This window comes from Vulpes vulpes, chromosome 2 (genome assembly GCF_048418805.1).
Source record: "Vulpes vulpes isolate BD-2025 chromosome 2, VulVul3, whole genome shotgun sequence".
In the NCBI taxonomy this organism is placed as follows: Eukaryota; Metazoa; Chordata; class Mammalia; order Carnivora; family Canidae; genus Vulpes; species Vulpes vulpes.
Window position 1 is genome coordinate 43,468,624 of NC_132781.1, and position 539,994 is coordinate 44,008,617.

At 39.5% G+C, this 539,994-nt stretch overlaps 8 protein-coding genes, 2 long non-coding RNA genes, 2 other non-coding genes and 2 pseudogenes across 40 annotated transcripts; 7 read left to right on the top strand and 7 right to left on the bottom strand.

The window, feature by feature from the left end:
- Positions 1–345: 345 nt before the first annotated feature.
- Positions 346–6,093, bottom strand: ABHD15 (abhydrolase domain containing 15). Its single transcript, XM_026016265.2, has 2 exons — positions 5,127–6,093; positions 346–3,420 (listed from the first exon to the last, which is right to left on the bottom strand). Exons 1-2 carry the CDS (start codon positions 5,993–5,995, stop codon positions 2,895–2,897), a joined length of 1,395 nt encoding a protein of 464 aa, XP_025872050.1. The 5' UTR covers positions 5,996–6,093; the 3' UTR covers positions 346–2,894.
- Positions 6,094–6,625: 532 nt separating this feature from the next.
- On the top strand, positions 6,626–11,935 carry TP53I13 (tumor protein p53 inducible protein 13). 12 transcript variants are annotated; one of them, XM_072747896.1, is made up of 10 exons: positions 7,221–7,459; positions 7,571–7,849; positions 8,328–8,396; positions 8,722–8,763; positions 8,844–9,125; positions 9,853–10,104; positions 10,396–10,524; positions 10,650–10,853; positions 10,938–11,493; positions 11,583–11,935. In XM_072747896.1, the coding sequence occupies exons 8-10, from the start codon at positions 10,686–10,688 to the stop codon at positions 11,693–11,695; spliced, it is 837 nt and encodes a 278-aa protein (XP_072603997.1). In that variant the 5' UTR covers positions 7,221–7,459; positions 7,571–7,849; positions 8,328–8,396; positions 8,722–8,763; positions 8,844–9,125; positions 9,853–10,104; positions 10,396–10,524; positions 10,650–10,685; the 3' UTR covers positions 11,696–11,935. The 12 variants fall into 12 exon arrangements, with proteins under 12 accessions (XP_072603993.1, XP_072603991.1, XP_072603992.1 ...); XM_072747892.1 differs by lacking the exons at positions 8,844–9,125; positions 9,853–10,104 and adding an exon at positions 6,626–7,085 and having other exon boundaries at positions 7,194–7,459; positions 7,577–7,849; XM_072747890.1 differs by lacking the exon at positions 9,853–10,104 and having other exon boundaries at positions 7,194–7,459; positions 8,844–8,882.
- A 379-nt stretch (positions 11,936–12,314) lies between these two features.
- Positions 12,315–27,994, bottom strand: GIT1 (GIT ArfGAP 1). 2 transcript variants are annotated; one of them, XM_072747887.1, is made up of 21 exons: positions 27,744–27,994; positions 21,977–22,110; positions 21,381–21,493; positions 21,154–21,259; positions 20,394–20,611; positions 20,214–20,308; positions 19,836–19,878; positions 17,834–17,860; positions 17,610–17,658; positions 17,136–17,208; positions 16,420–16,517; positions 15,922–16,033; positions 15,656–15,789; positions 15,338–15,490; positions 14,983–15,213; positions 14,840–14,893; positions 14,560–14,646; positions 14,347–14,420; positions 14,060–14,242; positions 13,878–13,941; positions 12,315–13,721 (listed from the first exon to the last, which is right to left on the bottom strand). In XM_072747887.1, the coding sequence occupies exons 1-21, from the start codon at positions 27,793–27,795 to the stop codon at positions 13,509–13,511; spliced, it is 2,313 nt and encodes a 770-aa protein (XP_072603988.1). In that variant the 5' UTR covers positions 27,796–27,994; the 3' UTR covers positions 12,315–13,508. The 2 variants fall into 2 exon arrangements, with proteins under 2 accessions (XP_072603988.1, XP_072603989.1); XM_072747888.1 differs by lacking the exon at positions 17,834–17,860 and having other exon boundaries at positions 27,744–27,960.
- Positions 27,995–31,804: 3,810 nt separating this feature from the next.
- On the top strand, positions 31,805–50,506 carry ANKRD13B (ankyrin repeat domain 13B). 2 transcript variants are annotated; one of them, XM_072747899.1, is made up of 15 exons: positions 31,805–32,150; positions 43,650–43,785; positions 43,910–44,034; positions 44,122–44,167; positions 44,781–44,924; positions 45,015–45,204; positions 45,282–45,348; positions 46,328–46,409; positions 47,176–47,240; positions 47,470–47,600; positions 47,723–47,880; positions 48,020–48,172; positions 48,292–48,455; positions 48,539–48,615; positions 49,106–50,506. In XM_072747899.1, the coding sequence occupies exons 1-15, from the start codon at positions 32,037–32,039 to the stop codon at positions 49,341–49,343; spliced, it is 1,890 nt and encodes a 629-aa protein (XP_072604000.1). In that variant the 5' UTR covers positions 31,805–32,036; the 3' UTR covers positions 49,344–50,506. The 2 variants fall into 2 exon arrangements, with proteins under 2 accessions (XP_072604000.1, XP_072603999.1); XM_072747898.1 differs by having other exon boundaries at positions 31,888–32,150; positions 47,778–47,880.
- A 1-nt stretch (position 50,507) lies between these two features.
- CORO6 (coronin 6) lies at positions 50,508–58,504 on the bottom strand. Of its 9 annotated transcripts, none has more exons than XM_026016172.2 (12): positions 58,290–58,501; positions 56,893–57,153; positions 55,391–55,513; positions 54,816–54,945; positions 54,542–54,723; positions 53,827–53,946; positions 53,287–53,406; positions 52,733–52,837; positions 52,499–52,644; positions 52,071–52,128; positions 51,725–51,955; positions 50,508–51,627 (listed from the first exon to the last, which is right to left on the bottom strand). In XM_026016172.2, the coding sequence occupies exons 2-12, from the start codon at positions 57,088–57,090 to the stop codon at positions 51,505–51,507; spliced, it is 1,536 nt and encodes a 511-aa protein (XP_025871957.1). In that variant the 5' UTR covers positions 57,091–57,153; positions 58,290–58,501; the 3' UTR covers positions 50,508–51,504. The 9 variants fall into 9 exon arrangements, with proteins under 9 accessions (XP_025871957.1, XP_072604002.1, XP_025871960.1 ...); XM_026016171.2 differs by having other exon boundaries at positions 51,042–51,630; XM_072747900.1 differs by having other exon boundaries at positions 51,042–51,630; positions 56,893–57,092; positions 58,290–58,427.
- Positions 58,505–62,266: 3,762 nt separating this feature from the next.
- Positions 62,267–297,549, bottom strand: SSH2 (slingshot protein phosphatase 2). Of its 6 annotated transcripts, XM_072747905.1 has the most exons (17): positions 297,201–297,549; positions 241,271–241,351; positions 202,471–202,514; positions 195,634–195,668; positions 125,655–125,758; positions 123,060–123,124; positions 112,989–113,110; positions 109,700–109,768; positions 108,593–108,658; positions 104,146–104,340; positions 100,116–100,209; positions 99,849–99,977; positions 90,154–90,200; positions 85,930–86,076; positions 81,312–81,512; positions 71,451–72,285; positions 62,267–69,272 (listed from the first exon to the last, which is right to left on the bottom strand). In XM_072747905.1, the coding sequence occupies exons 3-17, from the start codon at positions 202,489–202,491 to the stop codon at positions 67,209–67,211; spliced, it is 4,194 nt and encodes a 1,397-aa protein (XP_072604006.1). In that variant the 5' UTR covers positions 202,492–202,514; positions 241,271–241,351; positions 297,201–297,549; the 3' UTR covers positions 62,267–67,208. The 6 variants fall into 6 exon arrangements, with proteins under 6 accessions (XP_072604006.1, XP_072604003.1, XP_072604005.1 ...); XM_072747902.1 differs by lacking the exon at positions 195,634–195,668; XM_072747904.1 differs by lacking the exon at positions 241,271–241,351 and having other exon boundaries at positions 297,201–297,516.
- Positions 74,457–78,870, top strand: LOC140597813 (uncharacterized). The gene is made up of 3 exons (XR_011999755.1): positions 74,457–74,483; positions 77,907–77,991; positions 78,736–78,870. It is a non-coding gene; the product is annotated as an uncharacterized lncRNA (long non-coding RNA).
- On the top strand, positions 116,128–123,705 carry LOC140597814 (uncharacterized). The gene is made up of 2 exons (XR_011999756.1): positions 116,128–116,243; positions 120,341–123,705. It is a non-coding gene; the product is annotated as an uncharacterized lncRNA (long non-coding RNA).
- Positions 118,246–118,316, bottom strand: LOC112933204 (small nucleolar RNA U2-30). The gene has a single exon (XR_003237616.1). It is a non-coding gene; the product is annotated as a small nucleolar RNA U2-30 (small nucleolar RNA).
- Positions 118,928–119,004, bottom strand: LOC112933205 (small nucleolar RNA U2-19). Its single transcript, XR_003237617.1, has one exon. It is a non-coding gene; the product is annotated as a small nucleolar RNA U2-19 (small nucleolar RNA).
- Positions 296,726–467,704, top strand: EFCAB5 (EF-hand calcium binding domain 5). 2 transcript variants are annotated; one of them, XM_026016130.2, is made up of 24 exons: positions 296,726–296,788; positions 319,491–319,540; positions 320,267–320,329; positions 321,298–321,382; positions 341,707–342,283; positions 361,720–361,876; positions 363,981–364,029; positions 365,793–365,863; positions 389,477–389,632; positions 409,637–409,736; positions 412,367–413,284; positions 416,176–416,250; positions 416,350–416,442; positions 420,422–420,636; positions 422,016–422,172; positions 433,150–433,439; positions 434,984–435,153; positions 435,634–435,862; positions 437,871–438,023; positions 446,673–446,776; positions 451,416–451,669; positions 452,811–453,097; positions 453,484–453,580; positions 467,390–467,704. In XM_026016130.2, the coding sequence occupies exons 1-24, from the start codon at positions 296,779–296,781 to the stop codon at positions 467,581–467,583; spliced, it is 4,554 nt and encodes a 1,517-aa protein (XP_025871915.2). In that variant the 5' UTR covers positions 296,726–296,778; the 3' UTR covers positions 467,584–467,704. The 2 variants fall into 2 exon arrangements, with proteins under 2 accessions (XP_025871915.2, XP_072604008.1); XM_072747907.1 differs by lacking the exons at positions 296,726–296,788; positions 451,416–451,669; positions 452,811–453,097; positions 453,484–453,580; positions 467,390–467,704 and adding an exon at positions 297,715–297,845 and having other exon boundaries at positions 446,673–446,879.
- Positions 305,198–305,706, bottom strand: LOC112933140 (peptidyl-prolyl cis-trans isomerase A pseudogene; annotated as a pseudogene).
- Positions 447,870–449,890, top strand: LOC112933064 (mitogen-activated protein kinase 3 pseudogene; annotated as a pseudogene).
- Positions 467,705–475,441: 7,737 nt separating the features above from the next.
- On the top strand, positions 475,442–527,881 carry NSRP1 (nuclear speckle splicing regulatory protein 1). Of its 2 annotated transcripts, none has more exons than XM_026016209.2 (7): positions 475,442–475,585; positions 476,617–476,710; positions 517,279–517,335; positions 521,824–521,952; positions 523,316–523,523; positions 524,700–524,808; positions 526,423–527,881. In XM_026016209.2, the coding sequence occupies exons 1-7, from the start codon at positions 475,566–475,568 to the stop codon at positions 527,465–527,467; spliced, it is 1,662 nt and encodes a 553-aa protein (XP_025871994.2). In that variant the 5' UTR covers positions 475,442–475,565; the 3' UTR covers positions 527,468–527,881. The 2 variants fall into 2 exon arrangements, with proteins under 2 accessions (XP_025871994.2, XP_025871995.2); XM_026016210.2 differs by having other exon boundaries at positions 475,554–476,050.
- The last annotated feature ends 12,113 nt before the right edge of the window (positions 527,882–539,994 follow it).

A 539,994-nucleotide genomic window follows, 5' to 3' on the forward strand; every position in this document is an offset into this window, starting at 1 on the left:
GCATACTGTCATCTCTGGCCAAGCCATCCTAGAAACCTAGGTATAAATAACGTAAAATACTAACTCTCTAAGAGAATTAAGTTATAGTTAGCACAGTCTTAGGTCTCAGATCAGAAGCCTTCAGAGGCAGTCCTTTGCTTCCTGCATTCTGACCCAATGGGAGAGAGAGAGGACCCAGTCTCCTTCTGAGATCATGCCTCCTCTAAGCCATTGCATTTTGGGGTTTTTTTTTTTCCTCTGACCACTTGAAGATGGTTATAAATAATTAAGAGGCCAAAAGGAAGGCAAGCAAGTGAATGAGGACTGTGAGGATCGCTTAAAAGATTCAAGACCTGGAAAACCAACTCAGTCATCCTTCCTTGGGTTGTCTTACTTTTATTTTGTTGTTTGTTTCTTGTTTCCTCAAACTCAAATTTAGGATTTTGTTCAAGGATCACATATTCTCTCAGAATAGTATGCCTGGGGTTCTTCCAGTGGGTTTTGTATGCTTAGCTGTTCACCAAAGCAGAGCCAATACAGGTGATTCCTTCAGTGTTAGACTGAAGGTCAGGGTCACCCAAACCTGCTTGAACGGGAACTGCACATTCTTGGCAAAACTTGCTTGAAAAAGCAGCATCACTTTCATCACCTTCGGAAGATGAGAAAGAAGCAGCTTCCTGAGATTAGTTATAAACTCACATGGCATGAAGGATACAGAGGAGAAATCCTTCAGGGTCTAGGGATTAGGGCCTTGGGTCCAAGGGAATGAATGGAGCCTGGGCTGTAACTGAAAGAAATATGTTACAGGTATATAGGCACACCCCACCCCTACAAGCTTGCTTTTTTGTAGAAAAGGAGAAGACCAACCACAATTTCTCCAAAAGCTATTACCTTAAAAACCAGAGTCCCATGGTATCTGGCCTAGAGAAACAATCCAAAGTTCAGCCCTTGAGGGCCCCCCATAAGCCGCAGGTTAAAAGCCACTGGGCTGCTTCCCACCTTGCAGTCAGTTCTGAATGATCCTGGGGTCCTGCATGGGGGACTGCAGCACCCTAACTAATTGAAATCCCCACTGTACCAGATGCTGGGGGGAGGGCGGTTGCCAGATGTCAGTAATTCTTCCTCCCCAAGCCCTGTAACAAGACTGTAAACCAGCAGTAGAATGGCTTCTTTAGATTTCAGTTCTTGTTATTTCTCCTGCTCAGAAAGGGTAAAGAATGTCAGCTGAGTAACGTGAAGGAGGGGGAGCAGGACATGAGGAAGGAGGGAAGTGATTTTTTTTCATGACAGGATAATGTGCCTTTAATACAATTGAGTGTTGCCTGCATTTCAAGTGAGATTCTAGGATAGTTCAGAGTTTCTTCCTATTTGATCTAGAAGAACAAGGCTGGACTAAGATTATCCAAACCTGAAGTTTCGGCCCCAGACATTCCTCATACTGAGCCATAGGACATGGATTTTGAGAAATATCTCTCCTCTTTAAAATTGCTTTGCTGTTTCTGAAGCCAGGAGGGAGCTTCCTGTCAAAACAGGTATCTTCCTAGATGACAGATTAAAATAAAACTTCAGAGCAAAGCTCTTAGCAACACATAGAACCAGATGTCCTAGTGTATTGTTTAATGGCCTAAATCAAACCAGGACATGCGAATCAATCTGTACAATGCTTTGTTTTACTCTGATCTTCAGCATTATTCCTCATAAAACCAAATACCATAAAACAAGTCACTGAGTGGCCAGGTCCAGGAGGCAGCTTTGTCTACATCTACATGGATGGCCTTTTGAATAAATTGAGCAGAAAAAGTGTGGTAATGTGAAATATTCATAAATCACTGAGTAAGCACTAACTAACCTCTTGGAACTTTTGTTTTCTCTGGTCCCAGCTGTCTCCAGGCTCTGGAAAAAAAAGCAGCTAGTCGTAGTGTCAGAAAAGAGGGAAACCAACTAGAAAATACCAAAGATACCAGGTTTATACTCTTTACCACTTAGAAAAAGCCCACATGGCAGGAGAAAAACAGCTTTAGCTAGGACTCTCTGGCGTAATCTCCAGGTACTGGAGGGAGCAGCCAGAGTGCCTGAGAGTCTGGCTCTTTGAGCTAGGGTCTGGCAGGTCCTGTGTGCAAGGACTTCCTCTTCCTAAAATCGTCCTTAAGATCTCTCTAGGCTTGAAGTCCTACCTGAAGCCCCAGATCAGCCCAACCGAGACCTGGGGAATGAGTCTGAAAGATAGGACCTCAGTCCTCCAGACACAGACGTATGCTCTGTATCTCGTCACCCTCACCAACCCAGGCTCAGGACCACACTTAACTGCCTCCAGTGCCTTTCTCACACTCACGCAAGACTGACGCACCACACCATGATCTAGGAGCTCATTTCCACAGCTGTGACAGCATGAAGTCAGCAGAGTGCCACAACCACAGAGCCCAGTGAGGGAAGTAGGACCAAGACACAAACATCCTGTCCTCACGACACTGAGTGGCTCCAATTCAAGAATCAGGGTCACAGAGCTGATTATTTATGTGGGACAGAGCTTCCCAAAGACATGCAGAAACCCATTTTCCCTACAATCCTTGCAAGTGACAGAGCATTTTCTCCTGAGTCCATAGACTCAAATGGTGCTATTCTTGGCTTATAAGGTCAGTGACAGGAGAGAGTGACAGTGACAGACCAGTTGCTGACCAGGAAGAGTTGGAATGTGTGGAGCTAAGCCTAAGGTAGGAGTGTCCTCAGGATAACGTGAGCACCAGCTCACTGGAAGTTCCATCTCTTTCCACAGACCAGTTTAAGAGAGAGGGGGCTGAATCGGTGGCAAAGACCTGGCCCTGCAGTCCCCTTCCCGTGCTCACGGCCGTGTCAGGACTCTGGCATGTCCAGCCCTGTTCTTCCGTGCAGGACCGGGGGTGTTTTTGGGCCAGGTCTCACCTCGTATACGATCGTTTCCAGCTAAAGATCTCCTCCAGATGGGAAGAGGGAGAGACCTCCCGCTTCTGCAGGGTTCCCCAGCGACGCCGGCCCCCTAGGAATGAAGCCCGATGCCTGCTCAGCCCCTTCATCCTCTCTTCTGTTCGGAAGAACTCTGTCAAGGCCCGGAAGTACTCCAAAATGACCTCATGGCTCCAGGCTGGCAAGGGCTCCTGGCGCAGGAAGCCACAGTGGCCTCCATGGTGACTGAGCAGCAGGAAGAAGTAGGGGTTGCTGTGGAAGAGTTCCGTCGGCAGAAAGTGGTCTGGGGGCCCGCACACGGGGTCGTCAGCACTACAGATACACAACACAGGCACGGCCGCCTCATCCACATCCCGGAGGGGGTCGTTGTGGTCCCAGTAGGTGTCCCAGCTGATGGGGAAACTCTTGGTGTGGCAGAAGAGGGTTTCCTCAAACTCTCGCAGGGAGCGGCTCCTGAACAGTTTGTGGGTGTCCACCGTGTCCTGGAGGGCCGAGGCGTATCTGGCAGCAAGAAGTGGAACAGGGAAGGTAGGAAAGGACAGAAGAATGAAAAAATGAATCGACAACAGAAATTATAGCAGCCTGCAGACCAGGTTTCTGGTCACAGAGGCATTCTTTGGCCATATGGTATTTTTGAATTCCATTTCGTTGTCATCACTTGAAGATTTTTTTTTTTTTTTTTTTTTTTTTTTTTAGGTAATTCTATGCCCAAAGTCGGGCTCGAACTCACAACCCTGAGATAAAGAGTCATACCCTCTACTGACTGAGCCAGCCAGGCGTCCCTTTGTCATCATTTAAAGCCAGGAGATTTCACATAAAATGCAGGTATTTGGGTTCTCTAGGGAAATGGAAAGGTCTGGCAACATGGGCTGGCATTTCTCAGGGCAACAAGGGGGCATTTCTTCCCTCATTTCTGTGTCATGGTTCCCACCAGGCCTTGTGTTACCTGCTTAGCCCTGGGGCACAAAAAGACTTTACAGCTGCTGATCTATAGTGACAGCTCTACTCCTGCCCTCAACTCCTGACCCTCTATAGGCAACTTGCTTTGAACTGAGCCCCTCCTGGAACACCCTGGCTCAGAAATTCCAAACCTGCAGGTGACATCCCCCCTATCGTCAACATTTTACTTCAGGTTTATTGGTCTGTTTTTTATTTATTTTATTTATTTATTTTTATAATATTAGTCTGTTTTTTAAAAGCTAACATGCTGTCTAGATAATAGCAAACAAGTGTGACATTGAGCAGTAGTACAGGTATTCCTAGAGAGGGCTGAGCAGCAGCAGAAGAGGCTCCTAGGAGTATAATTATTTTACAGGGTATGCTGTAAAATGGGAGCCTAAGAGCCACTGCTCTGGGGAAGAGGGACATTTTTGCTCTTTCCACTTCCATGGAGAGAGCCTGGCACAGGAGGTCAGGATGGGCAGCTAGTGCTTTGAGTGAATTGATGCAGACTTAGCCAGTTGCATTTGGATGTGTGTCTCCAGCAAACATTCAAAGAGGCTTGCCCTGAGTTTTCCATCCCAAACTTCCAGGGCAGGACAGACCCTAAAGGCCCAGATTTCCTCTCCACTTCCCTCACCTTATCTTCTAGCTGGTGTTTAGGGTCAACACTGGTGGTGGTCATTTGGGGATGGAAACTAGCAATGAAGCCACATCAGAACATTTTGTCTTGGACTGCTCAAGTTCTGGGCTGCTATGACAGCCCTTTGGGCTATTATTGGTGAGTTCAGGGCTTGACCTTCTCAGAGCACAATGGGGGCAAAATCACACACCAACAGATTTCTGATTCCTGTCACCTCCAGGCTCAGTCACTATATAAGGAAATATTCTAGACAGATAATCAGTTGTAATTGCTTCCAGAGCCCCATTGCTGATTTGACAAACTGTGGATTAAGCGGTGAATGCCAGGGGCTGCCTCTGCTGCTGGTGGGGCAGGTGCTCAGGACACCCCGGGGGGGGGGGGGGGCTGAGATGAGGCCCGCGGGCCCCAGGGCAAGAGTTCCTGTTCTAGCATAATGATGCTGAGTCCGACCACGGCCCTTAAATCTGCTCCCCTGGTTCTGTCTAGACTCGAGGGTTTCTGGACAGCTTCGCAAAGCGTTTGCCTCAACTGTCTGTCCTGAACCGTGTGATTCCGTATGGTATCCTCGTCAGCCCAAGACCCCTCTTTCCCACTTGGCCGCCCGCCTGCGGCCTCCGTTACCCACCTGCTGAGGGCGATCTTCTGGTGGAGCAGGAAGCCCCGCTCGTAGGGCCAGGGCAGGCCGGCCTCGAACCACTCGCGGCAGCGCAGCACCGGCGAGATGCACGCGGCGCCGGTCACATAGCTGGAGGAGCCGCACTCTCCCAGGTAGGACAGCAGGAGCGCTGAGCCCGAGCCCTCGCTCACCGCGAACAGAGGGGCAGCCGGGTGTCGGAAGCGGATGTAAGTGACCGCCTCCTTGAGGTCGGACGGGTCGCCGAAAGGCTGCAGCCGGGGGCTGACCAAAGGGCAGCCGTGGTGGCCGCGCCGGTGGAAGATGACCGGGTAGTAGCCGCGCTCCAGGGCGAGCAGACAGAGGCCGAGCACGTTGCGGGTGAGGCGCCCCCAGGCATTGGGGATCACCAGCAGCACGGCGGGAAGGCCCCCCGCGTTAGTGACCCGTCGGCCCCGGGGGCAAGGTCCCACGACCCAGTCCAGGGCCACCAGTCCGTCGTCCGCCAACTGCAGGTACTCCCTGGCCAGCTCAGGCCCGGGCCCCACCGGCAGCACGAAGTGGCAGAGGGTCTGCAGGTGGGGCCCGGAGAGCCAGGAGCGCGGGAGCGGCTCCAGCGCTGTCGAGCGTCGCAAGGCGCTCAGCAGGCACCGGGCCAGCGCCGACGGTTTACAGATGAGCCTGCACCCGCCCGGCAGCGGCTCGCGCCCGTCGCTGAATCTGTCCGCGGCGCCTCCGCCGTCTGCCTCCTCCCGGTGGTCCTGGCCGGGGGCCCCCGGCACAGCCCTCGCTCCGACGGCGCGCCGCAGCCGCGGGGCCAGCAGGCCCAGCAGGGCGAGCGCGGCCAGGAGCAGGGCGAGGGCGGCGCCCCACGGCGGCATGGCGAGGCAGGAGAGCCCCCCGCGGGCGGCGGGCGGCGGGCGGCGGGCGGCGGGCGGCGGGCGGCGGGCGGCGGGCGGCGGGCGGCGGGGCTGTGCCCTGGGCGAGCTCCCCGCTCTACCCGCGGCTCCGCCCGGCCGCCGGCTGCAGCCCTGGGCTCTCCTGCGCTGCGGGTGGGGGTGGGGTGGGGCGGGGGCGGTGGGCGCTCCGGATTGGTCGTGGCCCTGCGGGAGGCAGCCAGTTCGGGCCCGGCTCCCCTCGCCCGCCCCCCGATCCCTCCCCAGGTCCTTTGTACAGCGATTGCGACAAGCTGGAGCAGAAGGTGAAAGGAGCCTAGGCCACACAAAAGGGCCGAGGACGCGCCGGCGAGCCGGAAGGGAGTGGGGAGGGCCGCGACCCGAGCAGTGGGGGTGTTAGCGGCCGAGAGCGGGGAGACTCGGAGGCCGAGGATCGCGGCTTGGGGGTGCGCATCGGAGTCCCCGCCGAGCCCTGCCCTCGGCCCGGCTCGGTGTGTAGCTGAGGCGGGGCGGGGGGACCCTGCGTCGCTGCGCCCTCAGGAGCCGCGGCTGAGAAGTAGCCAAAGAGAGACGTGAATAAAGCCCAGCTCCGGAGCAGGCTCTCGGGCTCCCGCGGGGCGGCTGCAGCTGCGGCCGGAGCCACTGGCCGCCCCTCCCTCCGGGGCTTGGCCGCGCTCTCTGACCTCGGTGTTTGTCTCGGCCCCGCGGGCACCCTCGACTGCGCAAGAGCCCGGCGGGGAGGGGGTCGGGCTGCGGGCCAGCGAGCGCGGGGCGGGCGTCCCGCCAGACAGCGGGTCTGCTGCAGGGGGCCAGGGCGCCGGGGGCTGCCAGTTCCCTGGCCCGCCTCTGCGCGCCGGCCGGATCCCCCGGGAGCATGGGGCTCCCCAGGAGCCTGGATTCAGATAATGGAAATCCTCAACACCGCTCCCTGAGAAGGCCTTCCCCAGAAACAACAGCCTCAAGCTGGGGGAAAAGATGCACCCAGGCGCCCGCGAGGGGGCCGTGGCAACGGATAGATTGCAGTTCCTGCATCAGTTCAGTAGCTGGCGTTTACAGGGCAACGAGGGAGGGATGGGTAAGAAACCCCCTTGTAAGTCACGTTCTTGCTCTCTATCGAAATAACCCGTTTTCGCTCTATTTCGAAGTCTGAGGCTGGGCATCTCAACCTTCATCCTCCATTCAGGTTCCCGTCTTTCCTCAAAATCCTGACCGGGGCCAAGGAGAAGGGCACTAGAAAGAGGCCGGCGCCCCCCTGCAAGGGGCAAAGCCTGTGACTCCTACACCTCACGGTGACAAACGTCTCCCTGGGCACACGCTGGCCATCGCTGGACAAACGACAAGAGCGGAGGCGGGCATGCGGGAGCAAAGCGGCCGCAGGCCGGATTCGGCTTCCTCGGACTTCTGGGCCTGGGGAGGGTAGAGGCCAGAGACCCCCCGAAGCTCCTCCAGGTTCAGGCCCTACTTGCGAGGGTGCGAGTGGGATGGACTGAAGGTGAAGCCCTAAAGCGGGGACCCTCTTCCTTCCGCAGCTCAGACTTCATGATTCTGCCGCTCTTCTAGTTGCAGGTCACACCAACGTGTCTGAAGCGGGTTTGCCGGAGGAGCGTGCGGGTCTCCCCTTCGGGGCCACTCGGTCCACTGGGATCCCATTTCCCGCCCTTTGCCCCGCTCCATGATCCCACCCGTGCACTGCAGCTGAGCTCTGCAGGCGGCAGAGAAGCGCCGGGACGAAAGTGCGGGCGAAGGACCGGCCCCCGTCCGCCTTGCGGGGCCGTGCGCTCGGGCCCGGCTCCAGCACAAAACTTTTCCGGCTCTGAGTTTAAGACGCGTGCGCGCAAGGTCCGCGATTGTGGGCGGGCATTGGGGCGGGGCGGAGGCGGGGCGAGAGGAGCGCGCGGCTGTGGGGGCGGGGCGGGGCGGAGAGCGCGCGATCCTGGGGCGCTGGGGCGCGCGCGCGCGAGCCCGGGGTCTACGTGGGCTTACGGGCGGCGCGGGGGACGGCGCGGGGGTGCGCGCTCCCGGGCCTGCGGTGCGGGCCGGTCCCCGGCGGACCGGGATGGCACCTCCTCCGCCTTCGCCCCAGCTACTTCTCCTGGCAGCCCTTGCGGGGCTTCTGGGTCCCAGTGAGGTAAGGCGACCGGTCCCTGAGCAGGCTTCGGCCTGGGATCTCAAAGCGCCGTGCCCAAAGTTCCTCCTGGAAGGAGTGGCGCGTGCAGAGGGGATAGGAGTCGTCCCCTGGCGGACTGGGCCTGGGAGGAGGAGGGCAGGGCCCACGCCGAGGCCAGTGCCCCAACTCTTGTGTGCCTTCGACTCACAGGTGGTGGCCGAGCCGGAGGAGGAAGCGGGAGCCCGCTGTCCCGAGGGCCTGTGGCCTCTACCCCCACAGGTAGGAGCCTGGCGAGGGGCGGGTGTGTGTGTGTATGTGTGTGTGTGTGAGAGAGAGAGAGAGAGGAGAGAGAGAAGAGAGAAGGAGCGGCTCTGGCCTGTGTGTGTGTGTGTGTGTGTGTGTGTGTGTGTGTGTGTGTGTGTGTGAAGGAGCGGCTCTGGCCTCGCCGCGCCCTCACAGTCACCCTCTGAGGACCTCTGCCGGCTCCTCAGGCCCTCAGTCACCGGCGTCTGCGTCCCAGCCGAGGCGTGGGGCCTGCTGCCCCCTCCCCACCCCCACACGGAGTTCCCCAGCTGCTCTAAGTCCTCTTTTTCCCCATGCATAGGTGTCACCAAGAGTGGTTTTCGCGCGGATGAGCCGATGGCAGGTGGGTACAAGCCCGGTGCCATCCTTGGTGTCCGCACCAGAAGCGGCGGGCTCTTTGCAGGTTTTTCTCTGCCTTTTCAGCTCCCCAGCTCCATTCTTGACGCTTCCCTCAGGAAGAGAGTGAGCCACGGGTCTCTGTCCTGTGCAGTGCTGTGTCAGGAATTCTGTGGAGTAGCTGTCTGCCCGTGGGCAGGAGGCTGCAAGGGCAACCCACAAAACCACCCATGCCCCAACTCTGCTGTGTGGCTGTGGGAAGCCTCAGGACCCCAGTTCCCTTAAGAGGGGCATCAGTAATGTCCCTGCTCTCCAGGACTAAACGAATTGTGTGTGATAGCACTTGGAGGAAGTAGGAATCTATGTGAGGTAAAGAGTGTGCCTGAGATTGCTGGGCACCAAACCATGTATGTGTTCACCTTGCACGCCCGCCTCTGTTTTCATGCCAATGGTCAGATGGCTTCCCTGTCCCTTTGGTTTTCCTTTAAAATATCCATCTCTTTTTGAAATTTATCATAGCTCCAGGCCCAAAAACCTCATGCCACCTACCTGATTCCTTCCCTCAAACACTCTTTCATTAAATCATTCCCCAGTTTAAAAGCCTTCAATGGTTCTTTATTTCTCACCCTATCATGGTCATACCCATCTGACGCCTCTCCCAGACCTCCACCCCCACCCCCAGGTTTTCAGGCCCTGCTTAGTTAAATAAGCTTCACCTGACATTCCCAAATCTTGGGTTGCTCTTGGGTTGTGTTGGTCTCCTCATCACACATGTGAGTGCCGGGCTCATTCCCACTGCTGTACCTCTGCTGCTGCTTATTCTCCATACCTGGCCTAATCTGACCTGAAGCTGAAGTGGGCAGCTCCCTGCCCTTCTGCAATCCTTCCCATCTACTTCCAAAGCCCAGAGCAAGAGTCAGCTCTTTCTTGAGAACTTGCCTCATCACCCCAGCCCTTATTCACCACCTTCTCTGAATTCATGTAATGCTTACAGCTTTTCTCTTATAACGATAAATCACTTTGAGTTTTATTAGTTTTTTCTTTCATTTGCATTAGTTCTGTTGCCCTGAGTTTCCTTCACATTCCCTGCAAGCAGAGCCCAGGAGTTGTCTTTTGGCATCTCCTATAGCGTCTGGCACAGTGCTAAGCATCAGGTCAGCTTCAGCAAAGAATAATTAATAATTGATGAAGTGTTCCCATCGTGGGACCATGCACCTGCTGCCTGACTGCCCTGTATTTGGATGTTTTGGGGAGATATGTGGATAGAATCAAAACATAGAAGACCTGGTCTCCATTTGGAAGATGCTTACAGTCTAGACTGGGGTCCTGTGGAACCACTGTTGCACAGGTGCAGAGAAATAGAGCTGAAGAGTGGGGTCTAACAGCCTTACCTAGGCTTGTGAGCTTTGAGGGGTAGCACCTGATGGAGAGGCGGGGGGGGGGTGGGGTGGGATGGAGAGGAACAGAGGCAGGAGGGAATGCCTGCCTCTACCCAGGGCTCTCTGTCCTTCCCTGAGCCCTGAAGGTGGGCATCTGGCCACCCTGGGAATCCCTTTAAGCTGGCCCCCAGGATGGGAAACCTTAGGATTGTCAGCGAGTGCCCTGGGCCTGGCACGATGCCTCCGTATTTTTTCTCTAGGCTGAGGATGTCAGCTTCCTCTACCACCCCTGTGCACACCCATGGCTGAAGCTCCAGCTTGCCCTTCTGGCCCACCTTTGTGTGGCCCGGCCCTCACTGGCCCCTGACTCTAGCCTCACTCAGGAGAGGGTAAGTGGTTGAGGAAAGGTGGTCGTCTGCACTGGCAGAGGCTGTAGCCCCATCTGCAAGGGAAGGAAGATTCAGGGACTTCCTCTTGCTTGCTCCCCACCTTCATCTTAGTTGTCCTTTCCTAGCCCCTGGTGTTGGCAGCATGGGGGGTGGTGCTGGAAATGGCGTGGATAGAGCCAGCCTGGGCTGCCCACCTGCTGAAGAGGCGGCGGCGGCGGCGGAGGAGGCAGAGGAAGAAGGCCTGGTTCTGCCCTGATGGTCTTTCTGGGTTGTCTCCCTTGGTCCCAAGGCCAGGGCGAAGGAGGCTGTGCTGGAGAGGGTGTGTGCAGGTGAGGGGTGCTGGGCATGGTTGGTGGTGGGGTCACTGGGTTATCTGGGCAGGAAAAGGGTGACTGCTATCTCTCTTCCCAAAGGCCCCAGCTTTAGCCTTTACTCTGTGGAGCTGGAGGCCCTCCGGTGCAGAGGAGGCAACTAGAGAGCCCAGGCACCTCTCTCCTGGCCGTGCCAAGAGGCGTGGGCTGCGTGCTGCCTTCGGTCTCCAGCCCACCCCCTCAGCCCTGAGGTTCCCCTCTGCTTCTCCACCGAGCTTGGAGGCCAAGTGGCCCGTATTGGCAGCTCAGGGTGAGGGAGGTAAGGCGCCCTCTGTGCCCCCTCTCTCCTTGCTGCCCGAGGGTCTGGGCGGCAATGCCAGCTCTGGGCTAGAGACCCAGGGGCCCAAAGGGCAGAGCGGCCCAGGAGGCTGCACCTGTCCAAGTGGGGCTTCCCCAGCCCCTCAGGCAGCAGTGCCTCCACCTGTAGTCCGGGGTCCCACCCCTCGCACGGAGGAGGCCGCTTGGGCTGCCATGGCCCTGACCTTCCTGCTAGTGCTGCTCACTCTGGCCACGCTCTGCACTCGGCTGCACCGGAACTTTCGACGCGGGGAGAGCATCTACTGGGAGCCCACAGCGGACAGCCAGGACACGGTGGCCGGTGAGGAGCTACCCTCCTTACCAACCGCTGGGGGCCCGGCACCTCCCCAGCACTCCTGCCATTCCCTGATCGCCCCACCCCGCCCACAGCTGTGCTGAAGCGGAGGCTGCTCTTGCCCCCGCGCCGGCTCAAGCGCTCCCGCCGGAGACCCCTTCTCCCGCCCTCGCCGGACAGCGGCCCAGACGGGGACAGCTCCGACTGACCTGCCCCAGCCCTGCCACTGCAGTGGTGGTGGTGAAGGGGACCTTTGCCCAGGAGGCCGCGACCTCTGCCACGTGGACCCTGCGCGGGACCGCCCCCTGGCGGCCGGCCCGAGCGCTTCCCGCCTAAGCATCGCAAAGGGGCTTGTCCCTCCGCCTCCGGTGTGGCTTGCTACGGAGGGTTGAGGGAAGGGGCCCACAGCCTCCCTTGCCTGTATTTCTAATTAAATTATTTTGGTAGAGTCTGGGGCTGAGCTGGTGCATCTGCCACGCAGACACTCCCACCTAGGACCCTGTTCCGGGCCACTGAAGTGGGCTTTTACCAAAAAATCATTAGGCCCCCACCAGCCTGCCTCCACCTGCCCACTTGGCCTTGGCCAGTTTTAGTAGTGGGATAGAACCCGACCTGCTACCATGATGGGGAGGGGGAGGCAGCCTTAGCGACTGAAACCTTATTTCCCAGCTCCTTTTCTAGAACACGAGGGCTTTCGAGTGTTAGGTCTGGAACAGTTGTGGTCTTCATTTGCTTCATGCTCTTGCCAGGTTTTTTTCTCCCTTTTGTGTCTGCCACCTCCCCAGTACCCCCTGCTCCCCCCTATTCTGTAAGCATCAGCAAGAGCACATGGTCACTTATTTATTTTTGATACAAATGTACATGACACATGTCTTGACAGCCCACCCACCACCACACAGGTAGAGCCTGGCCCCAGGGGGACAGGGAGAGCTGGTAGGCACTGCCATCTGCCTCTCCAGCTCCCAGGCTGCAGTTCAGATTCCAGATACCCAGATACCACAGGGCAGGTGCTGGCCTCTCAGAGGTTATGGGAAGGGGGCTCTCAGCTGAGTCAGGGACCCCGGGGAGCCAGCCCCAGGCTCAGACGCTTAGTTCTCTGCCCCAGCCAGCACATCCTCCTCCACAAGGGAGGGGGTGGAGAAATGTAGGGAAGTGGTTTTTGTTATAAGTTCATAGAGAAAGGGGTAGGAGTGGGGGGACAGATGAGGGGAGGTGGTGGGTTGGACCCCAGCTGGTTACCAGCAGTCCCTGGCCCCAGGATGGGGAAGGGAGGATGATCCCCAACACTGGTCCTGCTGTTCTGGTCCCCTCACCCTTCATAGAACTCCAGATGGGCCAGGCCTCCGGAACGGCACTGCCGCCCCGCACACTCACACACAAGCACGCAGGGACACTCAGTTACCACAATGTTAAAATTAAGGAGTGGAAGAGAGAGAGAGAAAAAAAACATTTTCCAGTGTTTGTTTGCTGCTAGGGACCCTGGGAACACAGACTGGGGCCAGTGCTCTCGGCAGGGGCCATTTGGCATTCAAGGACAGCAGCAGGGGGGCTGGTGGCTACAGGATGGGGGGACATCCACAGAGATTATGTACAAAGGAAGAGATGCCCCCGTTCAGCCCCCAGTAGGGCTGAACTGGCTCATGGGGGTGGGGTGCCTGTAGGGGGAACTGTCCTACTTGGAGTGTCCCTACCACACCCTCTGCTGAGGGTGCCCCAGAGGGCCAGGGGCTGGGAGTGATACCTTACAGGCCCCTGCACGCTAGAAGGGGGGGGGAGGGGAATGCTATGTACAGGAGGAGGTGTGTGGAATGTGGGGGACAGAAGCTCCTGCTACCCCACCTCCCTATCCTTGGGGGGCTTGAGGAGGGCGGGCACTGGGGCACCTGGCTGCCAGGGGAGGGTGGCAGCACTGAGGGCACTTGTGCCAGCAGCTCTGTGAGGGTGGGGATTAGTGTCTGGAGTGGCCCAGCTCCCATGGCCAGTGAGGTCCCAGGGTGCAGGTGAGGGTGCAGGGAGAGTTGTCACTGCTTCTTTTCTCGGGTGGTGATGGTAACCAGCTGCTTGGCGGCCTTGGCGATGTCATAGGCGCACTGGATCACCTGCTGAGTCAGCAGCTGGAAGTCCACAGGGGCACCGGGCTCTGGGGGCACGGTCTTCCGGCATTCACTCTGCAGCCGGTAGGCGCTGGCATTGAGCAGCCGCAGTGAGCTGCGCACAGGCTCCAGGGCTGGCCTCTGAAGGGGAGGCGGGAGTTGGGCCTTAAACTTCAAACCATGAGACTCGAACATGGCCCAGTGTGTCCTCATCTCCACCTAGGTAGCAGTCACATTCCCTGTACCTGCCCACCCCAAGACCCTTCCCAATCCTGCTCGTCTATCTGGTCCCAGTACCTTTGGGAAGAGAGAGGCCATCTCAGTCACAGCCAAATGGATCTTCTCTGAGCAGGGCACAAAGCTTTGGGAGGAGGGGAGGGTAAAAATTAGGAGAGTTTGCAGGGACAGTGGAACACTGGCCCCTCTTACCCTCTCCAACGCCCAGGGACTGCTAGGAGCCTTGCATCCCACCCGCATACCTGTCATGCTTGAATTCTTGGGCAGCCCGCAACAATTCCTGAATGTTCTTGGTGACCTGTTCCGTCTTCAGGATGACATCCTCTGTGCTGGGAAGCCCAGGGTCGAGATCTCCGTCCAGGCTCTCCAACTCTGGGTGGAAATCTTCTTCCTTGCCCAGCTCAAGAAACCTCTTCCCTTCCAGTCTGAGGTCAGGGTTAGAAAGAGATATTCCAGTGGTGAGGCTGCTTGCCTGCACCCTCCCAGACACTCCAGCACCCACTCAGCCTTCTTCCCTGGGGTGCCTCACCCAAGCAGCGGGTCCCCACTTTGCGTGTTCTCATAGTCACTGTCAGCACCGCTACCGTGGCGGGAAAGCTTGCTCTGGAGGATCAGGGAAGGGGTAGTAGGTGACATACATGTTCATAGACCCACACGGCCTGGCCTGGCCGTTTCCATGCACGCATCTCATTCAGCCTGTCCCTTGGGCACTAGGGATGGGAACTGGGAATGGGAATGTTACCGTGTGACGGCTTCCTTCCTGGGAACAGGACAGCAGTGGGGAGGAGGGAGTGAAGGGCACAGCTGAGGCTGACACCCCCTTCCGGATCTGAAACCCAGGGGGACTGGAGTCAGTTCTTCCTCCCTGCCACCTGTCTTCCAGTTTCCCAGCAGTAAGGAGGAGGGGGGCGACACGTGTATCTAGTCATCCCTGTGCCCAGCAGCTGGCACAAAACCTGGCACCCACTGGGGCTAAGAACCAATCTGCAGAAATGGATCCACTTCCCCCAAGCCCTTCTTACCCGGTAAAGGCCAGCAGGGACGTGTACTGAATAGATGGCATCATCCTCCAGCTCCTGGGGGATGGCACAATAGGCATCACAGAGGACCCTACGGCAGCTCCAACCCTGTTTCCCCCAATCCTTGACACCCAGAGGCAACTCACAGTGCTGTGGAAAGGCTGTAGCCGGGTGGTAAGCTCGTCCCCAGGTGGGCCCCCAAAGGGCTTCAGGGCAGAGCCTGGTTCATACATGGAGAAGGCCTGGCGGTCCCTGCGGTGGGCACTGCCACCAGGCCCCATCGATGTATGTTCTGCTCTGTCGCTGGGCAGTGGGGGTGTGGGCACTGGCCCCGGCGGCTGCCGAATCTGCAAGTTCTCTGCCTGCAGCTTGTGGATCTGAGAGCGCACGGTGGTGTCAGAACCTCCAGAGGCTCCAGGAGTACCCCCACCTCTGGGGGCAGGGGATCCTCCAGGACCAGGATGCTAGAAGCCCCACTCCCACCAAGCCTGCTGCCCTTACCTCCCTCTGTAGCCTCCGAAGCTCATCACTCAAGCTGCTGTTGACCTTCATGAGCTGCTGCACCTTGGCCTCGGAGGTAGCCAGAGCCTTCTTGAGCTCCAGATATTCCTGCAGTGTTACAGCCCCATCGGATAGGTCTGAGGAGTCCATGCTCTGCAGAGCGAGACAGAGGTGAGTCAGTCATCAGGGGCAGGGGGTGAATGCCCACAGAAGGCTCTTCTCAAGGCCATAACCAGCCCCTTGTCCCTGAAGCCCCCAACCCTATAAGGGGATAGAGCTGGCCCTTGATGGAGGCCCAGGGAGGGGCATTGCTCAGACCCGGGCACGGTTGTTCCTAGTGGCACCAGCGCTGCGCAGGGGCTCCTGGTCCGTGTCCTCGTCCGAGGCTACACTGTCGTAGTCATGTTGGTCGTCGAGGTCACTCTGGCTCCGCGCAGAGAGCTCAAGGTTGTCTGAGGGCACAGTCCTGTCACTCAGGATTCAGCCACACAACCCTTCTATCATGCCACCCCAAAAGGGAGACATGAAAGAGAATATTCTAGAAAGATGCCCATGGCCTGTAGCCCTATCCACACCCTTCCCACCTGTGGGGCTGCTCAGGCTCTTGCCCTGCTGTCTCCGCTTGGCCTCGCTGAGAATGTCTATGATCAAGGTGGCAAACTCTCGGGCATTAAAGCGGGCCAACTTCTGTCGCCCCTACAAGGCAGAAAGAACCCGGCTGGCATGACAGGCCCCCTTATAGCCGATAGACGGGGGTGGGAACAAAGCTGCAAGGGAGTCCCCTGTTATCTGGCTCATGGCCAGAGCACGGGGTTGAAGATGACACAGATTCTGGGTGCCGAGGGGAGCTCTCAAGAAGAGGCTGGTACCACCGCCTCCTCCATGAGGCTGCTCACCAAGTGCTCAAAGAAACAGCTTCTTCCCCATATCCAAATCCTAGTGCCAGCAGAGCCCCGAGAGGCCTAGGGCAGGGGAGAAGAGCAGGCCCAGACAACAGCCGCTGAGGAAGGGCAGGGCCCACAGAGCTGGCGACCCCAGGAGAGGAGGAGACTGCCCCAGGCCCCCCCATCCAGCCCCCTCACCTGATTCCGTGTGGCTGAGTACTCGGGGTTCACAGGCAGGAAGGGCACAGCACTGCGCTCTGTCACCAGGGTGCTGTGGTTTTGGGTAGCCAGCCACACTACAGGGGAGGAGCAGGGAGCAAATCATCCAGAGCATCCACGGTGTCCAAGCCCACAGGGTGGAGGTGGGAACATGCTGAGCACAGCCTTCCTCACTCCTCCCCACGCCCACCAAGTGCTGATGTTCAAAACAGGGATGGTCTTCAGACAACAAAAGCAAGGCTGGGTCAGGGCAAGGCTGGGCGAGGCTGGCCAGGCTGATGACGAACAGAGCAAGGCGACCCCTTCTTGCCAGGCCCAGCCCAAAGTTTGCGCTGGAATTTGGCTGTGGCCAGGAAGGAGTGATGTAGAGGGAGGGCGTGGAGTGGGACTGGGGAGTCAGCCAAAGTGGGAGGCAGCCAGAGCAGAGATGAGCCCCAGTCCAGGGGTGGGGGCGGAGGAACAGGCTGGCTGCCTCCAACTAAGCACACTCCGCCTGGCTGGGGAAGCTGTCCAGACTGCTGCTCACAGCCAGCAGGGACCGATATGCAGACCTGCTGAGCAGACCAACCCCAGGCATCCCCTCTTGGTCCCAGTGAAAAGACCTGAGAGCCACACCAGGTCCTAGCCCTTCCGCAGCAGGTGGGCAGGTACCCTCATCTCATCCACCCACGACCTTAGATGCCCTCTTGGCTCACCAGCATCATTTTCTCTTCTATCCACCTCGTCATACACATCCATGGCAAGTTCCTCAAAAAGCCGGTTGCTGAGCTAGAGGCAAAGAGGGGGACCCAGGCTTTGTCAGATCAATTGCTCCCTAGTGCTGACAAGGCCAGCCCAACCAAGATGTCATAAGACATGGGAAATGGCTTGTGTCCCCTGTGCTGCCTAGCCCCTTCTCAGAACTGGAAACTGAGGCAGGGGTCTCTCTGTCAAGCTCCAAGGTGGGAGACGACAGAGAGAGACCAGGTCAGAACAGTTAGTGCCCTCATAGATCAGAGGGGGAGCTAGGGCCCTGAAGCCTGCAGAGGCAGAGCCAGAGTCAAAGACAAAAGGCTGGGAGGGGATAGGGAGGGAGCCAGGAAGGCAGGAGGGAGGGGGACCAATGGCAGGGGTGTAGGTCAGAAATGGGGACAGCTCTAAGCATCAGGGGCCTGTCCAAGCAGACTCACCGCCTGCAGCTTCTTCTTGGCAGCTTTGGCCAACTCAGACAGGTCTAGGCTGTGGATGAAGGAGGGAGACGGGAATGGGCAGACATTAGAGGTGGCCAGGCCCCTGCCTGTGACTCCAGAACATGCAGGGATCCCAGGAAGACAACATCCCAGATGCTGCACACCAAACACCCCCCCAGCCCTCCCAACCTCCAGAGCCTGCTCCCGCAGCAGGCACCATATACCTCTGAGACATGCACTTTTGCCGAGATCTAAGTCCAGAGGGAGGCAGCAGAGGAAAGAACAGGACAGAGGCACCAATTACCCAGGAGCAGGGCAGTGCAAGCCTTCCCGGGGCAAACTCATGCCCACCTCTGTGCACACGTGAGCCCCAGAGTGCACACACCAGAACTCGTCTCCCCCCACAACCTGCTCCTCCACAGGCTTGCTCTCTCCCTCTGTGTCCCACTCCCTGGGCACCTGTGTCCCCGGCCCCGGTGGAGCTTCCCCCAGCTTCTGCCCTCAGTCTCTCTTCCCTAGGCCTTTGCCAGAGTTTTTTTTTTTTTTTTTTTTTTTAAGATTTTATTTATTTATTCATGAAAGACACAAAGAGGGAGAGAGAGGGAGAGAGGCAGAGACACAGGCAGAGGGAGAAGCAGGCTCCATGCAGGGAGCCAGACTTGAGACTCAATCCCAGGTCTCCAGGATCACGCCCTGGGCTGAAGGTGGTGCTTAAACCGCTGAGCGCCAACCGCCCCCCCCCCCCCCCCCCCCCCCGGGGCTGCCTGTTTGCTAGAGTTTCTTCATCCATCTTCCCACTTCTGATCCTTCCCCTACAATCCCCTTTCCCACCCAGCAGCTGGGGTGATGTTTCTGACACACTGGGCCATGCTTTTCCTGGCCTTAGAAACAACTCAATAACAAAATATGTGTATGGGGCATACTTTAACCGTACTTCAACAAAAAGCTCACTTAAACAATATGCTATGTGCTTGGCATGCATTATCTTACTTAATCCTCTCAACAGCCTAGAAAAGGCAGGAACTCTTGCCCTCATTGCCACGAGGTAACTAAGAGAGGTCAAGCAGCCTGCCTGAAGTCAAACAGCCAATAAATGGCAGAGCTGACTCCACACGTCAGTGCTTGGAACCCTCTCTACTCCTGTGGGGGCTCACAGGACTGGCCATTCTCTCGCCTGTTTCTATCCCAGTCCTGCTCCTGGGATTCCTCACACTATACTCCAGCCCCACAGACTGCCTGCAGTTCCCTGCACAGCACTTCCCACTTATATCATCTATGCCCTTATTTCTCTTTCGGTACTCCCCAAAGGGAACTACAGCTGTCTTGAGTAGGCGGCCTCCCTCTCCATACTGCAAGCTCCTTTGGGGCAGAGATCACGTCTGAGTTACCTCTGTGTTTCAGGGCCGAGAACAGTAGCTGGCACCGGGATGGAGCTCGGTTACCATTTCACTGAGTACATGCCGATATGTGTTTGAAACACACACACCAGGCAGAGTAAGACCAGAGAAGCAGGAGGGACGCTCGGCGTCTCAAAACAGAGTAGGTTTGGGTTCAAGGATCCAAGCTGCCTAGGCCCGACCATCCCTGTCTGCCCACACTGGCCTTCGGAGAGGAAGAGAGAGCCTCCTCTCTCTCTCTCAGACCCCCAGGCCAGCTGGCAAAGCCTGGCGAGGCTTGGCCATCAGAAGTGGCCACTAGGTGGCGCTAGCATCCATCTCGTAAGCTGAGTGAGTGGTCCCCACAGCCTAGGCGCCTGAGATCATCAGATCAGAGGCAGAAACACCTCAATAGTACTGTGCCCTGCACCCCAGCCCCTGCACAATTTCTGAGCACCCCACAGAGGCCTGGTCAGCAGTCCCGAGGTTAGTCAAATCCCTGGAGCCCACCATCTGTTCACCGAAGAACAGAGGTTTGTCTAAAGATTGTACAGTGGGGTGAGTGCCACTAGAAATAAGTCCGCAATCCACCACTCCTAGGAAAGGTGTTCTTGTACTCGAGCCTGTGTGGGATAGCCATGGGGCTCAGGCTGTGCTGGCCATATGTTGAGCTGACATCTCTCACCTGCCTGGGGGCCCAGCATCGGCGAGTGAGGACTGGGCAGAAATGCCAGCCCCCAGAGAGTGGAGGACCCTACAGCCTGGGGAGATGGAAGGGTGGAAGCTCGGGGCTCAGGCACCCACATGGCATCCAACAGCCTCTGGGAAGGGGCATCAGGTGGGCACTCACCTGTCAGCCATCTGTGGGATGATGTAATGCCCATTTTTGTGATCTGAACAAAAATAAAAATGCCAAGTCACTGGTGCAAGCTGGCTTGGGCAACTGGGAGCCCATCGCACTGCCATGAGCAGGGCTTGGCACCCAGAAGTGTCAGGGGACAGGGAGGAGGGCAGGCCACCCCCAAGAGCCATGGGAGCTGACTGAAGTTGTGCCCACCCCCACTCCTATCCCAGTGTGCTGTAGCCAAGAGCCTGCATCAATTTCACAGGAGCCAGTTGCCTAGCAACACCGTTCCCCAGCCAGCTTTGTCACCATGGCACCTGCTGCTGGGGTGTGTCTGGGTCCCACCTGCCTGGCCCTCCCAGGCCTGCCCGGAGCTCTGCTCACCCGGCTTGCGTCCACAGAGATAGAAGGCCAACCGGTCAGTGAGCTCATACTGGCACTCGACTAGCCTTTCCGCCAGCTCATGGTGCCCCGCCTGCCTGTGGGGAGGGGGCATGCCTCAGCCCTGCAGCAGCAGCCTAGCACCCCCACCCGCCAAAGCCTCACCCACCATCTGACCCTCACCTGGCATAATCAATGGGTGTGCGGCCATTCACATCAGGAGAGCCTGGGTCAGCCCCATACACCACGAGCAGCTCAGCCTGTAGTGTCTGCCCCGCCTTGGCAGCCACGTGCAGAGGTGTGGTGCCCTTCTCTGGATGGAAGAAGTTGGCTTGGGCACCCAGGGACAGCAAGCGCAGACACGTCTCCAAGTTGCCTGTCCGAACACTTGAGTGCAGTTGCTGCAAGGAGCAGAGTGTGCCACTGATGTGTGTATGAGGCCCTGCCCCTCCTCAAGCTGTACCACGTCAGGCAGCTGCTGGGACTCCTACCAGCTCCAGGGGCCCAGCTGAAGTTGGGTTGTCAGGGAGGACAGAGGACTTCCCCCAAGGAGTTAATGCCAAACAACAGCTGCCATCAGTCACTGGCTACCTGGGCTGCGAACTCTGGTTGAGACAGATGTTGTCTATGAGGGAGATGCTGTTCGTTCTTTCCCATTTTACAGAGACTGAGGCTCTGAGTGGCTAAGAAATGGCCCCAAGTCTTCACAGCATTTGAGTGGCAGATAGAGGATTTTAGCCCTGTTGTGTCCACTTGGGCGCTGAGGGGCCTTGACCACATGCTACCTGACCACACAATCTTGTCCCCCTGCTGTACCCCCTATTCTTGCCTGATCTGAACACCTTTGAGGCCTAGGGCTCAGTGGTGATGCAGGAGAGGCCCTAAAGGGTGTCACAGGTGACAAGAGAGGAGGCCCACCCATCCCCCATGGGGCCCCTCCAACCTTGCTGAGATCTTTGGCAGTCACCCCATCATCGTCCCGGCAAGGAAGCTTGTGCACAAACGCCAGCATCTGGTACTTGGCCCTGATGAATTCTGACTTGATGGGGCTGGGCAGGGCGCATAGGATGCGACGGTGAGCAGAGCAGGAGAGGCCAGTCACCGGTCCACCTCTTGGACCCGCATCTCAGACCATGCACCCCCTGCCACCACCCCTCTGGCCCAACTCACTGGACTTTGTCTTGGGGGTTGGCTTTGCGCCGGCCACTCTGCACTTGTGCGGGGTCCAGCAGGGAATGCTCCCAGATGGAGTTGGCCCCGTTGCTGGCGAGCGTGTGCACCATCTGCAGGGAAGAGGTGCCAAGTCAGGGTGCCCACTGTGCACCGGCTACTGGGGAAAACCCCTCCAAGTGCTGGCTGCAGCCAGCGGAGCTAGAAACAGTACCAATGGGCCTCCCGGGTACCTGCCACCGGTGCACCTTCAACCAGGTGGGCCACCTGAGCCTGTGGGTCCCACTTGGCACTTCAGGTGGCACAGCAAGTGTGCCAAGGCTCAGAGAAGTTAAGTGACTTGCTCAGTGCTACATGGCCAAGCTAGTACATGGCAGAGCTGGGGTGAGTGCCCAGATATGTAAGACCCCAGTCTTACAAGCCTCCTGTCTGCATGGCTAGCATAATGGGTGGAAAGGGTCAGAGTCAGGTTCTGCCCCAGGTGAGTGCTGCCCTTTGGAAGCTGCCAAAATCCTGAGCAGTGTGAGTGTAGGGGGAAACGTATCCATGCTCAGCACATTCTGCAGAATGAAGACCCGCCCGGCCTAGCCCCGTACCTGCAGCAGTGTGGGAGGCCAGGCGCTGTGGCGAAGGTGCTTGACGATGGAAATGTGGCGGCCCAGGCTCCGGTGCACACTGCAGCACTCGTCACACACCAGCACTCCCCTGCTGATGGAGGCCCAGCCAGGGTCTGCCGGTGGGGGAACCAGGGTCAGCCAAGGCTAGATCACAGGCAATGTCTCCTGGGCACCTGCTCTGGGCTCACACCATGCTCACACGTTCCCTTACTCAGCTTCCCAAAGCCCCAGGAGCTGGGACCATCAGGGCACACAGGTTACTGATGAGGAAGCTGAGCCATGGCGTAGGAGGGATTTCCCCAAAGGCTCACAGCAGGTGACTGGCAGCTGTGCCCCTGCCTACACATCTCTGCCTGTCTAGGGGTGAGTGGGGGGAGTGGTCCCCAGGGTCTACTCGGTGGGCATGTCTTCTTGTCCTGCAGCCTTTCCCAGGGAACAAGACAATTGGCCTAGCCCTTCCCCCGGAGGCAGGAATCCCCTAAGGGATGCAACATTGCTGTTGTGTGCCAGACAACCCTAGGTACCCCTCCTGTGTCTGGGTCAGTGCCACATGCCTCCTGCACCCAGGCTTCTGCTGGACCCACTGGCCCACCAGCCCGACCCACTGTATGCTTCCATGGGCTCCTGCCTCTGTCCTCATCTTGGCAGGCAAGAGGCCTTCTCATGCTGAGCTTCCTGGCCTCATCACTGATGGGCTAAGCCGGAACCCCTCTTAACTGGGATGGAGAGGGCAAAGGAACTAAAACTGGATACCCACTCTGTACTAGCTGGGCCTATATGCACGATGTCTCTCACAACTGTTAGGCAAGGCAGGAAGCGCTACCCTTGCTATACCAATGAGAAACAGTGGCTCAGAGAGATTAGAGTGCTGGCTCAAGGTCACAAAGCTAGTGAGTGGGGTTGCTGGGATGTGGAACCAGCACAAGATGCAAGAAACCATGCCCTGTTCACCCCACTGCTCTCCTTCTGCTCTGCCCCTAAGGAAGAAGCCCCAAGTGGGCAAGGGCCCTGGAGGGCACTCTCCACTCCTTGGAGAGAAGCAAACTTTGGAAACAAGAAGAGGGGGCCAGGATAGGGTCCTTCTCAGGGGCAGGGGAGATGTCACCCATCCCCGGCCCCTTGGGAGAGGGGGAGGAGACAGCTGCATACAGCTCAGGCTGTGGAAAGGTCACAGGGGAGAAAGCAGCCATTGTATGCCTCCAAGAGTGGGGGCAGGGAACCTCTCTCCCAGGACACTGTGCTCTGCCCAGGCCCCCTGCCCCAGTCTCAGGATGTCCAGAAGTAGGCCCCCCAGCGGAGGGACAGGCTTGGGATAATGAGAGTCTCTCCAACCAGAAGGTGATTCCCAGACCCTCCCCCTGAAGGACTTCCATAGAAGTTCCAGGAGAACTGTAAGGAGATTGAGTCAGGGTGAAGCCTGAGTTCTGCCTACAGCAAGTAAGTATTCCCTCTAAGGAGACAGGAAGAAACAAGAAGTGAAAGAGGGGGTTCAGCTCTTTAGGTCTGGGCTTCTTTGGGCAGCCCCTCAAAAAACAGGACAACCAGCTGCCTGTCATACACCTTCCTGGGAGTTGACTTCAGAGGCCCATGAGGAAGGGACTCACCACCTGTGCCAAGAGGGGGAGCCTAGGACACTCCTTAGTATTGGCTTTCCCCAAACAGTGAGGCACCCCAGTGAGCCACATGAAAGCTCCCTCCCCCCACTCCCAAGCACCACTGGGTGAGGGGTCTGCCCACCAGCCACCTCTGGCAACTCAAGCAGGAAGCTGGAAATGACGCAGCCTAAATTCCTCTTGTTGAAATGGTGGGGTTTCCTGTAAGCGGGGAGCCGCCCAGGCCAGGATCATAAATGGGCCACCCTGAGGCCTCCACCCCAGGCCCACAGCCCGACCAGAGAAGCCAGGCCTCAGAGGACTGCACAGATATCCCAAGCCAGGCCAGACATGGTAAGAGATCAGGAGTTGGGGAATAAGGTCCAAGGCTTTGCTCGGTACTCTCCCAGCCTGGGGGAGGGGTCCTACCTCTCTTCCACCGTGGCCTGAAATAGGAAGGTTGAGCAGGGGACACTGTCCTGGCCTGGGGCACACCAGTGCCAGCTCAGTTCTTGATTACACAGATGAAAAGCCCACCCTAACTCTACTGCCTACTTCTTATATGCCCAAGGGGCCTTGGGCCTACCCAAGCCGGAGCCCTTAAGCCCCACTTAGGCCACTTCCTCAGGCCTGAAGGGCTTCTGTAATTCAAATGACTATTGCAGTTTAAGGTTAAGGGACCTTGCTCCCAAAAGGCTCCCTAGATCATACTTGGGGTAGAAAGGACAGGGACATAAGGTGTTTTGTTTTTAATAGGCTCCATGCCGAAAGCCCCAAGGTGGGGCTTGAACTCACAACACCAAGAGTCACATGCTCTACTGATTGAGCTAGCCAGGTGCCTCCAGGGAACATAAGGTTCAGGAGATGTGGTGACCTCAGTACCCTGCTGAGATCCAGATGCGAGTCTGGTGTGTGTGGGCAAGCGGTAGGAGGGATCCTGGGATAATGTTAACTAATCATCAAGGCCTCTACTAAGGTGAATTCATGTTACCGCCCAAAGCCATTCCTGGCCTCTAGGGGCAGTAGGTTTGCTATAAAGGCCAGGGTCTCCTGAGCAGATCCTCACTAGGAGAGAGAGAATTCTCTGCCACTCTCTCTTTCTGTGGGTCTCTCATGAATGAATAAATAAATCTCTCTAAAAAAAAAAAAAAAAAAAAGGAAAAGAAAAGAGGGAGAAGCCCACCATCTTGAAAGCAGGCAAGAGTAATCCATGGAAATAAAGGTCAGAATGGCCAGAATGGCAGTTACCTTTGGGGGGTGTTGACTGGGAGGGGGCAGAGGAAAGGCCCAGAGAGCAACAGAAATGCTTTACCTTCAGATGGGAGTGGCTACTATGCAGGAGGTAAACAGGTAAAAAAAAGCATCCATCCGGCTCAACAATAAGGTGCAGGAACTTTGCTATGTATAAGTTAAACCTCAATAAAAGAGAAAGTGCCCCCCCCCCCCCCCGCATTCACTCCTCCCCGAACCCACCATCTACATTATGAAGAGACAAATGAGCCTGCAGGTTTCCAAATGTCCCCTAGCCAGTAGCCATCCTTGCTCACCCAAGTGCCTGGCACCCTGAGGTTCCACTCCCATGACCTGGGCTGCCCAGGTGGAAAAGCTGAGATGGAGAACCATGGGATGAGGAGCAGGCCCCTGAGCTGGATCAGGACTGTGAGCAGAGCGAGTGGAGGGGAAGGAAGGGGGGGGGGGGGGACACATTCTCCGGGGTTCCTTGACTCCTGCCCTCTCTTGGACACCCACAGCAGGCAGGTACACATATGGTGCCTGATGACTTTGCGCAGATGCCATAGCAGCCATGCTATGTCCAGCCGCCTTACAAAATACACTTGTCACTTGTATGCCCATGCCTGGAAGCAGAGGGAGGACGAGGACCTTTGCAGTCAGCCTGTATCTCACCTTTCACCTCTATGGTCTCCTCAAATTAACCAACCACAAAAAAGGCCACAGCCCCACTCCTAGGGCTGGAACCCCATTCACAGTGAGAGAAGCCTATGACTGGGTAGGAGGCATGTGCCTATGGGGTCCCAACTGTTGATCACCCTCAAGCCTTGTTGTACCTGGGCTGCTATAGTTCCCACACTGAGAATGCCACTCCTTGCGTCCCACAGAGATTGGGTCCTATGGTGGGGAATGGGGGAGCCCCAAGTAGCCAGCTGGGGTCCTGATAAGCATCTAAACACTCAGGGAGGCTCAACATGTGCTAGACACCATGCCAGGTGCTGGGGTAGAGTGATGTGTAAGACTTTGTCAGCACCCTGCCTACCTCACCATCCTTACCCCCTGCCTATTCCTGACATGTATTCTGGGTCAGGGGAAAAGGAGGTACCTGGGGCACGAGCAATCCAAGACATCAGATACACATCATTCCTCCCCGAACCCATTAGGCATCCATAGGTTTCAGACAGTCAAATGCAGTGGAGAAAGGAGAACTACCTTGCTGATTCTGTCCTATGTCCCTTTGGCTGAGAATGAGAACCACAGACTTGAAGATGGGATGGTCTTCAAAAACCATTTCTACTCCCAATTTCTTTGCTTCACAATTGAGAAAACTGAGGAAGAGCCCTGCCATGGGTCACAGAGTAAGCTGACAGAAGCACCCTCCCCCCAGTCCTTCTGGACCTTCCACCCTCACCCCCATGCTATGCCCTCCCTGCAGAGGTTTACACAACAGCCTGGGACACCCACATAAGGCAAGCTCTCCTCTTGGCCCCTCCATCCTCAGACCTGCATGCGGCTAGAAGAAGATCACTGTTTCCAGCTCATTAGGATAAGGATATGTAAGCCCAGATAGCTTCTTGAAGGCCCTCTAGATCATGACATGCCCTGAGAGAAGTCCCAGGGTCGCAACCACCCACGGAGTACCATGCCTCTGCCAGGCATCCACAGTCACCAAACACTTGAGCTTGGAGCCATCGGAACCACTGGAGTATCTGTGGTTCTCAACCTGTTGGGGTCTTAGGCCTGTCCTAAGGGTGGCTCAAAGTTATGGGTGCATGGAACAGTACCTCACACTCTCATGTTTAATTATGCCCTCAGTCCCCCTGGAATTCACAGACACCCTGAGCCTGCCCAGAGGTCTCCTAAGGAGTTAGCTTCTTTATTTTAAGGAGAGGATGGACAAAAGCCACGGCTTCCTTCCCCAGGCCAACTGCTGAGCCCCATCACTGGCATGGTCCTCCCACATCAGAAGGTAGCAGCCACTCAGGTCACCACTCCTCACTTCCTCAGCTGGTCAGGGGGGGGTTTCACATCAGCCTGGACCTGACTGTGCCGGGAAGAAGGGAAACACCAGGGTAAATACAGCCAGGAGGCTGGCCAGGAAGCCAGCGATATCCTGGGTACTGCTCCTTATCCACTTCTGGCCAGACTGGGCTACACAGGGCTAGGAGGGGTCTGTGCCCAAGCTGGGACAATGCTAAGCCCACCTGCCAGGGTTAAGCAGACCTTACTGGGGCATAAGAATAGCTGAGTCTAGTGGCTCCCAGGCACCAGGCAGCCTGGGGATGCCTGAGAGAAAGATGCCCAGGCTGTACTGGCCCTCAACACCAGGCCCTGCAAGTAGCCCCGGCCTTGGGAACCAGGGGCAGGCAGTCCTAGGAGTAGCTATACCGCCTCCCCACCCCCCCGCCCCCATCTGCTCCCAAGGAAACACTACCCCAGCCTCCCCTGGCCCATCTGCCCAGCTTTCTGCCCCTTGACCTCCGCCACCTCAGCGGGCGCCCAGACCATGCGAGCAGCAGGTGCAAGACGCGGGGGTGGCACCGAGATGACACAAAACCCCACTCGCCCCCACCTCCTAAACCTTGCGGGCCTCCGCCACAGCCCTCCTGCCACCCCAGGCTGGCGCTTCCGTCGGGATGTAGAGATGGGGGTGGGGGGCAGCCAGCCGCCTGCCTCCCTCAGACTCAGGGGTGGCGCCGGGAATGTCCTTCCCCGCTCGTCCGCGGACGCGAGGGCACCGGGGCCCCCCAGCCGGCCCTCCCGCCAAGGACGCGGCTCCGCAGTGGCCCGGGCGGGGGCCGAGGCCGCAGCCCCCAGCCCCGCGCCCCGCCCCGCCCTCCGGCCCCGCACGGCGCTCTCGCCAGGCCCGGCGCCCGCCCGGCGGCCTCGCAGCGCGGTCCCGCCCCCGGCCCGGCCTCGCTTACCCGGGGCGCTGCAGTCCGCACACACCTCCGCCCGCGGCCCCTTCCGGGACATCCTCAGCGGCGACGCGGCCGCAGCCCTCTGGGCCAGCGTGGGGGGCGCGGGCGGCGGGCCCGGGCGGCGGCTGCCTCTGCTGCCCGGCCCGGCTCCGGCAAGGCCCCGGCTAGGCTCCGCGCGCCCGGCCAACCGTCCGCCCCCGGGGCTGGCCCGGAACCTGCCGTGCCCGCCTGCCCGCTCGCCCTCCGGCGCCCTCCGCCCCGCGCCGCCCCGCGCCGCCCCGCGCCGCCCTGCCGCCGCTCGCTCTCCCCGCCCCCTGCGCGGCTCCGGGCCGCTCCTGCAGGAAGCGGCGCAGGCCCTGCCCACCGGGGGAGGGGCAGCCCGCAACCCGCCCCGCCGCCGGGCCCTGCGGGCCGCGCCTCCCGGAGAAAGGAAGCCGGGAGCGCGGGCGGGAGGGGGCGGGGGCGCTTAAAGGGGCCGCGGCCGCCGCTCTGCAGGCCCTAGAGGGCAGCGTCGCCTGCGCGCGGGGCCTCGCCTCCCTCGCTCCCGACCCCGCGGCTGTGTGAGTTCCCCTCACAGCCCTCTCCTCTTCGCTTTCCAGGTGGAGGGTAGCCCGAGGGGCTCAGGCCCGGGGACGGTGACCCTTGGGGGACCTGGGAAGAGAGGAAGGAGCTAGAGGCCCAGGCCCCCTTCCTCGTCAGAGCGCTGTGGTTTGGGGTGCCCGCCTCTGTGTGGCTGAGGTGAGGTGTGCGACCTGGTCCCCCATATATCCACATCTGTGTGTCCAGGTGTGTGTGGTCACACCCTTGCTGCTTCCGCACAAAGCCAACAATATGGACGCCCAGGTGTACCCCTGCCTCCCAGCTAAAAATACATCTATACCTCATCCATGCTGCCGTCCCGAGAGGAAAGAATCTGGGCAGTTTTTAAAGACCTCCCGAGGGGTGACCACTGTGCCTGTGGGCAGTAATATCCACTCTGCATTCGTCTTGGATACCTCCACGGTGTTTCTGGGCCACTGCAGGTTTGTGTGTCCAGGGCGTGTGCATATAACATACAGGGACCTTTTCTTATGGTGGCCTTTCTTCCTAGACTTCACACGGAGACGGCAATAGGCGGGGGGACAGGAAGCGGAGGCGCAGGCCGCACGTGGGTGCACCCCTGCACTGAGCATGCTCCCCCATACACGTGTGCCCCGCGTGCACCCAGCCCCCATCCCTGCAGCAGCAAAATGCCAGAGCGCTTTGCTTCTGGGGCCAGGGCCCGGGTGGCCGGGACCAGGCCTGGGGGCCAGGTCAGTGGTGACCAGAATTAAGGGAAGATTCCCAAGGGGCAGGGAGCCCTTCTCAGTAACAAGGGGGAGAAGGGGAGTCCTTGGGCAGGGGTTTGGGAGTTGGTCGATTTTATCCCAGCGGTGCCAGAACAGCAGTGGCTTGTGGGTGGGCAGGCTGCTTCCCTGGGGGAGACAAGTAATGCTCATGAGTCACACCACCCGAAATACAAGCAAAGCTGCCTCTATCGCCTTTTGCTGCAGCCCAGATTGACAAGTTTGTTTGAAATCGCGATCCACGGGGTATATTTATAATCGCACCTTTAAGAAAAATCTTTTTGCAGGCCTCTCCTCCCCCCACAGCCAGCCGCTCAGCTGGCGGGGCTTCTGCAAGCGAAGATACCTCGCGGTGGGGGAGCACCACCTGCCGCACGGTGCCGCACCCACACGGAGAAGCCAGTCTGTGGGCTTGGTAGCCCCAGGCTGGACGACGGAATGGAGCGGCCTGGCCGCTCTTCCCGGCGCCCCCCACCCCCCACCCCCAGGAGCGGTGGCCGCCCATTCACCCCCGATCGACCCCCAGCTATGGAATTTCATTTATTAAATGTCGAGGCGGCTACTGGCAGCTCCATCGCTTGGCTGTCTTTGTTTCTCTGCTGTGTGGGCGCGTCTCGAGCACGTGGCAGCTGGAGGGCGCAGACCCGAGGAAAGGCGACCTGGGTTTGGTCTAGGGCCGCCTGGCAAAGAGACCCGGCTGCTAAGGGCATAGGTCCCCCGATCCTGGCCGAGCTCCCCCTCTCCCAGAACTCCAACACTTTTCAGGGGAAGAATGATTCACCACGTCGCCCCCTCCCGCCCGCCAGCTCTACCTCCGGGCTGGCCCGGGGACTACCTGGGAGTGGCCCAGGCAAGGAGCCACACTCTAAACTTTGTTCCGGAAGACCCCAGCCCCGCCACTGCGGAGCTTCTGGGCCCGGGACTAGGGATAAAAGGGTTCCAGGATCTCCCTCTGGAGACGTCTCCACCTCAGGAAGCAGGACAGTAGAAAAAGAAATATGAGACAAGGTTCTAAAAACAATTTAATGAGGAAACAAACGTACAGGCATTCTTCTGGCCACTCCTAGCCGTCCCTCCCCCGCCCCAGCCCCTTCCCCAACTCCGGCTGCAGCCACAACACTCTGCTGACCCCTCGTGGTGGAGGTGGGCAGCGGTTCCAGGTTGCCCGAGACGCCGCCAGCTGGCTCCTCCCAGGCTGGAGAAAGGGGCGAGGCAGTCCATTCCTCCTTTATCCTTTCCCGCCTGGGCCTGGCACCGCAGGGCGTGGAGGAGGAAGGAGAGAAGACCACACAAAGAAACCTGAGAGAGGCGCGGAGAGTTTGCAAGCTTTTGCTAGCACCTCCCACACAAACATTTCTTGGATTGTTCTAAGTAGGGCTGGTATGGAATCCCTAATTCTTGTCCTGTTCTAAGGTGGACTCAGGAAGGCACAGTGCCCGGTCCTGCCACCTGTCTCGGTCCACCCGGTTGCGGGCCGGATGCGCTGTTTCTCAGGGCAGTTACTATCCTTAGCTCACCCCAGTAGGTAGTATTTGGAGTCTGATTTCGAGGTGAGTGGTCTGAGAAGACAGAAAATTTAAGCAATTTGCCTACGGCTAGGCGGTTAGTAAGGAGGAATTCGAACTCTGGTTTAGGATCCCAATCCCTCCTCCCTCCAGGGACTGGGCCACGCCTCTAGGTGCTTCCAGTCCCAGCAATAGGCAGCCCCCGAGGTCAATTACACTTTTACTACAGCGTCTTCAGGGACGCTTCTGGAAGGATCTGTCTGCCCTGGGGTTATCAGGAAGGAGGTCTTCTCTGCAATCAGTCACTTCCTCTCCCGAGGGGACCACAACCGGGTGGAGGTGGTTAAGCTGCCACCTGCTGCTTTCTCCGCCCAGCCCCACTCTGGTCCTTGCAGAGGACAGCACATAGCGGGAGGGGACTGTCCTTCCAGCATTCGTGGTCATTCCCTTTGTAATGTCAAGTGTGGAAGATGGAATTTAATTTTTTTGGGGGGGGGGAATTTAATTTTCTAATAGGGCAGGGAAGACTCCTACATAATACTTCACCATGCCAGATAGATAGATCCCTAGTTGCTCTGGCGACCTTTGGTACTAATATCCCGCACCTTTCTCAGGAGCTCCCTCCATCAGTCACTCTCCTTGGAATCTGGATCCCTCCTCACGTTCCACCGGGACCCAACTCAATCCTCAAGGCCGCACCTTCCTGAGCCCTCTAATGCCAGAGCAAGGCCTGTGGCCCCTTCCCTCCTCAGCGAAATGCAAACCGCCTGTGGGTGGGGGTGCACCCCAGTCCAGCCCGCGGCGTCAGGACACTGTCTCCGTTCCGGCCGGGCCTGACTCCCTTCCCCACCCTCTCACGGGATCGGGGGCGGGGGCGGGGGCGGGGACAGTGTGGGACCCTCTCCGGCCACCCGCCGCCCGCAGTTTCACGAGGCGGACTACATGCCCCATGATGCCACGGGGCCGGGCTACCACAAGCTCTGCCCCGGGCACCCGGGTCCCCCTCCCCTCTCCCCCACATCCCCGCATCTCTCGCCGGCCGCTCGGGCTGAGGGCCGGGCAATGCAGCTGCAGGGAGCCGGGGGCTGCGGGCGCGCGTCCCTGCGGCGGCGTCCCCGGGGTTCGCGCCCCGTGCGCCCCCACGCCCGCTGCGGGCGCCTGCTCCCTCCGCCGAGCGGCGTCTTTGTGTGCGGGGGTGTGGGAGGTGAGGCGCGAGTCCGCGCCGCGCCGCCGAGCGCCCGCTCCCTCCCCGGGCGGGTGGGGGCCTCTCCGCGCCGCCCGCCACCGCCTCGCGAGGACGCCCGCGGCCCGCGCCGCCCCCGCCCGCCGGCGCCGCTCGCACATGCCCGAGCCGCAGCCCTGCGAGCAGGCAGCGCCGGCCCCCCGCCCCGCGGCCCCGGGCCCCGGTTCCGGCGCCGTCCCCCCTCCCCGGCCGGGCGCCGCGGCCCCGGCATGAGGAGCGGGCGATGATCCCAGCCAACGCCTCCGCCAGGAAGGGGCCCGAGGGCAAGTACCCGCTGCACTACCTCGTGTGGCACAACCGCCACCGCGAGCTGGAGAAAGAGGTCCGCGCCGGCCAGGTAGGGGCGCCGTCGGGGCGCCGCGGGGACCCCACGGCCGGGCACGCCCGCCGGTGTGGGGAGGGGGCGCGGCGCGGGCTGTCCCGCCTCCCGGGCGAGTTTGCAGAGCTTCTTTGTTCCCAGCCGCGGCTTTTGTGCTTGTTGACCGGGTGAGGGTGATGGGAGCGGCCCCCGCCCGCTCCGCTCGGGCTGGGACGGGGGAGGGGGGGCGCACGTGCTTGGGACCCTCCCGGGTTGGGGTCGGGGACGCGGCGCCCCTCCTCGGCCGAGGCGGAGGGCTCCGGGGGGGGGCTGCCGGCTCGGGGCTGTGCTCCATGTGGTGGGAGAGTCCACGGAGCAGCCGAGCGGCGACACCTCCCGCGCGAGTGTGCGGAGGTGGGCAAGGCCTGCCTCGGGAGGGGGTCACAGGTCAGGGATCAGAGACCAGGCGGTGACACTCGCGGGCATCCCGGCCCCACCCAGTGCCCTCTACCCTCGGGCTGAGCGCTGCATCTGTTTGCTCGGATTGGATCCCTCAGACCCCAGCGCCCTCTGCCTTGGGGAGCGAAGAATGAGACCCTCCCCGCCCCCCATTGGGACCGCCCAGAGGGCCTTGTCCAGGTGCTGAAAGGAGCTCTCCTGCCCTCTGGTGCTGGGGCCTGGCTCCTGGGCGCCGAGGAAGCCAGGGGCCACTGGCTGCAGGAAGGATTTGAGGTTCTTTACACAGAGCGGGCTCCCTGGTTCCTGCCAGTCAGTGAGGACGGGCGGGTCTGCCGGCTTTGGCTGGGTGGTGGCCTCCCAGAAGACAGGCTGAGGGATGGGGTCTTTCGGTCATTCTTCAGGACCAAAGCAGGCCCAGTTCACAGGTAGCTCTCAAATCTGCCTTTGGTCCCCAGGCCACAGACGGGCGTTTGGGGTATGGACAACTCACCGTCCAGGGTGGGGAAGCTGGAGCCAGAGCTGGGCCCAGCCTGCCCTTGCCCTGGTTTGCCTCAAGTTGAGGCCTGCAGACTTGGCCCAGATCCCAAGACCCTGGGGGCATGGGAGTGGTTCGTTCAGGAGTTGTCCCCTTGGGGAATATGCCTTTTGAGGGCCACTTCCTGAGTCACAGGAAGTTCAGTTTGAGGAGCTTCCCAAAGGACAAGTGAGCTAGAGAGCAAGGTGAGGGTCAGAGAGTCTCTGAAGTCCATCACTGAACCCTCAGAGCAACAAAGCATCTGCCTCTGCAGAGTAGCCCTAGGAACTGTTGGGGTGACTTGAACCTCCAGCCTCTGAGCTGGCTGGTATATCTACCTACATTCTACCTCTGCTTAGACAAGGGCACTCCAAGTTGCTTCTCGGACCATGCCTCTGTCTGTCCATCATAAAGGAAGTGGTTTGCAGCCATACAGCCCTGATAAAGGAAGCGAGGCCTGAGTGATAGGTACTCCTGGGGGACGAAGATGAACAAACCAGGCACATCCCCTGCTCTCAAAGAGCCCCTGTTTTGGTGATGCGAGTGTGAACAGGGAGTAGTGTGATGTGCTGGGTGCTAAGACAATCCAGTCTCTTCTGACTCTTTACTGTTTCTCTTCCTTGAGGGCCAAAGAAGACAAGCTTTCAACACAGGTTACAGCTGGAGGGATTTAAATCTAATCTGAGAGGAACTTCCTGATGGAGTGATTGATGATTGGTCCAAGGATTGTTAGGCAGAAGGCGAGTGGCTGAATCTCCAGAACGTCTCCGTTGCACTCCCTTGTCTGAGGGGTGGGTGGTTCTCTCCTTGCTGAGATCAGAGAGAGGCAAAATGCCCTAGGAGAAAAGACTCTCACCTAGGCCTCTCTGAGTGACAATACTCAAGTCAGCCATCTTGCTGGAGCGAGACTGGGGGGGTGGGGGGGAAGCACTGGACCCCGCTGCATGTGTGTTTCTCTTTCTCTCTGGTTGCCACGGAAACTCGGGCCTCACCCTTGTCCTCACCCACTCACCTGCACTTCCCTGCTGGGCTAGTGTTTCCTTGAAAGGGATGCTGCCTGCCTGATCCAGGATAGCAGTATAGCGGGGAATGTCAGGGACTGGTTGATGTTAACCCTTGTTCAACCACAAAGGAGTGAGGCCCAGTCCTCTCTTTTGCTACAAGGGTGCCGAGAAAAGGAATGCCAGTCTGTCTGCGTGAGAGAGGCCCCTGGATGTATCTCTACTCTAGGACTGACCCAGAGTGGCCCTTGAATCCAAATGTGTACTACTCAGGGTCCCAGGGAGAGCCGAGGGCCCCCCCAACCCAGCCCTTTCCTGCAGGGGATGGGCCAGGGGGCAGCCACCTAACATCATAATGAAGCCCCTTATGCCCTAGGCATCCCAGCAGGGGTTTCCTGATCTCTGGTCTTCTTAGCACCAACTGTCACAGAAAATATGCAGGCTTTCCTTAAGCACACAGCAGCTGGGTTTCCCTGGTCCTCATTGGCATAGCTGCCTCTCCTACACTCCAAGAAAGCCCCACAGAGGCCCTCCCATGGGCAGAATGGGCAATGCTGGCAGGCTGGGGAAGGGGATGACCTGGCAGGCAGGCTTTGGAGCAGGTTTGTTGGCTTTGCTCAGCGCCCCCCACCCCCACAGTTCTTTTTTGGGGCTGGAAGCAGGGAGTGGTGGGGAGATGGGAGGTGCTCATCAGGTGTTTTGGTGAAGGGGAGGGTCTGTGACTACCCCTAGCTGGTACCCAGCAGTATAATGATTGTTGGGTGCCCTGTTTCCTGTCATACACAGGATGCCAGGTTGGGAGGGGGCCGGGGGCTGCAGGCCAGTGGATGTGCCAGTTTCCCCTGGCTGGTGAAGCCCTGAGGTTGGGTCAGCTGGCTGTGTTCTTGAGTCACAAGTCCCCACTAGTCCCTGGGGGTTGGGAGGTGGAGGTTAGGCTGTAAAGCTCCCTGTGGGAGGGCCAAGGGGAGCAAGGTTCTTCCCCTGGCAACAGACACTCTGGAGGGGGCCAGACTAGGTTCCCAAGGAAACATTTTCTTTCCTAGGGCTGCCTCCATCATGGTCCTCCTCTCTGATTGCCTCCGTTCACCCTCCTGACCTATAGGCAGGAAAGATTGGATTGTGGGGGCCCCAGATGCTCAGACAGAGGCTGCCCCACCCAAGGTACATGGTGTGTCCTGGAGCACCTGTGATCCCCTCTCTCTCTAAAATAGTCCCACATCTGATGAGTTGGGAAGCTCAGGAGAGGGACCCACAAGACCTAGAAACCAAAACCAATGTGTCTGGGAAGCAGGGGAGGGGCCGCATGGGACAATAGTCAGCAAGTGCTGCCCTCACCCACCTTGAGGAAGCATCCGGCCTCTCTGACCCTTGAGTGAGCTCAGGCCTACCTGGTGGGAAGGCTGGGAAGCAGTGAGTACCCCAGACTCTGGTTGTCCTCCTTGGGGGTAGGGGAGGCAAGGGAGCAGGGAAAGGAGAACAAGGCTGAGCATACAAGGCTCTGTGCCCATCACCTTTCTCTTCCAGCTGTACACTTTGGTGTGTCCTTGTAAGATTTCATCTAAACAAAGTGTTCTGCTGTTAAACAAGTTTGCAAAACACCCTGCTAGTGCCTGTGGCTTCGAGGGATATGCATGTGCAGATATGCTGGCTACAAACGTGTGTGTTGCACATCAGTAGACACTTGCAGATCCAGAGGGTGGCTGAGCATGCAGGTGCTGGTACATCTAGGGGAGCACATGTGCCCGGAGCATGGAGGCAAAAGGAGTATGAAGCCGTTTTCCTGTGGCACCTGTTCACATGTGTGTGAGTGTCTAGGTGTGTGCCGGAATGGAAGCAGGGAGTCCCTCTGCCCAGGGAGGTCAACAGACACCCCCCCTCCCCCGCCCTGCTTTTGACTCCAGCTGGGGCCTGCTGTGGGCCTAGAGTTTCATTCTCTTGGGGAGGAGGGCTTAGTGTTAGGTTTCATGGGAAACCTTTTCACTCCCAGCAATGAAATGGCTGCAGGCCTTTGCCGAGGAAATGGATAAATTCTACCTGGGCCCAGGGGCAGGGTGCCACTTCCACTGCAGGGCCTGCTTTGGGCAGCTTGGGAGAGCTTTTTGGGGGTTGGCTGGGTGTCCACTGGCCCTGGGAAACTACAAAACCCTGGGGAGAGCTCCCAAGGAGTGGAGGTAGGGAGGGGCAGGACTGCCCAGCTCTAGCCATGCCAGCCTCTCTCTGAGGCCTAGAGGTGAGGCACCCAAAGGGGAGAGTAGCAGGCCTCATCTGGAACTTGGGCTGGGCGGGATGCCCTGTCATTCCCTGGAGCCTTGTTAGCAGCAGCAGCAACAGCCTCTTGGGCAGGGCTGGTGGGACGTGTAGATGGCTCAGCTGCAGCCCCAGGGGAAACCATTCCTGACTTCCTAGGGGCTGTGGATCCTCTACTCCCCCCCAGGACTCAGGGCCCACCTAGGTTGGACACTGAAGGGCTCGCCCATCCCATAATAGGTGAAGAGTAACTAGTGGTCTCCCTTCTCTGTGGGGAGCTGCTGTAGGGGAGTGTGTGTGTGTGTGTGTGGGGGGGCACTCAGATTTCTAAGCCATGGCTCAGAGGGCCACTCAGGCCAGGCACACTTTTTTTTTTCCCCCAAGCTTCCTAATATATTTAAAAATGAAGAAATGGGGGCACCTAGCCAGCTCAGTTTGTAGAATTTGTGACTTTTAATCCCAGGGTCATGAGTTCAGGCCCCAGATTGGGCGTGGAACCTACTTTAAAAATTCAAAGTAAACAATGAAGAAATGCCAACACAGGACTGTAAAAATTATATAAATTACTTAAATTATTTAAAATATTTTGTTTTTTTTTTTACAAAGGAGTTCATTCTCATGTTTTAAAAAATATATATGTAGCTGTTGTTGGAGGCTTGGAATGAAAAGCAGTAGCCCTCGCTCCAGCCCTCCCCACCTCTCTCACTCCCTGGAGGTGACCACTTTGAACTCTAGGCCGTTCTGTTATTTACCTCCATAATTACAAACAATATATGTCTACAACTATTTATTGGTTTATCAATTTTACATTATATTGCCTTCCCCTCCCCGTGTCCCTTAAACTTAGTCATTCATGCATTTGTTGAACAAATATTTATTAAGCACCAGTTATGTGCCAGGCACCATCTAGAGACTGGGGACGTGGCTTTGAACAAAACACCCAGGGACTTTCCCTTTGTGGGGCTTACAGTCTAGGTGAGGGAGACCATGGAAAAATGAACAAGCAATCTAATGTCAGAAGAGAACTAAAGCAGGAGCAGTGGCGGCAGATAAATAGCACTTGTCATTTAAGATGGGTTGAAAGGGCAGGTCTCTCTAAGGAGATGACATTTGAGTGGCCACCTGAATGAAGTGAGGGAGAAAACACAGTGGCTGCCTAGGGTATCCAGCAGAGTGGACTTGGGAGGAGAAGTGGAAGAGCACATGAGTTCAAAGAGATGCCCAGGGATGTTGGATTCTATTCTAAAAAGGATGGGAAGCTAAGGGAAAGTTTTGAGCTAAAGGGTGTCAGAACCTGAGGAACATTTCACAGGATGATGGAGGCTGTGATGGGTCATGTGGGGACCAGACCTAAGACCCAAGGAAGGAGTGAAAAGACCAATAAGGAGGTCACTGGGCACCAAGGTGAGAGAGGGTGGCTGCTACCAGGATAGTAACATCAAGGTGATGAAAACCGAGAAGAGTCTGGATCTGTTTTGAAGGTGGGGCCCATAAGGTCAGGTCCATGCTGATGGATCAGATATGGAAGGTGAGAGAAAAGGAAGTGATAAAGATAATTACAAACAAAAAAGGGTTTGTTTGTTTTTGTCAAAAAAAAAAAAAAAAAAGAGAGCAAACTGAGGTAATATTTCCTATGGGGAGAGGTTTGGGGCAGGTGTAGCTGTCCAGGGGTGGCTGGAGTGAAGAAGGCAAGGGAAAGATGAGAAGCGGCAGGAAGTTGGGATGTCTCATTTTGTTTCATGAATTCAGGTATCTTTTCATATATTTCTGAGGATAGAAATTACTGTTTTCCTTCCAGAAATTTTTTTTCGGGCTCCTGCTTTGATAGTATTTCCTTTAGGTTTTTAGCATCTATTTGCATGTTTTTGTATCTTTTGTGTTGGTGGCTTTCCTCAAATGTCCAGTCACACTTGGCTGTTGGGGCATATTTAAGAATGGGGGTGTGGAGAGACACCTGGGTGGTGCAGTTGGTGAAGTGTCTGGCTCAGGTCATGATCTCCAGGTCATGAGATCGAGCCCTGCGTCAGGCTCTGTGCTTAGTGGGGGTCTGCTTGCGATTCTCTCTCTCTCTCCCTCTAGCCCCTCCCCCACTTGTTCTCTCTCTCTCTCTCAAATAAATAAATATTAAAAAATAGAATGGGGGTGTGGAACTTATTGATGGTCAATCACTACTATAGCACGGTTGGCTGGCAAGCTGGCTTGCTTTTTGTAGGATCCCCATTTGTCTGTACCCAGAGGTCTTTGGTGCCTCTAGTTTCTCCAGAGAAGAATCCTCCAGTGTCCTGCTAGGGGTGGGATGGGGCAGTGGTGTGTACTGTTGGGCTGTCAGTACTTAAGGACCTGAGGCAGGGAAGAGACTGGCCTTTCACTCTTTAGCCCCATGACCTCATCCTCAGGCCAGTGTCCCCAAATCCAGTGCTTCACAGGCTCAGTTTCTACAGAGGAACTGGCATCCTATGGAGGGGAAGGGGCATCTGCCAGTTTTATAAGATTGGGGAGGGGATCAGGGGTTCTGAGTTTTAACCAACTCCCCTGTATTTAGCTCTGAGCCTCACTCACACCTCTGCCATTCCTGCTGCATGCACCTTCTGGACATTTCGAGGGTGATCCTGCCTGACACGCATTGGGGTTCCCCTATGTGAATGCTTGGGTTCTAGTACCTTCTGTTCCCTTAAGCCCATTGTGATGCCCCAACCACTTTCCACATTCTGAAGATGTGTTATCGTTTCTTACCTGCTAACATCTCTTCTCTTTACTCATGCAGGTTTTAAATATTTTATTGACATTCTCATACTGACTCACAATTTTTCCTTTTGGGGCACTCCTCATTCCTCTGTATGGATTTAAGTTTTCATCTGTTAACATTTTCCTTCCACTTGAGTAACTTCCTTTAACATTTCTTACATGTCTTCTGGTGATAAATTCTCTTAGCTTTTTTTGTTTGTCCACAAAAGTCTTTATTTCCCCTTCATTTCTGAAGGATATTTTTCACAGGACAGAGAATTCTAGGTCAACATTTTCTTACCCCAGCACTTTAAACATTTCATGGTAATGTTTTCTAGCTTGCACAGTTTCCCTTGAGAAGGATTCGGTATTTCCTGTAGTCTTCATAGTGCATCTCATTTCTCAAAATTATTTTAAGATTTTCTTTTTATTGCCAGTTTCAGCACTTGATTATGGTGGGCCTTGGTGTAGTTTTCTTGGTGTTTGTCTTGCTTGGAATTCGTTAAATTTCTTGTTTCTGTGGGTTTATCATTGTGTTAGTTTGTGCAAAAAAATGACCACAGACTGGATGGGTTCAAGCAACAACATTGTATTCTCCCATTGTTTTGGAGGTTGGGAGTCCAAACTCAAGGAGTCAGCAGGACCTCACTCATCCAAAGGCTCCAGGAGAAAACCTTCCCTTGCCTCTTCCAGCTTCTAGTGTCTCCAAGCATCTCTGGACTTGTGGCTGCATAATTTCAGTCTCTGCCTCCTCTTTACATGCGACTCCTCTCTTCATGGATCTCTCCTTTGTGTCTTATAAGGGCATCTGATTGGATTTAGGGCCCACCTGGATGATCCAGGGTGATCTCATCTTGAGAGCCTTAACTCTAATCTCATCCACTAAGACCCATGTTCTGGGGCACCTGGGTGGCTCAGTTGGTTAAGCAGCCGGCTCTTGGTTTCTGCTCAGGCCATCATCTCAGGGTCATGAGATTGAGCCCTGTGTCAGGCTCTGCACTCATCCTGCTTGTTCCCCTCTTCCCGCTTTGCCCTTCCACCCCCATCCTACACATGCGTGTCTGATATCTCTCTCTCTCTCAAATAAATAAATAAATAAAATATTTTTTAAAAACCATTTTATTGGGATCCCTGGGTGGTGCAGCGGTTTGGCGCCTGCCTTTGGCCCAGGGCGCGATCCTGGAGACCCGGGAATCCCACATCAGGCTCCCGGTGCATGGAGCCTGCTTCTCCCTCCGCCTGTGTCTCTGCCTCTCTCTCTCTCTCTGTGACTATCATTAAAAAAAAAAAAAAAAAAAAATTAAAAAAACCATTTTATTTATTTATTCATGAGAGACACAGAGAGAGAGGTGGAGACACAGGCAGAGGGAGACACCTATGCTGAGAGAGCTAATTCAAAGGAAGAAGAGATTGCCTCCTTATTTTCCAAAGAAGGTTTCTTTTTTTAAAGATTTTATTCATTTATTCATGAGAGACATAGAGAGAGACAGAAACACAGGCAGAGGGAGAAGCAGGCTCCCAGTGGGGAGCCCGATACGGGACTCAATCCCAGGACCCCTGGGATCATGACCTGAGCTGAAGGCTGATGTTCAACCACTGAGCCACCCAGATGCCCAATAAACAAAATCTTAAAAAGAGAAAGACCCATGTTCCAAAAAAGGTCACATTCACAGCTTCTGGGGTTAGGGTATAGATGTATATTTTGGGGGAACACCACCATTCAACCTCCTACAGTAATTTTTTTAAAAGATTTTATTTATTTGACACAGAGAGAGTACAAGCAGAGGACCTGCAGCGTGCGAGGGAGAAGCAGGCTCCCCACTGAGCAGGGAGCCTGATGCAGGACTGGATCCCAGGACTCCGGGACCATGACCTGAGCTGAAGGCAGACGCTTGACTGATTGAGCCACCCAGGCGCCCCTACAGTAATTAAAAACAATTTTTTTGGAAAAATATTTAATGTCATTTCTTTAAATTTGTTTTATTTTATTTATTTTACTTTTTAAAGTGTAGCTCTGCCAAGTGTAGTCTACACTTTTTTCTTAAGATTTTTTTTATTTATTCATTTGAGAGAAAGAGAGGCAGAGAGCACAAGCAGGGGAAAAGGGCAGAGGGAGAGGGAAAAGCAGGATCCCCACTGAGCAGGGAGCCCAATGTGGGGCTCGATCCCAGGACCCCAAAGGCAGATGCTTAATCATCTGAGCCACCCAGGTGCCCCCTCTTTAAATTTTAAAGAGATAATGTTATATCTTTAAATTTCTTATTCTCCTACTTCCTTATCCTATCCTCTGGGACTCCAATTACAAATATGTTAGAATATCTCTCTGTGTCTCTCATGAATAAATAAATAAAATCTTTAAAAAAACTCTTAAAAAAACCCAAATATGTTAGAATTCTTTATAGTGTCACATAGATTGTTGAGGCTCTTTGGAGGTTTTTCAGTACTATTTTCCTCCTCTGTGCTCCATTTCTGTTCTATGTGCTACAGTTTTGTTGTTGTATCTTCAAGTTCATTGAGGTTTTTTTTTTATTCTGTAGTGTCTATTCTTTTATCCAGTGAATTTTTTCATTTCAGATACTTATCTCTTATTCTTTCTTTATGAATATTGTGTTCATGTTTTTCTGAAAAATCATTAGTGCACTGAGCCATTCATCATCTTTATCATTTTTTAAAGATTTATTTATTTATTTTAGAGAGAGAGAGCATGGGTGGGAGGGGCAGAGGCAGAGGGAGAGAGAATCTCAAGCTGACTCCGTGCTCAGTGGGGAGCCTGATATGGGGCTCGATCTCATGACCCTGAAATCATGATCTGGGCTGAAACTGGGAGTCCGACACTTAAACTGACTCTGCCACCAAGACACCCCATCTTTATCATTTCTGAATATGTTTCTATTAAATGAGTTTTCTCCTGATTGTGGGTCATATTTTCTACTTCTTTGCATGGCTAGTAGTTTTTCTTCTAGCAGTTTGTAACCGGATATTAGATATTGCAAACATTGTCACGTTAAGCACCTGGAATTTATTGTCTTTCCTTAAAGAGTGGTAGGCTTTGTTCTAAGTTAAGTTACTTGTGAATCAGTTTGATCCTTTTGAGATTATTTTTCATTTTTGTCAAATTGGATTAGGTAAGCCTTTTCTCTTAGGATAGTTTAGCCCTACTACTAAGGCATAACCATTCTTGGGTCTCTGTGGAATACCCTGGGTGAACAAGGACTCTCCACTCTAGCAGGTTAGAGCTTAAAGGTCTTCCTGCCCTGAGACATGAGTGCGGAGAATTTACCAGCTTATTGCTCCTTTTCTGTCTAATGTTGAGTTTCACTCTACACAGGCAAAGTTTAATATTCAGCAAAGACTTGGAGGAACCCCATGCAGATTTCTGGAGCTGTTTGTTTGCATAGCTCACTCCTTCTTAGAACTCTGTCCTGCAACTTTGTCTCCTCAACTCCTTAGTAAGACTCCCATGCTCTGCTAGAGATTCCCTTCCCTGAATTGCTTTCTAGAATGTTCCTCCAGGTAAAGATGTAGGCAATCACAGAGCCTACCTTGTTTGTTTCTCTTAACTTCAGGGATCACACTCTTGGACTACTTGTTGCCTACTGTCTGAAAACAATTATTTCATGTATTTTGAAGCAGTAGTTTTCTGTTTATGGGAGGGTGATTTCAGTTTATCTCATCATGGTTGCAGTAGAAGCCTTTGGCATTTTCATCAATTTTGAGGAAGGAGATGAGGAGTTATATGCATGTGAACAGTATACTGTATTTAGCTAGAGGTTCTTAGACTCCTGGAATATATTTAAATATTTATGTTTAACAAACATGTTTTTATCACCCAACTGAAATCTCATACAGTTAATCATGCTATTCACAAAACAGTAATAGAACTTGTAAAAAAAAAAGTTTATACATAGTGTTTTACAGGCAAAGGACACGGGTTTTTTTTTTTTTAATATTTTATTTATTCATGAGAGACAATGAGAGAGAGACAGAGACACAGGCAGAGGGAGAAGCAGGCTCCATGCAAGGAGCCCAATGTGGGACTCAATCCCGGATCCCGGATCACGCCCTGAGCTGAAGGCAGATGCTCAACCGCTGAGCTACCCAGGTGTCCCAGGACATGGGCTTAAAGTTGTACCATGAATGTATTCTTTCATTCTCATCAATCTATTACAGCAATTGTTTATCACTCAGTGATAATGTCAATGATCTAAATTGATAGCACTTCCTGAAGGTGTGACCTTGGACCTGCAGGCTGGGTCCTGCCTCAAGTGCCCTCCTTGGCCAACAGCTTCTCTAGACCAGCCTTCAACACTAGGCTTACTCTTCACAGACAGCCCACTATGGAGCCTTGGGGGAGCAAACCCAGCCAGGAGGCTTAGGTGGACAAGAAAGGAGGAAGGTCCTTCCTTTCTCAGAGCTGCCTCCTGCTCTGTCCTGCAACCCACCTAACCCCCACTCATGGTGTCTGACTCTTCCATTGCCTTGTAAGGTGGGCAAGGCAGGGCAGTGGGGTGGTTGCTGCCCATCTAGAGGCTGTTTGGCTCAGGTAGGCTGCCCCAGAAGTGACCAGGGATACATCTTCACCTCTTCCTCCAGGTGGACATCGAGCAGCTGGATCCCCGCGGGCGGACTCCCCTGCACCTGGCCACCACTCTGGGACACCTCGAGTGTGCCCGTGTGCTCCTGGCACACGGGGCAGATGTGGGTAGGGAGAACCGCAGCGGCTGGACAGGTTGGCACCCCTGCTCACTCCAGCCCCACAGCCAGGGTCCCCTGGCTTCGCATCTTCACCCTTGGTTAGCTGAGGGGGGCCCCAGGTAGGGTCTTGCCCTGTGACTTTGCCCCCCAATCCCCAGTACTTCAGGAGGCTGTGAGTACCCGGGACCTGGAGCTGGTACAGCTGGTGCTGCGGTACCGGGACTACCAGCGGGTGGTGAAGCGGTTGGCGGGCATCCCTGTGCTCCTGGAGAAGCTGCGCAAGGTGAGGGCCAGCCTCCCGGCCTCTACACTGTAGCCCTTGAACCCTGTCTCCAGCACAGGCTCAGGCACTCTCCTTCTCATTCTCCAGGCCCAGGACTTCTATGTGGAGATGAAATGGGAGTTCACTAGCTGGGGTAAGGAGGCTGATGGGGGGCCTCTTGGCATTCTCCCACTTCAGGGCCTTTGCACCTGCTGCTCACCTGCTTGGAGTTCTGCTGTCATAGCTCTTCCCATCGTGCCTTCTCATTTTTTAGTTCCCAGCTCAGGGCCACCTCCTTAGCTAGGTTTCTCAGACACTGCCTTGATTCCATTCTTATTCTTCCTTCACTTTGTAATGATTCACTCATGTATTGGTTACTTGTCACTCCTTGCTAGAAGGTAAGCTCCAAGATGGCAAAGGTCCTGTCTTGTTCAATGTTGTATCCTCAGGGACTAGAATAGTGCCTGGTACATAGTAGGTGTTTAATAAATACTTGTTGGAAGACTGGATGGAAGATTGACTGAATGAATGAACAAATGAGACTTGCTAGTGGCTGAGACATACGTGTCTCCAACTTCAGGTCGCTTACATCTGAGCGACTGGTCTCTGTTCTCACGGGAACTCATGGTCGGGGAGAGGGGCTGCTCTCAACAGTTCTTGCGTCCTTTCCCAGCCACACCATTGACCCTGCCCCCCACGCCCTGAGGTGGCCCAGGTTGGGTGGGCCAGGCAAACTGAAGCTGCTCCTGCCCTTCCCTCCCACCTAGTGCCTTTGGTGTCCAAGATCTGCCCTAGTGACACCTACAAAGTGTGGAAGAGTGGGCAAAACCTACGGGTAGATACCACGCTCTTGGGCTTTGACCACATGACATGGCAGCGAGGGAACCGCAGCTTCGTCTTCAGGGGCCAAGGTCAGGCAGGCAGGAGGCGGGGGCAGGGTGGGAAGGCTGGAGACACTCCCCCAGGCCCCTGACACCCCCATGCTGTTCCATGGCTGGCAGACACAAGTGCTGTGGTCATGGAGATCGACCATGATCGCCGAGTAGTGTACACAGAGACTCTGGCCCTGGCTGGGCAGGATCGTGAACTGCTGCTGGCTGCTGCCCAGCCCACCGAGGAGCAGGTGCTAAGTCGCCTCACTGCGCCCGTCGTCACCACGCAGCTCGACACCAAGAACATCTCCTTTGAGAGGTGAGTGGGCGTGGCCTTGGTAGCCTAGAGCCAGCCTGCCTGGGTGCCACCTCACCCGGACCACCCTGCTTCCCCAGGAACAAGACTGGCATCCTGGGCTGGCGCAGTGAGAAGACCGAGATGGTGAATGGGTATGAAGCCAAGGTGAGGCCACCACTCCCTGATACCAGAGCCCGCCAAACTCCTGCCTAGGGAGCTGGCAGGGGTTTCCTGACCACCCTTGGGGGTGCAGAGGCAAGGCTGCGTGGAGAGAAGGGCACTAGACTTAACAGGTACCTGATGAGGATGCCAGAGTTTATCGAGCACTTACTGTACTCATGGTCGAGGCACTGGTCCCCGTTTTCTTTGGATGTGTGTATGAATACAGGTACACACCCACACTCACTCAATCCCAATAACCCTTTGGGGAAGGTGCTGTCAGTATTCCCATTTTACAGGTGTTTCTTGAGCCTTTCCCACAGCATCCCATTTAATCTTCACCACTGGCCCATTCTCTGATGAGGAAACAGGCTTGGAGTGGTCTCATGACCTGGACAGGGTCACATAGCTATCAGTGGCAAAGCTGAGGTTCAGACCTTGGTGGCCTGGCTCCAAAGTCTGGCCCTTACCACCTGAGGATACTGTGCGGGTCACTCTGGGATCTCTGTCACCCATGTGGGGCCACATGGTGTCACTGGTGAATGAAGGAACTGACATGGCTCTGCAAGGTTTCCCCCTGGAAGGCTTCTCTGGCCCCATAGGCTGGGTTAAGGCCTCTGCTTTTGGTTCCCACAGCCCTCTCCCCCCGCCACACACACACATAGAATGTGTTTCATGCTGCATTATAACTGTCCATTTTCTTGTGTCTTCAACTAGCTGTGAACCTCAAAAGATGAGGGTTGTCTCTAGTCATGCTTGTTCACTGTGGCCTGATGCCTGCCTCAGTGCCTGGCACTTAAAGGCTCTTCACAAAATGTTTGTTGAATGAATAAGAGAATGGATGAATGACTTCATATAATTGGAGTAAACAGCTCTGCCATCCCCTTAGTGGACCCCTTCCTTGCAAGAAGTGTTCATAATGCCCTTGGAGGTAGGGGGTAGGGTACCAGCATTGTCTTTGAGCCCTTTCCTCCTCTGTCCCCAGGTATATGGGGCATCCAACGTGGAGCTCATCACCCGGACCCGGACAGAGCACCTTTCAGAACAGCACAAGGGCAAGGTCAAAGGTAACTAAGCAGAGGTGGAATCGGGGGAGGTGTGAGGAAGCAGCGCCTGCTGGAGTACCTCCCCCAGTCTTCCCTGTGACGTCCCAGCAAAAGCCAGGAGAGTTTATTCATGCAAACACGTTTCAATTCAAGTGCCGAAAGCTAATAATTGAGAGTGACTGCCTGGAGTGCAGCCAGGAAGATTCTAGGCAACATTTGGGCCCAATGGGAAGGAATGCTGTAACTGGTAATTAATGTCTGCATTGGATTTGAGGTGCAAGTGTCACATGTGCTATTTATTGGCCATCCCAGTCTCATGGAGCATATCCTAAGAAGTAAGCCACGGGGCCTGCCACTGATCCTCTGTGCTTCTTGACCTCACACCTGACTCTCCAGGCATAAGTTAGTCTGTCTAGAAAGATGGTTCCTACCTCACAGGGGAACTAAATGAGGTAATTAAGATGGAAGTGCCTGAAGGAAGACACACGCACACACATGCACACCGCAAAACTGCTCACCAAAGGCAGGTATATTTTGTCCAGTGTCACCAATATGGACACTTTTGAAAGATTCTCTGGAGCCCCAGGTCTCCTTCTGTCCCTCCTGTGCTTGTAGTGGTCCTGGCCCCTGTCCCTTGGAGTCCTCAATCACCTCCAGATGCAGGTGCCCGAGTGTTTGACATGGGCGACCGTCCTCCCGACCTGCCAAGACCTAGTCTGCTCCCTGGGTCTGGGTGCTGTCATTTCTGAGGGCTGCAATGTCCTCTGAGATGCCACATTTCTTGTAGGCTGTAAGACACCTCTGCAGTCCTTCCTGGGAATTGCTGAGCAGCATGGGGGCCCCCAAAATGGGGTGAGTGTGTGCTGGGGTGCCCCGTGTATGGAAGGGTGTGGATGTGGCTCAGGAGGCCTGGAAGGCGTCCTGCCTAGAGTGGCCCATGTGGAACCACTTTACATGCTGCCCAGGGCAATGTCGGCTCCACAGTGGCAGGGGGGCTCGCCCTGGGGCCCCGTGATATCAAATGGTTGACCTGGCATCAGAGACTGAGAAGGGCTCATGGGCATCTCTTCATATGGTACAGACCCTGATCACTCAGACTCTGAGCCAAGCCAACCCCACTGCCATCACTGCAGAAGAGTACTTCAACCCCAACTTTGAGCTTGGCAACCGGGACATGGGCCGCCCCATGGAACTGACCACCAAGACACAGAAGTGAGGCCCCCTGATGGTGCTGGGGAGGGGTGGGCAGGGCGGGGGGGGGGGAACCCTCCAGAAAGGTACAAGAGGCCATGGCTTCTACTATGCCCCTCACCCCTTGGGATCTGGGGGGGCAGGTTCAAGGCCAAGCTGTGGCTGTGTGAGGAGCATCCCCTGTCCCTGTGTGAGCAGGTGGCCCCCATCATTGACCTCATGGCTGTCAGCAATGCGCTTTTCGCCAAGCTCCGGGATTTCATTACCCTGCGCCTGCCGCCTGGTTTCCCAGTCAAGATTGGTGAGACCCCACCCGTCCTTTCCTTGCAGCTGCTGGTGTGTGTGTGTTGGGGGCAGGTGGGGTCTAGATGGGGTAAAGACTGAGGGTGCCTAAGGTGTGAGAAGGTCGGCGGTGGCACCCACTGTTTCTTCCCCCTCAGAAATCCCCATCTTCCACATCCTCAACGCTCGCATCACCTTCGGAAACCTCAATGGCTGCGATGAGCCGGTGCCATCGGTGCGGGGCAGCCCTGGCAGTGAGACCCCTTCCCCGGGCAGCGACTCCTCCAGCGTCAGCAGCTCCAGTTCCTCCAGTGAGACCTCCCCCAGCTGCGTGTCTGCCCTCCTACCCCTCCCCCCAGCACTGGCCGGCTCCCTCTCCCGGCCGTGGGCCCCTTCGGCTGCGCGCTGACCCCCAACCTGGTGCCCTCAGCCTCGTGCCGCGGCTGCGAGATCTCCCCCGCGTTGTTCGAGGCCCCACGTGGCTACAGTGTGCTGGGCGGCCAGCGGGAGGCGGCGACCCGCGAGGATGACGACGACCTGCTGCAGTTCGCCATCCAGCAGAGCCTGCTGGAGGCCGGCAGCGAGTATGACCAGGTGCGGCCTCACCGCTGCGCCGCCCTACTGGACGGTGGACTGCAGTGCCACCCTCGCTAACTGGCCACGGTCCCTCCCTCCAGGTCACCATCTGGGAGGCGCTTACTAACAGCAAGCCGGGCACTCACCCCATGTCCTACGAGGCCCGCCGACAGGACAGGTCAGTGCCCGCCGGTCCTGACCCATCATCCCTGCCCCGAAATAACACATGCACGGAGCACCTCCAGATCCTGTCCCAGTGGCTGCGGACACCGATGGCTGGGCAGCTCCTCTGGGGCCCAAGGAGCCGTGGTAACCATGGTAACCCCAGTAGAGCCCCTACTGGTATGCAGAAGGCTCCCGCCCCACCCTTTCCTCACTCTGAGCAGTACTCCGAGAGCGCCTCCAGGCCTTCGGACCCTTACCAGGCAGGAGGTTGGGGCTGGGGTTCTAGATGATGCCCACATGGGCCCGTCTACCGTCAGCTGGGCGGATGGGCTTTGCAGGGACTGAGATCTGTCACAACTGGGTGGGAGCCAGGTGGAGCAGGACTCGTTGCCTCCACTGGAGGGTGGCGAGGCCTCCTCTGTCCCGGGGCCTCCACGCCGTCTCCCGGCCCCCCTGACATAGGGGCAGGCGCGCTCCAGAACCCTCAACGTCTGTTCCCCCAGGAGCGCCCCGCCCACGCCGCAGCGCCAGCCCGCGCCGCCCCCGGCCCTAGCGTCGGTGCCAAGCCCTCGGCCCAGCCCGCGCCCGGGCCCTGGCGGCCACGTGTTCCGGAGCTACGATGAGCAGCTGCGGCTGGCCATGGAGCTGTCGGCGCAGGAGCAGGAGGAGCGGCGGCGGCGCGCGCGCCTGGAGGAGGAGGAGCTGGAGCGCATCCTGCGGCTCTCGCTGACGGAGCAGTAGCGCCCACTGCCGGGCCCTCGGCCACGCCCCGCGCGACCTGCCCCGGAGCGAGACTCGCTCGGCTGCCCGCGTACCCGCCGGGACCGTGAAGGCGCGGCCTCGGGGGCGCGGAGGCTCACCTGGCACCAGACGGGGAGGGATTTGCGATGCCACGGGGTGCCCGGCCCGGGCCCCGGAGGCTGCTCGCACGGTCCGGTACCCCTGCTTTGCTGTATCCTGACGCCCACCACTCTGTCCTGGGCTCAGACTTGTCGGAGGGGGCCAGGCCGTCCAGACGGGGAGCCGGGTCCTTAGAGGAGCAGTGTCCCCATCCCTCGCTCCTTCTGGCCCGTCCTCCTTTTCTGCTCTCAGAACCTACTGTAGGACACTGTCCGTGAAGCCTTTGCATCTCCGCTCTTCACCCCTGGAGGGCAGCTGAGCTCCCCACGTGCTGCGTTGCTGCTTTGTCCCAGACACAAACCAGCGCGTCAAGGGCCCAGCCCTCCTTCACCCCGGCATTTCAGCGTCAAGTGCACTTAGCGGGGTGCCCGGCTTCCCCAGCCCCCCACACCCCTCCCGGGTCTCAGGGTGGTCCCAGTTTCTCCTTGGGCGGCCAAGAGGTTGGAGTCCCCATCCCCAAGGCACGCTTTTGTGATCAGGGAGGGTGCCCAAGGTGGCCCCCAGTTTGGGCAAGGCCAGGTTCCTTCACGATGTCTCGGCAAACGGGGGACATATTTGGGCCGGGGGCGAGCACTAGACCCTGTCCCCTGGCCCCGCTTCTGGGCAGGTGCACCCTGGAGCCCTCTCACCGGCTCAGGGCCCTGGCACCACCCCCCACCCCTTCCCACCAGCTGCTGCTAGCCCTCTGTGGTCGTGTGTCCCACCTGCCCCCAGCCAGGGGCTGACTCTAAAACCCTTCATCCAATGGTGCTAACCCCCGGCTCTCCCCTGCCCCGCCCCACCCACCCAGAGAAGCACAGACCCCGCTAGGGGCAGGGGCCCACCGCACACCCTTGTCCGCCTTCTCTCAGGCTGGACTTCCTGGCTCAGCCAGTGAGGCTCAGTAGGGACACAAAAGGGACGGAAGAAAAGAACAAAGAGAAACTGTTCCTCTCACCTCCTTCCCTGATGCCAGGGGCACCAGACTGACTCTGAGGCACAAATAAAAGAGGCTTCAAACCCAAGGCTTTTCCTAGCTGGCTTTACTGGGAAAGAACGCCCACCTACGGCTTGGGGGTTCCTTCTGAACCTCAGTGTGGGGAGGGCTCTGAGGTAAGAGAATGCCTGGTGGGTCCTGAGCCTTTGTCAGCACCCCTGCAAGCCTGGGGATACAGCATTTGCAGAGGTTGGGGGTCTGGCCCCCTCACCCCCACACATGCTGGAGGCACAGACTGAGCAATTAGTAAAAGAATTAAATTCAGTTAAGTCTTGTTTTCCTCCTAGAGTCAAGGCCACAGCAGAGGGCTGGGGGCAGTGGGGGGCGGGGGGTGGGAAGAAGGGTATGAACCTGCTTCCATGCCAGTTTTCTGATTAGTTCTCCGGCAGGGGTGCAGTGAGGAAGCCGCCCTCTCCCCTGCGGGTGAAAAGAAGGAAGACAGCCCTCTGCCCTAGACTGCTGGGTGTAGCCGTGGGTTTGGCTCTACAGCCAACGGGTTTTGTGTATGTCTGTAGAACTGGGGTGACATCCGTCCGCTTTCCCACTTGGGGGAGTGGAATCCAGTGAGCTGATTAGAGGGGGAAGTCCTGTAACTCTCCCCGTTCGGTCTGGCGAGATCTGTCGAATCGCCACCCCTTTGAGGTCAAGCCCAAGCGCCCCGATATCCCCAAGAATAGCGCTAATACTAAGCACTTCCCCTGCCCCGGGCGGGGGACAGAAGGGACACCGCGTCGCCGTGCAGCACCATCACTGAGGTCCCCGTCACCCCGGGGCTCCCGAGGCCAGCTCCTGCCGAGTCCCGGACGAGGCATGGAGCCCGGCGGGTGCCAGGCGGACGCGAGCCTTCGCGACGCTCCATTCGTCCAGGACTCCCGCGAGGGGGTGGTGTTCCCTGCCCAGTTCCGCCCCAGCCCCCGCCCCGAGAGGCGGGGTCCGGAAGTCCGGACCCAGAGTCGGGGCGGGGCCGAGTCCTGCTCCCCGCCCCGCCGCGCCCCCAGGCTCGGAGCTTCCCCCGCGCGCGCCGCCCTAGTCGGTGCCGTCCACCAGCTCGCACAGCATGTTCTCCAGGGCCGTGATGCGCTGCTCCTGGGCCTGCACCTGCTCGCGCAGGGCCTTGATCTCCTCCAGCAGCGTCTCCAGGGTGTGCTGCTGCTGGGGCGCGGAGGGCGGGAGAGGCTTTGTCACGAAGGGGCCGCGGTGGGGAGGGGGTTGGGGCCCGGCCGCGTGGAGCAGAGCGGGAGCTCACCGACAGGGAGGCGTCGCTGGCCGACTGGCTGCGGCGGGGGCCAGAGGGAGGGCGCACGTCCAGGATATTGCGCTTGGTGACGCGGAGCTCGCGGTGCTTGGGAGGCACGTAACCGTCCCTCAGCGAGATGAGCACCGGTTCGGCGTCCTGGCCAGATAGCCATTCGTCCGCTTCTAGGGCCGGCTCGGGGCCGGGAGTATCTGGGTATAGGTCGTCCTGGAACAAGTCTGACTGTGGGGGCGGGGGGGCGGGGGCAGGAAGACCAGCGTTAGCAGAGGGCCGGGGCTGCTCCGTTCCCTTCGGCCTGGGAGCCCTCTCTGCCCAGCCCCTCTCCGGGCCCCCTCACCTTGCGGGGCACAGTCATGACGATGGGCTCACATTTTCTTTCGTGCAACTTGTAGAACCTGCAAGGGAGCGGGATTCAGCACCCCCGCCGGCTCCCACCCCTTTTTCTGCCTGGGACCAATAAGTTGGACACCCAACGCTTGCTGAGCCCCTACCATGCACTGCACTTCAAAACACGTTTGATCCAGTTGGTAAAACATCTCTGATGGGGGGCTTATCATCGTTTTACAGATGAGGAAACTGAAGTTTAGATTATGTTACACTAGTGAGCGCTGGGGGCTGGCATCGAAACAAGCCAGTTTGACACCCCCCCCCCCCAGCCCCCTCCTTCTCTTCCCCCTGCAAAATACCCCCACTCCTTCTGAAAGATACTATTGGAGAAGACTCTGTCTTCCCCGATGGCAAGAGAGAAAGGCAAAGGCTGCTGACCGGGCGATCTCACACTTGCTGACTTCCAGCCCCCGCTTGGGCATGAAACCCATGCCCCTCTGAGGCTCCTTGCTGCTGAAGGTGTTCAGGTAATGCACGAAAGGTGGTTCGTCCGTAATCTCAAAGTATCGAATGCTGCTGTCGCCCTGCAAAACCAGTGGGTTCGGAGACGCACCCAGGCGGGGCCCTCAACATGTCCGTCCAGCCCCTGCCACTCCTGCCAGGCCCAAGTACCTTGCCGCATAGGTAGACGATGCTAGAGTCGGGATCATAGAAGGGCAGTAGGACCCCGTTGCTTGTGTCCATCTCCTGCAGTGCCACTGGCTCCTCGAAGTTGTTCTGCCCGGGCACAGGAGGCGTGACCAGCTCTGTCCCGGCCACCGTGCCACTTCTGGAGCCCCTGAAGCCCCTTTACACTTCCTACCCGCTCCACAGCCCATGCGTTCCCAGGGCAGCTCTGGTGAACCGAGCCGCACGTCCCGCCCACGGACACATCACTCCCAGCGCCCCCGCCCGCCGGCACATCTGGCCCCTGCGCCGCCGCATGCAGTCACCGCAAACCACCCCCAGGGACTCGGCATCACCAGGTGGGGGTGCCAGCCTGGGCTCCTTCAGGCGACGCAGCAAAACTGGGCAGAGGGGTGGGTGTGGGGATGGCAGGCGCTGCAAAGGGGGCAGCAGCCTCCAGCCCAGTCCAGGTGGGCATGCCCTGCGGGTGGGGGGCGCCTGGCCCCTCTCCCGTGATGCCAGTCCCCGGGGCACACACCCCAAGCTTCCAGCTGCGTTACCGGGTCCCACAGGCCCAGCTCTCGCTGGCTCATGCGGGTGAAGCCCGTGGTGAAGATATGACCCTGGCGCGTGAAGACGGCCCGCATGGGCCTCATTCCCTCGTGGGCCGCAAACCTCTCCTGGGGGGAGGGGGAGACAGGGAGAGGCGTCACCCAGCTGCCTGCCCTGGGGGAGCTTGGAGGGACGAGCGACCGGCTTGCTGACTTTGGCGGGGGAGCGCCGGGGAGGTGGGATGAGGGGGCTGGAGACAGAAGAGGGCCTAACTACTCAGCTTCCTCCGGGGGGCCCCGGCTGGCCCCCAGGCCGGGAGGGAGCGGGAGGCGCGCGCCTCTCGGCCGATCCCGAGCCCTCAGGCGCGCTCGGAGGCGGGGCCCTAGAGCAAGGGAAGTCCGCCGGCTCCCCGGGGTCGCGGCGAGGCTTCTCCCGGTCGGGAGCTCCTCGCGCCGCTTCCGCCTTCTCGCGCACGGGCCGCGGCCTGGGAGGGCGCTCGTGGAGCCCCCGAAGGAGCGAGCGCGCGCGCCCAGCGCGGCCTGGCCTACCGGGTCCCAGAGCGCGAGTTGCCGCTCACTCATCCTGCTGAAGCCGGTGCTGAGTAGCTTCCCGTCTGCAGTGAAGACGGCCCGCAGCGGGCGGGCGCCCTCGTGAGGCCGGGCTCGCTCCTGCTCGCGGGGTTAGTGGGTTAGAGCGCCCGCCGGCCCGCCCCCGCCGCCACCCCCGCCGCGCCCGCCGCGCGCTCCCGGCGCAGACGAGCACGTGCCCCGCGCCCCGCGCAAGAGTGAGGCTGGCGAGGCGGGTGCCGCCGCCCCCCAGGGCACCGAGCTAGGACTAGCGGGGCGCGAGGGCTGCCCCCTGTCCCCTCGCCCGGCGGGTCCACTAGGGCAGAAAGGGGCCCGCCGGAGAGCCGGTGTCGGGGGGCCCCAGACCCTGGAAGACGGCGCTGGGTGCCGGCCGGCGAAGAGGAGAGGGGTCCGGGAGGTTTCATGCAGGTTCTGGTGGAAGGACAGAGCTTGCGGCTTCTCCCCTGCTCAGTTACAACTCGCAGAGCACTGCTCTGAGCTTCTGAGATGGAGGGAGACGGAGGGAACAGGAGCGGGGCAGAAAATTGTGGGCTTAAGTGGGGCTTGGGGGTGGCGGGGGAGGCGAGAGCTGGGACTAGAGATTCCGAGGATCGAGGATCGAGGATCGAGGGTACGGGGGCCTGATAGTTGGTCCCTGGGGTAAGGGTTGGGGAATGGCCGAGCCAAGCTTACTCACCGCCACCACCTGGCCCTTGCGGGGGTCGATAATGCGCAGCGTCTTGTCCTTGCAGGTGGTGGCCAGCAGGCTACCGTTGCTGTTCCAGCACACGCTGTGGATGACGTCCGGGTGCAGGTCGTCTAGGCTCAGGAGCACCTCCCCGGTGCCCACATTCCAGATGATGATCACATTATCACCACCTGCCCCGAGCAGCCAGTCACTGTTACTTGGGTCCTGCCTTGCCCGCCCCCCCCCGCATCTACAGTAGGGACCCCTCCCTAGGCCCCCAGACCTGCACTGAGCAGGACATTCCGGGCAGTGGGGTGCCAGGAGAGGATGCCCACACGTTTGGAGTGGCCCTCGAGTGTAATGATGGGTTCTGTAATGTTGCGCACGGGAGTATAATCTGGAATTTGCCACACCTGGGAGGGAGGAAAAGGCATAGGGTGAGTGGAATGAGTAGCCTGCTTTGTCCCTCCACTCCTCCCCAATTTTGCCCTCCCTACCGCCCATCCCTACCGGCTCTCTTGAGTGGTAAGGGTCAAATGCAGGGCAGGATGTAATGATGTCTGTGAAGGGCAGAAGCAGCTGGGAGCCAGGAGGGGGCAGTGCCAGCTCTCCAGAGACCTCTCTATGCACCCCAGCAGGGAGACTTCAGAGCACTGCCCCTTGCTCTTCAGGCCTCAAGTTGGCCATGGCTATAATTAGTCCTAAGAAGTGCATCCTGGGAAAGGGTGGGCATGTGGCTAAATATAGCCTGGGAGCTGGGCAGAGCAGGGCTAGGGCACCTCTTATTCTGCCTTCCCTAGCACAGGTGAGACGGGCCTCCCCCCTTCCCCTGCCCCGCAGCATCCATTTGGCTCCTACCATGACCGTGGTGTCATCTGAGGCACTGGCAATGACGTTGTCATTGTGTGGGCACCAGTCAATGTCCAGCACAGGAGCAGTGTGCCCAGTGACCAGTGGGTAGTTCTTATCCACTCGTCCTGTCTGGAGGGGTCAGAGAGGGAGCTGTAGGGTCAATTTCCTGTGTGTTTTTTGGGGGCAATGGACCTGTTTACATCTCAATACTCTATCACCTATTTTCTCTTTGCAAACCCCTTTTCTGCACCTCTAACCGCATCCAACTACTTCCTGTATTTCACTGAAGGCAAAGAGAGTTGAAGTATTTAACATCAGGGGATCAGACACAAGAGAGGTAATGACTTAGCGAAGGACCCAGAGCAAGATACTGGTTGACCCAAGACCTGATTTCTCAGCCCAGTGCTCTTGCAAAAATACCTACTTGGAGAAGGCTATTCTTGGGCCTGTCCCCCCAGTTAGGACGTCTGTAGGAAGCCCCTGGTAGAAGAGGTCAAGATGAGGTAATATGCAATGCAGTGGCCAACAGCCCTTTCCCAGTCATCTTTGGCAGAACTCCCCCTTGACCTTGGAACCACCAGCAGCAGGTTCCCCACCTAAGCTGGGGCTCATCTACTTTTGGTCTTTATGGGCTTTTTATGGGGTCTCTGAGGCCTTTGCAGGGGCTGGCATCAGTCCAGACCAGGCAGTAGGGGAGAGGGGTGGCCGTGTGGCATTGGAATGGCAGTTGTACTGGGTGAGGAGGTGGCTCCAGCTGAAATTTGAGCCCTGGGGATGGTGTCCTTGGATGATGTCTGCATTGTCCCTGAATGAGTCACTGGCTATTGTCAGGCCTTTTCCTGACCCTGCCACCTGCAGGGTCTCCCTTAACAAGGTGTGGGGGCCAGATCAAGGTCATGACTTGGAGTGGCCATCCTGGGGGGTGCAGATTTCCAAGGGGCTTGAGGTTACTCAGCAAAGGTGGCAGTACTTGTCTGGCCCCCATCCCTGGGGTAGGAAGTGGTCTGGCCTTATGTATTATGTCCCTTTGCCCTTTGTTTTCATTCTATCTCACTATAAGAACCATAGTGGGGAGGTGACCAGGGACTATTTGCAAAGACCTTGATCCTGTCCTGGGTGTGCTGCTCTGGGGTATGATTTGATCAAATGGTCACCCTGCACTGGGGAGAAAGATCCCACACCCAAAACATGAGGTGGTGTGACATTAGGAGAGACAGGAACAGAATCTGGGTCAGGCCCTGGCTCTACTGCTTCCCAGCTATCTCCACAATAGCCTTCTGGACTCTGCTGGAAACAGGAGGCTGCACAGAGAAGGGGGTGGGCTATGAGTGGGTCCACGCCGCTGTGATGCTGCTGTTCTGGGTGGGGTGAGGGAGCCTCTGAGTTGGTCCCCAAGGGCCTGGGGAACAGGGAGCAGCCGATGGATACAAGCTGCCCTCCTGACTGTAGGAGTCCCCAGGGGCCACAGCCAGCATCTTCCCACGTGCTTTCTTCCCCTCATCCCTCACCTTGGCCAGAGGCAGGACAATGAAGGCACCTCCACCCCCAGCCTCCACAATAATGGCCAGGAATTTGGGGTTGACCGCACAGAAGGAGCTGTCCCATGTGACCTTGGACACCCGGATGTCCTCGTAGGACTGGTCAGCCTTTGCGGCCTGCCCAAACACATGGCGGAACTTGCTCTGCCGAACCACACGTCGGCTCATGGCTGTGGGTGGAAATGGAGGATCTCAGTGCCCAGAAATGCCTTTGGTCTTGAGTCCTGTGAGCTGTGGGAGGGAGGAAGAGCAGGAAGGGGGGGGGGTGAGGAGTGAGAAGGATTACTGGCTACGAGTCAGATCCTAGAAGCAGGGAGCTCTCTTCCAGGTGATTAAACAAACTATGGGAAGGGTCTTTGCTGCCTGTAAAGTGCTGCTTAATTCAAGGGGTTAGGATTTGGGGCCTGACTTCTCCTTTGAGACCCAGGCAGGGGACAGTGGAGTTTGACTGGGCCTGAAAGCTTCCTGCAAGTGAAGTGGTTTTGGGAGGAGCCTCAATGCCAGGCTGCTCTCCTGCTGCCATCCTTGGATGAGCATCTCTTCAGGAAGTGGTTTATCTCCCAGCAGCACCTTGTCCAGAATCAGAGGCCTTGGTTGTGGGATCTTGGCTCGACGCCAGCTATGGGGCTAAGACTACAACCCCCACAAGGTCCTCAACTCTGTGTCTCTACCATAGTTCAGGCAGATGGGCTTTTGTCTTCTTCTAAGATTTTGCTAAGAAGTTCCTCCTGTCAGCTAACTTGAGTCTTTCCTGCTGTTTTCATCAATTTCCTCGCATCCTGTTGGGGAACACAATGTAAGGTGGATCTCTCCTCTTTCCACTCTTTTCTTCTCCGTGAGGTCCTGACCATGGTCTGGCTTTTGCCTACCATACATCGGTCTCGCTTCTCCTGTGGGTCCTCTCTCCTGTTGAACTCTCCCAGGGTGGGGTCCTCAACCCCGCGGGGCTAGGGCCAGATTTGCAGGAGTGGGGAGGGTGAAGTGCTTTTTCTTCAGCTGGGGTCTGTGCTGTGCTCTTCCCCAGGGGGCTCATCGAGCTCTTCCAAACCCCATCCCCTGACTCCTGCCCCTCCCCAGCCCCGGGCATCCTTGTGCCCTTCACGCCGCTCCTGCGGCCCCAGGCCTGAGGCCCGGGCCTCCCCGCACCCTCCTCGGGCTTCCAGCCGCGGCACTGCGTTCTCAGGGAGCGAGGTGTCGGTGCAGTGCAGGCGCGCGGGCCGCTGTCCGGCCAAATATAGACACCAAGTCCGCCCCGCCCGGGACCGAATTTGGCGGCGCGGGGGAGGGGGCGCGGATCTCAGCCACTTCTAGAGCCCCCGCCCGCTGGGTGGCTGCGGTGGGGGCGGGGGGCAGGGGGCAGGGGGTACCTGGTCCTGAGTGGGCGAGGGGCGCTCGCGCTGCGGCTCCTCTGCAGAGGGGCTAGGTGCGCGCTGGGGCCGAGGGAGTCGGGATGCCGGAACCTCCCCTCCGGGTGTCCGCGGCGTCTGGGGCCCGGGTGTTCCTCTGCGCGCTCGGGCCGCTGCTCGCGGCTCTCCGGGCCCGGCGTCGCTGCAGTCCCAGCTGCCGCTGCCATCAACCTGCGGGGGCGGGGCCGGGGCGGGGCCACAGCGGCCCCGCCCCTCCAGCGGCGGGAAAGTCGAGCGCCGCAGCCCGCGCAGCCCGCGCAGCCCGCGCAGCCCGCGCAGCCCGCGCAGCCCGCGCAGCCCGCGCAGCCCGCGCAGCCCGCGCAGCCCGCGCAGCCCGCGCAGCCCGCGCAGCCCGGCCGCCGGCCGCGGAAAGCTGTCGGAGCGATGGAGTGTGTCCGGCGGGCTGCGCGCGCTCCTTGCCCGCCCTCGGGGCTCCCGGGCAGGCCGGGCGGACCGGGTTCCCGCACCGCGCTGGCTCCGGCAGGGAGAGCCGGCAGCGCGCAAGATCAGGTGCCTTCGCGCCGCATCCCTGCTGCAATCGCACTCCGAATTTAGCCCGCGCCGGCTGGCGGGCCTCGCTGCGGGCCTGCACGTCCGGACCCTCCCGGGGACAGGCTCCGGAGAGATGCCCTGACGGAGTCTTCCCAGCCCTTGAGCGAGCGCCGAGCCAGGGCTGCTCCAGTGTACCCGACAGGGCGCTGTGAATGTCGCTGTTACTGTTGTTATAAGGGGCCGTAGCGACCACTTGAGAACCTAACACCTTGGCACTGTAACTAGGCCTTTCACCCGGTTAGAGAGGATTCCGTGGAGCCTGGCAGAAAGGCAGCCCAAGGATGGGGAAGTGAATCCACCTCGACCCCGTGGGGAGACACCACATCAAGGAGAAGCAGCTGCCACAGGCCTTTGGCAGTCACGTTTTATTTTTTATTTATTAAAAAAGATTTAAAAAAATTTATTCATGAGACACACACACACAGAGAAGAGAGAAAGAGAGAGAGAGAGAGGCAGAGACAAAGGCAAAGGGAGAAGCAGGCTCCACGCAGGGAGCCCAATGTGGGACTCGATTCCCGGACCCCTGGGATCACGACCTGGGCCGAAGGCAGGCGCTAAACCGCTGAGCCACCCAGACGTCCCTACTTAAAGAAGGATTTTATTCATTCATTTGAGGGAGAGAATGAGGGTGAGAACATGAGCAGGGTGAGGGGCAGAGGGAGAAGCAGACCCCCTGCTGAGAGGGGAGTCAGTTGGTGGCTGGGCTCCAACCCAGGACTTCAAATCATGATCTGAGCTAAAGGCTGATACTTAACCTACTGAGCCACCGGGGAGCCCCAGTAATCAAATTTTAGATGCCCAGCCTGACTCCTAAGTCTTCTGGGATTTGTTTGAATTGATGCCCAGCTGTGTTCCAGGGAAGTCCCAGCCCTCATTCACTCCCCCTGAAACCCAAAGATCTGAGTATCCATCAAGGCTAAGGAGGAAATAAAAAGAAACCTGTCAAAACACAGCCAGTGAAGAACCGCTTGTCCCTGAAAGCTGCTGTGCACCCAGCACTCATCCACTGCCTCGATTTCTTGCTTTGGATCATCAGGCCCTAGAGGACAGCATGAGGCTAGTTATTACCTCCAATTCTCCAAGGCACACCTGGGAATCAATGGAATGGCCTTCCAGAGGGCAGAGATTAGCATTGGGAGTAAAGGAGATGGCAGGTGGTAGCCCATACAGGGCTCCTTCTCAGAAAGAGTCCAAGTATCCAGTGGCTTGTAGGGGAACAGAATCAGAAACTGTTACGGGTTCCAGAAATAGTTTATGGCAGGGAGGGCCATAAGGGTAGATGAGTCTCCTTTTCACCTAAAGATTCCAGGCACATGATTAGGAGGGAAAGATCTGAGTGACTCAGTTGCTCCTTAATAACAATAGCTCGTAGTTATTGTGTCAGACACTGTTCTAAGGGCTTTACACATATTAATTCCATTCTGATAATAGCCTTCTTATTAGCTATTATTATCCCTATTTTATAGGTGAGGAAACCAAGGCACACACAGAGAGATTAAGTAGTTTACCCATCACTCAACTGGTAGTTGGTGGAGCTGAGACTTATCCAGGGGTCCAGCACCTGGGTCCATGCTTTTCAGTTCCATGCATTTCTGTCTCTTGAAGGATAGTGCCACCTTATCTCATAAATGCTGATACTGAGATTTACTTTTTGTGGCACAGAGGAAAGGATGCTTAGACTAATTAGAAAACTGGAGTTCCAGCTCTGGCTCAATCACCCCAGTTTTGCAGTTCTCTGAGCTGTAAAGAACAGGAGAGGCCTGGGTCAGTTTCTTTCCGACTCTGCACCACCTGTTGGCAGACAAGGAGTTTGACATGCTGCCTCCTACCTTTTCTTTCTCCCTTGCTTTTTCTCCTCTTTAAAGAGCCTTCTAATCTAGAGGCAAGAGTCTGAAACTAGGAAGTAGGAATCCTTTAATCCACCCTGCCTTTGGTTCTGTCATCTGAGAAGAAGGGTGCTCTCCAGGTACAGGAGCAGGGATTCACAGGTAATACTTGGACCAGGAATGCCTCAGCCCTGCCCTCTAGCTTTCTTCTGGCTGCCAAAGCTTGGCAGAGAGCAGGCAGGCAGATCCTAGGCATAAAGAACTAATCAGGGGAAGAAGCCATTTGGGCTTGGTGCTTTCCTGTGTGGTTAACCAATTGAATTATTAGCTGGGTTTTGAACTACAATCTGTAGAAGACAGGCATGGATTTAATCTTTCATAAAGTCTTTTTCTGGAAGAGGTGGCCTGGCAACTTAGACCCTATTTTCTTTGGCCATACAGACTGAGCTTATCTAGTCAGTGACGCCAGGCACCCGTAGAAAATTTTGTAAAATGACCTTGCCTTCACCATCATGCCCTGGCACTTTAGCCAGAGACCAGTGATGTGCCCCTCCTTGATTTGGATAATTCAGAATGTAGCAGGCAGGCTTAACTTTAGTTTAAGGCAGTATTTTAGTATTTTTTAAAAAAGATTTCATTTATTTGACAGAGAGAGAGAGAGCACAAGCGGGGGGAGCAGCAGGCAGAGAGGGAGAAGCAGCTCCCCATTGAGCCGGGAGTCTAATGTGGGGCTCGATCCCAGAACCCTGGGATCGTGACCTGAGCTGAAGGCAAACACTTCACCGACTGAGCCACCCAGGTGCCCCTGAGGCAGTATTTTCTCTGGAAATGTCAGTACATTGTTTTGTTAGCAATTTGGAAACTAAGCTTTCCCTAGGTAATAGTGATGCCTTGTATGTGATGAATGATGGTACCACTAAATATCCCATGATGGGTCTGTGGAGGAGTGGGAGAATTGGAGAGCCTCTCCCTTCCAGACTCAGCCTGTTTTAGAGAACTGCCTGTTCATCTAATTTCCCTTCTTCCACCATTGACATCCAATGCTTCTCTTCTAATGGCAAGAGAGGGTTAAAAAGTTTTTACTTCTTTAGAAATCAGTGAGCTGAGGTGGCCTGCGCTGGGAGCTTGTGAGCTCTATCTCACAAATGTCCAGAGAGGTCAGCCACCCAATAAATCTAGTCCCTGTTGGGGCAGGTCACAGCAGCTGTCCCAGAGCAGTCACTCTGTACCACACATGGCAGAGGACTTTTGGTCCCTTTGCTTATTCATTCTCCTAACATCCAGGTGGTGGCTTTGGCAAGAGCTTCTTTGGCCAGGCAGGTTCCCAGCTTGGTCACTTGGTTGGAGCCACAAAGTCTGAAATAATCTTTAGTGATTCTATTTCCCATTCAGTCTTTATTTTCTGGGAGGTAGAAAGTTGTACTTCTTCCCAGAGCTCAGCTAACTCTTAAGGGTGTACATGACAGAGATCCATGTGCTGCATTGCTCATCAGTGTTCTCTTCCAATCCCTCCACCTTCTCAGCATCGCCCCCCTTTTGTGGCACTTTATCAAATACACGTTTCATCTTCAAAATAAAAATTTATTTAATCTGTAACAAGAACATTGAATCTGCACATTTGCGCACAAGTTCACATTTAAAAACAGCAGAGCACATCAGTAATAAAAAAAATCTATGATACAAGTGGAACATCCCAACCACCAGGAAGATTAAGGAAGGAGATGAGACCACTCTTTATATTCTGCTTCAAATGCCTCAAAAAGGTCCCAGAGATTCCAGGGAGCACCTGCTTTATTTAATAAAATGTGAGCATAAAAGTTTGGGACTGGCCTGGGGCAAAGTTAACAGTCAGTGGGAGAGTCTTTTGGACTTGCATTCTACATTTAGAACAAGTCCTATGAAATAAAGTAGGAAGAAAAAAAAAAAAGGCACCTTAAGCTATGCCAGGCAAACCAAAACCCCCCAAAAACAGAAAAACCAAACAATTGCCTGCAGGCCTGTTGACTGAGAATCATTTCAGGGCCAGTTACCCAGTTTCCAGATTGAGTCATCAGCTTCAATTAGGCCCTGGGTATTAGTTCTGCATGTGCACGGATGATGCTGCGACCAGTGTCGCTGTGAGGACACAGATGACTAGCACTAGTCATAGACCCTTTGAGGCGTCTTCAAGCCAATGGATGACTCTAGTTTAGAAATCCTGTCCTGATCTCTGGGGCACTGAGAAAATGAGGCTGGTTTTCTTTTCATAGCAAGAGCCAGGCCCGGTCACCCTCCACTTCCAGGCTGGAAAAGTACAGAAGCACCTTGCAATAGCTCTCCATGGCATCAAGGGACCTCAAAGCCCTGGAACAGGAGTGAGGAGCATGCAGCTTCCTGCTTTGGGGGTGGGCTTTTTCCTAATATGAGTGTCAGAGGAGCTGAGGCAGTAAGTACATTTATATATGTACTAAGGCCTAATATATGCCTTGATCTTCTAGTCTGGAAGGGAAAACAAAGTCCAAGATACTTTCAAGTTGCATTGGTGCTGAAAGAGCTAAAATTTCATCTACCATCAAAAAGCAAAACAAAATTAGACAAAAATGACACTAGCCATTCACCATTATAACCATCACTGTAAGACACGCCATCACTGACTGAGGAAAGGGCTATTTCCACACAGAGTGCTGAACAGGAGTGCAGGACAGATGGAGTCAGCTCCAGGTCCTCCTCATTCACCCCTGAGGGCTGGCCACTGTGGCCCTGCTCTGTTTGAGGACTCACAGGACAGCGGGGCTGGGTGCCTGGACGACGGGACTCAGTGGCTGTCAAGATGATGCACGTTTTAATTATCACAATGTAAACAAAGTATCCACAAATAGTTTTCAAAAAGAGCCTAAGAATGGATTTAAAAATTTTAAAATGCCCTTAAAAGTGACCCTCTTCGCAATAATGCTTTCTTTTTTAAAAGAAAAAACTCCCACGAAAACATCTTTACCAAACATGCCTGGATTGCTTAAAACTGAAATTCTCAGATGGAATAGGTGAAGATTTTTGTGAGCTGCTATGTCTCAGAAACTTCAGGTCTATCCAAAAGTATTTGTCTGGGTCCCTTTAGCAGGAGGGGACCTCAGAGCCTGGGCTATCATTCTCAGGCCGTCCTTGGAGCTCTTGGTAGTTCCCCAAATGAGAAAGAGCTGGGATAAAGGTACAGAACCAGGAAACTGCTAGATAGAGAGCCTTAAGAGGTTGGGATGCTAAGAATGATCCCAAGCATTAAGAAACTGAAAGGCAACCAAAATGAGAGATGAATATTACTACACTACAGTACTACAGGTCTACTCTAGTATACACTACACCTAAGTGTTTCTGAAATCAAGAAAGGGTTGGGGTTTCTCTCCTTCCTAATGACCAGGTAACCCTCTAGATTACAGCTCAAAATTTGTGTGCTCCTGGGGTTTCTACCCCATGCACCAAAACGTTACTTTGTTTTTGCATGTGCAGGTGTATGCACCTGCGTGTGCACATACATACACACATTTCTGTCTCTCTCTCTCCTCCAGAGTAACTGAGAGTCAGACTATGGTGGTTTTCAAAAGAGAGGCATTGAGCAAGAGGTCAAGACTTTTCCTACTCATCTCTGTCAACCTACTAGACCTGCTATTCTGTATCTGAGTTTTCCATGAACAGAAAAGGGAAATAAACCACCCAATATTATCAAAAAGTTTGAAGAGAATAAAGTCTGAAAAGTCCTTGATAGCTTATCATGTATTTTCCCTGGACATCACTCAGCTATGCAAATAAGAACACTCAGTTGTGGGAGTTTGAAAGGGCTGGCAAAACCCTATATGGCATGGTTGAATTACAGACCCCATGTAGAGGATGTTTATTTAAGTGGGCAAATTAAATGATAACAAAAAATGTAATTCAAAAAAAGGAAGGCAGACCAAGACTATTTCCTTTCTCCTTTTTCTTTAAAAAAAAAAAAAAGTTTTCTTCACAGCATTAGAGGATCTCCTCCCCATCTCTGTTGTTATTTAATGCAGTGAGTATTAACCGCAGTCGCAGGGACGAGAGAGAACAGGGCAATACTGTCGATCCTGCTTGTACTTAATGTGAGGGAGGTCATCATTGCAAAGGGTTAAGGAGGGGACACTACTCTCTTCACCTCCATGCAAATCCTTCTCCCCAACCCTGCCACAACTTCCTGTCCTTTTCCTATCATAATGAGGGTGGTGGAACTGCCTCAACAAGACAGGGCCATTTAGATGGATGAGCCCTGGAAATTCATAACACTGTCTTGCGAGCCTCTTCACATTGATACAAATACCACCTAAACCCAAACACTTTACAGCACATTAAATATCCAGGAACCACAAAGCCATGTGGAGGATATATTTAAACATTTAAGGGAACTATTTAAGGACAGCACAAATACGTGTAATTACTACATCACAGAGACACTAAGAGCAGGAGGTTTCTGTCCAATCTACCTCCCAGCAGTGATGTGAGACCCAACTGTAGCTTCCACACAGGAACTGGATTCACAGCTCCCCTGGAGCACCTATGAATGGCCTCAGTCCACCTTTCCTCTCTCCTGCAGGTCACCCTACTATCTGCTCCCACCAAACTCTGGCCTTTGATATCCCCTCGACAGTCTGGGCATCTGTCTTTTTCTCTCAGTGCCAGGATGAGCCAAATACCAAAGCCCAAGGCTGTACTTGGTCAATCTCTCAGCAATGTGGACATCCACCGAAGCACCAGGAAGCAAATCTGCAAACCTCTTCCGTTTTGATGAGCTACAGGTGTTTCATTCCAGGCTGAATGTTTTCTGTAAGAAGCTCAAACTGGCTTGTTTATGGCAAGTGCTCCTGTGTTAGGCATCTCCACGAAAGCAGCAAAGCAACAGCATCCTAAAGTTGTAATGGCACCGGAGTCGTAATGGGTGCCTGCCCTTAGCATTAGAAACTTCCACCCTGGGCAGTAGAAACACTCATACACACTCCCTGGCTGTGGCTCAACTACTGGCAAATAACCCGCTGGGATTTCAGCCTCAAAGAGAATTCAGCTCTCAGTCAAAATGTGACCTATGGGAGCCTGAAGGAGTTTCTCCAAGGAGGAAGTTACTAAAACATAACTTGGCAGGAGCTGGCGATCAGAAGTCTCCATTTAAATGATTACAACCACCATCAATAGACTCTGCAGATTCCTACCAACACCCATCAGCTTTATTTCTGTGGTATGTGTTTTCTCCAGTTGCAGCTTTACTCCTTCTTAAAAAGATTAAATCAAAAAGACCCTACGACATCAACAACAAAACACTGTAAGGAAGTGACATTATGTACATAAATACTGTGTATAAAGTAGAGAAATGACAAATCTTCCAGGAAAAGGAGAAAAAAAAAAAACTCCATGTCAAGTGTTAACGGTGATAACATCGATAAGAAAACTGCGTTCAACGGAGGTTATACATAGGTAACGTAACAATTTAAATATCATCTATGAAATAAAAAAAAAAGGCAGCACTGGGAGAAACAGCATGAGGAAGGAAAGTAAATTGGAAAAAAATGGCCATTAAACTCAGAAGGCCCACAGAATTATTCAAGTAATGGAAGTGTTAAAACCCTACGGATGTATTCATTTTACAAGAACACACTGACTTTCAATTGCTGTTTTTCAAACTTGTCCCTATTATGTTTTTGTTGAGAGGATGTTGCAGAGCACATTTCCTGGCAGGGAGGGCCAGGATAACTGCCTATGTGCAGCCCACTGACCTGGAAGATACTGTGCTGCAGCCTCTCCACACTTTGCTTCCACCTCCTCCTATACTTTCTTCTACAAAGGATCTCTCAAGATTTCATTTGGGGTTCTCTTTTAATTTAAAAATTATGTGCTTGGGGGAAAAAAAACTATTTGCTTGGTAAGTTTACAAAGCCAGCCATTATCATGCCTTTTGGTATGATATACCCTGGAATCCAGAAGTGGTTTCTGGAAGACCCCCCTTTGAAAGCAAAGCAGAATCAGCCCACTTGGATAACTCTCAGTGGGCTGGGGCCCAAGGATGAGAGCACATGGACGTGTGGCTGCCCTTCAGTCCAATCCTATGCATCAGGTCTGAAGCCCAAACCATCATCACACAGGCCCAGGGGAGCATTTCTGATTTCCAGCTTCATCTCCATCCTCCCCATCTGCTTCCTTCCTTAAGCAAGCAGGCATGCTTTTTTCTCAGAGGGGAGCTGATTGAAAAACAGCAATTTGCCTTTGATAAAGGTGCTCTTTGAAAATGAGTATTTTTTGAGGTTTGAATTTTCTAAAAATAAAAAATGATAAAAATGGTCTAGTTGTCCAAATCAATCTTTCTCTCACACACATACACAGAGAAAAAAACCCAAACCCTGCATGCGCCAGGAACAGTAAAATGACCAAAATATTATAAAATTAACCAATAAAGTGCATGTTCCTTACATATTACACCTGCCCCTTTTATAAACATTTCTTTTAGAAAGTTCCATGTGTAGGCTCAGAATCACATGGTATTATAGAAGGGGTTGCTTGTCCGTTTTTTGTCGTTTGCTTTTTTCAGTCTCCTAAGGGGGTGAGTTCTGCCGTGCTGCTGACGGGGCGCCACAGCCAGCCCTGGAGCCGGACCCGCATACTGCAGTCCCTGGGATTGGAGCAAAGGCAGGCCTCCTTCAGAACTAGTCAACTCGGGGCCTGCCCTGGGGAGCGAACACTGCTGACTGTAACCAAATTCTTTGGCATACTGTACAATGGGCTTCTCCACTGGCTTGCTCTGCACAATACACTCTGTTGTTCTGAGTTGCTCTATAAAATACTTGGTGGGCTCTAGGTTCTGGGGAGCATCTGGGCTTTCTGAGGGCTCCTGGGCCTCCATGGCATGCATGCCTGCATCCGTTCTGATGAAGGGCTGGAGCAGTTTGAGATGAGGGGGATCAGAGGAGACAGGCTCTCTCTCCGATAAACAGTTTTTACAGAGGTCCAAGTAACCTAACTTGGCAAGGGAAGCCGAATGCCTCATTTGGGATGGTTTGGTGAGCCCTCCCTGGCAAATCGCTCGGGACTCGATTTCTTTAGTGCGCTCCTTCACCACACTGGGGCTATTGCTGAGACCCTTTATATTGTCACTACTAGAGCGATGTGGGAGTTGACAGGCTATGAGAAATGGGTCCAGTTTTTCTTGTAACCCCCCACTATTGTCATCGAGTTTGCCTGGGTCTTTGCTGGTTAGCTGTGAGTCCTCGGATGGCACTTCACTGCCACCAGAAAAGGGGCCCTCCTGACTTTCTTCCCAGCTACCCTGCTCTGATGAGGGCTCATTGTCTGTGGTGCTGGTTTGCTCTGTGAAGCCTTCCAGGTGAACAACGGTCTGGGGAAGTGCATAATCCAAGTTGGCAGATGGTACGTGGGTTGTGTGACTGACAGAAGGCACTCCTGTGTCTGGGGCTGTTGACAGGCTGTTGTCCCAGTCCTCAGGGCTGCCCAGGGTAGAGGTCATGTCGGTGGGGCTGTCGTGCTCAGGAGGGGAAGAATGAGACAGAGGTAGCACGTTGGGGTGCAGAGGAGCCTGGGCGGGGCCCAGAGTCCTGTTCAGATTTTCATCCAGTGCACAGAGGATGGTGATGGAGTCCTCCACTTTCACTTTCCTCAGCCCTTGCTCCCCACTCTTTTTGCTGGTGGCTCTTTCACCCCCCAGCCCAGGGTGATCAGGGGGTGTAACTGTGTGGGTAGACTCAATGATTTCCACCTTCTTGGGAAGGGAAAGAAGGACCGCCTGTGTCCCTGATCCCTGGCATGAAACCACAGTCCTCTGCTCCCTCAGGACTCCTTCCTGGTTTGTTCTAGTATCTGACCCCGGGCGCTCCTGAAACACCAGCAGCTCAGGCGCTAGAACAATGGAATTTTGTTCAGAATGGGGTAGTGAACCAGTTTCAGACCCACCGCATTTCCCTTTGCACTTGTTAATCTCTGGTTCCTTGGGGATAAAAGAATGTTCAAGGGTAGCTTCATCACTTTTCCCTTTTGGTGCTGGGTCTGCTACAGAAGAATCATTCTTGGAATTCTTGCGAACAGACAATGAGGTACAACCAGGGGCAGCACCGTGGTGCTCTTGCTCTTGTCGCAAGCGCTCTTCAAACTCCAAGGTGGCTCGCCTCACAGACCCAGGGCACCACTTGGCACCTGGGTGCATTCCTGGGCCCCAGAGCTCTTGTTCCTCCTCAGCTGGTTCCTCTTCTTCTAATTCTGTGGTGGATGAGTGTGTCGTCAGGCAGCCTTCAAGGTCCCACTTCCCTGAGTCTTTGGCTAGTTCAAGCTGGGCTGTGTAGGAACCCTCACTCTGCTCCAGATTTCCAGGTCTGTTCTCTAGGGCATGGGCCCTTTCAAGGGGTAGCTCATGGATAGTGTGCTTCTTTGGTGTGTGGCATGGGTTAGATAGGAGGTCTCCTTTCAGTTGAATCTGTCCGACTCCTTGACTGATGGATTCGATCTCAGTAACGATTTCTTTGACCGAAATTGCATTTTCTGAGTGAGATTGCATGAAGATGTCTGGGCTGACCAGTTCTGAGATTGCCTAGGGAGAAAACAGTGAGATGGTTATGGCAAACAGTCTCATTAAGAATGCCAGATGTTTTGCTTATTAATCTTCTAATCCAGGAGAACCTTCTGGCTATGAGGACACAAATCATGGAGCGCCTGAGACTGTCCTCTGGCCATCTGTTTTATCAGACAAGAAAAAAAAAACCAACAACCCAGATTCGTCAAAGGCAGAGATATAAAACTTGTTACAGGTTGAATCACGGTCTACTAAACTTTTGTTCTGTTTACTCAAACAGAATTCCAACCCAATATCTTCCTCCCAAATGAACATCGGAGAGCCTTGGAGGTTCCTATAATCCTTACTTTCCTAAGACTATTATTAGTCTTCAGGATTTAGGTCATTCAGGGGTAGATCAGATTTTTCTTCTCTGGCCTATCAACTTCCAGTTTGATTCTCACCTAGTTCAAGGGGAAGAGTTCCATTTAGGGGCTCAGTGGTCACCTTAAATATGCCCAGTGTTCAGGCAGGATGGAAGAGGCTATCATCTGATGTCTGATTGGAATTTCACTGTTCTCTTCTTTCCTGTCCTGCCAGCTTTCATCTTTATCCTCCCACTGCATCTTTTGGCAGTAGCATTCCAGCACATGAGGGCACTCTGTACCTGATCACACAACTTCCAAGTTTCACAAGGCTCCTTCCGGGCAAGGTTTACTTGGTTTATGGAGCCACATGCTTAAGCAAACTTAGAAACTGTGACTCTCTGACATTTTATTGTTCTACCAGTTACAAATTCCTAGATGGTTTAGAATGAGGCAAAAGAAAATTAGCCAATATAAAATCAAGTCCTATTGTTAAAAAAAAAGAAAAAGAGGATAAGAATTTCATAGTCTGAAAAATGGCCGTTGGACATCTCTTAAAATGGCATTATGATAACCATCAATTTACTTTAACATTTTCATAAACCTTCAAAGTTTAGTATTTCCCTTGGAATTGTTCTGGTCTTTCTCCTTCAAAAGAAAGTCAGAGCTAGTACAAACTAACAAGGTCAGTTACACCTTTGGGAGGAATCTGCTGGGACATTTGGCAGGGGTAAACTAGCCAAGACTGGGAGAGAAGCCACAGCGGGCCCAGTGTGTGCATGGGCTGTGGAGAGAGTGCTCATATGACGAGGGACTCTGCAGAAAAGCTATTTCTGTCAGAGCTACTATACTGACTGGTCCAAAGGAGAGTTCAAGCATTTCTGATTTCCCAGTAAAATAAAGCAGGGGCATAACTTTTGGAGAGAGAAGACAGAAGCAGAGGCAATGACTGCCCTGAGGTAGTTAGAGAAAAGATAAGTCAGGGACAAGGTGGTAAATAGAAGTAGGCAGGTATCAGGAGATGTAAAAAATGTAGTCATCCCCAGTAGAATCATTAAGTGAAGTTTGGTTCATGAGAGTAAATCTGTCACCATTTGCTTCCCAACTACTGTATTAAACTGATCTAATATACCACTGCTTTTAAGATATATCCCAATTCTCAAGTGCAAAATGACATGTAAGTATGAGCTGTAGAACTGATGACACACAGTAGGTCTTTCCCTGGCCTGAAATGGCTCCTAAGGGCTCACATGCCATAGAGAAGAATCTTCAGATCCTGTCTGCTCTCAATCATTTCCCAAAACCATCCCTCAAGTCTTGGATACCATAGGGCCTGAGATGAGGAACAATCCAGAAACATTATCAATAGCAAGAACTCATCATCGATTGCTACTCTAACGACTATTAACAAATGTCTAATTTTTGAATTTTCTAAGACGGAATTTCCTAAACAAATCGACGTCCTCAGAGAGACTCCGGTCTTACTAAGGCAGCATGTCAGTCCAAGGCACTTCATTATCTGTGAGATCTGATCCAAACTGCAGAGGTCCAGGGAGGGGACCTCTCCTTGTGCAGGCAGGACATTTGTTTCGGCTAATCCCTTTTTCCCCACATCCCCCTTTCAGAAGTGCTTCCAAAGACACCAAGAGCCTGGAAAGATAAATTCCTCAAAAGGCAATGGATTAAAAAAAATTTTTAAACTTAAGTTTTCAAGAAAAGTCTTAGCTACACTGTCTCTCCCATGCTGCCTTCCTAAATCTTTAGCAAAATCAAATACAAAATAAACACAGAATCCCAAAGATTTTGTCTTCCAAGAGAACTTCATTAGGTAGAGAACTACTATAGTTTTTACCTTTGACTGTTCCTCATCTATTGAAGATTCTTCAGATGCATGGGGAGTATTACTCAAAGAGCTGCTTCTCTGGTCATCGGTTGTCACTTCAGAAGGGGTGACTTCCACCACTGAGAGTCGACAGTTCTCACTCCTTCCTCCACCCAGCTCTTCCATCCTTGAGTGGGAAAAGGATCGGGATCGGGTTTCTTGGGACAGCTCTACAAACTTTTCTAGGGCGCTAAAGAAATCAATGCGATCTGTACTGAAATCTGAGACTTCAGCCTGGCAGCTGGGTTGGGGGCTCGGAGATTCAGGGTCAGGGGACATGGGAAGGTCTTTCAGGCGAGATGTTAACTCTTCCAAAGGCAGCAAGTGGACATTCACATCTGTTTTCAGTGCGTCTGTCTCCAAATCTTCCACTGTTAAGTCTGGGAACTTGCTGGCAATTTCTGAGGCCTGTCCAGGTTGGATTAAGGCTTTGGATGCATGGCAGTTGTCAAGAGGGAATTTTGATTCATTGAGACAACACCCTGATGAGCATCCATTGATGTCATTTAGATTTAATTCATCTTCAATCTGTCCAGCATGAAACTCCCTAGAAGTAAACTCCAAGCAGATCATTCTTTCTTTGGTACACAGACCCTTCTGATGTTCATCCTGTGGGACAACATGTTCCACAAAGACGGGTGGAATGGAGGGGTGACCCTCCATGGTCTTCACCTCAGCAATCTGGTCTGCTGAGCTGGTGATCTCCTTCTTGTTGAGTTCTAGCCCTGGTTTGCAGATGGGTTCATGGTGGTCTGAGAGGTCACTATCTGAATGAGATCTCCAGAGCTTGTTATGCCGCTGTTTGCTGTGGAAGACATACACAGGAAATGCCTTACTCTGGTTTGTGAAATCAATCAACACCCTCCCAGGAAACTGCTCCCAGATAAATTTAAATCTTAACCTGCAAAATGCTTTGTTAATACCCAAGGGAAGAAGTAGGCAATAAACATTTGTAAAGGTGTTCAATTTAACTAATAGCAAAAGATAAACAAAGCAAAATAACAATAAAAACGAACATGAGATCTGATTTTTTACCTATCAGACTGAGCTTAAAATGGATTGCTAGCAGCCAGTGTTGATGATGGCATGGCCAAACAAATCTTCTCATATACAGTTGGTAGGAATGTGAATTGTAGAAATTCTGAGAGTGAAATCTGATAACAGCTCTCAAAATTTAACTCTTTAACCAGCAATTAAAAATTAAATTAAATTTTTAATTAATTAAAAATTAAATTAAAAAACTCTTAACCAGCAACCAAAAATTCTTCTTTTAAGAATTTTTCTTGGAGAAATACTACTATAAGTGCACAAAGATATGGATATAAGGATATTTGCTATGTAATACAGTGGTACCAAAGGATGAGACAGACACATACAAAAGAGGATTTATTTAAATTACAGTCCATATACCTACATGCCATGCATGAAGCTGTTAAAAACAGGTATTTTAGTAGGTTTAGTGGAAGGTTGTCCAAGGTATACTATTAAGTGAAAAAGCACGCTGACCACATTTAGAATGGTCAGCTCCCATGTTACAATAAGTAGAGGAAAATACCTGGAGGAACATAATTAAACTGGTAACAGGGTTTCTTTCTTTCTTTCTTTTTTTTTTTAAATACTTTATTTACTTATTCATAGAGACACAGCTAGAGAGAAAGAGTCAGAGACACAGGCAGAAGGAGAAGCAGGCACCATGCAGGGAGCCTGATGTGGGACTCGATCCTGGGTCCCCAGGATCACGCCCCGGGCTGCAGGCAGTGCTAAACCGCTGTACCACCGGGGCTGCCCCAGGGTTTCTTTCAAGGAAGGCAGAATACTTCCGGGGAGGGCTTTACATTCTATATTCTGTATTTCTATAGGTTTTAAAATTTAAAAATAATGAGCATGTTTAACATTAATCACCAGGAGGGGAAAAGCTAAAACAAAACAGCATCTAAGCAATACAAAGAGAAGTATTCTATTGGAGGCCATTACAAGTCCCCATTACTGGAATAAAAATCTGATACAGGATCAATCACTCAAGTAGAAATGTGAGGAGGGTAGTAATCTTTCTTGAATTAGAAAGCAAAGATGAGGCCGGTAAATCTGCAGAAAAACGTTGGTTAACAGAATGGAAGAGGATACGCCTAAAGTATAGGCTCCTTCCGTAAGAATCTTTGGATAAAAATCATGAAGCTAAGGGGAAGCATAGAAAAGCAGGTGGCCCAAAGGAAGATCACACACACATATCCATCCTTTGGCTTGTTTTATGGAGTTTTTTTTTTTTTAAGATCTTATTTATTTATTTGAGAGAGAGAGTGAGCGAGCGAGCGAGAGCACATGAGCAGGGGCAGAGGGAGAGGGAGAAGCAGACTTCCCTATTGAGCAGGGAGCCCGGCAGGATTGATCACAGGTTCCTGAGATCATGACCTGAGCTGAAGGCAGACACTTAACTGACTGAACCACTGAGGTGCCCTTAGAGAGAAGTTCGGATGGGATCGAATGTCATTTCAAACCATACTCTCTAACAAGGGAGCAGTTCCTAAAGCCCAAGCCAAAAAGAAAAAGGTGGTCCTGTGGCTGTCAGGATCACCTGCCCAGGAAACAGGTCCCTAAATGTGGCATTTAGGGGTGTGGTTTCCATGATTTATGAGTTGATGAAGAGTTACCTAACTGCAGAGTGTAATAGGAAATAGCCCAAAACAATTTACCACAGGCTCAGTGCCACGCCTGCCTGTGAATCTCTGCCGAGTCATGCGCCTGCACTAATGTGAACCCATTTGTTCTCAACTCTGCACCTGCTCTCAGTAACCCCTGTCTGTCTGCTGCTTGGGTGGGGCTTGCTCTGACTCAGGCCCACACAGCAGAAGGGTGCTTTTCCGGGTAGGGATCAGGTCATTCTGTTTATGAAGACAAGCTATAATCAATCAATAGCAAGGAGGAAGGTAGGGTTTTCACCCTTTCCAAGCTGCATGAACTCCAGCCACCCCTAGGAGGAGACAACATATCACACATGCCAAACGAGTGAGTGACCCTGGGGAGGGGCAAACTGAATGGTTGGAGAGGTGGAGCCTGAACTATACACTGTGACCAACCCATGCCAATGTGCTTCCCTTTAAAGTTTCTTTTATATCTAGACACTCTTGTTTCCTGACCTACATATGGCTGCGTTCTCCAATTTCTATCCCTCATCTATCCTGAGGATGTACAAACCTGCACCAACTTCCCTAGGCATCGATGGCAGGACAGTTCCTTGTGATGCAAATGACTGGGAAGACATTTCAGGGAGTAGCTGTTCTCACCTTTCTAGTAATATAAAGGAACAGCTTATTTTACCAGTCAACAGGCAAATGGGATTTTTCATGATCCTAAGAACCTTCCAAAGTATGATTTTCCAAAACTGCCTGCAAATCACTAATCAATCAGGAGGGAATGAGATTGAAGTTATGCTAATAGGTACCAACAGTATGTTTCAGAAGTGGCTGACATTACAGCTGCTTTTTGCCCAGCAGGGATTTCCTTCTCTTCTGGAGGGAAGTAATCATCAGAAAATATTAAGTCAGGGCTCTGGAATTAAACTGACACCGACTTGTAAAGGAGAAAGAAAAATCCCCACCAAAGATAGATTTGATTCTGCTTTTTCATTTTTGTAGTAAGACCTGCAAGGAGAGTGGTAGATGGCTCTCTGATATAATCAAGATACTCATTAATTACCATGGTCTTGGAAGCACTTTCCTCCTCCCACCTTAGAGGTTTTAGTAAATTCTGTCCTGAATTTTGTGTTTATCATCTTTATAGTGTCATTAGGCTTTGTTCTTAATATACTGCTTAGTTTTGCATATTGTGAACTTATATAAATGAAAATATACTCTATGTATGTATTCTTCTACAACCTTCTTTTGTCCACACTGTTTTTGAGATTCATCCATGTGAGCAGCTGTAATTTCAGAGTGTGATGAATATACCACAGTTTATTTATCCATCCTGTTGATGAACAGTTTTGGCTACTATCAACAATTTTGGCTACTACTGCCATGGACATTCTTGCACTTGGTACATACTTTGGCTTATGAAAGATGTTAAAATATAGGAGCAGAAAAGGTTGGTCATAGGGCATATGTGCATCATCAGTTTTACTCAGTAACACCAAACTGTCAGTGCAGTTTTTCCCCAAGTCAGTTTTATTCTGATGCTTGATCACTGGTAGGGATAGATTTAAGGCACTGGACCATATTTATTATTTTTAAATTGTTAGTGTTCATTTATTTTATTTTTTTAAAAAGATTTTATTCATTCATTCATGAGAGACACAGAAAGAGAAGCAGAGGCATACGCAGAGGGAGAAGCAGGCTCTCTGCAGGGAGCCTGATGGGGGACTCAATCCCTAGATCCAGGATCATGCCCTGAGCTGAAGGCAGACACCAAGCAGCTGAGCCACCCAGGCATCCCAACTGTTAATGTTTAAATTCAGCTGACTCTCTCCATCTATTTCAGGTAGGCATCAAGTAAACAAGTCACCAAAAAGAACTTCAGAGTTGGTTTGTGGCCTGGATGATGCAAAGAAGCTTCAGGTTCTTTTCTCCCTTGAGAAATCTCAGACCTGAATTTGGATTCACATAAATACACTGACACACATGCGATGATTGGGCCATTCTGGGCAAGAATTTGGCTTTTTTTTTTCCCCATTTGTTTTTATTGAAGTTTGATTTGCCAACATATAGTATAATATCCAGTGCTCATCCCATCAAGTGCCCTCCTCAGTGTCTGTCACTCAGTTACCCCAACCCCCACCCACCTCCCCTAAAATTTGGCCTTTTACTTCATAAATGAACAAGAAGGAAATCTAAGGGACAGGATACATATGCTATCCCATTCTCTTGCCTCCAATTTGCTTTCTTTCTTCTTGTTACATGTTTGGTAAAGCACCAACTTTGAGAAAGTTATATAGAGGAAAATACTACTAAAAATGAAATATCAGTTATAGTAAAATCAGACTGTTTATGCTACCTCTTAGGGCATTAGGTAGCCCACAGAAAGTAGAAGAAAGAAAAAGCATCAGTTGAGCATTTTCTATGTGTTGTCCATGGTCCTAAATGCTTCAAGATTATTTCACTGAAAAGCTATTAAGGAAAGCCTTTCAATCTCAATTGTAATGTGAGTTCATTCTCAGATTCCCTCCTGCTGACTGACCACTGTGCACCAGCTAACAAGACTTCAAAGTCTCCACCAGCAAAGCAGGGGAATGTAAAAGACACCTCTGCCTCTTTTGGCCCCGGTGATAGGGGCGTTCAAAGAATCAAAACTGACATCTATGAAGACATGTGGCATGAACTCTCCCTGGCTACCACCCAGTTTCTTCTCTGCCCCTTGTATACAGGAACCTAATATCACAGACACATGGTCCAGCTTGCAAATGCCTGAAATCTGAACTTGTCTAATGGAACAAAAATCTGCCAGATACCTGCATGATCAGAGTACAGAATGACAAACACGGCTGTTGGCAGTTTAATGGAAGGTTTCAACACACACACACACACACACACACACACACACACACACCCTTTTCCTGTCTCATTCCCATCCACCAGCTATAAAAACACAAAAAATAAAATTAGAAATGAACAGTATTAGTGGCTTTATAATACCCTCCCTTTTTAGGTCCAAAGGATTATATTAAATACTAGCCTTCCCCAGGCTCTTAATGACATACTGAAGTATGCAAAAAGTTCCCTGCATTTTAGACAGGTGGTTACTGTTTGGCCCATAGCCTCACATTCTGATTAAGAGACTATGACCAATTCATAAATCACAGGAGCCTGGTAACACTTTGGTAAACTTCTTTTCCACCAAGATGTTGAAGTACCGAGCTAACACCCTCAAACAGAGGGCTGCCACCTCAAGTTAAGTACCCAGTGCTACTCTAGACAACCATGTAGTTGAAAGAATGCTAGTAGCAGGGCTCTATCTTTTTGAGAAAACTAGCACATCCTTCCTGGGAGAAGATCTGGAATATAAGATCTAAGTGCCTCCATAGGAAATGTGTTTCTTTGCAAACAGATGAGTAGGATTTTTCTAAGGACCTTCTTCTCCTGCTTACCTAAGCTGTAGAGCTTCAGACAGTTCCAGGAGTCTGGGGCTTCTCAGTCTTTACTCTTCTAAGCAGGCAGACCCTGGAGTAGCACTCAAGGGCTGGGCAAGATTCTGTTGGGCCCAATACACTTGGCAGCTAGTTTGCCAGTAGCCTCAAGTGCTGTCTTTTAAGAAAACACCAGAGACTGAAGATCCTAATGACTGTATACCCAGCAGGACTCGCACTCTTTTTCCTAACTGGCAGACGCCTAATTTGGTTTGGGTATTCACTGTTCCATGGGAGCCCCAGCAGGAGACAGTCTGGAGGGAAGAGAGTAAAAACTGGTCACTTATTCCTCTAACTCTCTCTTCCTGCAGGGTCACTTCAGGTTGGCTGTGTCCCCTGACTGAAGGTTATCTCTCTTCTCTGAAGGTGCCTTTTTCTCCAGGAGTTTCCTTCCAGGTTCTAGTAACTGCTCCCTCCCTCTTTAGGCCTCACAGCTATTACTAAACAGCTCTGCTGACGCAAGTCCCTTGATTCTACTACAATCCCACAACTTTGTAAAAAAATTGCTTTATAAAACCTTCCTCAAATAATCCTAATCTAAGCATGCTGTTTCTTGTTGAGAACTTGATTGATGGATGTATTCTATTACTTGCAGCTGAAAGCAGACTAAGTGATATCCCTAGCACTAGATTCTAATTCTTAAAATCCAGGAAACATCACAGTACAGGAAATTCTAGGACCACTTCCTATTCTAGTTTCTAATGGAGTTAATGTGCCTGTGGGTGGTGGCAGGCAGTGGTTGGAGGAAGAAGGAGGGGATAAATGGCACATGTATGTATGTGTTTCTGGGTAGCCCTGGAGAAAAATGATGATAACTATATTAGAATAACCCTTACCAGTATATATTGTACATTTTTAAAAAAGATTTTAAAGTAATTTCTACACCTAATATGGGGCTTGAACTCACAATCCCAAGATCAAGAGTCGCATGCTCTAATGATTGAGCCAGCCAAGGCACTGTAGTGTACATTTATACACATTTTTATTTACAACAGCCCTGTGGCATAGGGTTCTTTAAAAATATAAAAAAATAATAATAAAAAATAAAAAAAATAATTTAAATTCAATTTAGTTAACACTATATGTTAGTGTGTGACACTATATGTTTCAGTGTGACATAGGGTTCTTGTCATTTTATAGATGGAATCAGGTGAGAATCAGAACTGTGAAGTAGGGCAGCCCCTGGGGCCCAGCGGTTTAGCACCACCTTCAGCCTGGGGTGTGATCCTGGAAACCTGGATCGAGTCCCACATCAGGCTCCCTGCATGGAGCCTGCTTCTCCCTCTGCCTGTGTCTCTGCCTCTCTCTCTGTGTGTGTCTGTCATGCATAAATAAATAAAATCTTAAAAAAAAATTCTAAACATTAAAAAAAAACAGAACTGTGAAGTAACTCCTCAAAGTAGCAACAAGAGGATGAACCAGAGATGGAAACCAGATCTACTGACTCAAATTCTGTGGTTTCCTCATTCCCCAGGGCTTGCTCCTCCCTCCATGAATCAAGTCTAGGAAGGCAGGATAGAACTGAAAGGGAAAGGAAGAGGCAGTGTGATTTTGTGGGTTATGCTGCCCTTGGTATCCTCATCTGAGATTTTTCTGAAGTTCCTTTAATATCTAAGAAAAACCACATACGCTAAAAAAAAAAACCCAACCCAACAGCTTGCAGTAGCCTGAGATTCCAGAATAAATACTGAAATTGGCAGGACACATAGTATCCTTGCTCTCAATGGGTCACGTGAGGACACTGCCTAACATCCGTCATGTGTATGTCTGGGAACATACAATATTTGTGTCTCATCTAAACCCCCAGATGCCTCTTTCTTGTGCCAAAAAGAACTGCTGTGTCCTACCTTTTGATCTAATCTAAAAATGTCATCAAAATCTGGCCCCAAAGACCTCGAAGTTCTTTTTAAGTGGAGAAGACTTGAGTATCCTCCCTGCCTCCTAAAAGAATGGCTCAGATGAAATCATGCCAAGTACTGAGTAAACAGGAGGGTTTTTTTTTAGTGGAAACCATAATGCTATGCTGTGGCCACATTTTCACAAGACTTTGGGGGTAGGAGGGTGGTCCCTCTGCCTGATAGGCTGGAAGGCTATTTAACATTTTGTTCAGGGAAATATAGCCCAGATTCAAGAGTCAAGACCAAGTCATGAGACTCACTGGAGTCACACTCTGGCACTGGCCCCAACTGCTTCTAGGCAGCTGTGCCTTCATCTGAACAAAACCACCTAGGACATGCCCATATGGAAAAAACAAAGCAAAATGTAGCACTCCACAGAACTTTTGCATATGGCATCTCATGAAATTGATCCTTAAATCCAGTTTAATATACAAATCTCTTTCCTGAAAGTGGCTTCCACCACCAATGGGGTAAAATAATAATTCATTACTCATTTTATAACCGATTACAAAATTATTGTTGAAATGAATTCTTATTCATACAGGAAGATGTTCAAGATCTAGTACTGGGTAGACAGAGGAAGATAAATACTGAATGGTATCACTTATATGTGAAGTCTAAAAAAGCCAAACCAAGAGAAATAGAGAATAAGTGGTGGTTATTAGGGGGTGGAGGATGGGGGAAATGGGGAGATATTGGTCAAAGGGTATAAACTTCCAATTATAAGATTAGTAAATTCTGGGAATCTAATGCACAACCTGGAGATTATAGGTTATAAAATTGTATCATATACTTGAAAGTTGCTAAGAGAGATCCTAAATATTTTCACCATGAACAAAAGAAACAGTATGTGAAAGAATGGAGGTGTTAACTAATGCTGTGGTGATAATCAGTCTGCAATATATAAATGCATTAAATCAACACCTTGGATGCTTTAAATGTATATAATGTATATGTCAATTCTATCTCAGTAAAGCTGAGGGTGAGAAAGGATGGTCAAGTGATGGCTAAGTGCAGTGTAACTGTTCAATATACATTGCTGCAGTTTAATAAAAACAAAAAAAGAAGATCAGCTATTGGATGAAGAGGTAGGTAGGCTGAAGAATAGTTTTTTGTGAGAAAATATCCATTAATATATGTGGTAGGAGTCAGAGCTGGAGAAACACGCAAGATAGTGTTGATTGCTGTCTATGCGTATTGAATTTATAAATGATTTTTCTTTGTGTTTTCTGCATTTTTGCAAAGCATATATATAATCAGATTAAAATATTTTTAAAAGAAGAGAGTTATTTCCAGAAGTGCCTTCATACCCCAACTGTGATTTGTCACATAACCAAAATTCTGGAGAAGGCTCACTGAAACCAAGCACTGAAAAAAAATGATGCCTAAAATAGCACCAGGTATTTTTTATTTTTTTATTTATTTTAAAAAAATGGGCTAATTTTTTTTTTTAAAGAATTTCATCTATGCTTAGCATTACTCTGGGAGCAATAAGTATCCATTTTGATAAGGCAGCTGTGTCTGGCCTTAGAAGAGGCTGAAAAATGTTTATGATAATCAGCACCAAGTTAAGAATTAAAGTAAGAGAACAGTATTTTCACCTTTTGGTTTAAAGATCATTTTTTGAATGCCTGATCTTCTGTATTATTCTTAAATGCTTGTACTTATTTTTTAAAAACTAGATTGACAGAGGTTTCAATTTTCAAAATGTATCATACATCCAAATTGGGCTGAGAATTAGCTGCAGGGAAGGATGTTTTATCTTGCCCCAGGGAGCGTATTGGAGGGAAAATCTGAGAAAGTCACTGAAGGACTCACCTTGCCAGTAAGATCCCCTGGTACTCTTCCAGTTGTCTCATGAAGCTGGGATTGGGCTTGGTCACTGTTCGCCTTTCCTTCACATAGTCATAGGCCCGGTCCAGATTCCAGCCATATTCCTTCATTGCATAGGCAATCACAGTGGAGGCTGAGCGACTCACCCCCATTTTGCAGTGCACAAGGCATTTAGATCCATGTTTCCTACATTGGGGAATTGAAATAAGTACACAATAGTGAGTATATGTTATTTTATTTATTATTTTTAAAGATCTTTTATTTTATTTAATTATGGGGGGGGGGGGCACAGGGAGAAGCGGGCTCCATGCAGGGAGCCTGACGTGGGACTCGATCCCAGGTCTCCAGGATCACACGCTGGGCTGAAGGTGGTGCTAAACCACTGAGCCACCGGGGCTGCCCTATTATTATTATTTTTTTATTGTTAAAAATATTTGTTAGTTGTTTATTTAACAAGAGAAACTATTCCATAATCCAGTATTTGTGTTTCATAGTTCAGGAACACAGGTAAGTGACAAACTTCAATGGAACTCAATCCAAAGAAATTCTTTATATTCCAAATTTACTTTGCTCTCTGAAAGATACCAGCCTTCTTCATCTCCTCAAAATCTTTCATGGAATGAGGGCAGCCCCAGTGGCGCAGCGGTTTAGTGCCTCCTGCAGACCGGGGTGTGATCCTGGAGACCCAGGATCGAGTCCCATGTCAGGTTCCCTGCATGGAGCCTGCTTCCCTGCATGGAGCCTGCTTCTCCCTCTGCCTGTATCTCTGCCTCTCTCTCTCTATGTCTCTCATGAATAAATAAAATCTTAAAAAAAAAATCTTTCATGGAATCATAATTTCTTTCTTTTCTTTTAAAGACTTATTTGAGAGAGAGAGAGAGAGATGGAGAGCAATAACAGGGTGGGGGGCAGAGAGGGAGGGAGAGGCAGACTCCCCATGGAGCAGGGAGCCCGATGTGGGGCTTGATCACAAGACCCCAGGATCACAACTTGAGCCGAAGGCAGACGCTCAACCGACTGAGCCACCCAGGCACCCCGAAATCATAATTTCTGTAGAAATCTGCATACGCCTTCTTTCTTGGTTCGGCCACAGCAAACTTATAGAAAGCTGCAACCCCAGGGATACAGTGACTGCTCCAACAATATGAAATCTCAGACGCTTGGCCAGAAGGTCTCACATCTGAGGTTTTGTCAAAGCGCTGGAAGTCATGTAGTTATTTTCCTTAACAGCTACCTACCTCAAACCCAACATCCTTCCTAACAGAAATGGACCTAGTGAGTACATTTTAAAAGCTAGGTTTTAAATGTTTCCAAGTATCCTGTTGTCCTTCCATTTTCTTTCGATCCATCCCACCTTAGTGTACTTATATACATCCATAGTTGAATGTGCAAGGAAGGGAGGCAGTTCTAGTGTACTCAAACAATATTCAATGTTAATATTAATCCTTTTAAATTCATTCAGCAAACATTTACCAGGCGATCACTGTATGTAAGACAATGTGCAAGATACTAGGAGGTAATGATAAAGTAAATTTTCCCTGAATGGTAGTGGGAGAAAGAATTAAAATTCAAAATGGTAATTGCAATAACAGGTGGTCACAGAGTATGAAGGGAGAATTTTTAATTTAGAGACTGGGCCCCATGTTGCAGGTTTGAAGGCCAGTACCCTTGCAGTCCCAGGGACATGTTTCAAGGCTGGCACACTCTTGAGTTACAAATGTGATGGTGATTCATCTACTTTATCCAAATGTTCTGAGTTGCTTCCAGTTCAAATTCCAGTAAGAGTTGTCTCTGGAGGAAAGTACAAACCAAATGAAACTAGCCCTCCTCTTTTACTCAGATGTAGCTCTAGATATCACTTTTCACAACACCATCATCATATTTTGTCTAGGGACTGGCTCTATAATCCACGGAATTGGATGGGACAATGTGACACACCATGTGGTTTTCTCAGTGAGGAGGGTGGAATTACCTACCTGTTGTTGTTTTAATGGGGTGGAAGAAAGAGGAAGCAAAGTTACCATAAAGTGACACTAAGAAACAAACAAAACCCCATGGTCTCAATATGCCAGAACTCATTGCCTTGGATATGAACATTACTCAATTATGCTATGCTAATTCTGCTAATAACACAGTGTCTGGCACAGAGTAAGCCTTCAAATATTTACTAAATGTATGAACAAATTTATGGATCTGCTGTTAGATCTGTCAGCTGTAAGTAGAAACATTTTAAAATCTGGAAAAAAGAACAGTTACTCTTGAGGCGCCAGTGTGGCTCAGTGGTTGAGTGTCTGCCTTTGGCTCAGTTCATGGGGTCCTGGGATGGAGTCCCACATCAGGTTCCCCACAGGGAGCCTGCTTCTCCCTCTGCCTATGTCTCTGCCTCTCTCCATCTCTCATGAATGAATAAATAAATAAATAAAATCTTAAAAAAAAAAAAAAAAAGAATGGTTACTCTTTTCACTAGTGTATGTGGGCTAAAGATCCTTCCTAGGTGGTTATTCCAATAAATTAAAAAAAAAAAAGTACATTAGCCTAATAGGGGAAATCTATTCATTCACTCACTCACTGTATTATAGTAAACACGCTTCCTTCCAGAGTCTTATAATTCTTCTGCTGGAGATAGACACACATGAAAAAGTTAAGTACGATGCAAGGAAGGCATGAAGTTATGTGCCAAAATGAGTGAGCCAGATAAGTGATAGGAATTCAGAGAATGATCTCCAATAATCAAAATAGTCTCAAAAGGAAGGTAAGATTAACTTCCTACCCATCATTTAGATGCAAAATTTTGGGGTCCTTAGGTTGGTGCAGGTGTGTGTCTCTGTGTGCTTAGATGATCCCAAAGGACTAGAAAATTTTTGTGTTGTTTACAGCACCATAGGATTTTCATTTAGACTACAGTACACAGTAACTCAGATAGAAGTTCAGACATGTGCTCTATATTTTCCCATCAAGCTCTGACATCAAATTTTAGGTCTATATCTGCAGGCATGGAAGGTATTCAAAGTTAGATAATTTTAAGAAAAATACAAATATGAAATCCACCCCTATAAAAGCATTTATTCATTTTGAATGAGGCGTTTTCAGTAGATGGCTTCTAACTCACATACTGAAGGATCTGAAGTCAGTTCAGAAAATCCAATTTCATCTTTCAGTTTCAGCCACATATCCTCCCCTCCTCTCCTGCCCCTCCCTATGCTGGGTTGTCTTAGATTAAGCCTGCTATCACTTTAGGAATGCTAAACCCACCCACCCATCTGTAGATCAAGTATGGAATTCAGGGCCCTGATCAGTGTGCCATCTCAGATGCTGACCTAAACTTGCAGGAGTAGGAGAGCCTGCTTACATTTAACCTGCATGCCTCACCTTGAGCCTTTCCTTTCACTGGGACTAGGGCTTGCCTGAACTCTAGCCTCTTTGGCTGTGATCCTCACAATTTGCCTAGTCTTTTCCAGTCTCCCTTACTTAGGATACTAGAGTCTTCCTAAATACTTGATGGACTCTGAGATAAGACATGATCTTTGGTTCAAGTCCTATTTTCAACCCTTGTTACTTAACCTCTCGGAACCTCATCTCTACAGTCTGTTCCCATCTGTACAAAAGGATGACAGTATATGCCTCTTTGGGTTCTGGAAAATATTACATGAGAGAATATGTGTAAAGTACCTGGCACACAGTAAGCATGCCATGAGTGGTATTATTGAGAACAATTTAATAATAGCCTTCAAGAATATAAAACACTATCTCAGGTGCTAGCTAGAGACTCAGAGTATGGGCTCAAAGCCAGTGTAGGAGGATTCAAGGTACCTAAGAGGAAGAGCTTCTTGACTATGGAGGTCCTGAAGAAAGATGTGGAATCACTGCTGAAGGAGGACTTTGAAAACAAAAGTGCTTCTTATCTGCAGGGATGATTTGAATGTGGTCCCATCAAAGGGGCAGCATGGCCAACATGCTCATTTATGGTTCCTTCTACTGAAGGAATATGTAGGACTGGCAAGGAAATCCCCAGGGACTTAAAAAAACAGTGCTGACGTATTAATAGTAATTAACACTAAACACTAAAGTATGGGACGCCTGGGTGGCTCAGCGGTTTAGTGCCTGCCTTCGGCCCAGGGCGTGATCCTCAAGAGATGGGATGGAGTCCCACATCGGGTTCCCTGCATGGGGCCTGCTTCTCCCTCTGCCTCTGCCTCTCTCTCTCTCTGTCTCTCATAAATAAATAAACAAAATCTTTAAACAACAAAACACAAAGGACTCTGTATCCCAACCATCTGGAGTAATTTCTACCCTATAACTTTCAAATGTCCCCTTTGGCAATGTAGGCGCTTCCTTCAGAATATCTTCCTTTGTTTCCCCTCATCTTGTGCTCAATGCAAACAGTTAACAGGAGCTTATCTTCTTCCAGGGGCTTCATCTACTCACAGGGAAAGTATGATGCCACCAACCAGCTTTTCCCCAGGATTAAGGAATCTCAGTCTCCTTTTCTTCTTTACTTCCTTCTCCCACAGTATAGACATTAAACCACCGATACCTCTCAGGCCCCAGCCATGTGCGGTGCATGAGGAACACAGGTCAGAGGATTTGTGGAACCATTACTCACTTTGCTTTAGAGATGAATTTGTAAGTGTCATTCCAGTAAGCCAGGAGATCTGTTGCCTCTTCATCATATACTCGGATGTTATGATACTCAAAGACTCCTGGGAAGAAGTTATCTATCTCTCGAGTGACATTCAAGATATACCGCACCCTGTGAGAAAACCAAGGGAAAATATGTGCTCTACTCTTCAGGCTAAACCCATTCTTAGGACTGTTTTTCTTAATTAAAATTTGCTTACTCCCTAGACTGAAATTAAATACTAAAATATTGAAAAAAAGCTAAAAAACTAAGGGACTATATACTTATTTAGTACAGAAACTACATAGCATAATCCAGGACATATCTGGCACCAACGAATTACTAAGAGAAAAGGTGTCTACCAAGTTCAACATCTAAATTCCATTAAAAAAATTTTTTTTCCATTTTCAGTTTATGTAGTTACACAATCTCATCTTTGACAGTCTTTCGAAAATATGTCTTGTATTTTACTTCAAAGGATCAACCCAAGGCCAATGATCTGAAAATTTCTCTTCAGTTGCTAAAATTACTAGAAACATAATTCATTCTTTGGAAGTCATTTGTATTAAATCAGACTATTAATATCTACTTCAAGAAACTAAAAACAACAAAATAGGAAAGGTCAAAATTTCCTCTTACCTTTATAAATGCTAAATTTTGCTCTATTACTCTCTATAAACAAAAAGAAAAGCAGAATAGGTGAGGGCTGGGAAGGTCAGAGGAAAGTTGGACCTAAAACTCTCATAATTCCCTGGGCTGCCGTCCTGGCCATCACAGCAGCAGATGTACCTGCAAGTTCTCCCATACCGAGAGGATTGCAGAAAAATTTCTTCTGATATGTCTCTCACTGTACAATTTCAATAAATGCTTGAGTTCAATTTGCCAAATGCTTATCTTTTCTCAGTGCTGTGTGGACTTAGACTTCATTGGAGTTTACTCCACCAATACAACACAGACTCACGTATTTCCTCTGCAGAAGCGGTTTCCTTCTTAGAACTAACTACACACGGGGTTCTTACAAACCCAATTTCTGAAGTCAGAGAAACGACTACAAAAAGGGAGAGTCCTAGCTAACCCATTCTGTGGTTAAGGTCAAGAGACCCAAATTTTTCTTTTTTCTTTTTTTTTTATGAGACCAAAATTTTTCTGAAACATGATTTGAACCTGTTTTAAATCTGCATCAAAGTCCATTAACTAGAAACAATTTTTTTCTTTTTTAATTTAAAAAGCAAGCACATGCAATTGTGGAAAACAGTACACAGAGTTACTTTATAACCCAGCATTTTCCTCTCCTAGGTATGAAATGAAATGAAAAATAAATCTACCCCAAAAATTGTACATGAATGGTACAGTAGTATTCATAATAGCTAAAAAGTGGAAACAATTCATATGTCCATCAACTGATAACTAAATAAACAAAATGTGGTATTTCAGACTATGGAGCATTTTTGGCAATTAAAAAAGGAATGAAGTACTAATGCATACTACAACATTGATAAACCTTGAAAATATAATGTGAAATGGAAAAAACCATTTTTAAAAGAGCATATATTATACAATTCCGTTTAAATGAAATGTCCAGAACAGATAAATCCCTAGAAATAGGAAGCAGATTAGTAGTTTCTAGAAACTGAGGGAGAAGGAAAATGGGGGTGACTGTACAGGATTTCTTTGGATTTGAAAAAATGTTCTAAATTAATTATTGTACAACTCTCTAAAAGATAATATCATTAAAGTGTACATTTTAATGGGTGAACTATATGTGACTTACACTCAATAAAACTGTCAAAAGGAAAGCACACTTCTCTTATTTAAAACAAAAATGAAAAAAAAAATGACTAACCTCCCACCTCTAATCCCATATTTTACTAATGGATTATGACAGAAGGCTTCTCAATCCTGTCATTATAGAACTCTAGACAACCACTACCAACTGAAATTAGCACTCCTTGAAACTTCTTTTGACATATCTTATGGAGTAGCACTTTACATGGGGTTCTGCAGTCAGTAAATTGGGTGAAAATGGCCTCACTGCCAAAATTAGACTTGAAAATCCCTTAAATGATCCAAAAGGGGCAGTGTTCATATTTTGTAACTGTAATTCTTAATCCACAAGCGTTTAAGAACCAGTGAATTTATGAAACAAGATCTAAGTAGATGTCTGAGCATCTAACTATACTGTCTCTTAAGACAAATACATCTGTGTTTTATAATTTAGCATTATAAGTAGTAAATGAGATGAACAGGTATCATCTCCAGCTGGGGTTGTAAGTTAAAGTGCATTCTAAAATCAAAGTATATGTATGCATGATGTTATTTCAATGCATTTGGCAAGCACTGGCTGTATAAAATCTCAGATTTCATATTAAACACTGTATCTACATGCTAGTTTCTGGCAAGTCACAGTCAATTTTTCTATCATTCCTTCACATTTACTGAGTACCTTCTTGGTATAAAGCTCTGAGCTACCCGGTGCATGGAGCCTGCTTCTCCCTCTGCCTGTGTCTCTGCCTCTCTCTCTCTCTCTCTCTCTCTCTCTGTGTGACTATCATAAATAAATTTAAAAATTTTTTTTTAAAAAGCTCTGAGCTAGGCAGACATGTTTTATACAAAACTAAGATACAGTCTCTATTTTCAAGAACTCTAGACTCAATTCTAATCAATTTAAAATGTCCAAGTTCTATTTATTTTTATATCTTAAATTAAGTAACCAGATTCACTCCCCGCTTCTCCCCACTCCAATAACTCTTTGTATAAATTCTCTGGCTTAAGTCTTGTTCCCAGTTCATTTTAACAATTATGACATACTTTTCTTTTGAAGTAAAAGTAGGGAGTATGACTCTGATTATCATGCTAAAGATAACCAGAAGGCTGACTTACAGCTTAGAAAACAGGCAGCCAGCAACTATCCATCACTACTTCTGGATTTCAGTAGGTCTTATCACTGTCCACAATTAAGAGTTAGCATGGCTATGTTCAATGAAAAATTTAGGCATTAGCTAAGAAGTAAAAAAGGAAGAAGAATGGCAGCTTTTTTGCTTGCTAAGTGTTCATGGTGATCTCAATAGCTACTATCAAACTCAATAACCATACTGTTTAGGGGCACATTTCTTTTTTTTTTTTTTAATTTTTTTAAAATTTTTATTTATTTATGATAGTCACAGAGAGAGAGAGAGAGAGGCAGAGACATAGGCAGAGGGAGAAGCAGGCTCCATGCACCGGGAGCCTGATGTGGGATTCGATCCCGGGTCTCCAGGATCGCGCCCTGGGCCAAAGGCAAGCGCCAAACCACTGCGCCACCCAGGGATCCCAGGGGCACATTTCTTAATACAAGGTAGGTATTCTTGTTCAATTTCAGAAGCTTGTCCACTTTATATTTATGACCTACTTAGACTTCAAACACCTTACTAAAAAAGGATAGGGATTGATTCTTATTTTTCCTTGGATCCCTAGTATCTAGCACTGTACCTGGCCCACAGAAGACGGTCAATAAATATTGAATGAGCAGCTATGAACCCAACACATGCAGTTCTGTGTACTCTCACATAAAAATAGGAACCAAAGGCAAAACTATGGAGACAGTAAAAAGATCAGCGGTTGCCAGGGGTGGTGGTGGGAATAAATGGGTGGAACGGAAGATGTTTAGGACAGTAAAAAATCCTCTGTATACCATAAATGATGGATGCATGATAGATTTGTCCAAGGCCAAAAACTGGACACCAAGAGTGAACTATGCTGTAAATATGGACTTGGTGTGATTATGATGTACCAATGTAGGTTTATCAATTATAACAAATGCACCACTCTGGTGGGGATGGTAATAATGGGGGAGGCTATGCACATATAAGGGCAGAAATATATGGGAAATCTCTGTACCTTCTTCTCAATTTTACTGTGAACCTTAAATTGCTCTAAAAACAAAAAAAAGGAATCAATAACTACATTTGTTTTAAACAGCAGGAAAGGCATGCATATTTATTTTGGAAAGCCTTTCCACCTAAACAGTATCTTTTTCTTGAGAGTTGTGTGTGTGGGAGGATGAAACAGTGGGAGAATAGCCACTTAAATTTTTATTACATTACACCTGATTAGAATCAACTTGAAGCAACTCCTAAGATTAAAGTTACTGACACCTATTTGACAGGAAAAAGTAAAGAAAGAACAGTGATTTCTGTCATGGGGATGAAAGCAATTGCTCTGTGTGCTTACCCTCGGTTCTGTAAATCCTCTAAATTGGAGGCATTCCATTCTGAGCCCTGTGGAACCAAATAAAAAACAAGGTTAGGGAGTATTAGCAAATGAACAAAATACAATACTTGGAAAGGAATCCTGAGGAAAGCAGCAGAGCCAATAACACATATCATGCTTCCTTTCTATATGTCAGGTACTTTGTACATTATCACATTTTGTTTTCGTAAGTGATAGGGTAAAAAAGTTATCTTTATTTTTACAGATAAGAAAACCAGCCCTCATAGAATTCAAATAATTTTTGCTCAAGATCACATGCTGGAAAGGTATCTTTGATCATCCTACATTCTAAGTTAAATGTCATCTGTTTTCCTTGTTATAGTATTCTGATTTCTTTCAGGACAATGTATTGTAATTTTTACTTGCATATTTATTTATGTGCTTATTTACTACTTTTCTCCTCAACTGTAATATAAGCTTCTTGAGGACAGCAACCAGGTGGGAAACAGGATATGCAAAATTTAAAGAAGGGAGAGTTGTACAGATTATCCAGAAGACATACCAATTTTTAATATTTTACCACACTTGCTTTCTCTCTCTCCTTCCAATATGTATCATACTTTTTTGTTCTGAGCCATTTGAAAGTAATCTGAGCAATCATGACACTTCAATACCTGATCATATATTGATTATGAACATGAACATTCTCCTTGTTTCACTTTTACAACTAAGAGAACACCAACACAATATTCTAATACATTATCAATATTTGATTCAAAAACCGTCCTCTCAAATTATCCTTTATGTTTATCCAATCAAGAATTATACTTAAAAAAAAAAAGAATTATAATTTGCATTTAGTTGCCACGTCTTTCTCATTTAATCTGATCTTGGACAGTCCACCTCAACTTTACATTTAGTCTACATTTTATTTTATTTTATTTTTTTTAAACTCTTGGAATTTTTTTTTTTAATTTTTATTTATTTATGATAGTCACAGAGAGATAGAGAGAGAGGCAGAGACACAGGCAGAGGGAGAAGCAGGCTCCACGCACCAGGAGCCCGACGTGGGATTCGATCCCGGGTCTCCAGGATCACGCCCTGGGTCAAAGGCAGGCGCCAAACCGCTGCGCCACCCAGGGATCCCTTTAGTCTACATTTTAAATGTAGTCTACATTTTTGTAGACTACAGGTCTGTAATCTTGGAGAACTCCTAACAATCTGGATTTGTCTGATTTGTCTCCTGATAATTAGATTCAAGTCAAAATTCCTGGCAAGAATATTACAAGGATGATATTGTGTATTTCCTATCGCATCAAATCTTGAGGCACATTATGTCCATTTATCTTACTTGTCATGCTGAGCTTGAATTCTTGGTAGGTACCTTTGTATCTGCCACATCTCATATTGTAAAGATTTCTTAATGACTAATTAGTAATCTTTAGGTATCAGATCTTTGAGGTCATGTGAATATCCTGTTTCACAATAATCTTTTACCCTATGGTTTTATTTTATTTTATTTTTTATTTTTATAAAGATTTTATTTATTTATTCATAGAGACAGAGAGAGAGAGAGGCAGAGATACAGGCAGAGGGAGAAGCAGGCTCCATGCAGGGAGCCCGACGTGGGATTTGATCCAGGGTCTCCAGGATCAGACCCCGGCTGCAGGCAGCGCTAAACCGCTGCGCCACCGGGGCTGCCCTACCCTATGGTTTTAGCATCAACTGCTGACCTTGTCCAAGGCAATTATTTTACTGGAGGTTGAGAAAATGGTGGTTTTTTAATTCTATCATTCCTTTGGATGGTAGCTGGCATTCTTCTTTGTAAAAGAGAGCTTCACCTAGTCATCCCTTCTGCACTGTGAATGCCACTATGACTTCTTGAATTCATTTTGTACTTGGAACGTTATACAATCCATTACCATTTTTTTCCTGACACTCAAATTGTCCTAAATTTGACCAGTGGGAATCTCTTCAAGCAGGCAGGCTCCTTTTGATATGACCCCACTAGTTTTTGAATAGGTCCTTGCTTTCTGGCACAGGAAATTGTTTCAGATTCACTTTGTGAATGGAATTAGCCCTCTCCCCAAGGAGCCCTGGTTTCTTTTAGAAAAGAATATTTTGCAATCAAAACCTGGACATAATTAGATATGCTCATATATATTTAGTGTTACTGCTTCTAAACTTTTCAGTGGACAGATCTAGGAACTATTTTTTTTTTAAATAAGCATTTTTAAAAAAAATTTATTTATTCAGAGAGAGAGAGAGAGAGAGAGAGAGAGAGAGAGAGAGACTGAGAAGCAGAGACACAGGCAGAGGGAGAAGTGGGCTCCAAGCAGGGAGCCCAACGTGGGACTCGATCCTGGGTCTCCAGGATCCGACCCCGGGCTGCAGGCAGCGCTAAACCACTGCGCCACCGGGGGTGCCCTAGGAACTATTTTTAAAAAAACTATTGAATTTCCAGGGGCACTTGGGTGGCTTGGTTGAGTGTATGACACCTGATCTTAGCTGAGGTCTTAATCTCAGGGTCATGAGTTCAAGCCCCATTTTGGGCTATAGGCTGAGTATGGCGCCTACTGAAAAAAAAAAAAATTTACACCGGTACCTCCAATTCAAAGTTATCACCATAAGGTTCTTCCTTTTCTTTCTTGCCCCTTTGTCAACATTTTTATCTCTCTATTCCAGAGTGATAGCCTTGGTTTCCAACAACTCATGTGCTCTATTTACAAAATAACTTCAACATTACTATTACTACACCAATACCACAGCCAATTACAAAACTATCAAGTTGAAATTTCTTTTTGTAGTTTTTTTTCTCCTCCCATGAAGAGGTTCAATCAGAATATTACGCTCAAAAGTTATCTGAATTAATTTCCCTCTGTGAAGTTATCCATTAGTTATATACTTGGGTTCATTCACCCTTGTCTGTATTCAATTTTAGGTATATCCCTAAAATTGTGCTTTTTCCACTTGATTTTGCATATGCAAACTTTTTTAAGATTGAAAGTCAAAAGCTTATTTTTTTTAAAGATTTTATTTATTTATTCACGACAGACACAGAGTGGAGCCTGCCTCTCCCTCTGCCTATGTCTCTGCCTCTCTCTCTGTTTCTCTCATGAAAAAATAAAATCTTTTTTTTTTTTTAAAGTAAACTTGAAGTCTCACTCCCACTCTAATCTCTTCAATCCCTAAGGGTAACCATTTTCATTAGTTTCTGGCTTATTCTACCTATGTTCTATTTTGAAAAAACATAAGCAAATATATCCTTGTTACTATTTCTTACTTACATAAAAGTAGTATACTACATATACTTTTGTTCCTCGCTTGCTTCACTTTACAATACATTCTCAGAATCACTTTGTAGCAATTCAAAGAAAAATTTTCCTTATTCCTTCTTATACCTACATAGCACTTCACTGGATAGTGATAGATTTATTCAATTAGTCTCCTATAAATGATGTTTCATATTTGTGGAAGTGAGGTTGTTGAGTAAAGGGCCAATGCAGTTTTGTTAGACATTGCTAAATTCTATCCATAGAGGCTGAAACAATTCTGCATTCCCACCAACAATGTATGACAGTGCCACTTTCTCCAAGGCCTTGCCAACAAAATGTGTGGTTAAGCTTTTGAATTATTGCCAATCTGACAGGTGTGAAAGGTTATCTCAGTGTAATTTCAATTTGCATTTCTCTTAAGAGTAAGAGTGAGCAACTTTTCAATGTTTCTGGTCCATTTACTTTTTTTGGACTATCTGTTCATCTCTTTTGAAAAAGCAAACATTTAAAAGTAAGAATTTGCCTATTTTAGAATTATGTATTAAATGGAATTTAGCATTAGAAGACTCAGGTTCAAGTTCTAACTTCCCACTCTACTGTGGGGCACTGGGCAAATTGCTTATCCGTCTTCACTTTTCTTATCTGCAAAATGGAACACTCCTCCCATCTACTCCTACATACCTAAATGGGTACCGTCTCAAATTACAAACAGGAAGTTTTTCCTGATCTCCTCTGCCATGTGAGAAAACAAAGAGAAATCTATAACCCAGAAGATGGCCCTCACCTGACCATGCAGGCACGCTGATCTCAGATTTTAGCCTGCAGAACTATGAGAAATAAGTTTCTATGGTTTTTAAAAAAGTATTTTATTTATTTATTCATGAGAGACACACAGAGAGACGCAGAGACCTAGGCAGAGGAAGAAGCAGGCTCTCTGCAGGGAGCCTGATGTGGGACTAGATCCCCTGATCCGGGATCACACTGTGAGCTGAAGGCAAATGCTCAACTGCTGAGCTACCCAGGTGTCCTAAGTTTCTATTGTTTAAGAGTCTCCATTCCAGTGCCCACCCCTTGACAAAAAAAAATGAGACCTTGACTGGTCTCTCCCATATTAAAGTGGAAAAACCCTCTTTCCATCCTGAATTCTCTTCCAGATACCTTTCTTCCTTTCTCAAGATTCATAGAAATAAAATCTAATACTTTATCTGATTCCATATTTCCCATAGGTCTCAACCTACAGCACTGTGGTTTCTGCTCTCATCACTCTTGCTAATGTTACTAATGACCACTTCTAATTGTCTATCTCATTGGCCTTCCATGAATATCTATCTGATATGGTTCATTACTCTCTCCATATAGAAATAGATCAGATTGCACAAAAATCTAGCCTCATACCTGGCACAAAAGAGAGGGTCAACAAATGTTTATTGAGTGAATGATCAAATAAGGTAAGTAAATGGAGCACTCTGAAAAGTGCTATGCAAGTACTATCATCATAATACAAGTGATATGTTATTCAATTTGGCTGTTGAACTGAGATAGATATATATATCTATCTCAGTAGATCTACTGTATAGTAGGTCTACTGTAAAGTTCTATTTAGGAAAAGGGTGGTAACTGATGGATAACTGATCTTTTTTATAAATCAGGGCTCAGGTGACTTGCTTTAAAAAAATCTGGGAGGTTCTTAAGGCTCTGTGCTCAACCTTTGAAAACAAGCTCTCCCACAAAGAAAGAGGTAAGAATCCTAAAGAACTTCAAGGAGACAGAAGCCAAGCAATAAGGGTTGAGTGCCTTAATGGTAGCCAGGGAAATGTGACCACTGCACTTCTTAATTTAGAAGTCTAAATCCTCTGTGGAACTTTGTCCAGCTAGATGGAAATAACCCTTACGTGATGGGAAAAGTCCATGGTTTTCATCTACCTGTCCAGAGAAAACTCAATCTGACAATCTGAAATGGCACATATCCAGAAACAAAATAAATTAAAAGCTTTGGCTACTGACTCAATGAAGTCCATATAACATGACTTGGGCTCTGCTTAGGGCTGCTTCAGGTTCAACCTGAAATGAAGAACTGGAATCAATATGGTGTAATTACTTTTCTGTCCTCAAAATAAATGCCATTCATATTAGCCCCCTGGGGCCCTCCAAAGACTCAATCTCCCCCCCCCCCACATGCTTCTCAGGCTTACAATGACACAATTCCATGGGGTTTTCCACTATGTTCTATATAATTATGCAAAGCATATTCTAATCTTACTGAAGTGTAAAATGAAATCTTGGGACTATAATACATTTTTAAGTAAGTTCATTTTCATCTTTCACTCTGGTTCCCCTATATTGTGCCATAGTCCAAAAACCCAAGTGACTAATATTTTTTCTTTCTAAAAAAAATTTTTTTTAAGTAGGCTCCATGCCCGATGTGGGGCTTGAACTCATGACACTGAGAACAAGAGTCATATGCTACTGACAGGGCCAGTCAGGCACCCCCAAATGACTTATTTCTTTTCAAATATTATCGTTATGAAATAGCCTTGTAAGAGTCCAAGTGCTCCAAGCAAAAGAGAAGAGAGCACATTTATAGCAAATAAGAAGGACTGTATTCGGGTTCTACTAGGATCACTATAACTTGACATAATCTCCAAGGACTGGTACCTTCTCCATATCTTCATCATACCACACCTACAGCCTCAACACTGTGAGTCACGTTATTGAGGCAACCAGGCACAAGAGCTCTATTAATTTTTCCTTCTGAGAAAAGTTCATGCTACAAATCTCCAGTTGAAGGATAAAATCATGAATAATTAAAACAGCCCATTTGACTTAAGTCTCATCTATTTCTCTGCACCTACAAAAGTAACTACCAATTTGAGGCTTTATTTTTCCTTGAAAAGGAAATATTATTCTGTAATGTCAAATATTAAGAAGGATAACCATCAGCAGTAAAAAATATGAACAAAATTACTGGTTGTGTCCAATATTCCTATGTTTCCCTTGTTCAACTAAGAAAGCTGCCTGCCTTTCAGCAAAGGGTCTCTGTTCACATTTAGCTTTTTCTCAGCCAAACTGGACAACCTCCAGGAGAACTGTAGATATTGAGACTTGGTTGGGCAAAGGCTTCCAGCTCAGAGTACAACTCTTAAGGGTGTGGAAGAACTTTGGGTGGAAATACCCTGGCTTCCAACCAACCAATCAATTCTCTCTTCTCATTGTAGATTTTCTTTAAAGTATGCCTTATACTTTTCTTCTCCATACCAGCTGGATACCTTTCTAAATAAACAGCTCTGTGCAGTGCATTGCAGAGCTAAGCATTCTTCAAAAGGAAGGGGAAAAATCCTGCCGCCTTCCTTCACACAATCTGCTTGCACTTCAGGCATGGCAGCTCCGCACAAGATGAAATGACTTTGCAGAAAATTAACACCACCACTTGCAGCTTGGATAAAACCTCTTTTTCCGTGTCAATTGCTGGGAAAGCCAGCAGAGCACAGACTCACTGGAAAAGAGATAGAGGTTTGGATACAGGATATGGTGGTGCAGACAAAGGGAGAAAGCCATTGATGAAGAAGTGTTCATGTACTCATTTTGCTGGGTATGAGTTAAATTTCAGAATTCTCCAGTTTGGAAGTTTTTCCCAAGTAAGAAAAATACACACAATGGAAAGAACATGTCCATTCTTTAGGAAACAGAATTATAATCTGAAGCTGATTAGGATTTCCCTTTTTCAAAAATATACAGACCACATTAAGAAAGTAAAAAAAAGACTGGAATATTATATAACAAAATGTATCATTGCTTATCTCTTTTGCTGGTGATTAAATGTTATTTATGGTCTTCTGAAATTGTCTAGGCTTTCTACAACAAACATGAATTACTTTTTTATAATAAATAAAAAACCTAAGACAGAAGAATATGCCAATAATCATGCTAAGTAAAGTAAGTCCGAGGAAGACAAATACAATATGATTTCACTTATATGTGAAATATAAAAAACCAACAAATAAAACCTGACTCAAATATAGAGAATAAGGGGATCCCTGGGTGGCTCAGCGGTTTAGCGCCTGCCTTCGGCCCAGGGCATGATCCTAGAGTCCCAGGATCGAGTCCCATATTGGGCTCCCTACATGGAGCCTGCTTCTCCCTCTGCCTGTGTCTCTGCCTCTCTCTCTCTCTCATGAATAAATAAAATATTTAAAAAATATATATAGAGAGAACAAATTGGTGGTTGCCAGAAGAAAGCTGGGTGGGGGAATGGGTGAAATAGATAGGAGATTAAGAGTTACAAACTTCCAGTCATAAAATTAATAAAGTACAGAGATGAAAATGTACAGATTAGGGAATACAGTCAATAATATTGTAATAACATTGTACGATGACAAATGGGACTGTACTTATTTTGTGGTAAGCACTGAGTAATACATAAAATGCTGAATCGATATGTTGCAGACCTGAACTTAATATAACATTGTACGTTAATTATACTTCAGTCAAAAAATAGAAAGGAATGGACTATGTGTAGCTCACTAAAAAAAATTAAATTGTCTAAACTTTCTAAAATGAAGATGACTTATTTTTATAATAAGTAAAAAAAAAAGCCCAAGACAGAAGAATATGCCAATATTCATAAAATAATAGGATAAATATACTGGTAAAAATACTCAAATGCATTTGTAGTTGATTAGGGACTCAAATCTCAGGAGAACTGGATTGTTTTTTCTGAAAGAGTACTACTAAAATTTCTCTATATATCCTAAAACATATCATTTCAAGAGGAAGTACGGAGAAGATAGTCCTTGAGTGGGTGGCATCAGAGACACAGGGAAGTCCACCCAAATTAAACAGGTTGAACAGTCTCATATTAATTGTATTTCATATTCATTATACCTACATCCTTTCTGGCATTAAAATACAAGTAATGGAAAAGTGACTTCTGAGTTTACAGCTCTGGTCATTTTCTAACATGAGCTATTTTTGGGTCTAAGCACTTGCTGTTCATAAAAATTAGTCATGTTACACAGACACAGTTAGGGGTAGGGTCCATTTGAATGAGTGACTCATAAGTTTTCTATAGATAATCCAAAAATTCTTTCCAACGATACACCAGCAGGGAATACTTGAACCCTTGTGGAGGTATACATAGATGACAACAAAGCCAAGTACTTTACAAATGGAAAGGTCAATGACAGTTTTGCAGTATAATCTGCACCCAGAAATGGCAACACACATTGGTCAAGTTAAAGTCATGGAAAAAAGTTCCCTTTCCAGCTCACAGCTTTTCATGAGTAATTTCATAGCTATACAGCACTATGAATCACTCTACAAGCACACATACTCTCAGACTGTCAAAAAGTTAATTCAGGGCACAAGCCTTCAATGGCATAAAATCTGACTGCTTGGTGACATAAACTCTTGAATATTCAGGGGTGAGATGATCCAATTTAGTCAGTTCCTATGCATTTATTCCTCTTGTTTCCTGTTTCTCAGCTTCTAATCATTTCACAAATGTGAAATAGAGAAAGGAAATGAAATTACCAGAGAAAGGAAATGAAATTCAAACCAATCAATTTATTTCCTTATTACAGTATTTTTGGTCAAAGTGTGTGGGAAGTGGAAACAAAATGAAGTTCTGACATTCCCCACTGATTTTGATTACCTTCTTAACCTTATTCCCACTACTGTGTACAGATGGAAACTAAAACTCTTCTAACATTTGGGAGGAAAATGAGTCTTAAGGTTTTTAGAAGCTTCCCTAATCCATTGGTCAGAAAGCTATCCTTGGGCTAAGTGCAGGTCACTGAATGTTCAGGAATCATGAACAATTTTAAGTCACTGAAATTTTAGCAATCACAAAAGTATCGGGGGGACTCAAAATGCAGCTATAAGGTTCTAAATGTTTCTAAAGTCCAATAGTCTCTCAGTTCATAAGTAGTCCCACCTGCTCTGCTCAGATATATTAGGCCTTATGCAAATTTGGAAAATGTGAAAGAGTGATCTCAAAGGATCATTCTACTTGGATACACTGTATAAAGCTATTGTGGACTGGTCTGTTTGACTTTTGACTGTCATGAAGAACAGATGAGATATTTAACAGTCCATGCAGGAGGGAAGGGACTGATTTGTAGCATTTGCCCATTTCATTGGTGTAAAATTTCCCACCAAGTCAATTTTAATCCACCAGCTTGATGTCACTGAATGAGGAATTGGGAAGAGATGAGCAGAAGCACACCATTATCGAACATTTCCACCATATAGTAGATGTAAATAACCTAGAGCACAGATAACAATAAAATCTAGTAAAAAACTAGAAAGGGATAGGGTTTAAGTATTTATTACTTTTGTTTTTAAGTTATATTTTATTTAAATATACTCAAATTTAACAATTGTTCTCCCAAAGCTGGTATGGACTAGATTTAGCACATCACTTAGAGTGGCCCTCAGACTTACCAAGAATACATGCTCAAATATCTGTGTAGGGCTATCCATTTGGCCAAGGATCACTATCATTTCATTATCTATAAATTCCTTGAATTCTCGCAAGTTGCACACCATTTGCATTTCCAACTCAGTTCGTATCTGAAACAAAGAAGACATATTTTACTCATCTCTGAAAAGTACCTCTGTACTTTCGATCAATCACTCACTATTTCTAACCCCATACCCTCTGTTATCCCACTCCTAGTCTTGGAATAATAAGAACTCAAGGTCTCTCACCTCTTTGGATGTGATATTCTCCAAATCCTTCTGCATCATTATCTCCCTTAATTTGGTTTTAATTAATCTTTCTGTTCGCTCACGTTCAGTTGGTCTGAGAAGAGAGAAATGGTGATTTTTTTCTTAGGCAGGAATTTGACTAGGTTAATGAATGTGCCATTTGGTTGTTTCCAAATTGGCAGATTTTCTATATTACCCTCAAACATTTATATTCTGGGGGCATGGCAAAACAAACAAACAAACAAAAAAGTACTTAAAAAAGTTTTTCACAATGTATAGAATGTAAACATGTAGAAATTATTACTTGAAGAGGTCGTACATGTCTAGAAGCCCTTAAATATATCTACATACATCTATGAAGGACTAAAAAATAAGCTATACTGTGAATACTACTTTAATGCAGATGCATAGTCATACAGTTCCATCAAGTATCCCTGACTACCATTTGCTGAGCTAGAATACCAAGCTGGGTAGAACAGTGGTGTGACTCACTAGGGACCAGGTCTTCTGTAGCTTAAAATGCCACCTAATGCTGACCATTCATTGCTATTATTCTAGAAAACAGGAAAGATGAAAGAATGATTTCTGCCTTCTTCACTGAAGCAAATTCACTCCAAAATGGGTTTTTAAGAATTAACTACTCAGAATACTTCCATCCAAAATACATTCCTTCTTATAAAGCTCTCACAACATCTCTGAAATTGTTACCCCCATTTTATAGATAAAGGAATAAATATCTGAAAGGTTAAATGACATGCCAAAGATCGCATACACTGGCAGGAGAACCAGTACTCTCAGCCCAGCCTAACACTCTACCTGCAGGATTATGTTGCTTCCCTTAATCTTCTGACTCTTAAAAATAAAATTACCCTTGGAACTTTAATAGGAAATTAAACTAGTAAGCTAACTCTCCAATTACTAGAAAGGTATTGGTTTAATGTAACTGGATGCTTCTCTCTAAAAGCATTATTTCATATTATGCAGAATTTGAGTGAGGCTGACAAAGAGCACTTTCTGTCTCATCTTTCCCTCTTACCTACTCAAGAAAGGTATCTGCTCTGTACCTCCTTATTTGGAGATGGAAATGGACTAAGCCTTCAGGCATCCTGTCTGCCCTTGCTGCCTACAGCCTTATCGCTGTCTGCAAAAATAGCTTCAGTAATCTCCAAAGATGGATGCTCTGACCTCAGAACCTTGGGGCTCCCCACCACTTGGGCTTGTAGTTTCTCATGAACCCTGCAGAATACAGATAATGCCTGTGCCATCTCCCTATCTGCCAAGGCATCCCTGTCTTGAGCAGGATTAAATTCTTAATCATGCTCCCAACCATTTTTCCTAGACATAGCTAATGGTAGAAAGTTATACATTAAAGTCTTCCATTAAAAAATATTTATAGGGACGCCTGGGTAGCTCAGAGGTTGAGCATTTGCCTTCAGCTCGGGATGTGATCCCAGAGTTCTGGGATTGAGTACTGCATCAGGGTCCTGTATGGAGCCTGCTTCTCCTCTCCTCTCTCTGCCTATGTCTTTGCCTCTCTCTGTGTCTCTCATGAATAAATATATAAAACCTTTAAAAATATTTATAAAACAAATTTTACCACCTATGTGCATGAGTTAGATCCCTAGTTAGCAATCTTTCTCCTAATCCTTCACGATAGTTCTGAGGCAGAGTGGTTTGGGAGCAGACACACCTGGGTATTTTTTTTTTTTTCACACCTGGGTATTAATCCCAGCCCTGCAACTTTACTAGTGGTACAACCTTGAACAAATTCCTTCCCTTCTCTGAGCAGGTTTTCTTTTCTTATAAAGTGAGTATAATAATATCTGCCTCATGAGGTTCTTATAAATGATGTACCACGTATAAAGTGCCTGGCATAACATTTAACATACACTGGAAGCACTATACATGTATGTTCCCTTCTTCCCTTTCCTTGTATTTCAAAATACAAACTTTATTTGCAGTAGAGTACCTAAATCCATTTTGGCACACATTCTCCCTGTACACTCAGCATTCTTTTTCAGGCTTTTCTAGTCAATTTAGGGAGAAAAAACATTATAACATGAACACACTTTCTTGCTCGATTTCACTAGAGAAAAATTTGAAAATTTGAAAAGACATGAAGAAAAATAAAAATCACTGAAAATCTCTACATTAGAGATAATCATTATCAATACTCTGACCTATAGCTTTTCAGTTTTTCTTTCTAGGACAGACATTTGGTTAGTAAATATATCATTAAAGCTGGAGTTATATTGTACATACTAAGAGCCAAGATTTAATGAACCTCCAGCATGTTCCAGGGACTACTTTCCCTTGCTTGGGGGATATAGACAAATTATTGCCAATTTTCTTTCCTTTTCTTTCTGATGTAATATCCAAATTTTCTCTAATAAAATCATAAGAAATGAAGAGTTTTCACTCTCATGTAAGTCTGGGTTAGAATGTCCATTTTTTTTTTTTTTTTTTTTTTTTTTTTTAATGATAGTCACACACACACAGAGAGAGAGAGGCAGAGACACAGGCAGAGGGAGAAGCAGGCTCCATGCACAGGGAGCCCGACGTGGCAGGCGCCAAACTGCTGCGCCACCCAGGGATCCCCAGAATGTCCATTTTTGAGCCAGATGAGACATCCATTCCTTTGATAACCATCAATCAGCTATAAAGCATGAACTCAGTAACGTTTTCCAAGATTCTGAAAGCCAGACTAAGCCTTATCATTTCAGTTACTGTGGGATCTTCAAATGACTAGGGCTAATGAAAAGGAGATCCTAGTATCAATAACACCCTATGCAAAAAAAAGTTCCACTTCTTTTTTGACTGTCCTGTTCATACAATTCTTGGAAATTTCACCTTTTCTAGTAAAAGTAAGTTTACACTATTACCTAAATAAAGCATTTTCTTAAAACAAAATCACGAACTGTTTTGGTATCAATTTAGGAATCTGAAGGTGAAGGTTTGTACAGTCAGATAGTAAGTAGATAGATACTCTTCTTTTCCAGTTGTAGAATACCTTGAAAGTGCAGAAAAATAAATTCAGAGCACAAGAAAAATCCTGATTAATGTCTGAAAGTTTTAACGTGTAGGCCTAAGAAGGAAATAAACATCAACTCCACCTCAGGCCTTTATCCAACTTACCATACACCAGGGAGATTTAATAAAATCTCACTGACAAAGACCCAACAAGGCAACAGTGGGGTTGAGTCAAACACTTGAATTATAAATTGTTTTTAAAAATATATGACCAGAAATCAGTTTAAAATGAGCAATAACAACCTAGGCAGTCTTTTAAATTGACTGGAAACTTCTTGTTTTCTTAAGTATTAGAAACATCTTTTTAAAAGCTTCTCTAGGGCAGCCCTGGTGGCTCAGCGGTTTAGCGCCGCCTGCAGCCCAGGGTGTGATCCTGGAGACCCGGGATCGAGTCCCATGTCAGGCTCCCTGCGTGGAGCCTGCTTCTCCCTCTGCCTGTGTCTCTGCCTCTTTCTCTCTCTCTCTCTTTCTCATGAATAAATAAATAAAATCTTTAAAAATAAAATAAAATAAAAGCTTCTCTATGTTGGGCTCCTGGCTGGCTCAGTCAGTAGAGCATGTGACCCCGGATCTAGGGGTTCTAAGTTTGAACCCCACATTGGGTATAGAGATTACTTATACGGAATCTTAAAACAAAAAAAGCTCCTGTGTACCATTAATTTGCTTATTAAATCCTTCTTTCACAGATGATGCCAAGGCAGACTTCAGCCTAACTCCCTTTAAACTCAAATTTCAAATTAGTGGAATCTGAATGGGATTTTATGGAATTGCAGCTCTTTACTATGGAGATTTCATTGCGCCCAGGAGTTAAACTCCTTCTGTGTTTGCAGACAACAGAAAGAATAGGATTCTTTGTGTGGCCAATGTGTAGTATAGACATTGACTAGTATCACTGGCTAAGATTAATTCTCGAAGAAGAGAGATTAGGGAAGAACATGTTGCTTTTGACCCCCTAGGATACAACAGAGACACTTCAGTGATCCTGAGTAAACTGACTTACATGTCTGTGAAGAGAGCTGGAGAGTCAGGCCGGTGGGACTGCACATCCTGCATAGCATTCCATTCATTGACTGACGATTGATCAGAGTTGATGTGGCTCTCGTAATAACTCACCCAGGTGAGAAACAGGCTGCCTGGATAGTAATTATGCATTCTGGCCACTTCACAAGCCTTGTGTAAACTCTGTAATGCAGACCTGAAAGATACGCTGTGAAATGAGCACTGCAGAACCATGGGGATACCAGAAAGCCAAAAATCCACATGTACCCAAAACTCTTTCAATTTTTAAGCCCTATAGAATTTGGCCTCTGGAGAATCTATTCCCTGGAATTTAAGATTCTCTGATTTTGATTATACCATATTATTTATAATATATGGTATAATATAATATATAATATATTTATATAATATATATATAATATATATAGCTATTTATAGCTATCTGCTAGACACTTTTTGCTGAAATATATAATGCATTAATAAGGTTAGGAGTAGAGAGGAGCAGAACAACCAGGACAACCCACCAGTGAAAAATAGGTCTAGGTACCTACAGAGCTCATGATCTTGTAGTTGGATTCTATATGTTGTATCACTATAGAACTAAAGATCTCAACCATTTACTATAGAAGATTTGTTTCCCTTGGCACAGAATCATCCTACAGCATAAATTCCCTATGATTCTTAGAGGGTCCACAAAGACCATATAGATAGATGTCTCTAAGCCTTGAGACATGTCCTTTGATGCCCAGGAAGTACTTATCTAATAACATTTATCATTCTTGTTGCTTTAGTCTCTCAGTCTCTTCAAACCATTTATTCATACACTTGAGCTACTTTCTAAGAATAGCTCTGGTTATACTAATTAAATCTCTGACTATGAACTCTGGAACCCAAGAGGGTAAACAAACCTGAAAAGTACCTTTTTTAAAAAAAACTTTTATTTTTTTATTTGAAAAGAGCCTTTCTAGTTATATATTTGAGAAAAGCTGAAGCCTGAAATGGTAGGAAATTAATTACATAAGAGCAAAGATCTTTCTACATTTTGTTTACTGACACATCTCACGTGCCTATAAGAATGCCTAGTTCATAGCTGGATTAAACAAAATGTCTTATTAGCTATAAGCTAATGTCTTTCTCTTACGGGAAGAGGACAGTATGAGAGAATTCTATAGGCAATCCATTGACATCTTTCTTTTAAAAATGCCACTTAATTTCCACCCCCCATAGCAAAAGTGATCCATGCTAACTCTAGAAAATTTAGGGACCTTAAGTAAAGGCAAAAATATCCTGTAGTTAACTACTGAGAAATAACCACTGTTAAAGTTCTAGTATAGATTTCTTCAGTCTTTTTTGTCAAGGCATCCATCAATAATAAAGATATGACCACATTCTATATATATTTTATTTTATTTTTTAGAAGATTTATTTATTTTAAAGAAAGACAGAACAGGGAGAGTGGCAGAAGGAGAGGGAGAATCTCAAGTAGATTCCCCGCTGAGTATAGAGCCTGATGCAGGACTTCATCTCATGACGCTGAGATCATGACCTGAGCTGAAATCAAGAGTCAGACGCCCAACTGACTGCGCTACTCAGGTATCCCTCTATATTTCTTCTTTCTTTCTTTTCTTTTTTCTTTCTTTTCTTTCTTTCTTTTTTCTTCCTTCCTTCCTTCCTTCTCTTTCTTTCTTTCTTTCTTTCTTTTCTTTCTTCCCTTTTTCTCTTTCTTTCTTTCTTTCTTTCTTCATTCATTCATTCATTTATTACATTTTAAACTTGATTTTACTTTAAACCTTCTTACCAGCATATATGTCAATATTCTTCAATGAGATTATTTTAATGGCTGTATTATACTTAATAACATCAATGCACCATAATTTAATTCATATTTTTCAGATATTTAAATTATTTTCCACATTTTGCTATTATTACAACACTGATAAACATTCTTATAGTTAAAATTTTTACACATATCCACAATTATTACCTTAGGATACATTTTTATTTTATTTTATTTTTATTTTTAAAAAAGGATAAATTTTTAGAAGCAGAATTACTAGGTCAAAAGGGCAGGCAAATGGTAAGGCATATTGGCAAGAAAGATTCATTCTCAAGAAAGGTTGTTGTAGTTTATTCTCCCACCAATAGTAAATGACAATTTACTTGTTTAAGTCCTTGTCGATCCCAAAAAATGTAAATTAAAAAATAAATTAGTTATCAACTTAATAAGGAAAAAAATTTCAGTCCATTATTTTTTTAATTTTAAAGATTTTATTTATTCATGAGAGACACAGAGAGGAGAGAGAGAGAGGCAGAGACACAGGCAGAGGGAGAAGCAGGCTCCATGGAGGGAGCCTGACATGGGACTCGATCCCGGGACTCCAGGATCAGGCCCTGGGCTGAAGGTGGCCCTAAACTGCTGAGCCACCTGGGCTGCCCCATTTCAGTCCATTTTTATCTGGGAAAGAGTTTTCCTTAAAAAACAAAGTTGCAGAATCTTTTAGAATGCTTTCTATTACTCAAAGTAAGCCAAATTCTCAGAGAAGTTTTTCTAATTCTCAGAGAATTCTCTGAATTTCAGTTTCACTACATAGATTTACAGGTAAGGGTCAGTTGAGCGCAATATTTGATGCATATTATCTTCATTGGGAAAACTTGTGCTTCAAAAGCATATGCCACATGTGTCTGAGGCAAGAATCCTAAAATACACTCAAGGCTTAGGGACACCTGGGTGGCTCAGCAGTTGAGCACCTGCCTTTGGCCCAGGGTGTGATCCTGGAGTCCTGGGATCGAGTCCCAATATCCCTGCATGGACCCTGCTTCTCCCTCTGCCTATGTCTCTGCCTCTCTCTCTCTCTCTCTCTCTCTCTCCCTGTCTCTCATGAATAAATAAATAAAACCTTAAAAAAAAAAAAAACTAAAATATACTCAAGGCTTGGCCATCTCAGATATTTCTGTTGCATACAGGAGCTTCCCAGGAAACTACATTAAACTACCTCCTGTGAAGGAAACACCTGGTCTAAATGCTACTTTGATCCATAGATCACCTTTTTTTTTTCCCCTGTGACTTTCAGTTCACTATTCCCCAGATGGCACACCAAAAAGTTTATTCAGCAATAAGCCAACAGAAGTAGGACTAGTCAGTTTGCTTTAGAACATCAAAGATTGAACTAGGTTATTACTTGAATCTTCCTTCATTGTCTAAAGAATTAAGACTGCTTTGTACTCCTTCTCAAAATATAACTGAAAATACTGTCATTTATGGGACGTCAGCTGTTTGGCTTTACTTGGTACCTAGGAATAGGTATGTCAGTTGCGTGTAAAGGAGCCTTAGTCAAAGAAAGTAAGCTTTCCATGAGAAAATTATGTGAAATATGCCCTAAAATCCAAAAATCTGTTTTAAACACATGACCTGTAACTCTGTTGCACCTCAATTATTGCATGAAATGATAAGATTCTGAAGTTCAGTTGTCTCTGTTTTATGACTGCATCCACCTCAAGCCTATCAGTCCTGTTATTCAGGGGCAAATAAGCTCCTTGGAATCTTTTCAGGCTCCTTTATTTCCTGTTTGGTTTTTGTTCTATCCATTCTGCTCCTCATGAGGACTTCTACTACAGAATAAGGTAACTGAATGAGAAACTGAAAATCAAATCCCTAACTCAGAGATAGACTCTGAATCTTAGAGTCATACTATTCCCTAGTCATCAGATCATTTTCTAGATAATCTAGAATAAGAAAGTAAGAGTCTACTTTGCCTACATGGAAAAGATACTCTCAGGCCAGTTATGTAACCTCTATAAAACTTCAGCTTTCTCACCAATAATAAGAACTACTATTATTATTTTGGGGAATTGGTGTGGTGATTAGATATAACCCATATAAAGCGTAATTCTGATATATATAGTTAAGTAGCCCAGAAGTGTCAGTACACCAGTTGATGGTTCTTAACATTTATAATGTTTCGGCTTTATTTGCATTTTGCAGTCTTACAGTCATCAGAAATTTTAATGGAAACTTATCTATTAATAGTATCCCTGATTACTTTAAGAAATGAAACACTAATGCACTGTAGTAGTATGATGTTCTAGATATGGCTCTAGACTGCCACTAGCTTAATCAATGTGTCCCAATAAAACTGTTCCAACCAGCAATCTGACCCATTAAGTATCTTCCAGAGTCTAAGAACACCTCTGAATTTTACTTGTTCACCAGTGTTTAAGGACTTCCACTATGATAATTTGAAAACTGAGCTCCTAGGTCATCTTTAACTATGAGGGACACACAAACAGATCAAACAAAAAACCACACACAGATTATACAGCATTTTCATAGAGAACTGTACTATTTCAAATATTACTACTTACAAAATATTGCCCCAATAATATATTTAAAAACTTTCACAGAAAAAAACCCCCAAAAACCTTTATAGAGACATTAAAAGTCCTCTTACCACATTGCCTGTACAGATACAGGTTTGAATATATGCACTCTGTTATCCGTTGATACACTGAACCCACTAAGGGAAGAAAAAAAAAAAAAAAGAATGAGATAAAAATCCACAAATGAGAGTAGCTTATTTCAGTTGTGAATTTTCAAGGTCATTTCCCAGGCTAGCAACTGCTGGCTCAATGGAAGAAATCATCAGGCACTTCATGTAGAAGTTAACTAGAGTACAGGATTTGACTGAAAAGCTTCAACAAATTGTCTGATTTTATCTACCAAGCAAAATGAATGGACTCCCACACTGGAATTGGGGAATTACATATAATCTCCCAGCTGTAGCTACAAACTGTTCTGCTATATATTTCTATTTGGAAACCTTGTGCGTTCTTAGCAAACCTGACCCTGGTTTTATAAACTGGAGCAAACATCTTGGTCTCTTGGGGACACATTCTAAAAACACCAGGAGGTGGGGGTGGAGGGTCACTGGAAGGAATTGGCACAGGAATGGGGTTATACTGTAGGCTGACAGCTGGCAGAGGCAGCAAGAGGTTATTTGAAACAGAACATATCATCCTCTGGGAGAGCATTGCAACAGTCCCACATGTTCAGATTGAAGAGTGAGCCAACAAACTAGTTTTTCTTTGTTTGGATTCTTACTGTAGTCAGTCTAGAAGAACAGAAGTAAGAGGCCCTGGCAAGTTGTATTTTTACTCCACTTTACAAAACAGGAGTTTTGTTTTTTTTAAAGATTTATTTATTTATTTATTCATGATAAACACACACACACACACACACACACACAAAGAGAGAGAGAGAGAGAGAGAGAGAGAGAGAGGCAGAGACACAGGAGGAGGGAGAAGCAGGCTCCATGCCTGGAGCCTGATGTGGGACTTGATCCCGGGACTCCAGGATCGCGCCCTGGGCCAAAGGCAGGCGCTAAACCGCTGAGCCACCCAGGGATCCCCAAAACAGGAGTTTAAAAGGACTCACTGAGTTGCTGACATGACAGTTCACTTGGGCACACTGGGCCTCCCAATCAGCTTAATGAATGGGCACGAAGATGGAACCTCACCCCTTGGCTTTCTATAGGTGAATAAAAAGGGAAAGCTCTTACCCATCACCATCCAAATGAATTAGGGTATCACTCCAGAGGGGCAGGACTAAGCCCATGGTACAAGTACTACTGCAAGACAAGACAAGAAATAGTGTATAGGTTAATTCCTGTTACTCTAGGAAGCAGTTCTTTACTCTTTCAACACAAAGGATAAAACCCCTAAACTCTAAATTCTGTCATGTTAGAGTGGAGGAATTTCTGTCATATTACTTTCAATGTAATGCATGTGCTCTGGAGCTGTATCAAACAAGTAGTCAAGTCCTTATGTATTTAACAAAGAAAACTTACTGACTGAGCTCCTTGTATTGCTATTTCAAAAATGGACACTGTCTAAAAAATCCAGGTGATTGCTGCTAACTTGTGATTGGTAGGCTTCACCTCAAGGTCACAGACTCCAATTCAACTCTAAAAATTATTTCTAATGCTAAGAACTATTTCTGGTTGCTGAAGACCTCTGAATACATAATTTGTCCAAATTTAATCCTGAGGTTTATGTAGTTATTGAACATTAGAACACATTCAATACTCTAAAAGGGAAAGGGAATTAAAATACTTTAAAAAGTAATTGTTAATGGTTTGTGATCAAGTTAGACAAAATACACTCAATACAACTTAAGTAAAACAGTACTTGGTGGCAGTGCACTGAACTAGCCTAGCACTGCTGAAATGCAGAGTGAATAGAATTGTCTGCAAGCAACAAAAGGGTATCCCCAATACAGTAAATTAAAATCCTATTTAAATCACGCATTAACCCAGGGAGGAAACTAGCTTTAAGCTAATGGAACAGGTTGGAATAGGATGCCAGGGACTCCCAATTGTGTCTCTAACACACCATTCCTCTGGACAACTGTAATCTATCCCCGATCTCTGCCACTTTCTCTTCTTAAGGCTACTGTAAACCATTTCCCTCTTCTATCCAGTCTCCCAAAGGCTCTGACACCCTCTTCCTGCCAGTGTAGCTAGAAAAGCAGTATGGTATAGTAGAAGGAACCTTACACACGGGAGGCAGAACAGCAAAGTGTGATTAAGAGCACAGGCTCCAAACTCAGATGGGCTCTGGACCCTGAGTTCTAGCACTACTGCATAATTTTAGGCAAATTATTTAATTGCTTTGTGCTCCAGTTTCCTCATCTATAAAACTGAATAAATATATACCTTCTTGATTGGGCTGTTTTTGAAGATTACATTAGGTAACACATTGAAAAGTGTATATAACAGCACCAAACGTAATAATAACTACTACTTACTGGGCAGTTACATCTTGTCAAAATATCTGGATTTGATCTTCAGTATTTCAGTCCCTTTTGACAAGCTATTCACTGTCTCTCCATCTTAATTTCATCTTTTTTTTTTTTTTTAAAGATTGTATGTATTTATTCATGAGAGACACAGAGACACCAGCTGAGGGAGAAGCAGGCTCGCTACAGAGAGCCTGAAGTAGAACTCAATCCCAGGACCCCAGGATCACTACCGGAGCCAAAGCCAAAGGCAGATGCTCAACCACTGAGCCACCCAGGCGTCCTTTAATTACTTCATCTTAAAATGCAGGTAACAAAACCTACTTTATCATAAATATATTTTTAAAGATTTATTTATTTATTTATTACAGAGAGAGAGAGAGAGAGGCAGAGACACAGGCAGAGGGAGAAGCAGGCTCCATGCTGGGAGCCCGATGCAGGACTCGATCCTGGGACTCCTGGATCGCACCCTGGGCCAAAGGCAGGCGCCAAACCGCTGAGCCACCCGGGCTGCCCACACATCTGATTTCTTAAGACACTGGATCAGGAGAATGTGAAGTTGTTGCCTTATATTTCTAGGGCAAGGCTGAAGTGAAGTTTCCATGCAGTTCCAGTTCTTGTTTTATTGGGTTTCCAAAGGAGGAGTCAGAAAAAACCAAAGGAAATAAGATACAGAGTAGCACTGTCCACCTGAACTTTCTGCAATGATGTAAGTGTTCTATGTATATACTGTCCAATACGGTAGCCACTAGTCACATATCACTAGAGTACTTGAAATGTGGCTAGCTGTGACTGAGGAACTGAAATTTAAATTTTGTTTAACTTCTTTAAATAGCCACCATGTGGTTAGCAACTATTGTACTGATAGCACAGATGGAGAGAGAAAAATCCAAATCAGAGGTCTTAAAATACTAATGAATGTAGCAAGGTAGGTGCTCTTAAAGGAGAAGTGCTTACCAAAAGGTCTGTTGCTTAGCTAACATCAGAGGTTAAATCTATGCAGAGAAAACCTAAGTGTGGTTTACAAGCCTGTGCAATTTCAGAGCATAAAATTAAAGGCTGTAAGAGTTATACGAGGTAACAACTCTGGCCTTGTGATCCTTGTGAAACCACAAATAATTTTCAGGTTGACTATACAAGCTTAGGTAAACACTTGTTTAGAAAATCTTCTAATGACAATGTGATTCTTTTCTTCCCAACAGCAGAACAATTAGAATCACTCCCAGCCTCTTCTTTTGTGGCTAAATTCTCCCAGGCCTGGGTCATGCTGCTAGCTACTCCACAGTTCCATTCTAGTTCTAAACCAGGAAGTCAATGCTTTGAGACATCTGGCAGGATTTCCTGAGGCTTATTATCTAGAGAGCAACTGCTTAGCCACATTCCACAGTCTTCCTAAGGTTTCTCCAGAAGTAGGAAAATAAAAAAGGAAAGCAATAAACTTTAGGGGGCACAAAAGAGCCAGGTTCCGAGTGCGGTATGATACCTTTAATTACAGGATGCAAAGTACTGCTAAAGCCAAAGGTGCATGATTATAAAAGGTTCTGTTCTGAGTTTAAAGAATCAACTCTGTCCTTTTAACTCAGAAGGAAAAAGGAAGCAAAAGCATTTAGTAAAAGCAAGGTGTAAGGCCATGAATAAATATAAGAGATTAAGGTAGGGGCCTCTTTGAACCCAAGACCTATTGGTACACTATCACAAAGGGTACATGCTCTAGAATCAGCAAAGTGATTCTAAAATAAAGTTAATGACAAAGAAAATGCAGCTTTTTATTCCTGGAGATAATAAGTTTAAATCATTTGCTTTATATTCATTACCACCTAAGGATGAGAGGAAGGTAAGGAAGAGTGATAAATTAGGAACATAACCAAAGAGATTCGCTAATCATTTTCATCTCTCAAGACTGTATGGCTAAGATACTTTTGTACTCCGTAGTTTTAGGCATTGAACTTTAAGAGTAGAATGGCATAAGATGTTTTTGTAGTAACCCAAAAGGCAACTGGAATTTTTATTTAAAAAGGAGTTTTTTCATCCTTCCTTTTGTGGTACCATACCTGTCATTAGAAGAGAAATCCATTCCTAGGACGATGCTTTCTTCAGTGTCTTGTCTACCATTAGTTGAAACCACTACCATATAGCGTGTTCTATTCTGGTAAGTACTCTCTAGTCTTACAGCCTGGAAGTTAACAGACAACAGATATATTAGGAAATTTAGAAGGTCAGTTTTAGATCATTCAACCTTTTTTACTCAGCATCTTAAAGCATGCTCAGGAAGACTTAAATTCAAATTCCAGCTCATGTATTAACTATGAAACCTTCAGTAAGTTACTAAATTAATTGGAGGGAGATAAAATAATACCTATCCTATTGGAATATAAGAATCATATGAAATAGTGAACATAAAGCACAGTGCTTGGCATATAGTAAAAGCTCAATAAATACTGGCTACTAGCGTAATTTATAATAAGAACTACCAGGGCATGTTCTAAAGACTGAAGAGGGAATGAATGGAGGTATATGAATGTGAGCATTGGACTCATAGATACAAGTCCTACAAACAATTATAATACAAAGCAAGCTATTAATATAAGAGGAGTATACTCTATTGAAATCTTACAGATTATACACTACAAGATTTCCTTCTTTAGTTTCAGTGATAAAGAAATTGCTTTTTCAGAGGCTTATATTACTTTTTGTCAAAAAATTTTTATTTATTGTTGGTTTATAGTATTTTAAAAGGGCCTTCTGAACATTTGAATATGGACAGTGTCTTAATGATATTAAGGATTTACTGTTAGTGTTACAATGACACTGTAGTTACACCTTTTTCTTAAGTACCTGGAGTAAAATAACATGGTGCCATTTTAAGGTTGTACTTTAATATATTCCAACAATGGGTAGCAACCAAGATGTCCTTCAATAGGTGAATGGATAAATTAAATACATCCAGACAATGGAACATTATTCAGCACTAAAAAGAAATGAGCTAAAAAGCCATGAAAAGACATGAAGAATCTTAAATTATTACTTATATTTACTGTTTATATTACTTACTTATATTACTATGTGACAGGAGCCAATCTAAAGAGGCTACAGGGAAGCCCTGGTAGCTCAGTGGTTGAGTGCCTGCTTTCAGCCCAGAGCATGATCCTGGAGTCCAGGGATCGAGTCCCATATTGGGTTCCTTGCATGGAGCCTACTTTTCTCTCTGCCTGTGTCTCTCTCTCTCTCTCTCTCTTTATTCTCATGAATGAATAAATAAAATCTTAAAAAAAAAAGAGGCTACAAATTAAGAATATTTTTTTTTTAAATTTGAGAGAGAATGAGAGAGAGCGGGAGCACAAGTGGGGAGAGAGGGAGGGGGAGGGAGAAACAACTCCCTGCTGAGCAGGGACCCTGAGATCATGACCTGAGCCGAAGGCAGACACTTAACCAACTGAGCCACCCAAGCACCCCAAGAGGCTATATATTGTATGATTCCAACTATATGACATTCTGAAAAGGCAAAACTATGAAGTCAGTAAAAAAATCAGTAGTTGCCATGGTGTGTAGGGGAACAGTTTTCAGAGCAGTGAAACTACTCTGTATAATACCCAAAGTGATAGGTCCATGTCATTATACAGTCGTCAAAACTCACAGAATGTACAACACCAAGACTGAACCCTAATGTAAACTATGGACTTTGAGTAATAATGATGTGTCAATGTAGGTCCATCAATTGTTAATAAATGTACAACTCTGGTGGGGGGAATAATGATAATGAGGGAGACTATGTGTGTGTGGGGCTAGAGGATATATGGGAAATCTCTGTACCTTCTGCTCAATTTTCCTAAAAGTGCTCCCCAAAAACATCTATTAAAAATTTTGTTAAGAGAGATCTTATATTAAGTGTCCTTATAATAGTAACTATTATTAATAGAATTGGAGGCAACTTTGGGAAATGATGGACATGTTTATGGCATAGATTGTGGTGATGGTTTCATGGATGTATACTTATCTCCAAACTCATCCAGCTGTATATATTAAATATGTACAACTTTTTGAATGTCAATTATATCTATAAAAATATTTTATTTTATTTTACTTTATTTTATTTTACTTTACTTTATTTTATTTTATTTTATTTTATTTTATTTTATTTTATTTTATTTTATTTTATATAAAGAATGACAGAGAGTATGAGGGGGGTGAAGGGGCTGAGGGAGAGGGAAAAGCAGACTCCCCGCTGAAGGCAACCAGATGGTCCTTGCCTTCACAGAGCATACATTCTGGGTCACTCTTCTTTTAATGTGTTAACAAATAGCCAGGAAACTTGTGTACTAGAGGCAATTTACTCTGTATAAAATACCCCCCACTCCTTATTTCAGAAGAGACACAGAGTTTCAATCTTATCAACTGGCTTAAGACATCTCTCAGAAATGGGGCAGAAATTTCTATTCAGGATTCTTTCAGTGCTTCTCCTTTCCCTCAATTCTGTCACTAATTCAAAAGAAGCCAGAAAAAAAAAAAAAAAAAAAAAGTAGCCAGGCAAAGAAAAAAAGAGACCCAGTCACATGGCTTAAGTGAGCCATTTAGCAAGGCAGAGGTGAGACTCCAGTGGCTATTTCTTCGTTTCTGTTCTGATACTCCTAGAAAAAAGTAGGGAAGCACCAAAGGCAGAATTTGCCACATTAAAGCTTGTTTCTAATAGGTGCTGATGCAACAAGAACGTAATGCCTACCATTCTGATTCTAAGTACACAAGGTAGAGAGCTGTATTGCTAACTTTATGTCCCATGAAGTAACAAAGAAACCAAATTCATTTGTGAGAGGCTAAGAACTAATATTTAAATAGATGAAGGTCTAACCCTAGTGGGCTGGGTTAAACAAGCATTATACACATACAGCTATGGATACTAGTAAATACACATAAGGAGGCCTGAAAGGCAGCACAGACTCTCTGATTCTAGGAACACATCATAAAATATTAAACTATTCAGAAACCCAGTTGTAGGTAAACTAGAATCTTTTATAAACAGATCTCAGATATTATATATCTAAACTTGGGCTTGCCTCAGCAAGCTCTGAGCTAACTTTAGTTCAGTTTCCTGAATATGTTAGAGGCTCTTTTATCCTCTGTCAAGGCTCTAAGAATTTCTGGCAAGGATCAAACACAAATGGAATGGGAACAACTGAACTGTGCTCCTGATAATTTATCCACAGCTTCTACACCAACCAGTGGCAACTGACTGGCTAAGTGGAAACTGATAAAAAGAAAAAAGAAACCTCCACAAATATCACCCATCGTATGTTATCAGGCTAAATTAGCAGGTAAGCAAGCGTTTGTTTGTTTGTTTGTTTGTTTATTTTGGATATTCAGGGCAAATATTAGTTATTTCTTTTTTAAAAATGAGGTGTGTTTATTTACTCATAATATCAAGAGCATTTCAAATGTTAGGCCTTCCCGTGCTAATTAATATAATCATAACATCAGGTCCCAAACCTAATGGGGAAGACCCTAGTCATTTTACATTGATTTAGAATTGAGTAATAGGTGCAACTCAGATTTTTTCAATTCCAAGCTTCTTACCCGGAAGAAAGGCATTTTGAGGCCTTGGGATTTGATCACAGACCTCTAGAGAGTAACAATGTAATTGTTCTTTTTTTCTAAAGATTTTATTTTTAAGTAATCTTTACATCCAATGTAGGGCTTGAATTTACAACCCTGAGATGAAGAGTTGCATGCTCTACCAACTGAGCCAGCTAGGCACCCAATTAATTCTTACTAAAAGGAAGTAGAGCTTTAATCAGGGGGTCAAAAGCCATGACGTTAATTCAACACCTATATCCTAAAGAAGGTTGAGATGAAATTTCTTTTTTTTTTAATTTTTATTTATTTATGAAAGAGAGAGAGAGAGAGAGAGAGAGAGAGAGAGGCAGAGACATAGGCAGAGGGAGAAGCAGGCTCCATGCACCGGAAGCCCGACGTGGGATTTGATCCCAGGTCTCCAGGATCGCCCCCTGGGCCAAAGGCAGGCGCCAAACCGCTATGCCACCCAGGGATCCCGAGATGAAATTTCTTATAGAAAAAATTGCAATGCTGAGGATGGATCTGAGCTTTCAAATTCCCTTTTAGGCTTCAAGATTCAAGGTTAAGAAATTAAAATTTTAAGAGCCACAGCATAAAGAAAAACCTAATACCCAACTGGTTTGGAGGTTTATTTCATATTCCTGTTAGGAAGAAGATTGACAAAATCTAATAACCTAATTCATCAAGTTAATCAGAGACATGTAATTAAAAATGGCAGTTTGTACATAATACCCTAACATTAGAATTGGCAGCAAGTCCAGTGTTTCCTTAAATTCCTCCAAAATTTACATGGAATTGACAACTGAAATAAGACAACTCAGGTGCATTTGATTAACTCCAGTTCTCACTAAAAAAGATATCACTGAAGTTTATTCTAATTGTCCAAAGTAATATTTTGAATTTTAAATAAATATTGGCAACAACAGCAAATATGAAATTATTCCAAGAAAGTCCAATTATTGCTTAAATTTGGAAACCTATTACAAGTGTCAGGTGAACTTAATTCAGCAATCTGAGGATTGAGGTAGGTCTGAGAAGTCATCTGCCTCTGCTTTATTTCTGATAAGATGTCACGTGTTTGCAAAGCTCATCTATCAAAGAATGATGTTAAAACTTCTCTCAGTGACTAATTTTGTAATTTGATTACAAGCAGTTCACAAACAGTAACCTGATAAAATAACTTCCGTCCTCAGTAACATCAAGAAATACTATTCCTTAAGCTTACACTGCACCTTTGCCTTTAATTTTTTTTACCAAGAGTCTTACATCATGCCACTGCATGCAATGTTTATCCTTAAGGAAGCCACATTATAAAGTCCCAATGTCTAGACAGGCAGCTCACCCAATTCATCAGAGAGAAAGGTTTCAAAAGTATGTAAATATTAAATTCTAGCCAAAAGAACAAAGCAAAGTCATTATCTAAAATTAAAATAGACTTCAGATGTGACACTAATAAGCTAAAGAACACTGTTTTCAAAAGAAACAGAGCTTGAGGGAGTCTTAGGATTCATTTTTTTTTTAGCCTATCACCATGAAATTCTTAAGTTAAAAAAATGTATTATATTCTGTGTAGCCATTAAAAACAGATTTGTTTTTAAAAAAAAAAAACAGATTTGTTGACATGGAAAGATATCCAAAATAAAGTGTGAAGCAAGCAGGTTATAAGTCAGCATTTATATTTTTATCTCATTTTTGTTTAAAAAAAAAAGTGCTCTGACGCATACTGTTTTCTCTGTTCAATTCTGAGCTCAAATCAATTGTCGAAACCTTCATAGTTATAAAGATCAGTAGTAAAACCTTTTTGTCCATTGCTCAAAACTGATTAGCCTTTCATATACACACACATTTCCCCCAATCTCATTCATCCATGATCAAGTCTTGTTATCTACTGTCACTTTTTTTTTTTAAGGTTTTATTTATTTATTTGACAGAGAGAGAGAGAGCACAAGCAAGTGGAGTGGCAGGCAGAGGGAGAGGGAGAAGCAGGCTCCTGCTGAGCAAGGAGCCAGATGCCAGGCTCAATCCCAGGACCCTGGGATCATGACCTGAGCAGAAGGCAGATGCTTAACCAACAAAGCCACCCAGGTGTCCCTACAATGTCACCTTTTAAACACACACAAACACCCCCCTTCACCCTCAGACATAAGTCTTATTGTTTTAAAGATTTTATGTATGTATGTATATGTGTGAGAGAGAGAGAGAGAGAGAGAGAGAGAGAGAGAGCACGCGTGCACATAAGCATAATGAGTGGAAAGGAGCAGAGGAAAAAGGACAAGCAGACTCCATGCTGAGTGTGGAGCCTGATGCAGGGCTCAATCCTACAACCTTGAGATCATGACCTGAGCCAAAATCAAAAGTTGGGGGCTTAACCAAGTCAATCAGGAACCCCAAGTCTTACTGTTTTAAATTACTTTGTACTTTGGCTTCTCAGAACTACAGAGATCAATCAGGGAGACTAGTATGTCTTCTGATACTCAGATTTGGCTATTTTCATTATTGATCCACTTTAGTAAGAGCAAAGGTCAGAGAATCTGATATACTCTGACAATTCTCACTCTCTCTCTCTCTCTCTCTCTCTCTCACACACACACACGAAAGACCAGAAGGATGCTTATCCAAGTTGCTATGAATGGTTTTCTCAGAGTGTAGGATATACAGTGATTTTTACTTTCTTCTTTATACCTTACTATATTGTATGAGTTTTGAAAATTTTATGTTTAGAAAAAATAAACCCATTTTCATTTGGGGAAAATATCAATGTACTATAAAAAACAAAACCCCAAAAGTCCTTATTTTTTAAAACTCTATTGCAAATTACTCAAAAAAACACCTCCTTGTACCTTATCAGCACCTTAGCTCTGGTTAAGAACATTAGTTAAAATTACTTCAAATGGGAAGGAAGAAAAGAAAGAAAGAAAGAAAGAAAGAAAGAAAGAAAGAAAGAAAGAAAGAAAGAAAAAGAAAGAAAGAAAATTGGGATGCCTGGGTGGCTCAGCGGTTGAGCAGCTGCCTTCAGCACAGGGTGTCATCCTGGAGTACCGGGTTCAAGTCCCACATCAGACTCCCTGCATGGAGCCTGCTTTTCCCTCTGCCTGTGTCTCTGCCTCTCTGTATCTCTCATAAATAAATAAATAAATAAATAAATAAATAAATAAATAAATAAATAAATAAAATCTTTAAAAAATAAAAAAAAAATTACTTCAAATGTTAGGTAAGTTTTTCATTTCCCAGTCTATTTTTTTATTAAATGGGTCTTTGATAATGTGCAAGAGTACTAAAAACCAGTCTTCATTTCGCCAGCTATGGTTTTCTAAGTACTGAAGTTACTGCTTGATACTGTATTTGGAATGCAGAGCTTTCCTGGAGGAAAAAATGGTTTAGTGTGATTTTCAACGCTAAATGTGGGATTTGGTGCCACTATCTGTTGTTGGGTTGTTAAAAAAATAAAGGCAGGGCTTTCAGTTGACTATCAAACTTTTAACCTTATGCACAAGCCCCAGAATGAGAATTTTAGCATTCCAAATTTAACTCAAAACAAAAGGCCTTGCTTTGACTATACAAATGCTCCTTTCAGTTAGAAAAGTGCTAATTTGTCCAAAGTCATACAATGTATTCACTCATTTTCTTGAAGATGACTCACTCAATAATCTGAAACATAATGACTATGTGTTTGTAACAATTCAAAACAACTGTAAAATGGCTTGCCATTAATTCAGAAGCATCAGTTACATTTTCTGAATTTATATCTTATAAATGTAAAGCAGCTGAAGCTGCATAGTTTAGCAAGGCAAGAAAAAAGCTAATTGCCAACTCTGTCTTTTTTTTTTTTTTTTTTAAGATTTTATTTATTTATTCATGAAAGACACAAAGAGAGAGGCAGAGACACAGGCAGAGGGAGAAGCAGGCTGCGTGCAAGAAGCCCAATGTGGGACTTGATCCCAGGATTCCAGGATCACGTCCTGGACCAAAGGCAGACACTCGACCACTGACCCACCCAGGTGTCCCACCAACTGTGCCTTCCTAACTGCTTCCTTAATGCTCTCCTGTGGTTAAAATTATTTTAACATTTAGAAGTGCAAGCTAAACTCCAGAAGGTTATCAAGGAGAAAAAGATAAAGTGATGACAGATCTCAAACTCTACCAAACCACAAAAGTTTTGGAAACTATAAACATGTATCTAATAGACATCAAGTATGTGCAAGTGACCATTATGGATTTTAGAGGAGGTGTTCTCAAAATGTGACTCCTGGAGAAGCAGCATCAACATCACTGGAAGACTTGTTAAAAATGCAAATTTTTACTGCCTTCCTCTCCCCAGATCAAATGCTGTGTGTGGAGTCCAGCAAATGGCAGTTCAACAAAGCTCTGCAGGTGATTCTGATATACTCTGAGGTTTGAGTATCACTGCTTTAGAATATTAATCCTATAAGAACTGTACCCCACTTTGTTCACTTATAAAGAAGTGTTTAAGATAGAAGTATATAAAAATATAGACAAGATTTACATAAATGTATGCTGTGATTTTTCAGATTAGGATAAAAAATAATTGTGTAAGGTTTTCTTTTTTTTTTATTCACTTATTCATGAGAGACACACATACAGAGAGAGAGGCAGAAACATAGGCAGAGGGAGAAGCAGGCTCCTTGCAGGGAGCCCAGTGTGGGACTTGATCCCTAGACCCAGGATCCTGCCCTGAGCTGAAGGCAGATGCTCAACCACTGAGCCACCCAGGTGACCCTGTGTAAGGATTTCTTATTTCATATTCTTTAAATTTCTTATTTCATATTCTTTAAATTTCAAGGGAAATTTCTCTCTCAACAAAAATTTGTTGCCATTTTAAGAAGGTGATACAGGCAGCATTTGAGAGAAAAAAAATGACAGAATTTGAACACAGAATGATTAAGTGAGTGAAAAATCAGTTAATTACCACTGAATTCAGAGACCTGATCATCAATTTTTTTACAGTCATTCTTGTATTCTACTCATTTTCTTTCTTCCCATTGAAAAAGCAGAGATCAACCATTTGAATTTAACATGCTGACAGAAACCCAATTTCCAAATTACCACCCCAACCTAGAAGGGCCCATCACCACAGGCTTAGATTAGTGGTGCAATAACTACCTAGTAGACCTCCATGACTTAAGATGGCTTCCTCCTCCCTACTATTCTGTATTACCTCTGAAGAATCTCTCTCTCTTAGTAATCTCTACAATCAACGTGGGGCTCAAACTCACAAGCAGAGACCAAGAGTTGGATACTCTACTGACTGAGCAAGCCAGGTGCCACTCTCTTAAATACTGTAGCTATTCCATGTAATTCTTTGCTCAAAACCTTGTAATGTTTCACACTACTGCTTACTGAAGAGGCAGAGGTATTATCTTCAAGTATTTATCTAGAGGGTCAGATAGGGAATATAAATGAGTGAAGTAGGCCATATGAATATTAAATGGGTAGAAATGCTCTTTACTTTTCATAAAGAAACATATCATCTCATTTTTGTTTTCCTATTTTAATTAAATATTCTAAAAGAAAACAAACAGTGAAGAAATGATGACAATTGGTGACACTTGGCTTTACAGTCTAGGAGACAATAGGATATAGGGGAATTATGGTAAGTTAAGAGCCCAGGCCATACCCATGTCCGCCCCTCCAGGTCTAGCAAGTTTTGTCATGTGAGAATAAGGTCCCAGTGTTGCCAGAATTTTATATTTTGAAGTCAAGCTCCAATTATGGTTTTTTATGTAAAATTCCATTTTAAAATTTTGAAATTCTGGCTCAGAGTGAAAAACACCACCAATGAGGTCCAAAGAAAACAGATCTGTCAGTTTGAGACCTCTAGTTTGAAGCATTAAATCCCTATCTGCCTGCCTTAGTTTTCTGGTATCTAATCTTCCTTATGGTAACAATAATCCCCAGATTTGGGCAGCATTTTATACTTCTCAATATGCTTTCATATCCATTTGATCCTCTTGACTATGAGATGTAGAAAGGAGATGAGAAGAAGCAGGCTGAGACAAGCTAAGTAACTTGTCCAAGACCTGAGTCCAGGTCTCCTCACTCTAAGACCAGTACAAATCCCTGGCCCTTTTACTCTCTCCTTGTCCCTTACATGTCTTTTGCCTCAGTCATGCCCTCATCTAGAAGGACTGTCTTCTTTCTCTCTGCCAATCGAAATTCATCATCTTTCAAGATCCAGCTCAAGGTCAGCTGTACACATAAAACCCTTCTAACTAGGGCAAGTCTCAAAGTATTCTTTCTTTTGAACTTTAGTTGTTGTTATGGTCAATAACTCACAAGCTGGTGCTTATCAACAGCCTTGAATAATCAATTTATTTCACATCATTTCACATTAGCTCATATCCCCAATTATATTCTAAGCTTTCTCTCTCTCTTTTTTTTTTTAATTATTATTCTAAGCTCTTTGATGGAGCTGGCATGTTACTCTTTTTTGTTCCACATAGTTTCCAGCACTCTGTTGGGACATTAAAAATGACTGCTTAATGTCTGCCATCTTGACAGTCTTTTGAGTAAGAGTTATAATGATAACACTAACTTACCAGCCTGATGTTATCTTCTGGTCGGAGTAATATGAACATTGCTTGGAGATGCTGTTGGAGATCACCTGGTGAAATTTATGAAACAAAAAATAATTATTCTCCATTGTAATGTCAACAGAGAGGATTCCTTCTATCTTAATAACCTATATAAAAGAAAGTTCTGGGTCAATGTAGGACTACAATTAGACACAGAAATTAAATGTCTTTATTAATTATTAACTTCTTTTTTAAGTGGAAAGACAGATGGTTGACTGTATTTCTATACATTCACTTTTAGCCTATACTATATTAAAATTTGCTTTATGTTTGTCCAATGGGAGGTGCACTTGAAACCAATCTCAGTTCTGAACTATTGTGGATGTTGATGAAAGCAATGGTGAGATCTGCAGGGCTGTGCTTTCAGGCCCACTAAAAGTGTTAAGGAGGGAATCCTGAAAATGGGGTGTGTGATGAATGGGGTTAGAATTACCTCTAGCTTTACAAAAGGCTAACTATTTTGCCATTCTAATTTCTGTAAATCTTCAGTTGCACTTAAGAAGATTTTTAGCTTCCCCTTAGAATAATGTCAATGGTTTAAAATGATTTCCGTTATTAGTGGCTGATATTAAAGTAAGAGTATTCATTAAATATTGTGGATCCCAAGAAATATATATTCCATTGAACCTAATGTTAGGTATTATAACATGGCCAACCGTTATTTGAATACACATTTGTTTCTATACATTCCACAAAACTAAATTGAAAAATTTTTTTGTATTAAAGTATTATAGATTTCCTTATACTTCCTATTCTATACTAGAAAGCTTTGGCTAGTAGGAGATAATTAGATAACGTACTGTTATAAATGATGACAATCCGAGAACAAAAAACTTCATTTCATGCCCACCCAGGTCCAGCTTTTTTAAGAGTCTAAAGTGACTGACATAGCCACTTGATCATAGATGCCACTGGAACCTGTTCTTACATTTGTCTTGAAATCTACATACAAAATCTTCCTCCAGGTAACTTCAACTGTAACTGTGAGAGGAAATACTAATATGTGCAAGAAGCGGTGAGGGGCAAGAAGAAAGAGAAGTAGATTAGCGAACAGGTATTTGTTTAAAAGGTCAGCAAGTCTGAAAGCTTCTCCTTTTCCCCTGATGTTTCCTTCTCTTAAAGAATAGTTTTCTTGCCCCTCATCCCCACCTCCATTTCAATGCTGGCTTCTCACTGATTCCATTACTGCAGAATCTTTCAACTTTCAAAATTAAAAAGGAGAATCATTATGTTTGGCCAGGTCTGTTCTACCACATTTCAAACCCAGAGACACAATCTTAGTCTCACGTGTAAGAACCAGTATGGGCTCACAGGTATAAAGCCAAGAGAAATGAAAACATATGTCTACACAAGAACTTATAAAGATTCATAGTAGCATTATTCATTAACAGTCAAAAATTGGAAACAACTCAAAAGTCTATTAACTGGTGAATGGAAAAATAAAATGTGGTGTATCTACACACCAGAACATTGTTTGGTCATAAAAAGGAATGGAGTACTGACACATACTATAACGTACATGACTCCTGAAAACAGTATGCTAAATGAAAAGAGCCTGTCTCAAAAGGCCAGTTATATAATTCTTATATATGGAACTTCTATGGAACACTCAGAATGAGTAAATCTATATACCGAGAAAGTAGGTTAGCGGTTGTTTAGTAGGACTGGCAGGGAGGGAGGAGGATATAGGGAATGACTGCTAATGGGTAACTGTGGTAACTGGGTTTCTTCTAGGGGTGATAAAATGTTCTAAAATTATAGTGATGATTTTTTCTATACTAAAAAAACCCACCACTGAATGTATACTTTAAATGAGTAAACTAGTAAATTACATGGCATATGAATGGCATTTTACTAAAACTGTCTAAAAAAAAAAAGGAGACAAAGTGTTTGGTATAAACAATGAAGAGTGACTTAAGATACATGTTATAATTGAGCTAAGCAGCTGAGGCTTTTTAAAAATTAAGATTCCTTCTGTTCTATCAGTAAAAATGACTGGAGGACAGGATTTTTAAGATGGAGAACTTGTAGACGAGAGCCATTTCTGGGCAGATAGTGGCCCTAAGTCCCTACACCAAGTGCTATTGGCCCAAAGATCCAGCTGGCTGCTTGGAGGTTCAGGTAAAAGTTAAGAAGCCCTATCCCTATTGTAAAGCTTCTTATGTGAGTTGGGTATGTGGAAGCTAAGGTTTGTCAGTGAAAAGTACTGCCAATAAGCAAACTGGGTATTTGATACTGGGAAACCTTAATTGAAAAGTCACATAAGAATTAGAGTATTTCTGTACCTTATTATTTTTCCAACACAAATTGAGATATATATATACTTATATATATTCATAATATGTTTCTAACACAAATTTATTGATACACTCCCACATACATAAAACAAGTTTTGCTAAGTGCCAGAAAAATAGTGGGAGAAAAGTGATTACTGCGCAGTACAGTGTTTTCTTTCAGTTCTACAGGACTGTTGGAGAAATGGGACTGAGGTTGTCAGCTGTTTTGAATGAAACAAAAGGCAAAGAAACCAAGAAAGGAGTGGCGTATGTGGAACTTTACCTGCATGCTTGTTGCGTCTGTGGCTAATTCTTGGTGTGGATGAGCCATTTCCCCGTGGTAGAAAAAGCGCAGCACCTTTGACAGTTAGAAAGCTCTCACTGATGCTATAAGGAAAAAAGTCAAAAGGAAATGGATTATTTAAGGACGAAAAAATCAGAATGAGATGGAGATCCATTTTGGGGTTATTCTCTTGCCCATCTTCCAAAGTCCCAATTTCATGGGATGAAGTAAAAATAAAATCAAAAGAGATCCTTTTATTTACATAGTCCTATCTACTCCAGACAATTTTTCTGAAACAAAACTTACAATATTCTCTATATATTAAATGGTAGCAGTTAAGAATGAAAGGCTCTGGAAACAAGACGGTAAAGGCTCTGGAGCCAGACTGCCTGGGTTTGAATCCTGGCTCTGCTGCTTCTTACCTGAATGAATTTTAGGGGACTTAAATTTCCTTATCAATAAAACAAAGCTGTGTGAGGAGTCAATAAGAATACAGTTTTTTAGAGTGATGCAACTCTAAATTTTTGAATTCAAATGCAACCAAGGTATAAAGTTCTCGGTTTTGCTTTAGAAGTGTCTCTAGAAATGAAGCTGGCAGACACATCTGAGAACATTTTAGTTGCTTTTAAAATTCCCAAAGCTCCATCATAAATTTAATTCTTAGTGTCCCAAGTAGAAAACAAAAGGTACAACGAGACTTAGAGTACTGTTCAGGACAGTAGTAATCTAATTTTCACTTAGACCGCTGACATGGGTGGTGGTGTTGTTTTTTTTTTTTAGCTTTTTATTATAGAAAATTACAAACAAACAGAAACAGGATAATATAATAAACCCCCATGTTCTCACACATTTCAGCTTTAATTCAAGGCCAATCTTTGTTTCTTCTACATTCTTACTCTCTTCAACTTGTCCCTAAAGTGAAACTAATCCCAGACATTCTATCAGCAAAAAGTCTTTTAACTGGTCTGTCTGCAACTACTTCTGCATCACTGTTATCCACTTACCAAAGAGCAACCAAGGGGATTTTATATATATAAAATACACATATATATTAAATGTGCTTCCCTTTGTATTTACAAGTAAAAGTTGAAGTCTTTAGTTTAGACTTCATGGCCCTGTAACATCCAATAATATATTATTTCTCTGATTTTGTGCTAGCTTCCCTTTTGTTTGCTGTAGTTACACTGGTCTCTTTTGTGTCTTCTATATTCCAGGCCCCTTCTCAGGGCTGTTGTATTTTTTATTTTCTACTTGGGACGCTTTTCTCCTGGCCATCACTATTTAAGTCACAGACCCAGCATCATCACCTCTCCCTCATCCCAATCATACTCTACCCTGCTGTTCTATTCTGTTTCCTTCAGGATATACATTACTTACTAAAATTACATTTATTTACTTTGTATACTTGATTGTGGTTATCTCTTTATGATAGACTATAAGCTCAGTGAAGAGCAAGGATTTTATTTTGCTCAGTATGTATCTTCAACATTGGAAATAAGTGCCAACTACATATTAGGTGCTCAATGGCTATTTATGAATTAATTCACCCCGGGTTTTATTTTTTTTAAGATTTTATTTATTTATTCATGAAAGACATCGATAGAGAGGCAGAGACACAGGCAGAGGGAGAAGCAGGTTCCCCCTGGGGAGTCCAAAGTGGACCCAATCCCAGGACCCCGGGATCACAACCTGACAGACACTCAACCATTGAGTTGATGTGTCCTGTCACTGCAGCAGGAATTGTAATTTAGGACAAGAAAACAGAAATTCTGTAATTTCACATGTAGAGAAATAATTGTTACAGAACTCAATATAAGTGGCAGGTTAATGGATTATAAATACAAATGTTTGATGTTAAGTTAATTGGCAAATAAAATGAAAACACCTCTATAATGTTGTTAGTCATTGACTCAATTTTATCTTCAAATTAAATGGCATGAAGCGGATAAACTTTTGAGCTCACTTTCCAAATAGATTAGAACATGCTTCTAAAAACAAAGGTAAAAATCCAGATGCCACTTTAAAAATCTGCATGCCGGCTGGGAGGGGCTGCCTTTATTTTGTTTTGTTTTCATCTTTAAATAAAGCATTGGGCTCTTGTGGTCTGTTTCACAAGTCTTGTCTCTTGTTACGTTCGTGGTATGCACATGTCACCCTGCTGTGGGTCACTCTGTCTTACTCACATTACAGGAACAACCTAAAACAAAATGTCTTGAGTGACAGGATGAGTGGGGTACACCACAGACAGGAAATGAAATTCACACTTCTGCTAACACAGCAATTGTCTGCTTTACCAAACGAAAATACTTAAAAAATACAGGCCAATATTCTACCTATCACCAGACAAAGTTACAGCTGTGGGCACTTTGGTTTCTGGTAAGCAAAGTGGTCTCAACATCCACAAAAGAAGTGTATTTGTAGAGAGCTTAAAAACAACCAAGCATACTTCAGTCATTCCTTTTCTGAGACAGAGGCAGTTTCTCTTTGGCAAACACTAGTTTAAGAATGAACTTCCTGGTTTGATACATTTATTCTTGCTCATACTTTAAAGCAAATCCAAGTGTGTTCTTTAAAATGTATGCAAGTGCTTTCACACGGGGAGGGCCAGGGACCCTTGCTTATTTCAAAGCTACCTAAAAAATTCCTGATTGTAAAAGACAGACCAGGAGTCAAACTAACATAAGAGAAAAGAATCTTTTCTATTTGAATCACTTACACAAACCTCAGTGAACTTTTCTGAGAGAATAAAATGCGCAACAGATACAGCTGGGTCAGGAGACTGCCGTACTAAGGTGCAATACAGGCTCCCAGAGAGTCATGGCAGACACACTCTGTATGATACAGTCAATCCTCTTTATTCTATTCTACAGATTATGACTCTCCAGTTATCACGAAAGTGGCATATACTGTTGGTTACAGGGGACCAGAAATAAAAGTGTGACTGATTACAAAAACCCTTTATCATCACTGAGCAAAAGTCAAAAAGCTCTATAAATGCTATCACAGATGGGACAGCAGTATAATGGTGTGGAAGTGAAAAAACAAAATTCACAACAATAGGGTTAGGTGGTTCAAATTCAACTTGAAAATTAACTGCTTTATTTGCAGATGAATAAAATTATATGTAAATTTAATTATGTGTAATTCACATGTACTTCACTGTAAGGTAAAAGCTTAGTATATTTTGCTAGAACAGCAAGAGATTCATTTATGTAAGTATTGGTCTTTCTGAAAAAGCTTCCTGAAGATTCAATCAACATAGAGGTGGTTTCTATTTAAAAATTTAGAGAGCAAGTAAAAACTTCTACACATTTTCTGAGTTGACCAATTCTGGAACAGAAACAGGATTTCACCATTAAATTTTATGGAGCCATCCATGGGTGATTACAGATGTCTAAATTAAACACAAAACCAAAAGGACTTTAGAACCTCTATATTAAGGAAAATGCAAGATAAAGAGGATACCACTTTCTCTGTCTAAAGATGGAGATTACTTAGCTCCTTAAGAAAATGACACAGGATCATCTTTCTAACAGAGTGACATCTTTATCTGAATACTATTGAAGGATGAGCACTGGGTGTTATACAATATGTGGGCAAATTGAATTTAAATTTAAAAAATTAAGAAAGAATACAACTGAAGATTGTCTATTCCTCTCTTGCCATAAAGATTACTTGCTCAACAAAAGAGAAAATCATTCCTAATCAGACATGTGAATAGCTAGTAATTACTAATTTGACTGAATGCCTAGTGTATGCTGGGCACTAAGCTAAGCATTTCATTTAATCTTCACAATAATCCTATGGAGTAGGCACTATTTCTTTTCACCCCCAATTTATACATAGTCAGACTGACGGTCTCAACAGATTCTTAGTTATTTGTCCAAGATCACACAGCTAGTAATCCTCAGAGCAAGAATTCAAACCAAGATTTAACTTGAAAGTTCATGCTCTGAATCACTATTATGCTGTTCTTGTTTTATGCTATACTTTATGTAAGATGAAATGCAATATTTTCCCACAGAACTTTCAACAGAATAGAATTTAAGAGTACAGGAGTGAAAGAAAAGGACCGAAATAAATCCAGATCTCAACTCTTCTCATGCTTTGTTTCCCTTATCAATGCTACAAACAGAAAGACTATACACTGAGGGGAATCAAGAACATCTGGCTGAGAGATGAATCCAGATGGGCTGGACAGTAGAGAAAAGAACTGTAACTTCTGATGGGAATGACAGTAGCATTTCAGTCTTGAAAATGGAGGAAAGATCTGTTTTAAATAGATTTGGGGAAGCACTCTGTGCTAATCTCTCCCAATCAAAATCACTTCCTAAAGCATGAGATTTGTTAACCGGCAGTTTGTTCTCAGGCACAGTGTAGAGGAAAGGGTCAACTAATGGAAGAAAATACTTAACTGTTCTGCAGGTGGAATAATTTTTGAAGAATGTGGCCTGGGTGATCATCCATGACCAGCAGAAAGACCAAGGAAGCAAAATAAAGCAACAACACACCTGGCCAAATTGTGGACTATCAATTGGATAGTCTCCTGTTTTACAAAAAATATACATGAAGAAATGGATCATTTACTATGGGAAATTGGGTTTCAGAAAATGGATGCAATACTTCTATTTCAACACATATATATTAAATGTGCTTCCCTTTGTATTTACAAGTAAATATATTAAATTGAAGTAGATTTTCATGTTTGTGTTTGTAATGTTTGGTATTTCTGTCTAAGCCAAAGTTTATAGGTAAATTATATTTTACCTATATATTGCACAAAGTAAGATGGTTGCCATTTATATAAAATCATATAAAATTAAAATACACATAACATAAACTTTTATTTTTGTCTTGAGGAATATTCATCTAGGAGAACGTTTCAAATATATTCTACTCTAACATTCTCCTTTTCTTGATATATGTTCTCTGCTCATTTAGTTGTTTAATTTTCAGATTCAGGGCACTAGGAGAGCTTCTGTCAATTCCTTAAGTGGAGAGGAATTCATGTCCCCATTTAGCGTGACCATATCAAATAGAAAGGAAATTTCATAATAAAAAGCTTCAAATATCAGACCAGAGGCCAAAAGACTACAGAACTATCAATACCACTACCTACTAAAAAGTTTGGCTAAGTAAAAAAAACAGGAAGGAAAAAGTCATTGTGCTTTGATGTTGAAACATTGCTGCAAAAATCAAAAGCATATTTCCAAGTAGTGAGAAGTTTGATCTGTAAGCCTAAAAGAACTTAGGGACTAGACTATAATGTGAGAAAATCTACATCCAAATATCATATGTACTCTTCCCTGTAATTAAATATTCCCCAATCCCATCCCCACCATACAAGGTCATATATTCCAATGACAGTATTAGAACAGGAATCAATACCTGGAACCCTCTTCCTCAAGGTATGAACTCCAGACACATGTCTATGAATGCAGGCAACAGGATTATTTCTCTCCTCATTGACAGACAAGCAAAAGTTGGGGGTACATTAGTAGACCAATTGCTGGCAAAGAAGAGAAGGACTTAGGACTCTAAGTTCTTATTCATTAACTACAACCATCAGACCATTTTAGTTACAGCTAATCTTCCACTCAAAGTATCTTGCACAATGCCCAGCACAAATGCTCTCAGATGCAGCTGTTTGTTTTTCCCCTTTCCTACTTTTCTACAGTCTAAGAAGAAAAGCAAAGGTCTATTTGTTTAAGGCTGAGGGACAAACACTTTCAGGTCTATCCTCCTGGCCTTTTCCCTATAAATCATAAATGGGAGAAAAAAACAAACCCAGAAAATTCCTTTTGTTTTGTTCATTCTGGATATTCATTCACTTGGTAAGATCTTGCAATGATTCCATTTTGTCTCAAACGTGCATCTTAGAAATGTTCAGACAGAAACAGAATGTAGGATCAATAATTTTACCACTCAACCTTCCAATTTCTACAGACTGGTGTACATCTGAATTGACATTTGTTGTTTTTGGCTGTCCAGAAACAGATCTCTGGTCTCCATTTGGGGAATCCCCCAAATGTGCCTAGTCTTGATAGCTTCCCATTCTGAACTTCAAGGGGCTTTCCAGGAACCTGGCATGTAGTTTGGGCCTGGCCAGTTGGATATTCTCCCTGAGTCTTAAGACAGGTGACCCAAAGGAGTAGAGAGAGTGGGGGATGGTAACATTCACTGTGGGGAGAAAGGTATAGACCAGTTTGCTCCTACTTCCTGGCCTTCCTTGAATGCCCCTGGCTCCTGCCTGTTCTCTAAGCCTCCTGTCCATACGTGAGCTCTGACTTCCTTCTAACAAATATTCTGGTTAAGATTGTTAAAATTCATTTCTGAGCTTGCAACAGAGGATCTGATATATTAACTGAAGTTCAAAGAATTTAATGACTTGTCGCAAGTCATGCAGATGGTTAGGTAGAACCTAGACTAAACCCCGTCATCTGACACCCAGGGCAACACTTTAACCCTTTATCCTGAGTTAGATGTTCTCACAACGGGACATTTTTAGTATATGTGCTGCCGAAGCGAGCACTCTCACAACAGGACATACTACAGGTCTAATAATTTGAAGCAACCAGCAGTTAAAAACACATCTGGTCAGTTCATCTAAAGAGAACAAAGACAGGATTTTACTGCAAAGCTTGGTGTGATATTTGTTCTATTTTTCACAGTATCCTGAAGACAAAGTTCAGGTTTGAGTGGGGGAAAGTTTAGACATATTCCCATGAGGCAAATATTTTAATTGTATTTCTTAAAGTTGCTTTCTCCCCCTTTTTCCTTTAATAAGCTTGTTGACTATTAAACTTGCTTTAAAAAAATATCAAAAACTAGATGCCAAAAGTAAAAAGTTAGGAAAATCATGGGGCCTAGGAAGGAGGGCAAGAAAGCCAACTGGAGAAGTGAATGCAAAAGAAAAAGAGGAAGGATTCAATACATAAAATCAGAAATGAAAGAGGAGAAGTAATTCACAGCACAGAAATATAAAGGATTATGAGACAAATATGAAAAATTATGTGCCAATAAACTAAACAAAAAATGGATAAATTTCTAGAAACATACAATCTTCCAAAATTGAATCAGCGAGAAATAGAAAATCTGAACAGACCATTTACTAGCAACAAAATTGAAATGGCAATCAAAAAAGTCAAACAATGTCCAGGACCAAATGGTTTCACAGGTGAATTCTACCAAACATTTAAAGAGTTAATACCTATTCTCAATTTTCAAAACACAAAAGAGGAAGGAAAACTTCCAAATTTATTATATGAGGCCAGCATTATCCTGATACTAAAACCAAACAAAGACACTACAAAAAAAAAAAAAAAAAGATAACTACGGTTGATATCCCTGGCGAGCATGGATGCAAAAATCCTTAACAAAATACTGACAAACCAAATTCAACAATATATTGAAAGGATCATTCACCATGATCAAATGGGACTTATTTCAGGATAGTTCAACATCTGCAAATCAATCAACATGATATATCACATTAACAAAATGACGGATAAAAACCACATAATCATCTCAATAGATGTAGGGAAACAAGCACAGGACAAAATTCAACATCTGCTCATGATAAAAACTCTCAACAAAGTGGGTTTAGAGGGAACATACCTGAAAATAATAAAGGCCAGAAATGATCGAGAATCTTGTTCTAAAGAAGGTTTTCCCCCAAGGAAAGGAGAAACTGTCTCAGCTCAAGGGAGAGGAGCCCATTTCCTTTACAAGCTGAGTAACAAAGCTGTTCAGTCATGTGGCCTTAAACTCTAGACTTAAATACTTCTTTCAAAAAGGTAAAGCTTAAAAGCTGTCTGGACCAAAAAGTAAAGGACCTGAACAGTTCTTTCTCAGTATTTAAATTGCCAGATGTATTGGTTACCAAGACATGACCAATATTACTTGAGACCAAATTTAAAATAGTTGGTGGGAATAAACAAGACAAAACAAAAAGATATTAATTCAGAAAAACTGTTCATCATTTCATTTACATGATTCACCAAATACCTTCCCAGGTATTTAAAACACACCTGCAGAAGGAATGCAAGCTGTTTTAAGCACTTGGCCAAAATGTCCAACCCAAATCTGTTTTCAGATTTCTCTTTCGCCCTAATGCAAAGCTTCTTATGAGGTTCAGGCCATCTTCTATTCTTTGCTGCTGTCATCTTTGGACATCCTTGTCACTATCTTTTACTTAATATTAATACCTCTCACCTAGCTCAATCTTCTCTTTCACTTTGATTTCTACTATAATCTTAGGAGATTCCATTGTTCATATAGATGAACATGCAAGTTTTGTCCCCAAATTTCTCATCCTCCTAATGTTCCAAGACCTTAACCTGGACTCCAGATTTCTAACTCCCAGAGTCCCTTTGGAAGGCATCAGATCTTAATGGACTTGATTTCAGAAACCAAATTCCCAATTTCTGGCTATAATCTCCTCTCTTGTGACTCTCTTTTGTTCAGTCTCTTCACCACCCTCATGGCCACTTTGTTCTATATAAAGATGACTTCTGATTAGTTATTTATTGCCGAATAACAAATTAAAAAGTAGAAGCTTAAAACAAAAAAGAACATTAATTCCCAGGCAGCCTGGCTGGCTCAGTGGTTTAGTACCACCTTCTGCCCAGGGCGTGAGCCTGGAGACCTGGGATTGAGTCCCATTTCGGGCTCCTTGCATGGAGCCTGCTCCTTCCTCTTCCTGTGTCTCTCTCTCTGTGCCTCTCATGAATAAGTAAATTAAAAAAATATATATGTATATATATAAAGAACATTCATTCTCTCACAGTTTCTGTGGGTAAGGAATTCATGAGCCCCTTAACTGAGTGGTTCTGGCTCAGGGTCTCATTATCAGGATGCAGCAGGCATTTTGAAGCCCTGATGAGGACGGACAGATCTGCTCCTAAAAATGCACCCTTGGGCAGCCCGGGTGGCTCAGCAGTTTAGCACCGCCTTTAGCCCAAGGCCTGATCCTAGAGACCCACGTCCGGCTCCCTGCATGGAGCCTGCTTCTCCCTCTGCCTGTGTCTCTGCCTCTCTCTCTCTCTTTGTGTCTCTCATGGATAAATAAATAAAATCTTAAAAAATAAAAAATAAAATAAAATAAAATAAAATAAAATGGCTCCCTTACGTGAACCTCGGTGGCTCAGTGGTTGAGCGTTTCTTTGGCTCAGGTCATGATCCTGGGGTCCTGGGATTGACTCCTGCATCAGAATCTCTGCAGGAAGCCTGCTTCTCCCTCTGTCTATGTCTATGCCTCTCTCTCTGTTTCATGAATAAATAAATAAAATCTTTAAAAAAAAAAAGGCTCCCTCAGATGGCTGATAGGAGACTTCAGTTCTCTGCCATGTAAACTTCTGCACTGTTCACCCTGCGTACTCTTATGACATGTCAGCTGTCTTTCCTCAGAGTAAATGATCCTGAAGAGAACAAATGCAATGTTTTATGACTTAACTGTGGAAGTTACACACCATAATTTTTCTCTTTTTTTTAAAGATTACTTATTTTTAAAGATTTATTCATTCATTATTTTTTTTTTAGAGAAAGTGAGCACACATGTAAGCAAGTATGCATGTGAGTAGGGAGTGGTGAGGGAGAGAAATCCTCAGATTCACTGTTGAACGTAGAGCCCCACATAGGGCTCAATCTCATGACCTCAAGACCATGACCTGAGCCGAAATCAAGAGTTGCATGCTCAACTGACTGAGCCACCCAGGCACCCCTCCACACCATAATTTCTGCAACACACCATTAGTTATACAAGTCAACCATATTTAATGTAGGAGGAGGCTACACAGGGATGTAAATACTCCAAGCCAAGAATCAATGGGAACCATCCTGAAAACTGCTTACTACAGCTTCTACACTGGTTCTGTAGCTCAGATCTATTACTAGAGGTTTAGACCTATAAAATAAACTGTCTACTAGATAGCTTTTTGTTGATAATAATGACAACAACTTTACCATTATTTCACAGGCTTTAATTTGTGAAAACTTGCAATTTGATATAATTGCACCAAAAGGTTCTCTTTGGGAGTTGTGTCATGGTGGTGGAAGTGGTTAGGTGTTGGTTCTGAGCACAACAAAATAAACTTAAAGATGCTGGGATTATCATTTATTGGAATATCCACCCTGTGTCAGGCATGAAGTCTGGTGTTTTAATTACTAACTCACAACAACTTTAGTAAAGGAAGTCATTCTTCCCATTTCATAGATGAAGAAGCATAGATGAGAGTAACTTGCCTCAGCTTACCAATTACATAATTAGTATGATAGAGCAGGGATAAAAATTCAGGCCTATTTCCAAGTTTTTTTTTTTCTCTAAATTCCATTCCATGGCTTCTTTAGTAGTTTGAGTTCTTTCTGTACAATGCAGTCTCATTGTAGCCTACCCACTAAAGTACCAACTGGGTTCTAAATGAGAATTCTCAAATATCAGAAAACCAAGGGTTGGTTAGTTGGTTTCTTTTTAAATTGAGTCAGTTCAGTGCTACTTTATTGTAGTCTTACAAGTAATTCTCAAAACTCCCTGGCCACAAACATTTAAAACAGTCTGTAAAACACCAGTCTGTCAATTTTCCTTATCATTTTCCTTATCAATTTTCCTTATCATTTCTCCTAGAGTTGTTCTCTACCTTACTAGTCTAAGAAAATGAAATAATTTGCTAACATACACTCTTGAAAATCCTTCAAAAATTTATACTCTTAAGGAATTTCTACACCCAATGTGGAGCTCAAACTTATAACCCCAAGATCAAGAGTTGCATGCTCTTCCAACAGAGCCAGCCAAGTGCCCCCAAAATAATTATTCTTAAATATCAAACAAAGGGAAATATGAAAAGGCATGGCGAAGTATGTTGAATGTCTTTTAAACCTATTGCTTGGTTTTCTTTACTATCACTGCACTGACTTTTTAAAGTCCTTGAGCAAATCCTTATTTTCATAACTATATTAATGCATATTACAGATCCCCTTGGCACAATGAAATCCAGAAGAAACACTGCTGCCAGTTCTTAGGTTTTGACACTTATAAAAACAGTTAACTTCTAAAAAATAGTGATGATGATGGAGGAAGAGAAAAAGGAAGAGAATGAGAAGGAGAAGAAAAACATAGTAAAAGGCAAAGTTCAAAGGACAATTTAAGGGGTTGTCAAGGGAAAGGAAAAAGAGAAAGTAAGTGGCAGTCTCGGGCCTTAATTAGCTCACAGTGGTTAAACCAATCCAATGTTGCTTGTTTCCTACTCTCTTCCTCCTTTTTTTTTTTTTTTTAAAGATTTATTTATTCATGAGAGACAGAGAGAGAGAGAGAGAGAGAGAGAGAGAGAGAGAGAGAGCCAGAGACACAGGCAGAGGGAGAAGCAGGCTCCACGCAGGGAGCTTGATGTGGGACTCGACCCGGGTGTCCAGGATCAGGCCCTGGGCTAAAGGCGGTGCTAAACTGTTGAGACACCCGGGCTGCCCTACTCTCTTCCTCCTTAATCACTATAGACTCATCCTAGAATTGCACCACCAGTGGAGATAAAAAGTTTACCCCACTTGATCCTTGCAAATTTAATCTGTTGAGCTTTCTTGATGCCTAATCTAATGTTTAATAATTAATTTTTCAGATTTACTAAATGCACACTTTAAATCAATTCATGAAGAAGCAATGACCCAAAGCACTTTCTTCCCTATTTTCCAAATACTATTCATAAGAAATCAGAGAGTTAGAAATAAAGAAATCACATAGTAGTATTTTGCAATACCCTAGAGTGCAATGTGAAGCAATAAGAATTCCAAACATTTTAGTTAGGATTTGGAAAAAAATAAAAATATTCCAATCAAAATGATCCAAGTATAAATTTCAATCTCATATGTGTTTTAAAGAAAAAAAACTGGGGCACAAAAAAACTGGGTGGCTCAGTCAGTTTGAGCATCTGCTTCAGCTTGGGTCATTATCCCAGGGTCCTGGGATGGAGCCCCACATCAGGCTCCCTACTCAGCTGGGAGTCTGCTTCTCCCTCTCCCTCTGCCCCTACCTGCTGCAGCCCCTACTTGTGCTTTCTTTCTGTCAAATAAATCAAGAAAATCTTAAAAAAAGAAAGAAAGAAAGAAAGAAAGAAAGAAAGAAAGAAAGAAAGAAAGAAAGAAAAAAGTTAAGGATACCTGGGTGGCTCAGTTGGTTAAGTATCGGCCTTTGGCTCAGGTTGTGATCCCAGGGTCCTGAGAATGAGTCCCATATTGGGTTCCCTGCTTAGGGGAGTCTGCTTTTCTCTCTCTCTCCCACCCAAACTCATTCTCTTGCAAAAATAAGTAAATGAAATATTTTAAAAAACTAAAGAAAAAAGTTAAAACATCACATATTTTCGGGTTTTCAGGCAACTGGCTGGCTCACAATCAGTGAAGCATGTGAGTCTAGATCTTGGAATTGTGAGTTTGAGCCCCATGTTGGGCATAGAGATTACTTAAAAATAAAATCTTAAAAAAAAAGTCACATATTTGCTCCAGTGTAGCAACAGATGTACAATTCCATACCTAGACTGCTTTTAGGTACTGGTTGAGCTAGCTCCTATAAACTCCCAAATGGCAACTCAAAACAAAGGAAAACATAAGGAACAAAAGGAACTGATTTTAAGTCAAAAGGCAAAATTTTTGTACAATGACTGGAAGGAGAGCTGCAGTCCTAATCCTACCATTTTCTCACATGGTACCCAACAATGAGGCTGTATGTGTCTTATAGACTTGCTTAATCAGAGGACGCTGCCACCCCAGAGATTTATCCTTTAAACATCTAAGCACAGGGGACCACAGTTTCTAAAAGGAAGGTGGCTGAAGATATTTTATTTTAGTAAAACAAGAAGATACGGTCCATTTCATTCTTTTTTGAAAGAAATAAGAAAGGAAGAATAATGAGAGAATAATGAGAGACAATGGATATGGCCTTATTCACCATTAGAGAACACAAGGTGAGATGTATAAACAGCTTGACAAGGTAGACAACCAGTTACAAGTGAAGCACTGCCACCAACAACACTAGTCCGTGTTGGGAGAGTTAAGGCTTGCACACACATGCAGGGCAAAATATATAGACACTTTTTTTTTGGCTGTATGAATTGGTAAGTTTGTTTATATTTACTATGAATGCTGACATGTGGACTAATTTGTGTTTTCGATTTGCTTTTCTGTTTCTTGTATATCTTTTGTTATCTATTAAGGTAAAAAAAATACATACATTCTATTTCTATCTTCACGGGCATATCTTAAAGCCTTAATAAGTATTTTTAACAGCAAATTAAACTATTACAATGTAATAGTTTTACATTGTAGACATGTTTTTTTATTTTTATTTTTTTTTAAAGATTTTATTTATTTATTCATGAAAGACACAGAGAGAGAGAGAGACAGACACAGGCAGAGGGAGAAGCGGGATCCACACAGGGAGCCCAATGCGGGACTCAATCCTGGGACTCCAGGATCATGCCCTAGGCCGAAGGCAGGTGCTAAACTGCTGAGCCACCCAGGGATTCCCACATTTTTTTTTTTTCTAAATAAGGCTGTCCTGGAGTGGACCCAGTAATGTGCCTTAAAAATCAATGTAATTTAAAATACCAGTTTTTAAGTGTTAATGAAATTAAAAATCCTACACATACATATGTCTTACTTTTAAAAATAAAAGTTGGGTCTCAGTTATACTCTAAAAACTAGAATACTTGGGTGTAGGAAAGGAAAATAAAAACCAGAACTCACTGACAAAATGCTGATAAAGTTGCAATGCCCTTTCAGTAACTCAAGACCCAAAACCAAATTATGCTAGAGTCAGGGGAAAAAAAAAACAGGGAAGTGGCTATATAACAAAGTACCTGAACTTCTGCTTAAGAAAAAGGCCATAACCAGGCAAAAAAAGCCATGCATGTGAAGAATGGGAAGGTAATATGGTAGGAGTGGAAATGGCTATTAGCAAAGGAAGGTGACATTGTGGGTGACAGTCTTCTCTTTTTGCAAATTTCTCTTTAATGATGTTATACTGTGTTTTCAATTTTTAAAAAGCCCCCCCCCCTTAAAAAAAAAGCAGTACAGGAAAACACACCGTGGGAACGGAGTCAAGCACACAGATGTTTTGCGTAAGCTGCTTTTCAGAGACATCTGCCTTTGTGCAAGACTTGAAAAAGTAAAGCTGTTGTCAACAAGTTCTCCAAAGTGAGGGGTGGGGCCTGAGAGAAAGTGAGCTGTGAAGAAACCAACAATTAGAACCCTGAGGGCTGTGAAACACAGAGTTTCTTAGATTAAATTCTTCATTTATGAACCACCTCTCTGCCCAAAATGCTTTGCCATTAGCAATGTCTACTACTCAAACAAGGAGGATTCAGCTGCCCCTATGTTCTCCACTCAAGTGATGGAGGCTGTCCGCAGTGTCATTTTGGCTCTTTGCATTTGGCTCTTTTAACTATCTTTGTGGTAGGAAAGATAGAGCACAATCTCCTATGTAAAAATCCAAGTGGGAAGCAAGATGGCCTACTCCTCTCTTCTTGTTCCAACTCCAAATAAAAATGATTATGTACAAAAGAATTCATGTAAAAGCAAAAAATAATAATGCATTTATCTGTTCTACTATCTTGCTTTTGTTTATTAAACTTTATTCTGGGGGATCCCTGGGTGGCTCAGCAGTTTAGCGCCTGCCTTTGGCCCAGGGTGTGATCCTGGAGTCCTGGGATCTTGTCCTACGTCAGGCTCCCGGCATGGAGCCTGCTTCTCCCTCTGCCTGTGTCTCTGCCTCTCTCCCTCTCTCTGTGTATCTCATGAATAAATTAATAAAATCTTTAAAAAAAATAAACTTTATTCTGTCTAGCAAGATGAATATTCCTGGGTCTAAATTGTTGGCTTTCCTGTGTAAGGCAATGAAGGGAGAGTGCCTTCACACTGCTTTACATAGTGGCCAGTCTAACGCCATGTACAGCGTTTAATAAATGTGATCTGCAAATAACAGGGACAGTGCTAAAGACTCAAGCACACTTTGGAGGGTAATTCAGTGTGAAAATCACTGTGTAAAACCTTTGGAGCTCATGGAGCAAGTGCCTAAGCCCACATGTCTGCAACACAGACTTCAGGAAAAGGCTTTCTACTTGTCTGCAGTTTCAGTCATGCTTGATGTGAGTGGGGAACTTCTCTCACAAAAGAACTTTCAACTTACTTGCAAAGTTCTCACAAAGTCCTAATTGGTGTTCTGTCTTGAACTTCCCTTTTCTGAGAAGTTGGGTGTGTTGTGTGGGTTACTATCTTACATCTGCCTTCGGGGCAAGTTAACTGCAAAAGATTTTAGACACCTCTTGGTCAGGCACAGGAGCCTCTAAAGCTCCACTTACTGCTAACATGACAATGGAGGTGATAATCTATAGATTTATATAAATTTGTTACATATAACAACTGCTAATATAATATGACAAACTGCTAATATAATCTCATTATATTGTGCAAAAGTGGAGGCAGGGCCGCAATAAAGATGGGGAGAAGTTAAGTGGGGCACAGATCTAAAATTTTGGTCTTATACAACTTGCCAAAGAATTTGGACTTTACTCTGAGGATAACAGAGATCCAAAGTTTGCATTTCCAGAAAGATTTCTCCAACTACAGCATGGAGAATGGATTGGAAGGGGTTAAAACTTAGAAAAAAGGAGACAGATCATACTCCAGGTGAGCAAGAAAGGTGGTTTGATCAGAGCTAATGGGAAGGAAGAGAAGATGGATATCTTGGGGATATTTGTCTAGCTTACTTTCTGGTACAGATGGAAAATTGTCAGAAAAACCTGAGAGAGAAAAGCTTTGATACACACAAATTTCTTGCACTCAAAGAATGCTTTTTCTTTTACCTCCTGACTCTTCAGACAGATCATTTATTCCCTTTAACAAATTCCAATGCTTTAAGACTCTCACCCAGGAGGATCAAAGAAGTATATTTACATGGCTATCAGCTTTCATACCACCTGCTTTGTCCAAAGATTTCTTTCTCATAAGTTATACTTCGTTAATCCTTAGATTTTTGAGATAAAATCTGCCTTACCCTGTCTATCTGCCAGCTGACAGCCAATCATCCTGGGCAAGTCAGAGAACCTCAGAGGCAATTCTTCCTCATGTCACTTTGTTATCACACATGTCTGTATCATTTCCTGCCAGGCACCAAACTTCCAGCATCTAGGAAGAACAGCTGAGGAGAATGTTTTTACACAAAGGACTTCCCTCCTTCCTTCTCCCCCATTCAACGGATATGACAATACGTTGATGATATAGTGAGGGCTCAAGTTAAGTGAATGATAATGCAGCTAAGTTCTGGAACTACCATTTTAAACCATTCATAAAGGCAGCAAACTTAGTTGTCTAAACATAGTAATAAGCAAAAGATAATCAGAATGTCCACCAAAGGAAGGCCAAGTGAATTTTATAAATTCATTTGTATTACATCAGAATAGGATATTAATGAAGAACTGTTAAGCAAGTAGTGCTAAATCTCTTTGGCTCTCAGCTAAATTAAAATACCTGTTATTAAACACTATTAAAAGACAGGTAATTAAATTCCCCACCTCTAAAATCAGTGCTTGTATAAAACGCAGCTGTTGGGGAGTTTTAAGAGAATTTATATTACAGATGAACCACCCACAGGCTATCCAGAGGAAAGGACTGGATAAGTCTGGGAAATGAGATTTGATTCACTATATAACTAAATTACAATACAGTTGCCATGTTGTAATAAGCAACTATCTTCACTTCTTCTCTTCTACAAAAGAGATCATAACAGTAAACAAGATGTTCGAGTGAAATAGGATGGAAAGTATGATAAGGTGGCTATATCAAACTTTTCCACAAATAAACTTCCAGTTCTCAGATCATGTTTTCACTGACTTGGGGGAAGCAGTAAACAGTAGGTACACACTTAGCTAGGACTCAACTGACCAGAGGGTTATGTTTTTAAAAAATTTTTTTTAAAGATTTATTTATTTATGAGAGAGAGAGAGAGAGAGAGAGAGAGAGAGAGGCAGAGACACAGGAGGAGAGAGAAGCAGGCTCCATGCCAGGAGCTTGACATGAGACTCGATCCTGGGACTCCAGGATTGCGCCCTGGGCCAAAGGCAGGTGCTAAACCGCTGAGCCACCCAGGGATCCCTGTTTTTTTAAAAAAAAATTTTTTAAATAAATTTATTTTTTTATTGGTGTTCAATTTACCAACATACAGAATAACACCCAGTGCTCATCCCGTCAAGTGCCCCCCTCAGTGCCTGGCACCCATTCACCCCCACCCCCCGCCCTCCTCCCCTTCCACCACCCCTAGTTCGTTTCCCAGAGTTAGGAGTCTTTATGCTCTGTATCCCTTTCTGATATTTCCCACACATTTCTTCTCCCTTCCCTTATATTCCCTTTCACTATTATTTATATTCCCCAAATGAATGAGAACATATAATGTTTGTCCTCCGATTGACTTACTTCACTCAGCATAATACCCTCCAGTTCCATCCACGTTGATGCAAATGGTGGGTATTTGTCGTTTCTAATGGCTGAGTAATATTCCATTGTATACATAAACCACATTTTCTTTATCCATTCATCTTTTGATGGATGTTTTTTAAATTTTTAAAAAAGATTTCATTTATTTATTTGAGAGAGAGAGCGAGCACGCATGTGAGAGCACAAGCAGGGAGAAGAAGGAGAAGCAGGCTCCCTACGGACAAGGAGACTGATGTGAGGCTCGATCCCAGGACCCTGTGATCATGACCTGAGCCAAAGGCAGATGCTTAACCAAATGAACCACCCAGGCGCCCCTGATCAGAGTTTTCTTTTTTTTTGTTTTTTTTTTTTTAAAGATTATTTATTTATTTATTTATTCATTCATTCATTCATGAGACACAGCTAGAGAGAGAGAGGCAGAGACAAAGGCAGAGGGAGAAGCAGGCACCATGCAGGGAGCCTGATGTGGGACTAGATCCGGGTCTCCAGGATCATGCCCTGGGCTGCAGGCGGTGCTAAACCGCTGCGCCACCCGGGCTGCCCCTGATCAGAGTTTTCTAATCTCACTTTACCTATGGCTGAAAGCCTTTGAGTCAGTTTTAGCGCTTTAGGATTCTCTATTTACAAAAGAAGTTAGTGTCTCACCTCTTGCACAGAAACATGAAGAGGTAGAGAGAAAAGAATTCTTGTTCAGTCACTAACAAATCATATTAATATGAGGTGAGACAACTGGATCTCAACTTCCTGATATAACATTATAAACTCCCCAAGTTTATGATTTTTAAGAGATTATCACCACAAATCTTGAAAGTACTCCATTAGTTCAAGATGAAATCATCACCATATTTCAAGGGTATTAAACAATTTTAAAAAATACAACTAGGTTTTTCATAGCAGAAGAGATAACTCTCAAAGAACTCTCCTAAAAGTTATGTAACAATGGGATAGACTATTCTGTGAATGTGACTTAAATCCTGTCAGTTTCTGTTCAGTAACCAAAGAGTGAATTTGTTTACTGAATTCCTGCTTCAACTGGAAAATCTATCTGCAAGTGGAATCCCATTCCTCTCCAACCCCAGCATTAGTTAAGAAAAAAAAAAAAAGGAATATAGGAAGACTACCGGGGTAGTTTCACACTCATAAAGAAGGGTAATGGATGACTGCTTGAACTAAAGGGTGGTATACTGGAATCACCTGCACTGGCCATATTACTGATTCGTTTAGCCCTCTAGAAAATCATTGTACTTCTCTTTATCTGAATTTCTTCATCCGTAAAATAGGATTAATATATCTACCCTGTCTCACACGGATAGGGGTCAAATGTCCTTTCTTCTTAGTAGACAAAAGTTTGTGTGAGCTTTCTAAAAAGTAGCAAGTATTGGGACTATATAAACACGAGATATTCTAAGGTACACAAAGTTTATGCTTTACCTTTTACATCCTGAATAAATGTTAACTTTAGGTCAATTAAATAGAGAAATCACTCCCTAGGCATGTTTTCACACGGCACGAACTTCTGCCATCTTTCTGAAGTGACTCACATTAGCTTTTAAAACAATTTATTGGTTTAGTGCAGAAAACTTTTTACCTAAGAACGCTGAGCAGCTTGAAAGAGCATCTTAGCCTATTGGCAGAATTAGATCAGTGCCTCTATTTCTTTAAATCTAATTGTAACACTAGTATTGAAGACCGGTTAAGGTGATTCTGCTGTCTCTCTCCATACTGGCCAAGTCTACACTTTGCTATATTTAGACAAGGTATGCCTACCCCATTAAAGATAGGAGATTCAAACCTAGGCATAGGATCACAGCAGTGGGGTTTTATTTCAGCTGGTGAGGGGGGAAGACACTAACCAAAAAAACTAATGATGCATTCCTTTGCAACCAAAAGAACAACCAATGCTCAATTGTATTTCATTCTGAGCAGACGTATAATCTCTAGTATGCACGGAGCAATCTCTATCACAAACTCTGGCATAGTTATGACTAACTTAAAACCTTGAACATCTTTTAGTTAACTCACCCTGCCATGTCTTAACCAGAGACCAAGAGCCCAGGTCCAAAGGGTAAAACATTTCAACAGTTTGGTCTCCTGGGAACTGGAACAAACAGGTTTTTAAACCAGGAATCACCATTGTATCAAAACACCAGGGTCTGGCTGGGCAGAGCCCTCCAGCAGTGTCTGGCTGACAGCCTCCAGGACCTAGTATCCAACAAAAGAACCAAAATGGAGGTAAAGCTGGTTTATGCATTCATTAAAAAAAAAAAAAAAAGTTATAGAACATGGATTTTATAATAAAAATATGTTGAACTAAGTCAGAGACATGGTAGTTTAGGTAATGGGGGAAACTGCTTGGCTAAACATATTTCCTTAAGTGGCCCCTAAATCTGGAATCAAAAGAGTCCGAGAAAAGCTAAGAAAACCCCAATAACAATCAGATGTTTTGGTATCTCCCCAACTGACAGGGGAAAAAATTAAATACATTTAAAGAATGCAGTAAATGTACTTCTGAAACAGAAGTATAGCAAACAGAAATCTGTTTATCTTCATTCAGAGGAAACTGCACATTGCAATTATGAATATTTCCACTGCAGGAAAGATAAGCAGATGTTGGATGTTTTCCCAAAGTTTCTTTAGTCTCACTGAAGAGGTTTATGTATCTGCTTTACAGTTTTTCAGTTAACAGTTAATGCTAAAAAGGAACATTCTGAATGTTTTTTCTTCATAATACATCTTAACATTTCTACAGTGACATATTTAAACAATAGTACCAAAAAGATAACTAAACATACAGTTTATATGTCATACTTGTTTCTTTATTTTCCAATATTTACTTCTAAATTAAAAGTTACATAAATAGTTCAGTATTTCAAAAAGAGTAAATTTTGAAAAATCCCATTTTCTGTTTCTTCTGCATTAAACCCTACTTAAAGAAAAATACCTGTATCTAAGTATTCTCAATTGACCCTGTAAACTGAAATAATCCCCTTAGAGGAAAAAATTCTAAGAATGATATATAAAGGTGAGGGTTTTTTTTCTTTCTTATTAGGGTGTTTAATTTCTGAGAGTTAAACTAGTCTGAGTTTTCTCAAGGTTTTATATGCAAAGCCCAGATTTTTTTGCCAGAGCAAATAGGCACTGGATTAAGGCCTAGATAAATAATGTGAATGGCCAGAAAGCAAAAATGGCACATAAAACTTGATTTGTCACATTTCTGAAGATTTATACGTGGTAGGCTGCATAATCTACCTTAATAGCAAAGAATGTTTTAATGGCTTGGAGAATCCCTAACCTTCAGTGCTTAGTTGAGATCAACTAAATATCTAAGCCCAGAGAGGTAGTCTCCCAAACCTCCCAACAAGTTCTTTATAATTAAATTTCATAAGTATCTGAATTAAATACAATTAGAAATCTTAATTCCTCTCATAACTTTTTCTTCAAAGTAAGACTTTAAGTCATTTTTGCCTTCTTGGATATAGTTCAAGGCACTGGAAATGCTTTACTCAATATTGCTTCTTTTTAAACTCACCACATAGGTTGTGACTATTTGTTGAGGAACACAAATATTCAGGCTTTACAGTAATATTCTGAGTTTTCCTTAAGCAAATCGATTTTTGGAATATCTACTCCAAAGTTATTATAAGAGAGACAGAGACAGAGATAATTCAAAAGGCTGCACAATCCTTCTCAATAGAAAATGTTAGTTCAGAATCTTTGTGTTGGGAAATCATGAGTGATTGTTTAAAAATGGAAAAATGAATCTAGCTGGTAAGGTCAAAAAGCTTAAAAAGAGTTTACTTAATTTCTAAGTCAAATGCCTGAAACAGTCTATTCCAGGTCCTTAATTTGGGGCGTGAGAGGGGGTTGGGAGGGAAGGTCACTAGATTCCTTTGAGACTCTGATGAAAGCTATGGCCTCTCCTCCAATAAAATAAATGTACTAATCATACTTCTGCATATGATTTCACCGTATCCATGAATTTCTAGTCTAAAACTCTGGTTTTAGAAAGGAACTTGGTAATTGCCGTAAAGAAACCATGGGCAGCTGGGAATTAACAGCCTCCCCACTACCACCACCTCATCTTTTAGCAGATAACAATTTAGCTTTAACAAGAGGTAAGCGCTGAATGATCGATCTTGGATTTAACTTTGAAACCAGAGGAAACACACAAGAACAGATAAAAATTGGGACTTTCAAAGGGTCTTTTTAATTAATACTTCGGACTTTGCCATTCTAAAAGCGCACAACAGGCAAATCCTATGAAAAGATCCTCTATTTGTCGCACTATGTTGCTCCCATCTCTCCCCATTTCTGAAAATCCCTCTACAACAAACATGTTTATATTACAAGGATCTCCAAGCAGTAGGTGAAAGTTCTAGAGTACTAGATATATTTTATTTTTAAAGATTTTATTTATTTATTCATGAGACACACACACACACACACACACAGGCAGAGATACAGGCAGAGGGAGAAGCCGGCTCCATGCAGGGAACCCTACGTGGAACTCGATCCCGGGTCTCCAGAATCAGGCCCTGGGCTGAAGGTGGCGCTAAACCACTGAGCCACCCAGGCTGCACCTAGAGTACTAGATATAACAGAATTTCAGTACAATAAAGAAATTTGGACAAGATTTTGAAATTCATTAAAATTAAATCAGACCAAGGGTATCTAGGTGGCTCAGTGGTGGAGCATCAGCCTTTGGTTCAGGCTGTGATCCCGGGTCTCGGATCGAGTCCCACATCAGGCTCCCTGCGAGGAGCCTGCCTCTCCCTTTGCCTATGTCTCTGCCTCTCTCTCTCTCTCTGTATCTCATGAATAAATAAAATCTTAAAAAAAAATTAAATTAGACCAGCAAATGAGATTTTACATTTCCTAAACCTGATGGATACTTCAGAAATTTTAACAACTGTCCAGAGCATGCTATGTCATGCACCATGCCATTACAGTACTTATTTTCTAGGAGTGTTAGCAGTCTAAGATCATCAACACATTGAACACTGCTTTATATGGTGATTCATCATAAAGGTAATGACTAGGGTTAGAGCTTTATTGATCTTGTGATTTTATAATCCATGCTACATGGGAAAGGATAAATGCAAAGTTTGACTGTTACTATAAAGGTTAATATTTATTACAGTTAACAATCCTTACCTATTGCCATTATGTTCATAAATGCAGTCGCCTCAAATTGTTTAGGTGACTTTTTTGTACCTAGAAATTGATTTATACGTTTACATCAAATATCTAGACTTCAGTTTGTGGCTCAATGATTTATTAGGCAGGTTCCTGACCATTTTCTCTAAAATAGCACTGCCTACTCCCAGCCTACTTTCCATCTTTTTGTCCTGCTTTGTATTTTCTTTACAACCATATCATCAACTGATTACTCATAATAGTTTATTTACATGATGGAATGTAAGTTCTAAGAGCTGAGACTTGGTCTTTTTGGATAACTGATGCATTCCCAGTGCCTAAAATGTTGTAGGTGATTAAAGAATGAATGAATAGATATTTACTAAGTAGAGATTTGAAATTAATTATAGCCAAACACAGACCAGTACAAAAGCATGGGATATAAAGTAACAGAACTTGGATTTCAGTCACTGCTCTTGTGCTTTTTATAGAACCTTGAACAAGTCATTTAATCTCTTTGAACCTCAATCTCTTTCCTTTAAAATGATGCTAAAATATTATTACACAGGGTTGTTGCAAGGATTATAGAAAATAACAGAAGTAAAAACTTGTTGCAAATATTCATGATTGTATCTCAGGAGTTATTCTTGGAAAATTGACAGAAAATTCTGTAAAACAGATTAATCCTGAGAAAACAAGTTATTTCAAGTCCCCTTATCCTTTGTCTTGCAGATCTGTAGAGGCAGAAGGAAGTAATGAGAAAGAACAATGTTAGAAGAGATGGGCTTGAATTTCTCTTACTAGGTGGCTGACCTTTAGAAAATCTCTTAACCTCTCTGAGGCTTAATTTTCCTATCCATAAAATGAAGGGGGCAAATACTGCCTTAAAAGTGTAGTTGTTTGATTCACATGTTATACTAATTGTGAAATCACTTTAAAAATAAAGTGCACAGGGGCACCTGGGTGGCTCAGTGGTTGAGTGTTTGCCTTTGGCTCAAGTAGTGATCCTGGGGTCCTGGGATTGAGTATCACATGGGGATCCCAGCAGGGAGCCTGCTTCTCCCTCTGCCTCTCTGTGTCACTCATGAATAAATAAGTAAAATCTTAAAAAATATATATGCATATATAATACACAAATAATGTGTTTTATTGAGACCAATTAACTGCCATTCGTTAAAGAAAATCCTAATCTTGTTTGTTCCACCAGTCAAATGGAAGGTAATATTATTCAAGAATGTGTTCACATAGACTACAGGCAGAAGCATACATACTCCTAATTCTTGCTGCAGGTTCTCCAACTTTGGCGAGAGGATGGAATACAACAGAAAATGATGGAATAGGAAGGTACAGAATGGGAAAAGAAAACAGAGGTTCAGAAAGACACTGAGTAAGTAGCAAAGCTCTCATCTATTTAACTTCATATCCCACAGGCAGCACTAGCTAGTTTCATGGATGTGTGATCTGTGTAGTTATACAGGGTGGGTGCTTGGAAGGGCCCTACACTTGGTTTAATGTTCTGCGGTTGCTGTCTTGAAATTCTTAATTCTTTTTGAACAAGGGGTCCCATGTTTTTCTTCTGCACTAGGCCCTGCAAATTATGTAGCTGGTCCTGCTCACAATCTTTCCATTAGACTAGAGGACAAGGACAATAGCTTATAATTTCAATAGCTCTGTATACAGGAACCACTGCTAACTTAAAGGACAGTCACCAAAAAGGAAAACCTTAAAAAGGCTGGTAGATCACATATTTGTAATACTTGAATTCTAAAGTGAGCAAAATACTACTTAAAAGCCAATTTAATTTTTTTATAACTTTATTTCATGAGAGACACACAGAAAGAGGCAGAGACATAGGCAGAGAGAGAAACAGGCTCCCTGTAGGGATCCCCATGTGGTACTCAATCCCAGGACCCCAGGATCACAACCTGAGCCAGAGGCAGATGCTCAACCACTGAGCTACTCAGGTGCCCCCAAAGCTAATTTAATTAAAAAGCATTAGCCCAGGCAGCCCCAGTGGCTTAGCAGTTTAGTGCCGCCTTCAGTCCAGGGCGTGATCCTGGAGACCTGGGATTGAATCCTATGTTGGGCTCCCTGCATGGAGCCTGCTTCTCTCTCTGCCTGTGTCTCTGCCTGTCTCTCTCTGTGTCTCTAATAAAAAAATAAAAAAAAAAAAAAGCATTAGCCCTTGAGCACCCGAGTCGCTCAGTTGGTTGAGTGCCCAACTCTTAATTTTGGCTCTGGTCATGATCTCAGGGTTGAGGCATGGAGCCCTGCCCTGGGCTTAGTGTTCAGCAGGGAGTCTACTTGAGATTCTCTCTCTCCATCTTCCTCTGCCCCTCGCCTCTCATGGTCATACAGGTGAGTAGGCACGCACATGCGTGCTCCCCTTCTCTCAAATAAATTCTTAAAAAAAAAAGTATTAACTCCAATTAGAAATGCAAATGGCATACGTCTTTCCTATCTTTGTGATCCTCATAATGGGCAAAAAGGTAATGTTAGTAAATGAAATACTGGAATCTAATTTCATTGACTTTCCATTCTGAAACCCAACATAAGATCCTATGATGGTGGATTATCTTTGGTTTTGATTTAATATCTGTTATCTCACAGTAAGCAAAGTGACACTGCCACATAAATCATTTCTGGAGTGAAATCTCTAACACAACCCAATTCAATTAAATCACACCCTTTAAATAATGTTGTTTATTTCTGCTTCTGCTGACTACAGAGGCAGTTGGTGGTTTTTCTTTGACTGAAGTGGAGAGGCTGAAGCTGCTGAAAGGAACGTTTCCCAGGTCCCAATTCAGTTTCTGATGTCTGCAAGCCAAAAAACATGCCTTTTCCCCTGAAATCTGCACTGAGTCTATACTAGTCCATTTTGACCTTTGGACTCCTTTATCAGTCACCTTGGGTCTCTGACAGTAGTTGGGACAGGCCAACCCACAGAGGTCCACTCTCTGTGAACAAAAGCTGGCTATGTAAAAGCGATGAGCTGTGGGCAGAGATACCATCTGAAGAGAAGGTGCTGAACTCATCCTCTGTGTGCCAGCAGCATGTCCAGGACTGCTGCCACTACAAAAAGTGCAACTTTTTCTCAAAAATGTTTTCTCAAAATGTTTTCTCTCCCAAAATGTTTTCTCTCCCAGTGATTTAAACATATATCTTCATTAAGGAAGCAGCTGGATTTCAGATAGAGGCAGGCAACCACTACTACTGAAACCAGTGTGCAACTGTGATCTGCACTCTAACGCTCAGCTCCTTTCTCCTTCTCATCTTTCTTTCTTTCCTTTTTTTAAGTCGGCCAGAGGAACCACTCTAGTTACTGTTTAGATCTGCCAGTGACATTTCAAGGTAATATTCTATAAGAGCTTTAGGAAATATACACACCCTTCTCCTTTCTCCAATACTCAATACTCATATAATCTCAAAGATGAAATCTTTTGTTTCAAGAATTTAACAGCTTGCTCCCTAAAAGAGTTAACCTCCTCAACATTGAGAGATATACCCACTCCTTCCTATGGATAGGATCAGGAAATTCTAACTTCATGAGTATAGTTAGGATAGTTAACAAACTAATGTATTTGATCATCTTTTTAAATTTCACTGTCTTTAGTAAGATGGTACTATGGGAAATCTCAATGCTGAGTAATACTTCCTAAACAGAAAACAATGAAATGTTGCTCAAGGTCTGAGCAGCAGGAGTTTGCTGCAGGATCCTAGGTAAGTCTGTTTATCTTTTGGGTCTAAAAGTCTCTAAGTCAAAAATGGTGCTGATTTTAGAATAAAATGAAAAAAAGGAAAACATACTTAGATTCATAAACACTGCAAATATATTCAACAACATCTCAGAATAATTAATCTTATCAACATACTATTATTTCATCTATTAGTTCTGTACAAATAGTTCACAAATTAAAGCATTTTCCATTAGTGCTTAGGTATGAAATAGCTTCCTGACAGGAAAAGGCAAATGAGGATCGATTTTTCTGGGTCTCCAAGCAGTTCAGATGAATTAAAGAATAAAACTGGGGATCCCTGGGTGGCTCAGCGGTTCAGCGCCTGCCTTTGGCGTGATCCTGGAGTCCCGGGATCGAGTCCAGCATCGGACTCCGGGCATGGAGCCTGCTTTTCCCTCTGTCTGTCTGTCTCTATCATGAATAAATAAATAAAAATCTTAAAAAAAAATTAAAAAGAATAAAACTGTATTTACCTTGATTTCACTTTTTATCACTTCAAGTGAATTTTATCACTTAGTAATTCATTCAGGAAAATGAATTACTAAAATTGTTGGTGGGAGTGAGACTGGTACATTTCTAGTAAACAAACTAGCAATCTATTAAAAGCCCTAGAAATAGGCCTACCCTTTGACCTAAAAATCCTAGAATTAAGCTTTTGGATATTTCTTTTGTGGATATGTGCAAGGACTTAGGCACATGGATATTCATTAAGTTTTGTTTATGGCTGCAAGAAACTGGAATAGTCAAAATGTGCAATAGGACAGATTTTGAATCAGTTCTATGGAAAACAAATAACTCTTAAAAAATGATATGAAAGAAATGTGTTTGAGGACAATGGCAGGATATTTGCAACATGCTAAGTGAAAAGAATCAGATTACAAAGCAGTAGATAGAGGACAGTTCCATTTTTAAAAGTATATACATACAAACACACAGAAAAAGCCTGGATAATGTTAATAGTAAAGTTCTTTGGGAGATAAGAATGAAAATAATGGTTTTTGTGAGAAAGGACTGCCTTAGTTTTTGTTTTTTTTCTATAATAAATATGCACCATCTACAAGTATTGAAAAATAACCAATACTTTCTGCTTGGCTTTTAATTATCAGTAAGACCAGTTATATTAAAAAAAAATCACTCACCTAGGAGACAAGTTTGCTTTTAAGCTGAGTGGATGGTAAAGAATGAGATATTACCAACTTTACTGAGTATAAGGTAGGTAAGTTTTTTTTTTTTTCAAAGATTTTATTTATCAGAAAGAAAGAGAGGATGAGAGAGAGAGAGAGAGAGAGAACAAGCAGGAGGGAGGGGGTAGAGGGAGGAGCAGACTCCCTGCTGAGCAGGCAGCCGATGACCCAGGACCTTGGGATCACCACCTAAGCCAAAGACAAATGCTTAACTGTAGTGGCACCCCAATAGATAAGTTTTTAAAGCAAAAGAGATTCTCTATTTGGAAATTTCTCCAAAAGTGACTTTTAAGAGTGCCATAAAGAACAGCACTGGAATTCAATATTTGTTAATTTTGATTTTAATTGAGGAAGAGACTAGATGTTATTATTTTTTTAAAGCACAATAAACATTTTCTGAAAAACAGGGCATATAGCCTTGCTGAGAAGTTCTCCAAGCATCAAAAATGGCAACAAAAAAACAAAGAGAATTCTGGTAGTGTGGGAATAGTTAATTGAGACTGACCCCAGAAGAGCCGCAGAAGAGAACAAGCTCCAACCCACCAATAGTTAAAAAGACTGAAGTATGTTCTCAACAGACATACTCAAGTACTTCCAAGGAGGTAATAAAAAAGTATGATTAAAACAATAATGGCTTTTCATTTTTAAGATAGAGAGATGATAACTAGCCAGTCTACAATGTTCAGTTTTGCTTTAATTTTGAAAAAAAAAATTACTCTGGTTTTAAATTTATTTACTTGGAATCACGAAGTAGAAATAAGGGTGCAATTTCTCTTGTGTTCTCAGTCTATTTTCTCTCAGTACAGGAGAGTATAATAAGGAACAATCTGCAAAAGTTTTAGTACTTTGTTGCAGTAACTCATCTTTGAATTGATATCAGTAAACTATCTTTTGGGCTAGGGTAACATGGCACTTACTCTTGATCTTTATTAACTGATGTGTAATTGTGGGTCTACTATGTGTGTAAAAGATCCAGGTCCACTTGGATGGTTTGCATATGTATTTGACTTAGAAACTAAGGAGCTGCATTGCTTACAGAAGACTAAGTTGAGCCATTAATAGGCAACCAGGCCATTAAACTGGTAACCCAGCCAATAAGAACAAGGACAAATAGTAATCAGCACACCCCACCCCTTATATCTCACCCTACTGTAAATATTACAAGCCCTCTGTGCCATGGGAACCACCTTACCTACCACATGATGCTGATATAATAATATCTAGAGTTAAAAGTACCCAGAGGAAGCAGAGAAAGAGGATTTTGCTTTGAATTACTCAAATGTGCTTTTTTTCTTTTTCTTTCCTTTTTTTTTTTTTAAACCATAAAGCTACTAACAGATAGATAGTTTAATGATTTCTGTTCTTAGGCTCCCTGTGGGGATTTCACATTGTGCTCCCAGACACTGGTACTGATTCATTAACAGCATTGTAAAACTGGCAGCCTTCCTAAGTAAGCTATGTACAGTCTGCAAATGTTAATTACTGTGCTGTGTATTCAGTGGGTACTCGATATAATTTGATAAATTCTGCCCCTGATATATCCGAAATACACTCATAGCAATATCTTTTTTTTTTTAAAGATTTTATTTATTTATTCATAGAGATACAGAGAGAGAGAGAGAGAGAGAGAGAGAGAGAGGCAGAGACACAGGCAGAGGGAGAAGCAGGTTCCATGCAGAGAGCCTGACGTGGGACTTGATCCAGGGTCTCCAGATCACGCCCTGGGCTGCAGGCGGCGCTCAACTGCTGCGCCGGTGCTGCCCTCATAGCAATATCCTAAAGAGTATATAATCAGTCTACACAAAAGCCTTTCTGGATTCTCCCCCCCCCCTTTTTTTTAACCACAAATGATTAGTAGCAGTCCTTCATTGAAAATTAACTATTTGTGGGATCCATGGGTGACTCGGCGGTTGAGTGTCTGCCTTTGACTCAGGGCATGATCCTGGAGTTCTGGGATTGAGTCCCGCATCAGGTTCCCTTCATGGAGTCTGCTTCTCCCTCTGCCTGTGTCTCTGCCTCTCTCACGAATAAATGAATAAAATTTTTAAAAAAGAAAGAAAATTAATTATTTGTAATATGGCCATAACATCTGCCACATTAGTCTTCCTTTTCTCTCACCACTCAAGTAGCCTTTATCTCTGTTTATACAAATCAAGACATTTAAGACAGGAAGAAATAAAGGTCAGAGTCCCAGCTCAAATCCTGCTTCTATAATGCCTTTACTGATTGGCTCATTTACAATACCTTTCTGTCCTCTGAATATTTAAAGCACCGTTTGGACCATTCATCTGGCACTTAGCACGTGCTATTTTCTTATTTATCCTTTTATTGACCTGTCTTATATCTTCAACAAACTGAGCATTCCGACCACTAGAACCATGTCTAGTGTTTCTTTTAATCTCCCACCCTTCGCCCAGAATAGGTGCCTGACAATGATGCAAATGATAGAATTCTACCAACAGGCTGGCTTACCACTCTGTATTCCAATTCTTTCCTCTATGTTTTAGCTTATATCAAAAGAGCAAAAATATTAGCTACTATTTACTGAGTGCTATTAGCAGTAATTCACAAATATCACATTTAATCCAAATAGGTATTCTAAGCTCCATTTTATTAATGAGGAAATTAAAGCTTACAGTGGTTATATAATATATTCAAGGTCACACAGCTCATAGGTGGTGAAACTTGGAAAGGGACTAAGTTCTGCTTCATTCCAAACACTAGACTATTACTATTAGCAACCAGAACAAAGGGTAAGTAAGATTCTGAATATGTGACCCATGAGAACCTCTAAGAATTTTTAAAGAAAATATTTAAGAAATGGGATACTTTAAGAATTGAATGTGAAATTTTACTGGGGACAGATGAGTATCACAGAGGGGAGACTGACAGAATGATCTATACCAAATCTGGTTAAAGGGATATCAAAATAGTTCAGTTTCATATACTGTTTGACCTATTTCATTCATCTTCTAGGAAAAGAAATATACATTGAGTATTTACAACCTCTTTAGGTGCTGCAACTTTTCAAACTAAAACTCCCCACAAAAATAATAAAAAACAATAACAGAAAATTAAAATATTTTGGTGTTTATGGGAATTGGGTATGTTAATCTTAGGAGAAACAGTATAGGTTCCTTGAACAATAAATATGGGTTTGAACTGCATGAGTCTACTTATATGCAGATTTCTTTCATTAAAAATATTGGAAAATATTTTGGAAATCTGCAACAATTTGAAAAAAATTCACAGATGAACCATGTGCATAGAAAAAGTCAGAAATCATTGTGAGAATATAGTATATAATACTTATAATATACAAAATACATTTTAATTGGCTGTTTATGTTATCAGGAAGACTTCTGGTCAACAGTAAACTATTAGTAGTTAAATTCTGGGGGTGTTAAAAGTTATACACAGATTTTTCTCTTTTTCTTTTTTTTTAAGATTTTATTTATTTGAAAGAGAGAGAGCGCGCGTGAGCATAAGCAGGGGAGTGGGAGAGGGAGAGGCAGGTCCCTCACTGAGCAGGGAGCCTGATGCCTAGCATGATCCTAGGATCCTAGGATGGTGACCTGAGCCAAAGGCAGACACTTAGCAACTGAGCCACCCAGGCGTCCTTATACATAGATTTTCTATGCATAGGGAGTCAAGGCTCCTAATTCCTGCCTCATCAGGGGTCAATTGTAATTCCAAGTCTTCCACATCTAAAAACGGTTACAATTTTAAAAAACAACACTCCAAAATAGGCTAACAAGAGGTTTCTCTTTATTCAAACTAATTCAAGCCTCTGGGTTCTGTTGCTTTAACAGACATAATTAATGCCAAAACTCTCAGGTTAGTAAAAGAAGGATCACACCCCTGTGAAACAGATTAATGCAGAAAACAAGAGTTGCTCAATTCACACAAACCTGCAAAAAAGGAAGTGAGCCCAAATTTGCCCTTTGGTGTGCAACACAAGCAATCTATTTATAAATCATGCGCTACATCCTTTCCAAATCACAGGAACACCTAAAAGGCCTTAATGTTCTTAGCACATTTCTTCAGGTTAAACCTAATTATATTAGTGGCAGCAACATCCTGCATCATTCAACAATGCAAAGCTAACTTTAACCCTAGCTTAAAGTAGTTAGGATACCAATTTTTTTTTCTTTCACCTTAGAAATTCAGAAACATTATGTGATAGCATCTAAACAACTGGTCTTTGGCCTCAAGGTAGTTTAACATATGGTAATTAAGAGGACTCACATTTACTGGAGAAACCCAAGAAGAGATGTGAGCAACATATGCACAAGTTTGGACCCCTCTATTACCCCAAGGTCCAACAGCTCTTGAAAACAGAGAATGACAACATCCTTAATTATTTAGCTTTGGGTAGTGGTTTCTCAGTACTAAAGAAATTGCTCAATTTTAGGAGTGATTACACATAAGCACACAAGCAAAAAGTAGTAATTTAGGAGGAAAAATCTACTCTCAATTAATCAAAAAGAAATTCTGACTTGAACATATCACAACTTCACCATTCCTGTTCATCTTCATTGTGCAGATTTACTCTTCAAGGTAACTTGGTTAAAGCATAGCTCCAGTAAGGTCAAAGTTGAGAGCTCTTTTTTCCCCCCTTGGTTCCAAGCCAATTACAGCTCTGATTTCAAACAAACACAAGTGTGGATAAAACCACATAAAGTTATCACCACTAATGAAAACATAAATGCACCCTTATACTCTGACAACAGATCATTAACCTTTTCTTCATATTTGAAGTCCATAACATCTGGAAGATTCACTAGATGTAAACTTATTTGATCATCTTTTAAAAAACATTCCCCCCCCTTTTTTTAAATTTTTTTTTTATGATAGGCACACAGTGAGAGAGAGAGAGAGAGAGAGAGAGAGAGAGGCAGAGACATAGGCAGAGGGAGAAGCAGGCCCCATGCACCGGGAGCCCGACGTGGGACTCGATCCCGGGTCCCCAGGACCGCGCCCTGGGTCAAAGGCAGGCGCTAAACCACCGCGCCACCCAGGGATCCCCAACATTCCCCCCCCTTTTTTTTTTTTTTTAAAATTCCCCCTTTTAAGGCTATTTTCTCTATGTAAAAATCAGGTAACTACAAAGACAGTATTAAAATCAAAGAAAAAGAAACACTTCATGACTCTTTTAAATATTACTACTAGTTTCCCTACCCACCAAAGAGAGGAAAAAAGACCTTAAATCATAAATAAATGCCTGGTTTCAATCCATTATCAATTATCTATCAATTATTCTAATTCTGTTTGCCCATTTCTGTAGAGGACAAGACCTAGATTTAAAAAGTATCATGGGGATCCCTGGGTGGCTCAGTGGTTTAATGCCTGCCTTCGGCCCACGGCATAATCCTGGAGTCCCAGGATCAAGTCCCATGTCGGGCTCTGTGCACGGAGCCTGCTTCTCCCTCTGTCTGTGTCTCTGCCTCTCTCTCTCTCTCTCTCTCTCTGTGTGTGTCTCTCATGAATAAATAAACAAAATCTTAAAAAAAGTATCATGGATAATAATTATACTTAATGTGAACAAAGACATTTTAAAGTTTGAAAGGCAAAAAAAAAAAAAAATCATAAAATTGTAATAGTGGGAGTAAGACTTCTTGGTTCCAGGCTTTTAAAATATGGATAATTTCTGCTAAAGAACGGTTTCAGATATAGAAACGAATGAAAGGCTACACCTAAATTATTCTACAAATCAGACATAAGTGAGACAAAGATAACATCAAAGATTTGACAAATACTCAAAAACTAAAATCTTAAAGAATAGTAAACCAAATCCAGCAATTTGTTAATAAATAATGCAAACAGCATGTAAGGATCTAACTTTAGCAACTCAATATAAGTCACTGCAATACTAGCAAAAGGGGGGAAATATTACCATTCCAACAGATGCCCAAAAAGCATTTAATAAAATTCAATAACTATGTATATTGATATAGGTTGATTAGGTATACAGTTGACCCTTGAACATGTGGGGGTCAAGGGAACCAAGCCCCCACAAAGTCAAAAACCTGCAAGTAACTTCTGATTCTCCAAAAACTTAATAGTCTACTGTCGACCTTCTGGGTCAACAACATAGTCAAACAACAATATAGTCAACAGTCAATAATACATATTTCACATATGTATTATACTGTATCCTTACAATAAAGTAATCTAGAGAAAAGAATATATTATTAAGAAAATCGCAAGGAAGAGAAAATACATTTAAAGTACTGATTGTAAAAAATATTCTGTGTATAAGTAGACTTGTATAGGTAAAATTCGTGTTATTCAAGGGTCAACTATAGCAGGAAATATCCTCAACTTGATAAACAGTCTATGCCAGAACATATAGCACAAAATACCCCTATTTACAAAGCATAAGAAACATTCCTTGTACGATGGAAAACAAGATAAGACCATTAGCACTGCTAGTATTTAACATTACATTAGAGCTCTAGTCAAAGCAATGCATTTATAAACATTCAGACAAAATTTGTTTACAGGTGATATAATTATCCACCCAGAAAAATGAAAAAAATTGCTTTAAAATCTACTGGATATTTGGATCAAGCAAGAACTCAGCAGGGTGGTCTGATATAAAAGCAAATATACAAAGAATGGGGCACCTGGGTGGCTCAGTTAAGTGCCCGACTCCTGATTTTGGCTCAGGTCATGATCTCAGGGTAAAGATCAAACTCTGCACTGGGTCTGGATTCTGCTTAAAATTCTTTTTCCCTCCCTCTGCCCCCTCACCTAAGGTGCATGAGTTCTTGCATGCATGTACTCTCTCTTAAACAAAATTATATATGTGTGTGTGTGTGTGTGTGTGTGTGTGTGCGTGCGTATAGTTTTGCTAAACACAGTGAATAATTACAAAATGTTATGGGAAAGAAGAGTTCAAGAAAAATATTTAGATATTTTAACGAAAACTTTATGAAACACCCATGAACATAACCAGTAAGAAATGTGTAACTGCTGTATGAGGAAAAGTATAAAATTTAAATGAAAAATATTTAGAAAATAGGAGACACATACCACATTCCTCATTGAGAAAGCTCATTTCACAAAGCTGTTAATTCTCCCCAAAACTAATTCAGTACAATTTCAATCAAAATCCTAATAGGAGTTTTTATCTTTACCTTTTAAAAGTTTATTTAAATTCCATTAACACATAATGTATTATTGGTTTCAGAGACAGAGGTCAGTGATTCAGCAGTCTTATACAACACCCAGGGTTCATCACATTCCATGCCCTCTTAATGTCTATCACCCAGTTACCCCATCCCTCCCACACACCTCCCCCCCCCCATCTAATAGGATTTTTTAAAGTGGAAATTGATAAGGTGTTTCTAAGACTTATCTGGAAAATAAAATAAGCAAGAATAGCCAATACACTGAAAAACAGGGGCACCTGGCTGGCTCAGTCAGTAGAGTGTGTGACTCTTGATGTCTAGGTTATGAGTTTGAGTCCCATGTTGGATAGAGAGATTACTTAAAAATAATGAGGGTGTGCTTTCAAAAGAATTTGAGGGGCACCTGTGTGGTTCAGTGGTTAAGCTGTTGCCTTCAGCTCAGGGCATGATCCCTGGGTCCAGGGATCGAGTCCTGCCTGGGGCTCCCTGAGGGAAGCCTGCTTCTCCCTCTGCCTATGTCTCTGCCTCTCTCTGTGTCTCTCATGAATAATAAAAAAATAATAATAATATCTTAAAAAAAATCAAAATATCCACTAAATCCCCATAGTAAGTATACAATGTGGTACTGATGTTATGAACAGAAAAACATCAACAGGATTTACTTGTACAGAAGCAGACTCCAAATATCTATTAGAATTTAATATATAGTAGGTGTAGCATTTCAGATCAGCAAAGTAAGAATGGACTAAATAATGATATTGGAATAAATGACTATCCATTTGGAAAAAAGGTAAAGTTACATCCTTGTCTCAGGTTTTAGGGAGTGAAATATTTAAAAAGTATACACATATTAGAAAAAACACAGAAAAATATTTTATAATCCTGGAAGTACAGGAAGGGTTTTTTAATTAAGATACAAAACTCTGAAATCACAAGAGAAAATACTAGATTTTATTACACAAAAATTAAAAGCTTTTATAACAGGGTACAAAGTTAAAAGACAAGCAATGAGCTGGTAGAAGAGGTTTTTGCCACATATTTAGAACATACAGACTACGCCAAAAAGAAACAAATACCAACAGAAAAATGGTCATAAGTACAAACACACAAATAAGAAAGATGAAAACGACCAATAAACAATATAAAAGGATACTTAAGCCTCTCTAGTAATAAGGGAATTGCAACAGAGAAACATTTAAGACTGCCTGTGTCTGCATCCTGGTTGTATGACCTTAGACAAGTTACTCAACATCTCTGTGCCTCTCATCTGTAACTGAGTATATCTAATTCACAAGAAAGAAAGAATTATATAATATGATCAGTATTCACAATGATGCTTGGTACACAGTAAGAGTTCAATAAAAAATTAACTGCTATTTAATATTGTTATTAACATTACCAGGGTTGGTGAAGGTAGATTCTTACAGCTGGTAAAAGCTTTTTTAGAAAGCAGTTTGGCAGTATGCATCAAATTTTTAACATATCCATACCATTAGACCCAGAATTTCCACTACTAGAAATTTATCTAAAGAAACGTTCCCACATATAAACAATGGTATCAGCAGAATGCAGGATTGTAGAAGCTCTGTATGTGGAGACAGGAAATGCTGGTTCTAGTTTCAGTTCTACCGATAACAAATCATGTAACTGCTACGCAAAAAATCATTTCACCATTACAATTTTGTTAGTTTATTATTCCATAAAATGTGGATGATGACTTGCCCAATCTGCCTCAGAGTAATACTTAGGGGTTGTGGTTCTCAAAGTGTAGTTCCTGGACCAGCATCATCTAGGAATTTATAAGAAATGCAAATTATGCATCCTCATCCCAGAACTACAGAGTCAGAAACTCTGGGGGTGTGGGCAGCATTTGTGGTTTATTTTGTTTTTGTTTGTTGTTTAGAGAGGCAAAGAGAGAGAAGTTTGGGGAGGGGCAGAGGGAGAAGCAGAGAGAGAATCTAAAACAGACTTGATGCTTAGCCCCACACAGGCTTAATCTCACCTGAGATCATGATCTGAGCAGAAATCAAGAATCAGATGGTTAACCAACTAAGCTACCCAGATGCCCAGGCAGCAATTAAATAAGTTGTCTAGGTGACTCTGACAGAAGCTTAAGATCAGAGATGAGGACATCACTTGGAAGATGAGGAAGTCACTTGGATAACTACAGAGCAGAACTCAAAGATTTCTAGTACTATTACTAATTAACACAAAAATTAAAACTGTTTCTACCTTTCAGTTTCACAAAATGTTACATTTTGGATAACCATCTGGATATGCTCCTGTTGCTAAGCTTGAGCTTTAGAAAGCCTTGATGTGAAGCTAAGAAATCAAACTCATATATGAAATCAAGTAATAAATACAAGTATCTTAAGTCAAGGATAAAAAGCTCAAGGTAACCTGTTGAACAAGTCAAGCAATGTCCCAAGCACTTAAAAGTTCCAAGATTTCTTTTTTTAAAATTTATTTATTTTTAATTAATTTTTTACTTCTAAGATTTCTGATCAGAGGTTTTTATAATGGGAGGTTTCATAGATGGGTTTTAGTGGTAGCCTCTGCCAGCATTTTATCTATAATTCTTGATCTTTCTCTGAACTTTGTAGGACACAAAAATAACCACGTATTTGATAAGCTGTTTGGCATATACCAGTAACACCAGAAGGCCCCTTGCTTAGCAGCTATTTCTCTGCTGCTGGGACCGGAGGCTGGCTCCTTAAAACAAGATAGGCTTCCATATTTTTCAGAAATTCTGATTTCTGTTTTATTGAAAAGTATGTATAGACTCTTAAAGGGTATGGAACTTCTCATGATTATTTGAGATGTCTCATTTAAGACTCCTGAAATTTGATCACATGATGCTCTGGGTTGCTCACATATTTTTTTTTTTTCTAGTAGGATTTAAACTTATGACAGTAACTATTCTTAGTTTCTGGAGTAAATTTAATCACCTCTTAATGTTCTTCATTGATACCATTCAACCCCATATTTGGTATAACGAAAAAGGGAGATCATAATCTCCAATAAAATACAGTAATATCTGAGCTATGCTCTAATTTCATCTATGTATAACAGTTCAAAGTCCAGAAATTAGAATGAGCCTATGAAATCATCAAATAGTTGTTTAAACACTATACTCTAAAGGTCATGAACTTTCTCCATAGGCTTGCCCCCAGGATCTCACTCTTTTACTCTAGCCTTTTTACTGACACAGTTCTCATAGGATTTGTTACTTGGTTTCTAAACCCACAGCAAATTTGAGGCAGCAAAGGAAAATAAAACAAAGGTTCTTACAAGTGGGTTCTCAGCAGTGCCAAGAGAACCATCCAGCTAAGACTGGTCATGTGTCAAAGTACTCCCTTCCCCAAACATACACTTAAAATTTTATTTTTAAAGATTTTGTTTATTCATGAGAGATACACAGGGAGAGAGGCAGAGACACAGGCAGAGGGAGAAGCAGGCTCCCTGAGGGGAGCCTGATGTGAGACTCGATCCCAGGACCCCAGGATCACACCCTGAGCCGAAGGGAGATGTTCAACCACTGAGCCACCCAGGCGTCCCTTAAACATTTTTTGGAATCAGTATTCACTTAGGATCCTGAATTTTAATCTTTTAGTTGCTCCCACCAGTTGCTGCTATTTATAATCTGGCATGACAGGGATATGCTCACACTAGTTGAGCTTTACAGTATCAAGCCTTAGAAATAATACTTCCTTTTGGGAAGGAGATTAACTTTTTATAAGATCACATTTCTTTGAGAATCTGATTAAAAATACATTTATCTGCAAAACATTTTCATACGATCTCAAGGAGTTTACTGACCTTCTAAAGCCAGTCCATAAAATACTAGGCGACCACAGATCCAATTTAAGATTTTTTGCATTACATGCCAAAAATGCATGTTTTAACAAAATTTTCGGTTTTATCTTTATCAGAATGATCGCTAAAGATTTTTAAATGACGATGAACTCAGCGACACTATGAATGCAAATAAAAATGATGGCTAATGTAATACTAATGAATACATTTTAGAAGAAGAGAAATTTGGATATTAAATCTCTTATAAAGAAATAAGTGACAAAGACAAAAATGAAAAAGAAATATTCTGCAAATTCTTTTTTTTTTTTTTTTCTGCAAATTCTTTATAAGACTGTCTACCTTAGCAAATCTTAGTGTAAGCAAATACATTTTTCACTGCTAAGTTGAAAATGTCAGCAGTTAAGGACAATTCCCAAGATTAAGTCTCAAAAGTGACCTTGTAACTACTAAGAATATAATTTTATAGTGGTTGAGCGCACCAGTGTGGGAAACATCTGGATTCTAAGGACAGTTTTGTCACTTACTAAGCTACATGGCCTTAAGCAACTACTTAACTTCTTTAAATCTCAGTTTCATCGTCTGTAAAAAAAACAAAAAGATTCACAGAGTTGCTGTTATTATTAAATGAGACAATATACATTAAACTCTTAGCACAGTGACAAGCGGTCAACAAATGGAAGTTCTTAATTATTGTTTAATTTCAATTAACTCATTTTTTGTGCAGGGGTTTATAGTTTGCAAAGTGTTACTGGCACATATGATTTCTTACGATTCTCTGGATTAGGAACCTCATTTTTACAGTGGAAGAAACTGAAGTCAAATGATACCCAAAGACAGTAACTAGTCAGAAAAGAAATTTGGGCTTAATTTGATTATACTAGGAACTAAAATGCAACATTCCTTTTCTCCCCCAAAGCTGAGAAGCTCTACCTTTTAAATTTTGTTTAATCTTCTTAAAAATCATAGTTAAATATACATAACATAAAATTTGCCACCTCAACCATTTTAAAGTGGCATTACATACAGTCACATCATTGTGCAACCATCACCACCATCCATCCCCCAGAACTTTTTCTTCTTTCTGAAATTGAAACTCTATCAAACACAAATTTCTCATTCCCCCTTCTCCAAATCCTGAGGATTACTTTAGGTACCTCATATAATTGGAATCACACAGTATTTGTCCTCTGTCACTGGCTTATTTCACTTAGAATGTCTTCAAAATTTATCCATGTTGTAGCATGTGTCAGAACTTCCTTCTTTTCTAAGGTGTATTACATTACACATTTGTTGTATCCATCTTTCTATTGATGGACATGTGGGTTGATCTTCCTATTTTTTTAAATACGTTTTTCAAGTATTGTTAACACTATTGAGATTGGTTATCCAGTTTTAGATTATTCCTTCCTTTCCTTCTCTTTTACTCCATTAAAAAAAATGCAAGTAAGTAATTGATTTAATTTTGTACATTCACAGCAGTAAAATCAATTTTTTTGCGTGTGGCTATTTTTTGTAGGAGCACCACTGTGAATCAACACAAGAGAAAAACACCTGAAACTCAAATAAATTTAATTTGATTTGGTGGGCAAAGCAAACCATTAATTAAAATATATTAGATGAAAGGTTATTTATAAATCACTTAACTGGCTATTCTTGGAACCTTTAATAGAGATAATGGAAAGTTTCTATTGTTGGACATAAAAGTTTTCCAGTGTTGACCTGGGAAGGAGACAGCAGCGTTGCTTAAGTACCAGGAATCTGGGAAAACCTCAGTAGCTGACCCTCCTGGAAGGACTCGAGAGTACTAGTACACTACCTAGAGTAACCCTAACCACTCCACTGGCTTAAGGATGCAACCTGCATAGACACAGTTCCTCTACTCTGCGTTCTATAGATAGCGTTGAGGGGAGATTAACCACAAGGTTCCGCACACAGTTCTCAGAAACAGCTAAACCACAATGGAAGGGAAGGACAACAACTCTAGAGACTTCAAAAACAGCGACGATTTAAAGATGCGTTGAATCTTGCACTTCCGTGAATGAAGGTGTGCAGGCGGACTTGCACTACTACAGGGGGAGACTAAAAGAATAGCCAAATTACTGAAATCCAGATTACAGCCAGTAGGAGCGAAGAATGGACAGCCTTCCTTTGTTAACGGCTTGCAACAGAAACCTATAGTCACCGCAAACTTACTCGAAACAACAAAAACCCCAAACAACACAGATCACCAGCAGGACCCGCAAGGGAGTCCAAACGTTTCCGGGCGCCGTTTCAGAAGCTACAGACCGCCCTGCACCCCTAGAGTCTCCAGTTCAGCTGTCACTCGGTCCCCACAGACAACTTCCCAGGGACGAATGCACTTTGTGCTTCCCTCAAGGTTTACCAGAAATTCTCGCAAAGGGTTCTCCAATCCGCCCAGCCCCCGGGGACACGTTCTGCCTCCAAGAATTACCCCACACCTCCACCCCACTGTACCCCTGGACACCTCGAAACCTCCAAGCACGCAGGGTGCGATTTCGCTCTCGCTCTCTTGCTCCCCATGATGTTGGGGAAAGCGGCTGCTGAAACGCAAACTTTCCCAGCTTTCGAAGGGCGGGAGGGCGCGCGGCGCACTCACAGCTGGTTGATGGCGTTCTGCGAGATGACCGCGTTGGCGGAGAAGTAAGGGATCATGTCGGGGCCACCGAGGCTGCAGGTGCAGGCGGGGGACGCCTTCCTCTCGTGGGCCAACGTGCTCAGGGTCATGGGGCCAGCTCAAGGAGCACAGCTCCGCATCTTGGCGCCCGCCCGGCTCGGGCACGAGGCGGTCGCGTGGGTCTCCGTCGGGCCAGAGGCGCGGGCAGCCCGAGCTCCCCGCGTCCAAACTGGGCCCGCCGGGTTGTGCGGAGGCCGTCGCCGCAGCCCTAGGGCTCGGCTGTGAAGTCCCGGCGGCTGGGCGCCACCACCAGCCCGCCCCAACCCGCGTCCGGGGCGGGGCGCTGCGGCGGGGCGGGCCCAGAGGGCGGAGAGAGTCCGAGGAGCCAAGAGGGTCCGCCCTTTGGGCGCTCCGCCCCTGAGCTCGTGGCACCTACCCGGTACCGTTGCGTGCATCTCCGAATGCCGGGAAGGATCCGCACCCAGACGCCGCGGCTCGCGTTAAGGAGTGAAGCGAGCCTGGGGTAGGCAAGAAAGGTTAGCGTTTCTTGGGAATGTTTCCATAGCAAGATCCTGCTTCTTGAACGACTCTACACATTGAACTCGAAACCCCATTTTTTTCAAATGTTCTTAAAACTTTGAAAGGCAGTTCATTCACAAATGCAACGAAGACTTATCAGTGGGTTTCTATGTACTAAGGGCCAGGGAAACTCAAAAGCTGTTTGTGTGTGTGTGTTGGCGTTTTTTTTGTGCGGGGGGGCAGAGGGAGAGAGAGAGAAATCCAAACAGGCTCCACCCCAGTGGGGGCAGGGGATGCAGGGCTCATCTCAAGACCCTGAGATCCTGACGTGAGCTGGAATCAAGAGTCAGAGGCTTAATCCAATGAACTACTCAGGCACACTTGGATTTTTTTTTTTTTTTTTTTTTAAGCAAAACAGCTTAAGTTGTGATGGGGAAAAACCCCTATCTACATTTTCCATACCATCTGCTAACCCTTGTAAATAAATGTATAAAGGGCTTTCCAAATGATTCTCCAAACCAAGGATTCACAGCCTTAGCTGTACATATGAATCACCTGTGGGTTTTAAAAAAATATTTATTTTTATTTATTTATGATAGACATAGAGAGAGAGAGAGGCAGAGACACAGGCAGAGAGAGGAGCAGGCGCCATGCCCGGAGCCCGACGGGGGACCTGATCCCAGGACTCCAGGATCGCGCCAAAGGCAGGCGCGAAACCGCTGAGCCACCCGCTGAGCCAAACCCACCTGTGGGGGTTTTAAACACCCCAATGCCCGGCTGCACTCTAGACATATCAAATAAGAATCTCTTGAGGGTGGGATCTTAGACATCAGTATTTCTCCCCGGATGACTGCAATGTACAGCCATGGTTGATAACTATGTGCCAAATGATCTAGGAGATGAAGACAGGCTAGAGAGTATATCCTCTCCTTACAGAGGTAGAAATAAATATTCAGGGTCTAGCCAGATGACCTAATTTGTAAGTGACATCACCAGTTATATGACTTCTGATGTAGGTGAGGCTTTTTCTACCAAACCCTATATACCCTGATTTCTTCATGAGTTTAAACCTTTATCATGTTCCTAACAACTCACTAAGCCAATGCCTTTTACCTGACCAGGAACTAGCTCTTCATAAGATGAAAATTTCTCTTCTCTCTCTCTCTCCTGTATGCTATATAGTGGTTTACAAAAGGGGTTGACCTGGTACAGGCACTCAGTAAAGGTTCCCTCATCTCTTGCCCTTCAAGTCTCATCAGAACAAATATGTCCAAGCATGAGCATGTTAGGCTTTTCTGAATACCTGACTAAATTATGTATCAATAAAATCGTCTTTGCACCTAGAGCCAGAAATTAATTTTAAAAAATGACTTCACTATCCAAGACAAAAGAAACAAAAATTAGAAACAAGTCACTTTAAGACTCAACATATGCAAAAAAAAAAAAAAAAAAAAAAAAAAAAGACTCAACATATGCTAGAATTAAGAAGAAATAAGTTTTTGTTTTATATGATTTTTCAGATCTTTTTTCCTATTAGGAAGTTTGGTGATTTTCTAAATACTAGTAATGAAATAATCAATCTAAATTATATATTTTATGCCTAAAACCAGAAACTCTTTTGTTAGTTTATCCTTCCATAAAACTTAAAGTTGTTGCCAAGGCACGAGGGATTTGAAATATTGCAAACACATCCTGGAAATAGGGATCAAATTTCCTTCAGATCTGGTAAAAGAACCAGTTGGCAAGTGAAGAGTTAATGAAAGGTCTGGAGTCCAGTGCATCATCGTCTTCATCCATCTCTAGTAAGGAAAATGTTTGAAAGATTTATTCAGGCTGTGTCAGCAGGCACCCAAATGGCAGTGTAAGAAGAAATCTGCTGATACACCCCAAAATAAATTGCTTTAAATATCTGGCAAACTTGCCAGTTTGTAACTTCTTCCAGGCTGTAATTTATTACAGCCTCCCGGCAGTGATCAAAAAAAAGTCAGCAAGCTGTTTAGAAGAGCACTGTTAAGGTGAGTCCATTCCTTTCATGACAGCAGAGATGGTATTTTATCGAAGTCAGTACTAAATGATGCAGCTTATGAAAGATGATGGAATGGTAATCATCTATATCTATTTGAAAAAGAAGTCAGCAGGAAATGTATCTTATTCAATTCATACTTAATATCTCTGACATGTAAAAAACGCTAAAGATAAGGATTTCATACATATGTATATTTGTCTTTTATAGATAGGTTCCTATTGTGACACCCCAGAAGTGCATAGTCCTTTGTTTCCCCTCAAAAGACCTCTGCCAGTGTGTGGTTTAGCGGAGTCTATTTTAATACCCCCATCCAGGCCTTTTCAAAAGCTTTCAAAGTTAAATTCTCACTTTGAACTGTAAGATTGGAAATTGGGAAAGTGCTAGAACGTGCTTCATAGTTTTTTTTTTTTTTTTTTTTTTTTTTAAGAAAACGAAATCATCTTTGCAAACTGGGGTTCCTTTAAGGGAATAGTTCTTTCTGCTACTGTCTTAAAAAGTTGAACAAATTCCCTTTCTCTTCCCAATCTGCAGAGTGTCAAAATGTCAATCAATTTGGTTTCAGCTCAATTTAATCCTTTACTCTGGACTGTCAGGAAACAAGGCTCTAGGGAGCAAGCTCTCTGTACCCAACCATCTAGGAATTCAAAACTGATTCCAAAGTAGACTGAGCAACATGAAATAAACTAAGCTACTTTTCTACTTCACATGAAGTCAGAAGAGGCTTTAAAAAAATCTGCACAAACGCCCTGGAGAAAAAATGCTGCATTTCTTCATTCTCTTGCTTGAGTTAGAAGATTTAAAATAAATTTTGTCCTGTCATTTGCTGACCATTTCAAGGCTCAGAAATATGAATATTCTAAAATGTTATTTTGGCTTTTGACAGCATTAGCAATAGCCAAATTAAATTTTTATAGAATTATATGCTAAAAGCATTAAAATTTTATTTTCTATTTATTTTTTTATATCATGTTTTTTTTTTAAATTATTTATTTATTCATGAGAGACACAGAGAGATGGAGGCAGAGACATAGGCAGAGGGAGAAGCAGGCTCTATGCAGGGAGCCTAATATGGGACTTGATCCCAGGACTCCAGGATCACGCCCTGGGCTGAAGGCAGGCGCTAAACCGCTGAGTCACCCAAGGATCCCCCAAAATTTTATTTTTAACAAATTTTTAAATTGGAGTTCTGTTTGCCAACATATAGCATAACACCCAGTGCTCATCCTGTCAAGTGTAAATTTTTGTTTTTTTTTAAATAATATATGTCCCTTGTATCCATAAGGTACTTCTTGTTACTATGTCTTCCTGTGCTCTCTGTAAGGTATAAACACTGACTTACTTGCTGACCAGGACAGACACAAAAGTGGCTTTAAATGTGAGTGAAGGATGTGGCATGCTTTTGCTGCTGTAACAAAACTTCAACCTGGGTGGATCACTTGAATGGAAGGTAGCTAATGAGCTAAAAAAGTGATAGTGTTCAAGTGCCAAAAGCAGTAGACTAGAAACCAGAGGACCTAAGCTCTAGTTCTAACATGGACACTTAATAAACTAAGATTTTGGCTAAGTCATTTATTTTCATCTGTAAAATAGGATAATAAAACTCTAAGGAAAAGTCTCCAAATCTTTTTGTTACAGTTGGGAACCTTAGGAAAGGAATTTCATTCAGCCTAGAAATCTTGAAAAATGCATTTAATCCACTTAAGATAAATAGTTATCTAGTTCAAAGCAATAGAGCCTAGCACTTAAAAATCCTAACCTTAGTTTATACAGAAAATGGAGTATTACTTAGCTATAAAAAAGAATGAAATCTTGCCATTTGCAACAACATGGATTGGCCTAGAGAGCATAATGCTGAGTAAAGCCAGTCAGTCTGAGAGATAAATATCATATGGTTTCATTCATATGTGGAATTTAGTGCTTGCTTTGGCAGCATATATACTAAAATTGGAACAATCATTCACATGTGGAATTTAAGAAACAAAACAAATGAACAAAGAGAAAAGGGACAAAATACTAGACATTTCAATATAGAGAACTGGTGGTTTCCAGAAGGGACGTAGGGAATGGGTAAAAAAGATAGAAAGGATTAACAGTACACTTAATGAACACTGAGAAATGTAGAGAATTGTTAAATCATTATATTGTACACCTGAAACTAATATAAAGCTGTGTGTTAATTATATTTGAAAGAAAAATCATAATCTTGGAATTATTAGGCAGGATTTGAATCCTAATGTCACCATTAGCTGTGAACTTTGGATTGTTACTTAATCTCTGGCTCAGTATTAGTATCTAATTTATGAAGTTACTGTGAGGATTAAGTTAAGAGACAAAGTTACTTGAAAGAGTGTACAGCATAAAAATCTACACTTTGGACTTAGTGGCTCTGTAAATTTAAGAGTTAAAAGAAAGGTTGGGGAGCTTGCTCTTCACAAATGCAATTAGTGAGTCAGTCTCCAAAGAAGAATCTTAGAGTGCATGGCTGTAATAAATCTACTTATTTATTTTTAAGGTTTTATTTTTTATATATTTTTAAAGGTTTTATTTATCTATTCATGACACACACACACACACACACACACACACACACACACACACACAGAGAGACAGAGAGAGAGAGAGAGAGGCAGAGGGAGAAACAGGCTCCATGCAGGGTGCAGAACGTGGGACTCGATCCTGGTCTCCAGGATCACGCCCTGGCTGTAGGTGGGGCTAAACTACTGAGCCACCCAGGGATCCCCAAGATTTTATTTTTTAAGTAATCTCTATACCCAATGTGGTTCTTGAACTCACAACCCCAAGATCAAGAGTCACATGCTCCACTGGCTGAGCCAGTCAGGAGCCCCTAAATCTTTTAATTTTAAATTCTTTTGCTTTTCTAACTCCTCTTCATTATATTTTTTGGCTGTCTTTCTGACGTAAAAACTCTTAATAGGGAAAAAAAAACCTATGTGCCTTTCTTTAGGTCATTAAGAAAGCTGAGTGTGTATGTGTTTGTGTGTATGTTGGGGGTGAGCAGGGAGACTCTAAAGTCTGTCTGGCATCTTTGAGGTAAAGTTGACTGTACATTTTAATTTATTCATTGAAGAAGTTAAGATGTTGACTAGAAATAATTCTCTATATTCTTTTCCACTAGTCTGAAAAATAACTAAAGTAGACAACATTAAAATGTCAATGAATCTGATATCAGAAGTTCTAGATTCTAGTTACTTTAATCATGGGCAAACTTTTATCTGTCCCAGCCTCAATTTCTTTAATCCTAAAGTGGGGATGGTGATGTTTTACCTCACAGTTTTATATAAGTGCTTTGTGAATAAGACACATGAAATTCTCATAATTACCATTCATAAATTGGTCAATCAACTTCTGGTAACAGAAAGCTAGTTGTATTTCTTTGTATTTGGGGTAAGAAGTTGATGAATGAATGAAAATTAAAATACATACAAATATCCCCAATGTATCACCCCATTACATTCAGGAAGTCTTCATTATTATTGTTTGTCAGGTAGTTAATCACATTAACTTAATATTGCATTTGATAGTAAGATCTGCAGTGTTTACTGGATTTTTATATTTATAGCCTTTATTTTTTACTTTTAAAATACTTTATTTATTTGAGAGAGAGACAGCAAGAGATCATAAGCAAGGGGAGCAGCAGAGGGAGAGGGAGCCCCATGTGAGGCTTGATCCCAGGACCCTAGGATCATGACCTTAGCCGACTGAGCCACCCAGGTGCCCCTGTATTTACAAGTTTTTAAATAACAGTATTAACTTATATAACTTTATTTAAAAAATACCTAGTCATAAGAAAATATGATTATATCTGTCAGAAGGCCTGTTTGTATTTTTGTTTTCTCTAAGGGCATGATCTACAGAAATAAATAGTAAATTGATCCCCTGAGTGTCAAAAGGGAGAAAACCAACACTTTAAAGAGTTATAAAACAAAAAGCCTGTTACCTGGAGTAGCACAACATTCTGTCTCCTGTTAATCTCTAAAATGCTAGGATAAAACTCTCAAGATAAAACACCCAAGTTTCTAACTTGTTGCCCACACAGCACTAAGAGATATCTCACTACTTAGTCAAAGGCACTCTTCATACAATACAATAAACCAAACTCAGTAAAAAAAAAAAAAAGAAAGAAAAAAAAAAGGCTCTTAAAAGCAATCGTTTTGCAATCACCATGTGGCTAATAGTATTATTTAAAAGAGCATCAGACAATAGTTTTAAACACTGGATAGAACAATGTCACTGAACTCTTCTAGTCCTTTCCATGGAACTTTCCACCATAAGAGCATGGGGAATACTGAAAAGATCTGCGTATCAACTCCTTGAGAGGCAATCTCTAAGGCATTCATCTGCCATAGTCTTAACCACCATATGCTCCAGTAGGAAGAGATGCTGAAATGCTGCTTTCTTCAAGTTACAAAAGCCCCACATGCTATTGTTTAGTAAAAATAATAGGCATTTTTATAGATCACTTTTCACATCCAATACACCTTATAAACCATTTAACCATTTAATCCCTATTCTGTCTCTTTAAACATTTTATTATTTAAACATTTTTTAGTTAAGATTTTATTTTTTTTAAAATTAGTTTTAAAAAAATAAAAGTATCATGCTGAGTGATTGAAACATTTTTTTTCAATATTCAGAAAAGTAAAATAAAAGTCACTCTTCTTATCCCCATCATCCTACTCCCTGGGATGATTGTTAATATTTCTAGAAATTTTCCTTGTATATGTAAATACATTGTAGCTGCCCTTTAAGAAACATACATGCACCTAAGCATAGTATTATATTATATACATCATACATATTATTCTGCTTCTTGTTTTTCCCCTTCACTTATCACTGTATCTTAGACATTTTTCTATATTTATTTTTTTAAAGATTTTATTTTTTTTATGAGAGACACACAGAGAGAGAGAGACAGAAACACAGGCAGAGGGAGAAGCAGGCTCCATGCAGGGAGCCCGACATAGGACTGGATCCCGGGTATCCAGGATCAGGCCCTGGGCTGAAGGCGGCGCTAAACCGCTGAGCCACCCAAGGCTGCCATATATATATATATATATATATACATACACATACACACATATACATACATACATATATATATGTATTTATTATACATATATATACACATACATACATATATTTATTTTTAAATATATTTATTTATTTATTTATCTATTCATTCATTCATTCATTCATGAGAGACACACAGAGAGAGAGAGAGAGAGAGAGAGAGGCAGAGACACAGGCAGAGGGAGAAGCAGGCTCCACACAGGGAGCCTGATGTGGGACTCGATTCTGGGACTCCAGGATCATGCCCTGGGCCGAAGGTGGCCCTAAACCGCTGAGCCACCGGGGCTGCCCTGCCCTATATTTATTTAGATTTGCCTCACATTCTTTTAAAGGAATGCATAGTGTTCTATTTTACAATTAAATATTCTTTATTTAAACAGCCCTCTACTGATAGACATTTAAGCTGTTTACAGTCTTTACCATTATATACAATATCATTATGAACATGCTTTCATGTGGTCTTTATGCATACATGTGAATATTTATACCTAGAGGCAGAATTGGCAGTTAGTTAAAATATTTTGAACATCTTAGTAATTGTTAGATATGATCAAATTGCCCTGGTGAAAGGTTTAGTTTTTTTTTTTTTAATTTTCCCATGGAATCCTAGTGCTTCCTATGCTGTGATTAAATTAACTCAGTGCCCAAGATCCTCTTCTACATCCCATCTTTTACATACTACATTAAAATATATATATAAATATATATATGTATATATATATATATATGACACAGGCTTATAGAAACTAGAAAAACAGACTATAAACAAAAATGAAAAACTATTATTATGGATATTGATTTCAAAGAATTAATTAGACTATAACAAAATATATATAATATATATTTTTTAAAGATTTTATTTCTTTATTTATGAGAGACACACACAGAGAGAGGCAGAGACATAGGCAGAGGGAGAAGCAGGATCCCTGCAGGAAGCCCGATGTGGGACTCGATCCCGGGACTCCAGGATCATGCCCAAAGGCATATGCTTAACTGCTGAGCCACCCAGGCGACCCAAATATATGAAATATTAAACTACTTTGAAGATAATATAATTTTAAATTAAGAAGTAATTTTGGGATCTTGTTTGATGCTAATGCTGTATACTATAGTAAATGAGCCAAATGTGGCTTTCAATGTCTTGGAATGGGGTGTGAGACAAGAGATAGAAGAATAGAAAGTTAATTTGAGAATAACAAAAAAAATGGAGGCTAGAGGAGCTGAGAGGTTCTTAAAAATAAAAACAATAGCTGACATTTGTTGAGCTGACATTTACTGTGCACCAGATACTCTATTAAGAGTTTACGTGCACTATCTCACTTAATTCTCACAAATGACTCTATGATTCTGTTCTTATCTTTATAAGGCTCAGAGAGTTTGAATAACTTGTTTAAGGTTATACACCAGTATTTCAACCCCTGCCAGTAATTCTGGCTCTAGAACATGTTTCCTTAACCAGTATTCTACACTGTCTCCATGATGATGGAGGTTCACTATGGAACAAGTTAAGTATGAAAAATTCTATTGCCAACAGGAGGAACTCCTGAAGATGTTACTTACCTTATTGCACTGGGTATTTTCTCTTCAATTTGATCCTAGCTATGCCTAACAGGTTCCTGACAGTAATAGCGACCTAACCCAGTACTAAATATAGCAGTTAAGACTTCTGGCTGTTGTATACCATCTCCTTGCTAACCAAATCCCTTTGAACTCTGAATTTCAAGCTAATATTCATCACAAGACATTTTCCAAGGCATTTATATCTATAGTTTTTTGTTTGTTTCCTAGTTTCTTTATACAGCATCCTATGTGAAGGAAGCATTTAATGTATTTGTGGATAATGGTGGCATCATCATCTTATTTGATGTTTGAAATAAACCTACTAGCTAGGCAGGTATTATCATTCCTTGTGACAGTTAAAGAAAAAGATGAACAGAGTAATACCTAGGTGATAAGAAGCCTAGACTCTAGGTGCAGATGTGTCTAATTTATCCTATATACTGTTGATAGACTGACTGGATTCAGTTGGACTAATCTTGAATACCTGTATGCCAGGCACTTTCTAAGATACTATCAAAATGACTAAGAATTAAATACTTTTATAATGATTCTTCACTCAAAATCCCCAAGCAGTTCCTTATTCCCTTTCAGAACAAGTTGAAACTTTCCCTTCTGGTCTTCAGGTCCTCCATAATTTAAATTCTACAATAATCCATTCTGTATGGAATCTTACCCTCAATTCCATTCCTTCTCCAACACAGTCAATGTAACTATTTTTTTTTTTACCCATTCTCCCAAAACAAATCTTTGCTATAATTAGGAAGGTCTTATCCTGTCCTTCTGTATCTGAGTCTCATTCTCCTCTCTGTCTGTCCTTCTGTATCTGAGTCTCATTCTCCTCTCTGTCTGTCCTTCTGTATCTGAGTCTCATTCTCCTCTCTGTTCAAGTTGTCCCCCCCCGGACCACGTTTATCCAGACTTTCAAGTTATCCATGAAACAACATATTTTTGAAGGCCTAGTTTTCTCAGGTCTTTAAATAATTAGAAACTCTATACTGTTTTCATATTCATCCTCACTTGATTCTCATTATACTCCTGTATATAGGTAAACAGAGCTAGCTGGGATTATCAGATTCATTTTCAGATGAGGAAACTGAGGCTTAGAAATTAAGGGTCCTGCCCAAGTTTACACAGCAAGTGTCAGAGCTAGGATTTGAACTTAGGTCTTCTGATTAAGCCCAATGATCAATTCCTTATTTGCAGTATGCTATGACTTTTTCTAATTCCTTTAGAATTTATAATCTATATTATAATTCAAAGTTTTGCTATTTTATGCTGTATAACTGTCTCTCAATGGGAGCAAATCAGACACAGTAACTCTCTTTTGTGGACTTCACGGAGCCCAGCACAGTGCTAGGAAGTCTAAAGCATTAAATATATTCTGATTGGTTGGTTGATCCCTTACACTGCACCCCACTATAGTTTTCTTAGGACTCTAGATAAATATTTCCTGAGGAATCAATACATTAGTTATCTCCCTCACAGTTGGTAATGGAGCGGCCCCTAAGACTCCTTTTCACAGCCTCATCTTTCTCCTGCTCTCTCTTTTCTGATAGATATATGCCTCCTTCACACAGAGAATCTAGTAGAAGGCCTGGAACACAACCCAGCTAGGTATGGACTTTATTTTTATTTTCAAGCCTGTCCTAGACTTTCAGGAGCCAAAAGTACAAATCACAGCAGGATTGATTCAGCCCTTTCACAAGCAATTTAGTACTATGCAGTTTGTTTAGAGTGGTCAAGTTTCTAGGCCCTGGCTGAGCAGCATCATTATCTCTTCAAGCTTTCATGTATCAGCTTCCCAGACCATATTTCACTTTCCATGTCTTTCTTTTCTAAAATCAGGTGAACATACAAAATTACATACTTACACAATTATACACTTTTCAACAACCATGTCAAATATCTTCAAGGAATTTGAGTATGCTACAGGAAGTTTTTCTTTTTGGGTTAGGCAAAACCAAGAAGTATGCAAAAGTTAATACTCCTCAATCCTTAGTAGAAAGAGGATATTTTGTATCATTCTTTAGCAAGTGCATCAACAGAGCAAAGATATGGTGTTGTCAGATTCTATTTAATCCACCTCAGCTGGAAGGCCAACTGGACAATGAATCTTAAGTGAAGTGAAAAATACTTTCAAGGGAAAAGAAAACTAAGTAGCAAATATTTTAATTTTTAATTGTGAAATATTTTAAACATATGTCAAAGAATAGAGAGGATAACAGATGCTCAATAGACAGTACTATCACATTCCTTTTACTCTTCCAATTTTAAGAAATAAAGTATCACAACTGAAGCCCTCTGTGAACTTCTCTATGATCCCTTTCCTGCCTGTCTGTACAAATAGCTACTCTTCCTGAATTTGCTGTTCATCTTTCCATTCATGTTTTTATATTATGCATATGGCTTATTTTTAATGTAAAATTCACTTAGAAAGTTGTAGCTTGTAAAGCCTTGAACTTTAAAAAATTTTCTTATATGTTACTACATCAAAATACATATAAAAGAATAAATAAAATATGTTTCCTGCTTAAAACTTCTAGTCCAGGGTGGATAGGTTAAGTAGATATGTGATAAAGCCAACACAGTAAAATGCTAATTGTGAATCCAGAAAGGGTGGGTATTTGGGTGTTTATTGTACAGTTCTTTTTTTTTTTTATTGTACAGTTCTTTCAATTGTCTGCCTGTTTACTTTTTTAAATAATAAAACATTGGAAAGATAAAACATGGGCGCCTGGGTGGTGCAGTGGGTTAAGCCTCTGACTCTTGTTTTCAGCTCAGGCCGTGATCTCAGGGTCCTGAGATTGAGCCCAGTGTGGGGCTCTACTCAGCACAGAGTCTGCTTGTGATTCCCTTTCCCTCTCCCTGCTTGCATTCTCTTGTCTCTTACTCTCTCTTAAAAAAAAATGAATAAATAAATCTTAAAAAAAATAATAAAACAAAAACCTCTAGTTCATATTTTGTCTAAATATCTCTGAGGAATAGTATTAACTGGTTTTGGATACTCAAGAACCTGGTACATTTATAGAAAACAATAATTAGGCCTGATAGTCTAACTACTATTTAGGTTCTTACTTTATGGTATCTAACAAATAAAATGAGAAAAAAAACCCAGACCCTTTAAGATTTATCTTCACATAGTCACTTATAAAGCAGTTATTTCAGCTTTGACTTTTCCATCCTTTTCTAGGGAGTTAATGAAATGATTTGAAATGATTTTATAATTACCCCTTCTCACCAGCTCTGGGCTTAAACCCAGAGCTGGAAAACTATTTATGGTTGATAAGCATCACTAATAAAATGAGTATATTACATAATTAGAAGACAAATACTTTAAAAAAATTTTTTAAGATTTTATTTGAGAGAGAGAGAGAGGGAGGGAGCATGAGCAGGAGGAAGAAGAAGGAGAAGCAGACTCTCCACTGAGCATGAGCCTGATGTAATACAGGATCAATCCCAGGACCCTGAGATCATGACCTGAGCTGAAGTCAGCTGCTTAACAAACTGAGCCACCCAGGCACCTGTAAAACTTTTAAAAATGTTTCATCATGATAAAATATTTATGTAACAGTACTTTGCCTATTTTGAAGTATTTTTATATTGCTGTATTATTTATGCCTCATAATAAGCATGCTAAATTTTTTTTTAAGGAAGAGGAAACTGAGTCTCAAAGAATGAAGGTCATGCAACCAATACAAACATACATCTCCAGCTCCAATACCAGTGTACTTTCCATATAACTGAAAATAATGGAATATAAATCTTTTGGTTTTAGTGTTTTAAAATGATTACATTACCAGTAATTACATTATTTATTATTTGTTTGTAAGGTACTTCATGTTAAGTGGTCTAATTTAATAGTAATTACTCCTTGAGGTTGATGTTTTCGTAATTTTATAGGTAAAATAATAGAATAAACTCTAATGTGGACTGTTTCAGTTGCAGAATATTGCCTTTCAAAATGAAGATCTTTAAGGAAAAGGATTGTGTTAAGTTAAAAATAGCAATTCAATTTTGGGAAATAAGAGATGTTACTGCCTAAACCCAATTTTTTAAAAAGACTTTATTTATTTATTCATGAGAGAGAGAGAGAGAGAGAGAGAGAGAGAGAGGCAGAGACACAGGCAGAAGGAGAAGCAGGTTCCATGCAGGAAGCCCAATGTGGGACTCGATCCCAGGACTCCAGGATCACGCCCTGAGCCAAAGGGAGATGCTCAACTGCTGAGCCACCCAGGCATCCTCTAAACCCAATTTCTAACAACAAAAAAAAATTTTTTTAAGATTTTATTTATTTGAGAGAGACCATGAGAGAGAGCATGAGCAGAGGGAGGGGCAGAGGGAGAGGGAGAAGCAGGCTCCCTGCTCCGCAGGACCCTGGGATCATGATTTGAGCTGAAGGCAGATGCTTAGCTGACTGAGCCAGCTAGGTGCCCCTCTAACAAAATTTTTAATGAAAAATTACTTGTTAAAATTAAATTTAAAAATATGTCAAAGCTGATTTTTTTAAACTGAGCACACAGGAAGATATAAGTAGCTGTTAAAAATAAAGCCCTTAGTGAAATTTATTGATTGCTGAGAACCACTTATAATTATAGTGCTTTTTATGTCATAGAAAATAAATTGGGGTTTTGAATGAGAGCCTGGTGACAGATTTAGCTAACACTGAATTAATTACAATTAAAGAAAGTTATTTTCTTCTTATATTATTACAGGAGCAATTTATTCTAGATATTACTGGAACAGAGGTGGATGATTAAACAGTCAGTTAAACTGTAACAAAAACATAGCTGCCCAACTCTCCATTCTGAAACTCTTTATAGTTGAATGGAATTGAAAGTGGCACCTAAATATACATTTAAAATATAACTCGTAAGAAGAAATCCCATCAATAAAAGAAAAAAAAAAGCACATAAACACCCACCTTTGTGAGCTGTTAAGTTTCATTTTCTTTGTAAAATGCAATCTCTGCTTAAAGGCATTTTAATTCTCCACAGCACTCCCATCTCCAAAGGTCCAGACTGATACTGGACTATATTGGGTGATACTACCTAAAGATGTGTTCTACCAAACATTAAGTTCACATTTCTCAGAGTTCAAAGTTTGTTCTGTATTCCAATAAACATAAAACATGTTTTGCCCAAGAACCCTTTCTTAAAAATTTTCAGAAGAAAGATAGCTTGAGTCTGTCAAACTAAAGCATTAACTACAGAATTGCTGCTTACATTTTTACATGGACATAAGGGTAAGTACTGAAATGTAAGTGCTAATCTCTAGAGAAAAATTCTATAATAAAAACAGAACATTGGGAGATAGAATATTACATTTCTTTTCTTTTTTTTTTTTTTAAGATTTTATTTATTTATTCATGATAGTCACACAGAGAGAGAGAGAGAGGCAGAGACACAGGCAGAGGGAGAAGCAGGCTCCATGCACCGGGAGCCCAACGTGGGACTCGATCCAGGGTCTCCCGGATCGCGCCCTGGGCCAAAGGCAGGCGCCAAACCGCTGCGCCACGCAGGGATCCCGAAAATTACATTTCTTATACTGAATCTTTACAACAGGGCTTTCAATGTCCCTTCAAATATTAATTCATAATATTGAATATTTGGACATATACAATAATGACTGTTCATATTTTACCAATAGATAAACAGAGGCACACCAAAATATTAATACCAACTCTGCCAGGCACCATATTAATGCTAGGTATTCAAAGAAGTATGAGAATATATAATTATATACTAAATAGTTCACAACAATGCAGGGCAGACAGAGGAGATATATGAAAAACTGGCCCTCAATTCACCTAACTACCCAGTGTTCTCCCTGAATGGTGTGCTCTTTACTGGTCTGCATTTGAACAGTTTATTCCTCCCCTCCACTCATCACCACCCAAAGCTGTCTGATTAATGCTTTAAGACCCCTTTTATCAAGGTTATAATGGTTCTTAGTAATAGTGAATAACATTTACTGAACATTTACTATATGCTAAGCATTATGACAAATTATATAAGTGAATTATACCTCATTTCATCATCATAGCAATCTGTGAGAATTGCTAACCAGCTCCTACTTTTCAAGGACTTGAGGGGGACACCTGGATGGCTCTGTGGTTGAGCATCTGCCTTTGGCTCAGGCCGTGATCCTGCGTCCAGGGATTGGGTCCCGCTTTGGGCTCCCTGCAAGGAGCCCACTTCTCTCTCCATGTCTCTGCCTCTCTCTCTCTGTGACTCTCATGAATAAATATATTTTTAAAAATAAATAAAGGACTTGAGGGACTTACAGTCTCCATTCTCTCTATAAAGCATACTGTCATAGTAGCAGAGATTGTGTCTGCCTAACGGCCCACTCTGCTCTAGTAATGCCCATTCACTTCTACTTTTGCCAGTAGTTGAGTGCTTATCAAGAATCTGTTTGTGGGGCAGCTGGGAGGCGCAGCTGGCTAAGTGTCCAGCCCTTGGTTTCAGCTCAGTGTTTCAGCACTCTCAGCAGGGAGTCTGCTTGAGATTCCCTCCCTTTGCCCCCTCCCACATAAATAAATCTTAAAAAAAAAAAGAATCTGTGTGTTTGTTTTAAAAACTGTTGGTGGCCATTGCATTTCTTATCATAATTGTATAATGTAAGTAAGTATTATGTAAACTCAATTACATGAGTTCAAAAATAAAAAGTTATTATTTCTAAGTATATAAACTCATGTTTTTGAAAAACCTAAATAAAGGCTAATTACTTTAAAAACTGCTGTTAAGTGCAGCCCAGGTGGCTCAGTGGTTTGGTGCCACCTTCGGCCCAGGTGTGATCCTGGAGACCCGGGATCGAGTCCTGCATCCAGCTCCCTGCATGGAGCCTGCTTCTCCCTCTGCATGTGTCTGTGCTTCTCTCTCTCTGTGTCTCAAATGAATGAATGAATGAATGAATGAATGAATGAATCTATCTTTAAAAAAAAAACAACAAAAACTGCTGTTTAATTAGGTGTGGCTAAGCAGGCTGTAAAAGACTAAAGGAAAGTTCTAAATTCCTAGTAGGATTCTGTGTTCAACTGTCTTCACAATTATCTCTGTAAGTCCTCACTCTAAAGAAATCAAAACAGGAAACTAAAGACAATGCTTGCATGATGGTTGGATTATACAAGCAAAACTAGAAATCAGAGTATCAGAAAACCAGGACAATCCACATCTCATCTAATTCTAAAATCCAGATTCGTCACCAATACTCAAAAAGCACCCAATAAAAGTTTACATGATAGGGGCACTTGGGTAGCTCAGATGGTTGATCTCAGCTTGGGTCTTGATCTCAGGGTCATGAGTTCAAGCCCCATAGTGGGCTCCATGCCCCCCCCGCCGCCGCCCTCCCCACGTTTATAAGATAAATGAATGAAAAGAGAAAACTCTTCATGGGAGGTGATATGAAATAAACTTTAAAGGATGAATGGGATGTTACTAGACAGAAAAATGATTGGAAAGGGCATTCTAGAAGGGGATAGGAAAGGCATTAGTTAGAGTGAAGATATACTCAGTTTGAATTTGAGTTTGGAGCTGTATGATTTGAGCAAGTCACTAATCTCTTTGGGTCTCAGTTTCCTCATCTGAAAAATGGACAATAATTCTCTGGAACTGTTAATAGGATTGAATGAGATAATAAATATAAAGCATTAATTTGGTGCTTGAAGGCATATATAAGTTAGCTGTAGGAGAATAAAAGGTATGCTTAGGGAAGAGCACATAGTTCTTTAGGGCCTGAATAAAGGGTGTAAAGTTGAGTGGTAATAGGTAAGGCTGGAAGGTTGAACTGGGTTCAGTGTTTATTTTATTTATTTTTATTTATTTTTAAGATTTTATTTATTTATTCATGAGAGACACAGAGAGAGAGAGAGAGAGAGAGAGAGGCAGAGACAGGCAGAGGGAGAAGCAGGCTCCATGCAGGGAGCCCGAAGTGGGACTCGATCCTGGGTCTCCAGGATCAGGTCCTGGGCTGAAGGCGGCGCTAAACTGCTGAGCCACCCGGGCTGCCTGGGTTCGGTGTTTAAAATGCCATACCAAAGCCTAGACCATCCTATAAGCAATGGAGAATAATGAGTGGCTTTAAATTGTAAAGTGACATGACTAAATCTGAGTCATGCCTGAAGGTAGATGAAGGATATATCAGCATGAGGATCAGTTAGATGCAAAGGGATTATATAGGAGGCAATAATTCCTTTTTTAAAAGATTTTATTTATTTATTCATGAGAGATACGCAGAGAGAGAGAGAGAAAGAGAGAGAGAGGCAGAGACACAGGCAGAAGGAGAAGCAAGCTCCATGCAGGGAGCCCGACGTGGGACCTGATCCCGGGTCTCCAGAATCAGGCCCTGGGCTGAAGCTGGCACTAAACCACTGAGCCACCTGGGCTGCCCAGGAGGCAATAATTCAAGGAAGAAAAGGGCCTAGACTAAAGCTGAGGCAGAAATTATAAGCAGAAAAGGAAAAATCTGAGATAAAAATACATATATTTTATGTAACCCCTCTGCCCTTGATTCTATAAATACAGAATTAAAGTCCTTTATAAAGCTATTAACATAAATCCTGCCACTAAAATAAATTCTGTATTATATTATACAAGCTTTTAAAATTTGATTAAAATAGGTTTTGCCAAATGGTAGTGAATACCCAGATTATAAAGCTTGTAGTATCATCACAGAATAAAAGGATCAGTCTGTCCAAATCCACCTTAACCTGTTGCTTACTATTCTTACTTGGATATTTATTCAAGAAGTTATTTTCATGGTGTGGGAGGAGGGAGGATGGGTGAAATAGGTGAAAGAGATTAAGAGTACATTTATAATGATGACAAACACTGAGTAATGTACAGAGTTGTTGAATCACTACATTGTACACCTGAAACTAATATAGCACTGTAAATTAATATGCTGGAATTAAAGAAAAAGAAGTTATTTTCTCTAATTAAAATTTTTTTTTATCTGTACTAATTCCTTGTTTCAGTCTATAACCTTGTTATATTCTTTCATCAGGAAGAGGTTAAGAGGCAGAAGTGACCTTGGGCTTTATTGAATAGCGGGGGGTAGGGTAGAGTCAGGGATACATATGAAGTTTCTAGCTTAAACTAGTAAGTGGATTGTGGGATCCTTAATAAGAAGAGGAAGAAACTTTGTAAGAGAAATTTCATATATACAATAAAGACAATCAGAGGACATACAAGAGACTGTAGGCAGTTAGAAATAAGAATTTAAAGCTCAAAAAGAAATCTGAGGTGAATACATAAATTTGAAAGTTCTTGGCACATGGGCATGAAGAATGGGATGTATGAGTTCACCAAAGGACAACATACAGAGCAGAGAATAGGAAGCCATCAACACTTTTGAAATTTTATGCAAAATTAAGTTGTATGCACACATTTTTCTTTTGAAAAGGTCTAGCATTTCAAATGATTCCATCTGTGTTCCCCAAAAGATTGAAAATGTTGCTCTAAAGTAAAAGAGAGGTTACGATGATTTCTTGGGGAAAAATTAACTTTTAAGAGATGAACAGAGGTAGACTTGCTGGAGAAACCAACTGGGAGGCTGTGGGCAGGGGATATAAGGGAACCAGGAAAGAATGATGAAAAGCAAGCCAAAGAAGGTCAGAACTGCAGAGAGGAAAGGTCCATGGTGCCATTTAAGACAGGAACCAAAAAATATTCACTGGTGATCCTAACAAAAGCAGCAGTTTGAGTGGCAGAAGGGGTAAAAGATAGGTTTCATGGGTTAAAGAGTGAATGGGAGCAGACAAAGGATGCAATATAAATGTATCCTAAATCTAAATGTAGACCATCCTTTCAAGAAATCAAAATAAAATTGTAATTTGAGATGAAAACAAGGTTATAGAATATTTTAAAATCATATTTTAATTTATTTTAGCCTGATAAAGATCAACCACATTGATAAGATGAAGGAAACAAGCCAGTTGAGAAAGGTAAAATATTTATTTAATTTGATGACAAAGTAGGATACTGTCACAATAATTGATCTTGTTATGCAAACATTTTTAACTTAAAGAATATAATATTAAAGAGTCTAAACTCCAAGAAACCACTAGAATTTTTTTTTAAGATTTTATTTATTTATCCATGAGAGACATAGAGAGAGAGGCAGAGACATAGGCAGAGGGGAGAAGCAGGCTCCCCGTGGGGAGCCTGATGTGGGACTTGATCCCAGGATCCGGGGATCATGACCTGAGCCAAAGGCAGACGCTTAACCAGTGAGCCACCCAGGTACATCCCCCACAGAATGTTTTACGACTATTAGAATATTTTGCAGAGTCACACTTTCCAAAATGTATTCACATACTTGAACCTCAATGATCCATGTCAAGTTGGCTTGTCAGCTATTTTCCAGAAATTTCTAGAGCGACAAATCTAATTGTGTTGTATGTGTATGTGTTTTAAGAATAATTTAATCTTTCATTCTTGACATATGTTTCTTATATGAAGAGATCTGTATAGGTTCATTTTCTGCCCCTTTCCCTTTGCCTAAGAGCAGATGCACAGTGATAATTGTGTTAAGATAATGGCTCACCCCCTCCCTTGGCAATCTCAACCAAATCTCTTAGTTTATAATATTATTATTATTGGAATCCTGCTAAGTAATCCTGACCTTCTCAATTCCAGGCCAGTTCCTAGGACAACCTACCTGCATGTTATAAGGCATTTAGAGTACAATACATCCCTAAATAAACTACAGTGTATATAAAAAACCAAAACAGTATGTGTGGGGGAGGGAGAATTCAGTTAATAAACTTTGCGTGGTAGAATCTGGTACTTTAAAAACTGAACACCGGCATAGTGACCTTATCTAAGGAACTTGGAATTTCATATGTAACTTCCAGCCAACAGGTTACTTAAAACAATAACAAAAACAACCACCATGCCCTTTTCTCAAACACAGATAAATCTCCAATTTAAAAATAGTAACACACATGAACTTCCTATTGGCATAATATTTTTACATGTAATTTACATGCAATCTTCTCATATATGCCTTTCTTATCTTATACATGGCCTATATTTTCCTGTTCCAGAGGATACAATATTTTATATGGCTAAAGATGTAGCAGCAATATATATGTAAGAGTAATGTATATATGTTAGGGCATCCTTTTTTATAGAAAGCCCAAAGTTTGGTTTTCTTAAAATTCTTAAAATTTGGCATTCCATAGAGTTCATATACCAACCTAACACAATCACCATTAAACTCAGTTGAATATTAAAAGTGATTTTGATTATGTGTTCCAGCTGTTAAGAGGAGGGATAGTTAAAACAAAACAAAACAAAACAAAACAAAACAAAACAAAACACTTTGTCCTGCTGGGTATATTTTAACTTATTTGAAAAAAGCTTTAACCTTAAAATCAACTGCTCTTATTCCCTCTCTCAGGAACTAGGCTATAGTGATTTTGAAGGTTTCTGAAATATGTACTGTAAAGATTTATTTATTACGGACAAAAAATTATGATCCTAATTTGAGAAGAACTCAGTTTATAATGATAAAAAGGAAAAACAGTAAAAATAATGCTAATAGTTACTATTCCTTGAGTGCTTATTATTGTGATAGGCATTTGGCCTTCATATTTTATGAAACTACTTATGAAAAACTGTAAAAGATTCTTGTTTCTATTATAGAGTTAAGTAAACAGGCTCAAAGAGGCTAAAGATATTTTCCCAAAGCCTGAAAATGGATGAGAAGTATGGTTCTTCTTTATTCATTACTTCTACCAAAAGTTATTGAGTACTTTATATGCGCCAGAATTCAAGGATACAATCATGAACAAGACAGAGATTCTTTCTGTCCTTACTCAGTGGTAAGTGGCAAGAACAGACAACAAGTCATATATAACAGTGGTGGAAGTGTTGTAAAAGGGAAGCAGAGAATTCTGTTAGTGCATGAAGTGGGAATTTTTCTACTGAAGAGTATGGATTGTTGTAAGCAAAGATGGCTCACAACCAATCATGTGTTTTAAACAGTTTCTAAATTTCCTGACTTTTTGTTTGGTGTTTCAGCAGAACAGCTGTTTTAGGGCTCGGCTAGGTAATCAATAACAGGTCCTTTCTTCTTTCTCCAAATGACTGCCTGGCTTGGGGAAATTCCCAGTGAATAATTAACACCAGAATAGTCTGCCAGTTATGTTTATTAATATATTTTTCTGCCTCAGGACAGTGGAATAGTAGTGAGTCAGAGAAGCACATAGATGTGCCTCTGCTTAATATTCATTGAATGAATAAAACAAGATGATTAGTACCTTTAAATAGGGATTTCTAAATATCATCCAATGGCTGTGACTTTAGGTTATCATCCAGGCTAAATCAGATTTGAACTACTGACCCAGAGATGGGAAATTCCCATTTCTAATTTAATACTAGATTTGTAACTAAATAAGAATTTTATTGGTATCTAAAGTCTGTCAACTTCTTGTTTTCCTCAGTAAATAATCTTAATACTATATAATATAGGGATCCCTGGGTGGCGCAGCGGTTTGGCGCCTGCCTTTGGCCCAGGGCGCGATCCTGGAGACCCGGGATCGAATCCCACGTCGGGCTCCTGGTGCATGGAGCCTGCTTCTCCCTCTGCCTGTGTCTCTGCCTCTCTCTATCTCTCTGTGACTATCATAAATAAATAAAAATTAAAAAAAAATACTATATAATATAAAGGGTGTCGGTCAAAAAACAGAGTTAGAGAAATGGGGCTGTGAGTTTGTGAAATTAAAATGGAAAAGAATTTAGACAAGTCTAGTGAAAACGTACTACCAGTTTACATCTTGCTGTAATACTGGGTGCTTAATATTTGGTAAGGCTTTCCTATACGTTATTTTGCTTTTTTAACAGACCTAAAGGATAGATAGGCAGATGTTATACTCATTTTTCAGAAGAGGGAATTGAAGCTTAGCATAGTAAGAGGTGAGACAGGACTAAAATTAGGTCTTCTTACTGTTTGTTCACTGCCTTCTCCCTCTATTACACTGCTGGATACCCATGCTTTCCTTGATGACCCCTTTGTATATATAAAAAGAAAATAAAACTGTAGACTTAGAGTCTTATCTAACTAGACAGGAAGTCTAAAACAAACTAATTTTTATAGCAATAATATTATAATGAAGATAGAAAAATCATAATGTGGTCCATTCCAGACCATTACATCAGTATGATAGAAATTGTAATGCCTATAATTTATATACATTTATATATGTTTCTACTTTAATTCAATTTGAAGAACAGATGCTGCTCTGGGATAAATTTTTACTTTTACGTGGGAAATTTTTTGTTTTACAGAAATGTTTTTCGGAAGATAAAAATATGGCAAACATTTTGGGACACCTGCGTGGCTCAGTGGTTGAGTGTCTTCCTTTGGCTCAGGTCGTGGTCCTGGGGTCCCGGGATGGAGTTCCCACATCAGGCTCCCAAGGGAGCCTGCTCCTCTCTCTGCCTGTCTCTCTGTCTCTGTCTCTGTGTATCTCTCATGAATAAATAAATAATATCTTAAAAAATATATGGCAAACATTTTGAAGTACCTTTTCAGAAGACTAATATTCTATAAATAATACTAATATTCAACATATTAGTTCTTGTAAATTCTCTTTAATTTCACTTTGTAAAAATTCTCTATCAGAAGGTTTAGAGCATCTTTTGAGATAATTAAATGTGAATGTTGAAGTGATATGGAATTTGATGATGTGGCAATTTGAGAGTTCATTTGGGTTATAAAGGAAATCTTTCTGTAGTATCTATTTCCTTTAAAATATATCTAAAACTAAACATACACTATATATATATATTTCTTACCCTGAAATATTTTTATTTGTATGTATATATATATGCATGTGCACACACACACACACACACGTATGTGTGCATGTTTCAAGAAAAATCATGTAAATCAGGAGTTCCTACAGTTAAAATTGTTTAAATCCACAAGCATAAGAATATAAGAAAAAAAAAAGCTTGACCTTATACTGAACTCAGCAGTTCTGAATTTAAGTATACAGAATAAAACTTCCCTAATAGCCTCTTATCCTTTCATCCAAAACAAATAACTTGAAGAGAACAAGAAGTAAAGTATATTAACTTTATTAATTTTTTTAAAGCCCCCTGAATATTTCCTGGAGGAAGATGATCCAATGGAAAAAAAGATAGTCTCTTTAACAAATGGTGTTGGGAAAATTGGACAGCCACATGCAAAAGGGTGAAACTGGACTATTCCCTTACACCATACACAAAAATTGACTCAAAATGGATAAAAGACCTAAATGTGAGACAGGAATCTATCAAAATCCCAGAGAACACAGGCAGCAACTGCTGTGACCTTGGTCGTGACCTTGGCCATGGCAACTTTTTGTTAGACACACCTCCAAAAGCAAGGAAAACAAAGGCAAAAATGAACTATTGGGACTTCATCAAGATAAAAAGCTTTTGCATAGCAAAGAAACAATCGAGAAAACCAAATGGAGAAGATATTTACAAATGTCTTATCAGATAAAGGGCTAGTATCCAAATTCTATAAAGAACTTATCAAACTCAACACTCAAAGAACAAATAATCCAATCAAGAAATGGGCAGAAGACATGAAGAGACATTCTCCAAAGAAAACGAAAGGGCCAAGAGACACATGAAAAAATGCTCAACATCACTTGACATTAGGGAAATTCAAATCAAAACTACAATGAGATACCACCTTGCACCAGTCAGAATGGCTAAAATGAACAAGTCAGGAAACAACAGATATTGGCAAGGATGCAGAGAAAGGGGAACCCTCTTACACTGTTGGTTGGAATGCAAGCTGGTGGAGCCACTCTGGAAAACAGTATGGAGGTTCCTTAAGAAGTTGAAAATAGAGCTATCCTATGACCCAGCAATTGCACTACTGGTTATTTACCCCAAAGATACAAATGTAGGTGATCTGAAGGGGTACTTGCACCCTGATGTTTATAGCAGAAATGTCCACAATAGCCAATGGAAAGAGTGCAGATGTCCATCGACAGATGAATGGATAAAGAAGATTTATGTGTATATGTGTATGTATGTATGTGTGTACACACACACACACACACACACACAAAACATGAGACTCTTAATCACAGGAAACAAACTGAGGGTTGCTGGAGGGGAGGGGAGTGCGGGGATGGTGTAATTGGGTGATAGACATTAAGGAGGGCATGTGATATAATGAGCACTAGATATTATATAAGACTGATGGGGGTGCCTGGGAGGCTGGTGGCAGTTAAACATCTGCCTTGGGCTCAGGTCATGATCCCAGAGTCCTGGGATCAAGCCCCATGTGGGGCTCCCTGATCAGTGGGGAACCTGCTCCTCCATCCTCTGCCTGCACTCCCCTGCTTGTGTTCTGTCAAATAAATCAATTAAATTAAATTAAAAGTCTTAAAAAAAAAAAAGACTGATGAATCACTGACCTCTGCCTCTGAAACGAATAATACCTTATGTGTTAATTGAATTTAAATAAAAAAATAAAAACTAAAAAAGAGAATATGATAAAATTTCAGAAGAAGAACTAAAAGAAATGGAAATAAATAATCTACCAGATAAAGTTCAAAGTAGTGGCCATAAAAAATCTCATGGAACTCAGGAGAAAAATGAATGAACATAGCAAGAATTTCAACAAAGAAACAGAAAATATAAAAAGAGTCAATCAGAGCTGAAGAATTCAGTACTGAAATGAAAACTACACTAGAGCAATCAACAGCAGATCAAAATGTAGAATGGATCAGCAATCTGGAAGACAGGGTAACAGAAATCACCCAATAAGAAGAGCAAAAAGAAAAAAGAATTTTATTTTAAAAGATTTTATTTATTTATTCATGAGAGACACACACACACAGAGGCAGAGACACAAGAAGAAGGAGAAGCAGGCTCCATGCCCAGAGCCCCATGTGGAACTTGATCCCAGGACTCTGGGATCATGCCCCAAGCCAAAGGCAGATGACTTAACTGCTAAGTCACCCAGGTGTCCCAGAAAAAAGAATTTTTAAAAATGAGATGAAAGGATCTCTGGAACAATATCAAACATACAAACATTTGAATTATAGAGGCCTCAAAAGGAGAAAAGAGGGAGAGAAAGGGAGAGAAAAACTATTTGAAGAAATAATTGCTGAAAATGTAGCTAACCTGGTGAAGGAAACAGACATCCAGTTTCAGGAAGCAAAAAAAGTCCCCAGTAAGATGAACCCAAAGAGACCCACATCAACACACATTATCATCAAAGCACCATCAGTTAGAGAGAGAATCTTAAAATCAGTAAGAGAAAAAACAACTACTTAAGTACAAAGGAACTCCCATAAGATTATCAATTGATTTGTCAGCACAAACTTTACAGCCAGAAGTAACACAATATATTGAAAATGCTAAAAGGAAAAAACTTCCAACCAAGAGTATGCTACCCAAAAAGGTTATATCTCAGAATTAAAGGAGAGATAAGGAATTTCCCAGGAAAGCCAAAGACAAAGGAATTCATCAACACCAAACTGGCCCTATAATAAATATTAAAGAGGCTTCTTTATTTTATTTTTTTTTAAAGATTTTATTTTATTTTTGTTTTATTTTTTTATTTTTATTTTTTAATGATAGTCACAGAGAGAGAGAGAGAGGCAGAGACACAGGCAGAGGGAGAAGCAGGCTCCATGCACTGGGAGCCTGACGTGGGATTTGATCCCGGGTCTCCAGGATCGTGCCCTGGGCCAAAGGCAGGCGCTAAACCGCTGCGCCACCCAGGGATCCCTAAAGAGGCTTCTTTAAATGGAAAAGAAAAGTACATAACTAGAAATAAGAAAATTATCAAAGAAAAAAATCTCATCGGTAAAAGTAAATGTATAGGAAAAGGTGGTGGATCAACCACCTACATAGCTAGTATTAAAGTTAAATACTAAATTCTTAAAATCATCCAGATCTATAATAATTAGTCAAAGCATACACAAAATAATAAGATGTAAAATGTGACATCAAAAACATAAAAGATGGGGAGGGAGGAAGTAACAATGCAGTGCTTTTAAAATGTATCCTAAGAGGAAAGTTTATAGCAACTTAGGACCACTTCAAGAAACAAGAAAAATCTCAACACAACAATGTACGATTACACTTAAGGGAACTAGAGAAAGAACAAAACCCAAAGCTAGTTCAAGGGAGGAAAGAATAAAGAGAGTGAAAATTAATGACACCGAGACTGAAGTAAAAAAAATAGAAAACATCAATATAAGTAGGAAGCAGTTCTCTGAAAAAAAAAAAAAAAAAAGAAGAAGAAGAAAATTGATGAGCTTTTAGTTAGGGAGGAAAGAATAAAGAGAGTGAAAATAAATGATACCAAGACTAAAGTAAAAAAAAAAATAGAAAACATTAATACAAGTAGGAAGCAGTTCTGTGAAAAAAAAAAGAAAAGTGATGAGCTTTTAGTCAGATTCATCAAGAAAAAGAGAGGACTCAAATAAATAAAATCAGAAATGAAAAGAAGTTATAATTGATACCACAGAAATACAAAGAATTGTAAGAAACTAATACAAACAATTATATGACAACAAATGGGACACCTAGAAAAACATATAAATTCCTAGAAACATATAATCTTTCAAGACTAAATCAAGAAGAAACAGAAAATCTGAATAGACTGATTACTAGTAATGAAATTGAGCCAATAATCAAAGAATTTCCAACAAACAAAAGCCTAAAACCAGACAACTTCACAGGTGAATTCTATCATTTATGGAAGAGTTCATACCTATCCTTCTCAAACTATTCCAAAAAACTAAAGAGGAGAAATACTTCCAAAATCATTCTATAAGACCAGCACTAGCCTAATACCAAAACCCAAAGATATCACACGCTAAAAAAACTACAAGCCAATATCCCTGATGAATATAGATGCAAAAATCCCTAACAAAATATTAGCAAGCTGAATTCAACAATACATTGGAAAAGTCATACACTATAATCAAGTGGGATTTATTCTGAGAACACAAGGATGGTTCAATATCCACAAAATCAATGATACACCACATTAACAAAAAGAAGGATAAAAAATCATATAATCATGTCAATAAATGCCGAAAAGCATTTGATAAATTTCAACATCCATTTATGATAAAAACTCTCAACAAAGTAGGTATAGAGGGAACATACTTTAACACAATAAAGGCCACTATGACAAACCCACAGCTAACATCATATCCAATGGTGAAAAGCTGAAAGCTTTCCCTTTAAGATCAGGAATAAGACAAGAATGTCCATTCTTGCCACTATTATTCTACATAGTATCAGACATAGCAATCAGACAAGAAAAAGAATAAGACATCTAAAAAGGATGTCTTGGAAAGGGAGAAGTAACACTGTCATTATTTGCAGAGTAAATGGTACTACATATAGAAAACCCTAAAGACACCACCCCAAAATTATTACTAATAAATTAATTCAGTAAAGTTGCAGGATATGAACTCAGTATACATAAATCTGTTCCATTTCTATACACTAATAACGAACTATCAGAGAGTAATATTAAGAAAACCACCTTGTTTCTGATTACATTAATAAGAATAAAATACCTAGGGGTAAATTTAACCAAAGAGATGAAAGATCTATACTCTGGAAAACATGACATTGATTTAAAAAAAAAATGAAGTTGACACAAATAAATGGAAAGATAAACTATGCTCATGGACTGGAAGAATTAATGTTATTAAAATGTCCATACCACTCAAAGCAATCTACAGATTCAACACAATCTCTATCAAAACACCAATGGCAATTTTTCATAGAACTAGAACAAGTAATCCTAAAATCTGTATGGAACCACAAAAGGCTCTGAATAACCAAAGCAATCTTGAGAAAGAACAAAGCTGAGGTATAACATTCCATGAATTCAAACTATACGACAAAGTAATCAAAACAGTAATGATACTGACATAAAAATAGACATATATTTCAATGGAACAGAATAGAGTCTAGAAATAAACCCACAATTAGAAAATTAATCTTTGACAAAAGAGGTAAGAATATGCAATAGAAAAAAGACCATCTCTTTCATAAATAGTATTGGGGAAACTGGACAGTTTACATGCAAAAGAATGAAACTGGACCAATTTTTACACCATAAACAAAAATAAACTTAAAGTGGATTGAATACCTAAATGTGAGACCTGAAAACTTAAAACTCCTGGAAGAAAACAGAGGCAGTATGCTTTCAGACATTGGTCTGAGCAACGTTTTTTGTATCTGTCTCCTCAGGGCAACAAAAGCAAAAATAAACAAATGGGACTGCATCAAACTGAAAAGTTTTTGCACAGGGAAAGAAATCATCAACAAAATGAAACGCAACTTACTGAATGGGAGAAGATATTTGAAAATGACATAATCAATACATGGTTAATATCCTATTTATATAGATGACTAGACATTTTTCCAAAGACACATAGATGGCCAACAAATGTATGAAAAGACACTCAACATCACTCATGATCAGGGAAATTGCAAATCAATCACAGATATCAACTCACACCTGTCAGAATGGCTAATATCCAAAAGACAAGAAATAACAAGTATCGGTGAGGATGTGGAGAAAAAGGACTTGTGCAGTGTTGGTGGGAATGCAAAATGGTGTAGCTACTATGGAAAGTAGTATGGAGGTTCCTTAAAAAATTAAAAAAATAGAACTACCATATGATCCAGCAATTCCACTTCTGGGTATTTATCTGAAAAAAACAAAAACACAAATTCGAAAAGATATATATATCCCTATGTTCAGCACAAGAAACAGAGTTAATAATATTTCAACAACTTGAATGGTGACAGTACAGTATGGTGTTCCTCCCTACGAGGAACACAATATATATTTGTATATACTATATTTTGTTCATCCATTTATCTGCCAGTGGACACTTCCCCAATATCCCCCACTCCCACAATCCCTTCCCTCTGGCAACCAACAGATTGTTTCCTGTATCTATGAGTATTTCTGTTCTGTTGTTTGCTCCTTTTGTTTTTTAGATTCCACATAATAAGTGAAATTATACAGTATTTCTCTTTCTCTAACTTATTTTACTTAGCACAATACTCTCTAGTTCCATCCATGTCACAAAAAGGCAAGATTTAATTTTTTTTTTTTAAGATTTATTTATTCATGAGAGACACACAGAAAGAGGCAGAGACATAGGCAGAGGAAGAAGCAGGCTCCCTGCGAGGAACCCAACGTGGGACTTGATCCTGGACCACAGGATCACGCCCTGAGCCGAAGACAGATGCTCAACCACTGAGCCACCCAGGCATCCAGATTTCATTCTTTTTTATGGCTAAGTAATAGTTCACATATTCTACTGTATTTGTTTGTATGTATACTTATATCCATACCACATCTTCTTTACCCAGTCATCTATTGATGGACACTGAGGTTGCTTCCATTTTCTTGGCTATTCTAAATAATGCTACAGCAGACATAGGGATGTATATACCTTTTTAAATTTGTGTTTTTGTTTCCTGCCACAACTATTCACCTTAAAAAAGATGTCTTGGGATTTCAAAAATTTATTTCAGTGGTATACTTCTTTTGTTGATTTTTATTTATTGGCTTATAATTTTATTAGTTAACTCATGTAAGATAGTTGTTTATAAGTCAAATGATTAAATATTGGATGCCGTATGGTGTAGTTTTATACTCATCTTCCTGGTTGTTCACAACTAAGCAAAGTGGGTCATCACAATCAACAAAGCAATGAGTTCATAAACACGCACAAGGAAAACTGGTATTGAATGTCGCCCATTTATCTTTTTACCAAAAAGGTAATAATATACAATCTGATTTTTAGCTCTGTGATATTATGTTTTTATGTTTATCTTTTGAGAAAGACAAAGTATTGCTAGAATTGTCATAAAATGGGTACATTGTTTATGTACCCATTAAACAATAACTCTCCATTCTCCTCTTCCCCCAACCCCTGGCAATCAATACTCTACTTTCTATCTCTGAGAATATGACTACTTACTGTATGTATCTGGTATAAGTGGAAACATACAATATTATTTGGTGACTGGTTTATTTATTTTACTTAGCATCATATCCTCAAGGTTTACCCATGTTGTAACATGTGTCAGAATTTCCTTCCTTTTTAAGGCTGAGTAATATTCCATTATATGTATATACTATATTTTGTTCATCCATTTATCTGCCGGTGGACACTTGGATTGCTTCTGTCTTTTGGCTATTGTGAATAATGTGCAACGAACATGGGTATACAAATTTCTCAAAACCCTGCTTTTGACTCTTATGGGTATATACCCAGAAGTGGAATTGCTAGATCATAAATATTTTGGTTTTTTGAGGACCTATTATATTGTACCATTTTACATTCTTACCAACAGTGCACATGGGTTTCAATTTCTCCACATCCTCAACAATACTTGTTATTTTCTGTTTTTTTGGATAGTAGCCATCCGGATGCATGTGGTGATATATCTCATCTTAGTTTTGATTTGCATTTCCCTAATGATTAGTGATACTGATACTGAACATCTTTTCGTGTACTTATTGGTCATTTGTATATCTTCTTTGGAGGAATGTTCTTTACCCATTTTTTAATCGAGTTGTTCAAAGGTTAATTTTATGTGTCAATTTTGCTGGGCCACAAATTTCTGGGCCCAGAAATTTGGTTAAACATTATTCTGGGGTGTCTCTGAGGGTATTTGTGGATGAAATTAACAGCTGAATCAGTAGACTGAGTAAAACAGATGGCCCTCTCTAATGTAGGTAGGCTTCACCATTCCATTGAAGGCCTAAATAGAACAAAAGGCTGAGCAGGAAAGAATCTGCTCCCTCTGCTTGTCTTTGAGCTATGATATCAGGCTTTTCCTGATCAGACTCAGGTTCAGACTGGAAGTTATGCCATCAGCTCTCCAGGGTCTCCAACTTGTAGATATTGGGGACTTCCCAGCTTCCATAATTGTGAACAAATTCCTTATACTAAATCTATCTATTTCCTATTCTTTTTCTCTGGAAAACCTTAATACAGATTTTGGTACTAAGAAGTGGGGTGCTGCTATAATGAATACTTAAAAATGTGGAAGTGGCTTTGGAATTGAGTAATGGCTAGAGGCTGGAAGAATTCTGAGGTGCATGCTAGAAAATGATACGATTGTCATGAAGGGAGTGTTAATAGATTGTGGTGAGAGTTCAGAAAGAAAAGAGAAGGGCTGGAGAAAAAGCCCTTTATCTTCTTAAAGAATATATCAAATAATGAACAGAATGTTGGTAGAAATATGGGCAGTAAGTCCATTCTGATGAGGTCTCAGATGGAAATGAGGAACATGTTACTGGATAAGGGAGAAAAGGCAATACTTGTTATAAAGTAGCAAAGAACTTAGCTGAATTATGTTCATGTTCTAGTGTCTTATGAAAGTATAACTTGTGAGTGAGGAAATTAGATATTTAGCTCAGGAGATTTTTAAGCAAAGCACTGAAGGAACGGCTTACTTCCTCCAAACTGCCCATAGTAAAATATGAGAAGAAAGAAATGAAATAGTTGTTAAGCAAAAAGGAAACAGAACTTAGAGACTTGCAAAGTTCTCTGTCTATATTGTAAAAAATGAGAAAGCATGTTCAGAAGAGAACACTAATGGTGTGGTGATTAAGCTGGGTAGAAACCATGGACCTCTCCACAGAAACTAGGAATAGAGATGGGATTTATACCAGCCAGCTGGGACTGAAGGAAGCAAAGAAAACAAGACAGAATGAAGGGAAGTTGTGAACATACATTATCCTTCAAGAAAAGGGAAGAAGGACCCAAAGACGATTCAGAGATCATCAGGACTGCTACTCCAGCTAAAAATCCAGAGTGCAAAGCTGCCTTTACATTGGTTCTGCTGCCTAGCAGAGTGCCAGGTGGATGGGCCCTTGCAGAACACCAGATGGGTGGCACTTCAAGGGAGCCAAAGGCGCAGGACTGCTCTGCTGGGCCTTGGGGATGACACAACTCTAGGGAGTTTTGAAAACAGGACAACTGCCCCAGTGGGTCCCCAGTGCAGAATATCAAACCAAAGAGCATTTTTCTTGAGCCTTAAGATCTAATGGAATTTACCTTGCTAAGTTTTGGATTAACTTGGGGCCTGTCACATCTTCTTTCTTTCCTTTTCGGAATGGGAATGTCTTCCTAAGCTTATCTTACCACTGTGTTTTGAAATACATAGTTTACCTGGTTTCATAGTTCATAGCTGGAGAAAAATTTTGCCTCTAATCTCACCCATATCTGATTTAGATGAAATATATTTTTAAAGATTGTATTCCCTGAGCAGGGAATCTGATATGGGACTTGATCCCAGGACTCGGATCATGACCTGAGCTGAAGGCAGATGCTTAACTGAATGAGCCACCCAGGTGTCCCATATTTAGATGAGATATTTAGATGAGACTTTGGACTTCAGACTTTGGAGTTGATGCTAAAATGAGTTAAGACTTTTGGGGTTGCTGGAATGGATTTTTTTTATGTGAGAGGGGCATGAATTTTGGGGGGGAGCAAGATAGAATGTACTGAAGTGAATATTTGTGTGTTTCTTCAATGCATACATTGAAGCTCTAACCCCCAATGTGATGGTATTTAGAAATGAGAGCCTTTGGAAGGAATTTAGGGTTAGATGACGTCACAATGATGCCATGGGGCTCCCATGACAGGATTAGTGTCCACATAAGAGGAAGAGACCAGAGTACCCTCTCTCACATAGCTATATGAGGATACAGCTGTTGAAAGAAGACAGCTGTTGAAAGTCAGAAAGAAAGCTCTTACCAGGAACCAAATCTGCCAGCACCTTGATCTTGGATTTCCCTGCGTCGAATTTTAAGAAAAATCCTTTTGTTTAAGCCTCTCAGTCTATGGAATTTTGTTATAGGAGCCAGAGCTGAATAAGACAGGTTGTTCTTTTGTTGTTGTTGTGGTTGAGTTGTAAGAGTTCTTTATATATTCTGGATATTGTCCCCTTATCAGTTATATGGTTTGTAAAAATTTTGATGCAGACTAATTTATATTTGTTGCCTGTGAACATTGGTTTTTAAAGACTTCATAGTTTGGGGTAATGATATTAAATGATTACTTTTAACTTACAACTTTCCCAATAAGTAGCATTTGGTAAAGATAAGAGATAATTAATGCAACTTTTTCTTTTATTACCTGGAACCGGCATTAGTTTTAATAATATGCTGTTTACTATTTAATTCTCTACTACAAACCACAATTGAACTTGCAAACTGAAAAGATGAATTCAGGCATGCTCAATGAAATGATGCTAACTTAGTGCTGGTTTATTCTGTGATAAGTGATGGAGAATGCCAAAATAATCTGCAAACCTCTTCTATACCATCTAGATACAAATGGCATTCAACTGGCACTTAAGATGAGTTTTTTTGCTTTGAGTCAGACTAAAGTAATTAGATTTAGAAATAGCCTGGGAAATATGCTGAATGTAAGAAATTACAGCAGGTAAGTAAATTTTGATTTTTTTAAAAAATATTTTATTTATTCATAGAGACAGAGAGAGAGAGAGAGAGAGAGAGAGGGAGAGAAAAGCAGGCTCCATGCAGGGAGCCTGACGTGGGACTCGATCCCAGGTCTCCAGGATCACGCCCTGGGCTGAAGGCGGCACTAAACTGCTGAGTCACCCGGGCTGCCCAAATTTTGATTTTTTAAAAAAGATTTTATTTATTTATTCATGAGTGACATACAGAGAGAGAAGCAGAGACACAGGCAGAGGGAGAAGAAGGCTCCATGCAGGGAGCTCGACCCGGGACTGGATCCTGGGTCTCCAGGATCAGGCCCTTGGCTGAAGGTGGCACTAAACCGCTAAGCCACCCAGGCAGCCCCGTAAATTTTGATTTTTAAAAATGTGGGTGCTTCCAGGTTTTTCTTCATTTCTTCTTTGTATAAATAATCCTTTTCTTGTAAATAGAAGAGGTTTACAAATCTCCTCTGCTCGTCATATTAATGATTTATTGTGGACAACTTTAAAAACAGTGGTCTTTATGATTTAACAATTCAGGATTGTGAATGAGAGTAAACTTGCATTGCCTCATTGTTATGTAATTTTAGGAACAACAATTAACCCAGTAGATGCCAAGCCAACACATAACCCAAATTTGGGTTAATTGAAATTAACCCAAAGATCTTTACATTTGGCCTACTAGAAAATTTAGAATCTTTTGGAATCCTTTTTTCACTCTAATGGGAATAAGGTTGTGATACCTCTGGTAATCATTCAGCTAAAATTTTTTCTGGTTTCTATCTCTTAGCCCTATGCAAAAGAATGACACTTCACTGTCAGATCATCCCCAGGAGATAGTGAGAAATTAAGCTTCAAGCCTAATTTTTAAAAAAATATTTAATTTATTTATTTATGAGAGACAGAGAGAGAGAGAGAGAGAGGCAGAGACATAGGCAGAGGCAGAAGCAGGCTCCCTATAGGGAGCCTGATGTGGGACTCAATCCCAGGACCCGGGGGATCATGACATGAGCCAAAGGCAGACACTCTACCACTGAGCCACCCAGGTGCCCCCAAGCCTAACCAAGACAGGAAAAATACTGTCAATAAGTCTCAGTTACTGATGAAAAGGAACTATTTTTATATAAACTTGTAGTTTACAAGGATGGTATACAGCAACAAGGACTTGATAATCAATTCATCATTAAGGGAGCATTCCCTTTAACCAGGTTCTCCACATTGAGCATGCTTAGTGTATACTGCCTCTGTATTATTCAGAATGGCTCATGTGATTGAGTTCAAAGGATACAAGTTTGGTAGTATTTAAATGACCATCTTGAACTTACCACCAGGACTGTTCTTAGGGAATAAAGCTGATTTATAAAACCACTTAAAAAAAAAAAAACTTAAGATAACAAAAATATTATTATATACTTCCTAAATATCTCTCATAATCTTTTTGTTTTACTGGCAGCAGGTATTGGTACCCTTTTAACAACATTCCTACTACTCTTTGAGTATTCATTTTATTTGAAGGACTGGGTAAGTAACTCAGTATATCCTTTGTATTTAGGAAGTGAAATATTGACCAATCTAATTTAAATATCTATCAAAATGAATAATAAACCTAAGTACAAAACTGAAGGCTGAAATTTTCCTAAAAGGTAATGAAAAATTACTTTTTAATTAATTAATTATTTTTTAAAAAAGTTTTTAATTACTCAAGAGTCTCCAGACTTGGGTAAAATTTGGGCCAATACTGGCATATCTGCACTTTCTTAAAGCAATCTATCATTTTATGTATGTATGTGTATACGTATAATTGACATACAACATTATATTAGTTTCATGTGTACAATATAATGCAATCTACCATTTCAAATCTTTGAGTCAATAACTGGATTCTTAAAGCAATCCCATTTAGAGAGACCAATTAAGCATCTTGGAAAACCAGAATAAGCTTATCTAACAAGACTAGGAAAGAATTAGAGAAAAAACATTAACTACAGAAATGCTACAGAATGTAATACACAAACATACCTCCGGGGCTGTGACCGGCATTCCTCCTCCCCACTGTCTGCCTCCTGCATAGATAAGAAAATGATAAAAATATAATTTAAAACCTGAGGTCTCATACCATAATACCAACAATGCAATTTTACTAAGCTTTACATGTAGGACTATCTCATTCATCTTGTGCACTTGAACAAATTCTCTCCATAAATAGCAAGTTCAACTAACACAGAAGGTTGATATGTATCAGTAGAATTTATTTCTGGAAGAAATTTCAACAATAGTCTACAAACAAATTTCATTGATAACAAAATGCTAACAGTTAAAGCATTACCCCTGAAAAACAACTAAAGATGTTATGCCACTTCAAATTCAAAATGAGTGGGCATTCTGATTACCGCCAACAAATCTCATTCAGATGATCTATTAATAATTTTGATCCCCAAAGAACCTAAACAATGAGCAGCACTTCACAAAGTGCTCATGATCAAATCATGAACAGTTAACCTCAACACAATGGCTACTACTTATTGAATGTTTATAATGTGCCAGGCTCCTTGCTCAATGCTTTAAGTACAGTGTCCTACTTACAAATTCAGAAGGCTGAGGGGTGCCTGGGTGGTTCAGTTGGTTAAGTCTTGGTTTCTTTCTCTTTTTTTTCTTTTTGAATAGTTTTTCTTTTTTTCTTTTTCTTTTCTTTTCTTTTTTTTTTTTTTTAAGATTTTTATTTTATCCCTGACTCTTGGCTTCTACTCAGGTGATGATCTCGGGGTTGTGGGATGGAGCTCTGTATTGGGCTGCACACTCAGTGCGGAATCTGCTTGGGATTCTCTCTCCTTCTCCCTGTCCCTGCTGCCCTGTTCACTAGCACACACACTCTTTCAAACAAACAAACAAATAAGTAAATAAATAAAATATTTTTAAAACTCAGAAGGCTGATGGTACTATATTTCTCACTGATTCTTTTTTTTTTTTTTTTCCTCACTGATTCTAACACATACAAACAGCTTAGGATAAATATCTTCAGTCAATAAAAAAAAGCACTGAATCACAGTTTAATTGCAATATCTATTTTTTCTTAGTGGTACATAAAATAATTGAGGGTGTTATGGCAATTTAGATCCAGTGAAATATGGATTTTACAGATGAAGAAACTGAAATTCACAAAGAGGAAATACATAAGTTTCCCAAGGAAACTCATGTGGTGAAGCTAGAATTAAAAATGACAAAATACTGCCTCCCCATGCATTAAAAAAGCATATCATTTACTCCTCCCTGGCCTAGGTAGAACTTTTAAGTTATTACACAGATTTTTATGTACATAAGAATGCTGACATAAAGAAAAAGTAAGAAAAGATGTCAAAATTAATAATACTAAAGTGCTAAGTTTTTCTTTGAGTTTGCTCCCTGACATTTTATATTTGCTTTTTGGTCACTTTTTCTCTATTTGGCAAACATAAAAATTGGAGGACAAAAATAATTTCAAACAGTATGTGTACTGTCTGCCACTGAGAGCCACCTACATTTTCATGTTTATGGAACTATCCCCATTCATCTCTGTATCATTCTGTCTCCATTCCTGGTCAGCTACTATTACTTAAAATTCTACAACATTTATTCCCATTTTATTTTTATTATTTTAAAAAAGATTTTATTTATTTATTCATGAGAAACACACAGAGAGAGGCAGAGACATAGGCAGAGGGAGAAGCAGGCTCCCTGGGGGGTGCCTGATGTAGGAATTGATCCAGAACCCTAGGATCACAAACTGAGCCAAAGGCAGATGCTCAACCACTGAGCCACCCAGGTACCCTATTTTCATTATTGATTTCAGGCATGCCTATTATTTCCCACAAAGGAAAGAATATAGCAAAGAATCTACCTACAGAGAGAACAAAAGTTAAATGTCATAGTGTGCTAAACTATTGCCTAAAGGGAGGTTTTAGGTTCAGAAGTATTCACCCTTTAAGGACTGAAGAGTGTTAAAAGGAAAATAACTGATTGTCCCTAGAGTCAATAGAATCTGGAAAGTTTGCAAGAAAGAAAATGAAAAGATTCAGATAAGCAAATGTAAATGTTAGATTTTGAGGCCCAAGGGAACTATTATATATAGAAATGATTTCCTGGAATCTCATTTAACAAATAGTGCTTCCTTATGATTACTACAATTAATGAGCTCAACTTCTGATGTATTCTCATATCTTTTAATTGTATAAAAACTATATAAAGGGTATATTTAAGATAAATGTAAGTTACGAGGCACAGTAATACAATGAATACCTGTAAATACTTTTCTACTTAAGAGCTAGACTAGTACTGGGGCTCCTGGGTGGCTCAGTCAGTTGGGCATCTGACTCTTGGTTTTGGCTCAGGTCATGATATCAAGGTCCTGAGATCCAGCCCCTGTTGGGCTTTGTGCTCAGCATACAGTCTGCTTGATCATGACCTGAGCCAAAGCCAAGAGTCAGAGGCTTAGCTGACTAAGCCACCCAGATGCCCTTTTTGTGTTGTTTTAGTGGAAATATGTTTTTGTTTCTCTTGGGTAATGGGACAGATGCATGCATAATTTTGTAGGAAATTGCCAGGCCTTTTTCCAAAGTGCTTGTAACACTTTACACTTATCGACAATGTATGAAAGCTGCAATTACATTTAGCATTTTTCTTCTCCTATGGTTATTGTTTTCCATGTCCTCAGAAACTTTTGCTTACTCTTTAGTTACAAAAATACTTGATCATATATAAGGTCTATCTATGACCCATCCTGAAAAAATATTTGTATATGGTGTCAGGCAGGGGTGTGGGATGAGGTTCCTTTTTTTTCACATGGATACCTAGTTTTAAGTATCATTTGTTGAAGACTTTCCTTTCCCCATTGGATTACTTGGCCCCTTGTAAAAAATCAAATGATTGTATATGTGAGGTCTACTTTTGGGTTCTTAATTCTGTTCCATTTATCTATTTGTCAGTTTTTATGCCAGGCCCACACTATCTTGACTACTGGATTTTATAGTAAGTTTTGAAGGAAATATAAATCCTCTAACTTGATTCTTTTTCAAGATTTTGCTTTATCTTCTAGTAAGACTTTCTGTCTTGAAATCTACTTTATCTGATATTAATATAGCTGTTACACTTATTTATGCTCATGGTTTGCAAGACTTATTTTTCAGTTTCTTTATATTTTAAAGAATGTCTCTCTTTTTAGATTTTTATTTATTCATGAGAAACACACACACACAGAGGCGGAGACAGAGGCAGAGGCAGAGGGAGAAACAGGCTCCCCAGGGAGCCCAATGTGGGACTCGATCCCTGGACCCAGGATCATGTCCTGAGTTGAAGGCAGATGCTCAACGGCTGAGCCACCCAGGTATCCCTAAAGAATGTCTCTTATAAACAAACCATAACTGCATCTTGGGGTGTCTGGGTGGCATAGTCGGTTGGGTGTCTGACTCTTGGTTTCAGCTCAGGTCATGGTCTCAGGGTTGTGGGACTGAACTCCAAGTCCAACTCTGCATCTAACATGGAGGCTGCTTGAGAATCTCTCTCCCTCTTCCCTTGTCCCCTCCCCCATTCTCTTTCTCTGAAATAAATAAATCTTTTTAAAAATATAGTTGTATTTTGCTTTATCTATTGTGACAATCTTTGCCTTTTAATTATAGTGTTTAGTTCATTAACATTTAATGTAATTTGATACAATTAGATTTGGATCTACAATGTTAGTATTTATTTTCTATTTGTCACCTACATTTTCATTCCTCCTCTTCTGTCTTCTTTTGTATTATTTGAATATTTTTTAGAATTTCATTTTAATTTATTGGTTCTACCTCTTTTCATTATTTTCTATTCCACTGTCTTTTTAAAATTATGGCTTTATTCTTAAACAATATATCATTTAGTTTTGATTGTTTAAGAGCTTTAAAATTTTTATTATATATATGTGTGGTCTTGCCAATATGCTTTTTTAATACTAAGTATTAAAAGCTAACAAGATCCACCCACTTACTACATATAGCTATATTTCATTTTTACCAAGGTAAAAGACTGCATTATATGAATATAAATAACAAAGTTTATCCATTCTACTTGTATAGATTGTTCCCCATTTTTGGTGACATCAACCATGCCACTATAAACATTCTTGTACATGTCTTTTGGTCTATATGCATAAGAGTGTCAACACAGGATATATACTAAGCAATGGGATTGCAGGGTCACAGGGTAAACAAAGGTTAACATTTACAAGATAGTGCCAATTTATTTTCCAAAGTAGTTGTGCTGACTTACACTCCCACCAGGAAAGAGTGTTTTGGTTAATGTTAAATCCTAGCTACACTTGGAACCGTCATGTTTTTATTTTTTGCCAATCTAGTATTATATCTAACTATGGTCTCAATTTGCTTTGCCTTGATTATTAATAAGTATGAACAACCATTTATGTTTATGGCCTATTACTAACTTCATGCTTTTTGCCTCATACCTAAAAGGAGCAGACCAAAAGGAGGATAATTCAAATGATTTTCAGTTCTTTGATGGATTTTTTCTTTTTAAAAAAGATTTTTTATTTGAGAGAGAGTGTGTGCATGAGTAGGGGGGAGCGGCACAGGGAAAGGGATAGAGAGAATCTCAAGAAGATTCTCTGATGAGCACAGAGCCTGACATGGGGCTCAATCCCACAACCCTGAGATCATGACCTGAGCCAAAAATCGAGAGTCTGACACTTAAACCAATGAGGCACCCTACATTTTTTTTTTTTTAACCTGTGAGAATTGTGATGAAAGTATATGGAGAAGTAAAAAGCAAAAACATCCTTGATGCTTCCTTAGGAGGGCATACACAACAAAATAATTTATATCTACAGAGGTGAACAAACTAACATTTATTGAGCATCATTATGAGCCAAGTACTTTATATGTTATTTACTAAGCACCATAATTAGACTTGTTCAATGACACAATGCCAATAAACGGTATAGTTAGAATTTGAACTCAGGTCTATCTTTCTGCTATAACCAGCTTCCTCTAAACTAAGAATCTGACTTTGATACCTATATCCAAAGATAGGGAGTAGGGAGGGAGCCACAAAAGAAAGCATTTCCTTTTTCATGGCTTATAATAAAATAATACCATTGTCAACTTTCTTTTATGACTTCTACACTTTAAAATAGTGCCAAAGGAATGGAAAATTTCTTTGGCACACACAAAAAAGCAGGTCAGAGTAGTGCTTCTAATGCAAGATCCTCAACTTTTTTCTTTCTTTCTTAGATTAATATTACAATATTCAGGGCAATGAATGATTTGCTTTCCATTGCTATTACTTGGAAAAAGAGACTTAAAGAAAAAACAACTTAGTATATATCAAGGTACTGTAGGCCTTAGAGTACAATGGATTCAAAAGGAATGAAGAAAATGCTCAATTATATTTCTTTCAGTAGAATCCATTGCCACAAAAGCAAAGATAAAACACTGCTTACTCAATAAGAATAAGTCATACAGTTATCTTGAATGGTGGTATTTAAATGGTAACTAAAGGTAAAATTCTTATTATTCTATTCTAACAAGTGCATATGACAGATATAACCAACTACTCTGTCAAGTAACTTCACACCTTGTTAGGAAAAAAAAAAAAAAAGCCAAAATAGTCAACCTGCTCAGAACATTAGAAAATACCAGGAGGAAAATACAGAGATAGCTCTTAGTTTCTTCTTAGTGAATGGAATAATTTCTAATGTGTAAGGAAGAGATCTAATTAATTGAATGACTAAATATATGTTTGTTTGTTTGTTTTTTATATTCCAGAGTCCTATTATTAAATAATTAGTTCTTGATGCTCCTAAGAAAAATTCAACCTATAAACAATATGGTATGAGATTTTAAATAGAATTTAATTTTAGGCTATTTTCAGGAACCATTAAGTATGAACTGAAAGATTAAAGCGTTCTTATGAATCTATTACTACCTGGGCATAAAAGTAGGTTGCTAAATAAAAGATGTTTGGAAAAATGTAAGCACCCAGGTGATATTTGCTGATGAGTAGGCTGGGGAGAGGGAGATGCTGCTAGCCTTGAAATACACTGCACTAGACAGGTGTTGTTAAGCATGTACTTTCCCGAACCTTACTGTTATAAGATTCTTCACACTTTCCATATGCTTCAATCCAAGTGGACTCATTCATTATACTTCAAAGGTATCTATTAGCTTCCTTTGTCCACACTGTTTCATCAACATGGAAGGCCCCACTCCCCTCTCCTACATCCCTTCCCAGCTTTGAAAGATGGTTTCAAAAGCCTGAAGTTCATGACATTTTTAAAAATCATCTGATAAGCTGTCTGTCTCCCTCCAAACTTGTGACACCACCCAGTTCTGTTTCTGGGTTACCATTGGGAGCTGTTGCTGGGTGTCTTTTGTCTATAATCTTTAAAAATGTTCTTAAGATGTGCTACTTAACTCACCCATTTGTGAAAATTTCAGAATTGCTATGTTGTCTTTTCTATCATCAGAGATCCACCTCTTTGAGGCTACTTGGTTTCAAAAAGCAACAAGACTTACTGTGTTCTGAACTTGTTATAACTGACAAGCAGGCAATATGAAAACTTTACAAGGTTCTTAACTCTGGCTTCCTTTACAACTTTTTAATAACAATAATCTTTAGTCCTCATGCTTACCAATTTTTATTCCTTAGCTTTGAGGTGGGGCCAATGGTGTGTTGGGGCTGGTTAGTAGGCTCATGAGAGCCAATTGTTAGAGTTTTAGGAATGTTGTGACACTCACATTGGTAGCTTGAAATTGGCCATAGTGGGTATTTACCCGGGAAATCAGCAAATGCTACATACAAATCAGCCCCAGCCCAGAGAACAGGTTTTTAAACATTTACCTCTATACCATGAGGTATGCGGCACAAGAATCTGTAAATTTAAAAAGCTTCATAGATAACTAACAAGCAGTTAAAGATTGAAATCTTTCTCTTTAACATTTGGAAAAAACATCAAAAAGCCCAGGATACACATAGCTACTACTTCCTCAAGGTAACTATGCTAGGTACCAGGGAGATCAGTGATAATGGTAACTTAGCTCTCCAAAAGGTCAATTGTCCCCCTTTCTAGACTATAAGGTCTGTAAGGGCAGGAATATGTTTGCATAGTGATAGTCATATGCTCAGTAGACATTAGATGAATTAATAAATACTGCACAAAGTATCATAACCTTGGTATCACAACTAGGTATCACAACCTAGTAAGTGGCAGAAGTAGGAATAAACCTTCAGCTAATTCCAATATATCATATGCGTCATCTCCATTAAATTACTGGTCATATCCTTGGTCTGTCAATCAAAGATGAGTGCTTAAAATGGGAAAGAAAGCAATTAGCATCCATCATAAGGTAGTAAGACTATGGCTCTGTGCCATGTTTTCCTTCTCCATAATTTAAAGTCTTCTCATGGGGCACCTGGGTGGCTCAGCTGGTTAAACATCTGCCTTTGGCTCAGTTCATGATCCCATGGTCCTGGGATCGAGTCCCACGTAGGGCTCCCTGCTCAGTGCAGAGCCAGTTTCTCCCTCTCCCCTACCTCCACTCATGCTCTTTTTCTTAAAAAAATAAATAAAATCTCTAAAAAAAAAGTCTTTTCATGACTATAATTCATTTAAGCCACCCTGGGATGAATGCTATGCAGGTATGATTAGGGACTTACTTTTTCTGCTGAAGAAACTAACTCATGAAAGTGTGAAGATTTAACCTGAGAGTAAGCAGTAGAGTCAAGATTCTGTCTGTTAAGGTCAAACCTTCTGCCAGAACAAGCTACCTCTCTTATATTAAAAGAATACTGTGGGGACACTGATAGGGGCCTGATCCTAAGGCCTTGTCTTTGAGTTACTCCCTATCCAGATTCTGTTCCCTTCTACTCAAGTGAAATTCCACATCTCATTGTCCGACGACTTCGCCATTGGTCCATTTCCTTCTTTGTAGCCTAAGCCCTCAATATGGACATACAGTCTTGTGTTTAGCCAGGACATAGTGGTATAACTGTACTAATTGTTTAAACATTGAAATACTTCTATACCAGAGGGCAAATAGTAGCTGTCTACTCCCTCTCAGAATGTTTCAAGATCCGACAACAATCAGGATGATGTCTGGACAGTAGAGGATTTCCAGGTCTTGCTCCTGCTTATTTTAATTAGTTTTATAGCAATGCCAGACCAGTTGCTAAATATTCTGAGTATAATTTCTACCTACAGCAAATCTTATCTGTTCTCTAAACTTAGATTTAAAATTCTTAGCTCTGTCTTAGCTTCACCCTAGAGATAATGCCTGTATGCCTCTTTCACCTATATCATCTGTTCTGTTTTTCTGTGTGTATTCTGCTAGCCACACTCCAATAAAGTTTTTATTTTATTTTTTTAAAAGATTTTATTTATTTATTCATGAAAGACTGAGAGAGGCAGAGACATAGAGGGAGAAGCAGGCTCCTTACAGGGAGCCCAATGTGGGACTCGATCCCTGGATCAGGATCACACCCTGAGCTGAAGGCAGATGCTCAACCACTGAGCCACCCTTGCATCCCTGACTTTTGGTTTTAGTACCAGTCCTCTGCAACACATGATTATTACCACGCCTCCCCAAGGAATTTAAAAATAAAAAAGGCACTGATAACATCTGAAGGAGCTAGATAAAATCTGCTTATTGAAGTTTTTCTTCATATTAAACATGTGAATTGTTTGTGGATATAAAGAATTAGGATACAATTAACCAAAGGTACAACTTGAAACATTATTCAGAAATAAATCCACAAAAGACTCTGAAAAGCCAAAGATATCTTTTTTTTTTTAAATTTTTATTTATTTATGACAGTCACAGAGAGATAGAGAGAGAGAGAGAGAGAGAGAGAGAGGCAGAGACACAGGCAGAGGGAGAAGCAGGCTCCATGCACCGGGAGCCCGACGTGGGATTCGATCCCGGGTCTCCAGGATCGCGCCCTGGGCCAAAGGCAGGCGCCAAACCACTGCGCCACCCAGGGTTCCCAGCCAAAGATATCTTGAGAAAGAAGAACAAAGCTGGAGATATCACAGTCCCAGATTTTAAACTATACTACAAAGCTGTTGTAATCAAAGCAGTATACTACTGGCACAAAAACAGATACATAGACCACCGGAATAGAATTGAGAGCCCAGAAATAAACCCACTCTTATATGGTTAATGTGCTCCTACAACAAAGGAGGCAACAATATACAATGGGGAAAAGATAGTTTCTTTAATAACTGGTGTTGGGAAAACTGAATGACTACATGCAGAAGAATGAAATCAGGCCTTTCTGTACCATACACAAAAATAAATTCAAAATGGATTAAAGACTTATTAAATATAAGCCTGAAACCATAAAACTCTTAAAGAAAATAGGCAGTAATAGTCTCTTGGACATCAACTTCAGAAATATTTTTCTGGATATGTCACCAAAGGCAAAGGAAACAAGCAAAAACAAACATTTGGGACTACATAAAACAAAAAGCTTTTGCACAGTAAAGGAAATCATCAAGAAAATGAAAAGGCAACCTTCTGAATGGCAGAAGATATTTGCAAATGATATAACCAATAAGGAGTTAATATCCAGAATATATATATATATATAACTCAGAGAACTCAACACCCTAAAATAATACCATTAAAAACTGGGGAAAGGACCTGAATAGACATTTTGCCAAAAAAGACTTAAAGGTAGCCAACAGATACATGATAAAATTCTCAACATCACTGATCATCAATCACTAATCATCACAGAAATGCAAATCAAAACCTCAATGAGATCATAACCTCACACTAGTCAGAATAGCTAGTATCAAAAAGATAAGAAATAAATGTTAGTAAGGATGTGTAGAAAAGGGAACCTTCCTTGTGCACTGTTGGTAGGAATGTCAATTGATGCAACCACTCTGAAAAACAGTATCAAGGTTCCTCAAAAAACAACAAATAGAAGTACTATATGATCCAGTAATCCCACTTCGGGGCACTTATCCAAAGAAAACAAAAATGCTAATTTGAAAAGATAAATGCAGCCCTATGTTTATTGCAATGTTACTTATAGTGGCCAAGATATGTAAGCAACCTAAGTGTCCATCAACGGACAAGCAGATAAAAAAATATGATACAGATGTAAGATGGAGTACTACTCAACTGTAAAAAAAGGAAATCTTGGCATTTGCAACAACATGGATGGACCTAGAGGGTATTTTGCTAAATAAAATAAGTCAGATGGAGAAAAATAAATACTGTATGATTTTACTTATATGAGGAACCTAGAAAATAAATAAGCAAAAACAACAACAACAACAACAAAAGAAAACAAAAAGAGAAATACATTAATATATATAGAGAAAAAACTAGAGGTTTCCAGAGGGAAGGAGGGGTAGGGTATAGGTGAAATAGATGAGGGAGATTTAGAAGTACAAACTTCTAGTTATAAAATAAGTTATGGGATGAAAAGTACTGCATAGGGAATATAGTCAATAATATTTTAATAACTTTGTAGGGTGCCAGATGGTAAGTACAGTTATCTGGTGAGCATTTCATAATATATATAATTGCAGAATCACTATGTTATATACCTGAAAGTAATATAATATGCCAACTATACTTCATAAAGCAATCAAGGAAACAAGCTGGGCAAAGAACACATGTAGAAGAGTAATAAAGGAACACTGATTACCTACCAAATACTACTAAGCAGCATAATTGTTTCAAATTTTCCAAAGTCATTTTCAAACCAAGTAGTTGATAAATATATGATCAAAAAGAAACGAGAATATTTAAGACATAGTGTACTGCTGGATGGCTCAGGGCGTGATCCCAGGATCTGGGATTGAGTCCTGCTTAGGGCTCCCTGTGAGGAGCCTGCTTCTCCCTCTGCCTTTGTCTCTGCCTCGCTCTGTGTCTTTCATGAATAAATAAATAAATCTTAAAAAAAAAAAAAAAGACCTAGTGTGCTGCTAAGACTAGTTTGATTAGGGGGAAATGCATTGCTATTTTGTTTGTATTCATATTTAAATCTAGATAATTAGCTATTCAGCCATCAACAGGGGAAAAGACGGAATCAGGATATGGGATATCTTTGGCAAATAAATAATCAACATATTCATTAAAAGCTCCTAGAGTCCACAGGGGACAAAAAGAAGTTTTGAGACAGTATTATAGTCAAGGAGTTTATCTGGTCATTATATTTGAACAGTAGATACAAACAAGTACAGTGTAATTGCATGGCACAGGAAGTATAGTTCACTGAACTGAATTCAGAAGAGAGATCTCACCAATTCAGAAGAGAGATCTCACAATGGGTTACGGTATTCACAGGAACAGTGAGCTATGAGTCCAATCTTGACAGAAGAGTAAAATTTGAAGAGGCACAGAGACTGACAGGGCATTTGAGACATGAGCAAAAAGAAGGAAAATAGGGAATACATTTGGCACTGTTGGAGTGGTGGTAAGTGGATCTGCTGAGTTGAATGAAACATAGGACTTGCCTTGAGATGAGTTACAAAGTTGCAAAAGGCAGGGATCTAGGCCTGATCCCAAGGGGAAAGCTAGGGAAGGTATTTATCAGCATTTTAGAAAATTAAACAAAATTATAAATACGTTGCTTTGGTGGTAATGAACATTCTCTAAGGAAACAGAGGCTAAAATTTAGAAAGCCAATTAGGAAAAATGAGGCACTCTTCCTAAAGCCGGACATTGCGCAATATAACCACAGATCTCCACTAGAGGGCAGACAAGTCAAAGCTTATTCTGTAGTTAAACTAGAGACACTGCATCCACAGAAAATACTGAGAGAAAACATCATGTGTTCTTTAAAGACCTTTTTCAGTGCTTTCAACTTTCGACAGAGCCTTTAAATAGCATATAAATCTTTCACAGAATAGCTTTCTGTGGTATAAAATGCTTCTTAATTGCAAAATAGACCAGTGGAAAAGTTATACATTAGGAACCTGGCTTAGCTGACAGGCACATGTGCTTATAAACATACCTGGAATGCCAAGAGCAGCACTCATTACTGGCTATCTTACCTCAGGCTTCCCCACGCATCTCAGGCACATTCTAAACACTACTCATGCCAATGCCTAACAATGTGTATACTAGCTGGACCATGATTTCAATCTAGGTTCTCTTTTTGGTCAATGGAAGATGTGCTTGGTCTTAAGGACTCATCCCTTTAAAGTCAGAGTGAGGTGAGGTCACCAGATAGAGGTTCTTTCACGTACATTTGACTCAGTAGGCTGAGGAGTTCATATGGGGGTGTTGGTGGGAGTCATAGGGTCTCACTAACATAGCATGAATATTAACGTCCAAATAAAGGGTTGAGAATGCCATCAAACTTTTTAGATGCTAAAGCTAGATTTTACAAAGTACATAAACACTTTTTCTGTTTTGATCTCTTGCAAAATGTCTGTCATTAAAGGTACAAGGGCAGTAGTAGGTTGCCTTTCTGCCATTAGCTGGGAGTAGTTTTCTTCCACTCTTGATCAATGCTAGTATCACAAGTATTTTCTTGACAACAGTTAGTTTCTTAAAAACAACATGTGGGTTCAGATATTAGGTATTTCAACTGCAGGTAAAATTTGCTATACTAAGATTCTGGTAGTATCTTTAATAAGCCAGGCTACTGAGTATCTTAGATTTTGCTATACTGTTCCCTCTGCCTAAAATACATTTCATTTCCCTTTTTGCTTGCCTACTTCTACTCAAGTATGGAGAACAGATCTTTCAACCAAGGTGTCCCATTTTCCATGTTGTAGATTCAGTCTTTAAATATTATTTACTATATATAATTTAAATAGAAAAATGTAGTAAAAATTCCTAGCACAAGAATATTCATAGCCATACCTATTGCAAATTTTCACATGGTCAATCATTTTAGAGACTTCCATAACAGAATTCTGATATAAGCAAAGATGAATGGTGCAATGTTCTCAATAACAGTTAGGAATTAGTCACCTAATCATCATCCTCTGCTTTTTGGCAATCTCTATCAAGAGCTTTAAAATTGGTTCCATTTTTGACCTTATAGTATCATGTCTAGCAAAAACAAAACAGAAAAATCTTCAAAGATCTGTATACAAGGATACCAAATACAGACTATTCATAACAGCAAACAAGTCACCTTAATGTACAAAGACAAGAGTTGAGTACATTAAGAAACTGCTAAAGAATAGAACTGTATTAAGCCATTAGTTTATATTGTCTATTTAAAATAAGAACATGATCAGAAAGTGAGGATTACTGAAAAAAAAGGGCAGGTTTCTTATGGGATGTGGGTTCTAAGTGATAACTTTCTTCTTTATGATCACTTATATTTTCTAAACTTTCTACAATGATCATGTATTATAATCAGAAAAAAAAACTTTTAAAATGTGGATTAAGGACATGGAAGAAATGTACAGATTCCTATTCTTTTTCTTAATTAGATGTCTTCTGATATAATAGGTAGAAGATTACACATGTCCATCAAAACAATATTTTAAAAGAGACAGAATTAATAATTTGGAAGATCAACCAGTAAAAGCCTCTACTGGCAAGTGGCTACTTGAGTAAATGATATGCGCTTTTGAACAGTGGCTTCTAAACCCCTGCTACAACTATGTGAACTCAACTCCAGTTCACAACTTTTCCTATTCAATGTTCTTTTTCTCTAGAGCCATGCTTTTTAAACTGGGATACAAGTACCCCAGGGTCATGCCTCAGTGTGGTAGGAATTACTGAAATCAAAGGTTGAGTATAAATCATACTCCCAGAGCATCAGTTTTACTTGATTGGATGTAATATTTTCAATTTTTTTTTTTTTTTTTAAGAGAGAGGAAGTGGGGAAGGGCTGAGGGAAAGGGAGAAAGAGAATCTTAAACAGGCTCCACACCCAGAGCAGTGTCCACTGGGTTGGGGGTAGTGCTTAATCTTACAACCTGAGATCATGACCTGAACCAAAACTCAAGAGTCCAACACTTAACTGATTGAGCCACCCAGATACCCCGATGGAAAGTAATATTTTTATGGCAACAGAGATACAGATATTTAATTTGAAATTTAAAGTAGACTATAATAATTCAAATAAATCTCAGGCTTATAATAGACTCCTTTAAACTCTGTATACCCAGACTGCCAGAGGTTTTCATTCATTCATTCATTCATTCATTCATTCATTCATTTTAAAGATTTTATTTATTTATTCATGAGAGACAGACAGAGAGAGAGAGAAAGAGAGAGAGACAGAGACACAGGCAGAGGCAGAAGCAGGCCCCATGCAGGCAGCCCGATGTGGGACTCTATCCTGGGTCTCCAGGATTAGGCCCTGGGCTGAAGGCAGCACTAAACCGCTGAGCCACGGGTGCTGCCCCAGAGGTTTTTTTATTCACTACCCTCTGCTGTTAGAGACACTTCTGGTAGAAAGACATGATGAGTACTGTAGAGGACTGCTGTGTGTAACTTTATTTATTTGTGTATTTATGTACGTATGTATGTATGTATTTTTACATAGGTTCTACGCCCAAAGTGGGGCTTGAACTCACAGCCCTGTGATCAAGAGTCACATGTTTTATCAACTGAGCCAGCCAGGGACCCTTGCTGTGTGTGACTTTATTTTTCCATTGTTTTTATTTTTTAAAGATTTTATTTATTTATTCATAGAGACACACAGAGAGAGAGAGGCAGAGACACAGGCAGAGGGAGAAGCAGGCACCACACAGAGAGCCCAACGTGGGACTAGATCCCAGGGTCTCCAGGATCAGGCCCTGGGCTGCAGGTGGCGCTAAACCGCCACGCCACCGGGGCTGCCCCTGTGTGTGACTTTAAAATAAAGCTTGGGACTATCATAAATAAATAAAAATTAAAAAAAATAAAAAAAAATAAAAAAAAAAAATAAAATAAAATAAAATAAAGCTTGTGGGGCAGCCAGGCTGCCTTCAGCCTGGGGTGTTATCCTGGAGACCCGGGATTGAGTCCCACATCGGGCTCCCTGCATGGAGCTTGCTTCTCCCTCTGCCTGTGTCTGCCTCTCTCTGTGTGTGTCTGTCATACATTAAAAAAAAAAAAAAAAAACAACTAAAAAACAATAAAGCTTGTGTCTAATATTGAACAATTAACATATAAGTTAAATTCTGGGGAGTATGGTCAGTTAATAAATATGAAGAGAAGATCAGATGCTTATGACTCCTTATTCTAATTCCTTGATCTACCTCTAAGACTATAGGCTGGCCACTGAACTTTATTTGGTTCCATAAACAAGAGACTAAAGAACAAAAGTGGTGAAAAAGTTGACTGAGTACTTAAACAACTCAAAGCCATCAGGTTTTACTTGAGGTGAAGCAGAGGTACTGAAGTAAAGAAAAAAATATGAAATTATAAATTAGAATGTGACCTAATTCCTAATATAAGTTAGGCCTAGCTAAGGATCCTTGCTAACACACTGAACATCATAAGGAATCCAATTATTAATAGTCTTCCACAATTAAAACACCCCTGGCTTTATTTTATTAATGGAAATAAAGGACAGAGGAAAAAACTGGCAACTTATTGCAGGAAGCTTTTAATTACACTCAATCCCCATTAACTTTGACAACCCATCAACTCAACTACAAGAGCACCTCTCCCATTAATATAAGTCTAACTAGAACTGCATGAATACAAAAAACTGTTTAAGAGAATGGTAAAATCTTATGAGAGAGAACCATTCAGTCATTTGAATTTCTCCTCCAATTTGTTAAAAATCAGAATCATGTATTATTAATTTTTAGATTATCTAACCCACCTCAGAAACTTGTTAGCTACTCATTCTTATGTCTCTATTGTTTTTCACGAAATACTTCCACAAAGTCTCCTCATTTTCTTCTCCAGCCTCACTTTTAACTTTCCTAAGGCTCCTATCTACCTTTCCCTTAGATTTTGCACAAACCTCAAGAAATTCTCTCCTTGGTCTTTGAATTTTATACCTGGAGATAACTTTAGGAAATATTTATTCTCTAAACTCTGGGAAAATATTATTGATGCATCTCTCCCACTATCTCCTCACCAGTTATCAGTCTAAGACAGAAGAAACTGTTACAATCAACTTTTCAATACAATCCTTTTCTTCTTCCATCTGTAGGGAGTTTGGGAAATACCTCATCAGTGATGCTTTAGAATTCTGACAATCAAGACCAGTAACTACAGGAAGCCTGTGATGATATAATCAGATTAGTTTTCTAATTACCCAGTTATCTATTAGTAATGTATTCTTTGATTTGGATTTTTTTCCTCAAAACTGAATAGAACTGGGGAGGAAACAGGAGATTAAAAAGACAAAATTAAAAGGCAAGATGGATATACCTGATAGGAAGCCTCTTCCCCTATTTACAGATTCTAGTACAAAAAAGTTTAACTGAAAACATTTATCCCCATTGTCATCAGTTAGATATTTCTTGAGAAACTAGTACAGTCCCAATAGGGATTTGGCTGTATGTAAAAATTAAAAAAAAAAAAAAAAAAACAATAAAAAGCACCAGCAATGCCATAAGAATGCAATTCCTGGAAGCAAAATAGTTTTAAAAAGACATTCCCCAGACAGTATCCCGGTTAGTAAACATTTTGAAACAACTGCCAAGAAATATTTATTACTTCCCTAATTTCCTGGAAACATAACTTTCCTGATAAACAATGCCTTGAACATCTCATGAAAAGAACAAATCCCAGGACTACTAAGTAAGTGTTGGTAAAATGAAATATTACACGCTCTATTTCATCAACTTGAATCTATGGAATAAAATAGTAGCTATAAAGTATACTGCAGAAAAAAAAAAACTCTCAAACTATCAAAGTAAATTGAGATAGCCGACAAAAATGCATTCATGCTGGGGCACCTGGGTAGCTCCAATAGTTGAGGGTCAGACTCTTGGTTTCAGCACAGGTCATGCATGGTCTCATGGGTCATGAGATGAGCCTTGAGTTGGGCTTCACATTCAGCCAAAAGTCTGCTTGAAAATTCTTTTCCTCTGCCCCTCTCCCCACTCACATGTGCATACATGCTCACTCTCTCTAGAATAAATAAATCTTTTTAAAAAATGTGTTTGTGCTATATTTTCTGTAAGATCTAAGAGACCAACAATGAGAAAAACTAGGCCTTAAAGAAAATCAGTGGTGGCTTATAGTTTTATCTATGCATATGATATGAACACATGTACCCAGTCATTATCAGCTTCAGGTAAGTGCTTCCACAGACTGCACCACAGAACTGAATTTTTATAAAGTGATCATTTCCAATTTTCATAACTTTGAGGAGTCACATAGTGGAACTCAGTATGCACAATCCAATGGCAAATAAGCAGTAATTAAGCTAACTACCTGTGACAATTATAATATATTCAGATCTGATTCTCAACCTTTAGAGCAACTGCATCACATAGATAATAACTAATCAACTCTGGGTTCATAAATACTTATTTCTTGGGCTGTATAGTCAAGGGTTTAAAACAATTTCACATAAGTAAAATATAAGAAATGTTAAAAATATTTCCACTTTTTAAACTATTATATTTTATATGAACTAGGCCCATGATGTTTTCCTATCAGGGAGTTGGTTGTGCAAACTAATTCAAAAGTTATGGTTCTTCTTTCTAAATCGATTAAAATAAAGACCAATGCCAATAATAGTTATGCTTATAATGTAGAAATACAAAATAAATTTAAACAGTATACCACAGATTGTAAATATCCAGTTTTTCCCCCACACTTCACTTCAAAAAGCTTGTGTGAGAAAAGCAAAATCTGCTTCCATATGACTCTTGACATTCTTAGATTCTTCAAAATGAATCCACCACTGAAATAGACATAAAATATCAGACCTACATGCCCATTTATTTAAGAATTGTCTCATAAGTCAGTCCAATCTCCAAGTATAGTGCTAGGTGTTGGGGATAAAACAGATACCATCCCTGCTTCAGTCTGAAAAAGGAAGCAATCAAATAATCACGAGCAAAGAAACAAAAATAAATTGTAACTATAAGTAGTTGGGAAATAAAAATACTACTACTGGTGTTCACACATACAAACTGATTGCACACCCCAGGTCCCAGCTATTATGCTGTCTGCAGTAAAAACCCTAACTCCCAGGGTACCTGGGTGGCTCAATCAGTTAAGTGTCTACCTTCTGCTCAGGTCATGACCCCAGGGTCTTGGGAATGAGTGGGCATTAGGCTCCCTGCTCAGTGGGGAGTCTGCTTCTCCCTCTGTCCCTCTCCCTTTGCTCGTGCTCTCACTTTCTCTCTCAAATAAACAAACTCTTTAAAAAAAAAATCCTAACTCCCTTCTAAAAGTTATTCTTCAAGCTTTCTTTCATTTTTCATCATTCATTTACAGAATAAAACAAATTTAAATAAAATATTTCCATTGAGTTTATGAGTGCTGCCATGGAGACCACCTCACAGGCTATTAATGTAGACTTTGGATTTTTAAATTATAAAGAAGCCTACTGGAAAACTAGTTATAAAAATTAAAAAAATATATTACAACAGATATTAAATTCAGATTAGACTGAATTCAGCCCATTGCCATCTCTCTCTTCTAACTGGTCCTTGGACTGTACAGCAATTTCTGCATCTGCTGCTTGGGGGAACCATCAACCATAAGAACTCCAGGTACTTTCATTTTTCTTTCCTTCTATACCATCTACAAGCATCTGAAAGAGTCCATTCAGAATTCAAACTACTTCTAGTTATTTATAGCACCACAACCTAGGGAAATGCTTCAGTCAAAAACATATTTTGCTTTGACCTTCCTATATCAAGGAGTTGGTTCCTGTTTTTTAGGAAGAAAAATCATGTAAAATCCTAGTCTCTGATCTCCCTTGACTGGGTATGAGCTCTCCTTTCCTGAATTCCTATTCTTTCTTCTTGCATTTATCTTCTTTCTTCAATTATTATTATATGTATTTATACCTTATCCTCATTTATTAAGGGGAAACCACCTAATAGATATTCTATAAATTTTTACTGAATGAATGAGTAAAATATGAAAGCAAATTATAAAAAAAATGTTACTAGGTAAGGAAAGGGAAAATGAGTAAAATGGAATTTATAAAAAAAAAAACAACCATGGGGGGAGGTTAGCATTCTGGTCTATAGCATGCCCTATAAGGGCATGAAGCAAATAATCAGCCAACCAAGGCAAAATAATAACCAAAGAATATCTAAATGTGTTATACTTAATAAATTTTGGAATTCGTGGTGATAAGAAACTGGAATCAAGAGCTAAATAATAACCTGGGTCAAATTTGTGGCCTAAGTAAAGGCAAAGGCCACACTTAATATGATCACAGAACCAGAATCACCAATGCCCTCTCATTCAATGCATCTTGTCCTCTGAATTCAAAGATGCTGCTACCTCCTTATATACTAACCTATTCTCTTCAGCATCTCCAGTGATATGCAACATACTGGCAATTAGTTAACAAGTGCTGCACTTCCTCAATCTCACTAAACTAAGCAAATTTTAAGTAGTATATATTTCCAGCTATAGAAAGCTTTTGTTAAAATAGTGTATAAATACTGAAAAAAAAATTCTTATGAGCCAGGTACTCTTTTACTTTCCTTTATTTCTTCTGGCCCTCATTTTCTCCAATCCTCACTTCCATAAAGCACATTTAATAGACAATTAATAGCTCTTGGCTTTGGGAAAATCAACCTAGCTCTAGTTCTTCCTGAAGATCACAGTGGGACTAAGGTTGGCCATATTTATCACTAATAAAATGAGGCTAATGTTGACTACTTAATCACATTTTCAAAGAGGCTGCAACCATACTGTATTGTTGTGTTGATAATAATGGTGAGCTGAAACTTGGGACATCAGTGAGCCTGATCTTTTTTCCTCAAAAGACAATTTCTACAATGTTTCCTTTGAATTTTTTTTAAAGTGCCAAAGTACAATTGTGAAAAAATTAAATAGCTTTACTCTACTGAAAACTAAAATGAAAAATATTTTCTAAGCAGATGCAATGCAGGTTACAATTAATGAAATTTATGCATTATGAAAATAAGCTGATTTGCTGGGAAGGCGAAATTGCTTTAATCAAATAGACATGATTTTGAGGAATTTCATGTGATATATTAAAATAAATAATAGTTTATTTTAAAAAAGGTCATTAGAAATGTTAACTTTGTGACATTTTCATTTAAAAATGAAAGAGAGGTGTACTTGAGGCATGTATGATTACAAAATTATAGTAAACTTTCCAGAACAGTAGAAGTAAATATCTTCCTCACCCCACTCAGGGTCTGATACCTTGCAATGGGCCAATGTCCCTCTGGGGAGAAGCCTTCTTCATGTTCCTCAGGCTCTAACTAATACTCCCTGTATTAGGACATGCAACCTTTGCTTCCCACAGAGACCCTCACCTCACCCTACTCACATTCACCTCAGGGCTCTTATATCCCACTTGCACTGAGCCTGGGTGCCTAAAGACACCTATCATGCTTAGTCCCATCTAACGGCTTTTGTAGTGTATTGTTAGAGACAGTAAGAAATATGTTTTATTTTTAATGATTTTAACTATAAACACAAAGACAACCACATTCCTCTAACAAGTATTTACTGGACTTCAACTATGTGCAAGGCATATACTATGTCCAATGGAACTATGTAGCTCTCCAAGAGCTGCTTTTCTGAGGAGTCCATGATATCTCTACTTATTAATCAGGATGTTTTTCAGTTTCAAGCAATTAAAAAAGCCACCCCAAAAAGGCTTAAACAATAAAGAAAAGTTTCATCTTAATTCTGTAGCTGAATTTTCTCAACAGTGCAGTTTTTCCCATCTTTTGGCTCTGCCATCCTGACTGTGTCAGCATTTCTCTCAGGCTACTATGGTCCTGAGATGACTGCCACATTCAAGGTCCATCACATATATATCCAACAACAATCAGCTGAAGAAAACAGCACTTTCCTCGTGTCTCTTTAAGTACAAGGAAAATTGCCCCAGAAGCCTCTTGTACCCCCCACCTTCTCCAATTTCCCCTCTCAACTCACGGCTTTGAACTGGATCACATGCTCACATTTAAGCCAACTACTGGCAAAGGGATGGCACTCTCTGGCAGCTAATGAAACAATAAATAATTTTATTTTCAACAATAAATAACATTTATTTTCCTATGTAAACCAGTTTTTATTTACTCTCAACTAAGAATCCAAATACATTATTTACCATATTTTCCCATGTACACAATCGAGAGGTAAGAAAAAGAAAAAATTATTATTATTATTATTATTATTATTATTATTATTATTATTATTATATTTTTGGAAGGAGAGGGAGAATCTTAAGCAGACTCCATGCCTAGCACAGAGCCCAACAAAGGGCTCGATCTCACAACCCTGAAATCATGACCTATGCCGAAATCAAGAGTTGGTTGCTTAACCCATTGAGCCACCCAGATACCCTGAAAGAGAAAAAAAATTTATTTCCATTTTATAGGTAGAAAACTTACCCAATGTGCTCTGCCTGTGAGAATATGTTGCCCTTCACACAAGTTGGAGAGTCTAACACAGATACTGAAGATTAGAATAAATAAATAAATGTGTGTCTAGTTTTTTTTTTTTACAGCAAAATATTCCCCAAAATTTTGGTGAAAAAATTTTATATACCTGTCTTTATTTAATTTTTTATTTTTACACCTGCCTTTAAAGTCTAGGACTGGGACATGTTTTATGTGGTATGAACAAATGGCATTGCCTCAAAAAGGCATGACTCAAAGAAGATGTTCATGTCCACAGAGCTCACTGCTGCCTATATTACACTCACTTACTCACTTTGCAACTACTGTAGGTTCCTTGATGGTTAACTGCCAAGGCCTCTTAATTTCAAGGCTTCCATACTGATCCTACGTGGCTGCAAATCAGGCTTTTGTTCAATCTGTCCTTAAAGCATTTCCTCTTATTTGTCTGGTTTCTCTACATTCAGAGAGAAGGCCTATTCAGGCCACATGAGAGAAGTTATCATGGGCAAGGCCAGAGTGCTTACATACTGTCTGAGTTTTAAATATTTGTCATTATAAACTTTGTCCTTCCACATAATATGAAACAAGGCAATTATAACTTGGTCAGAGGTCACAGTCCTAAAAGAAGGTTTAATTCTGTATTAAACCAGGAAACAATGCTGCTTACTTCTAGTGTGTAGGCTAATACTGAACTAGAATAACTCTGTATACTAAATATTTTAATAATCTCATTCTGTGGACATTAGTGGTTTTAGATGTTATACCAAAATATTTCTTCACCTAGGGACACTTGGGTGGCTCAGAGGTTGAGTGCCTGCCGTTAGCTCAGGGTGTGACCCCAAAGTCCCAAGATCGAGTCCCACATTGGGCTCCCTTGCATGGAGCCTGCTTCTCTCTCTGCCTATGTCTCTGCCTCTCTCTCTCTCTGTGTGTCTCTCATGAATAAATAAAATTAAAAAAAAACAAACAAAAATGATTTCTTTATCTAAAATATTTAGAAAATTTTAACACAGAAAAATATGTTCCACACAAGTATCCAATCAGATTGGCTATAATAACATATAGCATCAAAGTCTTAGTGGCTTAAAAGAGTAACAGTTTCTCATTAATGCTACATGTCCATTTTAGATTAGTGAAGATTCTGCTCCATGCTACCCTCACTCACCAAGGACATGACTGGCCACTAACTATGGTAGGAAGAATAGAGTATAACAGATTATGCATCAGCTTTTAAGACTTAGAGCCTTCCACCTAGAAATGGCAAAAGTCACAAATTTCATTTGCTAAAGCAGTCACATGACCATGTGCAACTCCAAAAGCAGCTTAATCCCACCATTATCTGGAATAAGGAGAACCAGAAATACTAGCAAACACAAATGACTATCATAATAAAAGATAAGGACATTGTATTATACAAAATGCTTTTGGTTACAACCAAAAGACTTAAGGAAACAAACAGTAGTTAGGTAGTGGTTCACATAACTGGTAACTCTAATGGAGGGGGGAAATGCAATAATGTTATTAAGTCTCTATCTTTCTCTCTCTTTGGATTCTGCTCTTCTTAATCTTAGGCAGATTGTTTCCATGTGGTAGAAAAGTGACCACCAACCACCAAGCATATATCATCCTTTTAATCAGAGAGTCCAGGAAAAAAAGAATGTAATCTTTTTTACCACCAGCATCCTTATCTAACATGAGTCTTAACATGACTCTGATTGGCTCTGTTTGGGTCATATGCTACTCTGAATCCATCATGGAATCCAGGGAAAATGGGTACTTTGACCAGCCTGATATGTATCTATGGACATATGGCTGTCCTAGTGGCAGAAAAGCAGGGCCAAGGATTGTCAGCACCACCAGAATCACATAGAGTAGAATAGACAAGCTCCCAAAAGGAAAGCAGATCATACCAAATAAGCAGCAGCTATCTACCCACAGAACCCTATTATTTCATTTCCTTCAGCATTCCCTTCAACTGTGGTGACGTATTTAAAGTTAAATTCTATAAACATAAACTCATGTGATCTTGGCTTTCATACTACAAATTATTGCTGATATTAAGCCAGATCCATTGTAAAAACGTACCAGGGAATGTATACAGGTAAATCCTGGAACAAAATTTCTTTAAGTTATTTTGCATAAGGCTTCTCTGACTGTAAATCCAAGCAATTAACAAGGAAATTTCCTCTTACATAACCAATGCAGTGGGTGATTTTTGAGATACCCAAATGAACAACATGACAACATGATTACTATGCTTGTCTATGTAAGGATTAATATCCTTTTCTTATTTTAAGTGATAGTCAACAGCAATAAAATAAACTTTGTTTTCTCATTGTTATTCTTATAAAATTTTTGTAGAAACAAATTTCTAAAGAAATTAAATGCTCAGCTCCCAGGAAGTTCTAGGTAATACACACTGTGACTTGGTACATTCCTCAGTGTAGCTTCTTAAAACTGAGCAGGACAGACACAAAACAAAGAAAAAGAAACACAAAACAGTATGAACAAGAACACTAAAAAAAAAATCAACATGGTTACAGCATCTGTATATGAACATTTTTCTAGATCAACATAAGCCCACATGACTTTAGGTTTCAGTAGTAATGCTATATAACACATTACTTAATCATTTTAAAGATGATTAAGTACATATAGTAAAAACTCTGTTTACCTTCCTGCAACAGCTGATAAAGCCCTGTTTTTGGCCAATTCTTTCTCACTCAACACCCTTTCCACTGCCAGAACAATTTAGCTGATGCTTAAAAAGTCTTTCCTTAGAGCACAGAGCAACAGAAAAAACAGCTATGCAGGTGGAGCCATCATGTTGGACAAGAGAAGGAACAAAACACAAAGCTCACTTTCATTTTTAAAATGGAATTATTCACCATCTGTGAACCATCTCACCACAGGAAGTCTGACAAATTCAGTAAGTAAACTTGATTGCAGTGAACTCTCATTGACTACATAAGAAACGTTAAATTTTTTTTTTTAGCACTTGGCAGCAAAACTCCCTTCAAAATCTTGCCCTCTTATGTTCTCAAGCTAGAAGACAAATTTAAACATAAAACAAAGACATTCTGGGCAGGGTCTGAATTCACTGTAAACTTCTAGAATAGATTTCCATCTATGCCAAACTCCCCAGGATTCTTAAAAAAGATGACATGCTTTAGCCACTCTCCCTAGTTTCATATAAAGAATCAAAGGCAGAAATGTATAATTTTAGAAAACAGGCTAAAGATAACAAAAGTCAGGCAGTGAGAATTTCTATAAGCATGTGATACAGCAAACTTTAAAGTGAAAGAAAAAACACATTTTTGTGTGTACTAATTTCTTAGAAAATATTAAATTGGAAGATCCCAGTTTCCAGGCCTAGAATTACATCTCACTGAATGAAGAAATGAATGGCATTTAAATCTTTTGTGGGGCTGGAACAATCTATTTTGGAAAAGCAATTTTGGGGGGAGACATTATTAACATTTCAAATAGTGTCAACAATTAACCTTGATCAACCTGAAGCTTTGCTCAGCAGTATAATTACACACATTAGTTACCCAGCATTGTGGGAAACAAAGAAATACAGATGTTTCCAAGCAACGTTAGTTACATTCTGTTGAGTTTCCTATGTCACACTCTATCATTGGTATTTGTGAAAAGCTAGCTTCAAAGCAAAACCATAGCTAGGGCTAAAGCGAACAACCATTCCTCAGCCTCCATTTCCATCTTCGAATGACATTTATAAAAGTAAAGCACAAGCATGATATTTCCTTACCAGTCAACTAGACTAGATTCCTACAGTCCAGTAGTGTGGTAGCTAGGCAAGCCCATACGTGACTTTTGGATAGAAAGCTACTCTATGGACCACCAAAAATGGGTGATTCTCAGAGGAATAGATGAACCCTTTGTGAGACTGTTAAATTATAACAGTGGCTAACATTTATTACAGGCTTACAATATGCCAGGCCTTAATCTAAATGTTAGCAGATATTATCTCATTTTAATCTTCATAATAATCCCACAAGACAGGCATACTATTTATTATTTCCATTCTTCAGATGAGAAAATTGAGACTTAGAGATGGAAAGTAACTTATCCAGGGTCATACACTCTTCACCACAACACCATACTGACTTTCTGCCAACTTTCCTATTACTAAGAGCTCTATCCCCCAACAAATGAGTTAATCAAATCAAATCACAGAAAAACAAAAAGCCATAGACAGCTGGGGCTTTGTTTTTCTGTACATTCTTCAGAGTACAGCCAGGCAGATCTTTTTAAAATGTTAACTGGTTCACTCCCCAGCTGAAAACTCTGCAATGGCTTCTTATTGTCTAGAGAATAAAGACCAAGATCCTTAATTTAGCTTATAAGAGTCTTTGTCTGCTGGCCTTTGCTGGTATCTCTAGCATCATCTTGCGTTTTCTCCTCCCTTATTTTCTATGCTCCAACATTACTGGCCTTCTTTTGGTTCCCTGAATATGCCATAGGTTTCCTGAGCTGTATGTATTTTCTTCCCCACTCTCCCCACCCAACTCTCTAGTTAACTTTGACTCATCTTTCAGAGCACAATTCAAAACACTAGTTCTCCAAGGAAGCCCTCTTTTGCCTACTAACCCTTAAGGATGTCAGATCCCAACTTGCTAGATTCTCATAGTATGTGTACTTTCCTCTTCTCAGAATCCATCACAATTATAATTTAAAAATTCAGTGCATAATTAGCTGTTTAATGCCACTTTTTCTACTAGAATGTAAGTTTCAAAAGGAGGGACCATGTTTGTCTTATGCGTCACTATATCTCAGCAACTAGCACAAGTGTCTGGCACACAGGAGGTACCCTGTACATATTTGTTTGTTGAAAGAATAACCAGTGAAGGGTAACCATATACACAAGAAATGGAAACTAAAGTCATGCTCTCAAGGCACAGGGGTCAGTCAAGGAAGTGTGATTATGGTCACACTTGAAGGGAGCTCCAAGGCCAGTTATGCTCCACTTTTGGTACTGTGCTTAGTGCTGCTCCACATTAAGACAGTTTAAATAGTTCAAGATAGAGATGTAGAACCAGACCAGTAGAAACGGAGACGGAAATGAATGGAGAAGGATATGAAACAGTAGTGCTTGCTTTAAAACAAGACTTAATGAGAGATGGAGCTGATCATAAGACCTGGACCTAATTCATATGGTAGAATTTAAATTATTATGACACAGCAACATCATATTTATGTTCCAGTGGCTTTTAATTGGTATTTACTTGTTATATGTACTCATAACAGGAAGGGCCATAAATTCTGAGTGCCAGAATTGCTTAATATAGTCCTGGCTGCTCTATAGCTCACTTTTAAGACATCTAAAAATGGCCCTAGTGAAGGTCTGCTAGCGTTAAAGAAGTTCTTTGAGAAGGAAACACACACACACACACACACACACACACACACACACACACACACACGTTATATACCAAAAACTGAAAAGGCAACCCCTCTCCCCCATGAAGATCACTGAGCACTTCCACAGATATAACCTGTACACTAATCAATTCCAAGGCTCTTCATAGCAGCCAGAGAGATTCAGGCTTAAATGGAGGGGACAGGTAGAGACGTGTAATAAAGAGTCTTTTTATCCTATATATTAACTTAGGGCAAATACAGTATTTCCTATCCTCTCTTCTTTGAGACTACAAGTAAGAGATTCTAGAGACCCTGGCTTAGTTGGGTACTGGATTGATTTTTAAAAATCTAAAGTAAATTTCAAAAACCCATTGTCTTTAAAATATGAATAAGACAACTTTGATATTCCAAAAGCTTCACCATTTGAATGAAACTCCTTATATTTAAGGCCTCTGTGTGTTTTAATTCTTCTGGTTATTTATTTATATAGTTTTTAGTAGTTGTAATCAGAGTCTATGTGTAAATTTTGTTCATTTTTATTTTATTTTTAAAGATTGTTTTAAGTACTCTCTACACCCAATGTGGGGCTTGAACTTACAAACCTGAGATCAAGAGTCTCGTGATCCACCAATTGAGTCAGCCAGGTGCCTCAAATTTTTTTCATTCTTAAATTTGTCATATCAAGCAAGGAGTAAATTACTCTCTTCTTGTGCCACATTGTATCTAGTACACACATCTACTCCATTATTGAACTTACACTATTTTTAATAATCTTATTTAGATATCTGTCTGTTTCTAGGCTGTGAGCATTTAAGGAAAGGAGTTGTCTTCTTTCTTTTAAAATAACATTTGTGGAATGAATGAATGAATGACTGGTGACAATGAAATTCTGTTCTACTCCTCTTTTTAATTATTTTAATACTTTTTTTTTTTTAACACATACACCTGGTATACAATTCAAAAAAGGACAATATGATAAACATTAAACAAGTCTCCATCTCACATCTGTTCCCTGAGCCAACAAGTTTTTCTCCATAAAGACAACTGCTGTTTATTATTTTATGTGCATTACCGGATACAATCTAGGCATATTTAAAGATCTAAATATATTCCTAACCTCTAATTTTTTCCCACACAAATGAAATATACATACTGCTTTACATATTGTTTTGTTTTGGTAAGATTTACTTACTTATTTTAGAGAGAGAAAATGAGGGGAAGGGAAGATGGAGAGGGAGGGAGAGAATCCTTAAGCAGACTCCCCACTGAGCTTGGAGATGGATATGGTACTTGATTCCAGGACCCTGAGATCATGACCTGAGCAGAAATCAAGAGTTGGTGGCTTAACCAACTGAGCCACCCAGGTGCCCTGTTCGTATTTTAATAGGAGATAATTCCATATTAACTCATATGGAAAGACTTTGATAGAATCTAGAATATTTAAAATTTTTTACTATTACAAATGACTTTGCAATGGATATCCTTGAATATATGAAATTTCACATACATAGGAATATTTCTGGAGGATAAATTCCTAATGAAATTTCTAGAGCAAATGCTATGGACATACAGAATTTTGATAGAAATTTTCAAAATGTCCTCCATGGAGCTCATCCTAATTTATAGTCCACCAACAATACATAGCATTGCTGCTTCCCCTATGTCCCCACCAACATAACACAATATCACACTTTTTTTTTTATCTATGCCAATCTGATGGGTAAATAATGGTATTGGTTATGAGGACTACGGAATATTTTTTCATATGGTGAAAAGCCATTTGTATATCTTTCTGCGAAAGTCTATTAGTTTCTTTTGCATATTGTTATGTTTCTGATCTTTAAAAAAATTGTAGAACACATTATGTATTATAGAAATTAGTTCTTTATCATACGTGTTGAAAAGCTTTTTCCAACATGTCGTCTTGTAAGTTTACAGGCTCTTCCAATGTAGAATTTTTGGCTTTATGTATTTGAATATATCAACGTTTTCTTTTATGATCTCTGAGTTTTGTGCCTAATGCCTTCAGAGTTAATATTACCATAGTTTACTTAACCATTCCCTTTCTCCTATTATTAAACATATTCACTAAAATTTTAGTACTATAATTTTCTCTTTAAACAATTTCCTTAGAAGAAGTTTTCCAGAATTAAATTTCTAGGTCAAAGAGTTTGGACATTATTATAACTTTTGACTGAACTGTCAGATTGCCAGGATTTATAATCTTCACCAATATAATCATCAAGTTAAGAAGTATACATGAATATCATGCACAGATCTTTTCTAAACATAAATTTATACTAGCATTATTCGAATCTATTAGGCTCATAATCCAGGGTTTAAAGACTTGCATCACACTTCTACAGAATCTGATCAGCCTAAGAACTGCTGTTATTTCCTGGGAAGAAAAAGAGTAAATGGACAAATTCTTCTGGAGCAAAGGGGGGAATTCAGAGGACTCTGCTGGAAAATCCTAGAGTAACTTGGCAAATTAAGCACTGCAGTAGAGTCAAAAGAAGACAGCAGCATTTAAATTCAAGGCTGTATTTCATCATTTACTTCCTTCTCTTCTTTCCCAAGAGCACAGTGTCCCTCCTGTCCAACATTCTTTCCAAGTATCTTGAGGTTCTAGCAACCATGTAACACATCTCAGTCAGCTTCTTCCTTTCGATGTCTTCTGCTTGGCTCCTGGATCAGCCCTTCAAGTTCTTTAAGTTCAACTAAGGCCAGGAAATAAGATGTTGATCCAAAATGGAAAATCCAGTCACAGCCCATGCATGCCAAGAGAGCACTTCCTTATGCAAATATACCTAGTATAGTTATAGCAGAGATTCTCAGATTCTTTGGGGGCTATGTCTCTCTATCATTTGCTGAAATTCATATTCTGCTTGCAATACTTTTTGCTATTTTAGGAGGAAAGAATTATTATTATAATTTCATAATCATAAATTTTATGAGGCCTCTTCTGGAAATTGGTACAGTGTCATGAAAGTACTGCTTGTCAGACCAAATAGGAGAGTCAAAAGCCTGGGGTAGATTCCATGCACATATCTGACAGGCAGTATAGTTTGGTGAGCAGAGCCTTGGAAATCAGACTTGAATTTCACCACTTACTAGATGTGTGATACTAAGCAAATCCCTGAGCTATTCTGAACTAAAATATCACCATGTTAGAAAAGCCCTTCTTGACCATCCTTTATCTAAATGGCTATTCTCCCTTATTATTATTCCCCCCATTTGTATTTTTCATTCCACTATCACATTTTATAATTGAATACTTATTTATTTTTTATCATGTGTGTTCCTCTGTAAATTCCATTAAGGACGGGGTTTAATTTGTTCACCACAGGATACTCACTGACTAGCATGGTACATACCACAGAGTAGGCTCAAATAACTGTAGAATAAATGAGCTTAATTTCACTGACCCTAAAACATTATTTAATATGAATAATACACATAAAAAAATATAATACAGAGCCAGGAACATGGTTAGTGTCCAAGAAATGTTAGCCATTTTAGTTATAGTTCGCAGCAAGTCATGGCCTTTGTAGCTCAACTTTCCTAACTGTAAAGTGAAAGGAAAAGTTACTAACCCTTCTCTACTGCCAAAGTACACTGTAAGATTACAAAAAATAAACAAAAGGCATTAGAAGGAACTAAGAAGATAGGATTCATTAAGATTAAGAATTTGTTAAATTTACAACTCTCCCATGACATTTATCTTAAATCAGGGCCATCCACTGCTCTCTCTAGGATTAGGAGTTCTTGCCTAATAGTCTGAAATTGCAAATTCACTAGGACTTCACCCTAACCACTAAGTAAAAAGATATTTGGGAGAGCAAATTAGGGTTGAGAAGAGCTGTGCTTGAGTACAACAGTGGCAGTACTCTAGAAATTAACAGAAAGAATGGAGAATTAATCTGGCTATAAAATAGTCCAGTGATATATCCAATTTCCAGTGATATGTACTATCTTACCTCTTGAAACATGAACTTGTTATTAAGCTACCTCCTCTTTCCTTAAACTTCTGTCAACAGTTTGTCTTTACAATATCTCAAATTCAGTCTTCAGAAGCCCCTAGATCTGTAATCTTATAATTCCTCCCTAGTGAATTTCTAAGAACCATGATTCTCAACACGGGTGCATGAAGTACCACCAATGGACCTTTGTAAAGAATAAAGATGTCCAAAATCCGCTGAATGAAAAAGTTGCTAAGATTTGAGTGTCTATTTTTTAAAAGCTCCACAGATTATTCTGGTGCAAAAAACAGAGCTAATAACCACTATTCCATTTGCCCCTGACCTCCTAGCACCAGAAAAACAATATTTCATTCAAGAGCAAAGGCAATCCAGCATTAGGATAAAAGCTCAGAGTATCAGGCAGACTTAGCTGTCACTGCCAGCAGGATCACACACCTCAGGCAAGCCTCTGTTTCTTCAGCATTAAATGGGAAATACTAGGAGTACTTAACCTCAAAGACTTGGATTTAACACTAACTTGTATGAAAATCACCTAGAATGTTTGGCAAATAATAAGGGCTAAATAGATTGCCTTGCTAACCTTCCAAAAGGTAAATTATTTCCAAGCTACAAGCTAAAAACTGTCTGTATAATTTTATTAATGAAAAAACCTACAAGTCATGCCATCTTCTGGTTTTCTTGCTTTCCTAAATCAAAATAAGGAACAAATACACCTGAACAGGCCCTGCCTCAGATTATGAAAGCAAGATAACTCAGCTAGTCAGAGACTTTTATTTGGTTGATTTTATAAATTAGACCAAGCTTTTGGTGTCCGCCTGCAATTGTTTCACTGCTACATTCTATATCCTTGTGCCAAATATCTCTGGTCAAAAGAAGGACCAGAAGTCGGACCAATATAAATCCAGCACAGGTGAAAGCAAGCATCATTTTTAGATTCCATTACCCAAGGCATTAAATATGTGCAACTTGCAAATCATTATGCTAGGCACTGTGGAAAATATAAGGATGTATATATAAGAGAACATTTCTGGCCCTTCAATTATCGTTTTATGAATTTAAATATATTTTACTTATTTTTTAAAGATTTATTTATGAGAGCAAGAGTGCTTGCACTCATACACAATCACAGCAGGGAGGTGCAGAGAGGGTCTTAGGTCGACTCCAAGCTGAGTGTGGAGCCCAATGTGGGCTCTATCTCGCCACCCTGTGATCATGACCTGAGCTGAAACCAAGAGTCAGAGGCTTAACCAAGTGTGCCACCCAGGTGCCCCTAAATACTGTAATTTAGAAATGCCCACAAGGCAAATCAAGGATGGTGAAGAAAAGGAAAGATGGTCAAGATGTCCATTTTTTCCTTCTCCTCCTCTACAGAGCTGGACTATAAACTTAAATTGTGCCCACAGACAACAGTGGCACTGTCCTGACGCTGTAGAAAAGATGGTGACACTAGGGAATCCTACATCTGCCCCTGCTCTCTACTTAGCACAGAAAATGTGTCAGGCCCTCTAAGTACCTTATATAAATCATCTCATTTGATACTAACAACTCTCTGAGACAAGGACTATTATTACCCCCATTTTACAGATGGGGAAGTGAGGCTTAGAGAAGTGAAGTCATAAAGCCAGGAAGTGGTGGAGCTGTGACTCTGACCCAGGTTGTCTGAGCCTGAGCTCTTTATTACATGATGTTGAGCCCTGATTCTGGGGGCTAAAAAGGGTTGTCTAAAGAGCACAGCCTCATGCTCACATCAAAATCATGTGGTCAAGAAGCCACAATAGTGGTTACCTCGGGGGCTGAGGGTGACGATGGCTGAGAAGGGAGAAAAGGGCGTATTTAGCAAAAGGGGGAATTGGTGGAGGGGGGTGGTAATATTCCATTTCTTGTTCTAGGTACAGGTTATGCAGTTTCAATGTGTCTTTGTGAAAATTCATCAAGATATAAATAAAAGTGCAAGGTAAGTGCACTTCTCCACATGTATATTTTATTTCAATTAAAGTAAAATATACAAAGTCTAAAAGTGGTCTTTAATACTTTGTCTGTATACCAGCTCCTAGTAGTACTGATGAAGGAAGAATAAGTCTTTATAACCTCATGGAAAATCTTGCCCTTAACTGACACAGGTTCACTGAGGATTTGGATCACTGAATTTCACTATCTTGCTCCTCTTTTAACAGAAGCCTAGCCAGGGAGTTTCACTGAATAGAAGTTAAATGCATTGTAACTGAGTTATTGAATGCAAAGGCAACTCTTAGGATTCTAATCAATATCCGGGAATCCCTGGGTGGCTTGGTGGTTTAGTGCCTGCCTTTGGCACAGGGAGTGATCCTGGAGTCCCGGGATGCAGTCCCACATCGGGCTCCCTGCATGGAGCCTGCTTCTCCCTCTGCCTGTATCTCTGCCTCTCTCTCTCTCTCTCCTCTGTGTCTTTCACGAATAAACAAATAAAAAATCTTAAAAAAAAAAAAAAAAAGGATTCTAGTCAATTTCCTATTTCGTCCATTCTTAAGGAAACAGATATTACAGACATTGCAGATTGGAGCTCTGATTGAGGAGGTACAAAAATTAGCACAGCTTAGAGTTAAAACAGTGGTTTTTAATCCCTCATTCACATTAAAATAATTCTGGAACCACTTACAAAATACCTATATTTGGGTCCCACTCACAGAGATCCTGATTTAACTAGACTGGGGTGAGACTCTTATTAAATTATTTTAAAAGGTCGCCAGGTGGACAGCCTGGGTGGCTCAGCGGTATTGCGCCCCCTTCAGCCCAGGTGTGATCCTAGAGACCCGGGATCGAGTTCCACATCCGGCTCCCTGCATGGAGCCTGCTTTTCCCTCTGCCTGTATTTCTGCCTCTCTTTCTCTCTCAATCTCTGTGTGTGTGTGTGTGTGTGTGTGTCTCAAATCAATCAATCAATCAATCAATCAATCTTAAAAAAAAAGGTCACCAGGTGACTCTAGTGCGCACACTAGTCATCTAGTGATGTACTAGTGTACATCTCAGACGTAATGAGATGTACAGAGTTAAACAATAAGGGTGATTTTAAAAATAACCTCTGTATATCTAAGATTACTACAAATCTCATTTTCCCTCAATTAAGTCCACTCACGCAGGTAAGATTTTTAAAAAGAAAAGTTGAAAATTATTTCTCATTTGTTATTCTAAGATAAAATCGTTGAGGTATGCTTTCTGATTATATCTTATTCTGGAAAAAGAAAAATAAATTTGGCATCACAGGAGGCCTTTTGCCAATTTCTTCATTTAGATCAGACTCCCTCCAAAGGGAAAAACAGGAATACCATTCATGGTGAAACTATGTTTTTGCCATCGGCAACACTTTTATCCTGTTCTCTGACCAGGTGCCCTAATAAGTAATCACTCTACTACGCAGCAGAGGTGATGTAGAAACAATTCAAATAATCCTCAACTCTGGTGGGACAGCTGTTTGCTGTTGGTTAACTGGTCATTTGGAACCCATAATAAAACTCACATCTTCTTAGCAACAAATTTACTTTTTTTTTTGCTTTTTATATTTGTGTTGTCCAGTGAAATGATTATCTCTGCAAATGAACCTGAAAAAAGGAAAAAAATATAGTACTAAGAGCAGAATGAAAGAAGATAAATACAAATCATCAGAAACAACCAGATGCACATACTGTCGGCCTACACACCATCACCACCTTCCAGCCAACTACTTTGGTATCATTGTTTCTGTAGATTATGCACAATATATAGTTGTTGCATGTGTCTGCTCACAATCTCTAGAGTCTTACAAAAGCAGGTTTAACGACAATAGCAGTTTTCCCCTTTTAAATACAGTTTTACTTTCTGAGCTTATAAATCAGTCATTGTTTTGATCATCCCATATACCAGATTCCAAGACTTAAAACATACAAGAAAAATAAGATGTTTCAGGAGAATCCTGAAGATTAAAGTCCCTTCTATTCTCAGTCCATAGGCTGGCTACTCAATAGCAGGCCTTGAATTAGCGCTTGCTTTATCTTAATGCTAATAACTTTTTACAATTCTTAAATCCTTTATCTTAAACTTAGTGAGATTTAAACATTCTCTCTCTCCAAAGTCATTCTTCCACTCCATAAAATGACTACAAGAGAAAACTTCCACAGAAGTTGTCATCTAGAAGGACACTGGTATGTTACACTGGTATGTTCTGAGACACCTGTCTTGCCCTAGAAAAGAACACAAATCTACAGTTTAAAAATGTAAAGCATACTAACCCAAATAATCCTTACATTTTAGATTTTCCTTTGTTTTTGTCTGCCTTCTCGACATTTGATTCAAGGGTGGCCTTTTCTTTTTTTCTTTATTTTATTTATTTTTTTATTTTTTTAAAGATTTTCTTTATTTATGAGAGACACAGAGAGAGAGGCAGAGAAATGGGCAGAGGGAGAAGCAGGCTCCATGCAGGGAGCCCGATGTGGGACTCGATCTCAGGTCACCGAGATCATGCCCTGAGCCAAAGGCAGATGCTCAACCACTGAGCCACCCAAGCGCCCTTTTTCTTTCTTTAATAACAAAAGGCTAACACTCTTTCCTTTCACTGGGTTAATCAAACAAAATGCTGTTTTGATTGCATTAAAGGAAAATGCATTCTCTACAAGGATTTAATATCCAGGCAAAGGAATGAAACAGACCACAAAAATAGTATGACCATCTACATGTGTCTCCTCCTGTTTGGCAGGGTGGGAGTGGGGTCAGAGAAGCAGGGAGAGGAGAGAAAGAAATAGCTGTTTTGAGGAAATAAGCTAATGTAACAAGCATTTTCCTGACCTCTAGGGTGGGGAAGATATAAGCCTGCAATGGTAATGAACTTACTTGTTTCTAATTGAACCCTCACAAACATAATCAAAATTCCAGCTCCCACAGAGCTTTTTCTCCTTTAAGGCAGAATAGCAGCAGGTCTGGGATGAGGGGTGAAGAGGACTCTCAGGAGTCTCAGTGGCTATTGCAGCCACCAGTACCCCAACCTGCTTTAGTCACTGTCTATGATCTTTCTCATCTGAAGCCGAAGGGAAACTCCTGCAGCGAGGGCCACTACCTTCTTCCTCTCCAGCCTTTGCCAGTCACATTGTCAACCCTGCTCTGGGGCAGACAGTCCCTTTTCCCATGATGGAGGCCTCCAACAGCCCTGTGCACAGCAAAGGGAATAAGAAGCAGCCTCTACCCTTTATCTGGTTCCCTAGAGGCTGAATAGGCCCAGAGAAGAGGCAGAAGCCTTTCTATATTCCTCCCCTCTCTTCCAAGAAAGCCCCAGGAGATCTAAGGCAGTCAGTCCTCTTCCAGAGAAAGAGCTTATCCCTTCTTTGCCTCCACCCAAGTTTCCTTCCACTCATTCAAGTATTTCTTTTCTTCTCCTCATATACTGCATATGAATGATTTTCTCCTCTCCTTTTTAAGAACTTCTATGAATATCCGTAAAACTAAGTTGTTGAAGCATAGAGTGTACAGTTCTCCCAGGGTAGATTCTTTAAAAAAATAAAATAAAATAAATTTTAAAAAATTCAGCTTTATTGAGGTATAATTGACAAATGAAATTGTAAGATTTTAAAGTGTACATCATGGTGATTTGATATACATATACACTGTGAAAAGATTCTCCCCATCTGGTTAATTAATATATTCATCACTTCACATATTTATCTTCTGTATTAAAACATTTAGGTTCTGCTTTTTTAGCAATATCAATTATAAAATGCAATGTTATCAACTACAGTCACCATGTTTTACATTAGATCATCAGACCTTGTGCATCCTATAGCTGAAAGTTTGGTGTTAGGGTAGATTCTATACTTTATGCCTAACCTCCATTGCCTTGGGCCCAGTGATTAGTGCATGACAGTCAATCAATGCTTGGAGAATAAAGGAATGAATACATGCACGTGTGTGTAAGTGAATGAGTGAATACAGCCAACCAAAGTTTAGAATTCGGTTATCCTGAGATTGAAAAAGTCCTTCAGTGATTAACTTTACCTCCTACTCTTCTTTATGACAGTTAACTTCTATTTCAAACAGTTATCAAGATCTCATGCCATTTCCTTTGAAGAAAATTCAAAGTGGGTCTTTCAATCAGTTTACTCTCCAGTTTGGTTTTCAAGTGTAAGCCTTCAAACTGGGAAGGAGCTCTTCAATCTTTTTTAATGTGAGGGAGGGGATGGGGAGCTAAGGAAAGGGAAAAAGACATACTTGGGGACGTACTCCCCAAGCAAACAAATCAGGAGGAGAATCCAATACTTTTTAAAAGCCAGCTAGTACGTGTAACCACTTTTGCCTTATGAAGAGGAAAAGACAACAAACCTAACTTAAATGAATGAAAGGTCTGGCAATTAAATAAAGCAATCCAGAATAATCTGCAAATACATATACCCAACTAATAGTTTCTCAGAGACCCACTAAAAGTAGTTATCTTTTCTCCACATGTGTACAACTTCATAAAAATATTCTTCATATAGCTTGCCATGTACTGGTTTCTTTAAGATGAAATCAGCCAAAAAATAAGCCAGTCCGATAAAGAGGATGCCACTGCTGACTGAACCAAATAAATCTTGAGGAAACTATATAAAGAGCCTTGGCATATATCCTATCAATGACGATGTTACCTGCTGACAATGAGATCACTGATGGGTGTCAGCCGAGATCTGGTGTCAGTGCTGCCCCTGCTTATCATACAACACTGGGCAAAGACTATAACCTTTCCATCCCCAGTCTGTCATCTGCAAAATGTTGATAATAAATAAGTGTTCTTGTGAATCCCTCAGTTAATGTTTTCAAACACTAGGAAATGAGTACAGCTCTAGCTATTAGTGAGTGAGTCACAATAACTAACTTCCTGCCATTCCACATTCATCATCAATGCTGAATGAAGTGCAACCAGATAAGTCAATGTAATAGTTGAATGAGGTCCTGAAATAGTGATCACCTTCTTTGTGCAATGAAGGTGAAGTAAAGAAGACAGTCTACAAGTAGGCAGTACTATGGTGATATACTTAAGAGGCACAGCTCACTTCGAGAAATAAAGTTTCAATTGGTGAAACTTTAACAATATTTATAAAATGCCTACTGTGTACAGTAAACATCCTGAAACAGACAGAATCCAGATTTTATCAAGGTTTGTAGAACCTAGTTTTAGCCATGGCTAGTAAAGGTAATTATCCTGTTGGAAGAGATTTACATTTGTTAAAAGTCAATTTAAGGGCACCTGAGTGGCTAAGTCGATTGAGCATCTGCCTTCAGCTCAGGTCTTGATCCTCGCATCCTGGCATCAAGCCCACCTTAGGCTCCTTGCTCAGCGGGGAGCCCGTTCTTCCTTCTCCCTCTGCCCGCCCCCCTTGTGCTCTCTCTCTTCTTCTCAAATAAATAAATAAAACCTTAAAAAAAAAAGTCAGTTTAAGTCCTCTAATTTCAGCCTGATTGCACAGGTAATTTGCAATAATCAAGCAATTATGTTGGGGATCAGGCCAGATAAATAAAATCTATAACATCTCATGAAATGTAGTTAGATAGCTCCACATTTGAAATGACCCAGTAATTATAATATTGTATAGCTTAACATTATCAACAACCAGGATGTGTTAGGTTTATGTATGTGGGGTATAAAGGTCCAGTGACAGCACTAATACCAAGCAATTGCCATGGGGAAAGGGAAACTATTGACAATTAAAAAATGTAAAAACCCACAAAACAATCATCCTTTGTTGAGGGAGAACTTACTCAAAGTTCCAGGATACAATATCTTTCTACTTTATAGCTATACCTTGAGTGGAGATTACTATGCATACATATATACCATACTATTTATATATATATACTCATTCTAAGTTACTTACTATATATTTGGCTGAGTGACACCAAATAGATGAAATAATAGGTGCTATTTCAATTGCATTTAAGAGCCAGATTCATCTAAAAAGCTTTCACTTGAAATACCAAAGGCTGTATAAAACATATACCTACGTACATTGGAACCACTAAAGATATCTGATTCTTCACATTCACGGCAAAGTAACACTGCTGATTCACTGTCTTCCAAATGAGAGCTCTGTAATATAAACAACATCATTTCAGAGATCCAAATGAATGGGGCCATAGGCATGAGGGAAAAGCCAGCAGAAATCACTGAATCATGTTAGCTCATAGGTGAGAAGGTGCAATTCTGATTAATGATGTCTATTTTGGAGAGAATAAAGCCAATGAGTTGATTGGTTAGGTGACTAGAAAACTGATTGAGGAATGTTTGATTAGCTTGAAGCATTTTCTATGGTTTCCAATTTGGGCAATGGGGTGTCCGCTTTCTGTAAAGATGGAGGACATGGTATACACTCTGGACACTTCTCGGAATGGGGTAGGTTTGTGTTCATTTATCCTCATATCCAAAGGTACATATTTGATATGATTGTTTAGAGTCAGGCTTTAGAATATAGCATAGGACATGATTGGGGTATCTAACTACCAGCCTCATTAGCTCTCTGCTAACAAGTGTTTATAAGAACAGCCAAAAGATATGCCCTACCCAAGTCCCCCTGACAGATGCCAGAAAACAATTTAAAACCTTTCTTCCACTATCCAATCTCTTTTTCAGAATCTGTCTAGAAGATAGATACAGAAAACGAGACAAAGGAGTGAAACAATTAGCTGGTAACACAAGACTATTTTTCCCTTATGAATAACACCACCACAAAAGAGGAGAAAAAAAACTCCAACTCTGACCCATTAAGTTCCATCCAAATGTTTGCTGTTTGAGTAACAGCTGCTGGAAACTGAGCTTTCCCTACATAGAGATGTAGATGCTATGTCATCAAAACTTCCCATTATCATATTATCCAGCAATCCCACTTCTGGGTATAAATCCAGAAGAACTAAGATCAGGATCTGTAAAAGATGTCTGTACTCTCATGTTCATTGCAGCATTATTTACAACAGCCAAGATAACAGAATCAACCTAGAAGTCCAGATATAATACACGTATCTATCTATTTATATATATATATATATATTTTTTTAAAGATTTATTTTTATTTATGATAGACAGAGAGAGAGAGAGAGAGACAGGCAGAGGGAGAAGCAGGCTCCATGCCAGGAGCCCGACACGGGACTCTATCCCAGGACTCCAGGATCGCGCCCTGGGCCAAAGGCAGGCACGAAACCACTGAGCCACCCAGGGATCCCCCCTATCTATCTATATTATAGCGTTCTCTCTCTCTCTCTATTATTCAGCCTGAAAAACAGGAAGTCCTAAGTGAAATAAGTCAGTTATAGAAAGATGAAAACTACATGATTCCATATATTTGAGGTATCCAAAATAAACTCACAGTAGCAGAGAGTAGAATGCTGGTTGCCGGAGGGCCAAGGGGAGGAGTAAATAGAGAATTTTTGTTTAATAGGTATAAAGTTTCAGATTGTAAAATGAAAAAGTTATAGAGATCCACTGTACCACATACTGCCTATTGTTAATAATACTCTATTGTGCTTTTAAAATTTTTGTTAGGAGGGCAGATCTCAGGTTAAATGATCTTACCACAAAACAACAAAAAAATGCGAAGAGGCACAAGGAAACTTTTGGAGGTAATAGATTTGGTGATGGTTACAATGATGGTTTCACAGGTGTGTATGTCCAAACTCATCAAATTGTATATATTAACTATGTGTAGTTTTTTAAATCAATTATACCTCAATAAAGTTTTTAAATAAATGACAAAAAAACTTCTCACTATTACTGGCTGAAATTTAATCACATATAACTACTCTGTGGCTAACCTAGTTGACTCTTACTTTGATTTTTCAAAGCTGAAACTATGTTTCAACCCATTGAATACCCGCAGAGATTAAGAGTTTTAGAGTGGAAATAAATGAAAGTAAAGTTCATTGTTATTATTCCTGGTAACTGCCTTTTCCTGGTTTATTTCCTTCTTTCTTTTTCCTACCTTGATCCTTTGCTTACTTTAGTTTTCTTTATTACAACCAAATCTCATCTCCATTATCCCTCTCTCTTCCTCTTTTATAAAATAAAACAGAAACAACCAAATAGTTAAATCACTTTTTAAATCCTGCAAATACATTTGTTTTTACTTTCTCTTTCTTTTAAAATTTTTTAATCTATTTTTATTTATTTATTCTTACTCCCTTGCATTTTGGAGGGGGGGAAAATAAGAACTTTTAAAAAAAGATTTATTTATTTTAAGGGGGGAATGGGGTAACTGGGTGATGGGCATTAAGGAGGGCACTGGATGTGATGAGCACTGGGTGTTACATGTAATCTCATAACCCTGAGATCATGACCAGAGCCAAAATCAAGAGCTGGACCCTTAACCAAGACACCTACCCCGGGAAAAAATAAGAACATATACCTCCCATTTGTATTTTTTAAAAATCAGACTACAAAATACTTGAAGACTTCTAAAGTCATATTAGAAAGGCTAAAGGCATAATAATAATAAAAAAAAAAAAAAACCCACACAAAGGATCTGAAGGAATAAGGTAGAGATCAAAACTGCTTTCAATTCTCCCAAATACTCATATCACAACAGATGATAAAATAGGTAATGTTAAGCATATCAAAAGTAGCTTGTCACTGCCACAGAGTATACAATTAATCCAAATTACACTAGTTAAGATTTTAAAGTTTTCACTCTTGTAAATATTTCAACATGTTTACTTGAGCTCTTTAAAATAGCTTCAAGAAAAAAAAAAAATAAAGTAGCTTCAAGAAAGAGGTCCTGTAACAACTTGCACTCCTAAAGTTATTTTAAGACTTTACTGCAGACTTATTAATTGCAATTTAATTCATTAAGATACAAAGTATCAATTTAAGTATACTGGTTGCATTAGAAATAATTGGTTCACAGAACAAGTATTTACTTGCAAACAACATACTTAGTTCCAAATTAATTCCAATCCTAAAGGAAGACAAAGGATATTTCAAGTTTTTTCCTCTGCTTTCTGGGGTACTTGGTAATTCCAGTCGCTGAGTTGAGTTGTTCCTGGGTTCTGCAGAGTGAACTGCCATACTTTATAACTATGAATGTATATTAAAGAATTCTATTAATGAACGAATGAATATTTAGGAATTCTATTTATATAATTTAGCACATTAAGTCAAATGAGAAAACTATAGGATTATCTAAATATATTGATGCTAAAAAAAGTATTTGATAAAATTAACACTTTCAGTACACTATAAATAAAAGATGCTTCCTTTACTCACTCTTTAGGTGGGCTTTCATATATACACAGTACTCAAGTTGGTAGGCCCTTACCCCAATTTGGCCTTGCCTGAATTTCATATTGAACAAAAACCTCCAATGTTTTTCTAGCATGAGGATGGTGATCATCCCCACTTGGTACTGCAGATACCAATTCTCCTTTCTTTTCCCTCTTTCCCTTCCTTCTTTCTTTCCCTCCTTCTTCCCTTTTAAATGTCCTTTTGGTCACTTCAGTAGGAATTTTGAAGAGGATAAAGTCAAACTCATGTTTTTTTTTGCATTAGAAGTGCCAAGTTCAAATCTTAACTAATTGAGTTCATATCATAGTTCTACCACCTATTAACCATGTGATGTTGAACACATTACTTAATTTCTCTGAGCTCAATTTCCTCATTCATAAATATAGGAACAACAATAGCATCTACCTAATAGGGTCAATGGAAAGATTGCATGAGAGATAACATAGGAAGAGCACTTAGCATGACTTAGCTACTGATGTTCTACTGTTGCTGCTGCTGTTGCTAATAATAATATGATAGCAATAATAATCTCCATACTACATGTAAAAAGCTTACAAAATTGCATTAAATTCTCTTTCAAAGGAACTTTTGCTATCTAGGGAAATTCTGCTCCTATAAAATTATAAGTGTTTCAATTCTAAATAGAGACAACTTGTATTCCCTATATAACCCTGAAGTGTTGAGCTCACAATGAGTCATTTGTTACAATTTATTGTACCCCTACTAAGTAATTTTCTGGGTGCTGAATTAAATACAGTAAAACTCTAAACAAAAAGGGAAAGATAACTGAGTAGGTTCCAGAATTGTTTTTGTTTTTTATGGAGATGCAAAAACTACAAAAATAAGGATATGGCTCTGTGAAAATATGCTCCTTTGGCTAAGTATTGTTTGGAGAAAAACAGGGACTAAGATTGTTGGTAGTAAACACATCCATATATAACAAGAAATCTCAATCCAGAACAGCTTCTAAGCAACAATTATAGTAATAAAATGTTGCAATTTTTATATGGAATGTATGATGCAAGGACTCATGTCCTAAGGAGGATGTTTTGAAGAGTGTTAAAATCTAAGTAGTGCAGTTACCTAACAATTTGCAAGCAGAAGTCTTAAGAAATAATCCCACAAGAGTCAAAACCTTTTGCTATTCTTAAGAGTCTTTTATTCTATTCTTGTTACAGTTTATGTGATTTTAAGAAGCAGAAAACACTATTACATTTCTTGTATCTTTTATATTTTCTTCTCCAACTTCTTTGGGGGGTTCTAAGTGAACACACTACAGTAGTTCTTAAAAAAAAAACAAAACTAGAGATTTAGAAAATATACTATTAGACACCATACCATAAAATATGTGTGTACCTTAAAGCCTGGTGAACACTTTGGGACTAAGAGTGTTTAACCCTTAAAAGGCCAAGGCAAGAAGTAGGTATTATTTATCCTGACACATACATGTAGCTGGCTTGACAAAGTGATTTCACAGCCTAATGATGACCTAAGTGAGACAATTCTCTCTCTGTAGTCCCTAACCCCAAGTTACACATTTAAAAACTCCCTTCCTTCCTTCACATTCCCATGACTTATTTTTATAACTGAAAGTTTGTGCCTTTTGACTCCTTTTACCCATCTTGCCACACTTCCCCCACCTCTGGCAGCCACCGATCTGTTCTCTGTGTTTATGAATTTGGTAAAAACCATGATTTCAATATATAATATATGCATATTGCAAACAAAATTCAGAAGGTGTAAAGGAGTATTTAAATTTTCCTCCCATCCCTATCCTCCCACCTCCTAATTCTCCACAACCCCATTCCTAGAAGTAATCACTATGTGAGTTTCTCGGGTATCTTTTCAGAGATATTATGTGTACATACAAGGATATATGTATATCCTTTTCCAATGACACACCATGCCTATTTTTCTGTCAGTATCTTTTAAATCTATTTTTGTTTCACTGTTTTAAAATAACATAACACAAAATTTACCACCTTAACCATTTTTATGTATAGAGTTCATTAGTATTAAGTATATTCACATTGTCGTTCAACCAATCTCCAGAACTTTTTCATCTTGCAAAACTAAAACTCCATGTCCATTAAAAAACTCATCCTCCCCACTATATCCCCCTGGCAATGGCTATTCTGTTTTCTATCATTTTGATTACTCTCAATACTTCAGGGGCACCTGGGTGGCTCAGTGGTTGAGCATCTATCTGCCTTTGGATCAAGGAGTGATCCCAGGGTCCTGGGGTTGGGTCCCACATGAGGCTTCCCCCAGGTAGCCTGCTTCTCCCTCTATGTCTCTGCCTCTCTCTGTGGCTCTCATGAGTAAATAAATAAAATCTTTTAATAAATAAATACTTCATATAAGTGATATTATAGAGTATTTGTCTTTTTGTGACTGGCTTATTTCACTTAGTATGTCTTTAAGGTTCATCTATGTTGTAGTATGTGTCAGAATTCTTTCCCTTTTAAGGCCGAATAATATTTCACTGTATATATACACACACCACATTTTGTTTATCTATTCACTGGTCAATAGATACTTATTTCAGTATTTTTGATCAGTTAGTCCATTGTATAGATGTTCCACAATTCAGTTAATCAGCCTCCTATTAATAGATTCAGACTACTTGTAATTGTATTCATTTTCTAATTTGCTGTAACGACAAGCTTGACAGCTTAAATGACGCAAATTTATTATCTTTGTAGTCTAGAGGTCAGGAGTCCTAAAATCAAAGTGGTGGCAGATCCATAGTCCTTCTGGAGGATCTAGGGGAGTTTTACAGATTGAAATGTGCCCCCTCCCCCAAATAATCCCTAGGACTTCATAATGTGACTGTATCTGGAGATATGGTCTTTAGAAAGGTAATTAAATTAAAATAGGGTTTATTAGAGTAGGTCCTAATACAATATGACTGGTGTCCTTATAAGAGGAGGAAATCAGGACATGGTAACACAGAAAGGAAAGACCATGTGAAGACACAGATAAGACAGACATCTACCACCCAAGGAGAGAGATCTCAGGTAAAACTATCAACCCTGCCAACACCATGAATTCTAGCCAGAACTGTGAGAAAATTAGTTTCTGTGGTTTAAGCCACTAGTCTATGATACTTGTTTTGGCAGCCCTGATAAACTAATACAGGGAGAATCTGTTTCCCTGCCTTTTCCAGCAACTAGAGGCCACCTGCATTCCCTTGACTTGTGGCTCCCTTCTTCCATCTTTAAAGTCAGCAAAGATGGGTTGAATCTTTCCCATTATTTTATCAATCTAACCTCTTCTCTGTCTCCCTCTTTCACCTTCAAAGGCCCTGGTAATTACATTGCCCCCTATTCCAACAATCCAGAATAATCTGCCCATTTTAAAGTCATCTAATTGGAAACCTTAATTCTGTCTGCAACCTTAAATTCCCCCTCACCATGTAACATATTTCCAGGTTCATAGCTGATTAAGATGAGGACTCTTTGGGAGAGGGGAGCATGATACTGCCTACCGCAGAATCTTCTTTTCTGCAAGTTTTACTGGTGAAAAGAATTGTTTTATAGAACCCAATATTCATACCAGTATACTGGGAAGCACAAATAACACTACAGCTATATACTTTGCACATAAAGCGGATCCTAAAAGCTTAGTAGCAGCAGCAGAATGTTTGAAATTGCCCTTTCTGGATGACTGTTTGGATTTCATTCAACCACAATATCTCACACACAGGCCTCTTTGTAATCAATGGTACAGATCTGCAAGACAATTGGCTAGTATTAAGGATATAATCTATGGCCATTGAAGGACAGCAATAATTAGTCACCTAAAAAGTTTAAATCCGGATGAATTGGTAGTTCCTTCTTGGCATCCACAGTTCCTTGTACATATATTTTCTAATCCTTACCTCACTCTACCATAATTATTTCTATATATATTGTTTTCCTTCCTCTAGAGTGTGAATTTTTCAACTTGTATCTTTAGGGCCTGGCACACGTTAAGCATTCAATAAATATTCAGGGCAATTCTTCCCTGTTATCAATAACAATAACACAAATTGAAAATGAGTTGTAGTCTTTGTGTATAGCTATGGTTAAGAGACCAATCGTCTTTCCAAACACATGATGTTTGTCCTTTAATTAGTCATAGTAGCAACAGCTCCTACTGAAGGGCCAACTGTTACATGAGACACTGCCTCCATTAGGCTCCACCGCTGAAGCTGAAAAGCCATATACCTGCCTTTTTAGCCTTCAAGCAGGCCAGCACAGTTATATATTTTAATCCTGGGCAGCCTTCCTGGCACAGTGGTTTAGCGCTGCCTGCAGCCTAGGGCGTGATCCTGGAGACCCTGGATCGAGTCCCACGTCAGGCTCTCTGCATGGTGCCTGCTTCTCCCTCTGCCTGTGTCTCTGCCTCTCTCTCTCTCTCTCTGTTTCTATGAATAAATAAATAAATAATCTTAAAAAAAATAAATATATTCTAATCCTAGTCAAGGGGACCTAAGGGCAAGTCTGCTCGAGGGAAAGATTTCCAACCCTGATAAAGGAGAATTGAGAAAAACAATGACAAAAACTCTGCCTTTTCTCTGCCTTTGGCTGCAGTGGTGCAAAGATATGAGGTCTATAGCTGTGACAGCTATTTTGTGACCTTGAAAGAAGAGGCTCAAAACCAAAAGGCAACATGCTAAGGATGGCAGTGCAGGAAAGCAACAAAAGAGACTAGCTTCTATGGACAGTTACGATAATCAGAGCATTTCTGATTTAATACTAAAATATTTAATACTGGGCAGCCCCGATGGCGCAGCGGTTTAGCGCCGCCTGCAGCCCGGGGTGTGATCCTGGAGACCCAGATAGAGTCCCACGTCGGGCTCCCTGCGTGGAGCCTGCTTCTCCCTCTGCCTGTGTCTCTGCCTCTCTCTCTCTCTCTCTGAATAAATAAATAAATCTTTGAAAAAAAATTTTAATACTAAATCTTGTAAAAATTATACACTAAAAAATCATTCATTAACTGTAAGTGGCAGAACAAAGATTTTAACTGAAATCTCCTAGATACCAACATCCCTACTCTTTCATTATTATTTCCCCCTTCTAAGTCTTTTATCTCAAAAAACAGTGATAAGATTTAGAAATTCTCCACATTTTATTGAGATATAACTGATAGATAACATTTTATTAGTTTAAAGTATACAACATAGTGATATGATAGAAGAGTAGTTGTAGATTGGGAGGCTTTACTTTTTAACTCTTTGAATGTTCACTTATGATAGTATGAATGTTCACTTATGATAGTATCTCAGATCCTAATTAAATACATTACTTGTAATAAAATTTACACTCTCACACAGATTATTTGAGTATTTTTTTTTTAAAAGCCCACCAAATCCTGTCATCTTGAGGTTTGGGGTTTTTCCTTCTCTTTTTTTGATATAACCATCTGTCTACAAAGGCATGTTTCTGAAATAGGAGAAAAACCTTAAGGAGTGATTCTTAAAGTGTAGTCCCACATCACCAGCAACAGCATCATCTGGGAACTTGTTAGAAATGCAAATTCTTAGGCTCCACCCTGGATCTACCAAATCAGAAAATCTGGGGGTAGGGCCCAGAAATGTGTTTTTAACAAGTTCTACAAGTGATTCTGATCTACATCTACAGATAACATTGTATAAATCACTGCTTTAGAACCACAATGGTGCAATCATATCAGTCCTAGACTAGCTCTTTAAAGCAAAACCAACAAAAGGAAACTGATAAATTGTCAGTGAGATCTAAAAGCAGTCATATATTTATATACATAGATTATTCAATTTACATAAAGAGGCATTACCTGTATTTAATGAATGCCTAGATAGGTAACTAAGGTACCAAAGAGGATTCTGAAAAGCAATCATCCACAGAAGAACAAATTAATAAACAAGTAGCTAGCAAGTTCATAAACACATGAAAAAGCAAAGAAGCCAGTAGTAGATGGTCAACCCTCACTGAAATCTCACAAAAAGAAAATAAAATAGCAACTCAGAACTTCTAGATCTGGAATCTCAAAATACAAAAGAAAACTTGGATTTATGTCTCTAGTTGCTAATTAAATGGCTCAAAACTGATATACAATCCATAGAGAGATTATCTATTTGTCTCACCTTAGGCAAACCAAACAATCTATTATTTTCCATTTGGAGTTAGGCTTCTGCTATTAACAAGTTAGCGGCTTAGTTCCCTCCTTTCTGTGTAGGAACTAAAAAAGAATGTTCTGTCAACTTCATGAGCTGACAGCAGGCTAGCAAAGCAAGGAGATATAAAAGTTTAATGTGCACTGAAAGCATACAATTCTCGTTGACCTCCATTTATTTTGGTAAATCATCCTACATATTATCTTTATGGTCATTAAAACCTTAGACTTCTAATTCCTTATTTCCCTCCTCAGACTAATATATGAGAGCTACCTGTGGTTTAAACACAGCCATTAAAGACCCCCAACCCCTGCCATACAAATACTTTTAAAATTTTTTGTGTGCAGCTTGGTTTGGAACCTGGGCTATGAAAGGAAACTGGGCTTTAGAGACGATAATGCATATACCATGTAATATGACCACTGTATGCTTCTGTAGAGTGTGCAAAGAAGTGAAGCTCTGTTATTCCTTTGGGGAACACAGGTTTGAAGAGCAAAGAGACAGCTATTTTAGAGAAACTGGAAGAGTTCAGAAAACAAGAAGACACTGAAAAAGAAAGCAGAGAAAAATCTCCCTTGGACAACTGTCTGGGTATGTGTGCCAGGAAAGAAAGACAAGTGCAGAAAGATTGCTGTTACTGAGATAGAGTCCTGAGACATGACCAAGTCAGGTTTCAGATGATTGTGAAAGAACAGTTTTTACTTAAAATCAAAGATTAGACCTGTTTCTCAGTAAGTAAAGAGCTTGATTCCTTCTTTAATAAGTAAGAGAACTGAGAGACTGAGCTCTAGCACCATAGGAGGAATCCAGGCTGATTAGCAAGGAAAGCTAGAGACACTTAAAATTAAGGACTAACAAGCTGAGCTGGGAGTAAAGTAAGTGATGATCTTGTACTTGTAATTAATTTCCTATTTTGACCACAAGATCTCTTCTTACTGCAGAAGGGTCATTTTTGCATTCTAATTAATTGCCTGGACTATGATGAGAGAAGCTGCTCAGAAGGAGCTAAAGGGCTGTAAACCTCAGGTATAATCTTCCCAGAAAATTCACTCCCTGTTTCTTTGGAGAAACAGTTATACCAACCATTAAAAGTATCTGAGGGGATCATCACTTGAACACCTCTCTAGAGCTTTCCTTCCCTGATTCGACTCTCAACATGTATGAAAAATCAGTTAGTTTGAGGTCTGGTAGAGGTAGGGCTTGCTCCTCAAAATCCTTTAATTCATAAAACTGTTAAAGATGACAGAAGCCCAATTACAGAATTGGCCCAAGTCTGTCTTTTTTTCTCCAGTCACTCACAATTCAGGGGCTGACACAATTGTGAGATTGCTAAACTCCTTGGGGAAACTCTCATGCTGGTAGGAGACAAGGTGATCACATAAAATTTAGTTTCCACCAGAGAATTTTGAGAAGGGACCCTATCAAATATTGGTCGTGGGCCAATGGTATTTCCAAGTGACAAGAACAAGGGTACGAGAGACCAAAAAGAGGAGAATATCAAGGAGGATTTAGAATCAGGAAACTTGCAAGAAAGAGTCACTCTGTTCGGGCCAGGGTCAGCAGAGACCCTTGTTAACAAGATCCTCTGATGACTGCCACAGAAAGGAGTTCTTCTGAAAAGAAACTTGCAGAAAATGATGAATTGCTTTTGACAGTGGTTCTTCTCAAGAACAAAGGCAAAATGCAGGATGGTCCTCTGCAGAAGTCAAAATCCATGTCAGCTTTTTCACAGAACCCAGGCCTAGTAGAAATCAGAGCTCTTTTCATGAGTAGCAGGGCTAGATACTAAAAGCATAGTTTATGGTTGCTGTTGTCCTGATACTAGAGAAAAACCTGGAGTTTACACATGGATTTCTTGCATAGGACATTAGTCAGCACAAGGAAAAACTCTAGGCCCAGGCAATGCCCCTGAGGAAGCAGTGACAAGTGCCATGTCCTATAAACATCAGTCAAGTTCTGAGAGGCAGAGCTGTCTGAGCCTGGACAGAACTGTCAAAAACCAGGATGTTCCAGCAGAAAAAAAATCCCCTCCTCAGAAGATAATTTCTCTGAAAGAAAATGTTCATTCCATGTCAAACTTTAGTTCTTTCTCATGTTAACATATCCTCTGAAGTGGATGGTCTGTTTCTCTTAACCAAGAAAATTCTTTACAAATATACTAATTCCTTCTAGCTGGAGTAAAAAAAAGATAATAAAACCTGAAAAACCATTGACTTGGGAGTTGTCCTAACCCATTTTGTTATTCCCACTATTCCCACAGTCTAGATGGAGAACAAATTTTGACATTAGAACACCACTGGTATTCTTGGTTGGTAATGAAGCCATGTGCATCTCAGAAAATTATCATTTAAAATACAAAAATGTACGGCTCCTGGGTAGCTCAGTTGGTCAGGCATAGAACTCTTGATTTTGGCTTGGGTCATGATCACAAGGTCATGAGGTCAAGCCCCATATGGGGCCTCACTAGGCATAGAGCCTGCTTGGGATTCTCTCTCTCTCCCTTTCCCCTGCACCACTGCATGCACGTGTGCATGCTCTCTCTCTCTCTCTAAAAAAAAATTATAATTTACTCTCATCCCTTTGCCACAATAAGATAATTCCATTAGGAAGGGGACCAACTCATCAGGAAATGCAATGGAACCCTACACCCTCCAGACACTTTAAATCTGGAACTTACTGTCTGTAAGTTCAGATCACTGCCATTGGCTCATGTGGATTTGTCAAAGGAAGGTGGTTAGAAAGATCCAAAGTAAAAATCACCCTAATAGTTACACTTCCACTGGGAGTTAGAAAACAAAACATCTACTACCGAAACCCCAACTTTTAGATCCAAACTGAGTAGAAAACAGACTATATAGTGTCACAGAATAAAACTTCCTCTGATGAAAAGTGTCTAGTTTCCAATTTCCAATGTCTTTCTTTCTCTAATCCTCAACTAACTGCAAACAGAAATGAATGGGTAGTTCCTTCTTGTGATTTGAAGCTACGAATTGTCTGCTTAAAGGATAAGAAACAGTTTCATATTTTGACAAAAAAGATCACTTGTGGTTAGGGCTCATAAAAGTCCTCTCTCCAAGGACTGTTCATAATGTATACCTAGTCAAGTAATACCACTAAGTATACCCAGTTTCCTCAGTTCCAAATAATCAAATGAAGATACTTTCTAATCTTCTTATTGAAATAGTTTTTCAGGTTTCTGTATATGTTTTAGCATTAACATTTTTTTAAAAGATTTTATTTATTTATTTATGAGAGGCACAAAGAAAGAGAGAGATGCAGAGACACAGGCAGAGGGAGAAGCAAACTCCATGCAGGGAACCTGACGTGGGACTCCCAAGTCTCCAGGATCAGGCCCTGGGCTGAAGGCGGAGCTAAACCACTGAGCTACCCGAGCTGCCCTTAGCATTAACATTTGACAAAATTCCTTAGCTAGTTATTTCCCACTTACTCGTAAATCTATAATAGGCCTAATAATTTTGAGAATAAGTAAAGAAGTGTTGTCCTTTCCGACACTATAGAATCTTACGAAGGAAGTTAGCACTTCCTTTGAAATTTTGAAAGTTTTGGTGTGTTTGGGAGGAATGTGTAGTTATATTCCCTGTCCCACTTGGCCAACGGACAGCTGGTAATCTCAAAAAGCAGATACCATCTTCATTTCTCAGCAAGCCCCACTGCAACAAACCACAGTTTTTCAAAGTCTCCCCTGAATGTGGTAATCAACTAGCATCTACTCATTTCTTCAAACTGCAGGCTGAGAGCCATGAATAGCTTGTGAAATCAATTTAGTGGTTTGCAGCAACATAGCTTTTTTTTTTTTAACTGAATAGAAAAGAAAATATCAGAGTACACTGCATAAAGGAAGAGGAAGAATTGTTTCATGAAACTTCTGTTTTAGATATGTATATGTTTAAGAGCACCTATATAAGCATAAAGTAATCAGAAAATATCTTTTATGAAGGCACTAAAAAATAACATTTGATTAGTAAATTTACTTCCTTTCACTTGCCCTCTAACTGATGTGCTAAACAAACAGTAGATCCCAGCAGGAAATAAGAGAATAGTTACCAAAAAATAAAAAATAAAACAAAATAAAATGGTGTAACTTCTAGAATACAGGAGAAAATCTTTGTGGCAATGGGTTCAGCAAAGATTTCTTAATGGTACAAAACACATGAACCATAAAAGAAAAAAAATCATGAGATAGATTTCAGCAAAATCTGCCTTATGATCCTGGAGTCCCGGGATGGAGTCCCAGGTCAGGCTCCCCTTGAGGAACCTACTTCTCCCTTTGCCTATGTCTCTGTTTCTGTCTCTCTGGGTCTCTCATGAATAAAAAAAAAAGAAAGAAATATTCCATATTAATACATAAAGAGCTCCCTTGTTTTTATTCTTCCTAGGTAGGATTTCATTGCATAGATGTATCATGATTAATTAACCATCATCCAAGCTTTTATTATTAGAATAAATGCTGCAATAAATAACATAAGAAAAATATCATTTCACATAATTACAATAAATTTCTAGAAACACAGTTGCTGGGCCAAAGGAAAAGTATAGCTTTATTTTAAGTAGACGTAAAGTTAGGATGTGACCCAAGAGTTCGGTTCACCCTTAAAAACCAAACCTGACAAGGAATAGAGGTCATATAGTTAGCTGACCAGCGATGACTTTAAAATATTTTTCTTTATGTAAGTAAAAATGGCAATGAAAATACTAAATGATTATTTTCAGTAATGGTTACTTTTCAGTGATGGCCAGGAACTCTAATTCAGCATTCTATATTATTTCCTTATTGCCACAGTTGGTTCAAGGCAATTACAGAACTCTTAAGTTCATTTATTCAACTTGCTATTGTCCTAAATACTGCTCTGCACTTTTTAAAACATTAATGTTTGGCATTTTAAATAGCATCATGATTTTAAACTCATTCACAATGCACCAAGTTTAAACATTTATTGAATCCTATCTATAAAGACATTGTCCTTGCCCTCAAAGCGTTGACTAAATTAGTAGTTTACAATTGGGGCAAAAATTCAGAAAGGAGTGTTTTCATCTTTTAATGTTATATAATGATCTGTGCTTTATTTATCTTTCCTTCAATAAATAGTATACCTGGCTGCATATTTTCATGTGCTTATTTGTTATCTATATCTTTTCTTGGTGAAGGGTCTATCCAAATCTTTTGTCTACTTTTTATTCTCATCTTCCTATTTAGTTGTAAGAATTCTTTACATATTCTGTATACAAATAACTTTGTTAGACATATTTGACAAACATTTCTCCCAGTCTTTAGTTAGTTTTTGTATTCTTTTTTAAAGATTATATTTATTCGAGAGACAGCAAGAGAGAGCAGAACAGGAGGGAGAGGCAGAGAGAAGCAGACTCCCCACTGAGCAGGGAGCCCAATGTGGGGCTTGATACTCAACCGCTGAGCCACCGAGGCATCCCAATATGGAATATTTCTAAGTTAGACTAGGTGGAAAAAGCAAAAGTATTGTGTATAATGTGGTACCATTAAAGTAAAAGAGCAGAAAGGCGCGCGCGCGCACACACACACACACACACACTGCTTATCTACATAAGCATACAGTATGTAGAAAGAGTCACAGAAAACTAATAATATTAGTTAATTAGTTGTATGTGAAGAGGAGAATAGCATGGCTGGGAAACAGAAGGAGGAAGAAGACTTAAAAATCAAATAATAACAATGAAATAATTTACTTATCCTTTCAGCCTAAACAAATGCCAGAAAAAAACAAATTTGATTAAACTCCGACATGTCTGAGTGAGGATACTGACATGTCATAGAGGCAGGCACCTATCTGGACCTGTGTGAGCTCCTTTAATGACATGGAATATTGGTGTCATAAACCCCAAATCCATACATGCCATCATTCAGACACTGATTTAGCAAATTCCTGGGAGTTACATCTTCATTGTCCATTTGATAAAAATAATAGTTTTCTCTTAAAATTTCTCTTCATTACCTGTAACTTTTATCTCAACAGAAAATGAAGAAATAGTCTTTCTTATGATGGATAAATGAAGTCTGGGCATTCCCCAGAGGTCAAAATAGGATCTTCCATAGGTAAACCCTAATATTATATACAGGCTTCTAAATAGGACAACAAAATATGGGGTAAACTGAGGTAGTATCAAGACTTTCTGAAGTTGTGAGATTCCCTTCAGCATTTCTAAAACTTCTCACATGAGAAAGAAAGGAAGCAAAATATGGAATTTTAGGAACAAAACTCTGGCTAACAGGGTTATGGAGCATCTCAGAAGTCACGGGATAGGTCTGACTTTCTCAGAGGAGAGTTGCTTTTTTTTTTTTTTTTTTAATATTCCCAACATCTGCTATTAAAATTAGTTCTGCACAAATGTTTGCAGACGCAGAGCAGCTGGCAGTCTTGCCTGCTGCATTTTGCCCATTGGTGGATCATAAGCAAGTCACTAAAGAAGGGCTATTGAATTTTCCATTTGTGTTCCAGTGTTTTCAGAGAACTGGCAAATTTACGTTCTAGAAATACTGGATCCAGAATGTTAATGTTGTACTGAACACTGGTAGAGCTTGAGATATTCTAGCAGAATTAAAAGTTTATACCTATTCTCTCAAGATAACAGGATTTGAAAATATACTCCCTTGCAGCCATTTGCAAGCAAATCTTTTTCACACCAGTATAAAGATATACTACTCTATCTACAATAGTGCTTTCTGATTCATTTGATTTTTTAAAAAAGAAATCAGAGAATAAACATGTCCTACTCCATTAGTTAATAAAAACTGTAAAATAGAAAGGATACAATTTTCATCCTTCAGGCTGGCAAAATTAAGAGACTATAAACATTTCTAAAACCATTAAAGAAAAGAAGAACAGGAACTTGCACACCAATGGCTGTGAGTGTAATATGGTAAAATTTTTCTGAAAAGTAATATGACATTGTATCCCAAAAAAATAAAAAATAAATAAATAAATGCTTATTATCCTAGGATGCTTGGGTGGCTCAGCAGTTGAGCGTCTGCCTTCAGCTGAGGACGTGATCACGGTTCCAGGTTCCCTGCAAGGAGCCTGCTTCTCCCTCTCTGTCTCTGCCTCTCTCTGTCTCTTAGGAATAAATAAAATCTTAACAAAAATAATGCTCATTATCCTAAACTCAGTAAATTTCAGAATTCATTTTAAAAAGACAATCAGAGATGTATATAAAGATTTTGGTACAAAATGTTCCCTATAGAGGAATCTCTGAATGGCTCAGCAGTTTAGCGCCTGCCTTTGGCCCAGGGCATGATCCTGGAGTCCCGGGATCGAGTCCCACGTTGGGCTCCCGGCATGGAGCCTGCTTCTCCCTCTCCCTGTGTCTCTGCCTCTCTCTCTCTCTCTCTCTCTCTCTCTCTCTCTCTCTCTATCATAAATGACTAAATAAATCTTTAAAAAAATGTTCCCTATAGAATTGTATATAATGAAACCCAAATGTCCAACAGGTAAATAGCTAAATTATAGCACACTAAAATGACTATTTTAGTAAAACACAGGGAGACTCTTATTTCAGCCAAATCCTTTAATAAGTCTGAATCATTTTTTTAAAACAGAAAAACAGTGATAGAAAGCAGTGGTCTATTAGACATGCTTGCTTTGGGTTGTTAAAAGTTATGGAAAGGTAAATTAATTTCTTTTGAATTATGTAAACATTGGTTTCAGACTAATTCCAGCTCTAATTCTTGAAAACTTTTCAAGAGTTATATATTTTTTTAAGATTTTATTTATTTATTCATGAGAGACACACAGAGCGAGGCAGAGACATAGGCAAAGGGAGAAGCAGGCTCCTGGTGGGCAGCCCAACGTGGGACTTGATCCCAGGACCCCGGGATCATGCCCTGAGCCAAAGGCAGATGCTCAACCACTGAGCCACCCAGGCATCCCGAGAATTACATCTTTAAGGTTGTTTTAATATCACACAATTGGAACTGGTGACTATTAGTACTCACTGGACATAACCACGCATACAACATTAGCATGAAGTCTTGGCTCCCATTCAATAAACAATACATAGCAACAATAAAAATCGGTGTGTATTCTTATGCGTAAATCCTACATGGAAAAAGAAAGGCCAAATTGCCCTCCCATCCAAAAATGCTGAATGATATTTACATACAGGGAGGTGGGTAAGGAACAACTAAAGAAGGCGGGTGGGCTAGTGTTCTTTTAACATGCTGATGTGGAGCACAGGAGGGCTTACAGTAGCATGGGAAAATTCTTGGTAGCCTGAAAGGTAATTTTATGGCACAGTAAAGTACAAGTAATGTCTGAAATACTTCATGTTTGAAAGAAAAAGTTAAATAATACTGGTAAGTTTCAGAGCTACAGGGTTAAAAAGAAAAAGCAAGCAAGCCAACATATAAGCAAAACAAAATATCCATACCTACTAATGGGTTACCTTAAAAAAACCCAAGAGAAATGAAATGGAGTAGAATGGAGTAGAAACATAATTTTAAAAATAGTCTTTAAAATGTGTAACTAGCTCAAAAACTTTTAAAGAAACATATGAAACAAATACATAGAGACAAGGAATACATTTAAAGAAAGAAAGAAGAACCAAGGTCACATATCAGAGAAGAAAAGTTGGGCTTTTTCATCATTATGTACCAAGGCAAACATCAATCAACTTCTACTATTAGTATAAGACCTGTGACCAGAGTAAAGCAAATTAAAAATAATTGGAAACCTAATTCAAGGGAATGATCTCCCCACTCCATCCCCTTATATTCTGGTTTTATAAGAGGTTATTGACAAGAACACAGATGGACTAATTTATAAACAAGTTTCTAGGAAAAGTTCTCCAGAGATTTCATATTTGGCCCAGTTTCTTCCACTTTCCATATCTATACTCCCTCTAAAGAGAAGTGTTCAAAATAATGGCTGCTTTCCAGAAACGTTTATGAATATACTAAGAAAGATATTTAATTAAAAGGAATTTTCAGACTCTTTTAACTAAAAAAAAAATCATCATTGGGTTTGTTTTATTTATTAGCTTTATGAGTTGTGAAAAGAGAACACTGAGATGCAGAATTCTGATTGTCAGAAAGCATGTAACTGGGCCAAAAATTTAAGTTAACTAGAATGCTGCAGACTCTCAAAAGATAAAGGACTTGGTCTTAAGCTTTCTTTTCTTTCTAACTTTCCCCTGCCAAGTGATCTCATTAGTTACAGGACTTCAAATATCAACTGTTCACTGATGATTCCCAAATGTATACTCCTAGCCCCAAAACTCTCCTTTAAGGTGCAGACTCATATTCAATTATTTGTCATCTGTATGGGGAGTCTCACACTCATGGGTAGACTCCCCAGTTGAACTCCCACTCCCTCCCCCAAATCTGCTCCAGCCTAGAATTCCTTCTCTTGGAAAATGGTGCAAACATACACCTCAGCTGCTATAATCAGAAAGCTGGAGGAGCACCTGGGTGGCACGGTCAGTTAAACCACCCTTGATTTTGGCTCAGGCCTGATCTCAGGGTCGTGAGTCAAGCCCCATGTCAGGCTTCACACTCAACTCAGCACAGTCTGCTTGAGATTCTCTCTCCCTCAAGCTCTCTTTCTCTCTCTTTCAAATAAATAAATAACTTTATTTATTTATTTATTTATTTATTTATTTATTTATTTATTTAAAAAAGCTGGTCATGTTTGACATATTCCTTTGCCTCAATCCTCTATGCCACTTATCAGGAAGAGGTTCTACCTCAAATCTACCCACTTCTTGTCTCAGCTGCCATAGCCTCCCTACTGGCCAGCCTGCTTCTACCCTATCTCTCAGTCTGTTCTCTAAAAAGGGCAGCCTGGTGGCCCAGCAGTTTAGCACCACCTTCGGCCCAGGGTGTGATCCTGGAGACCCAGCATCGAGTCCTACGTCGGGCTCCCTGCATGGAGCCTGCTTCTCCCTCTGCCTGTGTCTCTGTCTCTCTCTCTGTGTCGCTCATGAATAAACAAATAAAATCCTAAAAAAAAAAAAATTAAAAGGAACCAAAAGCCATCTTTTGAAAGCAGAAATTTTTTTTTAATTTTTTATTTATTCATTCATGAGAGAGAGAGAGAGAGAGAGAGGCAGAGACACAGGCAGAGGGAGAAGCAGGCTCCATGAAAGCAGAAATATGGTCACACTCTGTTGAAAACCTTTCAGTGGTTTCTCCATATCTCTGGAGGTGGGAGGGTGGGATCTAAACTTCTATGTTCTATAAAAGCCTCACATAATCTGGCCATTGTGTACCTCTCTAGTTTCCTTGTTTGCCCCACTGGGTTGATCCAGCCACACTGGCCTTCCTGATTCTCAAACATGCCAAACTCTCTCCACCTCAGAACCTCTGTATATGCCATTCCCTTTATGGAGACTACTCTCTCCCTTGTCTTCCTGGGACAGTGGCTCCTACTCATTCTCCAAAGCTCATGAAGTTTGACTTCTTCAGGAGGCCTTTCCTGACCTCCAATCTAAGCACTGCTTCCTATTTGTTTCAGTCGTAGAATTACCAGCTTGTAATTAAAAATTCGTGTACACACTTAATTTTCACTGCTATGTAGAGTAAGCTTTGTGAGAGAAGGAACTATGTCTGCTTTATTCATTAGTACATATTTATTGTACACAATAAATTTATTTACACATTTATTTACACATATTTATGTGTCACCTACCACAGTAGGTGACACATAATAGATACTCAATATATATCTGTAGAATTAATAAATAGACAAGTAAATATTTTTAGAAAGCAACTGGAGAAATATATGGAAACAACAAGAAGATCAAAACACTTGGAGTGCAATACATCATACTATCTTACTCAGCATTCAAATTTCTTCCAGATTTCTACTATAGATTTTGCATTTTAAATGATTACTAATTATGGGTATCAGAGAAGGCATATGCAAAAAAAAAGAGAAAATCTAGCCATATCCTACTAAGTATATTGCATGATTATAACTAGTATCTACTGTGATTATAACTAGTAAACAAATTAATGGTGAGGATACTCATGATCTCAATCATCTGAGCTACATAAATTATCATTAGGCAGAAAAATAAGCTCAAAGCAGCAAGTAAACAATTGAAAAGTCTGATTGGCTTATTTTCTAATGTCATCATAGGAGATCTTAAGCACAGCATTTGGTGTTATTTTTCATAATTATATAAATTGTACAAAGTGGTGGCTAAATTACATGAATGTCCCCTAAACTTCATGTCTATACATTTTATTTTTTAAAATGTGTGCAGAAGTATCTGGGTTTTGGGTTTTTTTTTTTTCTAGCTTTAAAATTCCAAAAAAAGTCTAAGAATTAAAATATGATGACTATGCTTCCCAAACAAAAAGAAATCAGAATGTATGTTGATGAATATTTAAAACTAAAAGTATTAAAAATCCACAATTATTATCATTTCCATTTTACAAATAAGGGTATAGGACTCAAGTAATTTACCAAGATGAGTATAAGAGTCAGAATCAATATTCAAAATAGGTTTTCTTACTCAGAAGTGCATGCTGTTCCTACTTTGTCACAGTGCTTTCCACTGTTCATTTATGTCGATATTAGTCAAGTATCTACTAGGTGCTATTGTGATTTAATAAATATGAGGAAGGAAATTATAACTTGTCCTTAAAGCTAACAAATACTTCCAGAATTAAACTAAACCTAATGAGAGAAAGAGTGAGAGTGAGAGACACTACTTGAAACAAAGAGAATCAGCTGTCTGTCATTTTCTTTGTTACATCTGCTCCAACAGCATGTGACATCCTTTTGAGGCCTCTGGCCCATCAGAATGTTATCAAAACAAGATGCATTGTTTCCAAGTCCCAATCAAGGCCCATGAAAATAAAGCTGGTGTAAGTAATGCCATAAATAGAATGTTGGATATTCTAAGTTTTGACACCCAAAGATGTTAGAAAAATTAAGGATGTTTTTTAAAAAACTTAATGTTACAAAATAATTTGTTCTTGATGATCAAATAAAAAATAAAACGCAGACCAAGTGCGAAGCCACAATTAATATACTTATGCACATGCTGCTAGGAAAAACACCCCACTAGTCATTTATTCATCCATCTATCCATCCATCCGTCCAATATGCACCTGACTAGCCAGCCATCACACATCACTGTGAGTGCCTATTACAAAGGATACTCTGCCGCACAATATGTTAGGATAAATCTAGTGTGGATTCCACCCACAAGTAGCCTTCAATTTAGTACTAAAAGGAAAAAATAATTATAAGATTGGTTAAATAGTGAGACAGAAAAATCCTTTCTGCTCAAGCATTAGGGATGGCTTTGTGGAGGAGAGGTGTTTGAATCAGGCGTGGTTCAAAGATACAAAGATACATATATATGGAAATGTGAGGAGAGTACACATGTGCATTCTGTCTGGGTAGAGGCAGCAGGATGAATACTCTAGAGGGGCAAAATGGAATGCAGGCTTCATCCTGGAGTCCATAATTGTGCTATTAACTCAGCCCATTTAATTCGTAAATGTTGAGAACTTTCCCACTTGTAACTGTAAAATGGAGCTAGTTATCACCTTCCTTCTTGACTGAGCTTTTGTGAGAAGTAATTAATATGTACAAAGGAGTAATATTCTCAGAGGAAGTTTCTTTTCCCAGATTTTGAAGTGAAGTTATTTAAAGTAAAATAATTTTACACATTACATTTTCTATCCTAGCTTCTCCTCAATAAGTCTTGCATGAGCCAAAGTTACTCTGGCCAATCTAATGAATAAAACTAGCATAATTCCACAAAGTATCACAGAATCCCTTGCCTCCTCCAATTTATGTCCTAATCTTGCTAAGCTAGTGACACAGGTAAAACAGCAACTGCCTGGGAGTGAAATAACGAGACAGAAAATATACACAGGTGAATTAGTTTGTTGCCACCAGACTATAAGCTTCTTCTTCTTTTTTTTTTTTTTTAATAAGCTTCTTAACATAAAAGAAAGTAATTCTCAGAAACTGAAAGGATCATTACAAATGGATTTAGTTCAGCTTACACAGATGAGGGAACTGAGGTTGAGAGAGTTCTAATGATCTGTTCAAGACTGCTCATCTAGGTTAATGCCAGACCTAGGACTTTCATTTCTGGTCCAGCATTCTTTCCTTTACACCAGAGGCTCTCAGGAAGAATCCTGCCTGCAGAACTGTTCAGCATAGCCCTCACAGTATTTTATTAATCTGAATTCTTAAATTTTAATTTATTTATTAAGTGCAAGTGAATGGGGGGAGGGAGGGAGAGAAAGAGAGAGAGAGAGAGAACCCTGATGTCATGACCTGAGCCAAATTCAAGAGTGGGACACCTATCATCTGAGCCACCCAGGTGCACCTAAACCTTTTTTTTAGTTTAAGACTAGAAACTAGAACTTATAGTATCTAATAGTAAAATGGTTTTAAAGTGAGAAAAAGACATAAAATTCTTATATTAAATGGAATTGGGAAACCGTAAACCATCTACAGCTCTTATTTTCCCAATATCATTGTTAATAACAATATATTTATGAAAAGTAAACCAGGGAGATGAAATTAGAACTTGAAATTCCCTAAAAACTCAAAAAGGAACTCAAACGTTTAAAGGCTTCAATGAGAAAAAAACATTAAACACCTCCACTTAGATTAGATTACATCATTGGCTTCTCAAGATGTAGAGCATGAAGTTTGGTTATGGAATTCAATAGCTGGGGGCTTCCAGGACATACATACATAGCTTAGTTCATAGCTATCAAATCTGCCTGTCACCTGAATAGCTATACAATGCATTTTCTTAATTTTTACTAAAATGAGAATATAATTTTTAATTTTTGGAAAATGATGTTTGGGGCACGCTCACTGCCATTACTGCTAGAAATGTCAACAAAACAACCTCCCAGATTCCTAGGAAGCAATCTGGCACACTTGCCAAAATCCCTTAAAAAGTTCACTGCCAGGCAGCCCCGGTGGCTTAGCAGTTTAGCTCTGCATTCAGCCCAGGGCCTGATCCAGGAGACAGGGGATCAGAGCCACGTCCAGCTCCCTGCATGGAGCCTGCTTCTCCTTCTGCCTGTGTCTCTGCCTCTCTCTCTCTCTGTGTGTGTCTCTCATGAATGAATAAATAAAATAAAATAAATAAAAATTAAAAATAAAAAGTTCACTGCCTTTTTTCCAGTAAATCTATTTTGATATGCCATGTTACTTTCTCTTACTATCATTACCATCAAATGAACATAACACATTTGAAATCATTAAGGATTTATCAACTGACCTTTAGAGTCTAGAGAATGAACAAGACTGGACTCAACCTACCTACATACAGGATTATCCCACCCTTTAGCACTGCATAGTGTTCCAGAGTTTATTTAAGCATTCCCCTATTATTATTATTTTTTTTTTTTAGCACTCCTGGGAATTTATTCCAGAAAAATGAAAATTAAAAAAAAAGCATCAACACAGCCATTACACATTTGAAGGCATCTCTGCAGAGATGATAAAGATTTCTCAAATGTCTTCAATGTTGATTTTTTTTATAAATTTATTTTTTATTGGTGTTCAATTTGCCAACATATAGAATAATACCCAGTGCTCATCCCATCAAGTGCCCCCCTCAGTGCCCTATTAATGGATATTTAGGGTTTTTGGTTTTGTCTTGTTTTGCTATTACCAACAACACTACAACAATCATTCTGTGGCAGATGCTTCTGTTACATATAAGAAGTTTTTCTAGGGTAGATACCAAGAAAAGGGCCTGCTGAGTCATGAGGCACAAGTATTTTAAATTTTTTTTTTTTTTAGTATTTTAAATTTTAATAGATACTGCCAAATTTCCCTCCAAAGCACCTGTACCAATTTATATGTCTACCAACTGTTTATGAAAATATCTTTCCCTATTTCCTCATCATACTGGATATTTTTCACTTTAAATATTTTTCTTAACTGAATGAGTGAAAATTTTATCTTATTTTTAAATTTCTCTAGTTACTGATGAAATTGAACATATTTTCTTATTGGTCATTTTTATTCCCTCTTCTATGAATTTGTTTATTTTTCCTTTTAAGTATTTTTACATTATTTATAGGAATTCTTTTTATATCATTAATATAAAACGTTTGCTATATATATTAAAAAATTTCTCAATTATTGCTTTTTTAATGTAATTATGCTATCTCATATTAGAATTTACATTTTGATATAGTCAAATTTATTCATTTTTTTTAGGTTTTTGTGTTTTGTGACTTAAGAATATCTTTCCTTTCACAACATCATAAATATACTTTCCTATATCTTTCTTCTAATAACTTTATGTATTTAAAAAATGTTTAGGCCTATAATCCATCTGGGATTTATTTTTGAGATAGGGGTAACGTGGGGCTCTACTTTTTTACCTTTTAGAAAGCTTATTACCAACTCCAGCTGTAGTTCTTCCTATCCCCCTGGTTTGAAACATCATTTCTATCCAAATATATACATAGATCTGTATCTGTTCCATTAATCTATATTGCTTTAGTAATGGTTTATAATACATTTTGATATCTGCTAGAGTACATCTTCTCTCACTCTTATTTAAAAATATTTTAAATGCTTGAGCATTTACTCTTCCACATAAATTTTTATTTTTTCAAAGATTTTGCTTATTTATTTATTTTTAAAAATATTTTATTTATTTATTCATGAAAGAGAGAGGCAGCAACACAGACAGAAAGAGAAGTAGGCTCCTCGCAGGAAGCCTATGTGGGACTCAACCCCTGCACCAGAATCACACCCTGAGCCAAGGGCAGACATTTAACTGCTCAGCCACTCAGGAGTCCCTTAAAGATTTTATTTATTAATGAGAGACAGACACACACACACACAGAGAGAGAGAGAGAGAGAGAGAGAGAGAGAGAGAGAAACAGAGACACAGGCAGAGGGAAAAGCAGGCTCCAAGCAGGGAAGCTGATGTGGGACTCCATCCCGGGACTCTGGGATCACGCCCTGAACCAAAGGCAGACACTCAACTGCTGAACCACCCAGGCAGGCATCCCCTACATAAATTTTAGAATCAGCTTATCAAGTTCCAAGAGAAAGCCTATTGGATACTGACTGGATATAAACCTAGGAGCAGCTCCCAGTAGGTAGAGTATGTAACTCTTGATCTCAGGGTAATGAGTTCAAGCCCCATGATGGGCATACAGCATACTCTAAAAAATTTAATAAATAAAATTACATTTTACAAAAGGTATAAATTAATTTTGTTAGAAATAGTATCTTTGCAATATTAAGTCTTCTCTTTAAGGAATATTCCTCTACTTGGGTTTTCTTTTATATCCTTCAATAGGTTTCATATAGATTTACAGATCTCTTGTCAAAGCTACCATGCACAGTATGTAAGAATGATAGTTCCTATTATTATTTTTTAATATAATTTATTTATTTATTTGATAGAGAGAGAGAGAGAGAGCGCGCGCGGGCACACAAGAAGGAAGAGCATCAGGCAGAGACAGAGGGAGAAGCAGGCTCCCCCCTGTGCAGGGAGCCTGATGTGGGGCTCGATCTCAGGACCCTGGGTTCATGACCTGAGCCGACTGAGCCACCCAGGAGCCCCAATTACTATTATTATTAAGGGTTTATTGGTTACAGCATACTGAAAAATAAACAAGGAAGCATATTCTAGAAGCCACTGTCAGTTTCCCAGGCCAAAACTAAATCTGGATCCTAAATTATCTTTCATCCCACATCTCTCTTCCTATTCTTACCACTGTACCAAAAGGTCCATTTTTAAGAATTATTTTTTTTTTAATTTTTTATTATTTTTATTTATTTATGATAGTCACAGAGAGAGAGAGAGAGGCAGAGACACAGGCGGAGGGAGAAACAGGCTCCATGCACCGGGAGCCTGATGTGGGATTCGATCCCGGGTCTCCAGGATCACGCCCTGGGCCAAAGGCAGGCGCCAAACCGCTGCGCCACCCAGGGATCCCTAAGAATTATTTTAAAACCAAGTTTTAAAAATTATAATTTTAGTCACTAATGTATTATTAACTCTCTAGAAAATTTATTCAAGCCTTTTACAATCTTCGGCCAAATCCTAATACAACACTAAGAGCATCTAAAACTACATTTCTAAGACACAGCATGTAAATCATACTTCCTGTGTAGGGAAGGGATTTCTACTCCATGGATCCAGATATCAATTAACAGAATTATCTCTCATCCTATTCTGTCTGCCTGCCAGTAATTACCATAAAATCCCAAGGAATAAAACCCAATTATTGTACTCCTTCAACTTCTATCCATGGGTCTGAAGGTACTTTACCAAGAGTATACAGTACCTCTGAATGCTAAAACTGAACAGAACCTTAGGGAATCATTCAACTCTTATTTCTCAGATGAGAAAACTAGGGCCAGATAGATGAGGAGACTGGCCAAGGCCAGAGAGTTATATGGTAGCAAAGCCAGATGAATGGTTCTCTTATCAGGCCAGTATTATTTCTCTCACACCGTGTAATTTGTGTTACTCTGAAGCCACCTGTTTTACTTTATAATATTCCTATGGATATTTCAGTAACAACTTAATGTAATACCCAGGAGCAGTAATTAATTAATATTATAAAATCAAGCTATAACCATAAAATACATTTACAAATATAAAAAAAGTCTTGGAGCACAAATGGAGACTTTTGTACATTTGGGATATTATCATTATGGAATTGTTTAATGAGGATTAATGGAGAATAAGCTTGGGCTTTAGTAGAAAAACCAACAAATACAAGGCATTTGGAGTGTATTTCCTAGATCCTCTTTCCTAGGCCCACCAAAAATGATATGGAATTCAAGACTGGAGTTTAAGACAAGAAAAATAAGGTAGGCCAATCTTTGGCATGAACTGTTAAGGCTCTGAAGTCAACTGCCTGGATTCTGACTCTGTTCTACCCTTTATGGGTCCCTCAATTTCCTCTTTTGTAAAATATGGGTGATAACAATACTTATTCTCAGAAGGTTGTTGTAAGGACAACATACTTATAAAGAGCTCAGTGCCTGGCAAAGAGTAAGTGCTCAGTAAATGTTCATTATTCTTACTTCTTTCTCTTTGGAGAGAAGAACTTTCTGGTCACGGTAGCACAGGGAATAAGACCTATTTTTAAATGGTCATCTATACTGGAGGTTAGGAGATTCTATTACTAAATAATAATTTTAGGAAAAAAAAAAGAAGTATTTTCAGCTTTGTAATTTAATGTGAAGAAAACATTTCCTTCCTTACCTTTTATAAGAATTAGTGTAATCTTATAAAACACATAATAGCTTTATAGGTTAGTATGTGTAAAGTTAATGAAGGAAATTGTGATTAGACATTGCACTTGATCTCACCATAGAAACTGATAGATACCAGCAAAAAAAAGCCTACCTCCATGAAGCTCAAGAGTGGGAAGTCTTCATGGTCCCACAGAATGATTAGAAAGAACTTTGAAAAGAATCAGACATTAAGTGTATTCCTTTCCCTCCAAAATCCAAGAAACAAGAGTTGGAGCTTTATAAATAAGATTCAGTTCTATGGCAGAGACAACTTGGAAATTAGGTAACTCTTTGGGGTAGGATCTTTATGAATGCAAAATAAAAATCTAGTAATTTTTACAAACCAAATATTTTGATGGCTTAAATTTCTATAGTCTTAGCAGCAATCTTTTTTTTTCTTAGCAGCAATCTTAATCACGTAAGTCGTAGAAAAAGTAATTATAAAGAAAGAAAATTGAAATAATTCATATACTTTCATAAGTAACTTCCATCCTTCTAGCTTAAAAGAGTGAATAGCTTTATATAAAAATTGAGTCTAGTTTTTCAAGCAAATAAATGGTGCTGAGACAAAAGAATAGCAACATGCAAATGAAAGAAGTTGGTTCCTACCTCACACTAAGAATTTAACTGACTGAGCCACCCAGAGGCCCCATCAAGAAGCTTCTTTGTAAAATGAAAAAAATGGCTTTTAGAATTTAAAAACACTGAGAAATAAGGAGATAGTAGACATTTTCAATAGTAAATGTATATTACATAAAAAAAAAGACTTCCTAGAAGTCTTTTTTTTTTTTTTTTTTAGAAGTCTTTATCTAGTATTTCTATCTGTTAAATGTAGAAATTTGAGGGGCACCTGGGTGGTTCAGTGGTTGAACATCTGCCTTTGGCTCAGGTTGTGATCCCAGGGTCCGGGGATGTCTTGCATCAGGCTTCCTGCAGGGAGTCTGCTTCTCCCTCTGCCTATGTCTCTGCCTCTCTCTCTGTCTCTCTCATGAATGAATAAATAAATTAAATATATTTTTTTTAAATGTAGAAATTTGAAAGCAGCTCCACCCTAACACCTCACCTAAAAAAAGGGATTCTACAGAAAAAATACGTCCCAAAGCTTATAAACTCATCCCTTGGTGGTAGAGAGTAGCATGCTTTTTAGACCTTCAGTTTATTTACTGTTACTTCCCTTTAAAAAAAAAAAAAAGATTTTATTTATTCATGAGAGAGAGAGAGAGAGAGAGAGGCAGAGACACAGGCAGAGGGAGAAGCAGGTTCCATGCAGACCCCTACATGGGACTCGATCCCGGGTCTCCAGGATCATGCCCTGGGCTGAAGGCAGCGCTAAATGGCTGAGGCACCGGGCTGCCCTTTACTGTTACTTCCTATTCAACTCTGCGAAGCTTGATTTCCTGGTTTTCTAGTTGGAAGAGGATACAAAGCAGCAAATTAGTGGAAGTAAAGAACTACTATAGAGGAAGCAGGAAGTGACAGCTGACAATAAGGAAGAGGATCCATTAAAGCTATAAAATGTAGACACAAACACAAATACCACGAGCACATTCCTACTTGAAAAAGAAGCCCCTAAGGGTATTACTGTATTAGAACTCAGTGTAATGACTCCACTCCAAAGTTAATCTCCCCATCTGTCCTCTGGAACCTCCCTCCTCCCATCTCCTCTAGAATCTTGCTCCATGAATCATCTGCTCTTCCCTACCATATCTTGACCCCTTTTCTTGCCAAAGGACTCCTTCCTCTCAGCAGAGAAATATGCTCAAATCTCTCCCAAATAACACAAAAGGGCCCTTCTTTCATCCCACACTCTCCTCTAGTTACTTTCTTCTCCTCTCCTTCAGAGACAAGGTTTTGGGAAGAACAGTCTCTGCTTGAAAGGGGAACCCTCTTACACTGTTGGTAAAACTAGTGCAGCCACTGTGGAAAACAGTATGGAGGTCCCTTGAATAACTGAAAACAGAGTTACCCTATGACCCAGCAATTGCACTACTAGGTATTTACTCCAAAGATAAAAATGTAATGATCCAAAGGGGCACCTGCACAATGTTTATAGCAGCTATGTCCAGAATAGCCAAACTATGGAAAGAGCACTGATGTCCCTCAACAGATGAATGAATAAAGGTGTGGGGCATATATCCAATGGAATACTACTCAGCCATCACAAAAAATGAAATCTTGCCATTTCCAACGATATGGGTGGAACTAGAGAGCATTATGCTAAGTGAAATAAGTTAACTAGAGAAAGATAATTATCATATGATCTTACTCATATGTGGAATTTAAGAAACAAAACAGAGTATCATAGGGAAGAGACAAAAAAATAAAACAACATGAAATCAGGGTGATAAACCATAAGAGACTCTTAATCACAGGAAACAAACTGAGGGTCACTGGAGGGGAAATGGGTAGGGAAATGCGGTAACTGGGTGATGGACATTAAGAGGGCATATGATGCAATGAGCACTGGGTATTATATAAGACAGATGAATCACTGACCTCTATCTCTGAAACCATACAATTAATTATATGTTAATTAATTGAATTTCAATAAAAAGAAAAGAAAAAGAGAGAATGAAAGAAAGATCTCTGCTTGCTTCCTCCCCTTCCTTACCACTCATTTATATTTTAACCTGCTGCAATACAATGGTCTTCTGACTACCCACTCCACCATAACTGCTCTCACATAGGTCACTAGTGCCCTAACTTCCAAAGTCAACAAGTGCCTACTCGTTCTACTCTGTTGACCTCTCTAAGACATATGATCCAACAGTGACCACTTCCTTCCTGAAATTCCCTCGATGCCACACTCACTTGAATTCTTCAGTTTCGGGATGTCAATGGGGTGTATGCACAAAAAAAGAGGGGAAGAGGGATGAGGCTTATGATCAAATGGTTTGGGAAATGTGGTATTAAGTTAAACAGGTTTCCTTACTATAAGATTTCTTAGATTTCTCGTATCAATACTGGTGTTCATTCTAACTCTACTAGATGGAGTTCTGCAGTGTTTCCCAAACTTACTTGACTCTAGAACCCTTCCTTCCCTTTTAAAGAACCATGTTATATGACAAATTAATTGAGGAACATAATTTGAATAACATTACTCTTGATTTTCTTTCCCAGTCTTATCTGCAAGATCTTCCTCTACTAGCCTCTCAAATGTCCAAGTTCCTCAAAAGTCCACTTTTAGTGCTTCACTCATTTAGTATCTTAGTCACCTCTCAGTTCTCCACTTAATCTCCACCCTATACATTCATCCTAATCACTCAATCACATACTCATGGTTTTGATCTGGCCTTAGAGTCAACAAGTGACTCTGCCACTTACTGTATAGCCTTGGATTCTGGTTTCCTAATCCATAAAGTGGGAATAATGGTAACTATTTATAGGACTAAATGACATAATATAAAGAATTTACCACAGATATTTAGAAATTATTTACACATTTAAACAAAAATTCAATAAGTAGTCACGATCACTTTCTCTGTCTCCAGCTAGATCTCCTTGCTGAGCAACAAATATATCTATCCAACTTAGGAATTTCCCTTGGTTGTTTCAAATACATCTCTAACTCAAGAGGCACATCCCCATCCTACCCTCTAAATGGCCCCTCTACTCTTTAGCTAGATGAATATCACTACTCTATAACCAGCTGCCCAGACCTGAAACACTGAAGCAGTACATATTCACATTCATACACATTCTTCCCTCTGCCCGTCAATTTACTAATTATATCTCTGACTTCCCTCCAATATATTTTCAGATAGCTACCTTTCTAAAGTGTAAAATCTGATCACATTACTCTTTTGCTTAAAATTCTTCAATATGTTCTCATGATTTTCAGGATAAAATTCAATCTCCTAACCTATCATTTGAGGCTCCTGATGATCTGGCCTCTTATACCTCATCTTCCTCCATGTTCCATCCTGATATACTCTCCACTCCAGTCAAATCAAATCACCTGTATTTCTACAAATGGTCATACTGTCTTGTCTCTGGACATTCTATTCTTCTGTTCATAAAGTCAGTTCAACCACACTCCTATCCACTTTACTGCTAGTTAATTCTAAATGGTCTTTTTCATGAGTTTAATTATATGTCATTTCATTCCCAGTCTTTATATTTTCTCTATAACAAATGTAAAACACAGCCTATAAATTTAAATATTCATTCTCCACCTATTTAATACTATAAAATACAAGCAATACATTCAAGTTGGTTAGGTAAAATCATCAGCTCCAGAACAGTTTTATTTTAGTAATTAGGAAGTCTATAATTAAATAAGATTAACATTCCTTCACTGTCATATATTTATTACATATTTTTTTTATATTCCAGATACTAAGGGGGTCACAGAAATGAACAAGAAAAGCTCCTGACCTCTGAGGCAGGCTGACCCTTAAATAAATAACCTCAATATAATGCTATATATGTGCGTGTGTAAAATTCTAAGAGAAAACAGAGAAAGAAATAACTAAATTAGGTGAGGTGGTTTCAAAATAATATAATGGGAACAAATTACAAATAAACTATTTTCCCCCTCAGTGAAAAACTCACCTAATAATATCAAGATAAATTCTAGTTCTATCACTAGGTTCATTATATATCCTCATTTGCACATTCCAGTTAACATCTGTTGTACAATGAAATGATGACTTTGATTCTCTTTATTTTCCTGGTTTAGATAATAAATTACAAATTCACCTTGTCTACCATCCACTTCCTGTTCCCCTAAAAACAACCTCAATAATTTGTTCTTTTCATTCTGAAGGCTGTATCTATCATTTAACATCTTTAGGGGGAGGCAAGTATCTAATTTTAACTACTGTCTCAGATGGATCAGCTTAAAAATATTTCAGTTTTACTACCTCGTGCTCCCTCCCTCCCCCTCAAATTTGCTGGGAAAAAAGACTGTCTTGTTTAACCGTCCACTCCCCCCCCCCCAAAAAAAAAGGTAAGTAAGTGGTTGGAATCAATAGACAAAATCTATATTAATTTACATGGTGAATACTTTTTGAAAATGTCTCTCAAGGCAAAAATAAAGAATTCAACCTAAACATATAAAATAATAAAGTAATGAAAGTCTCTTTTTTAACCAATAAAACAGAAGGTATATTTTTAAATGAACATTCTTTCCAAATAGTCATTTTGAGAGGCTCTATGATATGCTGCTACTTGAAACATTTTGGGACTATCTGCTTGGAAACAATGCTTAAGCCAGTTCCTGATTCATAAAAATTTATCTTACTATCTGGTAGACGAGTTTATTTTCATTTTCTTCTTTCTTTCTTTCTTTCTTTCTTTCTTTCTTTCTTTCTTTCTTTCTTTCTTCTTCCCTCCCTTCTTTCTTTCTTTCCTTTCCTTTCCTTTCCTTTTATTAAAGAGGAAGAAAGGGGGGGAAGGAGGGAGGGACAGCAGTGAGGGGGGGAGAGAGAAGGGGCAGAAGTAGAGGGAGAGACTCTTAAGCAGGCTCCATGCCCAGTGCAGAGCCAGATGGTAGGTGGTGTGGGTGGGGGTGGCTCGATTTCACAACTCTGAGATCATGACCTGAGCCAATACCGAGTCGGATGCCTAACAGACTGAGCCACCCAGATGCCCCTTTTGCCTTTCTTTCTTTGACTTAAATTATTAATTTTGTGAATTAGGCTCCAGGGCTTAGGGCTCCCTTCCCTGTTATCTCTCTGCCAAAACTCTTGCACAAGTCAGACAAGCACAGATGTGCTATCGGCCCCAAGATTATGCACCAAATATTGTCCCACAGCTCTGAAGGCAGGGACAGATTATTTCAGACATTCTTGTACCCCAAGGGCCTGAAATATGAAAGATACTCAATTAAGATGTTTTAGTTTGGTGAATTAATAATCATCAGATATGGATACAAATTTTTCTGGCAATTGCCAAAAATCAAATTTACCTTCAAAGGAAGTTTTGCTACCCTTGGAGATATTTAAAAGAATTGAGGGCAAAGCCAAAAAAGAGGTTCCAAAGATGCTAAGTGTATACTGTATCATTTGCACAAGCATGTTGCCTACCTTCTTTAGGAACTAGACAATAGTGCTTCAAATATACAAGCTCTGTTATGCTTATCAAAGGAACTAGTCTTATTACCCTATATCCTGGAACTCCTTAACTAACTGAAATCTTCCAAATAAATAAAGAAAAAACTAAGGTCCAAAACCCAATTTGCTATTTTTCATCAACTTAAACATTTAAACATTTTCTTACATTTAAAAACTCTCTAATTCACTCAAAGATAAGACTGCCAATCAATTACAGTCAAAATGCATTAATCCTGCCAAAATCATAATCATGTTTCAATCCTCCCCAAAGATTTTGTTAGAAGTTTCTGCAAACTTCTCTTAGCTTTAGATTATTAAAATTGTATTTTTCTTTACTGTAAAAATGTCGAGTTTAAGTTTCAATACAATCTCTCTAAAAGAAAACCATAAAAATCTCTAAATCTCGGGATCCCTGGGTGGCGCAGCAGTTTGGCGCCTGCCTTTGGCCCAGGGCGCGATCCTGGAGACCCGGGATCGAATCCCACGTTGGGTTCCCGGTGCATGGAGCCTGCTTCTCCCTCTGCCTGTGTCTCTGCCTCTCTCCCTCTCTCTCTGTGTGACTATCATAAATAAGAAAATAAATAAAGAAAAATTAAAAAAATATATTAAAAAAAAATCTCTAAATCTCTACAACTACATAAATAAATGTCTATATATCTTTCCAGTTATCCATACCTGCCCCCTTTTTTTACTAGCAAACAGTATTTCCACATATCACGGTAATATCTGTACCACTATAAAGGTATCAAAATCAAATTTCCATTAGACCTAGTTCCATAACCACAGTAAGATTTAAAAAAAAAAATACAATAAGACTCAGTAGCTGAATTTAATTAACTGTAAATGAGTAAATCATCCAATCATAGAAGAATGGGTCTCCAAGGACAGTAGGAGAAAAATAATCACAGGTAAGAAAGATTGAGAGATATTTAAAGTTTTAAAAGTATAAGCTAATTATAACTCATGTATTATCAATGCCACACCTTAAATTCCCATGGTCACTCACACAACAATGATACTTAACCATTCTTACTATTAAGAATTTGTGGAACAAGGTCCCTGTGTACACAGATTCCTAAGAATTTAATTTCAAATATGAATTAAATTCTATGGGAAAGTTGCCAGCATCTGTTATTACTAGTGCTCATATTGAGCAAAGAAACACCACCCTGTTACTAACATACTACATCACTATTTATGAGTCACCTTAAAACAAGATTTTCCTCCTTTGTTTAAAAACAAGACAACCCTATACTAAGCAACAAGTGAGATAAGGTACAAGTTTAGACAACTTTGCATTCAGTAGAAGAAAACACTTGACAGCACTTGAAAAAAAGGACATTATTGCTTTTAGAGTTTTACTATCACTCTTTTTTTTTCTATAAGATTTATTTATTTTAGAGAGAGTGAAAGTGAACATGAGACGGGTAGGCAGAGGGAAAGAGAAGAATCACAAGTCGACTCTGAGATGAGCCCCAAGTGGGGCTCCATCCCAGGACCCTGAGATCATGGCCTGAGCCAAAGCCAAGAGTCAGATACCTAACCTCTGTGCCACCCAGGTATCCCTAACACTCTTATTCTTACTTGAAAATTTTGGATGTTCAAGAGAAACATTCAGAGGTTGCACCCCCTGCCCATTGTAACCTGCAAAATAAATATTTCATCTCATAAAAAGGGGGGTTCTGTTTGTCTTCCTATTTGACAATTTCTTGAGCTATATTTATACCTTTCCCTATATATGATTCATTATATTTGAGTGCTACAATCTGACCTAAGCAACTTAAGTCCCAAAGCATTTTAAGCAACAAAATACAAAAAGTACTTTTTTGTCAGTGGTATAAGATCTTGTTGGACATGTGTCAACACTGTAAAACAGAACACCAGTAACTGTCAGTTATGGGTCAGTACAACTTTAGTTGAAAATGGTTAACATCCTTAATGAATGACTCCTAGATGAATTTTATCATTAGGGCTTCCTAACATCTAACATTCCACTTAATGTTACTTTGTCCTTGGAAAACCTTTACATCATAAATTTGAAAGGAAGCAAAACCAATGTTGCATTAAAATAAAAATATTCTCTTTTTTAAGATTTATTTATTTTAGAGAGAGTGCACAAGCAAGAGGGGGTGCAGAGGAAGAGGGAGAGAGGAAGCAGACTCCCGGCTGAGTAGGAAGCTCAACACTGGCTTGATCTCAGGATTCTGAGCCTGGGCCAAAATCTAGAGTCAGATGCTTAACTGTCTGAGCCACCCAGATGCCCCCAAATCAAAATATTCCTTTTTCTTTTTTTTTAAGATTTGACAGAAAGAGAGTACATGCTAGTGAGGAGAGGGGTAAAGAGGGAGAGAATCTCAAGCAAACTCCCTGCTGAGCATAGAGCCCAATGTGGGGCTGGCTCAATCCCAGGACCCAGAGATCATGACCTGAATCAAAATCAAGAGTTGGACCTTTAACCTAAAATCAAAATTTTTTAAAAAAAGATTTTAATTATTTATTCATGAGATACATACAGAGAGAGGCAGAGACATCGGCAGAGGAAGAGCAGGCTCCCTGTGGGGAGCCTGATGAAAAACTGGATCCGAGGACCCCAGGATCATGCCCTCTGAACCAAAGGCAGCCAGCCACTCAATCGCTGAGCTACCCAGACATCCCAAATCAAAATATTCTTTTTTAAAAAAAAAAAAAGGATTTTATTTATTTATTCATGAGAATACACAGAGAGGAGAGAGAGGGGGGCAGAGACACAGGCAGAGGGAGAAGCAGGCTCCATTCAGGGAGCCCGATATGGGACTTGATCCCACGACCCCAGGACCACACCCTGGGCCAAAGGCAGAGCTAAACCGCTGAGCCACCCAGGCTGCCCTCAAAATATTCTTTAAAAATATTCTGTGTAGGGATGCCTGGGTGGCTCAGTGCTTGAGCGTCTGCCTTCGGCTCAGTTTGTGATCCCGGGATCCAGGATCGAGCCCCACATCGGGCTCCTGGGAAAAGCCTGCTTCTCCCTTTGCCTGTGTCTCTGCCTTTTTCTCTCTCTCTGTCTCTCTCATGAATAAAATAAATAAATCTTTAAAAAATATATTCTGCGTAAATGCTATATTTCAAAATTTAAACAATAAAAAAATAAAAGAAAATTAGCATTTTTTAGGTCATGTTAATTTTGGCCTATATTTGGAGGCAGTTATGTTAGAGTTCTCCTTTGAAATGTAATTGATAATCTTTGTCCTAATCCATCAACAGTGACACTATTCCTCTCTCTAAGTTTTAGCTGGTATGACAGAAAAAAATAATTATCATTGGTTCATGTTGCACATCAGAAGCCTAGATGAGCCTTGGACAAATTCAATTTCTTCATCCTCACACATCATATGCTGTACCTATGGTAAAATTAACAGCTGCCATTTATTGAAGGCTTAAAACGGCCAGGTTCTATGATGAATATCTCACAAATAACTCTGGAGTTGCATCAAATGTGCTTTTCATTTATACTAATTTGATTATATGTGCTTAGAAGAGAGTAAATATGAATGAAAATATGTTATGTTGTGGTGCATATGATTTTACCTGCAATTATATTCAATAAGTGCATGTAACAAAGTGAGCATGAAGGCAAATGGGTGGCTCAGTTGGTTAAGCATCGCCTGTAGCTCAGGTCATGATCCCAGGGTTCTGGGATGGAGTACCACTCTGGGCTCCCTGTATAGTGGGGAGCCTGCTTCTCCCTCTGCCCCTCCCCCCTGCACATGCTCACTCTCTCTCTCAAATAAATAAATAAATAAAAATCTTTAAAAACAAAAAACAAAGTGAGCATGAGATGGAAGAAGCTGCATCCCCTCAGACAGTTTCAATTATAAAGTTGTATGTGCAAAACCTATATATTGTTCTTTCTGAGATAATTTTTCTGAGATAATTTTGGTTTTCTGAGAAAACTTCAATTATAAAGTTGTATGTGCAAAACCTATATATTGTTCTTTCTGAGATAATTTTTCTGAGATAATTTTGAGTATAATTTAATTTTTGCCTTATATGCTAACTTTAGAACTTTGCTAAGGTAGGACTTCACTGTGTCTCATTTGGTCTTCATGAAGACTCTGTGAGATAGGTATAACTACTAACCCTATTTTACAAAAGAATTAACAGAGAGATCATGCAACGTGATTGGCAGAGATAAGATTCCAACTTGGGTCTTTCTGATTCCATTAAACTATTATGCTCTATCGCAATATGCCCAGTTTCCAGATGGGGCATGAGAGGCTCAGAAAGATTAATAAGCAAACTGGTCCAGTATTATTCTGCTAATAAGTCTTTATATTAGGACATAAACTCATTTTAAGTTTGACATTCTTTCCACATGACAAAAAAAAAATGTCCTTTTTTCCAACAGGTTATCCTAGAAACCTAACTAAATTACCGATAGAAGCCAGGAGTGAGTAGTAAATGGCGGGGGGGGGGGGGGGGGGGGAATGTTGTTATAAACTATTCATAAACTCGTGGCCTTATGTTTAGCCCTCGAGATACATTCCTTTAAATCTCCATTAGTTGTTATGATAGACAAAGTTTGACAACAGCTATTGCAAACATCCTTCTCCCTTGTTGCCACTCAATGATTACAATGGAAAGTCATATACTTGCCTTCCCAGGCTGTCTTGCACTAAGGGTTAATCATGTAATCTAGTTCTGGCCAGAGACTAAAAGAGAAGTCTTCTAGGAATGGGGGGTTTATTTCCAGGAAAACTTATGCTCTTCTAATCAAAGGTATAGCTAATTGCTGGCACTGTACCTTTTACCTCTTTCTGTATCAAACACAGATACACTAGCTGGAGCTACAACAGACATTTTTTATATAGAGACAAATATAAAAATGAGAATCAGTACATTATTGATGGAAGAACACAGTTATAAAGGACTTGGGTCCTTATGACATTGTTGAGCTACTGAGTTAGTCCTGGACGATGTATCTTGGACTTCCTGTCAGATAAACCAAAAATATTCTTATGGTTCAAACTTGGTCTTTTGTTACTTGTAACCAAAATCATTTCCAGCCAATTCAGTTGCTAATATTTAAAAATCAGGAGATTTCACATAACAATCTGTATTACTAGTGTTTCTTGAACTAGAAGACTTTTCTGGAAACACTGGGTCTACACTCTCACTTGGTCACAAATGTCAGTCCCTGACAATAGAGTTCTCAGTCTCCAAATTACCACAGACCCCATGTAGCCAGCTTTGCTAATTTTGTTCATCTGTCTAATCCCATTGTCACTTTTAAATGTGTGATCTTCTGTATTTCACTGTATGTCTAGTTTAGAACCCAGGTAGCCACTTGAATGCCTAGTATCCTAGAAAATCTCCATCAGTTACTACCAAAGACATGATACAGTGGTTTTGTTTATTGTTTTTTTTTTTTAAGATTTTATTTATTTATTCATGAGAGACACAGAGAGAGAAAGAGGCAGAGACATAGGCAGAGGGAGAAGCAGGCTCCATGCAGGGAGCCCGATGTGGGACTCTGATCCCAGAACTCCAGGATCACGCCCTGGGCCGAAGGCAGACACTCAAGCGCTGAGCCAATATGGAGTTTTTAATACAGCAAAGACTCTCCTGAAACTGTTTAAGAAATGAGTTATTCTAAACTTTATCCCTGGAGCCAAACTCTGGAAACTATTTAACATTAAAATAAGGAGTTAGAGTAGTCAATTTTCTAGTTCTGAAATTCTGTGAAACCTTAGGAAGCAATATGTATAAATAAACACTAAAATTTTGATAGTAATCAAAAGTCCAACCTCCTGAATTTCTTACATAGAAGTAGCAAAGAAATATAAAAACCACTATATTCAAGATCCCCCAAACAAGAAACTGGGATTGTGACTTTGTAGTCTTAGCAGCAAGGTAAACTTGGGGTTCTGATATTCAAAGCTATTAAATTAGAATTTCATAAAAATCTCAGAAGTCACAGGTGGGGGGATGATTTTGTAGGACATTTCAAGATGGCTATCATTCAGGAGAACCAAATAATCTCAATTTTCACTAGAAGCAGTTCCAAGAAATGAAACACGTCTCAACTGCCAAAGACTATTTCCTGCCAATTCTTTGGAAAATAATATAAACAAAGGCTGAATTATGTTAAATATCACTCATTAGTGCCTACTGAACATTAAATTTGGAAATATCCTCAGTGCAAAATTCACCATATCTTTATCTGAAAAGAATTCTAATAGGTCTAATGGTAGTTGTAGATAACCACAAACTATAGTTTTCACTATCTTCAAATGTACTTCATTACACATTACTTCATTACTGTTACAAAGATGGTTGTGTCCATTTGAATCCAGGGAATACAACTTCTCATAAAGTAACACTTTTGAGAGTAGTACATACTGGACACAATATAGTAACCAGTAAAGACCAAAATATATCGCCTAAAATAAATATGTTTTGGAAGCCAAACTACCATAATCCTTTTTTTTTTTTTTTTAAGATTTATTTATTTGAGAGAGAGAGAGAGAATGCAAGTGTGAGAAGAGGATGGGGCAGAGGGAGAGACTCTCAAGCAGGCTCCCAGCTGAGCCTGGAGGTGGATGTAGGGCTAGATCTCAGACACTGAGATCATGACCTCAGCTGAAATCAAGAGTCAGAAGCTTAACCGACTGAACCACCCAGATGCCCCCTATCATAATCTTTTAAAATTATGTATGTAATACTGTACAAAAAGCAAAGAATTAAACCTACTTAAAAAGAGTAATCACTAGTAGTTATTGAACACCTGCTATGCTATAGTGCTAGGCACTGTACTAAGCAGTCATTTAGTTATTTCAAGAAAGCCAACAATAATTCTGTAAGATAAGGGAACTGAAACTTAGGTGATTTGCCCAAAGTCTACACTTAATAAGTGGAAGAGCTCAGATTTTAACTCCAGAATCTGAGTCCAGAACCTAAAGTCAATTTAACCACTATGCCATAATGCAGCCTACCTCCTTGAGAATAAGTATGTAAGACAAAAAAATCATTATTAAATTAGCCAGAGAGGGAAACTGTCCTTTTGGGTCTGGATTTGGCAGTGAAGAAAAGCATACTGAATGAGGGCCAATGCATAAAATACTTTTTCTTCAGAAGAATATAATCAAGAAAGGTTTATTAGCAGCATTAAAAAAAGAAAAAGCCCCATTATTTCAGTATCACTATCACATTACCTAATAATCTTAAAGAAATTCTGCTCTCAACTTCCAAAATGGTATTTCAAAAAGTCAGTAATAAACCAAGTAAAGTGAGTAAAAAGTAAAATGAGGAAAGAAAACTTAGTAATTTTAGGGAGAGGTTAAGAAATAACTATGTTACAAGGCATTTTCTCTACTATTGACCCATACATTTTCCAAGAACATTTTTGTGTACTCAAATATTTTCCAAAGGCAATTATCCATTTCAATAATTTTTCCTTCATCTTTGAATTCAGGTCTACATATGATCTAATTCTATATAAGGTTTCACTTTGGAGTCCACACAACTATTACAGAAAAGTTTTTGTCTTTTTTTTTTTAAATATTTTATTTATTTATTTGACAGAGAGAGCACAAGCAGGGGGAGCAGCAGGCATAGGGAGAGGCAGGCTCCCAGCTGAGCAAGGAGCCCCAGTGAGAGGCTTAACCAAGGTCCTGGGATCATGACCTGAGCTGAAGGCAGACAGATGCTCAACTGACTAAGCCACCCAGGTGCCCTAAAAAGTTATTTCTAATTAGAGAATCACTATTATGGTTATTTCAGAAATGTGAGCCACAAATAAAATACAGAATAAAAAAGTACAAAATCAAATGGTATAGTATTTCAGTATATCAGCAGAATGAAGAAAGAATAAAATACAGAACCTCAATCATCCAATTTTCTGAATCACATGTTCAAGATAAGGCAACTTATAAAAAAAAAGATAAGGCAACATGTTTTTAAAAAGGTATAGACTATAATAGCAGCTTAAATGATATAAAGTCTTGTGCACAGTAGGGTTAATGTTTGCAAATGAATAATCCAATAAAGTGAAAAAAAGCTATGAGAAAAAGAAAGAATAAGCCTGAGACCTGTTAAAACACAGTCTTCCCCTAAGTGCCGTGAATCGCCTGCAAGGACAGCTGGAAACAAAGCAAAGATAATTTGGTGAGCAACATTTCTATTTCTTTTAACGTTTAAGGCCAACTGGCATTCTGAACAAGCTCATGTTAAACACAGGTCCAAATCTTCCTGTGTGTCTTTAATGTTTTTCATTTTGTGCCACAACTATAGTCTTCAATTTCAAAAACACAAGAAGATTTAATGGTTTTCTAAAATTCTTTTATTAAAATATTTTGGATTAAAGTTCTACAAAGCAGTGCTTACACAGAAATGTCCTAATACCTTCTTTCTCCTAAAGGCTCTATATTTAATTTTCAAAGTTCTATACCCCGCAAAAATGTTTTGTAGCAAGTGGAGGAGTTCCTGGATTTTTCAGCCACATCTTGCCTAAACAGACTTCCTTTACAATCAGTATAGTTTCCTTTGAAGTTTAACTGAAAACCACATAATCAGCATAAAAATGCTCAGAGTTAACTCTTTGAGGAATCTCCACACAGTTTTCCAGAGTGGCTGCACCAGTTCACATTCCCACCAACAGTGCAAGAGGGTTCACTTTTCTCCGCATCCTCTCCAACATTTGTGGTTCCCTGCCTTGTTAATTTTCTCCATTCTCACTGGTGTGAGGTGGTATCTCATTGTGGTTTTGATTTGTATTTCTCTGATGGCAAGTGATGCAGAGCATTTTCTCATGTGCTTGTTGGCCATGTCTATGTCTTCCTCTGTGAGATTTCTGTTCATGTTTTGCCCATTTCATGATTGGATTGTTTGTTTCTTTGCTGTTGAGTTTAATAAGTTCTTTATAGATCTTGGAAACTAGCCCTTTATCTGATACGTCATTTGCAAATATCTTCTCCCATTCTGTAGGTTGTCTTTTAGTTTTGTTGACTGTATCCTTTGCTGTGCACTATGACCCAGCAATTGCACTGCTGGGGATTTACCCCAAGATACAGATGCAATGAAATGCCAGGACACCTGCACCCCGATGTTTCTAGCAGCAATGTCCACAATAGCCAAACTGTGGAAGGAGCCTCGGTGTCCACTGAAAGATGAATGGATAAAGAAGATGTGGTTTATGTATACAATGGAATATTACTCAGCCATTAGAAATGACAAATACCCACCACTTGCTTCGATGTGGATGGAACTGGAGGGTATTATGCTGAGTGAAATAAGTCAATCGGAGAAGGACAAACATTATATGGTCTTATTCATTTGGGGAATATAAATAATAGTGAAAGGGAATAAAGGGGAAAGGAGAAAAAATAAGTGGGAAATATTAGAAGGGGAGACAGAACATGGAAGACTCCTAACTCTGGGAGGTGAACTAGGGATGGTGGAAGGGGAGGAGGGGGGCGGTTAAGGTGACTGGGTGGCAGGCACTGAGGTGGGCACTTGATGGGATGAGCACTGGGTGTTATTCTGTATGTTGGCAAACTGAACACCAATAAAAAATAAATTTATTATTAAAAAATGCTCAGAGTTGAGAAAGTTGCAGCTTTTATAAGATGGAGAAGATGAATCAAAATATTATGCTCATAGAAAAATTAGTGCAAGTTTTTCCAGTACTCTCTCAAGGAAGAAATAGGTTGTATTTCCTAACAGGGTTCAATAATAAAAACCATAATCAAAATGTAGCCAAAGTCTGAACCAAAGACCTCTTGTTATATCATATGTGACTTCATTCGGTTGCTTTAGAATTGCATTTTCTAAAAGCTGCATTCAATTTCAATTGCCAGCTGTTTGGTATAGTTGAATTAGATAGATCATTCTTCTCACCTATTGTTTCTTTGTACAAAGATATATTTAAACCCATCAATTAAAAAAAAAAAACATCAATACATTCAGTGTCCTCAGATTCTCTATATTTAAAATATATCTGTACATTTTTGTTCTACTTTGCCACATGATTTATAGCCTCAATCATTAAAAACACCCCACGTTCAGTCTCTTATTTGACTATACAAACTAAGATGACCTCTTGCAATGATCTGTCTTACCATATAGCAGAACATCCAATTGATTAATTTGCTGCTCTGCATGGTCTAGTGAACTGATAAGCTCTCAAGAGAAGGAGGTTTTTTGTTTTTTTAAAGATATTATGTATTTATTCATGAGAGACAGAGAGAGGCAGAGACATAGGCAGAGAGAGAAGCAGGCTCCCTGCGGGGAGCCCAGTTCGGGTACCGGATCCCAGGACCCTGGGATTAAGACCTGAGCCAAAGGCAAACACTCAACCACTGACCCACCCAGGTGCCCCAGGGAAGATTTTTAAAGATATGGTTACATTAATCATTCTGTATGGTGCTCCAGTATCATTACACAATCATACATAACTTGTCATGAAGACTGGGACTCTCTCATTTAAAAAATAAAGCTATTACTGAGTAAAAAAAAATTAAAAGGAAAGAAAAAAGATATAGAGAAACTAATCTCTGAAATAGGCTATTTGAATTATATTGCATAAAGCAAGTATCTTCCCCACCAAATGTGTGTTCTAATGAAAAATTGCTTAATAAATGGCAATCCTAAATCACCATCATTATAAAAACAATTACTCCATGAGTGCATGCTTATTTAGTGCCAGATGTAGTGCTAAGGCTTATTTCTATGAAAGAAGTACTATTATTACCCCTATTCTACAGATGGGCAAACTGAAGCATAGATCAGTTAAGTGACTTGTCTAAGTCTGGTACACAGTAAAGCCAGGATTCAGATTCAGGCAGATATTTTCCAGACCCTACACCCTTAACAACTATAGTGAACTGCTTCATGTTGCTATAGCTATTTGAAGCCTAAGAGAGAAATAAAAATACTATTGGGGCTTCCCCACCATATGGTCTATATTAGAATCACTGGCAGATACTATTTTTATTTGAAACCACAATCACTTTCTCAAACCCCAAGGAATCAATGAACTTCCTTAATAGATTAAGATGCTAACATTGTGGTTTAATTTTTGCTTGAGATATGCTAAGTATCATAATTGTGAAGAGAAGGTGCTCTCAAATTGTTACTGTTTCTATAAAAATGTCTGCAGCAATAATTGGAGAATCACTGCTCCAATGAGTAAGGTGTACAAAGACGTCTTTCCTTAAACTTTAATAAATATTAAGAAAAACTTTAATAAATATAATTTCATACATTCCCCTATCTGTTAAGCAGTAAAAAAGAGGTTGGGCTTTTTTTTTTTTCTTTAACTAGAACAAGGTATGGAGCTGGGAGAGGAAGAATTGGTGAGGGGCAAGGTAACTACAAACACACATTTTCCAAAGACAGAAGCTTGAGTATCTATCTGGCTACCTACCATGCCTTAGACAGCAATATCTTACAATAACTGCCTTGTAGGAAAAAAACAAACTTCTAATTATGAATGGAACTGAAAGAGATTAGTATTGAGAAGTAAATAACATATCTTTCATTTTCTTGGCTGTAAAGATCTTTTGTTCCTCCGTGTTTCCCAGTTACTTTGTTCCACATTCCCTATCCATTATCCCCTTCGGACGTGGTATCTTCTTCTCTGTACACACTTGGTTTTGCCTCTCCTATTGCACTCACTATACTACTTTCATTCATTATGCATGCATAGTTTATAGCTGCCTTCCCCCCATTAGACCTGTGAATTCTAAGACAAGGATAATGCCTTACCCCACAGTGCTTGAGAAGGTTCTCAAATGAGTTTATCAACTGCCAAGATACATGAAGCAAAATGACACAAATCACAGTGATTCAAACTAAAGCAGGGCAAACATGAAACAAAATGAGTAAAAAAAAAAAAAAAAGGAGAAGAAGAAGAAATCAAACAGTGCCCAGAGAGACTAACTCTAACACCCAGAAAATAATTTAGTTAGTCTAGTAGCTGGTCTCTGAGTGTGACAACCAAAGCTTAAATACCAGCTCTGCCACTCCAAGCTATGGGAATCTAGATAGTTCTCTGAAAATCACTTTATCAGTAAAATAGGAACAATAATAGCATTCCTTCAAATGGTAGTTGTGCTGTCCGTTTAGTGCTGAACCTAGTGTCTACAGCACAGCAAACGCTTGATACATGGTAGCTCTTAGGACAGTAATATTTTAAGGTTTCTTACTCCTTATCACAAATTTTAACAAATTCACTTTAAAGGATAGCCAAGCAAATGTATACACTATATGAAAAATAAAACAGCGTAGATGTTACAATTCAGAAAAATTATGTTTACTTCTCCAGCTCTATTTTCTGCACTTTGCAAGGCATCAGCACTGTACTGCTTGTGGTTCCCAGCGTTCATGTGCCACTTCTAATCCCTGTCCTTTAAATTCATGCTTAAGAATGCTTCCCTCCCTCCTGCTACTCACCCCTAACTCCCTGTTTGCCAGCCAACTCCCACTCTTTAAAGCTCAACTAAGAAATCCTTGCTGGCCTTCTTTCTCTTTCTCAAGGCTTATATCATCATCTATGATTACTACACTGTACTCTAATTACTTAATGCCAATCTTTCCACTTATACTCTAAAGGCTTCCTGAGGCCCGGGACTAACTGGCTGCTGGATCCCCAATCCTGGCATGAATGAGTAAATAGTCATCTCCAGAACTGAGTATAGCATAGGATACAAAAAGGTACTAAATTACCTTTTTTAAAAAAATTAAATCAAACAGCTCCATAAAAACTAGGCTGCAACACAGTATACTACTTCTCCATTTGTTTCTAAGCATATTTTCTCCCACTCAGTCAGTGAAATATTTCCCATTTCTCAGGAAAGCTTAGGAACCATGGGACCTCTCATTACATTTCAGAGCCAAAATCACCTCATGAGATTTTCTCTTGACAAATAGGAAAATGAAGGGCACTGTGAACAGCAGCTGTGCTGCTTAGCTGGGCAAGAAAATGCAGGGCAGTTTGTAAAAGTATCTGAAAAGGACTCAGTGCTGAGAATCAGAAATAGAGAATGGATGGGGTTACCTGAACAAAACAGCACTCATTAAATATTTGCTGATTAACAAGATTCGTTAGGTCTCTCCCATGTACACTTGACTTCTGAGATATTTCAGACTGTGTCTTATCAGTAATCACAGAGTTTTTAAAATTAGAAAACATTTCCTTATTATAGCTAAGGTTTTTTTTTTTAAGATTATTTATTTATTCATGATAGACATAGAGAGAGAGGCAGAGACACAGGAGGAGGGAGAAGCAGGCTCTATGCCAAAAGCCCGAGGTGGGACTCGATCCCGGGACTCCAGAGTCGCACCCTGGGCCAAAGGCAGGCGCTAAACTGCTGAGCCACCCAGGGATTCCCTATAGCTAAGTTTTTGAATGAATGAACAAGTGAGAAACATGGACATGTGAATGCCTACAATGGGCCAGGCAATTGTGCAGCCAGCAAAACAGAGACATTTAATGGAAAAACAGTAAAGCCAAAGCTGCTGGTACCGGGAATGGCATTTAATGGTGCTATATAGAAAGGTCCTGTGGGCTCTGCATGGTGCCTTTTTTAGACTGGGCATTATCTAGAATCTGCTCCCTTTCATTTTTTTTTAAGATTTATTTATTGGGGGACCTGGATGGCTCAGTTGGTTAATCATCTGCCTTCGGCTCAGGTCATGATCCCAGGGTCCTGGGATCAAGCCCAGCATTGGGCTCCCTGCTCAGCTGGGAGCCTGTTTCTCCTGCTCACCTTACTTGTGCTCTCTCTCTCTCTCTCTCTGTCAAATAAATAAATAACATCTTTTAAAAAATGCTATTTATTTATTCATGAGAGACCGAGAGAGAGAGAGAGAGAGAGAGAGAGAGAGAGAGAGAGGCAGAGACACAGGCAGAGGGAGAAGCAGGCTCCATGCAGGAAGCCCGACGTGGGACTCAATCCCAGGTCTCCAGGATCACGCCCTGGGTCGAAGGCGGCACTAAACCGCTGAGCCACCGGGGCTGCCCTAAATAAATAAAATCTTAAAAAAAAAAAAAAAAAAAAAAGATGTAATTCTTTATTTGAGGGGGGAGGGGTAGAAGAAGAGAGAGAGAGAGAGTCTCAAATAGACTCTCCACTGAGCATGGAGCTGGATGTGGGCTTTATCTCATGACTCTGAGATCATGACCTGAGCCTAAATCAAAAATCAGTTGCTTAACCCACTGAGCCACCCACACACCTGTTCCCTTCTCACTTAAAGCCAGACAGAAAGGACAAAAGACCTGAAGATACCTTTTGATTACCAAAGGACTGCTCTTACTCTGGACTTCCCAAGGCACCTGAGTCAAGTTTTAAAACCTAAACCAGTTGAAGTTGTCTGTCCATGCAATTAAATGAATACTAAGTAATATGTGCTAAACTAAACTTCTGTGGGGCTAGCAATGGAACTTCAATAGAACACATTTTAGCTTATACTTCAGTTTAGTATTTCCCATAGGAAATATATACTCTAATATATCATCAGAAAAAGAAGTGATTGCTTCATAAAATAAACTGAGACAAGTTGTTAACTGTTTGGAACAAAAAAAGTTTAATATTTATCTCATACTATATAGTAAAATTAATTTCAGTTGATTAGAGTTAAATATAAAAATAAACAATTAAAAATTTTAGGAAAATATCGGTGAATATATCTCTGTTGATGGAAAATTGAAATAAGTAGAAAAACAATGGGAAAACATACATACACAGACTTTGGATTGATGGTACTAAAATTTTTTTGATTCCATTAAAAATTTTTAAATGTCTATACATCAAAATGCATACGACAAACCAAATAAAATGGCAAATGAAAGCCAAGGCAAAATGTCCAACATAACAGAAAAAGGTTAATATTCTTAGTATATAAAAAATATTTACAAGGGGAACCTGGGTGGCTCGGTTGGTTGAGGGTCAGACTCTTAGTTTTGGCTCAGGTCATGATTTCATGGGTTATGGGATGGAGGCCCTCATTGAGCTCCATGTTCAGCATGGAGTCTGCTTGTGATTCTTTCTCTTCTCTCTCTCTCCTCTCCCTCTGCCCCTTCCCTGCTCTCACACACTCTCTCTCTTAAATAAATAAGTAAATCTTAAAAAAAAAAAAAAAAAATCAGGGGAGCCTGGATGCCTCAGTCAGTAAAGCATGTGACTCTTGATCTTGGGATCATGAGTTTGAGCCCCACACTGGATGTAGAGATTACTTAAAAAAAAATATTTATTTACAAATCAACGTGGCAAAAATATTCATAGAGAAAGCTGAGCTAATCATACGAATGATTTACAAAACAGGGAATATAACATATGATAACAAATATTTGAAAAAATGTTTAACCTCTGGAAAAAAGGTATATTAAAATGATAAAATATTAGTAGTTAAGAGACAGGGTTCTGGGGTTAGACATCAGGCCTATAATCTTGGGTAACTCATTCTACTTCTCTGAGCCTCAATTTTCTTTGTAAAACAGAGATGATAATAATAATAATACCAGAGGAGTGATGGAAAGATCAAATAATGTAATGTATGTAAAGTACTCAGCACAGTTCCTGGTACACAGTAAGTGTTCTATAAACAATAGCTCTTATAATAAAGAATATGAATGATGATTATGATATTCAGTGCTGATGAGAGTACGGTAGAGCCAACATCTTTATGCACCTGACCTCTGGCATATTCCACACTTAATCAACAAAGTTAGATTCAACCTTTCTGGAGGACAATTTAGCAATATGTACCCAAAGTCTTAAGATGGTCATATTCTTTAGGCTTCTGGAAACAGAAAGGTTTAAAAACAATGGAGGAACTCAAATTGGAAAAGTCTGTTAAATAATACCAATATCCATCGATTCATCCATCCATTGATTCATGTTTTTGACCCTGGTGATACAAAAGTATGAAAACAGACCTAGTACCTGGCTTAAAGGTTAGTTGGAGAGATAAGCAAACAATCAAGTACATTAAAGAGATAGAGCCATGATGGTTAAGTATAGGGTGCTATGGTGTGCATAGAAGGAGCACCTACCATGGTCTGAGAGTGGAGTCAGGGAAGCTTCCCAGAAGAAGTGACATTTAAGCTGGGACCTGAGGATGAGTAGGAATTAGTCAGGTAAAGAGATGAAGAAAAAGTGTTCCAGGTAAAGGGAACAGCATGTGCAAAAGCCTAGAGATTAAAGGGAGCATGGCATGTCAGCTTGACTAAGCAGTGTGCAAGGCAGGAACTTGGGAAAAGACAAGGCTGAAGAGGTAAAGCAAGGTTTGCTCTTTAAAAGTCTTGCTAGCAAAACTCTGGAAGTAGACTTTATTCTAAGGGCAATGCAAAGAATGTAAAAGCAATCAGTGCTAATAAATAGTCAACATTCATAATATATCAAGAGGATATATAGGTTGAAAAGATTGAACAAATAGCTCATAAAGTAGAAATACAGGATTGTAGTGAAGGTGGCATAACTCTAAGTTTTACTAAAAATCACTGAATTGTACAATTATTAAAATGGGTTTATTTTAGGCTTTGTAGACTAAAAGCTATCTTTAAAAAAGTTAACAGAAATGCCTACTGAACATCTGAAAAATACTCAACTTGTCTAGTAATAAAATATATATATAATCAATGAGGTACTATTCTTTATCCTTGAAAATTAGTAATGATTAAATATGAAATGAGGATATCCAGTGTTAATAAGGCTAGGAGAAATGAGTATTCCTATACTATGATAGCTGAAATAAATGTTAATTGGAACCCTTCTAGAAAGTATAAATATACAACAGGAGTCTAAAAATTGTTTATACTGTATGATCCAGTAATTATATTTCTTGAAATCTTAATAAATGTTCCAAAATGCAGTCAATATTTATGCCCAGTGATGTTCACTGCAATGTGATTTATAACAGCAAAAAAAAAAAAAAAAAAAAAAAAAAAGTTGGAAAAAATCCAGATGTTCAACAATAGTGGAATGGTTAGGACAAGTTACAACTGCCCAATGCAGCCATATTAGTGATATGGCGCTATACCTATGATATATATTAAACTGTAAAAGAATCAAATATGCAAAATTATGCATATATATTTCAGCTATGTAAAGTATATATACAATGATATAGCACATATCTCTCATTCTCTTTTCTGTGCTTTTCTGTATTTTCCAAAATTTCCTACAATGACTGTGTATTATTTTTACAGTATAAAAAAGTATCTAAAGCTGTCTTCAAAAATTAAAAAGGATCACTTTTAAGTATTCACACTTCAGATAAATCAATTTCATATTTGCTGCAGTTTTATTTTCTGTCTGGGGGAAAGGTGTGATCATATTTGAATATATGAATAACATATTTATCTAGCATCATATATGTAAATAAATTTCCCAGTTAATAAAAATGTGCATCAAAAACTTGAAAACTTCAGTGAAACTTGGACGGATATCTATCTCAAAATACAATTCACTTAATCCTGATTGCTTAAATGAAGACAAAACAAGATGAAGCTTTATTATGATTATTCAGGATCATTATTATGACCACATAATAGTAGCTCTGAGGGACCACTGGTCTTAGGGAGGTATTTGTCATTATATTAAGTAGTTTATAACTGCTAAATTTTTTCTTATGCCAGCTATTTATAAATCTTCTTCTCCTCCCTTGCTATAAACTGTTAGCTAGCATTTCCCAGAACCATAAGCAGACTGCCTTCAGCAGCACCTGCCACACTTTCCATTCCTATTTTGCCGTTGATAATCTTCTAAGAGTAAGAAAACTAAATATCCAAGTTTTAAGAATTATGTGTAAACTAAGAGATAATAGGCTTCAAATAAGGGTATCGCGTATCACCTAAAAATGATTTGTACAGACCAAGATTATTCTGTTCTACTTAAGGTTACAATACAAATGAACTGCAAAGAGAATGAGTTCTTTTTTAAAAAAAGATTTTATTTATTTATTCATGAGAGACACAGAGAGAGAGAGAGAGGCAGAGACACAGGCAGAGGGAGAAGCAGGCTCCATGCAGGGAGCCTGACATGGGACTTGATCCTGGGTCTCCAGGATCATGTCCTGGGCTGAAGGCAGTGCTAAACCGCTGCGCCACCCGGGCTGCTTGAGTTCTTGACTGTATCTCAAATCTTGATTATATCTCAAGTCTAGTTCTTTTACTATATTGGCAGTCAAGTTCTCAGGATCAGAAACTCATATGCTTTTCATATCATGAAAAGAGATGTGGACCAGGAGTCAAGGAACTTAGTTCTAGGCAGGTTCTTACCCTAACCAGTTTTGTAACCTTCAATCTTTTAACCTTGGTACTTGTCCTGCATAACTTATGAGGCTGCCCTAGAGTTAAATTAGATCACAGACGCAAAAACACTCTGAAAAGTATAAAGCACTACACAAAAGTAAATATTTGTATGGTATTTCACTGTATTTATATGACCATGGATCAACATAGGTATCCATTCAGAAAATTCATACCAAAAAAAAAAAAAAGAAAAAAGAAAATTCATACCAGAAAGAAGAGAATTTTTAATTGCCTCCTATTAATTAGGAAATATTATCTCAGAAGAACAATACATTCCAAAGTTAGCATCTCTGATTCCTCCTCCCCTATATCCAAACAATTCCCAGGTCCTTTGTGTTTTCTCCATAATCCCTCACATCTGTCCCATTCTTTCCATTACCATGTCACATCCCCAGTTTAGGCCTTTATTATCTCACACCTGGGCTACTGTAACAGTCTCTAACTGACTCCACTCATGGCGTCCCTCTGCCTCTCTTAAATCCCTCTGGCTAATAGGTGCCACATCAATTTTCTTAAAACACCACTGTGATCATATCTGCTCAAAAACCTCTTTAGGCGCTCCACTAACCTTCCCTATCAAGTTCAAACTCCTAAACTCAGCAGTCCCAGTGCAGTCCCAACTTCCTCTTCACCTTTATCTCTTACTATTCTTCCAAAGAAATCCATCCTTAAACTGGTCTAGTTAAGTTTTTCAAATATGTTTTGTACTTTTCTGCCTGTAAATTTTGGTAATACAGTTTCTCTCCACCTGGGATACTCTCTATTTCCCAGGCCCTACCCTAGACTATATTCTACCCATACTTCCAGGCTGAGTTTGAATCCATCGACTATATGTACTTCTCTTTGATTATCACAAAGGGAAAGATGGAAGATTCTAAAGTTAAATACATCTTCAACAAGGGAGTGACTCCGGGCACATTCATTAATAGCTCTTGGCCTCATTTTATTTACTTGTAAGACAGGAATACTGGCAATTTCCTGTGGACATAATGTAAGGAGTAAATGAGTTAATCCACGTAAAGCACTTGGCATGATGCTTGGCATAGACAAGAACCCAAGAGATGTTAGATATTGTTATTATTACTCTTTCCATTAGTGAATTTATCTTACTCTGAATTCAGCCAATACCTACAGCCATGACAAACTAGCTGTTCATGTACATACAGTACCATTACCTTCACTCTCCTTTTGTACTCTTACATCTCACATTTGTTCTTCCTTCTATTCCCTCCTAAGTTTACACAATACTAATACAAGGATTAATGTCTTATACATCTATCTGTAATAGTCATTCATAACCAGTAGGTGGCCAATAGATTTGTTTAATCCCCAATGAATGAATACTGAAAAGCTGACAGTATTAAAATGCCCTATATCACCTATGGCGAAAAAGTAAAATAAAATGCTTAAAATTATTAATTAAAAAATCTAAATTTCCAGTCTTACAAAATTAAATCTCTCCTTTCATGATTCTCTAGATTGTTTTTGCTCTTTTATCTTCAAAGCAAACAACTCGACCTATTCATGCAACAAGAGATGCAAGAGCAAATATATGCAGGTCAGAGAGCAGCCAAATATTGGAACACAAGAACAAGACAATTGAGCTGAATATAGTTCTGGATGAAGTGAAATAGGAAGACAATTTAAGGGGAAAGGTAACTGGCTCATCAGTCATACACTGTCGACACACACACACACACACACACACACCCCAGTCCTAGGATTCCTTTACACTCAGAGCCACATATAAACAGCTGAAATAACCAGGCTACTATAGCAAGTAGATGGAGAAATATCAGTCAGTTAGCTCACCAACTGAGCTTACCACATGAACAATTTAATTACCTATCTCAAAAGTGACTATTATCATACTTCAATATTCTAATAACTAAGGTATGGCTAATTAAGTCATATCAAGTAGATATGGCCTTACTGTATACTAATCATTCACCTCAAGAAACTTAGTATGATAACTTGATATATATATGTTATTATAACATAAACTATTTTTAACAATGCCCAGGGAAAATGATATTATAATACTAGTTTCTAGTGTATTTGCATGACTCAACCAACTTTCAGTTGCTTTCTCAGCCAAGATCAGGCCTAGTGACCACTATCCTCAAAAGGGTTTACTAGTAGAGAGAAGATGGTCTGATGGAATGTTAACTTTACAAAAACCAGCATAAAGTACATAAGAGAAAAGAATTATTAAGTTTTGTCCATATGATATTTGTCTTCAGAGGATCCTAAAACATTTTACCAGCTTTGAAGTGCAATTATTCTCAAATCACAAAATCTTAAGAGTTGGAAAAAGCCTTAGAAGTCCCCCACTTCAGGAATTCTTTATACTATCTTCCAGGCAAAAGGTCCTCCAGCCTTTCTTTTAATACTTTAAGCAATGGACACTCACTATTTTTGCAAGGTTGTCCACTTTACTGTTACAAAATTCTTCCTTACAATACAATCATTGAAAATCTGCCTCCCTGAACTTTTACTCAAAGATCCTAGTTCTGCTCTCTGGAATAATAAAAGTTAATCTCCAAAACAGAATCAATTCTAGAATTAGGATGTAATTGTCATTTTGGTTACACAAAATGCAAAAGAAGGCTCAGGAGAAAAAAAAAAAATAACAGAAACCGCCACTATACACAACAAAATTCTGAAATTCAGGAAACTATGTTGAAATCACAAGCCACCATATTTTCAAGATACCAAAGCCCATGCCTCAGTGAACATACAATATTAAGAATAACCTGATGCTTTACAGCGAAAGGTGGTACAGTGTTTATTGAATACCTTTTGGCAACCTGAAACTACTAAATCCACCAACTCAAGTTTTAAAAATTACAATTCTGTAGGAAGTTCAGGATGGCTTTTCCAATTGCTCATATTATCATTCTATTTCCTTCTAAAACATCTGGATATTTTTAAGAGATCCCATTTCGCCCCACTGGTGACATATTTTATTTATTTTTAATATTTTATTTTCTTAAATTAACATTTTCAAGAATAAAGCTTAAAAGAATGGAATGTAAAGGAGTGGGGGATGGGGCTAGGAGGGAAGTCAAAAAAGGGCCCAGCCGGAAAAGGCTGGTTACTGGGTAAGATTTTCCTTCTGGAAGCATGCTTCACTGGCCTAGGTATCTAAAGGAGCCATACAAACACGACCCAATAATAGGAATGATCATGAACGATGAGTGTTATGGCATTAATGTCTGTTAAGATGTAAGTGAATTGGTACTGGTCAACAAGCAGCGCCAGATGCTTCAGGACCTCTTAAGAGGAAAGGTAAGGGGTCCAAGAAGCAGAGACCACGGCCACCCTCTGAGGGAAAGAAAAAGGAAAGAAACCAAGGAGGAACTACCAGCTCAGCAATCCAATGAAGCCCGAACAGTACCAGAGCACAAGAAAGACAGCAACGGACTAAGGAGAAGGCACACACCCCGAGAGCCCTGAAGAAGGGGGTGCAGTATGCGAATACTGAACGCATCCAGGAAATGGGTGTGGGTAAGGGGATGTGGTGGGTGTAAGGGGCAACGCAGGTGTCCCGTGGTCCTCTCCCTGCAGCAGAGCAACAGAGGGTTCAAGGAAGGGGGAGGGTGAAAAGCAAGAATGACTCATTCCCAAAAGGAAGTGTTCAAGCCATAGGAAAGCATGCCACGGGGGGGGGGGGGGGGGGGGAGTCCTCAGGGCGAGGATGGCGAGAGCCAGGTGCCCAGAGTGATGGGAGCAAAACCCAAAGTCCCGTAGCTCCCGTAGCTAGTCTTTAAGATAGGGGGTGTGGGGGGTTCGCGGCAGCCGAGTGCCAAGGCCTGGGAAGCGGCGCGGCGCGTGCGCAGTGGCGCTCGGCGGGACCCGCTGAGGCAAAGCGGAGCCGCAGTGACAGAAGCGAGCGGAGCCGCCGCCGGGTGGGACTCACCGAGGCGCAGGGGCTGGAGGTGGTGCTGGGGGTAGGCGACCGCTGGACCGTGACCAAAGCCATCTAGGCGCTGCTGGGTTGTTCCGGGCAGGGCATTCTTGTCCTGAGTGGGGGGGGGGGGGGGGGGGCGGGGGGGGTGACGGAGCCGGGATGGGGAAAGGGGTATGGGATGGGGGTGAGGGGAACGGGGAGAAGGAGGAGGCCGCGGGAACGGCCGCAGGCTCCGCACCCACCACCAGACTCTCGCCCACTGACGCGCCGAACGGGCGGCGGGCGGGCGGGCGGGCGGTTCGACAGCAGCGGGGCACAATGAGCGCTCCCAGTGCGCAGGCGCCACCTGTCAGCAACCGCCTCTCCCCTCCGCGCGCGCCGCCGCCTCGCCGTAACCCTTGAGTTGCCGGAAGCGGGCCGCCGCCCCTTCCCGGGTTTCCTCCTTTGCTCCGGACTCGCGCGGTTCGCCCGCGTCGAGAGGCTGGCTGTGAGGTGGGATGGGGGAGGGGCCCCGGGCCGGTTTAGGTGGGGGAGGGCCGCTGGAATCCCTACTCCTGAGAGACGACCATTTTATGAGGTGGGGGCGCGCGGCTTAGCCGATTTTAGTGAAAGGAAACGGAGGTGAAAATCCTGAGGCGAACACGTTGTTGTCTGGTGAGAAGGGGCTTCGCGGGGTTTCAGAGGCTTTCTCTAGGCGGGAGGGAGACTTCCTGGACTGGAGACCCTCCAGGCGCGACCAGGAGACGGGTTTGGTACCCCTTTGGACTCGGCTCTCGGCGACTTTTTCTGAACTTTACCACCCTGGGTCCATGGTTTTTTTTATGATGAGACTTTATGAAAGAAAGAAAGAAAGGTTTTTAATTTTATACCCTGGGAAGCTTCAGGGTACCCGTCAGGCTTCCCCTATTACCCTGGCCTCTGAGGACTCACTCAGTATTCCCAAGGTGGAGATCAGGCTGCGTGAGCCCCGGAGGCCAAGAAAGCTGGGCTCACGGACTCAGAAGGGTCCAACCTGCTATTTACCTCCCACTTGTTTCCTGCTAGGTAGAAATTCTCTTAAATAGGATTTGCTTCTTGAGATTTTTTTTTTTTTCTCCTTCGGCTCTGGATTTCCTTATTGCATAGACATATGTGAGATGTAGATTATTAAATATTTTCCAGGAATACTTTTCTAAAAGATAAACCGTCCACAGACTATAAGCCAAGAAATTAATTTTTAAAAAAAATCAAGACTAAAAGGGGGAGGAGGATCTCACTATGCAAATACCACTGACTACACAGAGAAAGAGTTGACAAAGCTATTTCTCCGTTTGAGTGGATGCCCTGGAATATACCACCATACATATCAAAACTGTAGAAAACACACACATTAAGGAGTTTGCAGTTATTAAAGCCTCCTCCTTCTATTGTCACTCAAACTCTCTTGGATCCTTTAAACTGACAGGGCTGTCATGAGCTCTTTCTGGCTGCTGTATGGTTAAGTGCCACTAGAGCCCTCTGTGCTGAGCCTTTGTTCTCTCCCTGGGGCCCTGCGGTTGAAATAATTAGCAGGGAGGTTCCATCAAGAATCAGACACTGAGGGTCCCTGTACTGTACAGTCCTGTGTAGAATGAATTGCAGAGAAGCCAGCTGGTAGGCTTTTGCCCCCTGGTGGTGATGAAGAGTGCCTGCGAGACAAAACTAAACAAAGATGTATGGTTCACAGATTAAACAATCTGACTGTGTGTGTGTTTTTTTTTTCCCCAGAGCTGCGTAGTAAACAGGAAAAGAAAAGACAAAGTTCAGAAATAAGAACTTTGAACCAATGCTTACGGGACCAAACAGGAAGCTACATGCATAACTAAGAAATGTACATAGCTGAAAGCAGAATGAACTCGCTTAAGTGAAACCTGTGGTGTAGAAACTATTCTAGAAAAAAATATTGTACAAATCAACAGGTCTTAGTAATGTGCTTGTATGTTAATTTTCTTTGTGACTCAGGGATAGCAACACTGATTATCTGCTTCTGTGTGGCAACATAAATTCTTTTGGCAGATTACTTAATTCCATTAATCTTAGAGTGGGATAGATCACTACCATAGCAGTCAAAAGACCTGGCTTCTAGTTCCAACTCCGTGAAACCTAATTCAAATGGCTTAAAATTTTTGAGCATTAGTTTCTACAGTGGATCACTAACTCACAGGATTCTGTGATCGAATGAGATAATGCATGGTAAAGTACAGTATAAACTGTAAAACCCTGTATGTAATTCAGATAACTTTATTATTCTCTAAAGTTTGTTCCAAGTTCAGTCAGCTTTTGTTGAGTGTACCCTATGTGTAGAAAACAGCATCAGGCAAAAAGGGAATAAAAAGGGCTTAAGAAGACATAATTCACACCTTTTCTTAATAGTAAGAAAAGTAGATTAGTGGTGATGACATGTCTCATCTGTAGGCAGATATAGAACATCTTTGTTAAGCATATCTAGGGTGATAAAATCCTGGTCAAAATTAGGATTCTAAAAAAAAAATGGGATTATAAGGTATCCAGATTCACATTAAGTTCATCTTATCAGGAAGGTAATTTACTAAATTACAGAGGAAATATCTCTTCCTGGTATATAACCTTTTAAGGAAACTAAGATTTGGAAATTACTGGCACATGTTCATTAATTTAGTCACCATTAATTGAGAAAATGCTGAGTGTGTATTATATTGCTAGGCACTGTTTTTAAGAACAAATAAAAGTCTACCAGGGGCTCAAAGCCTGTTAGCAGAGAAAAACACACCAAATAATGACATAATGGCTTAGTGGTACTGTGGTTTCAATCACCTCTACTAGGCCTCCAAGGGAGATACATATACAGGAGAAGCCTAGATGTGTACAAAATGCTTTAAAAACACAGAGAAAGAGGTCTGGGAAAATTCACATTTTATGATACTGACTTTCAGGCTTTGGCTGCCGAGCTAGATTACATATGAGCACTTGAAATCTATGCTCTCTGCCCCATTTATCCCTCTTCCCTGGGCTCCATCCTGGTGTCTACTTGGTCTTCTGGTGATCTAAGTGTGGAAGTATCTCCTTCTAATAGAGAAAAGATCCTAGAATCTTCTTAGTATGTGAGTTAAATTTGAGAAGAGAGAGACCAAGAAAAAAGAGAGAGAGAGAGAGAGAGGCCAAGTGTAAGATTCCCAAAAGAGGAACCCAGAGACAGAAGTCCTCCTAGTTCTATTTATGGAAACTTTTTTCTTCCCACCTGTGACCTGTGATAATGGAGGCCTACTTGTGCCATTGGAACTCCTTTAACCCTTAACTTTTATCATCGCTTCTTAAGAGGTGAAATTATAGGGGAACTTTTGAAATTCTTGAGGTCAGAATTTGAAAACTTTGAGAGCTTGATGAAAACTATTAATTCTCTCTCCAGAAAGATATACTTGCACATTTCACATACTCACTGAAATCCATTGAGAGTCCTTAGGTTAAGAATCCTGATCTAAGGCTTAAAACAGTGCTTCTCAACCTTTTTTCATATCATTACATTCGTAGAAATGATATTTGTATAGCACACTGGGATAAATTAAAGGGGATTTGGAGGCAACTCTATGGGGCTTGGTGAAAAAAAAAACCATATAATATAATGATAAAAATAAACATATTAAAAAATAAACATATTAAGGATAATATTAAATATTGCATTTATATAAGCTTCAAAATAGTCTTCTCAGAAATTTAGTGAAAAAACCTGAGGTTGCTTCTATAAATGTAATATTTTTTTATGTAGGTTTTAAAAAACATTATTACAATATTATTGACTGTATTCTCTATGCTGTACTTTTCACTTCCATGACTTAATTATTTTATAGCTGGAAGTTTTTGCCTCTTAATCCCCTTCACCTATTTCATCTGAACCCCTACCTCCCTCCTTCTGGCAACCACATTTGTTCTCTGTATTTATGAGTCTATTTGTGCTTTTTGTTTATTTGTTTTGTTTTTTGGATTCCACATATAAGTGAAATCATATGGTATTTGTCTTTGTTTGGCTTATTTCACTTAACATAATACTCTTCACATCCATCCATGTTGTTGCAAGTGGCAAGATTTCATTCTTTTTTATGGCTGAGTAATATTCATATGTATACGTATTCATATCTATTCTATCACATTTTCTTTATCGATCCACCTATCAATGGACGCTTGGGTTGCTAACCTATCTTGGCTATTGTAAATGCTGCAATAAACATAGGGGTGCATATGTCTTTCCAAATTGGTATTTTCATTTTCTTTAGGTAAATTCCCAGTAGTAGCATTACTAGATCATATTGTAGTTTTATTTTTGATTTTTTTGAGGAATCCCCATACTATTTTCCACAGTGGTTGCACCAATTTACCTTCCCACCAACAGTGAACAAGGGTTCCCTTTTCTCCACATCCTAACCAACACTTGTGATTCATGTCTCCTGATACTAGCCGTTAAGACTGGTGTGAGACAATATTTCATTGTAGTTGTGATTTGTCTTTCCCTGATTATTATTGATGTTGAGCATCTTTTCATGTGTCTATTGGCCATCTGTATGTCTTTGGAAATATGTCTAGTCAGGTCCTCTGCCTATTTTTTAATCAGATTGTTTTTTTAGTGTTTATTTGTATAAGTTCTTTGTATAATTTAGATATAAACTCCTTATTGGTTATATAATTTGCAAATATCTTCTCCCATTTAGAAGGTTGCCATTCTGGTTTGGTTTTGGTTCCCTTTGCTGTGCAAAAGCATTTTATTTTGGTGTATTCCCAATAGTTTATTTTTGCTTTTGTTTCCCTTGTTTGAGGAGGCATATCCATAAATATGTTGCTAAGGTCAATGTCCAAGAGAGTACTACTTATGTTTTCTTTTAGGAATTTTATGGTGTCAGGTCTCACATTTAGGTCTTTAATTCATTTTGAGTTTATTTTAATATATGGTATAAAAAAGCGGTCTAGTTTCGTTCTTTTGCATGTAGAAGTCCAGTTTTCTCAGCACCATTTATTGAAGAGACTGTCTTCATTTTATGTTCTTGCTTCCTCTGTCAAAGATTAATTGACCATATAAGCATGGGTCTGTTTCTGGGCTATTTTGTTCTATTGATGTGTCTATTTTTGTGCCAGTACAATACTGTTTTGATTATGATAGCTTTGTAGTATATCCTGGAATCTGGGATTGTGATACCTCTAGCTTTGTTCTTCTTTCTCAGGATTGCTTTGTCTATTCAGGGTCTTGTGTGGTTCCATACAAATTTCAGGATTATTTGTTCAAGTTCTGTGAAAAATGCTATTGGTATTTTGATAGGGATTACGTCAGATTTGTAGATTGCTTTGTGTAGTATGGACATTTTAACAATATTAATTCTTTCTATCCATGAACATGGTATATCTTTCCATTTGTTTGTGTTATTTTCAATTTCTTTCATTGGTGTCTTATATTATTCAGAGTATAGGTATTTCACCTTCTTTGTTAAATTTATTCCAAGGTATTTTATTCTTCTTGGTGTGATTATAAACAGGAGTATTTTTAAAATTTCTCTTTCTGCTACTTTGCTATTAGTGCACACAATTGCAACCGATTTCTGCATATTAAGTATGTATCTGGGGGATCCCTGGGTGGCTCAGCGGTTTCGCGCCTGCCTTTGGCCCAGGGCGCGGTCCTGGAGTCCCGGGATTGAGTCCCACGTCGGGCTCCCGGCATGGAGCCTGCTTCTCCCTGTGTCTCTGCCTCTCTCTCTCTCTCTCTCTCTCTCTCTTTCTCTCTCTCTCTATGTCTATCATAAATAAATAAAAATAAAATTTTTTTTAAAAAGTATGTATCCTGCAACTTTACTGAATTCATGTATTACTTCTAATAGTTTTTTGGTGGATTCTTTAGGGTTTTCTATATAAAATATCATGTCACCTGCAAATAGAGATAGTTTTACCTCTTCTTTACCAATTTGGATGCCTTTTATTTCTTGTCTGATGGCTGTGGCTAGGACGTCCATTACTATGTTGAATAAAAATAGGGAGAATAGACATCCTTGCTTGTTCCTGATCTTAAAGGAAAAGCTTTCAGTTTTCACCATTAAAGATGATGCTAGCTGTGGGCTTTTCATTTATGGCCTTTGTGATGTTGAGATATGTTCCTTCTAAACCTACTTTGTTGAGAGTTTATATCATGAGTGGATTTTGTATTTTGTTAAATGCTTTTCTGCATCTATTGAGATGATCGTATAGTCTACATCCTTCCATTTGTTAGTGTGATATATCATATTGATTGGATTATGAATATTGAATCATCCTGGACTAAATCCCACTTGATTGTGGTGAATGATTCTTTCAATCTATTGTTAAGTTTGGTTTGCTAATGTTTTGTTGAGGATTTTTGCATCTATGTTCATTGGAGAAATTGGCCTGTAGTTTTCTTCTTTTGTAGTGTCTTTACATTGTTTTGGTATCAGGGTAACTCTGGCCTCATAGATTGAATTTGGAAATTTTTCTTTCTCTTCTATTTTTTGGAATAGTTTGAGTAGAATAGGTATTAACTCTTCTTTAAATGCTTGGTAGCATTCAGCATTGAAGACATCCAGTCTTGCACTTTTATTTATTGGGAGTTTCTGAGGACCTACTCAATTTCATTACTAGTAATCAGTCAGTTCACACTTTCAATTTCTTCCTGATTCCATTTTGAAGATTGTATGTTTGGGGGAATTTATCTACTTCTTTTAGGTCGTCCAATTTGTTGGCATACAATTTTTCATAGTTTTCTTTTATAATCTTTTGTATTTCTGTGGTGTTGTTGTTATTTCTCATCTTTCATTTCTGATCTTTTTAATTTCAGTCCTCCCCTTTTTTCTTGATGAGTCTGGGTAAGATTATCAATTCTGTTTATCTCCAAAGAATCAACCACTGGATTCATTTAACTTTTCTTTTGTTGTTTTTTGTTTTTCTGCAAGCGTATTTCTCCTTTTTAAATTTAAATTCAGGGATTCCTGGGTGGCGCAGCGGTTTGGCGCCTGCCTTTGGCCCAGGGTGCGATCCTGGAGGCCCGGGGATCGAGTCCCACGTCGGGCTCCCGGTGCATGGAGCCTGCTTCTCCCTCTGCCTGTGTCTCTGCCTCTCTCTCTCTCTCTCTCTCTCTCTCTCTCTCTCTCTGTGTGACTATCATAAATAAATTTAAAAAAATTAAAATAAATAAATAAATTTAAATTCAATTAGCCAACATATAGTACATCATTAGTTTCAGATGTAACGTTCAATAATTCATCAGTTGTGTTTAATGCCCAGTACTCATCACATCACATGCCTCCCTTAATGCCCATCACCCAATTACCCCATCCCTCCTACCACATCCCCTCCAGCAACCCTCAGTTTGTTTCTTATAGTTAAGAGTCCCTCCTGGTATTTCTTCCTCTCTGATGACTTCCCATTAAGTTTTTCCTCCCTCCCTGTACAATCCTCTGAACTGTTTCTTATATTACATATGTGAGTGAAACCATATGATGATTGTCCTTCTCTTATTGACTTATTGCAAAATAAGTTTTGATTTTTTTCTATTGATTTTTTTAGTTTCTGTTTCATTTCTTTCCACTCTAGTCTTTGTAATTTCCTTTATTCTGCCAACTTTAGGCTTTATTTGTCCTCCTTTTTCTAGTTCCTTTAGGTGTAAGTTTACATTGTTGTTTTGAGACTTTTCTTGTGTCTTGAGGTGGACCAGTATCACTAAAAAATTCCCCCTTAGAACTGCTTCTGCTACATCCTAAAGATTTTGGACTATTGTGTTTCCATTTTCATTTGTCTACATGTTTTTGTTGTTGTTATTGTTGTGTAGTTTTTATTTCATAATCAGAAACTTAACTCTGCAATCCAGCTAGACTTTGAAGGGAGTAAGGAAAATATGGAACCTACTTTGTGCAGTGAGAACACAAAGATTATAGGATATTTCAAGCAGATGGGGGTGAAGGGGTGCTCTCCTGAGCTACAGAAGGAATGGTCTAGTAGTTAAGATAAAACGCAAGTCAAATTTATTAGATTTGTCCACAGTAAGCAATAGTGATCTTCTTGCTGGTTCTGCCATTCCTGGACCCAAAGCTCTCCATGGCTTCCACAATATTCATGCCCTCTTTCACCTTGCCAAAGACCACATGCTTGCCATCTAATCTTTCAGTCTTGGCAGTGCAGATGAAAAACTGGGCACCATTTGTTTTGGGTCCAGCATCTGGACAAGATGCCAGGACCTGTGTGCTTAAGGATGAAATTCTCATCATTATATTTCCCCCCATGGATGGATTTGCCACTTGTGCCATAACAGCCTGTGAAGTCACTACCATGGCACATAAATCCCAGAATAATCCTGTGAAAACTGGAAACTTTATAACCAAATCCTTTCTCCTCAGTGCTCAGAGCACAAAAGTTCTCTGCTGTCTTTGGAACTTTGTCTGCAAACAGCTCAAAGGAGGTGCAGCCAATAAAGATGGCAGGTCTTTAGAGACTTGCCATCCATAGCAATGTTGAAGAACATGGTGGGGTTGACCATGGCTGGGTGACATGGGTAGCTCTGGGGTGGTGGCATCTGCAAGGTTGTCTCCATGTATATTTTTATTTCCTCTTTGATTTCTTTGTTGACCATTGGTTGTTTAGTAGCATGTTGTTTAGCATCAATGTGTTTGTGTTTTTTCCATCTTTTTTCTTTAAAAAGAAATATTTTATTTATTCATGAGAGACACACAGTGGCAGAGTCACAGGCAGTGGGAGAAGCAGGTTCCCCGCAAGGAGCCCAACATGGGACTCAATCCTGGGACTCCAGGACCATGTCCCCAGCTGAAGGCAGCCACTCAACCACTGAGCCCCCCCCAGCATCCCCATCTTTTTTCTTATAATTGATTTTTAGTTTCATACTGTTGTGGTCAGAAAAGATGCTTGATATGATTTCAGTCTTCTTAAATTTATTGAGACTTGTTTTGTGGACTAACATGTGATCTATCCTGGAGAATATTCCATGTGCACTTGAAAAGAATGTCTATTCTGCTATTTTGGGATGGAATGTTCTATATATATCTGTTAATCCATCTGGTCTAATGGGTTATTCAAAGCCACTCCTTCCATATTGATTTTCTGTCTGGATGATGTATTCATTGATGTAAGTGGCATATTTAAGTCTCCTACTATTATTGTATTACTATCAATTTCTCCCTTTATAGCTATTAATATTTGCTTTATATACTTAAGTGCTTCCATGTTGGGTGCACAGATATTTACAATATCAATTCTCTTATTGGATTGATTCCTTTGTCATTAGGTAATGCCCTTTTTCTCTTGTTACACTATTTTAAAGTCTGTTTTTTTCTGATATAAGTATTACTACCCTGGATTTTTTTTTTTTACTTCCATTTGCATGGAATATCATTCTCCTATCCCTTCATTTTCAGTCTATATGTGTCTTTAGGTCTGAAGTGAATTTCATAGACAACATATAAATGCATTTTGGTTTTTTATCCATTAAGTCACCTGATGTCTTTAATTGGAGCATTTACATTTAAAGTAATTATTGATGGGTATGTACTTAATACCATTTGTTGTTTTCTGGTTGTTTTTGTAGTTCTTTGTTTCTTTCTTTTTCTCTTGCTCTCTTCCCTTCTGGCTTGATGGCTTTCTTTAGTGTTATGCTCAGATTTCTTTATTTTTTGTGCATCATAAGGTTTTTATTTGTGGCTACTGTGAGGTTCGTGTATAAAATATGTGTATAGTAGCAATCTGTATTAAGTTGATGGTCACTTAAGTTCACATGTGTGCTGAAGAACACATTCTAAAGGCACTACATTTTTACTCTCCATGTTTTATGTATGTAATATCTTATTCTACATCTTTATTTTGTGTATCCCTTGACTAATTTTTGTAGATAAAATTGATTTTACTATTTTTATGTTTTAACCTCCTTACTGGCTTTATAAGTGATTAATCTACTACCTTACTATATGTTTGCTTTTATCAGTGAGATTTTTTCATAATTTTCTTCTAGTTATGTTCTTCTCTTTCCATTAAAAGAACATACTCTTCCCTTCCCTGTAGGGGCATCTAGGTGGCTCAGTTGGTTAAGTGTCTGAATCTTGGTTTCGGCTGAGGTCATGGTCTCTGAGTTATGAGACCAAACCCCACTTTGGACTCTGCTGGGCACGGAGCCGCTTGGGATTCTTTCTCTTCCTCTCCCTCTGCCCTTTCCCCATCCTGCTCTCACTCTTGCTTTCTTAAAGAAGAAGAAGGAGAAGGAAAAGAAGGAGAAGAAGAAGAGGAGGAGGAGGAGGAGGAAAAAGAAGAAGGAGAATTTCCTTTAAACAAAAAATAAATACAAACAAAAAAAGGAATTTATTTTAACATTTCAGGTCATCATTCAGAATTTAAGATGAGATCAAGAGTTTCCCAGATAAACAAATGTTAGAGGAGTTTATCACCACTAAATCAGTCTTATAAGAAATGTAGAATTTTATGATTGAAATGACTGCATGTAATTCCTGAACAAGACAATTTAACAATGATCACTTGGTAGTCATTACTGATGAGAATATAATTCACGCAACTAGGTGATGAATTTAAAATGATTTTCACAACAATTAAAAATGTACGAGTATAAATTATCTGTGACTGTAATAGCTCTTACTTTTTCCCATGGCAAATACAATGTGGCAATATTTTATAACATGACTGGATTTAAAATCCACTTAAACTTTTAGTATCAAGTATATATTACAAAATAATGATGAAGCTCTAATTTGCAGAGTATGACTGTGTTATTATAATGAAAATTCTGCAGCTAAGTTGGATGTAACTAAAAGGATACATCAGCTGTATACGAAGGTAAGAATTCAATATATATGTACAGAGGCAGATTGGGAGCTGAGTTCATAAGTATCTGGCAGGCCTTCCTGCCTTTCCTGGCACACCTTGGGCTGTGAGTCCTGCCCTTTGAGTACCTGAAACTGCACTTTTTCAGCAGCTCCAAGGCTCTGAGCTTATGACAAGCAGCAGTACTCACTGCAACTGGCTTTGGAAAGTGATGCCCTGGTAGTGGAATACTCCTTGGCTTTGCTTCTTTCTTAAAGAATGCCTGCTTTAATAAAGCAAGTTCTTCATTGTGCTTGCATCCTGTGGGACCATGGGGGACACTAGGATGGATCATCAGGCTCTGATTACTTTGGGCTACTCTTTGAGAATCCTTAGAACAAATTGCTGCTGGTCAGGGGTGAATTATGTGGAGGCACCAACCACCCCAGTCATTCCAGGCCACTCAGAGCTGAATAGATAACTATCTTGCAGCAGTACATCTGTAACTCATTTATTACATGCTAAATGAAGTGTGTCACTTAAAAGACTATGGTTTAAAAAAAAAAAAAGACTATGGTTTATATAGCTAAACTTATTAAAATATTTTGTTTTTAATAACCCAATTCCTTACATTTGAAATAACTAGTTACAAAGTGATATAGCTAAAATTAATCAATACAGATAGAATATATAATAGGTGGAGTATGATTGAGTCATGTATTACCTTTACTTGGTTGTAATTTTCAATAAACTTTAATAATCTTTTACTAACTTTAATAATCAGTGCCCAGATAGGGGCACAAATAGAAACCACACTAGTTATTTGAATAGATATTTTAACAAGAACTGTTAATTAGATATAAAGTTAAGTAGATGACTGCAAAGCTAAAAAGAGAAATCTAAGGTATGATAGAGGGACCAACTGTTACTGCATCTAGAGCTGGCGAAAAAATAAAGGAATCAAAGGAAAAAATTTACAAACTTAGAGGAGTGACACCCCCGACACCCCCCTCCCCCCAGAGCTGAAACTCAGATCTCTGGGAAGATGCTGCTTAGCTGATGTTGGTGCTTCTGAGCTTAGAGGAGGGACTACATTGGACCCAGACTTCTAATTTTTTTTTAAGATTTTATTTATTCATGAGAGACACACATAGACAGAGGGAGAAGCAGGCTCCCTGTGGGGAGCCTGATGCAGGACTCGATCCCAGAACCCTGGGACCATGACCTGAGCCAAAGGCAGACGCTCAACCACTGAGCCACCCAGGTGCCCTGGACCCAGACTTCTAAGGCAGGAACATTGTCTGGCTGGAGTTGGTGTCTTTGAGTCAATGAAATGTACAGAACTGTAGAAAAACTACAAACTGGATTTAGTCATTGCAACAGAAAAGACCTACTGCTAGGAGGATAAAGAAGCATTGCAGAGGTAAAGCACACAGGAACCAAAAGATTACAAGAAGCAGTCTTGAGATAGACAGGAACAATTCTCTTCTCCTTCTTCAGTCTTGGGGTCTCCCTCTGGTGCCACCAATTAGCAGAGCTTACCAGAACCAGCTGGCAAGGCAAAAAAATGTGGTTTTTAGAGTCTCAGCTCCAGCATCAAAGAAGAATACAAAAAGATGAGTTTAGTGCTGAGTTAATAATTTAGTAACTAGCACTTGACTGATATTGAAATTGATACTAGAAATGGAGTTTAACTTTCATCCTCTAGTTTGCACATATTTTATTAAGACAGTTAAAGACCATACTACTTCCTGCTCCCCAAATCCAATAAGCATAATGTCATCAATGTACTGGACAAACTCAATGCTGATTGGAAGGTCAAGATGCTCAGTATCTCTGTGGACTGCATTATGGTAGAGAGCAGGAGAACTGAGATAGCCCTGGGGCAAGACAGTGAAATTATATTGTTGGCCCTGCCAAGTAAAAACCAATAGCCTCTGGTGTTCTCTCCAATTTGTATGGAGGAATAAGCATTTGCAAGGTCAATAGCTGTATACAAGGTGGCAGGGATTGTGTTGAGTTGCTCTAATAAAGATATTACATATGGAAGGCAGCTGGAAACATCAGCTGATTAACTTTATAATAATTTATGATCATTCTCCAAAATCCATCTGCCTTCTTCATAAACCAAACAGGCAGGTTAAATTGGCATGAGATAGGTTTCATCATTTCCTGCTTCTTTCAGATCTTTGTTGGTGTTACTAATCTCTGTAATTCCCCATTCTGCCATCCCAGGAAAGCAATTTTTGTTTACTCTTCTGGTATATGTGTATGTGAGGGAGGGGACTTCCCAAGGGCTACAGCTTGGCCTTTCATATTATAAGTGCTCTGGAAGCACTCCAATATTAAGAACTCTGAGAAGGGCAGCCCCGGTGGCGGCGCAGTGGTTTGGCGCCACCTGCAGCCTGGGGTGTGACCCTGGAGATCCAGGATTGAGTCCCACGTTGGGTTTCCTGCATGGAGCCTGCTTCTCCCTCTGCCTGTGTTTCTGCCTCTCTCTCTCTCTCTCTCTCTCTCTCTCTCTCTCTCTCTCTCTGTCTCTCATGAATAAATAAATAAAATCTTAAAAAAAAAAAACAACTCTGAGAAAAGAAGAGTAACAAGAGAAACGTAAAAAACAACTAGGGAAGTGGGAGAAAAACTCAGATATTGTTATCCTGGAAGCCAAATGAAGAAAGTACAGTATTCCCCCACTATCTGAAGAAAATACAGCATTCTTTTGAAACATTCTGTAAGCCAGAATGATGCCAAGAAGCAATTACCATTTACATATATGGAAAAAATTTTTGAGCATTCCTAGACCCCAAAAATCAAATCTCTTAGGCTTTTCTGATTTCTTATGACACATCTTGCTAATGGATACATAAAATACATTGAGATAAAATACAGATAGAGGCTCAGACATAGTTCAAAGCAACAGTTGCTGAATGCTGAGCTATTGAGTGTGGTTCCTGGAGAAGGAGCTTAGGGTGTATGCTGTATAGTGGCTCACTGCAAAATGCTGAATGCTATTTTTTACTTTTTGCCTTTTTTTGGTAAAAGCAAAAATCCTCTTCATATTTCTTTCCCTTAGGGAAACCAGGTGGTGGTCGATGCATCATCAAAATTAATGCTCAGTTATGACCTACCTCAGCAATACCCCAATTCAACTGTGTTCAGGCTTTTCACCACTGGCAGAAATGGTGCTAATCTTAAAGGATCCTGCATCCCAAGTCAGTCAGCATTACAACAATACTTCATGAGACCCTCATGCTGTGCCATGTGCAGTTCAGTAATACTTGCTAAACATCCCAGCAAGCAAAATCTTCCAAATCCATGCAGAAGAAAGATCAGTGTGAAGATTCAAATGTCCTCCAGAAGTTTCTGGGTTCTCACCAGACCATCCTCCTTACTTTCTTTGTGGTGCTGCTGTCAACAGCTTTTGTCTTTCTAGCATACAATGCCTTCATAAACAGGATACAGGCAATACCAGTTGTTTATGTATCAACTCTAGAAACACGACAGCCAGCTTCTTATATCTCCACACATTCCTCCCCTCCCATTTATGGCTCTACAATCCTCACCAGCCTAAAGTCAGCTGCAACATTGGCTATGGAGTATAAGGTACTAACCTCCACTTGAACAAGTCCCCTTAACTATAGAAGGCTGGAGATTTCTAGCCCTAGACCAGGAAGCCTAGCAGCAACCTCTACATTCATAAGCCCCTAAACAAGGCTTCTGAGAACTGTAAATAAAGGATCCTAAACTGTTCCATTAAAAAAAAAAAGGCTCAATTTCTCACCTGTCCACCACAAGCCCACACTTAAACTGGTAGATTGTAGTGGCATTTAGAGTCCCCAAGAATGAACATCACCTTAGTGCCAATGTTTAGAAATCCCTGAAAAACCTGAATATTTATTTTCCCTGGCACATAGTCGTTTTAGGAGATGACCACAGATCCTGTGAAGATTTGGAAGATTTTTCCCTATATACTGATGGCAGTGCTGCACTTTCCTCCTTTAAGGAGATCTAACCTTGCCTTCAGTTATGGGGTTTAGGCCTAGAAACTGGTGAGATGTCAGAAACTCTCCACTGTGGTTACTAGAGTCATATTTTTGGTCACCATATATGGATTTTTTTATACCATAGGTAGATGACCAACATTTCAGTAGGCTGGCCATCTCATTTATTCCTAGAAACACCATAGTCCTTTAACCACACAGATTGCTGAGAGTCAAAAAAACATCTGATTACCACTGTATTTCCACTGCTCTTTATGGTAAATGTGTCTACTTAGGTAATTAGGTAGGTAGTTAAACACTAATATTTGGCCTCTACTCTTCTGAAATGGGTCATTCCATATGCCTATAGAAGAAAGCCACTATAGAGCTTTTCAAGAATATAAATACTCCCATCACTACTATACTTTTCAATGCTTTAGTAAAGTGTTGTCCCTTAGACAGAATTCTCTTAGAGGATGTACTTGGGGGGAGTGGATGTGCAAGTCAATATGCAATTAAATCTACTCCAATATTCCTATTTCCCTAAGCCTTGGTATTCTTACATTATGCCAAGGAAGTTCCAGTATCTCAGTTTAAGCACATGCTACTAAAGAGTCCCAAGTTTCAGTGAATTTACCAAATAAATGATTAGTGTCACTTCCAGCTGTAGATGCTAAAACATTAAATCCTTAATTTCTGATAAGTGTACCCATATTAATAAATTCTAACAACTCAGCATTATATTCTGTGCTTCTTTCTTTAATTTCCTTATAATATACTCTCACACTTTCCTTGGGTTTCTGCCACTGTCTATGCAAATCATAAAAATCTTTTGCTATAAAAACTATTTCTTCCTGGCCAGACTTTGTATTTGCACTGCTGGAGCATTTTAACATCTGATTGTAGTTATGAATCTCCTAGAAGTAAGAGGTGGTTATGGTGAGTCTTGAGGAAAATGGGCATCTCCTAGTAAGGTAACTGCCCCATCCATTTTTCATCCATTCTTCATCCATTCAGCCACTCTATGCATTTTAATGGGGAGCTTTTTTTTTAAGATTATTTATTTATTCATGAGAGACACACAGAGAGAGGCAGAGACATAGGCAGAGGGAGAAGCAGGCTCCCTGCAGGAGCCTGATGTAGGACTCAATCCCAGGACCCCAGGATTATAACCTGAGCAGAAGGCTCAACCATTGGGCCACCCAGGTACCCCTTGATGGGGAACTTAATCCATATACATTTAGAGTAATTATCAATAGAGAAGAACTTAATAATATCTTGTTCATTGTTTTCTGGTTGTTTCATAGTTCCTTTGTTGCTTTCTTCCTCTCTTACTGCCTTCCTTTGTGAATTGATAATTTTCCATAGTGGTATGCTTTGATGCCATTCTTTATATCTTTTGTGCATTTACTGTAGATTTTGGCTTTGTGGTTACCAGGAAACATAGACTACAATAATTATTTTAAGCTGTTAACAATTTAATTTCAGTTACATACAAAAACTCTACCTTTTTACCCTCCTATTTTATTTTTGATGCCACAATTTACATCTTTTTATATTGTATGTCCATTAGCAAATATTGTAGCTATAGTTATTTTTAATACTTCTGTCCTTTAACCTTAATACTAGAATTAACTGATTAATATACTGCCACATTACAGTACTGAAGTATTCTGAATTTGACTATATAGTTGTATTTATCAGTATGTTTTATGTTTTCATATATTTCATGTTACTAATTGGTGTCCCTTTTTGCCAGCTTGAAGAATTCCTTACAAATTTTTGTAAGACAGTTCTAGTAGTGGTGAACTCCCTCAGCTTTTTTTTTTTTGTCTGGGAGAGACTTTGTCTCTTTTTTATTTCTGAGGAGAATTTTGCCAGATAGAGTATTCTTGATTACTTTAAACATATCACCCCACTTTCTCCTAGCCTATAAGGTTGCTGCTAAGAACTCTACCAATAGTCTTATGGGGTTCCCTTGTAGGTAACATACTTCTTTTCTATTGCTGCTTTCAAGATTTATTTTTGTCTTTGATTTTTGACAATTTTATTACCATGTGTCCTGGGGAAGATATCTTGGGGTTGAATTTGTTTGCAGACCTGTGAACTCCTTGAACATGGACATGCAGATATCTCTGCAGATTTGGGAAGTTCTCAGACATACTTTTTAAACTAAGCTTTCTGCCCATTTCTTCCTCTCTTTAGACTCTCATAATACATAGATTATTTCTCTTAATGGTGTCCCAACAATTCCAAGGGCTTTCTTCATTCTCCTTCATATTTTTCCCCTTTGTTTTTCTCTGACTGGATCATTTCAAGTGATCTGTGTTCCTACTAGGTATTTATTTACCCCCCCCCAAAATGAAAACAATAATTCCAAAAGATAAATGCACCCAAGTGTCAATCAATAGATGAATGGATAAAGAAAATGTCAGAGTGCCAGGGTGGCTCAGTGTCTGCCCTCAGCTCAGGTCATGATCCCAGGGTCCTGGGATTGAGCACCGCATCAGGCTCCCTGTCAGTGGGGAGTCTGCTTCTCCCTCTCCCTCTGCCTGCTGCTCACCCTGCTTGTGCTCTTTCTGTGTCTAATGAATAAATAAAACCTTAAGAAAAAAAGATGACACACACACAATGGAATATTACTCAGCTGTAAAAAAAAGAATGAGATCTTGTCATTTATGACAAGATGGATGGACTTAGAGGGTGTGCTAAGTAAGTCAGAGAAAGACAGATACCATATGATTTTACTTATATGTGGAATCTAAAAAACCAAAACAAATAAACAGAAAGCAAAAACAATCTGATAAATACAGAGAACAAAGATATGATTGTCACAGGAGAGGGATTTGAGGAATGGGCAAAATGGGTGAGGGGAGTGGGAGATACAGGCTCCTAACTATAGAATGAATAAGTCACAGGGATAAGAAGTACAGCATAGGTAATATAGTCAATGGTATAATAGCATTGTATGGTAACAGATGATAGCTACATGTGTGGCGAGCATAGCATAATGTATAGACTTGTCAAATCACTATGTTTTATACCTGAAACTAGTGTAACATTGTATGTCAACTATACTTCAATAATAATAATAGTAAATCTGTGTTCAGATTCACTGAATCTTCTGCTTGGTCTAATCTGCTATTGAAGCTCTTTATTGAATTCTTCATTTCAGTCCTTGTATTCTCCAGTTCTAAAATTTCTGGTGTTCTTTTTTATGTTTTCTCTTTGGAGACCTTATCATTTTAAAAAGATTTTATTTATTTATTTGACAGAGTGCACAAGCAGAGGGAGGGGCAAAAGGAGAGGGAGAAGCAGGGTCCCCGCTGAGCAGGGAACCCAATACGAGGCTCAAACCCAGGACCCTGAGATCAGGACCGGAGCCAAAAGCAGTTACTTAACTGAGCCACCCAGGCACCTCAGGAACTTATCTTTTCATATTTTATTGTTTATTTCATCAAACTGTTTATCTGTGTTCTCGTAGCATTCTGAGCATCTTTAAAACAATTATTTTGAATTCTTTGTTAGGTAATTTATGAGTCTCTACTTCTTTGGGGTCCATTACTGGAAATTTACTGTGTTCCTTTAGTGGTATCATGTTTCCTTGATTCTTTGTGAGCACTGTCACTTTTGTAGGTGTTTGTGCATTTGAAGAAGAGTCACCTCTTCCAGACTTTATGGAATGACTTTGGTAAGGAAATACCTTTACCTGTGGTTGGGAGCATGCTGGAACATGCTGTGACCCTTGGTCTAGTACTACAGGATGCCAAGTGTGAGGGCATGTAGTGCCTGTAGATGGAGATGGGTGGAGGTGGCATGGTGTGTCATTGGCTCAGGAAGCTGTGGTCCATGACATCAAGAACTGCATGATCCTTGGTGAGAGTTGCAGGCAGTGCACAATGGCTGGAAGGACTGTTGGGTCCTTTAAAAAAAAAAAAAAAAGATTTATTTGTTTTCTTTTAGAGAGGGAGAGCATGTGAGGGAGAGGGGGAGGGGCAGAAGGAGAGGGAAAGAATCCTAAAGCTGCACAGAGCCTGTAATGGGTCAATCCCAGGACACTGAGATCAGGACCTGAGCCAAAATCAAGAGTCAAACACTTAACCAACTGAGCAGGTTGGCACCCTGGTGGATTCTTTAACAGAACCTCCAGTCTACTGGCTAGGGACCATGCCAGACAGTGATGGTGGCCATAGCCAGTGGTATGCACACACTTGGCTGTGGGGCCAGTTGAGGCTGGCTGCAGAGACCATACAGATGTGCAGTGGTGAAATCTAGGGCCCCCAGCAGAGTCTGGGGCCAACTGCAGGCACATAGGCAGCTGCAGTGGCTCTGGCTGTCAATGTGTACATGTGTGACTATAGGGGCTAGCTATAGGCACATGTTTGGCAGGGGAGGCCAGTGATGGGAATTGGGGCTAGTGTCTTACAGGTGCACAACTATAAGGTTAACTATAGTGAGTGGGACTATGTAGACCAATGGCAGGGGCTAGGGTCAACCCAGGCCCAACAAAGTCTGTACAATTGTACAGACTTTGGCTTTTCCTGTGGGGCTGCAGGAACAACTTGCTGTGGCATAAGCGCAGTGGTAGAGGCTGATATTGGGAGTTAGGCCAGCAGCATGCAGGTGAATAGCTGCAGAATCTCTTGCTATTCTCAGCAGTTATCTCTGTCTTACCCTGGATTTTCTTCCCTAGCCTTACCTCTAAGTGTTCATCAGCAAAGGTTTATCTTTAACTTTTTTTCCCCTCTCCTAGAAGATACTCTTATTGGGTAAGCTCCACTAGCATCCTTCCGCAAATGTATCCTTCTGTCAGTACCCAGGGGTTTAAAACTCATGAAATCCAGCTAATTGACATCTCTTATCTTCTATTAGTCTGACAAATCAGAATTGTGTATAATTTCTGCTTTCTACCTAGAAACCCTTTCCTCAAGGATAACTGGCTGTCCTTTCATATATGACTGACAGTCTTGTCAATCAAGATGCCAAATGCTGCAATTCACCAATTTATAAATCTACTGGGAATGCATATAAAGGGCCCTTACCAGATTCACAAAAACTCTGTCTCATAGGTGGCAATCTACGTAAAATGACTGTAGAATCTCATGGATGGGAGGATGAGGTATGTAGAATGTTATGAACTTTGAGTAATTCAAATGCAAGTTAGTGCTATTCAGACTGGGTAATACTTCTGTCATTTACCAATGGACTTGATTATGCATAACTTCCTACCAATGCACCATAATATATTTCAGTGTCATTAAGACTCTTACTGGAAATTTCTATAGACCACTGGGCAGATACCTTAAATGTGTTAGTATCTCCAAACTCAAACTCTTATCCTTCCTTCAACCTGTTTTCTCCCCTTTCCTTATTTTATTTCATGGCATCATCATCCATTTAGCCTTGTAAATATTAAAAAAAAAAAAACCACTCCGCGAACCTTAACTATTTCTCTTTCACTCTTTAGATCCAATTTTGCCCCCAATCCTGATCATCATTATCTGTTTTAGTTTATGTTCCCTCTGAGTAGACTCTGATACAAAGAGTTGAGTGCAGGTTCATTTGGGAGGTGGTTCCAGGAAACAATGTAAGGGAATAGAGAAGTATTACAGGAAAGTGAAGGAAGCCTGTATTATTGGGCAAGTTGCAAGGAACTCTGGGAGACAGAAATGTTCTACCCATGGGACCATTATACAACTCCCTATCCATCCCTAGCCGAGGGCTTCTCTTATTAGATACCAGCTCCCAAGCGCTTCTTGCCTATCCCCACATTTGAACTGGCAGGAAACCCTCAGACAGAATTCCAGGTGCTTGCAACCTAAAACCATCTGCATGCACTGCAAAAAGTGAATCTGAAGCGATATGGTTTGGGGATTGGCAATGTCAGGCAGAACCTAGACTGATGAAGGCCATTTACTGCAAGTGTAACATTTCAGGTGGAAAATTTACCTTCATTCTTTCTTCCCCCTGTCCTTCATAATTCCAGTCTTTGCTGGCGGAGGTAACTTTTTAAAAACACCAATCTGATCACATCTATTCTATGCTTAAAAGCATAAAGTCCAAACTCCTTGATTCAGCATGAATAACTTTTACAGATTGAAAAGTGACTTTTTCAGCCACATCTGCAATTTTGTTTTATATAACTGTGCTCTGCTACGTGAGTGCTTCCTTTTTGAACTTTCATACCCTCGCATGTATTGTTCCTTTTGCTTCAAATACTCTTCCCCCCTTCTTTACACAAAAATGTCTTATTAGTCTGTTAAAATCCAGTTTAAAAATCTGTAATTCTATGAAAACTTCCCTGATCTCCCTGGGAAAAGTAATTGCTTACCCCTTTGTGTTCTTAGCATTTTATATGCACCTCTTCTTTTGCACTTTGCAGATTGAATTGCATTTGTTTATCCCTTTTTCCATCACTAGACTAGGAACTCCTCAAAGGAAGTTTTCCTGTCCCTCTGAGCACAGGTCTTACTCATCTTCACAACTCCAATGTCTTTTTGCATATAGAAGGCACCCATAAAGGTTTATTGTATTGAATTTATCTGGGTGGATCCAAACAAACTGTTTTAAAAAGAAATGGAAAGGAACTTCTTAGTAATTTCAGGAGATGGACACCATAAGCAGAGAAAGCAGTCTATTGGGACCTAACAAAGAAATCTATTTTATATTTATTATTTAAGAACTTCAAAAATGCTTTGAGGCAGCTATTCTAAAAGGTTGGAATCTGTTGTCTCCAAAGGCAGTAATTTTGGTTTCTTCAACTAGAACATGTGCTGTGTTGATAAAAAGAAATATAAACACTCTAGCACATTATAAAGATACCATTTCAAATTAAATCGTCCTTGGATTGTAACTACCCTAGAAGCAGAGGCCAAGTATATAAAATTTCCTTTCTACATAGCACCTAGCCTAAATACCACAAATTCTTAAATGATTTTTGACACAGCAGTGATTTTGATAATTTGTGACTGAATCTGTGGTCATTTGCAGTGAAGTAGAGATCTGATAATTATCCACTTTCATTCCTTAATATAAATAAATCACATTCCTCTCAGAACTCCTCATTCAAAAAAATACTTAGTGAGATTATTACTCTAATGTCTGTATTGTCATTCTCACATGAACTGAGTAACCATCAAAGTTTCACTTCATCTCATCTGAATCATTATTTCAAAAATTAATGATAATAATGTCTTAAAAAATTCACTTGCATTACTGTTGCCATTTTGTGTGTGTGTTTCTTTTTTTAATGATAATAGTGGTGATTATTAATGGCTGAGTTTTCTTGTCATTAGCCTTGCACTAATCTAGTTTTGGTCAGTAACAACAGCATTAACAGTAGTACAGTTTGAAAAGTTTAGCAGTTGAGAACTTACCATTCAATAGAATCATGGGATGCAGTGGGGGTTGGGGGTGATTTCAGCCTTCCACAGTACTTTTTGTTATTTATTAATACTTTCTCTTTTTGTTATTAATATTGGTCTGGTAATACTTTTCCCTACCATTTGATGATACCTTTTAGTGGCCCAGATGAGTGAGTCAGCATTTCAAGAGGAACCTAAACCTGCTCAGGTATCCAGCCTACATAGGTTTCTAACTACTTAACTATGAGAGAATTTGAGATGCAACATTCTTGAGAAAATTGAGATGTGGTATCATATTTTATTATTTAATTGTTTTTCTTTTTAGTTGCAGTATTGTACATCAGGTTATGATGAAAGTGCTGGAAAAAAGGGGTTGGGGTGCCTGGGTGGCCCAGTTGGTTAAGCAGCCAACTCTTGATCTCAGCTCTGATTTGCTCTCAGCGTCATGAATTCAAGTCCCACATTGGGTTCCATGCTGGGTGTGGAGTCTACTTAAGAAAAAGGGGTGGGGAGACGCCTGGGTGGCTCAGCAGTTGAGCATCCACCTTTGGCTCAGGGCATGATCATGGGGTCTGGGATCAAGTCCCCCATGGGGCTCTTTGCAGGGAACCTGCTTCTCTCTCTGCCTATGTCTCTGCCTCTCTTTCTGTGTCTCTCATGAATACATAAATAAAATCTTAAAAAAAAATAAAGGGAGGGATGGGGAGGGTAGCAAATAATAATTGGGTCACTGTAATCTGCTTCTAGCTGGTTGGCATTTATAACAAGTCTATTACTGTTTGAATTTAATACAGCTACTTTGTGTGATTTTATTTGGTATGATGTTTGCCCATTATGTAAAATTTTTTTACATAAAAGCTTACTATACTAGAGTATGTTAGTTTTATCTTTAGCTTCTTTTGTATACCACTTAGTAACACTGTTTTCATTTCAGGAAAATGGAAAAGAAGACAAAGAAAACAAACCTGAAGAAACTGAAGTGAAAGAGCCTACTGAGGTAGAGTTTTCATGAATAATCAGATGTTAGTGCTGAAGAGTCAACTGGACAAATTAATTTTCTTATGAAGAAGGAAAAGAAAATATGTGGGTATTCAAAAAGATAGACAAAATGGCAAATGGAAAAGAGCAAGTTCATGTTAATAAGCTGACTCATTTGAGTCAGTTGCAGGAAGTTTCCATGGACAAGTAAATTATTTGTGAAAAGCTATTATAAATTATAAAGATTGCTTTCTAAAATGAGAACTATTACCCTGAGTACAATAATCATCAGTTTTTAGGGTAACTTCACTATTTGTTCTGAAAATATAATTCCCATGTTAATAATTTAACTAACTTTGTGTTTGTTTAAATACAAGACTTTAATGAGGAGGAACATTCTATAAAAAAGGGGAAGCAATTAAAAATATGGATTCACCATTAAGTTCACCAATATGAATCTTAAAAGTATTCTATTATCATTCTTTTAAAACTATATCAGCATGAAAACAAAATGAAACCACATCAGCATGAGCACAAAAAGCCATTTTGCCACCGTTTATTCATAAAACTAAGCTTTAATTTCTTCAATTAAGATGAAATATTTTTCTTTCTACCACAAACATGGAAAGTGATTCTAATAGTAAAACAGTAGCATTTTCAAAAATCCAATTTCACTGTGTGGTAGTCTAAAGTTTCTAGAAAGTATAAGTTATACACATCTGGAATAATATTCTTAGAATATCACTTTGTTAGCCACAGGAAGATAGGATGACATGTTGAGCCAATGCATTTTATCTTGTTGATGCAGTAAGCATACTGTGATTACTGCTTTGCTTCTAATACATAGCATTAAATCCTAGAAAAATTAATCAGGTATGTTTGGTAACTCCTACAGGACATTTATCTGCATTCTTTAACTGGGAAAGTTGATGCAACTTTGAGGAAAAGTAACTCATTTTAAAACTGAGGTTTCTTTTCTCCTTTCAGAGTTCACAGGGTGTACCAGGCAGTTCTGCATTAGACACCAGCAGCAATGTGGCCGAAACAGAAGCAGATGAAATCAAATCCCAAGGTAGAGAGCTAGCCTACAATGGAATTTAAAACAATTGTATTTTCATTGGGGATGCAGTCCTTTAAGAGTTTGCCTTTAAAAAGATATACTCCCAGGGGTAATTTAAATACAATTTGGGAAATAGTTTAAAATCTATTCCCTTCACCATCTTTTTTTTAAGATTTTATTTATTCATGAGAGACACAGAGGGAGAGAGGCAGAGACAAAGGCAGAGGGAGAAGCAGGATCCCCACAAGGAAGCCAGATGTGGGACTTGAACCCATGAGCCTAGGATCACCACCTGAGCAGAAGACAGACACTCAACCCACTGGCATCACTATAGATGCTACTTAAAACTTTTAGGTGCTTGCTTTTCTCCAAAGGGCTTTCTGTCTCTTAAACCACTTAAAAGCAATTATTTACTCTTTTTTATTATTAACATATAATATGCACTTTAAGAACCAAACTTTCCAACACTTATTCTGTTTCTATTGTAAATTTGTAATATTAAAAAAATTTTGTAATATTTTTGTAGCTTCACTAAGTTTTAAAAAGTTTCTTGGAAAGTCCCTCGTCACCTGCCCCTCCCCCATCCCAGTTTCTTGATTTTACTTCTTCTTCACTCCCACCCTCCACCACTATTACCACTACATCTACTTTACCTTTACCCTAATCATTTCAGCCAGGTTTTTCTTTTTAAAGTTAGTTTATTTATTTTTAGTAATCTCCAACACCCAAGGTGGGTGAGATTGAGAGTTGCATGTTCTTCTGACTAAGCCAGCCAGGTGTCCTTCAGCCAGGTTTTTAAGCGGATTCTTTCATTTTAAACATGCCAAACAGAATTGTTATAAATTTAAATTGGTTTTCATTTTAATCGGTTTGTGACCAAATTTGCATGTGCAAAACTTCACACTTGTATTCCATCATATAATTTATTGCCTCTCTAGAAAACTAATCAATCAAGAGTTTGTGGTATTTCCTGTTCTTGTACTTTCCATTTCTGTTATTGTTTTTCAAAGTATGATAGTAGGAAGTGTGTTTTGTTTGAGTTTTTTCATCCCAGTATATGATATATGCTGAAAAATTGCTGTTGCTTATTGCAAATCAGTTACAATGCAATGTATTTATTTATCTAGTAGCCAGTCACTATGAAGCCTAATATTTTAAATCTCCCTTTGTAAACATGTATGTGCACATGCATGTGTCTGCCTGTGTATGTGCAAGAAGTGGGAATAGGAACTTTTAATGCAGTTTCAATATATCAAAGGAAGTGTCTTTATTCTTCTTATATACTTGTCAAAATTAAAATGATGTTATTAAAATGATGTTATCTTGTCAGACAGCTCTCAGAATGCACTCAAATAGGTATCTTTGCAAAGAAAATATTGTGTTTAAGTGTATATGTGAAGTATTCATTTCTTTACCCTAGTTATTATACTTTTCAAGGTATGAGCTTAACTTACATTTTGAGATGTCGTTTTTTGAAAATATGTTTGCTCAGGGTGCCTGGCTGGCTCAGTTGGTAGAGCATGAAACTCTTGATCTCAAGGTTTTAAGTTTGAGCCCCATGTTGGGTATAGAAATTACTCAAAAATAAAATATTTTTTTAAATTTTTATTTATTTATGATAGTCACACAGAGAGAGAGAGAGGCAGAGACATAGGCAGAGGGAGAAGCAGGCTCCATGCACCAGGAGCCCAACGTGGGACTCTATCCCAGTCTCCAGGATCGTGCCCGGGGCCAAAGGCAGGTGCCAAACTGCTGCACCACCCAGGGATCCCTCAAAAATAAAATATTAAAAAAAGAAAATATGTTTGCTCAATTCTATTCTTATTTCATAGCCCTATTATTAACAAAGTTTTGTGGGAAAATGCATTTTCCTAAAGCTATTGAATCTTAATTCCAACAGTATTTAATAGTGCTTCTTTTCCTCCTTCTTTCTGTATAGTAATTCTGCTTTATGTACAAATGTTAAGAATCAAGCCAGCTGAGTTTCAGACAGGGCCTGTATTTAAGAACATCACACATTTAGTTGAGTAGCCCTGCTGGGTCAATTTGCACCAGTTTAATCAGCAGCCAATCCCGCTAATGTTATAAGCCCTCTTGTGAAGAAAGAATCTGCTAAAGCTTGTTATAATGTGGATAATAATTCATTCCTATATATGTCCTTAAATAGGGTTGTACCAAGGCCATGTACTAAGTGCAAGAAATTATGAAAGTCATTTCTAAGGCTGGATCTTTCAAAATATGAATACAGAATTCTTTTGTGTTCCTACTTATTTAGTTGAAAGCATTAATGCCCAAATAAGTCTTTGTATGTTAGAAGATGGATTAATACAAGGGTGAAGGTATACATGTTGGGGAAGAATTTGAAAGGCTTTTAATGCTATGAAGAGTTTAGGAAGGTAATCCTGAAAAAGAATTTTCAGTGCTTAGCATATGCCTGCCACAAAATGAGGCATTATTATTATTGAGTGAATGTGTAAATGAATCAATCAATCTTTAAAAGATTTAGGAATGCCCAAGCATAGATCTGCTCAAAAACCCAGTACCTGTTTGAACTATATTCAACAGGACCTCAGAATTAATTTGCCCTTGGGCAGTGCTGTAATTTTTGATCCTTGAACTCAGAGGTCACTCAAAAAACAGTTCCACACAGGCTTGCTTAGAATTCTAATTTATTAACCCCACTATTGCTGTGCCTACTTTTCTTGGTCTTACGGCTCTATGAGAGAAATGTTTGACTGGAGTTGTAACCAAATACATATCTCTTCCACTCTGCATTTCAGTGCAAACACTAGGATTATTGCTTAGCCAAGCACACTAGAGAAGCACTAGCAGTCTGCAACAAGATAGAGAATGTCATAGTTCATGTGTGAATGAGCCATGGCAGATGGGTAGATATTAAGTTGCTATACATCTGTAATACTACCTTTAAAGCAGGAGGGGATCCTCTTTGGTTTATGCTGGAGAGGGTAAAAGCAAAGAGAGTAACATTAGAACCCGCAGACTTTAAAGGATTGCTCTCTTTTTCACTTATTTAAAACAAAAACAAAATTATTGTATATTAATGTGCATTGTGATGAACCAGAGTGGAAACATCCCCTCCCCCTCAAAAATGTGGTTAACTTGTTGACAGATCTAACTGAGAGGAAAGGTAAAGCACTATACTACCCTCCTTACTACCTCTATATTGGAATAAGAGAATTAGCCAAAGAGGAAATCAAAATACTTAATTTTTTCCTGGGCAGAAAAATGGATACTATCTAGGTAGGATTTAAAATTATTCTTCAGAGTATTATCAATAAGGCTAGGGGAAATTGTAAATAAATAAAACAAATTTTAAAGTATTTGTGGATAGCTCCCCACCAAAAATGAGAATGAATAAATACATTTCAATACAGTCATATAATGAAATACTGTGAAGCAGTCACAAATGAACAAACTAGTTTGTTCAAAACTAGTTTTGGTTCAAACCAAAAATAATAAGATACCTAGGAATAAATCTAAACAAAGAGGTGCAAGATCTGTACTCTGAAACTTTAAAACACTGGTTAGAAATTGAAGATAACACAAAGAAATATAAAGACATTCCATGCTCTTGGATTGGAAGCACAGATATTGTTAAAATGTCTTTATTACCTAAAGCAATCTATATAGTCAATGCAATCCCTATCAAAATACCAATAGTATTTTTTGCAGAACTAGAACAAACAATCCTAAAATTTTTATGGAACCACAAAGAACCCTGAATAGCCAAAGCAGTCTTGAAAAAGAAAAGAAAAGCTGGAGATGCATCATAATTCTGGACTTCAGATTATATTACAAAGTTGTAGCAAAACAGCATATGGTACTAACATAAAAATAGACACATAGATCAATGAAACAGAAAATCCAGAAATAAACCCACAATTATATGGTCAATTAATCTTTGACAAAACAGGAAAGAATATCCAATGGGAAAAAATATCTTTAAAAAATGGTGTTGGGAAAATCGACAGCAACATGCAAAAGAATGAAACTGGACCACTTTCTTACACTATGCACAAAAATAAACTAAAAATGAAAGAAAGACATAAATATGAGAGCTGAAGCCATAATAAAAGTCTTAGAAGAGAGCACAGGCAGTAACTTCTCTGACATCGGCTGTAGCAGCTTCTTTCTGTATATGTCTCCTGAAGCAAGGAAAACAAGAGAAAAAAATACACTATTGGGAATACATCAAAATAAAAACTTCTGCACAGTGAAGGAAATAACAAAACTAAAAGGCAATCCACGGAATAGGAGAAGATGTTTACAAATGACATATCCAATAAAGGGTTAGTATCCAAAATATGTAAAGAACTAATACAACTCAGGATCCAAAACCCAAATATTCCAATTAAAAAATAGGCAGAAGATATAAACAGACATTTCTCCAAAGAAGCCATCCAGATGGTCGACACATGAAAAGATGATAAACGTCATCCATCATCACGGAAATGCAAATCAAAATTACAATGAGATATCACCTCCCACCTGTCAGAATGGCTAAAATCAACAACACGAGAAACAATAAGTGTTGGCGAGGATGCAAGAAAAGGACCTTGTGTACTGTTGGTGAGAATACAAACTGGCGTAGCTACTGTGGAAAACAGTATGGAGCTTCCTCAAAATGTTAAAAATAGATCTACCCCATGATCCAGCAGTCCGCTACTGGGTATTTACCCCCAAAACAAAACCAAAAACACTAATTTGAAACTCCATGAAGTTTAGCTAAACTACGGAAGCTAAACTACAGAAGTAGCCAAAGTGTCCATCAATAGATGAATAGATTAAGAAGATGTGATATATAACGGAATATTACTCCACCATCAAAAAGAATGAAATCTTGCCATTTGCAACAACATGGGTGGAGCTAGAGTAAAATGCTAAGTGAAATAAGTCCATCAGAGAAAGACAAATACAATATGATTTCACTCATATATGGAATTTTTTTTTAACTTATTTATGATAGTCACAGAGAGAGAGAGAGAGAGAGGGGCAGAGACACAGGCAGAGGGAGAAGCAGGCTCCATGCCCTGGGAGCCCGACGTGGGATTCGATCCCGGGTCTCCAGGATCACGCCCTGGGCCAAAGGCAGGCGCCAAACCGCTGCGCCACCCAGGGATCCCTCATGTATGGAATTTAAGAAACAAAACAAATGAGGAAAAAAAAATGAGGAAAGGGTGGGGAGGGTAGGTGAAATAGGTGATGGGGATTAAAACAGGCACTTGTCCTGATGAGCACTGGGTGATATATGGAATTGTCAAATCACTATATTGTACACCTGAAATTAATATAATGCTGTATGTTAACTAAATGGAATTAAAATAAAAAAATTTTAAATCAATGAACTAGAGCTACACTTTTCAATAGAGATGAATTTTCCAAACATAATATTAAGTATTACAAAGGTCACAGAATACACATGCATGAAATAATTTTCACAAAATTTAAAAGCAAGAAGAACAATATTATACTGCTTTGATACAATATAAACAAATGCAGAGAAATGATAAGCATGAAGTTCAGACTAGAGTTTCTATTAAAGTAGGGGTGTATGAGAGGCTTTAATATTTAGGTAATTTCTTTTTTAAACTAAGAGTAGATACATGACTACCTATTATGTCATCATTATACTTATAGGTCTTAAATATTTACTAATAAGATTTTTTTAAACATGCTCTATAATATGGAGGTTCTGGTCCCTTGCCCTTTTATTGCACTAGTACAATTTTTGAGAGGAATTAATTATTGAGGCATGAATCAATAACTACTTTCTGGTTATCTTAAAAATAATGTGTATAAAAATAATTTCCATATCTATTTCTTCCTTTCTTCTGCATCCATGAAGTAACAAAAGCAAAAGACTTTAACACATGGCGCTGATCCTATTGTGGTTGAGCTAGGCACTGGTATCTTTTTCAACACACAGAGGCAAATTGACTAGTGGGTAATATTTGAAAAGGCCTGAAATATTCCATCTCCATGGCCATGTGAGAAAAAAACTTAAAGATTCCCATTAAGTTTTTCATTCCAATCACCTCAACGCCAATATATATGTATATTATTATATATAATAATAAATATATATTTTTAAATGGATAGCTTATTGTTCAGAGCCTGAGTTAGCTTGGTCCTGGGAACCCAGAGTTATGCTAGGAAAAAGTCATACAATTTAATGTGCTAACACCAACAGAAATATGTGGTCTTCCATCTCAGATGGACTTTCTATGTTACTTGGAAACTCATTTATCTGTTTGTGATATGCTTCCTTACACCTCCATAATGATTATTTCAAACTTTTATTATGCACATTCAAGCCTATGATCACACCATTTGTCAGTTTTAGCAATATTTATTTTATTCCACAAAAAATAGAGGCTATTAGAGGGAATGCCCTCCAGTAAGTGTAGGAAACACCTCATCCAAGTTTATTACATATTTTTTATCTCAATCTCTCATCTCTCCTCAGATCCTAAGGACCATCATCTAATCTCTCTCCTGTAGTGTCTGTTTTCCTCTCTACATTGGCTCCTTCCTTTCACTCTCTAAATATAGTCAAGACTATCATACTGTAAAGAAAAATCCTTCCCTTCACAATCACATTCTTTGAAATAATTGTCCACTTTTCCAGTTTATACCTCACCTCCAAGTCCCTTTTCAAACCACTGAAGTCCTAGTTCCTTCCATTCTTATCACAGAAATTGCCCTAAGGTCATGAAGAATAACTGGATGGTAAATATACCTTCTACTTCTTATATCATTTGATTTCTCTGCAGCATTTTTGACACTATTGACCACTTCCTCTGTAATGGTAATATTTTTTTGTCTGTCCAACATCTCTTTGGGAAACCACCCTTCTGTCCTTAATCCATTTGCTTTATTTTTTTATTTAAATTCAATTAGCCAACACATAGTGGATCATTAGTTTCAGATGTAGTGTTCAATAATTTATCAGTTGTGATGTGTCTCTTGGCTATTTGTCTTCTTTGAAAAAAGTCTGTTCATGTCTTCTGCCCATTTCTTAATTGGATTATTTGTTTTTTGGATGTTTAGTTTGATAAGTTCTTTATAGATCTTGGGCATTAGCCCTTTATCTGATATGTCATTTGCAAATATCTTCTCCCATTCTGGAATCCATTTGGTTTAAATGTGGCTGGCTTCATCCTTTTATTTCTAGGGATGGGTGGTGATCCAAACTTGATCAATCAGAATATTCACCACCCCTTCAATGCTGTGAATGGTTCAGAAATTGGCAAATAATTTATACCAAGTCAATTAAAGCCTTAAACCAGATTTTTTAAAACTGGAATTTTAATGGCAAATTTTTAAAATCAATGATTATAAAGAAATATATATATATATATATATATATATATATATATATATATATATGAAAATCTAAAGCTGCTGCTGACCATTTTTATCAATAGCTGAGGGCAACCTGCCTAAAAATTCAACAGAGCAAATTAGAAACTAGAGGTAGATTTCAGTGATTCCTGAAAACAGTTATATTCCTGGATTTTCCAGCTATATGAACTAATATTTTATATTTTTAATTTAAGATATATGAGATGGATTTCTATTGCTTGAAATTGAAAAGGTCTTAATAATACACCCTTCTTGAAACTCTTCTTGTGGTTTCTATGATTCTAATCTATCCTATTTTCCTCCCAACTCTTTAGTCACTCCTCAGATTCCCATGTCCTTTTCTTTTTGTCTATTCTTTAAAAATGTTGCATAAGACTTATAAGTCATGCAATGACCTTTGAGCAGCAGCAATAACATCCTGACTTAAACAACAAAAAAACCCTGATTTTAATAAACATGTGTGTTATTTTTTAAATGTTGTGTAAGATTCCTTTCTTGGTCCTCTTCTCACTCTAGACATTCTCTCTGTGTGAGTCCAGCCAATAAAAATAATAACAGAAATTATTTATACTTTAAATAAATATTTAAATAATTTAAATAAATTTAAATTAATTATTTATTATACTCCTGGGTGGCTCAGGGGTTGAGCATCTGCCTTTGGCCCAGGGCGTGATCCCAGGATCCAGGATCGAGTCCCACATAGGGCTCCTTGCAGAGAGCCTGCTTCTCCCTCAGCCTGTGTCTCTGCCTCTCTCTCTCACTGTGTCCCTCATGAATAAATAAATAAAAATCTTTAAAAAATAACTATAGATGTTTTAGAGTATATAATTTCATATATACACATATATAATTTTCTCATGACTATCTTGTAAAGTATAATTATTGTTTCCATTTTACAGAGGTAGGAACTGAGTCTAAACTGGGTAATTTGTTCTAAATTACTGGGCTAGGAAAGATTAGAGCTGGAATTTGAACCCTGGTATCTGTGATTCCAATGTCCATAATATTTATTAACACAACATTTATTCATTTATCAAGTAATTGAGTTCTTACTATATTTCTGACACTGTTCTAACCTCTGGGAGACAGAGTCCCTGCATTAATGTGTCTTAATTTCTAAAGGTGTGTTAAAAACAGATCATTCCTCCTAAAAAAATACATGGTTTTAGCCAGTGCAAGAACACAAATGAAATAAAAGTTATAAAAATTAGTAAGAATAAGATAGAAATGTCTCTTTTTTTGCTGATAACATAATTGAATAAAGCAATCGATATAAATTTAGCAAGGTTTCTGCATACAAAGTCAATATACAAAAAATAACTTTCATGCATTACTTACCTCAACTCTTAGCTTGTGAGGGATGGTAACTGGGACCCTATGACTGCTCCTGTCACCTGTGCCTCCTACCTGGAGCCATCATGCATAAGTACATCTTCATCCATGTTGCCCAGGCTGGTGTCCAGATTGGCAATGCATGCTGGGGACTCTGTTGCCTGGAACATAGCATCCAGCCTGATGGCCAGATACTGAGTGACAAGACCATTGAGGAAGGAGATTATTTCTTCAACATCTTCAGTGAGATGGGTGCTGGCAAGCATGTGCCCAGGGCAGTGTTTGTAGATCTGGAACCTACAGTCATTGATGACATCTACACTGGCACCTACCACCAGCTCTTTTACCCTGAGCGCCTCATCACAGGCAAAGAAGTTGTTTCCCTAAGGCACTACACCATCGGCAGGGAGATCACTGGCCCTGTCTTGGAGTGAATTCAGAAACTGGCTCACCAGTGCACAGGTCTGGTTCTGGGTTCACCTCCAAACTCCATACTGATGGAACATCTCTCTGTCAGTTATGGCAAGAATTCTAAGCTGGAGTTCTCCATTTACCTAGCCCTTCAAGTTTCCACAATTGTTGTAATTGAGCCCTACAACTGTCCTTACTACCAACACCACCATAGAGCACTTTGACTGTGTCTTCATGGTAGACAACAGGCCATCTATGACATCTGTTGCAGAAACCTCGATATTGAGGCACCTGGTGGCTCAGGTTGGTTATGCATTCAACTCTTGATTTCACCTCAGGTCATGATCTCATGGGTTGTGGGATCAAGCCCCGCATCTGGCTCTGCCCTCACCAGGGAGTCTGCTTGAAAGCTTCTCTCCTTCTGCCCCCCTAAACACGCACATGCACATGCGCTCACTGACTCTCTCCTAAAAGAAGAAGCAGCCTTGATATTGAATGCCTAAACTACATTAACCTTAACCACCTTATTAGCCAGATTGTGTCTTCCCTCACTGCTTCTGCCAGATTTGATGGAACCCTGAATGTTGATCTGACAGAATTCCAGACCAACCTGGTACCCAATCCCTGCACCCACTTCCCTCTAGCCACATATGCCCCTGTCATTTCTGCTGAGAAAGCCTACCATGAATAGCTTTCTGTAGCACAGATCACCATTGGATGCTTTGAGCCAGGCAGCCAGATGGTGAAATATGACCCTTGTCATAAAAAAAACACATGGCTTGCTGCCTGTGATTTCCCAAGATGTCAATGCTGCCAATTGCCACCATCAAGACCAATTGCAGTATCCAGTTTGTGGACTGGTGCCCCATTGGCATTAATTCTAGCCTCCTACTGTGGTACCTGGTGGAGACCTGGCCAAAGTATAGTGAGCTGTGTGCATACTGAGCAACACCACAGCCATTGCTGAAGCCTGAGCCCACCTGGACCATAAGATTGACCTAATATATGCCAAGCATGCCTTCATTCACTGGTATGTGGGTGAAAGCATGGAGGATGGAGAGTTTTCTGAAACCCATGAGGACATAGCTGGCCTTGAGAAAGATTATGAGGCGGTTGATGTGGATTCTCTTGAAGAAGAAGGAGAAGAACACTAATTACCATTCCTTTCAGCCCTGCTTGTCACACTCAGAACTTTTGCTTAAACATTTGCTGACAGGCATTAAAGCTTTCTGGCTATATTGTCTTCACTTTCAACTGTGGTCATGTCTTACTTTTCTGTGTGTAGCTGTAAGATTTTTCCATCATGTTTCAAAGTAAAGGCTTTAAGAAATAAAACAAAACCCACAAAAACAATTATATTTCTACATATTAGCAAGAAATAATTAGAAAATAAAAAAATTTAATACCATTTTAATAACATCAAAAACATTAAATATCTAGAAATAAATCTAGCCAAAAATGAGCAAAACTTCTATTCTGAAATTACAAAGCTTTGCCAAGAGAAATTAAAGCTGTCTTAAATAAATGAAAAGATATACCTTACTCATGTCATGAATTACAAGACTTAATATATATTGTTAAGATAGTAGTTCTCCCTCAATTGATCTCTAGATTCAATGTAATTCTAATCAAAATTTCTCAGGGCTCTCTATATATGTGTCTGTGTGTGTATACATTGACATGTTGATTCTAAAATGTATGTGGAAATGCAGAGGACCCAAAAAAGTCAAGGAAATCTTGAAGAACAACAACGTGGAAGGATTTATACCACCAAATATCAAGATTTGTAACAGAGTTACAAAAATTAGGATGGCATGATAATGACATCAGTATAGAGAAGCAAATGGAACAGAATAGTCCAATTGGAAGTCCTACTTTTAAAACAAGAGGTGGGGGATCCCTGGGTGGCTTCGTGGTTTGGTGCCAGCCTTCCGCGCAGGGCGTGATCCTGGAGTCTGGGGATCGAGTCCCACATCCCGCTCCTTGCAGGGAGCCTGCTTCTCCCTCTGCCTGTGTCCCTGCCTCTCTCTCTCTCTCTCTCATGAATAAATGAATAAAATCTTTAAAAAATAAATAAAAATAATCTTTAAAAAATAAATTAAAAAATAAAACAAGAGGTGTTTTCAGAAATGATGAAAAATGTATTTTGAGTCCTACCTCACCCCACACACAAAAATAAATTCTATATATTTTAGACCTAAATGTGAATAATAAAACAATAAATCATTTTAGTAAAATGCATAGGAGAATATTCTCATGATTTTAGAGTAGGCAAAGATTTCTTAAGCAGAACACAAAGAATGTTGTACATAAAAGAAAAACTTGGGAAATAGACATTAAAATTAAGAACTTCTGTTCATGGGTGTCTGTTTGGCTCAGTTGGCTAAGCCTCTGATTCTTGTTTTCAGCTCAAGTCGTGACCTCGTAGGTTGTGGGCTGAAGCCCCATGTCTGGCTCTGTCCTCTCCAGGAAGTCTGCTTGAAAGATTGTTTCCCCCTTGCTCCGCTTGCTTGCTCTCTCTCAAAATAAGTAAATATATCTTTTTTTTAAAAAAAAAGAACTTCTGTTCATCAGAAATCACCATTAAGAGAATGAAAAGGCAAGCAGGATCTGAGAAAAGATATTTACTGTATCTTTGTTCATCAGAGGTTTTTAACTGACTATATAGAAAACTCCTACAAATCAATAAGAAAGCCCAACAGAAAAATAGACAGTAGACTTGAACAGAAACGTCATCAAAGAGAACATTCAAATAGCCTATAAATAGAGGAAAATGTGTTCCAGTTCATGAGTCACCAGAGAAATGCAAATTTAAATCACGAGATAAAATTATGTGTTCAACAGAATAACTTAAAAAGCAGACAGTGCCAAATGTTGGCAAAGTTATGGAATACAGGGATTTTCATACAGTGCTGGTGGGAATCTAAATTGGTATAACTTCAGAAAACTGTTTGGCACTATTTATAAACCTGAACATACCTCATTGTCAGCATTTATACTCCTGGAGAAATGAATCTATACACCTACCAAAGGACATGTGGAGAATGATTATGGCAGCTTCTTTTTTGTTCTAGCCAAATTTGGAAACTATTCCAATGTCTATGACCAGTGGACTGAATTTTAAGAGTATAGTATATTCATACAATAGAATACTATGCATCAGTGAATAACAACTACTGCCATGCAATGTGGATAAAAGTAGTTAAATTATTGGGCAAAACCAGATACAACAGAGCACATGCTGAATGATTCCATTAATATGAAGTTCAAAAACAGGTAAAATTAATCTATAGTGCCGGAAGTCAAGGAAGTTTTACCAAAGAAGGAAAGAAAAAAAGGAAAGAGGGTAGAAAAGAAGATGGGGAGAGGAAGAGAGAGAGAAAGATAGCAAGAGAAAGCACAAGCAGTGGTGAGAGGGAGAAACAAGCTTCCTGCTGAGCAGGGAGCCTGACTCAGGGCTCCATCCCAGGACGTGGGATCATGACCTGAGCCAAAGGCAGTTGTTTAACTGACTGAGCCACCCAGGCACCCCTTCCAAGTTTATCCTTTTTCAAGATTGTTTTAGCCATTCAGGGCCCTTTACAATTCTATATGAAAGCAAGGATCAGCTCATCCATTTCTGTGAAAGAGACTGTTGAATTTTGATAAAATTGCATTGAATCTATAGATCCCTTTGGGTAGTATTTACCTCTTTACAAATTAAGTCTTCCTATCCATGAACACAGGATTTTTTTCATTTATTTGTCTTCTTTAATTTTTTTCATCAATAGTTTGTGGTTTTCAGCATTTATATCTTTATTCTTCTTGGTTAGATTTATTCCTAAGTAATTCTTTTAGGTGCTTTTGAAAATGGAATTGCTTTCCAAATTTCCTTCTTGGGTTGTTCATTGCTATTGTACAGAAATACAACTAACTTTGTGTGTTGGTGTTGTATCTTGCAACCTTGCAAGTTGAATTCATTATTAGCTCTAGTGGCTTTCTTGTCAATTTTCCAAGATATTCTATATATAGGATCATGTCATCTGTAAATATAGGGCTTTTTTTTTTCCTAAAATGGATGACTTTTAATTTCTTTTTCTTCTCTAATATCTCTGGCTAGAACTTCCAGTACAATGTTGAATAGCGGCTGTGAAACTGTGTATCCTTGTCTTTTTCCTGATCTTAAGGGGAAGTTTTCAGTCTTTCACCATTGAGTATGATGTTAATTGTGGGTTTTTAAATAAATATCATTTATCATTCTGAGGAATTTCCCCTCCGTTTCTAGTTTTCTGAGAGGGTTTTTTTGTTGTTGTTGTTGTTAATCATGAAATGATGTTGGATTTTGTCAAATACCTTTTCTATGTCAATTGAGATGATTACGTGGGGTTTTTTCCCCTCATTCTATTAATGTGATGAATGACCCTGATTGTCTTATGTTGGATCACAATTGCATATCTGGGATAAATTTCTCTTGATCATGGTGAATATCCCTCTTACTATGCTCTTGGATTTGATTTGCTAATATCTTGTTGAGGATTTTTGCATCTATATTCAAAAGGAATATTGGTCTGCAGTTTTCTTGTGTTGTCTTTATCTGCTTTTGGTATTAGATTAATGGTGGCCTCATAGAATGAGTTAGAAACCATCCTGTCCCCTTCAATTCTTTGGGAAGAGCTTGGTAAGGATTGATTTTATTTTACTTTATGTTTATTCTTTTTTAAGATTTTATTTTTTAAAAGTAATCTCTACACCCAACATGGGGCTCAGACTCACAACCCAGAGACCAAGAATCACACACTTCACTGACTGAGCCACCAGGGGCCCCCGATTTTAATTCTTTAAATGTTTGATTACACTGTTGGAGCCATCCAGTCCATGGCTTCTCTTTGCTGGGAGAGCACTGATTACTGATTCAGTCTCTACCTGCTATAGGTATGTTGAGATTTTCTATTTCTTTTTGAGTCAGTTTAGATAATTTTTTTGTTTCAAGGAATTTGTCCACTTATTCTAGGTTATTATTCCTATCTCTTTGAGACTGGTGGTAATGTTCCCACCTTCATTTCTTATTTTGCTTATTTGTGTCTTTTCTTTTTCCTTGCCAGTCTAACTAGATGTTTATCAATTATTGGCCTTTTCAAAGAACTAACTTGGCTTTATTGATTTCCTCTACTATTTTTCTATTCTCTATTTTGTTTATCTCCACTCTACTCTTTATTATTTCCTTCCTTCTGTTTCAGTTCTGAGTTTATCTTGCTCTCCTTTTTTTAGTCCCTTGAGATGTAAAGTTCGGTTTGCAGTGGTGCCTGGGTGGCTCAGTTGTTTGAGTGTCTGACTCTAGAGTTCAGCTTAGGTCCTGATCTTATGGGTTGTGAGATCAAGCCCAGAGCTGGGCTCCATGTTCAGCAGGGAGTCGGTCTGGGGATTCTTTCCCTTTGCCCCTTCCCTTATGTGCATGCATGTGCGTGCACACATTCTCTCTCTCTCTCTTAAATCAGTCAATCAATCTTAAAAAAGATGTAAAGTTAGGTTATTGATTTGAGGTCTTCTTTTTTTAATGTAGTCACTATGGCTATAAATTTCCCTCTGAGCACTGCTTTCACTGTATCCCATAAGTTTTGTATGTTATATTTTCATTTTCATTCATCTCTAAGAATTTTCTATTTCCCTTGTAATTTCTTCTTTGGTTCGTTGGTGTTTAAGAATGTGTGTTTAAAGTACCACAGATTTGTGAATTTTCCAGTTTTTCTTTTGTTATTGATTTCTAACTTCATCCTGTTTTGGTCAGAGAGGATACTTTATGTGATATCTATGTTTTTAAGTTTGTTGAGATTTGTTTTGTGGCCTAACATATGATTTATCTGAAGGATATCCCATGTGTGTTTGAAAAGAATATGTATTGTGTTGTTGTTGGGTAGAATGTTCTCTCTATGTCTATTAGGGATAGTTAGTTTTTGTATATGATAGGAGCTAGAGGTCCAACTTCATTTTTTTCCCATGTGGATATCCAGTTTTTGTAGCACCATTTGCTGAAGAAACAGTTTATCCCCCGTTGAATGATCTTGGCACCTCTGTCAAAAATTAGTTGGTCGTGGGATCCCTGGGTGGCGCAGCGGTTTAGCGCCTGCCTTTGGCCCAGGGCGCGATCGTGGAGACCTGGGATTGAATCCCACGTTGGGCTCCCGGTGCATGGAGCCTGCTTCTCCCTCTGCCTATGTCTCTGCCTCTCTCTCTCTCTCTGTGTGACTATCATAAATAAATAAAAATTTAAAAAAATTAGTTGGTCGTGGACATATGGGTTTAGTTCTAGACTTTCAATTCTATTATATTTACATATGTCTATCCTTATGCCAATACCAAAAGTTTTATAGGTTTTTTTTTCATATTGGTCTTGACACATTTTTGTTTGGTTTATCTCTAGGTATTCTCCAGTTTTGTCACTATTGTAGAAAGAAACTTCAAAAAATTATATACTTAAACAGTTATTGCTAATACCTAGGATATATATATATATATCTCATATATATATATCATATATATATATAAATCTATCATTGGTTTTTTAACAACTAATAATCAATTTTAACAACTAATAATTTATTTAAAAGGTTAATTTAAGCATCTGTAATGGTGACTTCTACCTCAACTTTTAGTTCGGTATTGATGGAAGTAATCTGCCTAACAATCTCATAAGGGCTGTGCAAATCAGTGAGTTGTTTGTGTATCCTTATCTGAAAATGATCTTCAAGTCTTAGAACTTTCACCACAATGAGTTTTTCTTATAGTGATTCTCAAGGCATCCAAACTGGTCCTTTCATTTTGAGATTCTTTACATTTTTGCCTCTGATCAAGTAAGGCAGCATAGACTTTCTCCAAAGATTTTATGTTGTGGTTGGCTAGAGTAATTCTAATTTGGTGAATTGCCACCTCTGGTTCCATAGGTGTCTTCCCAGGTCCTTAAAAGCCATGGCTTTGGTGGACCTTCTGACAGACTTGTTTCTCCAAGTGAGTGAACTGAGGTGAGTCAGGAGCTGAGCCAGGTGACCAGAGCTCTGCTGTAGGTCTGGCTTCATTGTTCTCAAAGACTACTTTTGTATTTTAATCATGTATCTTGCATTTGTTATTTGGTGCTTTTAAAAAAATAATGGTAAAAGGCACATAATGTACAATTTACCATTTAAACTATGTTGAAGTGTACAATTCACTGTCATTAAGTAAATACACAGTGTTGTCCAACCATCACCGTTGTCTAGTTCCAGAGGTTTTTCATCATCCCAAACAGAAACTCCATTTGGTAAGATTTGTATCTTTCTTCAGTAGTAAAATATCTTCTTGCATTATCTCTTTAAATATTTCCTTATTTCTCTAGTCTTGATTCAGTCCATTAAACACTTTTATAAGACGAATATTAAGAGTTCTGGATCTACCCTCCATTCTCTTATTTCCTTTGACCTTTTTATCTGCTTTGGCCTGGTCTTCCAGCTTGCTGATCTTCAAGGCAGTGTGTTTATGGTTTTGTTGATAGCAATGATTCTTTTTAATTTCCAAGTGATTTCCCTTTCTTTTTTGGTTTGTTAAGTTTCTTTTTTCTTTTTTAAAAAGATTTATATTTATTCATTTATAGAGAGAGGAGAGCACAAGCAGGAGGAGCAGCAGGGAGAGAGAGAGGAAGAAGCAGACTCCCCGCTGAGCAGGGAGCCCAATGTGGGGCTCAATCCCAGAATGCTGGGATCATGACCTGAGCTGCTTAACCAACTGAGCCACCAAGGCACCCCTAGTTTCTTTTTTAAAATAAACTTTTATTTTTTGAATACTTTTAGATTTATAAAAACATTATGAAAATAATACAGAGAGTCCCTGTTTATCCCACATCCAGTTATACCTATTATTAATACCTTGTATTAAAGTGGCACATTTGTCACAATTAATAAGCATATTTTATCCAGATTTCCTTTGTTCTTTTTTAAGATTCTCTCTCTCTCTCTCTCTCTCTGAGAGAGAGAGTGAACAAGAGAGTTCATGAGTGGGGAGAGGGGTCAATCTCCCTGACCTAGGGAGAGGGAAAGAGAATCTGAAGCAAACTCTACACTGAGAGTGGAGCCCAACATGGGGCTTGATCTCATGAACCTGAGATCACGACTCCAGCTGTAACCAAGGGTTAGTTGTTTAACCAACTAAGCCACCCAGGCAACCTAGATTTCCTTAGTTTTTATCTAGTGTCCTCTTACTATTCCAGGATACCATATTATACTTAATTGCCATGTCTGTTTAGAGTTTTCTTAGAGTTTTCTTTGCTCTAACAGTTTCTAATATTTCCTTGTTTTTGGTGACCTTGACTATGTCAAGAAGTGCTATCAGATATTTTTCTTTTTAAAGACTTTATTTATTTACTTGAGAGAGTGCACAAATGAACATGAGGAGGGAGGAGGGGAAGAAACCAAGGGAGAAGCTCCCCCTCCAGTAGGGACATCAGTATGCAGGGCTCTATCCCAGGACCCTGAGATCACAACCTGAGCTGAAGGCAGACGCTTAACCCACTAAGCCACCCAGGTGCCCCACTATCAGATATTTTTGTAGAAATTCCCTAATTAGGATTTGTCTGATTTTTAAATTATGATTAGATGGGGTTATGGATTTTGGGGAGGAAGACTACAGAGGATAACTGCTGTTCTTCTCATATTCTATTTAGCATATTATATATGCTATCAACATGACTTTCCATTGTTGATGTTAGTCTTGATCATTTGGCTGAGATAGATTTTGTCTGGTTTGTCCACTGAAAAGTTATTATTTTTCCCCCTTTTCCATACTGTACTTTTTGGAAGAAGTCACTATGCAGAGCCTATACTTAAGAGGAAGAGAATTGAGGCACCTGGGTGACTCAGTTGGTTAAGTGTCTGACTCTTGGTTTTGGCTCAAGTCATGATCTTGGAATTGTGCGATCAAGCCCTGTGTTGAGCTCTGTGCTTAGCCAGGAGTCTGCTCCAGATTTTCTCTCCCTTTCCCTCCTCTTTTCCCCTACTTATGCTTTCTCTCTCTCTCAAATAAATAAATAATTTTTAAAGGAAGAGAGTTATGCTCTACCTCCTAGAGTACCTACCTAAATTATTTGGAATACTTCTGCATAGGAGATTTGTCTGTTTTCCCCCATTTGTTTACTTAATGCAGATTTATAGATATTTATACTTGGTTTAGAATCCAATGCTATTTTATTACATTGCTCAAATCATTCCATCTTTGGCTGTTAGGAGCTCTTTCAGTTGGCTGCTGTGTGCCTTTGCTGTACCCTAATCATTGTAGTGTTTGTCTGTCGGTCTGTTTGTTTGGAGAATGATACTAGAAATCAAGATCTGAGCATGAGATGCTCAAGCTCTCTTAATTGTATTTTTTAATAACTTTCTTTTTATTTCTTCTGATTTCTCTGCTCTGAGGATATTAATTACAATTCTTTTAGAGACTCCTTACATTTATTAATGGTATTTCCTTGGGTAGTATCAATTATTGTATTTGTTGGATTTAGTCATGGAGGTAGTTTAAATATTTAGTGATTCTTATATATGTACTTATATTTGCATTTGGGAATCCGTGTTTGCTTTTCTGTAGATGAAGTTTCTGTTTTCTGCACACTGCTGCCAGTGATTATGGAGGAGGCATAAAGCATACAGACAGTGAAGTCTGTCAACAATTCATTTTCTTTCTGTGTAGAGACATTATCCTGCCTCTCTAGCCCAAACCCCCTTGTCCCAGTGCAGGGGTGAATACCTCTGATGCCTAATGATTAGCTCAAATAGGGATGAAGGTATACACATGGTCAGTCATTCTCCTGCTACCCACATCTACATTCTTTAAACCTGGGGTACCTTGGAACACCTGGGTAGCTCAGCGGTTGAGCATCTGCCTTCAGCTCAGGGCGTGATCCCAGGTCTGGGGATCTAGTCCCACATCGGGCTCCCTGCATGGAGCCTGCTTTTCCCTCTGCCTATGTCTTTGCCTCTCTCTGTGTGTCTCTCATGAATAAATAAATAAAATCTTAAAAAAAAAACTTTGGGGTACCTCAAAGCTGGTCCCAAATTTCACAGTGATATTCACCTGTATTTTTTTTAGTCCTATAGTTTCTTCAATCTACTTCTACCTTCCTTACATTTTTTCAGAGACCTTCAAAATTTCTGACTACTGAAGACCACTTTCATGATTGCCAGTTTTCTTATTTTTATAATAACACACACACACACACACACACACACACTCTCTCTCTCTCTCTCTCTCTCTCTCTTTTGTAATTTCTATAAATTTTGGTATGTAAGGGATGTAAGTACTTGTTCTCACTCCACTATCTTGGTCTAATATCTCAATACTGCATTTTTATTTTTTTGTAAGATTTTATTTATTTATTTGAGACAGAGAGAGTGCACAAGCAGGGGGGCTGCAGGCCCCAACATGGGACTCGATCCCAGGTCCCTAGGATCATGACCTGAGCTTAAGGCAGACACTTAACTGACTGAGCCACCCTCAATACTGCATTTTTAAAATGAAAACCTGAAAGAGGCTGGATATATGAGAGTGGGAAGAAATATATTTAAATTTAAATATATGTGGTAGACTCTTCACTGCCTACTTAGCAGACATTTCCTCACCTTTTTGCCTGCTAACTGAGCCTCAATTTTGTAGCATATGGAAATCACTCGATATCCGGAACTTGCTCTAAATCCTGGCATGAAGGAATAAATTATGATTAGTTAAAACTGTTCATAATCCCTTTTTCCCTTACCAGTTATTAATCTAGGGGTAGATATGCAACTTAATAAGGCCAAGGAAACATAAAGGAAAATCTTGGAGCAGAAAGTCAGGGATATTCTCTTCTTATATAATAAAACAGAACCACAAAAGGAGAAAACCCTTTTGTTCTCAAGTCTCTTTTCCCATAAAGAAGTGATTCTGGGAGCTGCAATAGCTACCTTGTAATCCTCAGGTACAAGCACAAAAAACGAAAAAGAATAGAAACAGGCTAGGTACTTAATGAAAAGCAGTGAGCTGTTGAATGACTTCTGATTAAGTCAACAATGTTTTTATGGTGAAAATCACTGTTATCTGATTTTGTGTTACTTTCAGCTATGTTTGGATATACCATGTAAATGGATGTAAAAAATCTTTTTTTCTAATAATATTCTAAAGTAACATAGATTAAAATCTACTTCTCATGTTTCTTATGTTTCACTTTTCTTTCTCCTCAGAAATACACCTGGAAGGGCAGTCAAAAACTTCAGTTTGTTCAATAAAGGACTCTAGCACTAGAGTCTCAAAGAATTTTGTGGTTAGAAAACCTGCAAAAGTGATCTTCAATTTAGATCCAACTGCGCTGAATTCAAAGCTAGAACAGCCATGGAAGAAAAATTTTTTTGAAAGATTGGAGGCAAGAGCCCAGAAAATGCAGCAGAAAATAATAGATAAGGATAACCTGAATAAAGAACTAGAAAAAAAGGCTGAAAAAAACCTCCCTAGGGATAATTTGGCCAAAGAGTGGTTTAATGCTGAAAGCATGACATTGGACAGTCGTGCATATTTGCTGGACAAACTTCTACCTACTTTAGTTCCTGGAGTGGAAAAGATGTTAATGCAAGTGGAAAAGAAGAAGCTTTGGGCAGAAGGTGATATTACAACCAAGTTTAATCCAAATAATCATTTGGGGGAATACTTAATGAGAAACAATCCTTATTATATAAAAGATTCAGGAATGTCTGGTTATCAAAGAGTGATGAAGGATGTCACAGAAGACCTGAAGATACATGTTCCCAACACTGTCGGCAACAGGTACAATTTGTTGTATTTTTAGTTAATGATCTAAATTCTTACATTGAAAGCAAGTAAAACAGTAACATAATCATACAAATAGGACATACATAATTTTGTAGTTATTCAAGAAATATGTATTGAGCTACTAGTATGTGCTTCACTATTTACGAGGTGCTATGAAGATTAATGAAGCATATTAAACAATTTTCTTGAATTCATGGATTTAGTTATCTCAATGATTCAAAGTATATATTTATTTGGTTATCTGTCTCCTTGCACTACAAAGTAAGCTATATGAGAGTAGAGACGTTTAAAAAATTTAACTTTTGAAAAAAAATAATAAAAAAAATAAAAAATTTAACTTTTGGGTTAGGCAATATATTCACTTGGTTCAAAAGTCCAAATGTATAGAGTTATACAATGAAATGTTTCTGTCCCATTCTTATCTTCCATCTACCCAGTACTCCACCTCTGACATAAATAATGACTGTTCTTCATTTTCAGTGGATTTTTCCAGTTTATTTATACATACAGGAGCAAATGCAAGTACAGATTTTAAATTTCTTCCTTTTATCTTTTTTTTATTTGCCATTTACCTCTTTGTCATGCAGAAGATATTTTATTTCTATGTGATTGAATTTATTTACTTTCATTTTATGACTTCTGGATTTTGAGTCCTTGTTATTTTCAAGATATCAAAAGAATCCTCCCATGTTTTCTTTCTGCAGTTTTTATTGTTTTAATTCCCATTTTAAGTATTGATCCATTTGGAATTTATCCTAGTGTAAGATGTTAAGATATGAATTCAACTTTTTCCTTTTCCAAATAGCTACATAGTGATCCCAACAATGTCTATTTTGCCCTGCTGTTTGAAACTTTATTACTAAATTCCTATATATTATAGAGTGTACTTCTGCATTTTTCTATCTTATCCCATTGACTATCTCCCTGTTCACGCACCACGCTGCATTGCTTTAGTCACTGAGACTTGTGGGATGCCTGGGTGGCTCAGCGGTTAAGCGTCTGCCTGCCGCTCAGGGCATGATCCGGGAGTCCCAGGATCAAGCCCCACAACTGGCTCCCTGCATGGGCCCTGCTCCTCCTTCTACCTATGTCTCTGCCTCTCTCTGTGTCTCTCATAAATAAATAAAATCTTTTTCTAAAAAATCACTGAGACTTTTAAGTATACAGTCAGTCCCTGATTTACAATGGTTTCACTTAATGATTCTTTTACTCTATGTTGGTGCAAAAGTGGTATGTGTTCAGTAGAAATCATACTTAGAATTTTGAATTTTGATCTTTTCCTGGGCTAGCAATATGCGGTGTGATGCTCTCTCATGATACTTAAGCAGTAAGAGGTGAGCCACAGCTCCCAGTCAGCCATGCAATCACAAAGGTAAACCACCCATAGATTTAAACAATTTTGTACCCATACAACCAATCTGGTTTTCACATTTAGTACAGTATTTAATCAATTATATGAGATATTCAACAGTTAATAAAATAGGCATTTGTTAGACGATTTTGCCCATCTGTAAACTAATATAAGTGTTCTGAACACATTTTTTTAATAATAAATTTATTTTTTTTCTGAACACATTTAAAGTGGGCTTGACTGAACTATGATTTGGATAGGTTAGGTGTATTAAGTGCATTTTCAACTTAAGGTATTTTCAATTTATAATGGGTTTATTGGAACCTAACCCTATCATAAGTAGAGAAAGATCTGTATTCCAATAAATCTGACTGTGCTAGTCTTCATTATTTACTCTTTTATTCTGGTGTTTTTACTTTTTTAAGATTTTATTTATTTATTTGAAAGAAAGAGTGTGCACAGAGGGAGAGGGAGAGGGTGAAGCAGACTCCATGTTGAGCAGGGAGCCCAATACAGGTTTCTATCCCAGGACCCCAGGAACATGACCTGAGCCGAAGGCAGATGCTTAACCAATTAAGCCACTCAGGCGCCCCATGTTCTTGCTTTTTAGTATGAACTTTAGAAATGATTCATATACTTGAAAACAAGAAAAAGAACAGCAAAACAAACCTTATAGGAATTTTTATTGAAATGTGTTTAAATTTATTTAACAACTTAGGGAAAATCAACATCTTTAATAATGACAAAAGTTTCTATCTGAAAACATATGTCTTTCCATTTGCTTATCTTATTTTGTATTTATCATTGTTATCTTAAGGTGTTTTTTTTCATTTAAGCTTGCATCTCTTATTAGATTTATTACTAGCTGTTTTATTATTTTTTTATTGCCATTGTAAATGGGACTTTCTGCTTTCATTATATTTTCTATCTATATGTAGTTTGAATACGTGAAAGGTATTAATTTCTGTATATTTCTTATACTCTGCTACCTGACTGGATTCCATCATTTATAGAAAAATTTTATTTTTATTAAAAGATTCATTTATTTGTTTGAGAGAAGAGAGAGAGAGAACACGAGTGGGGAGGGGCAGAGGGAGAGGGAGAAAGAATATGAAGCAGACTCTGAACATGGCACTGGATATAGGGCTTGATTCCACGACCAAGAGATCATGACCTGAGCCAAAACCAAGAGTTGGATGCTTTACCAACTGAGCCACCCAGGGACCCCTGTTTATACAAAAATTTTCATTGTTTTTTTGGATTTTTCTAGCGAGTCAACAATATTATCTGCAAAAATAGAAATTTTCCTTCTTTGTTTTCAATTTTTATGCTTGTAATATCTTCCTCTTACATAGTTACATTACCTATTACTTCCAATAGAATGTTAAATATAGTGATGACATGGGCATCCTTGTTTATGACTTTAGTAGGGATGATTCTTGTATTACTGCCTCATCATGAACAGTTTTTAAAACTATATATTAATGCCATAACTCTACTTCATTTGGATCTGAAAAAGATATATTTTATTACATTAGAAAAAAATGTGCAGGGTGTCTGGGTGGCTCAGTTAGTTAAGTGTCCAACTCTTGATTTGGGTGCAAATCATGATCTTAGGGTCTCAGGGTCCTGGAATGGAGCTTAGCTTCAGGCTCCATGATGGGCATGGAGTCTGCTTAAGATTCTCTCCCTTTCCCTCTATCCTTCCTCCAACTCTAAAAAAAAAAAAAAAAAAAAAAAAAAAGGGAAAGAAAGGAAAAATGTGCCTAATTTCTATATTATAGAATGACTTTTTAATTTAACTTAATTTTATTTCATCATAGTAAATGTACTCTTTAATCCTCATCTCCTATTTCCTCTACACCTACCTCTCCTCTGGTAACCATCAGTTTGTTCCCTATAATTAAGAGTCTGATTCTTGGTTTGTCTCTCTTTCTCTTTCTCTTTTTTTTCCTTTGCTCATTTGTTTTGTTTCTTAAATTTCACATATGAGTGAAACATATTGTATTTGTCTTTCTCTGGTGGACTTATTTCACTTAGCATTATACTCTCTCTCTATATATATATATATTATTATAGTAATATATATATATATATTACTCTGCCATCAGAAAGGATGAAATCTTACCATTTGCAACAACATGGGTGGAGCTAGAGTATAATGCTAAGTGTAATAAGCATTATAATATTATAATATATAATATAAAATATGTTTTTGTTTTGTTTTGTTTTGATCCAGTAGTGGACTGCTGGATCATAAGGTAGTTCTATTTTTAACAGTTTGAGGGAGCTCCATACTGTTTTCCACAGTAGTTGCACCAGTTTTAATTCTCACCAACAGTGCACAAGGTTCCCTTTTCTTGCATCCTCGCCAACACTCATTGTTTCTTGTGTTGTTGATTTTAGCCATTCTGACAGGTGGGAGGTTGTATCTCATTGTAATTTTGATTTGCATTTCCGTGATGATGGATGGTGTTCATCTTCTCATGTGTCGACCATCTGGATGTCTTCTTTGGAGAAATGTCTGTTTATGTCTTCTATTTTTTAATTTGAATATTTGGGTTTTGGGTCTTGAGTTGTATTAGTTCTTTACATATTTTGGATACTAACCCTTTATTGGATATGTCATTTGCAAACACCTTCTCCTATTCTGTGGATTGCCTTTTAGTTTTGTTGATTATTTCCTTCACTGTAAAGCTTTTTTATTTTGATGTAGCCCCAATAGTGTATTTTTTTCTCCTGTTTTCCTTGCTTCAGGAGATATATCTAGAAAGAAGCTGCTGTAGCCTGTGCTTTCTTCTAGGATTTTTATGGCTTCAGGTCTCATATTTATCTTTCTTCCATTTTTAGTTTATTTTTGTGCATAGTGTAAGAAAGTGGTCCAGTTTCATTCTTTGCATGTTGCTGTCCGTTTTTCCCAATACCGTTTGTTGAAGAGATAGTCCTTTTCCCATTGGAAATCTTTAACTTTTTAAAAATGTTTGATAGAATTCACCCTTGAAGCCATCTTGTCCTGGACTTCTGTGTTTTGGAAGTTTTTTGATTGTTGATTCAATTTCATTGCTGGTGATTAGTCTGTTCAAATTTTCTATATCTCCTTTTGTTAATTTTGGTAGGTTGTATGTTTCCAGGAGTTTACCCATTTTTTCTAAGTTGTCCAATTTATTGGGAAATAGGTTTTCATAATATTCTGTTAGAATTGTTTGTATCAGGCAGCCCGGGTGGCCCAGCGGTTTAGCGCCACCTTCAGCCCGGGGTGTGATCCTGGAGGCCCAGGATCCAGTCCCACATCAGGCTCCTGCATGGAGCCTGCTTCTCTCTTTGCCTCTCTCTTTCTCTCTGTGTCTATTGTGAATAAATAAATAAAATCTTTTTTTTTTAAAAAGAATTGTTTGTATCTATGTGGTGTTGGTTGCTATTTCTCCTCTTTTGTTAATAATTTTGTTTATTTGTCCTCTCTCTCTCTCTCTCTCTCTTCTTTAATGAGTCTTGCTAGAGGTTAATTTTGTTGATATTTTCAAAAGGCCAAAAGGTTCACTGGTCTATTTAAATTTTTTTAATTAATTTTTTTTTCAAATAAAAGATTGCATGTATTTATTACCAAACCAACTTACTGGTGCAGAAGCATAGTAAGAGAGTAAAATCACTTCCGTGATAAAACATGTCTATTGTTCAGGTAGCAGTGATGTTTAGAGAGTGACGATACAAGCACATGACCTCCATGCAGCGTAAATAGATGTGCCATCCCATGTGCTGTCATTACAGATCCAATCTGATTCTTCTCCAGTGTCTCCTCTTGGAATGGTACCTGATTTTATTACCAGCTTTCATTTGAACCCACTGGGAAATAGGACAATTCTGTCTTTGTTTCTTGACCAGGAATCACTTGATCCTGAAAGTCTTTTGAGAAAACATGATGAGAAACCCTCAACTGCACACAGTACCATGGCGGAGAAAAGAACTGTTCTATTGGGGATTTTTTTGGTTTCCATATTATTTATTTCCCCTCCAAATCTTTATTATTTCTTTCCTTTTACTGAGTTTGTGTTTTGAACTTTTTTCTAGATCCTTTATAGACTGATTTTTTAAAAAGATTTTATTTTTTTGAAAGAGAGCACACACAAGTGGGGGGAGAAGCAAAGGGAGGACAAGCAGATGCTGTGCTCCCCCACCTGCATATGGGGCTCAGTCTTATGACCCCGAGATCATGACCTGAGCTGAAATGAGTAATCAGATGCTTAACCAACTGAGCCAATTTTTAAAGCTCAAAAATGATTGTTAATTTTGTCAAATGTTTGTTCAACACTTATGGAGATGATCATTTGATTTTCAGCCTAGACCTGTTGATGAATTTTATTAATAGATTTCCTAATTTTGAGCTATTGGAAACCCTGAAATAAATTCCACTTGGTTGCTGTGTATTTGGTTACATTAAAATATGCTTCCTACTAATAAGACAAAATAAATGTTTAATTCTTTTTAATCACAAATTTTCAAAATATTATATATATCTATGTTTCTTTATGTCTCTGTATCTGTCTATCAGTAGTCACCTGGAGGGGCAACAAATGAAAGGTTTTCTTTCCCTTTTGGGAGAAGCGTTCCTTTTGAGTATCATTGTAGACACATTGATTTTAATATATATTCAATGTATTTTAAGCCATTATATTTACCTTTTCTTTTGATCCTCAGCTTGACCCAACTTTGGCTCCTATATTCTTCCAACATTACTCCTTTAGTCTTTGAAACCTTTGTGCACTTTTTAAAAGGATTCTTGGTCACTTTTAATAGCAATCATTCATCTGGGAGCTAGCAATGCTCATAAATATTGTATTATCATTGCTTCTAGGCTCTTTCAGGACTCACAAATATAATTTTTAAAAATAATGAGTAAATATTGATAATTTTGTATCAAATATAATGTTTCAGGTTTTTTACCTGACTCCTTGATTTTGAATTATATTTATATTTTTTCTAAAAATCTTGGCTCCTAACAACATGAATAGGATTATTTGTCTTATCCTACAATTTACATTAAATAGTTTCAATAACTTCAAAGTAATAATACCAACAATCCCAACAAAAGAACTACTAAATATTGTTTTAGCTTTATTTGCAGATTTTTTTTGTCCATAGAACATATCCTTCTAAGTATGTGTATGTGACAAATGAAACCACACAACAACTAGAAGAAACCAGAGATTAAGTTCCTTTATTACCATAGAAAAGCCTTTTTAACCATGACTCAAAATTATGAAAATATTGCTAAATTTGATTACATAAAAATTAAAGGGTTTTTGCCTGGAAAATTGAGTCACAACTACTCGATTTTGCTATTGTAGTACAAAAGTAATTATACAAAATATGTAAATGAGTAAGCATGGCTGTGTTCTAATAAAACTTTATGAATACTAAAATGTGAGTTTCATAGATTTTCCACCATGCCACAAACTATTATTCTTATTTTGATTTTAAAAAACTATTTTAAAATGTAACAGCCAATCTTAACTATTAAGTGGTTCAATACCAGGTAGTAGGCCAGATTTGGGTCCTTGGCCCTGGTCTAGATAACATCTAGTTCTCTTCCAGATCTTTAAAAACAAAACAAAACAAAACAAAACAAAACAAAATGAAACAAATAAGACACTTTGGATGTCTTCTTCTCTTCCTAAATCTTTCATACGTTCCTTCTAATATCTTCTGGCATGAATACTTATACTAAAATTTATAAAAGAACCTAAAATTCTTTGTGATCTCTTTTAGTGTTCTTCCTATAGGGTAAGCAACTAATCAGGAGCTTTAGAATAATAATTCTTTTGAAATTAAGTACATATATACTTCTAGAATAAAGTAAGAGATATATACAGAACTCTTGTTTTCTTTTATATGTGGACATGGAATTTCAATTTTCAGCTAAAATAGTCTTTCTCAGAGTATGGTTATCTACAAATCGCATCGGGATTATCTGGATTCTTGGTTAAATGTGCAGATTCCTAGCTTCTTCCGTAGACCTTTTGAATCAGAACCTTTAGGAATGTATTGAGAATAAGTTCCAGAGAAGGTTATAATGCACACTAAAAAATTTTTTTCAAAGCCAATTATGTAGAGAAACCAAATTAAGGGATTTTAGTACTGGTGAAAAATTCCAACAGCAGCAGGGAGCAGTGTCAAATTTAATTAATAGCTTAAAGAACATTTCTGTTCACCATCTGTTCTTGCAGAGCAATAAATTAGATATGTATTTAGATTTACTGCCATAAGAAATACTTAAAATTTAGGAACTGATGTCAAGCCTATAAATCAATATATTGAGGTATTGACAAACACTTCCTCCTGTTAGAAATATGAAAATCTCAATCAGTACATAAAACTAGGCATTTGTCAATTCTTATAATAAGAATAGTAATGAACACACTAGGACTCTGGTCTAGGTCTCATTGCCAACAAATGACATGATACAAGAGGGTTAGTTTGTTTCACTGATGCTTCTTGAATCAGGGGTTTGAATATTTAGGGTCATTTGAAGCTCTTATCAGAGCTCAGTTTCTATTTTTTTAATTAAAAAAATTTTCTTTAAGTAATCTCTACACCCCATGTGAGACTCAAACTCATGACCCCAAGTTCAAGAGTCACATGCTCTTGCTGACCAGGTGCCCCAGAGCCCTACTTTCTATTGGAACAATACTGTTGTAGGAATTTCATGCAAGAGTTAAAGAAATCAAAGATGCTTTGTTTGCCTAGATTGTCAGGATTTGGGCTTTATCTCTTTCTGGCAAAAATTCAAGATCTATATATCAATATATGACTGTGTTAAGCATCTGTAGAATATTCAGAAATCGTAGGGATACTTTACAACAGCACATATCTATTGACTTAAAGCTTGGATACCCGCCCCCCCCCCAAAAAAAAGCTTGGATACCCAATAATCTTAGCTAAAACAGTCTTGCTTTTAAACTCTCTGAGCTATGTTATTGTTTGTGTCATCTTTAATCCATTAGATAGTTTTAGAGAAGTCCATTTATATTAGGAGTGGAATTTTTCTTATTTATATTAAAGAAAAATGATGATGAATACAATTTTGTTTAGTTTGTCAGGACTTTATACTCTAGTAATGATGTTAAAGTATCCATTTGCCTCAACCTAATCCAAAAAAAATTTTTCATCTGTATATTTCCCTGGATAAAAAGGGATTTGTTTTTGTTTGGTGTCTAAGAACAACAGACAAGACATTCCTATTGATTTTGGACAATTTTTATAGTGGTAATCACTTGTCTGAAAAATAAATATAACTGTTGTTTATAAGTCTTATGCATGCAGTATACCTTTTTTTGCTTTTCCTCAGAGTTTCTGACTGACAGATAAAGAATTAAAGTGGATTTTAATTCTTACATGTAATTTTGCAAAACTGATGAGGTTAAGTTGGCATCATTTTGCTTTTCTTCATATTTTTTTCTTTTAACATTTTTTCTTTCAATATCTTTTCCCTCTGACTCTTGATTCCTCATGTGCTTGGAAATGCATATTTTATAAGTCACAATTGCCTTATTGTGAATTAATAATGAAAAGTAGGGCAGCCCAGGTGGCTCAGCAGTTTAGCGCTGACTTCAGCCCAGAGCATGATCCTGGAGACCCGGGACTGAGTCTCACGTCAGGCTCCCTGCATGGAGCCTGCTTCTCCCTCTGCCTGTGTCTCTGCCTCTCTCTCTCTGTGTCTCTCATGAATAAATAAATAAAATCTATTTAAAAACAAAAAGCAACAAAATAATAATAATGAAAAGTATTTGCTCTTTAAAAAAAGATTTTATTTATTTGAGATAGAGATAATAAGAGAAAATGAGCATGAATCAGGGGGAGGGATAGAGGGAAAGGGAGAAGCAGACTCCCCTCAGAGCAGAGAGCCCTATGTGGGGCTTCATGCAGGACTCAATCCTAGGACTCTGGGATCATGACCTGAGCCAAATGCAGTCGTTTAACTGACTGAGCCAACCAAGTGCCCCTGTATTTGATCTTTTTTTTTTTAAGATTTTATTTATTTATTCATGAGAGACACACACACAGAGAGAGAGAGAGAGAGGCAGAGACACAAGCAGAGGGAGAAGCAGACTCCATGCAGGGAGCCTGATGAAGGACTCGATCCCAGGACTCCAGGATCACGCCTTGGGCCGAAGGCAGGTGCTAAACCGTTGAGCCACCCAGAGAGATACACAAGCCAAGTAAAAACTAAAAGGGAAAGAAAGAGACACAGGCCTTTATATTATTTAATAATTAAAAATTTTTACTTGATAATTCCCTGTGAGTTAACTAATATACAGTGTTTAAAGAACTTATGCAAACTATGTGACAACATTCATTGTGTGTTTCTATTAGAATGTAGTATCTACAAGGGGTTTGTCGATTTACTTCAAAGTGCTTGCTTTTTGTGTTCCAAAAAACAACCCCCACCTCCATCCTCACTTGCAACTTTCAACAATTTTGATCACATTGTACATATAAGTTGGGCATATTATAAAGCCTTCATTGTATATTAGCACTTTTTATAAAAAAAAGTATAAGTAAAAAAGTAAAGTACTTTACTTTAAAAAGTAAAGTATCTTTGTAATTGTTTTTCAGAATTTAATCTCATCTGATGTTAATTTTGCAACCCTACTTTCTTTAATGTGTATTTTCATAGAATATCTTTGTTCATCCTTTTTTTTTTTTTTTTTAAGATTTTATGTCTTATTCATGAGAGACACAGAGAGAGAGAGAGAGGCAGAGAGAGAAGCAGGCTCCATACAGGGAGCCCGATGTGGGACTCAATCCCAGGACTCCAGGATCACGCCCTGGGCTGAAGGCAGCCGTTCAACCTCTGAGTCACCTAGGCATCCCTGTTCATCCTTTTTTGTTGTTGTTGTTCATCCTTTTAAGATTTTCTGAGTAATTTTAATTTAGTACTTTCTCAATGTACAGAATATACAATGTAGAATATTCTTTGTTTTATAATTCAATCAGAATCTTTTTTTAATGGGTAGGTTTTAATATATTTACATGCATGGATATAATAGGTGAGTTTTAGTTCTATCACTTTGTATGACTTCTTTCTTATTTTTAGCCTTTAAATATAATGTTTCACTATAAAACAAAAAAATAAAACCCCAAATATCTAACTTATGCTTACAATACACCAGCCACTAGGACTTGGCAAGAGTAAGGGAATGTTTCATCCTTGATATGGATCTTCTTCAGTTGCCAGGAGACAGTGACTTCCTAGACAGGTGTCTGCTCATACTTCACACCAGCTGCTACCTCTTAAGTGAGCCAAATTATACTAGGAAATCCCATAGGCGCTTCTCCCACAGGTGATATTATTAATATCAAGCATTTTGTCAATTTGCATTGAATATTATTGTTTATCAATCCAATAAAACAGGTTATGCCAAAAGTGAGTGGATAGATAAGGTAAATGCTTTTTTAGAGTGTTCAAATGACTATTATACCCAGTGGTGTGTGGTGGGACTTCATCAAACAGGTTCTACTTTTGTTCAGCTTGAAGCATAATAATAATGTATATACATGGGCTAGTTTCATAGCCATCTCTAAACCACATTTTGTTGCATATATATATATCCCATTATTAAGTACTTAGAAATTGAAGAACTTATGGACTGAGAAGTCATGGTCTTCTTGGATATTATCCTAATATCCTACAAACAAGCATACTCCACAACTTGATGTTCAAGGAGTCTTTTCTCCTGCTTCAGTGGCACAGGACATCCCTAATATTAAAAAGACAGGTGAAGTTTCTGAGTCAAGTTCACTCCAATGGGGGTTGGATATCTGGCATAATACCTGACAAAATGTGGTGGTCCTAGAGTAAGACTGTCCAAGATGTCCAGGAATTCCTAGGATTTGCCTGGTAAAACTATTGATTCATTTTAAACTGTCCAGTAACTGATATCCTCATAAGAAAACAGGAGTTTTCGAGATGTCTGGGTAGCTCAGTGGTTGAGCATCTGCCTTTGGCTCTGGTCATGATCCCGGGATTGAGTCCCACATCAGGCTCCCCACAGGGAGACTGCTTCTCCCTCTGCGTATGTCTCTACCTCTCTCTCTGTGTCTTTCATGAATAAATAAATAAAATCTTAAAAAAAAACAGGATTTTTTTCTGTTTATAGAAGAGAACAGACTGAAGATCTTATGTGCTACTGCATTGGTTTATATATTTTCTGCCCTACTTCAGTCCTGAACCATCAAAACAGATGCTTTCCAGGACTCCAGTGGTAAATATTCAGTGAGAAATGCCCTCTGCCTTGTTCATATTCTTCCAGGAAGGTGGTTCAATTGGAACTCAATTACCTCATTTTGGAGATAGAAATTTTCACCATCAAGGCCAGCTTCAAAACTTGCAGGCACTAGATCTGAGGTACCCAGCACATAGTGATATTGAACTCAGACCACCTACCAAGCCCTGACTTCGCTCATCTGGGCTAGATAGACTGCATTCTTTATGCACATCAATTTTATTATCTCTTACATATCAGCTAATCAAAACCACTAGCCAGATGCCCTCTCCTCTAATCCAGAGTGTCAACTTCCTCTGTCTAGAACATTATTCCCTTCTTTTCTCTTGCTAAACAATTTTTTCTTGTGCTTCAAGAATCAACCCAAGTACCTGGGCACCTGGGTGGTGCAGTCTGTTGAAGGTTGAACCCTTGGTTTTGGCTCACATCCTGATCTCAGGATTGTGACATTGGGCTCTGCACTCAGTGGGGAGTCTGAGTGCCCCCAACCCCCCACACTTGCTCTAGCCCTCTCTCTCTTTCTCAAATAAAGAAATAATAAATTTAAAAAGAATCAACCCAAGTATCTGGGGTTGGCACACCTTCTGTCACATCTGCTTTGGGTTAGGTACTCTTTCTTTATATTCCTGAAACACCTGTAGGCTTGTGTTAGCTGTTAGCACATTGTAATGTAATTGTTGATTTACCTCCCCATAATCTCTTTGAAGACAAGTACTATTTTTCTATTATATCTATGTTTCCAACACTGAGCACGATAGTATTGGCATGATAATATTTGTTATTTCTTAGATAAATTAATAACTTACATTTACTGAAGAGTCTTCACTCAGTTTATCAGTATTTGCCAAGTGCTCAATGTTGAGCCATACCTTATAGGGAAAAAATTTAAAATTTGATTCTTGCCATGAGGAACTTACACACTCGAGTTGAAGAAATATAACTAAAACATAGGTAAGTTTATCAAAGTAGTTGTCCAAATATGTTTTCTCCACTTCCAACACATTTCTCAATCTGTTATACCTGGCCTTCATTCGAGGCCCTCTTCAATAAATGTCACTTACTGAGATCACAATGTTCTCCATGTTTCTAGTCCCAATGGAAAGTTTGCAATCCACAGCTTACTTGGCCTCTTACCAATATTCAAGGATGTTGACCATCTTCCTTGAGATTCTTTCCTTTCCTTTCCATGGTATCATTCTTGTTTTCCTTCTACCTCTTTTTAATCCTTCTTAGCATCCTGTACTGGCTCATTCTCTGCCATCTGATCTTTAAATATTAAGATTCCTTGAGTCATGGCTCTCCAATTACTCCAAATCATCCTTGAGTGTTCTCATTCCAACACATAACTTCAGTTACCTTCAAGTCTCTTAGAGAAATCTCTAGCCCAAATGTCTTTTTTGAGCTTTAGACTCAACTAAATGTGCAACTATTTATTCAATATCTGCACTGGGATGTTTCACAAGCACTTTAGTGTCAAAAGTCATTGTCTTGCTTGGTTTTGCTTCAAGATTTTCAAGCCCAAATCCAAGGGATGACCCTTGACACCTTCTGCTTCCTCACTACACACTTCTTATCAATCATTAAGTACTGTTTATTTTATCTCCTTCTCTCAAATATTCTCATTTCTGATCTTCCTTGTTGCTGTCACCTTAGTCTAATCTACTATCAAGTCTCACCTGCACTATTGCAAGTTTCCTAGTTAGTACATTTACATCCACTCTTGTTCTCTCATAATCTATTCTTTACTTGTAACTGAAGTGATTTTTTTAGAAGTTAATCTTCTGCCCATTTCTTAACTGGATTTTTTATTCTTTAGATGTTGAGTTTGATAAGTTCTTTATAGATTTTGGATACTAGCCCTTTTTCCAACGTGTCATTGGCAAATATCTTCTCCCATTCAGTAGTTTGCCTTTTAGTTTTGTTGACTGTTCCCTTTGCTGTCGAAGCTTTCCCAAGCTTTTTATCTTGCAGAGTCCCAATAATTCATTTTTGCTTTTGTTTCTCTTACCTCCAGAGACATGTCTAGTAAGAAGTTGCTGCAGTTAAAGTCAAAGAGATTGCTGCCTGTGTTCTCCTCTAGGATTTTGGTAGATTCCTGTCTCACATTTAGGTCTTTTATCCATTTTGACTTTATTTTTGCATATGGTGTAAGGAAGTGGTCCAGTTTCATTCTTCTGTGTGTGGCTGTCTAGTTTTCCCAACACCATTTGTTGAAGAGACTTATCTTTTTTTCTGTTGGATATTCTTTCCCACTTTGTCAAATATTAGTTGACCATATAATTGAGGGTCCATTTCTGGATTCTCTATCCTGTTCCATTTGATCCATGTGTGTGTTTTTGTGCCAGTACCATACTGTCTTGATGATTACAGCTTTGTAATACAGCTTGTGAATTGCGATGCCTCTAGCTTTGGTTTTCTTTTTCAATATTCCTTTGGCTATTGGGGTTCTTTGCTGCTTTCATATAAATGTTAGGATTGTGTGTTCCAGCTCTTTAAAAATGCTGGTGTTATTTTGATAGGGATTGCATTGGATGTATAGATTGCTTTGGGTAGCATAGATATTTTAAAAATATTTGTTCTCTCAATGCATGAGCATGGAGAGTTTTTCTGTTTCTTTGTGTCTTCTTCAATTTCATTCATAAATGTTCTATAGTTTTCAGAGTAGAGATCTTTTTACCTCTTTGGTTAGGTTTATTCCTAGGTATCTTATGGATTTTGGTGCAATTGTAAATGGGGTTCATATCTTCATTTCTCTTTCTGTTGCTTCATTATTGGTGTACAGAAATGCAACAGACTTCTGTGCACTGATTTTATTTTCTGCAACTTTGTTGAATTCCTGTATCAGTTCTAGCAATCTTGGGGTGGGTTTTTCGGCTTTTCTACATAGAGTATTAAAAAAAAAAAAGGTTAATTTTAACATGTTTTTCCTCAATATGGAAGCTTTCGTTGGTCTCCATTTACTCTTAGGAAAAAGACTAAAATTCTTAACTAGGTCTATAAAAGTTTCCTTGTATGACCTTCCTGTTCCCTAACTTAGTTCACTGCTGCCTCTCTTCTCACATTCTACTCTCCAGGCACATAGGATTACTTTCAGTTCTTTGAATATATTATGCTTCTTTCCACCTCAGGGTCTTGTTTTATGCCATTTCCTTTGTATCATTCTTCTCCTTTCTGTTTATTTTATCCTGCCAATCCTTTCCAGTTTAGTCACATACTGCTTCACTGTGAAATATTCCCTTATATGCTCTCTCATTGCATCCTGTGTTTCTCCTTTACTGCATTGATCAAAATTGTAATGCTTTTTTTCCCTACTATAATGTAAGCAGGAATTGTTGGTCATATTCATCCTCACATCTCCAGTATCTAGTGTTGTGCTGTGTAAGTAATGCTCAATAGGTATCTGTTAAATGAATTAACTTATTCTAATCCTGTTTTTGCTTTCATGATGAAAGTTTTTTTTGTGTGTGTGTGTTTTACTTTTTTGTTTTTGCCTTTAGATACATATGATTATTATAAAATATGTCTTACTTTAGGGTAATTGAGTATTTAATTTTGAAATCTCTGGAATTAATTATCAGTATTTAGTGGGGAAGCTATGATAAATGTTTTTCATCATTTCATAAAATTCTAAATAGGCCTAATTATTTATCTGTTCAAATATCATTGATTAACCATTAACTTAGATTTTTCTTAAGTCATTACATTTTTCATCAGGAACCTCATTTTGTAATAAGATGTACTTTGAAAATACAAAATATTGGAAATAAGTACTATAATTAAGTAGGCATGTCATATGTAGATTTTTATAGGAATACTCATCACATAAATAATAGGGACATCCTCCAGGAATGGCAATTCTAATTTAGCTTTCTTAAACTGAGATCACTGGAACTTAAAAACAAACAAAAACTGAATTTATTAACTTGCCAGGCAAGATAACATACAGTAGTGAAGAATTCACTGACTAGTTTGCAGAGGAGGAAATTTTAGGTGTTTTTAAAAAGTGTTAGGAAGGGAGATTTTATAATGTTTATACTTATAACAACTTACAACAACTACCACACTGTATTTATAGAATGAATCCATAAGTTTGTACATGATTGATTATAACAAGTCCCATTGTTCAGCAGTTCAAAAAGAGTCTTCAGTTAGGCCCAGTAGTGGTATACTAAGGTCACTCAAAGTTTATGGTCAGTTCTCCACATAAGCTGGCTAGAACTCATTTTGATGAAATACAATATTCAGTTTTAATACAATATAGGCAAAGGCTGCTGTAAGAGGAAGATGTTCCTTGTACTGCTTGAATGAATAGATAGAATTTGGGTTGTCATAATTAGGATAAGGAACATTTTTACTTGTACTTTTTTAGAGAGGTGAGGGGCAGGGAGAAGAGAGAATCTTAAGCAGGCTCTGTGCCCAGCATAGAGCCCAACATGAGGCTTGATCTCACAACCCTGAGATCAAGATCTCACATACCTGAGCCAAAATCCAGATTGATATGCTTACCGACTGAGCCACCCAGGTGCTCTTCTATTTTTTAATTAGTTAGGTTTATACTGTGCTTTTCTTTAAAACATCCCAAAACTCTTATTAAGATGGGGAAACTTTAAAAAAAAAAAGATTTTATTTATTTATTCATGAGAGACACAGAGATAGAGAGTAAGGCAGAGACACAGAGGGAGAAGCAGGCTCCATGCAGGGAGCCTAATGTAGGACTCGATCCCAGGACTCCAGGATCACACCCTGAGCTGAAGGCAAACACTTAACCGCTGAGCTACCCATGCGCCCCAGGGAAACTTTTCTTATTTAGCTTTTGCTACATAACAAAATGCCTCAAAACTTGATGGCCTAAATCAATAATAATTTATTTGCTTGTGATTTTGTGGGTTGATAATGTTGGGCTGGGCTTGTGGCTCATCTCTGCTCCACATCTTATCAATTGGACTCATTCATACATTACAGTAAGATGTTGGCTGTTTACAAAAGTAATGGACGTAACGGGATCATTATCCAGCAGGCTAGTGTAGGTCCAAGGTGAAGGTGGAAGGGCTTCTAAGTTCAGTTAAAAGGGGCTAGCCCCAATGTTCAAACATTTTTCTTCTTCTTTTCATTTTTTCCAGTTTTGTCATGATATAACTGATAACATTTTTCAACTTTCTGTTTGCATCATGTTTGCTAATGGCCCATTAGCCAAAGCAAGTCACTTGGTCACAGCCAGACACAAAAGATGCAGAAATAGATTCTACCTCTTAAATGAGAGAAGCTGCGACATCATGTTGCCTACAAATGGACATGTACAAGGGAATGGGAAAAATTAGTGACCATTTTTGTACTTTATCACATTTTAAATGTAGATTTATACTTAGAATCTGCTTGTAGGTTATGTCTACCCTACACTATGCAAAGTTAAGAGTTTTGGATGCTATAAAGTTCTCTTGATTGATGTAGATATATATCCTCATGAGATAATGCAGACCACAGAAGAAAAATTTTACTCATTCCCTGAATGAGTTACAAAATCAATTTAAAACCCATTTGGATTATATTTGGAGTCTCATGTACAGTGGCCCTGAAATACAAACTAGGTTTTGTTTCTTTATTAAGAAGAGGGAGGAAATGATGTCTGAGTAGAGTCCTAAAGGACGGCGTAGAGGATTTAGTGAAACAAAGAGACGAGGAAAGTATTTTAGGCAGATGGAAACATGACAGAAACCCCGTTTTGCTAATCCATTTTTGTATTTCAGTGATTGGTACACATGAGAATTTGAGATACCCAGTACTTATTATGTAATATTATTTACTTATTTTGTTCTGCATTGGACCCTAAGCTTTATGATGGCAGAATCCATAGTAGATACCCAATAAATGTTTGCATAATGAATGAATAAATGATTGATTTAGTGAGTGAGTGTTTGAATGAATAATGAGAAAAGGCTAGAATAAAGATACAGATAAAGATTAGAAAATCATGTAAGAATGAAGATAGAAATGGGGAAAATGGCTTATAGTGAGAGGGAAGAGGAGAAAAAAGGAGAGAGAGAAGAGAGAGAAGGAAGAATGGTGAAAGAACAGGAGAGCCAGCAGAGAAGGGACTGCAGAACTGAGATAAGTGGTAGAGGTTTGGCTGCTTAGGATTTGCATCAGAGGAACTTAGCACTTCCTTTAAAATACTAATTAATCTTCCAGCAGCTCAAAAACAGGTCTTTCTGCACTATTAAGCCACTTGCCTATTTTTATTTTCAAGCTTCTAAGTTTATTTTTGAAGGCCTATTTACCTTGAGAATTTTGAAGACATTATATGGGCATAATAAAGAAATGACAGATTTTGATTGATTCTTTTGGATTATTAGAGGTATTCAATTTACTAGTCCTAAATAAAAATTCTTTTGCATTTCCAAATCTGTCAGGTCACATTAGTCTTTTTTCTTTAAAAGATGAAGACCTGGCTCAAACAAATTGTATTTGAAACCAGCAGCTATTTTGATTATTCTGAGTCATTTTGGTGTTTCAGTCAAAACCAGTTCGAGGGTTTTAAAGTCTTAATAGGGATGATGAATATGGGAACAATTAAAATCATGACACTTTCCGGGGATCCCTGGGTGGCGCAGCGGTTTGGCGCCTGCCTTTGGCCCAGGGCGCGATCCTGGAGACCCGGGATCGAATCCCACGTCGGGCTCCCGGTGCATGGAGCCTGCTTCTCCCTCTGCCTGTGTCTCTGCCTCTCTCTCTCTCTCTCTCTCTCTCTGTGTGTGTGTGTGTGTGTGTGTGTGACTATCATAAATAAATAAAAATTTAAAAAAAAATCATGACACTTTCCCCATTCCCAACTTGGGTGATAAAGCTCTATCTGAATATGAATATCATGACACTTTCCCCATTCCCAACTTGGGTGATAAAGCTCTATCTGAATATGAATATCATGACACTTTCCCCATTCCCAACTTGGGTGATAAAGCTCTATCTGAATATAAGGATAACTGTTATGCTTAGAGGCTGTCAAAATATTTGACTCTAGATGTTTAAAGGAAATTGGTAATATATATTCCTACACAGAAATCAAAGTTTGGTCCAAGACATCACAATTACCTAAGATGCTTGTTATGAATGCAGCTTCTAGGCTTCCACTCTAGACTTGGAATTAGAATCTTTCCAGATGATTTTTGGGTCCAGAGAAGAGAGAGCCCCTTCATCCTAAGGCCTTAGTGCATTCAGCTTTGCTTTTAGGTATATGTGGCAGCTTCTGGGGCTATTTTTAATACTTCTTATGTATGGTATTTTGTTGGGTACGATAAGGCGCACCTCTATAAAAAGTCAAAAAATACTAGAAGGTAGCATATGATTAAACCAAATTCAAGTGCTGTGGAGAGGAAGGGTCACCTAAGTGGTGCGGGGAGGAAGGGTCACCTCAGGCCTAAATCAAGGAAGATCTCATGGAGTAAAGACAGGAGCAAAGTTTATTTTTTTTACTTTTTATTTTATTTTTAAGATTTATTTATTTATTTGAGATAGAGAGAGCACAAGCGAGTGGGAGGGGAAGAGGATGAGGGAGAGAGAATCTCAAGCAGATTCCTCACTGAGCATGGAGCCCCATGCCTGCCCAATCTCATGACCCTGAGATCACCACTTGAGCCAAAATCAAGAATTGGAAGCTTAACTAAATGAGCCAAACAGGCACCCCTTTTATTTATTTTTTAAGATAGGAACAAAGTTTAAATGAGGCTCTGAATTGTTCTTTTCGGCCATTTGAACAATCTGAATCGGTCTTAACTCAGTATGTCTTTTATTTCAATATCCTTTAGAGTAACCAAGATGAAGGAGAGTATTAAACAGAAACGAGAACAAAGACAATTCATAAAAGAAGTCAAAGTCAGGGTGACCAAAACACGGAAGCAGGCTCTGCAGGAGCAATTCAGTGAATGGATTCTAGACCCCAAAGGAACAATTCCTATGGTTGTGGTAAGAAAGGATGATATTGTGCAGTGTAAGGGGTGGGTGATAAGAGAATGATTGCTGTAATTTTGGGTAGAGTGCTAGAAGCCTACCTCTAAATTTTCAGTCTTGCTGAGTAAGCTGATTCTTGACCTGTCTGGTCCATAAGAGTCAATTTCTTCAATTTTCTCTTGAGCATTTGAAAAAAAAAAATCTAGCTAGATTTCTAAGATATTGACTCTGGCTGAGGTTCCCAAACTCTTCAGTATAGATAGATGTCACTTTCATTTGTTTCTTTGTTTTTTTGTAGATGTGTGACTAATTACTTCTGTAGACAAAGAGTATGTGTCTTTTAGCTTCAGGAAACAACTGTACTCTAGCAGCTGAACATTTTCTCTTAGGTGTAGGTAGATGTGAGAACATTTATTGGTTATATACAAAGCCAAGCATATTTTCAATTCAAAGTGAATTATTAAAAACAGACCAAGGAAGACAAGCCACAGACTAGGAGAAAATATTTGCAAAAGAGATAGTTCTGATAAAGAACCATTATCCAAAATATATAAAGAACTGTTTAAACTCAACAATAAGATAACAAACAACTAATTTAGAAAATGGGCAAAAGACCTGAACAGACACTTCACCAAAGACGTATAGATGGCAAATAAGCATATGCTCCACGCTTGTCATCAAGGAAATGCCAGTTAAAACAATGAGATAGCACTACACACCTATCAGAATGGTCAAGATCTAGAACTTTGACAACACCAAATGCTGACAAAGATGCACAGCAACTGATGGGAATTGTTGGTGATAATGCAAAATCACTTTGGATGACAGTTTGTAATTTCTTATAAAACCAAACATTCAAAAAAAAAAATAAAACCAAACATTCTCTTATTATATGATCCAGCTATCATGCTTATTGATATTTACCTAAAGGAGTTGAAGACATGTCCACACAGAAACCTGCATGTGGATGTTTATAGCAGCTTTATTCATAATTGCCAAAATTTGGAAACAACCAAGACTTCCTTCAGTGGTTGAATGGATAAATAAACTGTGGCACATCCAAACAATGGAAATTATTTAGCACTAAAAATAAATGAACTAAAAAATAATAATAAAATAAAAAATAAAATAAATGAGCTATCAAGTCATGAAAAAAATATGTATTATTAAGTGAAAGAGGTCAATCTGAAAAGAATACATATTCTATGTTTTCAACTTTATGACATTCTGGAAAAAAGTAAAACTTTGGAGACAGTTTAGATCAATGGTTTCCAGGAGTGAAGGCAGAAGGAGAGATGAATAAGCAGAGCACAGAGGACTTTTAGTGTGATCAAACAATTCTGTATAATATAATAACAATGGATACACATCATGATACATTTGCCAAAACCCATAAAATGTACAACATCAAGAGTGACTCCTAATGTAAACCATAGACTTTGGATGATATTTCATGTAGGTTCATTGATTATAATAAATGTACCACTGCGGTGGGGAATGTTGATAGGGGTGAAGCTTTGTATGTGGTGGAGGGGCAGGGACTATATGGAAACTCTGTGTACTTTCTGCTAAATTTTTCTGTGAACCTAAAACTGCTCTAAAAAATCAAGTCTACCTTTTTGAAAGTAAGCTGTATGCCCAGTGTGGGGCTGGATCAGAGTCGCAAGCTCTACCAACTGAGGTAGCCAGGGATCCCTCAAATCTATTTTTAAAAAATGGACCAAGAACTCAGAAACTTTGTGTTTTTTAGTAATTGAAGAACAAGGAATTGTAGAGGATTTTTTGGATTGTCAAGCTGGTTGCCAAAGATGCCCAGTGTCTGAAGATTGCTAGAAATGTCCTTGGAGGGGACAAAATAGGATCACTTTCAGCATCCTAGTTCTCACACAGAACGTTCTCAATGGGAATTATTGAGGGAATATGTGAAAAAACATTTGATATACTTTGAAGTAGTCTATAAACTAGATGTTAACTATTACTATTTCTGTTCCTGGGTTGAGAAGGAATCCTTGAGAAGGATTACTCAAGATTTAAATAGACTCTAGATGGCTTTTAGTCTAAAATACTAAATATATGGCAATTGAGAAGTAATACATGGTATATTTTCTTTGATTTGCAGATTCAGAATGTTCTTCATGAATTTTTTCAAAATCCAGATTTACAGCTTGGTAACCCTGCCTATTCCCATAGTATTTCTATTTTTCCCTCTCTTTTTTTTATTTTTATTTATTTTTAATTTTTCCCTCTTTAATAAGGGTTAGAGAGGTGGTAAGGGGACAGATGCTGGATTAAGATAGAGTTAATATTGAGATATATGTTATTCAAAGTTCTTATACATATACTTAAGTTCTTTTGCTCTTTCCAGATGAAGAATGTAGAAAAACAGAAAAGGAATCAGTTATTTTCAATCCCTTTAGTCAAGTGTTCCATTATATTATAAATATTCTATATTATCCCTTTATCATCCTTGATTATCAAGTTCCTAGAAAATGTTACTTACAAACACAGAATTTAAAAGAAAGATATAATGTCCTAATTGTGATATAAAGGGAAAATATAAGGAAATATATAAGAAAATTATATGTACTGTATTTCATTTTTTTTTTAAATTTTTATTTATTTATGATAGTCACAGAGAGAGAGAGAGAGGCAGAGATACAGGCAGAGGGAGAAGCAGGCTCCATGCACCGGGAGCCTGACGTGGGATTCGATCCCGGGTCTCCAGGATCGCGCCCTGGGCCAAAGGCAGGCGCCAAACCGCTGCGCCACCCAGGGATCCCTATGTACTGTATTTCAATATATAAATGCCTGATTATAGCTTCACTAGAAAACATATTGTAATCAGATATTTGTATTTACTTATAATGAATGGTTAGATATAAACAAAGTAAAATTATATCCAATTGAACATTTTCATTATATTTGACATTTTGAAATTAGAGCAAAATGAATTATTTGTATATATATATACATAGAATTCCCATAAACAGGAGAGCTACAAATGCAAACTTACACAGATGTGGTGTATTGGAGTTCAGACATAACTTATGACATTATCTCTCATTACATAGTTTTCTGAAATGGTGGACAGCTCTTGGTAGTTTCAGAAGAAAGCAAAGTACAATCCATTCTCAAATTTTCATAGTAGTTACACTCTTCGAAAATTTAACAGTAAAAAATATATTCTGTATTTATATGTGAAATAGTTTCTAGACTCAAATTTATTCTAAGCAGATTTTCCCCCTACTTGAATATCTGGCAGGAGTGGGAAAGTCTCTATTGTGCAGGAATTGCAGGATTAAAAAAAAATTTTTTTTTAAGATTTACCTATTTATCTGAGAGAGTACAAGCAGGGGGAGGGGCACCGGTAGAGGAAGAGAATCCTCACGCCAACTCCCTACGGAGCCAACTCAGTACATTCAGTGTACTCAATCTTCAAGCCAACTCCCTACATTTAAATGTATTATTTGAATCCTTTACTAAAAGAACATATTAATATGTTATTTATTTAATTTAAGAAACATTGAAGACAAAATATTTAAAAAGAAAATTTGTAGAAGTGTTATATTTAAGGATATGCTTATATAAATGCTAGCATAAACCAACACAATTGTTTTTGTAGTCTTTTTTATACTATTGATATGAATATTTGTTTTTGCTTTATCTCAAGCTGGTCATTAATAATGTAGAAATGTTTATTTCAGTGTTTGGGTTGCTTGGTTTAAATAAAAGCCAGGAAAAATAATAATTTTGTAGTAATTGCAATGTTACCCAACTATATATCATTTGCTTCATTGTGAATATTGATGGATGTTAAGATGGACATTAAGAAATAATTTTATGTCCTTTTTTAAAGTGCTATAAAATGAATATGAAATATGAATGTATTATAGCCAAACTAACTAGCAAATAACCTTTTTTCCATAATTAGAAACATGTTGCAAACCATTGGATATTGTTGACTCGATGGGACCAAGATTGAACAAAACAGAATTTATAGAAGTAAGAAGTTATTCATTATTTGAATCAAATTATTTTGCCTGGATGTCATACAGACATTAACTTAGAGTTAAATTAAACTAAGGTATACTAACTTGTTTCTATTCTAAGATGCAATATTTATTTTATTTTAACTTCTCTGAAGTTAGGGTACATCTTATGATCAAAGGCATTTTACAGCTTCTTTCAGTTAGTGGTCCTCTTGCTTTGAAAGGGAGAAAAATCTTCACTCACACCTTCAGTTAAGATCAGGAAAAACCAGCTTATTTTTTCACTGACTTTTAGATAATGAAATCTAAAAGTTATAAAACATTTCCTATGGGCCATTGTCCTAAGCTATCCATGTATTAACTCAGGTAATGCGCTCAGCAATCCTTATTCCTGCTTTTATTTTTATTTTTTTTAAGATTTTATTTTTTTATTTATGAGAGACACACACACAGAGAGAGAAAGAGAGAGAGAGGCATATGCAGAGGGAGAAGCAGGCTCCACGCTGGGAGCCCGATGTGGGACTCAATCCCAGGACTCAATCCCGGGACTACAGGATCACGCCCTGGGTGGAAGGCAGGGGCCAAACCGCTGAGCCACCCAGGGATCCCCTATAGACAAAGATATTTAGGTACAAAATGGTTAAGTAACTGGCACAGGTCTCATAATTGGGGAAGCTGTGCAAATTTGTACTCAGGCAGTTTGGTTTCAAAGTCTACAAAGTATTTATTTTCTTAAAAAAATTTAATTCAGTTAGTCAACATATAGTACATCATTAGTTTCAGGTGTAGAGTTCAATAATTTATCAATTGCGTGTAACACCTAGTGCTCATCCCATCACATGCTCTTCTTAATCCCCATCACCCAGTTACCTCATCCCCCTACCCAGCTCCCCTCCAGCGACCCTCAGTTTATTTCCTAGAGTTAAGAGTCTCTCATCTATGGAGCATTTTATCTGAAAAAGCATGGGATTGCTTTTGTATTGGGGTTGTATTAAGATAAGCAAAAGAAGCAATCTAATGGTACCAGAGTCCTAAGTCTTTTTTTTTTTTTTTTGAGTCCTAAGTCTTTTATAGGCTGATTTTATATTTGTTCATGTCTTTCCTCTAATTTCCCTGATTTTTCTCTGAGTCCCAGAGTCAGGGTAACTTTTTCCTTCTCTCCTATACCCTGGCTCCATTGTAGGTGATGACTATATACTGTATACAGTTTCAAAGTTCTGTGTGAAGAATTCTGGAATCCTTCTTGAAGTCATTATCATAGAAAAATGTGACAATTCTGTCTTAGTTACATTCTGTGGTTTCTTAGATCTGTATTTGTCTACATGGCAGCCATTAGTCACAGGACCAAACTCATGTCCAAAGTTGTTTTTATCTTTCCTGTGACCCAAAGCCCATACCCTGAACCACCTCCTTATCTAAATCTCACCAAGCCAATATTTCCTCTGACCTAAATCAACCCAAGGCCAGGTACCAGACAACTAGGGATGGCGCCTATGCCCCAAAGCCCACCAGAATTATTCAAGCTAGCCAATTCTAAGCTGTTCACCATACCCTGTCTTACCTTTCCTGAGGAAACCCAATAAAGGCTCTGACCTAGACTTTCTCCTTAGTCCTCTTCTGACCAAACCTGGTGCTTCCCCTGTGGTTTTGTGTGATGTGGCATGTTCCTTTCTCCCTGAAAGTGGTAAAAATATTTCAACGGCATTAGCCTCTCCATGTTGTCAGTAAATCACTGCCATAAAGTACAATCTTGATGATACAAACAAGACAAGTTACTAAGAAATATACAAAAGAATGAACTATAGTATTAACATGGTTTAGAAAATGCTAAGGCCTTATTGCTTTAGTGTAGTAATACTTCTATTTCTTTGCAAGACACTGATTCTATGTGCTACTTGGCTTTTGGCTTATCCTAGTTTCCCTAAAAGTGGGCAATTTAGAAACTTTTATTTTTTTAATAAAAATGTAATACAGATTTTACTATAGTAAAGCAATAAAGCCTTTTCAGCCTCCAGAACTATGGGAAAATAAATTTCTGTTGTTGAAGCCATGCAGTTTTTGGAATTTTGCTATGGCAGCCTCAGCTAAGACACAGGTCTAGTAATTTTTAGAATAGATTCCCAGAGGGTATTACTAGGTCAAAGAATGCACACTGGAAAGATTTGGGTATCTATTGTCAAATTATGCTTTTAATTGTATTGATTTATTCTCCCATTATCAATGGATGAGAGCTTTCAAAGTACCATATTCTCACCAACAGTGGGTATTATCGACTATAAGAAACCTCTGCAGGGTGCCTGGTGGCTCAGCTGGTTGAGCCTGGGACTCTTGGTTTTGGCTCAGGTCATAATCTGGTGGTTGTGGGATCCAGTCCTGCTTTGGGCTCTGAACTCAGTGCAGACAGAGTCTGCTTCAGATTCTTTCTCCTTCTTCCTCCTCCTCTGCCCCTCCCTGCTCACACTTTCTCTCTCTCTCAAATGAATAAATAAAATCTTGAAAAAAAAAAACACTCCAATTTGAATGCATTTTGTTTTTTAACTTTTAACTTTTTGATTACTAGTGAAGTTAAACATTTTCTATATAACTTTAAAATATCTAAATCAGTAGTCTACCTTATGATTGGTGGGTTTTGATAATGGAAAAAAGATGCTGTATGCACTTTATAATAAGCAAAGCATCTAATAAAAAGTGACAAAAAAGATGAAATTAAAACCATTGTTAAAAGAATATCAAATAATGAAAATAAACAATAAACAAAACAGCAGATTTCAATATTAAGAATCATGTCATGGAACCAAGACTATTTTTATATTTGTAAATGTTAAAATTTTAAGTTTCTAAAATTTAAAAATAATAAAGATGATAGGACTAATTTAAAACTATGAATTTATGGAAATTAGAATATATAAAAGGAAAAAAAGAAGGGGTACTGGGTGGCTCAGTTGGTTAAATGTCTGACTCATGGTTTCACTTCAGGTCATGTTCTCAGGGTTGTGGGATTGAACCCTGTGTTGGGCTCTGCACTCATGGAGTCTGCTTGAGATTCCCTCCCCCTCTTTTTGACTCTCCCCCGACTCTCCCCCCCCACAAAATAAATAAATACTATCTTTTTTTAAAAAAGAAAAATAGATTAGAAATATAATGAAAAGGGGGATCCCTGGGTAGCACAGCACTTTGGCGCCTGCCTTTGGCCCAGGGCGCGATCCAGGAGACCCTGGATAGAATCCCACATCGGGCTCCCGGTGCATGGAGCCTGCTTCTCCCTCTGCCTGTGTCTCTGCCTCTCTCTCTCTCTCTCTCTCTGTGTGACTATCATAAATAAATAAAAATTTAAAAAAATTATTAAAAAAAATAAAAAAAGAAATATAATGAAAATTTAACAATTAAATATTAAAACTTTTTTGATAATAGCTTTATTGAGATATAATTCACATACTACATTTATTTCCTATAGTTGGTGCAACAAATTACCACGAATTTGGTCACTAAAAAACAAATTATTCCCTCATAGTTCTGGAGGCCAGAAGCGCAAAATCATTATTACTGGGCCAAAGTCACCGTGTTGGCAGGGTTGCATTCACTCTAGAGAGTCTTGTAGAAAATTGCCTCTTGTAGCTTCTGGTGGTTGGCTTGTGGCTACAATCACCAATCTCTGCTTCTGTGGCCATATTGCCTCATCCTCTTCTGTCTGAGAAACCTCCCCCTTATAAGGATATATGTGATTACATAACCCAGGATAATCTCCTCATCTAAAATACCTTAACTTAATCACAGCTACAAAGAGTTTCCCATACCAGGTCATATTTACAGGTTCCAAGGATTAGAACCTGCTATCTTTGAGGTCCATTATTCAGCCTTCTATACATACCTTAAAATTCTTCCATTTAAAGTGTACAGTTCATCATTTTTTAGTATATTTACAGAATTGTGTGATCAACAATCCATTTTAGAACTTTTTCATCACCCAAAAAAAGAAACCTCATGCTCATTAGCAGTCTTCTCCTATTTCTCTCTAAACCTCTAGGTAAACCTAGGCAACCACTAATATACTTTCTTGTATGGCTTTGCCTATTCTGGAAATTTCATATAAATGGAATCACAAAATATGTGCCCTTTTGTTATTGGCTTCTTTCACTTAGTATAAAGTTGCCAAGGTTCACCCATTTTGCAGCATGTTCACTTAATGTAGCATGTACTTAATTTATTTTTATTGCTGAATAATATTTCTTTGTATAAGCATACCACATTTTATTTATCTGTTTATCAGTTGATGGATAATTTGTTTGTTTGGGTTGTTTTCACTTTTTGACTATTGTGAATAATGTTGCTATGAACATTTGTGTATAAGTTTTTGTGTGAACATATGTTTTCAATTGTCTTGGGTATATAAGTGGAATTGCTGGATCATATAACTCTGTGGAACCTTTTGAGGAACTACCAGACCCTTTCCCACAGTGGCTGCACAAGTTCATATTCCACAAACAAAGAATGAGAGTTCTAACTGTTCCACATCCTTGCCAACACTTGTTATTCTATTCTTTAGTTTTGTTTTTTAGTTATAACCATCCTTGTAGGGATGAAATGGTAACTCACTGTGGCTTTGAAAGACATTTCCCTGATGGCTAAAGTGATATTGAGCATATTTTTCATGTGCTTATTGGCCATTTGTAAATCTTCTTTGGAGAAATATCTACCTTGATCCTTTGACTATTTTTTTAAAGATTTTATTTATTTATTTGAGATAGAGAGCAAGAGCGAGTAAGAGAGAGAGATAGAAAGTGAGCACAAGGAGGGGAGAGGAGCAGAGGAAGAAGAAGAAGCAGCTCAGCCAGAAGCCTGATGATGGGCTCCATCCCAAGACCCTGGGATCATGACCTGAGCCAAAGGTAGACGCTTAACTGACTGAGTCACCCAGGCACCCCAATCCGTTGACTATTTTTAATTAGGTTATTTGTACTTTCATATTTTTGAGTTATAAGAGTTCTTTATATACTGTAGATAATCTTTTGTCAAATATATAATTTGCAAATACTTTCTCCAATTCTGTGTTATCTTTCTACTTCCTTTTTAAATTTTTACTTTTTAAATTTTTAAAAAAAGATTTTATTTATTTATTCATGAGAGACACACAGAGAGAGAGAGAGAGAGAGAGAGAGAGAGAGGCAGAGGGAGAAGCAGGCTCCATGCAGGGAGCCTGATGTGGGACTTGATATAGGGACTCCAGGATCATGTCCTGGGCCAAAGGCAGGCGGCCCTGGGCTGAAGGCAGGTGCTAAACTGCTGAGCCACCCAGGGATCCCCATTTTTAAATTTTTTTAAAGTAATCTCTATACCCAACATAGGGCTTGAACTCACAATACTGAGATCAAGACACAGACTCTATCAATTGGAGCCAGTCAGGTGTGGATATCTTTCCACTTTCTTGATGATGTCCTTTGACACACAAAGTTTTTAATTTGGGTGAAGTGCAATTTATCTAATTTTTTACTTTTGTTGCTTTTCCTTTTGGTCATATCTGAGCCCATCATCAGGCTCCCGGCTGAGCTGCTGCTTGTCCCTCTGCCCCTCTCCCCTCCTTGTGCTCACTTTCTATCTCTCTCTTTTACTCGCTCTTGCTCTCTATCTCAAATAAATAAATAAAATCTTTTAAAAAATAGTCATATCTAAGAAACCAGTGCTTAATTCAAGGTCAGAAAGATAGACTCCTTAAAATTTTATAGCTTTAACTCTTCCATATATGCCTAGTTAAGTCTTTGATCCGTTTTGAGTTCATTTCGTGTATGGTGTGAAGTAGTAAAACTTTTGTTTAAGTATTTGATAAATCAGAGAGGTAAAACATAACTAAGGATATAAACAACCTGTAAATTACTTATCAGACTTCAATTCCTATAGATCTTGTTTCAGTTTTCACAGAATTTTGGTAAAAATTTATCATAAATAGGCTACCGAGAAAACCTTATAAATTCCCCAAACTGGAAATCATTACGTAGGGGCGCCTGGGTGGCTCAGTCAGTTAAGCGTCTGTCTTTGGTTCGGGTCATAATCCTAATGATCCTCAGATCAAGCCCCCCATTGGGCTCCCTGCTCAGCGGGGAGTCTGCTTCTTCTTCTGCCCTTCCTCCTTCTCATGCTCTCTCTCACGCTCTCTCAAATAAATAAATAAAAATCTTTTAAAAAAAATCATTATGTAATAAAACTGGAAAGTAATATATTTTAAAATTATTGAAGTCCAATCATTTGGAAATTTTAAAAATACTCTTTTAAATAATTACTGAGTCAGAATCTTATATCTGATTATGTGGAATCTTGTATCTAATTATGTGGAATGCTACTAAATGTTTAAATGATGAGAAATTATAGACTTAAAACTCTTAAAAGTGGGATGTGGTGGGGAATTTTAAAACAATAGATAAACATAAAATAAAATAATAATATATATATTCCCATAACTTTGAATTTTTGTTAATACATTGGCATATTTTTTCAAGAAAAAGTATTCAATTTTGTAAATATTACTGTTATCAAAAAAGAATTCAAACAAAACATAAAAGTACAAAGACAGAAATTTTATTTTATTTTTTAAAAATTTTAAAGATTTATTTATTTATTTATTCATGAGAGAGAGAGAGAGAGAGGCAGAGACACAGGCAGAGGGAGAAGCCAGCTCCATGCAGAGAGCCGGACGTGGGACTCGATCCCTGGTCTCCAGAATCATGCCCTGGGCTGAAGGCAGCGCTAAACCACTGAGCCACCTGGGCTACCAAGACAGAGGTTTTAAAATAACCACAAATTGGTGTGCCTGGGTGGCTCAGTTGGCTAAATGTCCAACTCTTGGTTTCAGTTCAGGTCATGATCTCAGGATTGTGAGACTGAGCCCTGCATTAGGCTATGTGTTCACTGGGAAGTCTGCTTAAGATTCTCTCTTTCTCCCTCTGCCCCTCTGCTTCTCCTCCCTCTCTAAAAATAAATAAGTCTTTAAAACAAATAAATGATAAATAAAATCACCACAAATTTCTTACCCAGAAATAACTATTGTTACCTTAGGTGAGCTTTATGTAAAACAATTTTATATACTGTCTTAATAGATAGATGGGTATATAGCAACGTAGATGATCATAAAATCTGTTATAAATTTTGTTACTTAAAATAAAAAATATTATATTGTAGCTGATTCCAATGGAAAAAGAAAATCTGAAATAAAAGTAATTATTGAAATTGAACATAACCTCACAAAAATTATTCTAAAATCACTCTAAGACTCTATGATGAAGATTTTATTATTATTATTATTATTACGAAGATCCACTTATTATTATTTTATTTATATTTTTTAGAGAGGAGGGTGGGGCAGGGGCAGAGGGAAGAGAAACTTAAGCAGGCTCCATACCCAATGTGAAGCTCGATTCTGGGCTTGAAACCCTGAGATCATGACCGGAGGCAAAATCAACAGTCAGACGCCTAACTGACTGAAGCATCCAGGTGCCCCTCCATTCATTATTTTTTTAATTTTTTTTTTTATTTATTTATGATAGTCACAGAGAGAGATAGCCAGAGACACAGGCGGAGGGAGAAGCAGGCTCCATGCACCGGGAGCCCGATGTGGGATTCGATCCCGGGTCTCCAGGATCGCGCCCTGGGCCAAAGGCAGGCGCCAAACCGCTGCGCCACCCAGGGATCCCTCCATTCATTATTTTTAATCACATATTTCAATTATAGAAATAACAATTGACACTCTACTATAAAAGATGAAGGTATTTAATACTCCTTCATCTTCTTTTTCCTTGTTTCCCAATTTTAGTTATTTTATAATTTTTATTTTATGCAGATTTACATTATTCACTTTCTTTTCTGTAATTATAATTCCCATAGTTGATTAATCTTGAACTAATGGATTTGAGATTCACTTGCTGTCCTTTTTTAAAATTTATTTTTAGGGATCCCTGGGTGGCGCAGCGGTTTGGCGCCTGCCTTTGGCCCAGGGCGCGATCCTGGAGACCTGGGATCGAATCCCACGTCAGGCTCGGGTGCATGGAGCCTGCTTCTCCCTCTGCCTGTGTCTCTGCCTCTCTCTCTCTCTCTCTCTGTGACTATAATAAATTAATTAATTAAAAAAAATAAAATTTATTTTTATTTTTTTAATATTTCACTTATTTATTTGAGAGGGAGGGGATTGGGGGGAGGAGCAGGAGAGGAACAAGCAGACTCCATGCACTGAGGGCAGAGTCCAAGTAAGGGCTCCATCCCACAACCCTGAAATAGGACCTAAGCGGAAATCAAGAGTTGGACACTTAATGGACTGAGCCACCCAGGAGCCCTGTCCCCCTCCTTTTTTAAATTGAGGTGTAATTATACAATGTTATATTAGTTTCAGATATATAATATAATGATTGAACAATTCTATACTTTTCTCAGTGCTCATAAGTATACTCTTAATCCCCTTTATCTATTTCACCCATCGCTCTCACTCACCTCCCTTCTGGCAATCACCAGTTTGTCTTCTGCATTTAAGAGTCTGTTTTTTTGTTTCCTTTTTTCTTTGTTCATTTGTTTTGTTCCTCAAATTCTACATGTGAGTGAAATCATAAGATATTAATCTTTGAATCACTTATTTCACTTAGCATTATATTCTCTAGGTCCATCTACATTATTGCAAATGACAAGATTTATTTTTTATGACTGAATAATATTCCTTGCATATATATGTACGTATCTTTTTTTTTAAAGATTTATTTATTTATTCGTGAGAGACAGAGACAGAGATAGAGAGAGGCAGAGACATAGGCAGAGGGAGAAGCAGGTTCCTCACAGGGGCCCGATGCGGGACTCAATCCCGGCTCCCGGGATCATGACATGAGCCAAAGGCAGGTGCCCAACCACTAAGCCACCCAGGCATCCCGTACCATATCTTCTTTATCTGTTCATCTATTGATGGACACCTAGGTTGCTTCCTTATTTTGGCCATTGTAAACAGGGCTGCAATAAACATAGGGTTGCATTTATCTTTTTAAATTAGTGCTTTCATTGTCTTTGGGTAAATACTCAGTAGTGGAATTACTGAATCATATGGTAATTCTATCTTTAATTTTTTGAGGAACCTTCATACTGTTTTCCACAGTAGCTGCACCAATTTACATTTCTACCAGCAGTGCACGATGGTTCCTTTTTCTCTGTATCTTCACTAACATTTATTATTTCTTGTATTTTTTATTTTAGCCATTCTGACAGGTGTGAGATATCTCATTCTGGTTTTAAGTTGCATTTCCCCAGTGATTAGGGACATTGAGCATCTTTCATCTTTCCATGTGTCTGTTGGCCATCTGTATGTTTTCTTTGGAAAAATGTCTATTCAGGTCCTCTGTTTCTTAGTTGGATTATTTTTTTGGTATTGAGTTATATAAGTTCTTTATATATTTTAGGTATTAACTCCTTATCGAAAACCATCATTTGCAAATATCTTCTCCCATTCAGAAGGTTGCATTTTTGTTTTGTTAATGGTTTCCTTTGCTATATAAAAACTAGAACAAATAATCAAAAAATTTGTAAGGAACCACAGAAGACCCCACATAGCCAAAGCAATTTTAAGAAAGAAGAACAAAGCTGTAGTTATGACAATTCTGGGTTTCAAGATATATTCTAGGGCAGCCCCAGTGGCTCAGTGGTTTAGCGCCACCTTCGGCCCAGGGTGTGATCCTGGAGACCTGGGATCGAGTCCCACGTCAGGCTCCCTGTGTGGAGCCTGCTTCTCCCTCTGCTTTTGTCTGTGCCTCTCTCTCTCTCTCTCTCTCTCTCTCTCTCTCTGTGTCTCTCATGAATAAATAAATAAAATCTTTTAAAAAAAGATATATTCTAAGCCATAATAATCAAAACAATATGATACTGGCATAAAAATAGATATATAGATCAAGAGGACAGAATGGAGAGTCCAGAAATAAACCCACAATTGTATGGTCTATTAATCTTTGACAAAAGAGGCAAGAATATACAATGGGGAAAAGACAGTCTCTTTAACAAATGGTATTGGAAAAACTAGACAGCTACACTTTCTCACACCATAAACACACACACACACACACACACAAAATCCTCAAAAAGGATTAAAGATCTGAAAGTGGGACCTGAACCATAAATTTTGTAGAAGAAAACAGAAGCAGTAATTTCTTTGACATTAGCTGTAGAAACATCTTTTTAGATATGTTTCCACAAGCAAATTAAACTATTAGGACTACACCAAAATAAAAAGCAGTTCTAGGATACCTGGGTGGCTCAGTGGTTGAGCCTCTGCCTTCGGCTCAGTGCGTGATCTCAGTGTCCCTCGGTGTCCCGGGCCTACTTCTCCCTCTGCCTATGTCTCTGCCTCTCTCTCTTTGTATCTCTCATAAATAAATAAAATCTTTAAAAACAAACAAGCAACAATAAATAAATAAATAAATAAATAAATAGCACTTCCTGTCCTTTTATAATGGCTTTGCTATACCTGAACTACTTATTTTGATTCATCTCGTAATTGGCTGAATTTATTATAAAGTAGTTTTTTTCAGGAAGGCCATATACGTATTATATTTTCTGAGTTCTTTTGTGTTGAAAATGTCCACATGTTGCCTCTAAAAATATACTGTTTATGGGTATAGTGTAATTAGGTCATAATTTCTTTTCACCTAAAAACAATTAGACTTTGCTTAATTGTTTCCTGGTATCGAATGTTGTGAAGTCTGATGTCAGTTTTACTTTCCTTCTTTCTTTCTTTATTTTAATTAATTCAGTAAATATATACATATACACATGTACATGTATTCATACACACAAATCATATACAAATACATATATATCCAAATATGATATGTGTATATATGTGTGTATGTATATCCATACAATTAAAATGAGGAAATGGGTTAAGTCATGTAAACCCAATGATACTTGATACAAACTCATTAACATTCTACATAATACCTTTGTGTGTATATATATATAGTATATGTCTACACACACACACACACACAATTTTGTTTTAATGAGTGGTTTGAGCTATTAATATTAGTTTTCCTGACATTTCCCAACTTCTCTTCCTGAAGTGTAAACAACCCATATTCAGGTACTTTCATTATAGAGAAGAATTATTACATCAAGAGAAATCAAGAAAATATTTCTTGTATAGAAATATTTTTTAAATTTTTTAAAAGATTTTATTTATTTATTCATGAGAGACACAGAGAGAGAGAGAGGCAGAAACACAGGTGGAGGGAGAAGCAGGCTCCATGCAGGAAGCCCGATGTGGGACTTGATCCAGGGTCCCCAGGATCACACCCTGGACCAAAGGCAGGCGCTAAACTGCTGAGCCACCCAGGGATCCCCTGTATAGAAATATTTGTTGAAAATATTTAATTATCTGATCAACAAATCATTGAGCCATTCTATATAGCATATGACATAGAAGTAGTGTTTGGAATATTTGTTTTTAAAGAGATTTGCTTTAAGGCTATTTTGTCAACACTCATTTAATCAAACTGGAAGAAAATAAAATTGTAAATGTTGGGCTCAAAGGCAAGATATTACACACACGTGCCATCCAGTGGAGATACTGCGCCATGCAATTACCTGTGATCATTTGTAATGAGCAGTGTAATTAGCATTCAGGATGGAGCGTGTTTGGAGAAAACAGAATCATTGAGTAATAATATATAGAGAAAGACAAATGGAGAGAACATATGATCACAGATGCTTCCATATACATACCATTTTCCTAGGTGTCTATTTTTGATGGATAAATGAACAGGTGACAATCTTTTTGTGGAGTATAACCTCTCTTGCTTTTCATCTGTTTTATTCCGTAAATGAAGACCAAAAATAACTACTTTTAGAAGAATATTTATATTCTTTATAACATATTAGAGAAGAATATATTCATATCTAGTCTCTCAGTTATTGAGTATATACTAAATAATGAATATTTACTTTCTGGAAGAGAGATGTCAAAGTCAGAAGTTGTATTTTTTACCCTTGAGGGCCAGATAATGCATTGTTGTACGGAAGTGTGCCTGTGAGTACATACAGTGTATGTGTGTATGGATGTGTGCATGTGTGTGTGTATGTGTGTGTGTGTGTATATGAGCATGAAGACATAGACAAGCTGGATGGAACCAGAGTGGGATCCAGGGTCAAAGTATAAGCAAACTAAGGAACACCACCACAAGACAATTACAAAGCAACCAACAGGTACAAAGCATTATGATTATTATATTCATCACTGCCAAGGGATGCATAATAAAATAAAAGAGACTTCAGTGGGGCAGATTTCATATAGGAAACTCATCTGGTGGTCAATAGGTTTAATGACCTGCCATACCTGTCGCCCCTAACTTTCAAAGGAACCTTTAGACATTTCTATGTTGACAGGAGTAATTTAAGATGTAGAATGTACTGATTTATTTGGGATTTTTGTTTTGTAAGTTGAATATTTATACAAAAAAAAATATGTTTTGGGAGAATGTCAGGCTTGTTAAATTCTCAGAACACTCTGGTTTCCAAAAGACAACTCATTCCAGCAGACAAAACTTAGCAGTTGTATCATTTTAACACTGGTTGAGTTGTCAAAGTAGATATTGTTTGCAAGTTTAAAAAGGAACTGAGGTCTTAAAGTTTGGATTTCACTGGGTTTCCATTATTGTGCTCAGGCCAGAAGTAAGCAGGTGCTGACAAGTGTATCTTTCCTGAAATTTCCAGATTTCAACCTTACAGAGGATTTACCCTTTCATTTCACTATCTGATTAATTTTTTTTATCAATAGACGAAAACCACCATTAATGTGGTTATAGACAACATAGTTAAATTTTTTAGGTAGGAAGTTTCTTTTAATTTCCTGGACTTTTTGAGCTCTAGAAATTCCATTTGTTTTGATAATTTTCCTTTTTATGATAAAGAATTTTCTAATAATTTGCTTCCAGAGAAGTCTGAGAGATAAGCATGATACATCTTAAAGCAAAAGCTACCTGGAGTTGTTAAAATGCCCATAATTTTTTAATGACAGTCCCACAAATGGCTGCATGCCCCTCTCCAAAAAAAAAGGTCTCTGTAGGTTTTTTGGAACATGAAACCCATTTTCCAAATAGAAGGGATATTTTATATAGTGACTGGAGTCTGTGGTTTATTTTATTATTTTATTTTATTTTATTTTATTTTATTTTATTTATTTTTTGTTACTTTTTAAGGTAGAATCCACACCCAGCTTGAACTTACAACCCTGAGATCAAGAGCTGAGATCAAGAATTGGACAGATACTTAACTAACTGAGCCACCCAGGCTCCTCTGGGGTCTGTAGTTTGTGCCCGAAATGGAGTTCTTCATAAGAGTGACTTTCTGTGGGGAAAATGCTATCTGAAGAATGCATCACCATGCACTACCAGGGAAAGGAACTTTCTTATCTCTAAACCATGAGTGATGACTTTTAGTATGACAAGAGTTCATGGAGTGAAAGGTAAAGACAGCCTCAGGTAGAAGAGAAACTCCAAAGACCCCACAGTGAGGAACTGAGGGAGGCTGACTTCTTTTCACTGCAGATCTTCTTTCCCCACCTCTGGGGGCTCCAGAGACTGACATACTTCTGTTTCTACTGATAGTATCAACTGGCTCTGGCCTAGGTTATATTCTTTCCCTGGTGTAATTTCAAAGTTAGTTCCTCCAACTTTTACAAGTAATACAAAGTAATACAAAGTATAGGTTTCTCAAACAAGAGTGGAATCTCTTATTTTTATTTATTTACTTTTTAAATATTTTATTTACTTATTCATGAGAGACACAGAGAGAGAGAGACAGAGAGAGAGACAGAGACACAGGCAGAGGGAAAAGCAGGCTCCATGCAGGAAGCCCCATGTGGGACTCCATCCTGGGACTCCAGGATCATGTGCTAAACCGCTGAGCCACCCAGGAATCCCCAAGAGTGGGATCTTTTTTTTTTTTTAAGATTTTATTTATTTATTCATGATGGGGCGGGGGGGAAAGAGAGAGAGAGAGAGAGAGAGAGAGAGAGACAGGCAGAGCGAGAAGCAGGCTCCACACAGGGAGCCCAACGTGGGACTCGATTCCAGGTCTCCAGGATCATACCCCGGGCTGAAGGTGGCGCTAAACCACTGGGCCACCGGGGCTGCCCAAGAGTGGGATCTTTTAAAAGACTATTCTCTAGGGGGGTATGACCTACTTATCAGGAGGTATGACCTGCTCACTCTAGGCACCAGAATCCTGACTCAGGTTGTCATTTGTGTTCATTGTCATTCCCAGTTATCTGTAACAAACATTTATATATTCTTTATCATGTGATTATATAAATACAACAAATGGACTGAGAATGGATGAATGCATACCATAGAATAAGAACTCTCTGTCCTGTTTGCCCCATGTGTGGTTATCCAATGGGATGGTAATGGAATGATTGCTTCACACATAGTTAAAGGCTGTGAAGTTTCTTTTATGGCAAAGGATTTAGATATTTACAGAAATGGTCTGCATTTCTGGATACAACAGAATATCCAAGAATATCCAAGAATATCCAGAATATCCAAGCAGGATACAACACACCATGCTTCCAAACAGAGGTTCTCCAAAGTTTTCCATAGGAATTAAACCATTGGCATGGATTAATGTCTAGATTTTCAAACCATCCTGGTTTGCTCATCTCTGAGGGGTTTCTTAGAACACTGGACTCTCAGTGCTAAAACTAGGGAAGTCCCAGGGAAACTGAGGCAATTGACCACCCTCATTGAGGAGTTCTCTTTGCTTTGATCTTATCTCCCACCTGATCATTGTGAAGACTCTGGCCACACATCTACCTGCTCACCAGGGGCAAGTGAAAACAATCTAATACCTTCTTGTTTACTATGGGACTGGGTAAAGTAAGGGTCAGTTTCCCAGGAGCATCCTTCAGTTGGCCTGGGCTTCAAGTGGTATGAAGTCTGCACCCGAATCATATAATGGGCTATATGCAAAACTACAAATACTATCCACTAGGATTTAAATATTAACTTCAGATTCTGTGACACTAAGGAATTGGTGCAGGAGTGAATAAGGACTGTGCCTCTGCCTGAATTCTCTTTTCTGGGACTTAGCCTGTTCTTGCTCCACAGTGCTCTGCTTTGAGATAGTCCCTTTCTTATGATCAGTTTTCTTTTCTTTTTTTCAAAAATATTTTATTTATTTATTCATGAGAGACACACAGAGAGAGGCAGAATCACAGGCAGAGGGAGAAGCAGGCTCCCTGTAGGGAGCCTAATGCAGAACTCAGTCCCAGGACCCCCACATCATGACCTGAGCCAAAAGCAGATGCTCTATCACTGAACCACCCAGATGGCCCTGCTCAGTTGTTTTCTATCAGTCACACAGTCTGAGGACTTCAAACTGACGTGGCTCAAAGTTTAAATTTTAAATGAGAGGCTTCACCAAATTACCCAAAGACTATTTGGGTCTTTATATTCAAGTCTTTCCTTGAATATATTCTACTAAATCCAGGCTGTGCATTTTCCCCAGAATGGTATGTATCTGAGTGGCTCTCTATTCTGTTATTTGTAATTTGCATTTTGTAATTTTTGCTGTTTTGTTCTGCTCATTTTGTTTTTCATGTGTTTTGAGCTATATGGCAAGGAAGGGCAGAAGAAGGAAGAATGATGGCCTTAGTGGAGGTAGACGTAGGAGCAGCAATATGTTGCAGCAAAAACTGTGTGAGGAAACCTTGGGATGAAATGAAGGAATTTTATTATTTTTAAAAAATTTTATTTGTTGTCATTATTATTATTATTTGAAATGAGGAAATTTAAAACCGGGAAATGGGATGGTCCATGGTAAATTATCCTCCAAGGTGTGCATCTTCGTAGGTGGTCTTCAGCTGTAGGAAATACACAAATTAAGGAATTTACTGATTGGCAACTCCTTATTGCATCAGTTTGCTAGAATTACCATAACAAAGTACTGTGTGACTTAAACATCAGAAATTTAATTTTCTCATAGTTCTGGAGACTGCAAGTCCAAAACAAGGTATTGGCAGGGTTGGTTTCTTCTGATGACCTCTGTCCTTGACTTATAGATGGTCATCTTTTCCCTGCACCTCCACATGGTCTTTCCTCTGTAAGTCTGCATCCAAATTTCCCCTTCTTATTAGGATACTAGTCATATTAGCTTATGACCCACCCTAATGACCCCATTTTAATTTAATTACCCCTGTAAAGATCCTATCTCAAGAGTGCCTGGGTGGCTCAGTCGGTTAAGCATCTGCCTTCAGTTCAAGTCATGATATTAGGGTCCTGGGATTGAGTTCCACATCGCATCGTCCATCATTGGGCTGCCTGCTCAGCAGGGAGTCTACTTCTCCCTTTGCCTCTGCTCCTCCCCCCTGTTTGTGTGCTCTCTCTCTCTCTCTCTCTCTCTCTCAAATAACTGATTAAAATCTTTTAAAAAAATAAAAAATAAAGATCCTATCTCAAAATGCAGTCACATTCTGGGGTACTAGGGTTCAGGCCTTCAATGTATGTGAACTTTGAGGGGGCACAACCTAAACCATAACATTGCCTAAGCTATATCTTTCACTAGCAGGTGAAAAATCATGTGTTTCAGTCTGTCACTTTTATTATTATTGGATATTGAATAAAGCCTTTGTTCTATTCATTTGTTAACCAAATGATTCTGATTTTTTTTTTTTTAATTCATGATAGTCATACAGAGAGAGAGAGAGGCAGAGACACAGGCAAAGGGAGAAGCAGGCTCCATGCACCAGGAGCCTGACATGGGATTCGATCCCGGGTCTCCAGGATTGCGCCCTGGGCCAAAGGCAGGCACCAAACCACTGCGCCACCCAGGGATCCCCTGATTCTGATTTTTTAAAATCAAAAGAGTTAAAAAAAATAGGAATCTAAAGAGTGAAAATATATTTCTGCTTTGTTGAGTATATAATTAGCATTAGTTGTTTTTATTTTTTATTTTTTTAAAAGAACTTATTTATTCATGAGAGAGAGAGAGAGAGGCAGAGACACAGACAGAGGGAGAGGCAGGCTCCATGCCGGGAGCCCGATGCAGGACTCAATCCAGGGACTCCAGGATCATGCCCTGAGCCAAAGGCAGGTGCCAAACCGCTGAGCCACCCAGGGATCCTCTACTCATATTATTTCTGTTCTGACTCTCCATACTTGTGATTGAAAGAAGCCCAGTTAAGAGTTGGAAATCTATTTTGCTTCCAGAAGGAACGCAGATTCTAGGTCCCACTCCGGAGTTTCTGATTCAGTAGGTCTAGAGTAGGGCCCCTAAATTTACATTTCTTTTTTTAAAATATTTTGTTTATTTATTCATGAGGGACACACACAGAGAGACAGAGACATAGGCAGAGGGAGAAGCAGGCTCCCTATGGGGAGCCTGATGCAAGACTCGATCCCAGGACCCTGGGATCATGACCTGAACCAAAGGCAGATACTTAGTTAGCCACTGAACCACCCATGTGCTCTTTAAAAAAAAAAAAAAAAAAAAAGTTTTTCTTTATATACATTTTGCTTTAATAGCCACCAAAAAAAACTGTGTTCTTTCTTTTTTCTTAAGTTTTTATTTTGGCAGGACTCAGCCAGCGGTTGAGCATCTGCCTTCAGCTCAGAGCATGATCCCAGGATTCGGGATTGAGTCCCACATCGGGCTCCTTGCATGGAGCTTGCTTCTCCCTCTGCCTGTGTCTCTGCCTCTCTGTCTCTCGTGAATAAATACATTTTAAAAATCTTTTTAAAAAAATTATTTTAGGGCACCTGGGTGGCTCAATCAGTTAAGCATCTGACTCTTGATTTCAGTGCAGGTCATGATCTCACAGTCATGATACTGAGCCCCAAGTCGGGCTCCATGCTGGGTGTGGAGCCTGTTTGAGATTTTCTTTCTCTCCTGTTCCCTCTGCCCCTCCCCCACCCTATATCTCTAAGAAAGTTTTTATTTCATTTCCAGTTAGTTAACTTACAATGTTATATTAGTTTCAGGTATACAATATAGTAATTCAACATTTCCATACATCACTCTGTGCTCATCACTACAAGTGTGTTCTTTAATTCCCATTCCCATTCCCCTACCCACCTCCCCTCTGGTAACCATCAGTTTGTTCTCTATAATTAAGAGTCTGTTTCTTGATTTGCTTCTCTCTCGGTCTTACTTTTTTCCCTTTGCTTGTTTGTTTTGTTTCCCAAATTCCACATATGATTGAAATTATGTGGTATTTGTCTTTCTCTAACCTATTTCACTTAGGATTATACTCTCTATCTCCATCTATATCATTGTAAATGGCAATATTTCACTCTTTTTTATGGCTGAATAATATTCTATTTTATATATATATATGCCATATATTCCATCTTCTTTATTTTTTTTATTCCATCTTCTTTATCTATTCATCAATTGATGGACACTTGGGTTGCTACCATATCTTGGCTATTATAAGTAATGCTGCTATAAAAGGAACACTCATGCGCTGTTAGTAGAAATGCAAACTGGTGCAGCCAGTTTGGAGGTTCCTCAAAAGGTTAAAAATAGAACTACCTTATCCAGCAATTGCACTATTGGGTATTTGCCTAAAGTATACAGGAATACTAATTCAAAGGGATGCATGCACCTGTATGTTTATACAAAATTTACATTTCTAACAAGCTCTCAAGTGATGCTCTCAGAGCTTCCAAAAGCCCTCGGGGGATATGGTCAAGGGACCACTTTTTGAGAATCACTGATTTCATTAGGTTTTTCCTTCTAAATAGGTATGTCAGCCAAGAGGACTTTCATTTTATAGAGAAAACTTTTTTTTTTTTTTTTTTTTTTTTAGAGAAAACTTTCTTGATTAATTTCTTACCTAGCTCAAATGAAAGCAAGAGCAATGGCTACAAGGAACTTATTACATGAAATATCTATATTCTGTACATACACAGGATCCTCTTCCTGACCCAGTGAGATAGCTGCTGTGATACACGTTTCACAAATGAAGAAACTAGAAAGTTCAGTGGCTTAGCCAAGATTTCTCAGCCATATGGGAACTGGGATTTGAACCAGATAGGTTTCAAAATGTGAAGTTTTTTGGTCTTCACCTTCCAGAAATGTTTAGAATCTAATGTCTTCTCACCACCTGCACTCTGTTGTAAGCCATCATCATTTCACAAACTGCCTTATTTCATTAGCCTCCTGACTGAAGCCCTTGCATTCACCCTTGCCTTTTAAAATGAAAGGTAGGGTCTCCTGGCTGGCTCACCGGGAAGAGCATGTGACTCTTGATCTCAGGGTGAGTTTGAGCCCCACTTTGGATATAGAAATCACTAAAGAAAATAAGATTTTAGGGATCCCTGGGTGGTGCAGTGGTTTGGCGCCTGCCTTTGGCCCAGGGCGCGATCCTGGAGATCCGGGATCGAATCCCACGTCGGGCTTCCGGTGCATGGAGCCTGCTTCTCCCTCTGCCTGTGTCTCTGCCTCTCTCTCTCTGTGTGACTATCATAAATAAATTAAAAAAAAAAAAAAAAGAAAATAAGATTTTAAAAAAGGGGTATAGAAACATAGATAAAGGCAGTCTTCTGCTCAAAATCCTCTCATGGCTTCCTATCTTACTTAAAGGAAAAACCAAAGTCGTTAACATGGCCGCAGGGCTCAACATGATCTGTCTGGTGACTCCTTTTTCTTCACCTCTCTCTCCACTCTTCCCTCATTCTGCCTCTACCATATTAGCTGCCTTGCTTTTTCTAGAAAACTCCAGGCATGTTCTCACTTCAGGGCCTTAGCACTTTTCCAGGACAGTGCTTCTCCCATATTTCCATGTGGTTTACTCCCTCCTCTCCTTCTTGGCTTAAATGTTACCTTCTCAATGAGGCCTTCCCTCGGGTTGCAATCTCTGAAAGTAGGTGCTGATGCAGATGTTGGTGTGCAGATTATTAATTAGGGATCAATAGCTATAAAGGGGGAGAAGTGAAACAGAATTAGACAGGAGAAGTTGGCTGCAATACAGGCCTGATAAAGCCTCATCCAACCCAGAAGAGAGCAATACTGAAGCCAAGTATTATTGCCCATTAGTGTATCCTTCATCAGGTTGAATGTCCAGGCCTCTATATTGCTCTCTTATTTAATTACTGAATTCAGGCTGCCCTATGAAAGACATCACCAAGGCATGCTGGCTTTCACCAGTGGAAGCAGAGTCTGAAGGAGGTGAAAGCTAAAGACTGTCTGCTGACCACCTTCTTACTATAATGGGGAATCTGTGCAATGTATCTCCAAATCTACCACACCATCCTATTTAAAATTGCAATACTTCCTATAGTCCCTGTCACCTTTCCCAGATTTCTTCTCTTTTTTTAATTTAAGTAAAATTGGGTTATAATGTCCTATTAGTTTCAGAGACATATCATAGTGATTTGATATTATTATACATTATGAAATGGTACCCATGATTAAGTCTTATTATCGTTTGTCACCATACAAAGTCATTACAATATTATTGACCATATTCCCTATGCTGTACATTATATCCCCATGACTTATTTGGTTTGTTTCTGGAAGTTTGTCTCTCTTATTCCTCTTCAACTATTTTACCTACCTCCTAACCCCTCCCCACTCTGGTAGTCAACAATTTGTTTGCTGTATCTTGAAGTCTTTCTATTTTGTTTGTTCATTTGTTTTGCTTTTTAGATTCTATATGTAAGTGAAATCATAAGTATTTGTCTTTTACTGTCTGATTTATTTCACTTAGCATTGTACCATCTAGGTCCATCCATGTTGTTGCAAATGGCAAGATCTCCTTTTTTATGGCTAAGTAACATTCCATTGCATACATATACCACACTTTCTTTGTCCATTCATCTACTGATGGACACTTAGGTTGCTTCTATGTTTTGGCTATTGTAAATAAAATGCTAATGTATGTATATATCTCTTCAAATTGGTGTTTTCATTTTCTCTAGATAAATACTCAGAAGTAGAATTGCTGGATCAGATGGTAGTTCTGTTTTTAATTTTTTGAGGAATGTCCACACTGTTTTCCATATTGTCTGTACCAATTTACATTTCCACCAACAGAACACAAGTGTTCCCTTTTCTCCACATCCTTACCAATACTTGTTGTTTTTTTTTCTTTTTGATAATAGTTTGACTGGGGTGAAGTGATATCTTATTGTGGTTTTAATGTGCATTTGTCTGATGATTAGTGATGTTGAGTATATTTTCATGTGTGTGTTGGCCGTGCCATCAGTATGCCTTTGTTACCCTTGCCTCAAGAGAATGGTCCAAAAAATACTATTAAGACAAATGTCAATGAGTTTACTGCCTGTGTCTTCTTCCAGAAGTTTTTGGTTTCAGGTCTTACACTCAAGTCTTTAATTCATTTTGAATTTGCTTTGTGTATATGGTATAAGATAGTGGTTCAGTTTCATTCTTTTGCATGTAACTGGTTTTCCAATACCATTTATTGAAGAGACTTTTCCCTATTTTATGTTCTTGCCTCCTTTGTCATAAATTAATTGACCATATATGCATAGGTTTATTTCTGGGCTGTCTATTCATTGATCTATGTGTCTGTGTTTATGCCAGTACCATGCTATTTTGATAACTATAGTCTTGCAGTATAGTGTGAAATCAAGGAGTGTGATATCTCCAGATTTGTTCTACTTTTTTGAGGTTGCTTTGGTTATTTGAAATCTTTTGTTGTTTTATACAAAATGTGGGATTCTTTGTTCTAGTTCTGTGAAAAATGCTATTGGTATTCTGATGAGGGAAAATACAAGTTCTTAACCATTACACTATTCTGCATCCCAAAGTAACACATAAAAACTTAACTGTACTCATTGATCCATCAAAAATAATAACAATTAGAAGGCTTCAGTCACCAAAAAAACTAAATATTTAGAAGAGCTCTCTTACTCTGCTTTAAAATTTCCTTTTGGGGGATCCCTGGGTGGCGCAGCGGTTTAGCGCCTGCCTTTGGCCCAGGCCGCGATCCCGGAGACCCGGGATCAAATCCCACGTCGGGCTCCCGGTGCATGGAGCCTGCTTCTCCCTCTGCCTGTGTCTCTGCCTCTCTCTCTCTCTCATGAATAAATAAATAAAATCTTAAAAAAAATAAAATTTCCTTTTGATCTCTAAGCCAGTTGAATAATAGTTTATGATTCATTAGCATGGATTCAAGCCTAATGTATCTCTTACATAATACATTCTAAATTTGTCTAGATGATACTAATGAGGAAATGAGATATCTACTATATCCTGCATTTCAAAAATCATGTCAATAAAATATTCCAACAAAATGTTCATTTTAAACAAACTATATTAGTATCCTTTAATTGCAAGAAATAGAAGCCAACCTGAGTTAATGCAGCTGAAAATGAAATGTATGGAGTCCAAGGGCAAGAATATGGTCTGGCTTCCGGAAGAGATTAGAACAGGGACTTGGAAAACACCAAGACTATTCTCTCTGCTTTCTGTTTCATCTGTCTCTAGGTACTGACTGTTCCTGCATTCTCAGTTCACCTGGAAGAATCTGGTCACCCAACAACTCTTAAGTTTACATTTATAGGTCCAGCCCCGTGCTCGCTTAGGCAGCACATATACTAAAATAGGTCCAGCCCCTCTCAGAGGATAGCTGATCATTTCCCAGTTCTATTTCCCAATTCCTGGTGGAAAGAACCCGAATGGGTTTGTTTAGGTTAAGGATCATCCCCTGGTCCAATCATTTATGGCTAGTCAATCTAAACTGGACTACCAGCACAAATTTGGCTACCACTGTGCTTGATTGGGATAGGGATGGAAATCATTGACTTATGAGTTGGGCTAACATTTCAAGAGGAGTTCATTCAGAAAGTCTTCCAGTGCTAGATCTACATATATAACACAAGATATTATGGTCAGGTATAGATCAAGAATGTAATGTCCCTGACCTATTAAAGGAGCAAAAATCCAGAAGGTAATATACACTGGTGGTGAGGCTGAGGAGAAATAACCTCTCATTCATTAGTGGTAGAGGCACAAAAGGGCACAAGCCTGATGCCAAACCTATAAAAAATACAGTTGCATTTACTTTCTAAGTTAGCAATTCCACTTCTGGGAATCTATCCAACAGAGGTGAGGAGAAATGTCCCACAAGCATATATGTCTTCTGACTCTACACTTTCAAAATAATAAAAAGATAGACAAAGGATAACTTTTTATAATGTCAGAAGACAGAAAATCCACCTATAATCCCCATTACCTTATACTCCAATAATTAAATGTAGCCAGTCCTGGAAAACACATGATCTTATATGCCATATATCAAGAAAAAGACTACATTCAATTTTTTAGAACTATTAATTTGCAGGCAACATTTTATAACTGCTGCTATTTCATACTGTGAAGTAAAAAGTCTGCCCTATATAATGCTGATGTGATCTAGAGGGGAATTTCTCCAAAAATAGTCTCACTGGTGTGTGGTTTTGGGGACTGTATTGATCACCATTCTGTGCAGCACAGATGTGGAATAGTACTAACATTAAAATGCTTTATCTATGTGACAAGCAAAGGATACGGAAAAAAATTGTAGCCAATCCTTTCATGTACATTGACTGAAGTCTTGGGAAAATCCAAATAAAGAGCCCATTTTTAAAGTAATCATTTATCCTCCTTTTCTCTGCAGTACGTCTCTTCATATGTTGCAGACTTTAAAAATGAAATGTTCGAGAAACTCCTTAAGCACTTTTGTCATTGTGCAGATGAATTCCGGGAGGTTATAAAAACAGACATGCGGAGGCAGATATTTGCTGAACTCTTCCTGCATTGTGACCATGGGAAGGTAGGATAAGACTCTTTTTTTTTTTTTAAGATTTTATTTATTTATTCATAAGAGACACAAAGAGAGAGAGAGAGAGGCAGAGACACATTCAGAGGGAGGAGAAGCAGGCTCCATGCAGGGAGCCGGATGCAGGACTCTATGCTGGGAATCCAGAATCAGGCCCTAAACCAAAGGCAGATGCTCCCCTGCTGAGCCACCCAGGCATCCCAGTAGGATAAGACTCTTAAAGCAGTGCTTCTCAAACTATTTTTTTGTGAAGAACCTGTTTGTTAGGTTTTTTCCAAATGAACGGCGGAGAAATAAAAAACGGCAGAGCCAGGCAGTAGGTTCGAGAGTGCTTTAATGGGGCGCGCTCCAGGGCGAGGGCCAGGTTCTGTGACTCCGAGAGGTGGCCGGAGTCAGGGAAGTCGCACTGTTGGGGAGTGTGGGGTTTTTAAAGCCTTTTTGGTTCCAGGTCTGAATCTGGGTGGATCCCTTGCCAAATTAGGCAAGGGAACACCATGTCCCTAGGTGATTGGCTGGGGGTGGGGATAGTAGACGATGGAGGGTGGTCCCTGGCTGGAAAGTCCTGGATGGAAAGTTTCGGTTTCCCGTCTAGGCTTCGATTTACTGGAGATGATGGGGTGGTCCTGGCTGCTTTGGCGGGAAGATCAGCCATTTTGACCCAATTTGAGATGTCCGCCATTTTGGGTGCCCCTGTCTCTCAACCAGCCCAACACTGTTGGTGTTGATGGTGATGCTTTTAATTGCTAATCCACTGTGGACTGACACTCAATGAAAAATGCACATACAAGATACAATCCACATTTTAAGAAAGATTTATTTATCTGAGAGAGAGACAGAGAAAGCACAAGCAGGGGGAGGCGCAAAAAGAGAGGAAGAGGGAGGACTTGATGGAGGACTTTGTGTTATGCTGCTATGAACTTTGACCTGAGTTGGGGAGAGGATGGCAGAGACTTAAAAAGAAAAAAAAAAAAGAGAGGAAGCAGACTTCCCTGGGACTGGGGACCCTGACTTGGGGCTCAGCGCCAGAACCCTGAGATCATGTCCTGAGTAGAAGTCAGATGCTCAATTGACTGAGCCACCTAGGCAATCTACATGTTTTATTATCAGATTCAAATCTGATTTATTATCAGTTACTTTCTCAAATTGTTATAAAACTTTCTGGATACTATTCTCAGTTTCTGTATCTTTCTTGTCACAGACTAGTACCAGCCTGTAGAACACATCTTGCATGGCACTGCATTTCACAATGTACAACTTGTCTCTAAATCTCTTTCCCATTCTTAATAATGAGTTGCTTAAGATTGTTTTTGCTTACTCTCTTTGCTAGTGGCTTCTTATAGAAAAGAATTGTTGGGAATAGAAGCTTACCACAATTTATTATGCTGCCTCTTAAAACATGATAAGTTGATATCTACAAGTATTTCTAAGTATGGTGTTTGGAAGGATACAAGTATGTCATGATACCAAATGGATTTGCAAAAATAGATACAAACTTTATTGGAATACATTTATTTATGAACTTTATATTAGTTTGTATCCTTATGTTCCATAACAGATTTACGGAAGCTTACAAGATTAGATAAAATGCAACAAAGGAACATAGATTAAAAGTAGGATTAAAAAAAAAAAAAAAGAAGGAAAGGATACTAAATGAAGCTGGAAACAAAGCCCAAATTTCATACTCTAATGACCTAAATATTTATTATGGGTCATCTACAAGTTTGAATCTAAGCTTCCTAGCAGTGAACATGAGTAGGGAAACATAACTCTGCTCTATTGACAATGTTTGTGAGATAAATATAAACTGGGTTAAGAAGTACAAATATTGGGGCACCTGAGTGGCTCAGTTGGTTAAGTGTCTGCCTTCAGCTCAGGTCATGATCCTAGGGTCCTGGGATCAATCCCCATGTCCAGCTTTCTGGCTCAGAGGAAGTCTGCTTCTCCTGCTTCCTCTCCCTCTGCCCCTCTCCCCCCACTCATGTTCTCTCTTTCTGTGTATCTGCCTGTTTCTCTCTCTCTCTCTCTCTCTGTGAATGTAATAAATAAATAAATAAATAAATAAATAAATAAATAAATAAATCTTTTAAAAAATAAATTAAAAAAATAGATTTTATTTACTTATTCATGAGAGACACAGAGACAGAGAGAGAGGCAAGGACACAGACAGAGGGAGAAGCAGGCTCCATGCAGGGAGCCCGACGTGGGACTCGATCCTGGGTCTCCAGGATCACGCCCTGGGTGGAAGGCGGCGCCATACTGCCAAGCCACCAAGGCTGCCCAATAAAATCTTTAAAAAAATAAATAAAAAATAAAAAAACATTAAAAAGTACAAAAATTGAACTACTCTTGCAGCCCAGGAATAAATCCCATTTGAGTGGTGAATAATTCTTTAAAGGTACTGTTGGATTTATTCAATTTGCTAGTATTTAATTGAAAATTTTTGCATCCATGATCATCAGAGATATTGTCCTGTAGTTCTCTTTTTTAGGTGGAGTGGTTTTTCTGTTTTTTTTTTTTTAAGTTCTCCACTTTTAGGTGGAGTTCTCTTTTTTAGGTGGAGTGGTTTTTCTGGTTTTGGTTTCAGGGTAATGCTGGGCTCAGAATGAAATTGGAAAATTTCCTTCCATTTCTTTTTTTTTTTTTAAGTTGCATAATGTTAAATCTAAAGCAATTACTAGGAAAAAAGAGATAGAGCTAATAAATCAATGTGGAGATAAATGGAATATTAAAATGTAATAGAAAGAAGGCAGGAAAAGAAGCAAAATCAAAGAACAAATGGAACAAATAGCAAATTTGTATATTTAAAGCTAACCATAATGCTAATTATGTTAAATGTATATGGTCTAAATAGTCCAGTCAAAAGGCAGAGATTGTTGAGTTGAACAAAAATGCAAGAACCAGGTGAGAGCTTGGGACAGTGGTGGAGTAGGAGGACCATGAGCTCATCCCATCCCACGTTTGCAACTAGGTATCATCCACATCCAAGCCAATAAACCAGAGATGCTCTGAAGACTGGCAGAGCAAACTCCACAATTAAATATAGAGAAGAAGCTACATCTGAAAGGTTAGGAAGGTCAGAAAGGTGGAGTGAGGCTGCTGGGAGGTGGGAGGGAGCTGCACACAGGGAGAAGGAGAGAAATGGGCCCTCACACCAGAGGGGATGTGAGCAGAGGGAGCTCACACAGGGAAGATTAATCCCCATAATATTTGACTTTAAAAACCAGAGGGACTGAATTCTGTGATTTTGTAAAACTAGTGGGTCTTGGAGCCTGGAGCTTTAAAAGTCAACTGTCTCAGCACCTGGCAAGGATGAGTGATAGCTGGGCTTTGACCCTTAAAGAGACAGCAGCCTGCTTGAAGAGCCAACATAAAAATGGCAGTTTACACGATACCAGGGCAAACAGGAGATAGATCTATTCATACTGATTTTGGAACATGTTGGGAAACTTCTTTGAAAATGAGGAAGTTGGCAGGCACTATTTTCCTCCTCTGCCTCCCCAGCATAAACACAGAGCCATGTGGAAGGCAGTGCTGCACAGATGCTGGTAGCCTAAGACCAGGGCTCAGCGCAAATTTTGTTAAAGCTGTGCATGCCCTGCCCAGCCACGGGTACACAGCTGCCACCAAGTGCCCCCAGCCACTATCACCCACTGAGTTCAACCATTGCCACAAGCCACACCCAGCCTCACATCCCCAGCTGCCCCATCATGCAGCCCCAAGCCACTGTAATACTTTGGGGGATCTGGCTCAGGACTAGTGGCCTAGTGGAAATTTTGCTAACATAACTGCCCTGCTCTCAATTTCCCTGACAGGTACACCCCCTCAGAGTTGATCTGCATGGGTCCCACTAACAACACAGAGAACAAGCACAGCCCACAACAGGCAAAGTGTCAGTGCAGATGACTGCACTGAAAGGAAAAATGACTCAGACACAACAGCAGGGCATAAGCAACACACATAGGATACTGTCCTGAAATGCCAGGTTATGGTAAACAGGGGATACTATGCTGCAAGACACTCTAGGACCACCTCTTCATAAAGTCACTACTTTCAAAAGCAGAGGACATAACTGGCTTCCTTAAAATACAGAAACAGACACAGAGGGGAGACAAAATGAGAAGACAGAGAAATTTATCCCAAATAAATACAGGACAGGACTACAGCCAGAGATGAAACAGATGTAATAATATACCTGATGGAGAAATTAAAGCAATGATCATAATGATACTCGCTAGTTTTGAGAAAAGAGTAGAAGAGTGAATGAGACCCTTAACACAGAGATAAGAAATAACAGCAGATAAAGGGCTCAATAAATGAAATAAGAAACATGCTTAATGGAATGAATTGCAGGATGGGAAAAGCAGAGGAATGAATTAGTGACCTGGAAGACAGAGAGTAATGGAAAGTAATCAAGCTGGACAGAAGAGGAAAAAAAAATTACACAAAATGATACTAGACTTAGGGAACTCATAACACAAAACATTCGTATTATGAGTCCCAGAAGATGAAGAGAGAGAAAAAGGGACAGAAAATTTATTTGAAGAAATGATACCTGAAAATTTCCCTCATCTGGGAAAGGAAACAGATATCCAGATCCATGAGGCACAGAGAACTCCCTTCAAAATCAACAAAGCAGACCCATACCAAGACATATTGTAATTAAATTTGCAAAATATAGTGATAAAGAAAAAAATCTTAAAAGTAGCAAGACAAAAGTAGTAACTTACAAGGGAAAACCCATAAGGCTAACAGGAGATTTTTCAACAGATATTTTACAAGCCAGAAGGGAGTGGCATGATTATTCAAAGTGCTAAGTGGGCAGGCAGCTGGGGTGGCTCAGCAGTTTAGTGTTGCCTTCGTTGCAGGGCCTGATCCTGGAGACCTGGGATCAAGCCCCTTTTCAGGCTCCCTGCATGGAGCCTGCTTCTCCCCACTCTGCCTCTCTCACCTCTCTCTCTCTCTCTCTCTCTCTCTCTCATGAATAAATAAATAAAATATTTTTTTAAAAAGTGCTAAATGGGAAAAATATACAGCCAAGAATACTCTATCCAGGGGTGCCTGAGTGACTCAGTTGGTTAAGCATCTGCCTTAAGCTCAGGTCATGATCCTAGGGTCCTGGGATCTAGCCCCACATTGGGCTCCCTGATCAACAGGGAACCTGCTTCTTCCTCTCCCTCCCTCCTTTGCCCCCACTCATGCTTTCTCTCTCTCTCTCTCTCAAATAAACAAAATCATTAAAAAAACACAAACTCTGTAATAAGAGACAAAGAAGGACACTATATAATAATAAAGGGGACAACCCAACAAGAAGATATAACAATTGTAAATATTTATATACCTAACATAGGAGCACCCAAATACACAAAACAGTTAATAACAAACATAAAGGAACTAACTGATAATAATATAATAATAATAGGGATTTTATAACCCCACTTACATCAATAGGTAGATCATTTAAACGGAAAGTCAACAAGGAAACAATGACTTTGAATCACACCCTAGAACAGATGGATTTTACAGATATATTCAGAACATTCCATCCTAAAACAGCAAAATACACATTCTTTTCAAGTGTACATGGAACATTCTCTAGAATAGATCATGTATTAGCCCACGAAACTAGCCTCAACATTTCAAGAAGATCAAAGTCATACTATGCATCTTTTCTGACCACAGTGCTATGAAACTAAAAATCAACCACAAGAAAAAATCTGGAAAGACTACAAATATATGGAGGTTAAATAACATGTTACTAAACAATTAATGGGTCAGCCAGGAAATAAAAGAAGAAACAAAAAATTTCATGGAAACAAATGAAAATGAAAACACAATAGTCCAAAACCTTTGGGATGCAGTAAAAATTATTCTAAGAGGGAAGTTTATAGCAATACAAGCCTATCTCAAGAAGCAAGAAAAATCTCAAACAACCTAACCTTTCATGTAAAGGAGCTAGGAGGAGAATAAACAAAACCTAAAACTAGAAGGAAGGAAATAATAAAGATTAGAGCAGAAATAACTGATATAAAAACTAAAAAAACAAAAAAACAAAAAACAAACAAACAAAAAAAAACCATGCTCCATAAAACCAGGAGCTAGTTCTTGGAAAAAAATCAATAAAATTTATAAACTTTTCAATTTTACTTGAAACATTCACCAAAATGATCATATGATACACCACGAAAGTTGTCTCAATAAATTTAAAAGAATTGAAATCATATAGTATATGTTCTTTGACTAGAGCAGAATCAAATTAGAAATCAGTAACAGGAAGATAGCTGAGAAATACCCAAATATTTAGGAATTAAATAATGCTTCAAAATAACCAATGGACAAAAAATAAATTACAAGAGAAATTAGGAAATATTTTCAACTCAGTGATAATTAAACACAATATGTTAACATTAGAGCTGTAGAGCTAAAGTGTCCTTAGAAATTTATAGAGTACTTTCATAAGAAAATAAGAGAGGTCCAAGTATCAGTGATCTAAGCTTCCATCTCAAAAAGCTAGAAAAGAAAAGCAAAACTAAATAAATGAAAAGTAGAAAGAAAGAGATGATAAAGTAAGGGACAGAAATAAATGAAATAGAAAACAAAGAATAGTGAAAATCAATCAAAACAAAAGCTGGTTCTTTGAAAATATTAATATAATTGATAAATCTCTAGGTAGACTGATCAAAGAAAAAAGAGAAGATACAAATAACTGATATCAGGAAAGAAAAAGGGGACACCACCGTAGAGCCTGAAAACATTAAGAGAACAATGAGGGAACATTATGAACAATTTTTGCCAGTAAGTTTGCAGCTTAGATTAAATGGATAAGTTCACCAAAAGACATAAATTACCAAGTCTGACTCAAGAGGAAATGGAAAACCTGGATGCTCTTGCACTATAAAGAAATTAATTAATGCCATTAAAAACCTTTCCACAAAACTCTAGGTCCATATGGCCTCACTGATGAATTCTATCAAATGTTCCAGGAAGAAGTAATTCCAAACCTGTGCAGTCTTTCAAAAATAGAAGAGAGAACACATCCTACTCATTTTATATGACCAGGATTAATCTTATATCAAAACCAGACAAAATGATTCCAAGACAGAAAACTATAGACTAATATCCCCCATGAGCAAGATATAAAAATCTTTGATTTAATTATAGCAAATTAGTTCAGCAACATATTAAAAAGGAAATATATCAGGATCAAGTGGAATTTAACCCAGAGATGCAAAGTTGGTTTAAAACTCAAAATTCGATCAAGTCAATTCACCACATTAAGAAACTAAAAAAAAAAAAAAAAAAAAAAAAAAAAAAGAAGAAGAAGAAGAAGAAGAAAAGAAAGAAAAAAAAGAAAAGATGTATGATCATCTGGCAAAATTCAACACCTATTCAAAATTTAAAAAACAGGGATCCCTGGGTGGCGCAGCGGTTTGGCGCCTGCCTTTGGCCCAGGGCGCGATCCTGGAGACTCGGGATCAAATCCCATGTCAGGCTCCTGATGCATGGAGCCTGCTTCTCCCTCTGCCTATGTCTCTGCCTCTCTCTCTCTCTCTCTCTCTCACTGTGTGCCTATCATAAATAAATAAAATTAAATTAAAAAAACAAAATTTAAAAAACAGAAACAAAAAAATTTCAGCAAATAGAAATAGAATTTCTACAACCTCATAAAGAGCATCTCTGAGAAACCTGCAGTTAGGGCAGTATGGGTGGCTCAGCGGTTTAGTGCCACCTTTGGTGCAGGGCCTGATCCTGGGGTCCCGGGATTGAGTCCTGCATCAGGCTCCATGTGTCTCTGCCTCTCTCTCTCTCTCTCTCTCTCTCTCTCTCTCTCTCTCTCTCTCTCTCTCTGTGTCTCTCATGAATAAATAAATAAAATCTTAAGAAAAAAAGAAAAACCTGCAGTTATACTTCATGGTGAAATTTTTAATGATTTCCTCCTTATGTCTGGGACTAGGCAAAGATGTCCACTTTTATTTAACATTGTGCTAGGGATCCCTGGGTGGCGCAGCGGTTTGGCGCCTGCCTTTGGCCCAGGGCGCGATCCTAGAGACCCGGGATCGAATCCCACATCAGGCTCCCGGTGCATGGAGCCTGCTTCTCCCTCTGCCTGTGTCTCTGCCTCTCTCTCTCTCTCTGTGACTATCATAAATAAATAAATAAATAAACATTGTGCTAGAAGTAGTAGCCAGTGAAATAAGGCATAAAAAGAAAAAGAAAACTTTGTTTATTCGGGAATTTCATGATCTTCTATGTATAAAATCCTAAGGAATATTTTTTTTAAAGATTTTATTTATTTATTTATTTATTTATTTATTTGTTTGTTTGTTTGTTTGTTTGTTTATTTATTTATGAGAGAGACAGACAGAGAGAGTGCATGAGCAGGGTTAGGGGTAGAGGAAGAAGGAGAAGCAGACTCCCCACCTAGTATGGAGCCCCATCTGCGGCCTGATCCCAGGACATTGAGCTCATGACCTATGTCAAAGGCAGATGCTTAAGCAACTGAGCCACCCAGGCACCCCAATCCTAAGGAATCTTTCAAAATAAAAATTGAGGGCATCCCGGGTGGCTCAGCAGTTTAGTGCCGCCTTCAGTCCGAGGCATGATCCTGGAGACCCGGGACTGAGTCCCATGTCAGGCTCCCTGCGTGGAGCCTGCTTCTCCCTGTACCTGTGTCTCTGCCTCTCTCTTTGTGTCTCTCATGAATAAATAATAAAATCTTAATAAATAAATACATAAATAAAAATAAAAATTGAATTCACTAGAACATATATATGATTTAGTAAGGCTTCAAGACATATAGTCAATACACAAAGATCAATTGTATTTCTATATATTAGCAATGAACAATTGGAAAATGAAATTTTAAAATGCCATTGGCATTAACATAACACACATGAAATACTTAGAGATACATTGAACAAAGTACATGCAATATCTATAGACTAAAAACTAAAAAACACTACTGAGGGAAATAGAAAAAAAAACCTAAACAGAGAGAGCATTTCTCAATTCTCTCAAAGGCCGTATTCATGAATCAAAAGACTAAATACTGTTAGTTCCCAAAATGACCTATACATTTAATACAATTCCAACCCAAATTTCACTTGGAATCTAAGTGGCGTTTATTTATTAAAATTGACAGAACTAATTTTAAAATTTATATGGAACTTCAAAGGATGCAGGATAGCCAAAATAATTTTGAAAAAGAACAAAATTGGAGTATTTACACTACCTGATTTAAGGATTTGATATACATCTACAGAAAACAAGACAGCACAGTATTGGTATAAAGATAGACAAAAAGATTAATGGAACCAAATAGAGTCAGACATAAAACCACATGGGCACAGGCAATTGTTTTCAACAAAGAGTGGTGCCTAGAATAATCTTTTGAAAACATGTGCTAGAAAAACTGACTACCAATTCTAGGGGGAAATAATTGTACCTCAAACTTTACCTCACACCATACATAAAAATAAGCTTGAAATAAGCTTTAGACTTAAATGTTTAAGGTAAAAATCACAAATTTCTAGAAGAAAGCATGAAACTTAAAAGAAAATTTGATAAAATGGACTACACCCAATTTAAAAATTCCATTTTTTGAAAGATACTATTAAATAAATGAAAAGAGGGACACCTGGGTGGCTCAGTTGGTTAAGCATCCAAGTCTTGACTTCAGCTCAGGTCATAATCTCAGAGTTGTGAGATTGAGCCCCATGTCAAGCTCTGGGCTCAGTGTGAAATCTTGAGACTCTCCCTCTCCCTCTCCCTCTGCCACTCTCCCTGCTTGTGTCTTCTTTCTAAAATCAAGAAATAAATCTTTTTAAAAAATGAAAAGGAAGCTATAGACTGGGAGAAAATATTTGCAATACATTTAATGACAAAAAATTTGCGTCCAGAATCCATAAAGGACTCCTATAACTTAATGAAACAATTCAATTAAAAATGCCTATGCCTTTTCATGTCAGAAAAGAAAATATATGTATGTTGAATACATGGAAATATGTTCATTGTCATTAGTCATCAAAGAAATGCAAATTAAAACCACAATGAGATAAAAATTATACTCACTAAAGTAGCTAAAGTTAAAAAGACTGACAATACCAGTACAATATCCATTCATGATTAAAAACCCTCAACAAAGAAGATTTAGAGGGAACATACTTCAATATAGGCCATATATGAAAAACCCACAGCTAATATACTATTCAAACTAAAAGCTTTTCTCCTGAGATCAGGAAAAAGACAAGGATGTCCACTCTTACCACTTTTATTCAACATAGTATTGGAAGTCCTAGCCACAGCAATCAGACAATTAACAGAAATAAAAGGAATCCAAATCAGTAGGCAAGAAGCAAAACTTTCACTATTTGCAGATGACATGCTACTTTCTATAGAAAATCCTAAATAACACACCAAAAAGCTACTAGAACCGATGAATGAATTCAGTAAGGTCTACAAAATCAATATACTGAAATCCATTGCATTTCTGTTCGCTAACAATGAAGTAGCAGAAGGTGAAATTAAGAAAACAATCCCACTTACAATTGCACCAAAAATAACAAAATACCTAGGAATAAACTTACCAAGGACATGAAAAATCTGTGCTCTGAAAGCTTATAAAACACTGATGAAAGAAATTGAAGATGACACAAACAAATGGGAAGATATTTCATGCTCAAGGACTGGAAAAACCAATATTGTTAAAATGTCTATACAACCCAAAATAATCTACAGATTTAATGCAATCCTTATCAAAATACTAACAGTATTTTTCACAGAATTGGAACAAATAATCTTAAAATTGGTATGGAACCCTAATAGGCTCCAAAAGTGAAAGCAAACTTGAAAAAGAAGAACAAAACTGGAGGTATCACAGTCCCAGATTTTAAGATACAACACAAAGCTGTATTAATCAAAACAGAATGATACTGGCACAAAAATAGGCACACAGATTAATGGAATAGAATAGAAACTCTAGAAATAAACTCTCATTGATATGGTCAATTAATTTTCAACAAAGCAGGCAAGAATATACAGTGGAGAAAAGATAACTGCTTTAACAAGTGGTACTGGGAAAACTAGACAGCTACATGCAAAACAAAACAAAACAAAACAAAACAAAAACACCCCAAAAACAAAACTGGACCACTTTCTTACACTATACACAAAAATAAACTCAAAATGGATTAAAGACCTAAATGTGAGACTTGAAACCGTAAAAATCCTAGAAGAGAGCACAGGCAGTGATTTCTCTGACATCAGTCATAACAACATTTTTCTAGAAATATTTTCTGAGGGAAGGGAAAACAAAAACAAAAACTATTGGCACTACATCAAAATAAATTTTTCTGAACAACAAAGAAAACAATTCATGAAACTATAAGACAGCCTACTGAGTGGGAGAAGATATTTGCAAATTACATATCCAACAAAGGGTTAATATCCAAAATATATAAAGAACTTCTAAAACTCAACACCTCCAAAACCAAATAATTCAATTAAAAATTGGCAAAAGACATTGAGAGTCATTTCTCTAAAGAAGACATTCAGATGGCCAACAGACACATGAAAAAATGCTTAACATCACTCATCACTCATCATCAGAGAAATGCAAATCAAAACTCAATGCAGTATTACTTCATACCTTTCAGAATGGCTAAAGTAAAAAATACAAGAAACAAATGTTAGCAAGGATGTGGAGAAAAAGGAACCCTTGTGCACTGTTGCTGAGAATGCAAACTGGAGCAGCCACTGAGAGAAACAACATGGAGGTTCCTCAAAAAATTAAAATAGGAGCAGCCCAGGTGATCGCCGCCTTCGGCCCAGGGTGTGATCCTGGAGACCCGGGATCGAGTCCCATGTTGGGCTCCCTGCATGGAGTCTGCTTCTCCCTCTGCCTTGTGCCCCCCTCTCTCTCTGTGTCTCTCATGAATAAATAAATAAAATCTTTTTAAAAAATTAAAATAGAATTACCATATGATCCAGTAATTCCACTACTGGGTATTTACCCAAAGAATACAAAAACACTAATTCAAAAAAATATATGTACCCCTATGCTTATTGCAGCATTATTTATAATAGCCAAATTATGGAGAGAAGCCCAAGTACCCATCGATAGATGAATGGATAAAGAATGTATACACACACACACACACACACACACACACACACACACACACACAGTGGAATATTATTCAGCCATTAAAAGGAATGAAATCTTACCAATTGCAACAGCATAGTTGGATCTAGAGAGTTCAATACTAAGTGAAGTAAGTCTGTCAGAGGAAGACAAATACCATATGGTCTCACTCATATGTAGAGTTTAAGAAACAAAACAAATGAATAAAGAAAAAAAGAGACAAAACAAAAAACAGAATTTTATCTATAGAGATAAGATGATTACCAGGGAGGAGGTATAGATGGAAGAGATTAAGGATCACTAATGATAAGCACTGGGTAATGTATAGAATTGCTGAATTATTCTGTTGTACACCTGAAACTAATATAGCACTATGTTAACTATATTGAAATTAAAAAAAAAAAAAAGACTGACAGTGCCAAGTATTGGCAAAGATATGGAACAACTAGAATTTTCATACACTGCTCATAGGAATGGAATAACCACTTTAGAAAACATTTTGGCAGTTTCCTAAAAAGTTAAACATATACCTACCATATGATCCAGCAGCCAGCAATACCACTTCCAAATATTTACCAAGAAGAAATGAAATAAAATTAGAAAATTGAAATATATGTATATACAAATTCTTGTATGTGAATGCTCTTACCAGTCTAAATCACAACTCCAAACTAGAAATAACCCAAGTGTCCATCAACTTGTAGATAAACTAAACACTTTGTAGTATATCTATACAGTGGAATATTACTCAGCAATAGAAGGAAATGAACTACTGATAATAACATTGATGAATCTAAAAAATATTATACTAAATGAAAGGAGGCAGACAAAAATACATACTACATAATTTCATTTACATGACAATCTAGAAAAAGGAAAAGTAATCTATAGCAGTAGAAAGCAGAAAGATAGTTTTCTGGGGCCATGAATAGAGGGGACTGGTTACAAAGGGGCACAAGGGAACTTCTTGATTTAATGAAAAAAATCTATGTCTTCATTGTGGTAGTAGTTACATGCATGTATATATTGTCACAACTCTTTGAATTCTACACTTAAAATTGGCTCATTTTATTAGATGTAAATTATACCTCACTTGGGTCAATAAAAAACAAGAATGGGGACACCTGGGTGGCTCAGCGGTTGAGCGTCTGCCTTCAGCTCAGGGCATGATCCCTGGGGTCTGGGGATCACTTCTCACATTGGGCTCTCTGCGGGGAGCCTGCTTCTCCCTCTGCCTGTGTCTATGCCTCTCTCTGTGTCCCTCATGAATAAATAAAATCTTTAAAAACAAAACAATAAGAATGTTCATAGCATTATTTATAAAATCAAAAACTAAAAAGAATACAAATGTATATCAACAATGGAAAGATAAATAAAATAAATAATATAATAAAGAAATAATATAATAATATAAATAAAAACTTATTTAAAGTTTTTATATATTAATGCACTACAATATTATGTAGCGATGAAAAATAAATTACAGACAAATGAAACATGAATAACATTCACAGATATAATGTTGAACAAGAAAATGTACAAAAGGGCATATACTATATAATTTCATCTACATTAAATTTAAAAATAGGAAAACTTTTGTTACCTTTGGAGAAATTATTGTCTAAGAGAAACCATGAAGGACCCTTGGGGAAATGATGAAAATGTTCTATCTCTTTACCTGAGTGGTATTTATACAGAGTATAGACAGGGAAACATTCATTGAGCTAAACACTTGGGATATGCACACCCTGTTAGTTTCTTTTTTAAGTATGCTCCCGCCCAGCATGGAGCCCAACTCAGGCTTGAACTCATGACCCTAAGATCAAGACCACCTTTTACATATTTATTATCCCTCAATGAAAAAGTTTTTAAAATTAGCACTGTGGTTGTTTAGGATGCACTGCCCTTATAGGAAGGGCGGTAAGAGAACAAATGGCTGCTGCATTAAACCACAATTAAAAAGTATTGACTACAAGGACTGTCAGTGGATGGGCTTCCTTTCACTGCATTTGAGAAGTTGTAGAAAGTAAAAACAAGCTCAGGGCTTTAAATTCTCAGCGCAAGTTGCAGTCAGAAAACCAGAAAATTTTCATGATGACTTTGAAGGAATATCTGTTTCTTGTAGATTCAGTGCAGATGTGGATGAAAAATCAGCCCCAAATTTAATGTGACAAGATTAAAATGTAAATTGAATTCATACAGTTGCCAAGTCTCTTATGTGAAAGTTAGCATGCTCCTTGGAAAATAGAGGAACCCCAAGACTTGGAATGTTTACATTTGGATGGAAACTAAGACTTGAGCTACAAATCTCTCTAAGCCTCCCTTGGCAGCAGAAGCAATCTCTTCTCTTCTATTTGAGAATATTAGCCTTTATTTCCTTAGAGTCCCTATAATAACTTCACTTAAGGTAATTAGCTTGCAGGGGTGTGTCTATTTTCCTTAAGGTCCCCCTATTTAGCATTCATTGCCTTTAGACCCAAAATTGGAGTCAGATCTCATCATGTCTCATCAGGACTAGTCAAATCTGTACTGAGAGGTGATTGTTGGTACTCCAAGAAAATAGCAAGTTTTTGCTCATTCATCACAGCAAAAATCTGGAGGATATGTGTAGGGATTGATTATAAAACCTTTAGGCTAAGAAGGATTGGATCAAACTTGTCAATATTGTTATACTAGAAGATTTAATTAGCAGTAATATTCTGAGTATCTGAGAATGGTTTTAACAGTTCCCTTGACAGGTAAACTGAAACCTTGACCCAAATATGGCCTACATTCAATGAGATTGCGATGCTAGAATCTTCTTGGCATACTATAGAGGAAGAAATCCAAAGGCTTATAAGATTGTTAAAGTTGATTCTCTTATGTATCCTGCCTACTATGCACCTTTACCATATCCTCCCAGAGGGCCCAGATGACACTTTCTTAAGAAATACATTAATGAGGGGAGTATTAGCATCTCTGAAAATCTCTTTGGCAACTGTCTTCTGTAGACTGAAAATGATGGTAGTAAATATTGCCATTGAAATTATGGGAAACCAGAGTAATAGAAGACATGGTATTTAACTGCCAGATACAAGGTCTACTGGTGAAAGTCAGTGCTTATAGATAACACAGATAAACGGTATTTTGACCTAATGCCTAAGGTCAAAGTTCATATTATAATGAGCTCATTTTGCTTAGGGCTCACACTACATTATTTACCTACTTACTGATTGTATAATTGGAAATACAACAACGAACAGCAAGAATTAAAGTGGTTATCTGAAAATTTTGACCCACATGGCTTTTCTCTGATAATCATGGTTTCCCCAGAGATTAAATAGATAGGATGTCTACTAAATTATTTTTAGAGTTATTTATAGAAAAGCTCTAACTATGGGGCCAGAAATGTGAATTGAGACACCTCAATGGAAAATCTTGGCTTCTTATCTAGTTTCTAGACTTAAGCCAATTTACACATACAGAATCCTTTGATTCAGAATAGGAAGCTGGCTCTCTTGAGGAAGAATCCTATAAGACCACCTCAAGCATGTACAGTAGATCTTATTCCAGGAGTTCCTCAAAAGATCTGTAGCCATTTACTAGGGTGAAGTTCATTGGAAAAAGGGCAATATCCAAGATTTTCTGAAATTACCGGACACTGACTTCAAGTTAATATTAATCCCTAGGATCTCAAAATGCCCCAGTGGACCATTGGTTAAAATTAGAGTTTATCAATAAAATTGTTTGGAAAATTTAAAAAAATTAAAAAAATAAAATTAGAGTTTATGGATGTCAGGTAATAAATGCTATTTTGGCACCCCAATTAACCTGTGTATTTAGCTATGTTTATTTCTGGTTCCTGAATGTATAATTGGAATAGACATACTCAGCAACTAGCAGCATCCTCACAAATTGGGGGCTGAAGGCTATCATGGTAGGAAGGAACAAATAAAAACTTGTGAACTTTCTCTGCCAGAATGGTAAAAATCAGTCAGTCAATCAATCAAAAGGAAAAACAAAACAATTCTACAGAAATTAGATATAAAAATATATGAATGATGTGAAGGATTCAGAAGAAGTAACCCTATTACATTCTTGTCTAATTCTTCTGTTTTGCTTATACAGAAGATATTTTTTTAAAAAGATTTTATTATTATTTGGACAAAGAGAGAGAGCACAAGCTGAGGGAGCAGCAGCAGAGAGAGAGGATGAGGGAGTGGCAGGCCCCTGGTGGAGCAGGGAGCCTGATGCAGAGCTTGATCCCAGGATCCCCAGGACACCGGGGAAGGCAGATGGCAGAAGGCAGATGCTCAACCAACCCGACCACCAGACACCACTGCAGAAGATAAATCTTAAAGAATGTTTGTAGGTTATTGTGACTCCATTTGCAGTTGTTATTCACCATGTGGAATCTTTATTAAATCAAATTGACATAGCCTCCTCATTTACAACTATTGGTTTGTCAAGTACTATTTTCTTCAGAGCAATTTACAAGACAAACAGAAATTTGACTTCACCTGTCAACACTGTACTTTTACTGCCCTACCATAGCACTAAGGCAGGCTTCTTTCTCTCTATTATAATCTAGTATGCAGACATTTCACAGAAATGTCAGATCTACTACCTCAATTATTTCCATCATGGTGATTGGACCTGCTGAGCATAAAGTAGCATTAGATGCCTCAGCATAGCCCATATGTGTCAGAGGGTCAAAGATAAAAACCACATAAAATCAGGGTTTACTACCTTAATAAAAGTTTTAGTGGTTCAATAGTCTGAAGCATGATAGAATATCTCAAATATGAGGCAAATGTGCCACCTGCCACAAAGAAAGAGTCACAATGTTTATTGGACCTTTTTACAGCTTAGGAACAACTTATACTTTCATGTGCTGCTCTTATACACTAATTGAGCTGTCAGCTGCTAGAGTAAGTTCCAGAGCTTTGTAGAAAGAAAGACTTTGTGAGATCTGTAGGGCTGCAGCACAAAAAACCTTCTTTACCTTATACCTTATCACCTAGACGATCCTACGGTATTTGAAGTGTATGGGGCAAATTGGAATGTTATAGCAAGTTGCATTAGAAGAATTACAGAGTAGATTCCTTGAGTTTGGGAAAAAATCATGCCCTCTACTAATGTTAACTATTCTCCCTTGAGAAACAGCTCCTGTGTATGATTATACTGTGATAAAACCATTCACTTATTACCTGTGTAATTTTCTGTATGTATGTTGTATTTTTTAAAAAGATTTACTTTTTAAAAACTCTACGGAGGTGAAGGTCCAAAAGTAATTACAAAAAGAACAAATTGGGGAAGATTTCTCTGGTTTTTAAAAATAAAGCTATATTAAGAGAATATTGGGCCTGGAATCAGATTTATGGGTATGTGAGACTTTAGTGTATACCATAGGTAGCATAGGTGAGAGGGGCACCTAGGTGGCTCAGTGGTTGAGCCTTTGGCTCAGGTCATGATCCTGGGGTCCTGGCCCACATCAGGCTCCCCACAGGGAGCCTTCATTTCCCTATGCCTCATCTCTGCATCTGTGTGTCTCTCATGAATAAATAAATAAAATCTTAAAACAAAACAAATAAATCAGTGAGAAGAGACTAATCAATAAATGCTAAGTTGGTTGGGATCCCTGGGTGGTGCAGCGGTTTAGCGCCTGCCTTTGGCCCAGGGCGTGATCCTGGAGACCCGGGATTGAATCCCACGTTGGGCTCCCGGTGCATGGAGCCTGCTTCTCCCTCTGCCTGTGTCTCTGCCTCTCTCTCTCTCTCTCTCTCTGTGACTATCATAAATAAATTTAAAAAAAGAAAATAAATAAATGCTAAGTTGGGATAATTGGGAAAAAATTAAAATTAGACTTGAGCCTCAATAATGAGCAAAAATAAGTCCTGTGTTATCAAAAACGTGGATGTGGAAAACAAAACTGTAAAAGTTTTAGTAGCACCCATAGAACACAGAGCATGTCTTTTGACCTTAGTATAGGTAATATTTCTTAATGAATACCTGTGATAAACACAAACCATGTAAGAAATAGTCAACACATTTGGCTACCTCAAAATTAAAAAACATTAGTATGCCTAAACTTACCAAAAGTTAAATTTAAAAATAAGTGATTAAACTGGGAAAGGATATTTGCTATATCGATAACAGAATAATCATTATCACAAATTTATGAATTATTAAGAAATAGACAACTATTCCCAACTGAAGAAAGGACATAAAAAAGCCTTCCATAGGTGAGGAAACCCAAATACAGATAAACATATGAAAATATATTTAATTTCACTACTAGTTAAGGAAATGCAAATTAAAATAACTAGATACCATTTTTATCCATCAGATTGGAAAAGAATTATGAATTCAAACAATATCAAGTATTGTCATGATATGGAGAAATAATATTCTCATTCAGCAATGGTGAGAAGTAAATTGGTATAGGTATTTTGTGGAGCAACTTGACAATATCCACTATAGCTGAAAATGTTGATAGTGTACAATCTATTAATTAACACTTTTAATTACTTACCCTAGGGAAATGTTTATACATGTATGCAAGGAGATGTGTATAAGGATATCCACTGCAGCATTATTTTGGTATCTAAGCATTGGAAATAATCTAAATGCCCATCAATAAATGAATTTTAAAAAAATAGTGTTTTGGGGACACTTGGGTGGTTCAGTTGGGTTAGTGGCCAACTCTTGATTTCCAGTCAGGTCATGTTCTCAGAGTCCTGGGACCACACTCCGCATTGGGCAGTGAGTCTGGCTTGAGGATTCTCTCTCTCTCCCTCTGTCCCTCCTCTCTCTCTCTCTCTCAAATAAATAAGTAAATCTAAATATTTTTTTTAATTACAGTGTTTTCATATTATAGCATACCATACAGCAGCTAAAAGGAATACAATCTATTTCTTTACATACATGAATTGACCTCAATGTTTGGTAAATAAAAGCAATTTTAAAAAGCACACATGTGGGCAGCCCCAGTGGCGCAGCGGTTTAGCGCCGCCTGCAGCCCAGGGCGTGATCTGGAGACCCTGGATCAAGTCCCACGTCAGGCTCTCTGCATGGAGCCTGCTTCTCCCTCTGCCTGTGTCTCTGCCTCTCTCTCTCTCTGCATCTCTATGAATAAATAAATAAAATCTTTAAAAATAAATAAGTAAAAAAATAAAAAGTACACATGTGCTATGATATCAATTATATGTTTTTAAAGTACATAAACAAAATATTAATAATCATTTCTGGGTGCTGGGAATACAAACATTAGTTTTATAATTTTCCCTATTTTTCTGTAGTTAAAATATTTCTCGGGATCCCTGGGTGGCGCAGCTGTTTGGCGCCTGCCTTTGGCCCAGGGCGCGATCCTGGAGACCCGGGATCGAATCCCACGTCAGGCTCCCGGTGCATGGAGCCTGCTTCTCCCTCTGCCTGTGTCTCTGCTTCTCTCTCTCTCTCTCTCTCTCTCTCTCTTTCTCTCTCTCTGTGTGTGACTGTCATAAATAAATAAAAAAAATTTTAAAAATAAAAAAAAATATTTCTCAAAAATGATGCAAAAAACAACTAGAGAGCCGTTGTTTCAAATGTCATACTCAGATCACATTAATTAAGAACTGAGCATTACACATTGGATTTAGCTATTAAGTCAGTAACTATTGTTAAGCATCTATTAAGTGCAAGGTATTTTGACATGTCACACGATAGAGAAGTAGAGTATAAGCCTAAAGGCAAGATACACTTTCCTGATTTTGACTCTGCAACTTTTATTTACATAATTATGGTAGTGGTAGTGATGATAAAAGCTTCAAGAAACTGTATTTCATTTACATAAAAATCTCAAATCTCCTGTATCAACTAATTGCAAACTTTCTGCTTAGGTAGGATTTTTGGATCGGCAGAGGACATTGGCTTTGTTGGAAACATTCTATGACCAAAGTTCAAAAATGCTTAGAAGTTTGCTACGAAACCCAAGACAATGTAAGTGCTGTTCAAAGGGAGTATGTTTGGGGATCCCTGGGTGGCTCAGAGGTTTAGCGCCTGCCTTCCACCCAGCGTGTAATCCTGGAGTCCTGGGATAGAGTCCCACCTCAGGCTACCTGCATGGAGCCTGCTTCTCCATCTGCCTATGTCTCTGCCTCTCTCTCTCTCTTTCTGTCTCTGTGTCTCTCATGAATAAATAAATAAATTTTTTTAAAAAACACAAAGGGAGTATGCTCAAGCTGGAATGACACAGTACATTCATATACTAAAAGTATTCCCATGGAATCCTTTCACATGACATCTCCCTAATTAGATCATAGTAGCTAATCTAGCTGTTCATTCACCACAACTAGATGTACTTTTCACTATAGTGCAATACTAAAAGTTGTCAAGTTAGAACTCAATTTTAGGTTCATTCAAATTAAGAGGTGCTTGAGTGAAATTTGAATGTTTTGGAAATTAAGTTGGTAATGGTAATTCCAGTTTTAATGTCCAACTTAGAATTCTAAAATTTCTAAAAAGAATAATTCCTTTTCCCAAGTATTTTTACTTGTATGCCTTTACTGAAATTATACAGTAAAATATCTTTCTTTCATTGCTTCCAAAACAAGTAGGATTATGGGTTTTGTTTTTATATTTATTTTTTTGAAGGGGGAGAAAGTAGGGGAGGGGTGGGGAGAGAGAGAGGGAGAAAGAGGGAGAATCTCTTTTTTAAAAAATCTTTTATTTATTTATTCATGAGAGACACAGAGAGAGAGAGGCAGAGACAGTCAGAGGGAGAAGCAGTCTCCCTGCAGGGCACCTGATGCAGGACTCGATCCCAGGACTCTGGGATCATGACCTGAGCAAAAGGCAGATGTTTAACCATTGAGCCACCCAGGTCAGAGAGAGAATCTTAAGCAGGCTCCATGCCCAGCATAGAGTGTGATGTGGAGCTTGATCTCACAACCCTGAGATCATGACCTGAGCCAAAATCAAGGGCCCAGATATTGAACCAACTGAGCAACCCAGGTGCCCCATTTTTATTTTTATTTTTTTATTTTTTTTAAAGATTTTATTTATTTATTCATGAGAGACACAGAGACAGAGAGAGGCAGAAACACAGGCAGAGGGAGAAGCAGGTTCCATGCAGGGAACCTGACGTGGGACTCGATCCTGGGTCTCCAGGATCACACCCTAGGCCGAAGGCGGCGCTAAACCACTAAGCCACCCGGCTGCCCAACCATTTTTATTTTTTAAAAAGAAAGTCTTTGAGTGACACCTGGGTTGCTCAGTGGTTGGGCATCTGCCTTTTTGGCTCAGGTTGTGATCCCAAGGTCCTGGGACTGGGTCCCACATCAGGCTCCCACTAGGGAACCTGCCTCTCCCTCTGCCTATGTCTCTGCCTCTCTCTGTGTGTCTTTCATGAATAAATAAATAAATAAAATCTTTAAAAAACAGTCTTTGAAGGATGGGTTTTCTGAAGAATGTCAATATTTTAGATCTGTGTGAAAATAGATATTTAAAAATCTATGAGTGATACAGATTAGTCCTGAAAATTGTGGGAATCACACTTTTAGAGCTTAACAACTAAGTGTTTGGGGAGGGAAGGGGACAGGATGGTCTTGTTTCATGAGTCCCACTACAGAGAGTAGTCCTGGACACCAGGGTCGTTTTGTTATTGTTGTTATTTTTTAAGTGGAAGTCTGGTAAATGCTGTGCAATCTTCCCCTAGAATTCTGAATTAGATGTTCACATAAATTGTGGAGGAAAAGAATTGAGGAATAAAGAAGAAAGAAAGGAAGAGAATAAGGAAGGGAGAGAAAAGGAATATTAGGAAAACATAACCCAGGGAATGATAGAGACTTGCTTTTATTTTGATATTGTGGATATTGGAAAGGTATTTGAGGTGGAAGACATGTGTCCTCTTCCTCATCCCTATGCTATACTTTTTGTTGGAGGACCAAAAGTAGAAGACAAATTTTATTGTCTTGGCAGCCTAAGCAACTCTCCAAGCAGAAAAGGAAGAATCAGAGCGCCTGGGTGGCTCAGTGGTTGAGCATCTGCCTTTGGCCTAGGTTGTGATCCCGGATCCTGGGATAGAATCCTGTATCAGGCTGCCTGCAGGGAACCTGCTTCTCTACCTCTCTCTGTGTGTCTCTCATGAATAAATAAATAAAATCTTTTTTAAAAAAAGGAAGAATTATGCTCAATTCCAAACCATACCTTTTAGAAAGGGATGATTTCTAACTTACAATAGTAAGTATCTTTTATGTTCCTTTGAATATCTTTTTGCTTTTATTGTGTTGTAGGGAAAGGTAAATTTTATTTATTTAAAGCAATAGGCCAGGGATCCCTGGGTGGCGCAGCGGTTTAGCGCCTGCCTTTGGCCCAGGGCGCGATCCTGGAGACCTGGGATCGAATCCCACGTCGGGCTCCTGGTGCATGGAGCCTGCTTCTCCCTCTGCCTGTGTCTCTGCCTCTCTCTCTCTCTCACTGTGTGCCTATCATAAAAAAAAAAAAAAAATTTAAAGCAATAGGCCTATGCTACAATTACCGTGATCAATGCTGTTTTACATTAGTTTACTAGCTCTGATTCTGTATTATAATATCAATTATTTAGGGAAATATTTTGTTTTCTGCATTAGGGCCATTCATTGAATTTGAAGAGATAGATTTGCCTGAGTTCTGGGGAGACATGGATAATCAGAAACATATTTATGAAGACTTTGACAGAGTGCTCTTAGAGATGAATGCACTACTTTCTGAAAAATATGCTAGCAAAACCCAAAGCAAATTGTTAGAAACTCCAGAAGATCAACATAATCATGATGAACATAGTGAATCAACACTACCAGAACAGCAGAGAGGGACAACTGCAGAACAAGAACGAAACAGAATTTCAACCAAGGAACAAGAACAAGGCAGAGAGTTAACTGGAGAAAAAGAACTAGACAAAGACTCGGAACAAGAAACCCACACAGGGTCAACTCCAGAACAGGGATCAAGTAGAGAGTTAATAATAGAACAAAGACTACATAGTGACTCAGTAATAGAACAAGAGCCACCACAAAGCATGTCTTCTTCAGAACAAGGAGTCAACATGGGAGCAACTGCAGAACAAGGACTCTACAGAGAATCAATAGCAGCACAAGGACAACATAAACGGTCAGACACAGAACAAGGACCACACAGAGGGTCAACCTCAGAACAAGGATCACGCAGACAGTCAGTAATAGAACAAGAACCACACAAAGGGTCAGTTGCAGAACAAAGATCACACAGAGAGTCAGTAACAGAGCAAGGACCACTCAAAGGGTCAACTGCAGAACAAGAGCCATCCAGAGAGATATTCCCAGAAAGACAACAGGATTCAACCTTACAATCAGGAAGAGGTAGTATTTTCAGAGAAAGTAAAATATCTAGGGATGCTACTTCCTTTGAGTACACTGAAATCTCCCCACAGAAAGAGAGGAGTCAGGAACAAACCTATGAAAAAGAACTGTTTGTGAGTTCTGAGCTGCAAGAGGAAGTCTCAACATCACGAAGAAAAGATCATCTTTCAGGTAACACAGTTCATCTATGACATTGCCTCCATGCTTTGTGAGTGATTGTAAAAGTCTTTTCAGAAAGTACTCATTCCAATTGGGATCTTTTCTGGCATATCAGATCATTCAAACCTTAGATATTTTGCTGTTCAACATGTGTCTAGGCCTTGAACAATTAAATGCAAACCAGAATGTTTCTATTGTCAATTTACCTAGAATTCCTTTTGTACAGGAAGCCCATTCATAAGGAAGAAATCTGGTAATGTTACATTTAGAAAATTTCACTGAATTCCTGAAAAGGCAGTAGAAGCCCCTTTGTTTGTTTGTTTTAAGATTTTATTTATTAGAGAGACAGAGGAAGAGACAGAGAGAGAAAGGGAAGAGGAGCAGAAGGACAGGGACAAGCAGATTGTGTTGAGCACGGAGCCTGACACTGGTCCAATACCAGGACTGTGAGATCATGACCTTAGCCAAAATCAAAAGTTGGTTGCTTAGCCAACTGAGCCACCCAGGTGCCTTGGAAACTCGCTCGTGGTTTCTTTCTTTCTTTCTTTCTTCCTTCCTTTCTTCCTTCCTTTCTTCCTTCCTTCCTTCCTTCCTTCCTCTCTTCCTCTTTCTTTTTTTCTTTTTAAATTTTATTTAAATTCAATTAATCAACATATAATGTATTATTGGTTTCAGAGGTAGAGGCCAGTGATTCATCAGTCTTGTATAACACCCAGTGCTCATTATATCACATGCCCTATTCATGTCCATCATCCAGTTACCCCATCCCCTCATCACCCTCCCCTCCAGTGACCCTCAGTTTGTTTCCTATGATTCAGTCTCTTATGGTTTGTCTCCCTCTGATTCTGTCTTGTTTTATTTTTTCCTCTTTTCCCCTATGATCCTCTGTTTTGTTTCTTAAATTCCACATATGCATAAGATCATATGATAATTGGCTTTCTCTTATTGACTTATTTCACTTAGCATAATATCCTCTAGTTCCATCCATGTCATTGCAAATGGAGATTTCATTTTTTTGATGGCTGAGTAATAGTCCGTTGTGTGTGTGTGTGTGTGTGTGTGTGTGTGTATATATATATATATATATATATATATATATATATATATACCACATCTCCCAGAAGCCCTTTTGTTTTAACTATAAAATGGATCTTCCACTTTTTAAATAAGATATATATTCTAGGGCAGCCTGGGTGGCTCAGTGGTTTAGTGCCGCCTTTGGTCCAGGGCATGATTCCGGACACCCGGGATCGAGTCCCATGTCGGGCTCCCAGCATGGAGCCTGCTTCTCCCTCTGCCTGTGTCTCTGCCTCTCTCTCTGTGTGTGTGTCTCTATGAATAAATAAATAAAATATTTTTTTAAAAGATATATATTCTAGAAGAGTTTCTGAAAGTTATATTTAAGACAAAAAACAAAAAACAAAAAAAAAAAAAACAGGGACACCTGGATGGCTCCGTGGTTGAGTGTCTGCCTTTGGCTCAGTTTCCTGATCCTAGGGTCCTGAGATTGAGTCCCCTATCAAGATCCTTGCAGGGAGCCTGCTTCTCCCTCCTCCTGTCTTGCCTGTCTCTGCCTCTCTCTCTCTGTGTGTGTGACTATCGTAGATAAATAAAATATATATATATATTTTTTTATTTATGTATTCATGAGAAACAGAGAGAGAGGCAGAGACACAGGCAGAGGGAGAAGCAGGCTCCATGCACCAGGAGCCCGACGTGGGACTCGATCCCGAGTCTCCAGGATATCCCCTGGGCCAAAGGCAGGCGCCAAACCGCTGCGCCACCCAGGGACCCCCCTAAATAAAATATTTTTTAAAAGAAACCCTGCACTTCAAGTATTTGTTCTGCAGAATACTTTTACTCTGAATTACCTATGCCAATATATGCCTTTTTGTTGAAAATTTTTAACTTCTTAGAGAGCCAGTCTCAATACCACTTAAGACCTCAGTTAGGCATAAATATTTTTAAAGTTCTGTTCTTTAATTTTAGAGTCCCACAGTCCCAAAGAAAATCCTTATTCAAAACTCCTAGGACATGAGTAACTTGTGTTCTAGATTCTACATTATCATTAACTAATTTGAAATATATCATTTTATCAGCATTGTGTTTATCTCTCCATAAAACAGGGCTATTAATTTTTGGCTCTCCTTACATAGTGGGGGTGCAGCTAGAAAAATTGTGAAGTTGCTATTCAATCAGATGTTATTTATTAGTAAGGACTTCATTTCATTGACTGTAACAGTGATCCAAAATGACAGTGTCTAAAAAAAAGACCAAAAACAAAAACAAAACAAAACAAAAAAACAAAATAACAGTGTCTAAAAAATAATAATAAAACAAGATAGCAATGTCCAAACAATATAGGAGTTTCTTTCCTTCTAATTCAAATGTCAAAACTTATATGACAGCTCAATCTCATGAAATCAGCAGTGGCTTAAGTCCTATCTTGTGTCTCCTCTTACTGCATAGTCCTGGATAGCTCACTACCATGTCCATATTCTGACCAGAAGGTTAAGGAGAACAGGTAGGCATTACATCACTTGCTTACAATTGGTTACAATTTAGACATTTGTTGACATCTATCTATGACAGAGGCTAGGAAATGTAGCCCTCGTATTGAGTGCCCAAATTTGGATACCACAAGTAGTTTTTGCCATAGAGCTGCTCTCAACAACTAAAGTTACTAAGTGATATCATTGTGATTGAATGTGATATAACATATATGGGAAATAACCTGATAGAAAGTTTTTGGTGTTCTATTGCAAGACATTTTTCTCATTCATTAACTTAAGAATATATCATAGAATTTATAATGTCCAATTCATAGGCATTTTCTTTTTTTCCCTTGCAAGTTTTTATTTAAATTCCAGTTTGTTGTAGCCATTTTCTTTTGTACCTTCTAGAAACTACAAAAAAGGAAATTCAGAAAGATCCATCCTGTGAAAAGTCCCAAAAAATAGAAGGAAAGTCATGGTCAGGTAACTCCTCATTTAATCCTCCTTGCATTTATACTCTAGAACAAAGACATTATGAAAGTGAAATTAAATTGTCTATGTAACGAAATGTATATTTTGTAGGTGAACTTCTTACTTGTAACTGGAAGATGAATTATATCAAATGTGAAGATGAGGAGCAAGCAAACTTACTCTACAGTGATAACAGGTTCACAGGTACATGTTAGCAACCAAACTAGGAAGGATAGATAATAGCTCAAGTGATGAATTTAATTTACTGTGGTACCCCATGATAAAGTCTGAACTTAGTCAAGACACAGGGGATCCCTGGGTGGCTCAGCAGTTTAGCGCCTGCATTCGGCCCGGGGTGTGATCCTGGAGACCCGGGATCGAGTCCCGTGTCGGGCTCCCTGCGTGGAGCCTGCTTCTCCCTCTGCCTGTGTCTCTGCCTCTCTATCTCTGTGTCTCATGAATAAATAAAATCTTAAAAAAAAAAAAAAAAAGTCAAGACACAATGGCAAGGTGATCCTTGCATTATTTTGTTCCTGAGCTAATGGTTCTAAACTTATACAAGATGAATGTTTTTGGTGGTAGTTGTACATGTAGGCATATATAGGTGAATACTTCTCTGCTTTAAAATATATGTGTTAATATACAATTTGTTTTTACCATTACATGCCTTTACAACTGCTTTGAACCTATGATCTAGGTATACAAAGGGAATCAGATATTGGATATTAGAACTCAATAGAAATATTCCAGCTATTCCTCTCCCTGGTAGTTCCATAACTCAATATGTGAGACAGGTTAGAATCTGTCTTGTTTTTGAAGACTTATAAAGAAAGATCTACTTAACAGAGAGAGAAGAGTAGCTTTTAGATCCCAAATAAACCATGTATTTAACAATGATTGTTCCAATAAGTACTCATATTTTACTACACTGTTATTTTATCATTTTACCTTTCATCAACAAGTAGTAAAACTAATTATATTATTTTCTTCCTACCTGCAATTTTTTCTCATTTAAGCCTGGATCAAATAACAAACTTTCTATCCTCAAAATATTTTGGTGAAATACATGGCATTGGTCAAGGTCCTGTGGCCTGCTAGTTCATATTCTTCTTCTCCTGTTCTTACTTCTTTATTTCAGTTTTGCTTAACCATCTTAAAAAACTGCATGGGTAATTATTTTTAAGTCATATCAAATCTCATATGGAAGGAATGAGGGCATACATGATTGAATTGATGAATAAATTGAACATAAGTCCCTGGGCTGATATTTTATGAAATACACTTTATATTATGAGATTGAGCTTCAAGATAAATATATTAGTCAAGACTTTTTGGGGAAGAGACTGCAATAGTATTTATAGATTTATATAACTGTCAAGACCAGACGACAGCTGGCTTCAGGCACAAATGAATCCAACAGCTCAATAACAGCAGTGAGATACTGTCTCTGCCTCTCAGCCCTGTTCCTTTCTGTGTAATTTTCAGTTTTAGGTAATCTTCTTCATGCTGTGGCAGAAATGTCCATAAGAGCTGCTGAGCCTATATCCTATATTCAGGAATCAGAATATGTAAAGAGTGATTCTTCCCCAGTAGTTCCCCAAAAAGCTCTGGGGTTCATTTTTATTGGCATATAGTGGACTACATGGTTGTCATATGGGAATCATTGACCAGACCTGTATCATATGGTCACTCTTGTAGCAAAGGTGGAGGAGGCTCAGTATCACCTGATTCATCTAAATCTAAAAAGAACTTATCAAACTCAATACCCAAAAAACAAATAATCCAGTTAAGAAATGGGCAGAAGACATAAATAGACATTTTTCCAAAGAAGACATGCAGATGGCTAACAAACACATGAAAAAATGCTCAATATCACTCATTATCAGGGAAATACAAATCAAAATTACAATGAGAGACTACCTCACACCTGTCAGAATGGCTAAAATTAACAACACAGGAAACGACAGGTGTTGGTGAGAATACAGAGAAAGGAGAATCCTCTTATACTATTGGTGGGAATGCGAACTGGTGCAGCCACTCTGGAAAATACTATGGAGGTTCCTCAAAAAGTCAAAAATAGAACTACCCTATGATCCAGCAATTACACTACTAGGTATTTACCCAAAGAATACAAAAATACAAATTCAAAGGAATACATGCACCTCAATGTTCATAGCAGCATTATCAACAATAGCCAAATTATGGAAAGAGCCCAAAACTTCATCAACTGATGAATGGATAAAAAAGATGTAGTATAGGAGTGCCAGGGTGGCTCAGTTGGTCAAGCATCCTGGGATGGAGTCCCACAAATGGCTTTGTGCTCAGCAGGGAGTCTGCTTGTCCCTATGCCTCTTCTTTTGCCCCTCCCCCCAGCCATGTTCTCTTTTTCTCTCTCTCAAATAAATAAATAAAATCTTTTTTTTAAATTTTTATTTATTTATGATAGTCATCACACACACAGAGAGAGAGAGACAGAGAGACAGAGAGGCAGAGACACAGGCGGAGGGAGAAGCAGGCTCCATGCACTGGGAGCCCGACGTGGGATTTGATCCCGGATCTCCAGGATCGCGCCCTGGGCCAAAGGCAGGCGCCAAACCGCTGCACCACCCAGGGATCCCAATAAAATCTTTTTTAAAAAAGAAAAGATGTAACATATCTAGATATAAATGTATATAAATAGAGTATAACTTAGCCTAAAAAAGAATGAAATCTTGTTATTAGCAATGAAGTGGATAGAGCTAGGGCAGCCCAGATGGCTCAGCAGTTTAGCGCTGCCTTCAGCCCAGGGTGTGATCCTGGAGACCGAGGTTCAATTCCCATGTCAGGCTCCCTGCATGGAGCCTGCTTCTCCCTCTGCCTGTGTCTCTGCCTCTCTCTCTCTCTGTGTCTCTCATGAATAAATAAATAAAATCTTAAAAAAAAAAAAAGAAGTGGATAGAGCTAGAGTATATTATGCTAAGTGACATTAAATTAGAGAGAGACAAATACCATATGATTTCACTCATATGTGGAATTTAAGAAACAAAACAAACAAGCAAAGAGGAAAGAATAAGAGAGAAAGAGAGAAAGAAACAGATTCTTAATTATAGATAACAAAATGATGGTAAACAGAAGGGAGTTGGTTGGGAGGATGGGTGAAATAGGTGATGGGGATTAAAGTGCACTTGTCATGATGAGCACAGGGTGATGTGTGGAAGTCCAAAATCACTAAATTGTACACCTGAAACTAATATCACACTGTACAGTAAGTGGAATTTAAATGAAAACTTAAAACATAAAAAAATAACTCTAAAAGAGTAATACAATAAGTTAGATCTCATCAAATAACACTTTTGTCTATTAAAAGATGTCATTAAAGAAATATATAAGTCACAGATGTGGAAAAAAGTACTTGAAATATTTGCAAAATTTATATCAAACAAAGGACTGGTATCCAGAAAATATTAGGATCTTCAACAACTCAAAAATTAGAAGATAAATAACATAACATAAATTAGCAAAACATGCTAATAGATGCTTCACAAATAAAACACATAAGAATGACCATGAACACATGAAAACGTGTGCAATGTCATTAGCCATCATGAAAGAACAGGCTAGCATTAATGAAAAAACCACTACCCATGACCCGAATGGCTAAAATGGAAAAGATTGACAACACTGACTATTGGCAAGATTGTGGAGAAACTGGAACTCTTCAGTACTGTTGGTGAGAGTGTAAAATGTTAGTTATTTCAGAAAATATCTGTGTGTTTATTGTAAAACCAAACACATATTTATCCATGGCCCAGAAATTCCAATCCCAGGTATTTATCCAATAGAATTAAAAGCATGTTTACAACAACAAAAACACATATAAGAATATGTAAACCAGGTATATTTATAATAGCCTAAACTTTCTGGAAATATTTCAGGGGTCTCTCAGTAGGGAATAAATTTAAAAATTGTGATATATTTATAAATTAAATATTTCTCAGCCATAAAAATGAAATATTTGTACATGTGAAATAAAAATAAAAATATAAGCTGACAATAAGGAAGAGATGCTTTCCTGATCAGGGGAACATAGATTCCTAACAGAAAAAAGGCAGCAGATGTTTATTACAATAAGTACTCATATATTTTCCCTAAGCTTTAAGAAATTGTTCACTTTACTGTTTGTTGTATGTTTCCTGCTTATTAGACCTACACTCAATTATCAGAAATATTCAGTCTTACAAGGAAGTAAAAGGTAGGAGTGCTTTCAACGGAGTTTCCTTCAATCTGCTCCAGTTTGTGCAACTTTTGGAGACATTTGTTGGTGAAGATGTCCCCTTGAGTGTCAGTGAGACTCTCACAACCTTTTTTAAGAGGGGCTATGTTGAAACAAAAGAAGAGAAAATAAGTGGCTTAGAACAGGTGAGCGATATTATTTATCAATAAAACAAGTAGAGTCACTATTATTAGTAAATCTCTCAACCTCAGTTACTCCTAATGTGGCTTTTTAAAAGACTTATAACCAAGGGATCCCAGGTAGCTCAGTTGGCTGAGCATGTGACTCTTGATCTCCATTCAGGTCTTCATCTTAGGGTCATGATTTCAAGCCCTGCATTGGGCTCCACACAGGACATGGAACCTACTTAATAAAAGATAAATTTCATTAGAAAAGATTTATAACCAAATTTATCATTTTATTTCAATGAGCATAGCCATTAAATATTTTATTTTATTGTCAAATGTTCCGAGATCACACTCCAGACAGTTCATTCCCCTAATAACATGATTGCTGGTGGCAGGAGATGGTTTATTGTACAGCTTTCTTTTGCTCCTCTGAAGCTTGAAGAGCAGATTCTGAAGAGTAGATATGTGTATGTACAAAAAAAGTGTGTGTGTGTGCACACTATATGCTGTGTGAATGAATTTAAAATGCACATACCTAGGAGTACAATTATTATTTGTATATATATTTTTATTCATGTGAATCCAGGTAAAACATATTTCCTAAGACCTTAACTAGTTACTTGAGTGATAAATGCATACACATTAGCCCATTTAAACAATTTATGTGCTCTTTTGTGAAATACATAAATTACACTCACCAGGCATATTCACTAACCTCAGCAGCCTTATGAATCTTCTCAATCTAATCCTAGAATTGGATATCTCTTTTGCTTCCTCAATTGCAGTTCCCCCATTTAACCAAATGCTATATATTCACTTTCTTTTAACAATTAAATCTATGTAAAAAATAATTTAGTTACTATCTATCTAACTTATATAATTAACCTAGTAAAAAATCTAAAAGGTAAATAAAATCAATGTCAAGTTGTGTTAAAATATAAAAAAATAATTCTTGAATGCAGTCATTTTTCATTGTTTGAATACTAACATTCATCCTCTTTCACTGCACAGCATCTCCCACCAAGAAGCCAGGTAGAACGTGCCATGTATTTATCACATTTCTGAACAATCAGTGAGGGAGTAGAAATAAATGAATAAAAAATTCTTTAGAGGTGTAGTCCCCTTCCTAAGTTAATGTGTTTTAGTCCAATGCAGAGAATGCCTGTTTTTGTTTGGGTTGGGTTTGGTATTTTTGGTCTAGGGGTGAAACAGAGAAATGGTATTTAGAGGATTAAAATTAAATGATTCATTTTCCCATCAATATGCTTATTTCAGCTTTCTTTTATAAAGCTGTTTTTAGAAATAGTGCTGTACTTTTAGGAGGATAAACATAGGATGGCAGCTAGCACAATGAATAGTGTGTCTTCTGTGCTTTGTCATCTTGTTTGTATCCCTAGACTAGACAAAATGCTTCCAGAGTCCGACAGGAACTTCTCCTAGAAGCCCTGTTTCAGAAGTGGGACAGTGATGGCTCAGGCTTCTTGGATCTAAAGGAAATTGATGAACTTTTGTACACATACAAGGAGGGAATGGAAAAAGAATCTATGAAGAAAGGTAAAAAGAAAAGAATTTTCCTATTAAAGGTGTGGTAACAACTTGGCTTCAAATTTTCCAGTACTATGACATGTATAGTTAAAACTCTGGTTCTGAAACCACAAGACACCACTTCACACCTATTAATATGGCTATAATTTTTTCAGCTTTATTGAGATATAATTAACATACAACATCATGCAAGTTTAAGGCGTACTGTGTGTTGATCTGATACATTTATATACTGTGAAATGATGACCAAAGTAGCATTAGTTAACACCTCTATAACTTCCCATAATTACTATTTCTTTTTTGTGATGAGAACATTTAAGATCTATTTTCTTAGCAACTTTTAAGTATATAATACAGTACTGTTAACTATAATCACCATGTTGTACATTAGACCCACAGAACTTACTGATCCTGTAATAGAAGCTTATGCCCTTTGGGGCACCTGGGTGGCTCAGTCAGTTAAGCATCTGGCTCTCAGTTTTGGCTCAGGTCATGATCTCAGGGTTGTAGAAATGAACCCCATGTTGGTATTGGCTCCACATGGCGTTGGCTTCAGACTCTACCTCTTCCTTTGCCCCTCCCCCTGCTTGCGCATGCTCTCTCTCTCTAAAATAGATTTTATTTTATTTTATTTTAATTTTTTTTTAATTTTATTTATTTATGATAGTCATACAGAGAGAAAGAGAGAGGCAGAGACACAGGCGGAGGGAGAAGCAGGCTCCATGCGCCGGGAGCCTGATGTGGGATTCGATCCCGGGTTTCCAGGATCGCGCCCTGGGCCAAAGGCAGGCGCCAAACCGCTGCGCCACCCAGGGATCCCTAAAATAGATTTTAAAACCTTAAAAAAAAAAAAGTTTATACCCTTTGGCCACCAGTCCCCCATTTACGCCACCTACAACCCCTAAGAAATACCATTTTACACTCTGAGTTTTGCTTTTTTTAGATCCTACATGATATGTAGATCATGTATATATCATGATATAATATTTGCCTTTCTCTGTCTGATTTCACGCAGCATGATGGCTTCAAGATCCATCCACAACAGCACTCCATCTTTTTTCATGATTGAATAACATTCCAGTATGTGCATGTGTGTGCGCATGTGTGTCTGTGTGTGTGTGTGTCTGTGTGCATTTAGGAATCACATTTTCTTTATCCATTCATTCACTGATGGACACTTAGAGCTTTTTTTCATATCTTGCCTATTGTGAATAATTCTGCAATGAACATGGTGGTACAGATATCTCTTCGAGAGAGTGATTTCATTTCTTTCCATTAGATACTCAGAAGTGGAATTGCTAGATAATATGGCAATTCTATTTTTAATGTTTTGAGGAAACTCCATACTGTTTTTCTTAGTGGTTATACCAATTTACATTCTTTACATTTTCTCCACATCCTTGCCAACACTTGTTATCTCTTGTCTTTTTGATACTAGACATTCTGACAGGTGTGAGATATCTCATTGTAGTTTTGATTTGCATTTATCTAATTGCTAGTGATGTTGAGCATCTTTTCATGTACTTTTTCAGTCATTTGCATGTCTTTGGAAATATGTTCAGTTTCTTTGCCTATTTTTTAATGTCTTGTTTTGGTTGTTGTTGCTTAACTATATGAGTTCCTTATGTATTTTGGATATTAACCCCTTATCAGATGTATGATTTACAAATATTATCTCCTATTCTTTAGGTTTCCTTTTCATTTTATTGTGCAGAAACCTTTAGTTTCAGGTATTCCCACTTATTTAATTTTGCTTTTGTTACTTTTGTTGTACGGCTGTAATTTTAAAAATAGAAAAATAACAAGTGTTGGCAAGGATATAGAGAAGTCAGAACGCTCATGCACTGCTGATAGGAAGTGTAGAAAATGGCAGAGCTAACAGGAGTGGAATATGTTGTAGAGTGCTTTGTCCAAGACCCTAACGTTAAATAGTTATATTACTTTTGTACCTAGCTACCCTCATTCTTAGGGTTTAAAAAATCCAAAACATTTCTCAGTTCTGTCTATTTTCTCTCCTTGTTGTATCTCTCTGCCTCTACAAGGTTTGATTCACCTCTCAAGTGCAGCTGGCTTGCAAGTTTCTCCTGGGTTTAATAATTTAACCACTTAATTCTCCTTAATGACTTTTCCTAAACTACATTTTTCTCTTCTGATCAATACTTCCCAATCAAAAGTTACTAAAATTCTTTTTCCAGTATAATAAATTTCCTCATTCATTTGATTAGATTCCAGTATAAATTATTTTGCTTTCCATTGGGTTTAAAGATTTATCTGGTGACTTTTATATACTAGATTTCCAATTCTTAAAGTATATGGTGCATGATAAAAAGAATGATCAGGGTTAGTTAGGTTCTTCAACTCCTTCAAAAATTATGTGTTCATTGATCTTTGAATGTACCTAAGTTTATCAATTGTCATGTGTTTTTCATTCACTATGTCTTTTGCAAACTTTATACTACACTACTTGTCATAAACTGCATCCAAAGCACGAAGTTTCAAAGGACACAATGAAGTGGTTTCCACTTATAAGGTGGGCAAATTTCATAATACAGAACTGTGTTCTATAGAGGAAAGAACACTACACAATGATCAGGAGACCTGGGTTCCAGTACTGGATCTTTCACTTAATGGTCACATGACCAGGGGTGCCTGGATGGCTCAGCTGGCTAAGCATCTGCCTTCAGCTCAGGTCATCACCCCAGGGTCCTGGAATCCATCTCAGTGTTGGGCTTTCTGCTCAGCAGGGAGTCTCCTTCTCCTTCTCCTTCTCCCTCTGCATCCCCCCAAAATAAATAAATAAAATCTTTTTAGAAATGGTCACATGACCAAAGGCAAGTTACTGAATCTCAACAGAAGCACCTGTCCTCATTTGTAAAAGATAGCAGATGTGACAATTTCTAGAATTTAAGAAATCTGAGGATATGTTATATTATATATATTATATAAATATTATAAGGAAGTTCCAATACATATTACTGAAGTATAGCAATAGGGATAGGTAGAAAGCATAAAATGTAATGAATTAAGCCCAGCAAATGAGAAGGAGGAAAGTAATGAGGAGGCACAATCTGCTGCCAGAAATAGATTTCTGCAAGCAGGAAGAACAAATTATTCTCTCCAAGGGTAGGCTTATACAAAATGACTTTCTCTAAACACATATTGGTAGCCACCTGGCCTAAGGAGATGATTGCTGAGTTGATGGCCATATGGAAGAAGAAAGGCAGATTTAGCTTCTATAAGAAAGGAAGAAAATTCTAAATTCAAACATTAGCTAATAATTGATCAGCAACTCTTCAAATAGTTCTTTGTTGTTGTTTTGTTTTGTTTTTTTGTTTTTTGTTTTTTTGGTTTTACTCTACCCTTCTTATCTATTTCAGTATCAAAGATTAAAAATTGTATAAAAATTAGAGGGAATAGGATAAAGTGACAGAATTAGGAATTTCTATAAATGTTTCTGCTGGTATCCTCAAAATGAAAGTTTTTTATATGGAATGGGCAACTTGAAACTTTTAGCCAGTAATTTTCCCTTTTTATTCCTGTCTAATACAGCCTAATCTTCTGAGAAGAAATATCATATGTAAAAGGTGTAAAACATGTGATCTGTCTATACTGTAGAATTTAATGGACTAAATCACACTTTCTCCATTACTTGCCATGTAATAGCTATTAAGAGTTGTTGGATATATACACCCTTTAATTTTCTATTAAATTATAATATCTGTTTTAATACATAAATTTCTTTTTTCCTTAGTAGGCTCCACAGCCAGCATGGAGCCCAGCATGGGGCTTGAACTCATGACCCTGAGATCAAGACATGAACTAAAATTAACAGTTGGATGCTTAACCAACTGAGCCACCCAGGCACCCCCATATAAGTTTCTATTTAAGTAGAATTTTTAACTTTCTTAACGTTAAAACATCTTGGTGATGCATTTTGTCTCCAAATTCTAGAAGTCTTAAACACTTAAAACTTAAACTTAAAAACTACATTTGTTTAGAAAATCTCATTTAAAAACTCACATAGTGGTTTTTAAAGAAACTGAAAACTGGGCAAATAGTGTAAAACAACAGCTATTTCTTCACTCTGAAACAAGAAATCTAAGAAACTCCTCAGTCTTTCCTTGATTGCCATAACCTATACATTTTTGAAGATTTTAGGCTGATTGTTTTTAGTATGTCCTCCTTTTAGGTTTGTCTTATGTTTCTTCATGATTAAATTCAGATTATTCACTTTTAGCAGTAATATCATGTAAGTGATTCTGTGTTCTTCCCATTAAATCTTAGCAGAAGCCCCATGATAATAACATGATATCTGTGGAGGGTCCTCAAAAAATTAAAAATAGGGATCCCTGGGTGGCTCAGTGGTTTGGAGCCTGCCTTTGGCCCAGGGCGTGGTCTTGGAGTCCTGGGATCGAGTCCCACATCGGGCTCCCTGCATGGAACCTGCTTCTCTCTCTGTCTCTCTCTCTCTCTGTGTCTCTCATGAATAAATAAATAAAATCTTTAAAAATTTTTTTAAAATTTAAAAATTAAATTAAAAATTGCCGTACAATTGAGTAATTATGCTACTGGGTATTTACCCAACAATTACAAAAATACTAGTTCAAAAAGATATACGCACCTCTATGTTTATTGCAGCATTATTTACAGTAGCTAAACTATGGAAGCAGCCCAGGTGTCTGTTGATAGATGAATGGATATGGAAGATGGTATAAAAGCACACACATTGACATACAGTGCAATATTACTCAGCCATAAAAAAGAATGAAATCTTGCCATTTGTAACAGCATGGATGGAACTAGAGAGTATAATGCTAAGTAAAATGGGCCAGAGGACAAATACCACAAGACTTCACTCATATGTGGAATTTAAGAAACAAAACAAAGGAAAAAAAAGAGATAAACCAAAAAACAGATTCTTGACCCTGGAGAACATACTGAGGACTACCAAAGTGGGGGTGGGTGAGTGAGGGGATGGATGAAATAGATGAAGGGGATTAAAGCATACACTTATCTTGATGAGTACTGAGTAATATATGGAATTGTTGAATCACTGTATTGTATACCTGAAACTAATATAACACTGTATGTTAATTACACTGGAATTTTATTAAAAATGATATGTCAGTTCCTTCCATTTAAAAATTACTCTTTTCCCTTTGTAATTAATAAGTTTTTTGTGTTTGTATGTTGAAACCATAGAAATATTCTTTATTTTTTTTCTTTTTTTAAGATTTTGTTTTTAAGTAATCCTTACACCCAATGTGGGGCTTGAACTCACAACCCCAAGATCAAGTTGCACACTCTACCAACTGAGCCAGCCAGGCCCCCCAGAATCATTCCCTTTCTGGTCAAACCTTTTGTTCATTTATTATAACAATATGTATTCATGGTTTCCTATTTTATTCAATGGATTGTGATCCAACACTAACACTATTTATCTTAACATTCCTATTGTCCCACATCTGACCAATGAGAGTCCTTTCAGCGTGGCTCCTGTGTCCTCTTCTTCCCTCGAACATTCTATTATGAAAAATTTCAGGGGTACCTGGGTGGCTCAGTCGGGTAAGCATCCAATTCTTGGTTTGGGCTCAGGTCATGATCTTGGGGTTGTGAAGTAAAGCCCATGCCAGGTTCTGTGCTTTCCCTTTCCCTCTGCCCCTCCTCCTAGTCATGTGTGTTCGCTTGTTCTCTCTCTAAAAAAAAATCCTTAAAATTTTTTCAAGTGTACAGCAAAACTGAATGAATTTTACAGTGACCATCTATATACCTACCATCTAGATTCTACCATTAACACTTTACTACACTTTAAAAATTATCTATTTATTCATCTCTTTATCCCTCTATCCTTCTATTTCTCTTATTTTTGATACATTCCAAAAGAAATTGCAGACATCAATAGATTCCTCCCTAAACACTTCAGCATTAATATCTTTAATTAGAGTCTGATATATGTTAACAGCTTTTTTTCTTTTGAGGTAAAATTACAAAATACTTAATTTTTAGGTGTACATTCACTGAGTTTTGGCAAAGCATAACTTGTGCATCCAATATCCTTTTTTTTAAAGATATAGAATACAAAGTTCCCTCATGCCCCTTTCTTATGCAATCCCCATCACCCAATCCCCAAGACAACCACTCTATTTGTTTTCCCCTATAGATATGTCTTATCCCTTCTATTTCATATTTATGCTATCATTTATATATACCCTTTTGCTTAATGCTTCTTTCACTCAGCATATCCTTTTCTTGAGATTCTTAGATGTTGTTGCATGTACTAAGAATTTGTTTCTTTTTCTTTTTTGAGTAGTATTCCATTACATGAATATACTATAGTTTGTGAGTCCATTCTCCAACTGATAGATAGACTGTTTCCTATTCTTGGCTATTATGAGTAAAGATGCTATAAACAATCGTACAAATATTTTGTGTGAATATATGTTTTATTTCTTTTTAATAAATACCTAGAAGTAGGATTTCTGGGCTATAGGGTAGGTGTATTTTTAATTATATAAGAAACTGCCAAACTGTTTTTGTGTCCTTTTAACATATACCCATTCTTCTTTGAACACCTCTTGTTTTACACAATGAGATCTTCAAGATTCATCTTATATGTGCCCTGCTTTCACTCTGGAATCACCCATTTCTTTGAGGAACCCTGGTTTCTTTTAGTGGAGAATGGTCTTTAGACGCCATGATCTTGGTTCTACACGTGTTTACTGCTCCCAGGTCACACTGCTTCTAAGTTTCTCCTGCAGAACATGTGTGTGTGTGTGTGTGTGTGTGTGTGTGTGTGTAAACATTTACATCTGTACATGTGTAAATATCTATTAATATTAAAAACCAGGGATGCCTGGGTGGCTCAGTGGTTGAGCGTCTGCCTTTGGCTCAGGGTGTGATCCCAGGATCCCGGATTGAGTCCCACATCAGGCTCCCTGCATGGAGCCTGCTTCTCCCTCTGCCTGTGTCTCTGCGCCTCTCTCAGTGTCTGTCATGAATAAATAAATAGTGTTAAAAATATTCAAAACCATAAGTTCATGCCCATACTTCCCAGTTCAAAATAGTAACAGGGTTCATTCTAGTTTTCTCACTTTTTTTGTAGCTCCCTTCTTTTTTGCTTGTATTATTTATTTATTTATTTATTTATTTATTTATTATTTAATTTATTTAATCTGTCCCCCTGTATGGAACTAATCTCCCACCACACTTGCCTCTCCCCCCCACTTGCCACTTCCCAAGTCAGGCTGTCCCTCCATTTGATGCCCTCCTAACTCTGCTCAGGACTAAATACCGCATGTGGATATCCTCTTCTTCCTGCTTGGGTTCTGATACCCCAAGCTAAACAACCTCTGCAGGGCCACCCTCTCCACTCAGATAGGCTGAAGATTGCCCTTTTACATGGATAACATCCTTACCTGCTCAGGCTCTGACAACCCATGCCAAGTCACTTCCTGAACAATGCCCTCCTTACCCCACTGGATTCGGGTATCCTGCTCTGGGCCATCATGGCTTCCTTTGATCAAGGAGGAAATGCTTACCTCACCCTGCCCTACCAATGGCCTAGGACTTAATTGTTCAAAAAGGGAAAGGAATAAAAGGAGAAGAAGAAGAAGAAGAAATGGAAGAGGAAGAATCCACAAGTTACTTTTAATTTAATTCAAGACTATCAGTTAGGACCCTTTGAGTCCAAGTAACAGAAAACAAAAGTCCAACCATAAAAATGAGAAGCTTTCGCATCACTTGCCATCAGGGAAATACAAATCAAAACCACAATAAGATACCACCTCACACCAGTGAGAATGGGGAAAATTAACAAGGCAGGAAACCACAAATGTTGGAGAGGATGCGGAGAAAAGGGAATCCTCTTACACTGTTGGTGGGAATGTGAAATGGTGCAGCCACTCTGGAAAACTGTGTGTTTCCTTAAAAATAGACCTGCCCTACGACCCAGCAATTGCACTGTTGGGGATTTATCCCAAAAATACAGATGCAATGAAACGCCAGGACACCTGCACCCCGATGTTTCTAGCAGCAATGTCCACAATAGCCAAACTGTGGAAGGAGCCTCGGTGTCCATCGAAAGATGAATGGATAAAGAAGATGTGGTTTATGTATACAATGGAATATTACTCAGCCATTAGAAATGACAAATACCCACCATTTGCTTCAACGTGGATGGAACTGGAGGGTATTATGCTGAGTGAAATATTCAATCGGAGAAGGACAAACATTTATATGTTCTCATTCATTTGGGGAATATAAATAATAGTGAAAGGGAATAGAAGGGAAGGGAGAAGAAATGGGTAGGAAATATCAGAAAGGGAGACAGAACATGAAAGACTCCTAACTCTGGGAGGCGAACTAGGGGTGGTGGAAGGGGAGGAGGGCGGGGGGTGGTGGTGAATGGGTGACGGGCACTGAGGGGGGCACTTGACGGGATGAGCACTGGGTGTTATTCTGTATGTTGGCAAATTGAACACCAATAAAAAATTTATTATTAAAAAATAAAAAAAAGAGAAGCTTTCATTGGTAAGATTACTAAATGTACCAGGCAGTATTTGTTCATTGTCAAATAAATGGTATACAATGGCTGCTTGTCTTTCAAGGGAAGGAGAAACTAGTGGAAGACTTCTTCAGGAAGGAGAGATTTTGAAATTTAAACGAGAAGGGTGCATAACCTATGACATTAATTTATAAGTATCAAAGAAACTTGCACATGTGCACCAGGAGACATGTATAAAAATGCTCATAGCACTGTTCATAAGAGCGAAACACTGGAGACAACCTACATGCCCACTGACAGGAGAATAAACCAGTGGTGGTATGCTTACAAAATGGCATAGTATATAGTGGTAAAAATGAATGAGTCACAGCTACAAGAACAACATGGATGGATATGGTAACATAATGTAGAATAAAAAAGTAAATCCCAGAAAACTATGTATAGTATGATGTCCTTTTTCTGAAGTTTACAAATAGGCAAAACTAAACCACATATTTTTTAGGAGTACACACACAATAACACTATTGGGAAAATAAAAGGAAGAAAAAATAAAGCAAAAGCAAAATTTCAGGATATTGGTGGGAGCGTGGGGAGGTAGGGTATGGAACAAGGGCAGGGCATGGAGGAAGATGTGTTACTGGTAACATTCAGGTTTGGTAGCACATTTGTAATTGTACAATTAAAAAAATAAAAGAGTTATGGATGCAGAAGTGGCAACATATTGTCAGGATCATAAGTAGACGGAGATACTGGAGCAACTAATTTCTATATGGTATTATGGCTAGATATTATTGGAAAGTGGACTGGATCTGGATATGGTGAGACTTTTTCCCTTGTCTCTTTTTATTTATCTTTAATTTTTAAATTTCAGTATGGTTGACACACAATGTTACATTAGATTTGAGTGTACAACATAGCGATTCAGCTTCTCTATACATTATGCTATGCATACCTCAAGTGTAGATGTCATCTGTCACTGAATATGGTAGGACTTTGAACAAGGGAATTGCATAATGGAAATTGTGCTCTATTTTATTTTTTATTTTTGCATGTTGATATCTTTTTATTAGATATTGTTTGGAATAATTGGAAGGGTATGTTTGATTATTTAAATGCTGTAATTGGGATCCCTGGGTGGCGCAGCCGTTTGGCGCCTGCCTTTGGCCCAGGGCGCGATCCTGGAGACCCGGGATCGAATCCCACGTCGGGCTCCCGGTGCATGGAGCCTGCTTCTCCCTCTGCCTGTGTCTCTGCCTCTCTCTCTCTCTCTGTGTGACTATCATAAATTTAAAAAAAAAAAAAAAAGATTTAAATGCTGTAATTAAAGCCAGAAATTTGACTTATTGCCTTTGAGGTTCACTTGAGTTGTGTGGTATTTATTTATTTATTTATTTATTTATTTATTTATTTATTTTAAAAAATTTTATTTGCATATAGCTGACACACAATGTTACATTAGTTTCAGGTGTACAACATAGTGATTCAACTTCTCTACTGGTTATGCTATCTTTGCTCACCTCAAGTGCAGCCACCATCTGTCACCATATAGCACTATCACCATATCATTGACTTTATTCCCTATGCTGTGCCTTTTATTCCTGTGACTTATTCATTTTATAACTAGAAGTCTGTATTTCCCACTCCCCTTCACCCTTTCTGTCCATCCCCCAAGCTTGCTTCCCTCTGGCAACCATCATCAGTATGTTTTCTCTGTTTATAGGTCTGATTCTGCTTCTTGTTGCAAGTTACGTTTTAATTTGATTTTGTAAATATGTATTGAGCCTTACTCTTGGTAATTTAACTACATAGTAAATGATTAATACTGGTTTGGGATTCTGGAAGTAGGAATGGAGAGGAGTGGCAGAAAGCTATATTACCAAAGGCTAACAGGATAGGATTAAGTGGCCTATTAGATATGGAAGGTAAAAAATAGGGAGGAGTCAAAGTTGACCCTGGGGTTTCACCTGGCTGAGTGTGGTAGAGTTTTGATGTTTTAAACAAAACAAAACAAAACAAATCAGAGGATACCTTGGTGGCTGTTGGTTAAGTGTCCAACTCTTGATTTTGGTTCAGGTCATGATCTCAGGGTTGTGAGATCAAGCCCCAAATATGGCTTGGCATGGAGCCTTTTTAAGAGTCTCTCTTTCCCCTTCCTTCTGCCCCTCCCTCCACTCTCCTCTCCTTCTTCTTTTTTTTCTCTCTCTCTCCCACAAAAAAATTAAAAATAAAAAAACATAAACAAACAGGGAAGAAGACATAGGACTTCTTGAGCTCAATACAGGAAGTCATTGTGCAATGCTCCATTGGACTTTGTTTTTTGTTTTTTTTTTCCGTTGGACTTTGAGATGCCTTTGATATATACCTGTTTCTCCATGGGGAGCAGTTGTTGGGGCTTCAGTCAGAGATAAAAAGGGAATAAAAATGTCCCCCCATAGATAAATGAACTTTTGATTAGTTTTTAGTTTCATGTTTATGTCTTTTAGCTAAACTACACATCCAATTTCCAAAGCCACAACCTGATCAAGAAGTGAGACTGTCTTCAAAACAATTTCAGAAATACATAGAATTGGTTGTCTCTGAACTCAGGGGCAATGAAGATCATGTTCTGGAAAGTATTGTGGAGTTTCTGATGAATACTTTAGAAAGGAGCCATACTGAGAATCTGAGGAATTGTGCCAGACGAAAGTGGCTGTACCAAATCCAACATGCTGCAGAGACAAGTGGAGTATCCCTGGAGCCTGTGTACACTGAAACCTTTAAGGCCCTCACCCAGGTATGTTTCTCTAAAGTGATATATAAGAGGAAAAATTTCCCCATAGTAGGTACTATTCAATGGTTGCAAAGAGGTAGTACACTAAAGGCTATTTGAAAAAATCACTGGGTACCGCTATAGATGTTTTATTCATTCCAAAACATTACAATGATCCAATATCTAGGAAAGATGCAACAGGAATGATTGTAGGTTGGGAAGGTAGAAATAAAGAGGAAAGGTATAAAAGACAGAATCATGTCTTGAAATTTCTAATTTCATTTCTGCAGAAAGTCAAATAAAGCTTAGAGCAGAAAATAGACTAATATTGAAAAATACCAGTAAGGAGATGTGCAGGCAATTTAACCTACATTTCCCTTGCATGATGTTTTGGAAGTTGGTTTAAAAAGGAACTACATGAACCACAAAATCATTATAAACTAGGATACAACACCACACAATATTTCATAGCACTGCTTAGAAACATGCTGATACTATTATAGGATCATGTTACTTAAAATACATGACTCTGATGGGACCACTGCCCAGAGCTTTGCCATCCTCTCCTAAACTCCCAGCTGGCTGCTCCTCACAGGCAGAAACAGCATGGTGTCTTCTACATATGTCACAGATTCCACTAGTCCAGGAAACCTGGAGTCATTCATCTCAGTTAAATTGCAGCACCTAATTAATGGACTCATTTAGTGAATGGCTGAATTTTCTAATGTAGTTTGGAGTGGTGTGACCAGCAACAGAGGACAATCTAGAAAAAGAGGTATTATTTCAACTTGCTTTAGGGATTTGTGGTACATTTCTGTTAATTGTTCTATAGGTCTTTTATGTGGAAAAGAAAGAATAAAGGCAGGAGAAAAACAGCATCAAAAGCAAACCCAAATATATAGAAAGAGAAGACAAATATCAAAGAAAGCATCTTTCCATGTCACCAACTTATGGACATGCTCAATATATGTGTTAACACACAGTATTGTTAATAACATAATATTTTGGGTACAGAGAATTTTCAGTTCTTTTACTTAAAAATAGTAGTTGCAAAAAAATAGTAGTTGCATGAAGTCTGCAAGCTGGGGCCCCAAGAAATTTTTTCCTGACATAAATCAAATGTTATAGCCAAAATATGTTAAGAATTCCTTAAGAGCATTTTTTTCCACATTAACTTCATAGTAGATGGTGAAAATCTACTTAAGAAATATGAGTGAAGTGAAGCCATATTCTTGCCCTAGTCCTCTAAAATAAATACTTTTGACTGAAGCCTAGACAATATGACTATAGTTTAAAGGGATCCAAGTTTTAAACCTCTAAATCTGAGTAAGACTTGAATTTTTAAAAAATTTTTTTAGTAAACCAGTCTAGTTGATATAAAGTAAATTGATTCCACTCATTAAAATTCAGATTTGGGAGACAGCTGTGATGTCAGCCTTTTCCCCAACTATCCATGAAAGGTAGTTATTGCAGTCAGATGTTCAAACAGGCTAATGAAGGGAGACATGATTAAAATAATAGTTATTTGACTATTGGCAAATACTATGGCCAGAAACATTTTGCCATAGGATGCTGAAGCCCATGGAAATAAGAAGATCTGTGCTCATATTTCCCTCTTAGAAGAAAACCTACTACTGCCTGATAGAGGGGAAGTTGTATTAAGGAACGTAGCTTGTACTTTAGATGATGCTCCATTTGTACTGAACAAAGTGCTCTACAGGGACATGAAAGGAATCAGGTAAGAATTTTTTGAGGAGGTTGGTTTTATCCTTCTAAAAGATAATTGCCTTTCCAAAGTAAACTAGTATTGAAATCCTAGTTAGCTGCCCAAGAGAGAAATGCCTCAGATCACCAATGCTTCTAGAGTGGGAGGTGATGGGCTTCCAGTCTTGAATAATTTCACATGGTAATTTCTAGAGCTCAGTCCTAGGCTTTGATTTGCCATGCTGGGACTCTGCTTCACAATATCAGCTCAATTATTTCTGCCTGTTTTCTAAGTTATGTCTCTTGCATCCCATTTGTATATGTTTATTATGATCTAAACTTGTTTTAAAATCTTTTTTCAAGTCAGACTCTCCAAACTGGTAATTTCCTGAGTCCACTTCTCTGACATATAATTCCAATAATTATGAATGGAGAATTTATCTAATTTCTTTCACAGTTTCATCTAAAGCCTCCTCCTGTGCCTTTCTATCATCTTCATATTCCTCTTCCTCAGCTTTACAGTAGTGGATGAAGGGAAGCCAATACACGTCCCCCAAGTTCAGCACCATGGGAACGTCTTTTTCTGGAACCATTCCCTCAAGAAGAGTGATCAAAATGGATCATTCCTGGCCCTGCCTCTTCAGGATGCATACATGAGGATCTTTGGGGTCATGGCTGTGGACACTCTAAAAGATAAAAAAAAAATAAACATCTTTGTACCTCATGAGATCAGATTCTATCAGGTAAGTCATGGAGGAATTCTTCAAGAACAATGGTAGGATGGCCTCTCCCTCTATACTTTTTAAAAAGCAAAACCTAAAACCAGATAAGAGTAAAGCTATATATAGATAGAGTCATCATACTCGTCCCTGTTCACTGTGTATACCTAACAGTCTTTTGAAAGGTTCCCCATTACATGTGGAAGGGACTCTTAGCCTCAGGTATACATCTATGCTTCAGCCTTGTTGGGGAGGTTGTTAATATGTATCCCATTGCACTAATCATAGGAACAGCATTTTATGCAATAGAAAACTGAAATCCAACCATTAGACTACTAATTAAGATTTACAAAGTAGGAAGGAACCTTTAGAAGAGACATATTTGTGTTTTGTTAATAGGAGAACCTAGAAATCTTTTACTATTTCCACAAATACATTCCTATGGCTCTTGGTTTCAGTGTTAGGATTTTTGAGGATGAAGAATGAAGGAAAAAACTTGAATGTTTCTCGAGTATGCACGTTTTCAAATTAGATCACAAAAAGATAAGCACTTTTAAGACTATAACTGCACCATTTCCACAAGTGTTTTGATTTTATGAATAGAAATTGCAATGAAGGAAGATTGAAAGCCTTCATGGAGGCGATAGCCTGAGATGTAGCAGCAATCAGGAACTTGCTATACTTTATTACTTGTTCCCTTCTAAGCCTCTGGCTCTTTATGTTTATTTACCATGATTTAAAATTTTCTCTTCCTGGGGCACCTGGGTGGCTTAGTAAGTTGAGTGACTCTTGGTTTCAGCTCAGGTCATGATCTTGGGGTCATGAGATTATGCCACACATCAGGTTCAGTGTCGAGTCTGCTCAAGATTCTCTCCTTATCCCTCTGCCTCTCTCTCTGCTTGTGCTCTCTCTTTCAAATAAATAAATAAATAAATAAATAAATAAAATATTTAAAAAATAAATAAAATTTTCTCTTCCCATTTACTGGATGTATAACAGAAAAGTGGTAGAACCTTTTTCTCTGGACTTTTTAATAATATGATTCACTCTCATCTGACATAAGAATGATATGAAGAAAAAAAAGAATGATATGAAGATATTAAAAAGAAAACAAAGGAGTATGGAGTTATCAATATAGTCTTGTTAGAGAACATGTCAAATGAATTTTAAATGGACTCTAGCTTCTGGGTTACCCTTAGATGCCTTGGGTTTATTATAAAATTCATATAGTTTTGAAGAATTTGTGGTTCCTAGAGTCTCTTGACAGTAGGATGACAGATGGGTTCTAAGGACTTACTATCCCTTCTCTGTGGAACAGACTCTCTTTGTGTCTATAAGAAGACTGTGTAACCTAGCATGTTGCAGGCCTTGGAACAGAGCACAGCCTGTACTATTGATCTGATAACGGAAGCCACATAAAGATCCAGACGTTAATATTTCATCATATCAGGGGAGCTCCTACCCATCTGCCCAAGGCTGGCATTAGTTCCTGGCTTTTAAATATTTTTCCTCATTTCAAACTTTATCTTATTCTTCTGACTCTATTCTCTGGTAGTACATATCACAGATTTCATTGGATGATTATCAGGAAGCATAATAAGTTATATGGATCTTATAGTAGATCTCTCCTTACATCTTTGATTTCTTTTTTTTTTTTAAGATTTTATTTATTTATTTGAAAGAGAGAGTGACAGTGATAGAGCACGAGAGGTTAGGAGAGGTGAGGAGAGGGCCTCGAGGAGAGGGAGAAGCAGGCTCCCCACTGAGCAGGGAGCCTGATGTGGGGCTCCATCCTAGACCCCAGGATCATGACTTCTGCTGAAGGCAGATGCTTAACTGACGGAGCCACTCAGGTGCCCTTTTGATTTCTTGAGATCCTTCTTTTGTTGTAAAATCCAGAACGCTGCCTTTTGAGAACTGATAAGTAATTTATCAGAAATAGATTATCATGAACTTTATAAGAAAATCCAATTAATGCATTATTTTCTGGTTTTTAAAAACAAAAGAAAATTAAAATTTTCTGTCTCTACAGGGTGTTGCCAATGTCTTTAGCACTGCCTATCACTATGTCCACAGCAGGGAGCACATCCTGCATGTTGTGATTACTGGCATTGGCTGGCTCTGTGACATCACATCTGACATCACCGCCATCACTACATACTTCATTGAGCCTGGCCTAATGCAGGTAGGCAACGTTGGGCAGAGTTAGACCTCTAATAGAGTTTCTAGATATATTATCTTGCTAATATTTTAAAACTATATTGAATTAGCTGTTAAGCCACCTGGAGACATATTTCCCATAATCCCAACTCAAGATCCTTGGTTGTGGGATGCCTGGGTGATTCAGTGGTTGAGTGACTGCCTTCGGCTCAGGGCGTGATCCCAGAGTCCTGGGATTGAGTCCCACATCAGGCTCCTTACAGGGAGCCTGCTCCTCCTTCTGCCTATGTCTCTGCCTTTCTCTGTATCTCCCATGAATAAATAAATAAAACCTTAAAAAAAAAAAAAAAAAAGAAAGATCCTTGGTTGTGAGTGACAAAAGTCCATCTCAAACTGCCTTAGGCAAAATTAAGGAATTGATTGACTGATGTGACCAAAATGAAGAAAGGACAGGAGTCAGGCTGCCTTCTGGGATGACCAGAACCAGGAATTCAATACCATTAGGGCTCTCTTGTGTTTTCTCTCTGCAGTTCTCGTGTTTGCTTCCCTCTACACTTTGGCTTGATCCTTCCAGCTTAAGATAGGCTTTCTCCACAGGGCAAGCCAAATGCTTAGTAACTGAAAAAGAATCTTTCCTTTTTGTTTCAATTTGGAAAACCCAAGAGAGCTCTTTTTAGTCTATCCTGAGATATGTCCCCCAGCTGGGGGTGGGGGTGGAGGAATTTACAGTAACTGACAGCCACCACCAGAATCATATGGGTAAAGAGGGAAGAGATGAGGCACTGCTGTTTGGAAGGATATAATTACATCACACCAGTTTAAAAAGGCCTATCTATAACATGATGAGTTTTTGCCAAATGTTTATTTTGCTTCTTTACACTTTTTCCCCCAAGTTTTTATTTAAACTCCAGCTAGTTAACGTACAGTGCAATATTAGTTTCAGGTGTAGAATTTAGTGATTTGTCACTTATATACAACACCCGGTGCTCATCACAAGTGCACTCCTTACTACCCCTCACCTGTTTAACCCATTCTGCATGCTCCCCCACCCCCCAATGGCCTACCTCCCCTCCTGTAACCATCAGTTCTCTATATTTGAGTCTATTTCTTGGTTTGCTTCTCTTTTTTTTCACACTTAATTTTATTAATTTTTAAAAAAGATTTGTTTATTTAAGAGAGACGTGGCAGGGGGCAGACGGAGAAAAAAAATCCTGAAGCAGACTTCCTGCTAAGCACAAAGCCTGACATGGGGCTTGATTCCAGGACCCTGAGATCATGACCTGAACTGCCTCTCCCCTTCTCTCCAGGCTTCTTCCTCTCTGAGTGGTTGGACCAAGCTGATAAGGCCCTGGCCAAAGAGCAGAATCACAGAGCTCTCTGGCAGAATGAACAGACTGTGGAGATGGAGAACACATAGTCGCGGGTGCTGTTCCTAGGGGTGGGGTAGGAAAGGGAACTTCCAAGTGCCCTCAGAACTGGGGTGGGCCACCCAGTGTGTGGGGGTGGGCGCTGAGAACCATTCAGCGTGGGGAGCAGACCACCAGGTCTGATAGGCCACAGTCGGAGTGTTGGATCTGGGGAGGATTTGATTTGGCCAGTATCCATGCTTAAGAAGACCCTTGTTAGGGCCTGAAATTTCCCTTGTTAGGGAAATGATATCTAGGGCACCATGAAGAAAGTTAAAATTGCCCACAGCAGTCAACAGAAAGCATGACTTCTGGGGCATGTAGTTTTCACAATCACAATGCTGTGATCATGACAGTCACTATCCATCTGACTCATGTTATGGAGGTGAACAAGACTATCTCCAAAGTAGGGGGGGAGGAGGACCATTCAGCAGCCCAGGGTCTGGTGAGCATCACAACTGGGCAGAGACCAGAACAGCCTGTCCAAAGCTGTAGTCAGGGGTTTATCCTAAGTGGAAACTAGGTGAGGTTTTGGTGTTGAAAATGGCTCAGGGTGGCTATATGATACCTTTATCCAACCACCTGACTGATAAATTCTTAAGCTTCTCCTTCCTCATCTGCAGCTCCTCCAATCTATTCTGCTCCCTTCTCCAGCCTGCTCTCTACCTCAAAAAGTAGACAGTATCAATAGGCTCCTTGGCTTCTGTTTAGGTTTGTCCAATGAGATGTATCAATAGGAGATTGCAGGGCAAAAGGAGAGTGAGGCTGGGGTGTTTTGCTTCTGGCAGTCTTTCTGCCAGCCTGCTGTGGGTTGGCTATGTTTTTCTACACCTGGTCCCACTGTAATCACCTAAGTCCTTAAAAGAATAGGACCTTTTCTGGCTGTGGTCCCTGAGAGATGGGAGGTTGGAAGAAGAACCAGAGAGATGGCAGGGGGTAAAGAATTGGACACTTGTTGCTGGTTCTCAGATGTGCTGGTTCTCAGATGTGCAGGGCTATGTACAAAGATTGAGGTTTCTGGGAGTTAAGGGCAGTCCCCAGCAAACAGCTGGCAAGGAAACCAAGACCCCAGTATCTTACATCCCTAAAGTCTTGAGAGGGACAAGTGATTAACCTGTGTGCCTGGTTTGCTATCTTAAATCATAGCAGTAGGCTTTTGAAAAAGCAAATGCCAGAGATTAGTCAATGATTGCTGCTTTCTACCTCATCACATTTCTTTTCTAAGGCAATACAGACTTTCTGCTTGAATGAAAGGGAAGGGGGAAGAGATTCTCAGGAGGAAGAAATATACAATACCACAATTGATGTTTCACAACTCATCATACATGACAGAAAGCAACTTTTTTTCTACCTCAGGCTTCAAAAATACTGTTATTTTGCCTAAAATATTCTCCCCACTTCACCCTGTAACATTCAGATTCTACATGAAATAAACTACAAACATTGCCAAGGAATCAAAGTTTTTTATAAAATAGAAAATCATATCATGATTTTTTTGACAAGACCACCACTTTTTTGTTTTTTGTTTTTTTGTTTTTGTTTTTTTAAGACCACCACTTTTTAAAATATAATTTCTTGGGATCCCTGGGTGGCGCAGCGGTTTGGCGCCTGCCTTTGGCCCAGGGCACGATCCTGGAGACCGGGGATCGAGTCCCACGTCGGGCTCCTGGTGCATGGAGCCTGCTTCTCCCTCTGCCTGTGTCTCTGCCTCTCTCTCTCTCTCTCTCTCTCTCTGTGTGACTATCATAAATAAATAAAAATTTAAAATATATATATATATAATTTCTTCCAAAAATTATTTATGTTTAACAAAATTCCAAGAAAAAAATCCCAAAATTATTTCTTAAATTGACCAGAAAGCAATTTTTTTCTACCTCAGGCTTCAAAAATGCTGTTATTTTGCCTAAAATATTCTCCCCACTTCACCCTGTAACCTTCAGATTCTACATGAAATAAACTACAAACATTGCCAAGGAATCAAAGTTTTTTATAAAATAGAAAATCATATCATGATTTTTTTGACAAGACCACCACTTTTTAAAAATATAATTTCTTCCAAAAATTATAAGTTTAACAAAATTCCAAGAAAAAATTCCAAAATTATTTTTTAAATTGACCAAATTATTTTAATTTTAATCTGGAAGAAGAATAAATGCATGATCATAGCTAAGAAAATGAGGGATGAGAGGGAATTTACAGTCTTGGTCTGGGGAAGAACAGTTAACCCTACATCACAGATTGAAACAACTACTGTGAAGTTGCTACAATGATGACATAATAATATAGAACTTCCCTGCACCAAAATTAAAGACAAAATAAATAACTTTAGTCAAAGTGGGACGAAATTGCCAATATTTAACAAAGAGTTAACATTGTTCTACACAACTTAGTAAGATTTAAAAAAAATCCAAAAGAAAAATAAAGACAAGTATACTAAAAAAAAAATTTTAAGCATATCCAATAAACATGGAAAAAAGTTCCATTCTATAATGAAATAAGTACAAAGTTAAGTAAAAGTAAACCTTTACCTATTAAGTTGAAAACAATTTTTTAAACTATAATTTGAAATGCCTTTTAGGGTACTTGATGGGATGAGCACTGGGTGTTATTCTATATGTTGGCAAATTGAACACCAATAAAAAAATAAATTTAATTAAAAAAATGAAATGCCTTTTAGACTCTAAATGGAGATATTAAATAGGCAGTTGAATATATGAACTAGTGTTTGGAGAGAAATCCCCCCTAGCAAATAAATGGTATTTAAAACCATGAGACAACACGGTGAATGTATTTCATGCCACCAAATTGTATACTTTTAAATGGCTAAAGTGATAATATTATGCTATGTATATTTTACCATAATAACCAAAAGCAAAATAAAAACCATGAGACTAGATGGAATAACCAAGAGAATGAGTGAGGATAGAAAAGAAGTCTGAGGTCCAAGCCCTGAGATAATCCAAGTGTTTGGAATCATTGTGGCTCAAAATTATGTTAAAAAAAATTAAAAATAAAAAAATAAAAAAATAAAAATTATGTTGACTTTGACCTATTATATGAAAAACATTTTGTATACTGACCCCTGACAAAAATACAAACACCACACACTTAAAACAGAAGTTTCACAAAACAATACCTACTTTTACTATTTGAGAATATTTTCTATTCTATTTCATTCTTAAAAAAAAAATACTTGTCAAAAGAGAAAAGTGAGAGGATAAATACTAAATAATGTGTGATGCATCCTATAAGATACCTAGGAATAAACTTAATCAAAGAAGCAAAGGATCTATGCTCAGAAAACTATAGAACACTCTAGAAAGAAATTGAAGAAGACACAAAGAAATGGAAAAACGTTCCATGAACATGGATTAGAAGAACAAATATTGGTAAAATGTCTATGCTACCTAGAGCAATCTATACATTCAATGAAATCCCTATCAAAATGCCATTAACTTTTTCACAGAGCTGGAACAAATAATCTTAAAATTTGTATGGAACCAGAAAAGACCCCAAATAGCTAAAGGAATGTTGAAAAAGAAAACCAAAGCTGTTGGCATCACAATTCCAAACTTCAAGCTCTATTATAAAGCTGTAATCACCAAGACAGTATGGTACTGGCACAAAAACAGACATAGATCAATGCAACAGACTAGAGAACCCAGAAATGGGCTCTCAACTCTATAGTCAACTAATTTTTGACAAAGCAGGAAAGAAGATCCAATGGAAAAAAGGCAGTCTCTTCAACAAATGGTGTTGGGAAAATTAGACAGCCACATGCAGAAGAATGAAACTGGACCATTTCCGTATACCATACACAAAAATAGATTCAAAATGGATGAAAGACCTAAATGTGAGACAGGAATCCATCAAAATCCTAGAGGAGAACACAGGCAGCAATCTCTGTGACCTCAGCTGCAGCAACTTCTTACTAGACATGTCACACATCTCTAAAGGCAAGGAAAACAAAGGCAAAAATGAACTATTGGGACTCTGTCAAGATAAAAAGCTTTTGCACAGCAAAGTAAACAGTTGACAAAACCAAAGTCAACTGACAGAATGGGAAAAGATATTTGCAAATGTCTTATCAGATAAAGGGCTAGTATCCAAAATCTATAAAGAACTTATCAAACTCAACACCCAAAGAACAAATAATCCAAACAAGAAATGAGCAGAAGACGAACAGACATTTCTCCAAAGAAGACATAAAAAAATAAATGGCCAAGAGACACATGAAAAAATGCTAAACACCACTTGACATCAGGGAGATGCAAATCAAAACCACAATGAGATACAACCTCACGCCTGTCAGAATGGCTAGAATTAACAACTCAGGAAACAACAGATATTGGTGAGGATGCAAAGCAAAGGGAACCCTCTTACACTTTGGTGGGAATGCAAACTGGTGCAACCACTCTGGAAAACAGTATGAAGCTTCCTCAAAAAGTTGAAAATAGTGCTCTATGACCCAGCAATTGCACTACTAGGTATTTACCCCAAAGATACAAATGTAGTGACCTGAAGGGGTACCTGCACCTCAGTTTTTATAGCAGCAATGTCCACAATAGCCTGACTATGGAAAAGAGCCTAGATATCCATTGAGAGATGGAGTAACTGGATGACAGACATTAAGGAGGGTATGTAATGTAATGATCACTGAGTATTATATAAGACTAATGAATCACTTAACTCTACCTCTGAAACTAATAATAGTTAATTAATTGATAGTCAATTAACTAATATAATTAACTAATATAGTTATTAATTGAATTTAAACTTAAAAAATCTTACAATTTTATTTTCAATTATATCTCAATAAAGCTGAAATTAAAAAAATAATAAAAACAAAAAAAAAGGAGAAAAATGTGTAATGCAAAGGGGGGAATGACAGATGCTAGTATCCCCACTTTCCAAAAGTTCATGTTAGGTCACTTCTCTTTTACAAAAGACCCTCATTGGGAATCCCTGGGTGGCTCAGCAGTTTAGCGCCTGCCTTTGGCCCAGGGTGTGATCCTGGAGTCCCGGGATCGAGTCCCGCATCAGGCTCCCGGCATGGAGCCTGCTTCGCCCTCTGCCTGTGTCTCTGCCTCAGTCTCTCTCTCTCTATGTCTATCATGAATAAATAAATATTTAAAAAAAAAAAACAAAAGACCCTCATTAGTACCTGTTTTTGCTAACTGAAAGAAATCTGATGAGCATTTTTGCTTTTATTTTTAGAAAGGCAAAAGCGAAAATAGTGTTCAGCATTTGTTTTGCAGTGAGTTTGTAGAGCAGCAAGAGCGGCCCTATTAAGCTCTCCTCACCCCACAACAGCAGTCAGCATCAAGCCACCACACCTTCAAACTGTATCTGTGAGCATCTGTGCTTGATCTCAATTTATATTGTGCATCCATTAGCAAGATGTGCTCTAAAAGCCTGAGAGTCCAGGAATGCTCAAAAATCTCAAAAAATGTATAAGTTATTAGTTTTTCACTTTATGCTGTTTTAGCTTATGAAAGGTTTCTTGGGTATGCTCTACTTTCAGATAGCGGAGCAAACCTGTATTGGAAAAGTAAGGGGGTGGGGAATAACAAGCCAGTAGCAGAACAAAGAAAATGGGGATAGTATCATTGCAGCTCTTTTTCTGAACAGTTTCCTGGAAAATTTTGGCCAGAGTAATTATCTCATTACTGAATAATTACTGAGGCACTTGCTGAATTTATAGTTTCTTGATCCAACTGAAATTAAATGAAAAGCTTATTATTAGGTATAGTATTTATGAGCCCCTTATTTTCTATATTATGCTTATAGTCTTAGCAGAAGTGGCCAGACTGACACAATTTTGGGGGAGAGGTGGAAACAGGAGAGGAATTGTTTAGTTTGGGCTAAAGATTTAAACCTAGAAATATAGTCACAGTGAGACTCTAAAAAATCATGTTAGTCTAATATATATAACACTAAATAAGCCATGGAAGAAAGAAATTAGTAAAAGCTGAATGCTCATTTGCCAACATCACAGAATCTTTCTAGTTTGCTAAATACTCTGCGGAGTACTTTTTGTCCAAAAAGTTTGAGGGAACACTTGAGGTCATAGCAAGAGGAAGCTCCATACTACACAGCAGTGTTCTTCAGAGCATCATTCATCATACAGTCACTATTGATTCTATTATCACAGTTTCCCTTTTAATCACAGAATTGTTTACAGGTGGAAATGAAAACCCCTTTTTATTTCTTCTAATTGAATTTGTCTTTTCTACAGTTTAGTATATTTTACAGTATATTTATATATTTACAAGTTAATCTTACTTTCTTATAAATAATCTCTACCAAAAAAGAAAGTTGGTAAGACTTATTCCAAGCTCATCTAATTGTATACATAAAATATGTGCAGTTTTTTGTATATCAGTGATACTTCAATAAATCTGTTTTTAAAAGGCATTAAAATGGGGTGTCTGAGTGGCTCAGTCAACTAAGCATCAACTCTTGATTTTGTTCAGGTCATGATCTCAGAGTGGGGAGATTGAGCCTTTTGATGACTCCACGCTTAGCATGGAGCATGCTTAAGATGCTCTCCTTCTCCCTCTGCCCCTCCCCATTTGTGTGCACTCTCTTGGTAAAAAGAAAAAAAAAAGAAAAGAAGAGAAAAGAAAGGCATTAAAATATTTTCACAACCCATAGGTTGATTATGATCTACAGTTTATAAATCTCTTAGAGGTGAGGAAGAGAAAGAAGCAGCAAGGAATATGAATGATTCATAGGAGAACCTGAAGAGACTGATGTCCCAAAAGCCAAGTGAAAAAAGTATGTCAAGAAGAGAGTTGTTCCCTGAGTCAAATACTGATGTAGTGGAAGATAATGATTAGGGGTTAATCAGTGGATTTCACAATGAGAGAATCATTAGTGACCTTAACCATAATGGTTTTGATGAGATGGTGAAGACAAAGGTCTCATGGGAGAATATTTTTTATTGTTCTTATTTTCCTTGGACTTTTCTGTATTTTTCAAATACTCTACATTGTACTTTTCACATAAAAAATAATATAAACACATGGTTTTATCAAAATTATTTAAAAAATAAGTTTCTGTGCTTAAAAGAATATTGTAATTTGAAATTTTTCTCTTGTGCACACCTTGTTCTTAATGGTATTAAATAAAATGTCTCAGATGCTTAAAGATAGATATCATCTAAACTTTCCTAATTTTTTTCCTATTTTTCTATTCCCAAAACCTTTACTGGGAAAATGAGGTTTAATTATTCCTCTCTATTGAAACTCCTTCATCTTTTCAAGGATTCAGACTATGTTTTACGCAATATGATGGTTACCAGACACCTGGGTCTAACAGAAATCCACAGGAACCCCCCTATAATTTTCAGGAAGACATGCATCTTCAGGTATGAGATACGTCTTTGTGCCTGTTTTGTTTGACTGCCAAAACACATTCCCCCTCCAAGTTAGCAGCCCTGAGAGACACAGCTTTTGCCTATTATTAGTATACACCTGAATCCTATTCTGATTGATTTTTAAAGAAAAATTCTTGTCTTTGTGAGACATGTTAACTCCTTCCCCCTTCAAGTCCTTTTTAAAACAGGTTTCATTGGTATTTTATATTAAAATTGCATGTTTTTAAGCACAATAAGTGTTTTATTTTCTAGGATTTCCTGGTAAACATGGAATTCAACAAAAAATCACCAGGACTGTGAAAAATACATACACTTACCCGAGCTCATCATCTTAATGTTAACAAGCCTGTGAATGTGTATTTTTCATTTAAAGACAGGTTGGGTGGCTCAGTCAGTTAAGTATCTGCCTTCAGCTCAGGTCATGATCCCAGATTCCTGGGACTGAGCCCCATGTCAGGCTCCCTGCTTAGGAGACTTCCTGCTGCTCCCCCTGCTTGTGCTCTCTCTCCCTCTCTGTCAAATAAATAAAATCTTAAGAAAAAAAGGAAACCATTTGTTTAAAAAAAATTTTTAAGCAAATAAAGAAGACAGGCTGGGGACGTCTGTGTGGCTCAGTGGTTGAGCATCTGCCTTTGGCTTGGGGAGTGGTCCCGTGGTCCCAGGATGGAGTCCCACATCAGGCTCCCTGCATGGAGCCTGCTTCTCCCTCTGCCTATGTCTCTGCCATTCTCTCTCTCTGTGTCTCTCATGAATAAATAAAACCTTGGAGGAGGAGGAGGAGGAGGAGGAGGAGGAGGAGGAGGAGGAGGAGGAGGAGGAAGAGACAACAGTCTGGGCAAAGGTGGGGAGGAAGCAGAGAATATGGTCTTTAATTAAAGTACCCAGCTCTGGATTATTTTGAGTGCCTTTCCCTGTGGGATGCAAGGAACATTGCCCATCCGTAGACAGGTGCAAAACAGATCTTAACAAGGGACACACATATTGCAAAAATTGAGTAGGCAGTACCAATCTCAGTTCAGAGGGCTAATTTGACATTGAAGTACATGCAGTAATTAGTATATGTGCTGCTGAAGCGGAGCACCACATGCGGTAATTAAATTTTAGTTTGGCCTCATACCTAAATGTTCATTCAGGTTTAATTAAGCTCTTTTCCACATACTTATTCCTTGTGCTGGTCAAGCGTTTTATCAGAGTCCTTGTGACACCCAGACTCATTACCTTTGACTCCTGTGTGTAACTTAGAACAGTTGCATTTTGAGGAACTTTGTTGACCAATCAGCTTTATTGTTATGCCTGGCAAGTTTAGCATGATGCATCATTACTATGGTAAAGACACAAATTGGTGGCTTAGCAGCAGGAAGGGGTGTGAACAGCAAAAAAAAAAAGAGGACATAATCTTACCTGGCATTATAGGATTGATGTTATGAGCCATAAATGTACTTTTTGAGGCTATGCAAACACCAACATTTTTACAAATATCTCAGAAGAATGACATCTCAATATCAATGTAGACTAGGAAGGGGGGTAAAGAGGTTAAAAAAAAGAGAGAGAGAGATGTGTCTGTGCGTCACTAGAGACAGAAGCATCTATACATTTCAATGAGAATCTCAGGCCCCTTGAGGAAGTACTGCCGCTGCTACCCAGATCCCTAATATATTTTTTTGCCAGCTGCTGCAGGTACAGCTGCTAATGACTCACACCATAACTTGCTCTGGAGGAGTGCCCTTGAGTGATGGGAGCCCCTTACTAGGTGTGTCTCACAGTTATGTAAACACACACTCAAAGCATCTTAAAGCCAATGACTGCTTCAAGGTGGGGCAAATTCTTTGGCACAATTTGCCTTCCAGAGCTCCCTTGGAATAGGACTGAGGTTAGCCTTCGCATTTTTTTTTTTTTTTTTAAGATTTTATTTTATTTGGAGGCGGGGAGGCGGGAGGGGAGGAGTGGAGAAGGCGGCGACGGCTCAGGGGGGCGGGGGCAGGGAGCCCCGGGAAGCTGACGGGGTCAGCCGGGGATCTTGGGGGAGGGGGAGGTGGTGAAAGGGCAGCTGTTCCATGTGGGCCCGCGCTACACGGAGCTGCACTACATCCGCGAGGGCGCTTACGGCAAGGTCAGCCCAGCTTACGACCACGTGCGCAAGGTTCGCGTGGCCATCAAGAAAATCAGCCCCTTTGAGCATCAGACCTGTTGCCAGCGTACACTGAGGGAGATCCGGATCTTGCTGCGCTTCCGCCATGAGAACGTCATTGGCATTCGGGACATTCTGCGGGCGCCCACCCTGGACGCCATGAAGATGTCTGCATCGTGCAAGACCTGATGGAGACAAACCTATACAAGCTGCGCAAAAGCCAGCAGCTGAGCAACGACCATGTTTGCTACTTCCTCTACCAGATCCTGCGAGGCCTCAAGTATATCCACTCAGCCAATGTGCTCCACCGGGATTTAAAGCCCTCTAACCTGCTCATCAACACCACCTGTGACCTTAAGATCTGCGATTTTGGCCTGGCCCGGATTGCCAATCCTGAGCATGACCACACTGGCTTCCTGACAGAATATGTGGCCACACGCTGGTACCGGGCTCCAGAAATCATGCTTAACTCTAAGGGCTACACCAAGTCCATTGACATCTGGTCTGTGGGCCGCATTCTGGCTGAGATGCTCTCCAACGGGCCCATCTTCCCTGGCAAGCACTACCTGGACCAGCTCAACCACATTCTAGGTATCCTAGGCTCCCCATCCCAAGAGGACTAGAACTGTATCATCAATATGAAGGCCCTAAACTACCTACAGTCTCTGCCCTCCCAGACCAAGGTGGCATGGGCCAAGCTTTTTCCCAAGTCAGACTCCAAAGCCCTTGACCTGCTAGACCGGATGTTGACCTTTAACCCCAACAAACGGATCACAGTGGAAGAAGCACTGGCTCATCCCTACTTGGAGCAGTACTACTACGACCCAAAAGATGAGCCAGTGGCTGAGGAGCCTTTCACCTTCGAAATGGAGCTGGTGATCTACCCAAGGAGCGTCTGAAGGAGCTCATCTTCCAGGAGACAGCCCGCTTCCATCCAGCCTGGGGCGCTGGAGGCCCCCTAGTCTGGACAGACACCTCTCTTCTTTGGGGCCTGGCTCTGCCTCCTGCCTGCCCCTCCCCTGCCAGACTGTTAGGAAATGGGCACTGTGCCCAATGGGCACCTGGTGGCCCAGGTCCGGGCAGAGGGTGCACCTGGCCACCATCCACGGCTTTGCTCTGGCCTCCTGCTCCAGGCAGGCCAAGGCTCCCTCTGCCCCGCCTCCCCTCCCAGGACCTGAGGGGCTTAGGTGGCCCCAAAGTAAATCGCCCTCTGCTGCTTGCCTTCATCTACCCCAGCTATCCCAGTCTCTGGTAGTTCTGGAATGGAAGGGCTCTGGCTGCCCCAGACTGACTGAAGGGTGGTGGGGGGATGGGGGACACTGACCCATTAAAACCCCACCCCGTTTTCCCTGAAGGAATATTCCTAAGGCTCCAGGGCTAGTCCCCCTGAGGGGCAGGGCCCAGGCCTAAACCCCCTCCCCCAAAGCTGCCACATCTAACACCCCCTGCTGCCTCTATGTGTGGGTGAACAGAAGTGGAGCTGGGGGCACAAGGACAGCCTGGTGCTCCTGCCCACCCCTGTGCCTATATATAATATATAAATATAGAGATGTGTATATAAAAAAAAAGATTTGATTTGATTTGATTTATTGAGAGAGAGTGTGCTCACGAATCGGTGGAGGAGCAGAGAGAATCTCAAGCAGACCCCCCCCGCCCCCCGCCCAGCACTGAACCCTACGTGGAGCTCAGTCTCAGGACCCTGAGATCATGACCTAAGCCAAAATCAAGAGTTGGATACTTAGGAAACTGAGCCACCCAGGTGCCCCTAGCCTTCACATACTTATTAAATTTTTACTTTATTTTAATCAATTAACATATAGTGTATTATTAGTTTCAGAGGTAGAATTCAGTGATTCATCAGTCTTATATAATTCCCAGTGCTCACTACATCACATGCCCTCCTTAATGTCCATCACCCAGTTACCCAATCCCCTCCCCTCCAAGGACCCAAGCCCAAGGCAGATGTTTAACCAACTGAGCCACCCACGTGCCTCTAGTCTTCACATTCTTAATTAGCTTCTCCTTCCCTTTTCTACTTTCCTCAGACCTTTACAGGTTTTCCCAGAAAGCACTCCCTCAATAAATCCTTTGCATAAACATTCCTGTCTCAGGCTCTGCTTCTAGGGAGCCTGACCTACCTAACATACTCCCTGTTCCTTCTGGCATTCAACAGATACGTACTGGACAATATGTAAACAAACAAACAAACAAAAAACCCCAAATACCTTCAGAAAAGCATAAGTCTAGCAAAGACAATAAAGCAGAGCAGCATGCTGGAGAGTGACCTTAGATGGCTTGATCAGAGAAGGCTTCTCTATCAGATGAGTGAACTGAGGAAGAGAGCTCTGTGCAATCACAGAGAGGAGCAGTGCAGGCAGATGGAATAAGGGCTGGTGCGGCTGCAGCACTGTTGGCACAAAAGAGTGATTCAGGACATTTGGGTGGAATTTTATGAGCAGGCTGATGTTTTATGTCCTCATGCTTATTTGGTTTTGGTTTCAGAGACTTCCTCTTTAAATGTACAGACAGTTCCGAAGTTGTCTTGGCCTCTGTCTGTGGAGAAAACCACATACTAATTCCACTCCGTGAGAGAACAGGAAAAGCTTTGGGAGTTCTTGATTTTAACATTGGCAAGAGTAAAATGTTATTGTATCGAGAATTTAAAGACCTACAGAAAATGATGAAAGTGGTCCAAGCTGCCTGCTACGAAATACTGGGCGAATTATCTGGAGAAATAAAGAAAAACTATATCCTAGGTATCGTGAGTGAGGCAACAATCTCAATTCATGGGTTTAATAAATACCAAAGGAATCACAGAACGGTGCATTTTCTAAATGGAATGACAATATACAGCTCTAAGTCAAAGAAATTCCCTCATGCAGTCTTGGGCTAATGAGTATGGTCTATAAATTAGAGCAAAGGGCATGAATCTCACCTCCTTGGCTGGAATCATGGTGTAGAACTGGAAGGGGGCTCATAAAAGCAATGTAGAACTGGCATTTATCAAATGCCCCATTGTATATCGAGTGCTTTAAATATGTAATTTCAATTAGTCCTTACCATAATAACTCAGGTGAATGGTGATAACTCATTTTATAGGTACACAAAGTAAAGTTCAGAAAAACAAAACAACTTGCACCAAACCACACAGTTAACAAGTGGTGAAGCCTGGATTTGCACCCCAGTTTGGGTGTTCTTTCCACTGTATTACACAGCACTAATTCGATGGAACATTTTGTTTTACAGATAAAGAAGCTAAAGCCCAAAGTAATGATCCAATAGCAAGCTAATGGCAGAGCCAAGACTAGACTCTCATGCCTGGGATTCCACACCCACGGGGCTACTCTTAGCACAAAACCAGTTTGGGCATAAGAGAGGGAAGAAGGAAGCATGGAAACCTTTAGCTACCTAGGATGGAGTAAATAAAGTGTGGGATTAATCTGAGAGGTTTCTTGCCATTAGGTAAGGTGGGTTAAGAAGAAAAAAGAACAAAATTCATGTCTTATAAGCATCCACTATGTACTTATCCACTAAGCACTTTTACATATATCATCTCATTTAATTCCCGCAGATCACCAGGGAAGTAGGGATCAGCTCCATGCTCACAGAGAGGAAAAGGGGGTTCAGAAAGACAAAAAGGAGAGAGTAGGTATTCAAACTAAGATCCAACCTCAAAACCTGAGTTTTTACCTTTCCTTAAAGCCTCTTCCTGTGAGCTTCACCAGGTATAATTTCATTTCCATGTTTTGATTTCATGACTAGAGAAACTAAGATTGTTTAAAACCATAGGATATGGCCTTTTTACTGGAAAAAAAAGAAGTGTACTGTATACGCTCAGAATGCTCTGAAAAACTAATATATGTACTGAATGTGGGGAATGTCACCCTGTTGTTTCAGAGATTGAAAATATAGGAGAAGTCCAGCGGGCAGGAATTCTCTTTTTCCGAATCATGCTACAAGAGCTGCAAGAAAGCCTCCGATTGCTTACCTCCATAGACTTTGTATCACTGTTGATCTATGATTATCATATTCCAGCAGAGTCCATATCTCTACCAGACAGCAAGACCCAGGAGTTGGAAGCCAACATAAAGCTAGTACAGGACATCCTGATAGGGGTTATTTTGTTCATCCATCCAGAGTTGGAATTATCAAGTGAGTTTGGAAATTGGGAGAAGTGTAAACTGGTAAGTTTTTAAAAGTACTCTCTTTACTGAAGAATAACACACACAGGTTTAGGTATACCAATAATAATTGTACAAATCCTAAATGTACAAATGCAAGAATTTTCATACAACAAACATTTTTAACCAACATCTAGATCAAGAAACATTAGCAGCATCCCCAAAACCTTCCTTTGTATCCTCTCCCATACACCCCACATCACACATTCGTACACACACACACACACACCCCAGAGTGACCAGATCAGAATCATTCCTGACTTCTAACACCATAGATTGGTTTTGCCTGTTTTAAAATGTACATAAATGGAATTATGTAAACTGGTGAATTGGGTACTCTACTTCCACTTGCTGGTGCTCCCCCATCACTTTTGTTCTTTTGTTCACAGTATGTTAGCAGATATTTAGTTGAGAATATTTGTGACTTTGATCCAACTGCTAAGCATGTGGAAGTTAATTTACAGCTCATTGGTGAATATATCAGAGGTAAATTTACACTTAATTGTGGTCTAAATCTAACAGCAATAAAACATGGTTGCAATTCAGATATACAGATTTTTTTTTTACAATAAAGTAAGTGGCTTATAAAATCAATTTTTAGGAGAAACAGTTCTGATAGTAGTCTTAAAAGGAGGGATATTTGTTTATGATTGACTGTATTCCCCAAAGTGACTATTCATGCCACACATTTGAGAATTCTGAGTCACATCCATCTCCCACTTATTTAACTACATTGTATTATTTACTAAAAGAAACAAAAGTAGGGGCACCTGTGTGGCTCAGTCCATTAAGTGTCTGCCTTCAGCTCAGGGTCCTGGAATGGAGCCCCATATCAGGCTCCTTGCTCAGTGGGGAGTCTGCCTTTCCCTCTCCCTCTGCCTTCCACTTCCCTGCTTGTGCTCTCTCTCCAAGTGTCAAATAAATAAATAAAAATCTTAAAAAAAATGAATAGGGGTTATAGTGAAGATGGGAAACAAGTACATTAAGGAAAAAAGGCTTACCTTTTAGGTTTCAATGAAGAACCAAAGGAAAAACAGATCATGAGTCTTTATAGACTACTAACAGACTTTTTGGAAAAGGAGAATCAGCAGGAATCAAGAATAGGGAAGCTCCCAGGTTGGAGAAGGTGACGAGCTCTTCGGCCACAGAGAACTACCACATGTAACAGTAAATATCCAGAGTGAAATAGGTGAAGAGATTAAGAATACACTTATGGTGAGCACTGAGTAATGTATAGAATTGTGGAATCACTGTACTGTGCACCTGAAACTAATATAACACCGTCTGTTAGCTATACTGGAATTAAATTTTTTTTTTTAAAGAGTAGATATACACATAGAAGCATACATTCTTCCAGGCATGTATGGTATCTCACCAAAGACTTCAGGCTGTTTGTGTGAATGGGCCAAAAAGGAATAAATTTAATTTTTATTTCTTTTTTGATTACTTATGAAAAACTAATCATCGGTTGAGATGATGGCTCTGTAGAAATTATTCACTAAACCTGTCCCTTTCCTCACCTTCTCCCTTTGCTACTGTTCGTGGAGACTCTGCACCAAGTCAGAAAGGTTTCTAGACTTCTGTGATACATATATGAGGCCTAGAAGCTCAGATCCAGAGAGACTCCAAGGAGAATAGGAGGGGAAAGGCAACCAGAGGAAGACACTCACTCCTCAGGGGTGTCTGTGGTAGTGGAAGCTTATAGCGCAGTGGAAGGATGTAGCAGTGAGCCAGGGCAGATGGATAAGGGAGAAAGATGTTTTAGCCTAGGAAGGCAAGACAGTCTCAGAAGTTTGGGAGTGCTAGAGAGAGGAGAGAACATGAAATCCAAAGAAAAGTTAACATGAGTTCATGTGGACCATTAGTGTGATATGAACAAGATTAGAATTTCTAGGGATCCCTGGGTGGCGCAGCGGTTTGGTGCCTGCCTTTGGCCCAGGGCGCGATCCTGGAGACCCGGGATCGAATCCCACGTCGGGCTCCCGGTGCATGGAGCCTGCTTCTCCCTCTGCCTGTGTCTCTGCCTCTCTCTCTCTCTGTGTGTGTGACTATCATAAATAAATAAAAATTTAAAAAAAAAAGATTAGAATTTCTATTTAGAATGGCTTCTACTGTAGCCTTGTGACTCTGGGCTGATTCATGGAAGCCTCTGAATTCACAGATGTCACAGGTATCACTTTTTCTAAGGTGTTATTCAAGGGAAATAGTAATAACAGCAACAACAAAATTAATACTCTGTGACTATCTTGTTCCATACTTGTTCACTCTCCATTCGCTAATGACTTAAAACCCAGAAGAAATATTCTCTATATTGGTTACCCTTTTTTCCTTTAAAGTAGATTCACTACCTACCATGAGCTCCAGCACACCCTCCCACTCCATGTGGAAAACTCTCCCTGAGCCCCTGCTCCACTTTGGTCACCCCCAACCTGCCAGCTCCTTGGCCAAGAGCCAGACCCTGCTTCCAGGGACACTCATGTCCTCTCAGACTGCTGTTTTCCTTCTTGGGCAAGGACGCAGGCACTCACCACTGAACAATCTAGTCCTTCTGTCAGACGGAAGCTGAGGATGGGGAGCAAGCCCATCCACTCTCCATCTTGCAGTGGTGTTCAGGATTTGGCTCTTGCCATAAATAAACTCATCCTCAGATAAAGACTTATTCTGTGACATCATCCCAGTGCTTTAAGGGAATCTCCTCAGGTTCCACCTCTAACTTCCCTATCAGAACTACCCCCCCCCCCCATAGTCTTGTATAGCTCCTTTGCTTGAGGAAATAGGCCAATTTCAGCCTCCTTTGCCTTACCCCACTTTAAATTGTGTAACCAATTCGTGAGCAGCCTTGATCGCCAGTGCTCCCACTTTATCTTTTCCAACAGTGTCCTCAGGTGGCAGGAATTTTAATTGCAGTTGGATTCAGCCAGAGCTCAATAGCTCCTAGCCTCCCCTACAACCATTGCCAGAGCTCTAGTATTCTTGTCTCTGCTACAATCAAGAATGTCCATAGGCCACCCAGATACCAACCTTGTCTCCTTCATTTGCAATTGTATTTGGAGATTCTAAGCTCCCCAGTTGGGGAAAGGAAGGGGAACTTTTGGGGGCACCTTTCTGTTTGTGCTGAAAAAAGAGGAGACTTCTGGCAGGGCAATTTGTTGCTCGAAATTTATCTGAGCCTCCTAGCGGTGTCAGTTAGGGCCCTACTCAATAACCCTACCCAGCATAAAATACCACCAACAATGTTTGTCCCTTCTGCCCACATTGGGGAGGGACTGTTAACAGCTCCTAACCCATCAAGACTTTCAAACTAAGGATTTTGCCAAGAAGATAAAATCAGGGCTGGTGGTGCACCCATACTTTCTTAGGACTTCTGTTGCCAACTTTTTCACCCTATTCCATCCTAGTTTTAGAAAGGCATATATATTTTTTAATGTTTAGAAAAGGTATATTTTTTATTATTTTTGTCCTAGATTTATTGAGGCATTATAACATATAACATTGTATTAGTCTAAGGTGTACAACATAATGATTTGATTGTGTATATATTGAGAAATTGTCACCACAATAGGTTTAGTTAACATCCATCACCTCACATAGTTATAAGATTTTTTTTCTTGTGACGAGAACTTTTATGATCTACTCTCTTAGCAACTTTTTTTTTATTGGAGTTCAATTTGCCAACATATAGCATATCACCCAGTGCTCGTCCCGTCAAGTACCCCCCTCAGTGCCCGTCACCCAGTCACCCCAACCTCCACTACCCCTTGTTCGTTTCCCAGAGTTAGGAGTCCAAAGTGGAGTGGGGTGCCCACCTCCACTATCCCTTGTTCGTTTCCCAGAGTTAGGAGTCTCTCATGTTCTGTCATCCTTGCAACTTTCAAATATATGGCATAGGATTGTTAACTATAATCCCAAGGCTGTACATTACATTTCCAGAATTTATTTATCTTATAACTGGAAGGTACCTTATGACCACCTTCACACATTCCCCCACCTCCTAATCCCTGTCTCTGGTAATCACTAATCTGTTCTCTCTTTCTGTGAGTTCAGTTCTTTCAGATTCCACACACAAGTGAGATCATATAGCACTTGCCTTTCCCTGACTTATTTCGCTTAGCATAATGACTTTGAAGGTCCATCCATTTTGTTACAAATGACAGGATTTCTTTCTTTTTATGGCTGAATAATATTTCATTGTATGTATGTACATCACATTTTCTTCATTCATCCATCGATGGACACTTTGGTTGTTTACATGTCTTGGCTATTGTAAATAACGCTGCAACAAACATGGAGGTTCAGATATCCCTTTGAGATAGTGATTTCATGTCCTTTGGATATATACCCAAAAGTTGGATTTGCTGGATCATATAGTGGTTCTATTTTTAAAATTTTGAGGAACCTCCCTATTGTTTTTAAAGTGGCTCTACCAATTTACATTCCAACAGTGTACAAGGGTTCTATTTTCTCCACATCTGCATCAATATTTGTTACTTCTTTTCTTTTTGATAATAGCCATTCTAACAGGTGTGATGTGATATCTCATTGTAGTTTTGATTTGCATTTCTAGAAAGGTGTATTTTATTATATTCTGGTAGAAGTCTAGGCAACAGAATCCCGCCTTAAGACTGGAGCATCTCTGAAGGATCATTGGGTAGCTTTGTTCAGTGGGCTTGGCTTCTAAGGCTGTGCCACTGCACATGAATGTTGCTGACACACTTTCCTGTCAAGAACCCAGTGACTAAAAAAAAAAAAAAAAAAAAAGAACCCAGTGACTCTGGTGACCATTGGACCAGGACCCAGACAGCTGTGCATACAGTAGTACATTAAAAGCTTCTATCACTTTGCCTGAAGCACTCCCAGTAGTTGGCCTCTTCTACCTGAAGACCTATGACCTAACCACCTTCTCAAGGATCTATTCTCCCCACTCCACTTTGGACATCTGCTGCCAATCTTGTCTGCTCTTTCTGTAGGGTATCCCATACCTGTCCCATGTCTGCCTTCCAGGGGGTTTGGACAGATGGTGTCTACCAGGAAATGTTCTTGGACCTGGAAGCAAGAAGAACACTGCCTTTCATTTCAAGTGTGACCAGAATCACTTTGCTATAGAGTCTATACTTATGCCAAGTGGCCATACTTCCTCCCCATGCCTAAATCCAAGGGTCTCTTAAGTCCACAGGCACTGGTCTCTGCAAGAGTTCCCCAGACCCTTCACTTCCCCTGCAAGAGCCCTAGAGTTCCTCCTATGCCAAAGCAGCCTGAGCCTCAGTGCTGTTACCATCTATAAAGAAATTTGCCAGCTTCCTCAAAAAAATACCATGATGATCCTCCAAAGATGGCAATGGAGGGAGATACCCCACCATCAGAGGAAAGGATTGTTGGACTCCTAGCCCTGATTAACTCTGTTCAAGATTCACCTTCCCCAGGTGATCTTGACCTAAGTGCTATTGCCACCACCATGGTGGCTCTAGCAAGTGCTATTCTCTAACTCCCTCCATTACAAGAATGGGACAGGACTCTCTCCTTCATTCCCCACTGCACAGCTGAATATGAGACAGGAATCTTTCATAAGATTCTCCCACTTTCCAGAAATAATCAATATGAATACAGTACTGAATTGAATCTGCAGCTGTAAGGATGTGCCCGATTCTTTTAAACAAGTCAAAGTGAAATGGATTATGGAGATACCAAGAACATTGTTTTGCCTTACTAATTAGGACACTGTATATTATCATTAGTTTGGATTTACATTCTCTACCACCTTCTTAGACCTAGTTTCTTCGATGGTGATTACTTCTGGAATTTTTTGTTTTCCTACCTGTTGGACAAAAGCTGCAGTCACAGTTAGATGTGGGTTTAGCAGGGAGCCTGGAGTGTGCCATTTATGAAGTGCTCACAGATTTCAGGTTCTAGAGGAGACATCCATTCAGTTTCAGAAGATTCCTTTTGTCCTGGAAAAAACTCTTAAAGGCGCCTGTTAGTGAAGATACTGAACAAGTACTCATTCACACACTGTTTGGGAAACTATTTTAGGGTTCAGTAAAGACTTGGGGCCTGGATGCTTGACCCATTTCCCCTGCACGCAGACCCCTTCCATCTCCAGTCCAAGTCCTCCAGGGGGAAAGAAGGAAAAAAAATTAAATAATCAATTCTCTTTCTGCTCCTATCACTTCTTTGATTTTAAACTTTGAAATTTTCCAACAATAGTTACTGAATTTAGAGAAACAACATGGTTTTAGTTGTCTGGGTACCATCACTGATGCTTTAATATCTGATAAATCTGCTAAAGATTAGTTTAATGACAACATTTTTCTATTTAAGGCAAACATAATTTTCAAGAGTTCCTTGACACATTTTTTTAAACTTTGGTAGATGTTAGTAATCTTTTATTGCAAAGGAGTATAAAAATTTTATTTTTATTAAAGTATTTTAAAAGGTCAAAAAGAACTAAAAGCCTTCTAACAAGAGTCAACTCTTTTAACAAAAGTTCCCCTCACCAGAGGCAATTCCTTTTGACTCTTTTGACTGTTTCTTCTTTTTTTTTTTTTTAATTTTAATTTATTCATGAGAGATAGAGAGAGGCAGAGACATAGATAGGCAGAGGGAGAAGCAGGCTCCTTGAGGGGAGCCCAGTGCAGGGCTTGATCCCAGGACCCCAGGATCACGACCTAAGCAGAAGGCAGACACGCTCAACCACTGAGCCACCCAGATACCCCTTGACTGTTTCTTCTGACATTCACACATTTCTGTGTTTCTAATATTATACAATATTGCTATCTTTTCATTCATCAATTTTAAACCTTTTCAGTTGATTTCCTCTTATTATAGATGAAAGTTTAGCTCTGTTGTACCACCATTCTCTTATCCTATCCCCCCAATGTAATTACATTACCATTTGGGGTTAAATAAAAATGTAGTGTTTACATGATTTTACAGCTGAACACTGTAACATATTTAATTGCTCCTTTTTCATTTTTTGTTTTTCCTGAAGTAAATAATTAGCTCTTATTTTTTTAATTGCTAAGTTTTCTTTGTATTTCCTGATAATTCCCACTCTATCCATTTGTCTTTTCATATAACTTCCCAAAAGGAAAATTTGGGGGAAAGTTTTATCTTAACTTTTTTAGTTCCTTTTTTTTTTCTTGATGACATCTCTTCTAGAGATCTTAATTCTCTTTCTAGGGCTGCCTGGGTGGCGCAGGGGTTGAGCTCTTCCTTTGGCCCAGGGCGCGATCCTGGAGACCCGGGATCCAGTCCCACATGGGGCTTCCTGCAGGGAGCCTGCTTCTCCCTCTGCCTATGTCTCTGCCCACCCCCCCTCTCTGTGTGTGTGTGACTATAATAAATAAATAAAAATTAAAAAAAAATTCTCTATCTAGGGTCTTCCCCGCACCCCAGATCTGCTACTCAGTTGCCTTCCTGAAATGCATTCTGCTGCTATCATAGGAATTTACTTTGCCTTATTCTGAGGTAGCACATCTCCAGCAGTTTTCTGAGAAAAAAGTGGGCGAATGGCAAATTTTTTGAGACCTTTCATGTCTGAAATGTTTTTATTCAGCCCTCACATTTGATCTGTTGTTTGCCAGGAAACAATCTTGAAGACAATGCCTCACTGTCTTTTTTGAGAAATTGATATAATTCACATACCACAAATTTCACCAATTTATAGTGTATCGTTCAGTAGTTATTAGTATATCTACAAGGCTTTGCAATCATCACCACTAATTTTAGAATATTTTCATGACTCCAAAAAGAAACTCCGCACCCATTAGCAGTTACTGTCCCTTGCTTCTCTCTACCACAGCCCCTGGCAACCACTAATCTACTTTCTATCTCTAAGATTTGCCTATTCTAGCTAGACATTGCATATAAATGGAGTCATACAACAGGTGGCCTTTTGTATCTGGATTCTTTCACTTAGCTTAATGTTTCAAGGTTCATCTTTGGTCTATGTATCAATATTTCATTCATGTTTTATGACTGAACAGTATTCTATTATATGGGTATACCAAATTTTATTTATCCATTTATCAGTTGCAGACATATGGGTTGTTCCTACTTTCTGGATATTGTATATAACGCTGCTATGAAGGTTTTTTTTTACAAATTTTGTGGGAGCATATGCGTTCAGTTCCCTTGGGTGTCTAACAGGGGGTGGAATTGCTGAGTCATAGGGAAACTATGTTTAACTTCTTGAGGAGGTAGCTCCATTGTCTGAAAAAGCTTGGAAACTACCAAGATTGCTGTTGAGAAGTCTAAAGCCTTTCTGAAACCTGATTCTGTGCATTGTGACCTTTTCTTTTTTGTTTGTAGTTTTGTTTCTTTCCAGAAGCTGGAGAATCACCCCCCCTTTCCTCCAAGACTGAAATTTCATAATGCTGCTATGCCTTGATATAGGGCTGTTTTCATCTACTGATCTCAGCATTCACTGGGCCTTTTTTCTCTTGTGAAACTCGGGTCCTTAAATTCTGTGTGTTGTCTTCCATGGCATCACTGTTGCTACTGCACAAAGGTACCCTGCTGAGGAGGTGGGTGGAGACTGAAATCTAACCAGGATTCTATTCACTAAACTGTGCGCTTTAGCTTAAGGCTATGTCTGCTTACAGGAGGGGCATCCTTTTCTTTCCACGTCTTTTTCTGCTTACTGAGCTGCACTCACAGAGTGTATTCATCCATGGTAGGTGTCTTTTTCTCATTTACACAAAGGTAACCTAGAAGTTGGTGGTGACACCGCCCTCCCTCTTTGAAACTCCCATTATTCAGACATTGGATCTCCTAGATTAAGTCTCTCAAATCCCTATATTTTCTCTCCTATTTTCCATCTTTTTATTTCACTTTCTGAGACCTTCTGTCAACCTGATCTCCTAATCCTACCGAATCCTTGTTTCTGCATGTTTTAATGTCTAAGAGCTTTGGTTCTCTAAATGTTTGCTTTGTACAACATCTTGTTCACATTTCATGAATGCAACATCTTATCTCTCAGAGTATTAATAATTATTTTTTGAAGGTTTGTTTTCTCTGTTGTTTCTCCTTTCTTTCTGTTTTACTGTTTTGGTCTCTGTATCTCATCTCTACATCACACCAATGGACAAGTTCCTTCTCCAACACTAGCCTGTTTCTCAAAGAGGGTAACATAGAAAGTCTTTGGACTAGGGACTTCAGACACAGTCGAGAATGGAGAGTACCAGAGTGAAAACAGGGACAGCCTGAGTCTGTTTACTGAATATAGATAGAGACCTCTATAATCTAAGTTTTCCCACCAAGCTCTAGGCAAAAAGGAGAAAACAAAAGGAGCAAACAACTGATACCTATATCTTTGGGGTATAAGAAAAATATTATAGGACTTTTATTTGTAATTATTTTATCCCATCATTGCCTAGCTTCAATTTTTTGTTTTTAAATATTTTAAAATGAATAATTTATGGGGTGCTTGTGTGGCTCAATAGGTTGAGCATCTGCCTTTGGCTCAGGTCATGATTTAAGGGTTCTGGGATCAAGCCCCATGTCGGGCTTTCTGCTCAGAGGGGGTCTGCTTCTCCCACTCCCTCTGCCTGCCACTCCCCCTGCTTGTGCTCTCTCTCTCTAATAAATAAATAAAATCTTTAAAGAAACTAAAAATAAAATGAATAATTCATAAATATACATATATTGGGGCCCATGCTTAACATTGTTACTGAGGAAAGCACATAATCAAAACAGAGTTCAGAGGCCACTGCATTAAACTATGAATTTTTGTACAGTAAATCACATTGATTTCAATTCTCGCATTTGATTTATAGCTATATCATGAAAACAAGCCAATACAATGTGATATCTTACAGAAATTTTGCTTATATGGTCCTGGGGTCCTGGGATCACGTCCCACATCAGGGTCTCTGCTCAGCGGGGAATCTGCTTCTCTCTCTCTCAAATAAATAAGTCTTTTTATTTTTATTTTTTAAAGATTCTATGCATCTATTCATGAGAGACACACACACAGGGAGAGAGGCAGACACAGGCAGAGGGAAAAGCAGGCCCCACGCAAGGAGCTGAATGCGGGACTCGATCCCGGGACTCCAGGATCATGCCCTGGGCTGAAGGCAGGCACTAAACCGCTGAGCCACCCAGGGATCCCCTAAGTAAGTGTTTTTTAAAAAATTTTTTTGCTTACAACAAAAATGAGACTAATATACCTACAAGAAGTCAATGTTCCATCCGGAACAAAATTCTACTCAATTTTGGATAATTCAAGAAAATGTAAAAAAAAAAAAAATGTGTTTTTCCCTCCTACTTACCACTGGTTCTTTCCTGATAAGCAGGAAACAGGAAGCAACACCCTACAGTACATTTCAGTCTACATTAAATTAACAATGACATATTAAGTGCCTGACTGCCATGGCAAATATGAGTTTTCTGACCCACATGAAAACTGAAATATGCACACACATGCTCTTTTAAGTATACAATGTTGCATGGACATTGAGCTCATTGCATGTAACGGTAATGTGTAGAGGTGGCATAGGATGTATAGAACAATAGAAATAAAGGAACTAAAACTAAGAACTAATGACAAAGAGAGGAACATTCAAGAAATACTGCTGATCTTGGATTATTAGTTGAAAGGAGCAGTTACTTTAACTTTGGAATTTGATGCTTAAGTACCTCATTATTTTTGCTTTGCCCATCTTTCTAATTTTCGTAATTCCCCAAAGGATTTAACTAATCTAGTGTTAAAGCAGAGATCCATAAAGGGAATTTGAATTAGAAATATCCTAAAACAGGGCAGCCCCGGTGGTGCAGCGGTTTAGCGCTACCTGCAGCCCGGGGTGTGATCCTGGAGACCCAGGATCGAGTCCCACGTCAGGCTCCCAGCGTGGAGCCTGCTTCTCCCTCTGCCTATGTCTCTGCCTCTCTGTGTGTGTGTGTCTCTATGAATAAATAAATAAAATCTTAAAAAAAGAAATATCCTAAAACATCCCAATGTCTTCAGCGAAATCAACTTCTTATGTAAGTTTGATTAAATAGAACCTACAAAAATACCGTAAAATGTTTCCGAGTCAATAGGTTCATAAAGAGATTTGAAGATTGACCCAGCTACTCTTTTAGCTCAGATGCCTTCAAATAATTTACTATAACCTTTACCAAAGCAAAGCAAAAAAACACAATTTCTTATAGTTAGAAAAGAGACAAAAGTAGTATATCTGCTTGAAAGAATTATGAAACCTGTGCAATCTGACATCTGCCAAGCTGCAAAATCTGGCATCTCTCCATCACAAGAGGGCAGTAGCGCTCAACCATCTTTAATGGAAACCCAACAGAGCCAAGGAGGCTTCATTAGAGAAATCATTACAGCCAGTTGTTAATACATCAATCTTTCATTGGAAAACTCAGGCAAACAGGAACCACAGCCCAGATAGGTCCAGAGCTTCTGTCCCCAGTAACAAAAAGACAGGAAATAAGCAAAAGGGGCTTGTGAAAGGGAGAAGCCTCCCTCCCCATCCTCATGTCCTTGAATCACCGTGGAGATGGCTGACTAGCTTAATAATGGCTGCAGATAGGGGTCTGTTTCATTTGGATGTTCAGATAAGAACACTGTGGCAGGCATCAAGGGAACAGAGCTCTTAATGGGGATTTGGGAAGGGCAGAATAAAAACTGTTGGGTGCAACAAAGCTGATATCTCAGAAAATGAATTAGGCTTGGTTTTAGGAATGAAACCTTGAATAAACTTTAGATTCATTAACATTGGAACATTAAGATAATCAAAGTAAACTTTGCAACCTATAGCATACCTTGTAAAGGTAGGAAACTAATTAATACAACAGGGATCAATTATAATAAATGCACCTCAATATTTTTAAATGTTTATGTTGATTGGTTGATTGGTCTAGTATTATATAACTTGAGATGAATCAGGTATTTTTAATGTGCTCTCATGATCAGCATCTGTTTTTGTTTCCATTCATTACGGTCACTTATGTTAATAAGCTATAATCTGAAAAGACTTTTAAGATTTGAAAAACCTAACTTAATCATTCCGTACTTTAGTCCCGGAACAATTTAGAAAAAAGATAGTACTTCTGTGTGTGTTAAAAGAGAGAATTTTACAAAATTGTAACCCTATGTTTTAAAGTTACCCTCAAGGGATCCCTGGGTGGCGCACGGTTTGGCGCCTGCCTTTGGCCCAGGGCGTGATCCTGGAGACCCGGGATCGAATCCCACATCGGGCTCCCGGTGCATGGAGCCTGCTTCTCCCTCTGCCTGTGTCTCTGCATCTCTCTCTCTCTCTGTGTGACTATCATAAATAAATAAAAATTTAAAAAATAAATAAATAAAGTTACCTTCAAATAAAAATTGAGTCTTGTGAATATTTCCCAGTTTTTATGTGACTTTCATATCTCATATTGTACCTTTTGTTACCAAAACTTTGAAACCATAGAAAGGCTAAATCTAATTCAAGGAATCTTGTTCCTTCATTAAAAAAAAAAAAGAAGGGCTAGAATATAGGGAAATAAAATATGTTCTGTCATTCTAATAGATACCCATGAGGCACAGAATTATCATTGTTGTCAATAAGCCATTAGATAGAAGATGATATTTAAAAACTCCTATTCAATTATGAGTATCATTTAATGGTTTAGTCAACTCAAATTAGCAAACATTTATTGGGTTAGGCACTATAGTAGACACTAGGATTAACAAAAATGTATAAAACACCAAGCTGAGGGTGAGAGTCAACCTAAAAGAAGGAAGGTAATTAATATGTTTTAGAAACTATAACATTGTTAATCCTCATAAAAATTCTGAGGTATTATCCCTGTTTTATGGAAGATGAAACAGGCTAACAGCGATTAAGTGGACTGCTCAAAGTCACAGAACTAGTTGGTGTAGAGCCAAATTGGAACCCAGATCTGTTCAACTTTTATAATTTTTTTAAAAAGATTTTATTTATTCATGAGAGACACACAGAGAAAGAGGCAGAGACACAGGCAGAGAGAGAAATAGGGCCCATGCAAGGAGCCCGATGTTGGACTCGATCCTAGGACTCCAGGATCACGCCCTCGGCCGAAGGCAGATGCTCAACCGCTGAGCCACTGAGGCGTCCCTCTGTTCAACTTTCAAAGCATATTCCCTTTTCATTGGACCATTCTGTCTGAATATTAGTCATTGACTCCTGGGGAAAAGTAACTTTTATAAATGACAGTTTAATAGTTTTCAATTTGACAAATGAAACATCAAGGTGTGCCGTGATCACATATTTTATTATTTTTTTTAAAGATTCATTTATTTATTGAGAGAGAGAGAGAAAGAGAGAGAGAGAGGCAGAGACACAGGCAGAGGGAGAAGCAGGCTCCATGCAGTAAGCCCAACGTGGGACTCGATCCCGGTTCTCCAGGACCACACCCTGAGCTGCAGGCGGCGCTAAACCGCTGCGCCACCGCGGCTGCCCATGTTTTAAAATAAATTTTAATTAGGAAATATTTTAAACATAGAAGTTAGAGGGGTGCCTGGCTGGTTCAATCAGAAGAGCATGCAACTCTTGACCTTGGGGTTGTGAGCCCAAGCCCCACATTGGGTGTAGAGTTTACTTTAAAATAAGTTAGGATTAACACCTGTGTAGTCATTACAATGCCATATGCTATATTCAATCTTAACGCTATTTATGAGTTAGACACTTTTAAAGAAATAAAACATTATAGAAACAGTTGAGACTTTCTATCTCTCCTTGATCCCATTCTCTTTTCTCTCTAAAGTTAACATTATGATTTGATGTTTATCAGTTTTATGCATTTCTTACTTTTACTACATGCTTATGAATCTATAAACAATATAATCTTATTTTGCAGTGTTTTGGTTTATCTAAAAGAACATTTGTTTAAAAGATTTTATTTATTTATTTGAGAGAGAAAGAAAGAATGAGCAGGGAGGTGGGGCAGAGGAAGAAGAAGCAGACTCCCACGCTGAGCAGGGGATGATGTCAGGCTCGATCTCAGGACCCTGGGATCATGACCTGAGCCAAAGGCAGATGCTTAATCAACTGAGCCACCCAGGTGCCCCAAGAACATATTATTTTACAACATACTTTTTGTGATAATTTGTTTTTGAGATAATCAAAAGTAGTTCTAGTTCTTTAAACATAAAATGCTACATAATATTATATGAATATAGCAACATTTATTATAGTCTATTTTCTTATAATTACATAAAATTCTGCTATGGCTTTAACTTAACATACCTAATGAACTTTCATTATAATACTAGAACTTATATTTTAATAATAGAAGTACAAAACTATCTGAATTAACTTTTTTTTCTTGGTACAGGTCATTCTCGAATTGAAGTATGGAAATTTGGTAATATTGTCATCGAATACCTATACCACTGGGCACACATCTGTTTAGCTCTCATGGAGCTAAACAAAAAACCAAGCAGTGCTATTTTACCCCCGTTGCCCTCCAAAACTGACTCCTGTGTTTATGCAAAAATGCCAAAGGGAAACTTGCCAGGGAAATGCTAATGAATTGGTACTGTATTTAGGATATTTTTGTCATGTTGTTTTGTTAACTATAAAACATTTTCAATTGGAAAGGAGTGCCACATAGACATATTCTTCTCCTAGACATTTCCCTCAGCACTTTTAAAACAAAAATGCTACCTAAGGAGAAATTGATCTAAAAACTAGTTAAGGTAGCCATAACCAAATATATGTTATACAATATATTTTAAAGTTTCCTTTTAGTTTTAGCTTTGTATCTGCCATGGGACTCTTGTGGTTAATCGGGTAGAGTTATTTTTATTCTTTTAAGGTACAAAGTAAAGACTGAGGATTTAAGGGGGAAAATGGCGATTTTTACATTAAGAGTACCAAGTAATAAAGATTTTAAGAAATGAACTGGGAATTGTTTTCCTAACTTTTCAGAGACTTAAGTGAGCACCACTTCTTCCTCCCCAGCTCTGGCTCCTCCTCTCCACTTATTTTAACAAATTATTCCGATGAATAGAAATTCTTGTGGAAAAATGTCCATGACTCATGGAAAAAAGAAAACACTTTTTTTTTTTTAATAACAAAAACCTCTCAAGTTCAAGAACTGCAAAAAGAATTTATATTTATTTAAAGCTTATTATTATGGCAAACTTTACTGCTCTTTTGTGAGATTTCATCTTTGCAATAAGATATCTGATGAGAGTCCATTTTTAATAAAAATTTGGGAAATTAAACTTCATTTTCTCTATTTTGTTGACAAAATGTGATGTGTTCCAAACATCTTATAATTTGAGATTGGAGGCCCCTTCTTAACCTTTTCTGATAAGATGGCAGTGTTATTACCAGTCCTCATCTCCTGGATGCCCAGTTTTAACCTAGAAGCCTATTTCATATTTAGAAGAGGGCTTTTCAGGGCATTTGCAACAACATTTCTAGGAACAATGTTCTTGAAGATATTAAACTGAGAGTCACATATCCTGATGGTTTCGGAACAAGCTTATAGAATTCACTGTGCATACAAATGGCATTTTAGGCAGTGAGGAGAGGACATTTTTGCAGAATGCTACCTTCTTAACCATTATCACAGGCATTAGGTTAACTAAATGGCATCTAGCCTAATGAGAACAGATATCATACATTTGCGTGGATTTTAACTCGTTAAAAGTAATTTCATACTCCAGTTCATTTGATCCTCCCAATAACCAGTAAGGTAGTCAGTCCAATATTATAATCCCCACTTTATAAATGAGGACATAGGCTCAAAGAGTGAGTTACCTAGGTCCAAACAGCTAGTGAGAACCAGGGGGACCTAGCATTCATCTTTCCTAATTTTTGCCAGCACCTCAGTCATCTCATAAACACTTTTCAACCTTTACCAAGCTAATGACCATGCGATCAGGCTTTTGGAAACTACTTTAAAATTAAGCAACCGACAATTAAGATTAATTGAATTTATTTAACCATCATTCAAGTAAAATACCATGCCTTAACACCAGGAACTTACTTTAAGTGAAGCAGATGCTGTTTACACTTGGCAAAAATTTGGATACAGATTTATATTTAAATCTATTTATTGGATAGATTGATTTGAATAATCTGAACAGATTGAATTACCTATAGTTACATATACTTCAGAAGCATATAATTGATTAGATTTTTGTTGTTGGCTCTCTTTGCTGTAGCTTATAGGTAACAAGGGCACTGTATGGTGTCAACCATCTAGACAATTTTCATTTTTTTTTTAACTTAAAGGAGATAGAAGTTTATTGAATATACTAAGGGAGGAACGAGTAAGGAGAGACTATCTACCAGGACATGGTGGTAGGGCTAAAATTATGGGGGAAATGAGAGGGTATGAGAATGTATGCAATTTTCCTTCTTTGGTAATTATGTCCAGTTTAAGTAGCCCATTGGTCAGCTAGGGCCTATGGCTATTTTGAAGTGGGTCACTTAATGAGCCTGTTTGCATTCAGCCCAGTGGTCATGGTGAGCCCTTTAGCCTTTCTCAGGTTTCCATTGGTCAAGCCTGTTGTCTACAAGTGGCCTCTACATTCTTCCCCACCTACTCCTCCCCCCCCCCCCCCCCAGATCAACAATGACAAATCTTTGGCATTTGAGCAGAGGACTCATCTTCAGTAGCTGCTTCATATTGAACAGAGGAAGGCATGCTGTCCCTACCTAAACTTGTGGATCCATCAAGGGTTTTGTGCAGTCATAGACCAGAACATGACATTATATTAAAGTGCTGAGAGGAGATTTGAGTGAATTTAAGTGAAATTCCCTAGTGGCCAGGTCCATGGGATTTAGAGGGAGGGGACCCTCTGATGGCATGGGCTGGAATCCTTGTGGAATCATCATTTGTATCTAATTGTTGGATTCAATCAGATGCATAGGAACATATTTTGCCTGTAGATCAGGATGGCAGCTGGACCCAAGGGAACAAAAGGAAAAGGGGTGGGGAGGTGGGGCAAAAGAAGCCAGGCAGCTGAGATAAATCAGCATCAGGAAAGTGTCCCAGGGATTCCTGGGTGGCTCAGCAGTTTAGCACCTGCCTTTGGTCCAGGGTGTGATCCTGGGGTCCCAGGATCGAGTCCCACATTGGGCTCCCTGCATGGAGCCTGCTTCTCCTCTGCCTGTGTCTCTGCCTCTCTCTCTCTCTCTCTCTCTCCATGTCTCTCATGAATAAATAAAATCTTAAAAAAAAAAAAAAAAAGGAAAGGGTCCCAAATGAGTCCATCATGCGTGCAGATTTCCCTAGATGAGCTTCTACTGCCAAGTGCACTGCCCATTAGGAACAGAGTCTTCAGAGAGATGGAGTGGAAGATGAAAGGAAAGGGATCCTTCACCCTCAGAGGCACAGGCAGTCTGACTTGTCTGCCCTCAGACCTTTAGATCACACCTGGGAGCCATCCTGGCCAGAGATCTTCAGTTGTCTGAGAAGTACTAGGGTTAGACTGCCAAAGGGCCCAAAAGAAAGGAGAGGGAAGGAAGGATCAAAGGGCAAAAGGGGCAAAAGGGTAAATTCCTCACCCTTTCAGCAAGGGTAGTGTGGTGGGCTCCCCCTGGGGCTTCAGATCCTCACCAAGGAATAACCTTGGCCACGGTTGTGGGTTCCCCTAAGGAGTACTAGAGTTGGTCCATTGAGGGAAAGTCCTGGGAAATTCCAAGAGAATCTGAGAATAGTCTCCGCCCAGGAGAGGTTCTTCATATGGGCCACAAAATGTGGGACATTCAGATTGGGTGGAGGCCGGTGGTGCAGGCAGTCAAAGAACTCACCTAAGGTAGAAGAAAGGAGATAGAAGTTTATTAAACTGCAAAGGAGCCTCAGTGGCCAGGACGGCAGAGGAGAGATTGTCTGCTCCGAACATTTTCCTTTTTAATTATGGCTTTCCATGGTCTAGGAACAAGTTTTCAAGACAATGATACTGGAATCTTCAAAAGTTCCTGTTGGTTCTTTTAACAGCTTTATTGAAATATAACTTATATAGAATATAATACACCCACTTAACATGTACAATGTAATGGTTTTTAGTATATTTACAGAATTTGCAACCATTACAATAATCAATTTTAGAACATTTTCATTACCCACATAAGAAACTTCATGCCTATTAGTAGTCACTCTCCATTTTCCCCCACCCAAGCCCTAGGCAATTATTCATTTTCCTTCCTGTATGGATTTGCCTACTCTAGATATTTTATATAAATGGAATCACATATTATGTGGTTTCTTGTGACTGATTTCCCATTACCTCTTAATATGATTAAGCTACCAGCTACTCTTACATTCCATAGACATCCCCAATCCACTGACTCATATCTTTTTGCCAGTAATTTTGGGAATTTTCATTCTTCTCATGGGAGGTTTATGTAATGCCACTCTCACCTAAGCCCACCCTACATCATTAACTCTGTGTTCTTACTCTCCCTTATATGATTTTATTATAAAGGCCTCCCTCAATAGATAATATCAAGTAATTAAATATTGCCTATATCTTTGTCATTAGGCATGGTAATTATACTCAGAGGGTGTTCCACTTCCTAGTCATTAATTCTATTTTACCTCTCCTCAATCTGCTGTCTGGGCTTAGACTGTCCTGCCCACAAGCCACAACCAGAAGGCACCTCTTGGTGGCCATATTTTGTTCTATATGACCCTAACTCTCCAGCCATAGCTTTTTGCCAAAGGGAGACCAATTTGTGAAATAGACTAATATAGAAAGTAACCAAACCATGGATAAACCAAACTGGGAAATAGCAATAGGAGCAGTGTCTAGAAGGATAGTTAAGTGTTTAGAGAGGCCAAAAGTTTCATGCCAGGCCTTAAACAAATTAAAACATACTGACTTTCAGGTAGTACAAGTTACCAAACTGTTGGTAGAGAAAAAGTTTAGAGAATGGGTAGGGATAAGAATGCACAAAAAGGCAAAGGGTACAAAAAACACCAGAGACTTAAAGAGTAAGGAAATAACATCAGTAACATTAATGTCAAATGACTAAATGGAAGATCCATTAGTTTGGGTGCTGAGGACTCTATAGTTGCCTTGGATCCAATTCTAAGTCAACTGTTCTGTTCTTGAGGTCTTATTTCTAAAAGTCTAAGAATTATCTCTTGTGTAACAGACAGGAGTATGGTAGTGATGATACCATCTTTTATTGGCTTACTCTGCTTCTTTTCTTCCCGCATCTTCAATGAAAGTCCCTAAACTCGGGTTCAAAATGTTAGGAGGTTTCTCTGTGTTTCTGATTCACTGATCAGGAACCACCATTGCTGCAAACTCTGCCAAGTGACGGAAGAACCTGAACTCTCTGAAACCCTTCTACCTCTGGGAAAATCATACAACTGCTTCACTACATCCCAAAGGTATTGGGAGAATACAGGATCCAATACACCAATTCAATAGCTCACTTTATATATAGGATATTGAGCTGGGTAATTTTGTATAACTAATTCCCTATTCAGTCTCTTCAAGCAAGAGGCAGACAGTCTTGGCAGAGGGCTTTATTTTTACCTTTTATTGATTCTTTTTATTTTAAGCAAAATAACATATACTCATAGTTTAAAGAGTCATCCTGTTATACAAGGTCTTTTAAGACCAGAGCATTTCTCAGTCTCTCTTCCCCCCTATTTTTCTTACTTCTGAGTCAACTACTTTCAATTCCTTTAGCTCAGGCATTAATAAACAGCCCAAGGACTAAATCTAGACAGTTGCCTATTAAAATATAGTTTTATTTAAAAAAGCCATGCCCAGGGGTGCTTGGCTGACTCGGTGGAACAAGTGACACTTAATCTCAGGGTCATAAGTTTGAGCCCCACATGTGACATTGGGTTTACTTAAAAAGGAAGGAAGGAAAAGGAAAGAAGAAAGTAAAGTCATGCCCATAATGTTTATGACTGTTTTCCAATTTTAGTATATGTGCTGCCGAAGTGGGCATTTATGACTGCTTTCACACTACAAGGGCATAGTTCAGTAGCTGCCAAGCTACTAAGACCCTAAGCCCACAAAACCTAAATATTTATTATCTGACCCTTGGCACAGAAAGTTTCCCAACCCCTATCTTGGCTTTCATTTTGATATGTACCTCCACAGTGTGAATGAACATGCTGTGTGGCTACATTTTTTCCCCCAATTTAAACAATATTTATTAGCCTCCCAGTATGCATTACAAGGATTTAGCTTCTTGCCCATATGTGTGTTGACACACACAAGCACGAAACATTTCCTATTCCTCCATTCTTTACAATATATTACAATGTAATTTAAGTTAGAATAGACTGATATTTAATTTAGCATTAGCATTGTGATTATGTATGCTATTTAAGGGCTTAGCCATGAGGTAAATTATAATTTTCCTTTTGTAAACATTTTTTCACTTTCCCTGGAATTAATGTCAAAAGAGTGGCTGGAGTGACCATAATAATAACACACAAAGTAGATTTCAGAGCAAAGAATATTACCATGATAAAGGTCATTTCATAATGAAAAATAGGTCAATTAAGAAATCACAGCAATCTTAAATATTTATACATCTAATACCAGAGTTTCAAAATATGTGGAGCTAAAACTGATAGAACTGCAAGTCCAAAGAGACAGGAGTAGATTACTGGTTACCTAGGGTCAAAGGGTCTGGGATAAAATAATTGACTAATGGATATATGCTTTCTTTCTTGGGCATTAAAAGTACTCTAAAATTGATTGTGGTGATGGTAGCACAGCTCTCTGAATATATATTAAAAATCACTGAATTATACACCTTAAATTTGGAATTGGGGGTGCCTGGGCGGCTCAGTTGGTTAAGTGACTGACACTTTATTTTGGCTCAGGTCACGATCTCAGGGTAGTGATATCGAGCCCACATTGGGCTTCGCTATGTTGGGTGTGGAGCCTACTTAAAATTCTTTCATTTCCCCCACTTGGCCATCCCTGACTTAAAAAAAAAAATGGTTGTACTAGATAGAAATCTGATCGACACAGAAATGGTAAATATGTGAGCAAACATATTTTTATTTAAAAAATGTTTTTGTAAGATAATTGCTTAAAGCAAAAATAATTATGTGTTTATAACATAGAAGTAAAATGTGTGAAAACAATAGTACAAAGTCTAAGGGAAAATGGAAGTACATTTTTGTAAGGTTTTTAACTTATACATAGAGAAGTATATTGTTACTTGAAGACAGACTGAGATAAATTAAAGATGTATATGAGAAACCTAAAGTAACACCTTAAAAAAAACAAGTATGGCTAATAAGCCAACAAAGACGTTGCATCATAAAAATCTTAAGGCGAATCATAAAAATTTCTTGATCAATCCAAAAGAGGGCAAAAAAAAAAAAAAAAAAGAAAAGAAAAAAAAGAGCAGGGAGGGTTAGAGAACAAAGAACAGATTGGAAAACAGAAAAACTGCAACCATACTCATAATCACTTTAATAGGGGGTTTCTATACTCATAATCACTTTAATAGGGGGTTTCTAAACACCATAGTAAAAGAAATTGTCATATTAGACAAAAAAAAGCAAGACCCAAATATATAATACTATCAATATGTGACCCACTTTGACTATAAAGACACAAATAGATTAAAATAGGTTAAAAGGGTGGGAAAAGATACACTATGCTAACAAAGCTGGCTATATTAATATCACATACAGTACATTAAAAGAGGGTAATTTCTTAATGGCATAGAGATCAATGCAAGAGGACCTAACAATCCTAAGTGTTTATATACCTAATAACAGAACTGCAAAATACAAGAAACAAAACTGACAGAATTAAAAGGAGAAATAGATCCACAATTATAGTCGAGTATTTTAATATCCTTCTGTTAATTGAAAAGATATCTTTGGTTGCCGTAAGACCAGCTTGGAATGGGCCAATTGCTAGTGAATGAACAGACGGAATGTGACTAGATTTAAAAATATACATATATATGATTTTGACTTCTATACCCAGTATTGACACGATGTTATTCATCCCTTTGTCCCGTGAGCAGAGGTCTTGTATTAACGTATAGATTTTCATCTTCTGCCCAGTTACCGGAGCCAGGTATACTCACACAGATTACCTCCGCGGGGGGGGGGGGGGGGGGGGGGGCAAATATCGATAGCCTTAGGGCAGTGTTTTTCAAATTTGAGTGGTTATCAGAGTTACCTGGGGGGTTCGCTAAAATTCAGATTGCTGGGTCCCATCCCGGAGTTTCAGAGACAGGAGGTCTGGGAAAGGGCCAGGGAATTCGCATTTAACGAATTCCCGGATGATGCTCCACACTTTGGGAACTACTGGCTTAGAATTTTGTCATTCCTTTCCTCCCATTAAATTCGAGACAGCCAGTGGGTTTCCAAACAAAGCTGAAGGCCGTAGGAGTCGGCTCCCCACAAAGCGCAAGCAACTCAAAAGGACTCAGCAGCCACAAGTGGTCCGTACCTCCCAAATCCGCGCGAGAGTTTACGTGACGACGTCGGCGTCTGCGTCGGCGTCACGTCGGCGCCGGCCACGTTCAGCGGAGACGGGAGCAAGATGGCGATTCCGGGCAGGCAGTGAGTGATCCGGGAGTTAGGGTCAGGCTGGGAACGGAAAATCACGGCGACTTTGTCTTTGGCCGAGGAGTAAAAGTGCTCTGGAAATGAAGGGGCTTGTGTCGTCAGGGATAGAGACGGGGAAAAGCGAGAAATCCTGAGGAACATATTCCCCTCCCCCTCCCCCCACATTTTCCAGGATGGAAGCCCGAAGTTTGAGGGAGAAACTTGTGAGGAAATAAAGGAAGTTAGGCTGAGGGGCAGAGAGCGAGACTTTTCTATTTTCCAAAAGCTCGGTCTGAGGCCCCTCAGTCTTGCTTCCTACCCCGCGCTTGAGTTTCTCCCTGGTTGGATGCTTTCATGGGCAATGAGAAGAGACAATTCCTGGCTTCCTTAGACGGCCTTATTCTCCTTGGCTGCTCAAGTCCTGATTCCCGCCCTCCCTTCTTGTTTTAGGAATGTTGTGCTGAGAAACCACAGAAAAGGGTAGGCATATAGGGAACTGGGGTATACATTACCGCAAGAGAGACAAACATTACGTGTTCTTGGAAGTTTTACCTTTGATGTATAATCCTTACTTCCCGTGATCTCGGCATTTTAAAGGCCAAAAAACGTGAGAAACTAAATGAGTTGGATCAGACGGTTCTCTGAGATGATCCAAGACAGCAAATGAACTCAGTATAGTGGGCATTTGCCCCGTGTCTACAGGGGTTTCTCAGTTAGTGGGCATTAACAGCTTTCCGCTAACATGTTCTTTCTAAAACAATACTATTATTTCATTATCTAAAACATCCTTTAATTACTTCTTTTCTTTGATTAAAATGGTATTTGAATTTGGCTCTTGTCTGCAAATAGTTACTTAAAAGTAATACTTATAAAATCTTAACGCACATTAAAATTTTGAGATCACTGAAAAGCAGAAACTGTTACATGTTCATAACCTATATGATGTGTTTTGGCGTGTTAGCTTCATCTGGAAGAGGTAGTGGATGTATTATTTTTTAACATTTAAATATAATGGTGTAATTTCTATTTCAAAAAAAAAAATGCAGGTATGGGCTTATTTTGCCAAAGAAAGCACAGCAGTTGCACCCTGTTTTGCAAAAACCATCAGTGTTTGGGAATGATTCTGATGATGATGATGAGGTAAGGGAACCTATGTTTTTCCGTTGCATTGTTGGAAATAATAATATTTTTAATAGAACTTGCAAATTTGATGTCTTTGCGTGCCTTGTCATTGCAGTGTATCTGGTGTATTATAACATATAATGTGTTGTATATATAACATATACACTCTAAATATTATATATAAGTATATATGATATATAAGTTTGTGTAATGTATAGTATGTGATAATTATATTTACAGCATTATCAGAAGGAATATTTAAAGAAAGACTTCTCACTGATTTTTTTTCTTCATAAGTGATACATGGGTGATCTAAGTGTTTTTTTAAGTTGTGAATTTCAGTTATTTCTAAGCAGTTATACAGAGTTGTTTTAGACAGCTAATACTTATGTGACAAAATTGTTAATATACAGATCCCTGAAAATGAGCTATTGATACTACTACGATAACATCTAATGTGAATATTTTTTGTTTTAGAAGCCAAAACAATGTTTTCCTGTGAAATCCACAGCTTATAGCAGAAACAACCCCAAATGTATCTATCCTTGTCTAATACTTAAGTCGTTTTCTGTATTTCTAAGACTTTTTGCATCAGTTAATCTTGTACTTCCTTTGTTCTGGCAGACAGGTAGCTTTTCTTTCAGTTTTTACAGATGTTATAATGCAATAGGTATATACTTGAACATATTGCATTTTATAATGTTCAATATACTTGAACATACTGCTTTTTGCTTTCCTTCTGTTGAAGAAATTGGTTCTAGATACAGTCTACTTCCCTACATTCTGCCCAGACAACTATCACATTATGATTTTTATTTGCATTTCCCTGATGGCCAGTGATATTGGCCATTTAGATAGCATCTATGGAGAAATGTCTGTTGGTATCATTTGCCTATTTTAAAATTGGATTATTTGTCCTTTTAAGAGTTGTAAAATTTCTTTATATATTCTTTTTTTTAAAGATTTTATTTAAAAAAAAGATTTTATTTATATGACAGAGGGAGAGGGAGAGAGAACAAAAAGGGGGAACAGCAAGCAGAGGGAGAAGCAGACTCCCCACGGAGCAGGGAGCCTGATATGGGGCTCCATCCCAGGACTCTGGGATCATGACCTGAGCTGAAGACAGACATTTAACTGACTGAGCCATCCAGGCGCCCCATCTTTATATACTCTAGATACTAGTCCCTTATTAGATATAATTTGTAAATATTTTCTCCCATTTTGTGGGTTATCTTTTCACTTTCTTGGTAGTATCCTTTAAAGCACAAAAGTTCAACTTTGAGAAAGTCCAATGTATTTTTTTCCTTAGGTTTCTGCTGCTTTGGTGGCGTACCTAAGAAACCACTCCTTAATCCAGTGGCACAAAGATTTATACCTGTGTTGTAGTTTTACTACTTAAATTTAGGTCTGTGATCCAATTTTGAGTTAATTGTTGTATACTGTATGAAATAGGGGTCTTTATTATTTGCATATAGATATCCAGTTGTCCCAGTGTCGTTTGTTGAAGACTATTCTCCATTGAAATGACAACACTTCTGTCGTTTGTTCTAATATATATATATATATACACACACATATATGTATATGTATATGTATATATATATATTTAAATAACCTACCATGGACATGCTTATTCTATAGTTTCACATCCTGGCATACCATGTAACACAAAGCAAAAATCTGAGAAGGATGGATGTACCCAAGTGATTTGAAAAGTTTACACATGTTATTGTTCTTTCTTTTCCATTGTGAAATGAGGCTGGACAGTGGATACACTAGAGCCAGAAAAGCTGGGCTAGTCCATTTTGCTCTTTCTTCTTTCTGTCTCCCCCTCCCTCTTTTCTTCTCCCCTTCTTTTACATAGAGGGACTTTAATTAGTTAATTAAAGTTAATTAGTTTAATTAATTAGCAGAGAATTAGTTACATAAGTAGTCAAAAAGAGGATGGTGAGACAACCCAGAGATTAGCAGTAGTAAGAGCAAGTAGTGATAAATGGAGGAATACAGGTAAGATACAGGTCTTGGAGGCCAAGAGCTAGGGTGACCTGGGAACTAGATTCTTTTTTTTTTTTTTTTTTTTTTAAATTTTATTTATTTATGATAGGCACACAGTGAGAGAGAGAGAAGCAGAGACATAGGCAGAGGGAGAAGCAGGCTCCATGCACCGGGAGCCCGACGTGGGATTCGATCCCGGGTCTCCAGGATCGCGCCCCGGGCCAAAGGCAGGCGCCAAACCGCTGCGCCACCCAGGGATCCCTGGGAACTAGATTCTTACAGAAGGAGCTGAAGCCACTGAGGAAATTCCGTCTTAAGTAGAGAAAAACGCAGAGAGGAATACTTTGTTTTTGATCTTTCCAATAGATCATCTTTGTTTTCCTTTGGTAGAGCTCAGCCAGAAGCCAACTGACAAGAAAGTTGTAGCTTAGTTCTTAATGAACAGAATATAAAACTTTTTTAGTGTAACAACTTACCAATAATGAGATCAGTCTGATGAATTCCAGCTTATTCTTATACTGAGAAGTAAATTTCTTAAGTATATTTAAATAGTTGTGAGGTTTGAATACAAATCACTTATTTAAAAATTAATCAACAATTTAGGCAGCAATGAAATTATTGGTGCCTTGGAGAAAATGTGGAGAAAGATATTTTATGGTTCTTTCCTAAAGAGGGCATTTGATATACCTGGAAAGGAGCTGCTACAAAGCAAATGCATTGGTGCTTGCAGCAATTAAGAAGCATTAAAGAGCCCAAATTTAAGATCAGACTTTGTTTCCAGTGGTCCAGCAGATGGGGCCCTAGTAAATGAATTCAATTTTAATATATACTTATAAATCCAGAGTAAGTTTTAAAAGTAGGAAAGTACTATTTAAATGATTCGTCTTTTAAAAATTATTGAAACTAATTAGAAGTAATTGTTTTTGTTCAAAGGTAGGGAAGATGGGAGTTTTTACCCTATATGAGTAAGAAGTTTATATTGTATCCAAATGCTACTGTCTGATCATGTGTTAGAAAGGTTTTGCTATGATAGTAATGTGTTTATTCCAGTGTATCCTCTTCCAGTCCCATTGCCACCACCTTCATTACTTAGATTTTAATAGCTTTGTAACTAATTTCTTTATCATCTGTCTCCTTAAATTAATTTGAAATACTGTTTACAGATTGATCTTTTTAAAGTTCTATTCACTTGTAACTCTCTTGCTTTTGAACCTAATCGTATTTAAAATCTAAACTGCTACTGAAAGCCTGACATTGAAAGCCTTCACTGTGCTCTGGCTTCCAAATGCTTAACATTTTTTCTAACTGTGCTCCTCAATGTATGTATGCGTTTGAGTTTTTTTGCAACTCTGCTTCTTCACACTAGAAGTCTCCTCATTCTGCGTGTCCAAATTATAGCCATCCTTCAAAACCCGTTGCAAAAGCTGCTTTCTTCATTTCCCTCAGGGGAAGCAGTCTCATCCTTTTTTGGTCGCTGTTCTTTTCTTAGCACTTAGCTTTTTATACCATGTGTTGTAAGTTACTTGCAAGTCTTTTTACTATATGAGCTCCATGGGTTAGGTTCTGGATATCTATGCTGATATGTTTACTACATGTAAAGTTACTTACTCAGATGCTTTAGCTGTCTGAATTGTAAAGAGCCAGGTAGTAGATGTTTGGACTGTGCAGACTAACTGTTGAACTTCACTCTCTTGCTGTGAAAGCAGCCATTAGATAATACGTAAGTGAACGAATATGACTAATGAATGTAATCTAATAAAACTTCACTTATAGAAAGAGGGGTGGCTGGATTTGGCTGTAACTTGCTGACCCCTGGTCTACACATTTATTCTCAAAAGTACTTGTGATAACCAGTAGTTTTTCACAAATGTTGTAAGATGGTCAGTGACTAAAATAGATTTTGCATGACAGGTTAAACAAGGAACTTCATTTTAGATGTTTGTCGCTACTAAGTGCTTGTGCATTTTGCAGAGCCAATGGCTTTTCCTTTTAATCTTGGCAACTGAAATACATATTTCTAGACAATGTTCTTGTAAGATCCTATTTTACATTGTAATTCCATGAAAGAAGTATGAGCAATAATACAACATGAAAGTTGTTGCAGTTTGGTATCTTTATCCAAAAGCAACAATTTTCAGATTGGATCAAGATACAGGACTGTTTGATCTCTTTAAAGAATTACTAAGTTAAAAAAAAAAAAAGAATTACTGAGTTAAACTAGATAGCAAATATTTATTAGTTTAGTTTTCTTAAACGTTTCAGAAATGTCGGATAAATGGTGGATGATAACAAAAATTGCACTTTGAGTCACTCAGAAGCCATTGTATAGTCCTTTTATAGGTTAAGCGTTCATTTGTCACAAGATGTATGAAGCATTTATAAAAACACTAATACTCCAGGAAAATGCATTTATAGACAAATAGAGAATAGAAATATCTAATAAACATTACAGATATTTCATCATAGTATATTTAAGAAGTGTAAATTAAATTAGGACAACAGTGAGCTGCCATTTTTTACTATATTAGCAAATACTTTTAGAGAATGGTAATGGCAAGGTTTTGGTGAAATGGGTGTTCACACTTGTGTTAGTGTAAGTTGGTGCCCCTTTTGGAATGTAGCTATGCAATTTATATCAATCCTTTAGAAGTTAAGTGTGTTTAACTCAGTATATCAATCAAAGACAAACTGCCTGCATTTTCCCTTCTAAAATTCTCTCTGGAAGAAATTATCAGAAATTTGAATTAAAGATTTATAGATACTCAAAAATCTTTGTTTCAGGGTTGTTTATGAAGGCAAAAACTTAGAACCAGTCCAGCTTTCTACAATAAGTGTATGGCTAAATGTGGTGTGATGTATATACAAAATTGTTACAGATAAAATCAAAGGAAAAAAGAAAGCATTGCAGAATATTAATTATAGTTGCCTTTGTGTAGTCTACTGATGAACGGTTGTTTTTTGTATTTTTACGTATTTTCCAAATTTTCCACAGTAGTATAATTGAAAAAATATTTTTTAAGAAAAATTAATGGTGAATTTGATAAGCATTGCCTATAAGATACTTAGATTTTAAATCATGTTATAATATAAAAGGAAATAACACATTTCATCTGATAGAAGGCATAATGAAACAGTTAGTATTGGAACTACTTAGAAGCATGAAGTAAGGTGAAATGAGCAGAATACAAAACTGAATAAGTATGGTTGTATACATATATGCAAATAGAAAAATAAATGAAATCTGTTATTTTTTTTGGATGATAGCACGTGGGTTTTTTAGTTTTCAAAAAAGTTATATTGTTATTGTAATTTTGAAGAATAGAAGGAAATGAGTGCTTTAAAAAAGATAGCCATAATTGTATATTCTTGAAGTTAGAAACATTAATAAGTAACTGGGTTACATGATAACACTTCGTTGCTTTCACTATTTCTTAATCTTTCTCCACTTTAATTCCAATCTTTTAAAAGCATTTTCGAGGAAAGTAGTCTGCATAGGTCTGTTTTTCCTAATGAAAAAACTAATTATTTTGGTTGGATGCCTATTTGGTTTGCTAATAGTGAGAAAAAGTTAAAATGTTAATCTGTCACAACAGTATAGTACATCTGAACCAATAAAGTTTCAGTTGTGGTTTTTCGTCAGTTATAATAATTTTCTATTTCTCTGAATATAGTCTGGTATAGTTAAAATGACAGTTTTATGTAAACATGACAAAGCAGATTATATATGGAAAGCAGAAAATGTATATTATTTTAGTGATGACTAAGAATTTTTCATACTTTTCTCATACTACTAAAATGAATTCCTGGTAAGTTCATGATACTGAGTATATCTAACAGCAATATAAGCCGTGAGGGATTTGAAGTAATTGTGCAGTTTTACTAAAAAAGGTATCCCCTTGACTTGCTGTCCATAAGTGAAACAGAAACCTAAGAAAATGCGAGAGGAGAGAAAAAGAGCACTAAATGATAGAAGTCTGTTAGGAGTGGGACAGATGACAAGAGAAGTCTATTCTTTTTTTTTTTTTTTTCTTTTAAGTAAGCTGTACACCCAGTGTGGGACTTGAACTCACGACCCCATGATCAAGAGTCACATGCTTTACTGACTGAGCCAGCCAGGTGCCCTGAGAATTTTCATTTCTGTTCCCATCCTATTGGAAGGTAAAATTAGAGAAGTAGCTGAGGGAACCCAGATTATGAAGATGAGATGAGGTAGGAATTTATTATCTTTTTTAGGAAGGAAATGCTACTATTAATCATGAGTCCTTGTAGATATGTATAATTGATTTGTGAATCTATATTTAAATCTATGCATTTTTAGCCAGACTTACTTATGTTTGCACATGGGCAACTTTTAAAAAATTTTTTGGTATGAAATATAATGCACCAGCATTATTGTATTTTTCAGCTTGAGTGCTTTGTTTTATAATTTCTGTCTCTTTATTGGCATTCTTTATTTGATGAGACATTGTTCTCATACTTTAGTTCTTTAGATGTTTTCTTTGGTTCTTTGAATGCATTCTGTGTATGGATCATACTTTCTTGTTTGCACGTCTCTTAATTTTTGATTGGGAACTGAAAGTTTAAAATACTACCGTTTGCCAACTCTGGAAACCAGAGCCTTTCCTCTTTCCAAGGTTTATAGTTTTTTGCTGTTTTTTTTTTTTGTTTTGTTTTGTTTTTTATGTAATGGCCTTGCTGAACTAATTCTTAAAGTTTATATGTTTTGTTGTGTGTGGCCACTGAAGTCATGTTTGGTTAGCTTAGTGGTTAGCTAATGATTTGACAGAGATTTCTTTAAATACTTGTTAACTAATAAGTCTCCAGTCTGCCAAGGGGCTCTAATTGCAGGACATGTCTGCAGTATACCATCAGGCATTTTACAGCTTTGCCTTAGCCTTGCTTGTGCAGAGCCTCAGGGTCAGTTGTTAGAGTTTAGGACATTCTCAGGTCTTTCCTGATCAGGCACAAATGTCTGTATGCATGTGGACTTCATGATCCTCAGGAATATGGGAGAGCTTTCGAAGCCCCCTATTGAATATCTTATTTCTCAACATTTTTAAAGCTTTTTGGTTAGCCTATTGTTTTCCCCAAACGTTACAACTGGTATGCATTATGGCAGGCAGCCCTGATGTTCAGCAGTTGTCTTTGATTGTTTTTGACAGACAGCTCCAGGGAAAAGGCTCTTTTACTTTGGTGCTCTGTCAAGTTAAATAAAGGCAGCCTTGTGAGTGGTGTGTCTTCCGGGAACCACCAGACAGGTCCAATAATAATTCTCTGGGATAGAGGTTTTGAAGGATCTCTAACCCCATTCTGCCTTCTCTAGTGGCTGCTGGACTGCTGGTTTCTGCAGCACAATACAATCTGCCATGGTTGTAGGCCGTTGTTTTTAGGCTACCATGACACTAAGGAGGGGATGATGGAAATGGGGGAAGTTAAAATGTTACAGAGTTCTTACTGAGATTCAGCTGTTCTTGAATAAATGCTCCCTGGACTCCTTTAAGCTTTTAGTTAATTTCCAGAGTTCTGAAAATACCGATTCTGACTTTTTTTTTTTTTTTGCCAGTGTTAAAAAAGAGTTTTGTGCATCCATATTCTGCCATTTTCAGTGACTTCCCAAGATATCTTTTAAGCTTCTCCAATACATTTTTGTACACTTCAGATAAAGTCCTCTTCCTGGTTTTTAAATCACTATGGACTTCCCATTGCTCTTAGGATGAGGACCAGAATCCTTATTTTTGACTTGCAAAGTCATACATTGTCTTGCTATTCTCTTGCTGTCTTGTCCTATTTGAGTCTTTAAAATTGCCTTAGTAAGTGAATTTTAGTGCACCTTCAAGTACACATTTTAAAAACTAAGTATCTTGGGCAGCCCCAGTGGTGCAGCGGTTTAGCGCTGCCTGCAGCCTGGGGTTTGATCCTGGGGACCCTGGATCGAGTCCCACATCAGGCTCCCTGCATGGAGCTTGCTTCTCCCTCTGCCTGTGCCTCTGCCTCTCTCCTCTCTCTCTCTCTCTCTCTCTCTCTCTCTGTGTGTGTCTCTGAATAAATAAATAAAATCATTAAAAAAAATAAAAAATAAAAACTAAGTATCTTGATTGGACTTGTATTGGTTTTATAGGTTAGCTTAGAAGAGAATTGATATTTTAATATTTTAGTCTTTTCATTTACGAAGATGGCATATGTCTTTATTTGTTTAGGTGTTTTAGATATCCTTTAACACAATTTGAAAATTTCTTTAATTAAGATCACACACATCTTCTATTAGATTTATCTAGGTACCTTAAATTTGTTGCTGTTGTAGAAGGGACTTTTTTTGTAAATTATTATTACTAGTACATATGAATGCTGCTTATTTTTTTATTGATTTAATTCTGGTTCCTATATAGATCTCATAACTTGATGATTTCTTTTGAGTTCTTTTCACTAATATTTCTTATTCCTCTGTGTGTGTGTGTGTGTGTGTGTGTGTGTAATTGCATTACCTGGAAACTACAATGTAGTGCTAAATAAAAAACAGTGATAGAAACATTCTTATTACACATCTGACTTTAATGGGAGTTGCTTATAAAGTTTTATAATTAAATGTGATGTTTGAGCTGTAAGTTTTTGGTACTGTTTCTAGTTTACTAAGAATTTTTATTATAAATGAGTATTAAATTTTAATCTTTTAGCATCTATTAACATGAATTTATTTTTTGAAGTTAAGCCATCCTTATATTCCTAGAATTTAATTGTTATTTAGTCTGATTTGGTGCACTCCTGCTAGTCTTTTTACTGGTGCTTTCCATTTCTGAGGTCTTTGGCTTAATTTCTTTTTTCTTTTTTTTTTTTTTTTAATTTCATTGTTGAGTAGTTTTTCAGCAGGTGCTTATAGGGACATTTTTTCCTAACAATCTTAATTATTAAGAAAAAATTGCTTTTTGCTTTTATCACCTAAATATCTGCTTGAATGGGTGTACTATTTCTAGAATAACAATTTATTTCAAAATCTTGTAGACATTAGTCATTTTCCCTGTTGTAGAATATTCTTATGAGAAAGTACAATACTATAGTGTTTTGTTTTTTAAACTCTCTCTTCTAGATGACTTTTTTATTGGCTTGGACAACTAGTGGGTATTTTCTTTTTATTCTTTAAGTTCAGTCTGTTTTGGTGCAAATCATTTGGAATTATTTTTTCCTGGAATGAATTGTTGCTTTTTATCTAAATATTTAATTTTTTCTGGATGCCTGGGTAGCTCTGTTTTTTGCTGTTTCGGATTTATTACCTCTAATGGTGTTATTTCAGTCCTCAGTATGTTTTCTTAGTTCTTCAGTCTCCCTTTCCATCCCTTTTATTGTTTTATTACCTGACCATTAACTCATTTGATTTAATTTGTGGTCTTATTCTGAAGGGATTTGACAGGGAAGAGAGAGAAGAGTTGGAGATGATAACTTGAAGGAATAATAGTAGAGTTAGTGGAATTTTCCTTCTTGTTTTCTTAGGATAGAGATGATTTATGTATGTTTAAGCTGGAAGGGAAGAAGCTAAAGAAAAGAAGAGATTATATAGCTAAGGAAGCAAAAGTGTCAAGCAGTAAATTGGTGTATATCCCACACAGAGCACTTGGGTAATAGTAAGACATTTGAATCTGCATCTGCCTGATTCCAAAGTCCATGCTTTTAAACATTATAATACTTCCTTTGAGAGGTAGGTTGTTTATAATAGAATTTTAAAAGTTTGAGAGAGGGGTGCCTGGTGTCCCAGTCTGTTAAGTGTCTGCCTTTGGCTCAGGTCATGATCTCAGGGTTCTGAGATCTAGCCCCACCTGGTGCTCTCTGCTCAGTGGGGAGCCTGCTTCTCCCTCTCTCTTTGCCTGCTGGTCCCCCTTGCTTATGTGCACTCTCTTTCTCTCTTTCTCTCTGTCAAGTAAGCAAATAAAATCTTGAGAAAAAAATTTTGAGAGAATGGATTTCAGAAAAAGGGTTAGTCTGGGGACTGGCAGAGATCAGACAGACTTCAGAGACTCCGTCTTGTTTACTGGTTGGAAAAGGAACACAAATAGAAGTTATGTTGAGACATGGTTTTTACCATGTGAAATTGCACAGCTCTGCTTCCGGTGATTTAGGAATATTTTAAGGAGATGGGGCTATTAACTTTCAACAAAGTGGATATTCAGTTGTCCAGAATATTTTTTTGAAGAGTTTCTCCCAAGGGTTTTCAGTAGAGGTGTCACTACTTCCAGAGGGGCATTGGGAAATTTTTATGGTGGCTCCTGCTTATGGCAGTTTTTGAGAGTATTATTGACACCAGTTTTTGATGTGGGCCAGGGAAAGTAGATATTTTGCATTTCATGACCCCCATCTATAAAGGTTAAGATCCCTCTGAACATTTATATAGATTAAAAACTATAATTTTATGAGGCTATCCCTAAGTTCTTTTTGCACATAAACACAAAATCTTTTGTACATTTTTTTTATTAAATAAGTTTAACCAAAATTTTAATACTTTCAGAAAAGTATTTTTACATGGCAAAACATATGCTAAAATTTCCGCTAATTTGTCTTGTACATCAAGAGAAGATTATATCTTATTTTGTTTTTACCAGGGGAGAGGGGGAGAGAACTTTTACAGAGAGTTCATTTAAAAAAAATTATGTCACCATCATCAATATCACTTGTGATATTTAGTTATCAGTTCTGCAGTAGCATTTGTATCTATAGCATTAATGGTGATTATAGTGAGTCTATGTGGTAGAATGATACTTTGATACTTACTATTTTCTAATATGCCTATGCAGTTACACATAGAAATACAGTATTATTCCATTATAAGTTACTTCCGTTTATTCTTTATAGTTCTTTATGGATGTATATGTGTGTATCCAAAGCTCCACAAAAAAGAAGGAATATGTCTATAATTTTAAAAAATTATATAGAAGGTTTATTATTGTTTTTGTTAATATTGTTTATTATGTTTCATTTCAATATAAAGAGCCCTATAAAAGAAGGGTATTGAGTATAATAGGACTGAGAAGTACTGTTTTGTGCCTTTCCCAGTGATGTAAAATGGTTCACTTATTGTGTATTAAATTCCCATAAATATGTGGGTCTGTTTCTCTACACTATTCTGTTCCATTGATTTCTTTCTGTAATCCTTTTCCAGTGCAGTTTTATTTCAGTTACTCTAGCATTATAATTTGGTTTGATATATTGGTTCTAAGATGCTTCATTAGTGATACTTTCTTGATGTCACCAGAAAGTGTCAGTGGAGATTTTCATTTGGCATATCATTATTGCCTCCTGGGTGACAGCTATTATTTTTAAGATGTCATCAATTTCTGAGACATTAAAATGTGAAAAAAATATGTTGTAAAATCATTGAAATAGGGTGTTGTCATCTTCATTTTACAGTTGAGTAAATGAGCAGAGAGTTTAACTTGCCTAAGATCACATAGTTAATTGATTTCATAGCTCATATGCTTGATTGGGATCTTTTAAATTTATTGTTATATTTTTTCTAAGTATTTATTGCTGATATATAGCAATAGTTACATTTGCTCTAGGTTCATGGTAAATACCCTTTTTCAAATTGGAGAAGTTGCCCTCTGTTGTAGGTATATCATTTCTAAATCTTTTTCTTTATAATTTTTGGGTTATCCTGTCTACTGGGTCCATCTCTATAGAGTTCTATCAGATGCTCCTCCCTGTGAGAGAATATACTTTCTGCCCTTGATACTAAGCTTATCCATGAGACTTGTTTAACCAGTGGAATGTGAGTGAAACTGATAAGCTATATTTGAGCAGAAGCTTTCAGAGCCATCTTATGATTTAGCCGTTGCTTTTCCGCTCTGCTGATATGAACAGCGTATTGCAGATAGGGTCTGCCTTCAGCCTGGAATGAAGTCAGTATGGACCTACAAGCCATCCATAATGGACATGTAGTAGCATGAGCAAGAAATAAACCTTTATACCGTAAGCCCTGGGATTTTGGTTTTCGTTATTTTTTTTTTAAGATTTTATTTATTCATGAGAGACACAAGAAAGGCAGAGACATAGGCATAGGGAGAAGCAGGCTCCCCTATAGGGAGCCTACTTGAGACTTTATCCCAGGACTCCAGGATCATGACCTGAACCAAGGGCAGATGCTCAACCACTGAGCCACCCAGGTGCCCTGAGTCATGAGATTTTTGATGATGTTATTTGTTAACACAGGATAAATTAGTGGAAGTTGACAATAATCTAGAATGCTGAAAATTTTTATTAGGCATTTGGATTGAATTTTATCACTTTTTTTTTTTTTACATCTATTACTATGGTGAATTACATTGATTTTTCTAAAGTGAAACCACTCTTTACTAGAATAAACCCTCTTGGTCTTGATGTATTTATTCCTTTATATGTGCAGCTGGATTTTATTTGCTATTTTTTTTTATTGTGGGAAAATATACATAACATAAAATTTACCATTTAGCCATTTTTAGATGTGGAGTTAGGTACATTTACATTGTTGTACAATCATTACCACTCTTTAGAACTTTTTAAGCTGTAATATGGAATTCTAGAGATCCCCAAGATCTTTTCATGAGTCTACAAAGTCATACTGTTTTCATAATAATAAGACACTATTTGCCCTTTATTTAAATTTATTTTTAATTTATTATTTTTTTAAATTTATGATAGTCACACAGAGAGAGAGAGAGAGGCAGAGACACAGGCAGAGGGAGAAGCAGGCTCCATGCACCGGGAGCCCGACGTGGGACTCGATCCCGGGTCTCCAGGATCACACCCTGGGCCGGAGGCAGGTGCTAAACCGCTGAGCCATCCAGGGATCCCCAGCAATCTACTATTAAAGGGATTCACCGAAAATACAAAACACTGCCACTCTTCTTACTAAATTTATTTGTAAAGTACATTTATTTTTCATAAGAATGTCATTAGCATGAATGGATTTATAGTTATGATTCAGTGAATTAATAAAATTTTCTTTTTTAATATCGAATATGCTAAATATTGATAGGATGACTCATGTAATAAGCAAAAGCTCTTTGGGTCCTCAGTAAGTTTTAAAAGTATTAAAAAAGGTTGAGACCAAAATATTCAAGAACCTCTGCCTTAGAGTAGTTAAAAGGTCTTAAAATGGGCAGCGCGGTGGCGCAGCAGTTTAGCGCCACCTTCAGCCCGGGGTGTGATCCTGGAGAGCGTGGATCGATGGAGTCCCACATTGGACTCCCTGCATGGAGACTGCTTCTCCCTCTGCCTGTGTCTCTGCCTCTCTCTCGCTCTCTCTCTCTGTCATGAATAAAGAAATAAAATCTTTAAAAAATAAATAAAAGGTGTTAAAATGCAGGGCGCCTTGGGTGGCTCAGTTAGTGAAGCTTCTGCTTTCAGCTCAGATCATGATCCTGGGGTCCTGAGATCAAGCCCTGCGTCAGGCTCTCTGCTTCATGGGGAGTCTGCTTCTTCTCCCTCTGCCTCTCTCCCTGCTTGTGCTTTCTCTCTCTCAAATAAAATCTTTAAAAAAATAAAATTTGTTAAAATGCAAAGTAATATATTTGCATTTTGTCCTTGACTATTTCCATTTCTTCTTTTTTTTTTTTTTATTTCAGATTTCTACTTTTCAGCTAATGTCCATTTATATTTTCCTAAATAATCGTTCATTTTTTTTCTAGGGATTCGAATAATACTTGCAGAGAATTTCAGTAATAGTTAAAACGTTTTCTAAAATCTCTTAATTTGTGATTCTGTCTGATTGTATTCCTGAAGTTTATTTGTTTTCTCCTTTTTCTTGGTCAGACCTGGCAAAAGTTTGATTATATTATTTATTGCCTTCTTGAAGAATCAGCTTTTTGATTACTGATCATATTCACTCAGTTTTCTATTATGTTACTTTTTTCTTTGTTATTTCCTTATAATTGGTTTTTTTTTGTTTTTTTTTTGTTTTGTTTTGTTTTGTTTTAGGATTTTATTTTTAAGTAACATGGGGCTCGAACTTAAAACACACATACTCAATTCAACTCACATGCTCTTCTGACTGAGCCAGCCCAGTGTCCCTTTGTAATCTTTCTCTATTCTTGGTCTGTTTTCTTTTAAATTCTTTGACTAAAAGTCATTTTTCTTTCCTAAGAAACTTATTAATAGCTATCAGTATTTCTACAGTCCTGCTTTGCAGGTCACAAGCTTTGTTTTTTAGTGACCTCATATATTTTTTTAAAAGTAGTTTATAATTTATATTTTGTCTTTAATACCAGAATCATTTAGAATTTATTGGGGTTTTTTTTTTGTTGTTGGTTTCATCATGCTACTTCTCTGTCTTGTACTTGCATAAATATGTTCTCCAGTAATTCTTTTGGAGAATTAATGATGTCCCATTATCTGTCTGTGGGTAACAATCTTTGAATCCTTGCAGACCTCCATATGTCCTTATTTGGCCTTCATACTTGAAAGATAGTTTTGTTACATATAGAATTCCAAGTTCAAAATTATTTTCCTATAGAACTATTAAATATAATACTTTGTTTTTATATCCACTATTTATAAATGGAAGTATGTGATATCTAATTCTTTGTGAGTAATCTGCACTTCCAACTCCCTTCAGATGTTTTAAGATTTTTCTCTTTATCCTTGGTATTCCAAAATTTTACCAGGCTTACTCAAGTTCCTGTGTTCGTTCATTCCAGCTAATGGCAGAAATGAAATTTCTGTTATTTGCCTTTTCCAAAAAAGGCAGAATATAAGAATCCACTTGTATTGCTGCTTCTGATGCAAAAACTGCAGTTAACCTATCTTCTGTCTTTTCCTGTTTTCTGTCCCTTACTTAGCGTTTGTAGCACCTTGGGAAATATTCCTACCTTCTCTAGCATTCAATTTCTGTGGGCAGTTTGGTTTCTTGGCTTTTATCTTTCTCACATTTTGAGCCCATGGAAGGTTCCCATTGTTTGTATCATGATTATGGATTTCCTTTCTGTCATTTTGAGGGTTTGGAGGAGGAGAGGAAGAAGAGGGGGAGACGGCTGCGGCATGTATTAATTTGCCACCTTAAACCAAAAGCTTTGCATTATTTTCCTAGCTTTAAGATCTTGGGCAAATTGTTTAATCTTAGTTTCAGTTCCACATTAAAAAAAAAACAAAACCTGTTTTTTAATATGGCCTACTAAAAGTTTATTTTAAGGATTAGAGAGTATATCTTAAATGCCTAGTTCATTGTGCAGCATAGAGTAGATGTGTAATAAATGGCACCTATAGGGACACTTGGGTGGCTCAGCAGTTAAATGTCTGCCTTCAGCTCACGGAGTGATCCTGGAGTCCCAGGATTGAGTCCCACATTGAGCTCCCTGCATGGAGCCTGCTTCTCCCTCCGCCTGTGTCTCTGTCTCTCTCTCTCTCTATGTGTCTCTCATGAATAAATAAATAAAGTCTTTAAAAAAAAACAATAAATGGCACCTATATTGCTATGATATTAAATGCCTAGAGTAGAAGTGTAATGAATGGTACCTAGATTGCTATAATAAAACTAATATCTTCTCTATATCATCATTAATCATTAGGCACCTGAAATTTTCTTGTGCTGTCTCCATCTTATGTTGTATTTGACAGTCATAATTTTGGTAACCTGACCTTTTTTGTGTCTTTTTAATAGAATCTTGATCTTCATGTTGGATTGTGGCCATTAGCAGAGGGCCATTGTATTAAAAAAAATTCCATAAAGAAGACCGTAATAACCATAGTTATATTTTTGAATTACCGGTTTGTTTGATTGTATACAATCTTATGGTATCTTTTTTACTCATTTTTTTAATTAACAGTTTCTAATTAGAAGATAGTAAAAGCTTTGCTTCCAAATTTACTGTTAAATAACAAAGTTAGCTTTTTATTTTTCCAGAACCATACACATCTTCCTCATCTATTGACAGGCTTTGTTATTGCTTATTCCAACTTTACCATAAAAAAAATCATTAAAAATTTTTTTTCCTGTATTTTCATGTTGTGTTTCAGTGTGTTTAGTGAGACAAAAAGCAATAATCCCCCATCTCATTCTTGGATTTATCAAAAGCTGAAAATAAAATAGATCAGATCATTTCTGGAACAAAATTACTTTATTAGTTTAGTAATAATTTGAGGTTACTTTAAAGATAAGAACCAGCTTTTGGGAGAAGATTCATTTCCTGCCTTTGGGCTTTATCTGCAAGAACTACATCTTCAGTGTCAAGAGATTGTGTATTTATAACTGAACTCTAATAAAGTCTGTCCTGGGGGTGCTGCACACCTGACTTAGTCATTGTGATTATATATTAGGTGCCAAACTGTTGCTTGTCTTTTAAAAAAAAAAATTGCCAAGTGTATTTCATTAAAATTTGTGTGGGGAGGACTGCAAGACCTTGACTGTTGATCATAAGTATGCTAGTTATTACTAATATAGTTAATGATGTCCCATTGGAAAATAAGTTTGTGTTTTTAAGTGGGATAAAATACAATTTTCTTCTTATTGGTGAATTAAGCAATAATTGGAAGAGGTCATTAATTGCAGTAAATTATGATTTTACTAAATCTTATAAAATATTTTCTATAGCTCTTTGATGCAACACAGGATATTGAAAACCATGTTCTCAGTTTGTTTTCTTTAAATCTGTATCTTGCACTTCATGTGAGTGTTAAAGAACTGTACTTTTTTTGATGAACCATAATTACCCTCCTTTAAACACTCTTTTTATATTTCTCCTACTTTTTGCTATGTCTTTCTGTCACAGAGAAGTTACCACACAGAAGAGAGAAGATAATTTCAGAACTGCATTTTTCATGACATTTTCATATCTGTGTGTATATGTCTTTCTGGAACTGAGACATTTCTTTGGCAACGGAAAGAACAGTTACATATGTAGTAAACTTTTTTCAAACAGAATTGTTAGTCATACTCTTTGTTTCAAGGCACACTTAAATTATCAGCCTGTACAAAGTTCTTTTCCTGTTTTATTATTTTTTCTTTTTATCCGTAATCCCCTCTCCCATTCCCTTTTAAACATACCCTCGTGTGTTTGATAGATATATAGATGTGCTTGAATATGTGTCCTCTTGTATTGTGTTTTTGAGCATGTGTGTTTTATATGTATAAATATCATTGTATTACAGATCTTTTTTTTCAGTCAACACTGCATTGCAACGTGTATACCTAGTTGATTGTAACTACAGTATTTATGTCCATTTTATTTGATACCATTCCCTCAGAAATAAGCATTTAAGTTACCTCAGTTTCTCCTACCACAACAGTACTATAAAGAGAAAAAAAAAAAAAAACTGTTCTCATACATGTCCCACCAAAGAGTTCCTTTGGGGGATATATCTAGGAGTGAGATTTTTTAATCAAAGAGTGTATAGGGGATCCCTGGGTGGCTCAGCAGTTTAGCACCTGCCTTCGGTCCAGGGCGTGTTTCTGGAGTCCCGGGATCGAGTCCCACGTCAGGCTCCCTGCATGAAGCCTGCTTCTCCCTCTGCCTGTGTCTCTGCCTCTCTCTCTCTCTCTCTCTCTCTCTCTCTCTCTCTCTCTCTCCATCTCTCATGAATAAATTTAAAAAAAAATTTTTTTAAAGAGTATAGATAATTATCTAAGTACTGACAATCAGTTCTCAGTTCTTTTATTTTGCACTTTATTGATATTAATGAAGTTGAGCTATCTCTTCATGTGTTTTTTAGGCATTCCTTGTGCTGCAAATTTCTCCTTTATATTCACTGACCACTTCTCTATTGTATTTTCTGTTTCTCTCTTTTATAATTTATGAGTTCCTTATATAGTTTTGATAGTAATCCCTTGTTGGTTTTAGAGATTGACAATCTTTCAGTCTCTTACTTTATTTGTTTTCCTTATAGTGAAGACTGCTAGTAATTCACTAAAATCTAGTCTTCCCTTTTACAAAAAGTAACAGTTTAAACTGGGCACATAGCTGCTTAATTAATTGTATTTTTTAACTTTATCATTAGCTAATTGAGGCCATGTGACTAATTTTGTCAGTCATACATGGGCAAAAGTTTATGTGCACTTCTGCTTCAGTAGCTTAAAAGAAAATATGTTGATGTTTTTTTCTTGTTACAAGTTGGAAGATGAATGGGTTTGTTATTTTAGGCCATGACCCAACTTTCTGCATACCCTAGCAAATAGAGCAGTAAGCTAGAAAGAGCTTAGGTTTCTGAATGACATGTGGACTAAATAGTTGTCTTGCCAAACTGAATTGCCCCATTGGAATAGTTATTTAAGAAATATATAAACTTAAGCCCAATATTCAAAGGCTAGTTTGTTATCAAGTTTAGAGTTGACTGTAATGTAGCATTTGTGGAGTATATATTCTCTTTTAAATGTAGCCAAATCAGTTTCCTCCTATATGATTTATGCTTTATAGAAGTCTTGTTTAAGTAGATAGTCACTGCCCTGAGGCTCCCAAGATTATTCTCTCTACTATTGGATTTGTGATACCTTTTATATAAAGATCTGTAATCCATATTGAGTTCACCTTTATACATGTGAGGTAGGGATCCAGTGTTACTTTTCTTAAAATGGTGCAGGTGTTTTGCAGTACCATCTATAAATAATGCATGCATTTCCTCCTGATTTATCAGCCGTCTTTATCATGTCAAGTTTCCATATATCTGTGAATTTGCTGTTAAGCTCTTGTTTATTGTTAATATGTTGCTGTGGCAATTATACAAGTTTTATTGTTACGGCTTAGTAGTAAATCTTACTCTCTAGTAGAGTGAGTCCCTTTATACTTCTCTTTAAACTTGATTGAATTATTTTTAGATGTTTATTCTTACATAGACATTTTAGAGTAAGTTTGTAAAATTTCTTGAAAACTAAAACAAAGCCTTCCTGATTTGTACTGGAACTGCCTTAGATTTATGATTAATCTTTAAGGAACTACCTCTAAGTGTGGTATAGTTTTTGAATCATTTAGACTTCTTTATGAAGTAATTTTTTTACCCCATTAATGTTCTCTGCCTTATCTTTAGGTTATATCCTAGGTAATTCATACAACTAATTTGAGTGATACTTTATTTGCCTTTTGACTATTTGGTACAGAGCAACGCTGTTGATTTTGTAAGTTGATTTTGCATCTGGCAGTCTTTCTAAACTCATTTACTATAATTTGCCTACTCTTCTAATCCCTATACTTTGCTTTCTCCCACCCCCATTTTATTATATTAGCCACATCCTCCAGTAACATGTTGAACAAAGCCTCAATGGGCATCTTTTCTTGTCTGTATCATAAATGCAGTGATTATGAAGTTTTCCATTAAGTTTGATGTTGATTAGTTTTTAGTATATAGGCTTTATGAAGTTATTTACCTTCTGTCATAGTCATAGTTTACTGGTAACTTTATGATAAATCATAAATACATATTAAAGCTGTCAGATGACTTTTCTGAATCTATTGAAATAGTAATTTTCTCTTGTAGTCCATCATTACATTGATTTTCAAATTTTTTTTAAGATTTTTTTATTTATTTATTAGAGACACAGAGAGAGAGAGAGAGAGAGAGAGAGGCAGAGGGACAAGCAGGCTCCATGCAGGGAGCCCCATGTGGGACTCGATCCCGGGTCTCCAGGATCACTCCCTGGGCTGAAGGCAGCGCTAAACTGCTAAACCACTGGGGCTGCCCTAGATTTTCAAATATTAAACCATTCTTGTATCTCTTGTTTAAATTATTTTTGAGCAGGATGTTATTTTTAATATACTAATAGATTCAATTCACTAATTCTTCGTTTAGGAGTTTCAGACTTCTGTGTTCATAAATGAAATGGGCTTTAGTTATTGTCTTAAAATGTGCCTGCAGATTTTAATTTATGGAGGTGACATTAACATGGAGAGGTCAGTGCACTGAAAGATTATTACTGTTTGCAAGAGAAGGGAGCATGCTAATTCCAGATACAGGGGATACAGGAACCACCAGGTTTGGTCAGGAGGCAAAAGAAGGAGCAAGGGGAAAGGCAAGGCAGGGCAGGAGAAACAGTTTAGAATTTGCTAGTTTGAATAATGTTGGCAGGCTCTGGACTATAGAGGTGATCTCCAGTTGTTAGTATCTGACCTTTAGTGCTTAGGGCAGAGGAATAGTGCCTCTTAGAGTATAATAACTAGGCTAGGTAAAGGAGATGATTTGAGTATGGGCTCTAGGTTGGTTAGTTTACATAGGAAAGATACATTCCTGGACTAACCCTTTGCATTCTCTCAGGAATTGGCCAGTCCTGGTAGAGATAGTTTCTCCCTATTCAGTGAAGTCACAAATGCCAGAGCATCAAGAATACAGAAAATAAGAAAATACATTTAATGTAATTGGCCTTATGGTAGATGGATGCCAAATAGACAAATACAGAATCTAAGGAAACACAAACAGCTATCTGTTTTTTTCTTATTACTGTCCTTAAGTTTTTTTTTTTTTTTTTTAAGATTTGTGTATTTATTCATGAGAGACAGAGAGAGAGAGAGGCAGAGACATAGGCAGAGGGAGAAGCAGGCTCTCCGCGTGGAGACTGATGTGGGACTCAATCCCAGATCTCAGGATCACGCCCTGAGCCGAAGGCAGTCACTCAACCGCTGAGCCACCCAGGCGTCCCTACTATCTAGTTTTGAAATCAAAATTATGTCAGCCATATAAAACATGTTAGGTATTTCCCTCTTTGCATTCTATTATCTGTAACACATTGCAGAAAATAGAGATTATTTGCTCCCTAAAAATTTGGGAGAATTCAATTTGTAAAGCTATCAGGGTTTACGGCTCTTTGGGAGAGGATGTCTTTTTGGTTTTTGGTCTCTTCAGATTCCTTAACCAATTTAAGAAAGTGTATCCATTCTGATTTTCAGATCTATTAACCTAAGATCTATGATCTTTTATAATGTAAACAAAATATTATTTTATTATGATAGTACTTTTAAATCTTTCGTCTATCATCACCTGTATCTCTTTACTTTTCTTGATTAATCTTGCCAGAAGTTTATGTATTATTAATCTTTTCAAAGAACCAGCAATTTATTTTATTCATCTTTTCATTTCGTGGGTTTCTACTCTATTTGATTGATTTCTGCCCATATCTTTGTTTCCTTTGTTTTTTTTTAAGTTATTGTGTAGATATTTTTCAACTTGAGTTTAATTTAATCTTACATGAGTATATAAATCTGTAGGCTTTTTTTCTGTACTGCTTTAGTTATGTCTTATAAATTTTGTTATATAGTATTTTTATTGTTATACTTTCTGTAACCTGAGGATTTAGTATGGCTTTTAAGTTTCTAGACATATGGGTAGAGGTTTTTTTTTTTTTAAGATTTTATCCTTTCATTCATGGGAGACACAGAGAGAAAGAGAGAGAGAGGCAGAGACACAAGCAGAGGGAGAAGCAGCCTCCATGCAGGAAGTCCTATGCGGCACTCGATTCCGGAACCCCGGGATCATGCCCTGAACCAGAGGCAGACGCTGGACTACTGAGCCACCCAGGCGTCCCTAAAAATAGATTTCTGCTGCTGTTTCTTTTTTGTTATGGATTTATAGTTTTATTGTTAAAACCAAAGAACATAGATTATATGATGTTTGCTTTGTGGCCAGCACATAGTTTTTATAAATGCTTCTTCTATCTTTGAAAAGCATGTACTTCCTACAGTATGTAAGTTCTCTATATATTTGTTAGAGCTTACTTGTATTTTCTGTAATTAATCTTTTCCTGTTGATCAATTAGTTTTGGAGAAGAATAAGTTAAAATTGCTATCTAAAATTGTTGATGTCCTATAATGCTGAGAATTGTTGCTTTGTGCCTGTGTTTGTAACATTATTGCGAAGAAATTCATATGCCATAAAATGCAGTGGTTTTTAATATACTCACATAGTTGTGCAGTCATTATTATTACTTAATTTTAGAAAATTTTTGTCACCCCAAAAAGAAACTGGTGCACATTAGCACTCACTCCCTATTCCCCCTTTCCCCAGACCCTGGGGACTAATTGACTTTCTGTCTCCTAGTCAGTGCGTTTGCCTGTTCAGAATTTCAAGTAAGTAGAATCATAAAATATGTGGCCTTTTGTAGTAACAAAACATGGCTTCTTTAACACAGCATAGTGCTTTCAGAGTTTTATCTGTGTTTTAGCATTTATCAATACTTCATTCCTTTTTTTTTTAATAGTTGTTTTTTTTTCTTTTTTAAGTTTTTATTTATTTATTCATGAGAGACAGAGAGAAAGGGACAGAGACACAGGCAGAGGAGAAGCAGGCTCCATGCAGGGAGCCCAAAGTGGGACTCAGTCCCGGGGTTCCAGGATCAGGCCCTGGGCTGAAGGTGGCACTAAACTGCTGAGCCACTGGGACTGCCCTACTTCATTCCTTCTTATGGCCAAATAATATTCTCTTGTATATTATGCCATATTTTGTTTATCACTCATTTTGGTGGGCATTTGGGTTTCCAATTTTTGGTTATTAAGAATAATGCTGCTATGAACGTTCATGTACAGGTTTTTGTATAGACATGTTTTCAGTTCTCTTAGTATATACCTAGGAGTGGAAATGCTAGATTATAGGTTGTCTCTCTGTTTAACCTTTTAAGGTATTGACAGACCTCAGTATTGCTGTATCATTTTACAGTCCCACCAGCAACATTTAAGGATTCCAGTTTCTCCACGTCCTCATCAGCACTTACTTTTTTATTTTAGCTCTTCTATCGGGTGTGAAATGACATTCATTGGGGTTTTGATTTGCATCTCTCTGATGACTGATACTGAGCTTCTCAAGTGCTTGTTGGCCATTTATATATCTTCAGAGAAATGTCTATTCAAGTCTTCAAGTCCTTTGTCCATTTTAAAATTGGTTTTAGTCTTTTCATTGTTGAATTAGAATTTTTTATTCTGGATACAAATTCCTTACCGTATATATGATTTGCAAATATTTTCTCCCATTCAGTGGCTAGTTTTGCACTTTCTTGATGGTATTCTTTGAAACATAACTACTTGGGATCCCTGGGTGGCGCAGTGGTTTGGCGCCTGCCTTTGGCCCAGGGCTCGATCCTCGAGACCCAGGATCGAATCCCACGTCAGGCTCCCGGTGCATGGGGCCTGCTTCTCCCTCTGCCTGTGTCTCTGCCTCTCTCTCTCTCTCTCTCTCTCTGTGTGTGACTATCATAAATAAATAAACAAAAAAATTAAAAAAAAAAACATAACTACTTTTAATTTTGTTGAAGTGCAATTTATGTCTTTTTTCAGTCATTGCTTATACTCTAGGTTTAGTAGGTCTCACAAATTTTGTCATGTAATGTGTAACCCATGATCACAAGATTTATTCCTGTTTTCTAAGTTTTATAGTTTTAGTTCTTATTTTTAGGTTATGGTCCATTTTGAGTTTTTTTAATATGGTATGAAGTAAGTATTCAGCTTCATTCTTTTGAGTATGGGTATCTAGTTCCAACACCATTTATTGAAAAGACTTTTCTTTCCCCTGTTGAATTGTTTTGGTGTTTTATTTATTATAAGAACCATAAATGTTTATGTATGCTAGTTCTTGATCTCTTTTTCCTTCAGTATATAATACCTTACTTTGTCCTTTATATTTGTTTTTGCCTTCAATTCTGTTTTAATTTTCTAATTATTGTGAAGCTCTTGGTTTATAGTTGTCTTCATATTTTTTTTCCTAGCCATTTATTTTCAGCCTTTTTGTGCCTTTTTGGATTTAGGCTATTCCTATTGACCTCCTATTCCTACATTTTAAAAAAAAAATCCAATCTTAAGAGTCTCTCTTTAGATCAGTGAGTTTGACTCATTTACATGTATTGGAATGTTGTGTTGGAACTTTTGTCACATTATTTTGTATTTTTTATCTATCATACTAGGTTTTTTTCTTTTCCCATTGAATAGATTGGATTTTCTTTTCATAGTTTAAAAGTTATACATTTTGTTCTATTTTAGTTAGAATTTTGGTCATTGTATGGTAACAGGTAGTAACTATACTTCATGGTGAGCATAGTGTGACATATAGAATTATCGAATCTATATGCAGAACATAGTGATGTTCTGCAACTGAAACTAATATAACGTTCTATGTCAACTGTACTTCAATAATAAATTCTTTTTTTAAAGACAAATGGTCATTTTTAGTTAAGTCCAGACTTTTTTTTTTTTTTTAAGTCCAGACTTTCATTTATGTATTTGGGTTTTTTAGTTGTGGTTGTTATAACTATTTTTATCTACATTACCTACTTACCTTCAACCTAAGTACTACAGCAGACTCTGGCCTCCTGCTGTTCCCAACCCCACATCATCACTGTTTTTATGTCATCTAGTAAGTGAGATGTTGGCAAACTATGGCCTTTGTGCCAGCAGCCTGTTTTTAAGTAAAGTTCTATGGAATATACTGAGATCTGTGCTATCTGGTGTGGTAGATATATACTACCACACTAGTCATAGAGAATTTTAATTTTAACCTTAAATAAAATTTAATTTTAATTTTAACCCTAAATAAAATAGAATTATTTTATAAGAATTTTATAAGAATTTTAAATATTCTTATATTTAAATATTTTAAAATAGAATTATTTTATAAGAATTTTATAAGAACTTTAACCTTAAATAAAATAGAATTTTAATTTTAACCTTAAATAAAATTTAAAAGTTAGTTCCTTAGTCACTCTAGCCATATTCATGTTTTCCGTAAGCTGCATGTAACTAATGGCTACCATATTGGACAATGCAGATATAGATAGAAGACTTTAGTTACTCCAGAAAGTTCTGTATTATACTTAGCTACTCTAGATACTTGGCTCTGGATGTCTGGCTACTCTATATTGTTTGGGTTCTATGTTTTCCTTTTTGAAGAAAACAGTAAATTTTACTAAATTATTTGTTCACTTCCATGTATCTTACAATGACGTTTCTTGCTGGGAATAGTTCCTTTAATGGGTATTTTCAAAGAGAGCCTTTAATGCAGGAAATCTTTAAGACTATGTTTAAGATATCTTTACTTTTTGGTGATAGTTTACATGGGTATAAACTTTTTGGTTCAAAATTCTATCAACATTTTTTTTTAAGATTTTATTTGTTTATTCATGAGAGGCAGAGAGGCAAAGACAGGTAGAGGGAGAAGCAGGCTCCATGCAAGTCCCAATGTGGGACTCGATCTTGGGACTCTGGGATCACAACCTGAGCCAAAGGCAGATGCTCAACTGCTGAGCCACCCACGTGTCCCTCTATCAACATTTTAAAATAACTCTGCACAGTAATTCTAAGAATTACTTTAAATCTTGTGTTACTGAGGAGATAATCTGATGTCATTTTAATCTCATTCCTTTATAGGTGAACTACTCTGTTAGAAGCTTTTAGAATTTTCTTTTTGTCATTGATTCTCTTAAATTTCATTGTATATATCAAGATGTTGTTTATGTATATATGTATGTTTTATTTATCCTCTTTCTTTTTGGCATTTACAGCTCTTTAGTTTGACTTTTTTTTTAATTCTAGAAAATTCTCACTCATATATTTCTGTGAATCTGTTTAATTTATACATCTTCTGTGTCTTCTGTTTTTATGAAGTTAATACTCCATCATGTCTCTATACGTTTAAAAAAAATCTTTTTTTGACCTTTCCTCTTATGTCTCACGAATGTTTCTTAGTTTAGTAATTCCTGCTCACTAAAACATTTTTCAGCTATACCCATTAATCCATTCACATATTTTTTTATATTTTCATTTTAACTATATTTTATATACGTACTCCTTATTTCAAACTGTTTCTTTCTTAAAAACTTTTTTTAAAAATTTAATTATTTAGGGACGCCTGGGTGGCTCAGAGGTTGAGCGTCTACCTTTGGCCAGGGTGTGATTCTGGGATCCAGGATCAAGTCCTACATTGGGCTCCTTGCAGGGAGCCTGTTTCTCCCTTGGCTTGTGTCTCTGCCTCTCTCTCTCTCTGTGTGTCTCTCATGAATAAACAAAGTGTTTTTTAAACTTCCATGAAATTTTGTTTAGCCAATGGAAAAGGAAAGATTGGGGTTGTCACCCTAGCTAAACTGGAGTGCTGCTTTGACATTACCTCAAAGCAATTGCTTTTTTTTTTTTGTCTGATGAGGCTGGAGGAAGACATATCTAAAAAGCTCTTCCATCATCCAGCCCCCTAATTGTGTACCATATACTGTTCAACTCTGGGTTACTACTCTTCCCTTCCTCTGTCTAGACAAGCCAGTGTTCATTTCCCCAATGGTTTTTCAGTTTTGTTTGTTTGTTTCTTATATCCAGCCTCTCACTTGTAGAACAATTTCAAAGGGACAGAGCTTGGCTTAATATCTTATCAAAAATTGTAAGCTGAATATGACTAATTTAAAAATTATGTACTTTTGAAAAAACATTATGTACTTTTGGCTTTTGATTACGTGAGGTTTTTTTGCCACAAATTTTTCTAATTTTTCTAATTATTAATTTAAGCTTTTACTAGTTATTTACCATTTAGGAATCATATATTGTCTTGACAGTGGGAAAGGAACAAAGGGAGGTCCTGGGCAATGGAAGGATACTGGTCTAGGAATATTAAGTGATAATTCAGAAAGTGGATAATGTAGATTTCAGTGCACTTCTTTTTGTATCGTTTTCTTGTTCAGAACTTTTAAGTATCATTATTTAAGCATCTGATGTCTAGAAGACATTATAATGGGTGCTACTGATAGAAATTTGAATAAGAGGATCTCTGCTTTCAAGGAGCTCTTTTTAATACTTTATGAAAGTGAATTTATATATAATTTAGGTTAAAACTAAAATATCTTCACTTCTGAGAGAAGCTAAAATTTCAGAAGCTACTAAGGGTGTTTTGTTAGGATTAGGGCCATTTCTCTTTGAGCACCCAGGGATAAAAGGCCAGATGGAACAGCCAGCCTTACTTTGAGAAGAATTTTTTTTTGTGGGCTCCTTTTCTTGTACACAGCTTTTGTTCATTCTACAGTCTATTTGACTATGATTGTTTTTGGCTGCATATGGCTTCACCTGATTTGGGCTACCCTGCTTTCTCTTCTTGAAATCAGCCTCCTTATCTTTTATGCATTCCAGGAATGATTTGCTTTGTGTACTTGGACCCTGCTCTTTAACTTGTCTCTGTCAGTCTGTTGATCTGTTGCATAATAATTTGCCTCTACTACCAGATTCCTGCCTCTGAATTTGCTCTGTACCTGTCTCATATGTAGTTGGTTTGACATATATATTCTCTTGGCTTTGGTTTCTAAATATGCCCTTTTGTTCTTCCTGAGGTGATTCATTGAGGCTTTCCTGCAACTGATTTTCTAAAACACTGGTCAGCCCTGTCACTGGTTTAGATCCTCTCTTCTTTCAGTCTTCCAAATTTTTGAGTTGTAATAAGCACAGCTCATTTTATTTTAAAATTGTTATTATATATATTTTTAAATTTATAATTACCCACCACAGATAAAAAGAGTCTATAGTTTTTTCTGTGTATGGACTGATGTTATTTTACTTTTTAAAAGCAGCCTTATTGAGCTATAATTGATACATACATGCACCTACTTACAGTATACAGTTTGATAAATTTTGACACAAGTGTATTTCATGAATGGTCACTGAGATAAAGATAATGAACGTGTCCAACACACCTGAAGATTTCCTTCTGTCCCTTTGTAGTTTCTCCTTGCCCCTTCCTATCCTTTCTTCAACCCCCAGGCAACTACTGATTTGACTTCTATAACTGTAGTTTTCATTTTGAGGGATTTATATAAATGAAATCATACAGCATATACTTTGGTTTAGGGACACGGGTGGCTTCTTTCAGCATAATTACTTTGAAATTAATTAACACTGTGTGTTTCAGTAGTCTACTCTCTTTTCTTGCTGAGAAGTAGTCTATCCTATAAATATACCACAATTTGTCTAATTCACCTGTTGATTATTTGGATTGTTTCCAGTTAGGGCTGTTAAAAGTAAGTGGCTATGAACATTTGTATGGACCTAGATTTTCATTTCTCTTGGATGAATACCTAGGATTGTGTTTTTAACACTTTAAGAAACTTCTTAATTCTTTTCCAAAGTTGGTGCACCATTTTACGTTTCCACTACTAATATATGAGAGTCCTAGTTGCTCTAAGTCCTTTGTATGGATATATTGTTTACTTTTTAATAAAACATTTTATTCTTTTAATGTTCTACAACTTGTGTTTACAATTAAATATTTAATAATGCCTGGAATATATTTTGATGTTTGTTTAAAATAAGGTAAGATGTCAGTTTTAATATTTCTTTCAAAAGGCAGACAGTTGTCTCCACCTCATTTTATTAAATAGTCTATCATATTCCCATGGATTTAAAACTTGCCTTCCTAAGGAATTGTTTCAGAAAAACACATTTTTCATCTCTGCCCATTTTTCAAAACCTAAATGTTTAGATATTAGAGAAAAATGTAGAATAAATCAGAAAGTTCTCCACTTGTAATGTGATAAAGTATTTTTTTTAAAGATTTATTTATTTATGATAGAGAGAGGAGAGAGAAGCAGGCTCCATGCTGGGAGCCTGACGTGGGACTCGATCCCGGGACTCCAGGATCATACCCTGAGCCAAAGGCAGGCGCCAAACCGCTGAGCCACCCAGGGATCCCTGTGATAAAGTATTTTAAGGAGGTAAAATTATGAGGATCGTGTCCTATATATGAGATATAATTGAATTCTCAATGGAAAACTTGTCATAAGACTTCAGAAATACACATTCATATCTTTTGGATAAAGTATAATTTTCTGTTCAATGCATAATAATTCTAAAGACACAGTCTGGATGAAGTGATCTCTACAGGATATTTGTATGATTCTACCTCTGATTACTATTTCTGCAGCCTCCTAGCTTAGAAACTTTAATACCATGTTTGGTCCTCTTTTTTTCTTCATTCCTTCTGTCCATCTGCTTCCAAGTTCTGTTTCTTTTAAAGCATCACCTAGTTTATCCCATTTATCCATTCCCATATACTGTGGTCTTATAATCTCAGTGCCCCTTAGTCTAATTCCCTATTGTCCATATTACATTGATTCCAGATCATTTTTCTAAATGACTTTTTCATTAAATTAAAAATATTTTTTTGTCTTTGCATCAAAGGGCTCTATTTTTCATAATGTAGTCTGAGTCCAATTTTAGTTCTTAGCACCCATGTAGAAGTCAATTGTTATAATCATCTTGATCTTATTCTTTCCTGCCAGGTTTATATCATTGTCTTTCTTTCTTTCTTTCTTTCTTTCTTTCTTTCTTCCTTCCTTCCTTCCTTCCTTCCTTCCTTCCTTCCTTCCTTTCCTTTCCTTTCCTTTCCTTTCCTTTTCTTGCTTTCTTTTCTTTCTTTCTTCTTTCTTTTTTCTTTCTTTCTTTTTTTTCTTTCTTTCTTTCTTTCTTTCTTTCTTTCTTTCTTTCTTTCTTTCTTTCTTTCAAGACTTCGTTTATTTAGAGAGAGAGAGTTCAAACATGGGAAAGAGGAGGGAGAGACAGAATCCCAAGCAAACTCTGAGCCAAGCACAAAGCCCTATGTGGGGCTCAATCCTGAGCCAAAATCAAAGAGTCAGACATTCAACCACCTGAGCCACCCAGGCACCCCTAGGTCATTCTATTTCTTTATAGGGGTTCCTTCATTTCTTTTTTTTTTTTTTTTTTAAGATTTTATTTATTTATTCATGAGAGGCAGAGACACAGGCAGAGGGAGAAGCAGATGCCATGCAGGAAGCCCGCAGTGGGACTTGATCTTGGGACCCTGGGATCACACCCTGAGCCAAAGGCAGACGCTCAACCGCTGAGCCACCCAGGCATCCCTATAGAGTTTCCTTTATGTAATACAACCTTTTTTCCCCATGTTACCTGTCTTTCTAAATTTGCCTTAGACCTTCCTCTTCCATAGATATTTCTTTGACTCTCTCAGACCATAATGTCTTCTCTGAATTTTTAATACCTATAGTAAGTTTCTCCATTTACTCTCTTTGATCCTTGCCCACTTCCTTGGACATGTCAGCTATGCCATTGCCTATTCCCTGTGCCTGAAAAACTGTTCTCTCGATCTCATTGTGACTTGTTTTCTTACCTTTTACAGGTCTTTTTTTTTTTTTTTTTTTTTTTAACCTTTAGAGGTCTTGGTTCAAATCACACCTCATTGAGATCTTCCTTGAGTGTCCTATTTTAAATTCAATCCTCTCCTTAGTCTCTGTACCTTTCTTTGATTTTTTTTTTTTCTTTTTTGGCATAGAGTGCAATATATCTGACATAAATTTTACTTGTCTGTTTTTGTTTCCTTACAAGTTCATCGAGGGCAGGGATTTTGTTTATTATTTTTAACCAATGCCTTGAATAGCGCCTTACACATGGCATATGCTCAGTAAATACTTAGATGAATGAATAAATGCTATTAGGTTGGTATTAAGTGTTCTTTAGTTACATAAAGGTATTATTGTTTAGTTTGTTTAGTTCTTTAAAGGTTGGACGGAGTGGCCTAGCAACATTGAGTACTAACTGACTGAATGTGTAGAATTAGAAACTTTGACCACACTAAGGTAGGTGGCACTTAATATTGTACAGCTGGTCAAGATACTAAGCATAATTAACTTTCAGTTCTTTTTTTTATTTTTTTATTTTTTTAACTTTCAGTTCTAAGTAGGATCTTAAAGTTGCTTTTGTTATAATAAATTAGAATAACTCTGGTTACTTAATAAATTATAGTAATCTGGTTATATAAAAATATGTATTCCTTTTGACCACTTAGAAAATACAGAAAAGTATAGACAATATAAAATGTTCATAGGAATAAAGTAATAGGAATTTATACACTCTTGGTGGGAGTGTGAATTGGTTAGACCACTTTGGAGAACAATTTGTCAGTATTTAGTGAAGTTAAAGATAGGTGACCTACAATGTAACAGCTCTCCTAAATAGTTACACGTGTATCCGAATACATGGACAATTTTCATAGCTGCTTTCTTTGGGGAAAAAAGAAAAGGAAATTACTCAAATGAATGTTTATCAGCAGGAGAATGTGTAAAAGTTTCAGGTCATGCAAAATAAACAACATTTAGAGACATACATAGGGAGGTAAACTATTCCTCCACTGTCATAGTCTCTGGCTTTGACTGACATAAGACAAATTAACAGGAGAAAAGCAGAGCTCATTTATATTTATATGGGAGCCCTCACAAGAAATATGAAGACCCAAAGAAGTGACTGGACCTAAGTACTTATACACTAGGTTGAACAGAGCAGAAATTGTGGGAAAATAACCAAAATATATGTATAGACTAAAGAAAGATAGTTATTTTAACAAGGTATGTTTAGATTTCTCTTGGCCTTGACTCCCCATCTTCAGTGATAAGTTCATTTCTTCCTTCTGGCACAGGGAAGGCACCTTTCACATGAGAAGTTTATCTTCTGCTTTTAGGAAGAGAAAGGAATGGCTGAGTGTCCTTGTATTGGCTGTTTTTCAAGTGTCTTCAATTCAGAATATGCCAAAAGCAGCATATTTGGGTGGCCATGTCCTGAACTCATTCAATACATATGTGGCAAAACTAACATAAAGCAAGGAGATTATATAAACAAAATTTAGGGTGGAAAGGTGGGAGATGAGATTTCGTGAAGGATATATATAGTGACTTTATTGATAATGTTCCATTTCTTAGGCTGGGTAATGAATTCACAGGTATTATGTTATTTTTTGTACCCTTTTTGTACATAGTTTTTCATAATAATTTTTAAAGGTAGCAGGTATAGGGAAAGTTGACAGGGTGTAGCACGTTTGCAAAGAGAGGAGGCTTGAATATAGTTGATAGGGAAAGAAGAGAGACTTGATTAGTAAAAGAGAAGATTTGGTAAATACCTTAGGGCCTGGTTAGAGAGTTATAGTTGGAAGCTAAGAAATAATTTTCAGGAGTGCTTGGCAGCCCTACTATAGATAGCAGATGGTTGCATGGATCCAAGACTTGTGTTTATCAAGTAGGTATAAAAGATGGGCAGTGGGAGTTTAGATTATTGGCAAGAGTAGCTGAAGATTCACTACTGTAAAGATTCTAATAGAAAATGGAAAAATCAAGGGATTAATAATAAATAAAATAAATAAATAAAATCTTTTAAAAAAATCTTTGATAGTCTTAGGAGTTAGAATTCTAATCATGTTTATTACACAATGCAGTATTGAAAGAGTTCTTTTAGTCTTAATAAAATGTAAGTTTTTACTATTATTCTTATACATATATAAAAGCAAAATAGGAATGAAAATAATTAGTTAAGGGATCCCTAAAACTTTTTCAAATCCAGAATTTTTTGTTTGTTTTTTTCTTAATAGTCGTGAGGTTGTGAGTTCTCATTTTTAGATTTTCCAAAGGATGTATATGAGGGAGTAATCATTAGTCTTTATTTGGACTTTCTTTTTCATTCAGATTCATTGATGACTGTATTTCTCCAAGTTTATCATTCTTTCTGACATCAAGCTTAATAGTCATAAGGAGGGTATTTGGAGGTGGTGAACTAGGCATGTTAAGTAGTAGTCCCAAGAGGGAGTCCAAAGTAAATTGTCTCTACCGAATAGCATGTTAAATACTATATCACCAACACTTGATGACACTCATTCTGCAAGTTTTGATGCTGACACCATTTAATACTCACACACATGCAGATAGAACCAACTATATTAAGAATACCTCTTAATCAACAGTAGATGATGCCCACTGATTATAAAGCGTATCCTGATTTCATTGATACAAGGATGTGAAATAATGTACATCTTCTATTCAGTGAAATTTGGTAGAAGAGTAGTGGTTGTTGGGTTGGTTGTCCAGATTCATAGTTTCAGAGCAAGGTCAGTCACAGGTAATAGCAAGATGAGCATGATAGGGTGGCTAAGTAGAGAGGAGACCATTATTACTGGACCTGAGGAAAATAAGGTCAGGTCAAAGTGTTGTATGGTTATCTATGATGATGATGGCATAATCAGGGTGTCAGAAATAGTAATATAAATTGAGAGTAAAAGGGATAAAAGTAACAGTCACATGGCATGCAGGGATTATAAAGGACTTCATGGGAAGGTTTTAGTCAAGGTAAAGACACAAGAAGCAGTGTGACCATAGTATGAAAAGGGATGATTATTATTAGCAGGAGACTTACTTCCTGAGTAGCAAATGTGGACTAATATGGATATAGCATTAAAGTTTGCCCCATACATTAAATGTTGTTGAAAACAAATTTTTAAATGGCTGCGGAACTTTCTGTTGAAAGGTATACAGCTTACTTAACTGATCTTTTTTTTTTTTTTAAGTTTTTATTCATTTATTCATGAGAGACACACACAGAGAGAGAGAAGCAGAGACACAGGCAGAGGGAGAAGCAGGCTCCATGCAGGGAGCCTGACATGGGACTTGATCCCAGGTCTCCAGGATCCCACCCTGGGCTGAAGGCAGCGCTAAACCGCTGAGCCACTGGGGCTGCCCTTAACTGATCTTCTGATGTTAAAAGTTAGGTTGCTTCAAGTTTTTCACTAATGTGAATGGATATCCCATCAGATATAATACAATGAATATCATAGCACCAAAATCTTTTTGTATATTTTTGTATATCTTTTTTAATATATCCATACAACAAACTCCTGAAAGTGGAATTACTGGATCAAAAGAAATGGTTATTTTTTTCAGGCTTTTAATACATTTTGCCAAATTGGAACCATTTCACACTTCTCACAATGTAAAAGTATAAATTTACTCATTACCTTGTCAGTATTAGATGATTAGAACTCTAAAAATCTTTATCAGTTTGATAGATAATAAAAGTATTTTCATCTCTTTAGTTATTAGTAAGATTCAGTTCATTTTTTCATACTTAATGGCCCTTTATGTTTTCTCTTAATTTTCTGTTGATAGTCATGTCCATTTTTTGTCTGAGCTTATATAATAAAAATTTTGTGTATTTTTTGCAGCCCTTAAACAAGCTTTGTACATACAAAAGAGTCATGTGAATGTGGACAAACAAAGCTCATAATAGAGATTACTGAGTTGTAGGACCTTTAGTAAATGATCTGTTGCTAAGTTAAAAAAAGATAAAGAACAGGAAGTTTTCATTTCTAAGTTCTCAGAGCACAACCAAAAATTATAGCCATAAGCCATTTATTTGAGGAAGGACTGATTCTTGAACTATTTTTTCTTTAGTTGAAAACTATTTTGGATAAGTGGATAGGTAAACATCTTATTTCATAAAGAAGGCTATATGAGATTTAAAAATTTTTTTGACTTATTATGGAAAAAGACCGATTTCTGAAAAAAAAAATACTCAGACCCCTTTTCTGAATGTTTGGGTTTTTCTTATTTTAAAAATTTTTTTAATTTTATAAAAAAATTTTGTGACTAAAGAAAGGTAATTCAGTAATATAAACTAGTGGGCCAGTATCTTCTTTCCTAGTGTCATTAAACTATATTCTGTGTATTGGTGAAGGAGCTCTGGTAATACATATAAAGCTATTTCTCTTCTGGCAGTTCTCACAGCCCAGGAGTCAACCCATCTGAACATCCATGGTGATGTAAGAAATGTGCAATCGTGTGATTTCTCCTGTATTTATCTGAGTTGTGAAGGTTTTATTTATTTATTTTTTTTTAATTTTTTTTTTAATTTTTTTTTTTTTTAATGTGAAGGTTTTAAAAACCATTTTCCTTTTAATTCAGTCATAATCTGACTACATCCCAATGAAATAAACACTAGATTGATTAAATAATTTTTATTCTCTACACAGAACAATGAAGGTAGTAAAGACTAGTTTTTTATTTGGAGTGTTTTTCTTAATTCTGCAGTTTATGGTGCCTGTACTTGATAACCACATCTGTGTGTGTGTGTGTGTGTGTGTGTGTGTGTGTGTAGAGGGTATAGTATATTGTTATATATTTTTAGTAAGTATAAAATAGACCTGGCATTTTATCTCCTTTTTCTTTATGTTCATTTCTTATTTGGAATTAAAGTTAATAGAAACCTACCAGCTCTTAGATTAGACAAAAAATTAACATGTTGGGGTGCCTGGCTGGCTCAGTGGTTGAGTGTCTGCCTTTGGCTCAGGTCGTAATCTTGGAGTCCTGGGATAGGGTCCTGCATTGGGCTCCCTGCGGGGAGGCTGCTTCTCCCTCTGTCTGTGTCTCTGCCTCTTTCTGCGTGTCTTGCATGAATCAATAAATAAAATCTTTAAAAAAAAATTAACATGTTGATCAAAAATGATTCCTCTCCCCTTTCAGTGTTGTACACATAGCAGGTTCTCAGAACATGTTTGTTGAATTAAGTTGAAATATTTGCAAGGAAATACTACTTGAGGTTTTACAAAAGGTTATTTCCCTGAGATTTTTGGTATAAAACCTATTTTGAAAGATTGGTATGATAAATTACTAATGTATCATTTATAACTTCAGTTATTTTTTCTTTAAGATAAAGGTCCGGGGTGCCTGGATGGCTCAGTGCATTTAAGTGTCTAACTCTGTTTTGGCTCCGGTTATGATTTCAGGGTGGTGAGATCAAGTAGGGCTCCGCAATGATTATGGAGCCTACCTAAGATTCTTTTTTTAGAATTTTTTTATTCTTTTTTTTTTTAAGATTTTATTTATTTGTGAGAGGCAGAGAGAGAGGCAGAGACACAGGCAGAAGGAGTAGCAGGCTCCATGCAGGGAACCCAATGTGGGACTGGATCTCGGGTCTCCAGGATCACACCCTGGGCCCAAGGCAGGCACTAAACCGCTGAGCCACCCAGGCTGGCCAAGATTCTTTTCTTTCTGTCTGTCCCTCCCTAATGCTTGCTCATTCTCTATTAAAAAGAAAAGATAATATAAAGACCTTTACAGGGAGTAATTTTTATCTTCCTACATTTAAAACTAATGGTAATTTGTGGTTATATTAAAAGGCACTCTTACTGAATACTCTCTTGTATTATCCTGTGAATGAATTGGTTTTCAAACATAAAATTTGAATAATTGCCTGCCTGCTCGTTTTTGAAACTAATCAGTTAATAACTGTATTGTGTGATGAGGTCACTCACATTCAACCTTAATCATTTTATTTAACAGCTGTTTTTCTTTAGGTCATTTGTAGGCTAGAATATTTTGTGGCAAGAACTAAAGGGTTTTGTGATATCTGTACTAAAGAAAATACATTCCTTTAACATAATGCTGAGTGAAAAAGGCCAATCTCAAAATGCTTCTATTTATTAAACATTCATGAAGTAACATACAGAGATAAGGAATAGATTAGTGGTGTCAGGGATTAGGGATGAGGAGAAGAGGTGATAAAGGGGTAACACAAAGGAATCATGTGTTGGTACAGTTAAATATCTTGATTAAGATGGTAGTTACATGAAGCTATACATGTCATAAAATAGCATAGAACTGTACACATATTTTCACAAATATACAACTGGTAAAAATCTAAATGAGCTCTGTGGCTAGAACCAATGTCTGTTTCCTGGTTGATATTGTACTGTAGTTAATACAAGATGGGGGAGGATGGGTAAATGGCCTCCCTATACATGTCTTACAAGTACCTGTGAATTTATAATTATGTCAGAACAAAGTTTTGGAAAATATACCTTGACAAGAACTCCACCCTAAACCAAAACAATTTTTAAAGGCAGATACCCATTCAGTTGGCATCTCCTTGCTATCAAGTCCCACCATCCAGTTATTACTATAGCAGTGTAGTAGAGGACTCCCTCAAAGAAGAGTTCTTTTTTAATCTACTCATGCTTTGAGGAATGTACTCTCATTTATAAGCAGTTCCTAGGAAAGCCACTATCAGTTCTAGAAAACCCATTCCTTGGCTATGCCATAGTTCCCATGACTAGTGATGGACTCAAATGTACAGATCCTCCATTTTCCTGTTTATTGATATATTGAATATCAAACCTTAAGGAATCTTAGCACACAAAACATGCACAGCCTTTTGAATATTCAACAGAATAGATGTTTCTCTTTTAGTAGATGTAAATTGAATCATACTGTACAACTCTAAATAAATTCCAATCTTATATTTTATTAACCATGCTGATAAATATCAGACATAGTTTGCATGCTTTGTGGTAAACACTTTGGTTTAACTGTAGTACTGTTTTCCCACAACTTATTGTTTAGATATAAACAATATTTTTTTGAGCACTTCTTTGAGCCAGGTAGATGCTAAGCACTTTTTACAGATTATGTCATTTAATCCTTGTGAGGATTAAAGAACCTTGTGAAGTGTAGGTACTGTTACACAGATGAGTAACATACCTGAAATAAGACAGGTAATAAGAGAAAGAACAGTTTGAATCTTGGTTAGATTCCTAAGCCATTATTCTGTACTTCCTTTTCATACCATACAATAAAGGAATTCTAAAGTTCAAGGCTCATGTGTTGGTGGTTGTTATATATCCCCACTGAGCCGGGAGCCTGAGGTGGGGTTCCATCCCAGGACCCTGGGATCATGATCTGAGTCAAAGGCAGACATTAACCAACTGAGCCACCCAAGCACCAGAATATTTTCAATTTATGATATGTTTATCAGGATATAACCTCATCATAAGTTGAGAAATGTTCATAAATTTAAAGTTGAGTCTTGGGGATCCCTGGGTGGCGCAGCGGTTTGGCGCTTGCCTTTGGCCCAGGGCGCGATCCTGGAGACCCGGGATCGAATCCCACGTCGGGCTCCCGGTGCATGGAGCCTGCTTCTCCCTCTGCCTATGTCTCTGCCCCTCTCTCTGTCTCTCTGTGACTATCATAAATAAATAAAAAAAATTAAAAAAAAATAAAGTTGAGTCTTAAAATTTTATTAGTATTTTAATTCAAGGATATCTCTAATGACTTGGAAAAACAACCTTTAAAATGTAAAATCTGGGCAGCCCTGGTGGCGCAGCGGTTTAGCGCCGCCTGCAGCCCAGGGCGTGATCCTGGAGACCCTGAATCGAGTCCCACGTCAGGCTCTCTGCATGGAGCCTGCTTCTCCCTCTGCCCGTGTCTCTGCCTCTCTCTCTCTGTTTCTCTAATGAATAAATAAATAAATAAAATCTTAAAAAAAAAAAAACAATCAAATGAGCTTCAAAAGGAGATAATCTCTGACTTTTTCAGCTTAGGTTCAGAACTACTACTTTATCCACTGATGGTGCTGTTGAAATTCCAGGGATACAAGTCTGTGAATAGAATATGTAAAATTATTGTACTCCCCTCCATTGTGATACTACCCTGTAAGTAATATCTGATTTTTTCCAAAGGTCAGAGAAATATCATCCTTCAAAACAGCCAAAAACATGGAAATAAAACCTCTTGTCTCAGTGTATATATATATATATATATATATATATATATATATATATACACACACACTTTACGTTGGAAAGGCTCTTCCCAGTCTGCTTATACCATATTATGAGAGTCTAAGAAGTACTAGCTCTATGTTTTATTTTTCTAAGTTCAGTAGTTTGAGTTGAAGCAGTCAATTTGAAAGTGACAGCGGGGCTGCCCCGGTGGCTTAGCGGTTTAGCGCTACCTTCAGCCCAGGGCGTGATCCTGGAGACCCCAGATCGAGTCCCACATCAGGCTCCCTTTATGGAGCCTGCTTCTCCCTCTGCCTGTGTCTCTCTCTCTCTCTCTCTCTCTGTGTGTCTCTAATAAGTAAATATCTTTTAAAAAAATGTAAAAAAAAAAAAAAAACAGTTGAACTGTGACCAAATGGAGGAGAGAGAGGAAAAAATAATAAAGGTAAGTAAAAGTCTAGTATTTGGAGACTTCTAGTCAATTTTTAAGACATTCTTAAGTCAATGATCAAGAAATATTTAATTTATACTGATTAGGAAGACTGAAATATTAAAAATTGGAAAGAATTAATGAGATATGCTTATTAGAATATTTAATATTTTAAGGTTTAAAATGGACATTCTAATGAGTAAAATGTATTATCACATGATAGGGAAATTTGTATTAAATGAGAGATAAATGTAATACACAAGTAACACACTTAGCATAGCACCTGGCTCCGTAAATGTTAGCTATTGTTTTTGTTAATAATATCTTTTCCTCTAGTTGTAGTTAGTTTACTGTCACCTAAAATGTCCTTAGTTCTTTGCCTATCCACTTCTTTAATTTATTAAATATGTGTTCGATTATTTGAATTGCCTTTGTGAATTAACTTTATCTCCATGGTCATAGGGAACTAGAATTAGGTTTATTTTTTCTGTTTTGTTTGTTGCCATGGAAGACAAAGGAAGCACCACTTCATACTGTACAGCTGAAAGCAGCAAATGTCAATAGGCTAGAAAACTAGCCTAGGGCTGAGGATTATATTTTTCAATAAAAGATAAATTCATCAGTAGACTCATTTTAAGATACAATTCACATAACATAAAATTCACCCTTTTAAAGTATACATTTCAGTGTTAATATATTTACAAAACCTTATACTTTTAAGACAATATATTTTTTTTTAAGATTTATTTATTTATGAGAGAGAGAAAGAGGCAGAGACACAGGCAGAGGGAGAAGCAGGCTCCATGACGGGAGCCCGACGCAGGACTCGATGCCAGGACTCCACGATCGCGCCCTGGGCCAAAGACAGGTGCCAAACTGCTGAGCCACCCAGGGATCCCCTTAAGACAATATTTTTAAGTAGTTTAATTATATATATATATATATAAAATTTAGCTGTAAATGTTTACTTTCACCCATGTGGTTACTACTTTGTAAACACCTCTTGGCTTCTCTTAAATTCTTTTTGGTTCAGGTCTATGTCATATCTCTTTTAGGAACACTTTCTTGATTCTGTCCTCCCACAGACCTTTTTTTTAATCCCTTTATTATATATAGCTTATCACATCTATATTTTAGTTATCTCTTTAGTTACTTGTCTTCCCTTTCAGACCATTTATCTTTCAGGGATAGAGCCTATAATTTTCCTTACTATCTTCAGGAGCTGGAACACCTTAGTACATATTTATTGAATGATTATAACCACTGATAGTTTTAGCTTAAGCATGTACTAAGCCTTAAGCATATACTGATAACTTGATATACTATATACAATATGCTATATTAAAAATATGTGCTAGGGATGCCTGGGTGGCTTAGTGGTTGAGTGTCTGCCTTTGGTTCAAGGCATGATCCTGGGGTCCCCAGACCAAGTCTTGTCGGTGGGTTCCCTGCGGGGAGCCTGCTTTGCCCTCTGCCTATGTCTCTGCCTCTCTCTGTGTGTCTCGAATGAATGAATAAATAAATAAATAAATCTTTAAAAAAAAATTATAAAAAATATGCTTTTTGTTGCTGAGAATCATACCATTAAATGTGTTGGAAGGGACCAGTGCTCCCCCACCCATTCACATGTGCACACAAAATAAATTGTAGTCCATAGAGATTGGGTACCTTAGTGGTGAAGTAGGGAAAAAAAGGCCACATCACCTCATTTTTTTCCTGTATCACTCTTATACCTTACAGCCTACCCTCTTGATTTATAACAAAAATTCATTTATTTCTTAAGGTTTTGGTAAAGACTTTGAAAATGTAATTTAATTATAATATTTTTCATAATACTTTTCTGGTTTTTAGTATAAGTAAGGAACTAGTTGCCAGCCAGAATACTGGAAAAGAAATTTTCAATTGGCTTAAAGAGTGACAACATTTTTATGTTTTATAGACCTCCGTGAGTGAAAGCCTTCAAAGGGAAGCTGCTAAGAAGCAAGCAATGAAACAGGTAAGGTGGCTGAGTAAATATATGTATTTGGTGAAATAAATATTTCAGCCCACATTTTTATTTTATTTATTTTATTTTATTTTATTAAAGATTTTATTTATTTTTTCATGAGAGACACAGAGAGGCAGAGACACAGGCAGAGGGAGAAGCAGGCTCCATGCAGGGAGTCCGATGTGGGACTCTCTCCCAGGTCTCCAGGATCAGGCCCTGAGCTGAAGGCAGCGCTAACCCGCTGAGCCACTCGGGCTGCCACACCCCATATTTTTAAATGTCAGGTTTGGTATCTAGGTCCTGAGACTAAGCAGTATAGCTCTGTATAAAGAGATAATTTTATCTTGACCCTCATTTTCTGAAAATGTTTAAAACATTTCTTGATTTACATATATTTCAGGCTTTTGTGATAAATTTTAAAGGAAAAAGCACAATAGAGAATTAGCTCTTTATTGCTATGTTGTAGATTAAACCCATTTCTGCTTTCAGCTGACTCAGTAGTCAGTCTTACAGTGGATTATATGGTTTAATAATTCTTACTAGTGAGCATACTTGCTTAAAAAAAGTCTCTTCACACCAAAGTGATTTCATCATTATATAAATATTTGAAATTAATCTACTAAGAATGGGGAATATCTGATAATTCTCAATAGATTTCTCTCACACTTTATATAGTGCTCTGTAGTATTTCCGAGCACTTTTTTGTAAATTATATTTTTTAAATTCTCACAAATCTGCCCATGATCCTGATTAAGAAATCTGAAGGTTCAAAAGGATAAATTACCCTTTATGATCACACAGCTAATTACAGAACTAGGCCTGAAGGTTTACTAATTTTTCTACTACACCATTGAATCTTCGATTTAGCTGTTGCAAAACATAATGAAATTAAACAATGACACAGTACCTTTCTTTTTAATTTTTTCCCCTCCACATTTTCTTTATCCTTTAGCATCTATGTCTCCCTACTCTACCTGAATCCTGTATAGGAATGAATTTGTTAAATACTTTCTAATGTGCCAGACATTATGGTAACCACTTTCTAAGAATTAACTTCTTAAAATAATCCTCTAAGATAGAAGCTCTTAAAATCTTCATTTTATAATTGAGGACAGGAAGGCAGAAGGATTTATGTGACTTTCATGAAGTCTCATAGTTCAACCCAAGCAGTACAATTGCAGAGCTCATGCTTTTAGTAACTATGTTTACTGCTACTCCGAGGAGTGGCACAGAATTATATATTTTGGTTATGTTAATGCAAGTGGAATATAATGTGTAACTCAGCAGTCTGAAAATGATTTAATGCGCAATTTTTAAAAATGTGATTTTTTTTTAACATAAATGCTGAAATGCTTTGAGTTATAATTTTAGAGCTCTAGAATTTTTAGAGACCATCAGAGTTCAACTTCTTCACCATATTGATGAAAGAATTAGTTATGGAGAATCTGGTGACTTTTCTAAGGTCATGTAGTTATCTTGTTTTCTAGTTTATTCTGACATTTTTTGTGTTGCCTTTCCTTACCTATTTAAAGCATAAATCCCAAATTTAACTTTATTCTTAATCCTAGCTGTCCCAAACTACATTTTCTCTTAGTGAGATTTTTTTTCTCATAGTTTGCTTGAAAGTTAGGAGTGCTGCTATAGCTCTTCATGTACCTTTTCCCTCCTGCTGCTTTCACAGAGCTGGAACATCTGTACTTCCTGCTTTTCACTTTATTCTCCACTAACTAACTTTTATGATGAAGAATACCAACTTGATTACTATATCTAAGATAAAATACTCTTAGAAATGGAGTATTTTATTTTTTTCTTATTATTTTTATTTAAATTCAATTAATTATGGGATCCCTGGGTGGCGCAGCGGTTTGGTGTCTGCTTTTGGCCCAGGGCATGATCCTGGAGACCCGGGATCGAATCCCACGTCGGGCTCCCGGTGCATGGAGCCTGCTTCTCCCTCTGCCTGTGTCTCTGCCTCTCTCTCTCTCTCTCTTCTCTCTGTGTGACTGTCATAAGTAAATAAAAATAATAAAATAAATAAATTCAATTAATTAACATATAGTGTATTATTAGTTTCAGAGGTAGAGTTCAGTGATTCATCAGTTGTATATAACACCCAGTGCTCATTACATCACATGCTCTCCTTAATGCATGTTACTCAGTTATCCTATACCTTCACCCTTCTCCCCTTCAGCAACCCCCAGTTTGTTTCCTATTATTAAGAGTCTCTTATGCTTTGTCTCCCTCTCTGATTGCATTTTGTTCTTTTTCCTTCCCTCCCCCTATGCTCCTCTGTTTTGTTTCTTAAATTCCACATGAGTGAAATCATATAATTGTTTTTGATTGGCTTATTTTTCTTAGCATAATACCCTCTAGTTCTATCCATGTTGTTGTAAATGGCAAGGTTCCTTCCTTCCTTCCTTCCTTCCTTCCTTCCTTCCTTCCTTCCTTCCTTTCTTCCTTCCTTCCTTCCTTCCTTCCTTTCTTTTGTTCCTTTCTTTTTTTAAGATGGCAAATATGCCATTGTGTGTGTGTATATACATACATATATACATATGTATATACACACACATATATATACATATTTATGTGTATATACACACACACACACGACATCTTCTTGATCCCATCTGTTGATGGACATCTGGGCGCTTTCCGTAGTCTTGCTATTGTGGACATGGCTGCTATAAACCTTGACATGCAGGTGCCCCTTCAGATCACTACGTTTGTATCTTTGGGATAAACCCCTAGTAGTACAATTGCTGGGTGAAGGGTAGCTCTATTTTTAACTTTTTGAGGAACCTCTGTACTGTTTTGCAGAATGGCTGTACCAGCTTGCATTCCCTCAGCAGTGTAAGAGGCTTCCCCCTTCTCTGCATCATCGCCAACATCTGTCATTTCCTGACTGGTTAATTTTAGCCATTCTGACCAGTGTGGGGTGGTATCTTATTGTGGTTTTGATTTGTATTTCCCTGATATTGAGTGATGTTGGGCATTTTCCTTTGTCTCTTGGCCATTTGAAGATCTTCTTTGAAGAAATGTCTATTCATGTCTTCTGTCCATTTCTTGATTGGATTATTGATTCTTTCATCCATTTTGCATCTGTTTTCGTGTATGGCGTAAGAAAATGTCCAGTTTTGTTCTTCTGCATGTGACTGTCCAATTTTCTCAACACCATTTGTTGAAGAAACTTTTTTCCATTGAATGTTTTTTCCTGCTTTGTCAAAGATTAATTGACCACAGAGCTGAGGGTCCATTTCTAGGTTCCCTGTTATGTTGCATTGATCTGCGTGTCTGTTTTTCTGCCAGTACCATACGGTCTTGATGATTATAGCTTTGTAATAGAGCTTGAAGTTCAGAATTGTGATGCCACCAACTTGGTGTTCTTTTTCAACATTCTTTTGGCTATTTAGGGTCTTTTCTGGTTCCATACAAATTTTAGAATTATTTTTTCCAGCTCTTTGAAAAAAGTTGATGGTATTTTAATAGGGATTGCATTTAATCTATAGATTGCTCTAGGTAACAGACATTTTAACAGTATTCTAACCCATGAGCATGGAACATTTTTCCATTTCTTTGTGCCTTCCTCATGAGGTATCTTTCATGAGTGTTCCGTAGTTTTCTGAGTATAGATTCTTTGCCTTTTTGGTTAGGTTTATTCCTAGGTGTCTTATGGTTTTGGGTGCAATTGTAAATGGGATAGATTCCTTAATTTCTCTTTCTCCTGTCTCATTTTAAGTGTATAGAGATAAAACTTCTTTCTGTGCATTGATTTTATGTCCTGCCACTTAGCTGAATTCCTGTATGAGTTCTAGCAATTTTGGAGTGGCATCTTTTGGATTTTCCACAGAGTATCATGTCGTCTGCAAAGAGTGAGAGTTTGACTTCTTTGCTGATTTGGATGCCTTTTAAGAAATGGGGTATTTTAAAAAAAAAAAAAAGAAATGGGGTATTTTAATAGACGACATTTTTTTTCTTTCTGTTCTTTTATCTGGACAGTGCACAGAACTGATGATGGCAATATTATCTTACTCCCTGTTTCATCGGAAAAGCTATTAAATGTCATCATTAGATGTAATGTTTTCAGTAGGTGTTTGGCAGCTATCTGTTCTCAAGCTAAGCTCAGAAATTCTTTTTTTGATCTTGGTTTGAGGTGTTGTTTGTTTATTTTTTAAAATCATATATGAATGAACTGTATAAAATAGATAATACAACAACTTGGAATGTAAATACAGTTATTATCTTCATTTTTTTAGATGAAAACTGAGACACAAAAAAGAGTACACAAACTTGCCCAGAGTAGCTAGTAAGTATAGAGCCAGGATTGAAACCCAGGCAGCCTGGCTCCAGACCGGTGTTTATATTTTCAGTCTGAAATGTGATTCATAGAATTTTTATAATATATATCTGATTCACGATCCTCTCTCAAAAAAGTTACCTAAGACTTTTTATGTATTAGCTGGCTTATATTTTTTAGACATGTTTGTTTGTTTATTTTAGACCAAACTAGAAATCCAGAAGGCCCTTGCAGAAGATTCCACTGTATATGAATATGACAGTATTTATGATGAAATGCAGAAAAAAAGAGAGGAAAATAATCCCAAATTGCTTTTGGGAAAAGACCGAAAGGTTTGTATCTGAAAATACAAATTTATTTGACCTTAACTGTATTTTAAAGATTTATTTATTTATTTTAGAGTATCTGCATCTGCAAGTGAGAAGGTAAGAGGGAAAGGTAGAGAATCTCAAGCAGATTCCCCATTGAGTGCAGACCCTGACACAGGGCTTGATCTCACTACCCTGAGATCATGACCCGAGCTGAAATCAAGAGTTGGATGTTTAACTAACTGAGCCACCCAGGCACCCCTTGACCTGAATTTGTTGTTGTTGTTGTTGTTAAAGATTTTATTTATCTATTTGAGAGAGAGAGATAGCAAGAGAGCGCATGAGTCCGAGACAGGGAGAGGGAGAAACCAGCTCCCCACTGAGCAGGAAGCCCAACATGGGTCTTGATCACAGGATCCCAGGACCACGACCCAAGCCGAAGATGGCCGCCTAACCAACTGAGCCACCAAGCACCCCTTGACCTACATTTTATATCAATCTTATTTTAGCATGAGGATGATATGAGGAAAAGCTTTCAGGTATTTAAATTGTGAAGAGCCCCCAGTTCCAGATGATATAGATTTGATTTAGGACCCAGGAAGCCCTAGGTTTAGTATCCTACTAAAGTGAATAAATTATCTAAGAATAAAAGCAGTAAGTTTTCTTACTTGCTTTAACCCCTTCACAAATAAATTTTTTAAATTTTTTTCTTGAAATTTTTTTCGTAGAAAATCTTTATATTAATAACTCCTCTTTTCATATTTTATGCTTTATCATCCTCTCATCTCAGTTCAGATTTTCTATCACTTTTTCTTTCACAAACATAGATTTTTAAAGATCTTTGCATTTTATGGTATGTACAAGTAGGGTGCTGGTGTAAAATTACCACTATTTTTTTTTTTTTAAAGTAGGCTCCACATGGAGCCCAGTGTGGGGCTTGAACTTACGATCCCAAGATCAAGACCTGAGCTGAGATCAAGAGTTGGACACTTAACCGACTGAGCCACTCAGGCACTCCCCACTGTCCTTTTAAATAACCGTATATCAACTAATGTGAAAATCTAGTAAGAACCTTTCTGATTCACTTATCTATTGAAGTATTCAGACAATACCTGTAAAAAGGATGAAAACACAGTGGAAAAATTAACTTAGTTTGAAATTTTAAAAAAGTAAAATGGCATTTTGAATAATTTCTGTCTTTACACCTAAATTTTTATTGAAAAGACTTTTAGTTTCAGCCTTGCTAGTAAATTTATATTAAATTTTGAGAGGATGATGATCCCACTTATTTGGATTAGCCATTTTTATCTTAATTCATGATTAAAAATAGAATATTCTTAATTTTTATTTTTTATTCTTTCCTAAGTAATCTTATTTTTCCCCCTAGCCCAAGTATATTCACAACTTACTAAAAGCAGTTGAGATCAGAAAAAAGGAACAAGAAAAGCGAATGGAAAAGAAAATACAAAGAGAACGAGAAATGGAGAAGGGAGAGTTTGATGATAAGGAGGCATTTGTGACATCTGCTTATAAGAAAAAACTGCAAGAGAGAGCTGAAGAGGAAGAAAGAGAGAAAAGGGCTGCTGCACTAGAAGGTGAACTGGAAGAGGGAGGAGGGGAGAAGGAAACAAGCAGCAAAATTCTGCCCTGTGGTTTAGCCATGTGCTCTGTCCCTGAACTCCTAGATGATAATGTTGTGGTCCTCATTTATGTATATGAATTCAAGATGTAGTTATGATATTCTGTAGTATTATAAAACAGAAAAGATGATGACTGAAAACACAGCTGCACTCTCAGTAACTATTCTACTGGACTTTTCACAGCTCTCCTTTTATTGCTTACAACTATGGTCGTTACTAAGTCATTGCCTTAGAAAATGATTCCAAATATAAAAACCTTTGTTACAAGGCACAACACCACAGTATTTGTCAGAAACAATATAAACTAAGATTTAAATCCTACTTGTATTTTCTGGGTTTAGAAAACTAGAATAACATCACTCAAGGATGGGCATTTAGAAAACTAGAATAACATCACTCAAGAAATAACAGAAGATGTGCAGGAGCCAAAGAATGTCTTAGTGCTTTATTTCAGTATTTTCTACTCATGGTCATTTCTCAAGATCTAAGTACATTGTGTACTTTTAAATAGCTTAATTGGCAAATATTCATCAATTTTATTTTATTTTATTTTATTTTTAATTTTTTTTTTTTTTTTTTTTTTTTTTTTTATGATAGAGAGAGAGGGGCAGAGACACAGGCAGAGGGAGAAGCAGGCTCCATGCACTGGGAGCCCAATGTGGGACTCGATCCCGGGTCTCCAGGATCGCGTCCTAGGCCAAAGGCAGGCACCAAACCGCTGCGCCACCCAGGGATCCCCTATTCATCAATTTTAAATAGAAGAAAATTAAATCTATAATATTATGTCTAACCATGTACTGGGTATTCATCTAGAATACCAGTTTATATGTTTTCTGTGAAAGACCACATAAATATTTTAGGCTTTGTGTACCATATGATTTTTGCTAGAGCTACTCAGTTCTGCCTTTCTAAGGCAAAAGCAGCCTTAATAAATGAACAAGGCTACATTCCGATAAAAATTTATTTACAAAACAATATAGGCCACATTTGGCCTGCACGCTGTAGTTTGCCAACTACAGATCTAGAGAGTAGTTTTATACACTCTGTATGTTACATTGTCTACACCATAAAATTGAACTGTGTTGTGCCTTGTTGAATATTTTCCTCTCGCTTTTGCTTTCCCTCTCTTAGCACGTTTGGATGTAACCAAGCAGAAAGATCTCAGTGGATTTTATAGACACCTATTAAATCAAGCAGTTGGTGAAGAGGAAGCACCTACATGCAGCTTTCGTGAAGCCAGGTGAGACATGGCATATGGAATATTAGAAGAAAGAAGAAAGACTCTGTTCATGATCTATAATTGTGGGATCATTTTAACCCTTTGAAAGATAGGAGATTACAGCATTGCATATTGTGTTGTCAGTTAAACCTGATCTAATTGAATTGCTAGGGATTTATACTTTCTTAATTAAAAACCTGCAGATTTAGTTCAAATATTTCTATTCTGCAGTAATCCTACAGGTATTTTCAGATAGTATATAGAATAAGTGGTTTATTTTCGTAAGTAGCACATGGCCTCTATAAAACATAAGATTCATGTATCAAGGGCTAGAAATGTACCACCTAATAATGTAGCCACTAGGCACATGTAGACTGTTGAAGACCTAAAATTTTGGTCATAGTAGCCACATTGTAAGTACTCAGTTGCCACATTTGGCTAATGGCTACCATATTAGATGGCACAGATATGTGCCATTTCTGTAGATATGTCCATTAGCACTGACATAGAAAGTAAATATTGGAGGGGTTTTTTGGATAAAATCATAAAGTATTGTAAGAATGGTGAAATGACTGTTATAGGTATAACAGGTAAAGGGGAGAATTTGTCCTGAGCTCATATCTGAGTAAATGGTTTTTTGGAACAGAAACATCAGATTAGAGGATCTAAGTCTTTATTGGTGCTGAAGAAAAGAGGGGAATTATGACTAAAGAGACGGAATCAGATTTATACTTTGCTCTGTCAAATGCTCGGTTTGATAACAAAATTGACGAAAATTATAAGTCTTAGTATATTTGAAGAGAGATTTTTGAATGGAAAAAGAATTTCTGTTAGAGTTTCATCAGAAATAGTTGTGAGGCCAGCCATGAAACTCCATAATGTCATTTGATAGTTGTACTTTTCTTGGAGTCTAATAATAGAATTTCTAACTATTAGATAATCCTTTAGCCCAGACAATTCTGCCAGCAATTCCCAGAGAACCACAGTTGTTCTGTTAGTATGATTATTAAGTAATCCATAAGAATGAATGTGTGACTGATGTAAATAAATTAGCCACACTTATCAGTTGGGAAAATGTAAGTGATGTAAACAATTTTAAGTGTTAGTGATTGTAATCAGGTGGATTCACAAATTCCCGTTTTGTTGTGATAGGTGCCAGAGGGTTATATCAGGAAGGTTGTGCTTTTTTAATCGTAAGAGATTATTTAGTGATATTTAGAATTAGATTTCACTGTGAAAAAAAATGATCTTTACTTATTTTGAGGACTATTTTTAAATTTTTTAAAGAGACAAAAATCCAACAAAGAGCTGCAACTTGAACTTCATGTTGTGAAAATAGTACTTAGATCCAGAATATATCTTACTTTTCCCAATTATTCTTTGTCATGTCTATAAAAATGTTAATGCCTGAAGGTTCTAGTGGTCCAATACAGAAAGCCTGATTTTCTCTATTCCACTTCTACCTTTTTCTGAAAATATTCTGAATGGTTAGAAAATACTAGTTGGCAAATGTTTACAAGTTAAATAGCACCTTTTTGCATTTAGTAGTTGTATAGGTTTAAGTATTGAGAAAAATTGCATGAACACTTCATGTGCTTACTACAATGATAATGTGGCATTTTGTGTTGTTTTAAGGTCTGAGATAAAGGAAGAGAAATCAAGGGGTTATTCTGATGAATTAAGTTCAGAGAACAGAATAATACCACGTGAGAAATGCAGTCTCCAAACTGTTGTGCAAGTAGGGGAAAACCCAGATGCAGACAGTGACTTTGATGCTAATAGTGAGGATGATGAAATGGAAGAAAATAATAAAGTGAACTGCAGAAGGAAAAAAATCACAGAGACTTCTGAGAGTGACTCCAAGCATCAGAGGCACTCCCCATCTTCTAGTGAAGAAAGAGAGCATGGTATCAAATGCCATACAAAAAGGTCCAAGTCAAGAGTTCATGAGAAAAGGGAAGATCAGCACCAAGAGAGACAATCCAGGGATCATGAGAACTATTATACTGACCGTGATTACCGAAAAGAAAAGAAGGATTCCCATAGGCACAGAGAGGCTGGTCATAGAGATTCCCACTGGAAGAGGCATGAACACGAAGATAAACTGAGGGGAAGAGACCAAAGAGAAAGAAAAGACAGAGATTGGAAAAGGGAGAAGTACTCCCTAAGAGAACAAGAAAGAGATAGACAACGAAATGAACATGACCAACACAGTGAGAAAGGAGAAGAGAAGGAAGGGAAAAGCAAAGAAAAGGAAGAGCATTTGAAAGCAAGGAAAGAAAGACATGAAAACAGTGATAAGTACAGAGATCGAGAACAACAAGAAATAAATGTTCAATCTTCAGGAAGAAACCGAGACAAAAAAGAAAGCAGCCCAAATTCTAGGGCAAAGGATAGGTTTTTTGACCGGGAAAGATCCAATAAAATGAGAAATACGGAAAAGGACAAAGAAAGAAACTCAGAGAAACCCTCCAGTTCTGAAACATCACTGGGAGCAAAACACAGACTCACAGAGGAATGTCAAGAGATGGGCAAAGAACAAGAGAAACCACATGAGGTGGGGAACAAGTTTGCAAAGCGAAGCAATGAAGAAACTGTAATGTCAGCTAGAGACAGATACCTGGCCAGACAAATGGCACGGGTTAATGCAAAGACATATATTGAAAAAGAAGATGATTGATAACTACCCAAGTAAACCTGTGAAAGCACAGAAGATTATAACTCCTGGAACATGCTGTGTGAAGGTATAAAGGAGTGTGTTAACAGTGGTTGAGAGGGTATTTTTTAATATATTTCCAAAATTTATTTTTGGTTTAAGTAAAAAATAAGTCCTTTTATCTTGAATATTTGAGTGAATTGATACATATTTATTTAATTATCAATACCACATTCTTGGTTGTATTCAAACAACTTCAAGAGTGTTAAATCCCTGTAGTTAATGAGGAAAATGGGCTCCACTATAACCATTAAAAAATAATTCAAACAACTCTCCTAGTAATGTTGGTTTTGTTGCAAGAGGTATTACTTTTATAAATACTGTATTCTGGATAAAAAATATGTGGATTTGAACAATAAAGTAGAGACTGTTGCTGTACTTTGTGTTCTGAAATTTGTGTTAATGTATAAAATAGGGATCATACATCTTGTCGAGTAACTTCCTAGCTCACAGCATATTTGGCTTAAATGCAAATAAAAATAGTGATGTGTTTGTACATTTAATTTGTACTCATATTTTATTTTAAAAGTATGTCCTTAATTTATGCCACAATTCCTTTTTTATTTTTTAGTTAAAAAATCACTTTAATTCTGAAACCCTAGCAAGTTGGTAAATTAGTTATATTATTTCAGTCAGTTTTAGCTAAGGATGAAAAGATGGAGACATTTAATCTAAATGAAGTTAGCTAAAGATCCAGGTAGCCTATTTAAGAGCCTCTCTTATTTTATGTACTCTAATAAAGAAACTTAACATTTGGGGGCACCTGAATGGATCCATCACTTGAGTGCCCAACTCTTGATTTCAGCTCAGGTCATGATCTCACAGTTGTGAGATCGAGCCCCATGTTGGGCTCACACTGGGTGTGAAGTTTGCTTAAGATTCTTGCTCTTCTCTGCCACTCCCCCTATATTCTCTTAAAAAAACAAAAAAGAACATTGACTTTTAGAAAAGACATTATATTAAGGATCAAATCTAGTATTCATAAATCATTTTATTAAACCTTTAAAGCCAGAGCGTGTGGGTGATTCAGTGGTTGAGCGTCCACCTTTGGCTCAGGTTGTGATCCTGGGGTCCTGAGATCAAGTCCTGCATTGGGCTCCCTGTGGGAAGCCTGCTTCTCCCTCTGCCTGTGTCTCTGCCTCTCTGTGTGTCTCGTGGATAAATGAATAAAATCTTTTCTAAAAAATTTAAAAATAAAAATAAACCTTTAAAGCCAAAAAGGAAAGTAACAAGAAATTTAATGCCTGTATCTCTTGACTGACACATTAATTATCAGTTGTAGCCTAATAATTTAAAATAGATCAGTGATGGGGCACCCACATGACTCAGTCCATTTAGCATCTGCCTTCGGTTCAGGTCATGATCTCAGGTCTTGAGATTGAGCTCCGTGTTGGGTTCGTACTCAGTGAGGAGTCTACTTCTCTCTCTGCCTTTGTGTGCGTACTCTCTCCCAAATAAATAAAATCTTTAAATAGAAATAAAATAGATTGGTGACAAACACTTAAAAAGCACTGATTGCGGGTACATAGAGTGATATAATGTAACGGTGGTAGAAGGACCACAAGTGACAGGCTGGCTAAAAATCTTCAACCTCTATAGGGAATATGGTTCCTTTGTTGGGGTTGTTATAACTAGAGCTGTGTATTGGGAACATAGTATGTAAGACAGTCAAGGAGGGAGAAGACTGGAGTCCCAAGAGTTCTAATAAGAAACTCGATTTCTTTCCCCTGGAAGTTCAGAGATTTTCACAAGCAGCTTAGATGCTTTGGTTAGGAAAAGCTATATATATTACTTTTATTAACAAAATTTGACATAACTCAGGGGTGAACCACAAATTAAGGGTTTTCTCTGATCTCCAGATAGATGTTTTTGCATCTCTGGCATTCATTTTATCCTTTTCTGAGTACAGTATCTTGGTTTTCCCTTGGGAAAATAACCCCCCTTCACTACTTAATCTTGTGATTCAAAAGGGGTTGAAAAGGCTCCAGGAAAAGGTATGTGACTTAAGTGAGGCCACTTCTGATGCTGTCAGACTAAAGAGATGTTTTCCACTACCATTGCCGACTTCAAAGATTGAGGTGAGCCCAGAATTCTGTGGGAGAATGAATGCCTCACTGTTTGACAGGATAAAGCCCACACAAAAGAGTAGAAACAAGAGGAGAGAAGGACAAACACCTGATTACTTTCTACTTTCTGGCTCTAGTTTTTTTTAGATATTTTAAACCAATACTTACCCTGCCTTTTCTTCAAGTTTCATTTGGATTTCTGGCACTACAGCCAAAAAAGCCCTATTTTATTCAAAGTTCTACTTATGATAAGTACATGGCAGAAGTTACTGGAACATTCGTAATAAACTTCTAAAAATTGTAGCATAACCTGCATTTTTTAAAAAGTGCATATAGGGCAGCCCCGGTAGCTCAGCAGTTTAGCGCTGCCTTCAGCCCAGGGCATGATCCAGCAGATCCGGGATCGAGTCCCACGTCCAGCTCCCTGCATGGAGCTTGTTTCTCCCTCTGCCTGTGTCTCTGCCTCTCTCCCTGTGTCTCTCATGAATAAGTAATAAAAAAAAAAATCTTAAAGTGCATATAAAGTGTATAGTTTAATTGGTTTACACAGGGTGAACAGATCTAGTATAAAAAGAACATTACCTGACCCACAGAAGCTCTCTTCATACCCCTTCCTGGCCCACTTATTACTCCTTCCCCCCCACCTTTTTTTAAGATTTTTATTTGAGAGAGAAAGCATGAGCTGGGGAGGAGCAGAGGGAGAGGGACAAGCAGACTGCTGAGCATGGACCCCAACGTGGGGCTTAATCCCATGACCAATGAGATCATGACCTGAATGGAAACCAAGAGCCAGATGCTTAACTAACTGAGCCACCACTCAGGCACACCCTGCCCCCTGCCTTTGACTTAACACTATACATTAATTTTTCATGTTTTCTAGATTGTACAGTATTTATGCAGTCTACTATAGATGGACATTATTTCCTGTTTGGGGTTATTATGGAATATACTTGTAGGATCATTCTGATCCTTGTCTTCTAGTTTGCACATAAATATGTTTTGGTTAGGTATTTCTTAGGGATAGAATTGCTGATCCATAGGTTAGGAATATGTTCAGCTTTAGTAGATAACTATCAATGAATTATCCAAAATATACTTCACCAGTATATGAGACTTCCAGTTATTCCACGTTCTTGCTTACACTTGATAATTGTTTACCTTTTGTCTTTTGAGTTTCATCGTTCTGTTGGTATATCATGGTTTTGAGGTTCTTATGGCTGTTGTGTTAGTATTTGAATATCTCCCTTTTGGTTTTATTTGAGCGAGAGCGAGCGTGTGCCAGAGAGCATGAGTAGGGGGTAGGGATAGAAGGAGAGGGAGAAGCAGACTCCCCACTGGGTAGAGCCCACTGTGGGGCTCAACACCAGGACTCTGGGATCATGACCTGAGCCAAAAGCATATGCTTGACTGAGCCACCCAGGTGCCCTTGAATATCTCCTTTAAAAAAAAAAAGATTTTATTTATTCATGAGAGAGAGAGAGAGAGAGGCAGACCTAGGCAGAGGGAGAAGCAGGCTCTATGCAGGGAGCCTGATGTGGGACTAGATCCTGGGACTCCAAGATCACTCCCTGAGCCAAAGGCAGATGCTTTACCGCTGAGCCACCCAGGCATCCTAAAATCTCCCTTTTGAAGAGTATGTTTCTTTTGTCTATCTTAGAGGGGCTGGGGCTACATTACCTGCCTTTTTTTTTTTTTTTCCATGACCTAAATGGTTTTTGTTTTGTTTTAAGAAAAGGAGACAGAGAAGGGGCAGAGGGAGAGAGAATCCCAAGCAGGCTCGACACCCAATACAGAGCCCAACGCAGGGCTCAATCTCACAACCCCAAGATCACCACCTGAGCCAAAATCAAATGTTGGACATTTAACCTCCTTTGCTACCTAAGCACCCTATTCTTTATATATTCTGAGTAGGAATTGTCTTTGTAAGTAACTTATAACTTCTCCCCTTCAATGGCTTGCCTCTTCACTCTCATAATGGTATCTATTAATGAATAGAAATCTTTAATTGCCATAAAGTTTAGCTTAGTCAAAAGTTAAATAAAATTTAAAAGTTTATTTCCTCAGTTACACTAGATGTTTGAAGAGCTCAATAGCCACATGTATCTAGTGGCTACCATATAGGAAAGTGCAGATTATTATAGAACATTTCTACCATTGTAGAAAGTTCTGGGCAAAACTCTTCTAGAAGCATAATGCTTTTACTTCTACATAATGTCCGCTTTTCACAATTTGATTAACCAGGTACCCGGAATGAATTTTTTATGTAGCGTAATATATGGGGATTAAGATTTTTTTCCATCTGGCCATCAGATAGACTCACCAGTGAGTGAAAATTTGTTTAAATTAAAACCACAATGAATACCATCGAACATCCACTGAGAACAGCAAAAATGTTTAGATATAATACCAAGTGTTGTTGAGGGCGTGGAGAGCAATAAAAAGTCGTATATGCTACCAGTGGCAAATGAACTTGCAGAACTTTCTTTGAAAACAATGTGGTAATGCTGCACGTTTTCTGTAACGTGTGTTTTTCCACAGATGCACCAGGAATGTTCATAATAAGTGTTTTTCATCAAGCCAGAAACAACCTAGAGTGTCTATCAGTAGTAAATAAATCTGGTATATATATTTGCACAATAAGACCTACACACAATTGGGATGAATTTCACAGTATTGTAAGTAACAAAAAGTAACTTGCATAGTTATTTTTAAAACAAGCAAAATGGTATGGTATAGAAATACCGTGGGTAGAATAAAACTAAGAAAAAAGCAAGGAAATGATTGTTAAAGTCAAAACTCATGATGCAGGAGAGGTACCAGGCTTCTAGATGCTGGCAATATTCTATTTCTTGACTTGGATCGTAGTTACTCTGTATGGATAATACATCTCACAACATTTTTGTAATCTTAAAATTTCTAATTTATGAGTCAAAGGAACTGTTAGCCATCCTGGTTAATTTTAGTCATTTCTACAGGAAGAATCTATAGAAATATTGATTATACAGCTTGTGCACAGGGCAGCAGTATTTGATAATGTATGATTTGAAATTGTATGAATTTGAAACTCATACAATTACTATCAATAAGTAATTTATTGATAGATGGGGGGGCAGTTTGCCTTTTTAAAAAAAAATTTAATTTGTGAGAGACAAAGGCAGAGACATAAGCAGAGGAAAGAAAGGCTCCCTGCAGGGAGCCTGATGTGGAGTCGATCCCAGGACCCTAGGATCATGAACCGAAGGCAGATGCTCAACCACTGAGCCACCCAGGCACCCTAGATGTGTGGCTTTTTAAGATTTTATTTATTTACTGGGGAGAGGGAGAAGCAGACTCCGTGTTGAGCACAGAGCCTGACATGGGCTCAATCCCAGGACCCCGGGATCATGATCTGAGCTGAAGGCAGATGTTTAACTGACTGAGCCACCCAGATGCCCCTAGATGGATATTCTTTTAAGTATATGAGATCCAGAGGGCACCTAGATGGCTCAGTTGGTTAAGCGTCCCAATTCTTGGTTTTGGCTCAGGTCATGATCTCATTGAGCCCTGCGTCAGGTTCTATGCCCACCAGGGAATCTGCTTAGGGGTTCTCTACCTCTGCCCCCCTCCTCTCTCTCTCCCTCTCTCTCAAATAAATAAATCTTTTTAAAAATAAATAAGATCCTGGGGATCCCTGGGTGGCTCAGCAGTTTAGCACCTGCCTTCGGCCCAGGGCATGATCCTGGAATCCCGGGATCAAGTCCCACATCGGGCTCCCCGCATGGAGCCTGCTTCTCCCTCTGCCTGTGCCTCTGCCTCTCTCTCTCTGTGTCTCTCATGAATAAATAAATAAAATCGTTTTTAAAATAAATAAATAGGGGATCCCTGGGTGGCGCAGTGGTTTGGCGCCTGCCTTTGGCCCAGGGCGCGATCCTGGAGACCCGGGATCGAATCCCACATCGGGCTCCCGGTGCATGGAGCCTGCTTCTCCCTTTGCCTGTGTCTCTGCCTCTCTCTCTGTGACTATCATAAATAAATTTAAAAAAATAAAAATAAAAATAAATAAATAAAATAAATAAGGTCCAAAATAATATACCTTAAAGAAATTTTATGAATTGATAATGGCTGTTCCTCTGACTCCATTTTCAACAATACATATAACTCAAAATGTTTTCATTTTCCTTCTCTCTCCCTTTGTTGATTCTCACTCCAATCACATAAAATACGTAGTGCTGTTTCATGATAACCATGCTCATATATATACTGGTTGCTTTGCTTAGAACACCACCTATGTTTATACCCAACTCCTTATTTTAAAAACTGAACTAAAGTGTTCAGAGAGCCACTCCTAATACTCTTCTTTGTTTTAGCAACACCTGTTTCCTTTGTATTCTGTGCATTATGATAGTGTGTTAGTTGTTGGAGGGCAAAGATCCAATGTCAACTTTGTATGCCCAGTGCCTACTATAATGCAAAGTTTTTGTTTCTTTTATCTTAATATCCCATAAACATTTCTTAAAATTAGAATTTTAAAACTGGAATGACAGACATCATCTAATGTAGCCCTTCCAATTTAAAATGTTTTTAATACACTATGACATCATATTTAAGTCTTTTTTAAAAAAGATTTTATTTATTCATGAGAGACACAGATTGAGAGAGAGAGACAGAGACCTAGGCAGAGGGAGAAGAAGCAGGCTCCATGCAGGGAGCCCGATGTGGGATTCAATCCTAGGAATCCGGGGTCACGCCCTGAGCTGAAGGCACTCAACTGCTGAGCCACCCAGGCGTGCCTATGACATCATGTTTAAGAGCTGAAACTTGGAGGTCTAGGGTCCACTAGTTACTACCTGCATAACCTCGGACAAATTAAGTTCTCTAAGCTTCGGTCTCATTTGTAAAATGGGAGTAATAAAAGTGTGTCTTTGGGGCACCTGGCTGGCTCAGTCAATGGAGCATGCAGCTCTTGATCTCAGGGTTCTGAGTCTGAGCATCACTTGGGGTACAGAGATTACTTAAAATAAAATCTTAAAATAAAAAACAGTGGTGTCTTTCATAAGATTGATGTGAGAATTGCTTGAAACAATGCATGCAATGCTGTGTCCAACATTAGTAAGCACACAATAAATATTAGTAATATTGTTACTACTCATAAGGAGATGGGGCCAGTGAAATTGAGTGACTAAGGTTACTTAGTTTGGTAGTTGCTGGGAAAGGACTTGAGCCCTTATCTTCTCAATCCTGTCTGGTTGTACTTTGCATTGGTGCAGGGAATTTTTTTGCTTTTGGAGAAATAGATGACAGTCACACAATGGAAGGAACGAGGCCAAATGAATGACATGAAATTTGACATATTTTCATACATTTATCAAATTGAGGGCTATGTGTCATGTGTTAGATTCTTGTTCATTGTGTTAAGAAGACAAAGCCTAAAAGAAGAAATAATAGTTTATTATCAGGCAAGGTTGTGGATTGGGAAAAAGAATTTAGACATATACTTAAGTTTCTCCCTTGGAAGTTGCTTTCTTTGTCCAAGCTCTGCCCACTTCATTATACACTAATCCCCTTCCTTGCTTGGCCCCTTAAGAAAATATGATGTTTTTTTTTCTTTTTTCTTTTTTTTAAATTTTTATTTATTTATGATAGTCACAGAGAGAGAGAGAGAGGCAGAGACACAGGCAGAGGGAGAAGCAGGCTCCATGCACCGGAAGCCCGACGTGGGATTCGATCTCGGGTCTCCAGGATCGCACCCCGGGCCAAAGGCAGGCGCTAAACTGCTGCACCACCCAGGGATCCCAATATGATGTGTTTTTTTAGGTTATAATTATAACTATGAATGTAAACTGACCCTCTCCCCTTTTGATCATCCTTTCCCTAGCAATTCAGTTCATTAAGTGTGCAGGGTAAAAGCTGTCATGGCCCAGAGCTGGGTGGGTCACTAAAACACAGTGAAGAACTTATGTAGGAGCAGCCTACACTTTGTGTCAGCCCAAATGAGGGTTGGGGGGGGGGGGCAGAGTAATTATGAAGAGAGGAGGTCCATGCAAGGGGTCAATCCCGGGTGTGGTCAAGAAGGCATCCATAGGGCAGCCCCAGTGGCCCAGTGGTTTAGTGCCACCTTCAGCCCGGGGTGTGATCCTGGAGACCCGATCGAGTCCCATGTCATGCTCCCTGCATGGAACCTGCTTCTCCCTCTGCCTGTCTCTGCCTCCCCCGCTCCCCCGTCATGAATAAATAAATAAACTCTTAAAAAAAAAAAAAAGGCATCCATAGCATGAGTGTCAGCGGTGACTGCCCAGCATGGGTGGTCAGCCTGAGCAAGGTGAGAAGGGCATTCGTTCAGGGCACAATCCCAGTGTGAGGTGTTAGAACCTGATTGAGATAAGGAGAGGAGCAGTAGAATATTGCTTATATTCAGGGACACTGATCAAATAAGTAAATATATTCAGGATAATGGGAGCCAGATTTCTCATTGTCCTAAAGGAGTCATAAAGAGAAAAAAAATTGAGAGAGACTGTTACAGCGTTGGATTAGAACTGGAGATAACTGCTATGAACTCAGTTTTCACAGAGATCGAGAAATAATTACGGATGCGTGTGTGTGCGCACAAATATGCACGTGCACACACATGCTTTTGTTCTGTCCAATGAGAGACTTGGAGTCAGGGACAACCCACTATGATCATATCTACCCCCTAGACCTTGGTTTCTAAATACATTCTTCAGTAAAATGAACCAGGGCTTCTTGAAGGAAAGGCTGTCACAGGGAAAGTACAAGATGATCCTGGAACATCTTATTCCAGAAAGGAAGGAAGTGTTCTAAATGATGAGGACATGCCAAAGGGACAGAAACGATATTGCCAGGACTCTCACTGGCTAAATAAGGGATCATTTAAGCATCAAAATTAATGATTACAGCCCATTGAACAAAATAGGAATCCATAAAACAAAATAAACGAATAAAAGAGGAGGAAAGGAATATTTGCACAGTCTCAGAATAACACTTCCTACAAAATACTAATTAATTACAAAAAGAAAAAATTTACAGTGGAAAGCCTGGCAGACACAACCTTATTTGGGTGATTGAAGTTAACACCAATATGGGACAAATCAAATTGTGCTCCACCAGATACAGTTACACGGCATCATTTCCACAATATTTGCCAAAAATACTTAGCCTGAATCTGATCATGTGGAATCTATCATCAAATGAAACAAACTGAGGGACATTCTGCCAAATATCTGACTTGTAATCTCCGAAAGTATCAAGGTCATGAAAATCAAGGGAAGACTGGAAATCTGTTCTGGCATGAAGAAGGCAAAAGAGACCTGAAACTAAATGAAAAGTGTGATTCTGGACTGGATCCTTTTGCTAAAAGTACGTCCATCGAACGGGGTCTGAGATTAAATGGCAGTGACGCATCAATGTCACTTTCCTGCTTTTGATGGTTCTATTTTGACTATGTAGGAGAATGTCCTTATTTGTTGAAAATTCATCACACATGATTTTCATTTTTGAATTTAGGATCTGTGCATTTAGGCTTCTATGAATGATGATTTTAAAGACAGCATGCAAATAACCTTTGGCCTGGAATCAGAAAACCAAGGTGTAAGTCCTGTCCTGCAACTTTTCAGCTGTGAACTTGAGAGAAGTAATTGACTTCTTTGGGCCTCAGGCTCCTCATCAGCAACACTAGGGAAATAACAACTGTTGTCACCCAGAGCTCTGATGATCATGTGAGATAATATGTGTGAAAATACATAAAACTTTAGTTTTAAAATTTCACACAAATTACAAGGACTTGTAATAATTTAGCTTTCCTGAAATTTAATATTTCTCATTCTAGGTAGTTTTGATACTAAACATTTGTAAATGATATGCAGTGTTTGGGAATTGTGTAAATGTTTTGATAATATACAATTAAGATTTTTATCTTAACCTTGAGAGTTTGGGAGTTTTGTTTTTATTATGAGACAGAACAAAGCTATATATCAGGCTGTTAAGAGCTATTACAGTTATAGTTCACAACATTTGCCAAGACTTCTCCTCTAATTCAGACCATTTATGACTAAACTGCATAAATGAATACAAGGGCATGCTATGTATCTTAAAGAGGGGATTCTACTTTTATACAAATAAAACGTAGTTTAGTTCTGCCACTAAAGTTTAAAAATAATTGTTTCATGTAAAAAATAACTGAGAAATTTCATATTCCCACTGTTGACAGAAGTGAATAGAAGAAGGAATTTACTTAATTTTAGCTGTAGGTAATGTGGAAGAAGAAAGTAAAGATGAAGGAAAAGAAATACCATTTATATAATTCAATTAACCATAACCCAGAACTTGAAGCACCTTACTGATATGTCCAACTCATAAAGTATCCTGAAAAATTGTTTGTAAATCAAACCCTATTTTATTTTGTTTTAAATATTTATTTATTTGAGACAGAGTGTGTGTGACTCAGGAAGGGACAGAGGGAGAGAGAAAATCCCAAGCAGACTCCCCACTGTGGGCAGGGCTCAACTCAGGGCTCCATCTCATGACCCTGAGACCATGACCTAAGCCGAAATCAAGAGTGAGGCACTCAACTCCCTGAGCCACCAAGGTGCCCCAATCAAATCCTATTTTAAATGCCATTGGAGAAATAACTGCAAGTCCCTAATTTTATCTTTTAAAATATGTATTTTTCATATTTCATACCAAGTTTTCTTAAAGTGTACTTCTAGTATTAGAGTTTGAATAAGAATTATCTTTCAAAATAGCTTTTTTTTTTTCTTTTTAAGATTTTATTCTTAAGTAACCTTTATACCCAACATGGGGCTTGAGCTCAAAACCCTCAGATCAAGAGTTGCATGCTCTACTGACTAAGCCAGCCAGGTGCCCCCAAAATAGCTTAAAAAAAAAAAACCAGAAAATGTTCTTATTTGGCTATAGTATTTTAGCATAAAGATGGAATACTCCTCCTCCCCAAATATTTGTTGTTTGGGCTATCAGTATTTACGAACTGTTAGAAATAAATTATCTTTAATAAATGATCTTTAAGGGACCCTGGGTGGCTCAGCTGTTTAGCGCCTGCCTTTGGCCCAGGGCGCGATCCTGGGGTCACAGGATCGAGTCCCGCATCGGGCTCCCTGCATGGTGCCTGCTTCTCCCTCTGCCTGTGTCTCTCTCTCTCTCTCTCTCTCTCTCTCTCTCTCTCTCTCTGTCTATCATGAATAAATAAATTAAATTTAAAAAAAAAAAAGAAATCAAGATTTTAAAAAAAAAATGATCTTTAATAATAAATGATAATTTAGTTGAGTAATTTGGCCTGGATATTGTGATGTATTGGTAAGAGACATACCATCTGAAATTCCAACTGAAATATATTGTAAATCATTTAAAAAAAAAAAAAACTTCTCTTGAGGGACGCCTGGATGGCTCAGCAGTTGAGTGCCTGCCTTTGGCAGGATGTGATCCTGGAGCCCTGGGGTCAAGTCCCACATTGGGCTCCCTGCATGGAGCCTCCTTCTCTCTCTGCCTATGTCTCTGCCTCTCTGTTTTTTTCATGAATAAATAAATAAAATCTTTAAAAAAACAACTTGAAAAGATGAGTTGTTCTGAAACACCCAATTTAGAAACAATTTAGATCTCAATTAATAAAACAGAAGGACATATTTAAGATTCTATCTTAAAATGTTTATCTTTTCCATTAAGGTAAATCGAATTAAATTAAATTATTTAATTAATTTAATTTAATTCCATTAAACCAATTAGGAATATTATTTCATTCTAGCAGAGAAAATAACCTCACCTTTGTTTAGAAATTTCCAGATCCCAAGAAGAGCATAGAAATAAGCTAGATCACAATTTGCTCTGCCTATAATGTGGTTATCTGAACCTCAAAATATTGTTCTATTATAAAAAATTAAAGATTTAAGCAATGAAGAGAAAGTAAGAAAAAAATTTAGAGATTTCCATCCATGGAACTAATCACACTGAATTTTAATAAGATAATTTACTTATCTCTGATATTGAAAAAAAATTTCAAAAAGCAGAATGTTTCAAATGGGCCAGAACAGCTTTCTGCAGTTTAGAGACAATCTCTGTGGTTACATTTATTTTCCCATATTTGGATTTATAAACTTCTCTAACATAAGCTCGACTTCTAGTGAAGAGCATTTTGTGTAACTCACCTTTTATTTTAAATGATGTGTGAGCTCCAGGATGACTTTAAAGTATATAACTCTTCCCACATAGCATAGGACTATTTTGTTTTTATTACATTACTTATGGGATGACAGGTTATGACATAGTCTCTCTGAGGAACCTACTGCTTTTCTTTCCCACCATCCCGACCAAAAAAAAAAAAAAAAAAAGAATGAAGAAAGGGTATGGTGAAAAATATCCTCTGGTTACTGCCGTGTTTAATGAAGACAACTATTCTGTTCTGAACAATTCTGGTATTTT

Bases quoted from the DNA above. Each gene is read 5' to 3' on its own strand.
- ABHD15 (XM_026016265.2), bottom strand. From the start codon at position 5,995: ATGCCGCCGTGGGGCGCCGCCCTCGCCCTGCTCCTGGCCGCGCTCGCC. The intron at 3,421-5,126 runs GTGGGTAACGGA...TCTTGCTGCCAG, and splicing joins CAGAAGATCGCCCTCAGCAG to ATACGCCTCGGCCCTCCAGG.
- TP53I13 (XM_072747897.1), top strand. From the start codon at position 8,067: ATGGCACCTCCTCCGCCTTCGCCCCAGCTACTTCTCCTGGCAGCCCTT. The intron at 8,883-10,395 runs GTGAGCCACGGG...TTTTTTCTCTAG, and splicing joins ACGCTTCCCTCAGGAAGAGA to GCTGAGGATGTCAGCTTCCT. The intron at 10,854-10,937 runs GTGAGGGGTGCT...CTCTTCCCAAAG, and splicing joins GCTGGAGAGGGTGTGTGCAG to GCCCCAGCTTTAGCCTTTAC.
- NSRP1 (XM_026016209.2), top strand. From the start codon at position 475,566: ATGGCGATTCCGGGCAGGCA. The intron at 475,586-476,616 runs GTGAGTGATCCG...AAAAAAATGCAG, and splicing joins ATGGCGATTCCGGGCAGGCA to GTATGGGCTTATTTTGCCAA. The intron at 517,336-521,823 runs GTAAGGTGGCTG...TGTTTATTTTAG, and splicing joins AGAAGCAAGCAATGAAACAG to ACCAAACTAGAAATCCAGAA.
- ANKRD13B (XM_072747899.1), top strand. From the start codon at position 32,037: ATGATCCCAGCCAACGCCTCCGCCAGGAAGGGGCCCGAGGGCAAGTAC. The intron at 44,035-44,121 runs GTGAGGGCCAGC...CTCATTCTCCAG, and splicing joins TCCTGGAGAAGCTGCGCAAG to GCCCAGGACTTCTATGTGGA. The intron at 44,168-44,780 runs GTAAGGAGGCTG...CCTCCCACCTAG, and splicing joins ATGGGAGTTCACTAGCTGGG to TGCCTTTGGTGTCCAAGATC.
- GIT1 (XM_072747887.1), bottom strand. From the start codon at position 27,795: ATGTCCCGGAAGGGGCCGCGGGCGGAGGTGTGTGCGGACTGCAGCGCC. The intron at 20,309-20,393 runs GTGAGGGTCAGA...CCCTCCCCACAG, and splicing joins ACACCCATTGATTATGCCAG to GCAGGCGGGGCACCATGAGC. The intron at 14,894-14,982 runs GTGAGTTGCCTC...GCCATCCCCCAG, and splicing joins TACAGCCTTTCCACAGCACT to GAGCTGGAGGATGATGCCAT.
- EFCAB5 (XM_026016130.2), top strand. The intron at 416,443-420,421 runs GTACATGTTAGC...CCTGCTTATTAG, and splicing joins CAGTGATAACAGGTTCACAG to ACCTACACTCAATTATCAGA. The intron at 420,637-422,015 runs GTGAGCGATATT...TTGTATCCCTAG, and splicing joins AAATAAGTGGCTTAGAACAG to ACTAGACAAAATGCTTCCAG.
- SSH2 (XM_072747902.1), bottom strand. From the start codon at position 297,263: ATGGCTTTGGTCACGGTCCAGCGGTCGCCTACCCCCAGCACCACCTCC. The intron at 202,515-241,270 runs GTACGTAGGTAT...TTATCTATGCAG, and splicing joins ATATCTTTAGTGGTTCCAAT to GAGGCAGACAGTGGGGAGGA. The intron at 90,201-99,848 runs GTAAGTCTGAGG...TTGGTTCCACAG, and splicing joins TATTTGAGCATGTATTCTTG to GGCTCAGAATGGAATGCCTC.
- CORO6 (XM_026016171.2), bottom strand. From the start codon at position 57,090: ATGAGCCGACGTGTGGTTCGGCAGAGCAAGTTCCGCCATGTGTTTGGG. The intron at 52,838-53,286 runs GTAACGCAGCTG...GTGCCCGGGCAG, and splicing joins AGCTGGGCCTGTGGGACCCG to AACAACTTCGAGGAGCCAGT. The intron at 51,631-51,724 runs GTGAGCTCCCGC...TCCGCGCCCCAG, and splicing joins CCAGCGACGCCTCCCTGTCG to CAGCAGCACACCCTGGAGAC.